The sequence below is a fragment of the Channa argus genome, chromosome 3 (assembly GCF_033026475.1).
Source record: "Channa argus isolate prfri chromosome 3, Channa argus male v1.0, whole genome shotgun sequence".
Taxonomy (NCBI): Eukaryota; Metazoa; Chordata; class Actinopteri; order Anabantiformes; family Channidae; genus Channa; species Channa argus.
The window spans coordinates 7,949,291-8,442,792 of NC_090199.1; the positions used below are offsets into that span (position 1 = coordinate 7,949,291).

General features: G+C 40.7%; 14 protein-coding genes and 1 long non-coding RNA gene across 28 annotated transcripts; 8 read left to right on the forward strand and 7 right to left on the reverse strand.

The window, feature by feature from the left end:
* The first annotated feature begins 14,101 nt into the window (after positions 1-14,101).
* On the forward strand, positions 14,102-104,703 carry grin2ab (glutamate receptor, ionotropic, N-methyl D-aspartate 2A, b). 3 transcript variants are annotated; one of them, XM_067499002.1, is made up of 21 exons: positions 14,102-14,956; positions 15,704-15,910; positions 35,054-35,278; positions 35,379-35,537; positions 75,067-75,233; positions 75,362-75,496; positions 75,608-75,707; positions 77,264-77,469; positions 80,837-80,951; positions 81,066-81,268; positions 88,703-88,871; positions 90,014-90,167; positions 91,596-91,721; positions 93,201-93,430; positions 94,117-94,277; positions 95,798-95,985; positions 96,816-97,054; positions 98,783-98,966; positions 99,299-99,493; positions 99,599-100,091; positions 100,224-104,703. In XM_067499002.1, the coding sequence occupies exons 1-21, from the start codon at positions 14,939-14,941 to the stop codon at positions 101,224-101,226; spliced, it is 4,677 nt and encodes a 1,558-aa protein (XP_067355103.1). In that variant the 5' UTR covers positions 14,102-14,938; the 3' UTR covers positions 101,227-104,703. The 3 variants fall into 3 exon arrangements, with proteins under 3 accessions (XP_067355103.1, XP_067355104.1, XP_067355102.1); XM_067499003.1 differs by lacking the exon at positions 99,599-100,091 and having other exon boundaries at positions 100,224-100,359; XM_067499001.1 differs by having other exon boundaries at positions 14,103-14,956; positions 99,299-100,091.
* A 26,830-nt stretch (positions 104,704-131,533) lies between these two features.
* On the reverse strand, positions 131,534-135,791 carry hapstr1b (HUWE1 associated protein modifying stress responses b). The gene is made up of 4 exons (XM_067498923.1): positions 135,337-135,791; positions 133,792-133,872; positions 133,365-133,640; positions 131,534-133,257 (listed from the first exon to the last, which is right to left on the reverse strand). Exons 1-4 carry the CDS (start codon positions 135,533-135,535, stop codon positions 133,019-133,021), a joined length of 795 nt encoding a protein of 264 aa, XP_067355024.1. The 5' UTR covers positions 135,536-135,791; the 3' UTR covers positions 131,534-133,018.
* A 922-nt stretch (positions 135,792-136,713) lies between these two features.
* On the forward strand, positions 136,714-143,802 carry abcg2b (ATP-binding cassette, sub-family G (WHITE), member 2b). Of its 2 annotated transcripts, XM_067497093.1 has the most exons (16): positions 136,714-137,089; positions 137,899-138,071; positions 138,277-138,336; positions 138,420-138,537; positions 138,627-138,782; positions 139,016-139,173; positions 139,406-139,557; positions 139,640-139,738; positions 140,005-140,156; positions 140,404-140,555; positions 141,006-141,095; positions 141,419-141,543; positions 142,556-142,710; positions 142,808-142,897; positions 143,017-143,069; positions 143,148-143,802. In XM_067497093.1, exons 2-16 carry the CDS (start codon positions 137,920-137,922, stop codon positions 143,293-143,295), a joined length of 1,860 nt encoding a protein of 619 aa, XP_067353194.1. In that variant the 5' UTR covers positions 136,714-137,089; positions 137,899-137,919; the 3' UTR covers positions 143,296-143,802. The 2 variants fall into 2 exon arrangements, with proteins under 2 accessions (XP_067353194.1, XP_067353193.1); XM_067497092.1 differs by lacking the exon at positions 136,714-137,089 and having other exon boundaries at positions 137,794-138,071; positions 143,148-143,800.
* A 440-nt stretch (positions 143,803-144,242) lies between these two features.
* Positions 144,243-146,866, reverse strand: LOC137123422 (uncharacterized). The gene has a single exon (XM_067497097.1). It carries the CDS (start codon positions 145,652-145,654, stop codon positions 144,701-144,703), a length of 954 nt encoding a protein of 317 aa, XP_067353198.1. The 5' UTR covers positions 145,655-146,866; the 3' UTR covers positions 144,243-144,700.
* A 1,692-nt stretch (positions 146,867-148,558) lies between these two features.
* arpc1a (actin related protein 2/3 complex, subunit 1A) lies at positions 148,559-155,381 on the forward strand. Of its 2 annotated transcripts, none has more exons than XM_067497095.1 (11): positions 148,559-148,858; positions 149,529-149,622; positions 149,832-149,936; positions 150,279-150,501; positions 150,975-151,082; positions 151,265-151,368; positions 151,467-151,575; positions 152,075-152,150; positions 152,241-152,434; positions 154,344-154,434; positions 154,525-155,381. In XM_067497095.1, exons 2-11 carry the CDS (start codon positions 149,559-149,561, stop codon positions 154,561-154,563), a joined length of 1,113 nt encoding a protein of 370 aa, XP_067353196.1. In that variant the 5' UTR covers positions 148,559-148,858; positions 149,529-149,558; the 3' UTR covers positions 154,564-155,381. The 2 variants fall into 2 exon arrangements, with proteins under 2 accessions (XP_067353196.1, XP_067353197.1); XM_067497096.1 differs by having other exon boundaries at positions 148,580-148,600.
* A 1,349-nt stretch (positions 155,382-156,730) lies between these two features.
* On the forward strand, positions 156,731-161,827 carry arpc1b (actin related protein 2/3 complex, subunit 1B). Its single transcript, XM_067497094.1, has 10 exons — positions 156,731-156,909; positions 157,415-157,537; positions 158,320-158,424; positions 158,668-158,890; positions 158,981-159,088; positions 159,184-159,420; positions 159,507-159,582; positions 160,433-160,632; positions 161,259-161,349; positions 161,465-161,827. The coding sequence occupies exons 2-10, from the start codon at positions 157,474-157,476 to the stop codon at positions 161,501-161,503; spliced, it is 1,143 nt and encodes a 380-aa protein (XP_067353195.1). The 5' UTR covers positions 156,731-156,909; positions 157,415-157,473; the 3' UTR covers positions 161,504-161,827.
* A 724-nt stretch (positions 161,828-162,551) lies between these two features.
* LOC137124281 (monocyte to macrophage differentiation factor 2-like) lies at positions 162,552-173,741 on the forward strand. 2 transcript variants are annotated; one of them, XM_067499113.1, is made up of 7 exons: positions 162,559-163,179; positions 166,784-166,865; positions 167,108-167,268; positions 167,533-167,607; positions 167,722-167,823; positions 168,923-168,992; positions 169,088-173,741. In XM_067499113.1, the coding sequence occupies exons 1-7, from the start codon at positions 163,166-163,168 to the stop codon at positions 169,289-169,291; spliced, it is 708 nt and encodes a 235-aa protein (XP_067355214.1). In that variant the 5' UTR covers positions 162,559-163,165; the 3' UTR covers positions 169,292-173,741. The 2 variants fall into 2 exon arrangements, with proteins under 2 accessions (XP_067355215.1, XP_067355214.1); XM_067499114.1 differs by lacking the exon at positions 167,533-167,607 and having other exon boundaries at positions 162,552-163,179.
* Positions 173,742-174,444: 703 nt separating this feature from the next.
* On the forward strand, positions 174,445-198,550 carry radil (Ras association and DIL domains). Of its 6 annotated transcripts, none has more exons than XM_067499669.1 (22): positions 174,445-175,809; positions 177,093-177,197; positions 177,321-177,339; positions 177,500-177,614; positions 178,472-178,976; positions 182,938-183,045; positions 183,548-183,663; positions 183,764-183,946; positions 184,029-184,704; positions 185,102-185,232; positions 186,511-186,548; positions 186,715-186,866; positions 187,026-187,138; positions 187,301-187,417; positions 188,680-188,803; positions 191,227-191,399; positions 191,834-191,984; positions 192,780-193,015; positions 193,524-193,860; positions 195,464-195,603; positions 196,050-196,189; positions 196,452-198,550. In XM_067499669.1, exons 3-22 carry the CDS (start codon positions 177,329-177,331, stop codon positions 196,549-196,551), a joined length of 3,666 nt encoding a protein of 1,221 aa, XP_067355770.1. In that variant the 5' UTR covers positions 174,445-175,809; positions 177,093-177,197; positions 177,321-177,328; the 3' UTR covers positions 196,552-198,550. The 6 variants fall into 6 exon arrangements, with proteins under 6 accessions (XP_067355770.1, XP_067355771.1, XP_067355772.1 ...); XM_067499670.1 differs by having other exon boundaries at positions 174,445-175,201; XM_067499673.1 differs by having other exon boundaries at positions 174,446-175,809; positions 195,551-195,603.
* A 99-nt stretch (positions 198,551-198,649) lies between these two features.
* On the reverse strand, positions 198,650-210,596 carry foxk1 (forkhead box K1). Its single transcript, XM_067499676.1, has 9 exons — positions 210,010-210,596; positions 206,883-207,098; positions 203,828-204,026; positions 203,550-203,696; positions 203,180-203,373; positions 202,720-202,892; positions 202,362-202,619; positions 201,002-201,172; positions 198,650-200,692 (listed from the first exon to the last, which is right to left on the reverse strand). Exons 1-9 carry the CDS (start codon positions 210,453-210,455, stop codon positions 200,460-200,462), a joined length of 2,037 nt encoding a protein of 678 aa, XP_067355777.1. The 5' UTR covers positions 210,456-210,596; the 3' UTR covers positions 198,650-200,459.
* Positions 210,597-212,880: 2,284 nt separating this feature from the next.
* On the reverse strand, positions 212,881-217,733 carry LOC137124583 (cytochrome P450 3A40-like). Its single transcript, XM_067499677.1, has 13 exons — positions 217,597-217,733; positions 217,410-217,503; positions 216,777-216,829; positions 216,476-216,575; positions 216,244-216,357; positions 215,803-215,891; positions 215,532-215,680; positions 215,242-215,369; positions 215,089-215,155; positions 214,843-215,003; positions 213,759-213,985; positions 213,508-213,670; positions 212,881-213,151 (listed from the first exon to the last, which is right to left on the reverse strand). Exons 1-13 carry the CDS (start codon positions 217,665-217,667, stop codon positions 213,065-213,067), a joined length of 1,503 nt encoding a protein of 500 aa, XP_067355778.1. The 5' UTR covers positions 217,668-217,733; the 3' UTR covers positions 212,881-213,064.
* A 2,047-nt stretch (positions 217,734-219,780) lies between these two features.
* On the reverse strand, positions 219,781-223,214 carry gpank1 (G patch domain and ankyrin repeats 1). The gene is made up of 4 exons (XM_067499678.1): positions 222,301-223,214; positions 222,074-222,215; positions 221,898-221,973; positions 219,781-221,625 (listed from the first exon to the last, which is right to left on the reverse strand). Exons 1-4 carry the CDS (start codon positions 222,754-222,756, stop codon positions 221,184-221,186), a joined length of 1,116 nt encoding a protein of 371 aa, XP_067355779.1. The 5' UTR covers positions 222,757-223,214; the 3' UTR covers positions 219,781-221,183.
* A 2,456-nt stretch (positions 223,215-225,670) lies between these two features.
* Positions 225,671-232,083, reverse strand: LOC137123332 (zinc finger protein 658B-like). The gene is made up of 2 exons (XM_067496877.1): positions 231,853-232,083; positions 225,671-230,661 (listed from the first exon to the last, which is right to left on the reverse strand). The coding sequence occupies exon 2, from the start codon at positions 230,543-230,545 to the stop codon at positions 226,817-226,819; it is 3,729 nt and encodes a 1,242-aa protein (XP_067352978.1). The 5' UTR covers positions 230,546-230,661; positions 231,853-232,083; the 3' UTR covers positions 225,671-226,816.
* Positions 232,084-234,390: 2,307 nt separating this feature from the next.
* LOC137123331 (protein sidekick-1-like) lies at positions 234,391-484,287 on the reverse strand. Of its 4 annotated transcripts, XM_067496873.1 has the most exons (46): positions 482,710-484,287; positions 402,397-402,553; positions 399,573-399,679; positions 398,144-398,291; positions 370,670-370,803; positions 326,423-326,449; positions 319,933-320,035; positions 312,149-312,324; positions 309,378-309,461; positions 307,085-307,279; positions 306,281-306,397; positions 305,970-306,137; positions 304,999-305,101; positions 304,721-304,894; positions 300,731-300,867; positions 299,290-299,437; positions 291,778-291,918; positions 288,895-289,076; positions 284,744-284,859; positions 281,012-281,207; positions 280,022-280,120; positions 278,665-278,856; positions 275,560-275,681; positions 275,357-275,469; positions 272,211-272,361; positions 269,074-269,314; positions 268,666-268,781; positions 266,165-266,351; positions 265,174-265,272; positions 260,410-260,604; positions 252,394-252,595; positions 248,677-248,780; positions 248,470-248,540; positions 247,620-247,758; positions 246,696-246,752; positions 246,483-246,584; positions 245,214-245,329; positions 241,229-241,415; positions 240,975-241,112; positions 240,727-240,888; positions 240,106-240,231; positions 239,437-239,601; positions 238,930-239,067; positions 237,582-237,702; positions 237,361-237,490; positions 234,391-236,182 (listed from the first exon to the last, which is right to left on the reverse strand). In XM_067496873.1, the coding sequence occupies exons 1-46, from the start codon at positions 482,879-482,881 to the stop codon at positions 235,877-235,879; spliced, it is 6,564 nt and encodes a 2,187-aa protein (XP_067352974.1). In that variant the 5' UTR covers positions 482,882-484,287; the 3' UTR covers positions 234,391-235,876. The 4 variants fall into 4 exon arrangements, with proteins under 4 accessions (XP_067352974.1, XP_067352975.1, XP_067352976.1 ...); XM_067496874.1 differs by lacking the exon at positions 326,423-326,449; XM_067496875.1 differs by lacking the exon at positions 240,727-240,888.
* LOC137123334 (uncharacterized) lies at positions 241,287-245,693 on the forward strand. Its single transcript, XR_010913827.1, has 2 exons — positions 241,287-241,426; positions 244,993-245,693. It is a non-coding gene; the product is annotated as an uncharacterized lncRNA (long non-coding RNA).
* LOC137123333 (uncharacterized) lies at positions 356,829-366,640 on the forward strand. Its single transcript, XM_067496878.1, has 8 exons — positions 356,829-358,840; positions 359,125-359,199; positions 359,583-359,714; positions 360,163-360,228; positions 360,881-360,976; positions 361,373-361,474; positions 364,244-364,342; positions 365,798-366,640. Exons 1-8 carry the CDS (start codon positions 357,046-357,048, stop codon positions 366,019-366,021), a joined length of 2,589 nt encoding a protein of 862 aa, XP_067352979.1. The 5' UTR covers positions 356,829-357,045; the 3' UTR covers positions 366,022-366,640.
* Positions 484,288-493,502: the final 9,215 nt, after the last annotated feature.

Consider the following 493,502-nt stretch of genomic DNA (forward strand, 5'->3'; position numbering starts at 1 on the left):
CCAGTCCAGGTGCTGCTCTTCAAACCACTCCAGTCTCCCCTCTTTGTTCCTTTTGCCCCTTTTCTCTTGGTGTTTTATGGCAGTTGGAAACCAAAAAACAGGTGCATTACTGCCATCTTTCTTCTGTTGTTGTTGTTTTTTTTCAATGGCCAATATACACCGTGAATCAGACCTCCAGCACGGACAGGTGTAAAACAGGTTAAACACAAGTACAGAACACAATGCTTTAGTTTATTATTAAATATTTTACCATCCTGAACATCCCAAAAATTATGTGTACATCCTTTGATATATCCTTTTGAGACTCCAGAAGTACATTTAATTTAATCATACCTCACCCATCCAATCAAATTAGAGAACCCGCCTAGTAGTATGGTTTTGATGAAAAGGAAATGAGCCAAACAAAACGTTTATCACTGCATTAGGTGAATGGTGATAGAGTAACACTCCCTCTCTTTAGTTTGGTTCTGTTGTGATTTCATAGAGTTACAGGGAGGCAACAGCTTTGATTGCATGTTATTTTATTTTCTCTGTAGGCAAACTTTAGTTGAATTATTTGAATTTTGCAGGCAGTGAGTTTCTGCTAGAGATTGTGCCTCCTGACAACTTGCTAAGGGAACTGAAACCATATAAATCTATAAAGCTTGGTATATTCCACAACCCCTGTCCAGTTCTGGGGTTTGAATCATTCTAAAAAAAGTAATGGCTTCATCTTGCAGGTACAAGTTACTTTTTTGAATAATGTCTATAGCAAAACCTTGGTGCAGGAAGCTGTTATTTCTGCAGGGAAAAATATTGCAACCATTGTCGAGCTACAGCTGTACTGTTATTTAAAAGGGAGAAATGTCAGAGAAGATAAATGTCAGAGATAATTGGAACAAATAGCTGAACATATAGGGAGCCTAAATTTCATAATGACTAAAAACAAACTCGTTAGTTAAAAACACAAAAAGCCATTACTTGCTGCTTCTGAGTTTGAGAGAGATGCAAACGTCCGGGCTCTGCAGGGAAGAGATCAGTGAGCATCTCACCAACATTAATTTTCCTCCTGAAGCTGAGTGTGGAGTCGGAACAGCTGCTCCGAGACACCCGGTCTCTGCAGCCGGTCAGAGGGTGACTGTTGAAAGCTCCTAGCGGGGCGCACAGACCTCTGCTGTATGACTTAGTATGGAAGAGAGCAAGGAAGGGAAAATGCGAATGCATAGATAAATAGTGCTGGGAACTGCAGCAGGATACATCCATCGACTTGATAGCGGCTCCACCTGAATAGGCCAGATAGTGGAGGATGACGAGGTTGCTGGAGTAGCAAGAACCCTGCTGTGTGTCCATCAGTTTCAAATAATCCCCGCTGCTGAAGTGTCCTTGAGTCACACGTTGAACCTCTTCCTGTTCACAGACTCAACTGAATGCTTCTGCAAGTACAGTGAATTATGAATCTATCTTTTCCCCACAGACCAGATTATGTCAACATTTTAGCTCAAGTGCAAACATAGAACAACCCTGCAGAGTTGACAATTGCCACACCCGCTCCAGCATGGACATTAGCAAGTGTGTTTTTTCTCCTGCGACTGTGCTTGAGGACTCGTTGACAGCGACAAATGGCTTTAAAGAAGATAAGAAGCTGCATTTGTGCAATCTTAGTTAGAATGTCAGAGCAATATATGGCAGCAGATTGTATTTATAGAGTTGAAGGGCAGAGATGTTGAGTTTTTGTATTAGTGGAAGTCTGAGAAAAGCTCAAAGCAACAAGACATAAATCCAAATATAAACAAGACAGCAAACACATTACAATTCTTATGTGTAAATAAATGGAGCGGAAGAACCGTAACTTTCTGTAGCTAAGCTTCACAATGGGTCATAAGTACAACATGAAGGATGTGGTAGTCACCTTGTACAAAACAAGTGCTTTTTGATTTTCAGGGAACAAGAGCTTAGGGGGAAAACCTGCTCAAAACATGCATGACACACCATATAAACATGTGGTATATGATTATGTGGCAGATGTTGGTCTGATTCACCAGTGTATGCCATCTTTTCCCCAATGTGATTTTTATGAGAAACTATTTAGCAGGTATTAAAATGCATAAGCTTAAAAATTATGATCTGACTTCTGCTTTGAATATTCTTTTTTTTTTTTTGAGGGGGGGGTGAACATCATTCAACAAACACGACACTTGCGGATTTAGTCTGTATAATCACCAAATGATTGTGCACAAAGGAATTAAATGAGCACAGACAGCTAAAAACACAATGAGATTTTAATCCAAGCAAACTTCGTGGTGCCAGTAGCTTATAAGAAATGAATAAAACTATGAATGATTTTATCTTTCTAATGAACATCACAGAGCCTACTGTACAGTATACTGTGGGGGAGAGGAGCATCCAGCACATTGCATCAACATTGTTAGCTTTGTCTTGTCACTGAATGGCAACTTCCCATCACTCAGTCTGGATAAAAGTTCTTAAATGGCAGTAGGACACTTACCAGAAAGAGAAACAGACAATAAGTCAAGTAAATCTGATTATGGTATTCAGATTGAAATGCAATTAATTCAAAGCAGTGATACTATCTTCCCTCCAGGATTCAGAAATGGTCCTTAATTTATTTAATGTTAGGGTATTTATCCACATTCAGAAAATTCATTGGGGCAAAATACTTTAGAATAAAATTATTTCCTTAAAGGGCTGTTAAACACAATACTGCAGCATAAAGAATTGAACATTTCTTCCCTGTGGGTATTTTGAAAACGCAACAGGATTTTGCTTAGTTCAACTTTAGATCTCCCCCACTCTTGAGTGTATGAGAGCAACAGAGATGAAATTACCATGTTGTTTTCTGCACAGCAGGGGATTATTCGATCACCAGGAACCACTTGGTTTTGAGATCCTGTTGGTATGAAGCTGTGGAACACCTGTCCTGGACAACATTATCTTTTGTATTAAAACTGAAGCATCTCATAAGCCTATTAAATGATGCCAAATTGCAATTTTAAATATTTCTAAATGAAGAAAAGTGGGTAGTGCACCTGTAGTTGATATTTTCTTATTTAGACAGTCGAGTGGCAGAGGGGGCACCTGCGGTCTCAGACTTGGCTCATGTGGCCATTTGACTAATTTTATTGTAATTTGAGACATTTATTCATATTATACATAATATGTGGAAGGTGTACAGCTGTAATTTATCAAATTGTTCTCTCCCCCTCTCTGCATACTGATGCTTTGTGAGCAGGCAATTTTCACAAATTTCTATCCAGAAGGGCTGACTTCAGCAGACTCTCAGTAACCCCACACTTTGCCACTGACACTGTGGAAATGGTAAAAGAAGGGCGTCCCCGTATAGTCAACATAGATACTGTATAATTTCTAAAGGGTGTCTTTAAAATAAACCTGGCGTTTTGAAAAACTTTAACAGGTGATGAATTTTAATGTGAACTGTAACATTTGGATGAGTTTGGTTTATTTGGTTTGTAACCACAACAGCCAATAAAAGAGGAATATACTACTGTCCACCAGTGCTCTTTTGTAAGCTCCCACTTCACTGTGTACTAGTTGTAAATGCCACATGCAAACTGAACAGCTTTGTTAGAGAAATGCTCCAAACAAGAGTTAAACCCTCTGTCAGAATTTGCCCTACGGTGTCATGCTTGTTATGTCACATTAAACAATAAACTGGGCAAGTGAGACTTCACTTCATATGCACTTTATGACAATTAAAGGTTAAATAAAAACTGGAAAATCAATTCCCAGGAGTAACCAGAGGACGAGGCAGGGGGAGAAAGGCGTCAGGGCTAGTCGGCTGTCACCACGACCTAGACCCAGATTAGTGATAAATGGATAGATGGATGAAAATCAATACCCCACTACATTTTAGACTACTGTATACTACATTTCTCTCGCTGGCCATGGCATTGTTATGTGCTTGGAGCACACCAATTTAGGTTCTCTCTAACAGCTTGGGAGTGAGACCAAGAAGCAAAACCATCAGGAGGAGCAGTAACAGATAATCAGATAACAGACACATTTACTAATCAAAAGGAAAGATACTGGTCGGAAATTGGGAGGCATTCAGCAGAGGCAAACAGAACCAGAAGGCACCAGGCAGCCAGCCAAATGTCCAAAAACCAGCTGGGTTCAAAGTCACTAAAACAGGCTGGCAGGTAAAGCAAACAAGACTGTAATATACAATTTGGAAAATGACCATAATTACTAGAAAGGTGTACATGGTGATGGGGCAAAGGGATTCAGATTTGCAGGTAGGTGAAGGATTACGTGTCTCAGAGGATGAATGAGAATCAATATCCAGCACATGCTTGGACAAAACCACCTTTTGCTAATGTTGAATTGTCTTCCATGTAGTTTGGCCCCGACAGGAATTCATTTTGAGAACCTCAAAATGTAGGTTGCCACTAATAATTTTGGAGTGAGACCTAGAAGCAGAGGCAGCAGGTAGGAGTAATATGAGGAAGGAAAACTTTACTAGTCAGGAGGCATGATGTAGGTCAGAAACAGGTGGGCAGTCAGGAGAGGCAAAAAAAGACCAGAAGGGAATCAGGCAGGCAGCCAAATGCCAGAAAACTAGCTGGGGTCAGTCACTAAAACAGGCTGGCAGGTAGATACAGGAAACATGGCTGCAGTTGACTTTTTTTTATGGCAGTTTGACATGTGATAACAGAGCCCAGGTGAAACAACTTCTCATAATGATGCCTCCGGTCCATCAAGTGTCCCAGTGAGCTTGAACAGTTAACCAGCACACATAGCGCCGTGACCCTGAATCCAGCTGACCTAAATGGAATGGAGTTGTTTTTTAATGTTATTGAGCACACCTGTGCTGCTGCTATGACAAGCCAAAACATGTGCTGTGCAGCGGACAAGCTGGAAATGACTGAGATTATTTGGCACATATAGAGAGATATATAAAATAATGTGGAGTAATGAGGTTCAGGTGTGCAGACAGGTGGATAAAGACGTTTGGCTGGGACAGGCAAATTGTGGCAAACGTCCCACAGGTTGCACGCGTCCTAACTGGAAACAACAGGAACATGCTGGAGGAGCTAGGTGGATGGAAGAGACATGGCACGGTCTGCAGTGACAGCAGAGGGATCTTTGTTTCCGTCAGATTGTGTGCACAGGGGATAAAAAACAGTGTAAGGCCTAAGACTAAGCAAATGGTGACTTTGATGGGGTTTTTTGATTAACACATGACTTGAAATGTGTTCTAAATAGCCTTTTTTTTTTTTTTTCTCCAATGTTTTACAGAATGTTGAACTCCTTTTGTTCACTGTTCTTTCATGGATTAGTTTTGTTCTCTTTTCTGTTTACAGAACTAAACAGCACTTTAAAGATGAAACCACAAACCACAGGTGAACTCAGAACCCCCACCACCCGTACATCCTACGCTCTCCAGGGGAAAACATGGCTCTCTCTCTCTTTCACTGCTGGCCTTCGAATCCCAGTTGGCCACTCGTGATGGTCAGTCCACCTACACCTCTGTGGCTGCTGAAGGCAGAATTGCACAGCCACAATAACAATTCGGATACAGTACATAGGGGAGGAAGCCAATGAAGGTATTTTATGACTTTTTTTTTTTTTACACACACTCAGACAAACCCACATGCCGCTAAGGCTTGGTTCATGGCTGATTAGCATAAACATTTTGCAAAAACTGTTTCCACGTTCTATTTTCCCCCCCTCCCTTCCCTTTTGTGGGAAGACAAATGATTAGGTGTTGCTGGGAGCAGCTGGAGAAAGTCAGAGATAGTCGAGACACAGTCATTTAGGCACGACACATTCACTTGTTCACTCATCACTCAGACACACATCTTTCCGCATATGTTGCTGCTTCACATGTGAATTCAAGCAAACTAATGACTTAATTGCTGCTTATACTGATGTGTGTAACAGTAGAGTTTACAAGAAGTGAGAGCAGAACTATGGTGACAGGATTTGGCATTTTGAACACTGGACATCACTGGACAGTAATCCATTAATGACCAATTTGTCTTTTTAGTGTCAGTTTGTGAAGCCTTAATTTTTTTTTCCTGCATAAATATGATCTAAAACACATTTTCATGTGAAGTCCTAAACCTAGACAAAGGGAACCTGATTGAATTACTAAAGATAATAATCCGACCTATGCAAACCTCTGATTATCAGTTTATTTAAAGGAAAAATTGGAGTCAGGATTTTCAAACAGTGGATTGCCAATTAAATTAGATGCGAGTCTGGGAGGCTCTGCCTTATTACAGAGGAGAAATTTGGGTCTTTATTACGAGAGACACCCAGATCTTGACAACACAGGTTTGTAGAGCTGTGTCATGACTTTAACACATGTTTAGAGCTTTTTAGAGACCTTTAGGAGAAGACTTGTTGATGCTCACCAGGGTGGAAGGGGTTGCTAAAGAACTCGAAAGGAGTTTGGATTCTACCAGTTGACTCTCAGAAGATTCAACACCATTAATAGGTCCCCAGGCAAAGTTGCAATGAGGAAGCCATTACTATCTAAAAGAACATTGCTACCAGCACTTCGTTTAAGACCATGTGGATAAGCCAGAAGGTTATTAGAAGAATGTTCTCTGCAAAATATAAGACCAAAGGAAAACATTTTGGCTTGAATAAGAAGTGTTATGTTTTGGTGATGATTGTACAAACATTCTACAGGAAAATGTCAAGGTATCCATCTGTGAACTGAAGCTCCACAGAAAGTGGACCATGACTCAAGACAACAACCCTACACACAAGTCGTTCTACCAAAAAATGTCTACAGCAGAAGAAATGCACTATTTTGGAAAGGCCTGAGTCGAAGTCTTGAACTTAATACTGTAAAAAAAAGATGTGGAAAGACTTGAAGTGGGAAGTTCCTGCGGGGGAGCCAACCAATAGCCCTGAGTTGAAACTGTTCTGTCAGAAAGGAATTGGATTAAAACTCTTCAAGCCAGTATGCAGGGCTGAATAGCTGTTTTGGAAATGTTTAATGTTTGAACTTAGTGTTGCCAAAGGGGGCCATACAGTTACTGAACCCATCGCAAATATTAAAGAACTGGGGAATTTGAAATGGTTTCTCTTTGTCTAATATTCAGATGATAAATCAGATGTTTTGTCAAAGTTATGCAGCAATAGAGAAAATTATATCAATTAAAACTTGATATGAACTTACACTGATTGTAATTGTGGTTGGATTTCAAATACAGACCCCCCCCCCATTTATTTTTTTAGACAACATCCAGTTCTGTCCAATTTGAGGGAATGCCCACTTTTACTCTGGCACTTGGATTATTGATTGCATCACGATGAGAGGCTTTGCATATTTGATGAGTTTAAATAGAAGTATAACGAGTTCTAGTTTTCATATTTATTGAAAACAAACAAATATAGATTTAACAAACATCACTCCATCATCTTCTGCCCTGATCCTAAAAATATGGACACGAGGCTCTATGTCCACATATGTTGTATCTCCTTCATGTGTACAAATGCAACTGCACACACGTTTATCATATCAACACTTTTCCACCTTAACAGTCGTAACCAATGAAATCCCCCACTAACATAACGGTCTAAGATACTGGAGCTGTAATGGCGCTCAGTGTAACAGCCTGTTTGTGATGTTCTCCTGAGTGTGGTATAACAAGGGTAATATTGGCCAGTGGGCATTAAAGTACAAAGTGTCACAGAAGGTTACGCTGCAGGTGTAAAACATGCTCCTCTCCACGACAGACAAATAGTCCCACTGTGTCCATCTTAACGTGGCCTTCGCTGATCACATTGACCAGAACATGTGGCATCAAAATGCTTCAGCATCACTTTTACACTTTATATTTACCCTCAGTGACCCTTTAGGAGAAGCAGCAGATGGACAATGTCCTTGCAGAGCTGGATTTTGCCATTTAGGAACAAAATGGCCTAAGAAGCAGACTGCATGAGATTACTAATGACCAAACAGAAGCCCTGTTAAAAACAAAGTACACAAACGGATCCACGGTCGGTTATTAAGCGCGTCGTTTGATCTAGCATCTAGTCATTAATTTGACTAAAGATTAATCGATCAATCGTGTAATAAACTGTCTCGGCCATCCACTTGTTCTGTAAACCGGGTCACGGGCAACTTAATATATGGTGAATGTCACACAAACACACACAGTATACATTTTCTGGGTATTCAGACATAATGCATCTAAAATAGTACAGTGTTTCAGGGACAAAACAAGTAGAAGCAACCAGAAATTGCAGTATATTCACCTTTCTAAATGATGACAGGACATTATCAGATGTTTATTTATAGCCTTTTAATTAATTGTGTCAACTGAGTGCCACATACAGTACAGTAAAGCCCACAGTGCACGAGTGATTTTTATAGGTGTAATATTATCACTCCTAATGATGTGATGTGTGTTAATGGTAGAAAGTTATCACAGCATTTCAGATCCTCAAACGTGCCACAAGTTTGGAGTGGAAATTGACTTAGTAGTCGAGTTCTTCCTTATTTACTCTTAATAACACTAATTATTCCCTGTAAGACTTACAAAAATACAAGACGTTCACCCCTCTGGTTCACATCATCCAAGCAAATACTGGTAATCCAACAACCTCTCTGAGTCCTATAGGATGGCCAATAACTGATCATCGTTCTCTTTATTAACCCACTATGCTGATACCAGCCTCCAATCCCCAGCACCGCCAGGATAAAGACTTGGTCAGCATTTGGCTGATGGCCAAGCAGGGAGTTTGTGTTATTGTCTGATTATTGGATTCATCCCCCATAATCGGGTGTTATCCCTAGATAAAGACTTTGCCAATCTGATCCATGTTTAATCAACAGCACAAAAAAAAAAAAATTCAACTGCTCTCCTGATTGAAGTCATTACATGAATTCTTTTATTTTTTTATTTTGTCCACTTTTCCGGTTGTTCATGTTAATGGAAAACAAGTGAAACAAGTGCGCTCGTGGCTTTTAAGAGCTCAAGGGGACCTAAAAATACTGCACCTGAGTGGCATAGTTCAGCTGTAAATATTTGCAGGTTCACATGTTCATTTCAAATTCCATCTACCTTTTTTACTGAGGCTGATCCCGTGTGCTAACACGCAAACCGCCTCGCCAGCACTTTACGGCACTAAACAAACCCCCCCCCCCAGTATGCCCCAGTATGAACACCTAATAAGTCCTGGCAAACTGTTAATAATTTCTGTAAATCTTGTATTTAGAGGTCACGCTGTATGTCCTTTAACAAGAGCTCTGGGTTAATCTGATGACTAATGCTTCAGTCTCAAAGTCAGGCTTTTTGTTATTGGCAGCGAGATATTTAATGCACGCTCTGGCTACTCAGATAATAGTAAGGCAATAAAAAGTTACAGCCTCAAGAAGAGCTGTTTTAAATTGTTCTGTGGACTGGGCCAATTAGTTTGATTTGGCTAAAGCTTCCAACATGGAAATGCTCTATTGCACCTACTGCCTGTCCACCATGCCTTAAGTACCCAACGTACACTCTGAGCACCCCAATAATTTAACAGCTTGAATATACAAATAGGATTTTCCTGTAGCACTGTGAATTTCCGAGCTGTCACACTGGGCAGCGGAGTGTGCCCTGGTGCTTTAAGTGCAAATTAACCAACACAGTCTAAATGTGTACTTCCCCAGATGACATCATTTGCGTGTGTTCCAGGTTGCTGTTAGAGGTGGGTCATGCTGAGGAGACGGCGTGTGCCTCTCAGTGTGTGCAATCCCCATGGCGAACTGCAGCAGCACAGAAAGCCTCTGACCTCCATATCACTGTTGTGATTGTTAACTTGTGCATGCTTGGATGCTTAAATCGGAGTCGAGACGTGCCGAAGCCTGCAGGTAAGGCCTTGAGTGTCAAAGGAATAGCTCAACATTTTAGGAAATGTGCTCATTTGCTTTTATTTTATAAGACACGGGAGAAGATTAATACGGCTCGTGTTCTTTTTGTTTGTGCAGTCAGTGTGAAGCTATGATCAGCTGCTGGTTGGCTGAGACTGTACCATAAAGAATGGAAGCAGAGGGAAATGTCCGAAGGTAACACAACACAAAAAACCCAAAACCTCTGAAGCTAATTAATATTAAAATTAAATATGCATAGTCTTATTTGTTTAATCTGTTGCAAACACGAGACCCGTTGCAGTGTTTTATGGTGTTGTGTGTCAGGCTACTACTTCTGTATCCAAACACAAACTAGTCAGGTGTCTAAACCTATGCTGATTACGATTTTGTAATTCATTTATTTCAGCCAAACTTGACTTTTTGTTTTGTTTTGAAATTAAAGACAGCTGATTTTCATGGGGAAAGGTCCCACTAAAGCTTCAAAACTTTCTAAATCCTTACTTGCAAGTAATTATAATTATTGACTGACCTTTTCAAGCTAAGGATAATTGCTGATGTAGCCAAGTGAAAAAGACACAGCAGTGCATCACGCCCAACTAATTGATTTGGCTGCTGCTCTTGTGAACTTTTCACTGTGATCAGCACTGTGACAGAAAGTAATCGCCCATCAATTTTTGAGATGAGTGGTTTTCAAAGGTGCCCATAAATTTGAATGAGTTGATGATGATGCCATCGAGGTAGGCTCGTTGAGAACCGGCCAGGAGCTTGCCCGAGATCCCGGCACTGCTCCTGTCTGGCTGTAGGAAGTGGTGTTGTCGGTGGGAGTGCTCATCCCAGGTCACCCACTCACTGTGGGCGCGAGATGGTGGAGAGTGCAAGAGAGGGAGGGAGACGAAGTAAAAAGACAGACTAGAGAGAATATGTATAACTCAGTAAATGCCAGCTATCACACCATTCTGTTCCAGAGAGCCTTGAATAAATTTCTGTTTATTTTGTTGCCATTTATTGACGGAGTGATTCATTTCCGGATTCTATATAAAGCCATGTACTGTAGCTACAATACAGCGTCTTTGCTATGGCAGTGCCTTAGTCTGAAAAAGACTCAATCATTGTATAAAAGACAGAAATATAGGCTTGCCTCTTCTCTGAGCTCATCATACAGTCATTAGGCAGAATGCAGCCCACCTACTTTTTCTTAACTTTTTTTTTTTTTTTTTTTTTAACTTGCAGTTGTACAGAAACTTTAAAAGTGAATCACCCTTTTGTGGATTCTATTGTTTGTCAATCAAAGTCCTCATGTTTGTCAGATAAGCCCTAATGCTGGTATGAAGATGCCAATGCATTTTGAAAAATGGGCAAGTCACTGCTACAAGAGCTGCTGGAAAGTATTGCGTGCGACGAGTTACTCAGGACATCATGTCACTGCTTTAAAAAGCAAAAAACTTAAAATCCACAATGATTTTCCTGAAAACGCTTACAAACTGATAGTAAAAAATACAACCCAAATTGTGCCATTGGGTGCGGTTGTCATGGAAACAATGCATTTCTTTCTTTCTTTCTTTCTTTTTTTTTTTTTACTAAAAAGATTTTTAAGCAAAGTTGACAGTTACACTCTTTTAAGGCCTGGGATTTCACTTAGCTATGCAGCTAATTAGCTGAGTGCGTTTTAAAAGATTTCCATATTAGTTGCATCAGCAGTGAGCTGGCTGCTGCAGGGCTGCCTGAGATGGGCAGGAGTGATCAGTGGGGCTGGTGTACATCAGTCTGTGAATGAGTGGCTGGCGTCCTGTAGCCGCCGGCATGGCCAGTTGTTTATGAATGGGGACCGGTGCCGTCCAGCGCCAATCACAGAGCATAAACCACATGTATCTGGGTTGTACCTCTGCCATACCAAAAGCGGTGACACTCTGGAAAAAGTCAGTTACCATGGATACAAAAATTGCCCACATCATATTTTTGTCAGAGGCCTTGTGTAATCGTTTTCTCTCCTGTGTAATTTATCTATTTATTTATTTATGTTAACAGTTTGTTTGTGAGCCTGCTGGTTTCATAGTTGGAGTTGCTTTAATTGGACTTTTACACCCCCCACCCCCTTTTCTCTGAATCATTCTAGGACTTTTGGAGTACAGGGCTTTGACTATTAGCCAACCAACATTAGTGGAATGAGCTTTTGTCTTCAATAATTATACAGAGTAATAACCAAATAGTTAGCGCACTGTTGACACACAACACAGTGATAATGGCTCTTTCTCGTTTTTCAAATATAATAATCACGCAGTGATATGACCGATTAGCAACAGCCATGTGAAATTTAATCAGACAGCAGAAATTAAGAGGTAAACGCAGCTGACGTACTAGAGTGTTTGGATGCTGGGAGCCAGATTTGAACCTGAGCTCCATGTGTGTGTGTGTCCAGCATCATTTCTGCTGCACCATATGGCCGGATAACTTTGGTTCAATGTCCTGTTAGCCCACGAAACATGATAACTGAGCCCAGCATATTCACACAATTCTTACACTGTGCTGTGTAAATAACTGCAGACAAGGGAGAGCTGACCACTTCACGTGCACCTCGTGAATGCACATGAAAAAAAGATTCAAAAGTCTCTGTGCACACCGAATGCTGGAAAAGGTCTCGTCCCTGAAATTACTACGGGGACGTCTGTGGGCATGTGTACCCTTGAATGAGATTACACCTAAAGAAAAGTCCAGCTTTTAAAAGCTTATTTATGATGCCCTCCAAGCACATGCGATTTCATTTCCTTGGCAACGGCTTCATGTTTAAATTTAGAATAAGACCATTTTTACTGAGGCTAATTTTTGTGTAAGACACTAAAATGAAAGTCATTGTTACTGGTAGACTTTCATGTTCCCAAGGGGGTGTCCTGGGCCCAGCCTATTCTAACAGGATGCCTCTAATGGGTACATAGCAAGGGGAGATGCTGACGGTGGGTGGGATGATGTGAAAGAACGACAGAACTATTATATTTATAACCTCAGGATTTTTTTTTTTTCCATCAAAAGAAAAGACCATGGTGTACTCTTGTGTGGTCTTTCTCCCTCTTTTATGTCCACGTTATGCAATCATCTGTTTCTTTTATTCCAAGCCTGGGAGGCTCGGGCTCTGACGGAGGAGGATAGAGGACCTCAACAGGTGGAATTTTTTATTCTGGGATGGAGGAGGAGGAGGTGGAGGAGGAAGAGGAGGGTAATGAAGTGTTCCTTAACAATAAGCCCTCTGGTCTGCTTATGGTGCCCTGTTTTTTTTTTTTTTTGCCTCAAATTCTAACTCAGCGATGACAGCCAGTCCTAGTGAGCCCAGGCCTGCCAACATGACCCCATGCAGTATCTACACCATCTGTCTGCGATGGGACTCCAAGGCAACACTCAGAGGGAGATGCAGAGAGAGCGACTGAGGGAGATGGGGGAGTTTTGTCAACGCTCCCCGAGGACCCCCCTGTGCTGCAGTGTTGATCTGCTAATTATGTTTAATTGAGACTGTGTAATTCACTTGCGTTGCCTCTATTTCCCTTATCGCACCCGTAGCTTTTTTAACAAACTGTGGCGCTGGAGAGGGAACAAGACGACATCAGCAGCAGCAGCAGCAGCAGCAGCAGCAACAGCAGCAGCAATAAACGTTTTCGGCGAAGTAATTTTGAAAGGATCCGGATTGTAATTTTGGGGGAAGTTGGGTGCCTGCATAGGGACCACTAGACTGGGTTTACAACAGTTCAGCGGATATTGAAATATTTTATCTGTGCGCAGTGATGCTCTGAGGAGCGGAGGCGCGACGCGGCGACTTGTTTGAAGCCGAGGCAGTCGTCACAGCGCGCGCGCCCACACACACACACACACACACACATACAGAGAGAGACACACGCGCGTTTGCACAAACGCGCGCGCAGTGCCGTTTGGCGATATGGCACCAGGTGATGCCTAAACGACGAATGATGAGCGCCAGCCCTCTCTTGCGCCTTTTTTTTTTTTATTTCACAGAACACACACACACGCAGACACACACACACACACGGGGAGAAACAGTCGAGGAAGAGACATCAGTTTTAACGAGCTGTGAAGTTGGAGTTGCTTTTTGGATGGGGTAGACGTGGGGGAATTAATCTAGCGCGCACCCTCACGTGTCTTTTATATATTTTATAGTGGACAGATGAAGTCAACCAAGTCTGTGTCCCCCACCGCTACCCCCATACCCCCCCCCCCCCCCCCCCCCCCCCCCCCCCGTCCACTCCATCTTTCTTTTATTCAGGCCCATGTGCCCATATGTTTAATTAACTAGGCTGATGTGTAAGTACCTTCAGCCAGCGAACCGTGGGCGGGCGGGCTGCGGGGTAAAGAGACTGCCGGAGAATATTTCCTTATTTCTCTCCGCCCGGGCGCTCGGTCAGCTGCGTTTGCATCGCCTCAGTCGTGCGGCGTAGAAAGCTACAAAAATAACTCGACCCGCTTAAACTTGTTCCCAGTTGTTTTCGGGTCGGAGCGCGGCGCTAGTTCGCCAGAGCGCGTTGGAGAGAAGCGGCAGAGGCTGAGTGAGAACGGAGAGATGGAGCGTTAATACGTGTGCGTGTGTGTGTTTTGATGTTATTTGTGACGGAATCCCCCCTTCAGCCTCCAAGAATCAGCGAGCGGTGCGAAGAGGAGGAGGACAGGAGAGGAGGAGGAGGAGGTGGAGGAGGAGGAGGCGGCGCGCGGACCTGTCCACGAGCCCTCACTGCGGAACGCGCGGGGCTGCCGCTGGAGATTCCAAACCGACGGTTGTTTTTGGATCCTTGACTCGAACTGATCCCCGCGCGTCAACGCTTTCCTTTTCTCTCCGCCCGCCGCTGAATGGACGGTGTTTGACATCTTCACCGAGAGGAATACTACCTATCCACTGGGGGGGGGGGAGAAGTGATGGTGTAAGGGGGAGGTCTTCAGAGGCAGACAGGTGGATTTATCCGTGTGGTGCTGTTTTTGGTGGGGGAGACTGGATGGAGGAGAAACTGATGGATTAATTGACGGAAGAGAGTCGTATGTGATTCCCACTCCTGCCGAGGGCGCCCGAATGGAGTAACAGGCTGCAATGTCATCTCCACCTGGCCGCCTAGAGAGATGTGTCACGGGAATGGGGTGAGTTGGCCTAATTCTTATTTTTCTTTTTATTTTGTAGTCTATTTATTTATTTTTGGGGGGTTGGGGGCTTTAGTTTAACTCCCCTCTCCTGGAGCTGACGCGAAAATCGAGCAGTTCAGTGTTTGAATATGTGCCGCACACTCACTCTCCTCTCAAAGTGGAGCAGAGGCGGGGAGGTGGAGGTGGCTGGTTTGTGGTCCTCTCTCCGCTCCTTCCTGCGTCCAAGTCCCCGGCACACAACCTGCTGCATGCCCTACATACAGGAGCCCGGCACCGGAGAGAGGAGCGTGAGGGGAATATTCGCTATGGAGCCACAGGCTGTTTTGAACGCGCTGTCACCTTCTCCCTTTATCTGCCAAACATAGTACTAATTCACCATTCTAGCTTTGAATTGAACCTGTGTCATATCCAAAAGAGACACGACACAACCTACACCAGTGTATAACATAACACACACATGCACGCATATGCACACACGCGCAAAAACGCACAAGCACACACACAAGCACTTGGAATAAGATAGCATTTGATGTAATTGCAACAGTTACAATCCTAATGAATCATGACGACTATAATGACATCGGGTAATGGTCATAGCTCATATATAGTCTATAGGAATCCAGTCTGTCGGCGCGCGTCCTTTAGCTAATAGAGCAGAGTCAAATTCAACAAGTTTTTTTTTTTTTTTTTTTTGAGAGCTGCAGCGCAATAAGCGACAATCATTTTGTGTCTTCTCGGTTTCAGATCAAGTTTGAACACTTTTCCTCTGGTTTCATTGACGCTGTGAGAAGGAACCGCAATGCCAGTAAACGGACAGGTCATGGTGGCTGCCTGCACGGGCCCTCACACCACGGCAAAAGAAGTCAACATGCAGCGCACGGACTCCGCAGAAGAAGGCGCAAAACCCCCGCGACCGCAAACCCGCAGCAGCCACGCGTTGTGACACCGAAGGTAAGGACCGCGGCGGTGGGAGAGCGACACACAGTCGGAGCGGCGCAGACGCGGCACCGCGCGACGCTGAGCGGCGCTGTTGCATCACATTATCCGCGGCTGCTGATGAGAGGCCGTGTAATGAATTCATATCTCAAATTACAGTTTTCAGGCTTTGAATGCAGTCACGTTGTAGAAACACATTTTCTTCCGTTTTCCCGTGCCAAGTCTGACACACGAAGTGTCTTCTCCTCCTCCCAGAGACATAGAAGCCATACTCACACGTGCACGGCCGCATGCACGCGCACACGCACAGATATGTGTGTTTGGGGGGGGGGGGGGGGGGGGGCGGGTTATACGAGTCTAACATATCCGAGTAACTATAGAAGTCCCGCATGACAGAATATACACCCCTAAAGGCCATAAATCTCCATTAGAATATTTCTCCCCAGTGGGCAATGGATGCCTTTATTTTATTGGTAAACACTGTGCACGTGTGCACATTTATCACAGTCATCTAGGTCAAATGATCATTTATGCCATACAAGTCTCATTGTGGTGTTGCAGAGAGACTCTGGCAATGTGCTCAGCAGTAGCCTACTTTAGTGAAAAGACAGAAAAGGAGATCAACTCTGAGTGGGGAGCAGTGAATGTTGAGAGCGGTTGCTATCTTCATTAAAATAAATATCTTGTGCAAAGCTGCAATGCATTGTGGGTGTGATGTCATAACACCTTTTAAACCGCAACAGTATTTTATAGTAGGCTTACTTTTCTGTTCTGTTATAACTCAAGATAATATTTTCCGACTCAGCTGGCCCTCGTATCTTCATCTCTCACAGTCTCCCAGTAGCCAGCTACCGAAACAAAGCTTAACAATAAAAGCATAAAATGAAAAAATTCTCAGTGATGGGATGCGCACCATATTAAGAGCCTGCCTCTTGGCTCCAGCATGACACACGGTGTTGAAATGAAGTGATGAGATGCATCTTACCGAGCTGCTCACTGAACCATCTCTGCTGTTGGCAAAGCAGGTACAATAGTTTAGAACTGTGTGAAGTGAGACTGTGTTGTCTCCTTCTCAGCAGTCAAAGCTTTCTAATCGCTCACATTTAATGTGCTGTTTCCAACATGTTCTTCTGCTGCATTTAACAAGATGGCCCTCTTGAGATTATTCTGATGGCACCTAAGTGGAACTCGTGATATTCACACAAACATTAAGTTCTTGTACCTGGTGACAAAGATCCAAGTGGGGCCTTTCTCTCAGCTAAATCCAACTTTCTTGTTTCAAAACATCTTAAAATTGGGGATTTGCCGAAGGTCTCTTGTAGAGGCAGGGCTTCAAAAGGTGAGCAATCCAGACTGTGTCATCCCTAGTTCAGTGTTTTTAATTGTGTGCAAGACATTTTTAGAGCTGGAGCCCAAAATTAGCCCAAAATTTACATATGCCTGCAAGTGGGGAAAGGTTCAGAGAGCAATCATGCAGAAGCCTTTATTTTCATGAAAGATGCATTGAGAGTGTTTGCCTCTGTTGAACTGTTAGTTTTACTGAAGTGATCCAAAGGTATTGCAGTTATTTTTGTGCATTAACTGTGGCGTAGTCTCTAAAATTGGCCCCTTGATTACAGAACCATAAAAATATACAGTAGCTCTGCCATGTCCCAGGTAATTATATTATAGTTGGTATGTTTTTTGTTTTTGTGTGTCTCAGTTCTTGAATTACAAATACAAGAATAAGACATACCAAAAATCACATTTGTATCTAATTTCACCCCCTCGTTTTCCAGTAAACATAGACGGGATTTCAGGTAGGAACACAAACACAAGATTGCAACCTGGAGCTTAGGAAGAATAATTTTAATGGCAGTTAAAGAAGAGAGAAGCCAAAGACCTGTGGGTGGAATAGGCATCTTCCTGCACTGCATTGTAGCTGTGTTTGTCCTGAAGGAGAACATATTGACACATCCTCTGATAAGAGCTACAGCAAATAATCCCCTTATCTGTACAGTATTTTTGGTTGTAGCTCACTAGCCATTAACGTTGAGAAATTACACGTTTTGAAAATAAGGCTTTTGGTGGCGATGTTCTGCCGAGGAATGGCTAAACCACGCACAGCCACCGAGTCTCTGGCGAGGCTCCGGGCCTGTCGTCGGCTGAGTGAGCGCTTTCTTCAAAGTCAATTAAACCGGCTCTGTGTTGAGTTAGATAATCGTGTCCCGAGTCCATCCATCACTCAAATTTGGTCGTGCTTCACTCTGTGGCCGACAGATTTAACTCGTTTGCTCCTTCACTGTTGAAGAAATGGGGGGAAAAAAAAATGATGCTCTGACCTCACCGTTTGTTGTACGTACCAATGCAGGTCAAACGCCACTCACACGAGTCTTGAGAGGAGGGAAATTAGTGTTTTCATTTTCCTGTTCCTAGTATTTACTAGTGAAAAGAACTGAGTGACATATGATAATGAGTCATTTGACCCCCGCTGATCTTTCGTACATCGATGTGTGATAGTGCAGTCTCAGACACAAGTTAATAACCCCAAAAGCCTCTTATTAACGTGTACTGTTTAATCATTTATTCAAAACACAGTTGGTGGTGTCATTTAATGAGGCAGTGAGCCATGGGGATATTAAGTAGGGTTTGACTAATACAGGTTTTCGAACTGATATTTATAGACTGAAGTTATGGTTTTCTAGATCTCTAAATATGGCAGATTTATGGCATAAAACAAGTGTTCCAGGTTTTTACAGGATTTCAAGGTAGAAACGCTTATAGCTCCAGTTTAGTAAGTATATGTTCCTAAATCCACTATCTAGTCAACTATCGAATTATTTGTTCAATGAGATCATATGACAGTGATTTTACATTTATAGCTATGATTTTTTTTTTTAAAAAAACTAGCAAAATTGTTCTGCAACTTGTATGTTGAAGCTGACAAAAACACCCCCTTAGTTAGATGTTTGAGCTACACATGAGCTGATGACTCAATGTTTAAAATTAGTACACACCTGCATCAGTATGTTTAACAATTGGCCTCAGATTCCAGATGAGTCTGAGCCAGTTCTAGCTTCACTCTTTTGTAAAAACCTCACTGACAGGATTTAAGCAAGTAGGTTGGAATAAATTGGAAAATTGTGCTGTTGGTTTGTTTATTTATTTTTTTTCCCAACTTAAAAAAACATTAATTCTCGTGGCTCAGGCTAGGATTTGGAAATCAAATCCTACTTCTAATGAATCTTTAAACTTGTATCTGTGTTTCTCATGACTCGAAGGCAGATTGTTTTGATGCTGAAACCAGGATAATCTTGATCCTAGTTGAGAGGTGGTTTCAGGGAGGATTTAGGCACATGACAAGCCTAATAGAGCTGTGACCAAGGAATTGCCGCCTATACATCTCGAGTATGAATTACAAGTGAATTTCTCATTTCTATTTTAAACAACAAGTCTGTCAAGACAGTCTCTCATCCCAAATGCTTCTTTTGCAGATGGAGGGACCAGCTGGGTAGTTGACGAAATGGCCTTTATAAACCTGTATTCTTTTAGAAATCTCTTTGCATTAATGTTGTTATATTGTCACAGTTTGCCATTGTACTTTTCTGACTGGACAAGAGTTTTGTTGTTTTGGCTGGGACACCTTAAATGTTACCTTTAGGACCTTATTAATTTAGTTTTCATTTAATCACAAATTTGCGTTGTGCTGGCATAATAAACTTATTTATATGTTTAATAAAAAACTTTAATAAAACTCTAAAATATGTTATTCATCTGCATTGACAGCTAGTCAGACCTACAAGGAAAATCTGTAGCTCTCAGGTTCCGCTCAGTCATGTTTTCACACTAAAAAGTGGAAGTCATCTACTGTAAATTGGAGAAAGAGACTACAGATCTTTACTATCTTTGTACCATTTTTGTTTTTGGCTTTGGAAAAACACACATTTTGCAGAGCCTGTAGTCAATTTAGACATGAATAGTACACCTGAGGTTATACTGTTGAACTATGAGACTGCGTGGCTAAGGTTAGGGATCACTTCAAGTAAATTATTCAGCTATTAATTGAAATTTATTTGACCAATTGATGACAGTGAAATAAGCTGTAACCACACCATCGAGGAATTATCACCTTATGAAGATGTTGCTGTCAATGTGCTAATTTACAATATCAATATCATTTCTGCTTACGTTTGAGATGTTTCTCAATCTGCCCAGTGTTCACTGGTTTTAGCTCTGTGTTGGTCTACACTTATCCTGAGTGAAATATCTGGCTGTGGTCTCTAACTCCAGCCCTTCTCCTGAAAATTACATTTCTCTATGACTAAACCACAAAGGCAAATGTTTTTGTGGGAGCGCTGTTTCTATTAACATAATGAGAATATGTTGACATTTAACAAGCTGCAAGTATGTTGATACTGAATGTATGAAATGTTCCCAGACAATATCATTTTGACCACTGAAATGCCCAATCTTCTACCAAAGTTTCATCAACATCCAGTTTGGCTACAGCATTAGTAAACGCGTATATGTTAAAACACTTGATGTTGGCAGTGGGTTAGAGAGAGAATAAAATCTGGCTCATTAGATAATACACTAAAAATAATTTCACATGTCTAAGAAACTTTACACACAATCTTTTTCTAACCTTTAAACAAGGTTCTTCTGTTGCCTTAACCTAACCGCACATGGGATTAGGGTTTAACTCGGGTCTGCAGGATGGCAGTACTTTCCACTTCACATAGCTGCCAGTCGATTTGCAGGCAAGAAAACCAAAACAGTGACTGAAAAGGCTAAAAACCTTCATAAATAAATAAATCTCTTTAATGCACACATGCACACCAGATCCATAAACCATAAAAAAATGGCTTAGTGCGGCTTTAAAACCATTTCCTTCATTATCGAAAGTAATTGATGCCAGCTGAATACTGATGGTCAGTGGTGATTGTTAAAAAAAGATGCAAACAGATGTGGTCTCCTTTAATGTCAGCTTACGTCTTTCATTTGGAAGCGCAACACTTTTAAGATGGCGGCTGTTTCATTTAGTATAGTGACCCTCCACTGTGCCTGTGTGAGAAGTGCTTTTAATTTAGCTTGATTGGTTTTAAGCGCAACATGTGGCTCTGTGGATGAGAACATTTCCAGCTGCCTGGAAGGAGGCCCGCCATCGTCGTTACCCTAAATTATGGTTTTTAACACTTTGTCGTGATGAGGGTGTTTTCCGTGCTCAAGAAGGGGCCTAAATGTGCCTAAATGTGCGGACAGTTTGGCTCTGACATTTTTGGCCAACTTAACACCCAGAGCCCACAATTCCATTTTATTGCCTTCACAGAGACCAGATTTTGGTTCAGACGGATCTAACACCGTTCTAATTAAGACACTCAGTAGCTTTTCAAATCCAATTTCATTCAGTTTTTAATGGCTACGAGGAACGGATCAGTCACATAAATGCATCAGAATTATTCCCCTACTCTGTCTCCAACAGAGATCATTACGACTGGCTGAGGTCTTACTGATTCCATAAAAGATGATCCCTCCTCATTATGTCGTGTGCATCACATAGGTTACGGCTCAGTTAGCTCAACGTGTTTCCGAAAATGGTTAATACATTTTTTACAATGAAGCAGACATTACACCAGAGGAGATAACAAATGAACAACAGGGCTTTCTTTAAACAATGATAATAAGGTGCTGCACAATCATAATTTGCTATAGAACCTTCATTCTATTGGCACACGAGGATGTTAAAAGAGTAGTAATGGTAATTCTCTTGATAAGCCAGCAGCTACATCACTGAAGAAAAGAGCCTGGCACTGTTTGGCTCAGCACTAACTGTGCCAATGATGTTAAGTCCATAAGGAATTTCATCAGTCAGCTTCAGAAGACAAAAGTGGCTTTTTGTGTTCTTCTTAGTTTTTCGTTGGGGGAAAATAGAAGTTTCTTAAATTCACATCAAATGGTGACTCAAACAATTTATTTTTTTAACATTTTAAACTGCTTGGGTGTTTGGGGGGATGGGGGTGGGCTGGGGTTAATATTCGGTAAATGGATGCTGAACATGCTGGACAGCGGATATTTCAGTGCCTTTACTGAAATGAAACTCCAACTCTGTTGTGATCAAAAGAATGTCAGCTTAAATGTTCAGATGACTGTAAACCATGTGCTTTGCTCACTTTGGGCTTCAAATAAATGATTTATGCTCTTTTATTTTTATGTTCAATGCTATATCTGCTTCAGTCTCTCATAATGGCAGATTCAGTCATGGGGCATCATGTTAATTGGCTTTAAGTTTCATGTTTTTGAGGTCATGCTTAAAGGATGGAGAAATGGAGAAGGTGAATAACAAAAGGACTCCGCCACAGCTTTTCATGGCAGGTCTTTGTGTTTCTCCTCTTATAAAAAGAAGACTGACCGTAAAGCCAGGGAGAACTGTCAGTCTGGCCTGATATTAATCCTAAATTGGTCACACTAAAAGTTTGGTCCGAGCATCTGTGACACAGTTTGAGCACGGTCCTGGTCAGTGTTTAGTTTCTAAAGCTTTAGTTTTAGTTTTCTTCTTCCACCTTTTAAATAATGAAGACAATAAGTTGTGTTTTTATTTCAGTCTTTAAAGTTAATTTAATTGGAATTTTAATTTATGCATTTATTATTATTATTATTCTTATCATTATTATTATTTTTAGTTTGAGTTCACACAAACTAAAACTAACCTTGGTCCCAGTGCTAGTTAATCTCCTGAAGATCCTGCTCTGCATTGAGTTATGTTTTAAGCTGTAGTATAGAGACTGGCCTGAACAGGGCGAGCTCGGGAGTAACAGGCAGGTCGATTGAACTGTGCAGAGTGAGTTTACATATATTGTATCTGCAGTTTTAGTATACTGGACTCTCAGCAGTTCCAAATCGCAGGTGACCTACACTCAGTACTGTACCTGAAGGCCTCCTTTGTAGACACACAAAGCACCGAGGCTGTTGCTGCTCTGCTCACGTGCTGCTCATGTGACTATCTACAGTCTATAGACAGCGTTAAGACGTTAGTCCTACTTTTCAGGGCCTGTGGCCATGGTAGCAACTAAGGTTTGCTGATATTCATCGGTGGCTGTTTTGCGTCAGTCTCATAGCCTGTTGTCAGCCTGTCAGTCCCAGGCACTGATGCAACTGTCATGCCACTTCTTAAAGCTAGTAGCTTCAAAAATGTTTTGCTGGGACAGATGTGAATGTGCTTTACCTAGATGGATACTGAGAAGCATATGTACAGTTTACGTGCAGTACATCCACAGACAGTAGCATTTGACAAACAAGTTATTTGAGCATCCTTTTTGAAGAAGGGACTAAATGGGTTAAAATGAAGCAGTTATATTCATTATTGGTTTGGTAAAAGTCATCCATGCTTTTATCTCTTCTCACTTACTCTGCTGTAATTTTGTGTGTGACTCGGTCAAAGGTTCTTTTCTTGTCTCCAATTTGTACAAACACAGCACCGAGGAGACCTCCTGGAGCACTGACTTTGCTCTTATTGATTCTGCTGTTGATTTTTTGTGTTATTTATCTGTTTGTAAAGCACAATGTACCGTGAACCAGTGAAAAGTGCTATGTAAAATTGATCAGTCATTTAATTACCCAAATGTGAATGAAACACTAAATATGTAAGTAGTGATGACCTTTTATATACTGTACAGCCCAGGTCTTGATTCAGGTGGTGCACAGTGGTGCTTTAGGTGATATTCATTCACTCCCCAGTGCACCTGTTTGTTTTGAAGATACACGCGGTGACTTTGATAAATATGTGAACCAAGACAGAAACTGGCAATACGTGTGGTTTCTGAATCGAAAAGGCACATTTCCATACCAATAAATGCGGAGATGATCAGCGTTTGTGTTGTGAAAAAACTTAAACTGCATCCCACTGTACAACTTTTGAACATTGTGATATTAAGACTTTTGCATAACATTGGGAGGATAACATTGAAGCATGGGTGATGTGAATGGCAGACTTATGAGGAGGAAGCCGCTAGTCCCCAAAAGAACATTGCTGCTCGTCTACAGCTTGCTCAAGGCCACGTGCATAAACTAGAATGCTGTTGGACAAATATTCTGTGGACCGATGAGACCAAAGGAGAAGTTTTTGGCTTGAATGACAAGCGTTGTACTCTGTGACGACTAAGCACAGCATTCCAGCATAAAAGCCTCCTCCCATCTGCGGGGCAGTATCCTGCTTTGCTGTCTTTGAACCAGCATGGCTTGCCTTGTATAATGGAGCTATGAATTCTGAGTTGTTGAAGCAAATTCCACAGGAAAATGTCAAGGTGTCCATGGTTGAGCTGAGAGAGCGAGTGGATCATGCAGCAAGACGATGACCCTAAACACACCAGGAAAATTGATTGTTTTGGAATAGCTGAGTCAAAGTCCTGACCTTTAAAGTTGGAAAATGCTGTAGAGACGACCTGAAGCAGGCAGTTAGTGCAAGAAAGCCAAACATTGGCTCTAAGAAGTCGAAGCGGTTTAATGAAGAGGAATAAGCAAAAATCTCCCCAAGCCAATAAGGACTCAGTTAACGTAAACGTTTAGTTTAAGTTATTGCGGCATAACAAGAAATACAAGTTACTTAAGGACAATTTTCTGCAATATAAATAATTGTAAAGCCTTTGTGTCATTTTTGCCATTGGGTTGTTGTTTATGAAAGAGCCGAAGAGAATCAGTCTGTATTCGGACTTTCAAGCACCAGTGTATTTATGTCTCCATCAATGTGTCCGTGTTTTTAAGGCAACGCGATGGTTAAATAATTCTGCTACCTGCTGGAAAATCTTCAACATGCGGTGATTTCCACATGAAAAGGACCTCGATCACTCCATGATTTAGCGTGTCAGCATCTAGTCGCTTTTCATTCATTTTTTTTTTCCCCCTCCCCTACATCATCTTATTGAGTTCACTGCCAGGCAGCAAGATGCAGAGGCCAAAAATATTCCACAAACATCAGCAGATCATCCAAAATATATTACTCCAGGTATAATGCTCCCTTCCATGCGGGCGACAGGTGCTGACGGGGCATCTGGTGATGTGGGAACACTTGAAGCCTCTGTCGTCTCCTGCCAAGTGCAGTTTCTAACAACATTGAGCAACACATCAAAAAGCATATGTTGACCAGACACTGGCGCCCAGAGACGTGGAGAATAGATCCTGTGCTGGAGGCTTTGGAAAGGCTGCTGTCAAATGTACGTCTCGAATACAGACGTAAATGTTTTATATATTACTGTATGTGGGATTTTTTTTGTGTGTGTGTTTTAAAAATCTAAATTATCTCAAGTAAGTGTTACCAAATCATCTTAAGCCCCACTATAAAGGAAAAAGGCTAAATAACTTTTTTTTTTTTTGTATTAAAGGCATTCAAAGATGATGGGAGCATTACTGTGTCCCGGCTAGAGAGCAGTGATTGAGTTCTCAGATCTCTCATAGGCTCCATGAGTGGTGGGTTTGAACCCTATTTTGCTGTTGAAGACTTAATTAATGATCATCAGGAACACGAGGGACACACTCTCCACACACTCCTACTTTTTGGTAGTAAATCCTCTAATATTTTTCACATCAGTTATACAGTTTATTAGAAACAGAATTCTGCCCCCTATTTTGTCTGATAGTGCACAAGCACAGAATCTTATGAGTTTGTGGAGATAAGCAGCTGTGGCGGTGCTACTTTTCCAATCGGGTGCCATTAAACAGTTGCAGAACAAGAGGGCAAAAAAATGATTTCATACTTAAGAAAGTCAAATCTGAAACGGTGAAAGAAAAAACACGGAATCTCCTTGTTTGGTGGATTGGTTCTGTGAATGTTACAGCGTCCTCGTCGCTCCACACAGATCCATTTTAGCCTGTTCGTCTCTTTAGTGGTCCCGTGGGCCCTGTACGTCATGATTATGTTGCTCAGTCTGTTTACATTTCACTTTGTCACACAGATGCTGCCATATGGTATGTTTATCCTGTGATATCCGTCTCTCTAGTGTATTAGGTTGTATGAGGTTATTATGTGGAGTTATGCAAATCGCATATCAAACCATTAAGAGTGTAACTGCTTTGGTAAGATTAGGACGTGTCAGGTATTTAACTAATTAGATGAGTCTGTTTTTAACCCACAATTAAGGTTCTTTTATAAATCTTACTATGTTATGATATATTTAAAAAATCTATTATATGTTATAATAAGAGCATATGGTAAAAAAGGGGCAGAAATATTTTTATGGACTGCTCTGTCATGGGAAGACCCTTCTCAAGAGCATAAAACTGGCTCACTTGCAATAATTAAATTGGGTTTTAAATTGCTTTTCGAATACCAGAAATGTTAATTAAGTGAGAGATTTAAAAAAAAACAACATGTGCTGCTGTCGCTGTTGTTACTGAGATTCCTGCCATGACTTTTACGGAAATGTGATCCTGGCATTTCTTCAAACATGAGACTGACATGTGAAGTTGGCAGCACATTTACATACTAATTTGTGTTTCTGAAAGGGGTTTAAGCATAGAGACGTGAAAAAACATTTAAATGCTGTTATGTACACAAGCCAAAGTCGTCGTAAATCTCCCATACGTGACATCAGGTAATGAGCGAATCCGTCCAAACAAATGTTGGTAAAGAATCAGTTCTTTTACCACCTCGGAGTCTTTAGAAGAAATTTTGTGGATTAACACATTTCTTCACTTACATCAATAATAGATTGTTTGAGAGATTGGTTCACTTGTCATGCATGAGTACATATTCCGTTTTTGGTTAAAAATAAATGGGAGAATTTATTCTATCATTACATCAGACTGTCTAACAAGCCTTTAACAATGATTGCCTACAACCGTCCTGTGTCATTTTACTGTTTCAGGTCCTTTGAATAATTGAAAGCTAGAAAAATCCCATCGTATATTAATAAAGATGGCCCAGCCTCAGCTTTTCATACTGCTGAGGCTGTATGAATACATACCTTACATTCACACCTTCACACAGCTATATGATCAATCCATCTTCACATTATAATACAGTAAGGTAAAAAATACCACCTCACAACGTGGCCTCACTCCATCTTTCCAAGGTCAGAACTATTGTGCCTGAAAGTCTGTATACTTTTTCTGCCTTGGCACAGCTTCATAATAAACGTATATGATTTTATATATATATATATATATATATATATATATATATATATGCCCTTTCTTCCCTCTTCTTGTCCCACCTTCACCTTTTGCCTTTTATACTCCTTCACAGGGGATGTGCTTCTCTCTCGCCTCACATCCTGCTGCAAAGAACACAAATACCCTCAAAGTCAAAACAAAGATACAGTCACAAAAGGACACATCGCAGTGCGCCAATGAACAAAGTCCCGTCTGGTGTTCTGGTCCTTGTTTATTCATATTTATTACCAATAAAATATAAATGGCAGAACCCTTGCAGACATTTTTGTTGCCCTGGTTCCACACGTAACACAAGAATCCCCAAAAAAGATGGAACTACCAAAAAGTGTGTCCCCCCCTAACACATGTACACACACTTCTCTGCATTGCTGAATTTTTGATATGGAAAAAGGTTGTTGGGCTGTTAAAAGGCTGTGTCTAGGGGAGCGGGGAGCAAGCCGGCGGTTTTATCAAGGACAAGCAGGAAGGCACTTACATCACGGTTAGCCAAATATAAATGTGATATTTCCAACAAGACCTTTCCCCCTATAATCTGCAGTCAAATCGAGTCAAACATGTTTGTGTTTTGCAATTCAGTGTCTGGGTGGATGGATAATTATACGCACTGTACTTTAGTAAATGCAGCGCAATCTCTGGAAATCTCAGAAAAAAGTATCAGTATATGATGTGTTACAGAGGTGATGCATTGCAGGTGTTTTAAACTGAATATGATAATTAGGCAGTTTTGTTTAACTACTGAGAACATTTCCATTGTCGATACCCTCCACTACCCAATATCTACATATATCTATATTTTTGTTAAGTGCAAGGGGGCGTTTGAGTATCAAATACCTTTGCTTTGTTTTATTATAGATTTACGAAATGTAACACTGACTTCTTAGGATTTGAACAATGAAGTTCTGGGCTTGTTTCCATCAATTCACCAACCTTCATGGAGCAAAAATGTCAGACAGTCACCACAGAAATTGCGCTATAAATGATGACAGTTGTACGTGATAGTTCAAGATTCACGCATCAATCATTACAAAAATTGAACATGATTTTCAAATTTAATTAGGGAATTCAATCTTCTATTGTCTTCTCGTGCCCTCTTAAAATAATTGTAAAAGTAGCTTGGAGCACTTTCATCTAAACTCTTGTATTTAATTGTAAATGACGTGCTCTGTCCTCCACTAGAAGCCAGTGAAGCTGTAAGAACTGACACCTGTCAACATGACTTCAAGCTTTAGGCTGCATTCAGACAGAGTTTCACTGTGGGGAAAAAAAAAACAAAAAAAAAATTTGCTGCCCTTCTCATTCAGTGCGTGCTGGGAAGATGTTTAATGCAGAAGGGACGGGACGCCACAGGGAGCACCGGCAAAAAGACACAGACCAAGCTCCAAAAGTTAGAGCAAGTTCAACTTTTTCTGCAACGTCATGTCACATTATCTGCCAAAATGCTGCACCAGGCAATCACATGCATGCAAGCCTGCATTACTGGGAGATTCTTTTGTAACATGAACATTTTATTTCTGCTACTGAGCTCAACAATGTCAGAACCAAAGCTGCTGCAGCTGCCAACACCTGCAGATTAATTGTCCAACACACTGTGTTGTGGACTTTTTAGTTTGGATTGTACATAAGACAACACTTCCATGGACCCAACCTGCAGCCCCTGCACTGCTGGTTCCCTTTTCTCATTTTTTCGGGGGAATTTCAACTCTAACCACTTTGTTTTGTGCTACTTGAACATCGTGTTTCCAGTTTCCATAACAGATTAACCGCATTGTTGAAATAGACCTGGATCTGTTTTCTCTTTCTACTTGTGTTAAATACAATAAGGTGCGATGTGTGTGTGGAGGACTTCAAGAAACACAGTCGTCCATGACCCACAGGGTCAGTGGTTCAACTCTGAGTCATCCTGGCTACATATTTAAGTTTCCCTCGGCAAGACACTGAACTTCACAGTTGTCCCTCTGTCTGCTACTTCTTTGTAAGCTGCTTTGGATAAAAGCAACTGCTAAATGAATAACTGTAACGGTAACATGGTTCAGGAAAAATCCCATGGACAGGTTTCCTTTATTTTACACAACATACTGTTATATGATGCGACACGCACACGGTGTCATATCCTCGTGGCTACGTTAATGGCAGGAAAGTGTTTCACGCCGGACTCTGTCTCACACCTGACGCTATGTTTCTGTTATTTGTTATGAATAGTATGTACAGTAGCTATGAAAGAACTGCCATTATTGAGCCCACAGCAGTCATTTTTGAAGTGCTTAACAAGTCTGAAGTGTGGGCGGGTAGTTATTAAAATAAAAGCTAAAAGGTACTTTTATGTGTATGAAGTAAAATTATAATAATGGCTTGATGTGTATTATCAAGAGATGCATATAACTGTAATAACAGGTCAGTAGTGTAGTAAGAATGTGTCAGCAGCGAGTGTAATATTCCTAGTGACTTTTTTATCACTTTTATCAGTTGAAATTGATTAAATGCTTAATGGCAGCTGGATGAACGTTAAACTGTCAGTACCAGACATGTTACTCAAACTCATTAAATCCAGATATATGTGTGTGTGTTTGTGTGTTTGTGTCTGTGTGTGCATATGTGTTTGTGCTTTCTCTCAATATTTACTTGTCTGCTTGACTGCTGACTACTGACCTTAATTCACAAACGGACATAGTCAGTTTAAATATTTTCAGCTGGGTCTCACAGAGCCTTTTTTTCTCATCAGGAGAGTGTCTTCCCTCACAGGCCATGAACATTTACATCTTCTTACATCTTATTTTCCCATCCGTGCCAAAAATGTTAACACAACCTACCCACCCCCCCACCCCCCACCCCCAAAAGAAAGACAAATGACCTTGCCTTTCCTTCAAAGTTGGGTCTAAAACTTTACACTTACACTTTGTATAAACTTCATGCTGTGTATTGCACTGACAGTAAACATTATCCTAAATTGGAAAATGCAATTAGTCTGTAAGAAGTAGCTAAAGTTCAAAACATTTTCTGTTGGTTGCAACTCAAACTGCTGATAATCTAACCAATACAAAGTTAGAGGAAAGAAATCCTCCCAAAATGCTTTTACCAAAGGATTCCGCACCTTTTAAAGCAATGTTTGCGTCACGCCACCATCTGCAAAGTATTTTATTAATTTTTTACCCGTCTGAGACACCACTCAGCACAAACTGTCGGGTAATGTCATGAGCTCGGCTACCTTATCACAGCACTATTGCAGCCAAATTAAACTAAGAAACAATAATGGTGGGTGGCCCACGACGCTTTTAGCGTCTGTGAACTGTGATTCTTTCTCAACAAACACAGCGATGATTTGTTCTAGTCTAAAGAGAGACACTGCCAGTGGGGAAAGTGTTTTTCCTCCACTTTCTTTTATTTTTTCTTAATGCTTTCTCCGCTTTAAAATGTGGTTTCAGTTATGGCTAATGTCTGAATGAAACTGTAAAGCAAAACAACCTCACACTTTGTACCAAAGGGTAAAGCAATCATTGAAACAGTGAATCAACTAACTATATGTGTGACTTGTACATCACTCTCTGGCACATGTGCAGTATGTCGCTTGTAGACGCATTCTCTAAATGACTTTGTTAAGGAGATGCACACATCCAGGAGCACTGGACAACTTAGAATTCACTTTTTGTGCACTTCCATTTAACAGGCGCACTGGTCTGGAGGTGTAGTTTGCCTGTCATTGGAGATGCGTGCGTGCAATCGTTGAAGTGGAGGAGGATAAAGGACGATTGCACAGAAAACAGGAGGAGATTCGATAGACTGCGTGTTCGGGTGCATTTATTAGGCTCAACGGTCAGTTTTAAAAAGATTCTCAGTTGAGGAGACAAAAATTAGCAATCATGCATTCTGCAGAAATTACGATAACAGAAACGTGTAGGAGAGGAACTCTGAATTATTTAGAAATTAGAGTGACAGGAGTGCGGTTAAAAAAACAACGTTGTTCATTTTTATCAAGAAACAAATATTTGATGTAGAGTTGAAGTTTTGTGGTTATTAACTTGAACTTTATGTGATGTTTTTTTTTTTTTATATATCACATGTTGAATCATTGCATCATCTACTGCGCTGGTTTTTACTTTTTTATTTTTTAGTGCTTTCATTATTTTTCTGTGTTAAGAGTTTAATCAGGCTCCTAGTAAATGGTTTGGAAAGTTCAAATTTCATTTAATGGGGAGTTTTATGGGCATTAGTACATTTTGGTTTCTTGGAGTCATTAGCCTACCACATTCACATTTGATCACCGAGCTGCATCTTTGGAGATCTCGTTTCTTTGCAGAATGCACCTAAAAGATGGTCCCAGTTACTGATAATTGGCTACCAATTAATCAGACACTAATTTCATGTAGATTGCCAGATATATTCATCAATCAGGTCCAGACACTCAGAGTTTGAACGGGGGTAAAATGAGCATTAACAAATAATTTGATGATGAAATACTGTAGGAAAGTAAGACACAGTACATGTAGAGAGCTCACAGCCAACTGTTCTTTCATATAAGTTTATTGCTCTTATGCAAATGTTAAAAACGTCTGACAGCTTCTACTGCACTGTACAAACTTTCTTAGAGATATTTCCATCTTTAACAAAGTTACCAGGTACCACTGTAACACATTTATTGAAGTAAGAGCACCACGGTGTGACGATGAATAGCGCTAGGGACACTACAGACCGGCATCTGAAGATACATCATCTTGTTTTACTGACTTGTTACTGAACAGTTATTCTGGTCCCCTTCCAGAATAACTGCAGTCACATTTATTACTGACCATTTGTTGCGGTTTTCATGGTCTGAGCCGCAACAACATATCTTTTGATTATAACCGTGTAGTGTATGTTCAGCTCTTATATTGCACTGCTTTCCATATTATACGCTGTTGGCATAAAAATAGCAGATTGCAAACACAAAAATTTCCATTTATTATAAAACAGCGATATCATGTTGTTGTCAGATTTTTCTGTACCCGCAAAAATGTGAAGAAAGAGGTTGTTTCTAAGGCCGCTCGTGTTAGCAAATTTTACAACGATGACTATAAACCGCGTTAAACCTCCAATAAAGGCACTAATGCACCACCGCTGCTCCAAAAACCCTCCAAATGGGCCCTCGTTGGGCTACTGGGGGGGGGCCATGATGGGCTTCTCTACCACCGTAGAGTGTAGTATTGCCACTGCTTTAGTGCGAAAAGCCTCCCAGACTCCCAGTGACACGATAAACCGAAATTAAAGAGGGTCAAGTGGCTATTTTGATTTCCCTTCTGAAATCTGAAGTCAGTAGAGTCTCTCCACAAGCTTACAAAGGTATAAAATCATATTTGAACTTAAGTGTCGCTAAGTTATTTTGGGGAAACCCACATAACCAAGAGCCTAATTTGTGTTGTCATCTACAGACACGATGTAGAGCTGCTTCACTGGCGATGAATGAAAGAAAGAAACTGTGGACTGATAGATTTAAGCAATTACACCCACATGAGCTTTATTTAATAGGCGTTAGGGCTAACATTGTTGAACCAAAAAATGTGCTTACATCCGAGGCAAATCACTCTGGGTTGTGCAAGACGTCCTCTGATTCATTGTCACTGAAGCAGCTTGAGGGCCTCTTAATGCCAGCTCCCATTTGAGCACCGGGTGTGTTGTTCGTAGCTTTGACATAGACTTCCCATTCACACAATATGGGACTTAACTTTAGAGATGAAAATAAAAACATTTTTTGGACAAGACTAATTTGCTGCTTGAAGGGAAATTAGTACAATTTAGCAAACATGTTTGAATGAGGACAAAGAAAAAGCTTCCTACAGTGATGTTTCCTTCATTTTATTGCACCAAAGCAGCTATTAAAACTAAATCTCTCAGCTATTTAAAGCATAAACACCCATTTAGTGTCGGTAGGCTATTACAGAACTTTGCCTGCTGAGAAATATTGCATTGTTAAGATGCTGCATTTGCCAGCATTGTGTAATATCAGTATAAATGCTAACACAGAGGCAAACACTTCCCCTCATGACTTTTCTTTTTGGAGAAGAATCACAGCAGTCGGTGGAGATGATTTTAAGCGCAAATGCAAATCTGTAAGACGGCGGAAACACTCAGTGACCCAAAGTTTTCCAGCTACGTTGACCATTTTGGAAGCTGTGGCACAGCACACTCTGGCTCCTAGTTATGTTAGCTCCGATGCTAACTCCAGGGAAAGTTAGTGTAATCTTGTCCCATTGGTTGGAGCTGACACTAATTCCCTGGGACAGGAGTGTAGCGGTGTGTGATTTAGCGGCGTATGCTAAGTGCTGCTGGAGCTGCAGGCTAGTCTGTGGGCACCAGGGCAGAGAGAACAAGCTGGGAAAGTACTGACTTAACTAACTGGCCTGATTAGACTGGGTGTGAGATGACATGGATCAGATACACACACTAACCCATCTGGAAAGGCAGATTGGAAGAATTAGAAAAAGGTTTCAAGAATGAAATGCGTTAAGAGCAAATGAACAGATACAGATGATGAGGAAACATGGATGCAACGTGACACAACGGGGAGAGTGGAGGACACATGGGTTGGGGAGACACTAGGTTAATTTTGTGGATGTGATGTTTCCTCCTGGGGTGTTTTTCAGCTCTGCTGGACTGTGGTGGTGTAAGAAATTGGCTGAGATGCAACGTAGCATTCGCATCATGGTTTCATTAGCCTTCATTCAGCCCAAGGCATTTCACACTGCATTTCCTCTACTCATCTGCTTCTCTTAGATCCACTCACATTACAGGAAAAGGTAATACAGAGCAAGCGGAAACCAGGAACACGAGCTTAGACTCCGCCGCGTTTTTGAACTGAACTTGGTTACGATTGGTTAGAGTTGAAAGAAATACTCCCTTTTATTTCAGTGACTGTTATTGATCGATTCAGACATGTGAGTGCCTTTAGTAATTTGAAATGCTTCCCCCTCACACCCCCGTGAACTCGGTGAAATCAGATTACATTTATTTCAGGGTTATTTTACCCATTAATAACTGGCACTTTACTGTGAACACTGCCTACAGATATAGATTATGTTCAAATCAGCAGACAGTGGAAGAGAGATTTAGGGCATCTCACGAAGCCCGATTAGTGGTTTAGCAAAAATAAAGTTCGGTTTTACCCTGGTCCCCCGGTGGTCACCCACGTGGAAACTGAATTAAGTGCTTTTTGAAAAGTGGAGGACAGAAAGACACAGTGCCTATCATGTAATCTTTGGTTGTGCGCTTGAAACTTGTGAATAATAATGATTAAATTCGAGTCACATATATGAGTCCCGCTGTTTTTCTCAAAGATAAATGCAAGCTAATCTTTGAGAAAACCCGGCGGGTTCGTTTTACAGTACTTATTGCGTTCCTGAAGGCATCCTCAGAATACCCAACAATCCTATATCCCGCTGGTTAGGAACAAATTCTGCTCGAGGCAAGTCCATTTTTAGCTCGTTCCACAAGGTGCGACTCAATTTCTTTCATGCAAAAAAGTGGCAGTTCTTGTTTGCCTTGTTAGACACAATAACAATATCTGTGTGTGTGAGTCAAATATGCAAAATTGAAACAAATAGAAAAGAACATTTTGATAAAGGAAAAACATATAAAGTTTCATCTTGTTGCTTTTCTCACAGCTTAACACGCTACTATCTTCCTATCCATTATGCATGTACTGATAGGCTATTTGTTATAGCAACCCTTCCTCTGCCTTCTGTGAAAACACACATCGTTGGATTACAACTTCCTAAGAAGAGAACGTTACATTATAACCACCTTGAAGCCTCTTTATCTACCATTATTGTATTTCTTTTAAAAGATGTGTCATTTTATGACTTGCACACGTTAGTATTTTGAACATACAACCGAGCAGGCAGAAGCTGTCATTGTTAAAGAATGTTGTTAGAGCCTCAGTGTGGGGGATTGGAAACACAAATTCGGGTTTGAAAATGTCACTAGCTTCTTTTTGAAAGGCTTTCTTCATGCCAGTTCTCTCTCTCTAATGTCTGCTGTTTGTTTTTTCAGGATATGATGGGCGTAGTGGGCTGGATGTTGCTCCTACTCTCCCAAATAACAGTGCCTGTGGCGTCCCAGAAGCCTCCGGGGCTCAGTGTGGGTGTGATCATGGGCCAGACGCGCCTTGTTACTGACCAGGACATCCGGCTACCTCGGCGTCCTGATGATCCCCTCGATGTCTCCGTGGTAACTCTGAGGATCAACCAGACAGACCCGAAGTCTGTGATTACACAGGTGAGAAGTGCTGTGAACATTCACCAACACCACACACACACACACACACACACACACACAGACCCTTGTCTGAGTTTTTTTTTTTCACTGTGCCCCCAAGGTGTGTGAGCTTCTGTCACGCACTCGTCTCCACGGCATTGTGTTCGCCGATGGCACCGACCAGGAGGCCATCGCCCAGATCCTTGACTTCCTCTCCGTGCAGACTCAACTTCCAGTCCTGGGAGTCCACGGAGGGTCCTCCATGATTATGGCTGACAAGGTGAGTGACACAAGCACTGACAGGTCCAAGCATCAAAACAAAACATACTCGTGGTTCTTTGTATAAACAATGTTTGTGTTTGGCAAGCGAGATTAGGGAGTTGTTGTAATCCCTGCTCTCAGCCAGCTCTAAATATTGAAGGATAATGCTTTTCCCCCCACTCTGTTTTCAGAGGTGCCAACACGTTAGCAGTTTCATTGACAGACTTGGTATTTAAAAACTCAATCCACCTGAAATTCAGCTCCCAATTCCACATAATCCACCAGGCTACAGTAGGAAAAAATTACAAGCTTTCCAAACCACACAAATTATATATTTTTAAAAGTGCCCACTTCAGAGATACAGAGTGTCTTCAGCTGGTGGGGATGTGAAATAATAACAAACCGCAGGCTTTGATAAATGTTATCTTTGCTTCCAGTGAGTTACTTTAAGCTTTTTCCAATGGATGTCTAATGGGTGTTTTGAGGTTGTTTGAGTTAAAAATGAACATGGTTCTCTTACGTCTTATATAAACTGTCTGAGGATGTTGTGCTCAGTGTGTTTTTAGATTAGAAAATGACTGGGAAGCTTGCTATCAGGGTAACTCTTGTCAGTTTTTGTTTAAGTTTAGAGCGGAAACACTACCAACAATGCAAGTTGGTGGGCAGAATTCGAATCGGTCTTTGGGTTGATGGCTTGTATCACTATAAGCAATTTAATGCTAATGAGCCTTTTAAAAGGTTACACAGTGCACATTTAAAAGTACAGTATTCATAAGGTCAGAATAAGTCTTTTCAGAGAACATGCAGCAATCTCTGCATCAACACACTGGGTTTCTGCCTGGTTTGTTTCAACCATTATTAAAAAGTGTTTAAAAAATGCAATGCACACTGAGCAGAGCAGAGCAGCAGTAGTGTGTTTGTTGTGAGTACGGCGCCAGGAGGGAGGAACGTTACGGGGACAGACTTAGGATATGCCAGGGAATAGTACAAGGTTATTGTTGGAGACGGATGATTATTTTCAAATCAATTTACTACCACATATCTGCTGTTACCTGCACTGTAATAGACAGTCATCATGACAGAGAGAATCCAGAGCATTTTTTAAATCCCAACAGACAAAAACCTATAACTCTGCTTTAAAAAAAAAAAAAAAAAACTCCAACTCCCCAAAAAAAATAAAAATAAATTCGGTGTAGCACGGCCAAGCATTGTTTTAATATATAATTCAAAATCTTGGCATGTATGGGTTTAGTGGGATACTAGAAAAAAGTCTTTTAGTTTTTAGAAAGAGAACTAAAGATATCATTTAACACTGGGTTTTGGTTTTATTTTGGTGTGATGCTCCGTGTAAAGTTTGGGATGCGCATCTCCTTCTCTTTGGTACTAACTCTGTAGACCTCACTGCCTGACAGACAGACTGAAGAAGCTTTGATGAAAACACAACCAGTTCTTTAGCTTTTAAATCTCTCAGGGCACAGCAGCCAAAACACAGGAACCAATAACTGCCGCACAGCAGCCCTTTGAAGTCGTAGTTGATGGGAAATGCTGCGTGTGTGTGTGTGTGTGTGTTGGTGTGTGAAGAGAAGAACAGAGATACAGACAGAGGAAGTTTTGACAGACAGTGAGAGTTAACTGAAGGTTGGGTGACTGAGGTTGCAGTGTGAAGGTCACAAGTCGACTGAGGATAGAATGATAGAGGAAATAAATAAATAGTTCTTTCCCACCTTCACTCGCTGCTCCCGATGTGCCATTAAACAAGGTGCTTAACCCCCGACTGCTCTAATTGAACTGCTCTGTCGCCAAGAGTACGAGCGTGCGGCCGTTCCTGGCAGCTCCCAGGTGTGAGTGTGAGGATGTGGCCTGTAACTAACCAGCCTCAGCCCCCCCCGCCCACAAGTGTTCCTGCAGGTCTGTCCTTTAAATATAAAAAAGTCTTTCTGCCTGGTTTAAATTAAGGGCAAAAGCAGCCCACTGGCCAACAGCTATGGAAGCTCAGTGAGTCAGCAAATAATTGAAAAAAAGCATTGTTGTTCTTCGCTTTCGTGTTGCTGCTTTGAAGTTTGTGCGTGGGTGTGCAGACATTATGGTTCACATGTCTCTGTACATGTCTCAGAGAAATAGTGTAAATACGTGAAGGTTGAGGATTTACCTGCTCTGCTGTGAACGATTCTCTAAACTTTTCTGCACTTACGCTCAGTGCTGCAACTAAGGATTGTTTTCATTTCCACCTGATTACATTTGAATGAAGCAATTAATTTGGGGAATTGGAGTTGTTAAGGCTGCTGCCTCGCAGCCACAAGGCCCCCATTTCAAATCCACCTGCTTGCTGCAGCCTTTCAGTGTTAAGTCTGCATGTTGTCCCCCTCCCTGTTTTGGTTTCCTCTCACCGTCCAAAGACATGCATGTTAGGAAGTGGAGCACAGGAAACCTTGAGAGCGAGCAGGGACATTTTAAGTGCAAGGGAAGCTTTGTGAGAGGAAAAATAATACAGTTGATATAAGATAGAAGAATGATACTATATTTAGACATAGATGTTTAGGAAATGCTAAAGGGACATAAAGGGGTCCTTGATGGATTGGAATAATTACTTCATCAGCAGCTAAGATGGACAATGCACAGAATTGCTACAATGCACCATATGTGAGTAAAAACATGGAATTCATCAGGGTATGGCAACCGGTAGACTTCATCTGTTAAAGCGTAATGCATTCATGTATTTCTGAGTGATTGGACAAGCTATTACTCTGGAGCTAATTAGGAAGATAGGAAAAGAAACTGCCAAAGGAGACACACTCCACGTTCAACCCTCCAAAAGACAAAGATATTTAATTTATAATGATATAAAACAGATGAAAACATCATTACAAAATATCGTCTCATTTGTGAAGCTTCAACCAGCAGCACTTTGGCACATTTGCTTAATGAATTAGTGAAAGGATGAGCTGATTATGAAAATTTTTGGCAATTGTTTTCCTGTTGATTAAGCTCTGATTAATCAATGAATCATTTAAGCACCTGTCGCTTGCCGTCTTGCCAGGTGGCATCGCTAAAGTGGAGAATGATGGAGGTGATGAGGACTCTCACTGAGGTAGACACGTTTTGCCCTTGAGTCACACCGTGGTGGTGAGCGCATCGCAGTGACCTTTCCCCAGCGCTGCCCTCAGCTGTAGAAGCTCCTCTCAGTGATTTCCGAACACCGTACACATGTAAATAATTAGAATAACAAGGAACAAACCTCGCAAAAACACGTTTCTCTGTGGAAAGGCAAAAACAACAACAAAAAAATCTGTCTTTGTGTAACATCATCAGGCTGAACCACAGTTAGTTTCATACCTGCTGCCTGCTGTGGTGTAGTGGTAATCTATAGGATCGAAGAAACCCCAGTGGGCTGCTAACAATTCAGCTTGATGACTGTGGGCTAACAAACAAAGCTGTGCTCTTTGCAGCCTGAGTGGGTAGAGCACTGTGCTCTTTCTCTCCATCTCCACACACACACACACACACACATGCACTCGGTTAACGTCGCAATCAAGCCTATAGTTGAGGAGTGAAAAATGAGCAGCTCATCCCATGATTGGGTATCCAGGCTAAGTTCAGTATTATTCTGCACACCAGTTTTAGGTTGAGAGCATAAATCACAAACACACACACACACACACAAAAGGAAGAACATGATGCCAAGAAAATACAGAAAAAAACTTGAGCAGGCAGGCAAGTGCTCTAAAATAATGGATATACGTGGAGGTGGGCAGTGCAAGTGTGAAAAGCCCGGTGTTAAAGCAGCATTAAGCTGCCAAAATGCAAACTTAACTGTCATGATTATGTCACATTTCAAGAAAAGCCTTTCTCTTCTTGTCATTTTTATCAGTGGCCCGCTGCACAGCTATCACACTGTATCACGTAAACAGCAGCAGGCATTGTAGGCATCATTCCTGAAAACTCTAGGGCTTATCAACACGACTGTGGAGGCCAGTAACTTACGACTCCTCAGGTTTTTTTTTTTTTAAAAAGGACAGTTTTTACTTGTCACAATTTTGTTAAGTTTACTCACAGTGTAACTTCCGAGCTCTCTCGCTTACAATTTGTGTGTTTCCCAGAAGCTGGAATATTTTAGCTGTTTTTTTTTAAAAGGACATAAGTGTCCTCAGTTCAAACAATGGATTTAGTTGTTTAGTTGTGTTTATTGTTTCAAAGAGCTGCGCTTTGCCTTTCTGTTGCTTTTGTTAAATTTTTGCTGCGTGTAATCTAGCATCTCTTTGGAGGCTGTGGTTTGTGCTGCTGTTGAACTGAACTGTATTATGCAAAGAGGTGTTTGTCTTATTTGCTTAGACTCATTGTTTTAAAAGGGGTGAACAAAAGTAACAGACTTTATTTTTTTTACATAACAGTACATTTCAAAGACTTCATTTTCCACGATGAATTATGAGTTATTGCAGGACTGTTGAGTTAGACTGGATTTGTTTTACCTTGATGTACTGTATCTAACTGCAAACTACGTCTACATATGTGTAACTAATAAACAGTATGTGAGAAAAAAACTTCATCCCTGAGGCCTTGTTTAGTACTTTGTGCTCTGCCGGACACAACCCTCCTCCACCGCCACTCAACACGGTTTGTCCACACCATCATTTTAACTCCATGACTCAAATTGAATCTCTTAAATGGATGAAACTGCATTTCACCTAAAGTAGACCCCAGACCCCATAGTGTCTAAACAGCTTTAACAGATGTTACGTATGAACAGCCGTTGTGAAAAATGAACTCATTTTGAGCACAGCTTTTGATCGTCAGGAATCAATTAATAAGCTAATAAACTAATGTATAAACAAATGCATAGGATAGTGAGAAAACGGACCCCTGGGCACAGAAGAAGAGAACCCCACAAGTTGTATTTATTTATTTTTCGGTTGGGATGAGTCTCCAGTAAGTGTATTTGTTTTTGTCAGTTTTTAGTCATTTGATGTCCAGTTTGGGACATATTTTGTCTATTTTCTGGGACATTTGCACCTCCTGATTAGGCCCTGTCTTATCTTGTTTTACCTTGGCTATCATTCATCTCTTTGCGGGTATTTTAAGTCTTTTCATTGACATGAAATTACCCCTTCAAACAGGAAATATGAACAGCAACATCAGAGGCTTTGGCCCATGGGACCCCTGACCTGTCAGGCTCCTGGGGCTGTGCCCACTGGGCCCGTTTAATAATCCATCAATGCATGTGATTTAAGACTAAACATTGATCCACTGGCCTGGGACAAACCCTTGAAACCTTGTTGACACCAGTATTGGTTTTGGCCATATGTCTCTGTGTAGCTCTGCCAGAACCAGCAGTGTTTGAAACGCATTCAGCCCACTTGGTTCAGCCCCAACAATGCATTGAATTGGGCATCTGTGTTTGTCAAACCTATGTTTTTCCTCTCTGAAAGAATATGGATTCATGTCACAACAGGTCCGCCCTCTCTCTCTGTCTTTCATTCTTTCCTAGTCTCTGCCTCCTTATCAGCCCATATAATGTAGGCCAGTGTGGAACAGTCACAAATAATCAAGGGAAAGTTGAACTGTGTGCTGTGCCGACAGAAGACATGTTTGGAGAACATGGAATTGATGGGGAGAAAGGGCATGTGTAAGCCCAGGAGGGGAACCAGATTAGTTTGGAATATTGTACTTTATTTATGGAGGAACAGCTTTGGGAAATAAAATATGTTGTCTGGTACCACACACCCATATGTGCTCACTCATGCTCCGCCAACCTTGTTCATCTCTTCTTTTCTTTTTCTTTTTTTTTGGGACGTCCTTGTGCGTTGGGTATAGATGGTGGGGTTTGTGTGTGTGTGTGTGTGTTTTGGGGGGGGGGGGGGGGTCACAGTATGCAGCATAAGAACGCGAACATGCTAAAATAGAAGGCGGTGAATTAAACATGCATGTCCTTTCTTTTCTTTGCGCTTCCACCAAAGTGCCTCTGGTGTCTGCATATCTGGGTGTGCACATGTGTGTGCCCCGGCTTGGGAGGTCCCATATCAGTAGGGGGACATTTGCCCAGCTTCTCTGCTGAGACTCTTTAATATTTAACACCTGCGCCTCTCACCTGCCGTCACTTGTAGAAGATCCACTGCTGTGTCATTGCTGCTGTAATTTTTCTCCCTTCCTTTCTAGGCTTCACTTAGTCTGTGTTCCCCTCACAGTCTCTGTGGAGTGGAGGAGCCAGCTAGAAAGCTCCAGGAAATCTTGCTAGCCTTGAACCCCTGTGAAACAACATTGGGTGATGGGTTTGATTGTCTGGATGAGAGAATAAGAGAGAGGAGGAGACGGAGGGAGGGTTAATATGGTTACTATGGTGACTGCAGCATTTAGTTCTGTTCTGCTGACTGCCAAGGTTCTCTGACTGTGTTTACACCACAGGCCTTAATGCCTGGTTCCTTCCAGCTTGGCTGGGCACCACATTGAGCACAACTGGCCTCTGAAGCTGGTGGCAGCTTGTGTCCTTGTCTCTGCACTAGCAAATCCAACTGCTGCTTCACTAAGATGGTTAAATCTCTAAATGCTGCTTGGTATGTCCCCACTATAGTGGTTTGTAGAGATGGAAAGTTGTTGGAGAGTTGGAGTGTTTTCATTTTTTTTATTGTTTACTCTTATTTCACTATATTTTGTACTTTTTAGATTTCTTTTTACTTAATAGTTATTCTGCAGATGCTGAGTGAATCCCATGTTTTCATGTTGTCATGTATTTTTTTATGTTTACATATTCATAATATAAATCACTTCTGTACCATCTCTAAGAAAGAATTGGAATCACTTTTACCAGACCGTGTAAATGGAGCCTTTGTGGATGTTACTTGAACAGAAACTTTGAAAACTCACACAGACAAACAGATGCACACAAGTTTTCATTTTTCAAATTAGTGAATTGGGAACAACAGCAACTAACTTGAAACAAGAAACAAAAGAAGACCAAGGCCAATCTACGCCTAAGTTGTGTAAAGAATATTTGCACTTTTGGCTTTGACACTGTGCTGCAATTTCCCTTCACCAGGGAAAGCGGAGCAGCAGCATCACTCTTGTCTTGGAGGTGTTTTCATCTTTGGGCAGTTGAGATATTCACTGTAGTTTTGGCTTTGAGACAGTCACCTTTTTTTTTTTTTTTTTTTTTTTTTTTTAACTCTGAGTGCTTTTCATCTTTAGAGAAAGATGCTCCCTCTTTTTAAAGTGAGGGAAGACAGTCACTTTACCTTCCAACACACTTTCCTCCTTTCCTTTTTCTTGGCTTTTCTGCTGATGAAGTTTGAATTTCTGTAGGCTGCTTTTTCCACCAACCACTGCTCTTTGCGACCTGCACGGCTCTTTACTTCCCTAATGCTGAATTACAGTTCTTCACCAAGGAATGCATTGGCTAAAATCATTGTCAAGCCTTAGAGCAACTGACAGATGATTGACAAACCCATCTGAATTTATGAAACATTTATCTCTAAAACTTTAAATATTTAAGCCCGTTAAAGTTAAATACATGTTTGTGCCTCTGCTTTGACTAGATTACTGCATTTACAGTAGATATGATGATTGGATTTTACCTCCTCAGGGGCACTAAATGCCAAGGAAAATATCAACTCAAGAATTGAAGTGAAAGGCAATGGAAGGGCAGCAGTAAGATAGCAAAAGCCTTGTGAAAAATAATATTGTTGTTGCATTTCTTGTTTCTGAATGGCTCTGAGTGCAGAACTTCACTGAAGTGCACTTTACATACATGCTTTAATTAGCTTCAGTTGTCTTAGCTGTTATTACTAAAGTGCTTTTCATTGTTGTATTACTGTGGCTATTAGTAAAATGTTAGTAAACGAAAGAAAGCTTTTTTTTGGGGGGGTAAAAAAGGTAAAAAGTAGATACGTGTTTCAACACAGCCTGCCCAGGCCAACAGTCGGGGATCCAAGTTTTCTTTACGTGGAAAATTATAGATGTAGACAGAATAAAAAGAATTGCTCTCTAAATAGTACTGAATGGGGGACAGGAGAACGAAACCAGAAGGAGCATTTTATTGCTTCAGGCGGAAACATGCAATAATGTGATCATCCAGTCTAATTGGTCATCACAATCTTTTACAGTTGTTTCCACTGTGCTTTTCTTAGTACAGTCTAACCTCCCAATAGTATAAGGACCATGTCCCTTAGTATATGCAGTACATGTAGTGGTGTGTCAAAGGAAATTATCAAAAGAATATTTTCTTTCTATTGAATAACTGCTCATTATTGTCTTTATTTACAGAAAATATGCATTTATTCATCACTGGATGACAAATAATGACAACTAACATCCCATTATTTGTTTTCCATTTCTATGTTGTACTCAGCTACTGACCATAAAGAGTTAATCGTATGGGTTCTACAAACAGTTCTACAGAGGCGCTGTCCGTCTATATGGAAATCTATGGAAATCATAGAAGTTTCAAATGGCAACTGAAAGTTGATTGTATAAAAACTGTGGTAACATGCATATTTTCTTCTACAGTATGAATGTATTTCGGGGAAGGCGTTTCAGTCAATGGCTCATACTGAAAATAATAGTTAACAAATGTCAAAGAGTGGAAGAGACTCAAGTTTATGGTCTGGTTCTTTGCTGAACACAAAGACCAGTAGCTGGTGAGTTGAACCATAAACTATCTGGAGTCCCGTCAACTTGACTCCTTTCACTGTGGTCGACACTCAGAGTGAATAAGCTACTTGGATGAGCAGCGGAACGTTTTCAACCAACAAGAACAAGTGCAGTTGACAACCCCCAGGTAACCAAACCTGGATGACTGAAAAAAATTTTTTTAAAGTAGAGAAAATTTCTTGTTCGTGCAGTATAAATACATAAGTGGAGTCAGAAATGTGAATTTGGTTGGTTATTAACAAGCTAGATGTTGGTGAGAAAACGTGGTCGGTGAACAGCTTATTGTGAGAAAATAAGAAAGATTTTCTTCTACTAGTGTCTTAGTGCTCAGCTTCCCAGCAGCACCAAGCTGGAACCTCATACTTTGTAACAAGGAGTTCAGTAATTCTTGTTTTTAGTGTTTGCTGCGTTTTAGTTGTCTTTGAACAAAGTTTGAAGCCATCCATTGTCACACATAACTGCTCTCCCACTGCACAGGCATTGGATTCACAATCCGACAAAAACAGCCCATGGTCAAACTCTGGGCATCATGGCGAGTTGGTTTCTGTCGACACTGGCTAACTGGAGCACAAATACTGTCAGTCACAGCTGATGTCTGACAGCTCAGTCTTGGTCTTGGCTAGCGGTGGTGCTGCCCAGTCACAACAGCCTAAGCCTCTGCTTTTATCCCCACAGTGGTGACTGTGGCTCACACAAGTCAGCTTTGACACTGACAACCAGTGGCGTTCACGGGGGCAGGTTGGCCTTTTTCCTCTTGGGTGCAAATTGCCCTTTTCAACTGGCAATCAAAACTTTTCAGGCCCTGCCCTGGCCCTTTCATAGGCCATGACCTTCTGTGGCTCAGCTGAGCTAGAGTCAAGGCTTTTATTTAGTTTTGAGAACTGCCTCTGCAAGACACGACTGACAAAAAGTTACTCAATGCAGCGGCGTTCCTATAATGAGAAGTCATTTTAATTGTCTGAAATGCCGCTGTCAACCCTAGTGCCTCCAATTCAAGTCTGTATATGTCCCTGGATGTGAACCACTCTGGCCCATCTGGCCCTCGGTGATAACTGGCAAAATACAAATGTGTTGCTACATTAAATTTATATATAGAAATAAAGTTTAAATAGAAAGTCTCAAAATAAGCAAGATGTTACTGGCAGTGGGCGTAAACTGTTAAGCGTGTATCCACTGCTCCTATAAAAACCTAGTACAGCACATCACTACTCAATCGGCCCCCAGTGTCACCAGAACTGTAAATCAGAGACAGATCTGTCTCAAAGAACAAAGCATGAAAGGTTTAATACTGATATCAGTGCAATGACATGTCACGCATGTCAAGAACCAGAGGGCTGTTGGAATTACTTGAATTGAAGCCGTCCTGACAGTTACGAGTGCTGAATGCAAGGGAAAAGTGTTTGGTGCGGTAGGAGAAGCCCAGACTCAACATGAGCTGCACGAGAGGATCAGGTTCATAAAAAGATGCACTTATTAACTTGCAGATTGGTTTCTGAGTTGGACTGATGCGACAAACATTAGGTTTGAAAAAACTTCACTGACATGTTCTTTGGGATAATATAATGCTAAATCAGTATCTAATGTTATTTTATTATTATTTAGTTACATTGTCAGGTAAAGCAAATACGTTTCTGGCTTAAATTTCTAAAAAGAAAACAGTGTAACAACGCTTGTGCAACTGTCTGTTTATGTGTCTGGGTTCTGTTTATCTGTCTGTGTTGGCAGCAAGTCTCAGTTATTGTTGTTTGCTTGTTGGAAACGGCTGCTGAAGATGTCAATCTCTCCTCAGCTGAGCTGCCGCAGCTGCTTAGCATACATCACGGGTTGTGTTGGTGTGTCCTGTTTGTCTGTCTGTCTGTGGTGTGTGACGGAACAGCAGGTTGTCGCCATCAGCCAACAGGTCGCTCTGTCTCACACACAATGACAGACTTACCTTTAGCTGGACCTGCTGTTTTTTTGCACCTGTGTGTGTGTGTGTGTGTGTGTGTGTGTGTGTGTGTGTTAATGAAAAAGTACATGATGAATCAGTCAGATCTGTCAGCAGTCATCTCTACTCAAACTCCAACAGGCCGCTCTTCAGAAGAAGCCGCACACAAACGGTCTGTGTTTGTTTTTCTTCCTGTTTTTTGTCATTGTCATCTCTCACACACTCTCTGCTTTCAAGTTTTTTTCCCCACTGCCTCCCTCTCTTACACTGTAACGAACTATCTGTAGAATTTACAGTAATTACCTGGCAAAAAAGTTGCCAACAAAGTCACGTAAAATTTGCACCTGATCATTGTAATTGAATTTCTTGTCACAAGATTGGATGAGTTACTAAACAGTAGTGATGTAGTTTTATCAGCCTCAGATTGGAAGGACAACAGCAGCATCAAAATTACTTCTTAAAAACTGCTATAAGTCTCTTTAATATCCTAATGAATACCCCCACCCATATATAAGTGTTGCTGGGGCCATAACAGCTTAGCTAATGGGAAATTACAGTCACTTTTACAAATAAGACAATTTCATACTCACCGAAGAAATTACCGTCGCTCCGCTGCTTCGGTCAGCAAATGCTCAAAGTCGACCGCCAAAACCAACAGTATTCGTCTGTGATGCGCATCATCTACAGTCAAGATGCAACCTGTAATTGCACAATATGTTATTGTGGAAAAATGCTGGCAGCAACCGTAACTGTTTTTTTACACTGCACACAGTGCACTGCAATATACAGTTAAACTTTGTAAAATGACAGGACAAGAAGTAATTGTAAAATTGTACTATAGCAGTTTGTTACAGTTTACATCTGTTATGTTTTAGTCATTTAGCCTTTTTCCTGCTCCGTTTCTTCCTGTCACCTCTTCCCAACCTTATCCCCTTTTCCTTTTCTCTTGTCATCCCTCATGCTCTCCTCCTTCTCTCACGCCCCAGTTGGGGAGTACAATGAGATTGCAGGGTTGTGTGTGTGTGTGTGTGTGTGTGTTTGTCTGTGTGATGTCACACCACGGTAGCTCTATAGTAGCTCTCTCTTTTTTTAATCCTTGTGCTCACAGACCACACTGCTATTTTAAGATTCCTATAAACCTTTTCAAAGAAGCTTCAAGGGGAAAGCTTGTCCATGTGTACCAAGTGTGTGTTTGTGTGTGTGTGTGTGTGTGTGTGTTTGGGATGAGAGAGCTTGCATGTGTTGTTTTTTTCCTCTCAGACCGGCTGATAACGCATCTCTTAATAGTTATATATGCTTCATATTGAAACAATTTTGAGTCTCAGACCTGAGTTTAAAGCCTATTTTAATACAGCAGATTTGTGTAGCTTGAAAACAAAGTCCCATCTTACTGCACTGTTGTGAATTCAAATGCATTTGGGGATTTACTCTGGTGTAATATTTTTTAAGGCTATTTTCAGCTCTCACCTGCAAATTTGCCTTTTGGTTGGGTCATATAAATATTACAGTCTCAAGGAAAAGTCAAGCTGAATATTTAGAAGCACAGCTGATGCCGTGTTAATAAAACAACATAGTCTCCAGACAATAGACTGACAGTAAACGTGGCTCAAAGTATATTGCATGCTCATTATTGCCACCGCAATATAATATCTCCAGTCCTGAACTGTCTGATCCCTTGTTTTTCCTCATATGTAAATCACAGTGGAGCATTTTCCTCTGTGCAGCCGCACTTGGTCGGCCATTTCTGAATCGATTGCCCCCCTTTTAAAACCAGAAAACCATATTAGAAAAAGCAAGTCCTGGCTTTGTGCCTGCACCTGAACTATTAGGAGGTAAAGGTGTGTAAAGAACACATTTTTCACCTATTTCAGGGACTGATGAACAGCATCCGGGGACAGTCAAGGTCGCGATAGGGTTGTGTGTGTTCTGACCTCACCTCCAAGAGCAGCAAAATCCCAAGGGCTCCCAGCATTGCTTCCATCTGCTGCTTAGTGCTAAGTGAGTTTTAGGGATCTGGCAATAAACTATTCTTAAAGGATGATGTCTGTCATGTTATAAATGTTTCATACTATCACTAAAATAAATTTAGGCACAAAAACCAACAATGATTATCCTCTACTCTCTGATAATGTCCACCAGTCTGACCTTAGTTGTTCAATGAGACGACATAGAGCTGACGGTTATTGAAAATACAATTAATTTAGGGAATGACCTCATTTATCTGCAGCATTTATTAGAGAAGCTTTGTAGTCAGCAGAATAAACTGACATGTTATCACCCAAGTTATGGCAATCTGTCAAATACTGTATAACCCTTATGTTTTCTGCTCTTTGGCTGTGGGTTAGCATTTAATGAGTCTGTTATATTTTTGCTGACAACAAGCTGTAGATGGAAATGACCTCAGGTTGATGAAAATGATGAGAGTGAGCCGAAACACTGAAGTTGCATGACATAGAAACAAAAAACATGCTGAAATATGTTTAATAAAAAAACAGCACAATAAGACAGAGTCTGGGATTGTTTTATATGGTTTTGTGTTACCTTTTCACACCTTACGCAAAGTTATGGTTTCCTGAATACAAAAAAATGCATTAATATCAAAGACTTAATGTTTAGTTAAAGAAACTGAATTACTTGGCAGTTTCGCGCTTAGAAATGCACTTGCAAACTGCGCTCGCCTGTTTATGAACGCAGATACATACACCACCAGGCAGAGAGCATGCTGGGACGGTGCCGCTGCCTGCCAGTTTCTCTTGGTGTGGGAATGTGAGCGCCGTCCTGTAGGGTGACAAACCTGTCAGTGTGCGTCTGTTAGCTCCAGTGAAAATCTGCGATGCACTTCTGCAGTTCTGTCGTCCGGCACGACAGCATTGCCTAAAGTTTACCATATTCCAAAAAAGTAGATCGTCTAACTTACGTGATAATGTGTATGCTGCATTTTACACATATTTTGGGTTTATAGTGTTGCTCAACATGTAGACAGAAGGCGCCGGGAACAGAACCAACCCCATGACCCATCAACCCACTCAACTTACATGCAGCTGCTTGTAAGATTTAAATGTGTAATGGAACTCCAGCCGTTAGACATATTGTGTTAAACGGGATTTATTTACTTTTAATTCTGAAAAGTGTTTCTCATGAAAAAGCAGAAAGTAGAAAGGAAAAAAATAAACTTGGTGTCGGAGGAACTGTACTTGACCATATTTCACCAGCGCTGCTTTAGCTTTAGTGCTGAACATGGACATGGGCTGTTTTAAGCTGCTGAAGCTAATGACCAGTGCCGTTGTTTTCTGAAGTGGGCTGTCTCGTGGGTCTTGTTCCACCGTAATAAATGGGTCGTGCCCTCCTCGTGCACACTGGCACCGATGTGCTCCCTACAGCTGTCCTCAACATTTTTATTTCACGGGTAAATTCTGCTGTCCTGAGTTGCTTTGAGCTTTTTCTTTCTTAATAGAGACTGTTTCCTACATGAAATCTACAACCTGCCTCTTGACATTATCCCCACAAGCCTCCTTAGGGGGTTTTTCGATATTTTCGGCCCAAGTGCCATCTCCACTGTAAATAGCTTTATGGCCACTGGGGCTGTTCCATCCTATTTCATACATGTAATAGGTCTGCCTGTTGTAAAAATGATACCATTTTCGCCAGTGTCAGACCCATTACCATATTGCAGTTTTTGTACATAGTACTACATGGTTTTTTTTGAATGGAACTCTATTTGGGTTCAGGATTTCCCTGTTTTGAAACAACCTTTCCCTGACAGCGATGTTCTTTTCCTACTGCTTTCAATGCGGTAAATTATGCCATTTTAACTGACTGTCTGGAGCATGAGGTGGCTATAAACAGCCCTGCCCTGGCATAGCTCGTGCCATAGGAAGCTGAGGCATAGAACTGATGTTTATTTATCTGCTTTGTCGTGGATCTCTCATGGGTTTTCTCAGGGTTCAATTCAAAATAATTGTATATTTTGCATTAATTTGCAGCATCATTGAGTCACGCTATTCAGACTTGAGTTTCCCTTTACTGTGGACCTGCTAATCCTTATCATCAGCACAGTTTATTTATGGCAATATGTTCTGACCACAAAGCTAGTTTTTGAGTCTCCTTTATCTTCTGTTTTTCATCCAAAAATAGCTTTGTAACCATTTATGCTAAACCATAAAAATATCACTCTAACTTTAAATCTGAAATCTAAGACCCCCCCCCCCCCCCCATGTTTTTTTTTTCTCTGCAGTGTCAGGAGGGAATTTAAATGATGTTTGAATTACAAAGAAGTGGATATGGACAATTCGGCGGAAGGATTTTATTTTATCCGCCATGTAAATCCCTGGAAAAACACCAGCTCTCCACACTCGATTTAACAGCAAAGTTGGGAGATAATGTCCAACTAAGTTAATTAAAGTTGAACTTTAGTAATCCCAGTGGGGAAATTTGTCCTCTGCATTTGACCCATCCTAACTATTAAACAGGAGCGGGCCGTCGTGCAGCTCTGACGGCAGAAGTTCAAACCCAGTGCAGCTCGTAGGAAATATCTACATACACATACACTTATGTAATAATACGCTCTCTGGTCATTTCATTAAGTACACCTGTACAATCTAATGCAACACAGTACAGCAGCTTTGCCATGAAGTTTACTTTTAATAAGGTATCATTTCTACGCTTTTTAAGTTGGAACTGTCAGAGAGGTGATAATTCTACTTAGTGTTTATTATTGAGGTCATAGTGGGAGGTTGAGTCATAAATTAGGAAGTGGCCGTAATGTTTTGGCAAAACTATTTAAAATGGATGAGGTGTACTGTGATGAAGTTGCCAGTTATTGTATAATAAAATTTTTATCTTCAGGATAAACTCTTTATATCAGAAAGGTAAAGACAGCAATGAAGGCCAGCCCTGCACCTAGACTCCAAAAAGAGTGAAAAGTGTGAAAAAAGAAAAAATGTCACAAGTTAAATTGATTACTGAAAAACACCAGGAGACATTCGGGGTCATGACAGTAATGTAATGTTTTTTTGCCTCATAAAGGATCCTAGCTCTCAGGCCTGAAGATACATTATTGGATAAACTACAGCTTAGTTAATGTTAGGGTTGAAATATTCTTAAAGAAGCATTATTTGTTTTTTTTTGTCCACCTGTGGGCAGCAGAAGTCACTGACATATCACCAATTAAAGTTAGCTAATGTGTGCAAATAGTGGCCGATTTGTATATCTTGCAGGCACAGAAAAACATTAGCATTTATATGGATTCTTGTTTGTGGAACTGAGAAACACAACAGTATATTCACTTTTCATACATTCATTTTTGAAAACTTCCCCTTAAGACACAGCTTCATAAAACTTGATATAAAAACTTAAATATGTAACTGCTTTGAATAATAGTTTATGTCCGACATGTTTCACCAAAAAAAAAAAAAAGTAAAACTTTCCTCCATCAAAAACATAATTCGACACAACGAAGGTCAAACAAGTCAAATAAGCAAAATAGATTTTTGAGCAGACAGGGACTTTGATTTACAAATTATTAATTTACTGGACAAAATGTTATCTTTGATGTACTAAGGGGCAGTGGCCAACTAAAGAGAGAGGGGCTACAGCCCATCTCCAGCTCTGAGGCCACTGCCTCGTATCATCTGCACACCAGATTATCGCAACTCTGTACACACATGACTCAGTCCGTCCTGCATAAAGCTTGATAGTACACTGCTGTCATGCGTACAAATGCATCCAGTGAGGCAGACCACATTTAATGCTGCTGGAGGAAAAACAGTGTTTAAGGGCTGCACCGTTCACTCTAGGGCTAATATTCCGTTTGTTATTAAGTTACTAAATGAGTTTTCACTCCCTTAAATTGCAGGTCCTACATCGAAAAGCCTTTAGTTCAAGTCACTCCGTGACCTTTTTTTTTTTTTTTTACAAACTCAAGGTTGATCAACCTATACTGTTGTTTTTGCATAGATTAGTGGAAACTAAATGTAGGGACCTGAGTGCTTCTTCTCAGATTCCTGCCTTCATTTTAGGTGACTGTTGTCCAAGTGTTTGCCACATGGATTCTCTCATTTTTCTTAGTCACGGTTATTAATTTTTAAGATCATAATGACCACGGTGATGTCAACAATGACAAAAATCTCCGTGATGATTAGAAGTGCAGTTCCTGTGAAGACAGAGCCCCTTTTATCTCTTATGTACCACGGGGAACAGGGATGTACTAGTCATCCCAACAGCACTGAGGTAGTTTTCTGTAATTAGATTTTTGATTAAAGGGATTGTATGTCTCTATGCAATATTCATATTATATGGATACATACTAATGAACACTATATGAACAGAAAAACAGAATCTGCATTAATAATGTAAAAATCTGCTGCTTAATTAAAGTGGGTCTTCCCCAAAAAACAAAGCTGTTCACCGCAGTGTTCATCTGCACCGTCTGATGCATATTCAAAGTGTTACTAATCATAAAGGACCCCCTTTAATTGCAGTGGTACTGCTCGAATATATTGACTGTTATTCAATTCAAGAAACATTTGTTTAATGTTAATATTCGCTTAGTATCACAAATGACAAGACACTTTATCCAAAGCATCATCAGTGATTGTGCTTGTTAGACAGTGTTGTGGGCTGTACATGGAATTTTAATTTAAGAGAAATAATTACAACCTAACACCCCCCCACCCAACACATACACAAAAAAAAACAATAAAAAAAATATGCGAAACAACAAAGAGTTCCTACTATAAAATATTATGTCAGCAACAGATAATGAAAAGGTCCATTTGCCTGTGACATGGTTGACTTATATTCTGTACTGTCCCTGAAAGCAGCACCAGTGCTGCTGCTGAGGGTCTGAGGCTGAGACTTCCATGAGATTGGATATTTTCAGACACAAGAAGCTGCTTGGATAAGTAGTGAAACATTTCTAATCAGGAAAAGAAGTCCAGTTGACATGATTCAGTCTTCGGATAACCAAACCCGGATGACTGAGAATCTTCACCGATGAGATTGAATATAATCTGCTGCCTTCAGAGAGGCTCTGTTAAATATGTGGGACTCAGAACTTCTGGGAACGTATCTACCCACAAAGAAGGGAAAAAAAACATATTTTTCATCTTAAAAACTTTGAAACCCTAAAGACCAAAACCCTTAAATTTCTTTATTCCTGCACATAACTACCCGAAACAAAGGTAGGTGGCAGGCTAAAAGTTCTGTAATTCCTGATGCTTCTGCAGAGCTACTGCTGATACACTCACTAACAGTAATTGGAGTGAGAACAAAGGAATGCATTCCTAGGAGTAAATACGCCCTATAGGTAGAGTACCACCTCACAACTTTTCAGTTTAATAAGCCAATCACTGCAACAGGCATACGACCCAATCAATCATAGTTACTGTTGGGAAGTGTTTGACAAAGTTGCAGGACTTAAGGGACCAGCAGCTCTCGTCGCTTCACTGTCTCACATCAATCATCTCTCAAGAGCAAACAAGTGCAATATGTTGAGATAGAGTGTGACTTTAAAATCCCCCCCCCCCCTTTTTTTTTTTCTAAACTGTAGTTACAGTTGAAGTAACATATTTCATCAGTTTTCATGACAGTTCTCAATAATCACCTGCATCAATCTGGTTTAATGGGGCCTATAAATTACACTACTTATTTCATGCAGTTTAGTTCTTTTATTGCTTCTATTTCCTTGTATCAGTGTAACTGCGCTTGCGTGCTCAGTCACTCCTGTATGAATAAATGTTTATTTATTATATACCATAATACTGGTAAAACTGCATTGAAACTGCTATTTTAACCATGCATTGTTTGTACAGTAACACTCTACCTGAGCCACTCACATCACACAATCCTAAAACATTGCTAATCTTTCTATTACAGTCTGTTACAAACTGGTAGGTTGCTATGGTAGCACATGTACAAAAGAATCAGCTCACTGTTAAATCCGTTTCATCCCATGTGTAGTTACACAAGCAAACAAGCAGTCGACACAAAGTAACTATATGCACAAATAGTTGTGTGGCTTCACATAAAACCCAGCTCCAATAAATCATTACACATTTTTTTTTTAAAACATGCATAGCACTGCTTCTGACTGACCATACAGGCGCTTATATGTGTTAAGAACATGAACAACAACCATGTGCTTGTGTGTTTTAAGAGAGGGAGAAAGATAGGGTGGGGGGGAAAGTTGGGAGAGGAGAAAAGAAGAAGAAAAGGTGGAGAAAAGGGAGAGCTGAGTGAAGCCTGTGTCAGAATCATACCATGTTGGTGTCAATTCCACTCCTCTTCCTCCATGTTAAGAAGTTTCTCTCTCCTTTAGAGGGAAAAACACCAGCTGGCCCTCAGAGAGAGTCAGAGGCAGAAGAGGAGATGCAAATAACAGAAATAACATAGAGGCAAGTGGAAGCACAAGATAGAAACACATAAGCAGAGTGATAGATTTGTTAAAAAAACACTACATGCAGCAGTGATGTCCAATTATATTGTACGCAGAGCCGAGTCCTGTATGCCTTGTGTTTTCATGCAGCCTAACAGAGCCTTTTCTCTCAATATTTGTTCTTGTGTCCCCTATGACATCTTATTTTGTCTGTAGCTTACTGTGCGGAGAGCGTTTAAATGACAAACAATTGATGGTGTACAATATCAGGCTCACGGACCATCTCAAAGTTTAGTTTAGTATTCTGGGATTTTATAGTCAACCCCACAGCGTCTGATGCCCATGATTAGCTGGGTTCAAGCTGAGAGGGTGCAGATAATTAGTCAAATCACCTGATGTAATAATTAGATGGGAGAAAACACTGTATTTGCTTCATCTGTTTTACTCTTCCATAGCAGTCAGGACATCTGCTGGTTACATGCAGAATAATTGGACATCACTAATAATTACACGACACACATACACACAGATGTAGGGAGTGGGGAGTGAGTGCAACAGCCATTTCATTTTTCTTTATTAAAGTCTTCCATATTGTGTTGGAGGAATTTCATATTCAGTAATTGTATCAATTAGTGGATATTAATGGCAGACCGGCTCCCACTCTTGGAGAGTAAGTGAGATAAGCTCTTAGCCAAACTGTACTCATGATGCTTGTTGATTAACCCGAATGGCCTGCAGAGGCAACAGGAAGCTGCCATTCCCATTGTCTCACCACCTTGGTTATTGTACAGAGGCATAACTAAGTTTCTGGATGGTGAGTATTTGGTTTACTGGTCCTTGTTTACGTCAAACCGTGTCATCCATCCATCCATCCATCCATCCATCCATCCATTATAGTCACGGGGAGGTGGAGCCCATCCCAGCTGTCAATTTCCATTACACCTAGAAGTTACAAATGTGGAATATAAAGTTTTCCTCCAGGATTTCTCTATATTTTACTGCATTCATTTTAGCAAGTGTTCCACTGCTGGGACTGCTGCAGAGAAGCCACATCCCAGCATGACGTTGTTTCTCATTGGGGATGGTGTATTTTTGCAGGGTTTGGTTTCCCCCAAAACATCTGACATGCCTTCAGGCAAACTCGAGCTGATATTTAATTAGCTTTCTTACCTTTTTTTTCACTGTCCTAAAATGCTTTGACCAGTCAAAAATCCCATTAGTTGCCTCATGCATCATCTCTACTATCTCCCCATCAGCTGTGGAAGCATTTTAATCCTTCAGAGGAATATTATGCATATTAGTGGACTCTCTACGGTAACCAGGCCCATTCTTGCAGTGTCACTCAGTTATTCATGATGGACTGCTCTAGGCACAGTTACACATGTGCATTATTGCTTTCATTTTCTATGCCTATTCCTATTTTTTTGACTGTATGGTGTAGTATTTGGTCAGGATTATAATCCACTAGTCATTAGACTTCTCAGATACTAGCGTGTTTTTCCTACAATCCTATAAACACATTCACCACACTCAGGTGAGCAGTTTTGTGACCAGTTGTGTGACATCCAAAACTACTTGGCTGCACTGGTGGTTGATTTAGGTGAGTCACTGTAAAAGGGGTAAATACTTGGGTGCAATCACCTATGTTCTCTTGTATATGTGTATAGGGATCCATTTTCATACTGACACCTAAAAAGTCAAAATGAACGATCAGTGTACAAAAAGCCAAATTTCGTAATGTAATGCACTTCGCAAAGTTCAGAGAAAGACTGTGGGCTGGTTAAATACAGTACCGGTTTCAGAATGAGTTTATTTTAAAGTGTTTCTGTTTCCCAAACTGCAGACAGGACTGTGAATGCAGTTCCTGGCTGTGGTGTGACAGTTGTGCACTCTGCTGCCCTTAATAAATGTAGCGCCTCTTAATGTAATACAGGCAGCGATAATGGTGCCACCGTAATTGACAGTAAGTAAAAAAGTGTTTAGAAGATTTTTTTTTAAAAAATATGCTTTTATGAGTGAATAGCAGCTCCAGGAAAAACTCCAGGTCTGGGGCATTATGGTCTTTTCTACAAATCACAGATGGTGCTGTGCTTCTGACTTCATCAGCCTGTGACCTCTCATGTGCAGTTGAGCTTGAGTCTAATTTACACTTTAGCCCTCAACTACTGCGTCTCCACGAGCCGAAGGTTGCGTCCTAAAGAATACCTGGATACCTGTTCGCTCGCTTTGTGAGAACAGCCAACGCGGGTTATGCAGATAGGCAGAATGCCACGTAAACCACGTCACCTTGGACGAGACTCCGTGTGAGACGAAAGAAAACTAGGTGATTAAATTTCACAGCTGACCTGGCAACCTCACAAGATCCTTGAAGAGTAGCTGGAGGAAATTATCTGGAAAACATTTCTCTTGTCTGTCATCTTCGCTCACATTTAACCACAGCCCTGAAAAGAACCAGGAGCTACAGAAAAGGGATGAATAAGCATTATCAGTCTGTGCATAGACAGAAGCCTCAGTACTTACATTTGGACAGTATGACCAATGAGCTTTACTAACTACCCAAAACGGAGCTGCAACAGCCAGTCAGTAGAAAATACCAATTAAGTCAATCATCAAGCACAAGCTTCAAACATTAGGATTTGCTGCTTCTCTCCTAGTTGAAAATAATCATTACTTTCAGCCCCAACCCCGCATTATATTGCTTGCTATCTGCAATAAATATTAAGCTGGTGAATGCTCGAATGCAGTTTATTAAAATGACACATGACTGTACTTTGAGGCAGTGTCTGTCATAATACTAACTGTAGGAGAGATTGGAAATCTTCTACTTGAAGTGGTGTTTTGGGGCAATGAATTGTTTTCCCGACCCCAAACATGGGTTGGGAAAACAATATGTGCAGTGGGATTTATTTTTCTATTTTTGTGCATGTAAAGTTGAGTGAGGATTCATGTTATTCTTCATTAGATTTTACCAGCCAGTCAATAATTCATACCAGCAACTTTTGAGTCATAGTTGCGCTACTGTGACCTTCCATACACAGATCTGACTCACTTCAAATAATATAATAGCCTTTTTCTACATCCAATGCAGGACATTATCCTGCAGAAAAATCTGCCTTTATAGTTACGTAATATGACCGATGCTTTCAATAAAAACTTATTGTTATTACTTTTAGTAAACATAATATTTTCTTTCCAACCCTATGACGTTGTCAAAAATGCAATGCAACTTCAAGTTGAATATTGTAGGTTTACAGTTTTTACATCTACCACCATCAATCTGCTACTAATGCCCTCGAACTATTAGATGTGTTCTGCACAGCCTCGGTAAGATAATGTGACGAGCAAAGCTGTGATGAGATAAAGACACAGAAACAGAGAGATGTAAGGATAGATGGAGTAAAGGAGAGAAGAGTTGTGTTGTGTTTCTGAGGTGATGCCCACTTTGGCAAGTCAAACTCCCTGCACTGCTCTGTTCTGCTCTGCTTTACACTGCGTGGGTTGTTGCTGTATAAATAACACTCTTCAGAGAGAGAGAGCGAAAGAGAAAAGAGAGGATGGGGGAGGCAATAACAGCAGAGAAAGAGAAAGAAGTGATAAGAGGGACGGGGAGAGGGGGAGAGTTGGGGGTGCATGGGGGAACCAAAGAGAGAAAAAGAGAAGAATGGAGAAACACAAGTTGATCAGAGTGATATTAGATGTTCAAGAGGGAAAAGGAGTGACAAGAAAAGAACTGAAGAGAGAGAGAGAGAGAGAGAGAGAGAGAGAGAGAGAGAGAGAGAGAGAGAGAGAGAGAGGATTGAGAGGGCTTGTAGAATAATTGAACCATATATGGTAACAGTTAGGCATGAGGTGATTGGAGAGGATGAGAGAGAGAAAGAACAAGTGTAAGAGACAAATGGATGTACAGTACGAGCCCTTCCGAAGGAAAGAGAAGTTTTTATGACTCTGTGAATGTTTGTGGTGTCATGAGAGGGCCTGTCTTAGGCGGTGCTTGTATGACACCATCAGCGTTAGTCATGGGGAAGATGATTAATTGTGTAAAGATACTGCAGCAGCTCATCATTGCCAAACATCAGATTTCAGATTTCGTTTTGTTTGCTTGCTCAACAGCAAATTCAAAAAAGCTGAAGTTTTGAATTTACCGTCGTTGCCATACATTTGATGTGAGGGTCGTGCATCCCCTACGCCCTTGTTATGCTTGCTTGTGTGGGGAGCTCTTTGGAAGCTGTTCATAAGCTGCTCCACAATTAATGGTTAGGGAACAAGCCAGCTGTCATAGAGCGGGTGGAGACACAATATTGTTTAAATACGGGGGGGGGGGGGTAACACAGAGAATCTCTCCCGACCGTCCTTTCAAGTTGAAAAGCAGGAGAAATAGTTGTCTAAAGACTGAAAGAAGAGAGCTGGAGAGAGAAGTTCAGTCCACAGCTCCTTCCTCACCTCCGCTCAGCTGGCCAACCGTGGTGTGAAGTGGGTGTGAATGTTGGATTCTCGGTTTTCGGAAAGTTACAGAAATGGTCAGACACAGTCCTTCCAGTTTGTGTGTTTTAAAGGTGGAAAGGTGGATTTCTGTATCTCCTCTGAAAGCCAATACTGATGGAGCTTACCGGCACCTTGACAATGGCATTGCTTGAGCACGCAACTCCCAGCAGAGAGGACGCAGCATCACCTTACATGATTACACCCAACTGCATTGAAGCACACGATCGGCCCGAATGATGAAGTCAAATGGCCATTCAGCCTTTTCTTGTTATCATCAAAATCAATTGTTAGAACAACATAAAAATCAAAGAGTAAAATGCAACAATAATCACATTATGAGCCCATCATGAAGTAATGTTATTCTTCTCCATCCTTTTGACAGTACATTAAGCAGTAATTGATTGTATTAGATGGTATAATGTTAATATTATTACTTAAGAGTCCATATACACACACTTTATACATGGAACTCAGGAGCCATCATTGCTGCAAAGCAAGCCCATAGCTTTCTGGATAGGTCCCAAATTTAATGTTTGCCCAAAAGAGAAGCTTCTTTATCAATTACAGGGCTTGTTCTATAGTGGGTTGCAAAGAGCGGATAATAATTTAGTTTAGTGTCTAGTGAAATAAGGCTTTTCTGTGCTGTATTTATTGCTGGCAGTACAAGAACCTTTAAATTCTGATGCAAAAGTCATTACAGCGGTCCATAAATTTCCCCTAAACCCGACAATTTTTCTAAAGAGGAATTCAAAGTCAGTTTGCATGAGTGATAGTTCCCACCTGAATCGACCACAGAACAAACTGAAAAACAGCGGACAACGTTAAAAATATTACACCGACTTATTTTTAATGACTGCCGCAATAGACTATGTGATTAATTCATGGTTTTTCCTCCTTAACATACATTTTTGGATCATTAGTACCATTTGTAGTTTGATAACTTTTACTGCATTTGCTATTTGCATTTGTGCCTGCGTCTTGTATATTTACCTCATATTTATTTTCTGTGCACCTCAGTTCCCAGGAGATAATATGTCTGTTGAATGTGATATATTAAAAAATAAATAAATACACAAAGATTGCTGACCTTTTCTTGTAAAACTGGGTGTCACTTCCTTAGTGCACGACAGTAATGAGTCTGGTAGTAATTAGTCCTCTTTGGAGAATATAAAACATTACAAAAGACTCAATTAGTGAATTGTAAAAAGTGCGTGTGTTTTTATAAATTGTTTGGAGGAAAGAATTCACCCATAACTACATGAACATGTGAAGTCGTAAACAAAAATTAAACCATTATTAACCGCCCCGCAGGAGTGTGATTGTGTGTGTGTGTGTGTGTGTGTGTGTATGGAGGAAATGAGCAATATGGAACAAAATGGCCTACCTCGCTGCAGCGGTTTAATGATGGCCCAAGGTGTTGCTAGGCTAAATAATGGTGACGCATCCCAGAACATTGTTCTTCAGACCAGTACTAATCAGCCGTTATTGGTACGAGGCTAGCGAGGAGAAGATTTTGATTGGAGTGGTCGGAGAAAGGGAGGCCTACATCACTAGCAATTAATGATGGCCGGTGGCGCTTTAGGCCTGACACATCCTAAAAGATTGCATTACAGATCAACACACTCCATATGCCTACACTACATCTCTAGCTAGCTGGATGTAGAGTATGTTCACATTCAATTAGCGCTGCTGATTTTTGTGTACAAATTGTGTACAAACCTATTGCATCCATTTGGAAGATCATTCTTGACCTCTGGGAAAACGATGTGTACGAAAAATAATTAAAACCACAAAGCCCATGTACGAACAGATTTTTATCATTCTACTAGATCCCATGGTCTTCGTCTTGTGTGGTTTTTTTTTTCATTAGCAGGGAAAACAAAAAGAAATCCTCTCAAATGCCATCATAATAATAGCAATCTATTTCAAAGTGACACCATTATAATCTCAATAATGGGTTTCCTGCACGGCAGCAAGTGGCTTGTCATTACACGTGTACTGGAGGCGGTAAGATTCCTGACCTCTATGACAAGCAGCGCCTCTGTTAGGTGGAAGTGTAAGTGTTGGCGTGCAGTGTGTGTTTTTTTTTTTTTTTTTTTGACAGAACAGGAGCGATCGGGACATTTTACATCACGGCTATGATTAGAGATTCTTTATCCTGTCTGAATGATCCATGAAATTACGCACAGAGTTAAACTAATCCCGTTTGAATAGTGTTATAGATTGAACAGAGTGGCTCAGCTCTTCTACAGGGGCCAATTCAGTTCTAGTACAACTAAATACTGGCAGATTGGTGCCAGGCAAGGCTAATAAAGGTGCCAAGTGGAGTGTTAAGTATGAGCCGTGTGATGCAGGCCTATGGCTCCTGTTGCTGTAATGATAGTGGCTCATTCTCAGTCTGGCCCGGCTGATGCTAATTGCCTTAATTTAGAGAGTGACCTACATCTGAGCAAGGCTTCGTTGGATCAGTGGAACAGCTGGTAAACCTGGAGAAGGAAGGAAGAAGAAGGATGCACTGAATGAGGATGAGATGGAACGAATGAGGGAGGACTTCGGAGATACAGACGTAGATGCACTAGAAGACAAAAACGTGGCCCGTCTGACTCTTAACAGACTGTTGAAATCAACTTTTCAAAGCATTATAACTCCTAATACTGTTTAAATGTCCTTTTTTCGTCTTTATTCTAGTTTAGTTTTAGTGTGCACATGCTCAGTTGGACACACACATCATGATTTTGGACCCAATTACGCATCAAATGTGCCGTCAAAGCCAAATTTAAGCAGTGGAACGAGAGTGAGGCGAAGAGGGTGGAAAAAGCAAGTCAAACAGATAAAAGGGAGGAAAGGGACACGGGGAGAAGGCTGACAGTGACATCATGCTTTTAGAGCAGAGGCCGGGCCTCAGGCCAGCACTGAATACACTCCTAACAGTCTTGTGTACTTCCCTTAGACTGAATTATTCAACGCACTCCTGATGGAGAGACTGACTGAGAATGTGTGTGTATCTCTGCCCGTCTTGGTGCTGCAGTGCATGCGCGCATGTACAGTAGGTGCACGCATGAATGCATTTATCTAAAGACCGAGCAAGAGAGAGAAAAGAGAGAAGAATATAACTTCTGTGTGCATGTGAGGGGATACAACTTTTCTTTATTTGTGAGCTTGAAAGCGTGTGGGAGAGAGGCTGCTTGGAGTCATTGAATGGGCTTGTGATGTGTGGGTGGCTGCTCAGTTTATGTGCATGTGGCGAAATGTGCGCACACACACGTCTGTCAAGTCTGTTGAAGTAAATGTGTGTTTTCTGTGTCTTGGATTAAGTGTTAGTTTTTGTTCTTCAAAAAAAAAAGATGCGGTGCTCAATCAATCCTTCTTCTCTCCTCAATCTTACCAGACTGCGCGTGTTGATCCCCTTTTTTCCCCAACACACACACACAAACACACACACACACACACACACACACTGTCACACGCTGTCTCCCTCATTCTGTGTTTTGGATTTTAAACTGCAGTGTTCTTCTGTGTGCCCCCATTTCTTGTTTTTGTGGGTGGTTGTGTGGTCTGTGTACTTTTCCTCTAAGAGTGTGTATTAGAATTGTGTATCTCTGCAAGCGTGTGTGCGGACAGTGAGTGTTAGGGTTTGATCCTGCTAATGATCTCCCAGTGGCTCAAACTTCTGTAAAGTGTGTTGAGCACAATGGGAGAAAGAGAGGAGGCAGAGAGAGGAGGACAGGAGCGATGGAGGGAGGGAGAGGAGGATGTGAAAGTAAACGCAGTGCCTGATCATCACCATCATTCTCGTCATCACTTAGCTACCCCCACCCCCCCCACTCCCCTTCCCCCTGCTTCTGTAGAGTAATCCACCAGTCCCCAGCACCAGAGCCCCCGACCTATCATGATTTGCTCGGCAGCTCTCCACTCAAGCGGGAGCAGCCGCGGTGCCAATGTCTGCATTGAGAGCTGCAGCATCAAACCAGCGAGTGACAGAAGGATGGAAAGGAGGGGTGGACGGATAGACAGATGGATATAGAAAGCCAGCATGTGAGGAGTGTCATGCTCTCCTCAGCACACAAATGCAGACAAGACGTCAAGCCACAGACAAACAGATATCGGGACTGAGGATTTTGTCTTGTTTTTTTATGTATTGAGTGCCACATGGAGGGGTTTTCTCACATCTCTCAGTCTTTACTTCTTTCTGCCTATCTCTCTCTCTCTCTGTCACTCTGTACCACCCCACCCACCCCCCAATCCCCCCCCCCCCCCCCGCCCGCCGCTCTGACTGTCATGTCTCAGCTCATCTTCTTGCTTACATGGACTGTAATGCACTTTTGTTTTCTGAATGTGTTAGCACTTCCTTTACTTCCTCCCGTTCACAGAGTCTTACCTCACATCTCCTCCCATCCCCCCCCCCCCCCAATCTGGAAAAGATCTGTCTCACTAATAGGAGGCCTGGCAAATTAGCCCTTATATCCTTCCACTCCTGTCTCCTCCTTTCCTCTCTCATCTGCCTCTCTAAGCATGCGCTACACAGTTGAGCACACTTATGCACACCCACAGACGTAAAAATACATACACAAGTACAAATTTGCCCCATTTGTGTGTGTGTGTGTGTGTGTGTCTCCAGGTTGGGTACTGGCTAACCGGGCGTAGTAGGTAATGGCAGCCGTAGCCTATTATCTATGCTCTGCTGTCTAATAGCCACTGGCTTTAAGCATCTGCCATCTAGCTGCTCTAACTCCCCCAATGGACACTTAGCAACTTAGCGCATACAGTGATACACAAACACATACACACACATATATAGACCATTATAACCCACCCCCACAGATGCACACAACAGAGATAATACACACACCTCCAAAAGTAATTTGTGCACATGTGATTGTGTCTGTGCAAGACCGACTGCATGAAGAAGTTTGCTGTGTCTGTGTGTGTGTGTGCATGTGTGTGTTTGTATTTACGGTTATCACATCTAACACACCGTGCCCTGACATTTGGTATGCTGTCTTCTCCTTCGGGACAACAGCCTTACTTTACTAATTAGTAAAGGAAATTTTCTTATCTGATCTTTGAAACATTGGCCACACGCACACATACACACACATGCACACACAAACGCGAACAAACACGTCTGCCTGCATGCACTTAACCACGAAGCACACCAACACCTATCCTTTACCAGAGTGGTGAAATGCCAGAGCGTGAAGCAAACACGTCGAGTGTTTAGGCATCTGTGTGTGTGTGTGTGTGTGTGTGTGTGTGTGTGTGTGTGTGTGTGTGTTTGCGTGCGTTTGCGTGCGCTAGGAAGAAATGAATCTGCTCCCATCTGTAGACTGACCATTGATTTGCCATGGTAACAGTGGGTAGTGAATGTCGTGTGAACAAAAGTAAAGGGAACAAGGGGCTGGATTTGGGAAGGAAGAAAAGAGGAGCAGGGGGAGATGTGGAACAGAGGAGACCAGTGATGGTGTTAAACCGGAGGAAATGGATCCACATGGGGACAAACTCAGCAGAGGCTGCAGGAGAGAGGATTAGCGCATGTTAGCCTGTTGCTGGTTTAACTAAATGTAGCAACAAGAGTTTTATGTGTGCGTGTGCACAATAGTGTAGTGGGAGTGTTTTTGGTATAAAAAGGCTTACACAGACCTGAGTAAGGCTTATATATAATGAATGAATCCCCCTTCAGCTACCGCTTTTCTTTCCTCGGCAGAATTAGTGATTTGTCTTTCCCCCTCCTTATCCTGCAAACAATGTCTGCAAAACTCCTTCACCACTTTCCAGCATTCCTTTCAGAATCCCGGCTGACATGCCCCCTGGACGCCTGTGTCATTGTATAAACTTACTCTGTGGTATTTAGCAAGCATAATGCCTGGGCTGTCAACAACTCACTTAAGGAAACACTGGGCTAATATAATTCTTACCAAAACGGGGATAAACCAATGTTGTGCTATTCAGTGGGGCCTGTAGCGCTTCTCTAAGAGCAGGAAGAGACTAACACGCTGTGGATTGTCTCATTAATCGTCTGGCTTGTGGTATCCCTGCACTAGCCAGAGCCTTTTGTATTGCAGTGGCACTGGACAGGTGCCCTGACCCCGACCCTGACTGGCCGTCCTGTTCTCAGACCTGAGGCTCTTGGCCGGTTTTACCACGGTCCAGCAATCAACACTGAGGTAGTCAGCCGAGATGGGATGACTCACAGTTTGCTGCCATTTTTACACCAGGCCTAAGGTTTCTAAAGTCCAACAGAGTCACCGTCAGTAGGCTGGGAGAGAGAGAGGGAGAGACAGTAAAAGGGAGAGTGCTTTTTTTTTCTTTTTTTTTTTTTTTTACCCAAAGGCACTTCAGCTATAAATATCAAACTGGCAATTCTTTGATTTGCCAATGAAGGCTGCCAGAGGAGGGAGGAGGATGCAGGGTCTTGCTCAGTTCTGAGCTGTTTTAAATTCATTCACTGATGAGGGAAGAGAGAAACCGAGGGAGGAATGAGGTTTGCTGTGTCATTTATTTTCCATGCAGTGGGGTAAAATAACATTAACATCTCTTTCTCTCTGAAGCTCTATAAGTCAAACAGTTATTATTACTTAAACAGTATCCACAGCGCACACACACACACACTCAGACACACAAACCACACGCATCCTTATTCTTTTTCTGCCACACAGATGCTTGTGCATGTGGATGTCACAACCTGGACAGACCTTTCAGCACTCTGGCGGATCTTGCTGTAATCTCTCCTAAACAGGTGCTGTGATTAGCCTCTGCCGTGAGCAGCATTCTGACACTTGGATGCACGCAAACACCAGCTACCACTCAGGTGACAGATTTAACTGGCAGTACTTGGCAAGCACACTTCTGCCATCCAGTTGTTTGTGCATTGTCAGAGTTCTGCTAAGAATTAGTTTTCTTTTCCTCTGCTGAATAATTCTCTCTCTTTTTGTTTTATTTGTTGTTTTTTTTTTACAATATTCTAGTTGGCTTTTTGCACACTAATGCAGTATGTGATGGAGTGAGCACTGCAGACAATGGCTCATGATTTATAGGGGACAATTTAATCTTACACAGAAACGCAGTGCAACATGTTTTTCAATGCAGCTAAAAAGCAAGACTCTTTGTGTACAGGGTATTTCTTAACAAAATAACATCAAATTAGCAAACAGAATATTAAACAGAGTGGATATTTGATCATGAGGTTCACACTTTGGTTAATCTGCAACGTAAAAAAAGCAAACATTTTGTTTTCCTTCTGTCCCAATAATGAATAATGCTCTTCCTAATTAAATCAAAATGGTATATAGTACGAGCGTGTTTGTGTTTTACAGTCCTAACCTAAAAAGCTGGCTTTGTTTTTCTTATTTGTCAGTGTCAGACAACAGCTCTCTTTTTACTCTACAGCAATTATTGCATATTTACCATTTTGTCAGTGATCAAAACATTGCACACAAATTACAACAAAGTCGTATTATATGCACATTTTGCTATGGTTTACCAGTTGGATGAAGACAAAAAGGTCAGAACAGAAATCATTTTGAATTTACACTTGCTGGTGTTGGGTGTGTGATGGTAATAAAACCGGCAAACGTTGGCAGCAGCAGTATAGACAGTATTACATATAACAAACCTGCAAACACAGTAAATAAAAATCTGTTCTGATGGTCGCTGTAGATGAAAAGTCTAACCTGCTGCAGTCACTTTCAGGATCTCTGGCATGTCACCAGAAGTGGATTGATACAGTTCTTATCTCATGCTAATCTCATCATGTATTAAGAACTGATCATTTGTTATTGCTACACAAAATATTCCCCAAAAAAGTGGAAGAAAAAAGTCTCAACTTACACGTTGACAAGAAAGAACTATATTGCGCAGCTATGATGGATGACTGTATGTTGTTCAAGGCAGCAATATGTCTGCGAGCAGTTTTTAATGGATTTTCGAAAACAAATGTGAGTTTATGACTTCCCTGAGATAATTAAGGTAAACCGTCAGTAGAACAGAGTGTATTAGTTTCTAACTGTGGCAAACAGTGGTGAGTTCAGACTTTTTCTGACTGTTAAGGCAACACATCGCAAATACAAATCAAGTGTCTAGATGAGAGATAAAGTACTTCTCTACGGAAGCAAAAAAGGCCATAAGTATTTCAATCTAATAAGCATCCATTCTTCCATCCATTATCGAAACCACTAACCCTGTTAAGGGTCGCAGAGGGGCTGGAGCCAATCCCAGCTGCAGAGAGAGGCGGGGTACACCCTTGACAGGCCACCATCACAGGGCTGACACAGAATTTAATAAGCAAATAAACAATTTTAAAAGCCACTTCTACTGAATACCCAATGTTATGCGATATAAAAATAACTTTGAGACCTATCTATCTGAATCGATGCGGCTATTTATCTTCCTGGAATAGCGAGAAATGTTCAATTGTAAGCAATCAATCTTCGCTAGTAGTTAGTTATGTCAGTCATAACATCCAAGAAAGAATTTGTGAAAAAACAAAGTAAGTTTATTTTTATAGTACCTTTCAAGAGCAGACCTCACAAAGCGCTTTACAATAAAGCAAAAAATAAAGCAAAAACAAGGAAAGTCAAAGCTAAACATAAGCAGAACTGCACAGATCTTTCAGTTTCAGAGTTGAGGAGCTACAACCTCAAAAGCCCAGTCTCCTTTTCTTGAGCTTATTGTAGGAAAGAACAAATAAGCCCTGATTGTAGGCTGGTCTCTGCTGGTCATATGGAAATCTGGACTATTAATCTGGAGTTCTGCTGGGCATAAGTGGCTTGTGAATTTAATTGGAAGCCAGCGTAAAGACAACAAAATGGGGGAAATATTTTAAGAAATTACCTGCAGCGTTTTGAACACCTTGTAAGTGATCAAGGGACATCTTTCTACGGTAGGTGAAAAGGAAGTTGCAAAAGTCAAGATGGGAGGAAAAGCAGTCATAAATAACCATCCCCATTTCTGTTTGTTTCCCCAATCTTCCGGAAATTACATGCAGAGAAATTTAAACTACAAAAAGTCAGATAGTTGTAAATTGCCTAGTAATTGTCTAGACTAAGTCCAGTTGGTTCCATTTCACCGGTAAGCACTGGCAGTTATAAAACATCTGGGTTGCATTTCTTGTGCACAACATTCCCCCTTTTTGCCAATAATGTCCATCAACGATTTGATCCCTAAACTGCATTTACCACACTCAAAATGACTAATGTCTCCTCTACTGCATGTTTACACATTTCTGTATCGATTATTCATTTATTAATTATGGCCTTTTCCCCTCGCACTTTATCACGCTATTACAGCTCCTCTAAAAATACGGGTCCCTACAGGGGGCTTATTCTGACGAAGCTGGATAACTTGTAAAATAACATCAGCCCCATTTGAAAAACTAAGTGTTAAGTGGGAAGAGGAAAATGTGTTTTAAGCGTCAGGAGACGTTGCCGGATTTCAGTCGCATATTACATTCTGAGGTTTTGCTGTAATGCTGCGCGCTTTGTCAGTCCAGCCCCGCGCTGCTGTCCATTACATGCTTGTCTGAGTTAGTGGTGAGCCCTAGTGCTCCGCCAGTCTGAACTAGGCTCCACTAGCTCGGGGGCTCGGTGCTGTCTTAAATGCCATTCTGTGTTTGCCTGGGGACTATGAGACTGTTAAATACTACAGTAGACTTAAGCATTGGGACTCACCTCTTGTTAAATACTAAAGTAGTCTTTGTTAGCATTGGGAGGCAGTGTTTGCAAGCTAAATGCTACAGTTCTCTGTCAATTCTGGGAATGTAGAAAGACTATGTTCGGCTAGTGGACGTGGGCTTTGGGAGCCTTCTCTATGTTCTAAAACCGAAGCGCCTTCAGAGCTTAAGGGAGTGCTGCCTGCTACAGTAGCTACTGAGGGACCAGCCTGTACAATCTGTTAGTTTCAAGAGAATTTTCTATGTTATGTCTCTGCTATAAGGGCTGTTGAATGTGCTGTCCTTGTCCGCATCTTTTAGAAAGTCCCCAAAGAACCATGTTTGGTGTTACACATTTGACTTTTATGCGCAAATAAAATAATTTGTCAGTTGTCTAAAGTCGCAGCACAGTTCCAACACCAAGAGATCAAAAAATGTGATTGGAATGAATAGATTCTTCAGGAGCCGCTACCTCGCACGCTATCTTTTTTTTCTTTTTTTTTGTTTTTCTGAATGGGAATTTTTGGCCGGGCAAGTGACAACAGCTCCCTAACCGAGCCTACCCTAGGTGTTTTGTTTGTAAGGGGCTTTGCTTGGCTAAGGCTTTGTTAGCCGGTGGATTTAGAGCAGTGTTTGTTAGCACTTTGCAGAACATCTGCTGAGCATTTACTGAGAATTAGACTGCAACAGAAAATGCTTCCTGTTTACCAGTGTAGCTCTTTAGTGCAGTTTTAATGTTTTACAGACCTTTGCTTCCTGTGCCTATTTTCCATTCTCCTGCTAACCATCGGTGTCTAATTAATCCTTACGATGCTGATATGGTTCTAGTAGAATGTGGCTTACAAAATATCTGTAATTCCTGAGATGAGGTGGCTTTGACACGTTTTGTTTTTACAAATTTGGAGCATAGCAATCTAGTATGGATATTCGGTAAGGGCGGTTTGAATTAGGAGCCAGCTTTCTCTTCAGAAATTCTGAAGTTTTCACTTGTTAACTATATAATTAATGACACTAATTAGGCGTCTGGCCTCATAACTACAGTGGATGGTCCTTGGTTTGAATCAACCAGCCGGCTGTGGCCTTTCTGTGGTGTGCATGTTCTCCCCGTGTCTGCGTAGGTGTCCTCCCACGGTCCAAAGACGTGCAGGTTAATTGGTGACTTTAAATTGCTCGTAGGAGTACATGCTTGTCTGTGTCCATGTCTGTCTCACAGGGCTGTGTGTCAGCCCTTTGGTAGACTGTCGACCTGTCCAGGCTGCATCCCCTCCTCTTACCCTATAACAGCTGGGAGGGGCTCCAGCATGCCGGCATCGTTTAACGGTTGAAAAAAAAATCATGGATGCAGTCCATTGCTTTGCAGTAAGCAATGCCACACAACCAGCAGGGTGCTGGCACGCCTACACCTAAATGTAATCTTGCATAATAATAATAATAATAATACATAATAATAAAACCATCCTGGTTTTGGTTAAAGATTTGTTGAAATTAAGAAAAGCATTGAATAGCAAAAGTGAGGAATACAGCACCGCATTTAACATTCACTAATGTGCTGTGAAATGTCTAAATAGGATTTTGCCTATTGTCCAAATTTAATAATTGTATGAACTAAAAGGAAGACAACCACTCTTCATTATACCAGTGAAAAGAGTTGACATGATAAACTGTCTATTGGTCCGTCTTTTTCTGACAGTTTGAGTTGACTTTGAGATTTGCGTCTATGGAAACATAAACTTTGTTGGGTGTCCTGTAAATAACAGAACAGTGCAAACCAGGTTAAAAAAATTCCCACTTCATTTTTCCACGATGAGTGATTTGGACAGCTATCTTAAACTGTCTATTATCTTAATGCCCCATGAAAATATTCCCACCCTGCACCTTGGGTAGGATTTCATTATTTCATGTTCATCTTGGTGGAAACACATTTTCACTGGGTTGGGGACATATCTGTTTATCACTGTGCCTACTGTTTCTCGTTCTGAAAAGATACTAATAAAATTTGTTCCTCAAATTAGTTTTTGGTGTTTTGTCAGTTACATGTACCCTAAGCCTCAGGTAGTACCTCTTCTGTGCTTTGCAGCACATTGAATTTGAATGTTCTATTCACCAGAACGATTCGGGGATGTGTTTTATTATTTCAACATAACTTTAAGGTGGATCTCATTCAGAAAATGGACATTTGTGGCGTTGCCACTGTGTCTCTTTTCAATTTGTAGCAATTGAATAATTTTGCGTTTTGCGTTTGACCCCTGCAGCTGCTCCAAGCCTCATTTTGTTGACACAGGCCTTATTTTGCTGTGCTACTTTGTTCGCACTTTTGTGCAGACTTAAGTGGGATGGTACTTAGCAGCATCTGGGGGCCATACTTTGTCAGGCCAACTTAATGTAGCCGCTCCCTCCTAACTGACCTACTGAATTAAATTTTTATATAGCACATTGCTGGCCTCATCATCCTCCTCCTCCTTGCTGCCATTTATTTCTCATTATCTCTCATTTCGCATAGTGGAAATCTTCTTTTGTGCTGCTAATGTCATGTGCTCTTCTCCCAGCCTTTCATATTTTGCTATCTTTTGTTTGCTCACTTCTCGCTTCATCCACCTTCCCTGCTTCTAGGACTCCACTCCTCGTCTTGGAGCCCACATGGCTCCTTCTCCCTGTGATTTCTAGAAATGTGTCAGTTCGTCCCTCATTATCCTGGATCTGTGCGATTCTCTCCACACTTTCATATTTTCTTAATCTGATTGCTGTAAACAAAAATGAAATTTGACTTGAAGTAGAGTGTGTGTGTGTGTGTGTTTGTGTTTTTGTGTAAGTGGGAGATAGAATAAGTTAGATACTGTCTTGGTTTTGCTGGTGTATTATTCATGGCAGTGCTGGCTCATGAGTGAAGCTACATGCATATTTTGAGGGGCCTTTATGCATGTACACATACTGTGCCCATGCATGTGAGTGGATGTGAAGCTGTACATAACGTTCACTGTATTTGTATAATTCATGCACAATGTCATCAGTAAATCTGGGTTACAATTTGAAAACACATTTGGGTTTGTGTGTACGGTGTGTGTGTGTGTGTGTGTGTGTGTGTGTGTGTGTGTGTGTGTGTGTGTGTGTGTGTGTTTGTGCATTATTCATACGTGAGCTTCTTGGTGGACTTGTGTGATTTGATGAGAAGATGCAGGTCACCCCTCAGTCTTCTAAAAAGACATTCACCTCACTTATACACACACACACACACACACACACGCATGCGCACACACACACTCCTTTTCTCAGATTGCGAAGGTGTATGGAAGTAAATGTGTGGGTTAGACCACAGTGGCAGGTGTAAATATTAATCACGTTAAAAGCACATTTTAAACATATATTTTATGTAGCACCACCTCAGTACTATCTGGTTGATCCCACCGTTGTGTGTTTGTCTTCAGTCAGTATATTTCATCAGAAACATAAAAATAACCACGTAGGCCTTTGCTGAGAAAAAATTGCTGAGACAAAAATGAATGCGTTGTTTTGCATCAGCAATGGTTTCTGGTCTGTAGCGTCACTTTATGTTTCATAATTCAGATTGACTTTTAAACACTTCGCCTGTCCTTCTCATTCTTAGGTGATGATAACACAACGAGTGCCACATAATTAGTAGCTAATTGCACGTTTATTTATACATTTTTGCCTTTTAAACAATTTATTAAAATAATAAAATGTCAAAAAAAAACGGCAATAAGTCCCCAGAGCTCACGCTGACATTTTTTAAATGACTTGTTATGACCAACCGCCAAACCCAAACACAAGGCTACAGCAGCATAAAAGAGCAACAAATGAGAACCAGCAAAATATTTGGCATTTCTCCTTGAGAAATAGCCTGAAGGACAATTTCATTATTACATTTTATTAGAGCAGCGTAGTCATTCAGGTTTTAAACAAACTTTCACTTTAACCAAACTTATTTGAACGAGTAAATGAGTGAATGGCAAAATCATTGAGTAAACTGTCTTGTAGAAATAAATCAGAGTTTATAGACTGACTGAATGGTTCTTTCTTGCTATATTTGCTCTAGTTGTGTGCACTCAGTTGCAAAATGAGGAACTATTAGTGTGTGAGTCATCACTACACAAAGAAATTGGGTGAGGATTCCTATAGACGTCCAGTATTCATTGATGCTTTGCTCTCTGGCTGGGGCCTGTCGTGGCTTTTAGGCTTTCAGGCTGTGTTAATTTGCCTTTAAATCTTACCCTTAACATAGCAAAGATGAGATAATAGCCCGATCCAGACTTATTTATTGACTGGCCTGAGTTAAATCAGAAAATGCCGTGAATCCCTAACTCACCCAGGCACAGGGCAGATACCCAGCAGCTTGACTTTTACATTGTATCTGCTCAGACTTACAGCAGCTGGCTCCACAGTTTTGATTGGCAGCTTCACCTGAATACCGTGTGTGTGTGTGTGTGTGTGTGTGTGTGTGTGTGTGTGTGTGTGCACTCATGATTTTACCTACAAATAAAGTAATTGAGATAATCTTTCCGAATTGTCCTCTCGTTTACAATCTGATTTTCATTTTGCCTGGATGATCTCGTGTTTCTTGAGCTGAACAAAGCTTTGATTAACACAATATTGTCATAATGAGTTGAAACTGCAAAAATCTGACCCACATTAAAATAAACCGGAATTACTCCTTAAACAATTAACAGTTCTGCATGTGTAGTAAATAGGCTGATTGTTCCCAGCACGGATTTGTGTTTGAGTGTACGAGGGCGTGAGTGGGTGTTTGTGCATGCTAGTATTTGTTTATGTGTGTTGGTGTAATCTGGCTAGAATTGAGGATGTGCCTGTTGCCACACAGATGCAGGGTTTTTGTTCTCGGCTCTCTTTTCTAAATTTGAGAAAGGTGTAAAGCGATGCACACACAGACACACATCGATGGAAACAGTGAGTTAGATCTTTTAGAAGTACAATTTCACCCCCACCCCTCGCCTTTCTTTTTTTTCTTTTTTTTGTAGCAGTGGAGGGAGTTAAATCTCTGCAGGACAGAGGTTTTTTGTGTGTTGGCCAGAACTGAGAGCTTTTTGTTAAAGGACAAGACAAGTAACATAAAATGAGCTTTACACACATTTACGTGTAACTTAAGTTTTTTTTTTGCTTTTACAAATGTTTGCACCTTCATTCAAATTCAAAAAGTGAAATTTCTCATTTCAGAGGACATACTTTGTATTCAGAACCTTAAGTCAGTACTTTGTAGAAAGCCCCCTTCAGGAAATTACAACTTCAAGTCTCCTCGATAAGTCTCTACAAGCTCTGAACACCTGGATTTGGGCAGTTTATCCCGCTCTTCCTGAAAGATCCTCTTGGGCTTTGTCAGACTGGTAGCGTCTGTGAACTGCCGTCTTTAGGTCTCCTGCCACAGATGGACTCCACTCAAGTTCTAGACTCATCTCAAGTTTTAGTTTGATGACTTTAATAGAATTTCAAATAATTCTGCGTCATTGTGTGTTGCTGGGTGTATTGATGGGTAAAAAGTGAAAGTCTGAGGCCACTGTATCTACACGTGGATACATGTGAGGGTGGTGGCGCTGAGGGCAGAGAAACAGGAGCTGAAATTCTCCTAGTGTGTTTATGAGGGCTTTGATGTACAATGCATCACGTTCTTTTCGTGTGGTCTGAGTGTGTGTGTTTGTGTTTGTGTGTGAAGACAGAAAGGAATCTCGTCAGGAGACTTGGTGTTTTTGTCTCAGTTTTGCTCCTAACAATCTATCTCCTCATTCCACTTTTCTGCAGCAGGTATCTCAATCTATCTCACACAGCTGGAACATTTTTCTCCTTTGCGTCACTCTGCCTTTTTCGTTTTCTCCCTTTCTGCTCCTCCTCCCCTCTCTTCTCTCTCTTGTGTGGTGATGGACTGTCGTGCTATCTATTTGTTATCCCAGAGGGGAAACTCAACTTGCATTTTATGCAAACATACATTTTGCAATGATCAGCAACGTATTCCACACTCCCTTTGGCTTTCAGTCTGTTTAATACCTACTTTGGTTTTGTTTATTCTTACGACTGGATTTCACTCTTGCACTGACCACTAGTTCACTTCCGGTTGAGCCTCTTGCTTAATGACCATTCGAGACAGATAGTACATGGCTGTTGTCATGTTGGCTACAGAGGGTTAAAGTGAACCAAACCTTTGAATTATAAGGCAGTTATCTCCGACCATTAGGTCACAAAACTTGTTGACTAAATCTAACTCTCTTAGTGTCTCAGTCCCTCTTCCTCTTTCCTCCATTTCCTCTCTCTCCTTGTCGCTTCTCTAACGTTTATGCTCTCTCTTATCTCCCTCCCTCTCCCGCTCTGACTCACTGATTGCAAAATTAAAAATGGGTGCTTCTAATTCTATTTGGTTTTTGAGTCTGATTTGCACTTACTCCAGCTCTTTTCTGCAGTTAATTCAGTTTCTCAGATAAATCTGCTGACTTCCTCTACTGCTGCCCTGTGTGTCATTGCAGGATGAGAAGTCTACGTTCTTCCAGTTTGGCGCGGCTCTGCAGCAGGAGGCCCTCCTCATGCTTGCTATAATGGAGGAGTATGACTGGCATGTTTTTTCTATTGTCACTTCAAAGTTCCCTGGATACCAGGAATTCATCAGCACACTGAGGATAACTGTGGATCACAGGTAATGATTTCACATCCCCACATGCGCACACACACACACATGCAGACACTGTTCAGTCTTAACACTTTATTTATGGCCACTGACAAGATTAAGTACCTTGTGTTATTTAATGGTGTATTGTGTTACAGCTTTGTGCGCTGGGACCTGCAGAGTGTGGTGACTCTAGATGCTGTAGATGGCGACCCAAACTCTAAATCACACATCGCCCTCAAGAGGATCCAGAGTCCTGTTATATTGCTGTACTGCTCCAAGGATGAGGCTGTGTAAGTATTTGTGTATTTCATTTTCTTTTGCTCGTACTGTCTCTCTGTTGTTTGCTGCCAAAATGTCAACACTGGATCTTTATTAACTCTATGATTCTACTCCTTCGACAGGTATATCCTGGAGGAAGCTCGGTCCTTGGGCCTGATAGGAGCCGGTTACATCTGGATTGTGTCTAGTCTCACCACCGGGAACCCAGACTTTACCCCTGAGGTACTGGAGCCCCATATGTAGTAACAGGTGGCCACTTTTGAGTGGTTTGACAGGACAAGCAGTGTTTCTGATTCCAGGCTGTTGAGGGTCGTGTGCTTCCTCTCCTGTATTTCTCATCTCCCTCATTCTCTGCAGCTAATAAAAAACACATTGTTAAATCAATGGTTTGACATTGTGGGAAATAGCTCATTTCGTCATGCACGTCTGTCTAATACAATGTCACAGCCGGCATTGAGCTATGGTATAAAGAAACATGGGGAAGCCGCTGCCTTTGTGCTCACAGAAGAAAACATTTACCTACTCTACTACAAAGAAATAGTTCAAACTGTTGAATAAAAAGAATAAAACAAATTATTGTTTCTATTTTCAGAATTTTTTACACACATAATAAAGGAAAGGAATTATTATTGGACAAATGCAGCCTAGTTCCTGCCATACAGTCTTTTACGATGCCTACAATTTTCATTTTTTGACAGTGTTAGACGTTTTACTATTCTGTTTCAATTACTGATTATGTTTTAAAATTGGGGTCATTGTTAATGATGGTGTTGTATTACAGTGCATTATATTGAGAGGTAATTCTAATATACAGCTATGACAAAAAAAAGTCGTGAATGAACATAGGCTAACAGTCCCCCCCCCCCTTCCCGTTTCCAGTCTTTGTGCTAAACTGCACTAACCCGCTGCTGGACGTAGCTCCATATTACACCAAAAGACATGAAAGTGGTATCGATTTTCTCATCTGGCTCTTTGGCAGAAACAAATTAATAGATCTCCCAAAATGACTAAGTGCACTTTTAAACCTGGGACAGTATAGAGACAAACCATGGTAACTTGTTAACGTCATCTTTTACTTTTGGTAAATCCTACAACAATCACTTCTCACACTGCTTTGTTTACATTCCCTCTGTACCCAACAACATTTGCTCAGCCCCTAAAATGGATGTTTGACAGCATTACACACACATTCAGCCTCAAAATGTAGGACAGCCACGTAGCTATTATCCAAATGGCACAAAAATATGTGTATAAATAATTCAAAGTATAATCAGCTCAAATGTTCCCCTCACATTAAAAATGGAGACATATCCAAAGAATGTGTACCTTTTTTGCAGAAAATGCTTAAATGTCTATTCTCCACCCTGTCTTGTCCGTCATTCTCTTTGACTCAATATTCCAATTTGTGTTTGCTTTTCATGTCTCAGGCTTCCTTAAAAAAAGATTTTATAGGTTCACATTAAAATGTAAAAAACAAAGTATTGCCGGGTAGATTGACAGATTTCTGTGCCGGCGTGTTTTGATGTTTTGTTTAGCGAGGAAGACTTATAAATATCCTTTTATTTTGACAGTTGCATGGCATAGGCAAAACCATGAATTAACAATTCAAGTCTGTGGACATATGCTGTGCTCATACTTATTTAAAATCTGCCAATAAATCACAGTTTTCACACCTCTTAGAGATGGAACGATACATATATAAAACAAAAAGGAAAAAGGGAAGTGAAATTAAACTTACACACCACACACCGTATGTGCCACCTCTCTCTTCCTCTCAGGTGTTTCCCCTGGGTATGATCTCCGTGTCCTACGATGACTGGGAGTACCCGCTGGAGACGCGGGTGCGGGACGGGGTGAGCATCATTTCCTTTGCAGCCACCTCCATGCTGCGAGAGAAGGGGGAGCTGCCAGAGGCCCAGAGCAGCTGCTACAGCACAGCATCAGACAGGAGCCCAGGGAAGCTCCCACCTAGTGCCCTGCGCAGGTGTGTACATGTGTGCAATGTGTGAGAGTGTGAGGAGATCAAGGTCTAGAGACTTGCATAACTCTGTTTGTCTTTGTAGTTGATGGTTGAGCGCTCTTACATAACAGTTTTTAATGTACTAATGAGAGGGGTAGAAGAAAGAAACAAAGCAGAGATGACAGGACTGTTAAACACTGTGATATCAGGTGACACTTAACACTATTAGCTATTGTGTTCATGGCTGCTCAGTGTACGAGCTTCTGCTGACTGAGTTGAGAGCCAAAGAAATGAACTTCAGGCAGACCTCCATGTTCGTGCTACTCTATCTAAACTAGATCCTAAGTATGCCAGTATTTTTCTGCCGTTTGGATATTCGCCCGTGTCTCCGTGTGTGTGCACCTTCTTCACATGACTAAACCTCGTGTCATTAAGCCAGGATTAAAGCAGCTTGTACGAGCTTTGTGCTTTCTACTTTCCTATTTGACTGTCAGTGTGTTGTGTTTGTGTGCACACGTGTGCATGCAACGCTCCTCTGAAGTCTCTGTGATGAGAAAACAGGCAAATCTATTAAACAAGAAAGGAGGACAAATGGGCACACACCTGAAAGCACATTATTACTGAACGTCCCAAGACGTGAAGGCACAGATAGAGAATGTGTTAGTGGTTCTGCTTCCCTGCCAGGTTTTGTGGTGTGATATTGTCTGCATTTTGAATGTGCAGCATACACTGGCTAAATTAGTATTATTAATTCAGAAATCTATATAAAGCTGACTAAAATGTGAAGGTCAGGTTGCTGGGCTCTGCACATGAGTTACGAGTTCCCTCATTAGACTGAAAACCACTTTGTGATTTTCACCATTATGGCTTTATTATCCAATTTTTCTGTTTTTATTAGCCCATTGCATTATATATCAAAGCATATACAGTACTGCTGTTGTCGACAGGTTGATGCAGTATAACTCATTTCTCAATTGGAACACAAACCTTTTTTTCTCTCAATCGGAGGTGCCTCATTTGTCTCCCTAACTTATTTGATCGAATTTGAATATTTGTCAAAACAACTGCAGCCAATTTCAGTAATAATAGACTGACAGGTTGGATTTCCCCACTCTGATTTGGAAGTGGCGAGGCTATGATCAGAATTCTGCATGCATTAGTCTAGATTGAATCTTGCTGCCCGCAATGTGCACATAAACACTGCGAGGTGGAGAGGAATTGAACGACATAATCTGGCACTTCAAAAGACGCGATCAGCCCCGTTGGATTCTGTCATTCTCGCTTGACAAGAACTCATATCTCAGAGCGTAGTTCGGTCTGTTTGGACTCACTAAATGGGCCACAGGTTTATTGAGGTTTGTGCTAGTAGTACGTTTCAAAATGTTATTTTATTTCACAGAACCAGTGTACCATGCAAACCCTTAAGCTGTGACTGTTTTTAAAAGCCCCGTGCCACAATACAGACATTGGGCAAATGCCTTCCTTCCATCTTTAGTCTTACAGTTTTTTAAAAAGTGTTCACACACTGGCCACTCCAGTACTGAAGTAATAGTAAAAAAAAAATCCACACACGCTGGTAGAAAGAAAGGGATTTTATACATTTATTTATTTTATTGCCTACAATAAAAAATAAAATAAAAATCACAAGGCCCCGTTTTTAATGTAGTTGTACAGTTTGTTTTATGCACCTACATACGAATATATGATGTGGAATCTACCTTAAAAACACACAGGCCTCATTGGTTTAGATCAAATTTTCTTTTCCAAAAAAATTGGGAACAAACCTGAAATAGGAGGAGACAGCAGTTTCCCAGAATAGACTGCAACGGTGTTTCCACTATATGTGTTCAGCTGTGCCAATGCACTCTGACAAGGGCATCACCTGCTTGCCCCATGAAGATTTTTCAAACTGAAATATGTATTTGTCTTGTCATGCCACTATTAGTCAAAAGAATTATAATCTGCGACGATGACAGGTGGATCAGTTAGACAGCGTAGCTCAGAAGTGTCTATTATGTGTAATTTTGCAGGTTTTTATTTAATTATTTGTGTTGGCTGAGAGAGCATGGCAGAGCTATTTGGTATTTTAGCAGTGCCCGCATGCGAGGGAGATGGGGACCTTTTATTTACTCTGTACTCAGAGTGAGTGGAGCCTGCTTTGAAAGAGCACATCCCTGCTTCCAAGTCTTTGTGAAAACAGATGATTAATGTACCTCGCTCTAATCCACTGTCCGACAACAATATTTACGTGTTCGCCTCTTGACGCCTCTCCTGCAGATGTGACACCCGGTTTGACCTGGAGTTTAATTATCTTAGTTTTCACCCGCAGGGTCCACGTCAAACAGCACTCCAACACGCATTTTCTTTTATGCATTTTGACTTCTGGTCGCAATATTTTAGTTGACGCGCAAACCCTTTGTGGCCTTCTGCCCTGTGCTCTGCTCACATAAAATCACAAGTGTTGTTTTAGTTTCCCTTTTTAACCTATTGTATTATTAACTCAAGTATTATTTGAATGCATCATTTAAAATGTGTTTTGCCACACGATCGGACTCACAATTAGATTAAATAGTTCTCTATACAGTATGTGTCAAATGGGAATCATGTTGCAGTTTTGTGAAGCGGTTTTAAAGCTTTTGGCTTTTGAAATTCTCTGTTTGGGTCAGATGATATTTCAGTCGTATATCCTCAACCAACCAACCGTGTTTGACACAGTGTCAGAATAAATCAAACCATTTCTAATAAAACAGAACACAAGGCATCGAAGAAAGAGTCTGTTTTGGGCAGCTGCTGTGCCTCTTGTGACTTTTTAGCAAACTTCCTTAGACAGCCATCCATTCCCCCCCATGGGAGCCTATGCTATCATCCCAGTCTTAACACGCAGAACAGCCATCGCCTTCCTAAAATTGTTTTACTGGAGTGAGTGTGTTCTTAATCCCACCTCACTGTGTGTGATACTGCTTCATTTACTCCTCTCTACTGCTTCACTTTCGCGAGTGTAAATGTTTCAGCAAAGGATCTGTTTGCATATGCAGGATAACTGTAGTGAGTAAGAGAGTGAGGGCAGCCTTGTTGCACCAGTGACTTGTCTTTCAGGCTTATATCTGTGGAGAAATCAATGCAGAATGTTGATGGGAGAGATATGTGGCCTTTCACTCTTCTCCCTCCCACACACAAACAAACGCACGCATGCACGCACACACACACACACAGTTGTGTGTGCGCACACAGTGGGTGAAGACAGCATTGATTTGAAGAGGATCCTCTTGCAGTGATTACAGAGCGCTTAACTTGTTATTATAAATGTATCTGCTCTTGTGCGCTCATACTAATAATCACTAACTGATGTAAAACAAAAACAAATAGCCTCCTACTGTTTTTTGTGTTGCAGACACATGATGCACGTGTGGAACGAGGAGCGAGATTTATCCTTTACCCCAGATGGCTATCAGGCCAACCCCAAATTGGTCGTCATTGTCCTGAACAGAGAAAAGAAGTGGGAGAAGGTAGCAAATAATTGCAATGTTTTTGCAAACGGAAGTTAAAAAGTCCAAATGTTTTTAATGAAGATGGCAGTTCCTGATTTTTTGTGTGTTTGTGTCCGATTGGACAACACCAAGATGGGCCGGTGGGAAAACGGGACGTTGTCGCTGATGTTTCCCGTGTGGCCGAGGTATAACTCTTACGGGGACGAGGACGCAGACGAAAACCACCTCTCCATCGTCACCCTGGAGGAGAAACCTTTCGTCATAGTCGACAACGTGGACATCCTCACCGGCACCTGCATGAGAAACTCTGTGCCCTGCCGCAAACATATCAAAGAGTAAGTACCCACATACTCGGTGTGTTGGTGAACAAATACACCCACGTTTAGCTACCTTCCCACTCACATGAAATCAAGAGCCATTTGAAAACCACACTCCCTGAACTGCGGGTGATATGGGCACTTGTTTGCCCATGAAATAAGTACAGTTGGATTAAGGTGTTGCTTCCTTGTCCCAGTAAAGTTTCCTTTTCCTCTGCAATCTATTAATTTTCTAAATGTTAACTGGCTGGAATCACACCTCTCAAGCTGTTCTCAATCTGTCTGAGAACATAATTGTCAATCAGCTGCCCTTTGCTTGTCCACTTTTGTTCTACAAGGATCCATACTGGGCCCACTCATTTTTTTTTTCTTTACATAATAATGACTCACCATCTGTTTGTCCTCGAGACTGAAATCCAAATATATGTGGCTGACAGTGTAATATATGGACACAGTAACTCAGTGGTCCATTTTACAATATGGATGTGGCCACTTTCACGTTAAGACAAGCAGTTTGTGTGTGTCATGAAAAGAAAAAGCCTGATGTGTATTTTTAATAAAGCGTGGCTAATTGCAGCTTCATATATAACTACTCCAAATGTCAACTGAGGCATGTGCAGCATTGACTTCCTCACACATTACGTGATGTATTGTGTACTTTCGATATGCTCTTCTTTTAGAGACTTTCGTAGCGGCAAAGTCATTCTCATGTGGGTTACGGCTAATCCCTTCTGTCAGCATTATTAATTCATTGGTCTGTGTTGCTGTCAGCTTGTTAATGCCAATCTGTCAGTGTACTTGATTTTTGTTTGTGCCACTACTGCAATTGCATTTGTTCCCACTTGTGGTCTTTACTTGATTGTTCTATTAATTCAGTGAGATCTGTGTGGTGTTATAGCTGCACTGAATGTGTTGCTTGTTTTAAATACTACAGGTACTAATTGTAATATTGCTAATTGTTTTGCTCATAGAACATATTGTCTACAAACATCGACATTCATCTCATTAATGTGCTGCATGCCCGTATGATGTTACAATATTGTTTATCTTCTAAGACTTCCACATTGTTTAAAACGTGGCTATGTATGGAAGTAAAAAAAAAAAAAAAAGGCTGTAAGCATTCTAATCTGATAAGAAAGCTAAAAGCTAATCATGAAACTTGACATTGGCAAAAACTTGATTAGACTGATATAAAATTCAAGTAGGATTAAAAGATTTCAGATCATTATTTAATGTCAGCCACTCTGGGGCAGATAATATGAAAGCCCATAGAGCACAGGGTTTTGAAATCGCAACAGTTTGCACAAATAATTACTGCCAGTTCTCACATAAAACACATATATAGACTTGTGTAGACAGCTGATCAGATAAAACGAGTTATTTCTCTTTTTATTATTTTCTGATGTGCTATAGAGCACGCATTTCATCAACCCATTGGCGAATAGCTGGAAGATTAAATAATGGAAATCGTAAGCTGCAGCCTTAAACTTTAAATTGCAGATGAGATTTTTTTGAATACGGAAATTCAAACCACATAAATAAGTAATATGTTCAGTACTATTAATAAATTCTTAAAGTATTCAGTAGTGAGTAAAATACTTAATGAGTCATTTAGGTGTATATAAAACTAAACTCTTTGTTGCCGCTTTTGGCTTCTATACAAGGGACACAACCAGTCATCAGGCACTTTGTGGTGCACTGACAGTCATATTGTTGAAAGTGTAGCCTCTCTTGAAAAACAGACTGTAAATAAAAAATAAATCATCTCTGGCTGAACCTGCAACTGGAGGGAGAAAATGAAAAGATGTTTCACGTGGGCTGCTGCTCACCCTTTTGTCCTCGCCCATCTGAATGGACCACTGCGACTCCCATGAAGCCAGGCTTGTAAAATATTTTGTTCAGCAGCTACAAAACCATCCAGAAAGCTGCACCCTGCCCTGTGTTCAACCTCCCTAAGTTCTTCTTTGTCATCTCCCCACGCTCCCCACACCCCCACTTGTCTCCCCTGCTGGTTACCGCTGGCTATTCACATCCAATTCGAAATGCTGGTCCTGGCATTGACGGCTCCTCGGGGAGTCGCACACCCATGTCTCCAGGCTATGGTCTATCCGTATCTGCCAGCCTGAGCTCTGCTACATTCGGTCACTTAGCTCTCCACTCCCCGTGGCACCTACGTCATCCTTTCACCTGGCCTTGACTCATATTTCTACTGCTCCCCCAATTGTGAACTGTCCTTGACATTCCAGATGGGATGGCGTAATTATATCCACCTTTTATGGTAAAAAAAAAAAAAAAGCCTTTTCCCAGTTTTATCCCCTTATCCCTATGCTTATTCTGTTCTTCCTCTTTTAAAAACATATCTCATACCTGTTTGCATATTTGTCCTGCCTTAATATTGCTTTGGATCAGAGGAATGTTTAGTTGTGTTATCAGTGCATTTTGCCAGCGGCAATAACATTATCAGCTACTGAATGAAGATGTTTTACAAATTCATATTGACTAGTGCTTTTTCTTGAATGTGATTATTTTGTCTATGCATCTACACAGTTTTACCACTTCAGTTCTCATAACCTCATACAGTAGATCACTCTCCCCTCTGCAACAGCAGTTGGCTGCTTGTCTACTTTGTCACAAATTATATTAAAATATTTAAATTCATATCACAGAGATAATAATATAATGCGTGAAATTCATTCATTTTAATGAAAATATAGCAAATAGTTACACTTATGGAAAATTATTAAATATTTTCATGTGGCAAATGAGAGCTTTATTATTTAGTGGAAGGGGTAAGTCAGGGGTTTCAGTTCATAGGGATTTGGGAGGCCCTGTCTTATTTAAAGGAGAGAAACCTTCAGTTTGATCTTGACAACACAGGTTTTCAAAAGTGTGTCATTGAACAAAGGAGATTTCTGAAGACCTTAGAAGAATAGTTGGTAATGGGCACCGGGCTGGAAAGGAATTTATACAGAGTTTGGAATCGATTAATCGACAGAAGATCACCAAGAGCAGGGTCCTGCTGTGAATAATATTAATGTTGATAAATCCACCATCAGGAGAACATTGAAATACATTGTGTGCTTGGCAGAGTTGAAAGGAGGAAGCCAAAAGAACTCTAAAAGCTCCATTGCTGCCTATCTACAGGTTGCTCAAGGCCATAGCCACAGATTTCATGGGTGCTCGGGAGCTTGGGCACCCATGACAAATCGTGAGCGCCCACAGGGAAATTATATAAAGATAAAACTCAAATCCCACCACTCAGTTGTTTAGAGAAAAATGTGTTTCATCCTTATGTGAAGTTTGTGCTCATATGTGCAATTAGTCTAACTGTTTCCTGATCGTGAAATTAGCTTTGCTTGTCTGTGCATTTTCTCTCACGGCACATAGAAAGAGTGATAAAGATGATTATGTACATTTACTCAGATAAAGGATTGCAAAGTGTTTCTGCAACAAAAGACCAGCTGTTCCTGAAGTAACATTAACCTGTTGGAATCACCATTCTACAACTTCAATTCCAAAGAAGTTGGGACGATGTGCAAAGCGTAAATAAAAACAGAATGGCAAGGATTTGCAAATCTCATCAACTTATATTTTATTCACAATGGAAGATAAAGAACATATAAGATGTAGAAACAGAGACCTTTAATCATGGTGGTTTAGCATTGTCTTGCTGACATATGCCACATGATGACAAATAAGGCCTTTTCTAAAAGTGATATTCACTGGATGGCAGCATATGTTGCTCTAAAACCTCAATGTACTTTTCAGCATTGATGGAGATTTTCCAGATGTGTAAGCTGCCCACGCCATAGGCACTTATGCCCCCCCCCCCCAATACCATCAGAGGTGCAGGCTTTTGAACTGTCTGCTGATAACAAGCTGGATGGTACCGTCTCCTCTTTAGTCACGGCGTCAATGGTTTCCAAAAAGAATTTCACATTTTTATTCATCTGACCACAGAACACTTTTCCGTTTTGCCTTGGAACATTTTACATGAGCTTTGGCCCAGAGAACATGTTGGCGTTTCTGGACCGTGTTCACATATGGCTTCTTCTTTGCCTGATACAGCTTTAACTAACATTTGTGGATTGCACAGTGAACCGTGTTCACAGACAGCGACTTCTGGAAGTGTTCCTGAGCCCATGCAGTGATGTCCAGTAGAGAATCAGGCCTGTTTTTAATGCAGTGCCACCTGAGAGCCCGAAGATCACGTGCCCTTGCTCACAGAGATTCCCCCTGATTCTCTGAATCTTTTGATGATATTATATACTGTAGATGGTGGGATCTTCAAAGTCTTCACAATTTTAAATCGAAAAACATTTTTCTGAATTTTTTTTTGGACACAGTTTGTCACAGATTGGTGAACCTCTGTCCATCTTTACATTTCAGCGGCTCTGCCCTTCTAAAATGCCCCTTTTATATGCAGCCATGCTACTGACCTGATGCCAATTAACCTAATTAGTTGCTGCTCCTCCCTTTGTTACTTTCCCAGCCTTTTGTTGCCCCTCTTCCAACTTTTTGAGATGTGTTGTTGCCATCAAATTCAAAATGAGCTAATATTTTCCATGAAATGTAAAATATCTCAGTTTTAACATCTAATATGTTGTTTATGTTCTATTGTGAATAAAATATGGGTTGATGAGATTTGCTCATTATTGCATTCTGTTTTTATTTAGGTTTAACACACGCAAACCTCTTTGGAATTGGGGTCGTACCTGTGGGAGACAATAATTTTGTGCAACCTGCCCTTATTGCCATCTGTCTTGCTGTTTTATCAGTAATTACTTACAGTGCAAATGCTGCTGAACAACATCACTCGTCATCAATGAAGTTGCACAAGCAAATTTTACAGGAAAATGTCAAAGTATCCATCTGTGAACTGAAGTTCAACAGTAGGTGGATCATCCAGCAACCAGAAAGATACAACTTGCTTTACCAAAAGATGGCTAGAGAGGAAGAATTTAATGTTTTGGAATGGACCAGACAAAGTCTTGACCTTAATCCTTTAGAAAAGCTGCAGAAAGACCTGAAGCTGGCAGTTCATGCAAGGAAGCCAAACAACGTTCAGAAGCTGGTCAGTAAGAAGAAAAGGGCTAAAATCCTTTCAAGCCGATGCAGGACTTATGAACAGTCACTGGAAGTGTTTAGTTGATTTTTTTGCTGCATAAGGGGGTCACACAGTTACACAAGGCACGGGTCCACATACTTTTTGCCACTCACAAATAATTAGGTTTGGGTCCTTTTAAATAATAGTAATTTTTCGTGCCATTAGTTTCTTTAACTTGAGGACAGATTTCTAAAGGGTTCCCAAACTTTCAAGCACCGCTGTTTTTCATATATATATATATTTTTGAAGATTTCAGTGTGTTTTTCCTATGTACAGTCTGCCTTTACTTTAAAAATCAACCCAACACAAAGCTTTAGAGTCTTCTTTTAACATCAACATGTCAAGCCAAAGTTTTTCTCTTTCTTAAAAGACATTATTGCAGCGGCTGAAATATGTTGCAGGCCCTTTTTGAGTGTGTAAACAATGCAGAAATATTTCTCAAATAGTCAGGGAAAGTAAAAGGTTCTTAAAGAAGCTTTCCTTGGATTCTTTGACATCTTGGGTTTTGCTCCAATTATCTGCTGTATATGGACACCTCAACAGAGCCTTGATATGACAGGACATTTCTCTCTGCTAATTTCTACAATTTAGTCTCACGTCCGAGCTCATCTGTATGCAGCAAGTCCAGAGAACAGAAACATTAATCACAATTTCTGCAAGCTTATTTGTCACTGGCTTAGCGCTGCATCAGTGTTACACTTTTGGTTGATCATTAGGCACAACACAGTCTTAATGGCACAATGAAAATCCATCTTTTCTATAATATTCCACTCATGTCTGACAGTGATATTGTCATGAATTCAATAAACGTCTGCATTTCAATCCAACAATAGAAAATGCTTTAAATTGTTCCAGATAGTCATGTGGATTAGATAAGAAAAAGGAAAACATGGGAAAGGTGCAGGAAATGTAATATGTTTTGAAGATTTATTTACTTTTACTACAACTACACAGAATCCATCCTATTAAAATCCTGTGAGTCAGATGGACTCAAGATAACAGACAGGAGCCTCAAAGAAAATGCAACACAACAGCTGTCGATTTTCTGGTCCACGTAGTCGAGAGCACAATGCATCCACTGCAGGAATAATTAGATGACGCATTAAAAGTTTAACTTGTGACCTGATCTGAGATTTCCCAGCCTGTCTATGAAGTATGAAGTGGTCACAGGCCAAGTGGTTTGTAGGCCTTGTTCCATTTCCGTCTCTGTCGACATGCTATGTCAGGCCCCTGTGCTACTTTTACTTTTTACTTTTACTGCTTAAAGTTGTTACTTCAACTTTGTTTGTGTTTGTTTTTACAAAACTGTCTTGTTGCACATTTATGCTTTCGTGTAATTGTATGTGGGTATAGATAGTGACATAAGGACACTAAAGGCTCAGCTGGGAAGCTAGTTTTGCATTAGAACACCTGGGGCACATACTGTGCTGATTCACGTCTATAACGTGTGTATACCATCCTCTCATACACAAACATTCGCGCGCACACACGCCTTGTGGTCCTCTGATGTTTCAGCTCTTTGACCGTCATCCTGTGAGTTCTCTGTGTGCAAATCCGTCAGTTCTTTATGAACTTTCTCTTGAGTTGGAGTCAACTCAAATGGCAAGCGAAAAGGTCAGAGTTGCTGTTCCAATCCATGTATGCTACATCAAAGATGGCTGACATGGGAATGTTTTTTGGGTTTTTTTTTTTTTTTTTAATGGAGATGCTTTTGAAAATGCTGGTACAGTTTAATAGATTATGAGAATCATCCAACAATTCACTGTGGGTTACTTCTTCGACATCCTCTGGGATGAATGTCAGAAAACTTTACTTAAACATCCATTTCCATTCGGCGGTGTGTGTGTATGTGTGTGTGTGTGTATGTGTGTGTATAGGTATATGTAGGTGAGTTTTGGAGAAGTGCCTCCTCATAGACAGGAGTACAGAGTAGAGGAATGAAGAGAGAGACAAGGGGAAGGACAGTTGATATTTTAATCATGTGGGCTGGTTGTACTGCAGAGCCCAGCTCTATTTAAAGCCCGGCAGCATCTGCTCAGCACCCCTGTGTTTTCATCTGGTTTGGTTAGCTGGCACTAAGGGAAACACGCGCGCATTCACACACACCGCACAGGCTCTCTCTGCCCTTCAGCAGTATTTATGGTTAGTCTGCACTGTCATAATTCTAGTTTTACAGCTTGATGGAACCACCAGATGTGGAGCGAGCAGGCAGCATGAGTACAGTCGCACTCACACGCCACACACTCGCCTTTATACCTCTGCAATGTCCCCTGATACATAACAATGTGACCTAACTGTGTGTGTGTGTGTGTGTGTGTGTGTGTGTGTGTGTGTGTGTGTTACAGTAACAGCACCACAGGAGGTGCCTACATTAAGCAGTGTTGCAAGGGTTTCTGTATTGACATTCTGAAGAAGATAGCGAGGAATGTCAAGTTTACCTACGACCTCTACCTGGTGACAAATGGAAAACACGGAAAGAAGATCAACAATGTGTGGAATGGAATGGTTGGAGAGGTACTGCTTACCTGTCTGTCTTATATTGCTGTGACACATCAGCCAAAGACATTGTTTCCACTCTAGCAGCTCACAAGCTTAGTTTAGCACAGAGACTGAAAACAGGAGGAAACCGTAAGCCTGGCCCCGTTCGCTTGTACAAAAATCCGTCCACTTGAACCTCTAAAGACCAATGACAGCATGTCGTCTAGCAGCTTTAGCTTCAGGTCTGTTTAAGCTTCAGGTCATGTTTAATCGACAGATGTGGGAGGGCCATCGATCCTTATATCCCGTTTTCTAAAACAGCTGGGCACTGTAGATTTTACCAGTAAGTAGTTTTCCTTGACAACAAATCATTAAAGTAGACCTTTAAAATAAGATCACTTCATCATTGCTTTTAATGTCTTCATTGGACGTTTTAATATAGCATATTTATAACGTCTACTCCAGGATCCGGCTGTAAACTGGGGTGTCAGCTCACCACTTAACGGTTACTTTTGAGAAACCACTAAAAGCTAATTTGTCACCATTAAGTCGCACTCTTTGATTAGACACCTAAGTTTTAATGGGCAATAGTCTGTGTTTTCGGAGCTTTAAAGTACAGTGTGAGACAGGAAGCATATACTGTACCTTTAGGCTACTTTGATGGTTACGGCGTGGCTTACACAATGACAGATTTAATTAAAGCTCAGCGCGGTTACAGTCCTTAAAGGTTAAACCGAAGTTTAAAATGTCTTAACGGAAGCTGACAATAGGAAGCCATAATGTTTATGGAAGCAGACTGTGAGAAGCCTTTAGACAATTAAATCAGAAAATTCTTAATCTAAAGAAACATAACATTTTACTGCCTACTAAAAGCGACAGCTTTTGAGCAAAACCTCCATCTGTCAGAAAACATTCACACACCCAGAAATGGTGGCACTATGAAAAAGACAGCTGTACTTTTACTTTTCATCTAACATGGGTGAAACATGCCCCCTAACTATAGCTGACATTCTGCGCTTATGCCCTCAGTCACTGTGATATTTCACATCCACGCTAAAAAGAAGGAACATATGAAAGACGAATTGTACGATGTTGTCCAAATATTTACAGATTCATGTTTGTCAGTGCGGGTCGTGAGTCATGCGCTCAATATAACCATTGTTCTCTCTGTCTTCCAGGTGGTGTACAAGAAGGCAGTAATGGCGGTCGGTTCACTGACCATCAATGAGGAGAGGTCAGAGGTCATCGACTTCTCCGTGCCCTTTGTGGAGACCGGCATCAGCGTCATGGTGTCTCGCAGCAACGGGACCGTCTCTCCTTCTGCCTTCCTCGGTGAATCTTTCGTTTTATTTCCCTCTCTCTTTTTATTTATTTTTTTTTTTTTACTACTAGGGGCAGAAAAAAGGGAGGTGCTTACATGTCGGCAAAACCCCGCACATAAAGTGGAATATTTTATTCAGACTGTATATGCTGGCCAAATTCTGCTTGTACTCTGACTTTATCTGGGCCTCAACACCCTAAGCACATTAATATTTCTACCAGAGCAGAGGAAGTGGAGCATGCCAGCTGTTTTTATTTATTTTTTATTTATTTTTATTTTTTTTTGGAAAAGTCAGCTCAGACAAAGCGTGCTTGATGCTCGCCTCCTCACTTCTCCTCTCCTTATCTTTCTCTTCCTCCTCCTCTCCTCCAGTTGTTCAGATGACTAGAATCTCAAGCGCTCCTCTGTGGTCGCCTAATGTCTTGTATTGTCATTGGAGCGCGGCGGGGAGTGAGGGGATGTACTGGACCACGCGTGTGTTGGTCCCTGTGTGCGAAGCCATGTGTCAGGATTTGTGTGTGTAAGAACAGAAGTGCGTGTGTGATACCGGATGAATGTATCAGGACATTTGTGTATTGAACCAAGGATGTGTGGAAAATGAATATACTTGGGCCGTATGTATGTTAAGGGGTGAATGGACTGCGTGTGTGTTTATATGAAAAATTATCGTGTGTGTGTGTGTGGGTGTTCAACATGGGCCAGGGTATCAGTGACGGTTCAGTATCTCTCGCACTCATATTAGAGGCACCTCAGCGCACAATCTCTCAGGGTTGGCTAACCCTGGCAGTCACATACTTACACATACAGTGACACACACACACACACACACACACACACACACACACACACACACAATTTGTCTGGGTTCAGCATCTCTGGCACTCATCCCGCTCTCTGAACTCCTGCCCTGCTACACACCAAACACATGCAGCCTCACACACAAACAGATCACATACACATGCCTACAGCTGGGCACATCAGATCACTCGGAGTTTGATTCTTCTCTCTCTCTCTCTCTCTCGCTCTCTCTCCTTTCCTTCTCCCTCCTCCTTTCCCTCAACCGAACCCCTCCCCTCCCGCCCCCGCCCCAGGCCTCCCCCTCTCCCAGCTCTCATCCAAGGGAATAATGAGAAATATGGAAATGTGCTCCGTCAAACTCTCTGTGACTAACTCTCCCTCTCCTCCCCTCCTCCCCATCCTCGTCGCTCCGTCTGTCTCCCTTTCTCCCCTCTCTGTGCTTTTTCTATCATCCTTTTCTCACTTTATCTCCCCCTTGTCCCTGCTGTCTATTTTGCCCTTCCATCTGTATTTTACCAAGTCTCTCTCCTCTCTTACTCTTCATCCCTCGCTTTTTTATGCATCTCCTGCTCCTCCACAGTCTTGATTCCTCTATAAGTCTCTCAACCTCCCTCTCTCTCTGTCTCTCTCCTCCCTTTTAGAGCCCTTCAGTGCATCCGTTTGGGTGATGATGTTTGTGATGCTGCTTATTGTCACAGCCGTCGCCGTCTTCCTCTTTGAGTTTGTCAGTCCTCTGGGCTTCAACCGCAACTTGGCCCAAGGCAAAGGTAGGTCTATACACATGCACCGTCACTATTCCTTCTCCCCAGAGCAAGAATCACAAATCCAAGCGTCCCCTGAAGCTAAAGAAGTGACCTATTATTATTATTATTATTTTTACCATTACTTCAGTTACAGAGCATTAATAATTCTCTCTCCTGAAGCTGTGATCCGAGGCATCATCAAAAATCTGAACCTCAGGCTGCCCCACTGGCAGTGAATTTAAGATTAATTTTGTGTTCCCACAAAATGACATCTTGCATTGATTTAACATTCAAATGAGCTGAAGGCCAGTTCAGGGTTTGTAGGTGAATAATGTGTTTCCTTTAGTTTTACTTTCAACACCTCTTAACACAGTTCAGTGAATCTAAATAATGTCTTTAATTTGCTCTTTTCTTTGCACACTGATTTAACAACAGTGCCAACGTGTAAAACTATTCGGTATTCTGCAAATAGTTTCGCCGTTCGGGGGAACAGTGTATTTTTAACAAGACTCAAAGGGGATTATTTTATTCCTTTCTCTTTCCTGTATGGTAAATATGATACTTAGCTTAGCACAGAAACTAGAAACGCTGTGAGGCTGCCCAGTGAAAGCCAAACTTGCTGTTTTCCTTATTTTGGTTTTCTAGCTAGCTGCTGGTCCTTTTTTCAGCGGTAAGTGATATGAATATTTTAATCTAAATGCAGTCAAATTCTGAAGTATTCCTTCAATAGTGGAGCCTTTTTTCCTGCATGCAGACGACGAACGAAAGCGTCAAAACATTATTGGGCCCAGTCTGGAGTTCACGTCGACACGCGTTGCTGCTCCAGGCTCGCAAATCGATGAATCTCACCGTCTCACAGTTTTAAAGTTGTGTATTTTTTCTCTTCTATGCAAGACATTAATCTAAAAAACTTTTTATATTTATCAGAAATCAAATCGGTCTGTGGGCAGTGGTTCACAAGCTACATTTGTTTATGGGTTTAACTTGCTAAAAGTAAAGGTCAATCTATTTAGGCTAAAAGGACTTTTGATGTTCCCCTATTGATCATGCTGCTTGTGAGCTGTAGGCAAAAATTTTTTGAAAGCCAATGATTCTGTCACAGTTCTCACAGTGTCCCTCTGGCTAAATAGTGTTTTCTTTCTCTATCTGCACATTACATCCAAACACAAAGCAGATACAACAAATTAAGGAAACATGATGTCTTCAAACTGCATCACAACCCTCTCAGTGCTTTTTGTATAGTTTGGAGAAGACTTTTTCTCAGTGAAAAAGATCAGAATGTGTACAATGTTTTGGAAATATTAGAAGCTCTGTGATGATATTGTGATATACATTACTACATTATTAGATGACTGTTTTCTCCCCAAGTCAGCCTCATATAATTAGCTGAAAATATGAGTTTAGGGTTTCTTTCTTTTTTACCTGCCTTTCTCGAATCTTCAGCACACACTCTCTCTTCCCATTTGTTTTCTCTGCTCCTTCGCCTTTCTCTCTCTGTGTCAGAGCCACATGGTCCATCATTCACCATCGGTAAGGCCATATGGCTGCTGTGGGGTCTGGTGTTCAACAACTCTGTGCCTGTGCAGAACCCGAAGGGCACCACCAGTAAGTTCATCGTGTCTGTATGGGCCTTCTTTGCCGTCATCTTCCTGGCCTCCTACACTGCCAACCTGGCTGCCTTCATGATCCAGGAAGAGTTTGTGGACCAAGTCACTGGACTCTCTGACAAGAAGGTGGGATTTTATGGACACACACAAACACACACACAAACACCCACACACACAAACAGAGGGGAAAACACACGCATTCGCAGTCAGGTTTGCTCTTGTAATGGATGCCAGCCCTGCGGCCAGACAGAACTCTCCAGGGAGCGCCCTTGGGCTTCAACAGCCCAAACCCTCTGGTCGTAGCTGTCACCACACTAACACTGCCAGCACAGCAGACCCACGGACACACACACATAGGCTGCATGGATCAAAGGTGTGTGTGTGTGTCCGTGTATGTGTGTGTGTGTGTGTGTGTGTGTAGTTAGCAGAGCCTGGCAGTGTCAGCAGTACCTCAGCCAGTCTTACGCTAGACTGGACACACAATGATGATGACTGATGAGTCCACTCCACTGTCTCTGCCTCCTCCTTTCTCCTGCCTCCTTCTGTCTCTTCTTGTCACTCTTCCTCATCTCTCCTCCCCATTGTGTGTCTCCATTCATGTTTGTACTTTTGCACCCTCTCTTACTTGGACTCCCTTGCTTGTTCTCTCTTTTGACTCTATTCTTCTTGCTGTCTCTCATTCCTTCTCTTTGCCTTTGAGCCTCTTTGTGTTTTCTTTTTTTTTCTTTTCTTTTTTTGTACTCTTGTCTCCTCCAGTCACTTTCTTTATATAATCTGTCTCTCTTTTCCTTTTCTTCTTCCTCTCCCTGCAGTTCCAGAGTCCATACTCCTATTCCCCTCCATTTCGCTTTGGGACAGTCCCTAACGGCAGCACCGAGCGCAACATCAGGAAGAACTATCCAGATATGCATCAGTACATGACCAAATACCATCAGAATGGCGTCCAGGATGCGCTGATCAGCCTCAAGACTGGGTACTTTAAACTTGTCAAGCCAACTCACGTCAAGTTGAGGTTTATTATACCTGAGAGGGTAATTCTGTTTGGAGACAGCATGTATGCTTAAGAACATTGTGAAAACAAACAAAAAAAGACACTGCTTCACACAGAGACCAGACCCCATGGTGCCCGGCAGCACCAGCTCATGCGAAAAAGCTGCAGTAACTGTGCTGAGTGTTTCTGTCACTGGCGGTAAAATGCAGACCCTGTCTGCAAGTGCTCATTATAGAGTCTTGTTGCTACTGGAAAGAGAGAGCTGCCAAAACAGGAAGAGTGTAATTTGTTCTGGAGTTTGCTACCTTTACTCTCTCCTCTAAACACACACTAATGGCAGGATGGCTGCAGTGGCTTTATTTGTTCATTAGTTTTGTATTCTTTGATCTTTGGAGTATTTTCTCCAAACATAATTTTACTTTTTGCTTTTCTCGTCTTGCAATTACTTTATTGATACCGCATACAAAATAGATAAAGTTTGTTTCTCATATCTCCTATATTAGACTTTGTTTATACAACATCAAAACAGCATAATGAACGTGTTCAGCAGAATCATCAGTGTTTAATTGAATTCTTAGGCAATAGTGGTTGTTTATACGGAGTAAAAAGTAAACACCAGAGTTGTACTTGAAATTTCAATGCACACACACATATAAAATGCTGCATAAACTATATTGTTTTCAGATACACTGTGTAGACCTGAGTAAATGAATCTCACTCTTAAATTCTCTGTACAGAAACAAAATTCAAACTATTGCAACAACAGATACCTCATGTATTCATTTGTCATATGCCCTCTGGCGAACAGTTTATTTCATGTTCATGCAGACGTATCTAATGCCCAGGGGGTTTGATTAGCACTGGGATGTACTCACTGAATTAAAAAAAATAAAAAACACCTTTCCTTATTATTAAGTTAAAAACAGGTCACTTGTTGTACAGGCTGATAATGGGGGGGGTCCTGGTCAGAGTTGCATTAGACCCACATGCATCAGATACAAATTGCAGCGCCTGAGTTTCAACTCACTCTGTCACGTCAGAATTGTGACAAAATCTGCAAGTACAAGAGAATAACTCTGCCTGAACAAAGACATCCGTGTGTGTGTGTGTGTGTGAATACCTACTGCACCGGCAAACACACTGGGGAGTACTCTCAGTTACAGCCCAGAGTCCAAATCTGATTTGCATGAGAAAAAACAGCTCCAAGAAACCAGAGCTCTGCGAGTAAGTGGTTAGTTTGTGGATCTGAGGAACAGGATCGGTTCGAAGTCAGTAAGTACAGTATGAGGTTCAGTTTTTGTGGCTTTCAGCAGTGAAACCTGATGGTTAGAATTTGACATTACCAGCAGCTGAAAAGCAGAGAACAGTACTATGTTACTACTCAAATGACATCAGCAGTTTTTTACACGAAGCACACTTATTTTAAAATGGCAAACAAGACATACATGAGAGAAAATGTCAGATTTTGGATTGTAAATCCACACTACGTGTTTATCCTACAGAAAACTGGATGCTTTCATCTACGATGCTGCAGTGTTGAACTACATGGCCGGCAGGGATGATGGCTGTAAACTAGTGACCATTGGCAGCGGCTACATTTTTGCCACCACAGGTTACGGGATCGCCCTGCAGAAAGGATCCCACTGGAAACGACTGGTTGATCTGGCCATATTGGGCATCATAGGAGATGGTGAGGCGCACACACATTCTGCACTTACGTGACACTGAGATGTAGGTTTTTGACCAGTTTTGAGCCGTGTGTGTTATTACAGCTGTACCACCGCTCAGCTTTTAATCCTTCTTCCTTGTCTTCCAAACCTCTCTTCTCCCTCCCCATCTCAGAAATCTATCAGGGGCTAGTCTTAACACAGCATTTCATCATCATTACTGTTTAGGTTTGTGTGTGTGTGTGTGTGTGTGTGTGTGTGTGTGTGTGTGTGTGTGTGTCCACAGTGTCCTGCTATGTTTACTCCCCCAGATTGTTCTGTATAATAAGCGGTGAGGTGGTGCGAATGAAAGAATGAGCGAGACAGAAATCCAACTGCTGAAACCACTGAAGAACTTCACTGTACACCCGGCCTTTTTATTCAGGGCAGACACCTGCATGCTCAAGCAAGCACAGACTCACACACACACACACACACACACACACACACCCAGACAGACAAAACACTCTCAATCTGATAATAATTCTTCCCATCTTTCCTTATCACTCCATCACCATCAATTTTCCCCCCCTCCTCCTACAACGCTTTTTCACTCCACCTCCTGTCTCCTTTCCATTACGACCTATTTACCACTTCACCTCTCTCCCTTCCTCTCTTTTCCTCTCCATCTTCCCTTGTAATGATATGCCATTTTTCTTGCCACACTTCTCACTCTCACTCTACTACACACCCCCTCCCTCCCTCCCTCCCTTTCTCTCTCCATGTCCTTCTGTTCCTTTAACCCCGTGCCTCACCCCTACCTTCTGCTGCCACATTAAACCTTCACTGTGTTTTTTCTCTCCCTTTCCAACAGGTGAGATGGAGGAGCTGGAGTCCCAGTGGCTGACTGGGATCTGCCACAATGAGAAGAACGAAGTGATGTCCAGCCAGCTAGACATAGACAACATGGCAGGGGTCTTCTATATGCTGGCCACGGCTATGGGTCTTTCTATCCTCACCTTCATCTCTGAACACCTTTTTTACTGGAGACTGAGATACTGCTTCACTGGTGTCTGCTCAGGGAGGCCGGGTTTGCTATTCACTGTCAGCAGGGTGAGGCAAAGGAAACGTTTCTAATTACCCTTTTTTGCCTCAGCAGGACATACGTAGGTTGAGTTTTGCTTCCTGGGAAGCATTTTTCACCCCCTCTGATTTTAAAGTAGTAGTTTCAGATGTTGCTATTAGAATTTGCAGCACTTATCTCAGTTGACTAATCAAACACCATCCTCAAGAGTGCAACAACTGACAAACAGCATTAATAAGGCAGCGAAGAAAGATTGTTGTGATATCGATATCGGAATCAATAATGTCACATCGTAATGTCATTGATGTGTATCCAGTGACGTCAACTTGCAGACGCTAAAAGAAGAGATTGGATAAAGAGAGTGGGATAAACAGACAAAGAATCAGCAACAGAAAATTAAATGTAACTATATTTGCATATTGTTTAAATGCAGTTACGTAGTGAAGCAGAAAGAGAATATTAAAAAAATCAGCACATTGCTGCGAGCAGCAAGCCTTTCTCGTGTTAAACAACATCAATTCAGACATCACTCAGTAAATTTCGAACATGATTTCTCTGTTTCTGTTTTGTTGCCTGCAAAAAATTGTATCTAAAGAGCAGCTGACTTTTACATTAAAGCGAGACACACACACACACACACACACACACCATGAGCAACATGGGGTTCGGTGTCTTGTTCGAGGACACTTTAGCATTCAACCTGAGGAACCAGGGATCGATTAATGGAAAATCGCTCTACCTCCTGAGCCAGAGTTTCCCACTGTGTGTCTGAAACCCACATAGTTGTCACAGCCAAAAGAAAATGTGAAGAAATTGTGTGCATCCGTAAAACACACACAATAATTACTGTTAAGATACAAAAGGGATTTGTGCATATATGTCAGTAACAGCAGAAAGAGGGGAAAGAGGGATTATACACTGTTGCACAGTGCATATGGACAGTAGGCTTGAGGAATCAAACAGCTAAAGAGGATGAAAACGTGGCCACACACTCAAATGCATACTCACAAAGATCCCTCTCTCTCTCTCTCTCTCTCTCTCTCTCTCTCTCTCTCTCTTTCTATCTAACTATCTGTCTCTCTCTCTCTATCTGTCTCACCCACACATGCACAAGTCTGGTCTGACAAAGTTAAAAATGGTTACACATATGCAGGTGCAGCGAGCTTGGGGACATGCTTGACCACACGCCCGTGAGAGTGCGCACACAGGCAGATAAATGCACGCACACGCAAACCTACATATACACACCCAAAACACAAATGGGCACACCCAGACAGACCATTCCTTCATTATTCATATGTCTCTGTGTTAGGCAGGGCTTTTATTCCAGACGAGCAGCATTTCACACATTAAGTGTTTTACTAAAAAAAAAAAAAAAAAGAGTGCGATGTGTGTCCATGAGTGTGTATGTGCGTTGTGTCTCTCGCCGTGCACATGCTGTTAAAGCAGCGATGCTGGAGGTTAAGTGGCTCTAAGAAGAACATCTCCTTGCACTCAGAAGCCCCCCTCCAGTGACATCATCACCTAAATTAAATTTTCTAGGCGCCTCTGAAAGCAGTTCATCTAAAAAAAGTGATTATCTCTTCTTGCCACATTACAAAACAGAATGAGGTTAAGGTTTGCAGTAAATGCACCAGAGGAAAGGATGCAGAGTTCTCTCCTCATTTACCTCACAAGGAAATTAGTCTTCTCCATGTTCGAATCTTCCTCATTTGTTGAAGTTACCTCTTCGCTCCTCTCTTCTCGTCTCCTCTCAGGGCATATGGAGCTGTATCCATGGTGTCCACATAGACATGAAGAAGAAGACCCCCGAGCTGGACTTCAGTCCTCAAGCCAACATGTTACACCTGCTCAAGTCCGCCAAGTCCATTGCTCTGTCTTCTCCCAAACGCAACACTGTCCTCTTGCAGCCTAACATCCTCGATATGATGTCAGGGAAAGGTGCTGTCCATCATAATGTCTCTATTCTCAATAACCTTTAAAGCAAAATACATATACTGCCTTTTATGTACATGCATGGACATGTGAGCATGGCACCTGTCATCAGATTGCTGTCACGTACACTTTATCCTGCTTTGTCAACGTATGCATAACTGAAGGTGACTCCCTTCACCTTGCTTTGGTCTCCATACAGTAATCGCATTGAGTGTCACCTCATGATTCCAAACACATTAGTTGGCGTACACAGGATGCCAGGACTATAGATAATGTATCCTTCCATACATCCATCTATTGTATCTGCTGTCTGAGGTGCATCTCTCCTTGTCTCCTAGGTAACTCACTCCATAGTCTGCCTCAGAAGGGTCCTGGTCTCTATAGCAACGCCGCTGGCCCACAGGGTTTCCTGTCATTGTCCGGGCGACACAAAAACCTCCTTAACAATGCCGCGCCATTTCCCGGGCAACAAAAAGGTCCCTCTCTCCAAACCAGCCCCAACAAGCCCCAGCTGTCAATCACTAACGATAACGGTAAGACACGCCTCACCGGGCCCGCCTGCTCTGCATCAAAACCTCGAGCCTTGTGGAAGAAAAGTGTGGAGACATTGAAAACCCAGCCTACTGTCATATCTCCAGGCCCCGGCCCAAACCCCACCTCAGCATCTGGACCAGGACCTCCGCCAATGAAGAGCCAGCGCTACCTGCCTGAAGAGGCGCCCCACTCTGACATCTCAGAATGCTCCAGCCGGCCACCATCACACAAAGATTCTGACTCCATGGCGGCAAGAGGTGGATTTAAGCCTATCAATCAGCTGAGAAAGAGAGGTGGGGGAGGAGGCGTGGGGGGTGGGGGCGGAGGGTCCAAGATCTACTCCATTGACTCAGACCAGGCCAGTCTCCAGTCAGCTCCCCCCTACCAGCGAGACAGCCAGGGGGGAGGTGACGACCACAGTTACCCCCCTGACCTGTTTCCACCTGACAGCACATACTCACACACTCACACACACTCACACCAGACAGACGCACCCATTTTGCAGCTGACTGCCAGCCTGCTGCATCACAGTCACAGCGCTGAGGCTGATCTTCACTCCCTGAAGGACAAGAAATACAGCACCTACACACACAGCAGGTATCACGTTCAGCTGGAAATGAGCACAAAAGAGCACATGAAGCCATTGTTTGACATGTTTTGCTCTTTGTTTGTGGACGTGCATGTGTGTGTGTGTGTGGGGGTAATCCTTCTTGTCCTTTCTCCCTGCAGTGTGAAGGACAAGTCTGGAGGTTCTTTCGACGCTAAAGGTGCAGGTCAGGGCACACAAGGCAACAGGCCCGGTCACTGTCGCTCCTGCCTGACCAAGCTGAGTGGTTACTCTGGCCTGTACACCGTTCGCTCTCCGCAGGCTCGCTGTGACGCCTGCGCCCACCTGGGAAACCTGTACGACATAAGCGAAGACCACCTCCACTCACACTACTCCCACACACACACTCACCCACACAGCGGGGACATGTTTACACACTACCTTCCCCAGAGCGAGCTGGGCATGGTAGGTGAAGGGGATGGGCTCGTCAGCCACTTCGAGCCCTCCCCTCCCTCTCCGTCCGCTCTGCCTACTTCCTCGTCGGCCCAGCACCTCCAGCTGAGTCGTCAGCACTCCTATGAGAACGTGCTTCCGGACGGCGTTCCTGAACGGCAGGCACAGCCGCACGCACACCTGCGGGGGTTAAGCCTTCCTGACAGAGATAGGGAGAGGGAGCTGACCCTGGATGAGGGGGCCTATGCTAATGTTCTCACAATGCGCTCTGATCGTCCATTTAGCAGCCGCACCCCCCCTTCTCCGTCACCTTCACACCACCATAGTCTGGATGCCCCTTTGCCCCTCCCCCGGCGCTCAAAGAGTCTCTTCCCGGATCGACCCTCACACAACCCTTTCATTCAGTCAGCCCCTGGTACAGCACAACGAGATCCCGCCTCACAGGGGGCATCGCGCATGCCGCAGAGAAGTTCTCCCCACGAGCTCTACAAGCAACGAATGCCACTGTCGCTTACCCTTGGTAACCATGGCAGCCATCACATCAACCAGCATGGCGGCCATGTCGACCAACAGGTGTTCTACCCTCAGCAGGAGCCCCCCATGATGGCCTACATGGTCCCACCTGCTGCCTCTCAGCCGATGAGCTATGTGACAGCACCGCGAGCCTCGAGCGCAGGCAGCAACCGACCCCGGCTCTATCGCCGCATGCCCAGCATCGAGTCTGACGTCTGAGAGTCACACGCGACACACTTCCTCTCACTGAAACACACTAACACACACGCATGCAAGAAAGAGGTGTGTGTGACCGGACCGGGCAGCTCCGATTCTAGGCACATATACAGACAAACACACACAGGTCAAAGACGAGAAGGTCTGCTCTGGACAAAAAGGTTAATGATGATACTGAGTAAATAAATCATTGTTTCCTTATCAAACCCTGTAAAGGGCAGGGTTGGGCCCACAGGGACACCTGCAGGCACAATTAAAGCTGAACATTGTGTGTGAGTGTCAGTGTGTGTGCTAGCTTCGAGCCGTGGGCAACCGGCCACAAGGCTGGCGGCGATGCATGTTGATGAGACAGATGAAATAAGCGGGACACTGTACACGGGAGTCTAACACCAACAGTGGGATCTAATTATGATACGACGGAGTGTTTGGAAGACGAGCCGACCTGTCCCGCCCCGTCACCAGCCTCTTGGAGATGAAGGGCGAGAAAGAAAACCCCTTTCTTCCTGAGATTACACACACACACACACACACACACACACACACACACACACACACACACACACACACACAAATTTCGCCTAAACACACCCACCCCCTCTCCAGGACTCTCCTGTTGCACTATGATTTCTACAGTCAATCCATATGTTGTCTGAGCCTCCGAACTGCACTGCCAGCATGGCTTCAAGAGTAGTAAACTACACTAGAGTAATCCTTGACTTGAATGGAAACTATCTATGTAATAGACTGGGAGGCTTACAGCTGGTCGGGACACAGGTCTGAGAAGTGTATCAGCTCCTGCCGGCAGATGTACAAACACTGGAACACACCGTGTCAGTTTTTAGGGGGGGGGGCGTAAACAAAACCACAGACTGTTTGCTTTAGTTGATGTCAGTTAATTGAACATTCCAAAATGTGGACCAAACATGGCCGCCTCTCAGGATGAGAGTGTGTGTTCCAGTGTTTCTAGATCTAGAGACATACAGTATAGCATCCTTGCTTCCTCTTCCTCTTAGCTAGCCTTCAGGTCATACTGCATGCTTCCTACTGCCCTGTGTTACAGTAAAACTCATATACAGGGTCATATATGCACACACATGCACACACATATAGATATATATATCTATATCTATATAGATATATATATGCACATACACACACACTCATGCACATACGCAGTAGTCTAGGATAGTAGTTTAGGGTGGGTGTGTATGTCGAGGCTATGAGATAGCTTCTCTTTGTGCACTTTGTAGATTTTATACCCTGCCACCTAACACGGATGTTTGACCAAAAACACTTTTATACTGAAAAATATGAATATTCTCAGTCATTCGCTGGATAGATGTTTTCTTTTCTCTTATTTCTCTTTGACGTTGGGTTTTAGGGCACAGCTCTGTCGATTTCCATGGTGAGATATTTATTTTTGCAATTAAAGGGTACAGCATCAAACAGGACACACAACACAAACTTGATCTTTCTTTTCTTTTCTTGAACTTTTACTGGGCCCATCACCTCCCTCTAGCTTTTTCTTCTTCCTCCATCAGTTTTTGTTGTTTTCCTCTCAATTACTCTTTTCGTCTTTTGCTCCTTTCCTGCTTCCTTCTATAAAGTAGATTGAGTATCATAAGAATAAAGTTCCGTAGTGCTTTTAAAAGTCAACATATTGTTGGAAGCCACTTAATATCAGTAGATTCATCTGATTCAGCACTGGCTCTTGTAGGATACACTGCTTTTTTCTAATAACTTTCTATATTGAACAAAGAACTCGAGGCCCATTTAATGTTTCCATATTGAATTTAGAGGCCGAGTGCATCACTGTTGCAGATTTAATCAAATTCATTCTCCTGGATGAGCGTCAGTGTAGCTGGTACTTGTGTGGTTCTCTGTTGGCGAGAACACGGTGCTGTGTGTCAGCGGAGAGAGTCACGTGGCAACGCAGAGAGTTTGCAAAAGTGACTCGTTACAGAGGCAGCACTCACTCACACATACGCGCACACACTCAACAAGCTGGCAATGTGTGTATGAGTGTTGTAGAAATCCATAATCTACTGAGTAAGGGCATTGGTTTTTTTAGCACAAAGATTTCGGTGGAAAAAGGACTTGATATCCCATTAGCTGAGCGTCTGTCTGTATTCTTTCTTTCTATTCTCTAATCTCTCTCATGCACACACATACACACAGACATATTTATCTATATGTATTGGCTGCAAAGAATGCAAGATGGTTTGAATCTTTAAAAAAAAAATGCACCTTTGGATGGTGAACGCTGCCCCTTTTTTGGTAATCATAAAAGGTTTGGTGTGTGAGTTATATGCACAATATCAGGTTGCAATATTATACTTCTGTACAGAGAAATCTTTGTTTTCAATGTTAGAAACTGATTTCATTTTGATTTGAATGGTATTTAGTGTTGAATTCATTTCAATAACAACGTGGCTTTTTATTCTGCTTCTTATAAAAAAAGATTGGCATGTTTTCGATTCTTGTGTGATTTTTTTTTCTTTTGCTTTAATTTTTATTTTCATTTTTTTTATTTCCCCTCAGATGGGTTGTTGGTTTGTTGGGACCTCACTGTACATTCCTCACACTGCTGGGTCTGAACAGACTAGTTACCTATGAGCCAACGGCTAACTAGTGAACTAGCTTACACGTAGCTGGGACTCTCATGTGAATCACGCTCAATGAATAGTCCAGCCTGTGTGGGTTATACGAACCCCCTCCCACCCACATAGTTCTTTTTCACTACGAGCTTGTGCTGTTTCACCTCTGAGTGTGTGTGTGTGTGTGTTCATGTGTGTGTTTTACACTCTGCAGGCATTTATATAAGACAGAGGATGATATTTGTATTTAGAGTGTGTGTGTGTGTGTGTGTGTGTGTGTGAACTTTTTGTGTACTCCCCTCCCTTCATCCCACACATAACATTTGGCCTCTTGCTCTTAGACTACAAATATAGTCATACACAAACACATGTTTGTACTGTTGTGTTTTAGAGAGCAGTTAGGGTTGGGTTTTGTATGTTCACCATCACAGAGATTTTTACACCAACTTTATTAAGGTTTTTTTTTTTTATTATTGCATGATTTGCTTGTGTTTCTGGTGGTACCTATTTTGCTGCAGCACCTGAGTTCGACCTACTGGGCTACATGCATCAGCATTCCCCTCCACCCTGGCCAGTGCAGCACGTCTGACCCGGAGCCCTGGGCGGTTACTCTCTCTGGTTCCTGCACAACGCCGACATAAAGCAACGTGGAAAATGTTCCCAGGTTCAGCACAGTTCTTCTTTTGGCCCAGATATACACACAAGTAGATACAGTCCTGGGTGGCGGGTGTGTATTGGTGTGTAGTCCTCTGGGTCTCTTTGCTGTGTATCTTACTTGTGTATGAGTTCAGGGGTTTCTAAGCTACTAGTTGTGTTGTAAATACTACCTTGTCACTCAGTACCTCTGTACAATCTGTAAATAAGTAAAGGTTACATTTTTCTACTTGTCTGGGTCGTGTTGATTAATCTATCATAAAACATATCTACAAAAGGGCTAGTATGTTGCAACTAATGTCTAAAGCATTAATTAAAGCTTTATAGATCAGAAATAATATTGAGGCCATGTTATTTGGGAATAATTTGATATATTTAAAAAACCTTGACTTTAATATTAAAGTGAGAATATGAACACCGCTAGTGAGCATACAATAGCATAGAAACCACCAGTAGTGTCTTATACATTGTTACCATGAGTCCAGCTCAGCCCTCACATTAATGTGGTCAAACATTTAAGCTGAGGGAAGAAATGCATCTCGCATAAGTCTTCCCGCTACCCTGCACTTACCAATGAATGAAAAACACCAGTGAAAACACAAATAATTTTAAATGCAATGAAGTGTTTGCTGCCAGGGAAAAGTTCATTTTCCGAAGCCAAGACCAACCTACAAGTTTTCATCATCAACTACTCTGCAGGTCTTTTCTAAAAGTGTTTATCCTATTACAACAAACACGTTTTGCAGGAGGACAAACACACATTGAGCTTGAGAAACCAAAACGTGTCATTTATCAGTTATAACAGAAATGTAACTTATTATTAAATTATTTGACCAGTAATACATTGATTACAATGTGCAACAGTGTGCACTTTTCTTGTCTTATCATCATGACTTGGATGGTTGCCCCAACTTGTGGTTTGCACAACTCTTTTTTTGGATTGTAATAACCAGTGTTATTATAATGGAGTAATGCACTACCTGTCATTAAACGTGGAGTTCAACTACAATTTGCAGTAGCTTACTGATCACTCAACCACATTCACATTTCAACAGTGATTCGATTAGTTAAAGTTTTGCTCACACAGATTTAGGTCTCTTATGTATGATAATATAGAAGCTACTTGTTATACTGTAATACTGTTTGGTGCAGAAACTCCACTCTAGTTTCTGGAAGGCAGATATCTGACTTAGCAACAGTTTAAGCAGAACCAAAGCTGAAATCCATTACACTTTCTCATGAATAGTGAGGTATTTTACTTACTTTTACTTACTCGCTTTTTATATGACTTGTGAACAAGCAGCTGCATTTTGCAATAAAGTCAACTGAGTGGCGTTGTTTAGCTGGCATTTGACTTTTTTATATTACATTTTGTTATACTTTCATGACAATTTAAACACTTTCTACAAAGTAATTAACTTTTTCTTAGTAGCTTTAGCTGCATTTCACTCTAGGGTGACTTGTTGCTTTCGTTTAGCTTCTTTCTGTTGTGAAGTGCTGTATCTAGTAGTTTGCCTCTGCTATAGAGTATCTTCCGCAACACTAGCTGTAATGTTCAGCCATCGTCAGGTTTACATTTCAATTTACTTTGTTTTATTTCCAAATACATAAAGTGAAGTTACAATATGTCCTGTTAACTTTCGTGAGGTATATACGCTCAACCCGATACAGTGGTAGCGATGGATGACTTGCATACCTTTTGTTTTGTTTGGCTACAAGGTTTTCAAACCTTATACGGTGCACGGAATCAAACATTCAACACGATGTGACGTCCACTTCACATTCTCTGTATGTGCAAAACTAATGGCAATTCCCATCAGCCCTGCTGTATTTTCTGCTAATTTACAACAATGCTAAACAACAGCCAGAGAGAAAACCTGGCAAACCCAAATTTCTTTCTGATACATCCTTCTGATACATCTGATACAATGTATACGCAAGGATTCTATTATGCCTTATAGGAAAGATCTATATATGTATGTCTCTATATTCCATCCCTGGGATTCTGCTGTAAAAGGGCCTCTCTGCTTCACTATCTGTAGGCTTTCACAATGCACCCTTTATGAAATACTGTGTGTGTGTGTGTGCGTGTGTGTGTGTGTGTGTTTAAATCAGTGTTCTGGTAAAAAAGCTTTATTTTTATATTTTCATCTCCCTTGGGAGACGGACACTCTAATCTGGGCTGAAGTGGGACAGGAGAGGGGAGCAGAGGAGAGAGGCGCATAGACAAACGCAGATACAAACTTATGCATGCTGCAAATCAGCACACACCGAGGCTGGAGGATCTGTCACAAGCCATAGACCAGCTGCAGCCAGAGGATAAGGAGGTAGGAGGGAGGAGAACAAAGACACAAGGAGTCCCACTGCTACCGTCCAGGCTTACTTTGAAATGGCTCGCGTGGAAAACATCAGAAAACACAACACGGAGCATCTACACAGCCTTAAAAGACTGTGTTTGGGAATTTGTGTGTGATTGTGCACGTTCGTCTGTGTGTTGCTTCCTCAGAGACAGGCGTTTGAGGACCACAGCGGCCTAATTGTTCCTGACGCGATCCATATGCTTGTAACGGACAGAGCAACAGCACACACTCAGACACGAGCCTCTGCCTCTTATTTAATTAATAGGCTGTAATGCAATTACTGTATCACACAGAAGCAGAATTCTAGTTCCTCATGCACACAAACCTAACACTCTCATACATGTACATATTTCTCCAGATACACACACACACACATACACACACAGTAGATTGGGCATTCTACCACATATAGCCACACTGTAGGGGTGTGAGATGAAGCAGATAAATGAAGATAATTAATTTCCTGGATTAAGAACATCTCCATCTGAGCAACCCCGCGGCTGGAGAGGAGTCAGGAGAAAAACAAGAGGCATAAGTCAGAGAGAAAGAGAAGAGACAGAGCAGAGGATGATGGAAGACGATGAGGGTGATAGCGCTGACTTAGGCCCGCTGTAGGCTGTTGGCTCTGCCCAAGACTCCAAACATCCTCATTAACCAGCAGTCAGCCTACACACTTAACACGTGTGTGTGTGTGTATGTTTGTGTGTTTGCATGCACAGTTGTGTTCTTAAACTGTTGTGATCATATTTGTGTGTGAGAGAGAGAGAGAGATAGAAAGATAGAAGAGAGGGGGAGAGAGAGAGAAAGAGAGAGCAGCGTGTCAGCCTACACACTAAACAAACCCATGAAAATTCATAAGGACCTGGCGACGCCTACTCACAAATACTAAAAATACTGGAGTGAGTTGAGCCTAGTCAGAGGAGAGGAAAGGGGAGGAAGAAGAGTGAGAGAGAGAAGATGAATAGAGTGAAATGAGAGAGCAGCAGCAGCAGAGGAGGAGACGAGATAGGTGTAACATGAACCAGGGGAGTGTAGAGCAGAAAAAAGAGGAGAAATAATAGTTACATCAACTGCATCCAACTTGGAACATCTATTCTCAGCCTCCAGCGGTCAGCACTCACTTTGTGCAAAAGTGTGTGTGTGTGTGTGTGTGTGTGTGTGTGTGTGTGTGTGTTTCGGCGTGAAAATGTTTTCTTATTTTCCCTGGATATCATGAGCTTGAGAAGAAAAGAATAAAGCCGTTTCAGTTTTTCACAACACGTTGACATTCAAAGCTTCTCTGTGTGTGTGTGTGTGTGTGTGTGTGTGTGTGTGTGTGTGTGCGTGCGTGAAAAACGTCCATCTGAAAAACGTCCATGCTCACCCTGATTTAATGGAGATTGACACCATTTTACTGTCCAAGTCATTTAATCCTGCAGGGGGTGGAGGGGTGGGTGGGACAAGCACTTTGGAGTTTGATTTTGTCTTCAGGACTGATATTTATAGTGATTGATTCGATTCCTGGCTCCTCCTGGCCTCACAATGACCTCCCTCAGTAATAGCATCTATAATGGCAGCTGTCTACAGCTGACTACGATTTCCCCACAGGATCAATAAAGTATTGTTTTGGGCGTCTCACTCAAAGCAGCTCTGATTGTATACAGACTTTAGTGGAGGTTGACAGATGACGGTTGATTGACAGCATAAACTTAAACACAGTGTATTTCACTTGTGTAGAACTTCAGGGATTTCTAAGCTAATGCTCCATCTATCACTCTCATGTCTCCGTGTTAAGTCTGGGGCTACAGCTGGTTAGCTTTGCACAGTGACCTAAAAATGTCAAACGTTGCTTCAGTACAGCAGTTGAGATTTGCGTATTTATTAATGGGTAAAGCAGATGGTAAAGACGTGTAACAAACTGTTAACTTGACAAATTGGCAGCATTTGACGATGTTAGCAGGTAGTTCCTCTTTTTTGGTTTCCATCAATTCCTGAGAGAAATATCTGTCTCTTTAGCTGATTTAGCTGTGAATTTATAAGAGGTGTTTCGCTGAAAACAGCTGTGGCTGAAAACAGTGTAGCTGTGAGATGTGAGTGTGAAGCAAAGCGGCAAAGTTCTGGACGGCAGAACCAAAACAACAAGCTGAAAGATATTAAAATGGTCTTTAAATCTGAGGGGAACTTCAGGGTACGGTGATAATTTACATTTATATTTAGTCATTACACCTTCACTAGCTTCTCTCCATTGGCTTCCCATTAAATTTAGAATAGAATTTAAAACCCTGATTCTTACATATAAAGCTCTGAACAGTCAGGCTCCATCAGATCTAAAAGACCTCAAAATGCCGTATCATCCCAGTAGACCACTTCCATCTCAGAATGCAGGCCTACTTGTGGTTCCCAGAATTTCCAAAGGTAGAATGGGAGGCAGAGCCTTAAGCTATCAAGCTCCTCTCCTGTGGAAGCAGCTCCCAGTTCAGATTCGGGAAGCAGGTATCCTCTCTACTCTTAAGTCTAGGCTTAAAACCTTCCTCTTTGAAAAAGATTATAGTTATTTAGAGTCATGCTGCTATAGGCTTAGACTGCTGGGGGACCCACCCCCCAATGCACTGAGCTCCTTTCCTCCTCTTGTCCCTCTCTCCTCTCCTCTTAGCTAACAATTGTGACCACTGTATGACATTAACTTTGTCTCCGTCTCTCACTCTCCATTCACCCCACCGGTCAAGGCAGATGGCCGTCCACCCTGAGCCTGGTTCTGCTGGAGGTTTCTTCCGTTAAAGGGAGTTTTTCCTCTCCACTGTTGCCTATGGCTTGCTCAAGAAGGAATTGTTGGGTTCTCTCTATACATCTTTATAGTCTTGACTTTATTCTGTAAAGTGCCTTGAGATGACTTTGTTGTGAATTGGCGCTATATAAATAAAGTTGAATTGAATTGACTTGAATTATTAATGCATTAGGCAGATTTTGCATTCCTTAATGAGTAACTTGTAACATTTAAAACACCAGACATGAAGACTTGTTGTCAAAAGGTTTCCACTGCTTAATAAACCGTCGTGTCTCAAGGTGCACGGTTGTTTTTATTGAGTGCGTTTACATGCACTTAATCATCTTTGGCTGATTTGCTGATTTCTTAACTGTCTTGGAAACAAGAAACTTCAGTACCATAAATGTGATTGGGAATTTGAGAAACCTGATTTCCCCAGGTAGGTTCCTCTTGGAGAATGTCAATTTCTTCGCCCTGGTTATTATCAGCTTTTTACAATTGTGTGTGTGTGTGTGTGTGTGTGTGTGTGTGTGTGTGTGTGTGTGTGTGTGTGCTTGACAAAACACTGTGGACAGAGTGGAGTGGTAGGATGAGAGCAGAGATCATTAAATGGAGGGACGCCTCCTCGTTCTCTCTCCCTGAGGAGAACATTGGGTCGGATTGAGGGAAATGCTGCATAAAACGAAGCATCCTGTTAAAAAAAAAAAAAAAACGCATGAAATAAGAACAGATGATATGAATACGAGTGCACACGCTGGCTTGAGACAAAAAGAAAACATGTGCTTTCAATGAAAGGTAGTTTTCCAGTTGCATTGTTTGAGCTTGTGTGGGACTTATTAGTTAATAGAAATCAGAATAATTTAGTCTCTGCAGCTTCTGATTTAACCATCCTTACTTTAATCTGTGTCGTGCAGATCCTCCAGCTTTATGAAAGTGCAATTCAAAATCACTGGAGTTGGCCTCTAATCCTTTAAATGGCTCCTTCTACAACCCTGATGGTGGACTTTCCGCTGGCTTTGTTCACCGCTGAGAGATAAATGTTTGATTGACACTACAGCCACTGTCAGTCAGCCCAGTTTGAGCAACAAAAGCAATATTACTTCCCCGGTAGAAAGAATCTCTCTATGAATCTCAAATAAGTGCACAGTGGAGTGCTGTCATACATGACTGATGGACACTAGTCCCTGTCTCACCTCATCTCTCTCTCTCTCTCTAACACACACAGTAGTTCTGCTTGTGCTAATAGCTGTATGCTAATCAGGTGCAGAAATAGACCAGGATGTTTAGAGTAAATTTAGATTTAACAACCTGCCTAATCACACCATTAACGTTACATTCAGTCTGACGCACACATGCGCGGCGTATAGAATTGTTGTTGCTCTAATAGAGGGTTTCCACCTCGCTGCCGCTTGCCGAAGGATGCTGGGAGGCAGGAACAAGAAGTTGGACAAGCTCTACCTCGTGTGCATCCCTAGCTTCCCTTTCTGAGAGTGTGTATACGTGAGAGCTACAGCTCTCAGGGTTCACACCGCTTTGTTGTGTTTGTTTTATTTTGTCTCTTCTATAAATGATGAAGCTCCAGGCGGGAGAGAGACGCACTCAGCCATCCCCCAGGGGGGAAAGTGCTCGCCGCTGGGCATCGTCCCCTCAGCATCACCCACCTCCCCAAACCATACCGCCCCATGACAGACAAATGAGGACAGCTTGTGCATGCATATGACTAAAATGAGGGATTGCATGTGAAATGCCTTAACATCTAAAAGAATTATGGGTGTTGATTTATTTTTTTTATTACTAATAGCGAGACTGTCATTACTCATTGTAAAAGATGGAGTAAATTTTAAATGCTGTTGCTTTACTCATTACTTCCTGGAAACATTAATTTGTCAAAGCTTTGCCTATAAATTAGCAGTGTTTTCATCTCTCCTGTTTACAACATTGGAAACCCTGTGAGTGATCAGTGTGACCGTCAACAATAACGCGCGGTTTTCTTGTCATCTGCTTGCAGAGTAAAATTAAAGCTGTGGAAATTATTTGCGAGAGAAGGTAAATCGTTCTGCCACTTCTCGTCTAGGTTGGTTAAGTGAGAGAGGATGAAGGCAAAATCTTTCGTTTAGTTTATTTGAAAGGCAAAATATAAGATATACTTTAGTACAAGATTCATTATCTTTGTGGTCCTTGATGTTGATATAGAAGATGCAGATGACAAGCTGATGTAATACTACCAACAGACTAACAGAATAAAAGCCTATATCATATTCTATAAATAACTCCAGTCAAACATATAAAAAGCTAATACATAATTATCGTTGCACACTTGAATAATAACCCCAAAGCCCACTTCAATTGCACTTTTTAAAATCTACTTTGGAATTTCAATGTTCAGCACCTTGGAACCCAAACGTTGTGCCTATATTAAAGGAAATGATCTGGATTTTGTGAAATATGTGTAATTTATTCTTACTGAGATGCATTACAAGGTGAATTGTTTATGTCTGTGCATTAAGCATGTAAACGGGCCAGGAGTAAGTCTTTCTTTTTTGAGAGGGGAGAAAATTAAAAAGGCAGTTTTCCGGATGGTTGGAGTCCTTTAAAATCTTAAGGCCTTTCTTCTGCAACCTGGCCTTATAGATTTCTGAAAGTAAACTATTTATTTGAGTCAGGGTCACAGGGGGCTACAGCCTTTTCCAGCTATCACTGGGCAAAAGGTGGAAAACGTGCTGGACGTGTCTCCAGTCCATCTCAGGGTCAACACAGGCAGACAGCCATTCACACTCGCATTCACAGCCACAGGCAATTTCGAGTCACTAGTTAACCTAACATGTATGTCTTTGGACTGTGGGAGGAAACCGGAGTACATGGAGGAAACCCACTAAATCATGGGGAGAACCTGTAAACCCCACACAGAAACGCTGTGGCAGGTAGATTTAAACTCCACTACCTTGCTGCCCAGACCAGCAGTCACAGAAATACAAAAAAACTATATGGTGTATACTGCAGTGCATACAGTAAATATGTTTATAAAAAAGAAACTACCACTCTTCACCCTAGTGCACTTCAACACATTCTTCAATCTTTTCCTCACCCAAGATAAGACTTGGCAGAATCACTGAGCCCTACATCTGCATCTGCTCGGATTGAGCTACAGTGATGGGCCCAGGTGGCTTGTTAGGCAATTTTGTCTGAAAACCCACTCGGTTGCCAAACAACCATCACTGTCCTATAAAAGTATAACTACTGTCATTTTCCATATTAATCATATTTTCAAAAACCCCTACACACACGCACAACAAAACCAACACTAAATTCCCTCTACTTCCGGGACTTTTAGTCTTGTCTGTACATGACCACTGTAAAAAATTAGGCAATTTGGGGTAACGTTTTTCACCCACTTCACAACCACAACCAAAAAAGAAACACGTCACCAAGTGGAGAAGAGTTTCTGGCTCATGTGTTTTTAATCATTTACTGGACAACAAAGTCTGGAGCACGGACGAACGAGCTAATACGGGTTGGAAACTAACAGACATTCCCTGTGAGTGGAGGGATTTCATTATATATTTCAATTACTGTATGGGGACTGTTGAAATACACAAACGTTGATGAACTTATCTCAGTGTAAAAACTGGGAGCAGGGGAAATATCTACAACCCGCCATGTATAACATGAACAAAGGCATCTTGTTTGTTTAATCCTTGCACAAAAAAAAAAAAAATTAAATGGATCAGTTTTGGTTTTTAGGGGAATTTTGAATCATACTGTAAATAAGCTGTTTTCAGTCCCAATGCAAAGCTGAGCTAACTGCCTCCTGCAGCTCCAGTACAACTATAAGAGTGGTAGGGCCTCTTGTTTCTACCCTTAACTCTTTGCAAAAAAGCAGATAAGTATATTCCCAGAAATGTCTAATTATTCCCTGAAGCCAGGCGGATGTGTGAAGCTAACTGAACATTATAGTCTAATATTTAGTCATGTAACACAAAATCATTGTAAAACAAAAAATAAAAAAAAAAGATTTGTTAGTGTATTCTGTTTAATATTACAACCCCAATTCCAGAAAAGTTGGAAAGATGTGTAAGACGAAATTCAAAATGAGCTAATATTTTCCATGAAATGGTAAAACTTTTCATTTTCAACATCTGATATGTTGTTTATGTTCTATTGTGAATAAAATATGGATTGATGAGATTTGCAAATCATTGTATTCTGTTTTTATTTATGTTTTACACATTCTCCCAACTTATTTGGAATTGGAGTTGTATGTTGAAAGAATATAAAATGTTTTTTATTAGGAAAATGAAGATTTAGCTTGTTTGTGCATTAATGAGACAAACATTGCTCTTTAAAGATGTTTAATATGCTGAGACAATGTAAGCCCAAAAGCTTTTGTTTGGATCCCATGAGTTTCCTCAGAAAATGAATCTGACTTTAAAGCCAACACGAAGACGTGAAGAAGTGTGAATTGTTTCATTTTTATGGTCTTACTCTGAAACTGGCATTGGTCTGCAGCTCGCTGTGGGCACTTTCTCAAAGTTAGATAAAAAAATGGAGGTTGCAGTTTGTTAAAGTACTTGTCAGTGTCAAACATGTCTTTCAGTTGAGTAAACTCCATCCGACGCCATAAATTATCTAGTTGTAACCACAACGATATTTAAAAGCCCTGCAAACTTTAATTACTGTTGCCAAACCTGTGTGTGCAAAATTCCATGAAAATTTAAATAATAATAATAACAGATTTGCCGGTCAAATCTCTTTGTTTTGTTTTTTCAACAATGGGTCCTTGATTTTAGATGGAGGTTGCATATCCATTCCCTTAGTTGCATTGACATTTCCTTTACTTCCATCTTGTCCTTGTGGCTTTACATATTTCATTATTTCCATGATGCATTTCAGTCCCTGTAATATTCACTTAAGAATAATTTAAATAAAGAAATCACAAGTTTGTGTTGTGCACATTAGTTCTACCCAGCTTATAAAAACAGTCTTTGTACCAACTCAGATAAAGTAGATTTTAAAAAACTGTGTGTCCTGTACAGTCCCACTGTGTAGAAAAAGAAGATTTCAGTATAAAAAAGAATTTGCTGTCATTTTAAATTTGCACTTTCTATACATATGATGAAAACTGAGATCTTTCAACAAACGGTCGTATGAGAGGGTTGGGACAAATGTCCTATATAGGCATTAAGATTGAAGGACTTGTTGGTTTCATGACACTGTAATGGTAATGATTCTTGACTCTTACTTGACTACAACTTCAAACTACTTCTTTCACTGCAAACAGCTACAGTTGCAAAAAAAAAGTAGGGGAACTCTGTCCAATTTTCTGGTTTTCCGCTTAAATGAGTCATAAAATGTGACCTGTGAACTTCACCAAAGTCATAAATTACATACAAACAATCCAGATTGTTATTGAATACACCCATTAACTTTACTGAACACACCCATTAAACATTCAAAGTGTGAGAAATCACAGCTGCCCACACTAACCTTAGCCAGAGAGGAGCTGTGTCACATTTAACAGACCTTTTTTGTCAGGCGACACTTTTGCCATGGCATAGAAGGAAAAGCACGTGGGTATTGTAATTTTGGTTTCAACTGTCCTTTTCCTGCTGTGGAAAAATAAAAATTAAAATTAAAATTCAGGTTTAAAAAAACTATCCAAGTGTGAAGAGCAAGCTACCACTACAGTCTCTTTTTCCTTTATTAACAGCTGCAGCCAACCCCACCCACTTTTAAAGTTTGTTCAACAGGGAAGTGCAGCTCTCCTATAGCTCCCATGAGAGGCAGAGATTCTATGTGATCTGGTACCAAGACCAAACTATCAAAGTCCTTCCCAGAACACAGTCAAATGGCCTCCTCTCCGTTGTCCGATGATGTCTGCTTTGTCTGGAGGACTTAATGTGGACACATGTGAGATCGCTGTGTTGTTGTGAATACATTATTTTATTTGAATGAATAATGAAACGCCCCTCTTGACTTCAACGTTTGCTTCCTGCCTGTAATTTAACATGGCTGAAAATCACAACTAGGGCCAAGGTTGCATGATGCAAGAACTAGAGTGACCGACACTTGCACACAGCCTGACATTGGCATTATTTCTGAGCTGCTAAATAAATCATTTTCTATACCCTGTTTAATTTTACCATGATACTGTTATGTCACCCTGGGTCCCGAAATGTGACCGTTGATGCAGCCTTCCATTGCCCTCACACATACTTGAACAGTGTGCTTGCTTGTAGCCGGAACTTTCCATGCTTCAGAGCTGCACTGTCATGGCATGGTGAATGAACTTAGAAGTCTGGAAAACACAATGTCCTCGTTTTTGCCTTTATTGTGAAAGATGTGTATCTCCAGCTTTTAGAGCAGAAACGGTCCTCTCAGCTGGAAACACAGCCAGGCACTTATGCAACCCCTCCAACAGCAGCTCTGCTGCTTACCATGCTCAGTGATACAATGTTTTCCAGGTCTCTTGTGCCTTCTGATGTCGCCCGATCATCCCTCATCTTCCCTTTCACAGTATAATTACATTACCCTCTCAGACACCAAGGCTTTGAAGATGGTCTTTGTACACTGTTATTCTGAGCTTGCCCACTTAGCTGATACATTCAAACTGGCCACCTATTTGCTCTAAAGACAGACAATTTTCCTTCTTCTTGTACGTTAATGGTACATAGAGCCTGATGTTGAGGTCATATATGTATTCAGTATTTTATAATATACCAAATCAAACAGTAGTTTTATAACACAGTAGTTCCAATAAAGTACTGAGTCCTTATTCAAAGATATAACACATGGGGACATTCTGATATTTAGAATATTGCATATTCTAATTCATCTTTAGATGTATCAATTTTCAGTTATTATCGGATGCATCTAGATGACATATATAAAGCTAATATTGACTCAGAATATTCTCTGACACAGACATTTCTGTTTGTGCAAAGTGATGTGTTTCCTGCTTTAAGATAGGATTTCTGCACTCTTATCTGTTGTCCCCCCGCTGAAATAATTTATTCTGAAAAAAAACAAAAGCTACCCGGAGAGGGTATTTCATGCTAGTAGATATATGTGGCAGTGCTTACAATCAAAATGTAATGTTACAGCCGGTGTTTACAAAAAGAAACAAGGTCGATTCAAAACAAAATGTAAAAAAATGCATTCAAATTACAGTCTAAATTAAATACATACTAAAGTGACTGGTGGACAATGGGAAAGAATAACTACTGACACAAGCACAAAACAAAGATGCACAAAATAATCCAATCTAATTATATTAGATTTACATAATACGTACATTCCAAATCAGTCACAGTAGCTTCCCCTTGGACTCCCTGAGAGTACATAGCTAAACACACTATTAATTGCCACAAGTCAATTTAAGGCCTGTACAGTTTCTTAGTAGCGGAATAAAACAGCATGGTTATGGTTTTATGCACTCTAATATTACCTTTAGTCAACTGAGGACACAGCAGCCGACAGCGTGTCAGCTCGCAGTGGACTGAGCCAGAGATGTGATGCAGTTATGCCAAATTCTAAATTGTTTCCTGGGTTTGTATTTAATGGCAGCTAAATTTGTCAACCACTAACTGATTAACACCTACTTCAACTTGTATCCATAATGTAGCTTCTCAAATTATGATTTCTTCTTGTCTTTTATTTGAAATATTTCTACAGGCACTTCATACACAACCAAGACAAGGCCATTGACCTTTTTGTTATATTGTAACTGCCCTTATTCATGACTTCAGGACGGTGTCTCCTGGATGATTCAGATTCACTGTTCGGCAGGTCATTATGGAGCCTTGTCACCTTCGTGCTCTTGCTCTCTCCAGTCCTTCAGTCTGAGCACTCGAACAAGCAGAACTGTCACTCACACCGAAACCAGGACAGAAATTTGCTGTGTAAAGTGAGATGTCCTCTGGCTTGGCCTAACAGATACATGACAGCCAATCAGACACAAGCAGTGTCTGTGGAAATAGTTAAAAGCACAATTAAAGAAGAAAATTTCCTTCAGTAAATATAATAAGCACTAAAAATCCATCTAGAACATTACATTAGTTCATAATTATATTTTTGGTTCATGTTGTGTTTCTTCTCTCTCTTATATCCGGGCTGTCACTCAATCTTATGCAATTTCTGCCTCTTGTTTTCTCACTTTGTGTCCTGCACTGCACAGCCTCTAACAATACCCACAATGCAATGCCCCATGACTGCTCACAGCCCACAGCAATGGGCAGAGCCATCTGAACTCTGGAAGTCTCATCTGTGCGAGAGTGTGTGTGTGTGTGTGTGTGTGTGTGTGTGTGAGAGAGAGAGAGAGTGAGAGGATGCACTGCTCTGGTTTGCCACTATATTGCTCTTATCAAGAGATGTTTATCGGCACACACACACGCAGACATCCATGCATGAAACAAAGTTTGCATTAAATACTTGATGAGGTGTGTGAGGCTGTCAGGCGTCGTTCTGCAGCTCACTGAGAATAGTTGTCACATCCAATGAACAATTTTGTCTTGTGTAACATCTCCTGAGCCTCAATGTGGAGAAACAAACTCCCAACAAGCTTCTTATACTGTACATATACACATTACAGCCTATATCAACGTACAACTAATAAAATTTATATAAAACTAAATGTTTTTGAACTATTTCCGATATGAACACATGGGCTATAACCAAACCCCTTAACACTCAGCTCATCCACTTGGTTTCGTTTTAAGTTGCTTTACATTTAGAAAAATCTGGCAGAAACATACTATATATTCTGTACTTCTTAATGTTTTTCATTTAATATTTATGCTGAATAAAAACAACAACAACAGATTACTTCATCTAATATTGTTACAGACTTTCTGAATTTTTAGCCAGGCCCAAGCACATTCATTCCTACTGGAAGAATAATTCTTTACAAATTTTCTGTTCCCTTTTCGAAAAACGTTATAGCGCAACTTCACCAATTTTCAGCTTGCTCTCTTTGGCTTTAGTTGAGGGTTTAAATGTACATTAATGCTTTTACACTTCCCTTTAGCCTCACTATATTAAAATATTCCACGGTTTCTAACTGAAAAACTCCTCCAGATGACATGATGAGGAGTTTTTCATCATTAGCAGTTCTTATGATGTCAATCTGGGGGAGTTCTGGAAAAGCCGGTTGACCATGATTACAGACCCTATAGTGTGAGCAACAACGCGACATAATCTGAACTGAAGGTTTTTCCATGTGATGTCATCTGGAGGCATTTTGCTAGTAGAGACATAATCAGTGAAGACGTCCTTTAAATAATTTCCTAAACTGGATGCACGGTAGTGTTTTTCGCGACAGTTACTCAAACGGAGGTAAACAGTGTGTTTGTTGGGCACTATTTTCTGTGGCAAAACACACATTTTGTGCTCCAGTGAGTATTTACAGCAGCAGAATGGGATTGACTCAAGTCAAACTATAGTGTGCGGTCACAACAGGAAAAACACAGACATCGTCCAGGGTAACAATGTGGCTTTGTTTAAAGTAGTTTGTCAGCTTGAAGGCTTTTAAAGGGATTTGTTGGCATTTACAATGATGAGCTTCAAATCCTTTAAATAAGAAATTATTGCTGAAATTGAGTGAGTAATAATAATTTCTATATTATATAATACAACATTTTGCTTTTTAACTTACACTGTACATATACACACATAGACACAAATATACAGACATACAACTAAGCTAAACAGTGGTAGGCAAACACACACACACACACACACACACACACACACACGCACACAAACACACACACACACAGACACTGGAGGTCTCTGGAGCAGCACCCTCAGGCCAGATTAGTTTGAGTGACTCAGATGCAACTCTCCTGCTGTGTAATTGAACACTACACTGCACCCGCACACTTCACACACTTAAAAACACACACCAACACAGATTCATGTCTGGTGGTTACTGTTAAATCTTACACTGGGAAGAATCTTTGGGAGAAAAAGATAAAGAAAATGTGACAAAGGAGATGTAAAGAAGGAATATTAAAGTGAGAAGAAAATAGGAGAGAGGAGCAAAGAAGAACACAGAGAGATGTGAGACAGAGGGGAAAGCAAGCGAGAATAGAGGAGGGAAGTCGTCTCTTTCCTTAAATACTCCTGCTGAGATGCTGCTCCGCTGATCAAACGGTGAGAGAAAAGAGGTGAGGGGGCGAGCGTAGGAAGGGAGAGAAAGAAAGACAGAGCGAGAGCAGAAGAAAGGGATAGAGGAGCTGCTGAACAGAGAGAATGAAAGGAAAGTAGGATGGTGGTGGCCGTCAAATTAAAATTGTAAGTTTGATGACACAGACGAAGATTTGACTTCTGCGTGATAAAGCCGCCCCTTCAACTCCTCTGCTGTCCACCTCCTTTTTTATCTGTCAGGTTGCATCTCATCACAGAGAAGTCAGTCACATACCTGTAACAGCAGCAGAAACACTGACATCAGCCCACCGACACTCTGCTGACGTCAGTGACAGTGACGACCGCCATCTTAGGGATCTACAGCAGGGAGACACTGTTTACGAGTGTGTGTGTGTGTGTGTGTTGTATGTGTGCATATGACAGCTCTTAAAAAAGCCTAATAGAGTCTGTACCCCTGTGGACTCAGCATCAGCATACTAGTGCCTCCACACACACATATCCTTGCACAGTCTGGCCAGAAGTTCAGGCATTAACTTAAGCTGACAGTCACAACACACACTTGTCACAATGTGACAGTAATGTTAGGTGATGTCACTGTAACACACACATTTTGACATGAAAACATTTTTTGTCAAGAAAAAAGAAGACCAAGGAGAGACTGTACAACTTAAACAAATACTGACAATACATATTATCGTGTAAATAACTTGTAATGTGTAATAACACCAGTCACTATTGTATTAAAATGCATAGCTTAACATGAGTTACAGCTTTGGTGGTGACTTCACTTGTTCAAATTGTTCACACACACTCGGCACAACAACAGTCTATGACAACAGTCTAAACTGTGAATCATTTTTCCTTTGACACAGAAAGTGTTTGGAGTGTTTGTTGACCAGATCTTTTTAAAATTCATGAACTTCATTCCTCAACAACAAAAATTCACCAATTGGACCTGCAACCCCTTTGTGCATGTTTACGAGTGCCAATTGTTTCTGTTGCTTTCATTTCATTTAATGCTTCTCATACGGTGGACTCAAATCAACAAAAGTCCAATTTAGGAGCGAACAGTTACTGGTTTTCGGATTGATGTTACAATTTAACAGAACGCAGTTTCCAAATTGCAAAGATGCAATTTAAGCTGTGATGTTTAACGTTTCTTTTTTAGTGCTACAGATTCTAAACAATCAGAAAGACAAACTGCTAACACTTGTCCCCTGGTTCAAGACAAGAAGATGCACAGCAGGAACGAGCAGTATGTTCTACTTATTGTCTCTGGCTGACTTAAATGTTCACGAGAAGGCCTGTATTAACCAGAATCAAAATCCCACATCTGCCACTCAGCTGTTTAACTTAATATGGGGAGGACATGATGGGAGAAGATACAGTGACAAAGTTCAGATTTAATTTTCTGAAATAGGAATAAAGCAGTATAACAAGCTCTCACACACATTAAGGACCGACCGCCAACTGTGTGGACGATGCAAAGAGCCTAGTGAACAACACAAAAGACAAGGAAGTTTAAAAGATTTTCATTTTAAATGATTTTACCGTATTATTAGGTCTCAAACATCATTTTACTGCTTTACAGAGAAAGGGACCTAAATGAAAAACAAGCTATAAAATAACTGGTTTATAGTTTACAGCCCTGTGGGCAAGTGTTTCCCTTTGTGTAGAGCTGGTAAAGTTCAAAATGAGCATGGTTAACACATCAGTAAATTCAAAGTTGCACCCCACAAAGTCGCCCTTTAGTATTGGAATTTTCACAGGATCTGTGGCCCCTTTGTCCACAGAATTTGCTGCTGACCTTGTGAGAACATCTAAAGGCCGCTGTGTTGTCGGCGAGCAAATGTTTGCCGATCTTCGTTCTGTTCGAGCCTGGCCCGTCGCGTGACACGCTGGGCAGTACGTACACCGTGGCAGTACTAAGAGCCAGGTCATTCCACAGTAATCTACAGGGGAAGGGCAAAGTGACGCTCTGCTGATTGCAATAAAACCTGCTGCTGTAAAAACTGTTTCATGTCCTCCATCTTATGCAACCAGTGTCAGACCCACTGGGAAATGTAAGCTCAAAGGCCTGCTCATAAATATTAAACCCACTGCAAATTAACATCTACAGTGTGAGATGTTCTCCACTGTTTATATAATGGAAGCAGAATTAATTTTTTAAAGCTTTTAATCAAAACTTGAAATCTCAGCACATCTGATGTCAAGTCAATCATTAGAAGTCAGATGTCCACATTATAACACACACTTATGGCATCTTTCTTTTAACTCTATAGTGGAATCAAAAATTGAGAATTCTTGTGTGTGAATTCTTGAGTGTGTGTATGGTGCAACGCATATGCACGTCAGTCAGCACACAGACAAGTCAGACTAAGCATGAGTCACATATGTGATGATTAGGAACTTTTTCTTTGGACTTATAAACTAATACCAACAGCTCATTTGACCCAACAAGCTCATTAATGTATCAGTTGCTTATGTTGTTAATGATCTTAACTTACATTTTATGAAGCCAACTCATTACACTCCTCAACTCATTAGCGTGGCCCCTCGTGATTCATATGTCATGCATTTATTCATATGTTAAGTCATGCTGAGACATACACCCCTTCATCTAGGTTTAGGTTTAAAAGTTGGATGGACAAGGAGGTCAGAGACATGAGCTGCAAATATAGATTATATGTTTATAATTTAAACAGCAGTGCAGCTCAGAGCCCTAGTTTAAACATTAGAGGTGAACCCCACTGAATAATTAGAAGTGGACTCCCACCAACAGCAGGTCCAGACAATGTTTTAAAGCTAATCTGGAAGCTTTTCAGCCTCACAAAAAAAATTGTTATCCCTGCTTATATTTAATATATAGGGTTTCCAGGATTCCAAATTATTGCAAATCAAAGCTGCCTGACTTTGCTGAAAAGATAGCTAATAGTTAGATAACGAAGAGAAACTCATTATGTAGCTGCATAATTAATTTTCCATGCACTCACCCGTCCCAGAGAAGACCGGACGACTTCCTCCCAGCAACTTCCCTTGAAAACTTCCTCAACATGCTCCAGGGGGATTTCTGGGCTCAGGGTTGACTTGATTCCATGAGAGTGAACGCACTATTTTCTCTCTGAGGGCAAAAGGCCTGAAGGCTCATGCTGTAGCCGTTACCCTGGCACCTCACACTCCTGCAGCACCTCTGACAGGATACCTGAGGGAAAACAGGGATAAGCTGTTGCTAAATCCACAAAACACATTTCCACAGGATTAGCAATTCCCTGGACTTCTCTGTTATCTGTGTGAGGGAAAAGTGAACAGATTCAGCATGGTTCCTTCTGAGTCTGAATATCAGCACTTGAGTCGAGTCTTCCCAGGGAGGCTGAAGGCGGAAACATACTCAGGGGCTCTGGTTTTCCGAGTTTGGTCATTTTCCAGCAATCCATCCACTCTCTGCAACAGATGTCCAAGGCCTCATTTGACAGAAGTGATTTGGAGGCACAGGCTAAACAGGAATCGCAAATGGTGGCAGTGTCACATCACTTACACGATAAATTCAAAAGTCCCTCAGGGCTGTTTCGTGCTTATGCGTGGGTCACGAAGCTGGTGTTTGTTTTGATTAGTGAAATGTGTCCAAATTGATGTGAGAGGAAATTATCTCATGATATGCATTTGCAGCACGCGTGTTTGCAGATTTCACGGAACGGCCCTGAGGGTGAGCGCAGGTGTGAAAACGGACAGGGTTCCAACTGCCTATGTGTTGACAGCAATGGTGAGACGGTGCGCTTTTCACCCAAGGAAGCACCTCATTAGCTATAAATAAGGAGGTCATCATAAAAGAGGAATGCAACTGAAATTTGGATCAAACTCTGGAGAATGTCTGAACCAATCTTCTCAGACAGACATACTTTTTCTGTACGAACCGTTTGTGCAGGAAATGCTGTTACGTGCGTGCTACATATCCACTCAAAGGCATTACACACACTCTGCTTTTCACTGCAATGGGCAGGCTGTTGAGCAGCCCTATTCTTTCTGAGTATGTCTCAAACCGTCCAGCCTCCAGGAGGAAGAAATCTCTCTGTTTTATTACCATAGTCACTATAAAGTCAGCAATTATTCCCTCTCTCCATACTGTCTGAAAAGAGATCAGAATCCCTCTGGTTTTTAAGGTGGGAATTCACCTTAAAAAAAATGCATCACGAAGTTCAGACAAAGCAGATTAAAGTGCAATGGGAACCGTGGACCGTTTTTTTATTTTTAATAAATGTACAGACATTTCTAAAATTCTGTTTTCACTTTGTCATTATGGGGTACTGAGTGTGGAGTCATGAGAAAAGGAATACATTTAAACAACTGTAGTATCAGGCTACAACGTAACAAAGGTGAAAAAAGAGAAGGGGGTCAGAAAACTTTGTGAATGCACTGTGAAGGCTGAAGAACACGAGTTTGACTTGGAAACAGCATGTCAGTGTAAATCTCATGCTCCCCCGCACTTCTCTTCTTACTTACTCAGTCATTTTTTTGTTTCAATTATTTATCCCCTTCAATTAACTCTATGGAGCGTCCACAACAATCTGGGCTCTTTCTGCTTGTTTAAGAAAGAGAAAGAGAAAAACAGACCGAAACTCCGCAGAGACTCTGCACAGTGACCGGTAAATTAATGAACTACTGTGAACATTTCACTTTTTCCATTTGTTTCACAGTAGAAACCAATCACAGTTCATAGCTACAGTACTCCGTTGACGTCAGTTGTTGTCCAAGAAGCACTGCAACTAACACAGCTTGCACGGCTCTGTCCAAATATGCACACAAATACCCCAAAATCTTGAAGTAATCTCAGAATCATAAAACAAATGCTCTGTTTTATCTACAGATGACAACACTGATTTGCTGTTTCGATTGCTTTCCTCACCCAGATGTCTAACTGTTTGGCTGTTGTCATTCAGGTCAGTGTGTCGAGTTGAGAAACAGGCGTAGAGGTTTTGTAGCATATTACACACATGAACAGGATCCCATTAAGATTATTGGGCTCTCACTGGTATAGAACATAATTGTAGTGGCTCAGGCAGTTCTCCCTCGATGCTGAAATGAAAATTATGCCCTTTCCATTAATAAGCTTTCTTACTGACCTCCACTGAGGAACTGAACCTGGACACTGTTGAATCTTCGAGTACTGAGTACCTCCCAAATGATATGTCTGGTGGTTTTAGGAGTTCCTGAAAATGATCCTTGCAACCGACTGACAGCAACGCTGTGTCCCTGAGCCTGCTGAGCACAGCCAGGTCAGCGACCTACCTCCTGAGTTACCCGCAGGATTTTCTGTACTTCTTTGATGTTTCCTGACGCGCATCTCCAAGCTGCCTGTGAACTGGTCCTTCTTAGCTCACACCTTTCTTTCAAATTCTCTTCATCTTAAACAGGCTTAAAAAGCCTTCTTTCTCACGTGGACAGCCTCGCTCAATATTCTCGTCCGCCAGCAGCTTCGACAATTGCTGCGGCAATTTATTTTGTTGTCCACTTCGGAGCTGGACAACCGGCCAAAACACAACAAAAACTCGTCACAGTTAAGGATTCTCACAGATTAGCAGCTTGAGCACCAAGCTTAAACAAAGTTTAGCATGTCACGTTAGATAGAAGAGGAGGAAATACACACTCCACCTCCACCACATATGTTCTTTTGTGTACCGGGGGCCCATGAGAAATTTTTTTGTTACATCTGTAAAAAATTTTTGATTTACACATATGTTAAATTAAACCCACTGAATTACTTTGCACATCAATACCTTTAACATGAATTATGTGTTGTGTCACCTTTTGCAAGCTCTTCCTTTCACATATTGCACACATACATACTCAAAGATAATTTACAACCAATTGACAGACTAATCAATTTATTCTTTAAAATATGAAACAAAAAAAAAAGGTCACCACAAGTTCCTGGATGTTTTGTCTTGAATTTGCAATTATATAAAACATTTTCTAGCAGCCTATGGAGGCTGTGCCACAGCATCGACAGCTCCCCGTGTCTCCCCTCTGTCATTTTCTCCTATACACTATAAAGATGCATGCAAGACAGATATATACTCTGCCAAAAATGAAGACAATGATATAAACACAAGAGAAGCAGCAAATCCCATTAAATCACATTTAATTAGCTATTTTTTTATTGTTTGTTGAGTTTACTATTATTGTACAACTTAAAACACACAATTAAAAACTCACAACACCACAAACTAAGCAAAATGCAGGAGTTAAATTACTTCAGGGATTAATTTATTATCTTCTTTATGTCCATTAATTGTGTTTCATTAATTGATTAATAGTTTCAGCACTAACGACAAGCACTCAGCAACAAGTGGCCTTATCTGCACATTTCATGTCCTTAACCTCCAAGAGAGGAGCACAACAAGGTGATGGTTAAAGCCACTTGGCTGAAAACAACATTTTCTGTTTTGCTGGCTCATTTTTTCAAGTTAATAGTGAGGAGAGTCCTGTGAGGGCCTGAATGTGAGCGATCGACCCACAGAGGTGCCGCGCGGGTCGGCCACTGTCGAAGGATAATGGCTCACCGAGTCACACCAGGTAAAGCCTGCTGAAAAATGTAAAATGTACCAAAACTAAATATCACTTCAAGCTGAGAATATTGGAAAAATGGAGCGATGCTGAAGAGAGGGCAAGTGGGACTGCGAGTGTGTGTGCGAGGGCAAGTGTGTGGGTGTGTGTGAGTGAGTGAACACGTAGACGAGCTGATCCTATCAGACGCTTGTCAGGTCCTGTTTGGCTTTTTTCTATATGAACCTGTGAACAAGGAGACTTGTGCTGCACTTACACTTTTTGCCCCCCTTCCAGTCTATATGTCTGTCAGTCTCTTCCTGTTTTCATGTCTGTCTACGTTTTCCCCTTTCCTCCCATCATTAGTCTCTCTGTGTCTCTCCTTGTTCTCCCCCAAGAGCTCAGTAAGGATTTAGGCCTGCTCTCCTCCTAGACTCCTCCTAGACTCACCTACATCCTTTTCATCCTGTTCCCATCCTTCTCCTCTTCACTCACTCCCCTCTCCCTGCCTCATTTTCTTCTCTCTCTCTCTCTCTCTCGCTCTCTCTCCTCCCTCTATGCTTCACCTGCTTCCTGAGCCCAAAAAATAAACCCACACACAGACACACACTGTGACACATTATACACTGTGCACACGCATAAAGAATCAAGCCCGAACCAACCAAACCCATCTGCAGCCAGCAGCACAACATCTAATCCTTATGCTTGGGGAGGAAGGGGACCTTGGGATCACTCCTGCTCTTTTTTCTTCCCCACCATTCATTTCCCTTTTCTCTACTCTCTTTCAATCATTTTCTCCATCCTTTAAATGCGTGCCCAGCATTCCACTGGTAGGTGCTGCTTTTGAGGATGTGCAGAAGCCGCCTCCTCTTCTGAATCTTACTTGTGGTTGTCACTCATGTGCCACTGACATGTGCACACATGCAGATGTTCAAGCCAAAAAAGCCAATTTCACACCTTCTAATGAATAAAAAGTGATATAAACTGGAGTAGTAATTGGCTGGGATGAACCTGCCGACTATAAGCTCTGTATGGCACATGACTGAAAGCCACTGGTCGTGCAGTGACGGTGCCTGGTGATGCTTCTGGCTGCTTTCCCGCTGTGCTTGGAGCTGCTGCCGCCCTGTGGCCACTTGCACAAACCACGATCCCTCTCCAATAATGACCGTTTGATTTTTGGAGGAGTTGCATCACTCCCCCACACACCTCCCCTCCCTCCCCCACATACCCACACACACTACCACCACCACGACCACCTCTACCTCCCCTCTTCATCTACACCAACACCACAACCCCTCCTCTCTTGGTTGGATAAATATTGCTGGAAGATATATAACGTGTTGCTATGGTGATCAGCTCGTGGATTTTTTTTTTTTTCATGCCGTCTGTGGAAGACAGGGACATGCTGGTGTGAAGGGAGCTCTGAAGATCTGATTTGTGTGTGTGTGTGTGTGTGTGGAAGCATGTTTATGTTTGAGGGGAGAGGATGGAGGAGGGAGAGAGGGGAGGAGAGGTGGATGGTTGGATGAGGGGGGGGCTTCTTTTGAAGAGGAGGAACATTCACAAAAACATAGCAGACCCAAAAATAGGAGACAATCTTTCAGTCCTTGTGTTTTCATGCACGCCACGCACTGTTCACCTACCGTAGCCTATGTGCACAAAACTAAGAGCCCTGACTAGCAGCCATCTCTGCGGAGTGTTTAACCTCTCTTCCTCCTTCTCTCCTCCTTCCGTCTCCTTCACCACCTCTCCATCTCCCACCACCACCCCTGCTCTCGGGCTGCTATATCTCTCGGGGGACACATTCTCAGTCTGCCTGATTGGCTTCTGTTTATGTGCATGTGCTAATGTGTTAATATGTTTGTGTGTTTGTGAGTGTATAAGCACGCTGTCCTCTATCAATTAGCTCAAGCTGCTGCAGCAATTACCATTACCCATTGTGTTTATGTTGTGTATGTCATCGCACAGCCACACATGCACACAAGGGATAACTAATGCATCATTGATCCCCAGCTGTCTGCCACTGAAGACTCTCTAATGGTCAAGCCCACACATACCCACAACTGCACACTGTTTGTTTGCGTGTGTGTGTCTGAAATGGTTCACAAGACACGCTACCAACTCTACTTCTGACCAGACGGCATCTTAGGAGACACCTATTTGTGTGTTTGTGAGCTGATATCAGCACAGCCCAGATGGCCATCTTCGAAGGGGTTTTCTGGAACATTCAGACACTTGTTGCTTCTTGTCATGTCTCTTTCTCTCTCTCTCTCTCCCTCCCTCACACACAGACACACACAATCACAGTGCTTCTTTTGAAGTGTGAAACAGCTTGCGGTCAGCTCTGCTCCTCTTCTATGGTTCCATCAAATAGCAGCCTTTAGAGCTTTCAGATACATGATGAAACAAACACAACCGTGCAGCATTAGCAAAGGAAAGAAAGAAGACACACTCTTGCTGCACATGCCGTAAGAAGTGCAGTTTTTGTTTTTTTTTTGTCCTCCTTCACGGTGATGAACTGGCAGAGTCAAGGGATCAAACTATGGCATTCACTTACCCAAAAAGTGTGAGGTCAAGTGTCTACTGTTGACCCGGCAGCTTTGTTCTAGTACATCAAAGTATGTGGCACCCCCTTTATTGCTGTCTTCTGTTCTGGCGAGTCTTTGGCAGTGATTTAGTGAAGATAGACAGCAGGGCTTAGTTTGCAAGAGCTTTTGAGCGTGTGCTGGCAGTGAGGTCAGGCCTGTTGTCAGATCAGACAGAGATGTGGAACCGAATACCTCCGAAGACTTCGACTTATAAAAGAAAAACACCGATTTGGTTTATTTGAGAGACTTGGGAAGGGATAAGGAGCTTTATTTCTATGGCTGCGCGTGACCAGTTAACGTTGCCAATTTTTAATTTCCCCTCTAATGTGCACATCAATGGATTTAATATTATTTTTCCAATAAAATATTGCAGTCTAAGTAGAGGATTACATCATTTCTTTATGCGCTTCATCTTTTAGCAACAAGTACAAATTTATACTAGTCTCAAATATTGAAGAAAGCACAAGCAAAACCAGGTTCGGCTGTTTATACATTAGAAAATTACTTTTCAACAAGCGCCATTAAACCAGAGAGCTCTTAAATTGCTTTTAAATCTAGTACCCACGGTGCTGTAACTTTGTGATTTTAATATTCAAAGAAGTTTTCTCATCTGCACCAGGATCCAAATATGCATGAGTATGACTGTTGAGCTTGTTTGGGTTTTTTTTTTTTTTTTTGAGTGGGGGCTGTAATAAGAAATCAGACAGCCTAGTTACAGGAAAGTGGAATGGAACATTTTAAACAAATGATGAAGTTTTCATAGTGTGATTATATAGTGCAATGAAATTTGTAGGAGTGGCACAAATGTGGTATATCTGTGTAGGTGCTAATAGCTGTGTCCTGTTTAGACTGATATCTATGGAAAACTATAATTTTGCTTTAATGCTTTCTGATTGGGTAATTTTGTCACCACCTTTGTGCACAGATACGTTTCTCCAGGTACAGTGATCTTGAATCTCAGCAATTTTATTGAAATCTGTTGAGTACCGTTTGAGGATCTCGATTACAGAGGTCGTACGCTTTAAATGATGTGAGTGGCATACATGTCACTGCAGGTCCGTCTTAATCACACTGTTAAGAGATACTATTGCAGAGGTGAACTCAGTTCTTAGCTCTCTCTAATTACTTATCACTTGAGTGACTACAACTGCAATGAAATGTGCTGAGTCACACAGATGACTCCTGAAATGCTACAATTTGAATAATTGCGTGTTCTGTTTCTCAGCACCTCTTATTTGTTGTCACTGGTTGTATTCCACCTTCTGATATTTTAATTGTTTCACACTTTTATTTGTCATAATAAGCACTCCTCTGACTGTTGAAATAAAACTTTTAATTTTTGAAGCACAAACATACACTATCTATTGTTTTTTTTTTTTAGACAAATTAAGGATTCAAGGTAGAAAATGGCGACAATTTTCACAAAGCAAATGGGATTAGCTCTACTTAACAAACAACTGTGTTTGGACACATGAAAGAGAGAGACAGAGTACATATAGTGTTTGTGCAAAAATTTTTGAAAGCCAATTGTTTTTGTGGAACAACAGTGATCCGAATCTTGCTTGCATGTGTCAATATTATATTTAATACCCTTATAGTTGCATTTCGGGTAATTGCCAATGTGTTTAGCAGCAATCCATTTAGTTTAAATGCACAATCGTGTTCTGGGAGGGAAAAGTCAAAAGGCAGAAGGTGGCAGTCTGTGTCGCCCCCATGTGTTGCAGGAGTTGAATTGCACAAAGTACCCAAATGTACTTGACGTTTGGCAACAATCCGATTCTGAAGAACTCTGCTGTAGCCTACAGCATGATTGCATTTGTTGACTGAGCAACTCTCAGGTATTTTGACTTCTTTTCTTGAGGTGATTTATACAGCTTTTACTTGTGAGAGTAACAATTATCCTGTACTGAAATGAGACAAAATAAAAATGTGACGAGTTCAAAGACAACTTTGTGAAACATTTGGATTTTGGTAAAAAATGCAAAATGCAGAAAGGAAGCTTTGAAAGTACATGTCTTGCTGCCTTACTACTCAAGCTGCCGGCTGATTGTGACAGTAACAATAGTCACTATTATGGGTGGAAATTAGACAGAAGTGCTTTGTTATAAAACCCTAGTTTGGACCTAAAAGAGCAACTGAAGAAAAAAAAAAGAAAAGAATCGTAGGTAAAAACAGTTAGAAAAAAAAGAAATCAGCTGGTACTGGATTTGGTACAATCCTGCACAACAACCAGAAATACTGTAGCAGCTTTCTCAAGGCAAAGGCAAGTACAACACAGTGAGTGGCAGTTCTGCTGTCAGATACACAAACACACACAGCAGCAGAATGAAATACACAAGCGTTTGAGTGGAGCCACACAGCAGGGAGGCGGCTCAGCCTCCAGAGGAGCCAGACTTTCAGTCCAGTCTGGTTTTGCCAGCACTCCGTGAAGGAGGAAGAAGAAGAGCTGGAGGAGGAAGTATGCTATAGGAATGAGGGGACGAGTACTCCGGCCCGGTTCATCTGATTATCAGATGTGGAGCATCTGTAAATAAAAACAAATTTTAAAAAGTCAGGGTTAAAATGACAATGTTGCATCTCAATCCAAAACTCTCCCTGCAAACCTGACGCTGACATAAGATCTTATTTAAAAAAAAAAAGATGAAGAGTCAGAAAATTTTTGCAAGTAGAAAATTCAAAGACAACTTTGTGAAACACTTGTATTTTCTTTAATGTCAGAATTGTTATTGTACATGGACATCCCAATGGATTTGCACTTCTTTTTACAATATGTACCACATAAGAGCACCTACATTATTTACACACATTACACAAGATTGTATCACAGCAGTGTGTGAAACTAGCAAAACAAAAGTGTCCCAAGCCTTGCTGGATGATGTCATCCAACAGTCCACAAATTGGCTAAACCAAATCAAATATCACAGCCATCGGCCAGTATGGGTTCACAGGCAACTGCTCCTTGTAATTTTCCAGGTTTAAAGCTGAAATCACAAGTGTGAGTAACTCTTTCAAGATTAAATGATAATGCACCAGGTTAAACTCTTACCAGTTGGAGAAATGTAAACAAAGTTGGTAAAACTGCAACCTCTGGAACATTGTTACTACTCAGTCAAATGTATTTTGATGCTGACGGGGAAACTGTGCATACTTGAATAGTAAACTTGACAATACCTATGGAGTAACTGTGTGGTTCAAAAATTGCAAATGAAATCAGGACATGCATACTTCAAAAAGAAAGCTTTGAAAGTACATGTCTTGCTGCCTTACTACTCAAACTGCCTGCTGATTGTGACAGTAACAATAGTCCCTATTATGTGTGGAAATTAGAAAGAAGTGCTTTGTTATAAAACCCTGGTTTGGACCTAAAAGAGCAACTGAAGAAAAACAAATAAGAAATGTAGGTAAAAACAGGAAGAAAAAAATAAATCAGTGGGTACTGGATTTGGTACAATCCTGCATCCATAAGTACAATCACACAGACAGACAGACAGACAGACAGACAGACACACACACACACTCACTCGCTCGCTGTTTCACAACAACCAGAGATACTGTAGCAGCTTTCTCAAGGCAAAGACAAGTACAACACAGTAAGTGGCAGTTCTGCTGTCAGATACACAAACACACACAGCAGCAGAATGAAATACACACGCTAACAAGCGTTTGAGTGGAGCCACACTGAGTCCAGTCTGGTTTTGCCAGCACTCCGTGAAGGAGGAAGAAGAAAAGATGGAGGAGGAAGTATGCTATAGGAATGAGGGGATGAGAACTCCGGCCCGGTTCATCTGATTATCAGATGTGGAGCACAAAAGAGCCCGGCTAATAAACAATGTCTAAACGCAATTGAAGGATTTTAAGTGTTACATGTGCTCTCTTTGTTATAAGATCTACCGAGGATCAACAAGCATAAACCGGAAAGAAGCATTCTCGGGAAAGAACAAAACTTGAACGTGAACAGTGTGTGTGAGACAAAGGGAGTGAAAGAAAAGTAAAGAAGAAAGAAGGGAAAAATACATGTGGGATGGAAATAAGTGTTTTTTTGTTCCTAGCATTTCAACTAAGATGAAAAAGAGGAAGATTTTAGTGGTTGGCCAAGGCATCAGTCCCCGTCAGCTGTCCAGTCGGCCACCAAGGAGAAGACAGTGGAGGGATCGGTGTTGTAGGGAAAGTTCAGAGCATCCTGTTACGTTTATGAGTGGGTGAGTCTGTGATAACATCACTACAAGGTGCAGGGCCTCGTTTACGATTGGCTGCAGAATCCAGATGGAGTGCCATCTCCTCAGCGATGAAGGTGTTAAGGTCCACATCGTGAAGACCATTCCTACGACGACCAAGGGGCTGTGCAGGGTGAGTTGGGGAACCAGGTGGGCCGGAACGCACAGAAATGCTTGCCATGGCACCACTAAGGCCTGGGAAGAAAGAAGGAAAAAGCACATGAAGCCACACAACACTGTGTAAAATCTATTACATGGCAATTGGCGCAATGGCTTCTAGATGAAGATTTCTTTTGACAAACCATGCAGTGCGATTGCCTCTCTGAAGGGCTGCAGGTCAGTCTCCACAGAGTTGCCAGTCTCTGGGGCTGATGGTCGATTTGCAGATACCATAGCAACTCTAGGCGGGGCGCGGGTTGTCCGCGGAGGTGGAACTTTGCCACACAGAAAGCTAATGAGGTCTTCTCGTCTTATAGTTCTTCTGCGTTTCTTGACCCATGCTATCACCTCCTTATTCCTGCGCTGGTAGCCTAAGTGAATACCCAGGTCATAGCTGCGCTGACGGGCTTCCATACTCTCTGATGACAAACAAAGACAATGTGTTTACTATATTTGGACACAACAATAATAGTTAATATATAACAATCTAATTCATGTACAGTATTTCCTTCCACAAAAACAGAGAATGGACCACAACATAGGTAATAGTCAAACTTTCCTGTTACTTGCCTTTATACAGGTTAGTGACAGCTGTAGCTGCATTTTGAAAAGGCACCCAGAGAGAGAGGCCTTGCTGCTGACACACTCTATCTGTAAATGAAAACAATTTTCTTTTAAAACGGCAGGATTAAAATGACAATGTTGCATCTAAATCCAAAACTCCCAGTGCAAAGCTGAAGCTGAAATTTCTCCTTTAGAGATTTTCAAGTATAAACAGCCAGGAGTGGGCTGCTCTAATCTAACTGCACAAATAACAAGAGTAAGCAAATTGGGGACAGTTTTTTTTTTTTTTTTGAAGAAAGCATTTTCAAACTCAAAACAAAGCAACCAAGTTCTCACAATGAGATGTGACTTTTAAAAACGTTAGCAATCGCTTCAAAAGTGCCTGCAATGGGACTGTGAGAAGGGCAATGATGTAAATAGGGATACGAAAAGCAGTCCATACAAATAACCTTCCTAACGGTCAGACATATTAAGTCGGATCTTGACTAAAAAGTTTGTGGTTGCGGTGACATGAACATTTATGGAACAGCTGTTGCATTCTAAACATAGGGCGGGTCAGATTTGGCAACACAACTGTCTTACGAAGTAGGATCTCAAGACAAGGGGTAATGAGTTCAGTTCACAGGTAGCTGCCAAATAATGGAGCTCCAAGATGTATCGTGGCACCCATAAACATTTTACCGACAGTAATTAGCATAGCGGTGAAACAAAAACCAGAATCATGTCACAAGTGGATACAAACTCAGTTTCAGTATGTGCTAATAGCAGAAGCTAATGGAAACCTAAACCATTTCCAAGAAACACAAGTTCTGTGTACTGTTCAAACACGTTAATCTTTTCGCCATCTTCTTCTGGATATTAACGTCAAGGCAATTGTGTGCTAGAATAAATGTCTTTGTGCCCTTCATCAAAAACCCACCACACCGCTGCGACAATTATCGCTGCATTTGACCGTCAACAAATGAGTTGTTATCAGCCGGTAAACTCCTCCCCGCGTATCGCCATTTTGACGAGCTTGGTAACTGTTAACGGGTGGACAAAAACATTTTTTAGTGTAAGCCATGTTGTGACCGAACCGGAGCAAAACGTGCTGAGAACAGTGAAAACACGCACCGGTGAATCGGCCAGGTTGAGAGTCACCTTGCTCCGCTATTCATTTATCCGCTTGGCCATGTAGGACCTCTGGCAGCGCAGGCCACTGTAATTTAGACTCAGTCCTGATGTCCCACACTCTGACACGGTGACCGGCTGTTAGCAACGGCTAGCCGTAGCTACCGGTTAACGCTACAAGCAGCTAGCAGTAGATCCGGGTCCCGTTATCCACAAGACACCCACTGAGTCGTCGATTTGATACGCACTTTTTAAAAAACACACATTCTGGTGTCAGCCAACACACTCGGGGAGCATAAAGTACCAGTTATTCCGTGAGGAGCCATCTCTGAGTAGCTAGCCTAGCCAATGCCCTTTGTGTGTCTCTCCGCCCGACTAGCTTCCATTAGCACTAGCTCTGACACTTCGCTTAACTTGAACTTCGGTATGCTCCGTACAAACCTTTGTAAAGCTGCGCTACTGCGGTGGCCGAGTTCTGAAAGAGGTGCCACAGCTTCTGTTGACTTTGTTCCGCCTCCTCCTCGTTTGGATCATCCCGCTCGGCCTCTGCTAGGCACTGTCGTTCCCATTTGGAGAACCAGTGTTCGGGGCCGTGCTCCTGGATCTCCGCTTCTCTCTTCTCTTCTTTCCTCTCCTCCATAACTAGCTAACTTTATGTGCTAGTAGCTTATGAACTAGCCTTCGTGTGGAATATAGGCTTGTTGGTCTTACGCGAGCGCCTCGCTATCTATCTTGGATTTTTATAATTGAAATACGGTACACGAGGGGTATTAGTCTATAAACAACAAAAAATAAATAAAATTGTGGTTAGCGCCGCATTGTGTAGGTTTAGGATTCTCCAGTACGCCCAGTGTAAAACAGACCAAACTAAACAACGCGATGACAACACCTTAGAATTTCAGGAACTAGCCACGCCTGTTCAGACTGCGCTGAAAGGCGATTTGCTGCAGCGGTTGTCTGGGTGGTTCTCGTTCTCGTGCACGAAGCCTTATTGGACGAGAACAAAAAAAAAGAAAAGGTCAGAGGAAAACAACTCTGATCTCATCCATGAAATTCTTTGTAGGCTGGCATGAGACATTCTGTTCGGCAGAGGGCAGTCTGTACGTGGAAACGGGTGTTAATTTACTGTAACTACTCCAAAGCACGAGAAAACACGCCTGTCTACAGTCAAGTCGAAGGAAGATTTCCGATATTTCTAATCCTAATATAGAAATCCTAGATTACAAGTGAATGCAATGTCTTTGATATATTGCCCTTTTATATCAGCCGTTTTATTCATTTTATAAAAGCAGGCACAAAGAGAGCAAAGAGAGAAAAAGTCTGAACCTGTGTTACCAACCCCCACAGAACAGAATGTCAGAATGTGTTTGCAGTGTGTTGCATCACAGATTTAATATGCAATAACAAAACCTGCATTAACTGTCCCCATTCAACAGATTTATGTTCAATTTGCCTAATGTATGTGGGTAGAACTTTTCTATTAACAGTTCTATTAAGCACAGTTCTATTAAGAGACTAGAAACTTATCATATAGCTAAGATTGATAGCTAAATGAAATTAAACTGGTACATAATCATACAATTTCAAGTTTTTATTTTAGCATTTTAGATACGAATTGAGAACTTTTTTTTTAACACAAGTGTTGAATAAAGAGCTAAATCCAATTGGTCACAAATTAGAAAATACGGCCCGGGTCCGGACACAAGCCTTTAACGTTAAAATTGTCATTTTTTTGGAAGAGACTTTTCAACAGGCGCAGCGCGGCCAACTTAGCAGAAATGCGTGGGTCCCTCGGTCGCTGCCTCATATCTAGTCAGTCAGAAGAGCAAACAATACTCATAATTGTTTCAGACGCCGTTATTTTAGACAAGGAATGTGACTCATCATAGCTTCTGTTTCTATTATAGTTATAGTTGCCAAGAATATGGATGTACATATGCCTCTATGTACATAGTTAAAAAGACCATTGTGCGTTACAGTGGGCTGAAAACAGGTCGTTTGATTTTCAGAGACAGAGAAAGTTATGCTTCAGGCTTCAAATTTTAAAGTTGAAAAATATGACAATTATGGGCAACTGAGGAAAACTTTTTTGTGCAAAGGAACTAAAACAAAAAAGTTCTCTGGACCGTGACTAAAGAGGAGGTTGAGTGACTCCGGGAATTTTAGTTGAAGACTCGTGAATTAGATGCAACGGGTGTGTTTTTGTTTTTTTCTTTGTCTTTATTAATTAATTTTTTTATTGGACCACAAGATGGAGCTCTCATAATGACAATGTAGTTCGCACCAAAGAAGACTTGATTGCTGAGTGGTGTGAATAGCCAATAGGACATTTGTGTGATGTTTTAAAATGTGTCTGAGTTCCTTTTCTACTTTTTGCTCAAACTCCTGGTGAAGCTCAATAGTTTGGCTTTGACATGTTGATGTTGGGAGCTATGTTCCCTTTTTAATTAATTCAGAGTTTGAGGATTAAGAGCTCCACACAAATCTGATGGAGCTGGGGTGCTTCTGACACTTACTAGCCACAAAGTTTGGGAAACGGCGGTTTGCCCTTGTAGCTAAAAACTCTTCATCCCAACATCAAAACATTATGAAGTACAAACTTGTGGTTGCAATCTCGAGAAGAAGTCTCTGATTTCTTTTTTGTTTGCATTTCCTTCATGTATCTGTGTAGGTCCACAAACATTCAGATTAAAAAGTATAGATCATTAAGATCAGTTGGTAACAATAAAGCATTTTTCATCTGTAATGGAAAGTTATTGTCACCTAGCTCTTGGTGTCTGGATGTCGTTATTAAAAGTGTTGGGATTTTACGGGGGAAGTTCCATGTCACTGTTTTCATAAGTCTAAAAGCCAAAAAGTCCAAAGATCAACTGAGTTGCAGTATAACAGAAACGTGCCGATATACTATAAATGCTCTTACCCGTCTGTCACAGGTCTCAGTGTCACATAGTAAATTTCTCTCTCTGTGACACTCCTTTTCTCGCTCTCTCTTTCTGTTGTCAGCTGTGACAGCTATTTTTGAAGATGTCCAAGAGAGAGCAGACTGTTTGCAGTGCTGAGGAGTATTTCCAGGAACGAGGGCCAACTGTCACATTCAGCAACTTGCACTATTTTGTTAAGGAGACAAGATTCTGCCGCAAGACCGGTCCTGAGAAATGCATCCTCAAAAATGTCAGGTAAGACATGATATTTACTTGTGAGTCTGCCCATATACATAGTGATACAATAGTTAACAGCATTGCTTCTCTGTAGTATGATGACTCTGGGGACGCTTCTTTCTTTGCTTTTCCTGTTTTTATACAATGCTAAATAAATAATTTTTGCAATTTTTTTAGATCTGATAGTAAATTATGTGATCATATGTTGTTTAATTTGTGGCAGTGGCATCATGAGGCCTGGTATGAATGCCATCATGGGCGCCACAGGAAGCGGTAAAACATCGTAAGAAACACACATGTACATGCAATCATGTGCTGCTGCAAACAAATGAATGATCCAACTACATGAATATTGGTTTCTTTAAGGCTCCTGGACGTAATTGCAGGAAGAAAAGACCCTACTGGACTACGGCAAGGAAGTGTCTTAGCGGATGGCAGGGTTGTCACAGCTGAAATTAGGCTCAGCTCTGCCTATGTGGTTCAGGTGCCCAAAGACAAAAATACACACATTCTTAGACACTTTATACTTGGGATTCTAACTAGTTTGTGTTTACATCGTATTTGTTTTTCTAGGATGATATTTTGATGGGCACTCTGACTGTGAGAGAAAATCTGTTGTTCAGCGCCAACCTCCGTCTCAACCCTAAGCATTACTCCACCACAGACAAACACAGCAGAGTAGAAGCCATCATACAAGACCTGGGACTTGAAGACTGTGCAAACACTAAGGCAAAGACAAATGCTCTTTTATATTTTTGTTCTGTAAAACTGTCATTATTAAGTTGCTGAAATAGAAGTACAGTGTTCTCGAAGACTCTTAATTTACTGATATCTTATAAGCAGAAGCACTTAAAATACACTTAAGCAAAGAAGAGCACATAGTTATTTCAGCCATTTCTGTTCAGCTCAGAAGCCAAGTGTTTAGTGTTTTTTTTTGTGTGTGTGTGTGTGTGTGTGTGTAGATAGGGACAGAGTTTCTGCGTGGTGTATCGGGAGGTGAGAGGAAGAGGTGCAGCATTGGTGTGGAGCTCATCACTTCTCCCTCTCTGCTATTTCTGGATGAACCGACCACCGGACTAGATTCCAACACTGCAAACTGTATCATCAGTCTACTGCACAAGTACAACACAAATCATTACATGAGCCCACACACATACTCACACAAAGAATACAAATGGAAACAAGCACACAAAGCTGCTGAAAAGCCCGAACAGAAAGCAATGTGCTGTTTACAGTCAGACTTCATTGACATTCAGATTAATGCATCTCTAAATTGGAAGCATCTACTTTTTCTATTCTTTTGTTGTCTGTAACTATGCAAGTGTTAACACATTTTTGAAACATTTCCACAGGCTGTCCAGGAGAAATAAGACTGTGATCTTCTCCATCCACCAGCCACGCTACTCCATCTTCAGACAGTTTGACCACCTGACTCTGATGCACAAAGGGGAAGTGGTGTATGCGGGAGCAGCGCCCCATGCACTAGACTATTTCACGAGCCTAGGTACTTAATGTGTGTTTATTATAAAAGGGGTCTTGATTAGGAATGTATTGTTCTTTTGCATTTGATTGGGTTTTTTCTACAGGCTACCAAATCGACTCCTTCAACAACCCTGCTGATTTCTTCATGGACATCACAAACGGAGAAGCAAAACCAACACTAGAGTCAGTAATGGAAGATGCACGTACGTAGAAATACATATCCAGTAAGCATGTATCTGCTAAAAGATATGTAGATGTCGATATGTAAATTTGTAAATGCTTTTTTTGTATTTTAGTATGTAGCCTATTTAAGAGTACATCTAAAACCAGATTCACTCCTGTGGTAAACATATTATTACCAAACCCTGTTCGCTGGAAAGATTTAACGACTGTTATAAAATGATAAGTTTATCAAACTGTCTGTTATCTACATACAACTTTACACTGTCTTTATGTTGTCTTTTCACAGCTGAGAGTAAAAACACACTCGCAACAAAGTACCAGCATTCCCAGCTGTTCCAGGAAGTTCTGGATGAGTTGGACCATGTGAACCAGAGCATTTATGATGGGGTCACAGGTCAAGATGTGGCCGCCAACTATGCTACTTCTTTCCTGTATCAGGTCAGCTGGCCCTGCAGTTCAGAAATATCTTTAAAACCTCTTTAAAAAAAATATGAAATTGTTTCACAGTTAAGCGAATTAAAATCATTGTCATTGTGATTGACAGAGGTCAAAGTGTGTTCCTGATTGTGTCACATGGTTTAGTGAGCCAGTTGTTATTTCCTTGCACTTGGCTGCCCGCTGATGAACCCTGTTTATAACTGTCATCATGCCATAAAAAAATTAAAATGCTTTGTGTGTGAGACAGATGCGTGTGGTCTGTGGCAGGACAGTCCTGAACACCCTGAGGAACCCACAGACCTCCTATGCCCAGCTGGCTCTCAACATCTTTTTTGCAATTCTGGTGGGACTTATTTATTACCAAATACCCATGACAATGCCCGAGGCCTTACAGAACAGGTACTGTGTGTGTAACCTGCTGCATAGCACATCTGCTCAATTTTTACCTTTACACACTCTTTGTAAATGTCTCAGCTTTCCTCAGCCCACCTAAAGACCAAGTTACAGCACAACTACCTAATGAAATCAGAAGATAGAAGGTTGTTTTTATTACCTAGTACATTATTGCATGTTGTAAGTAGGAGGAGATAATTATGATGATGATAATAATGATAAAACAGCAAAAACAAACATGTCACTCTCAGAAACACCTGCTAGAACCTTTTTGTAGTTGTTGATAAAGTTCAGAATGATAAAGTTCAAAAAAGTGAAATATGCAAGTGTTTGATGATCAGTTCAATATATAATGCAGTGCATGAGAAACAGATCAGGTGGTATTTGCTGATAGTATCTACGTAACTATATCCATCAGAAGAACTGATAATATGTCTGTCTCATGAATGATAACAGGAGTGGAGCGTTCTTTTTCCTTATCATCAACATGGTGTTTGGGAATCTTTCTGCTGTTGAACTCTTCATCAATGAAAGGGCAATATTCATGTGAGTAAAATATGAAATGTGTATCAATGTTTCCATAGGATGACATTAAAGTTGTTTTGATTTCTAGATAGATTTGTGTGTATCATTTCTCTTGTAACTGCTCTACAGTTTTATGTACTGTAAAGATGGTGTTATGTATTTTTCTTTCTGTCAAATGCTACAAAAACACCCCAAACCATGAAAAGCCATCATAAATATTCTGTTTATTTTAACATTAATTATACGTGACTTAAAACGTCTCGGATTATTGCAAACCATTCAGAGTCCCATGTTTTCAACTCCATTCGTGTTTGTATTTATGCAGTTATGTGTTTCTTCTCCAGTCATGAGAATTCCAGTGGCTATTACCGCACATCTGTCTACTTCTTATCCAAGATCTTTGCTGATCTCATCCCAAACCGCATCATTCCCATCTTTGTGTTTTCAGCTATCGCCTACTACATGATGGGTAATTTACCTGCATGCATGGATGTAAATTGACTAAGGCATAACCTTTATGGCTTATTTCATGAAGCAAACCAGTTTCAATTTTGCTCTTTACTTAGTCAAACACAAGTTAGTCAGTTGCACAAAAATAAAGACCATCAGCCAGAAAGCTTAGCCATGCTAGCCCTATGCTAAGTTATGATCCAATGGTAACAATTCATAACAGAAAGAAAGGAAAATGTCTGGCAATTTGTCTTGTCAAATACAGGAAGAGTTTTTACTGTGTGATTGTTGTACTTCATTTTTTTTTTTATTTTAATATGCCTGTAATATTTAATTCCTGCCAGAAGCATGCAGTACATTTTCTGCTGGAATGAATGGAGTTGATGCTTTGATGCTTCAGTCTGCCATACTTCTTAGAATGGAACAAATTAATTTTGGGGGGATTCATGGCAAGTTAGCCATGGATAAGATAGTCAAGAACTAAACGGTTTTGTACAACAGATAAGTGTAGGCCTATATTTAAAACATGATTAGTAATTAGACCTAGTCTATCTTGTAAAACTGGAGTCATATTATTTCATACAGGTGAGCAGATTCTCCCAATGCAACCACTCACCCACTATTGAGAGAAACAGGTGGTGGTTTATTTATACAGCTTGCATGGAATGAATGTTGTACCTGCTCTGCAGCTGGCAATGGACTTTACGCCATCACAAAGAGGTTCAGGTTTTAACAAATACAATCTAGATTCACAGGAATCCCTCCAAAAAATGCTTCCTATGTCAATGTGTCTGGGGGTCTTGGGTGGTCTTCTATCTGTGCACAATACTCACATTTTTCGAATTTGTTGCAGCTTTTTCAGTACAAAATTCCCCGTTTTGTTTTTTTTTTTTGTAATTTGAGGACATATACTTGAAAACTTGTGAACCTATCCTTTAATGTCTAAATCCACCTGAAAGAAACCCTGTAGTGTGTATTGATACTCATATTCTGCCTTCGTCTTCTTCACATATACTAATCACTCTTTTCAGGGTTGAAACCTGCCTTTGAAGCCTTCCTGTGTTTCGCTCTGACCCTGTGTCTGGTCAGTCTAGCAGCAGTCAGTCTGGCCTTTCTTGTCTCGGCGAGCGTTTCGTCATTTGCCATGGCCAATATTCTCATCGCTCTACCCTTTGTCTTCATGATGGTGAGAAAGATATACCATAAACACCTCTGTAATCATTTAGCCTTACAAGGCTAATATCTAACTTTTCCCTTATTCCATTTTTGTCCTCTGAATTCAGGTATTTGGTGGTTATCTTGTCAATCTCAATGCCATGCTGAGCTGGCTGTCCTGGTTGAAATGGATCAGCATCTTCAGATATGGATTGAATGTAAGAAAGCAGGCATAGCAAAATCTGGAGCATGTGGTTGTGAGATTGATTTCAGTCTGGGTTAATGCAATCTGTCTTTGAAATGAAGAAGTTGATTCAGCCTGCTCTTTCTCTCCTAGGCTGCATTTATCAATGAAATGAAAGGACAGTTCTTCTACGACAACACCACCATGTGAGTGTGGTACTGTAGCATAGCTGTTTAACCCATATGCACACTCTAACACACACTGAGCTTCTCTTTTTCTTGCAGAATCCCTGGGGAACTGTTCCTGAAAACCCAGGACATCGACTACTCCATATGGGGTTTCTGGCAGAACCACGTGGCCCTGCTGGGAATCATAGTCGCCTGCATGCTCCTGGCCTACGTGCAACTGCGACGAATAAACCGCTGGAAGTGATGCCCACCTGTATCCATCCATCCATCCATCATCATTTCTGTCATCACACACAGTGTCTTCATCTTATTTATTTGACAGAAAACTGAACATATTGCGAGAAATTGTTTTGTGTACACAAGATGTAATAATGATGTATTATATCATTTCAATCAAGACGTTTGTTAAACATTGCACATGTAATCTCTGTCACTCTTGTTTTCACATGTAATCACACATGCTGTAACACTTGACTGCCAGATAGAAAAGCTGGCACTAAGTGCACACTAAGTCTGTGCACGACGGAATTTACAGCAACAGCCAAGTAAATGTCTAAGTCCTCACAAAGCTCCTTACAGCGAGTGAGACATCATCAGTCAAAGTCGTCTAAACTAGGTAAAAAAATTGTGTTGTGCTGAAATAGAAGGAAATGTCATATTGTTATTCTAATACACTTTGCTGCTTAAACACTTTTAAATACCAAAAAATATGTACATATAAACTCATTGGATGCACAAATGCTTTAAAACCAAATTTCATAATAAAGAATGTTGAACACAAAAACTAGCCCCTTGAATTCCGTCCATCTGAACAAATTAACACTAATTAAGATTTTTTTTTTCCAGTTTTAATACTTGGCTGCAAATGTTTTGCATTCGAATATTATTTAAAGTCTAGAACTCATAGTCATCTTTTGATGCTGGGTTTTATTTTTTCTCGGTTGAGCCTCTGGCAGGTCTCAACTGCATCAGTCTTTAGTTCCCGCTTAAGGTGCAGAAGTTGATCATCTTTACACTGACATAAAAACAACATTAAAACCCAAAATATTTGATAAATATTTCCCCAAAATTCAACATGTCAGTATGTGTTTATGTGACATGGCTACTTCAATGGAATAAAAAAAAAAATAAATAAGGTTTGTGCGTTTGCTGCAAAGCATCACTTTTTCATTGAATCAGCTTTGTATATATCAAATATAAGATTTTTATTGAGTGTTAGTGCACGATTTCATCTCGCTGTAAAGCTGAATATTGATGATTTAAAAGTATATAATGAATTCTCAAAATACACGAAAGACATGTGAGTGGTTCATTGCATCATTGTGCGTACCATCACAGAGGTGGAATTCATCAAATAGTCTGCAAATACCCCAATGTGTTGCTCAAGCACTCAAGTATAAACTTGGTTCTACTATAACTTCTACTTCTCATTTGATGAGATGGACTAAGACAACAGGACATTTTATGAGCTTGGCCAAATTATCTGTTAAATCATAAAAACTGTTTCTCTTAAAAGGGAAAAAGATCACTAAAATCACATTTTTCTCCTTAATCCTAGAACACACACACCACACAGGAAAAACAATCATCAGACACATCTGTCTATGCCACAACAAAAATAGAATCTACGGTTCATTCTCCTTTCGCTTTTAGAAGCTTTTCACACTGCTTCCACTCAGGCTGTTTCGCACTGTTACTGGTGTGTTTTCCAACCCGCGCAGCCACTCAGTACATTTCAGTACCACATGCTCATCCACACCATAGTCCTTCTCTTCCTCATACTCCACATCGTCATACTTGTGTTGCTCATTCAGAAGTGAGATTTTAACAATTGAGCTGATATCTCCCAGTTCAGCATCACTGTTGTGTTTCATGGCAACTCTGCAGTTTGGAGTGCTGTGTTTCTGTGTGGCTGGTTGATGCCTTTTAGGGACATTTTCCCTCCTACGTCTTGAATCGGTGACACTTCCAGAAGCGCCAGCTCCATTTCCAACATTTTTGGCTGCTGAACGTGGATGCCTTTCACTGTTTCTCCTCTGCAGCAGAAGAACAGCCTCAGGTGTTAGAGTCAGTGTGAAACTCGTCTCTTCTTGATGTCTGCTCCCCATCTTCATCTCTGATTCCCTTACATGTTTGTGCTGTTGCGTCTTTAACAGGGACTCACCTACGCTGGAGGCAGGTAAGCTGTCTGTCTGTGATGAGGGCAACAATCTGTCCCGTCTCCTGGCATGCAGCTCTGCCCCAGACACTCCTTTGGCAGTTGGCAGATGACTCCTGGGTTGGCTCTTCTTCCCCAGCTGTTTGATGTTTAAAGCAAGTCGCTCCTTCACAGAGTTGCCTTTTTCTTCTCTTAGGACTTTAGTCTTGGTTGCAGTAGTCATAGATGAAGTACTGTTGTTGATGGGTTTCTCCTTCCCAGTCAGTCCCGACACAGAGCGCCCAATCGACACAGGTGGAATGAACGGCATTTTAGTAACACACAGGATTAGGTAGGAGAGGAGCTCAGTTTTGTGGCTGAAGTGCGGGAAGAAGAGACACGCAGGCTCTAAGGAGGAAACCGATTTACTGAGGGAGGTGAGACACTGTGACACATCCTTGGCCATGCAGGGGTCAGCAGATAGGTTGTTGCTGCTGGGATCATCTACCCTGGAATAACCAACATCCTTAAAGTGTCTTATACCCAAGCAGTAGGAGGAGGAGGCATGGCATTACTTCAAATAGTGTGTGTGACATCAGAGGAAGGCAACACGGGCTTTTTCTGCATCTCACATGCTCGTTAGTCTCAAGATCAAAGGTCTAAAAACAACCCTTCACTTCTAATCCTGTGGTGTCATCAGTGAGGGCACGTTTACTACACACGGCACAAGTACACCAGCAGGCTTAATGTGTGGTGGTAAAAGTGACATCTGTCTCTATTACAAGATCCAGGATTGGTCTGGGACGTGTCTAATTCCCGTCCAGTGTTCCTCTTATTTCCATAGTAATGGGAACAATGGGCCACGTTATTCGCCCTCTTATATTTTATAATAAGGCAAATATCTTATCTTAGTTTGTCAGAGATATCTATAAGTAACATGTTTAAGTACATTCAGCTACTGTGATTGAACATAAATGTTTTGGTACCGGCAAGATTTATCAGAATATGTCGGGCAGGACAGGTCTAGTGTCAGAGGAGAGCAAACATTTTGTTGGCTGCTTTTCAATTGGCAGCTTAATCGTAAATATTGTTTACAAACCGATTTTAAACAAAGATATCTCTGCTAAATAATTCTTAAAAAAATGTAAAACCAGTTCACACTTCATCAAAATTTAAACCTGGGATCATATATTTTTTTAAAAAAAGATTCCAGTGCATAGTAAATTGCAGAAGAATTCTGTTTCTAATAGTTTTGCTTAGGAATAACTCTGTCTGGATTAACGCTGGAGCAGGTGCCAGTCTATCAGAGCACTCCAGTGAAGCATTCCAGTCTTCTCTTTTTTGGAAATGCTAGTTTAATTTGAAGCCATTACTTGTTTGCAGCAAAATGTCTAGTTTGCATGTGTGCAAGTTTATGATGTCCATGCAATGTGCTCAATCTTTCAACAAAGACAATTGCTGAAAAAAAAAAAAATGTGAAAAAAAAGGCACCAATTTTTTTTTATTTTAGATAGATAATGTTTTAATTAGATTTTGTAAAAACATTAACACTTTCTACAGGACAGAAAAAAACATCTTCTTAAAAATCATATATGTAAACACACGAATCCATTTATGTTATCTTGATCTTAAGCTGCAATAGTCATTTGAATAAAAGTTACTGTTATTTAAGCCTGTATTCATTCATGCACAGCAGGTCTTCCTGTGTATATAGAGAACCAGTCGACAACGAGGACAAGTGTGGTAGGCATCCTTGAAGCGGTTTAGGAAAAATGGAATGAGGCAGCATCCTACCACCAACCTGTGAGAGGGAAGGCCTTCGTTAAGCAGCATCTTTTCAATGCATGTGCATTTAATTAATTCTGAGTAATTAGATAAGATTTAGATGTTCGAATGTGTCTCTCCTCACCCACATAACACAAACACAAGACACATGAGCCACGCATATGTCCCGACTTTGTAGATGACATGTGTGATGACCTGGGTCTGACAGGAATGGCATGTTGTCAAACCTGGAGAGCGATACAGCTCCGTCTCATAGCTCACAAACGCCGGCCTGGGCGTAGGAGGAGGGGGAGCGGATACTAGAGAAAAATAGATGGAAGAATTAATTTTACAGTAGTGTAATTTGATCAACAGTGTAATGCAGAATGTTCTATGCTCAAAATGAAAACAAGGTTGTATTTGAACGTGTTAGGATTAAGAAGTGACAGTTTTTTGTATCTACAATTTTAATATTAAAGTAATTAGACAACTTTTTGACTTGTATTATTTCTGAATGAAACTGAAAATGTAATTCTTTCCAAAGCATCCATTTACAAGTACTAAACAAAACTACCACTGGAATTTAAATCACATTGTGAAGGTTTACTGACTGAAAATCAGCACTCCAGGTTAAGGGAAAGTATAAACCATCACGAAACTGGGTACCAAGAGAATGCGATATTTAGGCCTCGTAACTGAAACAGGGCTTATGTGGGCATGTACCTGTTAGAGAAGATTGAGTTTGAGTAGGGCAACCCATTCCTGGAGAAAGGGAAAAAGAATGTGGAAATGGTGGAGGACTGTAAGGTGACCTAATGTGGCTGATCCTCACATTTTGCCCTGTTTCAGTGCTCTTAAGGTTTTTTTTTTTTGTTTTCAACCATCCCAATTGATTTTTTTTTCAGACTCTGCAAACCAAGCATGATGAGTGGGTATTTACCTGGTAAGACGTAGGGTGGAGGCGTAGGAAATGACTCATCCAGTGCTGGTAATAAATCCATTTATCAGATTAGGTAATGCACCACGGGAAAAACAGAGATTAAATGTGTTTTAATGTTTGCAACCAGCAGCAGTTCATCAGGTCTGACAGGTGCAGTTAATTGAGATCTCCTCTGATTGGTTAAAGAGCATATAAGCCTTAAGTCAATGGCCAGATAATATATAAAAATAAAAAAAAAACTGCATCTAAGTGTCTCCTAACATCCAGTTTTCTTCATTGTGCTGCAATAAAATTTTGATTATATGTAATGTGAAATTATTCCATTCCTGGATGCCTTCGAATTCTGTTTGTTGTAGGTTAAAAGCTCATTTAATCCTTTATTGTGTTATTTGATAACAAAATTGAAGCAATTTTCCAAAAACTAACAGCCACACATTGAACAACGGTTAAAAAAAAAAGCGGAGTCCCACTACAAGTCACATCTTAGAGAAGCTGACTCCTGGGGGTCTGGGTCTCCTGAAGCTTCAGTACTTGGCCTGTCACCCTACTGGCTTTGAACGTTTTATTTTATCCCCCGCTGTCACTAGATGGCGCTCTAACCGTAACCGGTTAGACCAGTTTGGGTGTTTCTATTTGAGCCACTGGAGGAGCTATTCACACTCGTCGCAGTTTGTGGGAAAGACTTTCGACGTGAACGAGGTTATTCAGGTGAATGTAGCTGCTAGTGTGATGATGCTAAGCTAGCTGTCAGCCAGGAATTCACGGGTTTCGCTGCCGAGTTAGCTGCCGGATGCTTCCTGGTCCTGCCCTGCTGGCCGTCTTGACATTCCCTCAGCGTTCCCGGACGAATTCGTGTCGACTGACCAGAGTCCGCGAATTCAAGTCCACTCCTTTAGCTTTCCCCTGCTAGCGTAAGTTAGCTCGCCGGCTAACGAGAGTGAACACTCGTAGAACCGGACTGACGAGGTAGGTTTCGCATGGAGGCTAACGGAATGGGTTAGCTATCATCGATACTAAGGAAAATGGAAACACCGGGGTCGGGTATAACTTGGGGAAGTGGGCCTTCTGGTAAACGCGGGGGGAGCAACGTGTCAATATAGCATCATTTCTCAAAATGATTAGTGTAGCTGTCAGGCCTACCCGGATAACACCGGTGAACTAAAGTAACGTTAGCAATATGAGCTCGGGAGGTTGGAAAACGCTTTGCTAGTGTTGAGGCTTTTACCGGGCAAAGCAACACACTGGTGGTGGCGATAGAAAAATTAACCAGCTGAGCAAGTCAACACCGGTTCACAAAGGAAACTTTATACCCTGACAGGACGTTGTTGGCCTCGTTGTGCTATGGCAAAAAACTTGCCATTAGCTAGAAGAACTAACGCTAGCATGCTAAGGGTAACATAAGCTTGTGCAAGCAGCCTGTCAGAATTACGACTGATCTGGATCAAGTCACTTTGGTAACGTATCCGAGAAAATAGGGATCTGAGTAATGTAGTAATAACTGTGCACTGGTTCTCCCGCTTGGGAGGTAATCGGAGAGATTTCTTTTAATGTGAGGAGCTTTAATGGACGCGCAGTTCAGTCTGGCTGCTTGCTCAGGGTTTGTCGCTGAACTAAGTTTTGCTGTGTGACTTCGCAGAGTTGTACTTAAGGACCACACCCAGACAAGATGTCCCTTCATCAGTTTCTGCTGGAACCCATTACCTGCCACGCATGGAACCGCGACAGGACACGTAAGGATCGAACATTTCCTCGTTTATTCGCACGTGCATCACACACTAGTGAAGGAATTTGTGACAGGCCACAGGTGATGCCTCGGTTTGTGTCTTACACTACGTCCAGTTCGGCACCTGTCAGATACCAGATACTGGTCCAGCTTGTTTTGTTCTCTGAACGTTCATTGTTTTAACCTGCTTTCTTCGTACTCTTTTATTTTCTGCAGAAATTGCCATCAGTCCTAATAACCACGAAGTTCATATCTATAAGAAAAGTGGCAACCAGTGGGTCAAGACCCATGAGCTGAAGGAGCACAATGGACACATAACAGGTGTTTGGCAGACCGCTTTTGACATATTTCAAATCTTTAACTGATTTAGATTAAGTTATTTGTTTACTAGCACTAATAAACTCTCAGCTGTAATAGCATTAAGCCAGCAACTGATATACTTACTCATTGTTTATTATTGAATGTTTACATCTATCGATTGGTCAAAGAAATTGTCTTTGACATTTCAGAACATAGTGAAAATTCCTATACCAATTTCCCATAGCCCATGTATTCATGTAGCTTGTTTTATTCAATCGCTAAAAGCAAAGTTTAGGTTACTTTAGAAGTAATATAATAAATCTTGTTCCTTTGGACTAAATGGTTTTCGTCTCTGTGTTGTAGGTATCGACTGGGCTCCCAAAAGTGACCGTATAGTGACTTGTGGAGCAGACCGTAATGCCTATGTGTGGTCTCAGAAGGAGGGCGTATGGAAGCCCACACTGGTCATCCTCAGGATCAACCGAGCTGCCACCTTTGTCAAGTGGTCACCGCTGGAGAACAAGTTTGCAGTTGGCAGTGGGGCCAGACTCATCTCTGTCTGCTACTTTGAGTCTGAGAATGACTGGTGAGATTATACTGTGATGCTGTTTATTGTTGGCATTTTGTATTATTTATGTTTTTCTTGCACTTGAACATAAAGCAAGTTTGCTTTTTTTGTGCACTAATGCATTTCCAAATTGACATTGGCCTAATTCTGTACATCATTCTAGTGAATAATTGCTGCTTGGTTGCTTTAGGTGCAGAAACCTATTTTTTTGTTCTTAGCTCCACTCAAAAATGCTTTATATTCGAATGACTGGTACTGAACCACTTCCATGTTTTGTGGAGGTTTTCCTGACACTGTGGTGATCTGTTTTGCTTCAGTTGGATTGTTGCTACGTATTTTCCAAATGTTGTTTTGCATGTGGCTTTTTCATAATTATCATTTCTGTTTTAGTTGCATTTAAATAAAACGTAATTAATAAGTAGGTATAATAAAGATTAGCTCAATTGTTTGGGGGATTCACACTCAAAAATGTTTGCTGTCCTCTGAAACAGGTGGGTGAGCAAGCACATCAAGAAGCCAATCCGTTCCACCATCCTCAGTCTTGACTGGCATCCCAACAATGTCCTCCTGGCTGCTGGATCCTGTGACTTTAAATGCAGGTGAGTGCTGAAAAAAATCTTTTAGGATGAGTTGAGGATGAGCTTATTGAAAACCTGTATAACATTTTCTCTCTCTCTCTCTCTCTCTCTCTCTCTCTCTCTCTCTCTCTCTCTCTCTCTCTCTCTCTCTCTTTGTCCTTTTTCTATTTACGCTGTTCCTATTCCTTGTAACTGGCCTGCAGGGTGTTCTCAGCCTACATTAAGGAGGTGGAAGAAAAACCAGGCCCGACACCCTGGGGCAGCAAGATGCCATTTGGAGCTGTGCTAGCAGAATTTGGAGGAGCGGGTTTGTATTCTTGTATTTACTGTCCATGCATTATCAAAAATCCTCTTTCGTATCACTTGCAGTAATTAATGAATTTTTATGCACTTTGTGTCTGATAGGTGGAGGCGGTTGGGTCCACTCAGTGTCTTTCTCAGCGTCTGGTAACCGCCTGGCCTGGGTCAGCCATGACAGCACTGTCACTGTGGTAGACAGCTCTAAGACTGCCAGGTTTTCATTTCTTTGCATAGCATATTCCCTTCTCATCTTTTAAACTGTCATTCTTTTATTTTTGTATTTTTTATTTTAAATAAACAATTACAGTAGGTAATGCACTTTTTAATATGGTGCATGGTTTAAATGCCAGTGCACAGTCCACTGTTTGTTTGCTTTGAAATGCAATGCTCCACCCATTGAGCTACTAGGCCCCGATTAAAAAAAAAAAAAAAAAAAATAATCTACTGTTGTTTAAAATAAACATGAAAAAGATAAACACTAGTTAAACACTTCCAAAACAACAGTTACATAATGACACACTGTTGTCGACAAATTGCAGGTTACATGAATTAAGTCAGCAGCAAAATAAGGCTGAGCAAATACCTTTACATGTTCTTACTGGATACCTCCATACATCAGCAGTGGCTTTTCTTTATATAACTGCCATAGTCGCTAAAACAACAAAACCAGTTGACTCTGAAGATCAAAGCTAAATTTGAGTGTTTGTGCTCAGTCCCTCACAGCTGAAGACGGAGTTCCTTCCTCTCCTCAGTGTCATGTTTGTTTCAGAGAACAGTCTAGTAGCTGCGGTAAGAGTAAAACGTTGAACACACATCATTTCGAAGCAGACATTCGCACCGAGTAAAGAATGCCATTTTAAAAGTTTGGTGTGTCTTCAGGGCCATGACTGTTGCCCCATGCTGTTCCGTTGCGACGACGGTGGAGCGCTGACATTCGTATCAAAGCTCGACCTCCCGAAGCAGAGTATTCAGAGGAACATCTCTGCCATGGAGCGCTTCAGGAACATGGACAAGAGAGCCACCACCGAGGACCGCAACACTGCCCTGGACACACTGCACCAGAACAGCATCACGTAAGTCACACAGTGTAGGGCAGGACCTGGAAATTATCTTAAGTGCTCTTTGGATGCCTGCTAAACATAAGTTTTGAGTTTTTCAATAAACACAATATTATGTGTAGTAAAAATAATTCAAAGATGATTTTAGTTTAACAGTTATTTTGGTTCAAGTTTAGTAAGAGATGTGCTTTTAATATTGAGTTCTTGCCAAAGGTTGGTCTCCATGCTCTTTTTTTTTTTTTAAGAAGGGATTAAGAATTTCTGTTCTTTCTTTTAAGTCAGAAAGGATGCACTAATGACTATTAATTGTCAGAGGGCTAATATTTTTGGCCTTGTCATTTTTGTTTTTTTCTTGTTTTAGTTCAAAGCGTCGTGACCTTAATCTGTAGTGATGTTGTCTTTGTTGTTTTGACGATATTAAACTAAACAGTTGTATTTTCTGGACTTGATCCAAACACTGGAGGTAATAGTTATTAAGTTTAAATGATTAGATTCAGCTTAAACTATTTATATCTTTGATCCTTTATAATCTTTTAAGTACTAAGAGAAACTGGCAGCAGATATACTTTAACACTTTCCTTACAATAATGTTCATTAGTGAAGATGAAGCCACATTTGTCTTTTTAGCTAGTAAATGCTGCATTAGCAGTAGCTAGACATGGCAACCTGCTGTTCAATGTTTTCTGCACTGACCTTTGATAAGCAGGCTGTTCAGGCTGCATGTCTTGTTGGAACTACTTCAGTGCAATTCTCCTTGACATTGACAAACATTCACCACAGGCTGAGGTCGCCTGTGAATGTCCTGCCTAGCCTTAGAAAGTGTCTGCGCTCAGACACAAGACAAGACCATCGCAAACAACCAGCTGAAGTGCATGTACAGTGCAGCCCACACTAGGTTCCTCATAATATTATTGCTTCTTGACATCCCCATGTCACCTGTAGTATGTCATGAACAATATTCTAAAACTCAGATCTTCCTTTCTTCTTTTTGTAAGTGGAAGTGTCACCGTCTGCTGTGGACTTTAAATTAAACAAGAAGCAGGCGCTAGAGGCATTTAAGGACGTGTACAGAGTGTAGGTCATTCATGCTTCAGAAGTATTCAGAGCCTTAATCCACTAAAATACAGCAGAATAAAGTTAAATATAGATCAGAACTGGGTTGGCTTTATTTTGGCCGATACAGATCTGTTGATAAATGCCCAGATCAGCCCTGATACCTATACTTGGTGTTGGATCGAGTTACTATGCTAAATACTATGCTGCTGGGGACATCTGTGGACAGTATTTGTGAATTTATTTATACACAAAATGAAAAACGTTCTTTGTAATATTTTCTCTACACAAATCTAAAATAGGTCTTACATCAGACTGCCAGTGAATATGTAAAAAAACCCTTGAAATATGTAGATGCTGTGCTCAAATGTAACAATGTACACGTCACATACACCGTCTAATCGCTAGCAATCGGTTTCGTTAACTAGTGATGCGACTACCTTGTTGCCACTGGCAGCAGGGGAAATGCCACTCGACATCTCTCCCGTGTGAAACTCGTGGAGATTATTTGCACTAAGTTTGCTAAATATCCTTTAAGTAATTTTTAGTTTAATCTACAGTTGTCTACATAGGCAACAAAACCGCTTACATTTTACTTGCACTACAAAATGGAGGTGAAAATTCAGGTTGTTAAATCTGTATTGAAATACAGATACACTCATATTAACCTGTGACCTCTTGGAGTATTTAATCGTTGAAAGGTTGCCAGGCAACCAGCATTTGTCTCTTGCAAAAAAGCATGTTTTCCAAAATGTTTTTTTTTACTGCCGCACACTGTCATCATGGCAGCACATTATAATGCATAGGTAAAATTATTCCTACCACTTTTCATCCCTTCAAACTTGTCCCTATTTATGTGTGTGTCCTTTAGCCAAGTGTCTATCTATGAGGGAGACAAAAGGGATTGTCGCAAGTTCTGCACCACAGGCATTGATGGAGCAATGACCATTTGGGACTTTAAGGTAAAAATACACATTCGCAGTCTGCTGCAGAGCTTTGCTTTCCCAGATGTCTCTGCTCAAATTCTCCTGTGTGTCTGTGTTTATCTTCAGAGTCTAGAAGCTTCTATCCAGGGTCTCCGCATCATGTGAAGAAATGAATGAATGAATGAAGAGACACTGCGGCCTCACTTCTCACTCCTCGCCACCCAAGTCCTCACCCCTCCTCCCTTCCCACCTCATCCCCCTCCTTCCCCTGCTGCGCAGCCAGTAACATACACAACTGACCTTACTGAGTGTCTGCTGAAGCACTGATCAGACCATAACACACACACTAGTGGGTGTGTGCTTACACACACTACACACATGTGCGCACTCACTAAAATACACAAATTCACACACTACACGCAAACACACACACACACTCTGAGCTGACGTGTGAAATTACTGTTGATTTACTTTTTGTTTGTTTTTAAATGAAGGTTAACCAGGGGTCAAAGTGGGAAGGTCCTCTGACACGTATTAAAACGTGACGTGAAGTGTGTGTTTTTATGTTCTCTAACCTCCTGTACCAAAAGTTGAACACTAAAAAGTGTGTTTTATCCAAAAATCAGACTGTATTTCACTTCAGATTAACCTTAACATTGATCTCAGAATATCGGTGTTTTAGTAGAACGCTGGATGTGACGTTTTACTTCCTGGTGGATATTAAATATTCTCCAGCAGGTGATACCATTGTTTAGTTTAGGATCTGTGTTATTGATATCCTGAGGTCATGTTGCTGGTTGGCTGTAAAGAGCTGTACAGGATCTGATGGTGGAAAGAGAAAGCAGCTGTCAAACTCATAGTCACAGCTGGCCAGCACTAGGCTCTGTAGCTATTACACTAAGATCACACAAGATGGAGGATTTCTATGTAAATGATCATGAGGTAGACATGAAATAAAGACAAACTACATTTACAGTACACAACTCACTTGACTGCTCTCTTCCTTTTGTCTTCATCTGTGACATATAGCGGCTATATACACTTGAATGTGCAGTACTAGTTCTTATTAACTGCTGTCCATTTTTCTTCTGTGTAATTCTGTATTAGCAAAGTCCTGCTAAATAGGTGAACTAGAAGAAGATCATGAGGTAGACCTAAAGATGCCCCGTGGAGTCCAGCAGTAGTCACCAAAATGTATCTTGGGTCCACCAGAAGTGTTCAGGGTCTTCGACGCGAAACATCTGCAGAGCAAATTTTTCAGATTTAACTCATGGATTGTTAACATCTTAGTTTACTAGGAAACAGTCTTTGGGCTTCATTTCTTCATATGTGCCAATACTATGTGTTTGTTTGTGGTCCTTTCAGTAACTTGAAACTAACTGCAGGAATGTCTATCCTGTTGCAGGCATGTTTGTGCATGTGCACAGGACTGGGGTGGTGCTCGCAAAAGCATTCCTTCTTTCATAGAGCTCATTATGGTTGAAACTCTACAGAGTAGTTTTAGGTCAAACTTACATTGGACGTTTTACCTAAAACTACAAAATTACATTGGAAGTCTTAATTGTTCAGTGTGTGGTTACAGAGACAGACTTAAAATTTACGATGATGTAACTGATAAAGAAACCCTTCACACTCGGGCCTTCCTTTATCTGACAAGTGAATGGAGAACTAATATCAAGATCATCCCAAAATATGGAAGATTGCATCGCTAAAATAATACACATACTTTAAATTTATAAATCATTGTTTAAACTTTGACTTTTTTAAACTAGTTGAGATAACCATGGAAAGGATGTGTTGCGTACAATATTTAAATACATATTTTGAATGACAGTAAATGAGCCAAATTCTAAATTGGCGAGAAAAGAAAGAGAAAAGCCAATGTTCACAGCTGTTGGTAGATTTGCAAAGAAAAGGTCATAATCTGTTTATTCTGGATGTTATACAGTTTTTTTTCTCCTGACACCACCCGTCTTCTTCCTCTTTGCAGTTTACTTTTTCTTCCCTCCTCTATTTCTTGTTCCTCTTTCTTTATGCAGATGTGACCATGATGTCCCTCCCCTTTCTGTTCTCTGTCTTTTTTTGCCTCTCCCTACATGTCAACCTCCTTTTTTTTTTGTACAGCATTGTATTTTGCTGTTGTTCCTCCCTCAGTTCATAGATTTACCTAAGGAAAAGTTCTCTTTTCTCCTTCTTTTGTTATTAAAACTGACGAGGTTGATCCCATTCACTCACATCTTAACACTTTTACACAGGTTTTTCCATCCAAAGCACAAAGCTGCTGTAACTTCCTGTATCACTCCCCCTCTGACCTCTCCTCCCTCTCTTCGGCTCAGCTTCTCTCTTCCTGAGCTCACTCTGTCGTTGGCGTTCGTGTTGACTGGCCAGAGTCCGCGAGCTGAACACCCTCATTTTTATTTGATCCACCACTTTCCTCTGCCTCTCTTTCCTTTCTCTCTCTCTATCCATCTCTGCAGCTATTCACTTATTCATCTCTACTCTTCCCTCTGGGTAAGTAGCCTAGAAAATATTTAACAGTTGACTGACTATGTTTAGACATGTCACTCATGCCCACATACACACACACACACAATGCATTTTAAGGAAAAAGCAGAAAGTGTGCAACGACTTTCTTCACGCTTAGACAATTTATTTTTTGCTACTTCCTGTAAAGTAACTGACTGTGATGGGGAGGGGATTGTCTGGCTGTGTGCTTTTTTTGTGTGTGTGTGGGGCATTTGTGTTACCCTTGACCCTCATCATTCCTCTCATGCCTCTGAAAGTCTGTATTTCACTTACATATTCTGAGTGAGATAAGTTGAGTGGATTTGTGTGTTCATGAAGAGTTAACACTATCTGATAGCAGGTTATACATTACCTTTAAAAAAAAGTACGTCATAATGTGCTTCAACTCTGACTCTTATCTTGAGAAATTGTTCTGGTATTGTTTTCTTTTGCTTTTTGCTTTTTCCTTTTAACTTATATTCTGATTTTCTACAAATGACTTATCTTCCAGTCCACCAGCCACTGGTTCCTCACCCCACTTCCTCATCTGTTTTTAACAAGCTATTGGCCATGGCTTACTATAGCTTCCTGCTGGAACCAATTAGCTGCCATGCCTGGAACAAAGATCGGACCCGTAAGTCTGCTCGCCTTTTCTGATTGGTCCCTCCGGCCTTGTCTTCCAGTGATTTTAAGTTGTCTCATCTCTAAACTGAACATTGTTTCAGACAACGACATCAGCGAGCAACTTGCTTCAGCTAGTGTCTCAGCCAAAGAAGAAGAAATAATGTTTTAGACTGAGTGTTGTGATTGGTTCCCAGGTGGATGAAGTTATTTCCTGTTTCCTGTAACAGTGAGGGTGGCGTCTCGCCTTTCTGAGAGGCTCTTGTGCTCCGTTAGCTGCAGGAAACTAATGCCGTATTTGGCCTTTTTGATCAGCGCTTTGGTTTCTGGGCAAAGCGGATGTAACAGGCGCATGTGGTCAAATCATAGACTCATACAGATGTAATTTCGCTCAACTTGCAGCTGAGCGCTTTAGTTTGTTTATTGTGCAGGATGAGCGCTCACCCACAGCTGGTCTCAGACCAACAGCTTCTGACTCATCTGCTGACTAAAACATGAACTGGGTTTGCTACATTATGGGAACAAGGGTTGCAGTTCTGGCATATTTGTCTATTTAAAACAACCATGTGTCTATGAACTGCCTGCAGGCAGATGCATACTGAATTTCTCTAGCTTTCTCTGTACTTGTGCATCTAGTCAGCTGTTTTGTTACACTCCACTGCTCATCAGCGCATCATAAATGTCTCCAATTACACTCTGCTTTGTACTCTCTCTAATTTATTTCCTGTTTTTATGGTTCACTAATTTGTGCATTCTCCAGGGCTCAGTGTACTTAAATGTATTTTTGGTCTGCAGAGATTGCCCTCTGCCCCAACAACCATGATGTCCATATCTATAAAAAAGATGGGACCAAGTGGACTAAGATTCATGAGCTGAAGGAGCACAATGGGCAGGTGACAGGTGAGACACACAACTAAAGATGGCGTGAATTGCTGTCATTACTATTGAGTCATTCTTCCTCAAACACAAATTGCAACAACTCGAATGGAAAGGCAAATTTCGTAACGGGCTGTAGGATGTGGCAGTAAGTCGAATAGCAATTACTATAAATTTAAAGCACCATTGTGAAAACGTTGGCAAAGCGGATACAGCTAAATGTCGCACTGTTCAGTTAAACCATGATGCACTTTCTCTATTTTGCAGGTATTGACTGGGCTCCAGAAAGTAACCGTATTGTTACTTGTGGAGCAGACCGTAATGCCTACGTGTGGACCCTTAAAGAGGGCACGTGGAAGCCGACGCTGGTCATCCTCAGGATCAATCGCGCTGCTCGTTGTGTGAAGTGGTCACCAAAAGAGAACAAGTTCGCCGTTGGCAGCGGCTCTCGCCTAATCTCCATCTGCTACTTTGAGCAGGAGAACGACTGGTGAGGTTTCACACATCAGTTTCCTGCGCATAGGTCACTAAAAGCCTGCATTTGATTATTATAAACCCCAGATTCACCCGCTCCTAACAGGTGGGTGTGTAAGCACATCAAGAAGCCAATCCGCTCCACTATCCTCAGCCTGGACTGGCATCCCAATAATGTCCTGCTGGCTGCTGGATCCTGTGACTTCAAATGCAGGTATCCGTGAATCAATAGAGCTATTAGAGGCTTTTACAGACTGCAAATCTCTCTTGCTTGTGTCCTACTTAATTCTGAACCCCTCTCCTCTGCAGAGTGTTTTCAGCCTATATTAAGGAGGTGGAAGAAAAGCCCGGCCCAACTCCTTGGGGCAGCAAGATGCCATTTGGGGAGGTGTTGTTTGAGTCTGGAGGGTCCGGAGCTGCAAATCAGTCTTCAGGAGGAGGTGGTGGTTGGGTGCATGGTGTGTGCTTCTCACATTCTGGCAACCGCTTGGCCTGGACCTCCCATGACTCCACTGTGTCTGTTGCAGAGGGAGGCAAGACCAGCACGTAAGAAAGGGTGGGGCTGCATACCTGTGTGTTTGGGTGTGTTGTGTGTGTGTGTATAGTCTGACATCTCCACATCTAATCCATAGGGTGAGCAGTTTGAGCTCTGAGACACTTCCTCTGCTGTGTATCACCTTCATTACTGAGAACAGCTTAGTAGCAGCTGTGAGTATTAAAACATTTGTTCTAAACACATTCACCTGTCTGTGCACAAAATCAGATCATTTAAATTCTGTTCACATTATCTTGTTAGGTGTGTTTCTTGAGCCATTGTTTGAGTAATTGAATGTAAAAAATAATGTAGTAATGCTACAGTAACTGACTTTTATGGTAAATATACTCATTAATGTTAAATGAAAACAACAGCTAGAAAAGTACCACTTTAAACACTGTGCCTAGATCAAGAACCTTTTTGGAGTGTAATCATTTTCAGCTTTGTACTTTATATAATAAAGGCACAAACTAAGATATATATACTTTATTTGTAGTGGCTGTTTTTGTGCTTGTGGTTGCACAACTTGTTAAAACAATAACGCCAAGAAAATGTTAGATAAGAGGTGGGGAAACAATGCCACAGCCCTGCTTGTCTTCCAACCAGTCCTGCCCTACCCACCGCTGATTACCTGGATCAGGTGTGTTCAGGCAGTAAAGGGTAGGGTAGGGAGAGCTGGAAAACAAGGAGGGCTGCAGCCGTCAAGGAGCTGCACAGGGTAGGGAAACCCCTGTACATGCTAAATACTGTGTGTACTGAGTTCAACTTGTGTTTTATTTCTTCCTTCAAAGGTTCTTATCCTCACTTTAAAGTCTCAACATATATAGTTTAAACATTTTGAGTTTGGCACCACCCAGAGGTGCTACTGTATTAAATGTACACCATTCAATTTAAACAACTGGGTTCTACCCATAATAGGCTTGAAATGTCCAACAACCACAATCCCAAACGGGATCGAGTCTCATCCCGCTGTACGGATAATAAACCGCATGTTTCCGTGTGTGTGTGTGTGAATTCTTCCAGGGCCATGACTGTTACCCGGTGCTGTTTGTGTATGACGGTGCCAAAGGCAGCTTGACATTTGGTGGCAAGCTGGATGTTCCTAAGCAGGCAGCCCAAAAGGGCATCAGTGCCAGGGAACGTTTCCAGAACCTGGACCGTCGGGCCTCCGAGACCCAGAGCACCGACAAGGACCTGAATACCCTGCACAAGAACAGCATCAGGTGAGGAGAGGAAGCAAATAGTTGGAGTCTGGGCTTAAATTATTTGGTGGTGTATGACGGATACGTAAGAAAGCTATGTCTGTATAGGTCAGTTTTATTGTTCAAATGTTCAGGAAGTAACATTTGCTCAGGCCTGATTAGAGTGTTTATAAAAACCATTATGGTAAAACTTTATGGTAATGGTACATGAATAATGATTTTGTGCATGAATTGAAGTATAAAAAGTAATGAATTTATTAATTATTAAGATAAGACCAATAAACAATGTAATGAAATAAAGTCAGGCAACGAGTTGTGCAAAAAATCCCAATCACATTATTGTATATAATCAATATATAGTAACATTGCAGTTGGGGTTAAATGCAATTCCCCCTTATCAGTACAAGTAAAATTAAATTCTAAGTTTATAGGAGCTGTCTCAGTGACATTTTATACTGTCTGTGCAGGTTCCTTTACAAATTAATGTTCAATCATTCAAAAAGGCAGAGTGACCACAGATATTCACAAATATCATTGCTTATATAAGAGTGCACATACAAATGACCAGCAAATATAAACCAGGCTGCTCTTTTAAGTAATATTAGCTTGTATTTAATTAGTTCTACTTGTGTCAAACTATGTTTCAGCCAAATCTCACTGCTGGAGGGAGGATTAAAGCAGTGCACTAAGTTCTGCACCACCGGCATGGACGGAGGAATGGCTATCTGGGATGTCAAGGTAACACACACACACACACACAGACATTTTATTCTGGCCTTTTCTGTGTAATATCTTGTTGACACGATGTTTTCACAGACATGTTGTGAAAAAAAATATTTCCCCTTTTTTTCAGACCCTGGAATCTGCAATGAAAGATCTGAAGATAGTCTGAACTGAAGTTTACGTCGCCCAAAGTATATTAGCTTCTTAGGATGCAAAGAAAACTGCTGCCTTGTTACACAAAGCTTCATGGCCATGTTTTAATCAGGTATTTTTATATACAAGATAAAAAAAAAAAGCAGATTATGAGAAAGCAATGTTTGTAAATCCTCAGCGTGGGTCCAAATGGTACTTAAAGGTTAGATCAGAGCTGAGAGCTAAGCCTGAGCTAAATGCTTCAAGCAGGAATTTTATATTAATCAGAAAGTACTTGTTAAAAGTTTATGCTGGTCATATTATACATTGAATAAACTGTTGCTGTTACAGTACAGAACAATGCTTGGTTCATTACAGGTGTGTGTGTGTGTGTGCACCACATATGGAATTTCACTGTTTTTTGATTTAAGATGGAGGTCTGTTTGTGCTAAGGTTAGGGTTAGGATAAGTCTTGAGGAAATGAATGTGAGTCAATGTAATGTCCCCTAAGGTTATGGAGAGCAGATTGTGCGTGTGTGTCTGTAACCATGAAACACTTGGTATTTATATGTAAATAGACAACTAACTAAGTGAGTTTAATAGGCAGTGAAATCTAGATTATGTTGCCCTGGCAACCTGTGTGGCAGCTACAGTGTCATTACAATTTATTTTAACAAAGTTGTCAAATGGAGTAAAATGTTGGAGAATAGAATTGGGTTATTACTACAAGTAACTTGCACTTGTAACAAGAAAGCACTTGAGGCAATGTACTTAGAAATTAGTTTATTTTTTAAATAGTTTATTTCGGTCAGTAGATCCCAGCAGGAACATCTGTACCTTTAGAAATGTTAAAACATGTAAATCATCATCATGTGGCTGGATTACTGAGTGGGCCTACGAAGCACAGGTTCAGGGACCTGAGAGGCCAAGGGGCACATAGGTCAGAGCCCCCCCCCCCCCCCCCCCCCCCCCCCCCCCCCCCCCACAAGGAACTGTTAAAAAAAACAACACACACACAAAAAGACAAACCACAAAAAACATAACTCAAAAAAAGATGAACAGCCTGAAACATAGACATAAAAATAGGGGCAGTGTGACCAAAACAACAGACATCAAATGAGTCGAAATACACCAAATCTCAAAAAAGCGAGTAAAATGAGTAGGGTAGGGGGGGGCCTCGGCCTGTCTGTGGTCTCCTAATCCTTCCATGCAGACTGGGAGTGCAGGCCTCCACCTCCACCTAGAGGTAGAACAGGAGCTGCACATACAGGCACAAACTGGCTCGGGTCTCCCCAGTCATGACTGAGTCCCTCGTAAAATGATGTGGCAGCCGTGAGCGGAGAAGAACAGCCCTCCTCACCGAGTCTTGATGAGGTGACCCGGAGGCTGGAGCTCAGCAGAGAAAGGGAGCGGGAGAGAGAGAGAGAGAAAGAGAGAGAGAGACCACCGCTGTGCACGGAAAAACCTACTGCTTCCATCCCCGACGCCCACGGTTCCGTCTTTGGATCCTCTGGAGGCAGCCGAATCGGGATGCTTGAGATGAGGATAAGAGGACGACGTGTTCCCCGTGAAACGGCGCTGCTCGTTACGTTACATTAGAGCTGCCCGTTAACAAGCTGAGCTGCGCCGCGGCTCCAGGGGATTCAGGCTTTAGCCAAACTGTCCGTTTGCTGTCAACTGTTGCTGATTTCCACTGTAAATGAATCTAGTAAGGTAGGTGACATGATTTCAGAAGGTCTAATATCTGGGATAATATCATTTTAGAGACAAATGTTTAGCACAATATTGCTCGAAGGTGGTGTTAGTGGTGATGAAGAAGAGGATGAGGATGCTGAGGGTGATGGGAGGATTTGAAGGAAAAGAGCATTTGGGAGAATAAACATTTGTTTTTCGCCACATAGCTAATTAGTAATCTAATGGACCTGTAGGCAGCCTAGGATTTATTTGCTTGACAAACAACACTTCCCTCTTCATCGTCATCATCATCATCATCATCTCGCTGCCTCTTCTGTGATTCACACAAACACACGTCCTCCTTGTCTTCAGCCCGTTTGACTTGTCACTGTTTTTTCAGATGCAGACTGCAACTGAGCACGGTTTTCATTATTAGCCAATTCACAAATGGTCTTTTAAAATATCACAGTGCCTATTACAGCCTATTTAACCAAAGATGTTCAATTTGCAACGACATAAAACAGAGGAAAGCAGCAAATCCTTGTGTTTTAGGAGCTGGAGTGATCATGTGTTTATGCTGGAGAATCGACTGAACTGTTATGTAAACTCTACGGCAGATCCACACTACACCAGACATTTTAAACCTAAATATCTTTTCACTGCTGGTTACAAGGAACATTCTCTCAGCTAAAACCTAAAATATGGAACTCAAGAAAGTTTGCCCACTTTGTTGCTGTGAAGCCAAATTACAGTGTAGCAGCTTTGATAAGAGTTGCCCTGGTAATCCCCCATTTGAATATCCCGTGATTTTTCCAGTGCTTCGCAGTGAAATATGAAAACTGTTCTTTATATACTGCGGTCCCTTTATTTGCATCTTTATGTTTAGGTTGAACCTAAAATAATAAAGTTTGAAATTAACAAGTCATTTATTCTATGCTTTAGGTGTCACAGTTGTTAAGAATTGCTGATTAAGTTATGGGGTGTTGTCAGATGAAACAGTGGCCATTTTGGCGATTTTATTTTATTTTTTTGCCTGTTTACATTTACATTTTGTGAAACATAACATTCAATTAAAAGTTGATAGGTTGATCATTAATGTAAATGTTTTTTCTTAACTCTTTCCAGTGTAATTTCTAACACAATCATGCTACTACATTAAAAAAGATTAATTTTGATTAATTAATAGTTTAGTCATATAATGCTTGTCACAATATCCAACAGCACAAGGTGAAATCTTCGAATCAGTCTGACCAACTGTATAAACGCCAAATATATTTAGTTTGTCAAGTTTTAACAAGGAGAAAACCAGCAATTCCTCACTTTTCAGAAGCTGGAAACAGATAAAAGAATTCTATAAACTATTAATGAACAAAAGTGTTGCATCTTTCTGTCAGTCCACTAATCAGTTATTTGAGAAATCACCTCAGTTCTACTTGAATGAACATTTTCTTTCATTGACGGATATTTTGCACTTGCTGTGGTTTAAGAAAGAGGCTTTGTCATCGACTTTAATATGGACTGTTGCTGTGGTCTCTAGTGTTTGAAAAGACAACTGAAGCGGACAGACTTTGTTCTGCTTGTCCGGAGGTTGTGTGAGAAGACTTACAATGGCGTATCCACAGCTCGGCCCCTCTCTGTCCAGTTAGCGAGTCTGTGTGCCTGGCCTCTGGCCTGGTAATTATCAGCCAGCTTGATAAAGTCATTAATGACCCGGCCAAGCCTGCTGGGCCTGGCACTGACACACACACCAGAGAGAGAGAGAGAGTCAAGCAGACAGTGTGAGGCTAGTGTTGGATAAAGGGCAAGGAAGCCTTGAATTTGGGACAGGATGATGCATTTCTGTGCTGGGTCAGTTAGTATTAATAGCAGTAACAAAGAGTGTCCCTAAAAACAGCTGCTCAAGGTAAAGAAGCAGCACAGAGGAGAAAGGAAACAGAAAGGATGAGCCATGTTTGTTAAGATCGCTCTTGTTTAATTGCCGCCCTGTCATTTTGTGTCATTCCCATCCGCTACCTGTCGTCTTCTTAAACTTTGAACACAAGAAGAAGGTTTAAATTAGCTTAAGTGTGGGAGGAAACCATCATGTTCCACTGTGTTTCACACATTTGCGCAAAATAGATGCAGCTTTATTAAGGGCTAATATACTGTAATTTCCTGAGACTTGAGTTTATTTTAACTTTGGACATAAGCAACCCAGCATGGTTTTCCATAATTAAATGGCACGTATACATGCACACTGTCAAAGATATATATGTTACAAATGAAATATGCATGCAGGTGTTTCTAACATTGACATGGATGTCTTCAATTTTAGAAAATCTGACTGTATGTTTTTTGCATTTTAATTTACGGCATTGAATATTTCATTTGAGTGGTATGTCCTTTGATAGGAGCCTCTTTCTTATTGTGAGATCCACCAAGCTTAGTGTGTGTGTGTGTGTGTGTGTGTGTGTGTGTGTGTGTGTGTGTGTGTGCGTGTGCGTGCGTGTGTGTGTGAGTGAGACAAAGAGACCGAGACATCACTAAATCTGGGTCTCTTATGAAATCTGGTTCTGCAAGATGCAGCATAAAAATAGGGAGGGGTTGTGGATCTGAGTGTGTGTGTGTCTGTGTGTGTGTGTGTGTGTGTATGTATGTCTTTGTCCATTTGCCTTCCTGCATGTTGATTTAATCATGGGGCAGCCGAGAGAGGATATGGCCAAAGGAACTGGAGAGAGAGACGGAAGAGTTGAGGAAAGAAAGATAAAAGAAGCGTGTTTTCTGGTTTGGAGAAAAAAAAAAGACAATCCCTGCTCGGTGGTTTCCAAGACAACAGTGACATCATTGATGGAGGGCTGCCCAGCATTTGTTTAAGGTTCACGTACAAAAAGAGTAGATCTGAGTTTACATTTATAAATTTGTTCGTGTGTGTGTGTGTGAACATGTAGGCATATCTGTACATGCGAGCTGTTTTATGAAAGAGATGATCGGGACAAACCCAGGGTTCAGTCGGCCCGTGGTTACCCAGTGTCACCAGGCAACAGCAGCCATGGCAACACATTGAAGCATGATCCAGCGTTGCTAAGTAAAACGACAGGGTGGGGTGAAATTTCATGAGCATCACTGAGATACAAATTAATACAAATATTAATGATGTTTAACATGTTTTAAAACACAAACACTGATCAAATTTGAACAAAGTAGCAAGAAATAAGTGTGTTGTTTTTCCGGATTGAAATCTTGTAACATTGGTGCGAAAGATTTATTTATTTTTTTCAATTTTCAGCATTTCTTTCTATTCCAGTGGGTACAGGACACGTGTTTTATTGTTGCACTCGCAAAAGCCTAGTTCAGATTATTAATGATGCAACAAAAGATTCTTCTTAGTGTCAATTTCTCTGTCCATTATTGTCCTTATTAGTTGTTGCGTTTTGTCTAAGCATCAGTCCAGGTATTCAGTTTTCACTGAAGAAGGTAAAGGAAGAAATCAGAAACTACATGAAAGCAAAAAAATGTTCTGCTCCAAAATGACTGTAATCAATTATCGTAACAGCTGTTGATTAATAATTTGTTGATCAACTAATAGTTGTAGTTCTACAGATCATGAATATACAATTACAACAAATATCTAAACTTATTTTGTGAATTTATAATTTTTTTCCAGGTTTATGAACAACCGTGTTCCCCCTAACAAGAGATACCAGCCCACAGAATATGAGCATGCTGCCAACTGTGCCACACATGCGGTGAATGCATGCACGCGCCCACACACACACACACACACACACACACAGACGACAGAGAGCGATCACTAACCTGACACAGATGAAATGACACAAACAGGAAACAAATCCAGCAGCATTAGATAAGAAACAAAATATCAGACAAGGCATTTTTTGTCGCTACACCTACATGTTGCACAGGATTTCAGTTTATTCTAGATGTCTCTCAGCATCTAACGTTTCATTGATGTGATGAATTCATCTAGTTATGGATAATCCCCAGCCTGCTGGGCAGCTCAGTGCTGCACTTCCAGTCTGAGGACCAATGGGAGCGCTTGTCGGCATGGGTGTACGGAGCGGGGCTCAGCTCGCTCTTCATCATCTCCACCCTGTTCCACACTGTGTCCTGGAAGAAGAGCCACTTACGGTACATACACACATTTTCACAGTGCATTTGGACTGTAATATTATTAATATTGCCAAAGATTAATGAAGTTAGATGATAAGAGGTCGGAAAAAAAACAGGGTATGTGGCCTTTTTCTCAAGCAGGAGTTTGAAAGTTTGTAAGGTGTTTGCACAAACATGTATTCATGTGTTTCATATTTGCTTTTGAAATGTCCAACACTCTGATGCTCCGTGTATAAACAGTGTCACTCAGTTGTCTTGAGGCTCTTTGGTCTCTCTCTTCAGGTCTGTGGAGCACTGTTTCCACATGTGTGACAGGATGGTGATCTATTTCTTCATTGCAGCCTCCTACGCGCCGTGGTAAACAGCATAGCCTGCTAAAGATGTGTGTGTGTGTGAGAGAGAGAGAGAGAGAGAGAGAGAGAGAGAGGAGTGGGTATATTTCTGCAGTTATGTGTGTTGATGTTTTACCAGGCTGAACCTGCGGGAGCTGGGTCCCTGGGCATGTCACATGCGCTGGCTGGTGTGGGTCATGGCTTCTTTTGGTACCACTTATGTTTTCTTCTTCCACGAGAGGTCAGCTTTATTCGTTTATCCGAATCGGTCTTAATCTAATTATTATTTCCCCTGTGTGTCCAAACAATCTCAGCTCAGAGGTCCACTCATTAGCTTCTACTGTGCCTTTAACTACACCCTTTGTCAGCTAACCAAGCCTGAGAGAGCCTAGTTCTACCTGAGAGAAAGCGACAATTGGGAGGAGCTGGTGCTCTTATTGTAAAGAAGCAGAAAATGTTATTCTTGTGGACTTATTTATATAGGACAGCGCACATTAATCAGCATTAGCGTTGGCAACGTCAGGGTAAATATTCGGGGTTTAGCTGAGCAGCTGATTCACAAATGACAGAACACATTAAACAATGCAGTCAGACAAACATAAATACATGCAAACAAGTTAATTCATAAAGACTTTTGAGGCTTAATGAGTTTATGTCCTAGTGCTTGAGTTTAGTTTAGTTTACTATGTTGTGCAGCTCATTATTTTCATTGGATGCAATATTCCCGAGGATTGCTGCTCCAGAAAAGCCCGAGTGACCAATTTTGCTGCATCTGCAAAGTAAACGTGTTGTAAACTGGGTCAACACTTATAAGAGAGTTTCCTAATAACCGCAACAGGTTTTCCTCTAGGTGAGTAACAGACTTGAACTTTCTGTAATTATGAGCTTCTTTACACTATTACACTTTATTACGTGTAATATTGTAATGCGTTTCATTTAAAACAAAGTTTGGAGTGCGGTACAAAACTGGATTTAATATGGTTCTGTCATGTTTGGCCATTATTTCCTCTCTAATACTAGTGTGAAACACTGTTGTTACCAATGTTACCAATGTTTTACCCAAATGCTTGTAGATTCAACTTAATTACCACTTAAAAGACATAACAAATTGAGGACAGACATTACTATAACACACAGGACTCCTTTACGTAGCTGTTAGCAAGTTTCACAGACCTGAAAATCTCTGTGGTTGACCCTGAAGACAGGACCTGCCCTTGAACAAATTTACACACTGAGACAACACGAGACAGTGTAAAGCTCAGATTAGAATAGTCAGTAGACCTTTGAGCTAAGATTATTTCATCATACACTCTTTGATCAATATTCCTCTCCATTATCAGGTATAAGCTCATGGAATTGATTTGCTACACGGTGATGGGAGTTTTTCCTGCCCTCGTCATCCTCTCCATGGTAAGCCAGCTCTTCTGTTCCCATCCGTAGCCTGTGTGCTTTTGATTGTACTCTGTTGTAAGTTTCTAAAGTACAAATGTCCTGTCTCCTCCCAGCCGGAGCAGTCTGGGCTGTATGAGCTGCTGGTGGGTGGAGCTTTCTACTGTCTGGGGATGGTCTTCTTCAAAAGTGATGGCATTGTTCCGTTCGCTCATGCCATCTGGCACATGTTTGTAGCAACGGGAGCAGCCATACACTACTATGCCATCTGGAAGTACCTCTATGCTCAGCCATCCAACCAGGTCCAGACCTCCAGATGACATCAGTGTTGACCCCACAGGGGCTAGCTCCTGTGTGTGAACGAATTCATGGAGATGACGCGAGCTGGGTTTACATTCAGGGACGGTCTCCTTTGGAACGTCAATGGGTGAAGATGCACCTTCTCCACAAATTATACAGTCGAGCCTCATGGAGAACAAAAAAAAAATGCTGCACTAACGTGGCCCTCATCAACTCGTAATCCCAAACAATCTAGTGTTAAGGACCATCTAAGCAGTGAACACGTGATGGATAACTTTCTATTCATTCATTAATTCTTACATTTAAGTTTTGTAATATTCATCATACATACAGTATATATAATTTCATCTTTATATGGTGATTGATGTTCTCTCAAGTAAGATCTAAAAGTAGGTTGAAGCCTAACCCTATTTATAGTTCTACCCCTCTGCAATTGCCTAAGGAAATGACATCATTATTTTCCCTCTTCATATCCCAAATAAATAAGTCAGCATATAAAAATAACTGAAAGGCAAAACAAACAAGGAAACAAACAAAAAAGGAAGACATGTCTCTAAGCACTGTGTTAGCCCTAGACACAGAGACATAAATTAAATTAAACTAAATTCTTATACTTATTCAATCCTAAATAATACATTTTGAATGATAAGTGAAATATATCAACTTATATATAAACTATAAAAAATATTCCTATTTAAAACAACATAATTTTATAATTAATTCTGATTAAGAATCATTGCTTAATAGAAGCATGCAAACCTATTTCCTTGAATTGTATTTCTACTTACAAATACTTATTAAGTGTAGTACACTTACAATTTAGTTCACACGTGTACAGTACTTAAAAATGTACTTATTGTGTACTCGTTCCTCGGTACGAGCTACTCAGAATTTCAAAACAGAGTAAATTCAAGTTAAGTGCCCTGTGGATTGTCTTTCAAACAAGACACGTTTTTAAGTTTGGCCAACTAATGTGACATGTCCTACAACTTTGAATGTCAGGCTTTAATAGTAGTCTGATTTACTTGCTGACACCATGTAAAGACCAAGCAAAGGTAACTTTAGGTGTAACTTCAGTATTCAAAACTTCTGTCATACATAACCTTCTACTGCGGTCACTTCGTCTTCAGTCATGGTTTGTTAACCACGCCCCTCCCCCCAAAATTACAAACGCTTCTTTTGTCCAATGGCTGTTCCAACATAGATCAGTCCCACTGATCCCCAGTGTGAATTGCACCAGGATGCTTTGGCCCCATCAATAACTAACTACACGACTGTGTTAATACCTGGCGAAAAGTTTTCGAGCACCTTTTTGTGAACTGCTACCTCCCACTGGTTAAGTAGTGTCATTGCCTCATTTGTTGCTACTGTACTTGATTTTAGCTTCACTCGAAAACAACGCGTAAAGGTATTTTTTACACCCAGCAATTACCTCTAACTTGAAGATAACTAGTAAGACTTGCATGTTGTTGATTACTGAGTAAAGTATTCAGTAAATCATCCCCAGTGCAATTGTTTATACATCCTGCTCTGGTGTCTTAGTGACTGATGACCACCCGAAGTCAAATACCTCAAACATATGATGTGGTTATGTGATATTTCCGGACTTTACGAGTCGATGAGGACATATTAATGCACCATTAAGCAATCAGGTGGCAAGCAGTAGATTTTAAGACACAAACAAAGTGAACATCAGTAAGAAAGAAATGAGGCTGTGTTTCTGTGAGACTGCATTGAAAGTGCCCTGTCAGCTTTTTGTGATGAGTCTGGATTTCCAGGGGAGTCAGCCCGTGAATTGGGACACAGCTCCTTCTTTTTGGTTGTTGCCGTTCCATTTTCCCCCTCCTCAGTTCATTCAAATTTTAGGTTACAGCATTTGGTTTTCTTGCAACGATCAGGGTTCCGATTATCGTCCTTAGAGATTCCTCTCTATGTGGTGCACTTCCTGATTCACTGTTCAGAAGCTGAATTGTGGACATTGTCTCAATGTCAAGCGGAAGACGATGCTTACAATCAGCTGACTTGACTATCACACCGGTATTAGTTACAGGACAATAGTTTTAAGTATTATCATCAACAGAAGGTGTTGAAGTTAGGATTGACTATATCCAACAGCAGTAATTTACTATTCCAATCTAGAGCAGTAACATTACTATTGTTGTTGTTGTTGTTATTAAGTTGTGCTATTTACACTGTGGTACACTCTAAGATTTAACATTGTTGCTTCGGTCGGTGATTTACTGTGATTTCCAAATTAAGCATGACTGTAGAATATTTTTTTTTATGTTGAACATACAGATATTCATGGTTTTAGACTTGACCTGTGTGCTTCCACCTTTAATAGGCTCTACACAGTAGATTATTGAGCATATTTACTGAATTCTAATAGTTTACTGTTGTTGATTAGGTTTAGTAAGTAAAGATAGAGTATATATTTATCAAAGAATTACAGTATATACGTTGATTTCATCTATATTTTCATTTGGTGTACCTGTAGTATTTGAGGATTATCTTCATCATCTCCATCCTAAATGAATGGGACCCAGTTGATAGTTTGTCAAAGTGACACGGTTGAACCTCAGAGGGGAAAACCAGTGTCAGATTCAGCACTGCCAGAAGACTGATCTACTGCCACAACTGATAGCACACTACTACCATAAATCCCACTTGAAAGGAAACTGAAGCTATAGTATTGTTGAACAATCTGGTCCAATATTAAGGCATCTCAGGTGTGTGTGCATGTGTGTGTGAGTGTGTATGTGTGCGTGTGTGTGTGAGTGTGTGTTTGTTTGTATCCTATTCTATCTGACTCCCATGAATCCAAAGCCTCCAATCGGCTGAGTCAATGTTTACACATGAACGCATGTACTTTGAACACACAAAAATATATATTTGAATATGTATGTACTCTCTTAGTGTTAGACTGTATGTGGTGGCACAAGCTTTATTGTGCTAGCTTGTATTCTATGATAAATGTGGCTACAGGACCAAAAGGTGAAACAGACGAGTATTTGTCAAAAAAAAAAACACACAACTCTGCTGCTTTTCCACATTTTTACCTGCCTGTCTCTCCTGTCTCTCTGGATTCGGTCAATTTGAGCTTGAAAGCGTGTGAAAGAACATTCAAGGACCATTAAAGCTGTTCCGATTGTTTGCGGGCTGTCTCCAGCCTTGTCATCGAATAAGACGATGCTGTATTTAATGCTGGCACCACTCTGTACAGCTTCCCATTTTCTGCAAGCTTCACATGAGTCATATTTCCAAAATAACTCAACGGGAGAAGTTGACATAAAACCACGACAGCTATGATGGCAGCGGATGTGTTTATAGATTGGAGGAACAGGAAAAGGCCTCTAATTTGCTGCAATGTTCACAAAGTTTGCTGTTGGAGTTTGCTGTGATCAACACTTCTTTATGGAATCTCATTACTTCTGGTGAAAGAAAAAATAAAGAAGAAATGTTTATGATTAAAAAAAAAGTTTCTATCCTATAATTTTGATTTCATCATGACAAACGTTTCTTCTTTATTGTTTCCTTCTGTATGGGATTTTATTTAAGGAAATGTAGGATCTGTCTACACTGCTGTCAAACTGCCTTTAAACAGCACATGGGGTTTCAAATATACTTACATTTTTAAAGCTTATATTTATTCCTCAACAACAACAAATAATGTGTTCACAACATATGCATATGCCAAGCATATGAATTCAGCATTATATTATAAGGTCCAAAAAGAAAATGGTCTAATGACACCATCTTAAAATGCGTAGAAAATAAAAAAAAATAGAATAATTATATAAACAAAAGATTTACAATTTTTTTACATATCTGATTAATAAATAAACCAGAATGTTAAACTATTGAGCTAACAAAAGAAAAATACTGTGCCACAGCTGGCTGAGAATTACATTCGTCACACTGCCGATATCATAGATAGAATATTAAAGAAAAACTTTTCGTTTTTGTGCTCTCGGTGTTTACTTGAGCCTCTGGGACAAACCAAACGTTCGAGCCTTTACTGGGAATACTCGGGGAGGTTATATCACCAATGCTTAAACTGGTTCTACAGGCAGATTTGGCTGCTCTGAGATAGAATTTAAGGATTTGATGTGTGTCTGTCTTGTCTTGATTATACTCTGTGTGTCCTTAGGAAATGTAGTGCCCACCTGACTTGTATAGAGCTCTGTAATATTATTAACTCTCCATGAGACCTTCGTGGACCTTCTGTACATTGTTTATAGATGCTCTGTTCTTGTGGAGCTGCTGACTCTGTTCTCAGTGCTGCTGTTGTGTTTTCTTTCTGGTCCTACAAAACTGATTATATTATCCCATATTCTTTCTCTTTCTCTAGTTTTCATACTGGTTAATGTGTCCGTGGTGCTTTTGTGCTGTTATAAGCCTATATGATGCCAACAATGCTTTTATCTTTTCTATTTCTCTTGTAATAAAAAAGCATTTTCATGTAGTATATTGCCAGACTCTGTGTTTTATAAAAAATAGGCTGTTGAAAGTACAACTGCAGCTCTGTTTTACCAACTAGTTTTCATCATATAATGAAATAAAAAAGATATAAGCTATTTAAAATATAGCAATTTTATACAAATGTACATAAATAAAATAATGCATTGTCTATAATATAACCTGTAGATCTGGCTAAAGTTAGGCAGACAGGCAGTACTGGGTAAGATTTTGAATTAGAAAATAGTGAAACAAAACAAACAAACAAACAAACAAACAAAAATTTCCCATGTAAATAATGAAACTTGGAAAACTGAATGAAACTGAATTTTGTTGTATACTTTCTATATGGTAGTAGTGAACATAATTATAAAAAGTAATTATCGGAAAGCCAAAGAGGTAGTTATAGTAATAGGTCGGGGCATTAGAATAAATCATATTGAGGTTTCGAAATTTCAGCCACTCACTGTTGAAAAGTATATTATATTATATTATAAAGAAGAAATGTAAAGAAAATATAGAGCTATAATTATGAAATTGTAAAGATAATGCAGTTTGTTATTTTTAACTTCTTAATGTTTAGAATCGAGGAATGTTTTGGTTATATTACCCACGCTCTCTTTATTAATTCATATTATTATTTATCTTATAATGTATACCTCCAAAATGAAGCTCCACTCACTTGGTGCAATTTTTGGCCAGGACATTTATTCACTACTGGATGATTCAGGTAAGTTGCATAAAAAGGATAATGACTGAATTCCTATTCAATCACTTATTGTCAATTGGGTTTTTGTTACTGGGTTACGTGTAGTCAAACATATTTTTGTAAAAAAAAAATTGACATGGACAGTGATTAAGTGAAGTAAATACAATAAAAGGTGAAAACTTCCAAGGGGGCGCGAACTACTTCTGTGGCGCTTGTACAGCTGACAATTATTCAAATTACAACTGATGGAAAACAATGAGACGTTATGCTGTGAAGAAAATCAATATTGTTTTGTAAACCTTGTCATCTGAAAATTGAGCCGGAGCTGCAGGAGGAAAAACGGTTTTGTCAGGATGCTCCTACCGCCGGTGTCCACCGGGAGGTGTCCTCCCCGCACACAAGGCTGTCAGAGCAGGTGCGCCGAGGTGAAGCAGAGCTCGGGTGTTTCCGCCGCGGCTCGGAGCTGAAGCTCCGTGGATGTGGGAATGCGGTTGCCGGAGGCAGCGGGCATTGCTGGACGCTCGGCAGAGATGTGCGCACACAAACAGGAGCACTGAGCGGCTGGCTGTCGTCCAACTTAGCGGGCTGTTTTGGGGATGTGCGTGGGAGCCCCGGACAGCTGGATGCCGCTCGGAACAAGGCAGCTGGGTGTTTTTCTCCACCTCGTTGTGCCGGGGGTTTTCTGCCTCGTACGGATGAGACAGAATGACAGAGAAGCCAAGGAGGATTCCCCAGCACTATGGAGCCACGCATTGCAGGCAGCGTGAGTGTTAACGCAACAGACACCCAGGGGAGCCTCAGGGGACTGGGCTCGTCCCTGCCGAAATCACACCTCAACTTTTCCAGGACGCGCCGCGGCTTTTAGCACCTGCACGGTTGGAAACAACATTTTTGTAAAAACAAAAAAACAAAAAACGTCTTTGTTGTTGAGCTTTGTTCATGTGTCGAAACAATGTTCAGGCTAATTAATAATTAATTTTGTGGGATGAGCTCGCCCGCCTTCATCAGACACACTTGCTGTCCGTCAGAGGCCGCGCCTGGCGACTCATCAGCGGATTAATTGCTGAGGATTTTCGGCTGCTTTTGTTGCTACGGCGGTTGCTACTGACGACCACGGAGCCCGGAGTCGTAAACAGACAGACGGACACAAAATCAAGGGCAGACCCGTAGTGATAACAAGTTTTCCTCACTGTTATCCACCCCGTGGTAGTCGCCTACTTTTCCCTTAACGCACGGTTTGTTCCTGACCTTCTTCTAGTCTGGACAAGGACAGACAGAAGGTCCAAAGGTGCTGGTGAAGTTGTTCTCTCTGAGACATTGTTACCAAATGTAACACAACCTCCTGGCTCACAAAACCCATTGATGCAAAATGTAGGCCTTTTTTCTCAGTTTGTGTGTGTGTGTGTGTGTGTACATTCTGGAGGGTTTTGTTGGAGGATTGACTTAACTGCAGCCAAGTAGCCAGATTACTGTGGATTAGCAGGCATTTAAAATAGTCACGTTATCCCACCAGTGCTTGCAGAGTCAGCTACAACACCACCTTTTAGGCTCCCTGCCAAATATTTGCAGAAAATGAAATATAAGTGCATACGTTGCAGTCAAAACACACCGCATGAGATGCTGCTTTCATCTGCTGGTCAGTCTGCTGGTACGCTGGCTGTAAAATGTTCAGGTGGTTCCTGCACTATAAGGTCTTCATTGGTCAAACATTTCCTCCACAGCCAAAAGTGACTTGAGACTCACCTTCTGTGGAGATGCAGAATCTGGATGCAGACAAACATATAGGTTTTATTGTCTTAAATGTAGGCTTTGTTTGACCAGCAAGAGAACTAGGTGAAAAAATGCTTTCAGAAAATTGGGAAATGCATGTTGGAAAGTGGAAGACAGTGGGAAGAAAAAAATGCTGAAGTGAGACTTATTGATAGGCATAAAAAAAAACAACAAGGTTATCAAGCGAAGAGTCAGCAAATATTTGGTGACTGTAGCATCTCAAATGGGACATTTTGCTGCTTTTTCTCTGTTATGTTGCTGTTATTTGAACATTTTTGGAATAACAACAATGAATCATACGGTGTAGTTGTTAGGTTCTAAAAAAGTAGGATATTTAAAATAAATTCATATTAAAATTGGACATCCCTGTGTTTGACAGTAGACACAGAAATTAGCATAGTATGTTTAAAAATAACAACCCAGCTTTATGATTCAACAGGAAAAGGGGTGAAAAAGAATTCTGTGGTGTATTGGTATTCGACAGACTACATATACAACACCTTCTGAAGCAGAAAGCCTGGGAATATATTATTATTTCAAAATAATTATACAGCCATCATAAAACTAATCAGCAACTATTTTGATAACAAATTTTTTGGCACAGTGCCAAGCTCCCGATTTTGCAAATGTGTGAATCTGCAGCTTTTTAGATGATTGTAGACAATATATTTTTGTGTCTACAATCTTCTCAATTGTGTGTGGCGGACAAAAAGATGCTGATCATCATTTTTGGCTCTGTTGCGAAAACAGCTTAGATCAGTCAAGAAATCATTTAAAAGCTAATAGTAATATTATCTGAAGCCACGAGGACCTTATCCAGAACTCAACAGGGATCCTTTTGCTTTTGCTGTGAACTGACCAACGTTTTTTTTTTCTTTCTCTAGTGTAAAAGGTGACAGTAAAATAAAACACAAAGCATCTCACCCTCTACTCTAAACCTTTGTCTGGTGCTACTGAGCACAGAGGTGACATTTCCTAACTGCATCAAGGTACTTCCCAGACACACACATGTGCTCTTATTTTTATTTTTTTTATTTTGCATTTTATTGTATTTTTGGTGGATGCATTTTTCACAATAGATTAGTAGATTTTTTTTTTTTTTTACCTTCCAGATCTACAAATGCTCCAAAAGTAAGTGTAAGATGTTGCAGTATGTTCATTATGATTTATACACATACTTTTTATAGCGCTTTATACTTTTTCTATGTGCTTGTGTGTGTGCAAATAGTTGAATCCTGTGTGATGGACTCAAATACATACAGCTTTTAAACCGTTTGTCCTTGCTCACCAGTTGTGGAGTTTGTGAAGCCAATAGCAGCATCATGTTCTACGGTTCTTCCTCTGGGGCCAGTATGTCCCTGCCATCCAAGAGTCGCCTGAAACGGCAGAGCAGGACCTTCACACAGGTGCACACAAAAACAGACACACACACACACACACACACACTCATTCTGGTCAGAACACTCTCAATCTAAAGAGCCTGTGCTTGTTTAGTAGTGTTCGAAGTAAATAGGGAAAACAAATGCCCTCTAGTAAATATCAGTACAGTATTTCTTGTTTGCCTGCACTATGTCTAAATGTGTTGTCACCCAAATTATGAAAATATTGTATTTGTGGAGAGTTTTGGTTTTATTCTCTTTGTCTAAAATAGACTATTGAGTGTTGCCGTGATACTGTTTCCAGAAAGATGCATGGGGCTTCGAAGCCACAGTGCGATGCCCATGCTGACCCCTGCACACCGCAACAAAAAAACCCACGACCAGATTTATTGATTTAAAACATCCCCTGACTTTTCCTCTAGCACCAGCATTGAGTCACATGGTGCATTTGAATGAAACATTTTAACAACAGCTGAACCTGATAGTTTATCCCTCACTCAGACCTTCTGTCTTTCTATCTACGTCCATCATTCGGTCAAAGCCGTTATGTTCAGTACTTTGGTTGTTTCAGGATTGAACTTTCAAACAGATTAATTGGTCCCATAGGGAAATTGTGTAATATCTACATAAGTTATAGCCAAATAATGACCTTCCCCACTAAACTGAAGAACATGATAAACATATTGTCTTCATACATCTCATGCCTAACTAGCCAAACAAGTCATGTCACACCACTGCTCAGATCTCTGAACTGGCTTCCAGCAGTGATCTCTACACCACACAGCAAAGTTGCTTTTGATAAAAGCATCTACCTAATGACTAAATGTAAAAATAATGTCTGACATACTGTGGTCCCGCAGTCATTATGTCTGTCTGTTCACCAGGTCTTGTACCGTACTCTGAGTTACAGAGACCGCGTTGCAGCAGAAACTGGAACAAACACCCGTGGGGACCGGCGCTCAACTACTGAACCCCCAGAGCGACCAGCAGACGACCCGGCCGAGCTCTCCACACAGAGCTCGGCCCCTGGGGTGCTGAAGATCTTTGGAGATGAGATCTGTGCCGGTGCCAACTACAAGAGCGTCCTGGCCACACCACGCTCCAGTGCGCAGGAACTGGTCAAAGAGGCACTGGAACGTTACTCTCTCAACAAGGATGCCGCCCACACCTTTGTCCTGTGCGACGTGATCGGACGCTTGGAGGGGGGAGGCGGGATAGGAGGGGGAGGGTGGCGGACTGAATGCTTGCGTGCGCTAGGGGACAATGAAAAGCCACTGTTGCTCCAAGAACTGTGGAAGCCCAGAGAAGGACATGCTCGCAGGTTTGAGCTCCGCAGGAGAGCAGAGGTGGAGGAGCTCAATGCCAAGGAGAAGGATACCATAACTGCCGGTGAGGACACACACACACACACACAATAATAATAATAATAATAATAATAATAATAATAATAATATTATTATTATTATTATTATTAATAATAATAATAATAATAATAATAATAATAATAATAATAATAATAATAATATTATTATTATTATTATTATTATTATTATTATTATTATTATTAATAATAATAATAATAATAATAATAATAATAAATTATTATTATTAATAATAATAATAATAATAATAATAATAATAATAATAATAATAATACCGGTAACAATAATAATTCATTTTATTCATACAACACTTTGTTTGTTAACAAATCTCAAAGTGCTACACAAGCAGATTAAAATCAAGAATAAAACATAAAAAAACATGTAAAGCCTACAAACATATAAAACATAAAAATACATAAATAAAAACGGTAAAGATCACTTTAAAATGCTTTTCTGAACAGAAAACTCTTTAACCGTTTTTTGAAACAGTCCACAGTCTGTGGTGCCCTCAGGTTCTCAGGCAGAGTCTTCCAGAGCCAGAGTCTTCTGGAGCAGCTGCTGAGAAAGCTCGATCACCCATTGTGTGGAGTTTGGTTCTGGAGGGGTAGAAGCGATACGTATTGGTGGAACGAAGGTATCTTGTTGTAGTTTGCGATGTGAGGAGTTCTTTAAGATATTGTGGGGCTTTTCCATGGATGCACTGGTGGGTAAGTAGACAAGAGTTTGTATTTGATGCGAAGGTGGATGGGGAGCCAGTGAAGTGTCCGGAGAACTAGAGTGATGTGCTCATGTTTCCGCACCCTAATAAGGGTCCTGGCAGTACTGTTTTGAATGTATTGGAACTTTTGAAGGCGCCTGCCTGAGATCCCAATGAGGAGTGCATTGAATGAGTCCAGCCTGGAGGAGACAAAGGTGTGGACCCTTGTCCTTTCATCGCCACAGAGGGAGAGGGAAGGGCGGAGTTTGGCTATGTTTCTGAGAAGACAAAATGCAATTCTACAGAGGTGTTGGACATGTGTTTCGAATGACAGGTGGTGGTCAAACTTGACCCCTAGGTTGTTAACAGAGTTGGAGAGGGTAATAGTGTTGCCCCCCATTAATACAATTAAGGGGGGAGGAACGAAACTGGTGGGTGGTACCAATTAGAAGGGCTTTGGTTTTCTGTGCTGTTCAGCTGAACCAAGTTCTCTGCCATCCACGCCTCCAGGTCTTCTAGCAGGTGAGAGTTGATGGAAGTGTCAGTGGCACCCCACAGAGGGTCACATACTCAGCTCTATTTGTGAGATAGAACCCAAACCACCCCAGAGCAGAGCCAGAAAATCCAACGATATGCTGTAGAGGAGGAAGGAGAATTTTGTGGTCAACTATATCAAATGCGGCAGTGAGATCCAGAAGAATGAGAAGTGATGGGAAAGCCTGGTCCGCAGCCATTAGGAGGTCATTGGTGACCCTGACCAGGGCTGTCTCTGTGCTGTGGGAGGGGCGGAAGCCAGATTGTATCATTTGAGGTGACCCTGAAGCTGGGCTGACAGCTCTTTCCAGGACCTTTGGCAGGAATGGAAGGTTGGAGATTGGACGATAGTTTGCCGTAACTTCAGGATCCAGGCAGGGTTTTTTAAAATATGGTATAATTATTGCAGTTTTCAATTATGTTGGGACTGTGCCACTCTGGAGGGAGTAATTAGCTTTTACCACTCCCTTAGCTTTTACCAAGGGAGTGGGGAGAGGGTCCAAGGTGCACGTTGAGGGTTTCATCCTCTGTATGATAACATCAACTTCTCACACTGTAGAGACCGAAAACTGTGACAGACAGCCTTCTGGACTTGAAATGGGCAAGTCTGGGGGTTGGGGGTTGGAGACAGACAGTGAGGAGTGGATGGTGTCCACCTTTGTGGTAAAATGTGCAACACACAAAGATCCTACAGCAGCAGGTCTAATTCCCTTCCTTTCTTAACATGTTTAACTCAGCACAAAAGCACAGCTCATTAGCTCCTTTGCAGTGATTGTATGTGTGTGTTTGTGTGTGTAGCGGTGCACAAGAAAGGTTATTATCCTCTATAGAAGATGTTGTTCTTTTGCTGTTTACCAGTGACTTTTATATGGAGGTGTCTTGTAGAGAGAGCCTTTCATTTAGGTTTCTTGTACACACACACACACACACACACACACACACACACACACACACACACACGAAACTGAGCACTTCAGGAAACAGGCAGACACACATTCGGTGCAGTAGAAATGCATGGACAGCTGGTCGATTGATTGAGTGAAAGCTGAATCCTTTGTGACCAGAGGTGTGGACGGGTGTGGGCACCCTAGTGTTTTTACGAATGACATGTTTCTATTACAGTGAGAAATGTGTCATTAATGAAGCAACTGGACAAAAAATGGCTCACGCATGAGCTTCTAGGAGACATTGACTCTATTCTGTATAGTTTTATAGATGATGTGTACACAAACTGCACGATCTGAAGAAAACATATGTAGTTCAGTAACATCAGTCTGTGACTGTATAAACGTGGGTCTCATCATGAAATGACCTTGAAATAACCTTGAAATTGATTCACTGATTGATGAAAAGTTTGCCATTCACTCACACACACACACACACACACACACACACTAGTGTGTCTTTAAAAGAGAGAGAGTATTTTCAGCTCGCACAGCAACACTAACACTTCTCATGAAGCATGCCAGGGTTTACTGGTTGTTATGTCAACTTCTGTGGTAGCCAGACACTCAGTCAGCAATCTCTTTTTCTGTTTTTATTGTTGAGGGATACAGATGTGTGATTTTCACACAGCACAGAATATGATAATAACCACCCTGTAAAAGTACGAAAGCATAAATAGCTTCTGTCCTTTTTTCATCAATTATTACATAACATAAGCGTAAATGCCATATTTTTACAATGCTCTCCATATTATATCCATTGGGTTTAAGCCATTCTTTAAAAATGAGGTCAAAGGTTCCGTAGAAATTTCACATTATTTTATTTTTTTGTATCTATTTCTACTGTGGATTCTGTCTTTAAGTGGGATATAGTTGTTAGCAAACTTTACTCAACACTGGGGACTAAAATCACCAGCATCTTCCGACATTTGGTCTGTAGATTATGATGTTTGTTGGGTCGTATAAGAGAAACAAAAAAAACACACGCCGATGTATTTATATTAGGTTTTGATAACAGTGGAGCTGACGGGCACAGAAGAATAAAAAATGATAACAATTCTTAATCGGATAAAAACAAAGATTATTAACAGGCTTTTCCATTCTTTTAAAAGATTCTTTACTGTGCTGAAAAACTCGGCAACTACGCTTGCATGACTTATACCCATTATACACATTTGGATCAGACTCACATGTACTGTACAATCACAACAACGAATGTCTTCCAGAAGAAAGTTATTAATACATGTGTTTCATTTTCACTCTAACCCCTTTCTGTTGTGATATAGCGTTTGCAAGATTCACATACCCTGGAGTCTCCTTTCTTTCTCTCGTCTCCTTCTCTAACTTGTTTTTTCTCTCTCCTTGGTGCATGTGTGAGCGTGCATTCGCATGTGTGTGAACTGTGTGTATTCTCACAGACACTCGTTATAGCGACATAGCACTTTAAAGGCACTGTAGGATTTTCATGAAATGCACCAACACATCACAGCCAAATTAATTGTTTTAACATCTGAACAGAATATATTCTTAACAAAATTAAATGTAAAAAAAAAAAACAACTTGAACTGACCAGATGTTACTGTTTTTAATTGGACTGTGATACCTTAGGTGGAAAAACTTTTATGTCACATCTTTAACTGCGTATCTTTTTTTTATCTTTTCACTCCAAACTGCATGCGGGTGTTGTGGTGTGCTAATGATGTGTGTGTTTATGAGGGTATTATGTGCTTGGTGTATTGGTGGGGGGTGTTTTCTCAGCCTCCCTGCTCCTAACCCCTCCCACCCTGCTGTAGGGCCCAAAACCCCCCAATTCCTGGCGGCTCTAATGGGTCGGTCCGGGCTTGGCAAACACAGGAGCTCCCCACTGCGGTCGGGTCGAGTGGTACAGTCCAGCTCTAAAGGTGGGGACTGGCCTCAGGTAGGGTGGCTGTCAGTCATTGCCATGGAGACCACCTCTACCTGCGTTGTCACTAGCGCCACCATTATTGCCAGTGATTCAACCAGTGTGAGTGTGTGTTAGTCTGTGTGAGCCATCACCTTAAAAAAATCCTCAGACGGAAGTCACGAGAAGTTGCTGAGTTCACATTTCATCAGGTTCACTGTTGTCAGACACGTGCTGCTCCATCCAGTGCCATTGACTTCATCGGAATGCTTCTAATCCGTTTCCACTCAGCTCAAACATGACTATTTCTGTCACTGCAGCCTGAGAAGTCACTTTATTCAGACTTCACTCATAAATCAAACATATTAACAATGCACATCACGTTCGAGTACACTTTCTGCTTCATTTTTACCTTTTTCGTCTGTGTCCTCCACTGTTTTCCCCTCCTCTGCCTCTTTCTTTTTATTATTCTCCTCTTGCCCTTGTTCTCTTGCTCCTTGTCTCTCTCTGCCTCCCTGTAGATATTAATGCTCAGGCTCGTAAGCTCCAGAGGAATAGGGCAAAGGGGACGCTGACCCTGCCTCGGTCCAGCAACTCTTCCTTCTGTCGCAGTCTCAGTGAAACAAGTCTCAACCAGGTGGGGCCTCCCGCTGAAGCCTAGTCATGATGACTGATTGGTATTATGGGTGGGATTGTTATTAGCCTGGCTCACATCCTGAATGCTCATGTGCTTTCAGCTGGGAGTAGGAGAGGAGCCTAAGCGTTACTACTCCACACTGCCAGGTCCTGTGAGGGCCAGAGAACGAGAGGCAGCCTCCAGCAGCCGGAGGAAAGAGGAGGGGAGTCAGGGAGGAGGTGGGGTGAGACACTCTTTGTACCAGTCCCCTCATCTCCTGCTGCTACAGGGATACAATCGACAGGTGAGTGTAGTGAAGAGGTTCCTGTGTTTTGTTCCAGATGTGTGTGATGGCGATGTGACATGTTTGGTGATGTGTGTCACAGGACTGCCTGGTGTACCTGCTCAACAGAGAGCAGCACACAGTCGGTCAGGAGACACCGTCAGCTCGCCCCAACATCTGCCTGTTTTCTCCTGACATCCTGCCCCTCCACTGCCGCCTGCGCCGAGTCCCAGCACCCCGTCGCCATGCCAACAACAATAGCAAGGCAGAGGAGTTGGCAGAGAGTCAGCGGTTCTGCGTTGCCGTGGAGCCAGTCCTCCACGCCACAGTGCTAGTGAACTTTTCCCGCTGTGAACGCTCCACCACGCTGAGACACGGTGACCTCCTCTCCTTTGGAGCACATTACATCTTCCTGTACAAGGACCCTACGGGCGCTAAGCCTCTTCCTGCTCAGACCTTGGCACGCCTTCGCACCCTGGGGCAGCTTTATGATGCAGGCCTGGAGGATGCAGAGGGGGGGGCTCAGACTTGTAAGATGTGCGGCTCAGTGCTGAAGGAAGGAGGAGCACAAGTGTCGAGCGCCCAGGCAGCTAGGCGCAGCTTCAGACCCCACCTGGTGAAACCGCGGGTGACAGCAGGAGGCCCACATAGTCTGCCAGGCGGGGAAGGAGGTGGAGGAGGAAGAGGGGGAGGTCAGAAAAGGAGACTGCAGCTGGAGTTTGACCAGGCTCATGAAGACCAGCTGTTGAACAGGATCATGTCTCTCATAGAACCTGGGGGTGTGTGCACTACAATATAAGACACATTCAGCTTCTTGCTTCATGACAGATTATACATGTGCACCACCTGTGACAAGTTAATACTTTCCTTGTATTAATATTTTTCAGACTTTCTGTTATCCACTAATTAACATTTTGCTGATGTAGATAAACTACAGACCTCACAGCCACTGCATCAGTTTTTCCAGGGACTTTGTGTTAGGTATAAAGTAGTTGCAGGAAAATGTCTTTATTTTAGGATGTTGTAAGCACATGCGACAGAAATGTCAGAAACCAATTTTTCAAAGCTTGGACAAATAAAACATTTTGCATAGTTAGCTAGTTGCAGTAATTGACAAAATCTCATGTTTTTGCCATTTGGGTGGACTGGCCTACTTAACCTGTGTGTCCCTCTCAGGAGACGACCATAAGCTGACGCCAGCGTACCTGCTGTGTCTGTGCATTCAACACTCTGCCTCTTCTTTCCCACCTGGGAGTTTTGGAAAAATGTTGCTGAAGATCGTCCGGCGAATCCAGACAATTGCATGGGTCAGTGTCTGTCTGTTGTGTCTGTGGTGCTTTGGTCTCTGACTAAGATGACCCCGTGGAGAGAAACCAGTCGGCCATCTACCTGACATGGCCGACTAGTTTCTCAGGTGAATAGTTAAACAGCGTTGCATTCCACATCGATCATTCAGTCTTACAGACGCACTGTACTCTGAATCTCCATCTCCATAGCAACAAACAACACACAATTATTCATTGATTAGAATAGAAGTTAATAATTTGATGCACTAGTGTGTCTTAGTGGTCCTAAAGGACAAGGGCCTTCAGACAAACATTTTCCAGAATCGTTTTAAGGTTTTTCATACATGACACTTTTGATGCGACACGTGACACATTGTGCTCAGTACTGAAAAAGTTTTGCCAAATTTGCCAAAAGGCTGAATCAGATGAATGTGACCATTTGACTGTGGCTTATTCATTTAATTTTAATAACTTACTTATTTTACTGCGTTATCGTTTACAGTCACCCCCAGAAGTATTAGAAAGGGATTGTGTTTGCTGCACACTGATCTGGGATTAAGATCAAAGGATGAATATTTCTTCCTTTAATCTCCTATTCAGCAGGTGAAATGCAGAATGTTCAGAAATTTGCAGACACAATGTTTCAGTAGACCTCTGAATTCATTCTGCTGTTGCCGTCATTAGTTATGTCATTAGTAAAGATTAGTTGGCCTGTTACAGAAGCAGCTATACAAGCCCACGCCATGACCCTTCCTCCACCATGCTTGACAAATAAGCTAGTATGGTCTGGATCATAAGCAGATCCTTTCTTTCTCCACACTAACTTTGGTAGTGGTTAATGTTGGTCTCATCAGTCCATAAAATTTTGAGGCTCATCTATTCTCTTTGCACATGCCAGTTTATGTGTCCAACTACTGAACTTTTGTCTTATGTGCACCTGTTGATCATAAACCCAAATGTCTTTACTGTACTGCATAAACAAACAAATCGCCCGGCTGCTCAATTACGTTTGGAGAGAACAGTAAATAGTGTAAGGGTCCCTTTTCAAATGGTTTTAGGTTGTACTGAGAAATAGCGCTTAAAACAATGAGGAGTGGGGCCGTTTTTATAATTAGAGTCATGTTATATTCAGACACTAATTGTCAACGTACGTCACTGTGAGTGTGCGTTTAAATATGATAGTGGTATTTCTTTCTGCAGGTAAGTGATAGCTTCACAAAGTGTGGTTCTCCTACACACAGTCTAAAACTTTAATGAGTACTTAATTACTGTGTGTGTGTGTGTGCGTGCGCCTTGCAGGAGAAGACAAAGGAGCTGGCTCAGAAGCAAGCTCAGCAGTGAGTATCGCTTTTCAACTAGTGTTAAAAAGAAAGAGTATGTGTGCTCATTTACCCAATATAAGAATGTATGTCGGTGTGTTGGTATGTCCCACCTAACTGTGTTCCTAACTCCTCCACTCGTTTGTGTGCATGTATATATGAATGTGTGTGTGTGTGCATATAGCCAGGACCCGGCTTCCCTGTCTCTGCTGAGTATCTCAGACTTGGTGCCAGACTTACAGACCATCTTCTTCTGGATGTCCAACTCCATCGAGATCCTCTACTTCATACAGCAAAGGGCACCAGCATACACACACAGCATAGAGACACTGCAAGGTACACACACACACACACACACACACACAGTGAATGATGAGTGTGGAAACAACATGTCTGAAGAGTCATTACTCACACTGACATACCGATAGAGCTACAACATTCCCTCTCTCACTATATATCTTTAAGTATGCCTCCGTCTCTGTCGTATCTATCTAGGGTCAAAGGAGTCATTGCTGTCGGCGACCATATCAGCCAATGAGGAGTCAATGACTATCTTGGAAGAAGTGATCATGTACACTTTTCAACAATGCGTTTACTATATCACTAAGGTAATCTGTCACTGGGGCAACGCCATCTTTTTAATGAGAGACCTGGTTTCATCTTATTCTTAAAAGGAGGATAGATGAAAAATAACACATCATCATGCGGCCAGAACACGTTATTCTGGAATTTCTGATCACTTCCGTGTGTGTGTGTGTGTGTCCATCCAGGCTCTTTATGTAGTGTTACCAGGTTTGTTGGATTGTAATCCGTTCCCAGTCGACAGCTCTGAGCCCTGCTGGAAAGGAGGTGTAGGGTTTCCTGAGCCTGTTCGCAGGGTGCTGCAGGTAAGCATGTGTATTATATTGTATTGTGATTATATTGTAGTTAGGATCATCAGTCAGATCATCAAAATTCTTTATAAAATTCTCACTTAAGTGTTAGCAATATTGACGAATAGCTTTATTTAATAAACCACATCTTGCTCTAATTTTGAATAGCTTGTTTTTAAAACTGTAAACATTACAGCTAAATTAAGACACTACCCTGCTTGAAATAGTGATTATTTTTGGGGATTCGTATGGTAAATTAGCTAAAAACATTCTTGAAATAACACCTGCTCCTTCCTCCTCCTTGAAAAACACAGACTCTACAAATACAATATGCAAATAGTGTGTTTAAAAAATGTAGCTGCACGGTGAAGGTCAAACATCAAAGTGAAGTAACACTAATCAAAATCCATCTTAGAGAGGAGGTGGACTTTAGTGTCATTAAGAAAAATGCATCAAGTTGATAAATGTGCGCTGAAAAGACCTAACGGCACGTTTTATCTACTTAAATCGTTTTTATTTCGTACTGTACAAACTAAATCACAATATTGTCCAGGATCTGGGACACTGTGTCATTGAGCCCTCGAATCTGACTTAGACGAGGATGGGGGACATGAAACAATTGGGGGTTTTCTTTCAAGATCAAGAAATATGGCTTTTCTGTTTGTCTGACTGTTTTTGCTATGGCTGGGTGAAAAAGAAATGTTTTGTCACTACTGCAGTATTGCCAACACAGTCTTGACTTAGCAAACTTAAATATTCTATCTCTGCAGAAACATTTTCATTTTGTGATTTAACATAAAAAGTGGAAAATCCTTCTCTCTGTAACGCTGTGAGGCTTTGACCTTTGTAAAATGCCTTGAGATTATATTTATTGTGATTTGGCACTTTATAAATAAAATGCAACCTCATAATTAGAGAAAACACCTGAAGAAGAAAATTTCTGCCGAAAACCGACTGACATGGTCTAGACAACCAGATCTCTGCATGCGTCCCTCATTGGAACCTCATGTTTATTTCAAACCAACGGATTGAATGAGATCTAAGTTTGGGTTCTAGGATTTTGTTAGGACCTTTCTGAGATGGTCCTGTGCCTTGAGAAACTGATCTGCCTGTGCTGTGGATTGTCTGAACCTACAGCACTTTTTTTGTGGCAATTACCAAAGTTTCCAAGTGGACCAAATGCAGCACGCTGAACTCAAAGAGAATGTATGATTGAAACGTGCACATTGGCTGGTCCTCTCATAACCCCAGTGTTCCTGTGTATAATTTTTGTGCAGGTGTTTCAGAATGCCCAGGAACTTTTACAGGGATACCAAGTTCACCCGGAGATCCAGGCTCAGATGTTTGCTTATCTCTTCTTCTTCTCCAACGTGTCGCTGTTTAACCAGCTAATGGACAAAGGTAAGCTCACACAGTCTTCCACTAGATCTCCCACAGGATCTGTACAGTTGTTTGTGTACAGTGGCTTCAGAAAGATGGAGTGAGGGGGAGAGAGGGAGAGTGTGAGTGTCCTTATGTCCTTGTCAGCATTTTGACAGGCACTAACCCAGATATGTCCTCAATGCCCTTCTCCTCTATGCATTCTGTTTCTCCCCCTTATTCCTCCCCCCTCCTCGCCTTTCTTCTTTCCTTCCATCTGGCCATCGTGGGGTGAGACAACGAAGGGTTGGGGTGGGGTTGGATGAAGGAGAGAGACGAGATAAAGGAGAGGAGGGGCAGAGTTAATGTTGAGGGTGTAGAATGAAATTCAGTTTATCCCGATGACCTTGCTAATGTTTTTTTTTACATTTATATACAGAAAATAGTCATTTTCCAGCAGCTTTATACAGTCCGACTGCCTATCACTTCCAACCTCTCCACTCCCTCCTTTTGTATCTTTAGTCTCTCTCACACACACACACACACACACGCACGCACACACACACACACACACACACACACACACACACTCATGCACATGCCATATGTCTTCATTAGCTGGCTGAGATGGGAGAGATCACATCTGAAAAGCGCAGGAGGAGAAATGCCATTATATTCATACAGAGACAACCCTGTCCCCCACCTCATCTCCCCCACCCCCTCTCTCCCACTTTGTCTGTCTGGTTTTCTCTCCTCCTCGCTTCCCTTTTTGTCGCTCATTGATATTTCTCCCCTGATGGTGTCCATGGTAACAGCGAAGTGAGTTTGTAGCAGGTAACGCTGACGTTTGCATCAGCCACTCTGCAACTCATAGACATACGTAAACAGACACACACACTTATTTCCAAATAACAACACACACAGCAGCTATGAAGCACGGTGGCACCTTTGCTAGGAGGTTAAGTGATGTCTCGTCTATTTGCGATGCCTTACACATAGATTACTGTATGCCTAGACATAAGCCTATTACAAAGTTGTGTGTGTCTGTGTGTGTGCGCATGCATTCACAACATTGCAGAATATTTGAATGGTTATGAGATGACTGCTGTATTTAGGCAAAGTTCTAGCATTGTTGCCTGTAGGTCATCAGTGTGTAGAAAAGCATTCACATTAGAAATTGACACTTTTATTACTGACCACTTCTTTAGGTAAAGCTGTACATTCTAATACAATCCAATACAGCGGCTTTACCATGAATATTACTCATTTATTTTAAATACGGTGGCCAAAACATCAGAACTACCTCCCAATATATTTCACACACTACCATCAACTATGACCTCAATAATAAAGCCATACCAGAATTATCACCTTTCTGATATAACAACCTTGTAAAAGTAGAATTCTTGGCAGTGTAGTGGCCACTGAATGTATATTACAATGCATAAAATACCATGTTTTCTCCGATATCGATGACCTGAACTTAGATGTGCAACAAAAGGTTGATTAATCTGTTTATAATTTAAGGTCTTTTTAAAGCAAAGAAATAGCAAAATTGCTCTCACTCTACGAGCTAAATGAGATCATTTCCAGAGTTTCTTTGTGTTATGTTACAGTAGACCTAATAATGGCAAATTTGAAATAGGAAACTGTCCTGTTTGTAAGAAGTGAATGAATAATCAAGAAAATAGTTGTCAGATTAAGTGATAAAATTTCCAATCTTTAGTTGCAGCCTTATATGAAATAGAAGACTATTGGAATTCAACTGTAGCTACATGTGGTGCATCTCTTTTTCGGTAGGAAGGTTAATGAAACGTGCACATTATACGGTACAGTCTAAAACAAAGGACTGTTGTGCAATTTCTACTCGCACTAGTACTGTAACTAAAAATGCCACCCAGCTCTGGTCTAGGTTTTACTGTTTGTGGCACAGCCAGGCAGAGTCCTATGCCCACTTTGAGGCTCATTTCAAAAAGCTTAGAAAGGTCTTACAGCTGCAGTGAGGTAATGGAACTACAAATTGACAATGGCATAGCAAAGGCTAGATTTAATTCAACTTTTAGAGGTGACGCTTTGCTTAACTTGCTCAAAACTACCCTTCAGTTCTTTGATATGAGCCAGAGTAGGAATGGATTAGGCAGAGTGAGAAAAGCAGGCTGAGTTCTGGTGTGTTATGCAGTAAAAAAAAAAAAAAGATACCCAGCCAGCTGAGCCCCTCTGCAGCAGTCCATTTGTATTCTGGAAGGAGCAGGCGGCTGGTGGCTGTTGCTATTGTTTCAATGACTTCAATATCAACTTAATTAAAAATGTATGTCTCTTGCTGTACTGCACAAACAGAAACACGCACACAGTCTCTTTAAACAGACGTACCTCTCAGATGTGTACACACCCTAGGGTGGAGAAATAAAACACTGTACGTGCGTGTGTGTCTGTGTGTGTGTGTGTGTGTGGGTGTGGGTGTGTAGGTCCATCTCGGGGTTGGTACCAGCGGTCCAAGGTGCTCCAGATTCAGGCATGTTTAAGGATGGTCATGGAGTGGGCGAGTAGGTCCGGCCTGGGACATCTGGCTGACAAGTTCTTCACCAAACTCAACAGCACTGTGTCCTTACTGGCCACACCCACGCAGCAGCTCACACAGGTGACACACACCCCTGTTACACCAGCTCGCTGTAAAAATTGGTTTCATCAGCCGATGACAACGGAGGCCATCAATTACACATCCTGAAGTCTTTAAAGTGAATGTAGCAGAGAAGAGGAAAAGGAAAAGCTTGGACTGACCTTAATCAATTGTCAGGCAGACAGAGTTGTTCATCATGAAGTCACTCTGTGGCTATTGATGGATAATGTCCTGTACCATGCAGCCAGAAACAATTTGTGACTGCACACACACATCATCTCACCTTCCTTTAATTGCTTAGCTGTATTATAAAGGCATCTCCAAGGACTTGGGATTAATTTTACCTCTCCTCCCCCCCCTGCCGCCCCCTCTTAACTCCTCTCCCCGTCTCCTCCCGCCCCCCCTGCCGCCCCCTCTCCTCTCCACTCCTCTCCCTCTCTCCCCTCTGTCTACAGCTGAGTTGGCGAGCGTTGTCCAGTGAACATCCGTCTCTGAAACCAGTCCAGCTGCACAGGATTCTGTCTCAGTACCAGCTCACAGCAGAGATAGGCCCTGTCCCAATATGGCAACCCAGCAGTGAGGATGAAGCTTACATATACAGAACAGGTACATAGGAGACTGTATTAGTTTGTTTTTGCGGCCAGAAGAATCGACAAACTTCTAAGAACGTAAAGCCCTTGTGTTATAGTTTTGGCCTGTGGGTTGAAAAATTATTGATCTGCATCTGTTAAATTCATTGACAGACACTTATTACAGCCCCATTCAGGCTAAAAGTCATTGGTGTAATGGGTACTGGGCCTGAAGGGCGGATCATTTCTCAAGGTTGTATGTGAACATAAACCATTTCAAATAAATGCCGACAAGGATGCTGTCAGTTATTTGGCAGCATCTGTTTTGCTGCAGTCAGTGTCATTAGTTTAAAGGAATTGTGCCGTTTGTGATAACAGAGATTCTCTAAAGCCTACGAATGTTTACATGCACAGTATCCTGGGTTTCCTCATTCAGGATTTCGTATTTATTATTTCTTTCTGAGGATATTGTGTACGTGTGCGGCAAATAACTTCATACTGAAAAAACACAATCATGAACCGGATCCTATAAACTTGTAAACACACACACTGTGCAGTTTCATGTAGAATTGTGACTTAGGGTTAGAGCATTGGGTTAGGACACAGAAGGCCAGATAAAAAAAAAAGAGGAGGATTGCAAGAGGAAGATCTTTTGGGATAAAAAAAAAAAAAAAAAAAATCATGCCCAATCATCGTGCGGAACATGTTTCGCAGCCAAAAGTTGTTGATCATCAAGAAGTTTAGAGTGTGAAAGCAGCTGTCCACCAATCCCTGGTCAGACCTTCATATGATGTGTACATGCTAACGTGTGTGTGTGTGTGTGTGTTTTAAGTGGACCTCCTGGAGAGCTTCGAGAACCACCCTCCCATTGTACTGCCCAGTTCCGGCTTCAGAGTGGACCTGGACAGCGATTGTATAGAAGACAGCATCTACAGACAGCTGCTCTACATCCGTCACTACCTCTGGGGGCTACGCACCAAGACGCAAACACACGCTAACGCCGGGGTGTGCACCAGTGCGCACACACACTCAAATGGAACCAACACAGCTGACTGGCCGGAAATTCAGGTGAAAAGACTCCGGCACGCCCTCAAAGGAAATAATAAATCTACAAGTAATCCAGGCCATGTGCCTCAGCATCTGTGGCTGTTGAGGAGTTTCCTCATAATCCCCATAAATGAAAGACAAAAACCTCCTACTGCAGCCAACTGGCACACACACACATATGCCCACTCAAAGAAACCTAGACATGGTTAAATCATGGTTAATCTGATTAGTCTTCAGGCTGTCTAATTAATGGACATGGCTGACTAGACTATAATCCCTAGTGTTACTGCAACCTCGTATGTACACATGCACACGACCAGAAACACATATACAATCCAAAAGATGGAAAATTGTAAATCGGCCGATAAAATAATTGCACATTCAAGCTTTATCACTTAATCACCTCTAATTTAAGTGGAGTGTCGAGCAACAATGTTACTGTGCAAATGATTTGTCTTTCCATCAGGTATTTGTTTCATTGTGAAATTACATCTAGTTTTGCCTTTTTAATGTCCCTTTCCTGACACAGAGGGAGTTGTTGCCCCCAACACACAACAGTCCCCGCACTGGGGGTCCTGGGGACGAGGTGACAACAGAGTCGTTAGAGGAGAGAGGACAGGACAGACCCTCAGGCCCATCACACACACACAGCCTCAGAAGAAACGGAGCCATTCACCACTCTCGAACAGCAAATCCTGACCCATCCTGCCTGTTGACTCCTCCCAATACCCCCCTGTACCCGGAAGGGGGAGGAGGAGGAGGAGGGCCAGGGTCGATCCCCCCCAGCACTAAAAGTAATGGCTGTAGCAGTAGAACTGTGGCAGAATGTAAAAAGACAAATGGACTCATAACCAATGGACTAGAAGGTAGGTTTCATTCTTACCAGTAGGTGGACAAAATCACAGGAACACAGGAGCAGTAATGCGAGCAAGGACAGAAACCGCTGCACTGTATAAACACCGTCATCTTCAAAAAAGTAGTGTTTTTTTGTAAGAGTGTAAAAGGGCAGTTTTCAACTTGCTCCCCATGGCTCTAGTTCAGGCTGTTAATCTCTTCTCTCTGACTGGCCTAAATGAAAAGATGTCAATTCTTCTGGCTGAAAAATGCCTCCGCATGACATCATTTGGAGGAACCTTCGGTTCAGATTATGTCATCTCTTTGCTCACAACCGTGGAGGTTGTGATCGTGGTCCACCGGCTTTTCCAGAGCTCCCCCAGATGATATAATCTAAACCTCCTCTGGGTGATATCGTCTTGAGTTGCCCTTTAACATAGATCACATACTGCATGGTGTTTTTTGTTATTTTGTCCACCCCAAATGTGCTGTTCATATTTAAGCATTGCATTGATATTTAAAACACATGGATCCAGTTTGTTTTCTCCTGGATCAGAAGGCTCAACTGAGTACTTCGTGCTACCAGTGATTAGTCTGTTTTTGAAATGTAAGGTAACAAGAGACTAGCATTTGGGACGGCATTAAAAACAGAACGATCTTTAGCTAAATGAACTTCACCGGTTTAGATTATTGTATCCACACACAATAATTTATTAGTACGCAAAATTCCGTTTAGAGTTCACCCATTTTAGTGTTGCACCCTCAGGTTGATATAATTGTAGCCAGATTCTTAATTGATGGGATTCTAACCATATGTATTTCTATATTTCTTCTACACTAACTTCCAAAGACAGCATGATCATTTGTGGGTTTATTTGTTCGAACAATTGTTATATATTGTTTACCTTAGAAAGTGACACTTCCTTCGTCCGGGTTTTAAAATGTCTGTTGTTAATATCACCAACCCCGCACCACCAAACCTTTTAGCCGCTTTTATGCTTGTACATTTAGTATCATTTCCAGCTGCTGTAAAATGACACTTTTCATAAAGACTACTGATAAAACCATTGTATTGGCACTAAACGGCCGTAAAACCAACTCGGCAATAGTTGATGAGGAATGTTACGTAAATTAAAGAAATCCCTTTGTCCGGATTTGGAGCTCCCAGTAAGAGCCCGACTGAGAATTCAACACACACGTCCAGGACGATGCCAAACAATCAGAGATAACTGTTTGCTAACGTGTTAATGAGGTGGTCAGAAGGAGTCCTTCTGCCCCAAGGGGCCAAAACTGAGTTAATAGAACTTTACATTTTCACCTTTGTGCAGTTTCAGTACAGCTCTGTAGCTCAAGTGCATGAGCTAGTTGCTCTGGCCCTCACATGACACCATTCCCTCTCCTGTGCAACCTGTTCAGTGTAGTGAGTGTGACATCTGCAGGCTTTAGTCAGAAGTACATTTGTGTTTGACTAAGTAGCTCTGCAGCTGCATCTTTGCATGTGTTTGTGTGTGTCTGCGTCTGCTCTGCCTAGCAAGACCTTTTCCTTTGTCCAACCCTATAGAGAGACCCTGTGTGTATGTGTTTTTGTGTGCGCTTGTGTGTTGTTGTGGATTTGGATGTCCGTGTCCTCTGCAGGGTGTATTAGTGGGTGTGAGTTTCCTTTCCCTGTATCCTCCCCCGGAGCCCCTCCCCTTCCTGATGACTTGTGTGTGGTGTTTGTAGTGGAGTTGGACAAGGGACCCTACGGCCTGGGGATGGGACTCATTGATGGCCTGGTGAGTAAACAGAAGTTTTTTCTTTTTAATCTTACCTGTCAGTCCACGTTTCAGCAGGGCACCTTTGTCTCTGACATTTTTTTTAAATTCTCTTACTAACAAACAGCTGATTCAAAGCTACACTGACATCAGACCCAGATGCATGTGTAGAAAATCATATTTTAACAGATACTGACTTTTACTAATGCAATGTGATTTTAGGTAGTAAAGTACCGGTTGTGTTAGCAGTGACATTTTAAAATGTCAGTGTATTTGGCAACATGTTAGTATGTGAACAGAACATAATCTCATTAACTTTAACCAGAACTGTGCAAGTTTTTTTAGAAACCTGCCAGCTAATAATAAACAAGTGTTTTACATCACTTTGATTTAGACAGATTTAAATTACCCCCACACGCGCACACACACACATACACAGTTGACACTAACACTTCTCAATCCTACAGCACACTCCTCTCAACACTCCAGGCATTTACATCCGGACTCTGATCCCTGACGGACCTGCTGCTTCTGATGGAAGACTGAGAATTGGAGATCGCATCCTGGCAGTAAACGGGACCAGTCTGATTGGTGCAGACTACCAGAGGTAGGGAGCCTGTGCAGTTTGTTGTGACTATAATCATGGGCTGGTGGAGACACCACTGGGTAATTCTGGCACTGATGACAGGGTGAATGGCAATTCCACAATTTTAACCATACCCCTGACTCTCAACCTCTTAATCCAATTGATTACTTTGATTGATTGGCGTCAGCTCAGATGCTCTTCCATCTTTACTCTGTCTCTGCTGAGCTTAGTGTAATTAGACTCTGTTGTTCTCTTTCCACTTCCTCCCCTGTTCTCAATGTAGCGCGGTGGATCTGATTCGTCTGGGAGGAGGTCGACTACGCTTCCTGATAGCCAAGTCAGACCCAGAGGTTTCAGAAAAGATCAGTGCCTCCTCCTGCTAACCACCTACACTTTCCAGCTAAATCATCCACAGCATACTCCACAACATACATGAGGCAGGACAGTCAGATACAGATGTGTGCACCAATAAACAGGGTACACACAAACACGCCACCGCATGAAATATGAATGTGAAATATACGTAGCGTCCGCACAGCACAAAGCCAATCAAACTGGAGATAATGCTCCTTGATTCCACATCACAGCTGCCAGACCCGCTTCCCTCACACTGACTCCTACAGGGTCTGTGTGACAGACAGAATCTGTAACCCACCATGACATCAAAGGAATATGCTGCAGGGAAAGTTGCCTAATTAATCAGTAGTTGGGGGGGGGGGGGGGCACCAGCCAGTATGCAGCCTGATGTGGTTTAAAAGCACAGTACATTGTAAGGTTTTAATTTTTCATCAGTTAGGACTTGGGCACACTGGACTTTTTCCCGTCAGTTCTTCAGAGTAATTTGTATCAATAACTCACTCAGTAAGTAGCATGTTGAAATAGAAGCCCAGCTCTGAAAACGTAAGTCACAGGTAAAGACAGAATGATCCAGACAACATGTTTCACTTAAAAATTTCTGTTGTTCAAACCTGGTGTGTATAAACCAACACTTTTCTTGTGAATATATGCTGTATTTATCTGTTTAAGAGATGTAAATAACTGTAAATATTTAACATTTGGTTACAGTGTTTGGACAAAAAAAAATGCAAAAAAAAAAACCACCACACATTTGGAGAATTAGTCATTTTTTCCCTGAAATGTACTAAGAACTTAATGCTGATGGTCAAAAAGAATTATAGTTTAGACCTAAACATTAAAAAAAAAAAAATTTTGGTCTGACATACTGGAATATAGGTTGTTTACAGCGGAACTGCATATTGCTGGGCACATTGGTTGTTAGCTGGACTTTTGCTTAAAGGTCACCACACACACACACACACACACACACACACACACACACACATAAAAATGTTTGGTTTGATTTTCCACAATTTTTAAGTTGTATTCATGAAATTTCTGCATGTAACACATACAATCATTTAAATTGAGTAGTGAAATATGACATTTAACATTCAAGAGCAGCATCCAGTGTGTGTCCCTGTTGCCCTTCCAAATCCACTAAGTTAACTATGATTTTTCATAGGGATTTTATTTAGGCCAATTGGAAGTAGCTTTAATAAACATTGATATTTTTTCTGATAGAAGTGAGCACAAGATATTTTATTTTGTTATAGTGGAGACAGGAATTTCAGTCCTTTAGGCAAACAAATACTTATAAAAAAAAATATATAAAAAAAACTGTGACTATACCAAACAGAACATAGTTTGTGATTTGGCTTTACTGGCATTTTTTAACGGGTTCAGCTAAAAGTCTTACCAGGGCACCTTTTAAAAGTGTCCTTAATTCAATGCCTTGGTCAGTGGAGGGAGAAAGCCATGCTTAGTCAGTTCTGCGTTTGCTGGCTTTCTTTCTGACCTCAGCTCTGTAGATCTCCCGTGAGACATTCAAGATCGCCACAGCAAGAGCAGTGACTTTCCCCATGTCTGTGACCACAATTGTTGTCAAATTCTTGTGTAAGAGGAGAAAAAACAAAACAAAAAAACAACACAGTTAGGATGCTACGGCTCATCGAGTTTCGGTTCACAATACAAAGAAAAACGCAGGGAAACCATCTTTGAGCAACTGGAACCAGTGAACATTTGCCATTTGTATTTAATAAGACTAAACATTGGTCACAATCACTTTGACACAAATGTTACTTTATTGTACTTTTGTTTTTTTACGTGATACTGTTTTCAATTCTAAATTATTCCTTACGTAAAGCTCCATATTCCAGGTTACCTTTAAACTTTTGATTTACTCAACTTTTGATTTTGTTCATTTCTTTGCAGTAAAAACTATTTTAAGGTTAAGGATCCCATGCATGTCTATTATTCTCTGGTCATTGTTTATACTGTGGAAAAACAGTGGTACTTAAGAATAAAGATTGTTCAGTACTTTCATTTTTCTGTTTAGAACCTCACTGAAATAAAGCAACTGCAGACAGAGACTTGAATCAATATGGCCGACAACAGGTCACATCAGAGAAGACAATAGAAAAGTTGTCCATGAAGAATTTTAATTTGTGCTACACATAATGAGAAATCACAAGAACAGGAACATTAAAAAAAATACTTCTCTATTTCCAGAATGTTTTATGTATTGATGACAGCTGTTTTACATATAGCAAAATATTTATTTTTTTTAAAAAGGGGGAAAAAATACCTTCTAAATAGCTTTGTCATTTAGCAGATAGAATATACAATCATTATGGAGTTTTTGTTGTTTTTTTTGTTTATGTGCAACAATCACTGAACTCTTGCACAAATTGTGCCTGATTGCCAGCTAAAAATAAGGCCTGTGCAAAGACATTCAGAAAAGGTAATGGTAGAGTGAGAAATAGAGAATCAAGGGGGGGGGGGGGGGGGGGGGGGGGTGAAGAATATTAAGGCAGGAATTGCCCACAGTTCGGCGCCTCTGCAGAGACTACAATAAAGACTGCTCACTGAGAAGAGGGACAGAGGTAGAGTTTGGGGGGGAGGGGGGTTAATGAATTTATAACATGAAAGAAAAGAGTGGCGAGCCAACAGTTGAAAAAATATCAAGTAGCATGACATAAAAAAAAAGAAAAGAAAAGACAAGAGCAGTGAACTTTGTGGTCATGTGTTGGTCCCAGCCTTCCCCTGATAAAACTGACATGAGCCTACTGATGCAACATAATTGTCACCAGTGTAGTGTTGTTGTTGTTCGTGTACTTAAAGAAGCAGTGTGTTAATCTTAAAAAGGTAAAGCTGTCTAAAGGTAAAAATAAAACGACAAAAAAATAGAAATAATTAAGGCTTTACGGATTATTACAATGCTTTTTGTGCTAAGACAAACAAAACTGTATGCACAGGCTGTTTAATTTCTTTTACCACTACTGAAACAAGAAAACAAAATTAATACAATCAGTTTGTCTACATTAGGTTAACTCCACTTCAATCAACACCAAATAGTTGCCTCTTTTTTTTTTTGTTTCTCTGTTTCAACTTCGCTACACAGTCACCCGAAACATTTTGAATCTGAAGAGCTTTACACTGATAAAGCAAACAGAGCTGAAGTGAAGCAAGAACTGCAAAAGTCCTGGTTTGTTATTCCTGGATTTCCTCCAAACTCCTTCAGAAACAGTACGCCTTTCTTTTTGTGCTTTGCAAAAAGGACGAGAAGAAGGGACACCCCACAATCTGATCTAGGCCTTAGTATGAACATATCTTTTCTAAGACAACCGGTTTGATTCCTCCTGTCTCATTTTATTCTCTCAAGATTGCTTTATCAAGTGTACAATCACATTTTAAACAGTCTCCACTAGTCTCTTGAACATTTTACCCACAATTTATCAACTCTGATCATCAGTTTCCTCGGTAAATGCAGGCCATTTAAATTTCTGACAACCATGTTCAATGGTTTTAAATCAGAAGTGCAGGAGAGGAGTTCTTTGGCCTGAGTCATAGTAACCGATGCATCTGAGAAAAGCTTGTATCGGAGATATTCTCCATCATTCACATAGTAAATGTAGTGGTGAAATGACTTTAATATGCATAACGCTCTCATAAGCGTAACGTCCTTACATGTCTGTGTTGTCAGTGAATGATTGACTACATAAAAAAAGAGCTGAAATTACTGAAAAACTTACTTGCTTTTAAATTCAGAATGTTCTGGAAAGTTTTTGTCTATTTTTGAACAAAATTTGTTTAGTTAAATTTCATTCCCTTCTGTTGGAGAGGCTGCCTTTTCTGTGTCTGCTGTAGTCATATCAAATGAGTATAAAAGGCAAAGCAGTTAAGGGACGATACGGAGGCTGTCTAGTGGGTACCTGGTAAGAGGGCCTGGGTTTCATTTCCTAGGGTCGTGGGTTTGCGATGCCATAGCAACGATGACAGGCTGCTGGGCAGGCGTGACCTGATGCTGAGCAGATTCAGTCCCACCCTCATCCTCCACCTTTGGCCTCTTGGTCTGTGGCTCGCCTGACTGCTCAGCTAAAGTTTCTACGATGGTCTGTCTGCTAACCAGCACTGGAGGGGAGCTGGAGGCCTGAGCAGCTAAGATCTGAAGAGGACTATTCAGGCCTGAAAAGGAAATAAAGAGAAATAAGTTAGCTGGGATACATTTTGAAACTCAATTGCCAGTTTATATAATGTAGGTACAACTAGCTAAACCCAACCATATATAATCACAAGCAGCATAAACAAGTAAAGTAAAAGTGAACATTGTCACCTTCCTGAAGAGGGGTTTACAGCAGCACTGTGTATTACTTACTCCAAGCATTATTAACTGCGAGCTATAATAGTAGAATTTATATCTTGTCTTTACAAGTTAAAACACTCTATATTCATAATTGCAGTGTGTTTAGTAATGACTGTTGCTTAAAAACCTACCGGATGAATTTGCAATGCTGGTTGCTGTGGCGACAGCAGCGGTGATGTGTTTGCCATTCTGAGTAACAGGACGAACAGGTAGTTGATGTAAACCTAAAGCCAGGCTACGTCCATCCCCGCCCTGTACAGCACTGTCCACAGTCTGGATCACTCGCTCTCTGTTCAGCTGGGCTTTTGAGGGGAAAACAAAAAATTAAAACAAAACTAAAGTAACGCTTAATGGGACTGCACAAGCACGATTACGCTCAACATACTGAAATTCCCAGACCGTGTCTGCAAAGGTGAGACATTTGTTAGGAACGAAGAGAAAATTAATGTCCAAGTCTAACAAATAAAACTATCATTTCCTATGACACATCTTTGGTTTGTTATAATACGCCATCCAGAAGAAAATTTCACTAAAACATGTACAAACGTGTAAAAATGGAGTTCAGCTTCAATCTCAGTTACCTCGCAAAACAAACGACTAACAAACCACCATTCAACCCATCTACCATCAACCCTGATGTACCTGAACACAACACAAAGTCAAGACAAGATCTTTGACTCTTGGTGAAATTCTGCCTCACATAAGGTTATACTCTGTAGTTTGTTTTATCAGTCAACATGTTCTGAACCAGAATTAATCAATTACCCATTTAAGTAGGTGTGGCCAAAAACAAGGTTCAAAACAGCCCATTGCATAACATCAAACTCAAACTAGACATTCAGCAACATAGTATAGTGGCTCAACTTAATGATTTGAGCGATGAACTTAGACCCAAAGTTGTGACTGCCAGACAGAGGCACTGATCCAAAGGATCAAAAGTTACAGTATTAGTGCACAGGTCTCTTGCAGACTAATGACTTTATTTCCCTCTTCTTTAAATTATCTTCATCATCAAAAATAAAAATAATAATAAAAAAAAAAAAAAAAATCAAACATAACAGCTTGATCCTGCTTAAGGTAAAACAAACTTAGATTTCTGTATGACAATGACAACTTGTGACACATGGTGTGGTCAACTTGGAGCTCCAATTTGGATCCATTATTCATAGTTTAATAAGCACTGAATTATACAAGTTGTCATAAATAGTGCTATATGACTACCAATACCACCAACCTGTCCAGAGTTCAATGTAATCCACAAAAGTGAAATAAAAACAAATATCCTAATATTGTGACTTGTTGTGGGGCAAAAAAAATAAAAAATTAGATCAAAGACCATGATCAATAACACAAAACGTGGAAACAGGTGTGCTTAGTCTTAGTAATAACAAAAACTGCTGATGAGTAGAGTAATATAGGTAAAACAATATACATATGTATCTATGATGTATTACATAACACAGGACGGCTTTCCTAAAGAGGTTCACATACCTCTGACCATGCTGTTGCCATCTGCTCCTCCAGCGGAGGTGGCGCTGTACCCATTTGGAGGGCTGGAGGAAAGCGGGGCACTGGTGACTACCCGCACCATGGTGACAGAAGATGGGGCGGGACTCTGGAGGAAGTGGATGGGCTGGACCTGGCTGCCACCACCTGGAACCAAAGCAAGGGTTTTCCCTGGGCCTGAGGGCAGCACTGTTGGGTGCGGGGGTGCAGCCATGATGACAGGCTGAGCACTGACTGGAGATCCTGTGCAGAACCAGAACCGTACAATAGGCTCACATGTTTATTGTGTGCATTAAAACTTTCATTTGTGTAGTCTCTGGGTGCATGCTTTGTGCACACTCACCTGGGGCACTCTGTGAGTACCTATACTCAGGTACAGATGCCAGTTTGTTAGCCAAGTGTTCGTGGTGGTCGTGGGGGACAGGAGAGCCCTCCCTGCTTAGACATTCAGGAGTCTGTAGCCCACTGGATGTTGGAGAAAGAAGTCCCTGGTGGGTCGGAGATGCAGGAGCACTCCTGGAAAACATAACGAAGGGAAAGAGGAAGAGACCAAAAAGCAATTAAGGCATCAAGAGACTTTTATTAACATGCACACCTTCTGAACTTAACATACACACCATCTTCTGCTGAATATATTACCTAGAAATTAATTAACCTAGAAACTTACTTTGTTCTATCCAAACAAATGATAGCCATGAGCAGAAGCAGAGAGAAGGGAAGATGTTAACAGAGTTAAAACAGAACAGATAAAACGTGTCTAAAAGTAGTTATTACACAGGCCCAGGCACTAGGGTCTTACATACCTAGAAGAGAGCGGCCCGAATGGTGTCCGGAAGCACGCCACTCCTCGTTGCCGTCTTTTCCTGAAAGCTTGCTCCACCAACTTGCTTTCGGAGGCGGAATCGACACGCCAGAAACTCCCTTTGCCAGGCTCATCCTGAGAGCGGGCCACTTTCAGAAAGTAGCGGTTGAGAGATAGGTTGTGTCTGATTGAATTCTGCAGGGTGGAATTTTTTTGTTACCGACACTAATTTCAACACAAGTAACACTGGATATGGATGTATTGGCCTGTAGTCCTGAACATGAGGAACATTTTATTTATTTTTGTATAGTTGAGTCACTGGCAAACATGCCAAAACCGTTAATGGCCACTTAAAGAAAAGTGTACTCTACCTGCCATCCCTTGTCTGCAGTGCGATAGTAAGGGTAGTGTTTAGTGATGTAAGCATAGATGCCACTGAGAGTCAGCTGTTTGTCGGGGGCAGAAGAGATGGCCTGGACAATCAGCTGTGCATAGGAATATGGTGGCTTGGACTCATCCTGGACAAACAAGACTAAAGGGTCAATCAACACACATCTTCAAATACAATAACCTGGTTTAAACCCGAAAATTAGGGCCAATTTTTTTCAAGGCAATCAAGTTCACAATAGGTTTAATACTGGGTCTTCACCTTGGGGCTGTCTCCACCAGCTGACTCCACCCGCAGCTCACTTCCCCCACCCCTCTGCTCAGCAATGCTTCGTCTCTGCTCAGAAACAGCCTTGGCAGCATATTCAACTGCTAACTGGAGGTCAGAAGTCACGTTGCGTCCATAGCGATACCCTGATGACCCTGCCCCACGTGGGCTGGCTGGACAAGAGTTAGGAACACTGGGGAGGAGAGGAAAGAGTCTGTTAACAAAGTGATTGTTTGAAGCAGGGTTTCTAACAATGCCTACCCAACTAGGAACCCACAACTGCTGATTACCTGGATCAGACGTGTTCTTCTGATCAACTTCAATTAGAAGTTGACAGATACCAATTTGCTTTGTCTTTTCCCACCTCACACTCATCTAAGACAGTATTTTGCAGCTTGTGATTGACCTAACACACCCGATCCATGTAATACGCAGTGGGTACTGCAGAGTAGTTGGAAAACACATAAGACAGGGTTGGGAATCCCTGGTTTTTAACCCACTACTACTAAAAAAACGAATTAAAAAAGCATTCTATAATCACTAACAAATTGGACTCTTCAAAAGGACTAAAACAGCTAAGGAAAATAAAGTATTTTGTATTTTAAAAGCTTTAATTTAAAATAATTAAAAAATTAAGAATTCCAAGTCAATGCCAATACAAAAATGCTAAATCTTAATTGTTAGGATATTTTAATGAAACTGTATAAATAAACACAGTTTTGCTTACACACACTCAAACTTTGGAAAACAAGTATAACATATCACTTATATGATGTTTCAAACACATTAAGTGATCATGGAAGACAAAACACTGAGGAAAATATTCAAAAGCATGTTAATCATTAACTAGGTTTTATCTGCTGCTGTCGAGAGACAGAACAGAGGGAAAACCCAGTAACTCATTATACAACACACACCTGCTTCTGTTAGTAAAGTAAACACGGGTTTCTGGGAGAGTCAGTATGCTTTGATTTGCCTTTGGCAACACACACACACACACACACACACACACACACACACACACACACACACACACACACACACACACACACACACACACACACACACACACACACACACACACACACACACACACACACACACACACACACACACACACACACACACACACACAAGGGAGACAGAGAAAATGTTTGTATTTTCTGGCTGAGGAAACTAGGCTACAGGCCCCGTTTTAAAATGTCTCAGTAAATTCAACACTGAAAAATGGATAAGGACCCACAGAAAAATCTATGTTGCACGTGGACCTGTTAAGTAAATTTAAATTTTTTTATCTGTAAATAGAAGAGCAGGGAGAGACTAAAGTTCTTTACAGTTCTTTAAGTTGCCAAACAGGAACAGTCACTTCTACCACCATGTGAAGAGACACTGTTGGTGTTTTAAGTGGAAGCATCTACTTTTACGCAATACTCTTGTGTATTATGTACTGTATGTGGGTACTGGTAAGGAGGGTGGCACAATCTGCCCGAAAAAGGCCACATAACGCGTGTGTGTTTGTGTCGACATGTCAGCAAAGTGGAGCTGAGTGGGAGGGGTAGGGGGGCTCTGAAAAGGAAACCACGAATGGACGGAAAAAAACGGCCTACAGGCAGAACAATCTGCACGATAGCCAATCGCATGCCTCAAAGCTGCAGCCATTCCATATAAGGTATGCACACGCGAGCTGACATTGGTGGAGATGTATGATGTAAAGTCAAACACACACCATTAGAGGGCGCATTCAGCCCCAGCACACCTTCCAGTCTCACGTGCTGTATACATTTATAGTGCAGTGCTGTTTAAACATGTGCACATTTGTTAGAGTGCAAGTTTCCATCTAAACAGAGACACCACAGCAGCTCATTACTACAAGCTCAACAATATTGTCGGTGAATGTGGTTGTAGGCATTTGGGTCACAACTGAATTACAACTAATAGAGGCAGAGCTTCCCGTGTTTGCAAGTCCACATTGATGACTAAATAAACATGCTTAATTGTCCAACTGATGATAGTATATCCTAGAGCAGTGTGTTGGTCATCTCAGTTTTGATGCCCCTTCATCACAGATATAAATCCTCAAAAACAAGTAACCTTACATGCAAAAGGAATTAAAATAAGAACTTACATAAGTGTTGAAGTTTTTTTAATTTATGCTGGACATTGTAAAAAATTTTTTTCACCCTTAGAGCTACAGTGTGAAACTTAAACTAGCAATAACAGATTCAGAATTAGTCCTCTCTGCTCTGCCCAGCTCTCCATCTCACCCCTCTCCCCATTCTTATACAGCTTTGCTTCGCTCTTTACACAATGCCACACTGCACAGCCTTTCTTGTGTTAGGCAATTACAATAAATACGCTACAAAATGTAATAATCAAGTATAGAATAATCTTTGCTTTTCTCTTGACTAGTTAAAGAGGAGAGCTTTGCTTTTAGAAACAAATTACTCTGCACTGCTCTGCACTGAGTCTGTGCCATGGGAGGCTTTCACCTCACCTCTCCACATTAAGCACATTATTTTTATTTTGAAATGTCTTGGATCGCATTTCAAATTCTAAAAAGGTAAAGAATCTTGCACACTGTAAATGTAAGTTGAGGGAATCCATTTTCTTAACACTTCATGTCAAAACTGTTTTATTTCTATTAGCTGGAGAATATTATAAAAGTGCAATAACCAATTATCTGAACGATTAGCTGAATATTCTATCAACAAGTAATGTGCTCTATATATAATATTAAGTTTTTCAAAAGCCTGAAATGAGGTAAACCATTTCCTTGCTTTGTGCATCCAACAACCTCAAACCATTTTCAAGTCATCACATGAACCAAAAAAAGAGCACTGAAACTCAACTTAGATAAATTTGAATGCAGAAACATTTGGCATTTTAGTTCATAAAATCATTTATTCAAAATTCCTTCTCTGTCAGAAGACTAATCAAACATCTACATTATTAGAATAATTATTTTTGAAACTTACTCACAACCTTAAAAATTAAAAAATGCAAGAAAAACTAATGTCAAATCAAGAAGTGCTAATGGGTCTCTTCTTACCTGATGGTACCTGTTGGCGAGGGCAATGGAGAGCCGAATGCCCTGATGTTCTCTTCATGCTGTTGCAGTGTGGGAATGCTGATTTTCAGAGGGGAAATGTGAGGCATAAGGGGGCGAGGAGGTGGGGAGGGCTGCTCCTTCTCTCTGTGCTCTTCAGCCTCCAGGAGTGACATGAACTGGATCTTGATGACCGTACTGGGAAAACGAAACATACACCTACAGAGCCAGACAGCAGGAGGGAGAGAGAGGGGAAGAACCATAGGACAGAATAAAAGGGAAAATTTATATAAACTGTGATTAGTAAATTGTATTATATCTTATACACTAACAGCAACTGATAGTTAAGCATAAAACAATACTAAACAGTAGTTTCAGAGGTTTGAATCTTGTCCTATGCTCTTACCTAACAGACAGAGTTTTGATTTTATTTTTTTTCTGAGCAAGTTTTAGACTTCTTGTCTCAAAATTTAATAAAGTCAAATTGCTAAAGGAAATTAAGTACAACACTAAAAGTCATTATTATATTATATATTAGAGGTTTTAAGTTGTCCATAGTGGGTAACAAATCAGCCACCTGTAGCAAAATGTTAACACTTGTCCAGTGTGGATCTTCTTAGATATGGAAATATTAAAGCATATTGCAATGACATTTCCTCCCTAACAAAATTATTGTGTTTATAATATAAACAATATCTACTGTCAACACCTTCTGTAAACAAAGAACTAGCCCATATTTTTCTTTTCACAGATCTGGGCAACTGTTTCAATAAAAGCAAGGATCTGTCAAAAGCACAAGTTAGATCAAGCCTAAACAAAGCTTTGAACATAATTATATGTGTGTGAGAGTCAGGATAGGTTTTACAATTGAACCTTAATGACTTGACGTACAAACTAAATCCTACCAATTCAACGCCGCTGAGCCACAGAGTGGAACAAACAAATATACACAAAAGTACTACAAATAAAAACATGTTATAAACGTGTTTATCAGAAAAACATTCAAGATATGATCCATCTATTCTCTTTTGAAAAAAATTGGAGCTGCCACTATAACACCGACTCTGTGAGCAGACTGGTCACAGCTGTCTCTGCCTGATGCATGCCATCATCGACAACTGAATGTCCACAGTTAAAGGGGGGGGGGGGGGGGGGGGGGGGGGGGAGCCTATGGCAACTTTGAATGAGCCTTGGGTTCTTTAGCTGAGATGAAAAAGACTGTAAACAGCAATATTTGCCTATTCTACTCTTCAGCCCCGGCTGTATGCTAGAGTAGCAAAACGACAGCCATTGTTGAAAGAAATCACATGACATTTTGATTAGTTTTAACTAGAGAGCACAAGGGAGATGGCTAGATAATGTAAAAGAAAGCTCAGTGGTCTGATTTGGCCCAAAAAAAGCCACTTTGCAATTATACTAACTTATACTAATAACTCGTGTGGACACACCACTGCTGCAGGTCCCTGAAGATAAGAAAATAGAGGGTAAATAAAAATGTAGCAAAATACAAGATGCAGTATATCTGCTCCAGCCCACAAGACAACTGGGATTTGGCAGAATATGTATTTTTGTGTAATTTATAACCCCTGCATTAAGATGAATCTACTCATGAAAAGCTTAAGAACAAAAATGTTGATGTTCTGCAGTGACCAAGTCAAAGTTCATTCTACATACTAAAAATGCTGCTCTCTCAGGGTCCTAAGAAATCGGACAGAGCTTGAGCAGTTTTGTAGAGAAGAATGGGAAATGTGTTAGTCTCTAGATGAAGTTTCAAAGCTACGCTTTTCTTTAAAAGGGATAAGTACTCAAAAATCGAACTCTTTTGAGATTATATCTGTACTTGTGTTAAATGAATTTTTAGAGATTTGTTGTGTCAAAATCAGTTAATCTGATTCAAAGCCCTTCAAATGATAAAATACTAAGGTATAGTAGAGAGTGGGGGGGTTGATATGGCGTTGGATTTTATGTCTTGTGTTTACACCATGTGTGCCTGCAATGAGGATATCGTTTCAAGCCTGCACTTCCTTTTCAATGCCTGACACGCCCCCAAACAATCTTGACAGCCAATCAGAGAGGACAGGAGCACAACCCATCAGTCCTCCTCCTCCTGCTCCACCCTATGATTGACACAGACAAACACAAAGTCAAAGCTTTAATTTTTTTTAAAAATTACAACCGTATTTCACGAACCACCGAATGCAACGTATATTGTTTCGACTGCGGTGGAACAAGGTGTTTCCCCTATATCAAAAACATCTGAAAATTCAACCAAACCCATGCATGCACACCTCTGCCCCGCAAGTCTTGTGAGCGGAGCTGTAAGGGGTGCGTTTGTTTACATTGATGTTTACTTGACGCTGACACGCTGGCTAAAACGGCCCGCACAATTAGCTAACTAAACCAACGTCGCCCTGAAAACTGTCGATGCGCGACACTGACCAGCCGCCAAAAGTCCACAAAGTTCTCTCATATGATAAAGTCACTTCTGTCGACACGTTTCTGTGCAAAACATCCCCCTACGCCACGTTAGTTAGTTTGTCGACAGGCCACATAATGCTAGGTTTGCTAACGGCTAAAACAAGCTAACTTTAAAATGAGTGACTGCCAAAGTTGGGTCCTTCACGCTCTCATACCAAGAAGAAAATAATTCAAATTTCACTGTGAATGGGAGTGGAGATCAGTTGATAAATTATGTTACAACCTCACTGTCCAACACAAAGGGACAGTAAACGTATCGGAAACTGTAGTACATCGTTAATACACTCCGGTTGACAGTGGTGTCATGACAAATTGTGTATCCCTATCAGAATGCTTCCCGTCTGGCTGTTTGAATATGGACGTCGCTTAACAGCTGAATTATTTACAGCGCAATAAATCTGTGTTTACAAAGCTCGTATATCTGCCGCACCTATTAAGAGCAGTTTGTTAAATATTTAAAAAGGTGTATAAATGACTGTATAGATGTTGTTTCAACAAGTTCAACCGTTGTGATGTGTCATCACATTTGTTCCAAAGCAGTCCATGCATGAAATGCACAGTAAAGTTTGTGGAGCCATGCGGCTGACACCCGCAGCGTTAACGAAACTAGTTTTGGCAGTAGCGGCTATGCTAACTGACAGGGTGTACTCACTCTCTAGGCAGCGGTAGTGGGGGAGCTCCTCGTCGCTGAAACACCCCGTCAACGAAAACCCCGTTCTTGCCCAGGCACCGCAGGGAGAAACCGCTCGCCTCGTCGTAGGTGATCTGCAGGTGTCGCCGTGAAATGAAGCTCGAGTGACCCATGTTGATATCAACGGAGCCGTGGGACGAGTTCCGGCCTACAGTGACCGTCCTCTGGCGCATGACAAACTCAAAGTCCCGGCCCTCGAGTCTGGCCAGGGCCTGCGGTGGGGAAGAAGCGAGGCGCACGGGAAGAATCCCGGTATCGCCGCGGGCTTCCATCACCGCAGGACTTATAAGGGCGAGGGAAGGCTGGTGATATGCGTGCGAGGTCATCGAGACACGCACAGGGCTGCACGGAGCAGACTGTAAAGCAAGTAGGGCTCGAGCTCCAGAGTCGTCCCGGTAGTCTGCCATCTTCTTTCGGAGGCTCAGCACACTTACACACGCGCACACACACGTTAATTCTCGCACACACAAAGTTGCAACGTGAGAGTTTTCGGCCAGGGCACTTGTTCGCTCCGTGGCTGTAGGAACAACATGGAGTCCGGGTCGGAGCAAGAACGGGAGCGGAGTCCTCGCAGGAACTGGACTGGTGCTGCGTTCAGGGTCCCCCTTGTAAGCTCCAGCAATATGAACAATACAAGTCTGAAGAACCCACGATGTGCAGAACTTCGGTCGGCTCCATATGCTACATTTGCATGGTTCTTAATGCAAATGCGTTCTTTCGATTTGCCAAAACAACGTAAAGTATTCTTAATTTGTATAATACTTTTTAAACACAATTCTTTTACATAAAGCACAAAAAGAACAACATTTGAAAGCATAATGGCGAGGTGCACAACAACTTCACAACAACAAAGAACACTGAAATAATAAAAATGGACACCATCAATAATCAAGAAGTAGTTTAAGTAAAGCAACAGTACAATAATAAATGTCCCACATAAAACAAAAAATGAAATTAGCCATGTAATATCAGAAAACAGTTGTTGTGCGATAACACTGTCAAATTTAAACATCTACTATACTTATCATACACTGACTTGTGTATTATACTGTACATAGTGTCCTACACTGCCAAGCATCTTTAGTCTCTTTGCATCTACTGTTTACAGTATGTTTGATCTTCATGCACAGTAGATTTTTATTAATTTACTGTTGTTGTTCTTCAAAAGAAGCTTATTGTGATTCGACGACAGAGGGCTGTGCCCAACGAGTTACAGAATAAATATTTTGGGCTGCAGTTGCAGAACGGGTGACGTTCAGGGCTCCTTCCATAAACGCAACATCTGGGCACCTTGATCATAGGCTACTAGAGTTCATGTCGTCACACCAGGAAATCGGAGGCTGGGTTCAGTGGTATCTTGAGATTTATCGCATGCTCTACTGCATTAGTATTTACTGTTTATTTATTAGCCTTCCATTGTCATGCATTTCTTCTGTTTTTTCCCATAGGTTTAAAGTATGTGCAAAGGGTTTGGGAGATATATATTTTTTTAATGCATGCAGTTTAATCTCAAAATAATTACTTATTTCATAGAAATTACAGCTGAAAATGTATGAGACAACGCCTCTAAAGAGATTACATTTTATTCTGTTGCTTGCAAGGGCCCTTAATCAAGATAAATGGGAAAAGGGGCATTTACTTGACAGGTTGGGTCTAATATCACAGATTGCATCTATTTTCAGTACCTGTGCCATTTTCACAAGTGCAACCAAAGGAACATGTGGTGTCTACACTAGGGCTGCTTTGCTCACCTTAGTTTACACACTCTCTCTCTCTCTCTCGCTACCCCCCCCCCCCCCCCCCTCTCTTTTTTTAAGCTCTAACCTCTGTTTATAAACATGGAAAGAACAAGGTGGATAAAAAACTCGGATAATGGATTTCTGAAGAAATAGGAGCACTAGAGCAATAAAAGAAGAAAAATAACAACATATAAACAGATCATCCACAAGAGTGCGCTGATGTGATATATAATTTAAGAGTTTGGCTGATATCTGAATAACCCCAATTAGAGAACACCTGTACACTGTACATGTAAAATGTATTTCAGTCCCATAGTTTACACAGAGGCACAGTCTTGCAATACGTATCAGTACTTCCTGTGGTGAAGCTTTTGTTAACAATAATGTATTGATGTAAATATATTTTTAAGCACTGAGACAACAATGGGTTGTGGTGCTGCATGACAAAAAATACTTAAGGCACAGGTGGTAAGTAACAATACATTTATTCAAGTACTGTACTTAAATAAACTGTCAAGTTACTTGGGTTTACTGGAGTACTTCCATTTTATGTTAATTTCACTTTTACTCCACTGCATTTATTTTACAGCTGTAGTTATGAACAATGTTTGCAGTTGTACATTCCAAAAAAATATACCCAAAAAATAAATGTTTAACTAGATATCAGTACATCAGTACAGCACCTTTTTGTTGAGTCTTTGTGTAAAATGTGTGTGTGTGAATGGTTGTCTGTCTATGTATGTCTCTCTGAGTTAGCTTGCATACATTTAAACTGTATTGTTTCTATCTAGTTTTGTGATTTGGAAAATGGTTGCTACCAGCATTAATACAGAAAATGGCTCATTCTATCTAACTAATGGTTCTATTTTGTCCACCGGACTTCAGCCTATACCTCACACGATCCACTGGATCTAAATGTTTGATTTCCTCATGAAGAAACATCCCTAATAGTTTCAAATCTTCCCTGTTATTAAACTATTATACAGCCGAGTTTTAATAATTTATAGCATCTACATGTTGCTTAGTGCTCTAGCAAAGGTTGAATCACAGTGTACAGTACACACAGTATATACAGTATAAAAATGACAGTGGGCAGAAAACTCTTCACTTTATTTTATCACTCAGTTTAAGGAATTGATAAATTGATGGAATTGATAAAAGCTTTTGCGGTAACAACAAAAGGCTGACGTGCTATTTTGATAGTACCAGTTTGTAAGCACCATGAGTCTGTATGAAACACGGTTTACATCAGCTTCGTTTGAATGTTGGGTTTTTTTTTAACACGTTTCTGCACGTGGCACCAGCTTTAGTTTGATTGGTCGTTTGGGCATCAACAGGCCCTGGATGTCCAGCTCAAATGGGACCTGGAAGGGGATAAAGTGAAGAGAGTGTAAACATTGTCAACAATGCACAAAATTCAGCCCTTTTTTTTTTCAAATCTGCAAACAGCTGCCATTATAAAAGAAGGTAGAAACCTAATAAACTGAGTGTGCTATATGATACTATAGTATGAGTGTAGTAAATGTGGAAACTCAAACTATACTCGTGCAATGTGCTGTGTCAGATAGTGACTGTTGATCTTTGGACTGTTAGACAAGCTCTAAATTTAATACCATTATGTAACTGTCAAACTAGCCATGTACAACATTTGAACAGCATTAATCACACGCCATAAAAAAGCAATTAGAAGCAGTTTAAAGATGAACATCTTTGGACTCACCTCAGTCTCCTTACACACAGAGAAGGAGTATTTTTGCAGAATCTCTACCATTGCAAGTTTCATCATCACCAGAGCAAAGCGCATCCCGAGGCAGTTCCTTGGTCCTGTCCCGAAAGGCATGTATGTGTAGGGGTCGATAGTCTCCTTGTTTTCCTTGCTGAACCTGAGAAAGCACACACGCATGTATATGAATAACAGTGGTTAGCAATGACCTGTTATGCTTATCAAACCTAAACAAACCTTTGCCTTACCTTTCAGGTTTGAACTCTTCAGGTTCGGGCCACAACTCGGGGTCCCGGTGTATGGGCCAGGTGGGGATCATGACAACCATATCTTTTGGAATCACAAGGCCATTTATCTCCAGTGTCGCCTTGGCCACACGCTCCAGACGTGGGGCAATGGGGTACAATCGGAGAGACTCGTTGATGACGCTGTCAAGGTACTCCATCTGCATCAGCGCCTGGTACTCGACAGGACCCTACCCCAACACACAGATGCACAGAAACATGACCATTGTGAATTCTTATAGAAAACGGCCACTGGCTCCAATTTGGCTATGCTAGATGTACTCACAAGCCTGGAAAACATATCTACCCCGAGGCCAGCATTTACTGATACACTCTGTAAAATCCTATCCAACAGTCAGCGTGTTATTTCAAACTAAGTGCGATACAACAATTTCCAGCAAAAAAAAAAACTATTGAGTGTGTAATACCACATTCTATATTCTTGTTTATAGGAATACCGTTATTGTGGAAAATAGTATGCTTTTTTTCTTTCTTGCTGAGATTCATATTAGTAAATCTATGTGACTTTTTTTTAATCCGTATGGTAGAAACAAGACAAATAAGTTTATCATTAAGAATGAAAACAAGGAGTCTAACAGCTTGTCCAGCTCCATCCAAAACTGCTATCTCACTTCCAGTGCCTTCAAAACTAATCAATGTTGTTTGTTTGATCCAAATAAAAAGCTGGGCATAATAATGAGAAGCTGACATTTTATGATTACCTCTCTGCAAGAATAAGAAAAATCACATTTTCTAAATGTCAAACTGTTCCCCTTACGGGGGATTTTACCACTAAGTGTACTATGAAAGGGGGGCAGTCATAGAGTTTTTTGCCCTCATTTAGGACATTGTCTTGGTAGCTGTTGTTCGCAGGACACTGTTTGAAACTTGCCCGGCATCAGTTAGCAGACAGCTGTAAATAAACATAACCTAGCAGCTAATTTCTCAGTCTCTGCATTCCCAAGTTCCTTAGTACAATGAAGGCAGCTTTTAATGGTTTACTTTGCGACACCCCTACTGCCTTGATTGCCCCCCACTCTTAGCATACCTTGTTAGGGAAGGTGGAGTCGATCTCCTGCTGCAGCCGTTTCATCACGTGAGGGTTTGTTGCCAGATTGTAAGCCAAGAAGGTCAGAGAGGTGCTGGTTGTTTCATACCCAGCAAAGATGAAAATCATGGCCTGAGAAAGGATCTCATGGTCATTTAAACCTGAGAAGACAAGATGGACATAGCGTTTGGAAATATAGTGTAATCCTTCATGCATGTACTGTGTGGTTGTGTTTGTGTTTATCACCTTTCTCCTGTTCTCCTCCATTGTTTTTCTGGGAGTCAATCATCAGCTGAAGGAAATCCACCCGATTCTGAAAGTGTGAACAACTTTGATTTTATTTCTGAATCTGCTGATAAAGCTATACATACATACGCAGGCACACACAGAGAATCATACCGCTTTCTGGACGGTTTCCCGATTAGACTTGATCTTCTGCAGTGCAGCATAGAAGAAGTCTGTCACTGACTTAGGGAAAAAGGAAAACTCAAATTTCTCCAACACAGGTCCCATGAAGGGGAAGAAGGCTGGAATTAAACAGACAGAAACACATTTGTCAAGGACACCGGGAGGACAACTGTATTGACTGTAAACAATCACAGTACGCTTTCTTGAGTTCTACCAGCCAGATGAAGGACAAAACAATCAATAACTGTACAACGTCTTCAAAAATGATCTGAGTACTGTACCGACGAGGAGGAAGAGAGGGTTGAATAAGTCAAACTTCAGCATCTTCTTAATGTTGGACACAAATGGATCTGAGGGGTTGTTGAGTGAGTCTAAGTCTACACTGAAGGACGTGCTGGTAACTACGTCCATACTGTATGGTCCAAAGAACCTGACAAGCACAGAAATACATCAGCACTCTGTATCCTTTTAAGGTTTAAAAGTAGTCGGTACCATGCACAATTCTTTTAGGTAGTATGTTCGTACTAGTATGAGTATTTACTGTTCTCTTACTCTTTCAGCTCTATGGGCTCATCCTTGTCTACCTTCTTTTTCAAGCTGCTGATCAGATTAGCAGAGTGTTGCTTCATTATGTCAAACATCTGAGGCAGAGACAGACATGGACAAGACAAATATCATACATACAGTACACAGAAGTAAAAGGAAAGAAAGTCAAATAAAAACATATGACTGGCTTTAGTTTTTATGTTTTTAAATATAAAAGTGGTAAATATATTTAACACTAATGACGTCTAAAATGTTTCACATGACAAAACCCAATACAATCATAGTTTGGCTCAACAGATGACCGCTCAAAAGTACACACTTCTTCATTTAAGGAGGTCACAAGCCAAATAGGTCGGGTATTACTTCCTCTGAAAGAATATGAAGTTACAGCCCAGACGTTTGTTATTTCACCATGAAGTAAAAGAAAAGAAAAAGGTTATATTGTACCTCTTTCAGTCTCCCAGAGGTGAAGGACGGAGAGAGGACACTGCGGATCCTCCTCCATTGGTCATTCTCAACAATGGACACAGCGTCGTACAGTGGCCCGTTCAGACGGAAGTTCTGTAAAGGTTAGAAACATCTGACAGTAAGGTCAAGAGTTCAGCTATAAATCATCTTAATGAATGTCTGAATGTGGTCCATAGTGAATGTGTGTGTGTGTGTGTGTGTGTGTGCATACTCTGCGATTGGTGAAGAGTGAGTAACACTCTTTTATCAGAACGGTTTTTATCATGGCAGGATCTGTGATACACAGCACAGCCTGGCGACCGTCAAAAATGCTAAATATGATAAGAATAGAGCAGAGTGTTAGTAGTAAAATAATAAAAAATGAGGTTAAATGTTCATGCAGTCACACGCCTATGATTCAGGTACCACACTGTAAACACAAATATCCACTTTACATGTAGAAAGCGCCTCTGAGGCCAAACCAGCTCATATCTACAATATAGAGAAGAACCTACTACTACAGGCAGACTTACCCCCATGTTTTTCCATATTTATTGAAGCACTCTAGATCAAAGTTTGTGAATCCCTATGTAAATGAAATAAAATCAGGATTAGTCTTTAAATCCCGCAGCCCCCTATAACATGGTAAACATATCTGTAGCATTATAAACAATATACTATATAAATGCTGGCATTTGGTCAACAACAATTCTGGGTAATAACCAGATAATTGGTTGTAATAACTCAACATTAACAAAGGAATAGACATAATATTTTACCAAGAACAAGGTAATTGAGGGTAATATTTTTATGTCATTGTTTATTTTTAATAACAGTGTAGAAGATCGTGTAATGTAATTAAGTTATTCATACTAATATCTTCAAACCAAAGGTTGTTACCAAAAGCAGCATTTTAAACAGAAATCACTGTTAATGCAACACAGAGTCAATATTTTCAAAATCCAGAAATTACTGTGCTGTTTCAGAAAGGTCATTTGTTCCTCTTTTAATCTTCACTTGAATCATAACCTATTTTCTACCAAATACTTAAGTATGTAGTTCCAATCACAGATTGCCTTTAGCAATAATAATTATCATAAATAATTATAGGGTCCCTTCGTTTTGTCAGCAATCAGCAATACGTTACTGTTGTTTCTGAAACCAACCTTTCTATATGCCAGCATAGTACCAAAAAAAGGAATTGGCTTGGGACCAGGGATGCCCATTGTTTTAAATGTCCTATATGGCCAATAGATGTACCTGTGAAAAACAATAAAAAAAAGTGGAAGGAAATTAATAAAAGTATTATGGTATGGCACAGATACAAATACTATACTCGATACATATACTTACACACTAATCAGTGTGATGAGGGCAACTAGGAGGGTCCATGTCTCCGCAGAGAAATAGAAGAGGTAAGCCATGGCTTTAAAGTTTCGTCTCTTAGGTCAAGTTTGCACAAGTTTCTCTGGATCCTCATATGACGACCGGAGGCTTTTATATCCTGCTCCACAGACCTGTCGTGTGACGAGGGCCAGTGTGTGAGAGTTGAACCAATGGGAGCCGGGAAAGTCAGGTGAATAATTGACATCGAGAGCAGCATTTACAATAATCCCTTATTTATTAGTGCTAAAATATTATTGGCTGACTTCATTTATACTGTGTTTGTTAAGAAGAAGAAGCAGTAGAAAGAACATAGGCACAAAGTTCATGAGGTTAATTAAGTAATTTATTTCTTTTAATGTGCCCCTACTTGTAGTTTAAATGGCTATATTTTTGTTACATAAATCATTGTAAATGTATTCTTTGCTCACACTGTGTTTTTTTTAATTGGACAAAAAGTGCACAAGTGAGAATCAAAATCAAATCATGAAACACTACTTTAATGTATATGTAGATGCATGTAAGACATGAATTTCCAATCTGAACTCACACAAAGACATGTCCAGGCATATCCTTGGTTGTGTGGGCGGTAAAAACATTGTTCATAGTTTTCTTTCAGGATCTACACAGGAGGAAGTACGCTGTTATGTAACGCAGGGAGAGGACAGTCCTACCCCAGTATCTGCAGTCAAGAGTTGAGCGCAAAGCTGATTCAGCAAAACTCGGAAAAACACAAAAGCCATGGGTTCACTTCCATTCTTCAGTGTACAGTGTGTTGTATTACATTACTCAGTTGTTTTACTCTCTCTTTTTTTTTTTTTACATTTTCTTGTTTCACTGCACTGTACACTACTGTTGGGTAAATAGGTGAATATATCTTATTGCTTTGTCACCTTCTCTGTTCTTTTTTCATACTCGTGTTTTGTGGACATTATTATGCGTGTTTTGATCTTTTATTGTTTTTTCTACACCTTTCTTTACCTTGTTTATTTGTAAAGCACTTTGAATTACCTTTCAGTATGAAAGGTGCTATATTAAAAACTTTTGATTGATTAATTGATAATTAGCTTCCTAGGTGTGTTAACTGCTCCAGCTAATATAAGTGATTGGTGATTGATGATTAATACTAAACAACAGAGCTGTTTTAGTTCAAATCACAGCTCTGCTCCCCTAAAAGAAACTTGAGCTCAGAAGCAACAAAATCTAAACTCATTAATATTCATAAAATGACAAAAGAAATTCATAAAATCTTAAGTTGCATTATGACATCATCGGTTACTGCTTCTGCCTTTCGGCCTTCCAGTGTTAAACTACTGACCAGTACATGTGTTTGTGCTGTTTTCCTGTGTTGTTTTATGCAACATATAATTACGGCGTAGACGATTTGGTGTCAGATTAGCTGGAGCGAGCTCACCTGAATGTTCTCTCTCCTCTCCTATTCTCTCTCTTTGGAGCTTTTGTCTTTTGGTTTCACACAGCTGGTAATCCCAGGTCCAAGGCCACTGATGTACCGCACTGTATTTAAAATAACAATGGCGATGATATATAATAGTTAGTAGGTATTCTGTGTTACACGCTTTAAAGAATGGGAGAGTGTGAAGGTGGATCTACAAAACATTTTAAAGGGGAGATATAAGCTCTAACTTAAACCAAACTAACTATCCTGATTTAAGGAGAAACTGTGTGTTTTAGGCCGGGTTTGATCCTTGAACCTCTCACCTTGTTGCCAGTGTCAGCAATGTATTAATAGCTACAAATATTCTCCCACAATTTTGTATTTATTTTTTAATAAATACAATTTTCGGGTTATCCTGTGAGTTCAGGGTCATCATTGTCCGAATGTTGGTTTGGCAAAGTTTTTTTTACCCCGGACGCCCATTCCTGGCGCAAAATGTCCATCGTGTATGTTTTAGTATATTATATTTATTTAAATGTCTTTTTAAAATGCTACTTTGTTTTCTTTATTGATTTAGTGAGAACAAGCAGAGCATCACCCCATACACTTAGTCTGTGAGGTGACAGGGGCTATTATATGGAAATGAGATACTCACGTATGGTTAAAATCTTTACTTTTAGAAAAAACACAAGCAGTATTTACCTTAAAAGACAACATATGTCTTGGGACCCCTAAAAGTGCAAGTAGGGCAGACTCTTGCTGCTTGGCCTTTACTCTAACGCATAATTTTTAAATCTGAACAAAAACAGATATAGAGTAGTGACATAAACATATTGTTTTAGGAGTAAAACCAAGTGAATATATATATGTCAAACTGTGGGGCATTTAATGTCAAATTTCCCAAGCCTAATGAAATTTTGCAAACACTTTGTATTATCAACAGGGGATCAAAAAATAAAGTGATTTTTTCACAATACACCCATGATAGTGGATGAGCAGAAATGACCACACACACAACAATTTCTTCTCTTGTACCACAAAAGTATTCAGTAGACTGAACGAACTTTGGTGGCTAATACACAAAACATTTGAGTCTTGTGTTTCATCTAAAAATATATATGTTTTGCATACTTTGTGAAGCTATTTCACATTTTGCTTATAGAGAGTCTAAATGGACTATCAAACAAAACTATAATGTTTACAAAAACATTTTTCCTAATTTGAAGGTATATAATTGTTGTATTACAATATATTGGGTACTTAACCTGTTAGACAAACTTCTAACTCAATAGTGATATACTGATAACCACAACTGGGTCAGCTGTCTTCTTCATCTTGGACTGGACCATGTTAAAGGATCTGATTGCACACTGTCACTGTATTTTATGGTCCCTGATTTGGCTTGAGATATGCTTGCTATAAAAAAAAAACACCTTAATTAAAATAACATGTAAAAACACAACAGAGTCCACAGTCCTTCTGAGACACAAAACTCTAAAAAATGATAATAAAATTACCAGATACACGGTGCTAAATGTGAGGAAGAAAGAGCATGAATTATGGGCTTATAAGGCAGTTTTGTGCATGTGAATCACCAGTCACATGTGAGAAATGAGGTGAGAAGGTACCTGGAGCCGCTATTAAGGGAGAGTTCACAGCTGATATGTATAGTTGCATAACATCTTCTTCATTCAAAAACCTTGGACAAATGGTTACATCAGTCACGCAAGAGAACAGCTTACAACTCAAACGTCGGAGCCAAGGTTATCTTTTTTTTTAAACCAGGAGGTTTAATCTTGATATGTTAATAATAATTTATTACCATATAAATCATGTCAGCATAGTTGACATACAAAAACAAATTTGTTTGACCTTCTGAAGCAGATTTAGTTACTTAAAACTAAGCACGCCTGATTGGGTAACACAAAGTAAACACAAGCATGATAAAGATTAAATTAATCAGTGTTGTAGTAAGTCATTACGCAAGCTGCAGGCAGCTGGGTCAGCTGCTTCCATAAATGGACATAGTATCAGCTTTGAGCAAAAGGTCTATATGTTTTGCTCCAAATGAAAACAGCACAGAGCAGCTTTACAATCACTTCAAAAAAAAACCTAAAATCTGGGAGGGAGGGTTTGGAGAAAACTTCCTCATGGGCAGGTGTCAAAGATAAAATGAGGCACGAAAATCTCTTTCCCAGTTCCTATCATTCTGCTCTTTTCTCATACTTTCCTCCTTCCTCTTTCCTTTCCCCAGAATCTCGTTTTTATGCTTAGATGGTTGTTTCACTGCATCATGATCTCCAGCTCGAAAGTGAGTAACTTTAGCTCTTTTTATCTGTCCATAACCCAGGCCTTTCTGGTCCCTCTTCAGCACAGTCGGTACTGGCTGTTTAGACCCCTCTCCCTCTGGTCCCAGTCCCGTCCCTGGTTTCCAGCCGCAACGAACCATCATCTTGTAGCAGTTGCTGGATGGGGGGAGACAGTAGTAAGGGGTGGGTGGGGGATGCCGCAGACTAAACTGATGCAGTGTGGAGGACAAATGTGTTGACAAGCTGCTGCTGTACTCGGCACAACACACTTCGCACCGCTTAGGCTGGGAAGCACTGGACAAACAGAGGAGACACGAGTGAGAGAAGAAAACGTGAAGCAGAAACAAGTTTAATATTTTCACATCTGTGTTTGAATGAAGGTCAAGTACCCATATGTACTGAAACACTAAGCAGCATTGTAAGACCAATAAACTTTGTGAGCCATCTTGGAAAATGCAAAATTTTTCCAATATGTTTTGTCATCATCCATTTCCCAGCCTATTTAAAAATGAATTAGTATTTGGATCGATTTGATTTACCCAGCCTGCGGTTGAGGCTATGCTAACCTGCTGTTTCTTTCCTTGTCTATCCGTGAACTTCTCCCATAGTTCTCCAACTCCTCGAAAATATCAATGTGACCCGCTGGTGAAAAGGGAAAAATAAATAAATAAATAGATGAGTTCTACTTTACTGTACAAACAAACATTAAGTAGATTTACTCATGAGAGCTTCATGGTCTCACCTTCCAGTGCCAGGTCTTTGGCATCCCTACCCTGTGTATCAACCACTCCCACCCAGGCTGCTCCTTGTTGCAGCAATAGCCTCACTGCAGCTTTTTGTCCTGACCAGCTTGCACACATCACTGCTGTCCAGAAGAACGTATCCTGATAGAGAGAACACAAACCAATTAAGCAAATGCAAATGGTAAACTTCCTCAGACAAAAAGACATTTAACAGTAAGTACATTACCTGGAAATTGATGTCTGCTCCCTTTAAGAGCAGCTCTTTGAGGCCAGTGGTGTCTCCCTCATGGGCACAGCGGAGCAACCTGAGCCCCTGCAGCTCCTTTGTCCTTTCAGAGTTGTTTGTTTCTATGCTAGGGTTGCCATCTCCTTCTTCATTAATTTCTCTTTGCGCCACCGAATGTGTCTGGACCTGAGGCGTCTCCACGACCCTGGCTCTCCTCCTCGCTCTTTTTCTGGACTCTCTGTTCTTCTGTCTACGCTGATGCTGATGCAGTCTGCCAGCATCTGTTTTGTTGAATGCACTTGACACAAACTGCTCATTGTCATCTTTCATTAAATTTTCGTAGAACTGCCTGGCCTCCTCCCCACTCAGAACAGGGGTTGTTTTGGAAGTGGACTGTTCTGTTTTGACGCTGAAAACATCCTGACTACTGGCAGGAATAAAGCCTAAACCAGCCATGGTGAGTGACACTTAAGAGAATAGCTACTGCAGGCCAAAAAAAACAGCTCACCGTTTTGAAATAGGGGCTAACTATTTACAAATCAAGAAAATTGGATTGCTCTTGCAATGGCAGCAAACTCAGGCAAACTCCTAAAAAATGACGGAAATTCAGTGCACACTGCCACTGTTTAACCGTTTAAATAAGAAAACAGCAGTCAGCCTTCGTAGTCTTAGCATTTTAGCTAAAGCTAGCTACCGCTACCAAGTATCGAGCTTTAGCGTTAGCCTCGTTTGGAATTAGCATTATCAAAAGATTTTTTTAAACGCTAAAACGCTCCCAAATTACCTATTTCGTGTTACATTTTCAATTTTTTCCCCAATCCATTTACCCATAAAAAATAATCCATGAAGAAAATCGAATAAACACCACCGGTTCTTCTCCAAGGCAACCCCACACACGTTCTTCCTGTTTATGAGCAGGGCCGTAGCGTTTATTGACGTCGGTGAGTAACCGACACTGCCACCTGTCGGTCTGGGTGTTACACTGGATTATTTCAAATACAATGTGAAACAAGTCGTTACAAACTCAGCTATCATACTGTCAAACTAGAAAAAAGCTTTTCCAAAAACAAAATGCACTTTAAAAGTATAACAACCTTAAAAATAATAAAAGATAATGAAAAGCCAAATACAAGCAATAATGTCCTTTGTAAACTAAACGTTTTGGAGTTTGAACGGCGTTTCTAGCTGGAATTATGCCAACATAGCTAGGCGTCAAATACCTAAGGAAGAGGGAAGTCATAATAATAATATTAATAATAATAATGAAAATGAGAACAACATATATTGTGAAGGCTCTAGCATTCGCAGTAGATAATAATATTAATAGTAGTAAAGACTGGAATATCATTACTGTGAATGATCCAGCATATTCCGTTTATGAAAGGAAAGTAAACCAACATAACGTGTGTTATAATGCATGTAATAATCATTATGTATCAAAAGCAAACAAAAGCAGTGCATCAAAACATGTGTTACAATGCATCGTGTGTGTAGAATGTTTTCGAAATTGTTATGATTTCATTAAATAAATAGAACACTCCCAGTGTGGCCAGCTTGAAAGCTAATATATTTTATTAAATTTTTAAGTGCATATTAAGCATTAGAACTACATACCTGCATAACTACCTATTTCTAACTTCAAAAACTGTTTAAAAATATATTTTTTCTATATTAAGCACAGCATAAAATCGACTTATTGGTATTTGTGTTACTAGTACACTAATATACTGAATTGCATACAATTTTATTGAAGCAAAACCGGCAGAGACTGAGTGTATTAATTTTCATTCGTGTGTTGGTAGGCAACCGGGGTCAAACTCTGGGGCTGATTTTATGTCCCAGCTACTTCATCACAGTAGGAGAAAAGCACAAGTGTTAATAAAATCCACAACAACTCAGTTAAAGTGTCCCACTGAGCAAAGACAGCATAACACTGAGTCAGCTTGTATATGTTTTTTATGTTTTATTGTTGCTTTTAATCTGCTTGTGTAGCACTTTGAGACTTGTCAACAAATGTAAAGTGCTTTATAAATAAAATGAATTATTATTATTATTATTATTATAATAGCAGGACCCTGAATCTGTAGCAGCTAAAGAGTCATGTAACCTGTTGAGACTGTGGTCACCATTTTTAAGTTTCTTTTTCTTCTTTCTACATCGTTCCTAACTTTACAGTTCATACACTTTTTAAACTGTTGCTTCCATACAGTTTATTTGCTGTATATTTTGCAGTGTTTATTTTTTGTGGCATAAATCCTGTATACGGTTTTTGTCCCTGCAGCCCCCTCATGCAGATGTACTGTTCACAAATACTCATTTACACCCTGTTCTCTTTAAACAACGATTTCCATTCATCCATCTATTATCATAACAGATTATCCTGTTCGAGATCACGGGGGCTGGAGCCTATCCCAGCAGTCACTGTGTGAGAGGCAGGGTACACCCTGGACAGGTTGCCAAAAAGTTAGGGGCTTTGAGTTTTAGGTTAAATTTCAGAATTTAAACCTAAAATGCACAATAACCTTTACAGGTGAATGTAATTTGTCCTTCTCTAAATGTTCGAATGCACACGTCCAACTGTTCAACGTTTCAGTACTTATTGAATACCAATGCTGTTTTCCAACAAGCTGATTAACCTCAAAAATCCTCCTAAAACACCCTGAGATGAATGCTCAGCATTCAGTAAGATCCTTCCAGGAATCCAATCCTCCAGACTCTTCCTGCTCTCCGTATCCCCCTCCTTCTGTCAGTGGATCTCCAGCTTCCTCAACAACAGGACACAGGAGGTACTGATGGGAGAGTTACATCCTGCACATAGCAAAACCAGTGCTGGTGCTCAGCAGAGGATGTACTTCCTGCGGCAGCTGCCTAATACTCAACAACTACCTCTCCACACAATTACTGAACACACACCCACACTGCACTTAACGTAGCTGTCGTTGTTTTGCCTGCATTTGTTTAGTTTTTAACGTCATTGATGGCTACAGATGACTAGAAGCAAATTCCTTGTATGTCTCAGCATACTTGGCCAATAAAAGCTGATTTTAAAAGGGACAACTGTATATAGGTACTATGTTGTTCTATATGTGTACAAGGCCTAAGCGATACATTTTTAATAAAACGCATTCAATCCTGCTGTATCACAAAAAAAAAAAAAAAAACTAGAGTGACAACACACTTCTATGAAATACCACTTAACATCAAAGCACTCAACAGCACACATGGATTTGAGAGACTAACAGTGTAGACACGGATTGCAGTTTATGTTGAGGCACATTCTATTTACATGTGGTTGATTCTTGCTCGCCTGAAGATACATGAAATAAGCCATCATACATGGTCTTCCTCTGTCCCCTCATACGTTCTAGCATTGTGAATAAGAGCTTTATTTTCATGGCACCTTTTCAAACAATTACAAAATGTTTGGTTAGTCTATAATGTCTTTCAGTAAGTCTAGACTGACTGACATTAAAAAATAAAATCATGAAATCAAGTCAACACATGCTTAAAATAGGGAGCACAGGTGAAATATGAAACCATAATCTTATTTTAATGTAATCTTTATCCATGTGAGTGACTGTGACTCTATCCAGATTGTATTTCCTGATTTGAGTAAACTTGGAAAGTCCAAGTATTAGACAAGTTCTTTGACATGACTGGGACAATTAAATGAGAAAAACACTTCTGGAAAGAATGTGTGAGGCACAGGGGGCGACAGGTCTGAAACCCACATGCAAAGGTTGAGTATTAAGGAGAACAGTATTACATTCTTAAAAGTCTGGGTATGACACTTGCTTTATGACACGTGTTTTTCCTGATCACTAATTGAAACAAAAAGCCCTGCATTCATGAGTGTTTCAGAAAATGAACTCCAGTAAAATGAAGCCAAATCGTAATTTAATGTAGTTTGCTGCTGCTTAAAAATGAGCCTGTGTGTAAGTAATGAATCATCAATCTGCAGATGACAGAATGATCATTTTACACCTGTAACACTGATTTCATTTACACGAATGAGCCAAAAAGTAGGATCCAACTTTGCAGCGAGCTGTGTCAAAGACCCTGTTTCCAGTTTCTTAGGTGATGGGACAAGTGAACACTGCTAAATACATGTACCTCCCAGATGCAGGTATACGGACAGTGAACAGTGAATGCGTTGAGATCACCAAAACCATATTAAAAGCAAACGTAAACAGGGTCAAAAACAGGGCTGACTGAACATCAGTTTGTTGTAGTTAGTGATTTTGAAGCACTTTTCTAACAACTCCTTTTGTTTCAATCAAAACAGTCAAATGACCTCATCCTTTATAATCAAGTGTTCGTGGCAGCCTAAATATGATTAAATTATGCTTTTAACATATTTTGGATTATTATTCTTTTTATAGTACTGACTAAAATCATAATCTGAACTGAAGCCTAATGCTACCTACCCCTACTAACATGCAAATCCACTTGTATAGTCATTCAAAAGTAACAAGTAAAGCCTCACTGGATATGATATACAGTGATACATGTCCAATTAGTGGCATTTACTGATGTGTCTATTTCTGTCCCCAGTCTGTGTAAATGTTTGCCCACAGTGGGGACAGGAGTACGGTCTCTCCCCTGTGTGTATCCTCATGTGAACATTAAGTTTGTCTTTGCTAACAAAGCGTTTGCTGCAGCAGGTACATGCATATGGCTTATCCCCTGTGTGATACCGCTGGTGCATCTTCAGCTCCGTCATGCGGCCGTAAGTCCTGCCACAATCGGGACACTCGTAGCTTGGCCGCACTTCCATGTGCTGTTTGCTGTGTAGCCGCAGCCCGCTGTTTGACCTGAAACTTTTGCTGCACTGCGAACACTGGAAAGGTTTCTCGCCGGTGTGGATGTGCATGTGTAACTTGAGGCTGGCGGCCGACGGAAAGCCGTTGCCGCAGATGGAGCAGAGGTGGCGTCTCTCCCCTGTGTGGATGGTCAGGTGCTTCTCCAGCTTGTAGGGGTTCAGGAAGGTTTTGCCACAGATGGGGCAGTTCATTGGCTGCTCTCCTTCATGTGAGCTCATGTGTTCTGTTAGCTCCGCCAACGTGGCGAAAGCATAATCACACCGAGTGCATGAGTACGGCCTTTCTTTCCTGAATTTCCTGTGTTTGAGGCAGTGCTGCTCCAGCTGGTCTTTCTCTTCAAAGGTCTCGATACAGCAGCTGCACTGGTAGGGTCTTTCTTCAGTATGAGTCCGCAGGTGATATTTCAAAGCTGTTAACTGTAGGAAAATGGTGTCACAGTGTGGACATTTGGATTCCCGCCTGGTGTGAACCAATATGTGCCTCTTGTAGTGAGACAGCTTAATAAAACGTTTGCAGCACACCGAGCAATAATACTGTTCGTGTAGGTGGCCTTGCTCGTGTTTCTTCAGAGCGTACTCAACCTTAAACTTCTTACTACAGGTGTTGCAGGTGTAAGACTTTTCATGAACCCCCATGTGTGCTTCCAGTTCTTCCGGGCTGTTAAATGTTTCGTTACATTTTGGACAAGTTCCATTGTTCTCTTTTGCGTGAATCTCCAAGTGTTTGTTGAGGTCCTCTGGGAAAGCAAAGTTCCTCTGACAATCAGGGCACTTGTAGCACTCACCATTTGTTGCTTTGAGATGGGTCATTATGTGCCTTTTCAAATGATACATTCGCCCGAATACTTTGCCACAATCTCCACAGGTGAGGCTTTGAGGACTGGAGTGGACCTTCTTGTGTAATTTAAGATGACTCACAAGTGTAGCCTTGTCCTTGAATTGTTTATCACATGCGAGACACGTCAGGCCTTCAACCGCATGAGTCCTCCTGTGAGCTTTGAGTTCCAGCCAGCTACTTAGGTTTTTCCCACATTTAGGGCAGATGTACTGGCCCAGGCCGTGTTGGTTTCTCAGGTGTCTGGTCATGTGATAGGACTGGCTGAAGGTTAGAGCACAGACTGGGCAGGTGAATGGCTTCTCTTTAGTGTGCGTTCTCATGTGTCTCGCAAGTTTGTTCGCCCCTCGGAAGCACCTTCCAACACAGATGGGACAGAAATGTCCTTTTGTTTTAGCCTTAGAGGTGACTTTTTCAGTTTTACTGCCTCCATCTTGAGATTTAGCTTTATTAGAGTCCTTGTCTTCAGTCTTAACATTAATGTCAGGTCCATTGTTCTGAGAATTACCTTTACCAGAGACTGCATCACCTTCACCAACATTATCATTGCATGTATTGCTTTCATTATTGTCATTACTCTTACTTGATGCAATCACATCCTGGTTTTTCACTTGATCACTATCATGGAAACTTTGTATGTCTGTCTGGGTAGACTGGTTTTTGCCGTGAGACACGATGTGACTCAAAAAAGCATCGTCGTCAACAAATTTTTCTTCACAGTTTGGACATGACAAAAACTGTGACTTGTGCACCCTCTTGTGACTTTTCAGCTCTGCAAAGCTCCTTAAACTTATCCCACAAGTCGAGCAGACGTGTTGGCCCGCACCATGCTGGTTCCTCAGGTGGCGGAGCATGTGGTAGGATTGGCTAAAGGTCACAGCACAAATGGGGCAACTGAACGGTTTCTCTTTTGTATGCGTCCTCATGTGTCTGTCGAGGTTGTGCGCATTTCTGAAGCGCCTGTTTTTACAGATGGGACAACAAGGGCCGTTTTTTGGGGATGAAGACATGACAAAGTCTTCATCATCCTCATCAGAATCATCACCGTCGTCATCATCATTGTTTTCGTCATTACCATCTCCATCACTAGATTTGTCACAGCTTTGCTCTTCTACCCTCTGAGGAGAAGACGAGGCCCCATTATCATCATCACCATTACTGCTGTCAGCCAAATTAACCCCATCTGCATTATTATCATTACAACACAACTTATCATTGCTTAAACACTCATCATCTTTTTCTGTGGAACATTTTATTGGGCTTTTAGCCGGGCTTGGTTTTGTTTTCGACCTTTCCTCGCCACGCCGAGGCCGTCCTCTTTTTGCCTTTTTTGGAACAGGACAGTTTAAATTGTCTCCATTATCCACACTCTCTGGGCATGGCGGAACTTGTGGCGTGTGAATCTTATTGTGATTTTTCAGCTCTGCAAAGCTCCCTAAGCTCATCCCACAGGTGGAACAGATGTATTGGCCTGCACCGTGCTGGTTCCTAAGGTGGCGGGTCATGTGGTACGACTGGCTGAAGACCATCGCACAGACTGGGCAGCTGAACGGTTTCTCCTTTGTGTGCGTCCTCATGTGCCTGGCGAGCTTGTGTGCGTTTCTGAAGTGCCTGTCAGCACAGATGGGACAGCAGGGGCCTTTTTTTTTGGTCAAAGAAAAGTTTTTATCGAAACAAGATTTGTTGCAGCTTTCCTCCTTCACCCTCTGTGACGATAGTGAGGCCTCATTATCCACATTATTTATGTTTTTAGAAAGACTAGTCTCATCGGCACTGTTATTTTCAATGTTATCACTATAATACAACTTATCATTGCTGTAATAGTAGTTGTCTTTGTAGCTAAGAGATTTTGTCAGAGTTTTAGTTTTGTGTGATTTGGTTTTTGTCCGTCCTTCTCCACGTCGAGGCCGCCCTCTTTTGGCCTTTCTTTGAACAGGAGGTTCTACATAGTCCCCAATGTCAACACTGACCTCATGGAAACCAAACAGTTCTGATTCCTTTAGAGCAGATTCTACCTCTCTAGCAAGAACTAACGCGGTGGCCAAGGTCAGAGTTTCCTCCTCCAGCAGCAGCCTGTCTCTTAGTTGAGGGCAGTTTGTTTTCTCAATAAGCTGATGCAAGAGAAGTTGGTCATGCAAGTCTCCATAGCTGCAAGGCCTCAGCAGTTCTTCTAAGGCAGACACAAACTGATCTGCAGTCTCTCCAGGCATCTGAGCCCTCGCGTGGAATTTAAGGCGGTACATCTGAGATGTATAATCGGAGCTGAAGTGACCCGTCAGCACTGCGATGGCTGCTGCATAGGTTGTTTCACCCTGGATCAGTGTATTGAAGATGCGCTGCCCCTCTGGGCCAAGGCAGTTCTGTAGAAGTGCACACTTTGTGGAGTCAACAAGCTTGTTTTCACCAAGGACATCGATGTAGTGTTCAAAAGCTTTAAGCCACTTGTGCCAAATCATGGCTGGTTCACCAGGGACAGGTAAGTAAGGAGGAGGTGGGGACAGGATTATCAGAAGTGGCTCTGGGAGTGGCGCCAAGGAGTTGTCCTGTTTCGTCACCTCCTCATCGAGTTCTACAGTCACTTCACCCATGTTTATTTTTTTGCTGTGTGTATTTCTTCCACAAAGTTTATTTTATTTCTTCTTAGATTCCAGCAACAGTCTCTACATTAAGTTGTTCCCCTCTTTGGTCTGGGTTTAGACTCAAACTGTAAAAAAGAAAAAAAGAAAAAAAGGAGAACAAACAAAAGTCAGTTTCAGTCCGAGGTGAATGGGGGGATTTTTTAATCAGGAAAAAAAAGAGGAACAGTTATAAACTAAACACCAGAGGATAACACACACTGACATTTAGTCTTTAGTCTGAATCACTAGACAAAAATCCAGAGCATCTGACTGAATACAATGTAGTGGTATCTTTGTTAAACCCTCCCTGCCTGGTGAACACACACTTTCCCTTTCTGTTACCTTTGTGTTACATATTTATAGTCTCCAAACCAAAATTATTAAATTGATGTAAATTTTAACAATTGTCCTAAACCAGACAGACATTACACAGCGTTTTTTTAAAAAGGAATGCAGCACTGAGTAAATGGATTTCAATGAGTTACATAGATGTAGTATACCAACAATAACTAAACACCACGGAGTTGAACCGACACATCTGACAGTCTCAATAACAACAGAAGACTGAAGCACTGTCACCTTACGTTACACACGCTACTTTTCTATTACTTTTTCCCACAGCTCCATTTTGCAGCAAGCAGACAGGTACAGTTTATGGTCATCTTGTTGAATATGTGAGGAACGTAACAGGAAACTCCCTACAAGCAAAGAACACAGTTCCATCAAATCAATCTGCTGTATTTCTAAAGCTGGACTCTATGTAGATAATCTCCAGGTAGAGCATGAACATCAAATGTCTGCTGTTTTATTTTGTAATTTGTAATTTATAAATTATTATATCTTTGCTAATAAAATTGACTTCACTAATGCTGCACTTACTAATAAAACATTATTTCATAGGGAATGAAAGGACTGGAGTTCATTGACTACAACACATTCAGTGAAGCCTGTGGTGACTTTGGGGGGTCCGGGGCCCCTGGGCTGCTCTGAGATTATGTTTGAAGAAAGTGATGGGTTGTTGTCATGGGGATCCCGGCTTTCACATAATATTTACTGTAATTATTAAAACACCAAGTACAAATATGTGAGTAACGGAATTAAACGGTCAGCGCTTTTTGCTGGTCCTGACAGCCGGTGTTAAGATGACTGAGCGTCGGCACCTCTCGTCGCCTGCAGACCAAGTCCCAGGAATCTGCATCCGTGCACAGGTAGAGGAAAGAAAGTGGTCTGGAGACGAGTGTGGAGCAATAACAGAGGAGGAGGAGACGGACACTCACCAAACAGAACTGGGTCACAAGTCACGACGGGTGCGGACGGACACAGGGACACGGAGCGGTGCTGCGGCCGTTCCGCTCAGAGCCGCCGCAGCCGTGCCGACCCGCTCCGCTGCGGCGCTACGGTGCGATTCCCTGATTATTAACCTTGTAATATTACAGCGAAAGTCTTGGGCAAAAGGCAGAGCATGAAGGGGAAAATACATCCGCCATGTTGACAGTCCTCTTCCGGACACCACCACAGTCCCCCGGGGGACTTCTTCCCCGCACCACAGCGGCCCCTGGCGCCTGGAAGACACACGACGGAGCCCAGATGGCGAGAGGCACAGGTGAACACACAGGTAGCACTCACCCACCCACTCACCCACTCACCCACCCACTCACTCACTCACTCACTCACTCACCCACTCACACACCCACTCACTCCCCTAATACCACACACACTCATTCTGTTTTGGCTTCCTTGAAGTCACGGCTCTGTGCTTAAGTTCTTCATGCCACAAACAAATATTTAAAAAAAAAAAAAAAAACTCAGTCCAGATAATGTGAGAAAATGAAAATAAAACTGCAGTAAAAATAAAACACAGTTAACACGATCATTAAATGTAACACGTTAAGTTTAATCAGCTGTTCACTCACACATTCTCATTAGAGATTAACTTTCCTTTTACATTTCTCCCTTTAAAGTCAGTGTTTGAAATTGAAAACTGTGAACATAATTCAACATCATTTTTATTAAAACGCTGTGTGAGTCGTGTGAACGTCCACAAACCTCAAGGCAGAACAACTTATGTTTAGCTCAAGTGGTCTGAAAATTAAAACTAGACCTTGTTAGTTGAACTAGCTCAAAATGAACAAAACTAATTTACATCAGGATAAGTAGTCCTGTGTATTTCTGATGGTAGAAATATGTTATCTCCTGTCAACTGTTATCTTTCAGCACAGATTGTTGGTGTGTGTTTTACCTGGATTCAAGGATGGAGGACAGAACGACTCTCTTTAGTACGTCTCTGTGCTTTTTCATCCTTACCAGTGACCCCTAAAGCACTTTACAATGTTGCTGCTCATTTACCTCATTCACACACAAACCCAAACTAATGAATGCAAATCAAGCTTCCAGACTCAAGAAGGGGTTTTAGTGCCAGGTGATGGCTTAAATTGCTTTTTCTTGTCTGAATTATTAGCTTTCTACTACACTTCGTCAATGTTCGAGACGTCTCATGTCACAGGAACATCCCACGTAAATTAGCTGCTGGTGGTCTCACCAGGTTTAAGCAGGTAAAATGAAAATAACGAGATGTGATTTATATTAGCTGTATGACATCCCATTTGATTGCAATTGCATTGACTTTCATTAGTGTTAATGATTTCTATGCTAATTAGAGCGTCAGTTATTAGAGCCGCGAGCCAACAAATAATCAGGGTTTGAGAAGGGGCCTGTGTCTGAAACTATTAAAAAAGTTGAATCTGCTTTACACAAATTAAACTCATTATTTTTATTTCTGCTTTTGGAGACACAACGTTCTCAAATCACGATTATAGTCTTGTGAGAGACAGTGATGTGTTTTTAATGAGAGGCGCTTCGTGTTTAAAACACATGCCTGCAGCATATATCAAAGTGTCAGGTCACACTAACCACTAAAATAGCCCAGATTGTAAATATGAATTAAATGCGGCTTTTAGGGACAAATACAGATATTGATAGCTTCTGATAAGATGCATTACAGCTGAAATGAGATAAATATTTATTATTGTATTACATTGTCCTGAGCACCACTGAAATTCAATTCACTTATAATTTTAAAGACAAATATCTCAAAACCTAGAAAAAAAAAACATTTATAAAACACACAAACTTAAACTGAAAAAATACATTGGTTTGAGAAATTATTTCTTCATTCCTCTCCCATGAATAATTAAAATGATCCTTAGGAAAATACTAGACCCTGTGTAGTGTTTTAAGAACTTTAGTAATGCTAGAGGGAAACTGCATAGACTACTGGAGAATCAAAGTGTACACAAATTATTTAAAAACTTCCTCACAGAGCGACATTGCTACAAAATGGTGCTTTATGTTAAATAAAAGACCAATTCAAGTACTTAAAGTACATGTATTGTACAACCTTTTCTTTAGGACATGTAGTCTTTTTGCAGTGGTGAACTGATACATTTACCCGTGTTAAGGATCTGATTAGTTCCTCCACCAGTTCATAGTGTACAGCCCATCTGTATTTAATGACCTTTCCTCTGCTGCATTACATCCTACATAACTGTTTAATCAACAACATGCTGGGAAACGTTTCCTCAAATTTACAGCTTTAAGAAAAATGATTAACACACGCCTTTCACACACCGAGAAGGAAAGTGAAACACTGGTAGATTATTAATAGACAAGCTTCTGTTACAGTTTTACTAAAGCACACGAATACTGCTCATGGTACAGATGAGAGCTATGTTAAATTGGTTCTGACACATCTTTAATATATGATGCACACAGATATGTTGACTGTCCCAGCAGTAACAGAACACACAGACACATGGTTAAACAATTTCCATTTATTCACACACTGACTCAAAACAAGCGTGACAGATTGAGGGAAGCTGGAGGGCGAGCTGAAAATTATACATGAGCAAAACCTTACAGATGTTTGCACTTGGAGAGAGGTACATGTGTGACAGTGAGTCCTTATGGTTCAAAGTTCAACCACTCTCAGTTTGAATAAGAATGATTTTGAAACATCCTGTAATCTTGTTCCATACTGATTAACTGTACCTCATTTTTTTTTATGACTCCCGTGTAATGATCTCGACTCTGTCTCCTCCTTTTCCTGTTATTCCACCAGCGTAGCTGTGAACTCTCTCTGCTGCTTTTACACAAACATGGCCGAACTACATACAACAGCACACGAGTAAAAAGGGTGTCTCTGTACAAAATCCTTCCTAAAAATACAAACATAATGGCACACTTTTTCTTAGCAGTGAACAACAGAGACAGATGAACAAAACATACATTTATACACGCATGCATGTGTGCACACGTGTCTCTCACACACACACACATGCTCAAACTAAAAAAAAAAAAAACAACAAAAAGAAAAAAAATCAGACTTCAACACAACCAAGATGAAATGTGTGGGGTTTGGCTCAGTGCAAGCATTATGGCTTGGGAGGCTGTGGTATAGGGAGCGCTGACAACAGGCAGTAGACAGTAAAAAAGAAAAAGTTTTCACATATTCCAAACCAAACCCCAAACATCACACAGCGCTCTCAGAACCCGCACCAACACTCTCACTGAGAATGCCTTAAGTGCTGAAGAGCTCCCCACCCACACTCTCCCCGTCCTTTAACAAGTTCAAAAACAGTGAATATTGATTGGTGTTTTTTTATTTTCCTCTGTGTGGTGGTCTTTTAAAGCTGACAGCCCCGTGTTTGCATCCATGAACCAGTCTATCAACAAGAGCCGCTTCCTCTGGAAGGTGGATCAGAGAGTGCATGTGTGTGTATTTGTGCACTTATGTAGAAATACAGCAAACAGAGAAGAGGCGTTGTGCGGAGACTCCCAAGTTGCACCAGTTCGAGGTTAAATCTTTCCTCGACAATTACACAACAAGCTGGCTCGTCTTAGCTCTCGTCGGAGAGTCTCTGGAATAGATATGGAGATCTTGTGGTACCACCAGTGTAAATGTGTGTGTAAGGAAAAGAGAACAGTGACTGTGTGTGTGTGTGTGTAAGCACAATGACACAGAGCCACAAAAGAGTAGGAGAGTACAGACACACACACACTTGTCAACACAGTGAGGACCTTTGTGAATGACCAGGGAAGGTGAGTGAGAAGTGTAGATTTATTTCTTTTGGGCATGAAGGGCAGTTTGGTCACCAGCTGTCCCACGCTCCTCACCTCGTCCTCCACTTTCATTCGAAGCTGCAGGCTCTTCTCCTTCAGTCCAAACGCACACAGGCCTCCCCCCACCTCCTTCACTTTGTGTACGTGTGTGTGATTCAATTTGTGCAGATTTTGTCTCTAGAGTCAAACGAAGGAGGAGAAACCCGTCACAGGGGTGCGTGACCCCGGCGGGTTATTGTTGGGGTTGACATGTGTGTGCACAGGCTGCCCTGTGGGTGTGTATGTGCCACCTGTGTTGTGCTGGGTGACCACGGTCTGGTAGTAGGGCTCTGTGTCCGCAGTAGCACATTCCTCGTAGCCGAAAGAAGCGCCGATGCCTTTAAGGCCTTTGGGCTGCCGCTTCCAGGAGTTGTAGTAGGTGGGGTCGCTCATGTAGTGGTTGACAAAGGAGTGCTTCGGCTGCTCGTCCTCGTAGTCGCTGTCTGTTAACTGGATAGAGACACGGGCGCATAAGAGGTTCCATTCTGCCAGCGTATCAGTGAAACAGACATTTCCTATATTGTACATTATATTTAATGTTGAAATGTGAGTATACACAGTTTTTATGCTTACAGTCACACAATGCAAATGTAGACAACACTACATTTTTCATAAACACTGTAGAAAATCTCCATTCACTGCAGACTATAGAGATGTTAGAGGATTACACTGTATAGGCCTTGTACGGTTCCTAAGTATTAATGTTGTCTTCGGCACTTTGGCTAATTCAGCTTCTTACATCAAAGGTAGAAGAAAAAAACTCTCTGACAGTTTATTGTAGCATGTTACTGATTATAACCTTTTGGAGTAGTTTCTCTTTCATCACCAGCTTTTCTTGCTCCACAAGCAAAACCACAGGCCGACAACACAAGCACCGAAAAAAATGCTACTTCTGCTTTAAAACAGTCTATCAAACATTTTCACAACTCATACTCCAAGAATATGTGACGTGAAAATGGTACATTGCTTTTACTTGTTATGTGAAAATGCTGCTCGAAGACAAGACAAATGATCCTCAATTAATTATCCATTAAACTTGTAAGTTTTTTTTTTCTGTGTTTTGCCAAAGCATCTCTGGTTTGTTTTTAGCAATGAAACATTTTTAGTGTGATGCTATCGTTACATTTTCTCTACTAAGCCAGGCCTCGCTGTTCCAAGTGCCTAAACACAAGCATAGATCAAAGAGATCAAGATCAACGGCTTTCGGCTTGTCCCTTCAGGGGTCGCCACAGCGGAACGTGTTCCGCACGTTGATCTGGCTTGTGTTTTGTTTTACGCCGGATGCTCTTCCTGCCACAACCCTCCTGTTTTTTGTTCCGGCTCGAGACCGGCACCAAGGTCACCCTTGGTGGCTGGGTGGGGCCACACCTGATGGGGTGGTAATTCCAACCCACTGCCTTCTGCATCCCAGCCCAATGCATAAAAATACATATTATTGATGTATCAATATAATTGTAACTTCTATGTTAAATGTCGACATAACTTTGTTAAGTTATTAGAAAATTTAAGCTGGTTACTTTTAGGTTTACTTATTGTATTTTTTACCACTTCACTACCAGGGCGCTGTCACATCTTTTAATCTTGAGAAAGACAGTAAGAGAGCGAGAGACACTAACAGAGACACATACCTCGGATTCAGAGACCTCAGTGGGCTTCTCAGTGAGCGTGGTGCTCTCAGTGAGCACAGCTCCGTTATAGTTGTTACAGATGTCCTCATCAGAGTAGTGCAGACCACCCGGACTGGGTCTGGGGGGAGACCTGCATACAGACACACATTAATAAATGAAAGCTCAGAAACTAACTTAGAATACCTGAACAAATGGAAAAAGGCGTGTAGGTGGGGGCTTACCTGGTCCCGTTCTTTTTCAGGAAGGAGTTCTTGGTGTTGAGCGTTCTGCTGTTGAGTTCCAGAGCAGTGAACCCTCCATTGTCCAGAGTGACAGACTCCTCTGCCGTGGACATGTGTTTTCCTGGAGGAAAAAAGAAACAAGATTAATGAGTCAAATTCCGATTAATACTAAATACCCTGTTTTATTTATTGTGTTTACAACTACATCTCAGGTTTGAGAATGAGAAGCAAATTAAACTTGTATGGATAATTAGGCAGCAAGGCAATAACCGTAGAGAATACCTGCATGATTGATCTGCACATAACCATAAACATGGAACAATAAACATTGTTATGTTTCAAATGAGGAGAAATGTGTTTGGTATTTGGAACAAATTTAAAATCGTCTGAACAAAAATGTTGATTCTCCAATAATGTTTGTGTGTCTGCTCTGAGCAAGTCCTACTGAGACATCACTGAGTAAGACTCTGATCCCTCCAGCTCGGGGGATATTGAGCTCCCTGACTGACCTGTGGAGGTGGTGCAAAATCAATTATACCAGCTCACTTCTGATTTAAGTAAGAAACTATGAAGTGAGTTAGCACTTTCTCCTGTGGGATCTTGTCAATAGAGCAGTAAATCTGGTCTGGACAGAGCTTATAATTAGTTTATAACACCTGAAATGAGGACAGCTTCATGTTAGAAAATACAATAAAAACAGCTACCTCATCAGTGAATTGTAAGCAATGTGTTAGGGCTGGTACATTAAGTTGCTCATACGTACTTCATACATCAGTGTTATCTAGATAAAGACTTAGAAATAGAACTTGAACAGGTTATCAAATGTAAAAATATAAGATCTGGCAGCTTCTGCTGTACAGTTAAATCACGTTCCAGTTCAGATTTACAAGTTTAGTTTTATATAAATGCAACTATATGCAAGTTGTTAATTTAAACGGCATTTGCTGAACTAATACTAAAAACTAATTAGACATCTTCTGTTTTAAGTTAAAGTCGTATTCCCAAACAAAAGACCACAAATTAAAACCATTCAGATGATTTTTATTTTAAATGCTTCAGGGTTCTGTTTGTCAAAAATAATAACGTTGACCATGCTTTCATCACTGGAATGACCGTCACAGGCGGCAGTGGTCCTGTAGGAGCAAGATGGCTCCAGGCAACTTTACATACAGTACAAGTGAGCGGTGTCTGAACACAAAAAAAAAGTGTAGTGAATTATTGTGAATCAGTGGAGGGTACAGGTGCCGAGCCTGTTGAGGGTGAGTGGAACAACAGAAATGTCACTGCAAAGAGTAAAGACCATTTTTCCAAAAAAAAAAAAAAAAGAAAGAAAGAAAACACTACAGACCTGTGCCACAGGCCTTGTACTTGGTGCTGTGTCCATGCAGCAGCAGTGTGAAGACCAGGACCAGAATGAGGATGAGCCCCACCAGAGCCATAACCAGCAGGAACCACCACTCCTCATAGAACGGACGCTCTGACAGTGCTGCAGGCACGGAGAGGGACACAGTACATTTCTGTTGCTTTTTTGCACAAGGCCTCTTTTTAAGAAAATCCTTTAAATGAGACACTTAGTGTTGTCCGATACAGCTGTTTTCACAAGGGGGACTAAAACACACCCCTAGGAAGTTCGGAAATATATATTTAATACGATTTTTTAAAAAGCTGATGCTTCCAGGCTGTCGTCCGTTTCCACTATTTTGACTGTGCCTCTAGATGGCAGCAGACACAAATGCAAATATGTTCAGCACTGCATCCAGCAGACTTGAAATTCAGTCTAACAACGTTCTGAAGTTGGATCACTCTGGGTTTGTTCATTAACCTGGTCTACAGCACTGTGTGCGTGTATGTTTACCAGCAAGAGCAGCGGAGGGTGCACTCGGTTCTCCATAACCATAGCGATTAACAGCAATTACTCTGAACTCGTAGCTGATCCCCGACCTTAGACGCTCCAGCGGCACTGAAACAGACCTGCTGCTGGGAGGCAGGAGTCTGATGAAGGGTTCCCATACTCCTTCATCTGCAGACACACACAGAGGGGGAGAGTGAGGACGGGAGAGAGAGTTTGATAGATGGGCAGACAGAGACAAAGGAGAAGGTCCTCCATTTGGATATTAGTCCCTTTCAAATGTCCTTATATGATTCAAGAAAATTATAGATTGTCAAATTGCATTTAAGATGATAATGAGGAGATGACTTGACAACGATCACTTATTAATATTAATTATCAGCAGCAGAATTATACCACCGTCTGCAGTCGCTCCTGCAGAGAGTTTAAACAGCTTCTCATAGACATTCACTCACTGTGCTACATCTCTGGTAATCTTTATTAGAAAATTACAGTTGACTTGATTTGCACAGCATGTCTTAATGAATCTGGAGAAAGCTGTGCTGAGTAAGGTTTAGCGTAGGGTAGTGCTTAACCTCCCTCTTGAGTAATGAAAATAATTAGCGCACATGATGAAAAGGTGCGTGCCAAGTACGTTATGGCTGACCTGTCTGTGGTGTTTCGGTCTGAGCTTACCTGAGGGACGAGCCTCAATAACGTATCCGGTCACAGGAGCTGCACCAATATCTCCCTCTGACCAGTGGATATTCAGAGCAGAGGACGTCTTGGTGATTGACATTTCCATAGGTGACCCTGGGGAGCCTGTAGTATAATAGAGGGGCACATAATTACAAAACATGGGCTTTAGAGGACAAAGCTTTAATCCAAAACCCTCTTTGTCTCTAAATGGCATTAAGTCTAAACTGGCGATGAAAAGAAAATTGATCAGCTATTATGATAATCAACGTATTTTTTCAGTCATTCTGCCGATGATTTGGTAGTTTCAGCTTCTGAGTTGTGTGAGTACCTGCTAGGTTTTTATGTTTTCTTTCATTTTTAAAATCACTTTGGGGCTTTGTACTGCTGGTCAGACAAAATGAGACATCTGAACGTGTCCCTTTGGGCTCTTGGGAATTGGGATGACCTTTCATAGACTAAACAATAAATTGGGTAATAGAGAAAAGAATAATCAATGGAAACAACTGTTAGCTGCAGCCCTGGTTTATATGACTGCGTAAACACTCTCCACATGATTAATGCCAGCAGAGATACCAGCATACAGTATATTTGCATAGACAAAGTTTAAGCCATTTCTACCTTGCACAGGCTGGGCAGTGAGGTTTGCCTGTATCGGAGGCCCGAAGCTGACTGTCAGAGCCTGGACACTGAACATGTACGTTGCTCCTTTGACCAGGTCACGAACCTTTAGCCACCGCTGCCAGCTGCCCTTCACATCCACTGTCACAACTTTACTCACTCCTGTGCTCACACAAATTCCAAAGAAATGTTGGTATCCTCCTGAACACGAACTGCTGTTAGTTATGTGTATATCTGTGTGTGCATACCTTGTACAGGAGCTGTGGGCTGGTAGATGACCCTGTATCCCTCCAGCTGTCCATTGGGAGTTAGTGGAGCTCCCCATGACACATTGACACTCCCTCCCGTGACCTCCAAGAAAGACAGGTAGCCAGGCTGGCTTGGAGCTGCAGACACATGGAGGATGACAGGTGCCATAAATGCAAGAAGAATAACAAAGAAACAAGGAAATAATGTGCTGGTGTTTTTGTTTTAAGAGGACAGAACGGTCACTTCTCCCTACCAGACTGCAGGGTTCGCGCCCCGCGGGGGTCACTGGGGGGTCCGTCTCCAGCCATGTTGAAGGCGGTCAGTGTGACTAGGTAGGGCGTGTAGCTAGTTAGGTTGGTGAGATGCACACTGGTGTCTGGGACAAATATCACCTTCACCTTCTCAGTTTGATTCTGCTTGTCCTTCTCCCAGTAGTGGATCTACAACACAGGTAGGAACCACTGTCAACAACACAGACTCTGATCAACTCATATGTATGATTTATTTCCGTCCTCTGATCTTTCTCTATTGATCCACATGAAACACTTGGAGGAGAAGTCTGCTTATAGAAGGCGTTGAGAATTTATTAGAAGGGTAAAGCAGGTGTCATTTCCAACCAAGTGCAAAACTGCCCTGGTCTAAACATACATACTGACCGTTTTCATCTGTTTTATGCAAAAATATCTAAATATAGATTAGGATCACAGACAAGTTCTATTTCTGTCACACTTTTCTAAACCTTCAGATTACTTTCGTTACACCAAAGGGTGCTTGCAAACCCAACGTTGCATTTAAGCTGTATCAGAGTTGTCGTTATCGCCACTTCCTTTAGGTTTGTCTAATTTATCTCACTTGACACCTAATAATACAGGACATCCTGGAAGAAACCAAAAACGTCAATGGATGCCTTCCACCAGCTTTGGTGAATTATGTAGTGAAAACCTAAAGCTTTCATTTGACGGTATTTAACTTAGTCAATTACAGAACACGAGATTTGCACACTAGAACCAAATCAAGAAATAAATAACAATATGCAATACAAAATAAAATCTGTCTTTGTAGCATTGTATGAAAGCTTATGACGGCTTGCTGCACATGCCACTCCTTGTCCGTGTATTTGCAGACTTTACATGCACCTGGAACAATAATTAAGGACACGACCATTAGCTTTCATGACATCAGGCAATAATGGAGACACAGCTACTCTGGTCGATCCCTGTAAGCTTAATAGAACAAAGGTCACCTGATTATTATACCATATGATGGGATCAATATCAATATAAAAGCCTTGCACTGTGTAGCTTGTGAATGTCACAATTTAACGGCACCAAAAATTGCCTCTATTCCAAAACAAAATGTATTTAAAGCTAGGATGAAGGAGGTCTACAGTTCAGACTCTTATTTTTTAGCATCTTACATGGGCCGATGCATCATCCTTGATTAAGCTTCATATAGATAACAGCTGATTCGAGAAATGTGTGACCAAACTGACTTTGAGAAAACACAATTCGTTAGTAATCCTGCATGTGTGACATTGCAGTGTAGGGCATATACTTTTAATGAAACAGCCTTTATTTAATAAGGAAAAAGAGGTAAGGGATATACTTCAGTGACAGTAAACAGCCTGTATAAATGCATATTGCGTAGCAAATTCTGTTTGATCCATAAAACAGCTTGCCTCCTGCTCATAATGGCACTGGACAGGTGCATATCCACAGTTAACATTTCTGAAACCTGAAGCAGCTTGATTTAATATGTGATCCTTGACAAAACACCGCTTTTTGTTTAATGCCGGATGAAAGTAGAAGGAATATTTTTATCACTAAATGTTTTAAACAACAGCTGAGACCTCAGTTAAAAGGGCTGGTTTTACATGAAAACTGCCACGACTTTCCTTACACGTACTGTACAGCCCTATCTGATACACATTAACAGCAAGGTTACAGAGGTTGTAGAGGCTCATGCATTAGAAATGAATCAGAACAAAAAAAAATCTTGTACAGTACACACAAAGGACTTTAGAGTGAGAAAATAACTACAGCAGCTGTTACAGTACTTCTTCTCATGGTGTATTATGGATTTATTTAAGCTTTAATGTCTTGGCTTAAAGTGGGAAGAAAAACAGATGAAGCTTCCGAACATGTGTGTACAAGTACAGCACATGGACCTTTTCCTTGACAAGCATCCATCAACAATCAGCCACCCGGGTTCCTAATCATACCGTACATGATTTGTCAGCTCATTCAAACTGTAATCAGATCATGAAATTGTTGCCTTTACAAGCACAGACTGAACGCCGTGTCTAGAGGCGGGTTTCAGTGTGTCAGTTAATCTGTGGACCGGTGGGGAACCAACATGATGCATACAAAGAAAAAAAAAAAGCTCTGATACTGAAATGTATATGATACAATAGGTTTGATGATTTGGTCATGTCAGCCAAAAACATAGAGCACTATAATGCTTCCATGAGGTCCCTTGCTTGTGCTCTACAATGCCCTGTATTAAACATTATAATGAAAGTACTGTGCAGTAATTTCGGCTGCTACATCGTGTACATTTACCCTAAAATGTCTCTATGCAGTTTGATTTATAAAGCAAAACAACTGCTAGGACCTACTTTTTGGAAAGGGCTCCATTCTGTTATTATTCCTAACAGAAAGCACTGCAAAGTACCATAAGCTATATTTACAACTTCCGAACTTGGAAGCAGCAGCTTATGAGTAGCACTTGAGGGCAGCATTAAACCATCTCCATGCCTCCACGAGCTCTTACAGTAATGAGATACGGAACAACTTCATCCATTTGCTCCATTTAAAATCATAACGCATTACCTTCCGCATAAAAGGGACATTTCCATTTTAAATATTTTATTTTAGAAAATAGGAAATATCTCTTGTGGTACTTTATTCTAATAGTTTAGTAAAACGTCTATGCCATTTTGACAGTACTGTTGTTAAAAGCTCTATTTTGGTATTCTGCAACAGTGTTAGAGCCTGTTAAAGGATTAATCTAAAAATCAACTTGAAGTCATTAGGAATAATTTTGGATATGATTTGATAAGATCAAGAACCTTAAAAAAGATGTTCCAAAAAGGTGGTTTGTTTAAAAGAGTTGATTCGGAATGCGACCGGTGAAGTACAGCAGGTAGATGTTTGTTTCGACAGGAGGAAACGTTTCACATTTTTGCGATTTTTGTTTGCGTCTACGGCACCTTTATTAGAAATAACTGACCCATTTGACTTTATGCATCTACAAGCGTCAAGACAAAAAAAGAAAACATTCGAATTTTATGTAAGAAAAACTGCAGTTATGTTCCAATAAAAATACAAATGACTGCTGTGTACTTAAGTTTTTTTTTGTTGTGCATCAGATTAACATTTAATACTTTGCAACCTTTTACTTCAGGTGTGTTGGAGAGATTCCACTTGACAAGGCGTGGATCGTCTGGCATTACCTTATAGCCCTTCACCTATCATGTTCAGTGTGTTTAACAAGCCCCCCAGGGCTTCAGTAAATCAGTAAACTTCAACTATAAAAAATACCTTCAGTCCTACCTGCCGTTTGTGCTATTCATCTAAGAGAGTAGGAGTTTCAACAGAAGTCAGAACCTATAAATTCATTAAACATTCTTTCTTTGCTCTATTTCTCTTGTCTTAATCTCCTTAACCCCCTCTGTCTCACTCTCCCCTTCCGTGTCCATCCATCTCTGCTAGTTTAAACGTCTTCTCTCAATCCTCTCCTCTAATCAGGATTCTACAGGGATCACTTGCTCATCTCATTCCTTCACTCTGCAAATATTACATTCCCTTCTTTCTTCTCCATTCCCCTCTCTACTCCTGCAAAAATCAATGTGTCTAAAGCAGGACAGATAACCTTGTGTTTGAAGTACTAAGAGCAGAGGGGTGGGACAGGGGGAGTCGAGGGGGAGAGAGAGACAGAGGAGTTATATTGAAACCATTAAAGGATATTCAGATTCTTCCTCTAAGTTAATTCTCTCTTTTTCTCTCGTCTCTATAGGACACTTTAAGGTGCAGCAGAGCAAAACCCCTCCAAGACAAGAGGAGACATTTTAAATATAGACAGAAAAAGCGCAGAGTGCTTCAGAACCACATGGCAACTCATTTTGGACGTGCTCGCCTGTGAGCCTTTGGGTTTCTGTTGTTCTGTGGTTTATGGATCTGCCACCAGAAACTCTTTGGGTTTACACTTGTTTGTGTTTTTATTTCTCTGTGTGTCACCTTATATCCTTGGATGAGTCCATTTTGCGTCTCCAGGGGGGGTGTATCCCAAGTCACTTCCAGGATGGAGGGAGACGCAGCTGACACTCTAATAGACTGTGGGGCCACCGATGGAGCTGCAGCATGAGAGATGTTTCAGTACACAGTTAGTGTGTGCAGCTGAATGTGAGAGTGGGAAGTTGGGAAGATAGGTCCTACCTATCAAATTAGAATGGGCCTAAGGCAGTACCTTGTTACTGGGCTGTACCACACATATGCATGATTACTCAGCAGTGTGCACCCAAGGCTAAAGTAAAGGCCATATCAACCCATTTCATCATTCCTCTTTAGACTTTTCTGCCTCGTGCTCCTTTTGCTAATCCTCACCTCTCACCCCTCTACATGTGATATTTATGGCTTTTTAAACTAACAACCCAAAAAAACAAAAAAAAACTTAAAAATTTACAAAAACAATACCCCCCCCCCCAAAAATAAAAGAAATACTGAGAGAAACTGAAAAATGTGTGGATGCTACTACTGCAAATCTGCTGCAAACCTGTGCTCTTGTATGTGTGTGGTTTATGACATCCTTAGCTGTGTGAGTGTGTGTGTGAGAGAGAGAGAGATGCATCTGCTATCCTGTCTGTCTAATGAATCCATGCTTTGGCTCCCTGGTGAAAGTTAAACAGGGGTTGGACCATTACTACAAAATAGATGACCTTGTGCAGCTCTTGACAACAATGTGTTCACATGCATGCACACACAGAGCACCACTGAGCCTCTCAAAGGCAATGTCACTCAAGGGGCAATGAGAGCAAGGCAGGAGGCACAGACAGGACAAAGCAAGAAAAGGGAAGAGAGTGAAAAAAAAACCCCACAAGAGCACAGGACAGGGCGGTGTGACAGAAAACTGACAATAGAGAGACAGATTTTTCTGTCTCTCACTCCCAACTAAACGAGGAATACTTCAGAGGATTTTAATAATGTCAAATGATCTATAAGAGCAGATGAAATCCTATGATTGAAATGATGTCTCTTACTGCTACAGTATGAGATTGTCATTAGATCATAAGAAGAAGCAACGATCTTAACATTCAGCCTAAGACTAAATGTTAATGAAGACAAAACGGAACCGTCTAACAACAGACATTAGAGAGAAAAAGGTCGAAAAAATATTTTTGAACATTAACATATTTTTTTGGCATTATATCCAACAAATCTAAACCAATAAACTGTGTAGCCATATTGACACTTTGCCCAATTCAACAGCTTCCTTCTGTTTTCACCTACCTGCCTCTCCAACAGACACCTCAAACGGGCTGGAGGGTGGGCTCTCGCCGATGATGTTGTAACTTGTCATAACAATCTGGTAACGCTTGAACTTCTTTAGCTCTAAAAAGAAATAAAAGCACTTTCAAAATGTTTATACAGTGTGCACGCCTAAAAGCTAAAACAACAAGATGCTCGGAGCTTCACTTTACAGTTCGATCTTAAATTACTTACGTGTCAACTCAAACTCTGTTAGCGAGGCACTGCTGACTGTCTTGAAGGTGCTCTTGGCTTGGGAGGAGTGGGAGAAGGAGTAAGAGAGTAAATCAATAGCAGTTTCAAGTTCAACAATAAATTTTGCAATTATAATGCAATTCAAATATTATATCAATGTCTGAAAACTTTTATGTTTCGATACCCTCGTCAAATTCAGTGGATGCTGCATAAACACAGAATTGTCCATCTGCCAATATTTTCGAGCAAATACTTCAAAGCACTTCAGCACATAATAGTATTTCATTATGGCAGTGTTATAGTGCTATGTGGGTCACATGTGGGTCAACAAGGACCCGGTCAGGGCCAGTTGCTCGGTCTCCCATCAGGACCAGTCAAATCCCTAGTTCCTGATCTGACGTGGAAAACGACGAAAGAGATCTAATTCATATTTTTTTTTTGAGACAGTTCTATTTTATTTAACATTTAGGACCTCTGAATAAAAAATACTGCAAAAAGGGTTTCATTGCGAATGCTAGCCTTGCACTGCTGCATAGACAATTAGAAACGCTTATGCATTATAATAAGGGTTATGAATCTTATTCACACATTATCTATGAAGAAAAACTTTTTTCCATTTCTGATCCTGTATAGACATGGTCATTTTTTTTAAATTGAGGATTTAAGTTCAGTACTTCAAAATCTAAACCTAGCCTTGGAAAACAGGTGGCATTCACAATCTATTCAAATCACAATCGTGATACTTGTGCATCAACGGCTTTCGGCTTGTCCCTTCAGGGGTCACCATAGAGGAACATTGTCTCCTCGTTGATTTGAAATAGGTTTTTACGCCAGATGCCCTTCCTGCCACAACCCTCCCGTTGTTGTCCGGGCTCGGAACCGGTACCAAGGTCACCCCTGGTCAGTAAGATCAGTATTACTTACTTGTGATGACAGCACTTGTGGTGTTGTTTTTAGTTGCCTGCACTTCAACTTCAGTGAAAGTGGAGTTGTTTACTGGAAGCTCTCTATAATAAAGCCGGTATCCAGTCAACATCCCGTTAGTACTGTCGTCACTGGGGCGCTGGAAACATGCAAACAAAGAAGCATAAGTGATGTATTTCTCAAACAGAAACTTCTAAATAAATCTGCTGCTGTGCTCATTTTCTTGGTGTAGTGAGGTGACTGACAGGACACTGGCAGAGCAGCATGGCCCTATTTTATCAGCAAAGTCCACTTTAAAGGGCTGGTGGATTGTTCTGGCACACAGACAAAGTGATGCTTCCGTGGCTTTGGCACTCTTGTAAAGGATGAAAATTGCTGGTGACTTTGCTTTCCATTGCCTCCTTCTGTTTTGACAAAGGGCTAGAAGGAGCGAGGGAAGACATTTCCAAACAGAAGACGAAGAGTGACAAGCAGTGAAGTAGCCAGGCTGTTTTTATGGCTTGTACTCATGTCACTGTTGGTTTAAACTACTTTTATGTTTCCATAACTCCTCTTTCCTTCTTGTTCGTCTGCTGCTGGACACTGCAGATGTTTGCCTCTCTGATCCTCTGACATCTCTCCTGCTGGTATATACTGATTAAGAGTGTGAACATTTTTCCCCATCACCCTGGACTGTCCCTCCCTCCCTTCATCTCTGGCACGCGGATGCCACAACTTTAAATACGTCTACAGGGGACCTCTTGCTCCAAGTAGGCGATTAACCTGCACCTGCTGTTGTGTAAATGTGTGTGTCTGTACTGTGTACTGTATGAGTATCAGGGGTTGCTGTTGTGTTAGAAGAAGAAAATACCTTCCATTGCACCATGACTGAGGTAGTGGTTGTTGGTTTCACTGCCAGAATCACTGGAGGCTCATCAGGCACTGGAAAGAACACACAGAGAAAAGATGCGAGGAATTAAGTCAGCCAGAACAAGCCAGAAAGAGTCTTCACGACAATGTTAAAAAAATTCACATATTTCCTTGTCTTCCTCCTATACTTCCCTGCTGGCTCACTCACCATCCTGCAGAGTTGTGGCAGGCTCTGTCTCTTTGCTGAGGAGACTGTCTCCTACATCGTTGGTGGCCAGCATCCGAAACTTGTATGATGTGAAGGGCTTCAGCCTATTTGCCCAAACACAGACAGACACACGTGCAGATGGACAAACACACACACACAAATAAATAAATACTGTATATGCAGTGTACAGGAGGACTTATTGCACCATTGTCATACAAGCATTGCATTTGTAATTTGGCCAATACAACCACATCAACACAGTCACAAACTCGATTCACAGCAGAAAGGAATTGTTTACAATATAATATAAATAAATATAAATATTAAAATAACTCTTTGTTAATGCAACTCTTGTGTTTTACTTTTTACTTCAACAATGTGCCCTAAATGAAAACTGTAGCTCAGTGCCTCTGCTTAGCAACAGGTCCATCCGTAGTCAGGTCCATCTGTAGTCTCCTAGTTTTTATTATGTTTATGTATTATTATGTTTGCATGGTCTATTATTAGCTTTCCAGTCACACGTGAACAACTGCACTTAACATTGCAAAAGAAGATGAGCCAATCAGATACTTTATGAGAATGAAAGTACAGCAGTGCCAAAGCTCTAAATAACTTCAATGCAAACAGGAAGTTTTTAATCCTCACCAAAGATGAATGCATTTTCTGTCTTGTAAAGAATTTGTAAAGCTTGTTTTTAATGTCTTGACTCTGCAGAGTGTAAAGTGGTTTATGGTATTACTATCCTACTGTACCCCAAAAATACACAATACAGAAAGAATACTACACTAAAAGAACTATTATCTGCAAATCAACACAATACAATACAGCACCAGACTCAAAACTCTACACTGGCTACCTTTATTACCAAAGGAATAACTTTCCCAAATTATTTTTTCCTCCTCCCACAGACATGTTCTGTGCTTTCAGGGGCCTTGAAAGATCAGACACAATAATAAAGAAATTAATAAATAATACTACATCTTTACATCTTTTCTAACTGACTTTTCTGTCAGAATATTTTACTGCCATACTACCAGAAAATATGCATTTCTTCTTTTCTGCGCAAAGTGAAAGCATTAATAAGAATTGGAATTCATGTCAGTCATTTTGAAAACAGCTGATTCCAGAGCCACTTATAATCAGCCTAACAAACACACATCCTTTGTTAGAGACTTAGCTGAACTATGCTGCACAGTGCCTTATACCATGTTAATAGTTTAATAGTACCCTCTTCTATACTGTAGGAAATAAAAAAGAGTAATGTTTCCCAATGCCTAATTGATATAAACTATTAATATTGCGACCTAACAGGAACAATTTAATCCTTTGCAACAATGCAACTCCTGCAAACACATCTACCTGCAAGGTCCTTCTCTACACTTTATTTACTAACTCCCTGGGAGACTACAGAAGAGCAATTAGAAATTCAGCAGGCAACATGAGAAGCTCAAGTATCTTCTTGTATAATAATGAGTTGGGCCCAAAAAGGGACAAGAAAAGGCTCTATGAGCCTGTGGGTATCGTAGGAACAGAACATCAAAGGTACCAAATACTGAGAGAGTGGGGTACCAACAGTACAGGGAGGATGTTAAGGACAGTATTTGAAAGTGTGTGTGGATTTATGTTTGTGGCTGTGCATCAGCCTGGGGACTTCGATGTTTTGGTTCCAAAGATGTCTCGGTGGAAAACAACAATTAAGGATAGAGAACAAGCAAGTATGAGTGTGAGCATGCAGAGATGTAAGCTAATTCCTCCATCCGGCGCTGTAATGAGAGCATTCAGTGATAGGATGAGCTCGAGAACTGCATCAAAACAACAACAGCAGCACTACCATGATGGCACATAGACTCTCCCTGAGGCAGGTTGAAACAGGCAGATGCAGACACACTGAGAGAATGCTCTTCAGCATCCCAAATAGCCCTGTGATAGCTCGCGAAGGAGTGCACACAGTCATGAAGCAGAAGACTCGTGTGGGAACACACAGACACACACACACACACACACAATACAATGGTGAAGCCTCATCATAGGCCTCCTACTCAGGCTGTCAGGGAAGTTGGAGTAGCCATCTAGTCTGACCACTATCACCTGCTGCCTTAATAACTGTCTCACCAGGAAGAACAGGATGGAGGGATAAAAAGAGTGGAACAGAATAGGAAGTCATGCAATAGGAATGGGCCCTCTTTCCACCAGATGAGTGGGGGTGATGCTTGAGGATGTATGAAGAAGCAAATTCATGCCTGATGGTTTGGATGGTTTGGTTGGATGGATGGAGGGAGGAAGAGAAGGTGGCAACAACAGCAAGAGGTGCGATGAATGAAAACTTAAAAATACTTGCAGAGAGAGAGATAATGGACAAACAAGACACAAACTTGAAAGCATTAAGGCTGAACGAGAAAGTATTAAGAAAAAAAAAGCAGAGATCGGTTCCAGCTGTGCTTGTGTGATTAGGTGACTGAGATCCCCCATGTTTCTGCAGTGATTATGATTACTCCACTCTCCCTGGTGTTTTTGTGGGTTTGTTTTTTCTCTGGAAAGATTTTTCATGTACTTCATGTACTAAATAAATAAAACATTTATGTGCTCAAATTCTGTGTTGTTTCCTCTAAAAATTCACACCATCCCCATCTCTGTCCACTTATCCCCCAACGGGTCCCTAAATACTACAAGATTTCATACAGATTGCTTTAACTAATTCAAGTTCAGGCATGTGGTGCAAAACATAATTTCCATGTTAATGCTCTGTAAGGAGAGCGAAAATCAGTTAAGTGTTGTTTTTATTCTCCCTAAGAATGTTCGCCTAATGGCCTAATTGACTGTTCAGTAAGTTTCAGCCAGCAATGAAAACACTAGTTTTCACACATTTGAATTTTTTGAAAGAATGAGTTTTTGATTTTGGACAAAAGTAGCAACACAGCCGACAGCAGTGGTGTTGGCCTGCTGATATATTTGACCGTTTTTTCAGACTAGCTCGACTTTCTGGAATTACAGGGTTGATTATTTAATTTTCGGCTCCTATTAGCGACAAAAACTAATTCGCATGCACTTAATAGCTGAATGTCCATGATCTCAAGTTAAAAGAATAAGGAAGCTGGATTTATGCTTCTACGTGGAATCTGTGCAGACCCTGCTCTATTGGTGGCATTTATATTTTTTCATTCCACCAGGTGTGGCCCCGCCCATCCACCAAGGGCCACCTTGGTGCCGGTCCCGAGCCCGGATAAAATGGAAGGTGTTGCAGCAGGAAACTCATGCTAAATCAACGTGCGGAACATGTTCCGCTTTGGGGACCCCTGAAGGGACGAGCTGAAATCCGTTGATGTATTACGCAATTCCAGGGTAGACATGACAGGTTTAGGAATTAACTACTTTATATATTTGTCGAAAAAACACTGCCTTAAGTAACGTTACCAGGGATGGTGGAGAGGACAGTTTTGCTGTGAACAAAACTGTTTTTATAACGTAAGCTGTGTTCACAAAATGTTTCATAGAAGTAACCTTCAGTTATTACTATTGGTAGTGACCTAGCTCAAATTAGAGCAAACACAATAACTTATTTACACTTTTGCTCTGTGTTCCTGGTTTTGGAAAAACTTAAAGAAACCACATCCAAACTCTATATATATGACATCATCACAGCACATTGTGAGGATTGATAAGCTATGACAGATCGATCACTGTTTGGGTGTGACTGTGCATATGCACATGTGTTTGTACCTGTCAATAGTCCAGGTGGTCACATTGTGTGGGATGTCGGCGGTGTGTGTTCTCCACTCCCCACTGGGCAGCTCTTTGACCTGCAGAGTGTAGTACCTCAGGGGAGAAGAGCCCGAGCCACCCGTCAACCAGTGGAGGCGAAGACGGCGAGATTCAATTCCATCCTGAGGAACAGACAACTTCCTGGGTGGCTGGGGACGCTCTGTGGATGTGATTTACAGAGGAAAAGAAGGACGATAAAAAGAAAAGAGTGGGAGGAGATGAAAGAGGCAGAAGAAAGATGAGAGGGGAGGAATGAAAGAGAGAGAAAGTCGAAAAAGTAATGTAACAAGGAAATTAAAGGGGAAGCGTGTGAGGACGACAGTGAACAAAAAAATTTACTTTCTCAAGCAATTTTATTTTGATTTAAAACATCCCAGTTGATATTCTAAAACATTCTAAACACCCATTCATACGCAGAATCATGTTTTAGTGGCTTAAGATTGTCTTCCTTATATCATATTGGTGTGTATTTATGTTCTCAAGAGACTGCATAAAGCACTTTACTTATACAGTTGGCTGACAAATTAAACGACAGAGCTATAACACATTACCACAAATCAAGGGCCTCCTGGATGCAACAACAAAAACAATTCAAATAAGGTCAAAATATCTGCACACGCTCCATCGCAAAGTGGGTGTTTATAATGCGAGTTAAGTGTGAAAATGGTGTGGCGATATTCACTGACAAATGATGGTTAAACTCAACAAATTACCTAAGCCTCCAGAGCAACTTCAATACTCGAATTTTAACTATAGTGGTGATTTATTGTGTGGTGTGTGGTGTGTGTGTGTGTGTGTGTGTGTGTCGTCGGCTGACAGCCCAGTGAGGGGAGAGGCCAGAGACATCACATCCTCATCATCAATGTTTCACAAAACAGTCAACAGTAGAGACACATTTTAACTTCCACAGAGTACTTAACCTGTGGTTTTTGGATGGAAATTATTGGGGGAGGGGGTGTATGTTTATTGTAAAGTGTGATGTCTTCCCTTTCATCTAGTAATCGTCCTCTGTCTGAAGTCTGTCAAACACCTGCTTACATGTGGAAAGCTGATCACAGACTGAAGCTACACATATAGATGACCACAAAATCAGTTTTTCAAAGCAGAAATCTAGCTGGGAATATATGTTTTTTTTTTCTTTCGAACCCCTACCTCAATTTCAGAGAGCAACATTTAAGAAATCAGCTTACTGCTGACTGTAACCCAGTTATTTAAATGTATGTAAATGTATGTGTGAGAGTCCTGCTGAGAAATGTCTGCATTCAATATGTTTCTCCGCTCATTAATTCAAATTTTCCCTTAAATCTCCCTCCTCTATATGGCTATATATAGTGAAATGAACTGTGGCCTGGAGAAACTGAGACTTTCATGGAACATACACCTCAAATACCTTGCAACACAGAACATGGGCGGCCACCATTTACATAACATTCGTGTTCATGAAACAAGACATCTAATCAAAGAAACAATTTCTCAACAGATTGCTGCTGTGTGGTTGTATTTATCTGTGTCACTACTATTCAATTAGAGGATGAGAGATGGCCACGGGAATCAGTATATTTGTACAACTGTGTTGGCAGTGGCTGTGTGATTAGTGGATGTGTGTAGACACACGAATGTGTGCGCAAATAAAAAACACACGGCTGGAGGCATAACTGTTTTATATCAGGCACATCAGGTTATCGATTAAGTCTAGAAATAAAAGCATTATTGATTTTCTCTAAAGTTTAATTAATCTGCACTTATGTACTGGTACATAGGCACAAGTGCAGACACACACACACACACACACACACACACACACACAAGCTGCCTTCCTTCCTTCATCGTTATCACAAGTAATTTCAGTTAAATCTGTTTGTCTCCCTTCTTCCCTGGCGCACTCACTCATTAGTCTTCAAGATTTGACTATTCTCCCCTTCTTTTGTTTTTCTGATACTATCTGCATGTCCCTGTCGGTTCTCTCCTTGTTCCATTCCACAGTAAAGATCATATTCTTATAATAACCTCATAATTGCCAGAACAAGTGCTGCCCTTTCACCACTTATACGACTGTTTACTGCTACACATGGGAGAGCAGAGACGATGGAGAGTAAAGGAAAGAGGAGGATTAGGCCAGAAGAAAGAAGGATCTTGGTTGTACAAGAGGAGAGGAAATATGGGGTGTGGGGGGATCTGAATTCTACAAATGTACAACATGTTGTCTATTAACTTATCACTTATCAGCCTCTTGGAGACAAACATCAGCACAGACGAGTGCTGGGGGGAGTCGCAGTTTTCTCTGTAATATATGCGTGCGCGGTCATTCAGCCTCATACATACACACCCACATGAACACTCAAAAAGCCAATTTTCTTCTTGTAGGGATTAAGTTGGTCTCTTCAGCATCATCAGAAAGAAATCTCTATTAGGCTATTCTGTCTATCTCAGAGTGAGAATGAGCCATTATGTTAGTGAAGTGGAACAGGGAACCACTGAATTCTATTCTAAAGAATTCCTGATAATGATGCTGTAGATGTTACGATATCTGATCCAATTAAAATGCACTACACAAGCTGAAAGCTCTGAACAGAGCAGCTGACATCATGATTCCGGGTTTTCAGAAAAATTCAATTCACTGTCACATTTTAAAATAGGAACGTATGTACCATTTCAGAGCTTTACTATACATACACAATGATGGCTGACAGAGAAAAGTGGAGAGAGCGATCAGGGATGAGGTGAATCAAAGGCTGTGAGCTACACTCACTGGTCGCTTTATTAGGTACACCTTGCTGGTACTGAATTGGACCCACCTTTGCCATCACAACTGCTTCACATTGTTGTAACATAGAGTAAACAAGGTGTTCGAAATATTCCTTGGAGATTTCCATCCATACTGACAGGACAGCATCTTGCAGTTGCTGCAGATTACTGAGGGGCCCAAACTGTACCTAGAAAATATCCACCACGCCGTTACACTACAACCACCACGTGGAATTGTTGAAAAAAGGCAGGTTTGGATCAATGCTTTCATGTTATTATGCCGAATTCTGACCCTACCATCCAAATGCCATAGCAGAAATCGAGATTCATCAGACCAGGCAATGATTTACCAGTCTCCTATCGCCCAATTTTGGTGAACCCTTGTGAACTGTAGCTTCAGATTTCTGTTTCTAGCTGACAGAAATGGCTCCTGGTGATGTCTCCTGCTGGTGTAGCCTATCTGCAAGATTTGATGTGTTGTGCCTTTAGAGATACACAACACATCAAACCAATCAAAGCAGGCCAACAACACACCAAACCATTCTCCTCTGACCTCTGGGATCGACAAGATATTTTTATTCACATAACTGCTGTTCACTGGTTATTTTCTTTTTCAGACCACTCTCTGTAAACCCTAGAGATGGTTGTGCGTAAAAATCTTAGTACATCAGCAGTTTCTGAAATACTCTGAGCAGCCCATTTGGCTCAAACAAGCAGGCCACATCCAAAGTCACTTCAATCCCCTTTTTATCCCCCTTCTGATTCACAGTTTAAACGTCAGGGGATCGACTTGACTACGTCTACAAGCGTAAATGCATTGAGTTGATGCCATGATAGGCCGATTCAGGTATTTGCGTTATCGAACATTTTAAAAGAAATTCCTAATAAAGTGGCCGGTGTGTGTGTGTTTAATATTATACATGTGATACCAGAAGCAGAAACCTTAGTTTTAAACTGATATTGCACTAGATGGTTTCTGTTAACCCAGGAGTGATCGAGACTTTTGTTCATGTACCCAGCTCTTACAGTAAACTGTAATAAAACTGCAATGCAACCTATGAAAAGAAAACGGTGGAACCAGTCAAAGTACCATGATGGCAAATCTTGGTAAATCAAAACAAAGACCTATTACGTGGAAGAGGAGTGTGACAACACACTGACAGATATTGTTTTACACTGTCAGTGTTTTTTCTATATGGAGCACACTTTATATATCACAACGTTTGAGCTTTATATCAACGCTGTCTTCGGGGTAACTTTCAGGAGAAAATCTATAAAAACTCACTGTACATGACCTACCAACACCAAACTTTGTGACTGGCTGCTGAATATAGTGGAGCATTCCACAGCTAAAACTTCACATATGTCACTTAGAAGCTGGCAAACAATACGACTGACGTTATGTTGAGCATGTATGAGATATACAGTTATCAGAACTACAAATGAGTGAATATGTTTCTCTGTAACATAAGCTGTAAACAGATAACTGCTAACAAACAACTACTTAGGGTGGTAGTATACTACAGTCAGGAAATAGGAAATAAGTTAGTGTAAATAAGGACAACACGGTGTTACTACTCTGATGGAGGCGTTAGTTTAACAAGCTGGAGAGCTGTAATTACATGGTAGTAAATATAAAGGGTGGAGACATTCTGTGTTTTCACCAGCCGAATAGACAATTTTTTTATGCTTTAAACTTGTAAAGACAAAACAAACCAAACACACTAAATACTTGCCCTGCTTTGGGTGCACTACATACAGTACCCCCGTCTATAATGTATTTGTTGGCCATGTATCATTTTTATTTGCTGTTAAAATGAATCCAGTAATTATCACATACATTCGTTTATAGAGTTTCATTAAAACTGTGCAACGCATTTCCTCCGTCAGTTTCTGCAGCATGATATTTTCTCTCGTGATCATTCAGTCAAAGATGATTCATGCAGGGTAACCCCAAAAAATCTGTATGTAGATGTAACCAGCAGCCTACGTGGCACATCAGGCTTTGAGGAAATCTGAATAATGTTTACATTTTACCGATCATGCTCATCAAGATCGGTAAACCCCCACAGTAACTGCTACATGGTAAATCTTCATTTAGTTACAGTTAAAAAGGCTACTGACTGGATACAGGTCGAAGAAATGCGGACAAGTCATTGATTGAAGCAGAGAAAGAGGCGCAGAAGTCTAGACAAGATGAGATAAAAGCACCATGACCTCTGAATTTGAGTGAGGACAAAAACTCGACATGTTATTTGTTTCAGATCTGAAGGTAAAAAGATTGCAATACTCACTTCACCTCTTCATAAGTCAAGTCACTTTCACATTTATACCTTTCTAGCCGCTGACTGTGTGTCCTGGAGGTGTAATACTTAAGGTTTTTTAAATCAAAGCTCCCTTTTAGGTGTTACAGTCTTGGTAATTTCACAGTTTACACCTAGTGATAAGGTCAGTGCTAAAATGAGACCAAATTTTAAGAAAAATTAACACAAACGTTTCTGCCCTAAAAGATGCAATTACCATAACCACAGAGTGCTAATAGAACTATTGATCAATCCAAATTACTGTGGGTTAGATTTAAGATTTATGGCTTCCTGGTCTCACCCCTGTTCTCTCTCCACACCCCCAGTCTTATTTTAATTCTCACCTAAGTGTACATTTTTCACCCGCTCACAACAGAGCTATGAGAAAGGAGGCAGTCCTGTAAGATAGTTGGTGACAATAGCTAATAATTCTTGTCTTGTTTAACAAGTCAGCTGATTTTGGCGTATTCACTGTATGATAAATCAGCCTGGATGTCATAATTTTATGCAATATTAAATCTGTACGTATTTTTTTTATAGTAATTTAACAAATGATTTACTTCTGTTACAGTTACTTCTGACTCATTATACCCCCCACAGGACTAATACCTGGTTGTGTTAAAATTTACATTCACTGCCAAGCAGCTCTTCAACCGCAGGAATTTCTAAATGTCATTTTGTCTAGCTGCGTATGTAAAATGTCCCACCGAAAAGGTCATAATATTTTATCTTGTGCCAATGTTCAGTGCACGGTAACGATGGATTCCACATGTCCATCCACAAACTTGTAGCTGGAACAAAGACAACCCTAGTTTCCAACAGTAGCGTTACTGTACACCTGAAATTCCTGCTCTCTTTTCTTATCTAACTTCGTCCCAGCAGTGACTTCACAGTGACCACAACTCATTACAACTTTAGAGACCATTAAGTTCCAGAGTGCTAAAACTTCACCTGTCTATTCCAGACTCACTGAGCCAAGGGGCTTTGCACTGTTTCTCATTCACCCATTCGCACTCACAATTACACGCACACACAAACACATGTCAATGGAGGAGGTGGGGTTGAGTGTCCCACATGTGACAGGAGAAGCCAGGACTCGAACCAACAACTCTGGGATTGGTGGACGACTGCTCTACCTCCTGAGCCACAGTCGCCACTGTATGTGACAAAATATAATATCTGAACAGTTTCTGTTGGAAAGTTAATGTGGAAAGAGATTTACTGCAGAAAATATCAATACCGTGTTAAGTAAAACAATACATTCACCTAATAGTTAATGTTTTTAAATTCACATGAAAATTAAAAACATTAATTAAGTAACTCCTGCTTAAAATTAGCTCATTTATAGAATTCTGTGACTAATCTAGTTTATTCAAGTCATTTATTCGCTTATATCATTAAAAGTGAATGTAGGTTTCATTGCAGTATATTGCCCTGTATTGCTTTGGCATGAATGCCATAAAAAAAGGTCTAATATACGTACAGAGAGACTGCATAAAAAAAATCTAATTTTATTTATCATTTATCAAAGCTTCCAAGATTATACCCCATTATTTTTTTTGAATTATCCAGCAATGAAGAGATGTATTTTTTATAGAAACAGAATGAACACACTTGTTTCACAGGTTCCATTAGTGTCGGATTTAATTCTGTTTAAAAATTAAATCTTTCGGTTCCTACCTCTCTCAATTTTAACTGAGACGGGGGACTAATGTTTCCATATAAATTTGTATTCTATGGCACGTCACTGAGTACACACACAACACATGTCTGTCTGTGTACCGTGTTTTAATGAATGACTGTAAATATTAGCAATAAGCAACACAATCATCCATCAACCACATATTGTTTGGTGCAAACACAGAACAAGATTAGCTTGTGATGACTCTGTTCCATTTAGAAGTATGAGTGAGACCAGGATGCTGAGTCCCTAAACTTAACACAGAGAAAGTTTTCCCTGCTTGAGGAGCTGAAGTGTACTTTTTCACTGCCCTCTCTAGTTAATAGTTTAAAGTTTTTTGCACCTCTGGCTCCTGCTCAACCTCACTGCTGTTTGCAATGGTGTCAGTCTGGTACCTTTTAGTACTGTTTTTATTTATCACTCTGAAATTTGGGACAGGACTATAATGTGATTTTTTTAAAAATGGTTTAAAAATATATGGTTTTGAGGGCAGTGTTGTTTAAAAAAAGCTGAGTCCTTATAGGTGAAAAATGTCTATGCTGTACAAAAATGCAACCTTCAATACAATTATTTACATTGCTGAAATTAACCACTGAGTAGAGTTACAAAACAAATTTTAAAATAATCATTAGTTCTGTCCTCTGTCATCCTCCCTCTCACTGCTGATATGGATTCGTTGCTGCTGATGCTGCTATCTTAGCCACAAAGTCTACAAGGATTTGCCAAAAAAAGATACGTGACTAATGCAGATAAACCGTCAACCTTCAAACAACGAGCCTTAGTTTTAGCTTGTTTAAAACAATTTACTACCTCAATGAGTACCCTATGTGGGCGGGAGACTTCTGGCAAAGCTGAAAATATAGCTTTACTTCAAATGGATGCGTGCTGAACAGGTTCTTTGATAAATTAACCTTGTTAGCTTTTTACTCATGAAGGTTTTATTGTACTTATAGTAACAAGCATAGATGTCGTCGGCTTGTGAAGCTTGGCACACTCACCCTGGTGTCATGTTCTTCTCTGCTCTGCTGCTCCCTGCTTTTTTTTTTTTTTTTTAAAGTACTAATAAAAGACACGACCTTAAAACTTCTCTGGGTTCTTAATAATTTAGAACCATTATAGGGCCTGTTATTTTGGGGGCAGTTTAAGTGTTCAGGCATGTCGTGTGTGTTTTCATCACGAGTGGTTAGAATCAGAGAGACGTGACGACAAACAAGAGCTGTTAGAGTGTAAGTGCGGCTCCTTTACCTCTGCGTTCAGTGGTAACAACCAGCGCGTCCTGTACTTCGCCCCAGCCCACGGCCGTGCGAGCGACGAGCCGGAACACATAGGTCTGCTCAGGGGACAGTCCTGTGACGGTGAATTGGCGAGCATTAGAGCCCACCTCCACTGTGGTCCAACGCAGAGGGTCCCTGCTGTCAAGGCGGTATGAGATCTGATAGCCTGGCGAGGGACAGAAGGAAAGACAGGAGGAGGGAGAAAACAGTGGATGTTTGTGTGTAATTCTTGTGAGGGAATGTGCTTCTGGGTGTCTTTGTGGCCTACTTTAGAACACAGAGCCCACAGGAATCAAACACAACACAATATGAAACGCAAAAAAAGCCTGAAAACAAAGCTACACTATACCATACCAACCAGCCTCATTTCCACAATAACACAGACAAACACGCTTCTCTGCAGCTCTGCTTTTGAAAAGTCTATTTACATTTCTTCCTTATTAATTCCTGTGCATCTTTAGAGCCTTTAGAGTCTATATTTACCCAACCCAACTACGCATAAAGACATAAATCTGAACCACACACACACACACACACACACGCACATGCACGCATACGTTATATAGAGATACAACTTCTGCTCTGTCCCCTTGGCTGTGACCCATGATGTACACGGCTTGTGTTAGTTTTTTTGTCTCATGTGCAGTAGGCCATGTAATAACACTAAAACCCTTTAACACATACACACACAGTCAAACCACTGATCCCCAACCGTGCTTTCCACAGGCCACTGGCCCCTTACAAAGGCTCTCAATATGAAGATTGTGTTGCACCAAGCACACACAACCAAACATCTGCGGACTCACAGAAACAGACAAGTGTGCCCATGTGATTGGTGCACAGAATAACTGTCAGGATGGTAATCTGCTCAGAAGATCGTAATCTGGTTGTGTGGCTGATAATCCCATCAGATATTCCGATTGTGTGCTAATGTGTATGCACCATGTGGAAGATTATTGGATAACAACACCACTACAAATCCTCTTGCATCCTAAACAACTGGGTCAGAGCACTGCATTATGTTCTGTACTAATATCATTAGCACATTTGCTGTAATGTACAGTACAATGGGCTACATCTTCATATCCCAGTGCCCGTCATTTTAGTAAAAGGCAATCTCCGTTTTCCATAGAAAAGATTTAACACGCACCATTTATTTCCCACGGATTCCTAGTGTACCTTAAGGCATTCAAACTGTTCGGCTTTTAGCTGCTTAGCAGATTTCACTGGTCTTGTCTGCATTAATGAAAATTCCATTGCAATGACAGTGCTACTACCTTAGTCTGCTTGAAAAATAGCACATTCTTTGCACTGCAATAATATTATGAGGTATTTTGGACCCGAATGCTTTTAAGGAAAAGTGTGGCAGCCTGAGCAGAGCATGCCGCAACATCAAGGTTATGTTGTGACTCTCTGGGTCTTTTTATCTCTTTTATTACGCTTCTACACCACATTCCAGTTGTGTACAATGTTAAATCCCAGATATCCATGCATAGTTTTACCCCAAGACTTATGGGTAGTTTTGTACCCTGAGGAGGTTTTTTACTTTCCTCCCTTCAGAGTTGTCGGCCTTATTCCCCAGAACTATGACTAAATGCTGAAGTAACATAAATCTAAGTTATAAAAATGACTTCTCACTGATCCTAATTGATGTTTCATGGTTTAGTTGTTTAATGGATTGTTTATGCATCGTATTTATTCTACATTTTAACTTTAGTAAGGCCAGGAGATGTACTAAACGCAGAGAATGTGAATGCATTATTTGAGCAAAGTGAAAATAAAAATGACTTGATTTACAATACTAATGTACTTCTTTGTTTACTTCTACTGTTTTCATTTATAACATTTCCTTCCTTCTGCTCGTGTATAGGAGATAATAATTTATCCCTGATCGAATTACCACACTAATATAGTAACAGAACAGCACTCGAGGTCTATGCACACTACTCTACATGTTCTGTAATCTTTTAGGTTTTTCTTACAATATTTAAAATACTGTGTGTACTTGCTACATACAGTATTTACTGATGCTGTTAAATGGACAGAAAAGGCTGAGAGGGTCAGGAATGCCTACAGATGACAGAGAGCCTTTCTTCAAAATGAAGACAGTGTGTAAGTACTTATGTCCAAGTTACTTAAAACCCCAGTGTAAAATTAGTTGTGACATGGCTTTGGCAGAAATATAGCACTGTAGTAATGTCCAAAGCTGATCTGGAGGATGCCGGCATACTTAAAGGATCGGTATCAGCTTCCGTAAACTAAAGTCAATCAAAATCCAATCCTTCCGTTACTGAATGTGTTTGTCCATCTTAATCTGCTGGTGCTGCAGCGCTGCTCTACTTAACAGCATGACTACTGCGAAGGAGAGTGAAAATGTGTGTGTGAAGCAGAAAAATGTTGGAGTTTAGTTACTTGGGATGGAAAAATGCGCTATGCTCTGATGCCATTTATCATTATCAAACGACGCAAAACATTCAACCAAAAGCTTCTCACTATAAGCTGGTGCTTACCCCTGCATCCGCAGGTTATAATGACAAACGTGGCAGGAGGCAGGACACTTCAGCAGTAACATTAATTCTGTGAGTCAGTTGATGGTTAAAGTGTTTTCTGTACACAGCCAAAGACTGTTTTAAGGGAAGATGCTCCATTATGTTTTACTGCTGCACAACTTCATGTAAACTGAGAGTTCAGCAGCTCCCATCATGTCAGTTTCTGTATTTACATTCCACCAGTTATTATTTCATTCATTTACAGTAAAACTGAAAATGTGTTGTAAACAATTATTAAAGCAGCACAGTGATGGTGATGTGGTTAGTGCTGCCCCCTCCCAGCTAATAAGTCCCTGGTCCAAATCCATATGCTTGTCTGAGTTTCCTCCTACAGTCCAAGGATGCATGTTAAATGAATTGTTGACTTTAAATTGCCTGTAGGTGTTAGTGTGAATGGTTGTCTGTGATGGCCCTGTGAGACTGGTTACCTATCTAAGGTTCCCTTCCTCTCGCTGAATCAGAGAGCTAGCCCAGCCCCTGATGACCCAGAACAGGATAAGTGGTTAGGATAATAGATGGATTAAAATTATTCTTATACATTTTAAATATTTGACCTAATAGCTCTTTAAAATTCAGTTGTGTCACATTGTTAAGGAAATTTTTCCAATGAGTTAGACTCATACTTTATTTAATAAAAATTTACTGTATGTACTGTAAATAAGTATCAGATCAGACTTGGTATCAGCAGAGTTGTTCAGCTCTCTATCAGAAATAGACTAGAGCCAAGTTTTTATAGCATATCCTGTTTTTCTGGGAATATAAGAAATCAGTGAAGTTTACAGATCTGTAAGAGGCAGTGATACAATTCATGGTATACAGGCAATAAACCTTTGAAATGCCTCTGCCGGTCTTGCAAAACTTTACAAAGAGACAAAGTGTTGTGCACAAATAAGCAACTCGTCTATTTCCTACATTCTTACACAAAGGGAATTGGATCTTATTACTTAACTGTATGAACACACTACATACTCAAGCCTTAAATCATAATTAGGATGTAGTCTGAAAACGGAATATAGTGTGTATTTGCCTCTAGATGTTCATGTGTTACTTTTACGGAGAGGTCATAGGCAAACACAAATGTCTCACTGCCTCCTGCTAAATTAGATTGTGCACCTTCTGTGGTCTCCTCTGTCCACCTTCTGTGTCAGTCCCCCATGGGTTTTTGAAGACGAGGAGAAATAAGGCAGTCACGAGAACTAAAGAAACCGGTAACAACACTTATTTGTATCCGCATAAAGACACACACACACACACACACTCACACACACACAGCAATGACACAGCAGGAATGCATGTTTGTGTGTGTCTGTGTGATTGAAAGAGAGAAATTTACCCTCCCACTCATCCTTCTGTCACAGAGTGCTATTGCACTAAATGTCCTCCCTCTTACATTACAGTCACACATCCCTCACGCTGTCCTGCTCAACTTCCTCCCCCACCGAGAGGACAAATACCACTCCTTTCTCCCCCCTCTGCAGCGTGGAGATATATATATATATATATATATATATATAAACACACACACCTGTCCCCCCTCTCACCTCCATACATCTCCTCTTTCTACTGTCTGTCCCCTTCTGTTCTCTCTTTCCAGCTCAGCGGCTTGCTTCTACCTTGTCTCTCTTCCTCTTCATTAATCTGTTCTTTCCGTTTCACTCTGCATGCTGTGATTTGCAGTTTTGGAAACAAGATACGTATGAATCTCACTGTGTCTATATATGAGGACAGGTATGCATTAGAAAAGGTGTCCTGCTTCAGCAGCTATAATAGACTTTTTCCCGAATATAAGCTTAATGACTGACACACACAGACACACAAAGACATAAACACCAACAAACCAGCAGTGAAGTAGAGAGAAGAGTGAGATGACCCCTGTTTGAAAGCTAAAAACAGAATCAGCTCTTTTCCATTTTACGGCTTTTACTTCCATCCTTCCCTTGAAAAACCACAGCAGTATGTGTGTGCTTTTCTCTGTGTTTGTGTGTGTGTGTATGCACATGTTTAAAACTGCTAACTCATACTCCATGTAAGCCAAGCTCTGTCCTATGGCAAATGAAAATGAAAATCTAAAAAAATGAAAATCTACTGTGAATACAAGCGTAAAACTTTTGGTTAACATTTAATTGTTTTTCTAAAATACAGTGTCTGCTTTTTTGGTACGTGTGTGTGTGTGTTTGTTTTTGTACCTAATATGATGCCATTGGGGTTTGTGGGTGGCTGCCAAACCACCCTAACTGATGACAATCGAACTTCTGGAAACACCATCCTGACAGGGGGGCCTGGGGCTGGAGAGAAAAATAGAAAGGGGTGTTGGCAGGAGAATGAAACGATATTAATATATCCAAAGAGCAGCAGAAAGGAGCACAAAGAACTCCTTTAATAAGAAAGAATATATGTCAACATCAAGCACTTACTGTACGGTCTACTAACATGTTAGTCTAATAGCAACGAGACACACACTTACATGCATATACATATACTCAAACACACACGCACACATGCCACAGAGCAGAAGTGTTCATACATTATTAAGAGGCACTTCTAAAGAACACAAAATGTAATTTTCTCTCGTTCTCACTCTGACTTTGTCTTTGTTCCTGATACAAGTACATGTTCCACGCCACTAAATACATGTCAACGGGTGTGTATGTGTGTGACTGACAGACAGACAGGATGGAGGTTCATTATACACTCCCGGGAATTGACTTGCCCGTTCTTGTTTCCTCCTGAAATGAGAAAAACTTTTCAAACGTGACACTGTTTGATAGAGGATGGTTGTGTATGCGAGCATACGAGTCTTCCTGTATGTGTAATTGTGTGTGTTTTTGAGTACTCTGTGGGTATGTGTGCATGTGTGCGCCTATGTTTTATTATTCAGAAAGACCAGGCTGGGTCTGCCATGGTTACCACATCTCTGCATCTAAGTAGATCTGCACACATGGTGCACAATAACATTGATACACACACATACATAACAGTAGAGGTAGTCTGAGGGGTGAGCTAAATGCAGTGGACGATTACTGAAGTGGGGGACAGACAAGAGTGATGGCTATAAACAGGGGTGTAAAGAAGTGAAAACCGGCTACAGGAAGGAGAAAACAGCAAACGTGTTGAACAAGCTGCTGGATTAAAAGGTCAGCGATCACACCAGGGAACGGGGACAGAGAGAGATCCTACCATCCTCTTTGGTTCGGAGCAGAATGGGAATGCTGGGAGGCCCGTCCCCCTTCCGTGTGTATGCCAGCACCTGCAGCACATACACGGTGTATTTCTGGAGAACCCCGAGGAGCAGCGACACACTCCCCTCTCCTTCTACAACCTGAACACTGAGGGGACCTTCTGTATCCTTCTGGCTGAACAACACCTGGAAACACACACACGCACACACCCACACACACCCATGTTAAAAGCAGATTCACACAAACAACACAGATATAGATAAAGAGTAGATATTTCATTTGGTGGTTTTAAAGGATAAGGCTTGTAATATTCAGTATTTTTATTATTATCTCAGTGTTTTCTGGCTTCACTTATCCGTGCGTGCTCATCCGCCAGTCTGTTTGTTAAAGCTGCTATAATGCTATCAATGGTGTAGAGGGGTTGCTGCTAGTGATAAACCCACCACAGCTCCCCTAAGCTGTACAGAGCTTTTTAGTAACTTTCAGCTCATTGGTTTGGTTCCCTACCACACAACTTTACTGTTTTGGTTGAGTCTCACCCCTTTCATAGTGTCACTTCTGAACACAACAGGCAGCTGTTCCTGACGACAAAGCTCTAAAAGCCCACCGGTTGCACGTGCCCGGCACACCGAAGAGCAAACAGACAAAGTAAGTGTGTTACTGGTAAACATAGAGGAGCATTATTAGGTAGCAAAAGATCTAGGTTTAAAAAAAGAAGTCACGAATACAGAGTATTATTTTAAAAGAATAAGCAAGGTGATTTACCAAAACAAATGCTACTCAAAATGGGTTTTTCGAACGGGATTTGTTTTGCTTGTTGTTTCACTTAATTTTGTCTAAAAATCACAAATTGCAGTTCAGTACGGCATAAAATCTGCACAGCATGTCATACTGTAATGACATGTCAGCCAGTGCAAGAGTGTGGTTCATTAATATGTTATTAAAAACAATGGAGCTTTGTGGCACAGAGGGACACGCTTTTTGATACTTTGGCTGCAGAAGAAATATCTTATTTTTGGTCTTTTCGTGGTATTTGTTTTGACAATGGGAGAAATATAGAATCTCAGGAGACCCATATTTTAACTGAAACACCCACTAAACTGGTCCTGAAATTAAAAGTACACCAGTTCTCACATCTAAAAAGACAAAATCAGCACAGACTGTACTTTCCGTGCCAACAAGATCCAATTTGAATATGTGTCAAAAACTGCTCTTTCTTCTGCCTTCTTTCTGTTTTTTCATGTTCCTGAACTCCCTGCCACACTTCAAGCCATTCTGAAGGAAAATGTCAGCTCTTAAGTGTCTAAAAACAGAAATAGTCATAAGGAGTTCATGGCAAGAAGCTGGTGTACAATTCAGCACCTAATAGGGGATGGAAGAGCTGCTGCTGGCAGCCATTCTTATCTATTAACATAGGAGGCATGCTGTCCACCGTGATCCTCAGGAGGGCACAAGAAAACACACAGATGGGGAGTGTGTTGTGCTCTGAATTTTACATGTTTTTAAAATACACTGCTTCATCTGTTTGCACCTGTGGATGGATGCATTTATAACACAACCATGTCCGTGCAGTTGAGAAGAAAATCCATCTCTTTTAAAGATTTCTTCTGCTTTGTTTGGTCGGGTGGCGATTAGGAGCTGTAGTCGGCGCAATTATTTATTAGCCAAAACCCTTTTGTTTCTGCCTTTGGTACTTTAAACGTACCTTTCTCAACATGCTGACGGGTGATAGTGTAAACATATGCAACTCAACAAAAGCTTATAGTCAGTGTAGCCAAAAAAGCAGTGTGTAATGATCCTCCCTTAATTTTAAAATCAAAACATGAAGGGGAGTACAATGGGCCGCATATATTACAATGAAACCCTGAAAGACTGTAAGAGCCTGCAGGTGGAACCACACTGAGTGTAAAAGAAGGGGTGTGACTGCAAGGAAGCGGTGCACTAGGCTGTAAATGAGAGCATTTTGAACTTTCCTATGAACAGTATTTATCCAGCTAACCACAGTATGTCCACATGTTATTAAGAGATTTCTGACAGTTTGGAAATATAAGAAAAAGATCATCTTTAATTTGGCAGATTGTAGACTGTGTTGCCAGTCTGTACTTAAAAATTGATGTCAAATCTCCACAGCACTTTAAGGCCATTTATATTCAACACATCACCTTATCCTGCCTAAACAGCCGTTTATGTATCACACATTAGAACAAAGCACCTTCCAAAACCAACAGGCTTTATGGATTATCGTCCATTTTTCATAAATGAGAAATCCAGCCATTGTTTCTACAACAGCGTGACCCAAGCTACTTTATGAAATGGTATTAAACATTAAGGCCCCACTTATACGTCTGTGCACAATTAACACCTCCCCAACATACTTAGTGTAGATGAATGCTTTTAAAAATAGTTATGTAGGAACAATAAATTAAGCAGTTACAGGATATTACATCATATTTCTATTGCCAGGGTACTACTATGTGTGTCTGTGTGTGTTTATTACACCTTATATCCCAGTACGACTCCATTCTTCTGAGCCTGAGGGAGAGGAGACCATGTGAGCAGGATCCTGGTGGAACTCACTGCCTCAGCAGTCACATTCACCGGTGATCCAGATGGAACTAGAGCACACACACACACACACCGTCAGTACTATTTCACTCCCTAAACCAATCTTTGACTTTACCTCAATCATCCCCCATTCCCCCTCCCTCTGTCCGTCAATCTTCCCCTCACTGAAACAGAGGGAGAGTGCAGAGGTCAGAGTGAGGTGACAGAATAAGAGGAGACTAAGGGAGGTAATCAAAGCACTTTATTTCTTTTCCATCTGTCTTTTTATGCCCTGCTAATATTACACTGGACAGACAGCTCAGAAAACTAGCAAACAGGAGTAAATAACATCTGTGTTTGTACCAGAATCTGCAGTGTGTGCAGCGACAGTGCTGCTCCAAGGTCCACGTCCTATTGAGTTGTAGGCCTGTATCTGAACCTGGTACTGGGTCCAGGGATTAAGACTTTCTATTGTAGCCTCACTGGATTCCCCTGTGCCCTGTACATCTTCTGTTCGGTCGTCCCCCTGGCCATCTGTCCTCCACACACGCAGTCGATACCCTACCGTCTCTGGGCTACTGTGGTACTCAGACTCTGAAAGAGGCTGGAGGGTAACAAAGAGTGGGAAGAGGGAGAAAAATTATTAGAAATAGGTGATTTGCCATTTATCCTTCCTCCTTTACATGCACAAAACCCATGCAAAGCTTTACTTTATCTGGCACAAGAGTACAGTTTACAGCTTTAAAAACTTTCCCTAAAATACATTATCATCACAAGCACATGAGCTTATATTTCAAATATTTTTTCAAATATTTAAATAAATGACAGTTGGGATTGGCTCCAGCCCACTCGAGGTCTCTGAAGGTTTGATGGGCATATTAACACAACCTTGAGTTTCAGATTTTTCTAAAGCATTCTTTCTTCAATTGGCTTTAGCAGGCCACTTCCAAATAGTCCAACATTTTTCATCTCATCCATTCTTGGTGCATCTAATCTTTTAATTATCTTGTTGGTTAGGCCATGAGCTGTGACTGATACAGAGCCCTTTGACACTAGGCTGTATGTTACTTTTCCAGAAATTCTTGATAGTCTTTTGATATTATTGTAAAAGCAAACCCAAAGTAAACCCTCAACATCGCATCCTCCATATTTCACAGTGGGGAATGTTGTTTTCTTTGAAAGCTTAATTGTTTTTTTTTTTTTGTGAACACTTCTATGTGATCAATTTTTTTTAAGGACCTTCTCCCAGAAGCACTGTGTCTTGTCAACATTCATTCAGATTCGCTCTGTTAATTTTCCTTGTCCTGTGGACCTTACAGTTCCTAATAACATTAGCAGATGTGGTCACAGGCACATCAGTCTGTTCTGAGATAGTCCTGCAGCCTTTACCTTGACCAAGCTTGGCAATCATTTTCGGCTTTGTCTCCTCAGACAATACTCATCTTTTTCTGTTGTCCATGTTCATTGAGGTGCAGACACAGTGACACAAGACAGCACACTGGCAATTTTCCTCTTTAAAATATTAACACACAGATGTACCAACACAGATGTACCAATACTATACCGTATATATATATATATATATATATATAAAGTTGCACTGAAGAAAAAAAAAAAAAAAATTTTCCCCCAGTGCAACTTTTATGATCATTTCCACTGCAGATTATTTTGAAATTGTGCACTTTATTCCACAATAACTTAATAAATGAGGGTCAGTGTGCCAATCCTGAACTGCAAGTATCTTATAACGTGTCAGCACTTGGCTACCCTGCACTGTCACTGCACTTTGTACCTAATTTAGACTCTGATTAATGGAAGAAGAACTATCTGTATAGCGAAAGAGCTGGAAGGATGATTGAGCGAGAAACCAATTTTGGTAAAATTGTGATTAATACAATGATGATAATAAAACACACAGAACCTTCCTGCTCTATGAAATACGATTGCACAGCTCCTCAAAATTAATATGGAGCAGAACCCAGAGGTTTTTCATAGGAAATGTTGTCAGTATGTCTTCCAGTCCTCAGAGGACCATGCATGCATTTACATACTTACATGTATCAACACTCCAGTACACACATTATATCATATGCACAAAGACTGAGGAATGCTAGAATACACTGCCTAATATATACAGTACTGTACATCATATTATGTATTTATGACTAAATGAGCAATAATAAATGTAATTTATTCATAAAGGTTCTGCTTGATCAGGACTGTATGGCAGTGGTTTTAGGAACTTATTTTGGGTCCTAATAACATATGTGGAATACAATGTTTAGGTGATGACAATGTGATGTAAACAAAGACACACTAATGTAGTGAAAAAGCATTTTGCAGCTTTCAATAATATGGTTATTTATGCGACGATGTGGATATATAAAGCACACCCTGAAAACCTTTTACTCTTGTTTCCCCTTTGACATTCCATCTCCTGATTCTTCTTTCTCCATCATCCTCGTTTCCCCATCTCATTCACCTTCTGTCATTCTCTTTAACTTGCTTCCGCCCTCATTTCCAGTCACCCTACTTCTTTCTTGTGTTTTTTTTTTCTCTGCCCCCTCATCCTCTGTATTCCGTCTGTGACCCACCTTGTGATTATACATTATGTCCACAACCAGCTATTATTCAGTGGCCCAAAGAAAATCACATTAGCAGGAAGTTGCTAGTCACAGTGTAAAATTTCAGAGAAGATTTTAGCCAATACTGTATAGTGGTTGCTCTGTACTGTGCAACTGATAATGAAGTGAGACACCCAGTCATTTTAAATACCCCAGTGATTTAGCTCAGCTTAGCATTTAGGAGCCATAATACAGAATGTCACATTAGCTTTATTACCCTTAATATGCAGCTTAGAATAATAGCCTTAGCTAAAACCATTGTGATGGTTCCATTACAGCATAAAAGCTAACATAGCTCAGGCTGGGCACTAACATGCAGGTAAAATCCCATTAGCATGCTGCACAGGTACCCCATAGCACCTCAGTGTCTGTGTCTGATTTGACAGGCTCTTTTTCTCATTCCAGCTCTTAAATGGAAAATACTCTGCTCTCCATTTATGTTATAATAGAAGAGGGGAAAGAGAGAGAGAAAGGGAAAGAGGTAGGGAAAGAGAAAGGGAGGGAAAGAGAAAGGGACACAGAGCAGGAACAGAAGTGAAAAAGAAAAGACAGTAAGGAGAAAATTACATTGCAATTTGTGCTGCCAGCAGTCCGCAGAGTGAATGGGAAATGTGACAGATTAGTGTTAGCGCTGATAACCAGGAGAGACACTGATTATAAGCTGTCAGCCACTCAACCTGTTCAGTCCTGCTGATGGCAAGCACACATGCATGCGCATATGCACTCGCATATGCGCACATGCACTGATACAAAAATAGGAGCAAACATACAGGAATGCAGAGAAAAGAAACAAAATCTCCATCAATCAAATTACTACAGCTTGGATGTGCGTAAAGGGGCAGAATAAGGATTAAATGCATCTGTGTGTTTCAGTACCTTCCAGTTGAAATGCAGGCTGGTCTCTGTAGCAGACAGTAGGGTGAGGTTAGAGGGGGGTGTGTCAGGGGCCGCCTGTAAGGTTTGAATCACCCTGGAGGGGGCGCTCATTGGACTTGAGCCGACAACGTTCACCTGCCGCATTCTGAACCTGGTGAGAAGAGAAAACCAAGCTGAAGGAGGATTCCACGGACTTTACACAAGTTCAGTTTAAACTTAACGCGGTGTACTGTTCCTGTGAACGCAGTGCTATGCAGTAACGTCTTCTGTGGCTCTGGTGCGAGTGCTCCCATGTCCAGAACAAACTACTCTGATGACGCTAGAATGATCCCAGCAGGAGTTATCCCAACAGAACAACACAATGTTGGTGTTACAAACCTGCAGTGTAGAGTTGAAAAGACATTGGTCATCTCCAGGCAGTGACAATAAACATAATAGTGATGAACTAAATTAGGAAAACTCAATGGATAGAACACTGATTGTACACCAGTTTAGTGTTATCTGTTAAGATTCTTGTATAAATTAATAATCACGTCGTACCTTACCAACCTAGAGGACTATCAAAGATGCTGTTCAGTTGCAATATGGGAAATCGAGAATGCAGTGCTCTTGGAGTTTGATCAGCATTTGGTGCTTTAGGTCAGGCACTGCTGACTGTTCTTTTCTAAATTGGTTTCTTTTGAGTCCCCCATTTCTGTGACAGTACAAAACAAAATTGCTGAAGTACTTCTGTAAATGCACCATGACCAAGAAAGAAGAAATCAGTTAATAACAAAAGGAACTCAAGCTGGAAGTGGGGGGTAAAGTTTTTTAGAGCTGAACAGTAGGCAGATGTTTAAAATTGCCCCCAAAAGTGGTGGCAAAAACTGAATTCATGTCATCTTGATTTTATCAGCTGCATTTTACTAGTGGACTATATTATGTTGCAGTTTAATTTAGCCACATGTTTGTTTTTAAAAGTCAAATATGGGTCATTTGATTTTACTTATACAAGAGCAGTTTTAGTATCCATTCGCATTTGGACTAAGCCACTGTTCACTGGATGTATCTTGACACGAGCTAAATATTTGCATATTATTCTAGAGGACGATTTAGATGTTTGTCTAGTATGTAAACTTTACTTTTATAGCCCCTTTCTGAAGCAGAAGTCACAAAGTGCTTCACAATACCCAATAATAAAGGGATAAAAGTAAAATAATTAGGAATATACATATTACATATACAAAAAAGGTCTGAACACGAGTCTTAAGCTGCTTTTTTAAAAATGGGTAAGGCTTCCATAGATGTTAAGACCAGTGGGTAAAATTTATAGAGGCATGTTCAAAAGCACAAACTCCTTTAGTTTGAGTCTGGAGTGAGCAAAAACCAATAAGTCTCGATCAGAGGACCTCAATGACCCGCTAGTCAAGCAAGTTTGCAATAGATCTATAAAGTACTCAGGCACCTGATCGTGTACAACAGAAGTGTAAAAGTAATCACAGGAATCTTGAATTACATCCTAAATTTGATAGGGAGGTGGTCTGAAGAGATCTAGTGACATTAATCTTGGAACTTAACAATTATTTTTGCACAACAGCACAAATGGTAACAGATAATAACAGTTAATGTTACAGTCATAGGAATTAATGGTGAATATTTCTATTTTTTCCCTCCTCCTCCCCTAATTCTAATTGGATTAGTTCACAGACCTTTTTGTTCGAAGAACCAGCCATGTGAAATGAGAGACACAGGACATTACTTCATATTAAGTGTAGTGCCACAGGTCAAATGACTAAAGCATGGTGGAGAAAAAATTGTTTTACTTCTCATGAACTACAGTTTGTGATTCCAGAGTTGCTTAAGGTCTCACAATAGGAAATGGCATCAACACTGTGATTATGTCACTGCTTTTCATCCATGTCATACAATATTGTGTCTTATTTTTAAAGAAAAATATTTAAGTTTTAATCTTTCTGATCTTGGTTGAGAGCAAATGCCGAAATTAACACTGGTCCTCACAGGGCATTTAAAGACAAGCAGACTTCACAGAAAGAGTTAAGAAAAACTATGTTGGACTATTTGGGTTTACTTCTAATAAAGGCATTTGGGATATTTATTGAATATTTGCTTTTCAAATGAAAAATATTTTACACAATGGCATCCTTCAGGTAGAACTTTCAGCAAGAGGGTTTTTAAAAAGGCCACTGAAGCACTGAGTTATCTGAGGAATCCAAACATCATTCAATGATTCACATACGTGATCACGCACACACACTCACACGCACACACAAACACACACCTCCACAAGGGAGCATTTGTTACTTCTGTTACTCCTGTTACTTCTAAATGCATCCATGCTTCAGTGTTGCAATGACTCATAAAATGTGTGAGTGTGCAGAGTGGGTGTGGGAAACTACATCTAGCAGTTCTTTTCCCTGTATTGGGAGATAGAGAGCAGGGTGTAAAGAGGGACTTAAAGCGGGGATAAGAAACACAGACAAGTGCATCACTTCATCTAATGTCCCTATGGTGTCGCCTGTGACAACATAATCCCCGAGAGTGTACGTGTGCACACTCATATACACTGTAATCCCATTACAGATGAAGGTGGAGATACAAAGAGCAAGAGACAGTTATGCACAGAAAGACTGATACATACATGAGACAGATAGACAGGTAGATAGAGAAGGAGATGGAGAGGATGAGGGGATGAGTTGCTGCTGCTCAGAGTGGTGACAGATCGTGTTTATAAAACCGTCCTGAGCAGAAACCACTGTTTCCTCCTCTACCTCCCATTCTCTTTGTCGTCTATCCCTTTGTCTGTTCTTTTCTCTAATGCTCTTTGCTGCCCTTCTTGCTTTCTCATCACCTTTCTTCTCCCCTGCCCTTATCCCTCTCTTTCCCTCTAGCTTGTTGCAGGAGGGTAATAAGGATCTGCATGCAGCAGCTGCGAAGTTGCTGACAAACAGAAAAGTCTCAGATGGAACTGTCTCTCTGTGTGTCTGTGTGATTTATCTAACTTCACCTGAGTCTTGCAATACTGCAGGAACTGGTGAAGAGTGAAATGTCTGTAAGTGATTTTAAGTGTGTGTGTGTGTGTGTGTGTGTGTGTGTCTGTTTGCATGCTGTAGCACTGTTGTTGTGTACAGTGTGCATTTGCTGCTTACCTGTACTGAGTGAATGGAGTGAGGTTGGGGATCTCTAGCATATCTGCTTTTGGCTGGTTGTCTTTTTGGTAGACAACTCTCCACTGCTCCTCTTTTCCATTCTCATTCACTACCTGTTAATGAGGCACCTTGTGTGTTAGAAACGTTTATTTTCTGGCGAATTTTAGGATTAGCAAGCACCACAGAAGTACACAATCACACACCTGTCCTTCGACGATCCATCTTGATATTGCTGTTTTTCCGTCAGGACCAGGGCGGAACCGAAGTGTTGCTGTCCGAGGGCTGATGTTGGAAATGACTAAATTAGAAGGAGCACCTGGAAGTTCTAAATAAAGCAAAGAGAGAGAAAAATGTCTCACTCAAAATTAGAAAAATAAGTGTACATTGCAGGTACCCTAAGAGCAGTTTTTATCATCTTGTTTTATGTATTCTTCCATGTAAATTAAAAACTTTATTGACCAAAACCTGTGGGATTGTTGCTCTCACAATAATTTTATCGTTTGGAAAGAGTATTCTTCTTTGTTTATGAGGTTTCAATAGTGGAAATAGAAATTCTTTGAAATAAAAAAAAACACCTATTCTTGCTGGTTCTGCAGCAACCAGGTGCCAATTGGCATTTATTTACAAAAAAAAAACGTTTTTTTTTTCTTTAAACCAGAAAAGAACCACAGCATCAGAGCGTGGTGAAACGCTTTCAAAAGGATGGATCAAAAGAAATAAAGAAAAAAACTATAACAAAAAGAAAACAAATAAACAAAAAAGACTTTCCATGAAGCACAGCAGCAAAACTGTGTGATCGGAAATGCCATATGTCTCATCTCTTACACACTTTTACAATAACACAGATTAGAAAAAGAGGGAACTTCTGTGTCACCAAGGTCAACTTAAGCACAGAACAGGCTTTAAGTAGGAGTGTGCCTCCATTCGCGCATATGCGTTCATGTATCTATTCGTTCCCTCAAATCGAAAATAAATGATGTGACTCAGTGTAATTTTACTAAAGCACTAATGCCACAGCTGTACAGCTGTCACTGTTGGAGCAATTTATTACATATCAACAATACGATACAGGGAGAAAAGTCTGTACACTAGTGGAGGTGAGAGATAAATTAAATGAACAGTTCACTAAAGTCTACTTAAGGACCATAAATGTCTAAGTAGGCGGCGCGGCTTATAAATTATGTTTGACCCTCCTTATGGTACCATTGTTCAATCATCATGGCATTAATGAGTGACAGAGTGACATCACTGACCAGTCGCTGCAGCCTGACAGGCAGAAACACTGGGGAAAAAGCTGAACACGTGAGGCCACATTTCAAGACTAATACATCTTTCTTTCACTTTTGTTATTTGTATATTGCTAATTTCTCTGGCTAATTTTTCACACATACATATAATCCATGCTCAAAATCTAAAATCTAGAATCACCAACATTTGGGAGGCTAATAACGGTTGAGTCTTAACTAGCTAATAATTCACACTTATGGGGCGGGTATTTGGAAGAAACAACTATTGGAAATCAACTGATGCAGCTCACAGTATTAGGAAACATCTCTGATGAAAACATCCTTGACGTAGCACTGAGTGTTTCCCTCGGCATTTACTCCTATACACCACTGACTAATAACAGACGAGCTGTTAGTTAGAATAGCGCTGCACCGAATTTGGCCTTCATCACAACAGAAGATAAACATTTAATTCTCCTGGTGGTGAGCTTTTCCCCGCCTCCAGTAACGTGGAATAAATCTATTGAAATAATATATTTTGTGTGCACGCTTCAACAAGAACTAAACATTCCAATGAAAGGTTTACAACTCCATCTTTCAAATGTCACACACAATTTATAGCTGGCTCTAAATAGACCTCACTGACAGCTATTGAATGGAACTGGCACTGGGCAGAGGGCACGTGCATTATGACAACTGCTCTAAAGACAAGCTTGAAAAAGCTTGTTTTTTTTTATTTTTTTAATTGCAACAGCTTATTTTGGTTAATTGAAACTGACATAATCAAAAACGATCCCAATCCACTTCGCTCTAAACTGTCTCACTTAATAACAACAAAACTAAACACTTCAGGCCACTTTTCAACCACTTCTCCACACAGGGTTTTGTTAATACTTAAGAGTCTTTGCATGGTGTAAGTGCTCTGGTGTGATCTTCTGTAATCCATCTAATTCTGCTGGAGCATCACAAGGATCATATTTGCTGAATGTGGCAGAATGCAGAACTGTAAATCCGACGTGTCAAAGCAGACGCTGTGTGTTGTAACACATCCGTACACCACAGCACATGAAACAGATGCTGTAGAATATCTGATGGGATTTTTATTGTTAAAGCACCACATCACATAACTGGGTCTGGTTATTATGGAAACAAGGCAATATTTTTTTCTGAATACTATGAAGTACATGTGTGCAACAAAAGACAAATTACAGCTATCAGCCACCATTGGTCTGTAAGTGCAGCAAACTTGTAAGGGTTATAATTTGGAAATGTTGATATCAGCTGCCTGGCTCAGATGAATGACAAAATTCTCTCAACTCCATGAATATATGAATAAATAACGACAAGAATCTGTACTCGGTGGATCCTTCTCTTTCTCTCTCTCTGCGCATTCTTTAGTTCTTTTTCCTAATCTTCAGTCCTCCGTCTTTCCTTCAGTCTTTTGCTTTCATGAATTAATGAGTAGCCTCTGAATCTAAGAACTGTCTGTATCCATCTTGCTTTCACTTTTTCTGCTTTTATTCATAAATTAGTAATCATAAAATGTTAGGACAGAAATCCTGCTGCATGAAGCGGGTCTTTCTCTCCTCTCAGTCCATTTCTCAGACTTTGGTCATTCTGTTCTTTTGAGATTGCATTTTTCCTGTGTTCCCTGTTCTTCCCTCATAATGTTTCTGTATCTGCTTCTATCCCTTCTTCTGTCATGTTCTTTGATTGTCTCTTGCCTTCATTCTCTCTCATCACTGCATTCCTCCACTCTACCATTAGCAATAATTCAGCCATAATACTGATTACAACTTGGCCTTAGTCCAATCATACAAAGTCATGTAAGTGGAGTGTGCACATGGTGCTGTATACACACAAAAAGGAACCACACACTGTAATTGTTGCCACAGTTTATATGAATGTGCGTGTTGCTTGTGTGGGTGATGATTCATGGATGCGCAGTAGCAGCCACTTATAAGCCTGAGGAAAAACAATGGCATTGTAAGAGCTCATCAGTCATATTTACTCTGTTCCATTCACACAAGCAAAACTTTTTTAACTGTCACCAGCTCCACTGCATTTGTGTATTTATTGTACCTGGTGGGACTCCAGTGGAAATGGTGGAGGATGTGATCACTCCCCGTCCGGCTGCGGTGAGTGCTGCCACTTGTAGCCTGTATATGGTGGTGGAGGTGAGGCCAGTCAGCTGGTACTGCAGGGTGGAGTTAGACAGAGAACGTTCCTCACGACTTGACTCTACTCCAGACACTTCCCACCACAACACGTAGCCTTCGGGGGTGCAAAACACAAGCTAGGTTAATAAAGGTGCCTATAGACGTGAGCAGACATGTATACGCACAAACACAAGGGCAGACATTTTCACACGAGCCATACGGAGCCAAGATGGAGGTGGAGAGTGCAGGAGGAATAGCTAGAGTCAAAAGCCCTGTCTGTCCCCTCACATCTTCACAGTCATGCATCACACTCCACCACCTCAAACGCGGGCGTGTGTGTGTTTCTGTGTGAAAGAGAGGGAGAGAGAGAGAGAGAGAGAGAGAGAGAGAGGGGCCATTTGTGTGTAAAGCCTTGGAGAGAGGGAATGGTCCCTCATCTGTCTCCCCGCTCACCAGGTGCTGGATGAAAAGCGTGTTGAGGAGAAAAGAGTAAATGTGCAAGGTGACCTTGATTGAATAACCAGTTTCCCTCTCCTGTGAGTGTGTAAGTCAACTGTGAAGGTACTGAAGCCTTGAGCTATTAGGACTGTGGACTTTTGGCGGTGCCTAATGAATGCTGAACAAGACTCAGTCATACACACAATGCAGTGTAATCACTTGATCAGCTGCATCTCAGCTGCTTTTCAGGTTCCCTAGCACGATTGTCTCACAGAGCCATGTAGAAGGAAACGGAGACAAAATTAAATTTGGGGAGGTGGGGGGTGGGGTGGGGGGTTGCCTTGAGATGTACCACACAAGCACCCTGGGTGTTGGGAGACGAGGGATGAGGGCATGTTGGAGTTAATGTACAAAGACAAGCTGCAGAGAGAAGAGATTAGTCGATGATAAATCTGTTGTACACAAGCACAGTGTTAAGGGGGATGTCTGCAAAAATCAGACAGAAACACAGTATACTAAATGGAGACTACTGAAGAAAGCACACAAGTGCTGAGGTTACTCCGTCGTTGCAGATTCACTCAAGACAGTGCTTTTGTTACTCGTCATTGCATTTGTCCTCAGAAAATGTGTTTTCATTCCAAATGATGGGCACATTTTTGCTGATCACTGTGTGCTTTACTTTCTGATAAGAACACACTAACTCAACCTGAGTAAAGCTTCTCTTATTCAACTGTTAATTTGACTGAAAATAACATGACAGAATCAAAGATTCTACTTCATTATGGGGGGAAGAAGTATATTGTATGTAATTTACACTGTACTTTAAGTTGTAACGCGCTTACCAGTGATGATGCCATTCTTGTCGTCGGGCTCTGCCCAGCTGACTCGGAGAGACGTGTCCAAAATTTCAGTGAAGCTCAGGTGGCGAACAGGTCCGGGCTCTGAAAACGCACAACACACTAGAAATTACTGGTTTTAGACTAGACTACTATTTGAAGAGTAACGTGTTCGGAATATTTTAGAAACGCACACGTCTCTTGTCGGTGCAGCCGCTTACCTGCTGCTCCTCAACTTCACACGCCACCTGCTAATCACATCTGCATTGACCACCACACATGCACACTCAGGTGCCTGTCGTTTCTCATTTCATCCATGGCTCTCTAACCCCTCTCCCTGCAGAGCGATTAAGCTATTCATCTGAGACATTCAATAACACCCCCACACACACACGAGAAAAAGACTATCATCAAGCAAGAATTACACCCACCGTTAACCCTGCAACACACCCAGCATCCAATCAATACCTGTCTACGTCTCTGTGTGCGCGCGTGTGTGTGTGCACACACATGCCTTCTAATATCCCTTTCCCACTCGATAATTGCAAGAGGTAATAATTGCTTGTCTGTGAGCCTATAGCTATTGTGTTTATTTGACAGTCGGACTATATGCATCTGTACTTGGAACTGGGAATGGCAGCTATTACATGTATCCATGGAACAGTAGGCTATAAATACCACTATGCCTCAAAACGTATGAATCAATTCCTTTTAAAAAGATACAGTGGAGGAAAAATAAAGGAGTGGTATTGGTCGAGGGAAACTTAAAAACAAAAAGATTAGAAAGGACAGAAAACAATGTAAGAGCTGGAGAGGAAACAGTGGGTACTGTTGTAAGATTTTGCCTATACAGCTGCGTATCACGCTGATCGAAACAGCTAGAGCTGTGTATTGTGCTATAGTCCATTCACTTTTATTATTATTCAGCGGAGACTCTGACAGACTTTGCTTTGTTGCTTTCTGTCCTGGCTGCATTAAAACTGTGTTTGTACTCACTGTCCTCATGTGTCTGCAGCAGAGTGGGTGGGCTGCGGGGGCCATCTCCAGGTGTTGTGAAGCAGAGGGTGGAGCCGAAGTACCAGGTGAATTTCTGAAGTCCGCTGACTAATCCTGTGTGACGTGACCCCGGGTAGTCTGGAGTGATGGTTACTATAGTAACATCCTCTGGAAACTGCTCTGGCCAGACCAGCAGCTGTGTTAGGTGAGAAAAATGGTTGTGGTTGTTGAGATCTTGGTTATTATCCAAAAGGTCACCAATGCATCCAAAATGTTCATCACAGTTTATTTTGATTGGTGTATATATCCTCCGTATTTGTTTAGTCATTAGTTTGACTCTTTAGGCTACCACATTCACAAATGATTAGTCAGACTTTATTTTTGAGACAGAACGTATTTGCACAGCAGTATGGGCTATGGTGAATCTTTACCAATTACCCTAATACCTAGGGGTTTTATGTCATTAAAGTTTAAACTGCTATTTACAAACTAGTCAAAATGGCAAAACAATATTCATATTTCATTCACCACAAATATAATTATCTGCATTTATTTATGTATGAATGTATCACTTAGCATAAATTCCTGCAAGCAGGCCATTATCAGTCATACCATCATCTGAGGACAAACAGAGTTTAAACGCTTAATGAAAGATTAATTTCTTTCTATTGTATCCTCAGAAGTGCAGCAGTCTGGTTTGCCTTATTGCTCATTTTAAAAAACAAACAGTGATGAGCATATACTTACATATTCATAATAAGCATTAGGCCATGGGCTACACTAACAACAGGTGCCCATATTTATAATTCAAGTAAAAAAATACAATTACAAATAATAATAACAATAACTGGCTAAAATTTGAACTGGTTAATTGTAAAGAAGAAACAACCACTCACGGATCAGGTGCATGTATTAAGGAAATTTAAAATGTTTTTAATGACATATTGTTGATGAGTAAACACTTAGTGTCCACATATTTGTTATCACACATGCAAAGTTGCTCTTTAAATCTGAAACCATTTCCTCTCTCTCGCTCTTCATATGTGGCCCACAAAATAGTAACGGCAACCAAAACTGTTCAGGCACCAAGCTTGTTTTAGTGGGCAGTATCATTGATGTCCCGCAGCGTGCTGCCCACACCAGTGTAATTTTCTCCACATTGTGTAGTACAAATTCCTATTATTGCTGCACATGGGCAGCCTACAATCTTGAGAGAGCCCCCGATCCTAAGTACACCTTCCACTTTAGTGCAGTTGCTACTAGAACAAAATGTTGGCGCAATGGCTTGAAGTTCCGAGATTTTACTGCGGTTTACAGGGGTGTATAGGGGCTTTGAACACAAAGAGACTAAATGAAATATGCTGTTCTGAGATGTTCTATTCATATTCTATAGTACATCTACTTTGCCAGTTTAAAATAAAGTATTTTTCTAGAATTCACAAACAGAGCACATGTGTGTTTGTCTATATTATTTTTTAATTTTTGAAGTGGAAAAAGTGACTAACAGCTACAGGCTGCAGATATATTAATATGAGCCTTTCTACAACTGGTAGAGGAAATGTGACATTTTCACCTTAAAATTACAAAAACGTTTCCATGAGCAAAAATTCTACAGCTAGATTAGTAGTGTATTAGTCTAACACTGACAAAAACCTGTAAAAAGGAGTACTTGCAGTACATTCTGCTAGCAACATAATCTCTTGGGTCACATTTTATAAATGCAAAAATTTCCACTGAGCAACTCTGCATCTATTAGTGACGATGTAAGAATGGTGATTAATAAGTGTTAACTTGGATGGAAAGTCTGTGGAGAGTGAGTAACTGAGAATGGTCTGAGACTCAGTTACTCAGCTGTGCTTGGCATAAATGTACTGTTTATTTAGTTATGACTTTAGTTATGGTTCAGGCTAGTTAACCATGTTGGGGTTTTGTGTGTTGTATATTGAAGCAGAACACTCGAACCATGTTCCCTAATCCATGTCTAACTTTGAAAAGAAATGTGCATAACACACAATCTGCTACTAAATACAAAAGATGTGGGGATTAACATTACACATTAAATGCTGCACCGCTAAACACACTTCTTCACATTACCTCTACCATTTGCCAGAGACCCAATTAAAAGCCTTCCTCTTTGCAAAAAGCCAATGATACACAGCGATTGCTGAATGGCTGCTTTTCAATCTGCCCATAGGGTGCTGCTCTGCAAATAATTTGTAACGGCAAAATAAGGTTGTCCATTGTAACTTATTATCAGCAGAGTACAGTTTGGGTGCAGTAAAAGAGTGCTGATCTAGCACCCTCGAGCATCTGATGCTAGTCCACTTTTAAAGGGTGTTGGGAAAATTGGTTCTGTTGTTGCTATAGGAACATGTGCATTCTGAACCATTTGCAATGAAAACCCAGTGTACTCAAGAACACATATGGTATGGTGCTGTCCGTAGATCAACTGGGCCCCCAGCATAGACACTGTGAGATTTCAAAAAAAGGGGGACGCTGCCACATGTTTTAGCTCAGGTCAAGTAGAAAATTCTTTATAGAGGTTTGTTGCACACTGACAGAGACTTCAAGGACGCATAAATGGGAGACATCAAACAAGTGGCTTTTTTTCTTCTTGAGCTATATTATTAAGGGTTTTGTATATAATCACTGATCTGTAGGGGGGTGAAATGAGATGAGGACTTGCTTCATATCCTCATTTAATTAATATCATTATCTACTGTCCTCTAACCACCACAACATCCCCTGAAGGGGTACATGTGCAGCAGAGCTGAGAGCCCCCACTGAGTTGGAGTGAAGGAGTTTGGTATATAGAGACAACATCAGAAAGCCACATCAAACAAATGGAAAGCCATATAGTATTTATCATCCAACAAAGACACCAACATTTACACTCACTAAAAAAAAGAACTGACACACACACACACACACACACACACAGCAAGAATGTGATGTGTTTTCTTTGTCATGTTAATCAGTTCCTTAGGGGTTGAACAGTGAAGTGAAGAATAAATCACATACCAGAGCTAGTACATATAGAATACTCATTCAGTACTTTTCAATCCTTCTCCCCATTATCCTTCTCAGAAGATTCTTTATTATCTCCTTCCTTCTCTCCCGGCCCTTTCTCCTATTTTCTCGACACCTGCTTCTTCTTTTTCCAGATTTAATCCCTACTTTTTTCCCTACACCTTACCAAACTTGAGTTAGCTAAGTTTATAGGTAAACAGGAGCAAGGATCTAGGGACATGACCTTTGAGATAAATGCCCTGTAGGAGTTTTTCTCAAAATGTACTCACACACTGCATAGGTGCTAAACCGAAGAATAAAATATGGATGAATGGCCTGGGTGAATGTATTTTTACCGATGCGTTTGTCTGTTTAAAAAATTATCTGGGGGTTGGAGACTTGATACCTCAGCATCATTATAATATTCGTTATTGCCCTGTCTGCAATTCCTTCTAATAATTTTTAATTTTAGCATCCTGGCAGAGGTTGTTTTTTTTATAACAAAAGACAATAAAACTGACATTTTAGTTTGAAAAATAATATCCTTTCTTTAAAAATAATATATCAGATTGATTTATTTCTGAATGTCATTGACTATTAATATAAGCACATACATCCACACACATAGAAAGAATGTTGACAAAGGAGCTTTAATAATATTTTAAGAGAAAGGTTGTTTTTTTTACTTAGACGGAGGTTGTGACATACACATATAAAGATTACCTTGTATCCCTGGTTGATGCCATTAATGAACTGCTGAGGTGGAGGGTTCCATGTGAAGCGGATGGTAGTCGAGTTAATAGCAACAACTTCCACTTCCTGCGGAGGTGCTGTGGGAACTAAACACAGATACACAAACATAATATTTAGCTGCCAAGAGTTCACCAAGAGAAGGGGGAGGAGTGTTTAGATAAACTGGAAAAACATACATTAAAGTAACAGACGTGGAGCCCTTCGCTGCCGAAACAGTTTCAATGCTACAGTATGTGTTTACTTTTTTCAACAAATAGTGATTTTAAATATCTTATACAGCACCACACTACAATATTTCTTGTTGAGATCCCGCACGTTTTTTATTAGACCATTCTGCTAAGCTTGCAAAAGCTAAATGCCAAAGCTACCCCTCCTGCTCTTTCCTGCAAAAATGGCCTAATATCACAATAAAATCGATCCCATCTATCGTATTTTGCATATTATTAACTTAGTAAAAACTAAGTAAGATTTGTGTGCTGACCTATCACTGACTTGATTCTGACCAATGGCAGATGAGGAAGAAAAGCTAAAACTAAAAATTTAACTTATTAAGCATTTTTATTCAGTGATCCCAGCAGGCTAGAAAGATGGTTTGCTACATTTTGTGGTTCAGTCCTGTAGCCACTTTATCCCCCCTTCACAAAACAAGCAGCCCTGTAAACCTTTACTATGGATACAACTAAAACATCATCATTTACTGATTGAACTATACAATGGATTAGATATAAAAAAATACATTACCTCTGCATTAATATTTAACCTACAATGGGCCCTCCAACAACTTCGTATGGTCAAAATGAAAGCAGCAGAGGCCAATATAAACTGCCTTTTAATGATTATTCAAAGCTCCAAAATCGCTGGATCCTACTTCTTCCCTCCCAGGAAGTCCATGCCCTCTAATTGCTATTTCTTTCAAACCCTACACCACCACTTAGTAATGTAGGCTCTCTGTTAAAATGTCCCAGCTGGAACCAAAATAACCCAAGTGGCATCATCATGAGACCATCAGCATTATTTATTTAAACTCTGAAAAATCTCCCTCTAGAGTCACAGAGATAAAACAACTTTTTCCACAGGCCTGACTGAACTGACTTGTGTTAAAACCGTAGAGGGGCCCCTTTAACCTACAAATCTATTCTATGCATAAAGAAAAACCTCTTATACCCTATTTTTATACCCATGCATTAATAGTTTGTATGAAGATCATCCATGCTGCATGGGATGCCTTGTTAGATTGTATTGTACAATATAATATGACTCTTAGTTCAAAGATTCAACAACGAAAGGTCAAATAATCAGAACTTGCGGTCAATCTGAAACAGAATAAGTTCAGTTTGATGTGTGTGTATGCACTTGGCCAGGGAATATATTATCCACCTGAGAGTGAGACAGAGACGACAGTGACTAAAGCTATGATAAGCTATGAAATGTTTAACTGGAAAACGCACAGGATTACACTGTGTATTTTCTAGCAGTTTCTTCTCATGAAGTGAACATTATTTGTCCAATATGTGAAAAAAAAGGAAGCTGACTCAAAGTAAATTTGGCTTCACACACTTCACAAATCATTCCTTCCTAGATTTAACCACTATGCTCTTAGATTTAACCACTATGCTCTTGTTTCTGTATCACCACTTTCCCCACATCAGTGTATGAAAGTGACTAGACAATGTTTATGGTGTTTGCAGTGTATCAGACCAACTGGTTATTGAAAGAAATTGGGTCTATAATAACATCAAATGCAGAAAGAGTGCACGTGCACATGTATGTTCAAGTGTGATTATTTGTTGGCACATGTTAGGATGATTACACTGTAAGGGGTTTATGCTGATGCTAGTAAGCTGCGGTGTGATAATGCCCCGTTGCATGATGGGTATGCCCTTTACATTTTATAGTTGAGCCAAAGAGGCCAAATAACGCACACACACACACACACACACACACAGAGTATACAGAGTGGAAAGAGCAGAGACCATAACAAAGCTAGTGAAAAATGGAAGTGAATAGATTGTGAGATAACAGTGAAAGAATGACGGAGACAGAGACGGAAGATTAATTGATGATAAAGATGCCCCCCCCCGAAACCCCCCACCACACTGCATGCACTCCTGGGGAATGACTTCTAACCCTTCACAGCTCATAGCTACAGATAAAACACTAAACTCTGTCTTTTGGGAGATGTTCGTCTGTGAGCATGGCTCTTAGTGAAAGAGCAGAAGGAAAAAAACATCGTTACCAGAGTCTAACACAGAGTTCAACCACTTCCTCTTAGAAATCGTGAGAGAGAGGAAATGTCCAATCAATTGCAGCCACTCCCCTTTAACCATATTAGAATAATTAATGAGCTCAACTTCTTCTCCTGAGTCTATAAACCTGTCTTGAACTCTTGTAATAATAACTGAGTTTTATGTGTGTGCGCATGTGTGTGCGCGCGTGTTTATAGCTTACTCGATCTTTAATAATGAAAATTTACAACTGGAATAAATGTCAGGAAAGGAAGAGCATGTGTTTAAAAAGATTTACCCCAACAGCCACTTCCTCTCATCTAGTCTTCTCTTACAGATCTTGACAGACCTGAGAGTATGCCCATCCATGTAGCCACAACACACTATGATGTAACATACATGTGTAGAGCAGTAGACGCTTGTTCAGCGCCTTCTGCAGCAATCAAGGCGCACTTTGGCCAAATGGGAGATGTAGTCCCTCCAGCATGTCCTGGGTTGCCCCTAGGGTTTCCTCCCATGGGTTAACCTGGTTATCTTTTGTGGGAATACCTCAGGGGCAACTTTAACATAGGTCAGAAATACATCCACTGCCTCCTCTCACTGCGGAGTTCCTCATCCTATGACTGAGAATAAGGTTCTCAGCCTGTGAAGGTACCTGATTAGGTAGCTCTCAGTGGTTTGATTACAACCCCAAAAAGCAAAAATAGGTAAGTACTGTACACTATCTAGTCAGTATAACACGCCAAAGAAATTACTCTATTTACATATACAGTTGGAGAGACAAGAGAGTCCTCGCAATTTCATACTGCACCTTATCTCTAAAATGACATAAAAAGCAAATGCACACATGGGTTTTCTATATTAAATAGGGAAGTGAAATGCAATGGCCTATTCACATTTTTTTAAATTTACGTTATTTATTCAGAAATCTACTGTATGGGCTTCAAACTTGCACTCCTCTACTCATGTTATTACAAATAAAGGCTTAGATCTCAAAAAACAATTGCCAGCAACATCCTATATATCTACAGCTGAAGGCTATTACTCAAGTCGCAGAGTCTATAAAATGAAACACTCTCCACTTCTGCCGTATGTGCCAAATGTGGTGATACTGCATCTAAACTTTCCATAGGAAATAATTAACATGTTCCCCTGAGTGCGGCAGAAATCTGGTATGCTGACATTAAAAATTGTCAACAAAGTATTTATCAAACTCCTTACACTTTTATCAAAGTGTAAGGAGAAGTGCTGCTCTCCACATTTTGATGATCAAGTAATTATAAATTAACTAATGTAGTAATTATAAATCTATTCACAATTTTTTGACTACTACAAAACACTTGTAGCTGCAGTTCTCAGCCACAATTTCCATGTTTAACCTATTAACAGAGCAGAAAGATATGTGCATTTAAGGTTGAATCGCTGAGAAGTGAAGTCTTTTTGGTACACAAGTAAAGGTATGAGGGGGCTTAATGGCAGTTATTACTGCAGTAATGCACATTATAAGATACTTCTAAGAAAATGTTTGTGTACACTTATATTTAGTATATCAACGGCTTTTGGTTTTCACATTGATTTGGCATGAACATTGATTTGATTTGATTTGGATTTCCTTCCTGCTGCAGCCCTCCCAAGGTGGCCCTTGGTCGCTGGACGGGGCCTCAACTGGTGGGGTGTTGCCCAATAATATTTCATATGAACTGTGTGTGTGTGTGTGTGTGTGTGTGTGTATATATATATATATATATATATATATATATATATATATATATATATATATATATATATATATGTGCACTGATAATTGCTATAATGTTTCATTTTTATTCTCATTCATGAAGTGTCCTCCGTGAATGAGAAATAAAAATGTGTGTGTGTGTGTGTGTCCTTACTCACCTCCCTGCAGAGTGTACTCAGTGACAGGGCTGCTGTAGACTCCCAGGCCAGCTCCAGTGTAGGCAGCCACCTGGATCTGATATTGTGTCCAGATGATCAAATCTTTCAGAAGACAGTAGTTGGTCTCTGGGCTGCTGATGTTCTTCTCCTGGTAGTCCCCTGGCAGCCCTGCCAGACGGTATCTACACACACACACACACACACACAAAAACACTCAGTATATTGGTTTGTTAGGTGGTGGTTGAGCAGATTGGCCATTAATCGTAGGGGTTAACATAATTAGGGGCTCTTGGGTTCCAAAATAAACCAATACTTCCGACTTCCTGTTATATGCCCAGACAAAACATATAAAGATGCTTTGAACAAATATATATAATGAATTGCATGCTTTGTATGTAATATTAACTAATGTGCTAAGAGAAATACATCCTCAGTCTAAAAATATTTTGCTGGCAGATTAATAATATAACAGTTCAAAAAAATACCAGTGCTCTACATACCTAATACAAATTCTGAAATAATGAAAATGTCACTTTCTGTCTCTATCCTTTTTGTTGGCCATATCTGAGAGGAAACAACTATACTGAAGGACCTTACTTTTATTGTGGAGTCTCCTTCCTCACAACATAATCTCTAAAGAATAAAAATCTCAAATGCCGGGTAGACTTCTCGAAGTAGCGACCTTCAAGGCCTCTGCTTTAGCAGATGGGAAATAAATGTATGACCCAACTTTATGAGCCACCTAGACTGGGAAATGTAAAACCACTTAGGTACTGTACATACTGATGTGCATGTAATGATGAAGCTGAAAGGAGTGATAATACACGTCAGCGTTTTGATAGGGAGCCTATTCACTGCAACAGGATATTCCAACTTTTCATCGGCTAAGCCAGCACTCCATCACACGTGCATACACACACACACACACAGTACAGAAACACTCTCACAGTCAGACACACAAAGCTGAGAGGGCCTGCGGCCTGGCAGGGGATCTTTTTAGTGGGAAGGAGATAACCCCTCCTCTCTCTATCTGACACACTGGGGAAGTAAATATGGGAGAATGAGAGAGAGAGAGAAAGGAAGAAAGGACCTGCCAGCTGATAGAAGCAGGAGAAAGGATAATCCAAAGGTAGTAGCAAGCTCTATCCTGTAAAGCTGAAATGATACAGTGCATTTCTTCTTTCAGCAGATTTCCGAAGTGGTGGCAGATAACACAGTAAATCAGTATAAAGGCCTGATAACTCCTACTGCAATTATATGCAAATTTGTGTAAGGCATTTGAAAGTTTGATTACACCCAGTGCGTCACACATTAGGTAGATATCCAACCGAGGGACAGTGGACGAAGGGCAGCCAGAGCATCTGTCAAGAGCACTTGTGTCTGTGTGTGAACGTGTGCGGTAGAGACAGAGAGGGAGAGAGAACAAGTAAAGGAATTTTTCTGTATACTCAATATCAGTTTACATTTTCACAGTTGTGATTTTTTTTTTTAAATCAATTAATCTGTTTCTATAATTTAATCTTAAAAAGCCTCTGAAAATGATTAAAAATAGTAATCACATTTTCCAAGTTCTGCGGCTACTTTTTTGGAAAAGTAAGTGACTCAAATGAAAAAAGAATTAGCGGAATTGTTGACAATTTTCTGAAACTATGAATAATAATCATGCCTTTTTTTTTATCTAGTGCATACAAGTTATGCGGCTCTTATATGGGTAACAAGCAGATAACATTTATTACACCAGCTATAACTTCTGTGTACAAGATCTAAAATAAATTACTTTTTAAGACTTTGTAGTACAGTGAAAAAACCAAAGCAAACAAAACCCTTCAAACATCATCACTCTGACATTTTTTCTCAGGTTATGTGTTGCCAGACAACTTCAATGATTCACTGTCTTGATGTGTTGATATCTGATATGTCACTTTGATGACTGTCTGTTGACAGCTACATCTTTGAAACGGATTCGGAGTGTTTAAAATATTTTCTTTCCCCACCTATAGATTAGACTTTTATTGACCTAAACTGTCCACATTCTGTACAGTGTCAGAACAAACAGTGGACATGGAGATATTCTTTCCACATATGAAGGCTCACAGTAGCAGCCATTATATTGCACATAACGTTTTTCATTTTCTGACATGGAAAAACAATAGTATTCTTGAGCACTTTGTAAAAAGCCTTCATAATACCTGGCATAACATGTCATGACATGTATTCTGGAACTGTAATATTGCTCTTTATATACACGTCAGCCAGGAATATTTACAGTAGCAACGAATGCTCTGAACAGAACAAATGCTGTCTTCTGGTATGGAGAAAAAAAATAGCATAAACACTTAGAAGGGTGTACTTTAGGAACTGCATTAGTGTATTTCAGAAATAAAACCAGATACGTTGAAATTTTATTTCTGACGTCCTCTCTTTGCGCCTCAAACCTGTAGTTAATCTGGACATCCAGATTCACGTTAATATTAAAAATTCTTAACATTTAATTTGCACAGCACTCACTAAAAACCTACAGTATGTCTCTCTTGTATTTTGCTTTGGCTATATAAAACACACCCCGTCTCAAAGCTAGGTAATAAATGTACAGGGCAAAAGAGGCACATAAAGCATGCAGGGTGTGTAATTTAGGGTCTGATCCCACTAGAATTTAGGACAAACATTATGGCTAACATTATTTCCAATGCACAACTTAACAAAAGTTACTTCTGAGATAAATCGGCACACGTTTTGGCACTGAAAATAGAGGAAACTGCACTATCTTAGATTATTAGTTGCATGGTACTGTCAATTTACCTTAATGTTATCTGTTATTAAGTATTAACTGCTTGACAAAAGAGGAATGCTACGGAATGACCGTTGAGATGTATACATGTATACCTGAGTACATATCCTCGGAGTACTCCGTTGAGCTGGGGTTCGGGCGGAGGCTGCCACTGAACCATGATGGACTGGTTTGTCCGCCCACTGGCCACAATGTTCTTCGGGGGAGCGCTGGGTGCCTCCTCCCTCAACATTAACCTGACACACACACACACACACACAAAAGAGAAAGGGAGACAAATGATTTTGATTAAGTTTATTAGGCGTCTTGTAATCAGTATTGCCAAAGGAGTGTAGGCACAAAATTTGTCCCTTTCACTAGGTGTCCAACATATCACTTATCTGGACAGTTTAGACAGGAATAGTATATGAGGCATGAACGCTAAAAAGGAACTTTATGTTAATTCTCTTTCCCGAGTATTCGTCTTGTCTAGTTTGGGGGTCAGACTTTCTACAAACAAATTATTACGTTTTTTTTCACAGGAGAAACAAAGGAAAGAGCTACAACTTATTACACAGCATCATCTCACAGCTTAAGCAGGTCTGATGAATTCTTATTGAGTTCTGTGCTCATCCCTCTCATCCCTCTCATCCCTCGCTCTCCTGGTGTATCTTGCAATTTCATTTAATGCATTTGTTTTTCGTCTCTGGCTATATTGTTCATTTATTTCAAACAAAGCACCGCTGCTGCTGATGGAAATATTTAACCCATCACTTCCAGGGTGCACAGACGGATTACTCCTGGAAACGATAGAGCTGCGACTGGCTGTTTAAACCAACAAATGTGAAAGCGGTAACAAACTCAGTATCAGTTGGTTTTGCCATTGTGTTTTATTTTCCAGGGGCTCGGAAGAACAAACAGACTGTCTGTTACAGATTGCTGTGTACACGTGGTTTCAGTTCTCCCCTTTTAACTTGTGGTTTTCCTACTTATGTTTAATTTATTCTCCAGTTATCATTGTCTGGGCAGTTTCTATTTCGACCTCAGTGCTACCACAAAATCCTCAGCAGACCAGCTACACAGTGTGACAGCAACAGATAGTTAAATCGCTATTAGTAGAGAATGAGCGAAGAGCTCATCTTTATATTTCCAGTGGGACAGTAGGATCCTTCACTCTCTCTGACCTCTTCCTCCTTCTTCTTTCCCTCTCAAACTTTTTCCCATCTTCTCTTTGACATTTTGAACCACATCTTAATTTTTCTCCCCAATCTGCAAACTTTCACCTTTCATCCATTATGTCCTTTGGCCTCATTCATTTCATCCGTCTATCTTTCACTCATCTCTCTTCTCCTTTTCCACCCCGTAGCCCCCCTCCCCCACCCTCCTTGCATCACAGTCCCAACCGTGATTAAAGCTCCCTTGCCCTCTCATGGTCGGTAAAGCACACAGTCTGATCTGGTCAGCTTCTGGCTTTACTGTAAGCAGCTCAGCGAACGTAATCAGAACCATATTTGCTCACACATACACACACACTGACACACCAAATAAATTTCTCCCAGCTTAAGACAGTCTGCTACATCCGATGGTCTTTTTGCCTTCATGGATTATGTCTGAAGATTTACATTACTTTCTCTCGCCAACCACCCCTCACTTCCCCTCTGTGCCATCCCTCCCTGAATGAGTCTCTATAAGCCACTGAGCCATTAACTGCGGTGTAGCTCTCTGTATTTGTGTCTGAATCTGTATGTGGCCATAAATGTGTGCATTTCTATATGTGAGTGTTTGTGTGAAAGCAGGGGTCTGAAAAACTGTTAGCTATAGAGTTGTGCAGACGAATATATGGCACAGGCCAGTGGTTTTACAGCCGTGCTTTACTTCCATTATGTTAGGCACTGTCAGACAGTGCCAGGTGCTGCAGGTATACACATGTACACACACAGACACACACACACACACACACACACACAGACTAATGGGGCTTGTGTGAATGAGATGGGCATTAGTGTAGCCATCTGGAAATTGGATATATATAATCCTAAACTATGCCACTGTTATTGACTGAAATTGATGATACACATTAATGCACATACACAAACACGTGCTACACAAACACCCACGCACTGATACAGTACTCAACACATGCATGCATTCGCTTGAAATAAAAACACACGCAAAGTAACACTCACTCAATAGCAAAAACTCCTTGTGAATTGTCTTAATTCCCGCCCAACCATTACCGAGTACATATTTCACACTGTGAGTTCAGCGTGAGGACACCACAAAAGAGATTAAATATACTGTACAAACCTCAACTCGCCCACACATACACACACCGATCCAAACACCTACAACTACGGTTTACCAGTGCCCATACAACAATCACCTAACTTACAACTTTACCTGAATGTTATGTGACACACATTCGTCTGTCCCTTGTTATTAAGGGAAAGAGGACATTTTCTGGTGGGACTTTTCTTTGAAAGTGAGTGAAAGTGAGGAGGAGCATGTATTTTGTGAGCCCCTGTGCTGTGGGAATTAGAAAAAGTTTCTTTCTGTGTCATTCACCAAAGTTTAATGCCCACTGGCTTTCTCATTAAATCCACATACACGCAGACTCTTACATTTCATGGTGTTACAAAGATGCTTCTCTCAATTCAAACAGGATAGTAAAATTGCATTCCAGTGAAAAATTGAACTATATATATGCAGAAGACCGCAGAAATAAAAAGCAACAGTGAAACCAGCTGTAACATGATTGGGTACAACTAGCTAAATAGATGAGCTTATTTTCTTGTTTGACATTTTAAGTCGTGTCTCCTTTAAGTGTTGTGATGTTTTGCTGGAGGCTAAAAGCTGCACAAATGGAGGAAGGTGACACACTAAAGAGACTCTGTCGGAGAAACAGAGAAACTTTGTGCATATTCTCAAAGTGAATCAAAACCAGCTGTGGATTTGTTTGCCACTTCAATAAACGAACATAATAAATGACATTTTTTTTTCCTGCATGATAGCAAAAAACAAAATCAAAACAAATCAAATGTGACAGGGTAAGATGATGCTCCGCTGTTGTTGTCGTCGTCATCATAGCTCGAGGGTACACAACATTAAAAACTGCATGTTTAAAAAACCTAAAAACAGAAAATATTTACATTTTTTTTTCCAATACCGACTGACAGTAATTCAAGCTGCCCTCAAAAAAACTGCTATAATATACTTAAGCTATAACTTTATTAGCCATATTTACTGGACCTTACTCTTCTGATACTGCTTTATTTTATAGCTAAACACAGCAGCTCTCTATGAAGTGCATTTATCATTTTGGCAAGTTTAAGGCTGATTTTAAAAATGTCATAAAATTTAATTCATCATAGGTAAGTAAATGTTGCAATACTCTACCATCTATGTTATATTCTATTTATGGAAGCTTTAAATAAACATGTTGACCAGAAATCCAGCACAAAAAGATTTTGTTTAAATTGTGTTACAATTTAATTATCACATACTTTATATGCTTTATTAGAAAATTGGACATTTCTGATAAAAATCAGTTAATAGGTAACCAACAGCTCACATATTATGATTTGTAACATTACTATTGTAAGTGTTTTGAGCTAGTCGACTGTCATTCAGTTGGTCTATTAGTTTGGACCAAAATGTCAACAACTTGTTGATGGTCTGCCGTGAAAGTTTGTCTTAACACTGGTCGGTTGACGTTTGTGTTTATTAATGCAATGTCTATTTGTAAGATTCCCATGAAATTTGGAGTCTCAGCTCTACTTTGCATTTAATATTAATAAGAGAACATTGGGATGCTAACAGGCAGCATGGTGGTGGAGTGGTTAGTTCTGCTGCCTCACAGCTATATGTTCTCTGGCCTTTCTGTGTGGACTTTGCATGTTCCCCCTGTCTTTGTATTGCTTTCCTCTGGGGACTCTGGTCTCCTCTTTCAGTCCACAGACACGCATGTTAGGTTAATTAGTGACTCTGAATTGCCTGTAGGTGTGAATGTGAGTATGAGCGGTTGTCTGTCTGTGTTTGTCTCGCTGTGTTAGCCCTGAAGTAGACTGGCAACCTGTCCACTGTGTACCCCGCTTCTTCCCCGCTCAATGACAGCTAGGGCGGGCTTCGGCCCCACGCAACCCTAAACAGAATAATCTGGTTACAAATGATGGATGAATAGATGAATGGATGGCATGATAACACAATACACTAAGATAGTAAACACAATACCTATAATATTTGCTTAAAGGCAGGAGTATAGATCTTCATTATGTCTAAAGGTGAGGTTGACTTTAACCAAGAAGCACAGGAATAATAAATTAAAATACCATCTTATTCCACAAGTGTTGTTAATTGATTGGTACCTGCTTGCAGCAAGTCGTGTTCCTTCTTTTTTTTCTTCTACGATGTTATAAGATCACTTGGCACAGAGGAGATACTCTTCCTATTCACCATGCGGAACTAAAGGCAGAGCGGTTCTTTTCTAGGTTAATTAAATAACTCTAATGAATAGTGGCAAAACCCTAATATCGTTTTTACATTTTTTAAAAACATGGTTGTTTTTACTAAAATCCTTTTCATCAAATTTGCTTTGAAAAAAAAAAACCCTTGCATTGAGAAATGAATGACGTTCAAGGTAGAGGTCTCAAACCAGATCATTCTCAAAGAACTACATTTTCAATTTGATTCATTCTAGTAAAATTATAATTGCATGCGCCTTATAAGCACAAAAGTTCACGTTTTTGTGTTCTGCACCATATTGACCTCCAATGTCCTTATGAACTTAGTCAACCTCGAACTGTACTCCATTGTGAAAAGATAAATAAGTGTAGAAATGTTCCATTACATCCCGTTACTTTTGTTTCATTCTTGTATTGAATAACTCAGACATACCTTGGTTGTGTTGTTTATTGTGTGACATTTTTCTAACTTAGATCTAAAACAATTTTCAAAGTATTACTTTTACAGCTTTTAAACTTATATTTTGTTTCAATACAGTTTGCAGTATAAACAGTACAAAGATTATATGTGTATTGTTTTAAAGCATACCGAGTCCTATTTAGTTTTATGTTGGTACAACCCAAGTTTCAGTGCATTGTTAGCATCTGCAGGATCAATGCAGGGACATGTAGGATTAAACTGTGATAGCTCTTCTTCAAAAAAGTCACTACTAATAGGGCAATGCACCATGTGTGGACACAGCAAGACACTATGATGGCCAGAAACGGTTACTTTTATTACATTTCCTGATACATTTTCTGTGTGTTTTTGACAGCAAACAAAAGACCAAGGAAGCTTAAGCTTTTCTGAATTTGGCGGTTCCCTTTTTTTAGTCCAGCCCCTCTCGCCGTAATTGTCGTGATGTTTTTTGTCGCGACAAGAATTAATATAAATTATTCAAGATCTATATGTCGACAAGGAGAGAACAAATGTACTGTAAATCCTTAAATCTTCTCCTGAAGCCGCAAATTAAAGAATTAATTTTTACATTATGTCTGAGTATAATACAAAAAAAAAATACAGATCTGATTTGTTCTGGTTCTGATTTGAACATTTGGAATTAAAAAAAAGAGAGAAAAAGCAAAGAGAAATGAGACAGATGCTTTAAAGGTTTGATGATGCCTGGACTTTAAGACATTTATGCATAATCTCCTTTTCCTTTTAATGTTTTCTCTTTAAATGGTGTGAGTGTAGGTCATGCATGAGTAAGACTGTGTGTCTCTGTGTGTGGGGGACACTCCAGAATGTATAATTGCAATCTTCAAGAGACTTTCCGCATTCAGGAGTAATGTTTTTCAGCTTTGAGCCCATTCATTTGTGTACTGTAATGGGATGTCCATCTCTCAGGACATGTTTTCCCAGTGCCACATTGACTTTCCGACCTCACCTGATTGAGGAGAAGCAACGAAAGAAAGGCAGGGTAATGATGGGAGGAAAAAGAAAAAAAAAATTAATGCTGTTATGATAAAGATCCTAATCACGATGAGAACAAAATGAGAGAGAGTGGAGAAGCAGCTGGAAGTTCAAACTTTAATAAGGGCTTTTTGTCATCAATATTACAAGCTTCTTCTTCACTCTCTGTTCCATTCCCTCACTCTGTCCACATTACGGCATTTTGTCATCATTCTCATTTGGCATCCTATGCTTCGGCGGCACATTTTCCTCTGCCTCGCTCTCCTTCAGCTGTGTCAAGTGCAGCACACGCCTTGGCATCTGTGACTTCCCAATTGTGTAGTTTTTTTTTTTGATTTAGGCAAATGTCCAGCAGATGAAAAGCAAATGATGTGTGGTTACATATGAGACAAATACTAAAGGAGAGACGTATCCATCTGCTCTGATACAATAACCATTGATGACTTGTCTGACTGCCAGTCTTTCATTTAGGAAGGATCAATCCAATCCATTCCCCAGACCCTCTAACAACCAACTTTGGACCGTGGACTAGGTAGCAGAATGGCTATTGAACTTAGACAATACACTAATGCATGCAGGAGGAGAAGAGAGGATCAGGGAGGAGAGGAATAATGACAGACAAAAAGCAGAAGAGGATAAGTGAGAAAGATTTTGTACAAAAAGGAGAACATGGGAGAGAAAGACTCAGTGCAGAAAAAGAGGATAATAGGGAAAAGAAGAACTGCAAGCTGAGGAGAGGGAAACTAAAAGGAGACTGTAATCTGAGGTGTGAATGTGTGATGACAATGTTCACAGCTGCTGTTGTTGCTGAGAGTCTATTTGGCGGGATTGCAACTGGCATCTGCCTATGGTCAGTCTTGTCAGCCAGACAAAACCATGTTTGTGTGTGTATGTGTGTGTCTACTTCACAATACCCTGCCACATCTGTCGCATTATGTGCGAGTGTCAGAAATTGGGTGTATGTGAGCATTCGGGGCAAAATTGTTAAGAGGCCTGCCACACCTCCTCCAACCCGCTTTCACTCTATCCAGTTCCATCAGCGCTAGGGCATCATAATTACCCCCATTAGTGCTTTCTCTTGGGATAAACATGCAAACACACAAGCACACAAACATAAAACATCTGCACAGCAATCTATTTACTTCCCAGGCCAAATCACACTCTCCCTTTTACATACACTCATGCACACAGGCACACTGAACAGTTAATTTCATAATTTTTGCTGCTTAGTTGACTATGAGCAATGGAAGGAGAAAAACACACACACGTAGACATTTACAGCATGGATGTAATGAATATAAATTGCTTACTGCAAAGGAAATGGATTCTGAACAAAAAAAGACTGCTCTCTCCTTCTCGTCTTAGAATCCATCCCTGTTCATCCTCATTCTGAAACCCATGTTTCTATTCATGCCCATAGTAACATGCACACAATCATGCTCCATGTCTTTTGACTATAGAATAGGTTCCAGTTTATTCATTCCCAGTTTGTGTAAGGCAGAGCACAGAGGCTGTGTAAGGCTATTACACAGAGATGGAAAAGAGAAAAAAAAAATCTCAATTTCACACAAATCATAGCATATTCTACATAGAAAATTGTTTTATTGTGTAAAAATTGTAGTGTGGCATCAAAAGAAATATTATGAAGTACACGTTTAAAGAAGCTGGTAGTAGTGAGTGTATGCCGTATGATATTGTGCATATCTTGGTCTTACCTCTGAGTCTCTGTGCTGTATTGACCCCTGCCCACTTGATTGACAGCACAAAGTCTGAACTGATAGGTTCTAGCAGGTGTGAGCCCGCCTACTGAGACAACGGTCACTGCAGGATCGACCTCTGATAGGTAGACCTTCCATGGAGAGTCTAAACAGAAGACACAAAGATTAGAAGCTGATAGCATCTGGCTGCTGCAAGACAAACAGAGACACGAAAGACACCGAGGACCCACAAATCAAAAGGAAAGACGAGAGGGTTGGCCAAAGGAAGCAAGGAGAGGTGGTAGGAAGGAAAGGGGCTAAACTGGAGGGAATTATAATTGAAAAAAGTACAACTCGATGCAACAATAAAGATAGTTTGAAAAGAAGATGGGGGTCGGGAAAGGAGCACAGATGCTGTTGTATATTGTTGCCAGCTTATTTCTTACAGTCTTTCTCCTGAAGATACCACAGACATATGCACTATTATCATTACACCAGCCACATGTCTCACTTCAAGTGAGAAAGATTGTGAGATAGTCTGTGTGCCATTTAAAGTGAGCCTTGCGAGTGTATTAGAGCCACAGCCTGACATTATAATAATACTGTATTTATAGTGGCCCATTCTCTCTAAAATACAATCTAAAACATCTAATATATAACATGTAGACAACACACGCACACACACACGCACACACACAATGGGTAATCAGCGTGCACAAAACTCTCATCCATTACTCACTGTCTGGATTCGGTCGCACTGAAATCGACATTTAGGAGCTCTGCATTCCTCGTTTTTCTCTTTATCTCCGTTTTTGTCCCTAGCCACAGTCTCTCTCATCTCTCTCATGATAATACGCATTTTTTTCTATCATTATTTCGGCACATTTTTGTGGATGCTACAAAATAGCTATGAAAATGTACCGCCGTCTCTCTAAAAGTTGTTAGAGTGAACATTACTTAAAATGTCGCACTACATTAACATTCGACATTTGTCCATCAGTTCGGCTCCCGCACTCATGTGCCAGGCTCTTGGCTCAGCATGTAACATTCACCAATCCATCCTATCTCCTTAGCTACAGCAGGTGTAAGAGTGGCTCTACAGCCATCTTTTCCCTCCAATCTGTTTTTCCTGTCATTCAATTCCTCAATCCCCCTCTTCCTCTATTTCTCATTTGAGAGCCAGCCTGCTGTTAAAACATCTGTGGCTGAGAGAGGGTGAGAGACAGAGAGCGAGAAAGAGAGTGAGAGTAGGCGAGGGAGTGGGCTGAGGTGGGGAATAAGAGTTTATTTATAGGGAACCTGGATGAACATTAACGCTGAAACACCATTCTCCATATGTCTGCCTCTTGTAAATGAAGGTCTGTCAGTGCCTGGTAGACAGCAAGTGAACAGCTGTTTGCCGCTCGGGGACTATAAAAAATGCCCAGGGACACACACATAGGCACACGCGCATACGTACTGTTCTCAGATAGCTCCAGCACGTAGTATAGAAGAGGGGAGTTCCCATCAAAGGGGCGTAGCCAGGACAGGAGGACAGAGCGGGAGTCAGAGTCATTGAGATGAGCCGTTAGGGAGCGCGGGGAGTGTGGCAGCTCACTGAACACAAAAGAGACAGACAAAGAAAGACAGACACTTGGTTGGTGATTTGATTACAATAAAGTCTTTAGAGGAACAGTTCCACATTATAAGAAATATCATCATTTTCTTGACTTAGCAGAGGAGAGAAAAGTGCTTAATTCCCGTAAACCTAATATAACAGTACAGCAAGCGCACAATTAGCTTTAATTAGCTCAAAGACAGTAAACAGAGGAAAACAGCTCGCCAGGCTCTGTCCATCGAAATGTAACAAAATTTGCCTACCAGCACCTCTAAAGCTCACTCGATTACAACTAGTTGCCACTGCCATGTTGCCATCTTATGGGATGGATGGTAGGGTTGGGAGAGATTACCATAGTAACAACTCCAGACAGCTGTATAATTGCAAAGTTGTTTGTATTAGAGTTGAAAGTATGATCCAATATTCCAATAGATCTAGTAAATTTGAGTTTTGGGACTGCAGTGTGGACTTTGGCTGACATGAGGCTTACATTAGCTTCCCATTGCTTCCCTTTTCCTGCTTTTGTGTCAAACTATCCTGACAGTTTGTGTTTGGTTCAGGTTTTAAACATTTTCTCACCTAACTCCCAGTAAGAAAACAAATAAACACATTTGCCTAAATGTCAAACTGTTCCTTTAACATTCGCATCATAACAGTGTGTCTGAACATGTGATTACACATTTATGCAACTGTGTCTCATAAACAACTCTGTGACAAAGTGCCAGGTCTTTTCATTAGACAGATATTGGTTTTCTGCATTTTGCTTTTCTATTAGACTTGTGTGGTGGAATAACGTTGGCTCCGACACCCAGGTTGGTTTTTGGGTCTGGTCCAGGATCACTTCCAGCGGGCGATATCTTTTAAATATTGTCGTGGTTTGCATATTTTTATTGTGATATTTTATTCTCTTCATGCTCCGCACAACTTCAAACATATCTGACTACATTTATTAAAAAGAAATTCTCCAGACATTTGGTCATCGCCTGGAGATATTTGTGCATCCCTGCCATGGTATTAACAAAGAAAGCAACACATATATTTGTGAGGGCAATAAAGAGTGTCCAGACATTTGATTACACCAATGTTAGTGCATCATAACTCATAAAAACAGTTGGCTTGAAGGAGAAGGAAAGCGATGCAGATTTAAATGCTACAGGTGGCTGCAAAGATAACAGCATATTAAAAGAGCACATAAAAAAACAATATAAATATATTTACACTCAAAGTATGATGAAACACATGGTCATCTGTGCTAAAACTAGCTATATCTCGTATTTACAACCAGATTATTTATTACAAAAAAAATCATCATAATCATGTGTGAATGTTTTGTCTCCGCTGACAAAATGCAGGAATAATTAAATAACGAATAATTTAAATGTGTCAAATTTAGCCAAAAGGCAAATTTTAATCCACAATCCCTGGGCAGGCTGATTTTAAACTTAAACAAGCAAATGCCATATAAAATATTAAGCTCTGTGAAAAAAACCTATGACACAAATAAAAAGTGCGTTGAAAAAATCGTAAGAAGCAGAACAACACTGCAGTGGCTGTTTTGTTTGAGTGTGTGTATGGTTTTACATTTTAATATCCAGGTAGGCATCAAATCATAAAATGAGTTAAACACAAAGCAAGTGGCAGAGAGATGAAGGACGACAGAATGTTAGAACGTGGGGATGAGGGCCACGCTGAAAGAAGCAAAGACAACAGTAAATGAAAATAATGTTTTCTTTTCTGAGCTGACATGATCGTATTAATTAATGGATGAGCTTAGTGAATGTTATGAAAACTACCCTCACACAAAACACATGCGCACACACACACACACACACACACACACAAACACATGGATGGGTCTTGCGGGATTTGAACCAATAACCCGCTGGTAATTAGTCTGTCTCCTCAGCTGCCAGTGTCTGTTAGCCTCTGTGACCCATTGATACTGAGCTAACGAGGCTGTCAGTCACACACACAGATGCACGAACCCCCACCCCCACCCACCCCCTCCCACACACATAAATGCCCTAGTTCCCCACATGACTTTGCACAGCCATAAACAGGAATCCACTCTACCCTTCTGAGTTGACATATGTAACCTCTAATCTCTCAATAATTCAGGAGGATGTGTACTCATGTCCTTTCTCTCTCTCCTACCCTGCAATTGTATTAATATATCATAAGCGCTTTTTATAAATATATTATACAAGTGCCGATTAATAAATAAAAACTACTACCTGATAGTTTTCTCTCACAGTGCTGTAATAAGGATTTCTGGGTCAGAGAGTGGAATACAAATATCTGTGACACCTCTGGAATGTGTTTGGTCGAACCACATGAGTGCACACATGCACACAAACACGCTATGTGTGCAGCTTCAAGTCCAACAGCTGTCATTTCAATGAGCAGAGGTGTTCATGGCAACTAATAGCATTTACAGTAGGTCTTTTCACTACTACTGTATAATAATACACACAGACACACAAACTAGCCCTGATAGAACCTGGTTATTATTAAAAGCAATACATAGAAATATTCTATTAGGAAACCAGTAAAATTAGTTGACAGTAATGTTTGGTCCATGTTTGGCAATGTTCTGCACAATTTAATTTTTTCTATGCTTGACACCAAAGCCGTCAATTATCTCCAATGTGAGTCATCCAGATTGATGGTTAAAGACTCATTGTTTTTCCATTTGCTGCCAAAAAAGTCACTTTGCTGTTGTGTCTAATTCTGTTGAAGAAAACAAACTGAACTTTGTTAATTGAATAAACTAATTGGATAAAAAAAATATTACTTTAAAAGTATACATATAGCTGAATACACTCCAAAATGTACTTGACGACTTAACAAAAAACTATATATTTTTATACTTTTGCTTAACACCTCCCATGAAGATCCCAACAAGGACGAAGAGAAGAGTCATATTTCTAACTAAATATAAACCTAGCTATCAGCAGGATAGCTTAGCTGTTTAGAGAAGAAGATCTGGGGACCCCTGAGTACATTCAGGGGGTCCCCAGATCTAGGGGGAAATTGGACAGACCTGTTGGTGAATTGATTGACATTCATTGTAGGTGACAGTAGGTGTCACAGAATCATCCCATCGGAATCAAGGTTGATTTAATTTAGCTTTTTTTGACAAAAATATTACAATAAGACTTTCAAGTAAAAACATATCTGTACAAAGTAATCTAAATTTATCAAAAGTATAAAACTGAAAATAGATCACCAGAGTGCAGTGAATGTGTTTAAAGGATTGTAGTATGAATACACGTCTTTCTAAAAGGTCCAGTTGCTGGTGAATCAGTATCCTGGTCAAAATCTAGACAAAACAGTCCAATCAACTCCATAAAAAGATTACTAAAAATCAGAAATGAGGGGATAGATTCAAGAATATTTCCTAGTCATTAAATTTCTCTTAGAGCGCAGTAAATTATTTATTTAAACACAGAAGGAATATAGCACATGCATAGATCTGCCTAGAGCAGAGAGACCGAGTGACGACTTATAAAGGAGGCCACCAAGACACATAGGACTCCTCTGAAGGAGTATTAAGCTTCAGCATCTGAGATGGGAGATACTGTAAAAAGGATACAGGTTGCTCACGTTCTGTAGCGGTCGGCTTTATATGAGAGTAGCAAAGGGAAAAGGACAAAATAAATCTAGCATTTGTGACAAGGCAAGTGGGAGATTCTCAAGTCAAGTGGAAAACATTTGTATGGTCTGATGAGACATAATTTGAGCCTTTCAGGCTGTATTGTATATCTTGTGGTTTTAATCTGTGCAAAAAATAAAACTAATTATGTGACATGCTTGAAACACTGCCTCATTTGCATAATTCATGGGACTCACATCACTTCAAGGCGTGCAGAGCGAGAGTCGTTGCCTGCCTGTGATGTCACAGTGCAGGTATAATCCCCAATGTCGCCTGACCACGTTTGGCCAATAGTGAGAGACCCCTGGCGCACAGAAACACGGCCCCCACTGGTTGGAAGTACCAACACACCACCACGATCCCACTTGAAGCTGCAACAAAGAGGTGTACAGTAAGTCTACATGTTTATATATACAAATATGGAAAATTTGTAAAATCCATGAAAAATAGAGAAGGCAAACTGACAAGCAGGTACCTGATATTGACTCTAGGGTCATGTGTAGCGTTACAGTCCAGAATAGCAGTGGTTCCTTTGATAACACGCTGGTCTGTTGGAGGCACGGAAATGACTGTACGACCTGCAAAATTAGAGAGAGAAAGTCAATGAAGAAAGTGAATGAAGACAAAATAGAAAGGAGGATGAGAAGTGCAACAGGTGGAATAAATGAGAGGATGAAATTACAATCGTTTAGCATTCATGATTTGTGTTAGCATGAGATGGTCTTATTAAATGTGTACATGAAAATGTATGTTGCACCAGATTAATGGGAAATTATTTCCTCTACATGTTAGCCATGAACTACTGAAGCTTAATGGCACAAAAGCACATTTCACACACTTCGGTTCACACTACAACTGGAGATACACAGACACATTCCACACATGTTCATTACAAAACATGATGGCGACTCTGGACAGTAAAAAAAGCGAGAAAATGTGCTCCTCTGCGTACAGCTGCTAGTTTTCTTGGTACATACACAATCGATTCACTAGGGCTACACACAGTCTATACAGATATACATTTTTGGCTGCAGACATACTTGCAGACTAGCAAAATTAAGAAATGTAATTTCTAAATACAGACACATATTCTGACCACACCTATCAAACTGAATGAAGAGGGCATCAGTTATCTCCCTTACTTGTTTTTTGTGATTTTATATATCAGAGTATTCAACAGAGGACCATAGTTAATCGAATTACACAGATTTTAATCTGAACCTGCCAGGATAATTGATTAGTTTACTAGCTAATCAATCCCTTACCTGGCCACAGCACTGCATCAATAACCAAAAACACTGTTGCTTCCTAGTTGACGCTAGTGCGCTTGCACAGTTACCGATAAATTAGTGGTCAATGTCTATTTCAGTCTGACTTGCAAATGCACATGAGCAGTTTGATTTCTTTTTGTTTGTGTATATAGTGTGTAGTGTAATAGAGTCTTACTCCAGACAGTGAGTGTAGCTGTGTTATTTATGGTTCCTTCTGAGTTGGAAGCGATGCAGGTGTATTGTCCTGAATCCTGAAAGCTCACTGGTTGAATCTGTAAACCACCTGACTGCAACAGTGTGAACCTGGGAACTTGGACCGAACCGCTGGCTAACACCTGCAGTCCTACAGAGAGAGAGAGAGAGAGAGAGAGAGATAGAAGAATAAAATAGCCTTAAGGTGAAGGACAGTAATTGAGCCATTAAGCACATTTGTGATTACAAACACGTCATCGGTGTGTACGACAATGTGTGAGAGGTAAGTGGTACCTTTTCTCCAGGTAATGGCAGGCTTTGGAGCTCCACTTGTCTCACAGGTAAACATGGCTGTGTTGCCATCAGTTACTGTTTGGTCAGATGCGGGTAATGTAAATGTGGGGGCCAAACCTGAAACACAAAGACCGCATGAGAAGGAAAGAAGACAGAGAGACGGTAGATGATAGCAGAATGCTGAAAAGATAGAGTAAGTATAAGAGTGAAACATTGTGGCAAAAGAATGGGGAAAAAAAGGCGTTGATAGTAGGCATATGATATTCAAATGGAAGGTGATGACCAATTATGCATATCGGCAGCACATGGCTGTATGCATGATATGTCAAATGTTGAGAATAAAGTGGGTTGATAAGAAATTTACAGTTGAATCTATCAGTGGAATAATTGAAACAAAAAAATAAATGTAATTTTAACAATTCCCTTTTTCCAAATTCGGAACTGTAATGACTTTTCTTTTTCTTTTTTCTTTGTCCAATTTAATAATCAACAGGATTTGAAGTTTTGCTTAAAAACAAACAAATAACTGTAATTATTTGAATCTATCTATCTATCTATCTATCTATCTATTTATCTATGAAAATAATTTTAATTGCAGCCCTAATGAACAGGATAACTGAGAGTAGATTAATACAAAATTTAGATAGACGAGAGGCAAAGTAAAGGGGAAAGACAATAAAGACATGACAGGCAGAAAATAGCCAAAATAGGTGGTGAGTTGAGAAATCTGACCCAAGAAGCGCTGCCATTGGTGTATGTATACATTCATATATCAATGATGTGTGTTGTGTCAGACACACTCACCGGAGACAAGGAGTTGTGCATGTGCCTGTGTCTCTCCAGCGGCATTGCGAGCAAAGCACTGGAATATTCCCCCGTCTCCTGGTTGCACCCTGCGCACCGTCAGTCCGGCTGCTGCGGTGACCTTGTAGCGAGGGTTGGCCAGTTTGGAAAGAGGCACGGTGTCCTTATACCACTCGATCCTGGGCTGGGGTACGCCTACACATGTCCACGTGCATGAAAATATACAGGGAGAAATTTTTCAATTTCTATAATAACAAGGCAGCTGACCTCACTGCTGAGCAAACTACTCCAAACTCCCACTAAAACAACCACACACACTCAATCTTTCTTCTCTGTTATCCACTCTCTCCCTATAAATATGCATGCAGGCATAATGACTGGCTAATAACATATTGATTGGAGGGTGTAGGTGGTAGGGTAAGGGTGGCAGAAGGTGCCAAAAACATTCTGAATAAAAGATCTGGCCAAGAGCAGCACACCGAATACCTACAGTATCAGCACCCAGCTATATGACGGACACGCCAGATATGACAGGCAGGAGGCTGATGCAATTACTCTCAAACATCCACACCAGTGTGTAAGTGTGTGTGTGTGTGTGTGTGTGTGTTCGAGGGAGGGAGAGATAAATTCCACACTTTTTCCCTCAATCTGTTGGTGTCAAGCTTTCACAGACATGTGTGAAGTATTTTTCACCCCCTGCTTGTCTTGCTCACTCAGTCACTCTGCATTCTGTCTCTCCTCCTTCCCTCGTTCCTCCTCGCAGCCTCTATCCTTCTCTCTCTTAGTACCCTCAGGCCGTTGCTATTTAATTACACTGCCACTGTATCAGATTACTGAGGAGGAACATAAACCCGTTCAGTGTGTGTGTGTGTGTGTGTGTGTGTGTGTGAGAGAGAGAGAAGTACGCTGCAGTTCCCAGTGCTACGTCCACCCCTGCTCGTCCAAGTGTTTTTCAAGTTAAAAAACATATGTGCTAAACATCAGCGATTTTCAGATTTGACCTCAGACTGGTAATCTGCTCATGCTGCCAAAAGTAATATGTCACCGTTGTTGTGACACGAGGTCTCCAAACTACGTCCTACAAATAGTGAATGACACTAAAACCTAAACAGGATGTGATGTGAGCAGCCGTGGCACACCACGATCAGGAGACTCTGAGCAGGACCATCGCTCACTACAAACAGACTTTGACATTCGCTACACAGACATATACATAAACACATGTGTTGTATTAGGGTTTGGGGATGCAATTTGAATATTTACTACAATTAAGTCTCTGACCTATCTGGCAGAAAACATCAGCAGAAAATGGGCCCTAGTATGCTTTATCCTAAGTGGTTGTTAAATGGCAAGTAAAACACCTCCCTATAATTTGTTGACACTGGTGGAGCTATGTAACACACAGCAGTGAAAGGCCAGATATGTGAACGTTGTAAAAAAATATATTTTATATTCTTAATAGAACGTCATTTGTCTTTTTTTTTTCATCACAACCGAGTGTGGTTAATTACATCTCGCTTCTCGTCAATATTTTATTTCAATGCAGTCCAGACAATGAATTTCCAAAAAATCTGAAAAAGTATACAATAATATTTTCCACAATTTCATTTAATACTCTTTTTCACAAATTGGTGTAATATTTTGTGGGTGCAGTGAGATAAAGAGCTAGTGGCACCACTGCAGAAGAAGAAATGGCAGCTCAATCATAAAATTAAAAAATCCCCAGTGAAACCTCAAATGACTGAACATATTTGGAAAATGTGATGGAAATAATGCACATTTACTTAAGTTGTGTATTATTAGGGAAAAGCTGCGTTACCACACTAATTGCTTGAGTGACATTTAAGTCACATGCTTTATGCACATGATGATTAGGGTTGTCCCCATACAAGTTTTTCCCAGAATGAGTACAAGTACTTAAATTTGAGTACCCACCGATACAAAGTACTGGTGCAAGTACTTAGCTGTTTTGCTTCTAGTATTAGTTGCTGAACAGTAAACAAAGTGAGCTTTAGGTAGCATTTTAGTTATATTGCTGCTGATGTCTGCTGCAAATACTAAGCAAATTTTAAAATAATCTTGAGAAACATGAGTATGACTCTTAGTAACACAATCTTAAGACTATAGCACAGCAGAGCTTACATTTGACTTTACTTTTGTCATCAATTATTGATATTATTTTACTACCTCCACCTACATTTAACATTGTATGGGGTGCAGCATTGGAAAAGTTTAAGTACACAGATAATAATAACAATAACAATAACAATAATATTGCACACACAAAGCCTACCTGTAGCAAGGCATGGGATATCTACATTTCTGTCGAGTTCAGCAAAGATCTTCCTCTTGGGCTCAGCAATCAGAGAGGGTGGTTCTGCAGGAAAAAATTTCACAGAAAAAAATTTCACAGAAAAAAATGTAAAGCACTAAAATACGGCATATACCACATTCTGCCTCAATATATGGGCCCAGTAATGCCCCAGTAACACTCGGTGATATATGTGCAAGAGTAGGTTCTCGCAAACGGCCTAAAAGCAGCATAAACGTCATTTAAAAAAAAGTTAAAACAAGAATTCAAAATTGGCCTTCTCCAAGCAGCTATTCTTTGAAAGAAAAGAAACTTTGGGAAGAACCCTCAGAATAAAATTGTGTCCCCATCTGAGTATCTTGAGTGTTTTTGCCAGGCAGGATTTCAGTCTATGTGCCCTGTGAAATGACTTCTACACAGTCACAGGAAAACACATTCTCTGAGTTTCCCAAGGGAAACAATCCTCTTCTTTAACTACTCCATTTCACTGCCAACTGCGCCTTCTAAACATCTTCACCAGTGGCGCCCTAAATGCTGACAGCAGCTCTGAGACAAGACCTCTCCTTATTTGAATGTGAATATATGCCTTTTGGTCTATTAGAGTAATTGTACATGTGAAAAAGAAATTCCCTCTCTTGTACAGTAAAAGCTCCAATTCTTTCAAAAATATTTGTTAATATTTAGTGAGCAAACCCAGAAGGGGTTGGGGGATTGGGGGTGGGGGAGGGTGGGCAGACTGGCTAATTCATTTTTAGTCTGGCATCTCTGGAAATGTGGCTCCACATAGTAGGGGCACCTGTTCACTGAAAAATGACTTTGAAGAAAATGAAATGTCCAGAGTGTGCACTAAATGATGAATGTGGATGCTGGTTGTCAAAAATATGAAATTCTCATCAAATAAGGAAAAAGCATTTTAATACAAGTTTTATTTCTGTACTTTTTTTCTAAGGATCCAAACTTGTACAATAATAACCCACAATAATATTGTTTTTGACAGTGCGCTGTCATTTCACTGCTGGTACATGTTAAAGAATAGGAGAGAATGAAATCCCTTTCAATCGTTCCTCCTCCCTTAGGCACAATGAATTTGTAAGACAAACTGCAGTTTTGATCAGGTGTGTGTGTGTGTGTGTGTGTGTGTGTGTGTGTGTGTGTGTGTGTGTGTGTGTGTGTGTGTGTGTGTGTGTAATTCCCATGTTGCAGCCACATTTATTCTACTTGACTGCACTGACTTTAAAGTTCTGTACTACTTCATGGTAGCTTCTAAACCCAAACATGTTTGCATCTCCTATCTCTACAGTGCGCAGAGGAATTTGGAAAAATAATGTGACAAGAGAATGAAGGAAGTGAGCATTTAGGAGGGAACAGGGAAACAAGGGATGAATAACAGCCATGTGGAATGACACCGATAACACAGATGCATTAATCCCCTTCAGTCAGGTGAGTGCAAAAGAACGAGATGCACAATTACAACAAACAATATTTGAAGTGCTTTGGTGGCTGGATTTAGACATTTGAGCTTTCATGAATTCCTTGCCGTCTGCCTGCAAAACAAAAATGAAGAACAACAACAGATTTATTGCTGTTTGGGCCAGTAGTCATCTGTATAGTATAAAGCATGAGCATGCAGTGTCATACATATTTTGAATATTGGATCAGGGCAGAGAAGAAATGAAATTGAATAATGAATACCTTTGAGGCTTTCTAATTCTTTCACACAAACACATGCACTATTCTGTTCAGAAATCCCTTTCATTCCTGAAGGTCTGTTGAGCCCATGGCAGAAAAAGAGGATCAGTACCAAAGCATTCATCAGTCTTTACTCCTCTGATACATACGAATGCATGCAGACTTTGTATCTGCCAGGCAGAGCTTAACAGTCCTGTTGGCCTAATTAAGGGAGATAAGGTTCTCTACCTTAGACTTAGGTGGAGAGAAAGATAGAGAGAGGAATGTACAAAAACTGGTTTGAGAGGAGGGGGACATAGAAAGAGAATGAGGGGGATATAAATATTCAGGCAGGCTTTTGTAACTAGTGAGTATTCTGTAGGCACAGTTTGTGTGCTCTCCTTATGTTAGCTGCTCTCTCACCACGACAATCATAGCTGATCAAAAAGAGCTTGATAAACTGAAGGAGAAAAGTTTTGCTTCATCATTCACACGCTCCCTGCCTGTGTGTATGTTGTTCTCTGTTTATGCACACGCATTGAGGACAGGAGTGGATTGTAACGAGAGCGCTCTTGCTGGAGTGCTTTTAGTGTTCTCCTATTGATTGGTGACTCCAGGGAACAAAACTAATTTTGCCGCAGGGCAAACAGCCATGTTTGTCCGCGGTGCTATTGTTATGACTGTATAAAAGTGTGGTGGAGTACGCATGCGTTTGTGCGCGCACAACGATGAATTTGTGTGCGCACACAAATGCAACAGCTGTTTGTGACTACAGTTGACAGTCTGTTGGTGAGTGTGGACAACAGATTCTGCTCGAGTAGTCCCGTAGTTGATAGTCGCTGCCTGGGGATATTCACAGTCACGCTTTGAGGAGAAAAGTAAGAATAAATGGAGGAATAAACAGAATGAAATCGCCTGGAGCAAAGAATGTACAAGAAGAGACAAGAGCAAGGTTAAAACGGGAACTAACGGTGCACACGTTGACGCCATTAGTCGTGATGGGTCAGGCCTACCCTGAATAATCATGGATAATCATGTGGGGCAGTGTGTGTGAGAGAGAGAAAGACTGACTGCCTTTTTCTTACCCATTACAGTGATGTGTGCCCTTGCTTCCACAGGTTTGGCAGTGCTGTTGCTTAGCGACGCTTCACAAACATATAACCCAGAGTCAGAAGAGGTGGAGGCAGGAATAATGAGCCGACGCCCACTGGCCAGCCAACGCCCATCCCGTTTCCATGACACCACAAGGCTCTCCACTGGTCTGAGGGGAGAGAAGGGGAGGAGAGGAGAGGAGAGGAGAGGAGAGGAGAGGAGAGGAGAGGAGAGGAGAGGAGTGAAGTGAAGTGAAGTGAAAGAGCGGAGTGGGGAGAATGGGGGGAGGGGGGAAGCAAACAAGTGACAGAAGGCAATTATAACATATTAAATCCATCAGTTTATGTGTCAATGAGGTAGGAAATGAATTATGACAGCCTGTATATCAGAGCAGCCAGCTCTACTCAGCATGAAGGAGCTTCACTCAGTTACTCTCGGTGTTGGAGAACGGAAATGGGTTTTAATGTAAAATGAAATTCTGTGTTGGATAGACAACATCAACACACCATTCGGTGAGTGTGTGTGTATAACAGAGCATTTGTACAGCATTTTATCTAGTCATGAAAGAGGCGCTCAGTCGCTGGTTCATTTACATGCAACAGTTCAGTTCTTACAAGCGATCCTGCATCGAAAATTTGCAACAGGGGCAATAGCAAACCATGTCATCAGCAGCCAGAACTGTCATCGACATGCATTTTTCTAGGGGCAGCTTAAAAGTTGTTAAGTCTTGATCTGAGACAGTAGCCATCAAAATACATCAAAGTAAAATAGTATCACAAAATAGTGACCATTACCTAAACCATTATAATACAATTATTTTTAAGATAGAAAGGTGTGAAAAGTTGCAGCCATTAAAGAGATAATAAATAAATAAATAAACAAATAAAGTTACTGAAATATTAAACAAATTAGCTTTTAATGTTACATTGTTTTAAATTATTATTATTGCATTTCTTTTTATCACTAAGACATTCTGCGTTTATTGTCTTAACAATTGCTTTGATGACGTTAGATGGCACTTACAAAGGACCGTCATAGTCAGAGATGGGGCGGAGAGAAGACAAGCTGGTAATTGTGCCACGTTAAGGTGAATGGGATAATGTTTGCATATATGATAAGTGAAAAGTAGAAACAATTTGCTGCTGCAAACTACTGTTTCCTTCTAAGTGGGTAACTTCGATGTAAATGCAGTCAGGCCCATTTAATATGCAGTCCAGCTTTTTATACAACACTGTCAGACTGAAAAATGTTTTGTTACGAAACAGTTGAGTGTGATGCTTTCTCTCTGAAAAAATACACCTGCAGGTAGAGACAAAGTTCGATGGAAATATAATTAAACTCAGTGTTGGCTGATATGTAAACATTTTAATATGCTTACTCAGTGGGTCCTGTCCACATTTAAAGAATCCAAAAATGAATGTTCATGTTAGGCTTACCGGCAATGCTTGTTTTAAATCAAACTCTTATTATTTTAGGACTCTACCATGGCTGCTCTGGTGCATCTGACTGATTAACGGTTAATGCATCTGGATGGCAGATACTTTTAGACTTCAGCTCTGCATTTGATTATAGTTTCCCTTCATTCAGTTACTCCCCTGGGTACAGAATTATCTCTCTGCACTGAGTATGTTAAATTGGGTGCTTCTGTGATATCAGAAAGAGTCAATGTAAAGTGGACTGTTCTTTGCAAAAAAAAAAAAAAAGTCTCGGAGAATGAGCTGATTTGTCAAAACACTATAAAAAGAGAACAGTTGGTACAACTTAATTATATTACTTTAAAGTTTTTTCTAATTAGATTTACAATTTTTTATTTACCTGACCGATTTACTTCATATATACTAACGATTTGCTTTATTTCAAATAAACAGTTTGCATTACTCCAACTTATCTACAAGGTAAAATAATTAGTAACTTTACCCCAAATGAATGTAATGCTTGTTCATAACTGGAAGTATTAGCTTTAAAAACCTAATTATATAATTTTCCTTAGTATTTAATATTTAGGTATTTAAGTAATCTTTATCAAAACTAAAAAATAAAAAAAAAGTTGGAACAACATCAATAGTTCAATTGGCAACAAACAATGTAATAAAGTTTTGTCAAATGAGTTTCTAAATTTTTTCTGAAACACATTCAACCTCAATGAAATAGCAGACTGTGAAAATATTAATTGAGAAATCATCAGCCAACGACTTTGGCACAACTTTGGTGTAGACGCATTTCATACTGTACTTTAAGAAAATGTGTCTCTTGGTTCAGTTTGAAGCATTAATGGGTTCTGGGAAAAGTCCAGTGTCCAGAAGAGCCTTCACTCTTATATTCTATATACACAATACTGGTGTGAGTCCAACAAATCCTTCCATCTACAGAAAAGTGCCAACACAACGAGCTTTGTAGCCATGCAGTTTCTGAATATTGGTGGATTTGTCTTCTGGTCTTCAGATGCTTCATGATTTTCAATGGCATTTGAAAAATCTAACAAAATAATGTTGGATGAGGCACCGACTATTTTATTATGATGCCAATGTCTTTTGTGGATCTTATAGTGATCTTGGATCACTGCTTTCCCCAGCAGTGTGGCAAACACTGCTATCAAGAGCTGATCCAGGACCTTATAACTATCACAGAAAACCGATTTTCTTGGGCTTTGGCTGTAAACAAATAAAAATTAAATTAAATCCACAACATTTGTCGTTAAACAGCATTTTTATTGACTTAATAAAACTGACTACTGCATGACTGCCATTGCCTTGTATTGTTCCAAAATATAAAGCACTATATGAGGCCAGGCACCTTGTTCTGCAGTAGTTCACTGACTATATTAGAACCTCACCATTATCAGAATACAAGATAAGGGCTTAGACTGTATCTTCTCTTTTTTTGTAGAAGACCTACAGCTCTTTATATCCCTGGATCAGTTTAGACCTCAATTTTCGCTTTGTTTTGAAATAAAAAAATTTGATCACTTAGAGCTATTGGGCTCTGAGCCCCTTTGAAACACAGATGACCTACACTGTGTATTGACCCTGAATGCATCAGACAGCTCAGGCTACATCTTTTACAAAGACAATGTCAATTTTTTTAATATAAAGGCTGCGATTAAAGGCAAGTGATGTCTTACAACAAAAATAGTATAATCATGGAGAATATTTTAAATTTTTGTTAGAGACTTATGGAACTTCCAGGAGTGGTAAGTTGTTTGCAACAGGGTGGCAGTGAATTTGGGGAGGTGGGATTGGGGTTCCAGCAAGAGATTGTGGATGTTTATGTCTCACTTCCCTATAGCAGTGTTTGTCTAATCAAGACTTTATGCACCCAGATTTAGAGATCTACACCTCAATACAATGGAAGTGGATGAAATTTCTCTTGTGCTTCTCACCAATTTGAATCAGTCCCCAGAAACAAAAGACATTCAGATTGTTGCAATTAGGGTAAACACCCGCTTTAATAGGTAAACACCCGCTTTAAAAATTGCCATTTTTATTTGATGCCATGTATCACAAAATTCACAGATCAGTTTGGACGTCGATTGTTTGGTCACAGATTGGATCATTGTTCTGATTAAGACAAAGAAATGGGGTGTAAATATAACAGCAATAAAACAGATCTGACCTTATAACTTCACATTCTTTTTATTCATTGTCCTCTGCCAAAGAGAACATGAGACTCCAAGGCATAACAGGGTGGTGTCTTGCCATCTTGGCAATGTGAGGGGAGAGGTTTTGGTGCATTCCTATTTTAATTTGATAACAATGAATACCTGAAGGGCTGCGCAAAGTGTGGCGGCGCATATAGAGTGAAGCAAAGCTGCAGCTGACTGTAGGGAAGGAAGGCAAAGAGTGGATGGATTTATGCTACCGTTACCCTAAGTCGCATAATGTATCTTCTTAATCTGAGGTCAGTGCATGTATCTGTTGAGGGCCTTGGTCTTGGCTTCCTGCTTCACCACCTCCTGTCACATATAGGTAAAAGTCACGCATGGTCTCTGCAATAACCAGTCTAATATTCATTTTTTCCAGTCTCCATTAGATGGTGAAATCCTGTTTTTCTTCAGAGCTTCAACCATAGAGAAGAATAGACAAATCAGCTGTAGCGTGTCTTGTTTTCTAAATACACAATTCTGTGATCCATATTGAATGAATGCCTCTTATGCGTTCTCTATGCATTGTCTTAAGAGATACAGCGATCAGGCATAACATTATGACCCCCTGTGCAATTTAATGCAATCCAATACTTTTACGAGGTTATAACTTCTCAGTTTTTAGGTTGAAACTGTCAGAAATGTGATAATTCTACTATGTGATTATTATTGAGGTTTTATGTCTCTAATTTGCTGCTTTGCTCTCACAACTGGTGCTCCCTCTCTCCAGTCATTGTTTACCTCTCTCGGCCACCGGTGCGCTCATTGAGCCGGGGAGCAGAGGAAATAACTGCCACCGCAATAAATACATGTTTTTCTCAAAATGATGGGGAGGACACAAGCTTATAATCCCGTTAAAAAAATTTCAAGCAAATTTCACCACTGCTGCCAAGTCTGTCAATTAACTTTGTGCTACTATGTAAAACTGCTTAGTTAGTTGGCACAAAATGTTTAAACTCACCTTTCTCTCAACATTTCCAGAATCTCCACCGCAGAAGAAAATGGCGGATGAGCGGCAGTAGAAAACGTTTGAACTGACAAAGAAGTCATGAGGTTGTACGCACGCCGTTATGGAAACCCGGTTGAAGCACTTCCACTCAAATAGTAATGTCAGGTGAATGGAACAAATTGGGGTTTTAAGTTGATAGAAACCACAAGACTGGACAGTAGTGACTGAAGAGTCACTGAAGCAGAACTCTAAGTAAGACCAACAGTTGCTCAAATACACTTTTTAGAAAGTAACATCAGGGTTCCACAGATCAAATTACTTTTACTACAAAAACAAAAAGAGTCGAGTCTGACCACACATATTATCTGTAGGATGAAAATGCGTCTTGTTTTTGTAAAGACATTTTTTTTTAAATGTCTGGTACATTTCTTTCATTATGCATGAAAGAGAATATGGTGTATTCGCTTGATTCTTTTTTTTTTATACCTTAAGTGCTACCCAGTGGTCAAGTACTGGTCAAGTGGTGCTGAGAAGTATTTAAAGGGACTTCAGCTCTCACAGAACAAAGCAGCCAGACTACCTCCGACTAAATAACACAATCCAACAAAAACCCTGTGCAAACACAGAGAAACTCAATACAGCGCAGTGAGCCAGTAGAGTGCAGGGTATAACCTGCTGAGTACAGACAAATCAGACTTGTTATTACCCTGGTTAGCAGCACTTTAATTAGTTCAAAGTAGCCTGAGTGTCACTTTATTGCAATTCATACTCATGAAAGGGCCCTGACAGCATTTTCCCAAAGTGTGTTTGCACAAAGTGATTTTAAGAACAAATGTTAGACATTGCGTTTCTTTATTGTGGACGCCAGGGAATACCATCAAAACTCTGTATGTACAACTATGTACAATTAATCTTCAATGTACAAGTTTTGGAAAAGTGTACATTTTCAAAATGATGTTTGGTTTTCAGCAAAAGCAGTGGAAACTCCACAATTGATGTCTCACAATCAATTAAAATCAATATAGAGGTTATGAGGTTTTTCAAATTTAAGAATGTACTGACTCGAGGCTCGTTGGAACAAATTATCATCCAAAATGATCCAACAGTGTGACGAGGTTACAGAGACAATCTTAATGCTCCAAAATGGCTCTGAGCCTCCCCAATCTTTATTTACTTGACTGGAAATGCTGTAGTGCAAAGGAAACTGCAATGAAAGCTCAGCAGAAACAAGCAACCAGTGAGAGTGAGATGACTGGGAAGCATCAAAAACCGCACAGTGTGTAATTGGGGCAGTAGCTTTCACCAGCCTTGTTTGAGATTAAGAATAAAACTTTATTTCCAACCCACTTCCACACTGCAAAATAAATAAGCCTATGCCGTGCTGATTCGGTTTTCCCAGCCATGACTTCATCCATTGTTTTTCCCCCCCGCTTTCATTTGTCAGTACAAAACAATACAAAACAAATCCTACCAGTTGACATGTGAGCTGACCACAACAGTTTGCCTTTATGTTTGGTTTGCTCTGAAGTCACATTTAAACAAGCGAGTTTCTGTGAGATCCCAAGTCCCTGAAACCATCTCTCTAAAGTTATTTACATACCAGGCATGTGGTTCTGGTGCTTGGTTGAATCTTCAAGCATGTGTTCTTATGATTCAAATTTTAAAAATTGCTAAATCTGTGTATGTCTCAAGTCTCCCACATTGGCAAAAATCGGTTTAGATTTTACAGTCCTTTAGTGTGCACCAGGCATAATATAATAAATGTTATGGCAATTACAACAGTGACACTTCATTATTTATGCTTCAACAAGGTCTTACTACACACAGCCAGAATACAAAACCTCTAAACATGAATGTCACAGTGTTTTAACCTAAGTCTCACCTGTTACACTGTACAGCGCAGGAGGTACAAACAGACACACAGTAGAACTCAGACTAGTCAGTATTTCAGTGTTTAATACTTCAGTATTCTTTGACTTTTTACCCAAAAGAACATTCAACTCTGTGGTACTACAGTACCAACATGATGTGCTTTTTTTGGGATGTCAAGATACCAATCACAGGCTGATTACAAATACAAGTACTTACATTTAGAGTAAGTACCTGTCAATAGAGAGTACTGATACCAGTACTAAACTGTTTTGCTTTTAGAATGACTTAAAATCCTCAGTAAAATCCTCATCAATCCATAGCACAGTTAAGCTGATGAGAGACTCTGTTGGTCCAAATAGTAGTGGCCTCACACCTAAAGACTTTCAAAGACTGGGCACTTCGCACTTAAACACTTTCCACCAGCTTTCTCTGACAGTCTGGACGGAGCACACACCTGATGAGTGGATGTTCTAATGCTGACAAACCCACAAAACTCACAAGAACGGAAAATCTGATATCCCTAGCGCTTTTGCTATGTTTCTTTCTACAGTACACCATGACAAGAAAACCATCACAGGCTTTTCAGTTTTGTACAACTTGACATCTTGAAAATGACTTTAGTGTCAATTTAGAGTACAAAGTTCAGACAGCTGAGCTCAGTGGCTGCCAACTTGAGTAACCTGAATACGGTGAGAAAATTCACTAAAGAGATTTAATGGTGCTGTCTGGTAATTAATTTTAAGAATGCTATTTGTAATTTTTCGCAGTTATTACAACTATAAAGGGCTCGAAGGTTTAGTTTCAAAATAAATTTAGGCTAGGATAAGGGTTGTTGTTGTTGGACATTTACCTTTAGCCATTAAAGTCTGGGATTGGATGTTATTGTATGTCCTCACAACTAAAGAAAGTGTGTGAATGTGTTCAAGCACTACTTACCAGTGTGAACTTGTGGGTGTGTTTAGCTTCTCTGCTGATGTCAGATGAGACTCTGATCCAACTTCTGTTTAAGTTAAGTTGGTAGTGGTGTGTGTGTGTGTGTGTGTGTGTGTGTGTGTGTGTGTGTGTGTGTGTGTGTGTGTGTGTGTGTGTGGCTATACTTTGATACTGTGGGGAAAGACTTGCTGAGCTATGAGTTTATGTTGTGTCCTCTAATTGCCCTGGAAGAAAACAGTGCTGTCTAGCAGGAATGGAATTGGCCACTCTGTGTGTGTGTGTGTGTGTGTGTGTGTGTGTGTGTGTGTGTGTGTGTGTGTGTGTGTGTGTGTGTGTGTGTGTGTGTGTGTGTATGCTTGTTTTTGTACATAAAAGAAATTTACCTGGCATTAGCAATGCACTCTAAAGTAGCCTCGCTCCCGGCCACCACTGTTGTGTCTCTGGGTCCAATCACAATTGCTGGAGCCACAAGCTCGGACTCAGGATCTGTGACAGAAAGAAAAATATGAGGCAATTTTGTTCATAAATCACACTCATGCAATTGCATAATCTCAGACATATATCACAATAGCCGCTCACGTTCACTGCGACACCCCGTTACACATGCAGTCATCCTCTCCAAAACTCTCCATAACACTTGATCCCTACAGTGTATGCAGCATCAACATCCAGTGTTTATCTGGCACTGGTGTTTAGACGGATTTTAATTCCAAATTGGCCAATTTTAGAATCAAGTTGAATTTTCAGCAGCTAGGCTACTGCAAGATAAATTGGATTTCAACGTCAGAAATGCTGGTCCTGCAGTTTGAGCAGTTAAGGTGTCCAATGTCTGACACAGCTGCTGTCAAAATATCCAATATAAACTGTGGTGAGCTTGTTTTGATATAAATGGGAAAGTATTTCTCATGTTAAAATGAAACCTTGCTGTGATATAAATATATTAACTTGCTGCAAAACAGACGGACGAACTCCCTGCATCTTCCAGGTCTCTAGGTCAAAGCTCTTCTTTATTTTGCTTATGTTCTGCTTAAATCAACACTACTTTTCACTTTTCTGTCAACCTCTTATAAATAAAACCATTTGTAATTGCAAGAGAAAACAGATCTGATCTGTGCTCATGTTTAGTTAGTGAGAGCAACCGTGTTGTAATTAATCAACTCATATGTGATAATTGAGGCCTTGGGTTTCCACAAAATGAATAATAGAAATATACAGTGCGAGTTTAAATCATCTATGATGAGATGTCCTTTCTAATACTACACAGAATACAATTCTGTATCTGTCTACAATATGATTAAAAACCAGTAAACTAGAACACGGCCATTAAATCAGATTTTTTCAAAGCCCTAGTAGTACTAATAATTCCTAATTATAATGGACATTTATTGAATCCAAACTGGATCTGGATAAGCAGCATTAAGTGGATGGACAGACTAACCTTTTCTAAGGTTTTGCCTAAATTAACAATTCATCATTATAAGAAAATGACCTTCGGAGCTGCTGTAGGAAGTTGGCAGGCTTTGCTAAGGTGTGATTGTGCTGACTCAAACCCAAGACAAAATGGACTGCCTCACTTAGAGGAATCCACTGTTGCCACCATCACACATTAGATTAGGAAATGAAAAGAAAAAAAAAACTTGTGTGTGTACAAAATTCTGAATGTTTTAATACTATCTCAGATCTTTTATTAAGGAAATTCGATGCAGTAATCAATGCAATTAATGCATTTTTCAAAACTGTGAAAGAAGTTTGTTGTCTGTATGAAGATTAGTGAATGTGGATTTACAGAATATGAGAGAATGATTATTTGTAAGAGAGGCAAATTCAGCAGTAACTGACTGAATGTTTAAAAAGAAAATGAGAGAGAAAATGAGAGTATATTGTGACTGAGAACAGATGTTTGTGTGTCAGAGTCCGAGTGAAATAAAGCTCTATAATTATTTTCAGTACTTCTGAACTGCTGTTGTCTCGTAGCCCAGAAATATTTTCAATCACACCCACACAAACACACCATAATTCTCTTGTATAAACAATATCTTTCAACAATGGAGTAGGTATGTGAAGAATGATTTATAGTCTAAAAGATGTGTAGGAGAGTATAGTGGTGAATGCACTAGATTACAACTGTGTGTGAGAATATGATTTATGGCGTAACTGGCCTCTCATAACAAAAGGACACACTAGGATTCTTATCAGTTTGAAATGTGTACAGTAACATCTGCTCAGCAAAATAGTAGAAAAACAGTAGAATAGGCCAAAGAAAAACTGTTTATCAAAGTTTTACAGAATGTGTGAAGCCTACATATTAGTGAGTGCATGTGCTGGGCTTTCTGTGGATATGCCGTAAAATCAATGAATATTTAGATTTTCAATACGGGAGGAGTAGGGAGGACAAATTAACAGGCTAGCTCTGATAGTGATTGGTGGGGAGTGCAAGGAGAGGGTTTATGGAAGGGAAGCGGGGGAGGCAAGAAGCAGCTTTGATCTCCCCTTTGAAGGGAAGGAGGAAAGGTGGTAATTGACTCCCTGCTCTTTATTCTTCCTTCTCATTCTCTCTTCTTTTTTTTTTTTTTTTTTTTTTTTTTAAATCGGTGAGAAGGAGCCGAAAAGTCATATCCCGCTGTCACATGGAATAAGACATGCGGGTACAGGAAGACAGGCGAATGATAGCACACACACATACACACAATGACTCGGCTGTCTTGACATCTACACTCGCTGATGCTCTAACTCAGGGTAGAGGTTGAGTCCATTAATGGGGAAGATAAGTAAAGTGACATAAAAAAAGAGAGATGGGAAGTAATAGTGGAGGTCTCTATCACTCTGTTCATAACACACACAGACACACACACACATACACACACACACAGACACTTTCACATCTCATTTCATAGTGCAGAGAGTAATATCTTGTACTATGTGTTATAATTTGACAAGTTTGGTGTCAGAGAAGTAAAGACAGGTAGCGGGAGTGGGTGGAAGTTGGAAAGAGACAGAGGGATGCTGGACAGGCAGAGGTAGGGGTAGAGAGAGCAAGAGTAGAGTGTCCATTAGCTGTCCACTGTGCCAAGCACAGGTCAGGCAGGGACTGGTAGCCACAAGTGAAGCTTTAATGGCAGCAGCGGCTGCAGATAATGAGCAGAGGGGGATGTGAACCCAACCTGTTAACTTGGGCCGAGGGGAGGAGAGCAGACAGACAAATCAGGACAGCAAGAACACCAGTATGACAAGGGAGAACACAGAAGGGAAAAGAAAGGGCTCGGAGGAGAGAGAAAGAATATAGTATATGTAGATGGGAAAAGTGAGGGGGGACTGTGCAGATGGTCTTTTTCTTCCTGGAGTGACAGACATGATGGTAGAAGTAGAGGGGAAAGCAAAATGCCATATGGTTGTGTGATCTGCACTCTTCTTTTCTCTTTGTCAGCATGTCTAACATCCTGTTTCTCTAGGGAAATCTATCACTTCATCTTGTCTGTATTGCTCGTCGTCGACTGCCTAATTTCTCTCTTACTCCCTATCATCCTCTTATCTCCCACAATTTTGTTGTTTAAACATGGATTATTAAATTAATCTTCCTCAACTTAAACAAGGAGAATTATTCAAACTGGCAGACAGTGTTATCATGCGCGTGTGTGTGCAAGCTGTGGCAGCTAAAAGCCTCCCTGTAAAGATTTTACAAAAAGAGTCCAGAAGTTTAATCTAACTCTATTGGATTCCTCATTTAGCAAATGAGAAACACCATGTGGCAGAGAGAGGGAAAGTAACAGTGATGGAGAGAAGGAAGACAGAAAAAATTGCAGGGGGGTGATGGTATAACGAAGCAATATCCGAAAAACAACTTGGGGCTGAAAAGACTCATTAAAGAAAAAGGACCGATAAAAAATGAGCTGCTAAAACAGTAAAAAAAATAAATACATCAAAACTGATGATAGGGGGAGGAGACATAAATTGTGTGAGTTGATGTGTGTGTTTGTGCATATGGATGTACTGTAGGTATAATTTAGCACCAAAGACGCGGTGACGCTTGCAACGTTACGCTTTCGTCAGTGCAATCATTGCTAATTGACAGTAAAGTGCTGCTGAGGTGACACAGCTGTCTGTGTGTGTGTGTGTGTGTGTGTGTGTGTGTGTGTGTGTGTGTGTGTGTGTGTGTGTGTGTGTCTTTCAACTGGAAGCAGAAAAATCCCAAATTAAATCAAGGATGGAAATGATAAAAAAAATAAATAAAACAGGTCTAGTAAAAGGATTGGTGCAGCTTTACAGCATGAAACAGATAGAGATGGATAAAGAGAGAGAGAGAGAGGGGAAAAAAAAAAGAGAGACAGAGAAAGAGAGAGATGAAAGACTATTCCATCCACAGATTACAACATAATCCGTCTTTGAATGGATTCTCTCAGATTACAGCTTGTTCTCCTATTAAACCTGTCAGTCACTCCACACTCCCTATAGTGTCAGTGAGTCAGCTGGTGTGTGTGTGTGTGTGTGTGTGTGTGTGTGTGTGTGTGTGTGTGTGTGTGTGTGTGTGTGTGTGTGTGTGTGTGTGTGTGTGTGTGTGTGTGTATGATCTTTCTATAACTGGAGATTTGTGTGTTTTAAGCCTTTTAGACAAATCTCTGCTGAGTCCTAGAGAGAGGAGGCATTGGCTGAGGGGCGAACACGAACACACACACACACACACGCACTCATCGACCCTTGCATGCATACACACACACACAAAAATTCACACAGGAGGAGGCTGGTGGTAGTTGACTGTGTATTAATAGAGTTGTCACATCAGCGTCTGCAGGGTTCACAGCCAACTAACACATATCACACTGAGAAGACCATACACACAAGAGAGCGACAAAGAGTTCTAGAGAATGAAAGAGGGTGAGATGTTTCAAAGAGAAAGCAAGAAGGAAAAAAAAAAGGAGAACCTTGGAGAGAAAGGGCAGTGGAAATGAGAGGTTAAAGAAAATACAGAGCTCTTCTTAAATATTTTAGAGGTTTTTTTTTTGGATGGTACACAAAAATAAATGAAGTAGGAAAAGGTGATCATTTGCTGATCTCTCTTGGGAATAGTGCATGTGTGTGAGAGTGGGGTGAGTGTTTGTGCGTGTCACTGCGCTCATTAATGCTGCATGCTGACAGCTAAGTGTCATCGTCTGACTACACTACTCAGAATGCCAATATAAAACCACAAGCCAAGGCATGTCACACACACACACACACACAGACACACACACACATAAAACCACACCACACAAATGCAGAAGATCCAAGCCCCAAGGGGAGACAGACACAGACAATGGGAAGCAGTGAGAGGACCGAGATAGATGCCTGATTTTAAATATTCATCTCTCCCTTCAGCTGCCAAACCTTCTATCTGTCTCTGTCATCTCTCCATGCAAGGGATGGAAGGTGGAGAAGGAGAGACAGGAAAGAAGGAGAAACGGAAGATGAAACAGGAAACATGTAGCAGTAATGGAGAGCCAGAGCAGGAGTTAGGCTCTGGGGAGAGCTCAATGATTATTTGATTAATTTTGAGTATTATATTAGCTGCGGTATTTTGGCTGCTTGACAAAACCCACAATGACATAATGAGGTAACATTTCATCATCACTCTGCTGAACTAAGGGCGTGTGCAAATGCTCCATGCCTGCAAACTTTTTTTGGGGAGAGTGGGGAAAACTAAGTTAATTGTTTTCGCCATTCATTCTGAAAATAATCACCATTTGACAAGAGCTCATATGAAACTACTAAGTGAACTTACTAAAACTCTCACTGAAAAATTGAATGCACTCACACATGCACAGTTACTACTCTAAAAGGGCAAAAAGACAATATGTCAATCTTTTACAAATGTAATTATAGGAGTATGTACCCATTAAGTGACATTAGAGCAGGCCCTTTGGCACTCGGCTCTCCGTGACTCAGTGGTTGCATATCAACAAAGATAAACACTTCGGATGGCATTTACAATTGTTCTGGTTTACTGTGAATCTGCAACAAAGAGGCTGCTTGAAAAGAGTGAGGAGAAGAACGGGCACCTGAAAAGCTCAGGTAGGAGTCCCTAAAAGTGCTAGCATGTCAGATTCAGCACTTTATCTAAATGAGGTGAAGCCTAAGAGTAAGTTCAGGCCGTCAACTTGAGTCTGCCACTACATTCACGAGGCAAACTCCTCTCGCTGCAACATACCATGTAACCTATCCACGCTCAGAACTGGGCTCACTTTCTTCCTTAGCTACGCTGACACTTTCTGCCACTCCTCATATAGCATCTGAAAAGCCCCACCTCCACCCGAGCATCCCCCTGTCAGCTCTGAGTCAACATTCCTGGAGGTAGAAACATATATTATTGTCACTCCCCATTGCCTACTTTGCTGAAGCTCGTTTCCTTGAGGGGAGTGATAAAGATCAAAGCCGAGACGTCGGCTGACAAAACTTGATTTAAATAATTCCGAGACTCAGGTTTTGTTTGAGCTGGTCGTTTTCCCTTGTTTCTACAAATCACTATGAAAGCACAATACAGCACATCCAACACAGGGTGCTAAATGATCTCTCTGATCTTCTCAGTACATTTGCTGCAGCTCTACATTCTTAATATATGAACATATTTAAAAACCGGGGGCATTTGCATTATAATGCTATGTTTTAAACGCTTGAATGAGAATTTAGAAGCAGAAAACACACTACAAAATCTTTACAGCGTGTACCCACCACTGCAACCATTGTGACCTTCAGCAAAGCATTTAACTGAGCAGCCCTTAGCTCTGACCTTCTGGTGGGAGCAAAGGGTCACTGCAATATTTGTCTCTGTTTACACAGACAGAGAAAGATGGGGCCAGAGAGAAAGAGCAGGGAAGATAATGTAAATGTAAATGGGTTCTTTACCTGTTGACCCACGGTTCTTCTTGCCAACTGTCCATCAGCCAGAGAGAATGAGTTGAAAAGAAGTGGGATGAAAAGGGAAGATAGGAAGTTAGGAAACGGGTGAAAACAGGAGAGATATCATTTAGATTTCAAGTGTTTCCTCGGGGTGCAGCAAAAAGCACATTTAGCAAATACACATTAAAAGAACTTTCAGAAATCAGCAGCTCTGAGGCATCTCAGAGTTTGAGGAGGTAAACAGGAAAAGGAGACGCCTTCTCTGAGAAGGAAGAAAAAACAAACAGAGAAAAAAAGTAAGAGTCGCAGAAATGGAGTAGAGAGAGGAGCAGACAGTGAGGAAGAGAGAACGCCATGTTATCATGGAGTCCAGGGGAAGACAAGCTGTTTGCAGCCCATCCATCAACTGCCAGCTACCAAATTTGTCTCTCTCATTCACTCTTTTCTTCTCCTCCCCTCTCTTCCCCCCTCTGCCTTTATTCCTGTATTTGTCACAAGTCTAGGGTTAGCAAGACTGTAGGCTGTGAGAAAATGAAGGCATTGACATTCTACTGGTGAAAAATCCACATTCACTATTCACTTATCAATACACTACCCCTTCATGCTACTGTTCAGCCACCCTTTCAATGCTTGAATACAGGGTATGTTTGTGTGTGTGTGTGTGTGTGTGTGTGTGTTTTGATCTGAGAGAAAGTGTGTGAAAAAATATGTGCGTCAGGGCCTTAATTTAGCTTCTGACGCATCACATCAGCCTCAGTGCAAAGTTCGCTTAGACAGTGTGACGCGTGCACACACACACACACACACACACACAAAGAGTATGGGACAAGTTGACAAAGGCCAAGAAGGCCAGCTGACTTGGAAAGAACAGAAAAGGCAAAAGCAAGAAGGAGAGGAAAACTTGTATAGGTGAGATTCATCATTCCTAGTGTAAAGAGTAATCAGTTGGATTGACCATGAAACCACAAAACATGATAATATAAACCAAAATCGAGAGAATTATTGAAAAGTGAAGTACTGAACATTGGCACTGAGTGTGTGGTCCGATGCCAAATGTTAGTTCCTCATTTGCTGTAAAATTTTACACTAATAACGAGCCTACACTTGTTGATGCAAAAGGGGGTAGACAAAATATCAGAAGCATATTAGATAAAAACACATGAGGACGTGCTTCTTGGATGTGACAGGAATGTGACACAAAGTAGTTGCTCTTTATGCAACGGGAAAATGAGTATTCAGAGAAGAGGAGAATGAATTATCCTGCCACAAAAACTATTCTTTGTCACATACAGTATCAAAATTAAAAAGTATTTATCAGATTTAACCATACGGTTAAGGAAGGTCTTGTGAACAACAAATGAACCCTAACCCTCAAAAATAACCAATGTGTCCCGACCATCTATCTGAACAATAGAATCCTGACAAAGACAGGATGTATTGCAGCTCATGTTTAGCTGGCAACTATTTTGTCTGAATAAAACAAGTCTAAACATGTCTAAACACACCAGCTTAACTAGAGCAAATGTGCTTTACAGGAGAAGTATTGGTACACAACAAGTCTATTATTTTGAAGAGTCTGAAAGGGGGCCATGACACAAACACACACACACACACACAAATGCAAACAGACACACTAACATAAACACGCAGGCTTTGGTCTAGGGGGCATACAGTTCTGCGTGTGCATTCAAATGATGTGTCATACTGAGTCATCTTCAATTTCAAACTGGAACAGAGAAACAATGGGGACATCAGGGGACAACAGAGAGAGCGCGAGCAAGTGTGTGCGTGTGTTCACAACACAAAGCATCTGACGTTCATTGAGCTGAATCCACTTAACACATTTTCCAGTAACTTTCACTTCCTCTCACTGTTTTTCAGACCCATTGCAATGCCATGGATCGCTTGTTGTCTTAATCAATGTGTTTATTGATGTGCATTTCACAGCAGATAAAGATAACTAGTACTGTAAGCCCCATATATACAGTATATAGCAAAAAGCATGCAATATTATTTATAAGTATGATGACCCTAAATACTTGGAGGTTTGGATAATCAATGGACGGTTGGAACGTACGTCATTTGATCTCATGGAAAAATGAACTGTGATTTCCTTATTGTGCCTAATTCCATGAACAAGGTTTTAAAATAAACTCTTATCATCACCGCTTCCTCAGTATTGGTCTGGATTGTTTCTAATGCAACAATGCATCCCAGGGTTAGGAATTCCCTAAAAAAAGGATTATACTTATATGGAGCTACATGAGAGCTGTAAATGCTACAAGCAAAAGTTAAAGGCCTTTATACACTCACTGGCCTCTTCATTATGTACACCTGTACAATTTAATGCAATCTGATACAGCAGCTGTGCCATAAATCATACATTTGTATTTGTGCATTTTATTAAGAGCAGGTTCTGATGTTTTGGCATCATTCATTTTAAATAGGGAGGCTGCTGTATTAGATTGTGTACTTAATGATGTGGCCAATACCGGCAGATGGCTTTTTAAATGAAAGTTTTTAAACCCAAATACACACAGAGACATCAGGAACAAACACATTGTACAAAAGAGCACAATAAGAGAAAAATGCAGTACTTAAAGTTTTGAAAGAAGAAAGGTAAGTACAAGTAAAAACTATGACCTTGCCCAGTCCGTTTGCTGACTTGAATCCGACAGAATATCTTTGGAGTGTTTTAAAGTTGAAGAAAGGAAGCAACAAAACCCCTCCAGCAAAGAGCAGTTGAAAATCCATCCACAACATCTCTGCACAGATTTGTGTAAGACTTGTTATCATCCATGCTCAGCAGGATCTAATATCTGTCATCAATAATAAAAAAAACAAAGGAAATATTCCAAGAAATTGTCAAAAACATATTGTATTTAAAACAGGCGACCACCCATTATCGTGGTTTAGTCTAATGCTACATTACATCCGCATCCACAGCAATTAATGCTAAATTATCTGAAGTTTTTATAAATGTCACAGTGCTCTCTGCATTTTTACAGCAGTTTTTTTTTTTTTTTTTGCATCTCCTTAAATTCTCTGAATAATGTGAGAGTACAGGGACAGTATGTTGCGGAATGTGAGGTCTTTCATATTAACAGCAGTGAAACAGGTCAGAGGACTAAAATCAACTTTAAAACAAGAGCAAGCGTATTTTGAGACGTAGAAGAAACTTACTGTTCATGCTTCTGGGATTCCGCAAATATATCATGGTTATAAAATAAATCTGCCTTTAAAGAGTTTCAGCACACACACACACGCACACACACATATATATAAAACTTATTAATCTCATTGAGATTTGTGTTTACCACAGTTGACACTGATGCCTTCAGGACCTTCAGCAAAGCAATGCAGCAGTGTCTTGCAGAGATGGTTGGATTTTTTTCCTGCTTCCCAATATGACACATCATCTGACAGGGCGTTTCAGTGGTCGTGTGTATATAATCCACAACACATGGTAGATTACTTTGCAAGGTGAATGGCACATTTCTGCAGTTTACCTTGACATAATAATAACCAAAGACAAAACCACTGCCGCCAAGATAGATTTGCAGAGTTGTTCAACCCTGTCTGTGAGTATTCTAAACCACTGCTATGTGTTTTGTGTTTCAGCATCTAATAAGCTTTTGAAACCCTCCATCTGTCCAGCTGAACTTACCAGATCGCACTTTTATAACTCTCTGGTACATGAGAGAACTCCTGTCCACAGCCCCCTGGAATGTTTTACTGCAAGGGGCTGTGATACAAGACAGTCTGCCTGAACAAAGCTTAAAACTCCGCCTTAAGTAGGTACTTACTTTATGTCCATATTCCATTTGTATATAGTTTTTCTCTCATTTTCATCACTACAAGTGGTCATCATAGATTCAGCTGACATAATTTACACAGGTTACAATAATGTCATATGTTTCAAATGCAGTTTGAGCTGATGGGAAAATATTAGTCTGCCCAAGTGTGTCTTGGTTTGTGTATGATTTCTATTCATGAATTCACAATTGTGTATTCAGCTGCCTGAAGCATCTCCAAACAAGCAGGTCACTATGTCCTCTGTATGTGCTTGCTTCTGTGTTGTGTCTATGTTTGTGTACAACAGGGAATAAGTACAGTATTTGAGTTGTGTGTGTCTGCTTTTTTAAGACAACAATACAGCGTGCTAGACCTGTCCTTTTGTGTGTGTAAAGGTTGATACTTGCTATGTGTGTCATGTCTCACCGTGTTAGTGTCCCAGCTGAACTGTGCAGGTGCTGCCCTCTTGTCCCCAGCTGTGGGTCACCTATTTGCCGCAGCAGCTCCACACCCTCCATGACTCACCCCTCTCGACACACAAAGAGCCACCAACGGGCCTTCCTCCCCTCATTTTTCACTCCATCTACATACGACCTGACACCCCTTGCCCTCAGTGACAACCCATTCTCCTGCTCTGCTTCACTCCGTCCTCCCCATCCACCCACCTAGGCATCCACTGTCACATTTTCCCCAAGTGAAAGGGAAGCAACATGTTTGGGTCTTTTCTTTCTCTGTTGGCTATTTTAAACCCAGAGTTCAACCTCCAAACCCTTACCATCCCAATTTAAGCTGTCAATCTCACTCTCCCTTCTGTCTGTTCCTGTGTCTCGATCTAAAACACACACATACACACACACACACACCTATTTGAAATTCATATCAATGGTTATACAAATGTAACACTGCAATTTTCAATCTTGGCACATTCACAGTGAGAAACACAAAGAGGTCCATTTACACACACACACACACACACACACACACACACGCGTCCACTCAAATAATAAGCTGGCTGGATCGTTGACCTCAGACCTCAAAGAAATTCCTGATGGACACAGATGATAAAATTTTTTAGTCTGTATGCATCCTCTACTTACACCCAGCAGTCTGTCTCACTTTGTAAGTCTGACCAGAACTGAGCAGAGCTATCAATGCACAGCATATAAACAGCACTAAGCAGGTCTGCATTTTAGATTTTTGTTCTCATACAACCCCACATGCTTCCACCCTCCATTTCCTGTCTTTTGCTCACATTCTCCTTACCCCCAATAAATATGGACTCTAGGAAGGTTACATCTTCTTGCTGTCTACCTGTCTGTACCGAACACCACCACCAATTGACCTTTCCAATTTACCATGTCAATCATGCACACACACATACTGCCAGTATGCACGGCCAAGTTACCTATACACCTACAGGTAAAATTTGGTGTCAATCATCCTTGTATTGAATCCCAAATGTCACTAGGTTTTGACATTCTCTTTGCTCACTGTCTGAAAGAAATAAAGTAAGCTTATCTCTGCCTTCCTCCTCAATTTTATTTCTCTCTTGCCAATCTTGCCCATTCTTATTTAATTTGTACTCTACAGTCCTCTCATCCCATCTCCTTAGACGCAGACTCTGCCTCAACAGATGCATTGACTCAAGGTGCACTTGAGATATAAACGCACCAATCAATTATTAAACATTATCTCGTGAGTCAAACAAGGAGCACAGAATGAGACAACGAATAAATATTGTCCAATAAAAGTGAAGAACAAACATTCAGCCTCAAAAAGAAACAACAGAAGAGCAAATAGAAAAGAAAAAAAAAACATGCAGTGCCATGCAATAAATTTGGCATATAGATACAGATGAGTCATACAGTGAGCCTTCTGATGGCTTAAAAAAAATCTTTTGAAGTACCAATTTAAAGGAAGAGTAATGCTTCCACACATCTGTGCCTCTGATGGGTGACAGAAAGTAGGATGTTTGTGAAGAAAAGTGAAAAATATGAAAAGGCAAGTGAGGGATGAAAGACAAAAGGACAGAGCAAAGCTGAAGTCAAAAGGCGTGGTAAGAAAATGCAATAATGTGGTGCAGCTGTGTTCGTCAGTCCTGTGCCCACTGTGAAATACCAGATGGAGGGACCACAAGAGACAAGAACAGTAGATCCATCATTAGGCCATATTCAGTCACATGTTTTCCCTGCGTGAAAAAACACATAGCGGGCTGTGCTGGTGGGTGTGTGTTTTATGTGGCAGTGAACATAAAATATGTTTCTGGAACACCCGTTTTTTTTTGTTGTTGTTTGTTTTTTATTGATATGAAAAGACAGCTCTGTACCACTGTGGAAAGTTACCCAATGAGCCCTTCCGGTTACAAAGTACTCAAAGGAATGTGCACTTTCCGGTCATCTTGATACGGTGCAGAAACTGTTTAACCAAATCTAACTTCTTATCCACACAACATTACATTGTTAAGGTGAAGCCCCGTGTCATGCTGTGTAAACACGCTTCTTCAATGGGAAAGGCTGTGTTCTCATGCAGAGTGAAGCTGTGTGTGAATGCGACCCCTTACCAGATCAGGTTGCCCATCCCTTTCTCTTCTTCATGCAGAACACTGCAGGGTAATCCCCTATGTCACACTTGTTCATCATTGTCACCCCTTCTTTGTCTTTATCGCTCTACCTCTCTCCTATCGCCTCTCTCTGTCTGACAGACTGGAGACCCTCAGCATAAGTAAACAAGACTCACGTGTATAAAATTTTAAGTGCCTCCTTTAGAAACAGGTGATACTCCAGTTGAGCGTTCACATTTCCCTGGGTAGCTTCTGCTGGCGACACAGTCCATTCATTTACTACATGCCAGCAAGTGGAGGGATGAAGCCTGCAGGAATGTGACAGATCAATGGAGAATAACACGTTCTGGGAACTTCCTATAACGGTTAAACTCTCACTCGCACACTCACTGCCTTCGGAGCAGAATGTAGAATACTGAAGATTTTGGGAAACTCCCTCGATGAAAAACATTGCATCACATGGTACTGTCACAGTGTACTGTACATTCTTCAATTCTACAAATTAGGATTACTTTTACTATTTAAAGGTTGGCTGTGTTAAATTTTGGGCCGTCCCTGAACAATTTTGCTAATTGTGAGAGAAACATGAAATGTTTGGCTGTCCGTTAAAATTGATGGACTTGCATGTGCACTGACAGCAATGTGGGGACCAATAAAGAGTTTTAGGACCAAAATCAAATATTGTGTAGAGAGACCTGTCTACAGATGATGGTGGACTGATAGATAGTAGCCATTTTCTTTCCCAGAGGTTAAGCTTTTTTGGAATATTTCTGTGGCTGTGTCTAACCAACTATTGTTGTCTTGAGGTCCATCTGCTGAGTTTAATCACCCCCAGCTAACGTTAAATACTTCGGGCAGTCTATCATCTTTTTCCACAATCAGGTTCTCTTGATGTTGTGACTGTTGCTAAACACTAATTTTTACAAAACCACCAAATCAGAATACACATAAAATGATGCCGAATACAATAGTGGGCCAGCATAATGTTCTTGCCAAAAAACGCATTTACCTGAATGCACTTAGAAAAATTAACATGTCATGTTGCCCTGTTTTCCTTGGTTTCACAATCAACCAATGCAGGCCAACGCTTGTTTGTTGTTCTGTTGCATGTTCACAGCATGAGAGTGAGCTGGTGACATGTCAGTGCTTATGTTGGATTTACTGTTTCTATTTAAATTTAGGAGGTACAATCCACCAGGGAAGCATCTCTCCTACTGACACACCTCAACACTGTCATTGTGCAGAGACACCGAAATGCAACAAATGCTCTTTTGAACCAACCTTGGGCAGTTTGATGTGCAGTGAAATTATAAAGGAGTCTATTAATATTATAGCCATCTTTAGTCTAAATAATTGTTTGAGCAAGGAATTCACTTTAGTACCACAGCTTGGCTGCTGCATTACTGTACACAACACTGGAAAGACAGGAAGATACATCATCTATACTTAAATACAGATTGGCAAAGTGGCAATAAATTAAAAATAAATAAAAATGAAAATAAAAAGAGAAAAGGAGATCAAATACAGCAGTGCTTTATAGTGCCACCTTAAGGGCAATGACAGGAGTACGAAAACCTATGAAGACTATGATTATCCGGACTTTATCCTGCAAGCACACTAGTACAAAGTCTATATTACTGTGTGAGACCCTGTGTGGAACAAACTACTTTGTCCGATTCTAAGTCAGACAATACTTCAATTACCAAAAACTGTATCCCACAGTCTAATATTTGTCCGGATATCATGGATTTCTCCTGTGAAAATGCTTCGGACTCGGACGATCTCCCACTGTTACTCCAGATATTGTCCGGAGTCCAAAGGTGAAAGATGCTGTTTCTGGGGTGTTTCTGTTCCACACTGCATAGGTGTTGCAACCAGAAAGGACAACATAGCCAATGAGGGACACCCCACAAAGTAAAAGCATACATTTGGTTGGCATGAGACATAAACATCCAGTCATAATCAACACATCATTTTTTGGAATAGCGTTTAACTATTGTAACGTGTGTTTTTCAGAAAAAATCTATATCAAATTTTCCAAGATCCCAAAGAGACCACTTCACACCACTTTCTCCTGTTTTGTCAAACCAACAACCCAAAATATACTAAATGCTAACTGTGGCATGTGTTGGCTTCTGGATGCAAATACAAAGCAAACAGAAAGAGGAAACCTGCTGTGTGTTCTGACACCTGCTGATCATGGCCGCCATTAGTGCTGACTGTCTGTACAAACACCATAACATTAACAGCCGATCAGTTATATATATGAAGCCATCGCTTACTGGGACAAGAACAGTTAAGGTCTGTGCCTGATTAGGAGCTGAACTGATTAAACGGTTCAGAGATAGATCGGTCGGTCCAGGCTATAACTGAGTCATTAGAACAGTGATAGATCAGCGAGATCTGGCTGCAGATGTTCCACCTGGCTCTGGACAGCACGTCCTGGTAATGGAAATCATCTGTCTGTCTGTGGATCACAATATGTCCACAAGCGCACACTGGGTGAAGTCTCTGTGTGTGTGTGTGTGTGTGTGTGTGTGTGTGTGTGTGTGTGTGTGTGTGTGTGTAGCATTGTATTTGTGAACACACATCTCCTCTTTTCTTCAATCATGCCAAACAACCAGACAGGGGAGGATGGAGTGGTGGGGAGGTAAGTAGGGATGCGGAGGAAATAGGAGAAGGGCGGAAACTATTTTTGGATTAAAAGCCCTGTTGATCTATTCCTGTTTTCAGCATCCCCTCTCAATCTTCAACTTTTACACTCTGCCTCTCTTTTTTCCCTCCAATCCATCTCTATCGTCCTCAAAGCTTTCCCAATTTTGCACTTGCTCAATGCTCAACTCTCCTTCTTTGACTTTCCTCGGTAACCGTTTCCACTCTGTCCTCATCTCTTCTCTGCCTTCTCAGCCTTATGTCCCTTCTCATTTTTTGTATTACTCATCTTTCATTAATTCTTAGCAAGGACTTTTTTTTTTGGCCTACAACTGTTTTAAAAACACTGCCTAAATGTACACGCCGATAATGCAGGGGACAAAAGGAAAAGAAAAAAAAACCCACACACGAGTATGTATGGCTGTGTGCAAATTAGTAAATCTGTGTAAAGTGTGACTGCATTTTAGAAAGGTTTTAACAAATGAAGACATGGCACTAAAAAGCACCACCCACACATAATTACAGTCCATGGTGTCAGTTTGAGACACAGTAGCTAATGAACAAATGGTATATACAGTATATGTACTCAGGCATATGTGTACATTTCAGTATATGCAAATATGTGTTTATTGGTGCAAAATGCAAAAAGCAAAAGGGTCTATATATTTTAATGTGACATAGTGACAAAACGGCAAGTACTTCTCATTTGTGTTGGCTTAAATCTTGAGCTGACAGTTGATTCCTAACCTTGGAAACAGCAGCTGACAAAACATCTATAGATCCATGACAACTGAGCAAACTCCATGCTGATGCTGAAGAAGTAAGAGGTCTTTCAATTGAGATCGTTATGTTAACGGCTATTTTTAAAGCCAGGACAGAGCTGCCAATCTCAATCAGTATCTCTATTGGCTTTAAGTTGCCTTCTGGACGTCTTACAAAGATGGACAGCCATAACTTTACACACATGCTTACATGCCATGCAATCAAGTGATACTTTACAATCAGTTTTATGACCTTATTCCTGTGTGTCCAATTTTTTAATTATAACTGACTTTGAAATTCTTTCCTAAAGCATGAGTTTTTAATCTATCTATTAGATTCTAGGGTCCATCTCTAAAATCCAATATAAATATCTTGTGTGATGATGGTCCACATAGTGGACATAGTCAAATGACTGAATTGATTATGTTCTGCTTAGTTTGTGCTGACTCACTGTTAACAGGTGACGTCAGAGTTGATGTTTTTATAATGTTATGGTTTTGTAAGTAATATTTAAGGCAAGAAACAGGCCAAACTTTTATCCTCACAACGTTTCACTAATGGTTTGGTTACACGAGGTGTTAATGAACAGGAATTTCGAATTGTGATTATTTTAAATTGAGTCAGACCATCACAAACCAAATCTGAATTAGAAATAGGTTTGCCAAACAGTCATAGACAAAGTCAGAATAGAAATATGCCCTAAAAACAAAGCAGAACAAGCAACAACGAAGTGTAAAAATGAGCAGCATTGCAAGAGTTGCATTAACGTGGTGCATTGGCAATAGTCTACGGGGTCAGTGGGGGTCCTGTCCTTGTTGATGAGGCCAGCAGAATTCGGAAGCAATACTTAAATTTGTCCCACAGTTGAATGAGCTTGCATAGTTATTAAATATTCTAGAGTAAATATATTCCACAGTCTGAGTGTTTCAGTTTTTCTCCCAAATCTCCAATCTGATTATTAAAGGTAACTGCACTGCATCAATATACAGTTTTTTTATCCAAAGCCATTTTAAATCCCTTTCTTTCACACTCGTGTTCCGACGCATCTCTCTTACACTCTGGGTCGGGACCCAAGATATATCAAAATGTGAACAAAATGTGATTTATGGCTGACACCACAGACAAAACAACCTAAACAGTTTCTCAGAAATGTACAAAATCCATGAAGACAAAGAAAAAATTATACAAATTGACACACACAAGCACATATATACATACACACATCCAGCAACCAGTCTCCTCTCTCTTTGTTGCCATCATTGAACATATTTCCCTTCCTCACCTCATCATTTGACCTCCTATTGACCCATCCTTTATTTTTCTCCTGTTCCTTCAGCCCAGTCTTTCCTTTGCCACCCCATTATTCACTAACGCCATTTTCCCCTCAATCTCTCTTGTTCCCTTCCATTTTTATTGCTTCAAATTAACATCTGCTGAGTGGCCTGCTACTTTAATAGCTTGTTACACCCAGCAGGAAGCCCTGACACACAGAGACAATCAGTGTGTTCGCATGCAAATATTTCATTTATGTTCAGGATCCTCTGAAAATTGTCTATGAAAACAGGGAGTATGAGCTTATAAAAGTTGGCATATGAACAGCGTATCCTGTTGGGTTGCTGGGTTTGGAATCGTGGAGCCTCTCACCTGTGTCAAAATAAAGCAGCACTACTGAAAACAGTAGGAAAATTGTAAAAAGTTTCTTTTCATGCACACTATTCTAACATGAGCCCTTAGCTGGAGTAAAGCTCCAATCCAGAATATTAATGTTCATGCCCATTCACTGACTGACACACACATGCACACAATCTTGGTTTGCAGGGTACATAGCGAGGTGGTGATAAGGACAGCTGTGTGACTGACAGGATCATTAAAACCACGAGCACCATGCTACTTATCTGCGCACTTGACACCTCATTCAGCAGACTGTGTGCGTTTTGTGTGTGCTCCTGCATTTCATCTCCTTAAAAGAGCTGAGATTGTATCCCTACCCGGCGTTTGTCTGGAGATGCATTAGTCAGCTTCGGTACATCAACTACGTTCCCGCCTACATCCTCCACAACAACAACAACGACGACGACGCATTCTTCCATTCTCCTTCTGCTTGTTCTAGAAGATGTTACTGCACTTCTCAACAAATGTATCAACATAGGAAATTGTTCCATCTGCTTCATTGTCTTATCGTTGCAAGGCTTACTGATGCACGCACAAACACACAGTCACAGAGAGCCTGGCATGGCTGCGCCATATACATACTGTAAAGTAGGAAAGAACATTTCTTGTCTTTTTGTCTTATGTACCACTAGCTCTTATGTTCTGTAATGTTGTTAATTGTACCGTTTTTGTTGTGAACAAAAAAAAACTATAATAAAATAAAACAAACAAAAAAAGGAAATAAAATGTTCCCATTGTAATGTCCGTGCAGCCTGTGCCATTTTGGTGTTCATAAATAATCTTGTATTAACTTACTGCACATTTTTAATTTATATATGGATTAAGAGAGCTCCTGCTGCCAAGTTTTTGTAGTTGGTGACTTGGTGTAGTGGTGACAGTATTAAATCAAAAAATTCCTCCTGATTTTCTAGATGGAGATGAATTATTAAAAGCTTAATTAATAAAAGCAATATTCTAGGAAAATTAAAGGCTAAAAACACTAAATTACAGCGGTTTGAACTGTTTCGTAGCATTTATTGTGGAGAATATACACTATTTATCATTCTTCCTTCTGAATGGAACACAGTTGCAACACCTGTATAACCCAGGTTCAAAGACTGCTCCCATTTAAAGAGACAGAATCAAACATACACTGTATAAAAAGATCCAATACATTGTGGTAAACGACGGAAACCTGTGTCAGACTTCTACTGCTGCCTTTTCCTATTTCTGATCCTGTTCTCTGGCCTTTTTACCTCCACAGCCTCTGCTTGTTCATCGATTCGTAGAAACTTGTTACGTCTAGTCTGTGACTTTTTGTCTTGTTTCCTTTCCCACTGGACACAACTCTCAGTAACTGCCTCATTGTCCATTTGTCTTTTATTTTATTTGTGGATGAAAGACAACTTGAAGACAGAGTGGGTGGCTGTCTGCAAAATGCCAAATGGGCATCCATCTTAATTTATTTTACCATGCTGCAAAACATGCTTGCAATTAAATCCATAACTAGGTGGAACAAGTGGAGCATAGACATACAGCTACACACAGATACACACAGTTCGCTTGTCATACTGACACAGTCCATGAGTCAGTTTCCTGCCTGTCCTTCCATCACTCCATCTTTCTGTCTGTTCACTGGGGTTTTAATTATAGAACCACAAAGGAGCCTCATTACACAGAGAAAGAAAAAGAAAAGGGGCCGAGAGAGACAGAAATGAAAAAGACAGAGGAAACAGACAAAGAGATGAGACTGGGACCAACAGAGAGAAGTCTGATCCCTTTGCAACTGAAATATTGAATATAATAATTCCAGACATAACCAGTTGCCGCAGAAATTAATCAAAGCAGGGATTCATTAGCTAAGCCTCTTTATCAAAATGTATCAAACGAGCATGTGTGTGTGTTCTACATCTGTACACTTCAAATTACCAGACTTTCAATACAAAGGAGATCATTGTAGTACTAATGTGTTCTCACGTGAGGTTCGATCTTTTGAATTAACCCAGCAGGCACAAGGCTACATAAGAATGTTCGAGAAAAACACTGTGTGACTCGAGCACACCAGCACCCATCCTTCAAGATTTACATGCAATTAAATGCGCCAGTGATTCTGTTAAGTGACCTTCAGCGTTATTATCTACAAGTAGCCTTTGGGCAACTTGAATGCAGTCTTCCTACGCAATCGCTACTTCAAACCTCCAGAGTAGGGCTGGAGTTTGTTCACTGCATATAAAGAATTTCATAGCTATTTAAGTCACTAAGTAACTCAAAACTTCTAGGTGTGGGACTCCTGCATGCCACATTTAACGATGCAGGCTACATTCTGCAATATTATGATGCAATCCAAGAATAGATGTGAGAAAACCTGATATTATGTGCACAGGGCCTCGTCATATGTTCGCCTTAATGCATTGTACAATGTGGATATTTACTGATAGATATTAAGGATTTAATCTGTTTTGGTCCAGCTACAACTGATATTAAGGTCCATTTCCTTAATGAGCCACAAAAGGAAAAGAAGCTTTCCTGCAAGTTAATACATTCAGCCTTGTCATATTTGAGCGCAATCACAGATGGTCACAAAATGAGGGCTGCTGTGCAAAAATGTGGTCATTTAGTGAGTAAGCCTGCACACACTGCAGCTTCTGAAGCCCATGTGTTGTTTATTTTGTCTCTGAAGAACCTGTTTAAGTTGTTTTTTTCATGCTGTATCTGGTTGCCTTAAACCAACAACATGCACAAATAATAGATCCAAAATAAGTTTAGGTGCTTGCAGAATGCTGCTTGTTGCTTCAACTTCTGCACAGTCAGAGGGAGAATGTGACACCCGAGCCCCTTTTGGACATGGACTGGAATTCTGACATTCTCCTGACTTTGTCGGGGCTGTACGTGGGAACGCAAATGTCTGAGTGAGACACTTCCCACATTATCCAGACTTTATCCTTCGAGCCCTCTAGTGCAATGTCCATATTATGGCTGTGAGCTTGTGCGTGCCCCATGCTGCTCTGTCCCGAATTGTCGGGAGAATTGAAAGCAAATGGGTGTGTTAATGAAGTTTCTATCCCTCGCCTGCGTTGTAGTCAAGTGATCGAACCATTTTTTATTAAATGTATGGCTCCAGTGTGCTTTAAACAAACACTGTTTCCCACAGCTTAAGTTTTTTTTATCATGTTTTGCCTTCTGTGTGTGCTAACCCCACACCGAAATCAAACCGAGTTCGCAAATGAGGACGTTTTTCACTTGGACAATGTCCCGCTGTGTGTTACATGTGTAAAACTAAACTCACAGGCTCTGAAGTACTTATGGGGGTGAGTTCTCAGTATCAAAAATTAATAAATAAAAAAGGATATAAGGATAGAAAAGGAAAAAAATTTGTAATTCTGAACCATTAAATACAAAAATTGTCCCTGAACAGTGAAAACTGATTTTTAAAGCTGAAGGTCACACACTCAAATGTGTCTTGTTCAATCAATTGGTCTAAACCAGTATAAAAAACTAGTGCATGTGAATCACTAGCATTGTTGGGTCAATACAAAAATGGTTTGCACACCTAAACCATATCAACTTCAGTTTTGCCTTTCACTAATGACGCCGGTCCAGAAACTAATTTACCAACAGGTAAGACTGAGTCTTCCTTCCTTCTGGGGTCTGATTGTTGTTACACATAGCCAAGTGTTCTCTCTTTACTCCCTCAAAACAATCTTTCACAAAATCAAATTAACATGTACTATTCTGATCTGAAGCCGCTTGCCAATTATACTTTAGAACTCACCAAAACGATTTCCTATACAAGCAGGCCCCTGTTAGCTAACAGGATAAAAGTCTACCAGTCGACATCTGAGCATGTCTGTGAAATCTCTGAGCCATTTTTATCTTGTTAAATAAAGAACATTGGCAGCTGCTTCTAAACATTCCCATAGATTCTGGCTGTAATTAATTAAGGGCAGTCATTTGAGGGAGAGAAAAAAGATTTAGTGTCACTGTTCAGTGCGTACACCTGTGTTTGTATCACGGGGTGGCAAGTTGCTACACGGCTCCCAATTTGTTTTTCTGTTAGGGGTCACCAGCCAAAAAAAGTCTGAGCAGGAGAATCCTACTCCATGTGTGCCTTTTACATTGGTTAGGCTAAAATCCCCTGGGACATATTCCCACACCAACACCAGAAGCAGCAGAGTCGTTCCACTCACGTAGAGCACACGGAGGCAGTGAAGGCAAAGATGATTATGTTAGCGCGTTGGTTCGAAAGGTTTCCATGGTGTTCCTTGAAGCCTACCAAGGCATGATGAGCAAAATGCATAACATTCGGAGCACACGATGAGAGTTGGAGACAGGGATACAGGGGATTCTCTGATTCTACGTTTAAGCTTTTAAAAAGGGTTGGCAGGTGTCGGGTTTTGCACCACTACAATGCACCGACACACACATGTAAACGCAAGCATGCACACAAACTGCACAGATTTCACCTCACAAAAACACAACCGCTTTCTCCGGGGACACTAAAATACCTCCAATTAGACGCGCCACAGAACAACTGGGATGGGACCTGGAGCACACACACACACACATGCATAGAAAGATCCTCGGCTGGCTCTCATTTAAGAGCCACTGATGTGGAAAGGAAACATCTGGATGGGAGGAAAGACAATTAGAGTAAGAAACAAATTACACAAAGACCCACAAATAACACAAACATTCACACTGAGCAACGCACAAACAGGTTTCAGTGTTTATCAAATACTTCACACCCTGATGTCTCGAAAGCTTTTAAAATAAACAGTAATCTGCGTGTCATGTGCCATATGCTGCTGATATGTTCAAAGCAAAATATACACATTTTTACTCCTTTCTCTTTCTTCTTTAATATGTACTTTTCCAAACGATACACCGAGCGTACAGTATAAGTGTGCAGTGTGCGAGTGTGTGTGTCCGGGTTGTGTCAAGGTCAGCTGAGTCAGATGCTACACAAGTCTGTTCTTCAGCTCCTGACAAAGGCCACTCTGTCACTTCTCAGGGCCGCGAGGTAACAAAGGGGGGGATTAACGGGAGAATTGGAGTGATGTAAAATGGCAACGACGAGTAGTCTCCAAGGAGGCGTAATCAAACTCAGACTCTCCTCAATCACCAAGTCGAGGTAATCAAACTCAGACTCCCACACCCTCCCTAACACACATATACAATGATTAAGGTTATGAAAGGATATAAGATTATTTTACAATGTATTTATGCGCTTGGAGCCAATCTGTCCTACATCTAACTCTTTTCAGAACCCTCTTCTTTGTCACCATCACTTTCTCATATGAGCATTTCTGCTTTGTGCTTGCCTGCTCTATTTTTGTGCTCTATTCAACTAAATCACGGTATACAGTACTTGACAAAATAACTGCCTACCAATTGTCTCTGTTCTTTATTCAGCAGTATCAAATTTATAACTCAAATCATCACTCTACAGAGCTATGAAGCCTCAAAGATGAGCTGCAAATTTTTAAACAACTTCTTCTAACTTTTTTGGTATTTGAGGGAACTCTGTTGCCAGGAGTTTGCATTGACTTCTACCGTACATTAATTACAGAGACAAAGTATGTGGACCATTTTTAAAGGGGAACACTACAGAAGGTCCGTTCACTAGTTAGTGGAAGTGCTACTAAGCCTGTGAAGAGAGTTCTAAAAAGTCTTCTGCAGGAAGCTCCGCCAAATCTGAGAAATAACCGGAGTGATATGAAAAAAAACTGGTATTATGGAGTTTGAAACATGTTGGCATTAATGAGTCAGAAAGGATTTAATCAAAAAATCCTGTCAACCGCATTCAGGAACTAAAAATCAGGACACTATTCTTGTACATCCTACAACTTTATATAAGTGAAATATCAAAAGTGCAGAGGGAGAACTTTTTGAAAAGCAAATATGCAGTGCTTCTATGTATGCATGGAGCTATTTCTTACAGTTCATGAACCATTAACAAGTGTGACATTACTGCCTCCTCTATAGAAAAGATAAAGGCAGCTGATCAACTATTGAGCCTAAAGCTGAAGCATTTTAAGTGCTACAGTAATTATATCAGCATATATGTATCTGCCACATACTCCCAAAAGCTTTTCCTTTCCTTGCTCTAACGCCTTTCCTCTCATCTACCCTGCGTGCCCTCTCCTGTCCTGTTCATCATCCACCCCTGTTCCATATCGGAGAGCCGTACACGTGGGATTATCACACTTCCTAGTTTAAATCATTAAACATCCGAGGTCTCAAGTTGTTTTGTGTCATGTCCTCATTCAGAAAAGTGCATGTCTTTGATGAAGTCCAGGTATGCTGAATGCGTCTTTTGCTTGTGTGCATGTTAGCACGTGTGTGTGTGTGTGTGTGTGTGTGTGTGTGTGTGTGTGTGTTCTTGTACTTCCTGCATACTGAGGACAAAAGAGCGTTTTTAACCAACAGAGTGAGGACATTTTTGGGAAGGGAGGACATTTAAGCTGGTCCTCACTTTATTTGTCTTGAAATCAACTCCTAAGGCTATATGGATGCTACCCTCTGTTTCTCACAAAAGTCCTCATTTTTGATGGAAAATGAGTTACATACCCCTGGCCTTTCACACTGCTTTTGCTCGTGAGCTCCCACTACAGGTAAAGTTGTGGTATTGCAACCTAATTATCGCATCTTCTGAATTGCTCCTTACTGCCCCTACAGCTGTAAATGTGGTACTGACCAAAATTGCATCCAACCTGTTTAGTACATAATCCTAAGCTCCTATGTTGTGCTCAAAGGCAAAAAGAGAACTGGACTCAAAAGTTTTGTAGTATATTGTTATAATTCTTAATGGCTTTTGAACATATTTAAATTTAACTTTCTTTATATATTAGTGTAATGTTCTATCTGCTCCCATACTGTTTTTCTTTCTTAATATGGCAAATTAGCACTTTCATGGAGTTATGAACACATTTAAAAATTTTCAAATGCACATCTGAGCAACAAATCTAACATCATTTCCTAAATATTTAATTTATAAATATATTATCAAACTATCCTGCTCCCCCACAGTTGTACTATCCACACCTCAGAATCACAGAGACCCTGTGTCCACACCTTCCAGTGTTCTAAACCCCACACCCTCCAGTACTCAGTCAGCTTCCTCTCCACCTGCTTTTTCCAGTACCTGTACTGCTCTTTTTTTTTAATCTGCATCTTTGGACTTAGTTTCCCTGTTGCTCAGACCCGCATATTTGACATATACGGAAATCTCTAACTTGGACCAGGATTTAGTGCCCTTTTAATGGATGATAAAGCTGTGAATGAATCTGTGAATAAGTTACTTTGCATTGCATTTCAACCATCGTTTAGCCTTAATGATGGAAACAAGCTAATAAGGTGGAAACAAAAAAGGTAAGCTCCCAATGTGATTCAGTAATGTGTTTCATGGTTTGCACTGGAAACCGTATCAGAATTAAAATAGTTTTATTGGTTATTTTTGTTTCTGTTATTGTATGAATTTATATCTTCATTTATCTATTTTTGTGTGGGGTCAGTAGCATAGTGACTATTTCAGCTATTTCACAAATGTAGTAAATGTAAACACTGTCACTGAATTCCAGTTTAATTATTAATCTATCCATCTATGCATCCATTTTATTCTCATTGCACATGGCTAAAATAGGAATATCAATGATTTATACAAATTTGTCTTTGAAACCTAAATTATTTTATGTTTCTCCAACATTGGTACTGCATAAGCGAAGTGCCTCACAGTTCTTAATTCCTTGAGCTACATGGACCAAACTGTCTCTTTCCACCCAGCTGTTTGTTCAGTGACCTCTGATGTCACGCTGCCATGGTCTGGCTCTGTAACCTCCGCAGGAGACACGGTGCCAACCCGCAGTCCTCTGGCCCTGTCGGTTGACCAATGGCCTGTCCTGACACTGGCCTGCTCCTTGACGCAGCCTTAGCTGTATGTGATTATTTGTTGTTCCTTCACGGGACTTGGAAACTAAACCCGTGAGGTGGAGCTCATGCACCTCAGAATTAGGACTCTGAAGCTAGAGAAGACCAATGAGGCCTCTAATCCCAGTAGAGTGCGTTCCCCCTCTGCAACTGCAACGTATTCTGACCAGTTTGATGTTAGTAGACATATTGCTTTAGGAAGTGCGTGCAAGTGCAAGACAGCTTGAACTATGATGTTGTTAAGCCCACTGCTTTCTGTGCCTATCAGCTCGTTCATGAGGCATATCCGCAAAGGTTTAGAACCTGTGAAAAATCTGCCAACAAAACGTATGTCGAGTTTGCAAGGGAGAAATCTGTTTTGTTTGATAAGTGGTGCACAGCCAGTAAAGTGATGGAATTTGAACAACACTGTGAATTGATGTTGCAGGAAGAATTAAAAACATGTCTTCCAAAGAAAATTGTGGTTTATTTGAATGAACAGAAAGTGGACTCTCTGTCCAAAGCTGTGGTGCTGGCAGATGAATTTGTTTGAACTCATCGTGTTGTGTTTCCCTATGTGCGCGGCAAAAATAAGCTGACTGGTAGCCCAGACAAAAAAACTAAGCTGTCCTCAAAAACGCCACAAACGCCAATCCCGTTTTCTCTGAGGGCCGGGAATGCTTCTATTGTCACAAAGCCGGTCATCTCATTGCCTCTTGCCCTGTGCTTCAAAGAAAGGAGCTGAGTGAAAGTGCAAGAAGCCTCAAAACTGTTGGTCTCATATAATTAGCCCCTATTCTTTCACTTCCTGAGAAAACTGGCTCTGACGGCCATAAAGCTGATGAGAGCTACAACCCTTTTATCTTAGAAGGTTTAGTCTCCCTCACAGGGGATGAAAAAGATCAGGTACCCGTTACTATTTTAGGGGATACTGGAGCAATCCAGTCGCTTATTTTATCAAAGGTTTTGCAGTTTTTCAGTGACTAATTTTGTGGTTCAGATGCGCTTGTTTGGGGTATTAAAATATGTCATATGAAATTGGGGCGGCTATAGCTCCAATTGGTAAAGGCAGTTGCTTATGGACCACAGGGTGAGTGGTTCAATCCCCGTCCCTGGCTATATGCTAGGTGTGCAGTGCCGGTTCAAGCCCGTTGGAAATTGGGGAGGGTTGCGTCAGGAAGGGCATCCGGCGTAAAAACTGTGCCATATCAACATGCGGACAATGATCTGCTGTGGTGACGCTGAATTTATGGGATAAGTGAGAGTAGTAGTAAAATATGTCATATGAGAGCTTCTTTGCACAATGACTTCTTAAGCTCTCTGTTGTTTTCTGGCCCAGTAATACATATAGGGTGCGCAAGTTTGATTATGTGATGGATTTGTCTGATGCAGCCTTGTTTGCCGCAGGTTCTAAGAAAACAGAGCCACTCTTAGATAGCTGTAAAAAGCCTGTAACTGCCAACTTACTGCCTACTGCTGCTTATCTGTCTTTTGCTGTTAAGAAAACTGAGCTTACGAGCAACACAACGACCCATCTCTAGCTACTTGTCTATCCAGCTCTGACAATGGTGAAAATGGTGTCTTAATGCGAATTTGGCATCCTTCTCTGACTGGTGATTTAGGTTATAATTCAGTTCAGCAGATTGTTGTGCCAGCAAAGTTTTGTTCTCAGGTACAAAGCTTTGACCATGATAGCAGTTCGGCTCATTTATGTAGAAGGCAAACTTATTAACGCATTCTGCCTTATTTCTTTTGGCCAGGCTTAAAAGCCACTGTTCCCAGCTACTGTCGCACCTGCCATGTCTGTCAGCTTTGTGGAAAACCCAATCAGATTATTCCTCCCACTCCACTGGATCCTATTCCAGTAATAGGAGAACCATTTGAACACATAATCCTCGATTGTGTTGGCCCACTACCAAAAACAAAATCCGGTCATCAGTACCTTCTAACCTTGATGTGTGCAGCAACCCGTTATCCTGAGGCCATTCCATTATGCACACTCAAGGCTAAAGCTGTTGTGAGAGCCCTCTTAAATTTCTTCTCCACTTTCGGGCTACCAATTCCATTCAAACTGATCAAGGTTCAAACTTCATTGCAAAACTTTTTGCTCAAGTCATGTCTGAATTGTCTGTAAAACATCAAAAATCCAGTGCTTACCATCCACAGTCCCAAGGTGCGCTTGAGTGTTCCACCAAACATTGAAGTCCATGTTAAAGAAATATTGTTTGGAGTCAGGAAAAGAATGGGATGAGGGATTACCGTTCCTTCTCCTTGCCACACGTGAAAGTGTGCAGGAGTCCACTGGTTTTAGCGCTGCAGATTTAGTGTTTGGTCACACTGTGCTTAGTCCTCTGCGAGTATTAAAAGAAAAGTTTTTGTCAAAAACTACAACCTCTAATACAAATGTGGTAGATTATACGAGTTTGTTTAGAGAGCGTCTGCACAAAACTGTGACTTTGCACGCAAGTCACTCTGCAACGCAGACTCAAATGAAAAAGAAATTTGACAGAAAGTCAGTAAAGAGAAATTTCCAAGCTAGAGAGCAGGTCTTAGCACTACTTCCAATACCTGGTTCTGCTTTGCAGGCCATATTTTGGCTCTTATGTTGTGGAAAGTAAAATAAGTGACACAGACTATGTTTTGTGCACCCATGATAGGAAACGAAAATCTCGTGTGTTTCACATAAATATGTTAAAGCCTTACTTCGTTCATAATACTGCTACTGCTTCGTCCTTCGCTACGCCTTATGCTGTTTCCACTGTTGCAGTTGTTCCTCCCTTCCACTATTGTCCTGAGAGTGATGGCCTCTGCCTCAGTGCTAATGAACCCTGCTCCCGTCTCCAAAATTCAGAAATTCTTAAGGATTCAGAAATTTGGGCCATTTAGACAAGTCTGCTAGGACTGATGTTATGCAAATGATCAAAAATAATCTTGATCTTTTTTCAGATACGCCATCATGACATTGATGTCGCTGACCATTTGCTAATCAAGCAGCATGCCTACCGCGTAAACCCAATGTAGCACGCTCTGCTCCAACGGAAAGTTATGTACTTAATGGTTTAGCCGTCCCTAGTTCTAGTACATGGAGTTCCCCATGTCTTCTGGTGCCCAAACCTGACAAAACCCCACGTTTCTGTACTGATTTTTGGAAGGTAAATGCAGTAACCAAACCAGACTTGTATTCTTTGCCCCGAATAGAAGATTGTGTGGACTGCGTTGCTTCCACTCAGTTTGTTACAAAGCTGGACCTGTTGAAAGGATATTGGCAAGTTCATTTAACCCCACGTGCTTCTGAAATTTCTGTTTTCGTCACCCATGATAGTTTCTTACAGTACATAGTCATGCCCTTCTGTCTTAGAAATACACCTGCAATGTTTCAGTGCCTAATGCACCTAGTCCTTGCTGATGTTAACCACTGTGAGGTATACCTAGATGGTCTTCTTTTCCTTTCAGCTGTTCCCTTTCAGGGGTCGCCACAGTGAATTATGTGCCTCCATCTAACTCTGTCCTCTGCATCCTCTTCACTCACACCAACTAACTTCATGTCCTCCCTCACTACATCCATAAATCTCCTCTTTGGTCTTCCTCTAGACCTCCTGCCAGGCAGCTCCAACCTCAGTATCCTTCTACCGGTATATTCACAATGTCTTCTCTGAACATGTCCGAACCACCTCAATCTGGCCTCTATGACTTTTATCTCCCAAACATCTAACATGAGCTGTCCCTCTGATGTCCTCATTCCTGATCCTCTCCATCCTCGTCACTCCCAAAGAGAACCTCAACATCTTACGCTCTGCTACCTCCAGCTCTGCCTCCTGTCTTTTCTTCAGTGCCACTGTCTCTAAGCTGAACAACATCTCTGGTCTCACCACCGTCCTAAACACCTTTCCTTTCATTCTCGCTGATACTCTTTTATCACACAACACACCTGACACTTTTCTCCACCCGTTCCAACCTGCCCGCACTCGCCTCTTCACCTCTTTTCCACACTCTCCGTTGCTCTGAACCGTTGACCCTAAGTACTTAAAGTCCTGCACTTTCTTCACCTCTGCTCCCTGTAACCTCACCGTTCCACCTGGGTCCCTCTCATTGACACACATGTATTCTGTCTTGCTGCGGCTAAGCATCATTCCTGTTTTCCAGAGCAGACCTCCACCTCTCTAGATTTTCCTCCACGTGCTCCCTGCTCTCACTACAAATCACAATGTCATCTGCAAACATCATAGTCCATGGAGATTCCTGTCTAACCTCATCTGTCAGCCTGTACATCACCAGGCTCAGAGCTGATCCTTGATGCAGACCCATCTCCACCTTGAACTCCTCTGTCACACCTCACCACTGTCTTACAGCTCTCATACATGTCCTGCACCACTCAAACATACTTCTCTGCCGCTCCAGACATCCTCATACAATACCACAGTTCCTCTCTCGGCACCCTTGCCATATTGAAGTACATGGCCTGAGCACATGGAAACATTAAAAACAATCTTTGCACGACTAAGGGAAGCTTCCATTACCTTGAATCTGGCTAAATGTGACTTTGGTATAGCCACAGTGACATAGCCAGGGAAAGAGGTGGGCCAAGGACAGGTGCATGTGCTCACTGCAAAAATCTAAACCATCTTGGATAACCCTATACCTAAAACCAGACGTGGCTCCGTCGGTTTCTGGGCATGGCTGGATACTATCGAGGATTCTGCTGATATTGTTGCTCCCCTCACCAGTCTCACTAGTGTCACCAAAACTTTTGTCTGCTCTTCTGCGTGTGAAAATGCTTTTCAGTCTGTCAGGCTCTCCTGTGCAGCAGCTGTTTTACCAGCACCTAATTTTGCCTTCCCCTTTAAACTGGAGGTAGATGCAAGTGCCAGTGGTGCCGCATTTGACACCATTGACCACAACATTTTATTACAAAGACTGGATCATGGATTTAATGGGTTAAAGGAATCGCACTGCATTGGTTTAAATCATATGTGTCAGACAGATTCCAATTTGTTCATGTTAATGTTTAATCTTCTATATGCATAAAAGTTAGTTATAGAGTTCCACAGGGCTCTGTGTTAGGACCAATACTTTTCAATTTGTATATGTCACCTTTAGGCAAAATTATTTGGAAACATTTGATAAACTTCCATTGCTAAGCAGATGATACCCAGCTATACTTATTTGTGAAATCAAAAGATAATTAACAATTAGTCAAAATTTAAGCATATCTAAAAGAGTCCTGGATGTCCTATAACGTCCAACTTCTAAATTCAGACAAAACTGAAATAATTCTATTTGGGCCTAAAAATATAAGACACGTGCTGTCTAACAATATAGTTACTTTAGATAGCAAAACTTTGGCCTTCAGTGCTGCTGTGAGGAACCTTGGAAATACCTTTCACCAGGAATTGTCTTCTACTTCACATATAAATAAATCTCTAGAACAACCTTCTTCTACCTACGGAACATTGCCAAAATTAGGATCATCCTGTCTCAAAGTGATGCCGAAAAACTGGTCCATGCATTTGTTACTTCTAGGTTGGACTACTGTAATTCCCTACTTTCAGGATGCCCCAGTAACTCCCTAAAGAGCCTGCAATTAATCCAAAATGCTGCAGCAAGAGTGCTGACTGGAATTAGCAAGAGAGATCATATTTCACCTTCACTAGCTTCTCTCCATTGGCTTCCCATTAAATTTAGAATAGAATTTAAAACCCTGCTTCTTACATATAAAGCTCTGAATGGTCAGGCTCCATCATATATAGAAGACCTCATAGCACCATATCATCCCAGTAGACCCCTTCGATCTCAGAATGCAGGCCTACTTGTGGTTCCCGGAATTTCCAAAGGTAGAATGGGAGGCAGAGCCTTTAGCTATCAAGCTCCTTTACTGTGGAACCAGCTCTCAATCCAGATTTGGGGGCCCTCTTTACTTTTAAGACTAGGCTTAAAATCTTCCTTTTTGATAAAGCTTATAATTAAAGCTGCTTAGTTAACCTGAACTATATACGAGTTGAGATACTATGGGTTTAGACTGTTGGGGGACTCCCCCAAGTGTAATAAGCTCCTCTCTCTTTTCTCTATATACATTTATTTGTCCCTGCCGCATGCTATTAGCTTTGTGTCTTTTCTCTCCCATGGTTGTGCTGCTCCCTCTCTGCCTCCTTCTCTGTCTCCATGTCTCTGTCGCTTTCTGCGGGCGTCACTGGCTTTGGAGCTCTGTGTTTTCCAGTGTGCAGCTACTGGTCCTACCAACCTGCCCGATGCTTTTGTTGTTATTTTTTGTTGCCCTTCTTTTCTCTCTCTCCACTTTCCACTCACCCCAACCAGCCAAGGTAGATGGCTGCCCACCCTGAGCCGGGTTCTGCTGGAGGTTGCTCCCATTGAAGGGAGTTTTTCCTCTCCACTGCTGCGTAGGGCTTGCTCAAGGGGGATTTGTTGGCTTGCCTCTATATACTTGTATATTTATTACGTAAAGTGCCTTGAGATGACTGTTGTGAATTGGCGATATATAAATAAAGTCGAATTGATTGACTTTCAAACCAAATCTGACTTCCATACCGGATTGTTTGGGGCCCAGGTTAACAATGACCACCACTCATGCTGTTGACTTACAGGGTGCCAGTGTAAATTGAGCTACTGTTGGTAAAAGGTAAAAGAAGGAGAGGAGAACGCGTATCTGTAGCACAGAGAGAAAGAATGTAGGACTGACAGTAGGAACTTTGAATGTTGGGACTATGACAGGGAAGGCGAGAGAGTTCGTTGACATGATGCAGAGAAGGAAGGTGGACATACTGTGTGTCCAGGAGGCCAGGTGGAAAGGTAGCAAGGCTAGAAGCTTAGGAGCAGGGTTCAAGTTGTTCTATCATGGGTCAGATAGTAGGAGAAATGGAGTAGGAGTTATACTGAAAGAGGAGTTGGTGAGGAATGTTCTAGAGGTGAAAAGAGTATCAGACAGGTTGATGAGTCTGAAGCTGGAAGTTGAAGGGGTGATGTTCAATGTTGTTAGTGGTTATGCCCCACAGGTAGGATGTGAGTTAGAAGAGAAGGAGAAATTCTGGAGTGAGTTAGATGAAGTGATTCAGAGCATCCACAGAGCTGAGAGAGTGGTGATTGGTGCAGATTTCAATGGAGATGTAGGTGAAGGGAACAGAGGTGATGAGAATGTGATGGGCAGGTTTGGTCTTCAGGACAGGAAGGACAGATGGTGGTAGACTTTGCAAAGAGGATGGAAATGGCTGTAGTGAACACTTTCTTCCAGAAAAGGCAGGAACATAGGGTGACATATAAGAGCAGAGGTAGAAGCACTCAGGTGGACGACATCTTGTGTAGACGGTGTAATGTGAAAGAGATCAGTGACTTTAAGCATTGGTAGGGGAGAGTGTAGCCAGACAACACAGGGTGATGGTGTGTAAAATGACTCTGGTGGTGAGGATGATGAAGAGGACAAAGGCAGAGCAGAGGATGAAGTGGTGGAAGTTAAAAAAGGAAGAACACTGTGTAGTTTTCAGGGAGGAGCAGAGACAGACTCATGGTGGTCTGAGGGTGCTTCCAGATGACTGGACCACTACAGCTAATGTGATAAGGAAGACAATGTGTCCATTGCAAAGTATTTCAAAAATAAAATGTTGGAATACAGGTTACCTTTGTTGTTAGCCTATGATATGCAGCTTAATAGCTTGTGTCTTACCTGCTACTTGTCTAACTTGCTTTTTCTATTTCACATAAACTCTGCATATTTGTAGTACATTGAAATAACAATAATGAATGTCAAGTGATTGACAAAGTCTGCAGGAATTTAACTGAACCATAACATGACAGTTTTCTCAAAGACAGGCTGGAAGCAGCACAAAAAATAAAAACCTGGACCTAGAGCATGAAATTGAGTTCTGCCTCATGTTAAGGCATCAAGAGTAGAAAGAAACACCCAACGATGTCTGTCTTTTTAGTTTGCTGTACCATTTTGTTAGCTTGAATTTCATTAGATTAGCGTAGAACTTGACTTGAGTCCACATGTGTTAGACATAGGTTAGAAAGATACAGACCTTAACGTGTAATGCCAAGCCAGGGCAGGGGAGAGTGGTCAGGGTGTGAGAAGTTTGTAGACTTTCCCAAAATAAAAATCAGACCTACAATTACTGGACAAGGGACTTAAATATTAGAAAATATTATATTTAGGTCTGAATAATTAAGTATATATGAGTTTTTATCTTTTTTAAAACTAATTTTCTGTTTTTAAATATGGTTTTAAGTTGTCATTAACTTATTATGTACATTAACATTAGGGAAATTAACAAAACATGTGGATATTTTTCAAGTGACTGTACATTATTAAGGCAATATGGTTGGAAATGTGGGATGTAGAGGTGTTGACACACAAAGTCTTTCAGCTTGGTTTGTGCAAGTCATGCATGGGACACTTTCACAGTACCTTCAATGTTCCTAAGCAAGTCAGTGCTCCCAACCAATTATCCAATCACAGCTCTCCGTGAGCAAATCAGCCAAAAGTTACATTGTTTCCACCAAGCAACAGTCAAGCATCCAATCACAGCTCTCCGTGAATTAAGCAGCAAGGTGTGGACTTCATTTGGTCAGAAAGGTGGATTACTTTGTACGTTTAAGACTGGAAATGGAGCGGACTATAAGACGAACGAATAAACAACGGATTCATCGCCTAAAAAGGGAAATAAAAAAACTTCAGGTAAGACATTTCTATTTATTTGCACCATGTTGTGGTTAATTAAATACGCTGTAAACTTACTTCGTTGGAGCAAAAAGGCCTACAGGCCATATCGACTTTTTAATGTGTATAATAGTATTTTATTTGTAATGCACTCAAGATGCTAGCAACTTGTATACAATTTTAACGGAATTTAGAATGAAATAATAATTTATATCGATAGACGTGACGCGTTTCATAGCCCTCTCAGCTTATCCCGCAACACTAAGACACGTAGGATACGTGATTTCTCCTGGCAGTTTTTCTTTGTACAACGCTGCTTTCTGACGGTCTTTCGCTTATTACAACCTGATAAAAGGCCTCAGACAGAACAAGAAGCTCCTAGCGGTGCTTCATCCTTTTTAAACTAAAGTTAAACTGAAAACTAACTTAAATGAACACGAAGTCACATGTAGAAGTCTTAATAAGACACGTTTCACCGCATTTATTCATTATAGACCGTACGCTATGACGGCGCAGATTGCCATGAACCAGTTAAAATTTGTTTGACATGCTTCCAAAATGCATATAAAGTCGTATCTAGATTACCGGAGTAACCTGAGGTCTACAGTGAGGAGAAGGAGAGGAGGAGAAGGAAAGGGAGAGGAGGAGAAGGAGAGGGAGAGGAGGAGATGGATAGGAGGAGGGGAGGAGGAGGAGGGGGATAACCGTGATTAAAAAACAGAGTGCGGTGGTGGCAGAAGAGGTAGACCGACCGTGGCCCACCCGATTACATTAACAGCTGCTCAAATGTATTAGGACACGTCGTTTTTTTTTTTTTTTAAATCTGTCAAAGACTAGACTACAACATGCCCAATTAATTAACCATATAACTATTTATTCTTGTTCTACCACTTCTAAACTACTCATTTACAGCTTAAAATGTAAAACAGTATTTTGGATCATCTGTTAGTAAGGTTAAGTCCATGATTTAAATTGATATCAAGACAAATGAAACCAAAAACTCCTTTCATTAGTAAAATCATCAGCTGATCATCAGTATAATAATTCCCCTGTAAAAATGTTCAGTATGTCAATAAAACACATTGTTCCAATTCAGGACCTTGGCCATCAGTAGCCTATTGGAAGCAAGTAGCTGTTGGACATGTCTGACAAAAAAGCAGTAGGCTGTTAATAATGAAATCAAATGGCGTACAATATTTTGTACAATTTACACCGAGCATCTGTGCCAGTAATCTTTGATAAACTCAGACTTGATAAGGAAAATTACTGTAGTGAAATGTCAATATCATTGATCCGTGTGTCTGTTTTTTATATTTGTAATAACTTTTTTATTATTTGTCATATCTACAAGTTTTCTTGCATACACTAATTGAGCTGCTCCATATTGGTCATTGCCACTAAATGTTTTCTCTTGAATTTATCTTACTTACATCATGTGAGGTATATGGAAGTAGCGTAATTGCGTGATTAAAAATACTAGTATGCTTAAGGGATCTGAGCAGTGATTGGCTCATCCTTCTATAGTCTAGGCCAACCCCACTAACCAGTTGTGGGTATCTTTAGGACCCTAACTAATGCTATTAAAGACTGTAATGCAAATGAATCAATTTCATTCTCACAAAATTAATTCAGACCATTATTAGAATGGTTTTATAATTTGAATACAATTACATATTCTTTATATATTTCTACAGCAGTAGCATTAATGTACACAACTGCAAGGTCATGGTAAACTCAGTATCTTACTGGAACAAAATTTAAAGTGTCAGTAAAAATCATCTAAATACTTGGGGAAGCTTAGAAAGAATGAAAACTGGCATTAGTCAGTATCAGTCTTTCGTCTTTCATGTGCTGCTGATGCCTGCAGGTACCACTGGCACAGAGAAAGAGGGACTGGTTTGTCTCAGCCAGTAGCTAGGTTTACTAGAGCTTTCTAGATTTTTAAGATTTGACTAAGACAATCAAATTATATACAAACACCTTTTGCTTCATCACAGTTTGCCTTTAGCTTATCCAGCCCACTATGGGTTTGTTAAATGTACTGAGATTTCAGTAAAAACTGACTGACTTTTCTGCATGCTTGCTGAACAGGTGACTATAAATGTGCTTTAAAATAAAGTAGCTTTTGTGCACTTGCAGTAACAAGTATAGTTGAAAAAAAACGCAAGTAATCTTCTCTGTGACCAGCTTATCTCTGTTTTACTGTGTGATGCCTGTCCTGGGGGGAGGGGAGAGCAGAGTAGAGAACAGAAAGCAGTGCGACCACAAATATTGGAAATTAAAATGTTGTAGTCCATGTTGATACTACTGCAAGCTGCCACAAATAACCAGCTATGTTAATTGTTTTACCATTGATTGATTTAAGTGTGAAAGAATTTATGTATAATTTGTAATATATTTTTTTTTCTTTCCCTTTTCTTTTGTAAGTTGGACTTAGCCAGGCATTCCCTCTCATTGCATGAGGATCCATGCAATAAAAGTGGCTCAAACAGAGACCATTCCCCTTCATCAGGGTCCGAGACAGAGTTATCCAGCCACAGAGACTCTGATAAAGACTACCACCCCACATCAACACCCTCATCTAGTGAAGATGAGTTGAGCACAGAAGAGCCTGTGGCATCCTTCTCTGTTACGCAGAGGATGGAACACCATACAGAGGACGCTGAGGGCCAACATGCCAAAGCTGGGTTAACTCATTCAGATAACCAACTCAAAACAAAGAAGAAAGAGAGGTCACAAATTACTGTAAGAACAAGCCAGAAAAAAGATGGTAAAAGGATCTGGGACAAGTCCCATTACTGTTTGTATTGCAAGAAATCTAATTTGAAGATGGCAAGACACTTGGAAAGAAAACACATGGATGAAATTGATGTTGCCCATGCCTTCAGTTTTCCAACCGGTTCCAAAAAAAGGAAGACGCTGTTGGATTCTCTTCGCAATAAGGGTGACTGGCAACACAATCTAAAGGTTTTACAAGAAGGAGAAGGGGAGATTGTGACATGGAAACAGCCCTCTAAAAAGGCTTCTGTTGAAGACTATCTGCCTTGCCAACACTGTTATGCAATGTTTAGGAGAACTGAACTCTGGAGACATGAAAAATCATGTAGAGTCAAAATAGGTGAAAAAGGGAAAGGGAAAAGAAGAAGGGTACAAAAGGCTTCTTCAAAGCTGATTCCAATTAGGGCATCATCTGAAGGCATTCAGAAGGTCATTCATAGTATGTTGCAGGATAATGTAACCTGTCAAGTCAGAAGTGATGAGATGATATGTACATATGGAGATGCGTTATTTGCAAAAAAGGGACGTGAACAATCTCAACATAGATACATTGCACAGAAGATGAGAGAACTTGGACGGTTGGTGTTGGCTGCCAGGGAAATTGACAAAAGTGTCAAAGGCCTTCAAGATCTATGTGATCCAACAAAATTTCATCTGGTTGTAAAAGCAGCTAGGAGGGTGTCAAACTACAACACAAACAAAGTTGAATATGGAAAGCCATCTACTGCAGTGAAAATTGGATTTTCTCTCAAAGGGGCAACAGAAGCCTGGATTGGAAGCTGTTTGATGACATCAAACATTTTAGGTGAGAAGAAGGCCAAGAAATTTAAGGAGTTGCTGGATAATTCTTGGTCCAGCTATGTGTCTGCAAATGCTCATAGTACCATGGAACAAAGGAAATGGCATAATGAGGATTGTGTACCTTTGACAGAAGATGTTATCACCTTGCAGAAATACTTGCGGAAAATAGAGGATGAGGCAAAAGCAGAGTTGAGTAAGCGTGTGAGCACCACTGCGTACAAAATGTTAAGTGAGAGCCTTCTTGCACAAATAATCATATTCAATAAGAAGCGTGAAGGAGAAGCTTCCCGGTTAACCCTGGACACATTTCTAAAAGCAGACTCTGGCCCAGTAAATAAGGACATTTATGAAACCTTATCACCAGTGGAACAGCAACTTAGCCACAGATTGACACGCCTAGTGACCCGTGGAAAGAGAGGAAGAAAAGTGCCCGTTCTTCTCCTCGAGCGCACCAAATCCTCACTTGAATATCTAATCAAAAAGCGCAGCGAAGTTGGTGTACTTGATGAAAACCCATTTTTGTTTGCTAGGATAGGTACAACAACTAATATTCGTGGGTGTGACTGCCTTAGGAAGTATGCAGAGAAGAGCAAGGTAAGCCACCCAGAGCTCCTTAGGTCAACAAAACTGAGAAAGCATGTTGCTACCTTATGTCAGCTTCTGGACCTTGATAATCAAGAACTTGAACAAGTGGCTCGTTTTATGGGACATGATATCAGAGTCCACTGCGAATACTATAGGCAAACAGACAAAACCTTTCAGGTTGCTAAAATAGGAAAACTTCTGTTTGCAATGGAACATGGAGCACAGTCGCTCAAAGGAAAGAGTCTGAAGACACTGGACTCTGTAGTCTTTGGTATGTTAATGGCTAATTATTTTCTAAATTTTTATTCCGTTAAGATATATTTAACTTTTGTGAGTCGCTGCAACAAAATTTCCCTTTGAAAAATAACTCCCTTACTACCTGTGCCCCACAATCTTCTTCTCTTTAGCTTTGCGTCTCTCCCCCCTGCTTCCCATTCCCGCCCTTTGCCTCTCTGCTTTTCTCCCCTTCTCCCTCTCTAAGAATTTTGACCTTTTAACCTAGTGCTCAATTACATGTCCTAATATTCTCTACTGTGTACTTTTACATATATAAAGGACATGAAGGCACTACGAAGAAGGGCTTTAAACAAACAGAACAGACAGAGACTTCAGATGGAGACATTCTAAAAGGTAACAATGGTAATTAATATACTGTATATTAATGCAATGTACATTATTTTCAGGTTGAGCTGTTTGGGCTCACAGATGCAATTGTACTAGTGCTAAAGCCTGAAAATGCTTGTTACAGTGATGTGTTTGACACAATATATCTACATTGGAACAAGTAATGTGGTTGACAGTACAATTTGTCAACAAAATCATGGACAATCTGTCTTATTTGTTTAATATTAAGAAACCTAAGCAATCGTATTGTATAGTCTAGATTGTATTTAGTGTGAAAGTGTGCTACGTGTCAACAGCAATTCTACTATGTTAGGTTGGCATGAGTCTATCTGAACTGTAATGGTGACTGGGGCTCTGACTTTTGATTTACTAATTTATGCTTTCATCAGATAGAGAACATTTGCAGCTGACCATGCTAAGCTCACCTGTTAAGAGTCAGAGGACTGTAACTAGCAGAGGACATGACTCTGAAGATGAAGTTAATGCTGATGATGCTGAAGATGAAGCTAATGCTGATGATGGTAAGTCTGGGCATTGAACACAGTTTTGGTCTGAGTTTAGTACTTTATGTCATCTCCAAGTTTGACTTTTAGCTTTCACTCTCTTGGTGCTTGTTCTTATCAATGCCAAATCCCAGACAAAATGTAATGACCCATATTCTGCTACTCAAAAGAACTTTCCATAAACATGAAGCTTCCAAGATGAGTCGTCCAAACAGCTTTTTGACGTTTTATTAGCATCAGACATAAAATGTAAACTTTTCCATCTTAAGGTCATTTAACTGAGCTTCAGTTAATGGTAGGGAATTCTCTGATGTGAGCTGCTCGGGTTTAAATGATAAATTTACTGGAAGCTTATGGTACAGTTAAGACTTATTATAATGAAATAATTGTACACAAAAAAAACTCACTCAAATATGTTAAGCTGTTTTGGCTCTTGCACACTATACTAAACCACTATCTTTCCCAGGAGAGGTGAAAAAGAAAACTGCAAGTAAAAGAAGACTTGATGAATCTGAAAGTGATGATGAAGGGGGTAAGCCCAAACATACTCTTTCTCTGCCTGTCTCCCTCTTTTGCTTTTCCTCTTTTCCCCCTCTACCAGGGCCCAAATGCTGCCCTGAGAGGATTTCATGCAGGCGTAGCAAACATAACAGCTCCTTAGAGGTAGATACAGAAACAGGTTACAGTTGGAAGTGGGTTACTTAAGACTGGCACAGCACAATGTAAACATTAAACTGCAATACTGTGAAATTGAGCCAGTAGACTAAACTTTACAATAGTGGTGGCTATAGCTCAGTTACAGTTGTCCAAGGACCACAGGGTCAGTGGTTCAATGCTTGGTCCAATGTCAAAGTGTCTCTGGGCAAGACACTGAACCCCTAACAACCCATTCCCCTCCCCACCTCCGGTAGTAATTGGGAAGGGTTCCGTCAGGAAGGGCATCTGGCGTAAAAACTGCTAAATCAACATGCAGACAATAATCCACTGTGGCGACCCTGAAATCACGGCATAAGCTGAAAGGACACAAGAATAAATAAATAAAACACTAAACATTACAATATAGTTTTAAGTACAAGCTGATTAAAAAAATCTGCTGAATGTCATTTAAAAATGTATAAATTGATATTGTAGCTTGTATAGCATTAAACAAGCGATATTTGATACTAAACCATTATCTTTCACAGGAGAGGTGAAAAAACGGACCACTGGAAGGACACTTGATAAGAGGCGGAAGGAAACTGCAAGTAAAAGAAGACATGACGAAAGTGATGATGAAGGGGGTAAGTCCAAACATACTTTCTCTGCCTGTCTCCCTCTTTAGCCTTTCCCAATATTTTTTTTTTTGTTTTTGTATTTTTTTTTCCCCCCCTCTACCAGGGCCCAAATGCTGCCCTGAGAGGATTTCATGCAGGTATAGCAAACATTGCAGCTCTTTAGAGGTAGCTACAGCAACAGGTTACAGTTGGAAGTCGGTTATTTAAGACTGGCAAGCACATTGTAAACATTACACTGCAATACTATGAAATTGAGCCAGTAGACTAAACTTTACAATAAAGTTGTCAGTACAAAGTCATCAAAAAATCTGCTGAATGTCATTTAAAAATGTATAAATTGATATTGTAGCTTGTATAGCATTAAACAAGCGATATTTGATACTAAACCATTATCTTTCACAGGAGAGGTGAAAAAACGGACCACTGGAAGGACACTTGATAAGAGGTGGAAGGAAACTGCAAGTAAAAGAAGACGGGATGAATCTGAAAGTGATGATGAAGGGGGTAAGTACAAACATACTTACTCTGCCTCTCTCCCTCTTTAGCCTTTCCTTTTTTTTTCTTCCCCCCACGCCCCACATCCCACATTGTAGCACATTGTAAACATTACACTGCAATACTGTGAAATTGAGCCAGTAGACTAAACTTTACAATAGGTAGGATGTGAGTTAGAAAAGAAGGAGAAATTCTGGAGTGAGTTAGATGAAGTGATGCAGCGCATCCCCAGAGGTGAGAGAGTGGTCATTGGTGCAGATTTCAATGGCCATGTAGGTGAAGGGAAAAGAGGTGATGAGACTGTTATGGGCAGGTTTGGTCTTCAGGACAGGAATGCAGAAGGTCAGATGGTGGTAGACTTTGCAAAGAGGATGGAAATGGCTGTAGTAAACACTTTCTTTCAGAAGAGGCAGGAACATAGGGTGACGTACAAGAGCGGAGGTGCTGTAATCTGAAAGAGATCAGTGACTGTAAAGCATTGGTAGGGGAGAGTGTAGCCAGACAACACAGGATGGTGGTGTGTAAAATGATGCTGGTGGTGAGGAAGATGAAGAGGAGTAAGGCTGAGCAGTGGACGAAGTGGTGGAGGTTGAAAAAGGAAGAATGTAGTTTTCAGGGAGGAGCTGAGACAGACTCTGGGTGGTTTGGAGGTGCTTCCAGATGACTGGACTACTACAGCTAATTTGATCAGGGTGACAGATAGGAGGGTACTCGGTGTGTCATCTGGTAAGAGGAAAGCGAACAAGGAGACTTGCTGGTGGAACGAGGAAGTTCAGGAGTGTATACAGGGAAAGAGGTTATCTAAGAAGAAGTGGGACACTGAGGGGACTGAAGAGAGTAGACAGGAGTACAGGGAGAAACAGCGTAAGGTGAAGGTAGAGGTGGCAAAGGCCAAACAAAGAGCATATGAGGACTTGTATGTTAGGTTGGACACTAAAGAGGGAGAAGTGGATTTGTACAGGTTGGCCAGACAAAGGGATAGAGATGGGAAGGATGTGCAGCAGGTTAGTGTGATTAAAGATATGGATGGAAATGGATTGACAGGTGCCAGGAGTGTGATGGGAAGATGGAAGGAGAACTTTGAAGAGTTGATGACTGAGGAAAATGAAAGGGAACAAAGAGTAGAAGAGGTGACTGGTGTGGAGCAGAAGGTAGCAAAGATTAGTAAGAGTAAAGTGAGGAGGACGTTGAAGAGGATGAAGAGTAGAAAGGCAGTTGGTCCTGATGACAGACCTGTGGAGGTATGTAAGTGTCTAGGAGAGGTGGCAGTAGAGTTTCTGATTAGTTTGTTTAACAAGATCTTGGAGAGTGAGAGGATGCCAGAGGACTGGAGGAGAAGTGTACTGGTACCCATTTTTAAGAACAAGGGAGATGAACAGAGCTGTGGCAACTACAGAGGAATAAAGCTGATGAGCCACACAATGAAGTTGTGGGAAAGAGTAGTGGAAGCTCGGCTAAGGGCAGAAGTGAACATTTGTGAGCAGCAATATGGTTTCATGCCTAGAAAGAGTCCAACAGATGCAGTATTTGCTTTGAGGACGCTGATGGAGAAGTACAGAGAAGGTCATAGGGAGTTGCATTGTGTCTTCGTAGATTTAGAGAAAGCGTATGACAGGGTGCCGAGAGAGGAGCTGTGGTGTTGTATGAGGACGTCTGGAGTGGCAGAGAAGTATGTTTGAGTGGTGCAGGACATGTATGAGAGCTGTAAGACAGTGGTGAGGTGTGCTGTAGGTGTGACAGAGGAGTTCAAGGTGGAGGTGGGTCTGCATCAAGGATCGGCTTTGAGCCCCTTCTTGTTTGCTCTGGTGATGGACAGACTGACAGATGAGGTTAGACAAGAATCTCCCTCGACTATGATGTTTGCAGATGACATTGTTATTTGTAGTGAGAGCAGGGAGCAGGTGGAGGAAAATCTAGAGAGGTGGAGGTCTGCTCTGGAAAACAGAGGAATGAAGCTTAGCCGCAGCAAGACGGAATACATGTGTCAATGAGAGGGACCCAGGTGGAATGGTGAGGTTACAGGGAGCAGAGGTGAAGAAGGTGCAGGACTTTAAATACTTAGGGTCAACGGTTCAGAGCAATGGAGAGTGTGGAAAAGAGGTGAAGAGGCGAGTGCAGGCAGGTTGGAACAGGTGGAGAAAAGTGTCAGGTGTGTTGTGTGATAAGAGTATCAGCGAGAATGAAAGGAAAGATGTTCAAGACGGTGGTGAGACCAGAGATGTTGTTCGGCTTAGAGACAGTGTCACTGAAGAAAAGACAGGAGGCAGAGCTGGAGGTAGCAGAGCTTAAGATGTTGAGGTTCTCTTTGGGAGTGACGAGGATGGAGAGGATCAGGAATGAGGACATCAGAGGGACAGCTCACGTTAGATGTTTGGAGATAAAGTCAGAGAGGCCAGAATGAGGTGGTTTGGACATGTTCAGAGGAGACATTGTGAATATATCTGTAGAAGGATGCTGAGGTTGGAGCTGCCAGGCAGGAGGTCTAGAGGAAGAGCAAAGAGGAGACTTATGGATGTAGTGAGGGAGGACATGAAGTTAGTTGGTGTGAGTGAAGAGGATGCAGAGGACAGGGTTAGATGGAGGCACATGATTCGCAGTGGCGACCCCTGAAAGGGAACAGCTGAAAGGAGAAGAAGAAGACTAAACTTTACAATAAAGTTGTCAGTACAGAGTCATCAAAAAATCTGTTGAATGTCATTTAAAAATGTATAAATTGATATTGTAGCTTGTATAGCATTAAACATGCGATATTTGATACTAAACCATTATCTTTCACAGGAGAGGTGAAAAAACGGACCACTGGAAGGACACTTGATAAGAGGTGGAAGAAAACTGCAAGTAAAAGACATGATGAATCTGATGGTAGCAATGAAGGGGGTAAGTAAGTCTGGCCATTTAAAACAAAATGTTTTCAGCCTGAGTTCAGTATTTATTGCCAGCTTAAATGTTTTTCTGCTAAACTGGTACATTTGGAGACCATACAAGTGGTCTAGGACTAGGTGATTGTGGTGGTGGTGCAGGGTCAATATTAAGTGTTAACCACATGATTGGTATGATGTTCTTTGGTGTTGCTTGATTGGACTTATGTAATTTAAGGGCCTTTGTTAGATTTTTGCTATACCCTAATACGATTTTATAACTGCAGAAGCAATACTAGTGTGGCCATCAATGCCAGGAGTAGTCAGAGTTGATGAAAGATGGAGTGAACATCTGCTGCATGGATTTTCTATTGTGCAATAGGTAGCTAAAGTAGCAATGCTACTGGTTGTGGTGGTGAAACTAGTAACAGTTGTATTGATAGAATCATTAGTAGCCATTTCTGTTGTAGAGACTGCATTAAGATTAATTGTAGTTCAGGGCAATAAAATGGGCCCTAAGTGCAGATACTCTGTAAAATACTGTATATAATCACAACTTCTTGCTTCAGAGTATAGTGATTAGGGCAGAAACCAAAGGCCATCAAACAAGGCACTCCACCAACCAAGTTCAATTTACCATAATACACAAGCTAAATGTACAATTAGTGGCTACAGAATTAAAAAATAACTGTCATTTTCTAAAATGATGATATCACAATCATAGACACTAATTCAACACTGAATCTTCTGTACTTATATTTGCCTAATTACAGCCTGCACTATCTTGTATCTGTCCTATAGACCTTAATTGTTGTCCAAAAACTATTAAAACACCTCAGCCAGACCTACCTCTCCAATGGGCAATATGTATGCATACACATTTGACTGGCCACAGTACAATAAAATGCAAAGCTAAAGCATGTGGGATAACATTTGTTAAAATGTCAACCAATAAACTAGACAATAGGGTGACAAGAAAACAGTGGCAAGTAGAGAAGATTCCATGTGGTTAACAATGATTAATTTAGAAAATTAATAGTTATCCTGTCAATGAGTCTAGATAATACAGATTATACAATGACCTGGAAACATTGAGGGGATGTAAGCACAGCAGCAGGATTTAGAACCAGGACCCATAGATGACAAACACACAGGCAACATAACATATTGGATGGCATGATAAATCTGAAATGGATCTATAAAAGTTAAGTAGATTGTATTGTATCAGTAGATTTCTTAAAGATGGTTAAAATGAAGATGTTGCTGTCATTAGTACTCACAGTTGAGGAAACTTGGTAGCAGTGGTAGAATCTTTAATAGTAGTATTTTTGCCAGACGTTGCACTTTTATCATTTTTTGTAGAACAATTGTAAATCAACAGATGCATTACTAAACATTTTTTTTTTTTTTTTTTTTTAATAAGATTTACAAAAGTTAAACCAGTGTTCTAACCAGCTCTTGTAATTTTTAATAGATTCTTCAACGATAAAAGTAAGGAGACCCTGGACTGAACAGGAGAAAACTGCAGTTCAGAAAAACATGGCTAAGTTCGTTGCACTGAGGAGGGTGCCGGCAAAGAATGATTGCCTCCTGTGCATTGGAAAAGCATCTCCAGTCCTCAGCGCTCGGACCTGGAAGGACGTAAAGTATTTTGTCTACAACGAAATAGTTAAGATCAAGAGGAAGCTTGCATTTTAATTTCAAACTCTATTTTCTCGTTTTTCTAAGTATCTTAAGTGCACTGAATTGTTTTTAGTTACCTGGAGTGTTTTAATTTTATGCTGCTCTCTTCACTGCAGTTCTGTACTTTTTACACATTGATGATTAAATGATGTATAAATATAAATAGATAGAGAGGTAGAGAGCAAGAGATACAGAGAGGGATACAGAGAAGTAGGGAGAGAGAGGTAGAGAGATACAGAAATGTAGAGAGAGAGAGAGAGAGATACAGAAATGTAGAGAGAGAGATACAGAAATGTAGGGAGAGGTAGCGAGAGAGAGAGAGAGATACAGAAATGTAGGGAGAGGTAGCGAGAGAGAGAGATACAGAAATGTAGGGAGAGGTAGCGAGAGAGAGAGATACAGAAATGTAGGGAGAGGTAGCGAGAGAGAGAGATACAGAAATGTAGGGAGAGGTAGCGAGAGAGAGAGATACAGAAATGTAGGGAGAGGTAGCGAGAGAGAGAGATACAGAAATGTAGAGAGAGAGGTAGCGAGAGAGAGAGATACAGAAATGTAGAGAGAGAGGTAGCGAGAGAGAGAGATACAGAAATGTAGAGAGAGAGGTAGCGAGAGAGAGAGATACAGAAATGTAGAGAGAAATGTAGGGAGAGAGAGATACAGAAATGTAGGGAGAGAGAGATACAGAAATGTAGGGAGAGAGAGATACAGAAATGTAGGGAGAGAGAGGTACAGAAATGTAGGGAGAGAGAGGTAGAGAGAGAGAGAGAGATACAGAAATGTAGGGAGAGAGATACAGAAATGTAGGGAGAGACAGATAATACATACATAAATAATTCATGTCTACTATTTACCGCTGTTTTTGTTTATATAGCACCAGCCTGGTAGTAGACTGACTCTTTAAAGAATTGAATGTTCATATGATCAGGGTATATTTATTTTGCAGTTTAGTACTTCAAGTTAAAATAAATTGAAGCAGTACTTTTTTTTTTTCTCCCCTTCTTCCCCTGTTATGTATTTGTACATATGATGGAGCTTGCACTCTTGTAATTCTTGGTTTGTGTCAAGTGACAGATGTATTCATGTTTGTAAGAAAGGTTTTATTAAAGTTGATCTTTTAAATTTTTATCAGTACTGATCATTAAATTCATACAATTTGGTGCAATATAGAAGAAACAAACAGAATTCTTTATTTAGATACAGACTGTTTGCCCACTGTCTGTTCAATACAAAAATGGCTACCAAGTTGACCAGTGGAGTGGGGAAGCACAAATTAAATGGCTGGTCCTCGCAATGTTGGTTAAAATCTTTTTCCTACATCTTGGTTTTTGATGTAATCTGAGGCAGTGTAATGGATAAGAATGACACCTTATGTCTAGAATGACTTCTTTTGTGTTGATGGGGGTAATGGAACTGCTGGTTCTCACTTTGTTGGTCTTTTAACTCAGACCTCACTGTGCAGCAAGTAAAGGACTGTGTGTGTGTGTGTGTGTGTGTGTGTGTGTGTGTGTGTGTGTGTGTGTGATACACTCACCCAGTAGTGAGTGCTCTCTTTGGGGATATTTGCTGCTCTAATGGTCTGATGTAAAAATCTACAAAGACCTCCACCATGGTGAAATGAACAGAAACACCACACACACACAGAGTTCTGGGCAGCAGGGAGACTGCTGTTTTGATTGACATTCCGACGCGTGTGTGTTTGTTGAACAGAGAAGGAGAGAGAGATGTTAGCAGGTATGCTTGGAGCTTAATTAATTGGAGAAGGAATCCTCATCTCCTGTCACTAACAGAAATACCCCGAGGCCATTCGAATTCTCGTTTTCTCTAATGCACACACAAACACACAGTCACACTGAATCAAACACATGTATACTGTACAGTGACTAATTGCCCAGACCTGCACATTGAGTGTGACCCTGCCGCCGTGGAGTGGCTGAGTCTATGTGATTTGTTGTGTTGAATATATATTTAAGTGTCTTGCACAGGACATGTTCTGCTTTGAATATTTAAAATCCAACTTCTGTCCAATCTGTCGTGTTTATTCTGCAGTGATGACTGACTGGAAAAGTCTTCTGTAACACCATATGTTGCCGGTGGCGATAAAAAGCTCCAGGAGCTGTTTATTTTAGAGCGGGGGCTGTACTTCCAGTAATTACAGTGTGTGACCTCTCACCAGGCTGCTCAGCTACTATCAATTGTGGCTGTTCCAGCTCAACAACAAATGACAGTTAGTGCTTTTTATTTTCTGCAGTCTAGGCCACAGTTACAGGATAGTGGTCAGGGACATGCAGATAATGGAGCTGTCAAGTAGACAGGTCATGCAGCTCCCTGTGTACTGTACCACTTTCCTCCACTCTCACAGGCTTTGTGGATTAGCCATAAGATTTTGACTGTCAATCAAGACACAGCATGAACACGACAAATAAGTCGTACAAATGTGACTGTAATTGTGTACCTGTCTTTCTATGACTGTGCAGACACATTTTGGCAAAGGCTGCATGACATCAATGGGTTGAGTGAAGGTTAGGACTTGGTTTTGGGATTAAAGTTAGAATTAGGACTGCATTGTGCCAATGGGTGTCCTGACAACTCTAAAGAAACAAGCGCGTGTGTGTCTGCGGGAAATTTACTAAAACCTTTCTTCTTCAGCAATCCTGACATTAACAGGTTGTTGGTCATATCCTCTGTCTACACCCATGACTCACTTCATTAATTCTTTCTTTCTCTCGCTCTCTCTCAATCCCCATCTCGTTCTTCTCTGTTGAGCACAATGCCAAATCAAAGTAAGGAAGAGGAGAATAGGAAATAGGTATCTCATTTATTCTGCTGAATTTCTGAAAAGAAAGACAACATTTTTAGAAATAGAAAATTTGACTGACAGCTATGAACTTCTATCTTCAGATCCGGTACATGCTGCTTAATGGAAAGGAATAGAGCAAGAAAAGGGGGAGACAGGAAATGGAGGGAAAAGAAGGCAGGACATGAAATGTAAAAAAAAAGAAAAGAGTTGGTAGAGGAGGTACAGGAGAAGAAAAAGCACTTTGTATGAGCAACTTGTGACTCAAGTACAAAACTGTTAATCACCAGTGATATTTCAAACTGAGGTTCCTAATCTACAACTGGCTTTTAACCATTTTCATCTCAGTAATAAGGATAAGACCAAAAGAAAAGAATGAGGGCATTAGTGTAATTTACCATGTCTTCAACACGCTTCCAAAACTAACTAACCAATGGGTATGAACAAAAGTACAACAACAAACCACAATGAACTACAGTACCTGCTGTTCCACTTTTTTCTTTGCACTAGTTTGACTCTTTTGTTTGTCCTTCAGTTTGTATTTAATTCCTCTTAACTCTCATTCCCCGCACTCAGAATGACAGAGAACATTATCAAATATGCAGTTTTATGGCAAAGTATATTTACTGAGGAAATGTTTATTGTAGAAAACACACGCAGACGTTTATGGCAGAAGACTGATCAGTGGAGCCTAACTACACCCTTACCATTCCCAAAAGACGCCCAAGGGAGCACTCCGCACTGACAGCTGTAACAAGGTACTGTGGTAATATATTTATGCGATTGTGTGTGTGTGTGTGTGTGTGTGTGTGTGTGTGTGTGTGTGTGTGTGTGTGTGTGTGTGGGCGCGAGTGCGTGTGCATTTGAGAGAGAGACAAAGGATGCCAAAGGATACGACCCTGTAAAGAGAATCTAATTAAAACTCTACACTGCCACAAGGGACAACATACACTCCCTCCCTCCCCCATTCTCTCCCTACCTCCTCCGCTCATTTAGCCATAGCGAACACTTCAGCTGAAGGACTGTTCGACAGTAGAGTCCTTTGGCCTCAGTGGAGAAACAATATAGAGACAAGGATACAGCGATAAAATGATTCTGCGATAAAGGCCACGACAGAGGCAGGAAGACAGAGAGAAGGGGAAAAGCACCAGACTTTGCAATTCTTGTGCGTACAGACCATTTCCTTCAAAATAAACAAGTGGCCCTTTGCCACTCTAGAACAACAAACATGCAGCACAGTAACCGTGCACATGCAGTGAAATGCAAATGCAGCTTAAAATGCAGGACTGTTTGAATTAGACGGTTTTGCTGACTTAACCCTTAATGCAAAAAAAAAACATCAACAATTATCCCGATTATAACTACTCACTATATGAAATTAAATACTATGTGTGCAAAGTATGAGAGAGGTGTTTTTTCCATTGTGCATATTATCTGCTGCCCTCATATTTAGATTGTATTTGTAACAGTCGACAGTAATGGCAGATTTCGGAGGCGTCGAAAAGAACACATTTCAACTGAATCTTCAAGTTTATTTCTCTCTTTATTTTTTAATAAACTGGATTGAGACCAATAAAATGTTATCAAACCTCAACCCTGGTGATCGCACAGAGCACCTAATCAAGTTTCAAATTCCTAAAAAGGCGTGAAATAAAATCCAAATATGAGCAAGTAGCACTTTCTCAACAAGTCTGAAAACCTTCTAATCCACAATCTGTCATATTTGATTATGGAAAAGACCCATTTCTTTGTGAGATTTAAATAAGAAGAATGATTTCAGTGTAGCTCAGACTGATTGACATTCTTATAGCACTGTTAATTAGCGGGGCTGTCTGCTCACACAGCCAAGGCTTTCACGGTGATTTTTACCTGAGACGCTCAGGTAAATGGCAGCGCTCGTCACATTCTCTCCCGTCATCTGGTTCACCGCCACCGTGTGGTAACGGCCCGCGTCCGTCGCAGTGGTTGTTAATACGACCAGCTGATTGTCCAAAGTAATCGCTCTGCAGGACGCAAACAAAACACAGAGTGAACAAGGGATTAGAAAACACAATGACAACAAGTGAAAGCAAAATACATCTAGTGCTGCAGCATCTCAGACAACAACACTGCTCCAACTAAGACTCCCACAAAAAGAGACTATTTGGTACATGGATCATTTAGGATTCATAATGGGGGGATGAAAACATTGAATACCAGCATCAGAAAGGAAAGAGGATTGAGAGAGCTTAAATAAATCTCTCCTCCTGTCTCAGATTGATATGTGGCTCATTTCGTGTCTCTTTAATTCTTTTTGGCCATCTCGTTGTTTGTGTGCCGTCTTCCGCTCTTCCTTCTTTACACTGATCCATTTTCATTTCCCCATGTAGCAGGAGCAATCAATACAGCACAAACATAGAGTAAAAACAAGCGCACACAATCACAAGCACCCAAGATCTTACACCGTTCTCAAACGAGCGCACAAAGATAAGAAACTATCGCTTACAAACAGACTTGTGTTGCTGTTGCTTTTCAGGGAGTGTAATAGGAAGAGTTGATTTTGGAAAGACACAGTGTGGTTAGGGAGGTAGATAGCAGGAGGGAGTCGAGAAGGGTAAAAAAATATATTTGTAGTGCTCAGATTTCCATGTGTTTGAACTTGTCTGTCTGAAAACAGAAGCCGTCATGGCAGGAAGCGCAGGGTTGATGTTTTCAGAGATGCTACTTGTGTCTTCAGCATGTCAGTGGATAAAAATTCACGACTATTCTAACCTGAGAGCCAGCACTGAAATAAAATCAATATGACCAAAGGGAGAATAAAGCATATTAAAGGGAGATGACTGTCTTTTATTCTTACAGTGTTTATGTGCCCCAGCAACACAATTACACACACACAATATGCTGTTTTCGGACTGCAAAGCCTTAAAAGAAATTGTTTTTTTTTGTGTGTAATTTTGTACTACATAAACAAAATAAATAACAGAAGCAATGTTCAAGAATACTGCACGTTATAACACAATTTTATCTGGAGGAAGGACTTCAACTAGGGCATTATTATGAACAAATCATCAAAATACAGTATGTATTGTATGTAAGAAGTGTATTTTATCTGTAAACAAGGCAGCATTGGGTGCACTTCAAAACCTGCAGGGTGCCAATTTGTGCAGGACAAACATGGTTTACAGCCTCCCCCCACTTTTTCTGCGATGTTAAAAGTGTCACTTGGGCATAGTGGAGCACGACCAGGGTAAACCAGCAGCAAGAATTCAGTTCCCCCTTTACAGACAATGATCTTTGTGACCCTATATTTTTATTAATTTATGTACATTGTGTACTGTATTGCCACAATTACCATAATCCATCTGTCTATTATCTGTAACTGCTTATCCTGCTTAGAGTCGCAGGAGGGCTGGAGCCAAGCCCAGCTGCCAAAGGGTGGGAGGCGGGTACACCCTGGACAGGTCTCCAGTCTATCTCAGAGAGACATACACAGACAAGACAGCTGTTCACACACACATTCACAGCTAAGGGTATTTTAGAGTCACCAATTTATCTAGCATGCATTTCTTTGGAGTGTGGGAGAAAACCCGAATACCCACAGGAAACCGATATAAGCACAAGGAAAACGTGCAAACACCACACAGATAGGCCAAGGTCAGCCAGGGATGCAAACCCGCAACCTTCTAGCTGTGAGGCAGCAATTACCGTAATCAGTAGTGTTAAATATTAACTGCTTTCTTAGGGGGGAACTTTTACTTTTGTACTTTTGTACTTGTAAGTAAAATATATATAGTCCGCTCAGTACTTTTACTTGAGCAAAAAGGTTTGAAGTGGTACTTGTAATGAATTTTGACTTGAGAATTGGGTTTGCGTTCTTCTAACACCTCTGCACACAGACTGCTCAGAGTGGCCATGCTGACCCTTCTTCTCCATAGCATCTATTAAGACACATAAGTCTCATTGTTGTGGCTGATTAGTGTATATCGAGTCATCAAGTACACAGAGTTGTTGCTGCAAAACACAAAAGTGCAAACTACTGATTGAGTGATGAGATGAGAATACTAACACTTCTACAAGTGCAGACACTCACATACAGCCAGATTTCCTCAGGTCTAATTTTATTCTGCGTGATTTCCCAGGAGAGAGCCCAAAAGAGCAAGAACCTCAACCCCAACACTGACACACTATTTATGTGAGTGCACGTCTGTGTGTACATTTCTATATGTGTGCATGCATAGGTGTGTGCATTCAAGCACATCTGACTGCCTGAAATTGAGGCTTTAAGCAAACCTTTGTCCTGCTCTGTCTTATCTCTCCCTTCTTCAACAGCAGGGATAGATTCTGCATCCTCCGTGAGGTCTGTAATGCAATTAAAAGCTGTTAAGCTCATTAACTGCACTGACCAGCCCGTTTTATCACATCTGTTTTGCCCAGCACATGCTGATTAATAAATAGGCATGCTTCCACTTGCCTACAGTGTCTGAAGGAGGAGACAGTCTGGGAGATTTGCGGGAATCCAAATCCACCATGTTAATAACATTCAAAGTCAAAGTAGCTCAATGGGTTTGCATGTGACCAATTAAGATAGTTTACATCTTAACATGTGTCGAGTTAAAAATACTTTTTTGACCATTTACATATCTCATTTATATATACTGTTTACAGGGGAAATGACTGTGATGGCAGACACTGATGGTCACAGCACAATTTGCTTTATGTTTTCATTTGTTCCAAGTTGGGAGGTCTCGGGCTTAATGTCCCATTAAAATTTCACATACAATTTTTATCTAAGTTTAAAAAGTAATACAGAAGGGAAAGAAATAAAATAGGCCAATAAGAAATCGGGCAGCAGAGACTAGAGGATCTCAATTCATTTGGTATTCTCTTCAAAAAAACAGTAAAAAGTCCCTGTTCTTTGTGAGTAGCTGGAGGGTGGTTATACAATCCCATCCGAAGAGTTACAATATTGTCAGGTGCACAGGCATACAAATAGCTGTGCATGTCAAACAGGCTTAGGTGCATCTTTTCAGTCTGACTGAACAGCAGTGAAGTTTTAAGATTTAATATGACATAAATTCAAAATGTGACTTTCTGCTCTCTTTTAGTTCAACATTTAATTAAACTTGAAAAAAAAAAATTGTTCTGGATTTAATTAAAGACAAATTCAATCGGAAAACTGTGCATGGCTCCGCATGCTTATGTGTGTATGTGTGTGGCAGTTTATCCCCAGGCAGAGAAGTAAAATTAAAATACAGAAATCAACTACATCCTCTTCCCTTCTCTGTCTGCATTCCTCCCTGCATCCCTCCACCCCGCTTCAAATAATAAAAAACAGACTCTGTGACTCTCTCAAATCCTATTTTCCATTCTCATTCAGATTACAATCTGCACACTTCTTGGTTTCTTCCAATTTCCTTTGGATTTCTCTCTCTCTGTCTCTCTATTACACTATCCTTCCACCTCACTTCATACAAGTGTCCTGTCTTACCTTCTATCTCTTCCCCCCTGACTTCTTCGAAGCAAAGCACCAAGCCAGATTGGTCTTTCATTAACTCTCTGGCCCCAGAACTCATTTAATAAACACTCAAGAGTGTCCACATTGCAAGACTGCTGAGCACAGACACACACACACACACACACACACACAAATATATACACATACAGTGCAAGCGTGCCAAGAGCTAATTAGCACACACATGTCACAGGCCAGAGGATGAGTGAGTGAGTCAATGCATGATTTTTTTTCATTTAACATCTAAGTGTGCCTAAGTGTATGTATGGGAGCGTGTGTGTGTCAAGTCTGGGGACCGACTCTCCGGCCAACAGAGCCCCCCTCAGCTCCGACTGCCCTCCCTCTCTGTCTCTGATAGGCAGCACGCCACCTTCTTAAACCACAGAACGCCTGACACACGGTGGCTCAGGGTGGAGGAGTGTAGCAGCCGGGTAGAAGGAGGGACCCTCCACTGTAAAACTGAGAGCAGACACACAGGCTTTTTGGCAGCTGCATCTGCAAAACATGTGCCTGCCAGCCACCCACACACACATTGCATATAAACATACACACACCTTCTCACACAGGCACTTACTGTTCTTTGCAGCCATTTCAACCAGATGTTTGCCTTGGTGTTTAAGTCAGACGGCACATGAATATATCTACTGTTGGATTGATTGATAGTTGACGTAAGCAGATTCATACCTACTGAAGGCCACAGTGTTTGTGAGCGCATGTATGTGCACCTATAAAAATCCTGCTTAAAGTGAAGATTTTGCTATTACAAACTTTACACCGGGTCGAGGTATTCAAATTTCTGCTCTCAAAATTGCCTGTCAGCTTGAGTTGTGGTGTGGTATTCTCCATCCCAAAGTAATTGGTAACTATAAAACTCAGCTGCAGACAGTGCATTGTTCTGAATGCACAGAGTAGGAGGGACGCTTCAAGACCATATTCATCAATAAATGCTATCATAGCTTTTTTTGGCCTGTGCTTTTCTTTATCTGCACAACTGCAAACAAAGGCCGACATAAATAAAAACACGGTCAACTACTACAAGCATCACCATAACAAATCCTACTTATTAGTAAACGGATATGTTTAAATGACTTTTTTTTTCATAATTTACTAATTTACAGTCACTTCATTTAGCTTCTTTATAAACCTCTGTGGGTTACATGTGCACATTGTCCGTCACGAATTGGTTTGCTGTGATAGCTTCATATAGCCTAAAAACACAGTAACTCAGTGTGAAGACAGAGCTGGTAGTTAGTATTTTCACTTATTTAAAAAGATTCACTCCTTCAGTGGCTGACAGCAATGCCGACAGCCAGTTCCAGTTGTGGCGCTTTGAGGTAAATTAGGCAGAAGGAGAAACTGTGATTCCTAGATGATAGAAGTTGTTGTATACTGTAATGTGGCAGTACACAGGCAGATAAATAGAAATAATCATGGTAGTGACCAGAAAGAAGGGAGATGACAAAGAACTTTTTTTCTACAACAGCTGCATGTAGTTTTTTTTTTTTTTTAAATATGACAGATCTGTTTTTGTAATGGGATTAAACGGGCTGAGTTAAGACTGAGAAGTGGACCACTGCCAGTGGCTCTTGACATTCTGCTGGCAGTAGCTTGACAGTGACTGCTTTAGTGATTTTCCATGCATAGTTTAAATTAAGCTATTGTTAACACAGCCTGGGGTTGAAGATTTGTTTTACAGTGTATTTGCTGAACATTCTTTAATCCTCTTACTCACTCAGAAGGCAGAGCCTCAGAAATTATCTTTTAAAGAAACATTTGTTTAAGTTTCTGATTGCTGAAAAAGTCTACAAGCTCAATTAAGATTGAACAAGTTTGTTCAAATTATTCTGTCATTTTAGTGTTTATTTGAAACTTAGTTTCTGCTAACTGGCTTTAACAGTGAAGTCTGATATAGTGTGTTTATTTTTTTTTTAGAAAGTATGAGGAAGGCATGGAAGTTATTCCTTCCTATCACAGCAGTACCGTAATGAAGCTACCCCACCAATTCAAAGCTTGAAAGTCACGGATGCATGTTTCCAGTTCTAGTGCAGTAAAAGAACAGCAGAACCCCCAATATTCAAGAGAGGACTGAAACCTGGTGTAACTCAAACACTGATGAAACACAACTCAATAATGCACAATGTTTTTGGATGCTGTCAAAGATTCTTCATATCAATAATGACTTGTAAACCAAGGAGTAAAACTGGCTTACGGTTTCAAATCTTATAAATCTGTGGCAAAATGTTGAAGCTGTAACTTAATACTTTTGTGAGCCCCGACATGCCCACATACAGTAGTAGAGAATGGTATAGTGAGGCTGCCATTCTTCTTCCAGATCTATTAAGTGAGCTAAAGCCCTTGTTTCAAACTGCTGGAAAAAACACTTAAAATCCACAATGTCTGCGACCCTTTTTATCTTGTATCTGTATTCAACCACAAGCTGAAAACAAAACGTCTCTGTGATATGTCTGTTGGAGCTCAACCAAATGAGAAGAAATAATGGAAGGAGGCTGCTGATGCATTAAAAATGTGCATCAACTATTTAGAAGGCCTGAATTGTGTCCATCTCAATTTAAATCAAGGCCAAAACATTTTGGACTACATTAAAACGATAACAGGACAACGTTCCCACTTATTAAAGGCCCCCAGTGGGCACATTTAAAGCCACACAGTCAGATTTACATACATGCAACTACCCACAGGGCACGGAGTGCATGGTCATTCAAATAAAGTCTGCAGACACGTAAATATTATATGGCAAATAGACTCGGTTGTTTATGAAATTCCTTGACAACTAAGAAACTCGAATATAACAATATACATAATCAATGAATCATTTCATAAAGCATAAATGCCAAACACCATCTGATTCAAGGTTCTGAATCACGAGGATTTGCTGCTCTTTTCTATTTTACATAGTTGTAAACTGAACATCCTTGGGTTTTTCACTGCTGGTCAGGCAAACAAGACATCTGAAAATGTCAACTTGCACTCTAGGAAATTATAGTAACCTTAACATCTTCCAGGACTATCATTCACAAGTTATTAATAATCTACTACAAACGAATCCACTCTTCTTGGAGATTTTTCAATAAGACATTGAGACCTGGCTGCAGGGATTAGTCAGGCACAAGAGCAGTGGTGATGTTGCCTTTTATGTTCATAAAACCTGTCTCTCAGTTAAAGTTTTAGTTCATCCCAGAGGTGTTCACCGGGGTTAAGGCCATGGCTCAGCGCCTGACAACTATAACAATTCATTCAAGAGATTCAGCACAGCACAATATGATCGGTCACATTGTGTATTTAAAATGTGAATTTTAACAAGCGGTAAAACTAGCAAGGCATCTCAGCAAGTTACAGTCAAGTGGGTATATATGAGGCTGGAGTCACAGTATTTTTATCGCATGTCCCGGTTAAATGTTGAGCATAGGCGAAAGGTGTCAGTAACAAAACAGTAACTGTCCTTTGGCAAAATCTGAAAAGAAACTTGAGTCTCTGGCCAACATACATAAAAGTGTCAGGCCTACACACTATAGAATAGTGTAAAACCCAACTTCTCTCACGTTCCATTGTTGTTGACACATTGTTGACATTTAAATTCCAGTCTAAGGTTACACTCTTATGTTTAAGTCTTAGTTCTGCTTGATGGAGCTTCGTGTTTTTTTTTTTTTCACTCAGAGAAATATATTCTGCATATATGACTGCACATGAGACCAATGAAGAGTGAGAGAAGGCAAGGGAAAAAAAAGAAGGATGGTAGAGGTTACAACGGTAATGAACACTAATGTGTTTGTGAGAGATTTTAACAGCCCCTTCACTGACTCAGAAAACATTTCTCTACCTTTTGCCCTACACACTCTGCAGCTCTGTGACTTGTAATTAACGTAGTGCCTAAATCACAGGCTTGCTTCCTCAATCACCTTTACAGTTCCTTGAAACGGTCAAACGGACACAGAAAGGAAGACTTTCCTCCGGTCGCTCGCTGGCTTGGCCAGTTGCCACGGCCAATAAGTCTTCCATAGAACACATACACAGGCAGAGGCCCACACACACACACACACACACACACACACACAGTCAAGAATCCTGTTCAGAAGTAATTGGTGTGGGTTTTTGTGTTTGTGTGTGTGAGAGAGAGACACAGTGAGTGTTAGAGAGGGCTGTTGGACAGGCTATATTTGTTTATTGTCCCCTGGCATGGCCGGGGGGACAGCCAGAGAGATGTGGAAAGGCAACCGTACAGGAAAAGAAAGCAAATCGGGGCAAGGGTAATTTGGAGGGAGGAAGAACCGAGGGGAGAGTGGGATGGGGTTAGGTGCTGAGTAAACATTGAAGGGAGCCTTCTCTTCACTCAGTGATCAGCTTCAGAAGCTCCATGGCTCACATCCTTTCTACCTTTGCTTTTTATCCGTCTGTCTTTTTGCCATTCACTATACATGCAGTGCATCCAGTTATTCATGAACGGAAATGCAAGTGTGTGTGTGTGTGTGTGTGTGTGTGTGTGTGGCTGAATGACTGTTGTAGTCCCATTAGGTGGATGGATCTCTAGACGAATGGCTATTATCCTAATTAGCACTAATTATGTCTGCTACCAATTAACCACACAACTGGCGTTGACTTCTCTCACTGTCTTTGCGTCTCACTCTCTCCCTGTCTGTCTTTCTCTCACCAGAAGAAAAGCACCTTATTCTCAAACACCATTTCTTCCAGCTGCGCAGCTAAAAAGGCCAAATGAACAGAGAGCCGCTAATTTTCACACTTGATAATGAGCCTTCATTTTTAGATTCTGGTTCATGTGACTATGTGAACCCGAAATAAGAAGTGTGACTCCAGAGCTTGTTATTTATATTCTGTTTTCACTTTGCAAATCTATCTGCGGGAAAGAGGGACGGAGTGTTTAAGTCTTTTCATTAGTTGCTGTAGCTTACTCAGGTGCAAAATACAGGGCATCCTGGGGCCTGTCAGAGCTCCAAATTGATAAAAATGAGCCACTGATGACTCAAATCTAAGTCAGAGGGGATGGCTCTAAATTAATACTTTTATTATCATCTATACTGTAAGAAAAAAAAAAATAATAAAATAAAATAAAAAAATAAATAAATTTGAGGGGCGGCTATAGCTCAGTTGGTAAAGGCAGTTGCTTACGGACCACAGGGTGAGTGGTTCGATCCCCGGCCCTGGCTATATGTCGAAGTGTCCCTGGGCAAGACCCTGAACCCCTAACAGCCCATTCCCCCTTCCCCAGCGATGCAGTGCCGGTCCAAGCCCGGTAGAAATTGGGGAGGGTTGCGTCAGGAAGGGCATCCGGCGTAAAAACTGTGCCAAATCAACATGCGGACGGACAATGATCCGCTGTGGTGACCCCGAACCCACGGGATAAAGCCGAAAGGAGAGTAGTAGTAGTACTGTAAAAAATAAATTTCATGTATAAATGTTTAAAGGTGGCTGCATTTTACGTGTACTTACAGTTAGTAACTGGGGAAATCAGCATTCTCAGGTAATCGGGGAACAGGGTTTACATGCACTTAAGAAACCTGGTTACTGGAAATCCCTGGATATATGCAGCTGAAGAGTATCCTGACTTCTCCTCTACCTCACATGATCAAGCCAAGCACACAGATATTAAATGTATAGTGAGACATACAGCTGATCCACAACAGGAACTGTCTAAATCTAAACAACCTGCAGGGAAAGTGAATTTAATGATCATTAAAATGTTAATTTTGTCTCCTTTCAATCGTTCTCTCACTGCTTCACTGTGTTCCTGTCTGCAGCATTTTGTTGAGGCCGCCGATGAGAAACCTGGTTATGTGAAAAAATTACATAAAGAAATCTGCGTTCTCAGACAGAATTCTATTTGTTGAAACCAGGTTTCCTAATATCCTAAACATAAACCAGCTTTCCCGTTTACATGACGCTTATAAATGGAAATCAGCTTTCCGGAGAGAGCCGACTGGAACCTGGTTACTTGGTCCATGTAAACAGACTCCAATGTAACTTCCATTAGTATTGCAGGATATACCTGCACTGTAATTCTGCAAACCGTAAAGTTAATGCAGCTGAGAAAGCCCTGTAAGCTTCATTCTGGCCTTCACAGCTCAGCTCGCTCTTCTTATTTGAAGAGCTGAAGAGATGAAAAGTTATTACCAGTTCCTTAATCACAAATGAAAATAAAAAGTTTGGACATTTGCGTATCTGCTACTATCTGCAAGTGATTTCACTGTGCAAACATTGAATCTTTTAGATCAGTGTCAGAAAAAACACAGTTAACACGTTGGTTAACAGTTAAATCCTGATGTTGCATCAGTAGACTTAAATAATAAATGAAGGTATCCACAGACAGCTATGTGTAATATTACAAACAGTCTTCAAGATGTGTGTAATTTCATCTGTATGTAAACTGAGTTGGCCTGAGTAAAAGGAAACAAATGGACATCCCTCCATCCATTATCCGAACCGCTTAGACTGTCACATCACAGGGGTGCTGGAGCTTATCCTGGCTGTCAGTGGGAACTAAGCAAGGCATACCCTGCACAGGTTGGGCCACACGTAGAGACAGCCAACCATTCACCTTCACGTCAACACAGATGGACAACATAGAGCCACCAATCAACCTAAATAAATGGGAAGCACCAAGCACAGGAGGAATATCCACACTCCACACACAGAACGGCCACAGCTGGCAGGCGGAAATAAAACTACGGGCTTTTCACAGCATACCTGGTTACTTTACTGCTCAGAACTTATATCTGTATGTCAGGCCGGGTTGTGTGCACAATTGAAGAAGCCTTAGTACCAAGTTCTCCAAGATGACTGTTGTTTTGTGTTGATTTTATGTCTTTCCTGTGGATTAATCTAGCAACCTGCATACAACAATGCAGTGATCTGCAGCGTTAGTCTTGTGGGTTTCTCAGGTTAAGGTCAGATGAAACATTACTACAGATGTGGATCATCAACCCCAAAAAAAAGAGAGAAGTTATTACAGAATTTTGTGATTGCATCGCAGGGTAAGTCATTAAGAATTTGTTCACCTATCTTTTGTGTATCTCTCAACTCCAATTACAGTGTCAGTGATGCTGCTTGCAGGATCTTCCCGAGCCATTCTTGGGAGCATTTTTCGGTCACTTTCTTGTGTTCGTGCTCAATATGAACTACCGTAAATGATGTAATACACAGTCATTTTAAGTGCTTGTTATAGTGCATCCTATTCATGCCCTTCATTTACAGTTCCTAACCGAGCAAGGGTTTGACATAGTATCACTTGCAAACAACCTGTTTTTCTAGGTGAATGTGTAGAAATGTAACACAGGATCTCACTGATAATTTATAAAAGCTGTTGTTTAAATGTCCAACAATTGCTTCGTGTAGCTGTAAAAGTCAATAGTAATAGTAGGGAGTAAACAAGCGCAATGTTCCCTGCTTTATTATCAAAGTTGGTACCACCACAGAGCTACAGCATCTCCTGTAATACGGGACTTTTTAACTGATACAGTTGTCACCATGGCGACAGGAAATCAATAAAACACAAAAACAAAAAGATTCTGCCTACAGGGAAAACATTGTAATATACATTATTCTGTAATAAACATAACCACAAACACACATTCTCATAGATGTTCAAATGTGCACAAAGCCTGCAGCTACATTGTCAGCGAAGGCATCAGTCACACTGACCCCTTCTTTTTTATAAAAGCCATGTAGGGTGACAGGCATTGTGGGACCTGAGTTAACATTTTCAAGCACAACACAGATACAAGCTTAAACTGTAATGACAAATAAATGATAGCTACATTTTAGCCAGGTGTGCATTTAATAGATAAGCCGTCTAAAGTTCCCCAACTAAAACGACAAGAATTATTATTTTGAGCTCACGTTTTGTAATAGCGAGCATAGATAAAACATTTTTTGGGCGGCTGTAGTTCAGTTGGTAAGGCAGTCTTCCACGGACCACAGGTCAGTGGCTCAATCCCCGGTCCTGGCTATATGTCGAAGTGTCTCTGGCCAAGACCCTAACAGCCCATTCCCATCTCCAGCTGTGCAGTGGTGGTCCCAAGCCCGGTAGAAATTAGGAATGGGTTGCATCAGGAAGGGTATTTAAATAAAAGATATAGACACAATTTAATCCTAAAGGGATACAAAATAGCTATGTTCCACCTGTTCAGCATGAATATAACCTTAGCTTCAACTCAATCCAGTTTGGCTAAGCAGGTTTGTTTAGAGCAACAAAACTGCCCAGTTGAGGCACATGCTAACTAAACATGACGTATGCTTGTTCTGTGACAGAAGAAAATTAGAAGCCTCCATGATTCTGACCAATATGCATGCGTATTTAATGTAATCTAATATATCTGTTGAGCCAGATTGATACTGATGAATAGGCGTCCTGTAGCGTGACCTACAGTAGCAGTAAAAACTTAAAAGGTGGATGAGGCACAGTTTTCTTTACTAAAAGGATGGATAGCTAAGCATTTGCACTAAAAACAAACAACACTGGGTCACCATCTTAAGCACTGTGAATGCATTTATTTTTTGACCTAAGCCACCCAAGTCATAAACACATAACTCCCACATGAATAAATAAGCAGAGAGGTTAGAGCACAGAAAGGCAGAGTGTAATTTCCCGAGAGCAGGAAAAGCTACAATTTTGCCTTCATTTGTGTCAGGGAGAAAAGAAACGTATGATCTTTCGCGTATCGATCCAGCTCTCCGATCTCTAGGATGTCATCCCGTGGCTAAGATATTACCCAGTCAGTCAATCAGTATACTGGCTACCCTGAGGATGGCAAACAAAAATGCACACAGATAATTTCCTGAGGAAAGTGATATTAAAACATATTTAGTATTTTCTTTGTTTGTTTACACACCTGCCAGACAGTAACACAATGTCAAAGCCAAAGTTTCATCTTCCCCTCCTCAGGAGAGACAGTTAAGTCTTTTTCCCGTGTCACTTTCATTCTCCTCCCTCTTTCCTTTTATCTGTTTTGTCAATAGGTTAAGAACTCTTTCGAGTGACAGAGGTGTGTATACAGGGTATAAGTGCATATGTGAGTACAGTCTAGTCAGTGATGGATGTGTAAGTGGCAGGTAATTAAAAGTGTGATTAGTGGATAATTAAAAGAGGTTTCTGTCTTCAGAATATTTAATAACTTTAGACAGTGGACATCCTAGCACACACACACACACACACACACACACATACTGGCTGGCATAGTTTTGATTTAGACTGTAATGGGGAATAATGATTCCTGAGAGGATATCGGCAGAAAAACAAAGTGGGGAGAAATTGAAGATTAAGAAACGTGGATAAATGGGGGAAAGAGAAGATCAAATATAGACAAACGACAGTGGAACTTTCTAAGATATACATCAATACAATTATCATCACCAGCTTAAGCCACAAAGAAACACCTCTGTCTTTTCTGTCTGTCTTTGAGTGATCAGTTCAGAAAGAAGCAGCTGCTCTCTGGCAGCAGAGATACACTGCAGGAACATGTGGGAACATACAAACCCATAAAATGGTCAATAAAATATTTGTACATATAAAAATCTCAATTTATACCTCCTATTAAATTGAGATCACAGTCTATGCTTATGACCAGGTATTCTCTGTATATTCATCCCTGTCTGCACTCTGGCTGGAAGCCACGTCTTGCACAGATTTGTCTAAACACTTGAGTAGAAATGGAGGTGATACTGTCATCAATACAACTTTGGTGCTTTGAGCTAAATGCTGACTTTAGCATGTTTTTTTGTTCAGAAGAATCATCATAACACTATCATACTCCCTTAACCCTCTCCTGTTCCACACTGTTTCAGATTTCCTCTCCTGCAAGATTCAGAGGGCTCTATTATTGGCTCCCTGGCAGTTGAAAAGTGTATCTGTTCTTGTCATAAGAGGACTATCACTCACCATTGCATGCAGGCTTAACATTGAGAAGACAACAAAAAGGTGTAATGAGAGCTGTCTATCATAGTGTGTGCTGTGAGATATTTAGGGACAGCAAAGAGTGCAGAAAAAAAAAAAAAAGAGTGTGATTTGCTCAGTTTCCAATAGCATTTGGTGTTTCAGACTGCTGGTAATTAAAAAAAAAAACAAGGTGCGAAAAGAACTGTGCATTTGCAGATTTGCTACACCCATGTTTGCTGCTCACCAATAAACTCAGTACAGCGGAGAGTGATGATTAATGTCTAGTTTTGCATGTGGCCAGCCCTGAAGTGACAAGCCAAATCGTTTTGCATGCATTTGTTATAAAACAAAAGTACTTGTTCAAAGCTTGAAAATGAGTCGTGATGCCTCTGCGCTTCATTTGGCACCTCACAATTTTGAACCCGGTATGAACTGCGTACATCTACTGTTAATGACTGATGATGTCAGTCAGCCACACTCGCACAATGTCAATAATGTGTGTTGATGTGGGCTTACACCTTAGCTTTAACAGTAGCATATGTTTTGCTTTTTCCATATATTCAGATCAATGGCATTTTAATATCAAGGCCAAGAATCTAAAGAAATGTAAACAGCTCAATAGGGCTTTTGACAGTAAATAAAAGTCTCGTTATAGGAACAGAAATCGATCTCGATGATTAGTTAAGGATAATTCAAACATGTTGACATAAATTTCAATTGCAGTTGTTATTAGGAACATGGTTTAAAGCTGTGATGCAATCGTCTCTGTCATGGATTTTGTTTCGAGCCCTCCTCCCCCTCATTCCTCTCCTGCTGCTTGTCTCCCTCCCTTGAGTGTGTGAGGCAGAGTAAGCCTATGTCATTTGGGAGAGTCATTAAATACAGCTTGAGAGTTTATGTCTTTTCTACTTTCTACTTTCAAAACTTTTCTTTTCTTTATACCTTAGATATTTGACTAGAAAAAGCCGGAAAATGTGGAACACACTTAGAACTAAGAGACAGAATTTAAGGACAGATGAGAGAAGTCTCAAATTCACCTGATATATGCACCAAACATCGAGGCTGTTATCTCAGCAAACAACAAATATATCTGACTGTGAGCTGTGGTCTGAAAATAATGGGGCTATCAACTCCAAAATATCCACCCAATTCTGCGTCAAGATAGGACAGAAAATGTAATTTATTAAAAACATAATGTTTTTACCTTGTGGCATATGTGTGGGCCTACTTATAGCCTACAGACTTGGAAAACACATCAACAGTTTTAAACAAAGCTACAACAAATTGCTTTTGGCAGAATAAGCAATGAATATTCATAGTCCAACAGCAGGCCCTGAAGTGCTGTCTTCATAATGCAATTCTATCCCACTCCACCTTGACAATGAATAATATTACCAGAAAATGCAATGCAATTAAAGCAACCCCTTGTTCCCTGTCTCCCTTTACCACATGTGTCGCTCCCCTACCCCCCGATGCACTGCAGTGATAACATTAAAAATTAAACAAGTCATCTGATTTCTTTACTGCAAAATTCATGCATAATAGTGTGGTGGTAGAACAAGTCGCCTCTGGCCAATTTTTAGCAACAACCAGTCTTTTGTATGAGTACAGACCGTGGACTTAAATTAGACATAAAGGGGACATAAATTATAAAGTCTGAGGTTAGAAACTCTTTCTCCAGTTATTTACACTGCTGATTACAGGTGTAGACAGATCATAAGTAATTATCAATTGAATACATTGTGCATATATGCATGAATACGCTGTTCATAAACGCACAAAAACACACAGAGAGGATGTCATAGTTTTTAGATTTCATTAGCCAAGAGCTTCCAGATTATTCCATTATTTAATTACAGGCTAACAAACTTTACACATATTAGACAGAATGAGAGCGTTCAATCAAAAGAACAAAGACAAGACAAACCTATTAAAAACCCAGAAACCCAGAAAATTAGTCACCTACCAGAACTATGCTAATGCATGCCCGTTGGTACTAGAGCTGGGAATAGGACATTCTTTATTTACATAATGTACATTTGTCTTTGAAGCACACCAATAAATTGTTTTTAATTATTATGAGTGTCATACACTTATTCTGAAAACATTACTATTAATATTAAATCCTTTGTGCTCCTGGTACTTTTCCGATGGTGCATTATGATACAGCTGGGTTAGCGTTTCCCCCGGATTCAGAGTCATCCAGGTCTCTTTGGGTCAGCTCCTGCCATTCATAGGGTCCCCTTGGAACAGATCTTTCTTTTTTAAGAATGTTTTTATACATTTCAGATTCAGGCAGGTTTTCCGTTTGGCTCGGGTCCAAACCTCAGGACCTGAAAAAGCCTCGTACACACGATTTTGGTGAAACTCCACTTGCAGGTGAAAACCAACTGCTGTTCATTCAAACAGTAACAAAAGTAACTGTCCGGTCAAGCACATAAGTCGGTGTGCAGTATCAAAATAATTCAAGGGTGTGCACTGATCATTGTGCATCAAGTGATCTGAGCTGGTCTAAGAATAAAATATGGTTCAAGACGTGCGGCCATATGTAGGTAGGTGTACAGTGGGGTCAATATAACCTGACACTTGCTGTTGAAGCTCCCTCCCCCGCAGCCCCCAGCCTCCTTATTTTCTGGGTTTTTAGTGTTGTTGATCAGACAGAGATTTAGTGTTCATGCACGTGATTATTAAGTGTGGATCAGGAATCCCGACTGAATAACTAATGCTTGTTTTTTCGGCTCTCCATTATCTGCCACTAAGTGGCTGCTGTCCTTTACTGGACCTACACACAAACTAGACTGAAAAAAATAATAAAATAAGAGAAGGAAAGCAAGGAACGTATCGAGATTGGAATGCTTCCCATAAAATACTGTTGAAATAATTTCAGAGCAGAATAGTTTCTCCTAAGCCTATAGTAACTGAATAGCCTTTGTATAACTGAGTAACCATGACTGGAATGTATTAACTTCAAACTTTGCTGCACCCATGGGCATGTTAGGTCCATTAGTTCCACTAGTTAGCAATTGCTTAAAAAAAAAAAAAATCTAACAGCTTAACAACCCCAAAATACACCAACCATGTATCATCAAGTGAAATTAATTTCCACATCTTTGCCACAATCTTACACACGGCAGCAGCATTTCCCTTTCAAGACCTAAGGTGAGCTAAAGGACGAGTGTGCAGAAACACCCGAATTCCCATTTTATCTCTAAACAGGGATTACCAATTTCTAATTCTACCTGACATGACAGACAAAGCGAGAGAGAGGGCGAGAATACGCCGACCACAAGAGAGAGACGGAGCAAAAACATATCCATTTAAATGCAGCGAGAGTTGTGGATGTGGAAGTGGAAACTGAAGAGTTTACAGCAGAGAATTTTTATTCTGTTATTTGCTGCCACATTAGGGGACCTAAGGAGCAATTCAATTATGGAGCGAGATGAAGAGAGGGGAGGAAAAAGAGAGAGGAGGAGGAGAGGAGGATTGGTAAACTGGAAAATATCAAGTTCAGGCAGGTGTCAAAAAGTAATACCTATTGCTTAACATCATGACTTTTATTTTTCCCTAAAAAAAAAAAATTGCAGTGCTGCATCTTTTAGTTTACAGCATGTTCTTTAGTGCCTTTAGTGATCAACAATAAACTGTGAAACAAGTTCTTGATCATTTTTCCCTCGTAGATTTCCAGTTTCACATTTTAAAAAAGTCGACAAACTGTTATCTAGTGTACTATTCACGGTGATTATGTGAGCTGTCAGGGTCAGCAGGATTGGTCCAGAAGAAAACGTGGATCAAACTCTTTATGACTGTAATATTTTATTAAAACTTGTTTAGCTTAATTAGGGCATTAATTCACTGGCAACAAATATTATACAGACACATGTTGTACAGCAAATTATGACATAGTACATGGAAATTTTTTGCCAATCAAGTTAGAGTAGCGAGTTTAGAGTGTTTATCAAATTGTGTGTCTTGAAAAGAGAGGCTGTTTGCGTATAAAGTAGGCAATATTACAAGAATTTAACTTCTGCTAGATCACAAACATCAACTTATTACATTACGATATAGCAGTGTTTATGAGTTTCTGGAATACAACTCCTAATTGTGCTGTAAATATTTGGAGAAATATTGATTTGGTTTTCGATTTGACTTAGATTCAAATTCCCCAACATCAAACCTGATTAAGACTCGTGTGCTGGGCATGATCAGGTTTTTATAATATGCCGTAATATCTCTGGTTGTAACAATATTTAGTCATATTATCCATGTAGAATTAAAAAAAAAAAAATAACTAAATGTAACATGGTTAAAATGCTGACATAAAAGTTAAAGCCTGACGGTAGGAATACAGAGTATACATTATATGTCATTTGTTTTTCAATATTAATAATTAGAAAAGCTACAGCTACCAGACAAATTGTAATTGCAGCAGCAGTCAGACAGTTCATCCTCAGCTGCTAATTGGAGTTAACACAGTTGGTACACTGACGCCATACACTATTTGCTGAGTGCTTTAGACAGAACTGTACCAACATGCAGCAGATAAACATACACCTGCATACTGTCACTGTCATGTAAACAGGGATATTAATAACTAACTACAATATCTCAATGTTTTATGCAAACCGAATATGATCATAGCCAGGATGAGTTTCAAAACTGTAGTGAATATGAGTGAGTCAGTTTATGTGACAAAACGAAGTAAAAGCCTTAACAAAAACACAGAAATACTACTTTTTATAAAACAATGCATGGTGTAGCCAGCCATGTGTCATGAAATCCTACATGTTTTGGAAGTTTTTGTAATCCCAAAAGTTATTAAAATACATCATTGGGAAGGAAGTCACATACAGTATCTAAGCTTCTGTTGGCTCCAGAGATTAAGCCACAGACACAATGGATTCAGATGAGCTTAAACTTTTTACTTCATATTCATTTCCTGTAACTTTTTTCATGTCTTTCATGTCTTCTTCTACTTCTTTCTCAGTCACTTTGATCCTCCCCTTTGGCTGCCGTGAGAAACTGAGTCATTATGAAACACAGCGGAGCCGTCGTGGATGGAAGACCTTTCAAATGGACGATTGTATTTTCAACATGTGGTGGGATCTAAGCCTACGCCACCTTTGAGTCTCCCTCCAAATGATGTTCTTTTTCTCTTGATCTTGCTGCGTGTCTAATACACACACACATGCATTTGTGCACACATACGCGCACACACAAACACACAAAACATCTGCTCGCAAAGTTCAGACAGCGAGAAAGTTCCTTCTGTTCGGAGCTCTGCGTTGTGTGAGTACGAGTGTGCGTGAGATGGAAAGCAGCAAAATAATGAATCGCTCACTCGGTTAAAGTGGTGTTTGACAAATTAAAATGAATGAATGTCGAGACACATGCACAACTCCACAGCATATGGTTGCTTAGGCCAGGTCTGTGTGGAGACATATTTCCCATCAGGCCCAGTCCTGACACTGACCACCTGTGACATCAATGCTCTCCACACTATTCGACCCCCCAGCAACTGAAAACTGAAATATTCACCATCTGCTCCGCCATGCTTCTGCATAGATCACTGCCTTTATTTGATCAATCTGAGCTCCCTGCGTCCCTGATGGAAGAAGAAAGAAGAGATCTAATTCTCCTCAGCCTGGCTGTCCTCTTGAAGCTGCTGGCCATCACAATCATTTCCCATCTATCTGCCACAGGTTTCAGCACTAATTAAAAGCAGCAGCTCGCTCTTCTCAACCTGGGCTGCAGGTCACAGCTAAGATATATATCAGCGTCAGCGGCAGTGGGGTGGCACCACTGTCCTAAAGTTGTTTTGACTGCTGCTGGACAGTGAAAAAGGAAACGTCTCGACTTGTCTGAAGTGCAGAATGAAAGTGAAATAAAACCATTTTGTGGAAGGAAAAAGAGGAGTAGCAAATCAAAGAGATGGCAGAGCAGCATGGAGATGGGGGGGCAGGGAGTAAGGACTCTGTTAGATTGGAGCAGAGTGTGACGGAAGTGACAGCTTGTAAATTCCATGCTGGCCAGTATTTTGAGGGCTGGGGAGTTTGGGAATGTTCATTGAAAGACTGTGTGTGTGTGTGTGTGTGTAAACGCAGAGCTAGGTTAGGGGCAAGCACACAAACACAAATTGACAGCAGTGGGAAAGTAAGAAGGACAGACAATGAGATGGGACTGGGGACTCTGGGAGTGATGCATATCGGATCAATAAACTTCATAAACGACATCATCAGCTCGGTCACCACGAAGACAGCCAACCGCCAGGCACCATCTGGCCCCGTCTCACCGGACCGCAGGATCAGCCAGCATAACCTCGCACACAAACACAAATGCATGCACCCACCATTACACACGCAGAGATGTGCAAATAGTCACTGCCCTCGCTCTGACACGCATGACTTCACATGCCAGGTAGACGCAACTGAGATTGGTCTGGAGAGACAGATTGTGTTTGTGTGTGAGTGTGTTTATGTGCACACACCACAACAGTTAAGCAGTTTACTCAGGAACCAAAGTTTATGGGTTTTGCATAACAGTATATCCTGTAGCATGATAATGACCATAAAAGAGACAGAGAGTGAGAGCCAAGTGGGAGAACAAAGCAATATAAAGAATAATTTAGAGGCAGAAAAGTAGGAGTGAGAGAGGTGAGGGGGGGAAAAGGAGAGAAGACATGTCTTGTAGAGACAAGAAGGGAGCTGTGAAGAAAGGTGCAAATTAGTATCTTCTACGAAGGTTCAAAGGAAGTGTTATGCATGAATCTTTATTGCAGTGTGTGTGTGTGTCTATGTGAAGTGCAGGCAAATTAGAATATTTTATCCTACAATGCAGAGATAAAGGGTTTTATCTAGATTATATTAGGAAATTCAGCACAGTACAGGTGTGCATGCAATTTTGAAACTATAGAGTATATGAAATTATGAGGATAAAATTATTCCTTTATCCATCCATTCATTGTCTTAACTCCCATCCCAGCTGTCATTAGGTGAGAGGCAGGGTACACACCCCGACAGGTTATATCAGGGCCAACGTAGAGAGACATACACAGAAAGAAAGCCATTCACACTCACACCTACGAGCACCAGTTAGGACAGTGCAAAGACGTGGATGTTGCATGTGGGAGAAAACTAGAGTATACAGAGGAAACCCACGCAAGAACGGGAAGAACATAGAAACTCCACACAGAACGGCCACAGGTGGCAAGTAGAGCCGGGGGCCCTGTAGCTGTGAGTCGGCAGCACTAACAGCCTACTTCTTTATTGTAAAATGTAATGAACTGTCATAATCTGACAACTTCTACAGTCATGGAGTTTAGACAAAGTCCTTTGCCTCGAAGTTGCACACCAATCATGACTTTTTAGTCCAAATAAACTGCCGCCCACTAACTAACTAAAACTATAACTGCATATTCACAAAAACCTAAAAATATTCGATTTCAAGGATGAAAGATAATTGGTTCTGGAGGATTTAAGTGGTTTTGCATGATCAGTGAAGTTCTGACAATTTGCGTATTTCAACATAAATCAGATGAAAGATAGTATAATAAATTCACATTAAAGATAATATACCAAAGTAAGGTCTAATATTTCTAAGTTAGGTAAGACATTTTCAGACAACCTGCATACATCAGACCAACTGCATGAATAACTCACATATGGTTTGGTGACCTCTCACTGAACCTGCCATACTCACACACAGTACACATTCATGTACTGTGCTATGGCAACTAACTGGGTTGCTGGATAAGGGTTTGCTAACTAGAACCGGCTTCAAGTGATTGCTGTAAAAAAAACCTGAGCTTGTGATCAGCTGTTTCAACAAAAGCACCGATTATGACAGTGAAATTTTCTCCCTGATTAATGTACTGGTCTGATGCACAGCTGTGCCAGCTGTTTGTTACAGGTGTGTATAATATCAAACACTAATTGCTAAATCAAACAGTTTGAGAAGAGAACGAGAAGTAGCTCAGTTATCTTGATTGATGACATTACGGTTGATTGTAGTAGCAAAATACACTTTCTATTTGCAAATGTCTTAAAGCTCTTGTACTGCAGCAGCAACACACTGATCCCAAATATGCAGCTACAGGAACAAAGCTAAGCAATCTAGCAGTTCTGCTGTGGCCAAGTCAGTCACCTGATTCTAACGATAACTAGAAGAAATTTAAGATGGCTGCAAAACAGCCGGGGGGTCAGTTCAAGTAAAAACAAAAAAAAAAAATCTAACCCCTACAGCTTCTCTAGTGACAGCACAAAATGTGTGTGCTGTTGGAAAAGGCTTGCACATATCACCAATAACCCAGTGAAGCTGGCACAGATCAATCACCAATTGCATCTGTCACTCATTATTGATCTGCAATATGTATTCACCACAGATTTCCACTGTAAAAAAAGATAAAATAAAGTCCTAAAATTAGGGAAAACATTCCTCAATTTTTACAGTATTTTTTTTTCATTTTATTTTTTTTAATTATCCTCCTGTGACTCGGTTGGTCCAATAGTTACCTGGATTATTTTTTACATCTGCATAAATTGCATCTACATAAATGCCGTTAAACTTCCCTATATCAACATATCTCTCTGGTTTTAGCTGAAAAATGCCTCCAGATGATCACTCCAGATCACTTGGAGGAACCTTCAGTTCAGATCATGTCATGTCGTCGCTCACACTATGGAGATTGTAATCACGGTCAACCTGCTTTTCCAGAGCTCCCCCAGATGACATCATCTGAGCTCCTAATGATGAAACTGATGAAAATGAATGAAAGTCCTGTGGGTGATGTCATCTGGAGGAGTTTTTCAGCTAGAAGCACAGACGTATTTTATCGTGGGGAAGTCAGAGGGAAGTTTCAAAGCATGAAAGCCATAGAAAGCAATTTGAGAATTGTTTTTTAACACTGCTAACTGCTAATACAAAAGTGTTGATATTTTTAGATCAAGCAGTGGAACAAGGTTTATAAGGAACATCAGGCACCCAACAGAGAGCCAGCTCCATCACTAGTTAGTATCAACTGCAGTATATAAGACTTTAGTCCATTTTAGAAGTAAATTAAATACTTTGTATTTTACTGTAGTATTATTAGGTATGACTCCTTTAGTGAAGTAGTTGGCAGTATAATTTGTATATTTGTGACACCTTAACCCCAGTGGTGAGTTACCAAAATGTCTTCTGATGGAAAAAGTAATCTAAAATATGAAGTCCTACTAATTAGGGACATTTTACAGAATCTTAATGTCTGTTTTTGCAGATTCCACTCACCCCCTAGATGCATCAAGGATCCAGCTGATTACTGGAAGTTTTTCTTAATCTGCTATGTTGCACTATTACTTCTGGTGCAGATTTATTGACCTTTTGTGGTATGTTTTTATTATTAACACTGTAAAGGATTCTAAATTAAGACATTGTAAGGTTTGACCCACATATAATATCATAAGTGACCAGTATAGCGAGCCGCCAGGTGTTGGGAATATTGTGTAAAACTTTATAAAAGAAAGACAAGACACAAATATAGGAGCATTGTAGTTACACAGGAAAATATAACTAATTTTGTTATCCCAAACTTAAAAAAAATATTCTTTCAAGACAACTCCTTATTTTTATAAACCGCGACTTACAAGTGAGGTACAAGGCAGCAAAAATCTAAGTCAAGGAGAAAACATCAAAGCAAAGTCCTATCAGAAAAGTGTTCATAGTTCACAAGATGCAAGTGCAATACTGGGAGAGAGTCTGCTGAGCATGCAGAGTTTGGTAGCTCGTTCCACCATTGAGGGATCATTGCACTAAAAAGTTTTGGTCGCAGCTGCTGCTGTCAGTCATTTGATCATTTCTTTATGATTATTTTTTATTAAATTCAACTATAGCTCCAATTCACAACAAAGTAATCTTTAAGACACTTTAGAGAATAATGTCAAGACTATAAAGATGAAAAGAGAAAACTCAACAAATCCCCGCTGTAGTTACCTATAACAATGAGAGGAAGAATGTGGTGGATAAAAAAGAAAGCAACTGTGTGCAAGTACTATCAGCACGTGTGACTGCTAGCAGCAGTACTTCCAGTATGAACCATTTAGGAAGACATAACCCCAGTGTGTCCATTGACAGCACGAGAAGGAGAAGAGTCAGGTAGGTGAGAGCAACTCCTTCTCCCCGCCGCTTTTAAACAGCCTCTCCATGCGGGTTCAGACAGGAAAAATCTATCACTAAAGTATTGGGGTGCTTATAGCAATAAATATGTGTGTGTGCTGTTGGAAAAGGCTTGCACATATCACCAATAACCCAGTGAAGCTGGCACAGATCAATCACCAAGTGCATCTGTCACTCATTATTGAAAATGGCAATTCTGATCTGCAATATGTATTCACCACAGATTTCCACTGTAAAAAAAGATAAAATAAAGTCCTAAAATTAGGGAAAACATTCCTCAATTTTTACAGTATTACTTTTTACACTAAAGTATTGGGGTGCTTATAGCAATAAATATGCAGCCCTATGCAGCCATGCAAGATGTGAGATTTCAGCATATGATTCAAGTGCTTGAGCTGCATTGTAATATCCCCTCTAACTGACACACCCAGTAATGAAAAAAAGGAACAGGGCCAGGTTCTTCTGAAACTGTTTTCATTTATGCTGCACTTTATGTTGATGAGCTTTACAATGTGGCCATATTTATTTATTAAAAAATGCCTATTTGTTTGCACTATTGGAAAACATAATCTTTTAATTAAGATTGGGGAAGACGAAGGTTCTTATCCTGAATCTATGGAAACAGTTAACCTTTTTGCCAAATAAATAAAAGAATTTTGAAATTAGCAACCCTCACTCCTGCTATAGGATATACTGAACTGGAAACCATGACCCCAGAACCATGATATGAGCCAAAACAGGAATTATTTCAACCATTCCACCCGTCATACAAACTTGCTGTGTATCATCAGAAAAGATACACGGCAACTGGTGGGATATGCAGTATAAACTACCATGCTGGTACTAGGTGCTATGTATAAACGCGGCTAGAATTTTTACATTGTTAAACCAAAAACAAAAAAAAGCCCCCTAAATAAAACTTGAGAATGTGTTTTTTCCCCCATCTCAATCTCAAATGTATGTATTAAAGAGGCATGTGGATACATGATGGGTCATTGCCCTAAACATTATTTAGCGCATTGCATACAAACTACACATACAGAGACCAGAGCATTATCTCTGTCAAAGCCAAACTTCTCGGCTGACTGCTCAGCTGAGCACAATTGCCAAATTGTGACAACCGATTGCTCACTGTCAAATCACATTGTGGTTTAAATGCTCTGCTAACCTACTGCTGCAACTCTTACAGCAGTGCTTATTCTGCAATCTCTGCTGCTACTTCAGCTTCAGTTCAACACTCATTTCATCATTTATTTTATTCTTTCACAATTAAGTCCATATGTTTTGCTCTACTGCAATAATTGTGAGTATGGCTTCTGTCATTTTTGCTTCAGAACATGGAACTTACAGAAAAGATCTCCACTGCCAAAAAAGTAACTATACTGCAGTTTAAGCAGTATATTGTGAGGAAAAAAAAACATTAAAAACAAAAGCTAAAGTTGTAGGTAAAGTTGAAATTGGCCCTGGCAAACTGGGTTGGACCACTATTTGCCTTAAGAACTCCCTTACTCCTAGTGTACTAGCTTAAACACGGTGCGGAAAACATTCCTTTTATGGTCCATAATGACATGAGAGCACCACATATTTGCTGCAGCTTTGTCACCTGCACATCCATAAGATAAATCTCCTGTTCTATCACATGCTAGAGGTGCTTTGTTGATATGCCTTTAGCTTTAGGATTTTATCCAGCTGAAAGTAGCTATCAGAGGGTTGGTGTATTGTGGTTCGTACTCAGGCAGGCTGTGGCATTTAAACAATGCCTAATTGGTACCAAGTGTGCCAAGAAGATATTGCCCACATTGCCCATTACACCACCAGCAGCAGCCTAAAACGTTGATAGAATGCAGGATGTGACCTACCTACCATCCAAATGTTGCAGCAGAAATCGAGACTTATTCAAGTAGGCAAACTAGTTCCTGTTGCTGACAGGAATGAAAACCGATTTGGTTTTCTGCTGTTGTACAGTAGCTCATCTGATTGAAATTTCAACATGTTGTGCTTAAGAGCTCTTCTGCATACCTTGGTTGTAACAGGTGGTTATTTGACTTATTCTTGTCTTTGTATCAACAAGGCATTTCTGCCTAGAGAAGCTGCAGCTCACTGGATATTTTCTCTTTTTCAGCCCTATCTCTTTAAACCCTAGAGATGGTTGTGTGTATAAATTCCAGTAGATCAGCAGTTTCTGAAATACTCAGACCAGCCCTTCTGGCTACCAATAAGCATGCACGTTCCAAGTCACTTAAAAAAAACTTTTTCATTCCCCTTCTGATGCTCACTTTAAACTTCATCAGATTGTCTTGACCATATCTACATGCCTTAAAGCATTCAGTTGCTGCCATGTGTTTGGCTGATTGAACAGTTGTACCTAATAATCTACACTTTGTCTTCAAGTGAACATGGATTCAAATGATCTAGCAAAATCAAACACTGTCTACCTTTCAGGAAGGACTGAAAATATACGTCATGATCTATGTATCATAAATCTTTATGTGGCTGTTTTTTTAACTAATCTCTGAGTTAAGGGTTTAAAAATAGCTTTTTTTTTCCTGGTTCAGAACTTAGGCAATAGGTGCCTTTATTTTAACATGACTTGTGGGTCTTCATTTACATAACATTCATCTTTTGCATATAGGCTTATTAAAATATTTAAATAGATTGTTGTCATGAAAAACTCAGTAACAATAAGATGAACAAAGGACTCCCTATTTTCTGTGTTACATGGATAGCAGCGGGGAGTACAATTTAAGGAGGCTAACACTGTGTAGTGATGCACTGACAGTAAACACTTTCAATGCAGGCACTGTCTCGAGCAGCAAAATAATTGCCGTCCACTGTCATTAAGCCACACTCAATGAAGCCCCATTAAGGTAACGGGAAAGCCACTTTCCACGTACGTTCAAAAGCAAAGTCAAGCTTGATGTGAATCATTGACAAAAATAAAATAAAAAAAATGTAACGTGACTTCGCAAAGCTTTCTCTAGAGAACTTTTGAGGTGGTGGTCGTCATTAAACCGGTAAAATAGCTGCAGTCCTGCCATTTATGTGTATAGCAAGGCCACTGACAATTTTATTCAATAACACACAGGGGAGTAGTTTGTGTTCCTAATGGGAAGTTAGTTATCTCAGAGTGCGAGACCAGCCTAATAAAACCACTCAAGGTCTGTATCTGAACACCTACATTCACTGATGAGTATAATTTAAGTTACTGTCTGATCTATAGCACATTATTTGGAAAACCTTTCACGATAAACCTACACTTTCCCTCTTCTTTAAAAAAAAGGATGAAATTATTAATGCACTATATGAGCATCATTCAAATTAAACAAAAGTGTCAGGATAGCTGTAGCAGCTAAGGAACAATATGGAAATTACAGACATTTAGGAAGAAGCAAGGCAACAGAATTAAACAAAAGGCTTTGAAATACAGCTTACCCGGGGTCCAGGGACCCTCATATCTCTGTTGAACAACTAATATAAAAGAACATCTTTCATGCACATAAAATTACAATAACCTTGTAGATTTGATTCACTTGAAAATCCATTTAATCTTTTCTTGATAATGTCCTAAGTCTATTGTACAGCTGTCTTATGAAAAGGGTCAGTTATCTAAATGGCTTATTATTCATAACAACTGGTGTGCAAGGATTAGAAAGAACATTCCTGCTTCCAGAGCATGCTAATTAATATAACACTGTGGGATAAGAACTGTAAAATTAAAAACTTATCTAAAGTACTGTCTTTTGACACACACATTGTACCAGTGTATCTGGGGAGAGAGAGAGAGAGTGAAAGAGACACCTACATTCGGTTGTTGGGGATAACCTTGTGTCCGTCTTTGAACCATGTGGCCACAGGTCGGGGAAAAGAAGAAAGGGGTGATGGGCTGATGATAGCTGCTCGGCCCAGAGTCACCGTCTTTCTCTGTTCTTCAGCAGAGAAGTTCCCCAAAACTAGATGAAGAGAGAAGGATGAAGAGCATAAGCAGCAAATATCAAATAGCACTGAGCATTAAGCTTGAAAAAGGTATTAACACCTAATCATGGCAAAAAAAAGTGGCACAACACAACTCTTCTGTGCTTTTAGAAGCTATTGGCAGAGATCCTATTTGCAGGGCTAGCTGCTGAAATACTGTCGTTGTCAAACTAACTGCAAACTCACTAACCAGCCAAGCGCACCGGTGCTAGTCAGGCACAAAGTTGTCAGAGCAATTTTGTAAACACCATGAACTCACCATTTTCTGTCCCCTAGCATTTTGTTTTTTGGGATTTAACATCGTTTACTTCAACTATTATGTACACAAGCTAAATTTAATGTGTCTCAATACTACTGTCCTGCAATAAAGCCACCTTCCTTGTAGGAGGAAATGTTCAGTTTTTGTTCAAGCCGTTTCAGAAAGGTATTGAATCAAGTGTATTGTCACCTTGGTAGCTGTAATTTTGGTGCTGTAGACCCCATTTAACAATGAGGCTCGGTGGAAGAAACAAAAAACACCTCTTTTACACTGGCTCATGAAGCAGTCCAGTTCGAAACCAGCACAATCTACAGCCTCCAGAATGATATCAAGCACAGTAATGGAGGCAGATCTGTCTCCAGATATGCAAATTATGGGAAGTAAATCGCAAGAACATTTTTTTTCAGGAAGTCAGATCAAAAGAATGCAGGATGAGAGATTGCACCAAGTTACAGAAGCTACTGAACAGAGGCTAGACCAGATGTGACGATGCGACGTCTACTCTCTGTACAGTACAACTACAATAGCTTTTTCCATCTTGGACTCATTAATAAAATCAATTGACTGCAAAGATTTGAAAAAAAAAAAGCTCATTTATTCACATTATATGCCTGCATGACTTCTCATTTAAAATTGTTTTTTACCTTGTGTATTCCTGGTATTTTGGTGTTTCATCACTGTACACATATTAAAGTCAGACTGAATTTTAATTAAGTCTTCAGAGAGAATTTGGATTTCTGATATATTTTTAAAGAAGTATTTTCTACTGCTTCTCAATAATTATGAAAAATATTACCAAATTTACTTTGGCACTATTTTTGACTGCAAAAAGGGATGACTAATTGTGATTTCATTTGGACATTAAAAGAGGAGCAGCTTGTTGGCATGAGTGAAGTCGCCTCCGGTACAGGTTTCTTCATAAACAGCATCCTCAGTCTTAAAAAAAACTCCAGTGGTAATATTGTTATAATGGCGTGCACACTTGTCTATGTGTACTCACAGGCCACCTGCACCTCTGTTCTCCTCTGTATTAAAGCACCCATCCGGTTTCTCACCATACACTGATAAAAGCCGGCATCAGTCCTCTTCAGAGACTGCACAGACAACCTAAAAAAGAATGGACACACACAGAGTAGTGAGAGTGTGTATTATCTCTGAGCTGTAAATAAACTTGAAAATGAACAGGGGGGTGCATTGAGAGTGATCTTTGGAGTCCAGAAAGACAGAAGGGAAAGAAGGTGGAGGTCTGTTTGTCCATATGTATGCACTCGTGTGTGATTCCCCCTCATGACCTTGATCTGAGAATAGATTGTGCCTAAGGTTGTCAAAGTTCCCCAGTAGCAGAAGGGAAGGCGTGGCAGTGTATGTGTACAGTATGTGTGTATGCTGTGTATGAGAACATTTCTGACACTGTGCATGTTTTGTTGTTTTGTCTTTTTTTTCTGAAAGGGCCTTAAATGTGGTTTTAATGGACTGTGTTTCACTAATGGGAAGCTTGGCATAGGATCTAGGTTGGTGCAATGCTGGACAGACATACAAATGCATATACACACATATTACACACAAGCCGGATAGACGCAGAAAAACTGGACATCGCTTTGGGGCTCATTATGAATAGCAGGACAGCCAAGTATTTAACTCCCAGGCTGTCAGTGTATGCTGCCAACATACACAAACCCACACACCAATACACATGCACGTAAATCAAAGACTCACACATGCAATTCCATCTGAAATAGGAATGACACATTACACAGCAGCTCTCATCCTAAAACAGATTTTGATATTGGACTCTTCCTTACACTGCCTCTCCTCTCTGCCTTTATCCCCATCTCTCTCTACACATGTTCTATTGCATTTCCAAATCAGTGTTTGCGGTGGAGCCGTCACTATATTTTGTTGTATTTCTTCCTTTATATATCTCACTAAACACAAAGTTCAGTGTTGACAGACCCAATCAATACAATCATTTCTCAGTCAATGTCTCGGGTCTGTGTGTGCAGTCAAATTTCCGATGTGAAGAATTCAGGTTTTAAGGCTCCTGCCGAACAGCTTCCGCTTCATTCCTCTTGCATCAATATCAACACAACAATACAGCTAGTTTTTTCACGTAGAACATGTCATTCAGATTCTGTCAATTTTTGTACTTTTTTATTCTCCTCATGATACGAGAGGCTAAGAACAGAGTGTGTCATATGCTGTGCAGATTGTAAAGCCCCTTGAGGCACATTTGTGATTTGTGAAAATGGGCTATACAAATATAATTTGATTTTATTTGATTAGACTTTTGTGTGTTGTGCTGTGCTGCCAGGAAGAATGGAATACACTGCCCAAACAAATGGTTTGGTACACTTGTGGAGACAGCCAAGAAAACAGTGCTGCAATTGCTGCCAAAGGGTCTTCTACAAAGTAGTGAATTAAGCAGGTGTATGCCATTGTAACCTATAGATTTCCATTTTTGATTTTGTTATTTGTGATTGAGTGTTGATTAAAGGCCAAACACAGGCATTTTATGCATTTCAATTTAAATCTATGACACCATCTGGGGTCCAAATGGTGGGGTGGACTAAATATTGTTGTACTTTATGTTTAAAAGAGTGAAAAAAATGTGGATACATGTTTTGCAAATCTGCAGTCCAATATCCACAATGTAAATATATGTATATTTAATCTTTGTTCCTTTATTTCTTCAAGTAAAGAGCAGACACTAAACATGAAGAGAGGGGATATGAAATACAAAGGTCCCCAGTTGAACTCAAACCCTGGTCACTGCGGTTATCCACCTCAACTATTCAGATATCACATATCACAAGTTCCTGTGCTTCAAACTGTAGAGGCATCAATTATTCAGCATTTTTGCTTTAATCATGATAAAATTACAATTACGTATTAATGCAGTTCTCCTCATCAGGAATGTTTTACCTCTGGTTTTAAGGTGATGATGTGGAAATTTAGCACTTTTATTCAGATTTCTTTGTACTGTTTCTTTACCTCAAACACACACACCAATGGCAGCAAGTTACCATGCAAGGCACCAACCAAAATATAAATGGGGTTTTCAGTCTTGCTCAAGAGCACACAGATAGGAAGGGAGAGGAGAAAAAAAGAAAAAGCACCCTGAGACTTGCAGAAGACCTAGTCTACCTCCCTACAATCAAATAACATTAAAGAAAGTACACAATGTGCAAGTTGTAAAAGCAGGTGTACAGGCACACTATCTCAAACTACCAATACCCTACCAACTCAGCAGAGCCAGAGCCCCCCCAGACTAAAGTAGCAGGAACGCTGAGAGCCGTCCAGACCTACACAATGCCTCCTGGCTTGTACAACTGCCTAAAAAAATGCTGGATCACCCTCTTCCTCCCTTAGTGTGCATGCATTCCCAAGATTCCCCCTATTTCTGAATGATGTGAAAAACAATTTTGTTTCACAGCTGCAGTTTGCCAAGAGGGATTGCTTAGCTCTTACCAACCAACACATGCAGGGACAGAAGGAGAGTGGCAGAAACAGAGAAGAAAAGAGGCACAGAGAGAAAAGCAGAGAAAGGAGCTCAGCATATTGATTAGTTTCGTCTTCCTCCTTAGACCATATACATATTTATGGTGCTAATGTAATTATTAATCTCACTTTGGCTTTACTGTCTAAACGCTTTGACCTTCTCTAAACACACTCCACCACTAACGCAGGTCTAATGTTGCAGCTGTTTTTCCATGCTACGTGCATGACTGAATACAGAGAAGAAAGGGAAAAGGAAAGGGTACAAAACAGACATACAGGAAGGACAAAACGTCAGACGCATAACGAGCAAGCCAGTGCTAACGGACCTGTACAGCGGTGTCCAGTCAGTGATGTTGCTGTTGTTGAAAGTCCAGCGGTACTGCAGAGGCCAGCTGCCCCCAGCCAAACAGGTCAGCACCAGTCTGTTTCCTTCCAACGACACCTGCTGCCAAAGTCCACTTCCTTGCAGATAGGGAGCTACCTCTAACAGAGAGAGAAAGGAAAACATTTTCATTTCATTGCTTGAAAAGAGTCAGAATTAGTCACGCTTCTCTAATAGAGCCCATGAATTCCATTCATGTTTTGTTTGACTTTGTTTTGGTTTTAATTTATTCAATATGCAATCTGACAATTCTGTAGTAATATTGGAAGGAGCCATTTAGCACATACTAAGGCAGATATTCTTTCCCGAACAACTGATATAAGAAGCATGTTAAAAAAATTCACGCCTGTTGTGTTTTGCTTTTTTTTTTTTTTTTTTTTTTTTATGTAAAATCACAGACCAGCAGCATGCACATCACCGCTTCAACGCATCCTATTTCCCAGTGTTGATGTGCATCAACGGTCCAGAAAAGCATCAATTCTATCACATTTACTCCCTAGAACAACATACCGTAACTTGACCACTTCTGCTGGGTGCTGCTGGCACCGTTTAAAGCACATCAGATGCTGGCATATACTGCACTTCAGGTTTTGCATAGACAAAGACAAAGTTTAAACTCTACCACTATGACTCAAACTGTTTTGAAAGGCATTTGAAGATGAAACTAATCTGTCAAAAACCTAAAGATGTGATGATGAAGTTTCTCACTAAAGCCTGACACAAAATCTTTTAGTATAATATGCAATAGCTTTTTACTTCATCCATTATTTCCCTATGTCAGGACAGTCGGTATAATCACTTATAGTACATTTACTGTACTTCTACTCCGTTTATATAGTATATAAGCAGATGTTGGCATATAAGATTATCATTTTTTTTTTTTTTTTGCACCATACGAAAAAGTTACCATAATGAATTGCACAGAGACTTGCAGTGCCCATATTGAACCACATGATAAGGTTGCTGTAATTACTTGCCCTGCCTTGCAAGGTACATTTACTGAAAAGCTCACCTGCAGTCTAAACAATGCCATGCAGTCTTTAAATCTTGGCTCAGGTGTTCAGACCTGGATTACCACCACACACCACAAAGCCTCAAGGCTAAAGAGTGTCCACAGATGTTAACTGCAGGAGAGTCGGCCCACGTTAAGGCCTGGATCCACTTAACAAAAATTAGGATCTGGGTATGAGATTGTTATGTGGGGTGGGGGAACTGAGCAGACGATGGGTTTTATTCAACCCGTCCACCATTCACACACATACACAGTTGCACAAACTGGGTTAGAAGTGGAAGCTTTATCTACTTGCTACAGTGTATGTATGGTCAGGTCCATAACTCAGTTTCACATTCTCTCTTTCTCTCTCTCTTTCTTCTGTCAACTTAATCTTCTCTCCTCCTCACCAGTCCAACTTTCTCAGTGCTGTGTTTCCTTCAGCCCCCTCATTTTATCTCCATTGTCTCCATTTTCTTCCTTGTTCCTTATTCCCACTGGATGTCTCAGGGCCACCCTTTCTCTTATTCTCCTTCTCTCTACTTCACCCTCTCCCTCTCTTGTAGATTGATAGCTGCCTGCTCTGTGCACAAGAGGAAAGTGTTCCTTCTAAGATTTATATGAGTTGAGTCTCTTTGTGTGTGTGTGTGAGGGAGTGTGTGAGTGAGTGTGTGAGTGAGTGAGTGAGTGAGTGAGTGAGTGAGTGAGTGAGTGAGTGTGTGTGTGTGTGAGTGTGTGTGTGTGAGAGTGAGTTTGTGTGAGAGTGAGAGCGAGAGAGTGAGAAATGGTGGGTGAGTATGCATGTGAGTGCAAGGATTTATTTGGAACAGTTTGTTTCTACAGGCGATGACTGGAAACGCAGACTCCAAAGTCATAGTTCTGACCAGCACCATAACTTACCACTACCTGCGTGTGTGTGTGTGTGTGAGAGAGAGAGAGTGGCTGAGATGCAGCCCTAACAGCTCACCAGATATGACCCTCAATTAGAATGGCTGATTCACATACGTGCTGTAAAAATAGAATGATGTGGATGTTTTTCACCTGTCTCCATCTATTCCACTTATCCACCACTTTCTTCATATTTTATACTATGTACAGCTGCATGGTGTGTTCACCCCCCCCCCCCCCTCCTCATGGCCCTTTAAGCCATCCCTTCTACTTTAAAGGGAGTCCATTAGGAGCTGCAGATAGAGAACACCACGTCTGAGAGGAACAAGGTCAGCTAACAGCATGTTTCACTCACTGATGTCCTCTGTCTCTGTCTTCTTCGCTGTCTGTCTCTCTGTCACTCAAAGTCAATATGTCAATCTCTCTCCCCCACAGCCTTCCCTTGTCTTAACCTGTCTTCCTGTCTCACAAGCTGTACTATCCAACCACCTGTCTGTCTATCAAGAGCACCTCCCCTTCTCTCTGTTCTTCCTTTCTTTGCTTGTCGCTCCTCAGTCCATCTGTCAAAATGTGTGTCAGCTCAAGGTCTCCTCTTTTCGTTTCTTTAGGAAAGAAAGTTGCCTAACAGAGAGATCGGCCTCCAAATGTGACAGGAGAGTCAAGAGGCAGATGCACACACATCCAGAGGCAACTGCATTCTGATGCAACATGTGAGTGTTTCTGCCAGTCTTGTGAAGCTGCTTAGGCAGACTCTGGTGAGGAATTCAATTTTGCCAGGGCGATGAGTGGTGTAATAGAGGGGAGAGGGAGGAGAGGGGATAAAAGGACAGGAAAAAAGGAGAAGGGTCACTGCTCCAAGGCTAGTGCACAATGACCCCACCTTCTCCATGCTTTGTGTCTCTCTGCATTCTTATAGAGAGTGAAAATTAAATCCTAAATGACTTATTTCACACTTTGCTTCATTACACATCAAAGAAGAAATCTTCTCTTTTACTGCTATGATGTGATGTGAGATGTTCACTAACTTTACATGAGTTCATGGGGCAGCAGCATCGGAAATGGTATTGATTTTTGAATTGAGGGGTTAAAAAAAAAAAAAAAAAGTCCAGTTTACATTCAGATATGCGCAGGGACCCCTGTGGCGTAAATGTATTTCAGAGTAAAAGAGCATGAATTAAATTAAAGCTGAACTCTCATTCCAGTAGTACCTGATATATATGTGTGTGTGCATGTACATGTACAGTGTGAGTTTGTATGTGTGTCAGGTCAGAATTAGGGTCACTCACTCCAGAAAAATCACTTTATCTTCATAGAGCTGAACCCCTGCTGTGTCTGGTGGGCAGAACCAGCTATAGTCTATGAATACTGATTTACTGATGGACTCTGTCTCGGTCTTACTCTCTCTCAAACACCCTTCAACATGCCTTTTTGACGCATGAGGTTGAAAGGGAGAAAATAACTAAATCAGTCTCTTTTATTACAACAAAATTTCATTTATTTTTCAATGAATAAATGGGTAAAAGTTGCATGGCTAAGCAGTTTTTTTTTCATGCCAACAGCAGGCTATTTGATTACGGGGTGCAAATGAGTTCTATTCTGGTTAAATCTAATAAGCCTGCCTGCGCTTGTTTCAACAGGCATTTAAAAACACTTAATTGGACTGACAGTGTGTGAGGCGAGAGGAAGAATTAAAAGATGAGTTTTTAGCATGTTGCTGCCAGTCAGAAAAAGATGGAAGGCAAAAAGGACTAATACATTAAATAATACTAATAGTAGGGGCTGATGCATTTAGTTTTATTTTCTAATTGAAGCCCTCTGTCAGGTGAGGTGAAAACATACTGTGTGGATCAGATTTGTGCATCTGAAGTACTTAAAAAGTGTCACTGATGCTGTTAAATGCTCGTATAAAGCTGAAGTAATTAAACTTACTGTCTGCAGCCTAAAATGACTCAACACTCCAATCATTATAACCCTTTTTCTAAAGTAGACATTCTTGACAGTCATAAAAGGAGCACACACACTGTACTACAAGTACAATGTTTAACACACTGGTTAATGGCTAGGCAATGATTACAGCCATGTCATGAGGCAGTCCTGATACTTATAGGAATAAGAATTTACAAATCCTGTATCAAATATTAACCGGCAACTTTCAATAACAGTTTGTCATGCAGCCATCAAGACTGGAAAGTTGGGAAAACTCGAAGTTTGGAGGAGTTAGCGGATGGCAAAACATCAGCACCTAGAACTAAAAAGTTTGCAGATTGAGCTGGAGGTGAATCAGCTTCACAAGAGTGAGGTGAATTTCATGTGAGCCATGGCTTTGACCTGAAAGCTGATGGAAAGTAATTCTCCCTCCATGGCTTACAGCGCTGTTTTTCTATTTAAAGCCGTTTTCATATTGCTCCCACTAAGCAGTGTTGACAGATCTGATTCCACATATAAAAATCCAACCTGTTTTACATCATCTGAATGAGAAAGATGGGCAACAACTGCATCAAAAGGCAAATCATTAGGTCTTAAACAATTCAACTCCTGAAGGTCAACATCTGCTGGTCCAGATTTGAAAGGTATTTATCAATATGTACCTCCCAGAAAATGTTTTGCTGTAATCTACTTGTTAATTAATTACAATATACATTTTTAACAAGAAAACAAAAACTCCAAGGAGATATTTTGTATATTTAGTTGAGTGCATTTGAAGGGGAGAGGACTCATTCCTCTAAGCAAGGGGTGATTTCCCCAGCCTCAGCTGATGTTTTCTGTTTGTCAGGAAGCTGGTGATCGACTGACAGATGGAGGGGTATACAGTCATGTGGGAAGGTTTGGCGGAGAGGATTTCTAAAATGATGGCGTGGAAAGTCAGTTGAAAAACAGGATCCTTGCCTGTGCCCCCACGGCAAATAAGGTATTGCAGCAGTTCCACGGCATCATCTACCAGTTCTCCATCTTTGAAGTCCACATACGTCTTTGTCCGTACCTCCTCATATGATCAAAAGGACCTATTCTAAGGACCTAAAATAGCACTGTCACATACGGAAGCAGGCATCGTTGAAAGTGTACTTCTCTGGAGCCAGGCACCAAAATGGTGGATACTGCCACTTACAGTGGTGCCAATATGGCAGCCAGTTTAACGTTTTTGAATCAAAACTGTCAAAGGCAGTATTAACATTTTTAGGGTATGCACAAAAACGTCCGGGGCAATGCGTCGCTCTACAGCAATACATAATTCATTTTATTTATTAAGCACTTTACATTTGTGGGCAAATATCAACTAAACACAAGCAGATTGGATTAAAGCAGGAATAAAACATTAAAAAAAAAACATATAAAACATAAATTAAAACAAACAAAAGAAAGTAGCAGTCCCATTAATACGGTTTTCTAAATAGAAAACCATTTTTTGAAACAGTCCATAGTGGTTACAATAGTCCAGCCTCGAGGAGACAAAGGCATGTACCAGCCTTTCAGCGTCACAGAGGGAGAGGGGAGGGGCGGAGTTTGGCTATGTTTCTGAGATGGAAGAAGGCAAATTTACAGAGGTGGTGGACAGGTGTTTGGAATGACAGGTGGGGGTGAAACTTGAACCCCAGGTTGTTAACAGAGTAGCAAAGGGTAATTATGTGGCCAAAAACTGAAATGCAGTTAATGAGGGAGGAATGGAGCTTAAGGGGGAGTAGCAATTAGAAGGGCTTCAGTTTTGGTGCTGTTCAATTGAAAAACATCCACATCCACGCCTTAATCTCCTCCAGGCAGCAGGTGAGAGCGGATGGAAGTGTCCTCACATAGAGCTGAGTATCATCGGCATAGCAGTAGAATAAGGCTCCATGCTTGCCAATGATGTGGCCCAGTGGGAGCATATAGATGTTAAAAAACACCGAATGGGGCCATGATTTGGATTACCCCAGGGCCACATACTCTGCTCTTTGTGAGATTAGAAACCGAACCACCCCAGAGCAGTGCCAGAAAATCCAGCTATATGCTATAGACGGCGAAGAAGAATTTTGTGGTCAACAGTGTCGATTGCGGCTGCGAGATCCAGAAGGATGAGAATTGAGGGGAACCCTGGTCAGCAGCCATCAGGACGTCATTGATAAATTAGAAGTATTATTATAGAGAGTGGATGTTTACATTTAATTGCCAGACATTCAAAGGTATACAATTTAGAGAGGGGTGAAAATTTTGGTACCCGGATGATATAATCAAGCTGCGCTGGACCGAACAGCTGACCACAGGGATTGAATGGTGCTCCCGGTCTTGTTGTAAACCACCGGCCGGAGCCTCTCTGGACGTTGAGTGGTCAACAGAGGAGTCCCAGTTGTTTAATGACTCCGATGTCTGATGGGATGCTGTGGTTGTGGAGCATGGCGCCAGGTGGATATGAAGTGGTACCCGTGTACAAAGGTAGCCGTAGTCCATGTGCACACAGCTAGGCAGCTGCGGTGCATGAAAAGGGAGACCCCCCAAAAATAGCCGACACCGAGAAAATACCATAGCAGAGCTTGGGGACAGCGTCGATAAAGGTAGCGGATAGCTTGATAGCAAATACTAGCCCCAGGCTAGTCAACACAAGTAGCTAGCAACCAGCTATGGAGGCAACAGCCCGACAACAGCAGCAGGTAGAATGAATTAAAAAAAAAACAATGTTAGAGTCTGTGTAAAGTTCAGAAAACCGGGTACTAGAACACATCAGCCAATCAAACAACTTCTAAATAACATTGAGATAGCGCGGAGAAGCTGCAAACAGCCAAAGCCTGCATCCTCTCCCAGCGTGTTGCCATGTTGTGTTTTTTCCTGCTTGTACAAATGACTTACAAAGCTGTATTGTACAGGAGGGCAGTCTCCATCCACTCACCTGTTTACCACATAGGCAAACTGCACTTGGGTCCAGTTGGTGTCCTGTGACAGTTTGCACATTAAGCATTCAAAGGTGTGCCTTGCCACAGATCTTGGAGCAATAGGCCTGTGGCTACTCAGTCCTGTGATTGAAAATTTTTTGTGGACTAGGATGTAGTCGAGAATCAAAAGCAGCAAGGACATTATACAGTTTACTAAGGATATTTTGCACAGGACAAAACCTGTAGACTTTGTTCTGCATCACATACATTAAGACACTTAATTTAAAGCAGCCATTTCACTGTTCATATGTGTAACTCAGTATGGTTCAGTAAGACAGAGCACCTTTGTAAAATAACCTTTAACAGAACCAGTCAGTCTTGGTCGCTGCTATTTTTTGAAAGACACATCACACAAAGTGAATTAACTGAAGGACCCTACTAACCAAAGAAGAAGTTAGCAGAACCACCTGCTGCCTTTGATGATGAAATCAAAGTGGTTCTGACACTAACCCACTAGGCCACAGCTCATCCACTAATCCCAAATGGCCTCAGCTGAAGTGTAAAATAGAGAGTCCACAGGAGAACTGAACTGCTTAGGAGTAGGGGTCCTGTCTTGTTCATGAACAGAAAACATTTGTTAAAACCTGCACAGAAGTAAAAAATGGTTCCCCTGCCTTATGCATTGCGAGATCGAGCAGAATGATGGGTGGAGCAGAAAGGTGAGAGTGTAGAACAGATCAGGAGTTTAACTTATTGTTTTTCAGGTTGGCAGCTGCTTTAATTGAGTGCGTGAGAAAATGCTTATCAGATCAAAGCGCCGCTTACTGAAGACCAGGTAATACGCCCAACCTCTTTTTCTGCTCCGACAGCCAATCAAAACTCCCTACTCCAACCTCCTTCCTAGCCTGCCCAGTCATTGTTGGCACAAGCTTTTTTGACAGCAGTTTGTGAGGAGCTGACAGATAACTGATCCTGATGTTCTGATTGGCAGATGTCAGACCAAGAGAAACAAACACACACAAAGTGGAAGAAAACAGTGTGTAACTGTACACAGAGTTCAAAGTCAACATGCTTGACTTTGCTTCTGGGCGCGTTTACTTTTTTATGTCAAAGACAATGATAGTATAATGTAGTGAGAGATTCATAAAACACCCTGTACAATATCACGTTGTCAAGAAGACATCTGAGCTCAAATGTTATTTTTTACAGTCTGGGTTTAAAACAGCAGCATTTCAAAAGGAGCAAATGTGCACAAGTAATATTTAAATATGTTGACTGCTGCCTTTTTCTAGTTTGGTCCATAATTCTTTCGATAAGATGAGATAAGATCTTTATTGTCATTGAACATGTACAATGAAATTCTGTTGCAGGACGTCCTGATGGAACATATAGTATATGTAATCTATACAGTACAAAAGGAAATAAAAATATTTTAAAAATTGCAAATACTATTTACACGTCCACCACTTGTCGCCGGTGCCTTATATATTGCTAGTGACTGACCAGTGAGTAATTCTCTTAAGCACAAGCCAGACTGGGTTGTAAACTCAAAGTGGGATTTTGTATTCACTTACAAATGTTAGTTTATTGCCGTCTTTGGCATTTAATAATGTCAGCTGTGTATGTAAGTGTTTTTCCCACTTTTATCTAGGAAAGTTTTACTGAGAGTAAACCCTGAAAACAATCACACAGTTTTACTCATTCACACATGTAGGCAGCTTACTACAGTACATCCCCAAACTGTTCTGCTGGCCACTAAGCATCTCCACTGGAGGCATCGACAATTATATTACACTGGCATCAGACAGAATAATCACATTTGATTTATTGTGCTTTCTTCATCTACACTAGTTTTTCTGTGTACTGCTGTAGACTGGCCCACAGCATCCATGGTATCAGGGAGCAACGACAATAGCACAGGTTAGCGTTGTCCACACAAGCATTGTTTAACGTGGATGGACAGCACACCTGCAGAGGAGATGATGCTCAGATTGCAACATATAGTGTTATAGAGCTCTTAGAGTGTTGTGTTTCGAGGTGCACGGTCAGGGGAGCGCAGGTCCATCGATGGGGGTAATATTTGGTGCACTAGGGCTGTGGAGGAGGAGAATAAGGTAGAGGAGGATGATTGGGGGTCTGGGGGAGAGATAGGAGATTGGTGAGGGATGATGTTAATCAGGTGGAAGAGACTGTGATCAGTGGCATTTACGAGTTGGGCAACACTGGAGGGCACATCTGCTACGACATACACATACGAACTGCACGCACATAACAGGATCACACACGCACACAAAACTGCCAGCTCCTATCTCCTCATGAGCAGACAGACAGACAGGAAGAAAAAGGAGCTGAATTACAGAGTAGCAAGGGAGTAATCAGAAGAAACTAATCTGAAGAAAATACCACCAGTGTGGAGTGGTGTGCGTGCCACCTGTGGGGGCAATAGCGGTTTGTTCCTGAATCTGTCTGCCACGATTATCATATCACCTTCACATCACAGCCACAGGGCTTCATTCATACCCTTTGGACCCAGATCCACACAGATACTGAGAGATTTCACAAACCCAGCTGCACTCAGACATGTGAACGTCTGACAACATGACTTCAGGGTCTGTGTCTCTCAAAACACACAGAAACAGAACCATCTTTATAGAAAGGAAGGACAAACTAAAAAAGTACTGCGTGATTTTCTAATGTGTAAAGAAGTGGACCTAAGAGAAAGTGAACACCACTTAATACCCCTCATTCCTTCTCTTGCTGTTCAAGCTCCTCACTTCTCTTCTTTGGCTCTTGAACTTTAACATACTAATGAATTTGACTGAGTGTTGTTTTAATGTCCGTATCCCTTCTAATTTTCTAGAATTCAACACTGGTTCTCAGATATAAGGTGCCACCCTTTCTCTCCTGTCCCTATTATGACTTATTATATTATGTTTTTTTTCCTGCCTGTCCTTTACCAAAGCTCAGGTGCTGTCTTTTGTCTATGTGGAGTGCATATGCCTGGGCACCCTCCACACACCAGTCTGCACGAGCCATCATTCCCTCTGACAGCTGCCACTGTCCTGACCTTGGGCACTGTGGGCTATGTGGTTTTGAAGTGACTGACGAATCGTATCCTTTCATTCATTATTGAAGGTGGAGATCAAAACCGTGGCACCCAGGATTTCACCGTGACAGACCGTGACCAGACAGAGGTAAAAAGGGGTGGGAGCGGGAGGAGGATGTTGAAGAGGGAGAGGAGAGGGTCGTCGGTGCAGAGACGTGGAGGTGAGAAGTGAGGCTGAGGTTTGGGAAAACGCACAGGGACCAGGAGACGGAACAGAAGGTGGAGCATTTCAAACTGTAGCGTCACTTTTTTTGTTTTACTCTTCACTCTTGGTATTCAAGCCTAAATTCACCGATCTTGAGGCTCAACTGTGTCGAAAGCTAGACTCAAAACAGACTGCAAAGATCTAAAAAGATTAAAAAGTGAAACTCTACCTTCTAATGCATTCATATCTGCAGTAAAACTTTTAATGATCATTTGAGTTTATAATAGTGATGAAGTTAAAATGCATAGCTTGTTTAAACCCCCGTGAGCTTGAGTCACTGGGGTTGTATGAGAGTGGTCATATTGAGAAGGGGTCTCACCTTTGGGGCATTCCAAACACGTAGTCTAAATACCACCTGCTTAAAGTACCATCCTGACTACGAGACAGGTTCACACCTCTTGATAAATTAATTCATGTGAATCCAACTACTCTCACAGCACTCAACGCCATGTGACCACAACAAATCACGTGTGAGCTCTAATGTAAACAACAGCCAAAGGGTTAAATGCAGAAGAATTTCTTTTATTTTTTTTATTTTTTTTATTTTTTATTTTTTTATTTAATTTAAAATAGAGTAACTGGATGAATGTAGATGTGAGTAATGCCTACTTCTGAACCTTTAGAGAGTGAAAACAACAAAGTGTGCTTTCACACCTGAAAAGACATTGTTACTGTCAAACCACAAAGGAAATATATCTCAAGACTGAACTCAGCCCTTCAGGGAAACAGCGATGAGTGTGGTGATAAGTTATTTATGCTGCGCTTCATTTATACTGGTGCCAGAAAAAGAAAATCTGGCAAGCACCAGAAGCAGGTCTCCAGTGTCCTTCCTAGCTGTGCACTCTGAACTTTGTCCCAGCGTCTTTAGGGTTTCATGTCTCTTTCCAGTCTTTTATCAAATCTCCCTTCATCAGCCTCCACCATCCTCACCTTTTCTTCACCTTTATCCTCTTTTCAACTGTGCTCTGTAGCATTGATTTTGAGGTGGACTGAAGCACAGCTCTCTACTGAAAAGAAGTGCATGTTGTGTCCTCTGGCACTGCCATTTACCTATTACCTGTGTGGGTGTGTAAAACAAACTCTTCTGTAATAGCTTTAGATTTCACTTTCCCAGCCTGCTTTTCACCCCAAGTCATTGGATGTCTTTGTCCCTCCAATCTTGTCTTAACACATTTTATCTCATTTGTTGTTGCCAGGTATGCTGGAGGCGTTCGGTGCGCATGCGAGTGTTCGTCTCTCTTTATTATGGCATGAGTGCACGAGTCCATATGCTTCATGGAAGCAAGTATGTGTGTGCAAATGTAGAGGTTTACTTCCTCTACTTCCTTCTCTCCACAGTGACAACATCTGCCACCAACTGCAACACACACCATGTCGTCCCCATCTCCCTGATTCTCCCAACAGCCGTCCCTCTCTCCCTTCCTCATCAGACAAGGGCAGCTTAGTGACACACCATTTGAAGGGCAGACTTCATCTCAGTAAACGTTCTTCTTACAGACTCAAATTAATTCAATAACACTGACAAATGTCCTTGCCGACATACAGTGTGACTTTCTTTTCTGTTTACTTAAACATACATCCTGTACATAAATGCGCATAGAAGGTCATATACATCCCAGCACAGATGATTCCAGTATACAGTAATATCAAACAAGTCAGCTGAGAATGATTAAGAATTCCCAGGCAAAGAAATGTCTAATGCATTCAGTATGTGCTCATTGTTTGCAGAATAATTTATTGTTTAGTTTGTCGGGTTCTCTGCATTTCACTGAGCCTGTCAGTATTTTTAGATCTTGCTTGGGTAAAAATTTTAGAGATACCTGCAAGTATTATCTAAAAAGGTAGTAACATATTTAATCATCCGTCAACAACATTCTCTGTGATAAACCGGAGAAGTGCTTCTTTGCATGTATACTTTTCTCATATTCACCAAGAAAGACGTTAGTAGCAGCATTCATCCCAGTTTAACAAAGGGTACAGGGTGGTGGGCGAGTCAGTCACTAGTTTCTTAATTTTCTCCCCATCAAGCAAAACTGATGCATGAAGCCACGTGTTTTCTAAAGCTCGTATCTGGTACAACATTGCATAGCACTAATATTCTTGGTAGGAATTAGACCAAACTACACAAACACGTATGACTAAATTCAAAGGGGGGGGGGCATTAACTTTTGAGAGCCAGCTAACCAAATTCTGGACCTGGGCTCAGGAGGAAACAAAAACAACATTTCATGAGTACTCAGGATCGGACAGATAAGAAAACAGTCATCAGCACATAATGAAAAGAGACAAGACAACTCATTTAAACTCTGCATAACCTGAGCTCAAGTCAGGTTAGATACAGAATCACACTGGGAATGTTTATCTGTGTTTATGACTTGCTGCATCACTGGACTGAGATAAGACAAGCTAATTTGATTACACTATTATTTTATTGTCCATTTCCAACTCTTGTTAAGAGCTGCTCTGTTATTTGATAATGGCTAATGACTCTATGCTGTTTGGAAATTAAATCAAAAAGCCTGAGATTGCAGTTTCTTTGCCAAGGAAAATTAAAAAGAATTTAAAAAAAAAATCTTCTTCTGGTTTTTAAATAACTAGCAGAATCATGGATCTGCTGAAATAACAGATCTACCTGATTTAAACTTGCCTAATGCTTCTTTATTCCGAGATAGTGTTTTGAAAATGTTGAGGTTCTGGCAGTTCATCTATACACTCATACCTGTGTCTCAAACCAGTAATTACACCAAAACAAAGATGATAGGATCATCCTGCTAAATAGCCATGACAGAGAGTTCTAGTTAGTAGCAGAGAACTTGGAAAAAACGAGATTAAAGAGAGAAAGAGCCCAATTACAAAAGATTCTCCAGTGGAGAGCAGAGGATACCACAGCCCCTCTATCAAAAGAGGGTGAAAGAGAAAGATGTTTGAAAACTTCAAAGGTAGTCAGGAATTCAAAGTTCAGAGTTTCATCTGCCTGACTTTTCTTGCAATTTGTAAGTCAATGTGGTGTGTGTGTGTGTGTGTGTGTGTGTGTGTGTGTGTGTGTGTGTGTGTGTGTGTGTGTGTGTGTGTGTGTGTGTGTGCGCAGAGGGAGCCAAATGATACTGTAGATCATGCAGGTATCTGACAGTGGATCCTTACTATGTGTGACAGTGTGGATTTAAAATATGTTATAGAAAAAAGACATTTTGTATAGAGACACAGAGCAAGCAGTCATTGCCATCCTTGTCCTTGATAATCCAGCTCAGCTCCAGATAAAAAGAACAAGAGATTTCAGGTGAGTACATACACCACCTCTCACCCCGCTCAACTCTTTCCTTCTCACTTCACTGAACTCCTCACTTCTCTTCGATTCTTCCTCCTCCTCCTCCTCCTCTTCGAGCTGTAACCTCCCTCCTTTACTTGTATTCCTCTACACTTTACTGCTCTGCCACATCATCTCCATCTAACCCAATGGCTCTCCTCTGTTTCATTCCTTCACTACCATGCTGTCAATTCGCATTGCAGCCGGATGATGAAGCATCCCATCAGCCCCCAACACGCACACGCACGCACACAACCACAGTCAGCATTTTTATTCATTCATTCCACCATTTTAATCTCTTAAAGTTTCTTGATTTCTTTTCTTTCATCAGTTATATCTCCTATTATGAACAAGAGTGTCCATGAAGAAATACTGTACACACACAGCACAGATACAAAAATAGCAACAAGTGCATCGATAACAAATGTTTAACACTCACACACACACAGATACAGCTAATCTGGCGTCTATCTCAGCTGTGCAAAACAAATTGGTGCAGGTCAGGACCTTCTTTTCTTTCAGACTGTTGATGAGATAAACAAGTATTCTTTCTCCCTCTCCCTCCCTCCCTCGGTCCTGGTGACACCATATGCCTGTATTAAACGTGACACACTCGTTAATCTACATTCACTCAGCCACTGCATCTCCTCAACCTACGGATACAGGTATACAGACCTGAGCCAGGAGAGCTCATGAATAGCAAAGCCACAACAACACTGTGATTCAAAGAAATGGCCTTTACACCATCAACCCCACTATTGGCTGCCAGTAGGGAGAGACAAGGGGAGATTGATCGAACATAAAGGGTGAGAGAGTAAAGTGATATGTGTCTGGGAGAGAGAGTAATTGAGTGTGTGTGTGTGTGCGTAAGCAAAGCTATGTGTGCCAGTGTTGGGGAAAAAGAAGAAGAGAAATGGAAGATATTATATGAAGTTATTGGAAAGAGAAAGAAAAAGTAATTTCACACGCAGCCCATCTGCCAGTCTGTCTGAAAGGCTTATGGGCGCGCATGATAAACAAACTTGATAAACGAACACATACAACAGCACTCTCGTTCCTCCCTCAGAGACACAAACACACTGCATGTGTCCTGGGGTTTGTGTGTAACAATAAAATGTTAGCGGTTTTGCTAGCGGAAAAGGTCTCCTGCTTTGAAACGAAATGGGGAGCTATAAGCTATTGTGACCATAATAAAGAGGGATTCAAAATACACATGTTCAGCCTAACCTGGAAAATATTCAACATAATCTAGTATGTCTTCACCCGTCCATTTCTCTCATAAGCTCACCCCTTCACTCTAGCTCTTCCTCTGCAGTGTGTTCTACAGGAGAATTTATAGTGGGAGTAAAAAATGACCAGAACATTTTAATGTTTTGGTCTTTGGCATGGTGACACCTCCAGCTCTGGCACAGGCTGACAAGGCATGCATAGCTGGCAAAAAGAATGTTCTCCTGTGATTTGAGAAGAGCAGTCAATGAGTGTTTATGAAAAAAAAAGTCTCTTCATAAACTAGTTATGACAGCCAAAACTCTGGCCTATAAACCAAACGACAACAAACTCCAAGCTGCACAACTCAGAGTGGCACTCATTTTGTTAAGCAATGAAACTGATAAACAAAGACTTTAGAGGAAATTATCATTTTAAAAAGGGGCCGCAGTATTTTAAGTAAATCAGCATTATAAGGGTTATGGGAGGGACACAGGAACAAACAGTGGATCTGTATTCACGGGAGAGAGCAAAGCAAACAGGCACAATGACAGCACAAATACTGCATCAACTGCTATCATTACCGGGGGCCTCTTTGCATACAAACTCCAAATATCACTTTGATAAAGTCTAAGTCTAATTAATCAAGCTAATCAGCAGGGGGCCTGGCAGCTAGTCCTCCCTGCTCTGCTGGGGCTGTGGCTCTGCAACAGTCTCCTCACTGTGGAGAGCCACTATTGGTTCAGGATGTTTTCTAGCACATTGAATCTGCTCCATAACAACCAAAGCAAAAATATTAACACTGTAAATGGCTTTAATTTAAAGTCACAATTTTGAAGAGAATTCAAAGAAGAGGACAGCTGTAGCTCAGGAGGCTTAGTGGGTTGTTCACTAATTATCGGTTGGGTGGTTCAACCATTTCCTCCCTATCAAGAGGCAACTTGGTGAGCTCAGTCAATAACATTTCAAAATTAATCTACAATGCGAAGGATAGAATTTCTATTGTTTTGTAACATAATAGTTTTAATCATCAAGTATAAATATAAAACATGAAAACATTTGATTTTGGAAGCAATTATAGTGTTTGTAAATCTCATCAGTGGCATGTCTACAACAGCATACTGCGGAGACAAACATTACCCAATTTGACATTTGAAATATGTGAAATAATGAGATGAAAAACATGCATATGTTCATTGCCCGGTAAGCATTGCAGAAAGAGTCATGCTACATCTGCACTGCTAAAACTTTAGGCTAACCTTTGTCTCTCCTGGGATTTTTGCAGCAGACGATGGCATACACAGGGGGAATGTTGCAATCACTCTTGTGCTGTCTGGGTGCTAAAGGCACAGCTATAGTGACAGGGACAACATTTTCATTTCATACAGAAAGCAGAAAAATTCAGCACCACCCAAAATGATTTCTTTCCTTAGCAAGATTCACAAAATGTCAAGCGACGCTTCATTCTCATAGAGAGGGCTGCAGGAGTATGTGTCAAAGAGACAAAGCTTTTGGCTATTTTCTTCAATAAACTGAAAGGTGTGTAGCTGTGCAATTGCCCAGTACAATTAATGGAGCAGGTATTGGGTCCACTGCCCAATTAGCAACACAACTACTGCCTAAGGCTTGCTTGTTTACTGAGCTCCCATTAAGGCCCCATTTGCAATCTGTTTCCGGACAAATTTAAATTCAAGGTGTAAATCCATCCGGAATGAATAGGAACGTCTGAGCCTGGTGTTGAGTTATCAAAGCACCATCATTTCTTTTACCAAGGGATGCATCATATCAAGCTCAAAATGTTTAAGTTGTTTTTTTTTTCTGTCTTAAAAAATAAAACTGAAAATCCTCAGATATCCCAAAAAAAAAAAATCACTGCAAAGCTAGAACTGAAAAATTGTGCTTGTAAAACAATGTACTGCAATTAATAAAATTCATTTATCAACTAATCATCAAGCTCTAGAAAGCACTTAGTTGCAGATCATACAATGTGCAAATTCAAGGTAAAATAAACAAACATGGGGGTTTTCGAATTCATATATCCATTTTAAAAAAGTAGCTCTTCACAAAGTCAATAATACGTCATTATCTGTTAGGCAGCTGCTGTTTTACCTATTTTTGCAAAATGACTGATCTGAATAGGCTACAGTTTGTTCAAACAAATGTGGGTGTAACAGCCGTGGAATAGGTCTTTAATTTTTCACTTTGAAGCTGTGGCATAAATCTATTACAAGCATTAAAGCAATATTGAACGAGAAGGATGAGAGGACTGTTTTGGCTATCATCAAGGTAGGAAGCACTCCTGGGCCACCAATGAATAAGAAGGCTAACACTGCTGTGACCTACACACAGCAGTTCCCCTTAGCAGCAATATCCCACGGCTGCCCCCCGGGACAACACAGCAGAGACAGGTAATAAGCTGCAATCTTACTGTGAATGCAGGAGTGCAGGCAAGACAGAGATAGATGGTACAGTACAATACATCTCACAAACACACTTAACTGTGCACAAAACACAAACACACATGCTCTCACACACACACACACACAGGCACACTGACATGCACACACAAATACACCTCAATGTAAAAGTTATATTGTGAGGATGAATTGCTGAGTGCAGACTAATTGGAACATTCATTATTGTTACACTGAATTACAGCATTGTCCCTGATTCTATTGATCCCTGAAAGTGTTTGAGGGTGTGTACACACCTGAATGTGTGTGTGTGTGTGTGTTTCCAGAAACATCTTTATAGCTAAACCTCAATCACTAAACAGCTACGTTTCAGCTCTTTGATCTGCCTCTTGACTTTGACCTTTTAGACTGCTTTCAATCAGGTCCTCACAGTCCTGACTGCCTGACAGACACAGACACTTATCAGAATCTTTCTGTCTCACATACAAACACACACACACACACACACACACACACACACACACACACTGACAGGTCCTGTCTCTAGTTGACAGGGTTTTATATCAGCAAAGACATCAAGCTGCCCAACCCACCCTCCCTCCCCCCTGACCCTACGACCATGCCATCATGAGAGATGGGACAATCTGCTCAGTGACAGCTCCAGTCATGCAACAACACACACACACACACACACACAGCAAACTTACTCCTTATATGAATACAAAATGATACAGGGGAAAGCTACAGTTAATCTATGCCTGCGTCGTGTGCATGTGTGTGTGGACATCATAAGAAAGCATGCCTGCACTTGTGTGTGTGTGTGTGTGTGTGTGTGTGTGTGTGTGTGTGTGTGTGTGTGTGTGTGTGTGTGTGTGTGTGTGTGTGTGTGTGTGTGTGTGTGTGGCAGCCTCTTAACTGAAGGCTTTGTAAAACTCTTGTTCATCATAACTGTGATGTTCTAGCCCGAGGGCTTAGCGGCATAAAGCAATTTCCCTCTCGTTACACCAGGCGTATATTAACCTCCGTCAAACACACAAACACTGACTCTGATACACTCACACACACAAACACACACACACACACACAGCTCTCTTGCCATTTATCTGTCATGTCAAGTATAGCGGGGACTATTCTCTTGAGTAGGTTATTTATAAGGGGGCTGTGTACTTCCTTATCGGCTTGCTAGTCTGCTGAGTAAGATCTGTCTCTCTCTGTGAGGGCTATTCCTGAACAGTTAGTACATGCAAACTCAGGCAGACTCCAAAAGTAGTTAGAGGCAGCATTAAACCACCTGTCCTTGCTTCCACTAGTTTGTTATATCTGTCCACCCCAAATGTGTGTTTAATCTTGTGTCCTAATCTGGTTCCCCGCATTAACACCGTCACTATTTATTATATACAACATGCTTTCAATCAGTACCGCAAAGAAAAAGAAAACATAACAGAGGATAATGAGAAAATAAAAGGACACTATGTGAAAATATATCTTGTAAATTAAAGACCCAGCATTTGTGCTATGTTGCAACAGGCTAGTAGTAAGAGTATTAACATTTATTACAAAGATCAAAAATGGATCTTTTCATCTAATCTCAGATAGCTATACCAGTCAGTGGCCTGATACAGGACAGCTTGAGATTTCTCCCAACTTATTTCCCTATAGCAGCAACAGTAGTCGAGGTCTGCAAACATATTGCCGGCTTAATAAAAACTACTTCTCATTTACGCACTTTCCCTTTTTTATCAGTTGTTGTAGTCTTTGCATTTATTCATCCCTAAGGAACCATGAGGGAGCAATAACCTACTTGCAGCTAAAGGAGACAGTTTAGCTTGTACTCTTCTTGTTACTCACAATGTGTCCTTCTCCAACTCCCTTTGCACGTAATGGTATCTGCTGTTAATGGGTGCTTTTCTTGTTTGTGTTTCTTATACATCCCCATCCTTACCCAGCATCCAACCCCCCATCCTTTCATTTCCACCATCTTTCTTCTGTCCATTTTCTGCCTTTTGATTTATTGTTACAGTAGATGGATAGTGGAACCTATGATACACAAGAGGCAAGAAAAGAAGAGAGTGCATCAAAAGAGGGGACTTGTCTTAGCTAGAATCAGTAGGAAACAATTACGGCAAAACCTGAAGGCAGAGTGTACATTTTCTAAAACAACAAAATCATTTTGAATTGGTTAGGAAGGGAGAGACAAGCAAAAGGAAAAATGAACAGAAGCAAAATAAAAAGAAGACTTGATGATAAGTGGACAGGCACACAGCAGGTTTCTACAATAATATAAACAAATCTTGTAAATAAATGGAATAAAATGCATTATGGGAGCCAGAAGGGAAACAATTGAATTAGAGAACATCTATGTGTGCACACGTGCGATTGTGCATGGACCACTGCAGCTATGTCTGAGTGAGCAATTATGCAGATGATAACTATATCTATACCCTCTCTCCAAGTAAATGTGATCTATAAGAGGTGGAACACTTCACAAAATTCATGGTTCACTTCACATCACGGTTTCCAGTTCAGCACCTTTTGGTAAAGCAGGGGGAAGGTAAAGCCAATGCCAACATGCTTTTCATTTGTAAAAAAAAAGTAATAAGTAACATTTGGAAGACAAACACTTTTCTACTATCAAATACTTATTTTCCAATATAAAATAAGACATAGGTTTTTGTTGTTTGCGCAAACAAAAAATTGAGATTGTTTATTTTTATATAAAATTGGCACATTACAGATTAAGCCTATCAACATAAAGTGCAGCATAAAATAACTGTTGACTACGACACATTGGGTTAATGGCTGAATTAATACTTTAAAATATTGTATAAACTATTGGTCCAATATCCACTAGCATAAGACACATGTAGTGTACTTAAAAACAGTTGATTTTTCCACCACTCCCCCCCCCCCCCCCCCCCCCCCCCACCATCCATAATGCTCCCATACAGCAGACCAAAACAATGCTTTCATATCCTCCTAACTGCCTTAAATGTTCGCTTGCCATTTTCGAGTCTGGCTGATCCACTGATTTATGGTGTTCAGGATCGTGACGGTCAGATTATTTTACTTGAACTGTTCCATCCCCAACATGAAAGAAACGCCTCAGAAATTATAGTAAAGAGAAGCAAGCGAAGGGGAATAAAAAATAAATAAAACACTGATGTGTTGATGCATTGCAGGATACAGTTTGTCCTAAAGGTTACATTTCTTACAATAATGTATCATATTTCGTAGGAATCCAGGTTCTTGCAGCGCGTGACTGAGGTGTGAGCATTTGGTTCTCCGATTTACAAAAAATCAGCAGACGATATTTGATTGTGTATTTTTGCCCACAGTACAGACAGACAGACTTAACCGTGCTTAAAGCGCTGGAGCCCTACAGTAATTGTGTGAAATAAAAAGAAACAGAAAAGGTGAAATAATGGGTTGCTGTTAGTTGGGATCTAAAGGTGTTTTTATATTGTTCAGTATTAGTGCAGCGAGAAAGAGACACAATTAATTTGAAACCGGTATTAGTATGTGAATAGAACACAAATGTTTCTTTTTACCTTTGGGTTTCTTTAAAACAAGAAAAAAACTACAAATTACTTCAGATTGACTGTGGCTCTCATACCTCTCGTAACACCTGATGTTGACCCACTCATCCAGCTCCACAAACACTGAATCCCAACCAGGTTCATCCAGCTGGTCAACCATCTGATGTCAGTGACAAGAGATACCCCAAAGATCAATAGCGGTGCACTCTGCGGTCAAACAGTGGAGGTTTTGATTTAGGAAATACTGTGACCTTTTTCTCCTCTACCCCTCCATCCTCTCCTAACTTCTCTTCAGCCCTGATCCATTCATCACACAGACAGACAGTGCATTTTAACTTGTGCTCTGTGTCACTAGAGCACCCTCTTTGAGTGGAGGAGGAGGTAGATAAGAGATGAGAGAGAGAAGGTATAGGAAAGTGTGGTAAATGGTCAGACTGTACAGACAGAGCAGAGATAAACTTCTGTGGAAAAACTGAGACCCACTTCAAAAGACATATTGTACCATACTATTTTATGACTGCTATCCTTTGCTCTATCCTTACGTTTTTCTGGTGTTAATTTAACCCAATAGCCTTTTTCATAATTTTAAATGCTTTCCTAATTCCTTCTATAACAAGACGTTGTTCGGACATTGTGGGGTTGCTGTTCTTTCTATCAAGACAGACTTTCAACCATATTAATCTATGGAATGATTTAAAAAGATAACGCGTTAATGTCTGAAACATTTACAAGAATATGATGGCAGTTTCTTTTATGTGTTAAATTAATTACATAATCTGTGCATCAAAATGCACAGAATCCCAAACGGAGTTCATTCATTTGTGTGTACATACTGTGTGTGTCTGTTAACTGCTGTAAATCCTCTCATTCAAGGAAAAAATTAAATAAAATACTTTCACAGATTCCCACGTGATTCATTCAAACTTGCATTAGTGTGTCACCTCTTCCAGTTGAGTGAGTGTGTGTGTGTACGTGTACGGATTCCAATTTGCTGTGATATCTGACAGCAACTCTCCAATTCCCACAGAACGTCGAGTAGTCGGTCGGAGAGAATTACTACTGTTACATACCCACAGAGCTGATTACCTATCGACTGGTCTAAACGGCCGGACAAAGCCACAGTATCACAGTGTGTGTTGTGTATGTGAGAGCACAGGTGCAGGAGACAGTTATCTGTGACAACCTCATTCTCCCCATCTTGCAATTCTTATTTCTCTCTTTTAGATATGAGCACACGCACACCAATCCACACTCAAACACACCCAGATATCTACCTGTATGTTTTATAAGGACTGATTGGCCAGGCAGCATCACAGTCACAACAATCAATACAGTTTGAGGAGGATGACATCACCGAGTTGATCCCAGGTTAAACACTTATCGGTCCAATCAGCTGCTCAGCTCACTCTTAATGGCCTCATCACTAATAGCTATGTCCCTCAAAGCGAAAAAGTAGTTATTTGTTATCTACAGTGAAACCGCAAAAACACCCAATTACTGTGATTGTGTGAGAAACAAATAATAACAAATGTAGGTCACCTATTATTAAATCATTTTTGCCATTCTCTAAAAAGGTAATTGTTCGCAATTAGTTTCTATTCAACAGTTCTTTCTGCATGAATACCCAGAATGTCAGCTTATATTGAAATATGCTAAAGGTACATCGCAGGTACAAAAGGGATAATGGCTTTTATCTGAAGACAAAATGGATTTTAGATTAAATTTGACCTGCAGGACAGCACTGACATGATTAACGGTAGATTGAAGTAAAGTTTCATACAGTATGTCATGATTATAAATTCATCACATCTCATTAGATCATCTCTCTTTTGATGTGATACTAACTTCAGTGCATTACATTCACTTTATAAAGTACTTACCCCACCCCCCCACCCCCCGATTCTTTAGAACTTTACTTTTTTTCCCTTTCAACATTAAATGATGAGAACATTTTACAAAAAAAGATTTTCATGTTAAAGTGAAAACATTAATCTACAATGTCAATTATTTAATAAATGTAAAATATAACATAAGTGATTGTTTAAGTAGCTGTAGCCACCTGGTTTAAGACGTCTTACAATTAGTAAATTGTAGATAGTCCGAGTGCACCAAATGTGTTGCAAATGATGTTAGTGCAACTACAGGTATTTTTGAAAGGTCCTATCACTGTTCAAAGAACACTCCAATTAACTTTAAGGAGGCAACCAAGGCACTTCAGCAGCTAAGATGGGAGAGACATACAACTGTTACACAGGTTCTTCGCCAGCTGAAGCTTTATCAGAGTGGCAAATAGAAAGCCAGTGCTGAAAAAAACTTAGAAGGTATCTGGGCTGATTAAACCCAAATGTAGCTTCTGGACCATTAGATTAGATGCTATGTTTGTCAGAGCAACCAAACACTGCACATTATCAAAATACACCATCCATACTGTAGAGTGGCAGCATCATGCTGTGATGTTCCTTTTCTGCAGATTGCCCTGTAAGACTGTAAAATGAATGCAGCAAAATATAGGGAAATCCTGGAGGAAAAGCTGATGTGGTCTGCAAGAGAACTATGACTTGAAGATTTGTTTTCCAGCCTGACGATGTTAGGGACAATGTTCTGGACTGGCCAAGTCAAAGACCAGATCTCAATCCAATTGACAAGGCTCAAGGCTATAGGGTACATCTACTAAAAACTAACAAAAAGTCATTCAATACATGTGCAATTACTTTTTATATTTTATACTTTAATTAATTGACACTAGTTGTAGAAACCAGTTTTCACTAGGACATGAAAAAATCTTTCCAGTTTTTTTTTTTGTTTGTTTTTAAATAAATTGCATGGACCATGATTCCATGTTAAAATTAAAAAAAGGTTATGTGAATGAGTTTCAGGGAACTGTACACTATGTTGCCCAGAATAGACTAATTGTGTTCTCAAAATGTTTTTTAAGTGAATTTCAGCTATAAAATATACTACAACATAATAATGACACCATATGAGCAGGTGAAATTTAGACTGTGAAACTGCAAAGTTCTTTTAATTCACAAGCTGCTGGAATTAGACGAGTCAGAGACACCATGTCAACACCTGATGGGGAAATTGCGCATTTCTCATTATATTTTAAATACACTGTATCCCTTAGTGTTAAAGGCTGACGTGCAAATATTCTAAAAACAAGGAGATCGCACCTGTGAGGAAACACTGTCCCAGACACATTCACACTTTGAGAAGCATGAGAGGCTGGACAGCATTTTAACTTAATACTTGAACATTTATTTAGATAATCTGACTAGGCTGCACACTACAGGATACATTCAAAGCTATTCTTTCATGGTTACTGGGTACTGTATATGGCTCTAAATGTGAAATATGTAGTAGGTTACTGGCATAGTAAACAACACGTACAAGAAAGTAAAATGGACTTATTCACCTGTAGCCAACTGATTGAACAACAAAATTTTCATTTTAACAACACTACCTTCACTAATTACTTATTGTACAATTAACTGGTACAAACTAAAGTACAATAACTCATTAGAAACATGGCGAGACAAAAACGTCGGAGAGTCGGACTTTTCTCTGTGGTTTTGAACTCGTTGAGGAAACTGACTACAAGACAAAAGAAAAGGACGAACGGGAAAAGAAAAGACCAGCAAAACAGTCAAATGAAATACATTACTCAAATTGGAAAAATGAAGAAATTATATAAAAATAGGGAAAGCACACAGGGGAAAGTGAGAGTTGAGCAGGGAGAAAGATGTGCATTAGCAAACAGTGGAGCAAAAGCCCTTCCATTTCTCTGATTGTATTACCCATTATGCGCATCCCCTAACACAAAAACACACAATTTATTGCAGTATTAGCATTTAGTACTAAATGGACTGATAAACTGCAAAAAGAAATGAAAACAAGAGAGGGAGGGTCAAGCAAACAACACTCCAGCCCTGAAGAGCGTAGGTGATTCAGCAAGAGACGGAGGGAGAGAGACCGGGGTGGGGGGGCACATGCTAGAGGTGGAGGGCAGAAAAACACTGTGCTTTTAAAAGGTTAAAAAAAATAAACCTTTCATTCAGATGTCATCTCTCACGCACACACAATTGTGTCCAAGCATAGAAACACACACGCGCACCCTCTCGATTCAATCAAAGCAGCTGCCATTATGTTGGCAACATGCAATGAATCATGGGATTGATGATGCGCCCTTGCAAGGGGACAAGTAATTTCTACTGTCCAGGAGATGAAGGGAGGAAGGAATGGATGTAGAGAGTGAAGGCAGAAAAGGAAAGAGGAGAGTTAACGGAATGAGTAGCATCATCTGAAGGGGCCTGGAGCCAACCCTCTTCCTCCTGCCTCTGCCCTCATCAACCCGCTAACAAGAGCGCAGATCCCCCGAAGGTGGAAAAGACGAGAAATAGGAAGGAGTGGTGGATGAAGCTTATCACAGACGAGTGCTCCATAGATCATTCGCACTCTTCCTCCAACAGTGTGTATTTGTGGCTGTTTGTTTGGTAAAGGAGGGAGAAATGTACAACTCTAAAACAAGAGACAAACTCTCCCCGTCTTCACTTTGCCAACGTGTCCCCTTTCTGCAGTCAGAGAAATGAAAATTCAACACCGCACCATTGAATCCTCTTATATATTCAGACCAATATCTCCTTATTTCGCACAAGCAAAATGGTATGCACACTAGCATGCGAAAAGCTGCCCACGTACATGCACGCACACACAAACTCAGGTAGAGTATTAAACCCGCTTTCCTTCAATCCCAGAGAGCAGACCTGTACTGGCATCTGAGGATTAGTGTGAGAGATGGAGAGAAAAGAAGGTAAGAAAGACAAGAATAACTGAGTGAAAGAGACAGACAGAAGAAGAGGTGGAAGGGTAATACAACAAAACAAGGAGACATGAGACACAATGTACAAAACAAAAGATGGGGAAAAGCCAGCTGTAAAGGGGCTGCTGTTCTAGTGGGCAAACCGAACCGTCACCTGGAAGATTTTCTGCTATTAAATAACTATAGATGCATAAGTGCCGATGCGGGCATATTTCAAAGAATCGGTATTGGCCAAAATAAAGCAGATCCAATGGGGGATATAAATTTGATTTATTTATTTTTTTTTGTGCTGTATTTGAACAGATTATGGTTCTGAGCACTTCCAATGCACAAATGACCTTTGTACTGTACAGGTCTTTGGCCGTTACTAAAACATGCTGAAGTCCACACATGCTGTAACATTCAGTAAGAAGTTTATGTACAACAAGAATGGAAGAAAACTGTGCAAGGTGAAAGAATAAATGAGCAGACTCTGCATGCACAGGGAACCACCAATCACAATCCTTCTTTACCAGATTATCAAATGTCACTTGGAAAATAGTTGCGCTACGAAAGCACTGTTCACTGAACACGTACAGACAGCTGAACGTAAAACTTTTAGTCACAATAGAACATAAACAACATATCGGATGTTGAAACAGACATTTTACCATTTTATGGAAAATATTAGCTCATTTTGAATTTGATGGCAGCAACAGATCTCAAAAAAGTTTGGAACAGGGGCAACAAAAGGCTGAAAAAGTAATTGCCACAAATCAAAAACAAATGAAGGAGCATTTGACAACTAATTAGGTTAATTGGCAAGAAGTCAGTAACATGACTGGGTGTAAAAGGAGCATTTCAGAGAGGCAGAGGCTCTGGAATGTAAAAATGGGCAGAAGTTGTGTCCAGAGATTGTGGAACATTTTCAGAGAAATGTTGCTTAACGTAAAAGAAACATTCTGCCTTATTCTTTAATGTTGGTGTTTGTGAGAATCAGGAGGAATCTCTGTCCCCAATGGACAAGGCCGAGTGTCAACACTCGGACTGTTAAGGAGCTAAAATCTTGCATCTTGCAAGAATGGGACAACCTTCCTCTCCTAAACTCCAGCAACTGGTCTCCTCACTTCCCAGATGTTTGCAGATATTGAGGGAAGAGGGGATGATACAGTAAACATCGTCCCGTTCCAACTTTTTGGAGATGTGTTGCTGCCATCAAATTCAAAATGAGCTAATATTTTCCATGAAATGGTAAAATGTCTCAGTTTCAACATCTGATTTGTTGTTTATGTTCTATTGTGAATACAATATGGGTTGATGAGATTTGCAAATCATCAGCGTTGTTCAATAATTATTCAGGTGTTTTTTGTTTTTGTTTTTTCCTATATAAAATATCACAATGCATATGTAAAATATCGCAATATAAAATTATTGCAATCTATGTTTTCCCAATATTGTGAAGCCCTACTAGGGTCTAGCTACACTAAGTTCCTCTTCGTGTCAGATTTATACTTTATGAAAATGAAGTTCAGTTCCATTCTCAGTAAGGCCAAAATATATTGCGAGTTAGGAAAAAATTTGAATAATAGAATCAACTAATCAATTAAACAATAATTCTTTCAGCACAATATGTGTCTGACTACATACTCAACATAACCCCTTCTACATGCTAAAAAGAAAGTGTTCATAGTATTCCAAAGTGCTACTGTATCATGCCAACACCTATCCCTCCACACTCCCACATGCACCAATATACAGTGAATAATGCTGGTTGAGAGCTGTCTCTCCCTGCTCTCCATGTCCAGTAATGTACCCTTAATAAAGCCCACACACTCATCTGTGAAAGTAGTGAGCAATGCACTTCAAAATGCACATCAGCACATCCAGTTACATGTGCACACAAACATACAGGTGGCCGTCGTTTCTGTTCCAGGGCTCTTTTTGTCGTCCAAATAAAGATTACGTCAGCATAAATACAGCTCTCGGTGATGGCTGCTATAATTCCCTGCAAACATTTGGCCCACTCACCAGCAAGGAACAAAAGTCAATACTAATTGCTATTAACATAATGACTGCAAATGAACATTTGGTTCTTCGAGGTTCATGATGCCAGTAAAGCAAAATGCTTAAGAAGCCATCCCAAAATCACTTATACATTTTCTATGAAAATGCATCTAATTAGCGAACTAATATCACTGAAAACACTTTCAGGATAATTTAGAAAACTCTCGTTAGTTTGGTGAGGATGCAGTGAGGACCCAGTGTCCTTGGGTCAGTAACGTGACAATTCTGTTGGAACTCTTGTTAGTTACACATATGATCATGTTATGTCACAGTGAGCCATGACACTATAACTAGTCCTCATTTGGTGCAACAGGTTACATATTTCTTTTCATAGCCATTTTTTGTGGGTTTCCAGTACATCCACAGTAAGTCCACTGTACTTCGCATTAGTATTTACACAAAACTATCAAAACTGCATAAATCATTTGGACACCATCGAACCAAGCTATAAATCAATTAACAGAGAGTAAAACACAAGTTTTCCCTTTTACGCAGATGATAGAGACATGTATTGTAGCTTTGACTCCATCAGTTTTCATGAGACTTTCCTCTTATAATCTTTTAAGGACATCCAAAATAATGTTTTTTTGGTTTGTTTTTGTTTTGTTTTTGTTTTTTTTTACAACTGAACACAAAAAAACTAAAGCCCTTATAATTAGAGTAGATGTCGCTAAGCCTGAAAATCCGGGTATTATATTCTCACCTTATTGCCCAGCTGTGTGGAAGTCTCGGTGTATTATTATCCTTATTATTATCATCATCATTATTCAAAACCTTTATTATAACCCCCAAAAATGACTTCCAATGGCCAAACGTCAGGCCAGATATAGCTACATCTAAGACGCTGACCACACAGCCGAGAAAATGTCTTGATATGTCTTCTACATTATCAATGAAAATTGATAATGTAGAAGAGCTGCTGATCTAAAAACAATATATGGTTAAACTGCACAATGTTTATGCTGAAGATGGTATTTTGTTCTCATATATTACCCCTGACAGTTCCAGGATGTACTGTATGAAAAGCAAATATTTTTGTTTTAAAATACCTGCCAGCTGTCAGATACATTTCTAGTAATTATAACTACAAAGAATCATCTTGAAATAGAGCGTGTTCATGTGCACCAAACTGGTTAGATTTAAGACTTGGTTTTCCAAACAAGTTATTACTGTATGTTGCAACTGCTAATCCAAAAGTAAAAGGTGACAGGGATATGAATAAAATCCTTAAGCACACAAACACAAAATCTGCTATAGTTCTCACAGATCCTTTTCATTTCTCCTCACATAAAATCACTGAGCTATGTCAGGACCACCCGCTCCTATCAATCCTCAGATCCCCATCTTAAAAAAAAAAAAAAAAAAAAGTGCATAAATAAAAATTGCATCAGAACCATATGTCACCACTTTGTTTTAACCGGTTCTCTTACATTGTAAACAGCATATAGCATGGCCACAACCTTGGCTAATTCCCATTACTCCTGTTTAGGGCTGTTCCATAAGTTATTAAATATCATAAATCATCGATATGCCCTCTCCATCATAAAAACTTTTTATATCATATTAACCTACATAGCTGCCTGACTTTGTGTTTGCATACATGTCGTTAACATGGACATTTCAGATACACAAACAGAACAAGCGTGGTGTCAAGGCCAAGCTTACATCTAGAAAGAGTTTGAGGAAAGACAAATTCTTAATAAAAGAGAATTCTTTTTAAATTTGGAAATTGTTTGAAAACAAATAAATTGTGAATCAAATGCATGCAACGTGCAAACATTAAATAAAAAACTAAATAAAAACAAAAAACACAAACACCAACATTAAAGAATAAGACAGATAAGCAACAAATTTCTTCAATTACGAAAGGTTTGTCAGCGTCTTTAAGTAAAGCATAATGAATTGACTTAATATCGATAAACATGAAAAACATTTGCCATATAACTTTTTCCCATATGGTCCACGGAGGTACAAAGAACACTTTTTCTTGTCAGGGTTACTTCTTCTTGGCATTTTATTATACCCATTTCTCCAATACACAGCAAACATTATCAGGGCATGGTGACAGGAAAGTTGTGAATTAGGACAGCTCTCAGTAATCAGTGTATCTGTCTAAATAAACTGGAAAAGCCTGTATTGCTGATTAAATGCTGTGTCAACCCCAACTTATACTTTGTGCAAGAAGGCTGCGAAATTATGGCTACAGTCATAACCACAATTACGATGCTGGTGTTATGATCACAATTATAAATCATGATTATGACTCTTGGTAAACTGGAGACGTGGGCAGTTCAGGCAGCAGAGAAGCAGATAGAGAGACAAACTGAATAATGCATTTGATTACAGGGCAGCGGGGACACATGTCACTTAATAGCCAGTGGTCATAACTACTAAGTAGTGAGAGCACACCTCCATAACTGTTTTAATTTACAGCCGGTGCTCAAAATTAAGCTGGATGTTTCCTAATTGATGATATGCCAGGATTTTATGGGGACCAATTTAAAGCAAAACCTTGATATACAGTTATAGATAGTGTATATACTCGGGCACAGCACTCGTGTATACAAGTCCTTGCAATTCAGTGTGTCTCCATAGTTTAGCACTGAACTGCACTGTAAGAAAAATGCAACTCACCTAAGGGAGCAGATGTGTCCAACCACACAGCACCAGCACACAGCAGTGGAGCAGGGGAAAGAAGCAGGACGGGAAACGGGAGAAAAAGAGACAGAATTAGCCGCCTTATTGCAGTCATACATTTTCTGCACAGTTTTAGCACATTTTCCTCTGGAGGGGTTGTAGAAAAAGATACTGGAAAGAAAAGATGGCTAGAAATATATGACACAAGAAACAGAAATACAGCAACAAAAACTTTGTGGGCTACGGCACAGGGCTGTATATAAACGCTGCACTTTGAGTGTGTCTGTCCCCGAACCCAACCACACAAATAAACAAATAAAACAGGTCGTAAAATGTCGGTAGCAATGTGGTTTTTATAGCCGGAGAAAGTCTGAGGGTTGAATTCATAGCTCATCAGAAACACAGGAGAGAGAGAGAGAGTCAAGAATGCACACTCAATTTCTCCTATTTTGACAAAGCTTCTCCTGAGATGCTGCAACAGAAGCGCGTGTCAGAGAGTTTGAGTTTTGAGTCTCTCAGTTAGTCCGAAGAGGAGAGATCAAAGTCCAGCTTCCTCAGTTATCAGAGCTGCCTATCACACAGTATCCTCCAGCTACAAACAGACTCTGCCGCCTCTGTCTTATATAGACAAGGAAGACATGAAACACAAAGTGAAATACAGAAGGAAGGTATAGAAGAGTAAAAAATGAGAAGGGAAAATGGCTCGTGTGTGTGTGTGTGTCTGTGTGTCTGTCTGTGTGTCTGTGTGTCTGTCTGTGTGTGTGTGTGTGTGTGTGTGTGTGTGTGTGTGTGTGTGTGTGTGTGTGTGTGTGTGTGTGTGTGTGTGTGTGTGTGTGTGTGTGTATGGGCTGTGAGCTGCAGCATCTGGGGTTGCCATTTGAGACTACATCTACTGGGTGTAGGGTCTGGCCCTGGCAATCTGCCAACACATGCCTCACACACCAACTGAGCTGGAAACTGACACACACGCACATTCTGGGTCACACACACACACACACACACACAACAGCATTTGGAAACAGCAAAATTTGATAAGTCTAATACACATCCTCACACTGAAATATATGCCTGCATACACACCTTAGATACATATACACACACACACAAATATAGACATTTCCACTAGAGCTTAGCCTCCTACAGTGCACCAGGATAAATGGGCCAATCACTGTGTACAGGTCCTCCCAGTAGTTCAAAGAAATCAAGATTATTACCCTGCTCCCATAGAATGTGTGCATAGGTACCTCTGTGTGTGCACATGTGGTTGTTCGTTCATAGTTGGGATCAATGAAAAACATGAGCTAGTCTGTACTGTGATTCACCTACTTCCATCGATCACGGAGGCCAGTTTCAACCTTTCTATCTACTTGGCATGTCAGACAAGAAAACAAGATAAAACGAAGGGTCAAATGAATCACCGTGGAGTGTGAGTCTTGTTGCTTCATGTTGCCTTGTTTTGTCAAGTTCCTGTTTGCTATAGTCTAATCCAGTTCAAATAGACAAAACTTAGGAGACACAAATGATTTGGGAAATTTAACACCGATTATCTGGAATCTCTCTCATCACTTTTCAAATTACCTTTGTTAGAAATTAATGCATCTTTCTCTTTCTGTTGCAGTTCAAAAATTTGTTTTCACTTCTTTTTCACTAGTAGAATGATTAATGTCTGGGAGAACAGAAAAAACAAAAAACATTTCTCTGTAATCTCAAAGACTGATTACTTTGTCGGGAACGTAAATGACAGAAAAGATTATGTGTTTTGTTTTTCCTGTAACCTTTAAATTGGTAAGTGATGTTTGCTACCACTGGCAATAAAAATATTGATACCATACAATTCCTCACATGGGAGATTGGAAGAAAGATGGCAACTACTGCAGAACTTGTTCAAAGGGCCAAAAGAAAAGCACCAGCAAGACTCCATTTAAGGATGTTACAGTAGGATTTGCACTGAAGAATGGGAAGAGATCATTATTCACATCTCAGAAGCAATCAAAAGCTGCAAGGACTAAATGTTAAAGCCTAACTAGTCTCCAAAACAGACGAGAGTAAATGACTTTGAGTTAGCAGTAAAATGAATTCTAAGTCTTGCAAACCCGTACTGATGCAGTGAGCAGATATTTGGCATGTAATTCTAATGTTAAAAGTATCTAACTAATTAACCTAATTGTTAAACCTTTTAATTGATTTACAAGTTTCAAGTGACCTACAGTGGTGACTAAACATGACATTTGATTCTAAGCCCTTACTTTTAGAAGACATTGAGCTTTAGCTAACTTATCGATGAGACCCCTCTCTTGTTGTTGTATTGGACTCTCTAGAGTCTCCCTCTCTAGGTAATATTTGGAGGCATTATAGCTGTGACAATCTAAATTTAGCATGTAGGAGCTGTATTCTTATTCCAGTCCCCCTACAATATTCCTTATGTTTAGCTTGTATTAACATTCACCATGGAAAACTTTAAGCAAGGTTTAAATCTTGGATAACACCCAATCCTAAACCCCACTTCCTGTCCTTTGTTCTGTGTTCATACATAGCTTCCAGCCGCAAATCCCCTCAATCCTTCAGTTCATTCATGCTCTGTTAAGTTTGTGCAACATTTCCATGTTAAAGACACAAAGGCACATCTGACCAGAAAAGACATGAGTGGCGTCCACGGACCACAGGTTCAGTGGTTCGTTCCCCGGTCCTGGCAAGTGTCCTAGGGCAAGACATTGGACCCCAAGTTGCTTCCAGTGGGTCAGGTGTGCACCATGCACCTTGCATACAATGCCATCAGTGCCACTGATGGTACACTGTAACTTATTTACCCACCAGCTGTTTTTAAATCACCATTTTCCAAAGATCTAGTCAAATCCAAGTTACACACACTCTAACTTTAGAAACACATGCACACATAAACAAAATCCCATTTTTAAATTTCCCTTATTCACTGCCTATTCACCTACCCTAACCTCCTGCCTCCACCTATTTTCCTCTCTCAGTTTTAAAATGACTGCGTTTCTCACCCCTTCCACACCCTCCATCCCCCCCGCAGTCTGAGCACACCAAAGTGATGTGTTGAAAGCAAAAACACTATCGTTGTTGTCGACTCAAAGCTGCTTGAAACTGGGAGGTTGTCATGAGGTCTCCACCACAATGCTCTTTGTAGTTGTCAGAGAGACTTAAATACTGTCTTTAGTGCTGTCACGCAAAGAAGCACACACAATCACTATAATTGACACACAGCTCTGGACTTCCTAAGTTCACATGTATAGTGTGTGTGCGCGTGTGCGTAACTTTGCACAAATATCCCATTCGTCTTGGGATAAATGAGAACAACGGTGCTAAAATAGCTCATTTTGTGGCTGTGGAGCCTTTAAGAGGTGTTATAATGAGACATAACAAGTTATGGCAGCTCATCCTCCATGCTCCTCTATAACACATGGACAGAGTCACACAGTTCCTTGCTCACATACACATTTTATTGGCTAAGGTTAAGGTCATCATTGAATGAAAGTACTGTATTGCAAGTCAGTGAAGGAGACGAGGTGTTGAAATGCTTTCAATACCATTACTAATCCTTCAAGTTGAATGAGGGCTGCAAGCAACACATATGGGGGACACATACGCACACAACAGTCAGAGACCACAATGGTACCCCCACTGGGAAACCCCATAATGCCATGCACCAGGTCAGTTGGCCGGAAGGGTAGAAGGACACAGATACAGTGGGAAGGAGGTGGAGTAGGAGACGTTCTGAGCAAAAAATGGGTTATAAAGCAACAGGTAAGGGAGGGAGTCAGGGAAAGCTGCAGGGCAGAAAGGGGAGGCAAAGGATGGCAAGTGGAGTGAGAGATAGAGTTAGACTCTTCAAAGAAGGGGCAAAGGGAAATTAAGGGTAGAGTGGTGGGGGAAAGTGCAGCAGGCTGAATGGAGAAAGTGACAGGAGGAGAGCAAAATGGGCATCAGGGGTAAGAGCAGAGCACGAGGTGAGGAGGGGGAGAGATAGGAGAACATGAGGTCATAGCCTTTGAGGTGGCTAATGAAGATAGCGAAATCAGTGTGGGGATGGGGAGGCATTGTGGGTAGAGGAATGGTCCATCTGCTGCTCAGCCTGCTGGGATATCACAATCACCTCCCAGGCTCCCACTTCTCACTTATACAACCATTAACGGGGGGTGGGGTGGGGGGCACCTTTTGTGTTGCTGCTTTATAACACAGAATGAAAGTTAGAGATACACATACTGCAAATACAGATATACACACACTGACTGAGATTTATGAAACTTAATTAAAACAGGGTCTGTTTACCTGTTGTACATTTGTGTATGTAGATACAAATAAGTCCCATACATTACTGCACATTTCTGTATTATTATTGTGTAATAATATCAGTTTAATTAGTACATCCCATGTAGTACATTTGAATCATTTGATTAGAAAAACTGAGCATTTTTACCAGTGGGGGTTTCCCTAAGACAAATGGTGTGTACTCCAAATATCTTGGCCATCTTCTGAGCATCTGAGTTTTTGTTGATTGTTTTTGTAATCTGTATAACTTGGTTGGGTCACAGTGTATAAAGTTGGGTGCAAAATGTTGCACACACATATTTTGAAAGCAATAAAAAAGAAAAAAAAACATTTTTCCTGAACATAATATTTAATGCACATTCAGCTATTACAAATATTTCATCATCAGAAGGTTAAAAGAAAAGCTAAAAAGTGTATGGAAATGGTAGAAAAATAATGAAAACTGTATTGGTGCAAAAGTTTGCATCCCCTTGAAACTAACTAAAAATTAACATTACTTAAGTTTTGTTGATAGAATGACTGTACTAACCAAATATGCATTAAAAATGATGTAGATTAAATAAATAAATTAATTAATAAATAAATAACTGTTTTCCCCTTTTTCAAAACATTTCAAAAGAAGGGGATGCAAAATTTTGTTCCCAGCTGTATTTTGTGCAAAATTGTGTTGCAATCATAAACCAATATCAGACATGGCATTAATGTACAGGCTAATTCTGGTTAAAAATGTTATTTTGCACATACAATTGAAAAGGACGCCTTCACTGAACTTGAACTTGCTTCTGATGGTTCTAGTTTAAGTAGTACATGTACTTCCCATTGACTTCTTATATCAAAATATCTCTCTGGTTTTAGCTGAAAAAGGCCTCCAGATGACATCACTTGGAGGAACCTTCAGTTCAGATCATGTCATCTTGTTGCTCAAACTATGGAGTTTGCGATTAGGGTCGACCTCCTTTTCCATAGCTCCCCAGATGACATCATCTAAACCAATGATGTCTGCTACTGTGCAGTTTTCTTTGTTGTTTTTTTGTATCTTTTTACTCCCAAAATGTGCATTTTTGATAAAACATTCTTTTCAAAGCTGTAGATTTCACCTTAAATGCTGTAAATTAATTTCACATCTCTATATAAGTGACCAGCCTGAGCCCTTATTATGTCTGTTTTTGCAGACTCCTCTTTCTGATTAATAAGCATTGCAGTTAGATTAAAAGGTTATTTTTCACTCTTATACTGCCGTCAACTTTTCTCCATACAGGAAATGTGCAGCCAAGAAGTTCCACTAAAGGCCAAGAGAGGCACTGACAGAAAAGCACATCTCCAAACACCTAGAAAAACCTTTTCTGAGGCAAATTTCCTCTGAGATTTCTTCTGAGGATATCATTTAAATCAGAACTACCTGGTAGTGCAAACAGCACTTTGTGGTGTGTTTGGCTCCTTATATTTAAGAGAAACTATTGGTGAGACACATTTCAGGAGTAAAGGAGAGGCTCTTTGTAAAGACACACACAGAAAAAGTTTTGTGCTCTGGTAGTAAAACATGTGACGGTACAGTATGTCTAAATGATGCTGCCTTTCTCCTGTGTGAACGCTAGTGGGATTTTTCAGTTGCTTAAGAGAAAACAGATTGTTTTATGAACACTAGTAGTGTAAAAATATCTAACCTTGACAGGCTTTAATTTTTTTTGGTTCAAATGTTTAATCAGCAGTGTTTCAGGGTTGGGAGATTTAAATCTACTCTCTTTCACACCCTAAAATTCGTCCTTCTTAAACCATTATTACCCTGTTGAGAGACGTGAACGGACAGAACGCCAGTCTATCTCAGGACGGACCCAGAGAAAGACAACCATTCACACTTGGACTACATAGTATGGCCTATAAATAATATCACAATATATCTAGGCTCTATCATGATACATAATACATACCTCTATATTTTTGAAATCTCGTGTTAATTATTTCTTAAATGCTCAATTTATTATTACTAGTCCCTATAATTACAGCAGTATGATGATTCTAATACATCCTGTGACTTATTTGTGCATTCAATTATTTGTGTTTTAATATTTTTTAGTGGTTAAATTTAACAATTTAACAAATAAATAATGGCTAAGACCTGCTTACTATAGTCTGGCCCCGGGTTGATCAGAACTGAATCTGTCAAGTATACAACCATTACTACTGTAAGGAAAAAATTTAACATAGTTTTTACTGTATCCCCATTTAAAAAATAAACACTTAACTGCCACTTTATTTAGTACACCTGTACAATTGTACTATTTAATACAATCCAATACAGCAGCTCAAACTGGAAATTGCATTCATTTCAAATAGGGTGTCCAAAACATTAGAACTAACTCTTCTCATATTGAACTCCAGTACAACTCCACTACCCACTTCGACGTCAATACTAAACAGCGAATACAATTATGACTTTTGACAGTTTCCACATAAAAACTGAGAAATGATTACATTGTAAAAGTAGAATTCATGGCAGAGCTGCTGTATTGCATTGCATTAGATTGTACAGGTGTACCTAACAAAGTGGCATTTTTTTTTTAAACATGTAACTTTTTCCATAATTTACTACTTAAATTATATTGTTTCATTTCAATTAAGGGACTCTGTCAGTGTTAATATTTTAGAGTAGCATGAAGAGAGTGTGTTTTAACTCTCATGTAACAAAGTAGGAGGCAGATGGATAGATGCATCATGTTAAGAGGATAGGTCCTGAAGTGGTCTAGTAGTCTTCCAAAAATGAGTGCTCCCAGAATTTTGTAAACCGAGCGCAGTAGTCCATGAGAGAGAGAGACAAACCAAAGCAAGTTTGATGCCGTTAGCTTAAAGATTAAGTGACAATTTGTATTCGCTGATCGCAATGTAGTAATTTGCTACAACCCACAGACAACTAGCAGCAATACATCAAGTATATTTGAGATATCTCCCATAATTTCACCAACAGGCATTTTAGAATTACTGATTAAATTAATGTTAAGTCACCTCAAGTTTCCTCCCACAGTCTGGACTGGACTTAACATTACTTTACATTACAAACTTGAGTACCCGATGGACACACACGTATGCACAAGAAGCACATGCAAAGTCCATGCTCCACCAGCTGATTCGAGGTTCAAACCAAACCCCTTCTAGCGCCGAATCTTTTGAAACGCTCAAGCAATAGATCAAAATACAGAGCTCGTGTTCTTTTTTTTTGGGGCTTTAGACCTTTAATTGCAATGTCTGTAACAGAGACAATGTGATTACATGGCCTGGTAGTTAAACATGTTCAACAGAGCCTGACTGATAAATCTGCAAGTCATGATTAGCCTGAGGTAAGACAGGATAGTATTAGCACATACTGTAAGTTGGCTGCTCAATGCTGCAGTGCAGAAGAACCTAAAGTACATTTGTTTAGTGTCGCTATAGTTTGACAAGCAGGAACCACTGACATGACTGCGTTTCAACAGTAAAAAGCCCCCTGCAGATGGTAACATTCCTAAGCTGATCTTTTTTCGATGTTTCTTTTAATTAATATCTGCTAATTTAATGGTATCTGATTTATAACCACTCAAACAAAAGTATCAGTATAGGTTTAACAATCCAGGATGTCTTTAGCTCACACGAGGACACATACCATTGACTTGCAGAATGTAGAAAACTAAGGTTAGCGCTGTGGCCTTTCATTGTAGAGTTTACATGTTCTCTCCGTACTTAAGTGGGTTTCCTCCAGGTATTATGTCTCTCTGTTTTGGCCCTGAGACAGAATGGCAACCTGTCTAAAGTTTATCCCACTTGCCCAATAATAGCTGGGATAGGCTCCAACACCCGTAAGACCCTGAAAGGATAAGTGGTTGAATGGATGGATGGATGGATGGATGGATGGATGGATATACTCTGCCTTCTCTCTTAAGCTTCTTTCATAGTCATATTAACTCTGAGCAGTGCTAAAGCAAAACAATTTAAGGGCAATAAAGCCAAGAGGTTCCCCTCCAATGCTACATAATTGTGGAATGGACACAGCAAGATGAAGCACAGAAACATTTTTTGAAGCTGAGACTAAAAAAGAAACTAAAACAAATGCTAGCGCATACACAAAAATTCTGTTCAGTTACTGTATTTCAGTGATCATAGACCAAGATAACAACACTATGCACATTCACACTATCTGACATCAGCATATGCTGTTAATTTTCTATAAACTGAAAAATAATTTAGTAAAAGCAAAAACACCACAGTTTAAGACATACTGTACACTTCAGGAGCAGTGGCATCCCTTTTACAGCCAACCCTGTCAACAATGTGACAACAACACAAAAGGTACTGAGGGGCAGAGTGAAAGGTGGGCATCACTTAGTTTGAGCTAATATCCAGTGTCACTTGGACAACAGCAATCCAAGATATTTTCCAAAAGTATGTTGAAAACAGATCATAATGCATAACACAAAAGTCAGGAACACCATCTAGCATCAAGAAAATAACAAAATGCATGAGGTGTATTTTACAAACACCCTCACCCGATGACCAAGTTCATGACAAATCACTTTTCCCATCAATCACACAGACAAATACAAAACGAAGACCGTACTGCACAGCAACAAAAATTTAAATATATTGAAGAAAGCTGTCTTTAAAAGGCTGTTTATCAGCAAAGTAAGATAACTAACTAACCAGCGCAAGACACAAATACATGTAAACATCTCTTCACTCTCTCTACATCCTTTAGTTTTTCCCCCATCTTTCCTCCTCACTCTCTCTAATGAGGCATAAAGTGAAAACTCCCTGTACCCATTGCATAAGTAAACACATATTTTCAACTTTTTGCACTCTAGCACAGCACAGAAAAATCCAACTCTTCTGCAGCTTACACCATCTAGTCTGGAACCATTCTCATCTTCCATCTCAACAGCTTCCTTCTCTGTGATAACTTAGATACAAGGAGTGACGGTCAGACAGTGTCATCTTCATGGCATCTTTTTCATTTTCTCATGTCATGCAACACATACAGTACATATGTGCAAAAGTAGCAAATAACGTAGCAGCATGTCAGATTCTCAAAACCACAATTTTCCTGGAGCCCAAAGGAAAGCATGAGGTCATCAAGAACAGACCCGCTTTTTCCCATAGGAATGTAACCAGCCTCTTTGTGGGTAATTGTGTGTGTACACACAAACTACAGTATGGAGTAAGAAAACACAAGTGAGCAAACACATACACACAGGGGCTGAGAAACGAACCAGTCTAGGCAATGCTCTGGATGGGAGCACAGACGACCTGAAAAAGCATTTGACATTCATTTCAGCCCCCCCTCCCCTACCATAGAAAGAACTCTGGCACTGTGCAAAAAAAAAAAAAAAGGCTGCTTCTGAAATGAGAGACGTAAAAAAAAATATATGAGACAGATCGTGATGGGTGGAGGTTGTGGGGTGTGGTGTGGATGGAGGCATTAAAGTATGAAATAAGGAAGGGAGGTGGAGAAAGTGCTTGGCTGTCACTGAAGCAAATGTAAATACCCCGCACACCACTCATGCTATACTACCCATGGAGAAATAACATATAGGACAAACACCCCAGTGTATAAGTGCATATGTGCACTGAGTACACAGGAGTGTGTTTGTATATCAGTACTTGTGTCTGTACATTGCTATTATATAGTTCCTATCTCAGCAGATTATGCTGACTTGCAGCTATTAAGGACTTAAACACATTCAAACCAGCAGGGAGCCATTTCTACAACTCTATAGGCCGTCTGTCACCCTTTTGTCTGTTCTATAGTGTGTGTGTGTGTGTGTGTGTGTGTGTGTGTGTGTGTGTGTGTGTGTGTGTGTGTGTGTGTGTGAGAATGTGTGTGTGTGTAAAACTATCAAATAGGTGTGAGCGAGTGGTTAAAAAACAAAAAAAAAAAAAGGACATAGTGGAACACAATGGAGGACAGATACAGAGGACGCATGCTGTGATAAGGAAGGGTGTCAGGGACAAAGAAAATGATAGGGATGGATGATAGGGAGAAATGAGACAACCACAAAGGGTGAGTCTGTCGCCGGGGTGGTGTTGACGACAGCCCACTATCAGACATAATGAGATTTGATGTAATGTGATGGCAAGGCATGCCAGAGATGTTACTCAGCATTCAAACAGATCAGTGTAACAATAATCACAGCAACTCAACCGCCCATCGAGATACTTCGATAGATGGACGGACACATGTTACGCATTCGTGTTTGTCCCGGCTATCTGACAATGTGTTTTTGTGCTATTTGATGATCTCCCCCTAAAGGGATTATCAAAGGGACTTCAAATACCAGAGGATTAAACTCCCCTTGAGAAGAAGAACCAGTGTTGGGGGACTTGAGGGTAGAGAAACCGGAGAAGAGTATCAAGCCTCCAGCAATGTTTATCCTGCTGAGAAAAAGATCCAGTGTCCTCGCCTGTTTAGCCTTCAGCCACCTGCATACATTTTATCCTGCAGTACAGATTTATGATCACACACACACACAAATACTCACACACACACACACACACACACCCAACTTGTGCTGCATTGGAGGACTGCGTCAAAAGAAATGTGCATGCAGGCCTAGCAAATACACATGTGCAAGTGTGTTATAGAATCTAAGAATGTGTATGTTTCTTCTACAGATCAGTTGTGTGTATTTTAGTATGTGAGCTGTGTGCACATGTCCAGGAAGTTAAAGACAGAAACACTGACAGAATAAGGGACCACGTTCAACACTGAAAGGTCTCATATGCATATGCATACTAAAATAAAGGTGGTCAAAGGAGTCCATAGTGTGATGGATGATAGAGGTAACACAATCAATTTTGCAGGCGATTAGGAGATGAAGCCTTTAGTCTGAGAGCTGCGAATCTGACAGTTTGAGTGCCCCAAACACACACACACACACACACACACACACACACACACACACACACACACACAAATCCTCTAAAAGGCACCTTTAGGAGTCCGTCCACACTGAAGTTAAAGAGTGCTCTGCACTTGTCAGAGGCTACTTCATGATGTAATGATAGGTTGGGAAAAGTGAAGAGTGAGATGGCGAGTCTGAAGAGGATGAGTGCAGGTGAAGGAATATGGAAGGGCTTGGTAGTACATAGAGGTAAAAGCACTCTGGAGAGTTGGGAGCCTAATCGAGTGAGTTTGTATGCTGGTGAATTTGTGTGCGCACTGTTGCTGTTTATGTGGCTGTGTGTTGTCCATGTCGGGACGATGAATCATTGAGGTTAGAGGTCATTACTAAGAGATAGAGCAGGTAGTGGGAAGTGCTAAAATAATGACTCCATCTTTTTGCCCTATCACTCCATCGAAATCTTTCTAAAGTAGCAGCTGTTAAATCATTAAAGCAATAGATTCCAGTGGCCACAATGTGCTAAAATGACTTTCTTTCCAGCTGCCTTTATTTCCTTTAAACACCGAATCTACATTTCATGGGAGTTTCTATAAAAACTTCTCTTTATCTGTTTCTGACAGGTGTGAACCACCTTTCTCAGCCTTCTATTTTGGTTTGACAGAAGCACTTTAGCTCTCTACTCGGAAGAAGTTGAGAACAAGTGGGAAAATAGATGAATAGATGTACAGTGCAAAGAAATAGACATAGCAGTCAAAGAACGAAAGGAATCAGTTCAGTTAAATCTGTGAAAAATCAGCCCATCTTTGGTTTTTTAAAAAACACAAGAAAGCTTCAAACTGCCGTCTGTGACATCATCAAAAGGCAAAGTCTGGTGATGGTTCATTGAGAGGCTGTTAGATGATGGGAAAGCACTGAGGGTGATCCTCCACAGATTTGGGCACAGTTTCTAGTGAAGAATTCTTTGAGAAGTTCCAACAAACATTCAGCAAAGTAACAAATTCCTCAGTCACATGGACTTAAGCGGCTCTCTCGAAAAACTGTCATGTGAACCAGACAGCTAGTTTCCACAATCGGGGTAGGAGATGAGGAAAACCTGATTTCCCCCCGTAGAGTTTTGTCAGAGAAAGTCAATTTCTTTGCCATATATACACAATACACGTAACCAGGTGTCTAATAGTCTTTTTCTAACCGTGCATGTTGTGAACAAAGATTTTGGTTTTTTTTTCCTTTAATGAAGAGAGAATTTAAGATAAGAAACTGTGATAGGAATTACAAAAAGCAAGTGAGGGAAGAGAAAAACCAATCCAGTTTTCCCTCAGATATGGTAATTCAAGTTAATCTCCATTCACAGGCATAATCTCCTAATAGTTTTATATGATATGCAGGAAGATTGAAGCTTGCCTGATTCGGCAAACGTCTTCCATCGTGCCTGCAGCACACATGGTTTTGAAAGTATTCAGACCACGTCACTTCTTGCACACTTCATCACAATGTGAAAAGATATTTCCACTTTTTAGCACATACAATAAAAATACAAATATATACATATGCTTGTTTATTTAAACGTGCAACACACACACACACACACACACACAGGAGGCAACACACAGGAATAAGGGTTTAAATCTCAAAACATGTATATTAACGTATTTGCACACATAATGTAATTATGCTGTTGTGTCAATAATAAACAAAAGGCAAATACTACACAGTCACTGATGTCATAGGGAATAGAAGCAAAAACACACAGTAACAAGCAAACACATGCATACCCACAGCAAGCCAATCCTATTATTGTGCCATGGTCTTTAATTAGAAAAATAAAGAACTAAACAATAAGAAACTGCCACGTTCACATCGTCTTTAAAAAAAAAAATAAACCTTTCCTTTTCACTTCCTCACAGTCCGTAACTTCCTACACTTCAGTTTTGGGTCAGGTTATGTTTGTGTGTTTGTGTGGTGAAAGAGCACTGGAAGGAGACATAAAAGCAGTAAGAAAGTGCAGATTAAGGGTTTTTCCATATAATTTGGTGAGACAAAGACTGCTATTGTACTCCACTATCATTTGACTTAAGACCTAGATCCCTTTAACACACAGACACACAAACACACACACAGCCAAAAATACATACATCTCAAGGTTTAAGTTCAGAAAAGGGATTGGATGCAGGGAGATAAGAACATTAGCATATATTTAAAACACAATACAAACCCAGGGTACAAAAAGATATATACAATGTGTTCGCACTAACCCGAGAGCAACATCAGTTGGGAGAGAATACGCACATGCACAAAACACACACACACACCCAGACAGAGCAACCTTTCACAAAAGACGAGAAACGAGAGTACTCGTGACCCTGTTATCTCCTCTGTTTTCTGTTTCTTCATAGTTCCACAATCACATCCTACTAGAGAATCCCAGAGAAGGGAGTCCTCCCACATCTAGAAAACACAGGGAGAGATAAAGCTGCAGTTTTAAAATTTGCAGCCACAAGAAATCAGTGGAGGTGGGAGCTGAGGTGGATTTGTTGTTCAGACTGGGCTGATATGAAATGACAGAGGGGTATCAGTGAGACAAAGAATGTAGGAGGTACAGGTACCCATTGTGACCTTGAGGTCAACACTACGGCTCTGCCGTCTGACCAACCATTTGACCTCATATAAATTACTGATTCTGCGTGTGTGTGTGACAGTGATCTATCTGTCCTGTGATGAATCCATCCTGTGCACGTGACCTACAGATTAAATCACCTCTACAAGGAAACTCATTACCCTTTCCCAGCAAAGATGGCAACTAATACACACAAACACACTCACATGCAGAACACACACTCACACTCACAAACGCACACGCGTACACCCACAGATGCGTCATCTGTGATGTCGAGAAAGGTCGTGTATTGGTCATTGACCTCTGAACTCAACCATCAGTTACACAGACATGGTGATGATTTACCCAGTCTGCATGTGTGGGTTTGTATGTGTTTGCTGACGCCAGGTCTGTGTCAGAGCCGCCACCCCCTTTTTTTCTCTCATAAATTGCCTGTCGACTGCAGAACAGATTGACACAGAGAGAAGGAAGGTGGCAAAGACAGAAAGCAGCTTTAATGCCTGTTTCTTAAGAGTCAGAAAGCCTCAACTGTGACCACAGCATCTGAGTGTGGGCTTAATCAAAACACAAGCTGCATCATCATTAATTACTAGACTACAGGTAAACATCAAATAAGACGCCTGTCTTACACACACCCAGTTTCACGACAAACAAACACACAGCTAGAATAATGACTATGCAACCATAGAACAAAAAGATAAAAGAGCAATTGTTTTTAAATGACTTAAGAAAGGGTATATGAAGAGAAAAGATGACGATGTGACTGAAATAAAAGACAATGAAATGATAGAGTAGAAATGTGCTGCTTAAGAGACAAAGGTGGAATCATATTGGCGCCATCCCATGAGTCTGGTTATTCTGCAGTAAACCTCAGCAGAGAAGGAGAGGACAGAGTAGGAGGAGAGCACGTGAGAATGAAAGCGGATTAGTGTGTCTGACAGTCAAAAGAGGAGAGACAGTATACAAGTCCCAGTGTAACGCCCTCAATAACACCACAGATTATCACCATCACACTATAGCACAGCCCTGCAACAAACCATGCACTTACAGATACTCATATATGAATCAATCCCATAAATGTATGTCTATTGTCTTTGATATAATGGGTACAAGGCAAGCATTATATTGATAAGTATAAATTTACTACAAAGTTGAGCTTGGAAATATAATATATTACTATACAGCATAGAGTACTGTACAATAATTTACTAGACAGTATAGGTCCAATGGGTAATTCTGAGTTACATTCAGAGGCAATGACGTTTATATAAACAGCTTGCAGCTGCAGAAAGAGCTGGAAACTAGAGGCAAGGAACATCAAGAATGGAACGCATCACAAATGATGTCACAGTCACAGCCATCTGTTAGCAGCACTGGACTGACCAGTAAACTGACGTAGAGTGCTACCTGTGTATTAAATTAATAAATTATAACAGCCCAGAATACTAGTAAGACCTGGGTGCTGGGACAGTGTGATTTATGGAGCTGTTATTACTGCCCAGTTGAGCTGCTAATGTTTCCTAATGAGGCATAGCCTCTAACTCAGCACAAAGGACTAAGAAATGTAGAAGATAAGAGAGAGAGAGTGAAGGTTGCATCACTGTAGAGAAACAAAAACATGACCGAACTGAGCTGAGCAATAGTGTTGTTGTAAATATCACCTTAACCTTAAGTATTTTTTTTTAAGTTTTTAAAATACATAACTCATGTTTTCAACAAATTTCTAGATCACTTCGTAATCACAATTGTGTCTTAATCTTTAGTCTCTTTGGCTCTGTTTTAGGGTACAGCAGTGAAACGCTGACATTGTGCTTTACTTGAAGAAAAATAACCCACGTTCAACTTCAACCTGTTTATGTACCCATGTCTGCAAAGCGGGAATGGGAGGAATCAAGAGCTTTACAAATTCTTACACCCGCAAGAGAAGAATCTGATATAAGGATTCATTATTTAGCTGGAAACTGCAAGTTATGAAACAGCTTTTTTCTGTTATTTTGTCCACCACATTAAGTATATCAGTGAGGACTAGCTACATAACAAAATCTCCTGTTTGCACTACAGTTCAACAGCAGCACAAAAAACTGCCTCCAAAACTGAATTAACTCCTCTGAGTTTGAACACACCTTCACAAAGGAGGATTTACTGCAGGACTGTTGGATTAGACTGACTTAATTTGAGCCCAATAAACTCACAATTGAGTGGGAATTTATTTATTATTGAAAAATGAAAACAGTCCCTAGCACTGATCCCTGTCTACTGCTGATGGGGAGTCTCTGCTCACAGCTACAGCTGCTACAGGGTCCTGTCTGGTTTGGGACTGTGACTGTTCCCCAAGTGCTGTTTGACTTCTTGGCCAAACAGCACCAGTGATGGTGCCTCTCTTGACAGTTGCCACTCGCTTTAATTTCATACAACCCCTTAACAACTGACTGTGAAAAGTCTTCTAGTTGATAATAGTGATATTAAAATAGTCAAGGTGGTTGATAGATGGATTGATAAAAAGCAGAGACAGGTGGAGAAAGAAGAATGATCAGAAAGACTGAAGTATTAGCAGGATAAACATGGAGACTAGACTCACTCAGGCATCAAATGGTCTGTCTAAATTAATCCTGAGCATCACACTTTTCCTGTCTCTGTCCCTCTCTCTCTCTCTCTCTCTCTCTCTCACACACTTCCCCATTCCTGTGCTCGTAGCAACAGATGCTGGCAGACAGAGAAGCTTACTCCATCTCTTCTTCTTTGAATCTCACTCTGGTTCTATTTTTCTGTCTCCTCTATCTTTGTTGCTCCTCTTGTCCGCAAGATAAAATGCCACTCATCCTTCGCTCTACTTGTAAACAGCAAATGAGGGCGCAATAGGGTAAAAGGGGACCAATGGGCAACAGGGTTAGGTGAGGGAGCGAAAGAGAGCGAGTAAAAGAGAGAAAGGCAGCAGCTATTTGATAGTGTCAGCTGTATGGAGGAGATACAGACAGGCCATTCATCTCCATGGATCAGATAGCAGTCCCCCTGGAGTGTGTGCGTGTACACACAAATGCACAGGAAAACAGAAACACAGAGATGCAGACTCAATGAAACACACAGACGCACAAACCAATCCTGGTTTAAAGCTATAAAAAGCACCCTGGGGCTGCAACTGCTGGACCTAGTCTACTAAAGAGTTGCGGGAGGGAGATTGAAAAATGGAAGAAGCGAAGTTCACCGTTTTTGTGCGAGTATGTTAGAGTGTGAGCGTGTGCACATTCTTTTCCATCCTCTCAGCAAGACGTGAGCCGGGATGAACCAGTGAGGGACAGGGAGGCACAGAGAGAGAAAGTGAGAGACAAAGGAAATCTGAAAGCCTTTGCATGAATCACAGTTTTCAATTTCACATCACAGAGGAGTCGGGGTGTGCGTGTAAGTAACCAAGCTCATTCATAATCTACAATATTTAGAAGCCATCTCTAAACTTTGACACACAAAGAACAAGACCACTGTAGAGCTGTGAGCCATAACAGCTGGTCTCTCTTGGTAAACTTATAATGAGTCTGAAGGATGTTAAGGCAGAATAAAATGAAGTTGTCCATGCTATGTCCAGCCAATATCTAATTAAGCCTGCTTTCCTGAATCTACTGAACTGTGAGCAATCCGAAGTGTTTTCACTCAGATAGTTAGTACAAAATAACACCAAATTACCTTATCTTGTCATAATAAAGAGAATAAAAACCAAGTGAAAACATAAAAATAATAGAATCATGTTTTGTTTTTCATTTTCACATTCACTCACAGAGCCATAATTTTCTAGATTCCACATAAAAGGTATGTGTAAAGAAGCAGGTCCCTGGATCAGCACAGAGAGAATTTAGAGTGTGGAGAAAGTAGGACTGCTCATATCAAGTAAGTGTGCAATTGTCTGGCTGCACAAAAACTGAACAGAAATTAACCCAAACCGAAAGAGGACAGGAGACATTTACCAGCCAAGCCACAGGATGGTGTTTGTGGTTTGATGAAGAGGATAAAAAGGTCCACACACAGACACACACACACACACAGTTTACACCATGTTTTCTACAGCACAGGAAAATTGCTACACACACATATACGTCAACTTGTCTGCTCTGAGATGAAGAGATATTAATGGTCAAACTCATCCAGAGAGAAATGTTTACATCTGATATGAAGCCAGATGGTCTATTTGATCTAAGGTCCCACAATAGCTAGTAGTGGCAGCACTCTATGCTTAGAATTGGCAGAGCAATTTCTCTGAGCCAGGGGAAAATTCTCCCTTCAGAGTTGAGGTGGGAGGTTAACAAAGAACATATTAAATTTGATGGTTACAAATCATTAAGCATATCCAGTGGATGGATTATTAAATCATTTTCAAGAGTTATGTCCACAGTGCTTGTGTGTGTGTGTGTGTGTGTGTGTGTGTGTGTGTGTGTGTGTGTGTGTGTGTGTGTGTGTGTGTGTGTATGTGTATGTGTGTGTGTGTGTGTGTGTATGTGTATGTGTGTGTGTTTGTGTGTGTGTGTTTACAGCTAGCTAGATGAGCAACAAGGCTTAGCTGCCCTCATTCCTTCATCTGCCCAAATCTCTCCCTGCTCCTCTCCCCTATCTCAAGTCATCTTTTGCTCTCATCTTCCAACCTGACTTACTGTATTTACAGCAGATTCTGTGCCTTAGCCTCTTAAATAAAAAACTTCAGCTCATTCCACACTGCCGATGGTCTTTTTTGTTACACCGTTCACCCCTTTTTCTTATATATGGAACAGCAATAAGTGGAGAGAAAGAGGGGAGAGAGGAGGCGAGATTTGTAGCACACAACGACTTATAGCCTGGTGTAAAAAGGTTATTGAAGGGTCACTGGGGTAATCAGATGTTCTGCTAAAACTATTGCTTTATTACTTCATACCATAAGTGGGCATGTGTAACTTTTAGTGCTAAATTACTCAAAAAAGTACAAGCAACAAAGCTGATCAGACAATTCCAGTGACTATCCAACATTTGTTCCCTTTCTATCCAGCAGTGTGTGTGTGTGTGTGTATATGTGTGTGTGTATATGTGTGTGTGTATATATGTGTGTGTGTGTGTGTGTGTGTGTGTGTGTGTGTGTGTGTGTGTGTGTGTGTGTGTGTGTGTTGTAGAGCCTCAGTGATCAGGTCTAAAGCTGTGTGTAGGAGATAAAGCAAGTCATTAGTGAATTCTGCCTCTTAAGACCCCCTAATACCTTGGATGGGACCCTAGCCAGAGGTTAAACTGCATGTGCGTGTGAATATGTGTGCGCAAGTGTGCATGTGGCACTGTAATCCCATTCCTCTGCCAGGGAGAACACTGAAAACCCTACACATCAGTAGCTGCTGTAACTCAAACTAACTTCAACAACTTTTGAGTCAATGCTGCAACAAGCCTTCTCTGAAATAAATTGAAATGAATGCCCTGTATCACTGGATCATTGGAAAACCTATTGTGCTCATATAATTTTTCAGCTGCCTGCTGTAATATCATATACGCAATGTTACAAGGCTCAGGATTCACATTTCAGCCTGGTTCAGAGCAGTAGTAAGAAGAATGATGGAGACAGTAAAAGGGCTGAGATGGGGGTTATGGGCTCATAATGTATCAGAGGACTTTTTGATCAGTGTTTAGTAGGTTTAACTGAGTTCTAGATCAATGTAACTGCTAATAGATGCATTGATCTGCATGTGCTGCTGCCTGCCTCACATTCTGATGGGCACACATGTCCTCACAGACACAGAAATGTGGAACCTACAAACACACTCCAATGGGGGCTTACTAACGCATACCGAAAAGGCACGAATACAGTTACGTTTACCCACAAAAATGGGTATGGGAACGTGAGAGCCAATCACATGCCTAGTGTAATATAGTAAAAACTTTAACACACACACACACACACACACACACACACACACACACACCTGTATCTATACTGCCAATTAGTCATCCAATAAAACTGTCCACAACCAGAGCATGAACCATAAAGTACAGTGTTATAGCAAATGAACGCCGCAACTGAGATATGCAGATAAATACACTTGCACACAAATACACATTTATAGGTTTTATATACACATACACGCATGAAATATGCTAAGTATTTGCAACTAGAAATGTAAATAAGCTTTTCCACTAAACACACAAATACACACTTGTCTAGTGCAGCAGAAATAAGCAGGATCCCTTTAAACAAACAAATGCTGCCCATTTTAAATGAATTAAAATGATTGCAGGTTTAGCTGGGAGTAAGTACAACACTTAGCTAATTACTCTCTCTGTCTGACTTTGGCTACACCCCCAGTAAAATAAAAAACAGAGACAGACGCATGCAAATGGACAGAAAGACACACTTTCATTCATTTAAGACGTGGATAAAAAGTGTCCCTTAAAGCCATGAAAACTTGCAAAAGCTAAAACAAATGACGCAAGGACACAGACAAGTGCAAACATTGTGTTTCCTGCTGCTGCACGGAGGTTCATGAAGAAAAGTGAAAAATAAAGAGGGAAAAGCTCCACCTTGGCACTCGCCTTTTACAGGAAAGCTTTACACACACACACACACACACACACACACACACATATACAATTCCCCTCTGAAGCAGAAGTTTTTCTTCTGGGTCTGGGGAATAAAAACAGGCTCAATACAATTCAATTTGGCACCCAACACAAACAGCACACGCGCAGACATGAACATACATGTGCACGTCACACACAGTGAAGCTGCTAGAAATAGTTCCCAATCACATATTTCTCCACTGATTTGATGCGGAGAAAAAGCAATTTATTAAGCTGCCTCTTAGGAGCTGGACTCAAACTAAACACTGCTCTACTTAGACACACACACACACACACACACACACACACACACACACACACACGAGGGAAGAGAGTTCCTTACTTCTTATCAATACACTCATTCACACTTACATACGACTCCAAAGAGCATCATCAGTAATTGAATGAATACAGCAGCTAATGGATCTTGCAGTCCACTATAATTTGATGTGATCCAAATTGACACTAACAACCAGTCCCTGTCCCTACACACACACAGACACACACTCACACACACTTGTCCAAGGGTGGCTCTGTTGCTAAAGCTACGATGGGAGTCAGCCAACTCCTCATGAAAGGGTCTCAAACTTTACTGTGACCTCTTCTTTCATTCTACGACCATGCTTAATAACCCAATAACCTTAGTAACCACTACCCCCAAGGTAGAGCAGAAGAAGGAGGAAGAGGTGGAGGAGGAGGAGGAGGAGGACAGTGAAGCTGGAAAGAATGCTCTAATGAGGGCAAGGTGTGCATCCTTGCTATGCCCCAATATGTAAATTCAAGGTTTTAATTGAAAGCTGGCAAAAAGGTGTGTGAGGGAGGGTGTAAATGTGAGTGTGAGAATGAAAGCCAGATTGCAATGAAGGCAGTCAACCAGAGAGAAAAATATTCAAATCTGGTTTGATCCTCTTATATTAGCCTGAAATGCTGCCCAACATCTTCTCTCTCACACATGCACATAGATGTACAAACAAGTAGCACAAACACACAAACATTTTAGCAGCACACTTGTAGACGGGATGCACTAATATCCCGTTGGATTCATTAGTTCAGCTACACAACCAGCACAAAACCCTGTAGCACATAGACGCACATATAAATAACATAACACACATTTTCTAAACACTCTTGTAGATAGAAAACCGTAATATCATGTTGAATTCATTAGGTCAGATTTGCAAACAGCACAAAACCCTGTAGCAATTAACATCCGACACACACGGGGTACAAAAAAAATAAATCTGTACATGCACACACGTGTGTGTGTGTATATATATATATATATATATATATATATATATATATATATATATATATATATATATAAAATACACACCAGTGCATCGAGACACATCCACAGACAATCACACACAAAGCAGCTCTTAATTTAATTCAACTAATACAGTCTCAGTATTTACAGCCTGCCTCAGATAACATGTTCCTCTTTAATTGGATTAAACATAAGAGTGTGTGGCTGTGTGTGTGGCTGTGTGTGTGTGTGTGTGTGTGTGTGTTTGTGTGTGTGTGTGTGTGTGTGTTTACATGCATGGAACAACAGGTGAGGCAGAGAGGCAGCTCTGGACAGCATAAAGAGTGCGGCGACAGACGGAGAGAGGGAGAGGAGGAAAGAAGGAGAGACTAGACCTTCATTCTGTATTCAGGGAGGTGGTGTAGATCGTTAGCTAAATAAATTAGAGCCTTGCGGCTGTGGATATCACACTGCCATATGTCAGAGAGAGGGAAAAAAAGAGGAGGAGGGGGAGGAGGAAGAGAAGAAAAAGACTGGTGGAAAGGAAGAGAGAAAAATCTGTTTGCTGCAGTAAGTGTGAATAAATACATACGAATGGCAACAGAAACAGATGTGGCCTCACCTAGGAAAAAATGCTGGGATGGAGGAGTAGGAGGGTGACAAGAGGAGAAGACAGGAGCTAATCCAGTAGAGCTGAACTCAAAGCAGAGTTAAGCACATATGAGCTTGTACTATGCCCTGGGCCTTTGCAGCACACACAGCCAGAGGGAGTCAGAGAGAGATTAATAAATCAGTATAAAGCATTTGGATTAGTATGATGGTGAGAAAGTGATGGATCAGAACTTGAATTACCTTGTCACTGACTTGGCTAAGTAGACTACAAACCCAGCTATTGGTACTATAGGGGCTCTAAACCTTAAAGAGCCTTTAGCAGGGTCATTTTCAGACTCTTGACACAAACTTCTCTAAGTCTTTCTACAACTTAATCTGCAATGGTGGACATTTGACTGATGATACAAAACTCATTGTGAGTGAATATGGGTGTGGGAAAAGTTGGACATTTGTCCTCCAGCCTACTAGCTGGCAATAAAATAATTATGATTGCAAGATAATCAGTGCATTGAAAGGATGTGTTACAAGTCAAGCTTCGCATCCCCATCTGGGAAAGAACTGGACTGCAACACACACAAAGAATGAATCTACTTCACACATAGTACAAAACTGTTAAATAACATTGTGGTCAATTTCTATGTCTACCTTTATACACATTTACCATCTAACTAATTCTGTGCAGAATTTTAGCTGTCAAAAGCAATTTGTCAAAGGGTTTCATTCACTACTCATTTTAAATTAATATACTTTTAATGATAAAGATATCACAATCTAAAACTACTCCACCTTACTAAAAACATTTTTAGACTTTCACAAGACACTTGCATGGCAAATTAATTACCATGCATGTAAATTCAATCAGTGTTTTGTTTTTTTTGTTGAGGTTGAAGTGGTTCTACCCTCTGTCTTTGTTACCTTGACTTCCCTTATTTTCATTCCGTGTCTGTATTAAATACAAGGACACTATAATCAGGCAGACACACATACACACAGTAGCACAGCATCTAGAGGGGATTAAACAGCTTAGACATTGATTAGACACACCTGAACCCAGGAGGGAAGGAGGGATCGACAGCAAAGCAGGCAGAAGAGGGAGGAAATGCAAAGGGGGTACCGGGGGATGTCTAAAAGCATGTTGGGAAAAGAGAGAACAGGGGAAAGAGTGGCGAAAACAGGCAATGTTGGCATGGCAGATATCACACAGACAGGACCAGGGTGTAAATGTCTCAGAACAAGTCCTGTAGGATGGACTGAGTGCCAGAGGGTGATCGGTGGAGGGAAGAGGAGTGAAAATGCTGCCTGCACACACAGCCAAAGAGGTTTTAACACTTCTGTTTGTGACCAAGGTGTGAAGACACACATTCACACATATATACATACATACATATATATATATATATATATATATATATACACATACATACATATATACATACATACATACATACATACATACATACATACATACATTCACACATATATACATACATACATATATATATATATATATATATATATATATACACATACATACATATATACATACATACATATATACATACATACATACATACATACATACATACATACATACATACATACATACATACATACATACATACATACATACATACATACATATATATATATATATATATCTTTCGCCCCATATGCATACATACACACACACGCAAAACCTCAGAGCAGACCTTCTCCACAACAATCAAAATTCTACCCACAACCATCCATACATGAAAAGACCAGAATAGAGCCTGGAGTCAATGATGCATACCCATGTCTATTTATGAGCTCTACACTGGATTGTAACATAAGCAAGCATCTCCCTGCTGTTTTTAGCTGTCTTGTCTCTTCGATCAACCTTTTGCTCCAACATGAACACAGGAAAAAGTTTTTTTTTTTCTTTAAAAAGGATACCCACTTTATTTTCCTACCTCTTTCCATTTTCTTACTTCCTGTATTGGAAGAGGGAAGCTATTAGGAAAGTCAAAGGCACCAACAAAAAAATTGCAGTTTCAATTTGTGTGTATAAATAACTGGCAACACTTTAATTTGCAGGTTCATTTCATGCTTCCTTCTAGCAAATTTGGAGTAAAAATCCCCAGAAATGATTGCCTTCCTATTAGGGAATTACTGGCCTGGAAAGCAAAGGAAAGGAAAGTTCTCCATGCATTATTCCTTTTTACCAAGACAAACACCAGGAAGTTCTGAGTTGCTTTGCTTGTTTTCTACTTCTTCATTTCCTCACATTTTCCTATGAGACTTGTTTGAAAAGAGGAGAGCAGAAATTATCCAGTTTCTCTTTTCTTGTGAACTCTTGATGTAATGCAATTCACACACACACACACACACACACACACACACACACACTACTGTACTATAAAAATTCTCTAGCCAGACATACATACTGTACAGAGGCCTAAATGAATGGATTCATTAGTTCTATGTATATTTATAGATTCTCAAACTGTGAGCAGCTTGTAAACACTGCAAACTCAGTGACCGTGTTTACATGGACTTAAGTAACCGGGTTGGGGGGGCGACCTGTGGGGCAGGAAGGTAAAGCGGTTGTCCACCAATCTCGCAGTTCTCACATGTCGAAGTGTCCTTGAGCAAGACACTGAACCCCAACTTAGTTGCTCCCGGTGAGCGTTGGTCAGATACATAGCAGCTCCCCCATTGGTGTGTGAGTATGTGTGTGATTGTGAATGCGAATGCCTGAATAAGAAGCAGTGTAAAGTGCTTTGAGTGCCAGTAGGTAGAAAAGTGCCATATAAATGCAGACCATTCAGTTACAGTCAGCTTTCTCTGCAAAGCTGATTCCTTAAGTGTCATGTATACTGAAAACCTGGTTTCCAAAATCAGGGTAGGGCATTAGGAAAACCTGGTTTCCCCAGGTAGATCGACGTACGTCGATTACTCTGCCCTGTATATGTGTAACCAGGTTTCTAATCTGCTTTCTCCCACTGCACAACAAAGGCTGCAGACCGTAAGCTGCACGCAGCTGAGTGAAAATTTTTTATGAAAATAGAGATTCTTAACGAGTTAACAGGGCAATGCCACCTTATTTTAAAAACAAAGTCCGCGTATGGTCCGACAGAAATGTAATTTACACAAAGTGCCTCGTAGAAGTCTAAATAAGTCCTTTTCCCCATGGTTGACATCGAAGAGGTTGCTCTTGGAAAGAAATTCTGAGGCATGATTGAAGACTGCACGTTCCATGGAAGAAGAGAGACGGGTCTGTAATTCCCCACAAGGGAAGGGTCAAGAGAAGCTTCTTAAGCAGTGGGGTAATCTGGGCCTGCTTGAATGAAGTCGGAAAAGTGCCTGTTGTGAGAGATGTGTTGATGATTTGTGTAATAGCTGGCATTAGTGTGGTTGCAACTGCTTGAAGGAGAGTGGAAGGGATCAGATACAGAGAGCAGGTGGTCTAATGGTTAGAGAGGACGAGGGTGGGTACGTCATCCTAAGTCAAAAAATGAGGAGAGTTGAAAATGAGGACAGCGATGCAGTGTTGGAAGAAGTTAGCAGGATGTCATCATCTGGAGGAGAGAACTGTGAGCTGATGGTTGCCACCTTATTAGTAAGCAAGCCAGCAAAGTCATCCACAGTGAGAGAGGTGGATGGAGGAAGAAGATGTACTTAAAAGAAATATTTATTCACTTTAAGCAAACAAACACGCTACAGTGACCGTTTATTTATGCATATCTACGGTTGGTCAACTGCAAGGCCGTTCAGTTCAGGCTTTTACCTCTTTATCACAGAGAGCAAAATTATGGCTAATGTACTTACAATAAAATTATATGTTTATTTAACTACTGTTGCTAATCTTACAGTCTCTCTTTCTCTCTCCTTCCTTCTCAGCCTTTCTCTAGCATGATCAGTGATTTATGTCTTTAAAAAGGAAGTACAAAACCAAAAGCAATGAGTGAAACGAACTGTTAGATTAAACTAACCCTCCTCCACAACTTTCTTCTTCCTGCACGCTCTCTCCCCTTCCCTCTAAATTATCTGAGAGCTGTAATTAAAAAGTGCACTTTGGTTCTTGGATGACGCTAACAAGCACACACACACACACACACACACACACACACACACACACACATGCACACTAAATTAAAAATAGTTGAAGCTCAGCTAATCATCAGAGTCGATGCCATAACAAGGGGTATAAAAGAAACACAATGGTGTAAGTTTCTGAATGAAAGCAAGGCAAAGTAAATCACTTAATTTTAAGTGTCTCAATAATCCTGCTTTGCCTTCATTTTATCTTCAAGATCCTGGCAGTGTGTTAGAGCCAGAGTATAAACCCAAACGTATACGATGAAATCATGAAGATCCAAGATGTGGTTTGTTTTGTTTTTTTTTTATTTCAGAAGCTGTAATTTTGTGGCTTGCATGAAGTCTGATGTACTTTCACGTAGATAAATTTCACACTCCAACAGAAATCCTGGTAAAACATGTTTATTTACCAGCACATTAATTGGTTTTGCATTTTACCGGATAATAATGCTCCTGATGATTTAATGAGAAAAAAAAAAAAACAGTTCTGGAGTTCAGAATTTGTCAGACATCAAGGAAAACATCCAACTCCACTAGATAACAACCTAACCAGATGCAGCTTCATCCTCCTTAGCTACAATTCAATTACTTATCAGCAGTTGGCAATCCATGCTGTGCCTCTTCACCCAAACAAACAAACCAGGATTTTAAGTAAAGACATTGAGGCTCCTGTTGCATGTCTTGTGACTCTCAGCTATTTTTAACACCTGCATAGTTATGCCAGTGTAATCCCATCATTTTAACTCCACAAAAAGTCTTGGGAGGCATTTATTGTAAAGCAAAAATTACATCCTGTCTGTCCCTTCTGGAGACACGTAAAAACACCTTTTGTCAGCTCTATGATTCAACCTTATTCATATTCGTTATCAAATGCCCATACTGTGGAGTCTCCGGAAGTTTTACAATGGCTTTGCTACACTGGCTTGATAGATAGTAGACAATTCAATCCCAGATCCAATTATAAGCATCAAGAAGGACCGGTGTGTCCTTATGTGTTCATCATCTCTTGTTGGAGAACAGAAAAGTAAAATTGCATTGGTGGGAACCCCAATTATTTCCTCTTGCATGGCTAAGTCTGCAACTCTTAAAAACTTACTGTTGCCACAAAAACTTATTTTTATCTCCAAGTAGCTCACCTTAACAATGATATCTGTCTGTGTTGAATAGCCTAATTTATTATTTTGGAAAGTAAGGAGCTCTAAGCAAATACTCTCTACTGATCATGCAAGCCAAAGAAAAGGAAATAGCAATCACACCCAAGAAAGTGTCCTCCCAGTCTTACTTCTTGTCTCTTCCCAATCTTTTGATAGATGGCAAAACACTATTCTCGTTAAAATTAAATACTGCACTCTCTCTTGCGCTGGTCAGTAAAGTGAGGAAACATTGTCTATCCACCTTTCCACTGTCCACGTTTTCACAAGACTGTACCCAACAACCCCAACAACACAATGTTAACAGTTTCTTAGAAAAACTGGCATACTGTGATTTTAAATGTACAACAGATCAGTTACAACTAAATCACTTTCACAACAGCAAATTAATTTCTTAGTATTTAACAAAAAGAAAAACAGTTTTACAAAAAGAAAAGAGCATTTGTGCATTACCTCAAAATTAGCACCCAAGACTGACTGATGCCGGATGATGACCTTTATTTCATGAATTAAAACAAAGTTGTCACTGTGCTGGTGTCTCTGAATGATTTTTCCCCTACAGACTTGTACAACCTGTATTCACTACAGGAATGTGTGCCACCTTTTTTTTCTTGAGTCTTATCGCATCAGGAAAGAGAACGATGGCAGAGCAACAACAGCAAACACAAAGGACAAGTCGGTAAAGAACCTCTCATGCGTGCAGCACGGATTTAAAGTGAGCGTGTTCATTATGTTTCTAGCATTCGAATGCTGTTGAAGTTGGGAGATAGAACCTTTTTTTTTTTTAATATCCACAGCTCTGATGTGCTGCAAACAATGTACTGTTTCCCACAGTCTAATTTTTCTATTATGCTGTGGCTCCTTTGCAAGCTGATCACACACTGAATCAGTTTCTCCCGTGAGTGCGTTTCCTACTGGGGCGATCTCCCGATGGACAATGTCCAAGGCTTATTTCTCCTGACATTGTCCAGACTTCATATGTGAAACAGGCTTAGGAGCCATCAGGACCATGCACCACAGGGCAGAAAACATCCCCACCTTTGTGAAAGCCAAAAACAAGGAAGACATCCAAGAACGGCTCTCAACTTATCGCCTGTGGTTATCCTAAGTGGGCCATCAAAAACATGGCATCCAGATCAAAAAGAAGGATGACGGAAAGAGAAGGAAAAACCGGGTGATTCCTTACATGGCTGGAGTGTCAGAGAAGCTGAAAAGAACTTTTGGAACACCACATACCTGTTCACTACAAACCCACTAACAAACTGAGACAGCAACTCATCCATCTGAACGCAAGAAGAACAACATTGTGTATGCAGTGCAAAGTATTAAACAGTGTTCAGAGCTCTACACTGGGGAAACCAAACAGCCTCTATACAAGCGGAGCACAGCACAGGAGAAGCAATAGTTCAGAATCAGAATCAGCAGTGTCCCTACACATGAAGGACAAAGGACACTCCATTGAGCAGAACAATGGACACATTTTGGACAGAATCCCTGTACAGAGGAGGAGGCACAATCTGTCTCGTATTTTCCACAATGCTCTTTCATCCATCCCCACTTCAGACCACCACACACATTCACCAAGAAGGCAACACTTAACAACCCCATCCCAGGGAATTAGGAGTGTTGGAGCTGTAAACATTACATCCCAATGACTCCACCCTGTCCTCACTTCCCCTATTATCCACCTCACTAGCCTATTCAGGCCAGGCGAGTACCAGGCCTACTTTGGAGGATATACTGACGGGGTCCCAGAGCCAATTTCCCTCAAACTGAAGAACATGCTTGGATAAGAAGCGAACCTTGACAGACATCTTAAAAAGAAATTATTTTAAATGCAGCCACACTTAAATAAACCAGGATTTAGGAAATAGCTACCTAGTTCTCCAGGCTCTCAACATAGATATTAGAATCCTAACAATATAATATTATGTGTGATGTCCGTGTATTCAGATAAGGGTTGATAAAACATTTCAGTATTGGGTAAAGAGCCAGACTGGGAAAAGTTGAGCCGAGGCTTCTTCTCTGCTTACAGAAATCAAATATCTGTCATTGCTCTTGCTGCTGTGGATTTAGAGTTTTGATAGCTTTCCTGTTTGCTGTTGACTTCTTATTTTAAAGGTGTGAGAATGAGTGTGTGTGCATGTGTGTGTGTGTTCTATCTGCAGAGGATGATGTACATTTACAGATGCAGTACATGTCTACACAAAAGTACTGCAAATAAACAAAAGGTAAACCCACCCATGTGTGCACACACGCTTATACACTGGAGATTATTATAGCATCAAGACCTTTGTATTTCACAACCACACCGCCAACAGACACAGCTGAGGAACAAACTTTGACATCGAAATAGTGCCACTAAGTGCACTGAAACAACAGCGTACATTGGATGTAGTGCTTCAGTAACTGCTTATAATGTTGCATCATGGCAACATGGTGTGACCAGTAAAATGCCTCAGTGGAACCTGTGATTGCACCCCAGTATGCCAGGCTCTCAGACTGCCTGTGATTGGCTGATTGAAGTAGACTAATGAATGACTGCGTGAAGGAGCCGGAGACTTATTCTGGTCTGATTAATGTGTTTTCCTCAATGCCAATTAAACACTGATTACACAAATTAACAACTCTGGGCCACCATAATCACTAAGTGCTAACACAGGCAATGGCGTTGATGGAATGGGCTACAACCATACACAGCCGTAAGGCACCACACCCTGTTTGCCCGTCCATCATTGCCCAAAGCCCCATCACATGCTACCAGACCTGGCAGTTGTCACAACTTAAAGCTTTTAGCTTCATGCTGTCCAAGATAGAGTTACTGACTACTTCATCACACACCCTCTCCTGTCTCAATCGCTCTGTCACACACACACACACAAATTAAGAGGGAAAGTCACAGCTATGAAAGAGTACACATATACACACATCAGCCCTCAGACAGATAGCTGGTGCCAAAGGGTGCAGTTAGTGGACCCCCCCTCTGGGATGGGTTAGCAGCCCCACTTGCCATACTATGAGCCAGAGGGAAAAAAGGGACAACAAGAAGTGAGATAAAAAGGAAGGAAATGGTGACAGGAGAGGGAAAGGGGGAGGGAAGTGTCAGACAGAGCAGTGGGAGAAATGAAAAGGGAAAGTTTCTGCAGACTGATGGTAATGTGACACCACAGAAGAGGGGGGAATGACAGCATGGAAAGACACGGTCAGACCATAAGGGGAGAGAGAGCACCAGAAATGGAAAATGAAAGGGGATTTGCAAAAACTCCTTGAAATTTGGAAACTACTGCAAGTGTCAACCTCATAAGCTCTGACAACCTGAGCCTTCTTATATTTTTATTGCTTCTCACCACATCTGAGATGTATACTCAGTTAGCGGCGTGCGATATGACTAGTTCATATTCCAATATAGGTGAATTAATATCCCAATAACAATATATATCAGGATACATCAGGAGTTTTTCAGTAAATCTGACGAAAATGCCACTTCAGAAGGCCATTTTATTTATCACAATTTGAATTACAAAGCGGGTGTAAAGGTACTTACTCATTTTTTATTCTTTTTCTCCATAAAATCAATGTTATTTTAAATTAACCATTGATCTGAATGATCTTTACTGCTTTACATGATTCTTCCAAAGGTGGTTAATAGAGTGATGTAGTCTCATGCAGGCACTGGCCCGATGTTCCACCACTTTTGTACAATGAGGATAAAGATTGCTTGTTGTAATTCATTTACATTTTTGAAAGCGCTCCAAAATGTCCAGTCACGTGTGTGTGTGTGTGTGTGTGTGTGTGTTTTATTTAAATAAAATACACACACACACACACACACACACACACACACACCAACACGCACACACATGTAATGGTTAGAGCTGAACTCAAATTTAAGCTGGGTTGAGTGAGTCACAAGGCGCTTATGAAAACATTCCACCTTAAAAGTTCCCAGCAGCTGCCAACAGCTACAACAGCTGCAGCTATGGCTGTGTTGTTAAATCATCTTAACTAGTATTAAAAACAAATTTCTCTGCACTACACCTTTTCCTCAGAGTGGATGTTCAACGCTGCTTCATTCGCTCAGCACAAGTAAAAGAAATAATTTAAAACACAAACTACTTGTGTTCACTCTTTGCATTTATTAGTTAATGCAACGCCAGCTCCAAACTACTACTTAATGGCACCACTTTACTATTGGCACCTCCTCCTATTCTGAATTACTCCATTCTGTGTCACCTTCACTCTCCTCCGTATGTGTTTGTGCTCCAACACTGCTGCATTCGTGCCATGTGAAGACTGGCACTGCCAAAAGAGTGTAATTTGCAAAGCAACAAAACAAATGATAGAGCATGATATGAAAGTGTCTATCACCCCATGATACATACACCGATCAGGTACAACACCACCTGTTCAATTTCATTCAATCATATACAGAGGCCCTGCTATGAATTCTACTTAAAAAAAGAATGAGGTGGCCAAAACATTCGAACCACCTCTAATTAAAATGCACTCCACTAAGATTCCACTACCCACTTTGACCTCAATAATAAACAAATAGAAGAAGAATTATCACCTTGGACTGTTTCAACCCAAAAACTAAGAAATTATAACCTTGTAAAAGTAGAATTTATGGCAGAACCACTGTATTGGATTGCATTACATTTCACAGTTGGTCAGAATGTTATGCCTAATTAGTGTAATGACATATCACACAGCTGTACAACCAGTTGGCAGTTTATTAGATACACACAAGAGTCCCAAGACAAATCTTCCAGTCATGAAGCAGACAATGTTGAATATCATGTCAGTGTTTCAAAGAGATGTTAATTCAACCTTGTGATCATTTTTGAGACTTGACAGATAAGCACCTGTAAGTATGGTGTAAAACAATTCGAGAGCACCACAAATTCCATGATAAAAGTATGACTGGGAAAGATTTATTGCAGAAGAAATTAGTTTCATCTTAAAATGCCTAAACTGCCAACTCTGTTCATCTCTTTGTATTCTGCTGTGTGTTTAGACAGAAAAACTAAAAAATAAGGGTATTATAATTTAGCTTATGTGAGAAAAATTACCAAAACCTGTGTTTTACTGTTTGATCAGCACATTAACCAGCTTTTAAATTTAAGTGTGTTGCCCTGTTGACTTGTGTGTATGTGTTTATTTGCCTGTATAAGCATGTGTGTGAGTATAACACAATGTAGTTAACTGTTCAGATTTTGCACTGCAGACAATTGAAAAACTGAAAAATAAATGTGCTTTTTCTCCATTCAAGTGAATGTATAAAAAGTCTTCTTGAACCGTACAGGCTTGGCTGCATACTCATTTATGCTTGTGTGTCTCCATCTATTGTTTACAGTCGGCTTATTCATAAATTATCCTAAATTTTGAGATGCATTAGCTCAATATGTTTCTCATTTCGTTGGAGAGACACAACTGCAAGGAAGTATGAGGATACAAACAAATAAATTGACCCTGTATTACATACAGTATTGTTCCGGCAGCAGCGCACACAGACACACACACACACACACACTCTCCATCTCCCTCCCTCAATTCATTTTTGGCAGTATAGGTTTGCGCCTGCTTTGCCTGTGTGAGTGTGTGTTTGGTGAAAATAGAGAAAGGCCCAGCTGTGTCATTATACAAGCCTAATACATCCATGATACAAGCTAATTAGATTTGAACCAGCAGTGGACAGGAAGACCAAGGGGTGCACATAGAGAGAGAGAGAGAAGGGAAGCAACGGACAAACAAGAGAGGACTGAGACAGGGACACACAGAAGATTGAGAAATTTCTTCACCAGTGATTGTATTGAGTGCGCTGAAGGCAGGTGGTTTAAAAGCCCATTCGCATACACAAACATACAGACACACTGCAATTATCCACACACCTGATGTACAAAAATGCTCAAATACACAAGGTACGCACACAATCACACACACACACACACACCCCTTGATGAGCAACTGACATCCTAATAAGCCACTGTGTCGAATAAAATGACTCTGAAAGCACATAATCAAGTCGATTTTGCCAAGAACTATAGTGAACAGTAAATTCCAGACCCAGACACAAGCACACACAGAAGGCCATTTAAGGTGTGTTTATCAGCCATAAAGAGCTGTTTAGAAGTGATGGTTGCAGTAATCAGCGTGTTTGCCTAGAGTTGTGGACTGACATTTAGAACAGTGGATTATTGGAGCTAAACCCACACACTGCCTTTCAGAGAACACTATCATATTATTACAGAGCTATTATAGATTACTTTTATAATACGTATGCTACACTGGCCACTTGAGAATTTGTGGTTTACCTGTGCAAGTCAGACCTTGTTTTGTCCATGCATGACATTTTTACCACAGATTGGTACAAATTGGCTCTCAAAACCTAAGCAGGTGGGTGGTTGTCTGTGGATGTTGCACAAAAAGCAGAGCTGAGCACTGGGCTGTAGTGGCAGTGAACGGTTCACATGGCTTCACTTAGAAAAATCATGTCAGGGATGTTGAGGCTCCTTGGACAGTCTAGGTTTTCCTACTGACAGCCTCACAACATTTTTATTGACTTCTCGACTGCTGAGAAAGAAAAATGAAGCCTGATATTAAATATATAAATCAAGGGCTGTCCTGAGGAAAATACCAATAGTTATAACCAATAATCAATGTTTCTCTTTTTTGAGTGATGAATTAATAATTTTACTGTGGGTTAAGGAGATTTGCTTTGCTCCCATTTTTTTTTTAACATTGAATTGTTTTTAAGTAATTGCTATGCCTCTGATTTGTCATCATCTGAGACGCCGTGTTATTTCAGTAAACTGACTCGCTCATTTTCTCTGACTTCCTGATTTTCCAGGGTAACACACCGGATACAAACCAATATGCTATTGTGTATTTATGATCACCCTTAATACTTTTGATGTACGTTGACGTCACTACCACTCCCTCTCATCTGTACTGTCCTCCCACCCATGTCTGTTATATTGCATATATTCAACGTTCAGTCAATATTCTATACCGAGACTTGATACTAAGACTGCTTGAATGTGACTACAATGTACATGTTAGATTGTTGTAACCCCTAAGGCAAAGTCAACTAGGTAGTTTAACACATTTCATGATGTTGTATCATACACCTCTTATCATTTTACCTCAAAATGAAATGCTAACTCCTCATTTTGTGAAATAAATGCTATTTTTTTTTTTCTTTCAAAGTAACCAAATGTGCAGTTAAACATGTACAATGTAGAGAAGTTGGACATGGATGAGTACATTATATGATTAGTAGCAGGACTGCAGTATCAGCAGGTGTAGCTGATGTGAGCCTCAATTATGGCCAATCACATCAGCTCCTTTCATTCCCTTTATAAGCAATGGACAGTTTAATGAGCCAAGAGGAGAATTGAGGCCATCTCCTGTAAAGAAAAACTCTGTCACCAGGGAGATTAACATAAATATTACTCCGCAGCAGTCCAAATGTTGATATACGGGGAGTCAAATGCAGAGCTGAATTTACATTTTTAAAGACACAAACATTTCTGTTGTAAATGCTACAGGGTGAAAGTTAAACCAGCGTTAACGTGAGGCTGAGAATCAGTCCGCTCTGCTCTGCCCAGTCCTCCCTCTCCCTGCTCTGAAACAGCTTTGCTTCACTCATTAGGCTCCACAAAGCCCTCCAGGTAGTCATAGTTATCAAATTACAATAAATAGGAATGCAGATAACTATTCAAGCAGAAATTGCTGTTCTTCTCTGATTGGGTTGTGTTGATTGTTTCCTTGATCAAACAGTTTTACAAGTATCTCTGCACTGCTGTCAGTGCATTTAATGAGTCTTTCACCGGAGGCTTTAATGAAAGATTAGAGCAAATGTAGAAAAACAAATAGTGAGAAAGTAAACCCTTTACAGTGCACAATTAATAATCTTCTTTATAATGAAATTGATTACAGAATAAACTTTTGATAGTCTTCACTCACACCTAAAACATAGACCGGGCAGAACAGATCAATGTATGCCTTCATAGAAATCACCTTTTTTAATGGCCCTGTCCTGGCAATTTCTTTATTTACAGGCTTTTGCTTCATGAGTTAATCATTTGATAAATTTTGTGTCTTTTTTTAAGAGAAGATAATTAAATGTAAATTTCATTAAAGATTGTTATTTTCCTGTCATGTGTAAGCAGCATAAGATGCATGGTGTAATCTAATGAGGGCCTGCATGAAAAATGGAACTGTACATACCATTAGTACACTGGCCATAAGGCCTACATCTGTATAAAGTTGAAGCAGCAATTAACAGACTTTTTTAAGAAACACAATGTTAAGGTTGCAACAAACTATTTTTAATATCAATTATTCTGCAGCTATTTTGCCAATTACTTATTTTTGGTCCATCTACAGTACAATAAGGTGCCAAAACAAGAAGGTGTCAAACCATGTCAGCAGTGCAAAACTCCCAAATATTCAGTTTAAAGGTCATGTGTGATAAAGCACAAAACGCTCAGATTTCAGAAGTATTCAGAAGTATATTGTTCAATATTGGGCTGTCGGTAAAGATTCTTATTATGTTATGTGTTAAATGTCACTTTTGATTTGTATGGCTTTACATCATTATAAAAAGAACTGTGTAGGTGGTAGGCTAATTTAACACACTGCACCAAAGGCAACTGGACAGATATAGAACACATCATCAAATATAACATATGAGATTTACTATTTTGTGAAAAATCCTTTGCAGTGAAAGCTTAACTTAAGTGTTCGACCCACAGTCGATTGGTATCCCCCCCATTGATGCTCTCCCCACGCCTCCACTGCAGCCAACATCAGCTCATGCTACTTGTGGGGTGTCTGTGCCTTTATTCTGGCCTTTAGCAAGTGGAATACAGCTCAGGTGGATTAAGATCAGGTGAGTGACTCAGCCAAGTCAAGGATGTTCTTTTTCTTCACCCTGAAAAGCTCTCTGGCTGCTTAGTTAACTTATGCTTCAGATTGTGGTCTTGCTGAATGATGAAATCTCTGAATCTGAGCACACACATTGCTGCTCTGTAGCTCTGCATTCATCCTGGTGTTTCTGTCAGAAGTGAAATCATCAATAAATGCCAGTGTGCCAGGTCCATTGGCAGCTATACTGTATATCCCCAAGCCAAAACAGAACCACCACCATGTTTGACAGATGAGGTAGTGCTTTGGGACATGAGTTGTTCCTTTTTGCTCCACACTTTCCTCTTTCCATCATTTTGATAAAGGTTGACTTTTGCTTCAGCAGCCCACTGAACTTGTTCCAGAAGTCTTGCGATTTTGTTTTTGTGTTTTTGTGAATTGCAATGCCGGACTCTGTTTTTAGTTTTACCTGGGATTTGCATAGTGTGGTGAATCCTCTGAGGTTATGGTCATAAAGCCTTCTCTTGTTCACGGACAAGGAAACATGTCTATGCCTACGTTCTAGAGTATTTCTGACTTGCTGTTTTTCCACCACCATGCAAATTACTTTATAGTCATTCACAAGTTGTGTGCTCGTGTCTATTGGGTTTTTTGCCATTCTACAGTTTTCCCATGAGCACATCCACCTTTTCTTTCTGACTTTTTGCTTACCAGCTACCTTTGATCTCTTTACATCCTCTTTCACATATGAACGCTGGACAATGTCAAGAGAAATCAGCTCTAGACATTAGCCGGAGTCATGTTAAGACCCAGCGGGAGATTTTTCAAGTCAGAACTTGTCATTAGTGAAGGGTCAGCACATACAGAAGGCACAAAATGATTGAAGATGTAGGCTGTGAGAAACAGCGTTTTGTTGACAACACATCAGAGCCATGCATTTATAAAAAATTAAAAAGACAGACCAGTAACAGTCGACTGATAGAAATATCATCAACATGCGAATTCATTCTCTTTAAATCGTCCCAACCATTACAGAGAGAGGAGCGGGCTCCACGCACGGGCTTATGCACACAATCCAGCCTTTGTACTAGGTGGCTCACAGGATAAACTCCAAATAATCTCACTTGCAACATTTGCATTCTCACATCAAGTTCCTCCACATAAAGTCTGGAGAATTTCAGGATTCCAGTACGTGTGAGAATGACTTAATACATTTTTTGCTTTTTTGAGCTCTATTCTTATTTCTTCATTTGCATGGTCACCTTTTTACTTTTCGGTTCTCTACCTCAAGCTAAATGGCAACTCTCAAGTAACAGTCACACGTGAGCTCTTTTGTCTTGGAGCTAATGTTGAAGCAACACACTGCTTCCCAGAAAACAAAATGTGTAGCCATGTGTACGATCACTTCTAAATTAGCATTTTGCAATTATGTGCTAAAAGGGCTGTGTCTTTGACACTGTTGTTTCAATATGGATGTAAACCGAAGGTTTAGAATTGGCACTTAGCTAGTAGCTATTATTTAATACAGAATATGCGTTAGTACAGAATCTAAAGAGCCAAAAAAGCATCTCACTGTCATCTCACCGAATACTTACGGTCTGGACTGTTACAGATTTAGTTAGTGTGTAATTTAGTGCTGCATTTTTTCTTATAACTCTATTTTATGATGTATATCACCCCTATCATTTTTCTTCCCATCGCTACTTCCTATTGCAGATTTACACCAACATTCAGAGCTAAATGTCATGTCCAATAGAGTGATGTGATGACACATGGAAAACTCTGAACACTGTGGCATTGTTGACTGCCATAAACACTTTGCTGAGTCAACCACAACCATCATACTAAACACAGCCAACCCATCAGGGTAGTATATAACTCAAGGTGACTGAAGGTATGACAATTTGTTTGTGTGTGTCCTAATATAATAACTGGTGTGTGCACGCACTCTACAGCAGCCCCAGCACTGGGTGCAATTGAAGGGTTCGCATCAACAAAAAGGATAATTAATTTCTCGCTTTCGCTTGAATGCTTTCATTTTATTTTCATTTGTTTGCTCTCTCTTTTTCTGCTCCCACATTCTTAAGATAAAGTGAATCCTGTGGGGGAGGACTTGTGATTCAATCCGCCCGCACGCACATACACACACACGCACGCACACACACACACACACACTTTACTACAGGATAACAAAAATGTCTGTGAGAATGGTGTATTTCTGTGTGCGCAATTAATGAGATGAATGCATGTGCACCGCCCCTTACCAATTACAGAGAGTGGAGGAGAGAAATAAGTGGTAGAAACGAGAGAAAGATGTAACATGGGCAGAGATGGAAGACAAGAATGATGTGTAACAAATGGAGAGACAGATGAAGTAAGCAAGATTGGAATTAGAAGAATGGTAACAAAAACAGATCAAATGAGTCCATTAGCCAACAAACTCTTTTCTCTCTTAATCTTTGAGGAACTCACTTCATCTGTCTTGACTAAACATCTTAGACTGTTTTGATTACATCTGCTCGTTTCGGTGCCATCTTCTCTCATCCATCCATCTACTCCAGTGACCCCATAAGTGCCTGTTCTTTTGCCTCCTATACGTTCTCTTTGAATTACTTATTTTCTCTCTTTGATTACTCGTCTTCACATCTTGCATCTTCTCATCCATCTGTGCCCATTCATTTCCTTAACTATCAATCAACACCACGTTTCTTCTCTCTTGTTAAAAGAGCATTTCATGTTGATGATTATCTATTCAACCCAATGTCAGTCAACACATCCATTTAAGCACACAGGAAAACAAACATATATTAGTAAGCCTTTGACTGACTACTCGTTTAAACATGGCATGCTAGTCATAATCATACTGATATGGTACTTAGGGAGTAAAATTGGTGGCTCAAGTACACTTAACTCTAAAACAGCAGTGTTTCACCCTGCTTCCAAATTAGCAAAAATCCTCTTGAGCTATGGAAAAGTGATTCCACTGATGGTGAGCGCTATCCATTAAGGCCTCTTATTTTAAAAGACACTATATAAATGGACAGATATACAGGATGTTGCCCTGAGTGAAGATGGATGATGCTAAATATGCAGTACAAGCCATGGAAATATATATAAAATAAGATCTAGAGTCTAAAACCAGAAAAAACAAAGATCTTTTAAAGTAAAATTTCTGTGCATAGGTATTTTATTTACAACTACACTAAACAAGCCCTTTCACGCTGTACATCAGCTGTCAGAAATACATAGCTGATCAGAACAAGAAAGTCGCACAGAGGAACCAATAGCATCAGTGATATCTATAAACTTTGGTAAGGAGTTGAGAACAGGCTGGGGTTGTAAAGGGAGAAAACTAGCAGGTAGAAGCAGACAGCATAACAACCAGCCTCAATAACTGACTAAGAGCTTGTCAAGATTTCCTCGTTCACTTGATAGAAAGTGGTTTGTTAGAATGTGATTAATGATTATAAGAGCATAAGAGTGATGGTGTGCACAACTTCAGTGCTCTGCCAGCACTAATGTAATGATTCATTTTTGCAGAAAGCCTCTTATCCCTGCATGGAACTCCAGAAATGGAATTAACGCACTGGGGTGCACATGTAAAATTACAACTGCAGCACCACTGTGCAAAAACTGATGGTGATAAAATAAGAATTGATGTAAATCTTTAAGCAATGTACCCCCCATATTTTTTCATATGCTATTCTGCAAAATATGTAGGTTGTTACCTTGGAAATTAGCTGCCAGTTCCTTCCATCCTGCCAGGATGTGAACATGAATGTTCCAATGCCAGTTTCCTTAGTCCTCAGAGGGGCAGGATCACATGTCAGTGTATTTCCCAGAAATACAAAGAACTGATTTGGTCCAGTTTAAGGGCAATATTTTTGTGTTTTTTATACTCATAATAACCTTTATGTACACTTGTCAATCAGCTTGGAAACTAAGGACAATTAAGACATATTTTTGAAGAGACAGACACCATACAAGTCAGCAGGTTACTGGCACTTAAAGCAGTACCAACACAGGCCACTATTCTTTGATTCTGAACATACACACGCTTCTGTAGTGAAGGCCAAGTCTCCATACTGCTGGCTAACTCCTCACAGAAGTATGCCCACCTCTAACTTGGATCAAAGGACTAAGCTAAAAACCTCTGGCCAGAAACTCATGCGCGTGCAGCCACACACACACGCACACACCTTTTGGATAGTGCTTCCTGCCTATTCCTGGATGAGATCAAAAAGGGTCTTTTTTGTTCTGAGCCTATAGCATAAATCACCATACACAGACAAATGGGCACAAACAGCCACCCTCTTAAACACCTGTGGCAGATCAAACACATCTGAGAAACCACACCTGCAGCAGACTAAAGCCCTCAAACTGAACAAGTAAATCGTGTTGCTCTGATAAATACACAATGATGTACACTCCTGCACTTCTACTCAACTCAGCCTGACCGTAGTAATATTCCACGACTGCTGATTCCCTATGCAAAGATCCTATTCAAATAGCTTGAAGCCACCACCACAATGAAAACACACAAACAAATAACAACCAGGTGCACTCGGAACAGGGAGCATGAGTGAGGGCACACTTATTCTTCTATTGAATAACCCGCCTCCCACGTCACTCGATGGTTTGTGAATGCAACAGTGCAAAATGGCTAAGGAAAGGGGAAAAACTAAATTTAAAATAAAAACCAGATCGAGAGGAAGAAACGAATCAAAGGGAGTTAAACATAGAGAAAGTACAGAGATAGAGAGACAGCTTGGGGTATGATCCACTGGAAGGTTTCCAGGTTGAATCCCAATACTGACTGAAACATTTTAGATGGACAGACACTTTGTTCACTTTACTATGAGACTGCTGTGGAGCCTTCAAATAATCTAGTGCTGCCACTAAATGACTAGCAGTACAAGGCTGGGTTTTAAAGGCATTTCCCAGGTGTTGGGGGGGGTTCTCTATGTTCTATCTCAAGCCACTTTTTTTTTTTTTAATATATATTCACCAGTTGTTCCTGTAAATAGGAATCTATTCCTAGATTGCCTGGTGTGCCATGGGAAACTGAAATCTGTTATTTTGCAGCATTATAAATGTTATTACCATCCATAAATCCAAAATTTTAAACTTATAAAAGTGGCTCAGTACTCCTGTACTCAACTTTCTTGGTATACAGTCCAACATATGCACTGTAATGCATGGCTAAAACAGTATATTTATATAACGTGTCAAAGTAGTCCAACAGTGTGTCCGGTGGTGCAGATAGCTCCCGGGCATGTTTACGGTAGAGAATATGGCCCCTTGAAAGACTAGGTGGTAAATCCAAATATACACTATGATCTATTGTAAGCTATATAAGGAAACAGACACAACATGCAACACTTTGACTCTCATATATGCAACAGTCTTGGATATTTTGTGTCAAAAAAAAAAAATCATTTGGTTATGTGAACCCTGTGAAATCTGCTTTACAATAGCGGTTTTTAATAAACTAATAGTTTTAAATGTTAGTTTTAATTTCTTTGATTTAATATAAGCATTTAGTTACATGGAGTAAATTACATTTCTGGACTAGGCCATAGAAAATTTGCTCGAGCACGTCAGTTCATCCACAGTAAAACCCATTACATGATCACGACAGTTTGGTTTTGTTACAGTGTTAACAAAACCTGATTTCCCGGTTTCACACTGAAGAAAGATATTGAAGCAAGTAGGTTATGCAAAACTGAAAAACATAATTTACATATCACAGTAAAATAGCCAAAAGATCTTGTGATAGACTTTCACTGAGGTCTCTTAAAAATGATTTTTGTTCAAGAGCACACACTTAAATAAATCGCCATAGCAATTTAATGTTTTTTAATGTTGCTTTATTTCTGTATTATTCAGTGTGCTCTCTGCATGCTCTTTGCAGCTCTTGTATTGCAGTCTGGCTGATGTGTTTGAGGGCGTGATGTACAGCTTGTTCAGTATTTTCAGCAAGGCTTTAAATTTAGCCTTAGTCACTTTGTTGTGCAGAATCGTCTTCTCCCTTAATCTAAGCTAGCACAACTATACATGCTGGTAGCAATCTGATTTGATTTGATTTCCTATGAAGTAATAGTCAAGAGCAATTTAGCATTTATGAAGCTGAATGAAAGCATGACCAGCCTACTTGTTTCACTCACACTCACTTCTTCTGCATGTGAAGCTTGTGGGGAAAGGTGTTTTTTGCCTCTTTCATTGCTTAGAATCTGTAGCATTTCGAAAACCAATTTAAGTGCTCCTAAAATTTCAGGTTTGTGGTTTAAAAACCGTGTTCTCTTAAAATAAAATATCAATTTAAAAACATTTAATTGTTCAACGCTACTACTTATGAAGGATTTGAGACGCAAAACACCAGCACTTCTCACAACAATATGTACTTTAGTGCAATCATAAAGCTATGTTCACTGTTCACACAAATTCCTGAGTAATAGGAATACTTTAAGATAATTAAATTTTCCTAAAATCCACCTCCTTGCTTTGTAGGCTGCCAAGCATGACCTTAAGGAGAAAGCAAAGGATGGTCGGGAGAGAAGGAATCAAACTGCTAACAAGGGTGTATTATTCTAGAGAAATAAGGTGAAAGATGTGTCAAAGGGTCATATTTAATACATCCATACGATACACAACCTGCTGTATATGAGGCAAAGCAATTTTCTCAAACATTTTTCCATGTGTGGAACCCACATAATTACTGCCTTGATTAAAGGTCAATCCTCATGCGGCTGTCTGCGGTCCCTTTTAAGAGGCCGTACACAACTTTGTGCTGCTTAATGCCATCATTAGCTTTAAAGTTGGTACAAGCCCCATAAAGCGTAGTGGATATGATGAAACTGTCACATAGAGACTCTTGGTTTCATTTATTAGTCCTTGCCTCATCTTCCTCATATTCTAGAAACACTAAAATATAGGAAGGATGCTACTATTCGTTACTTATAGGTTCTCTCATAAAAAGGAGAACAGTGAAAAAAAGGAGAAGTAGTGATGTGACATAGAAATATCCTCATTAACACAAATCCATTGCATGAATGAGAATGTACAGGCCACTTTAAGTTTTATGAATGCCTTTTTGTCTTATTTATGTTGACTTTATGTTTATATTAATGTAAGCGTATTTAAGGAAGGCTGGGGTAATTAGCGCTAGGTGTGCTGCTAGTTTTTCACTGTGCTTCAATGTGCTCTTCATGCTTAGCACTGTGCTCTGTGCTCAGTATATCATTTGGTCCTGGACAACGTGGACATTGTTCCCCACCAGCATGAGTTTGAACAAATTCTCACACTAGCAGCACCTTAGTTGTTGTATACATATAGCAGACAGTCAAAACAGTGATAGGTTATTGACATGTTTTAAACATATTTACCGATATTACATGTAGCCATTCCATAGATATCCATTTCACATTTGACAAAATTCTTGGTCCAACTTTGGTTTCCCTACTTTTTATGTCATTTGATTAAAATATACTGTGAGAAGAAAATACCTTTTAGGTCAGAAAAGTTAATCTCCACAAAAAATTACCAACAGCCATCCATCAATCTATCCTTTATTTGTAAATGCTTATCCTGTGTAGGGTCGCAGGGGGCTGGAGCCTGTCCCTGCTGTCATGACGCGAGAGGCGGGGTTACACCCTGGACAGGTTGCCACTCTATCACAGGACTGACAGAGGAAGGAAGCAGGAGTAAGCAACAGCAAACTTAGGAAATTAATAAAGTACATGGTTTGTGAGTGCCTGTTACTGTCCCACATGCACATTAGGTTACCTTTCAAAGCATATTAGTGTTTAAATATGCACATAAGCTCATATTCATACATACAGTATTAGGTATAAAAGCCATGCAATAAATCACATTTTTGCTTAGTTTTGGAAACTGCAGACTTGCTTGTCAGGGGAGTGTTTATTTAGCTTACGGTTTCATTAGAGGCATTAGAGGTTATCAAGGGTGTAGTATTGTGATTTAGTCAGATGTTTCCATTTCTATTTAATCACAAATTGAAAGGAAGACTGCACCACTCAGAAATTGGATCTGTGTTAGTAATGTTAATGTAACTGTTCATATTCCGACTGATTTATGAAGCAAAATTAAGCATAGATCTGGAGATGTATAGGTGAAAATACATAATGCCCTGATGCAGTAATGTCCTGATACATATTTCAAGTAAATGTGTTCTATAAGTTTTGAGTGCACCAGATCTCTGGCACATTTATTTACCAGCTGAAGGTGTTGGTATTTAAGTAAGCTGGTAAGTAAGCACACCGTCTCCTCAACAGTCCCCTTTTCTTCAGACTACAACCCCCCCATAATTATTCTGCATTCACAATCGCCAGAGGTCCTAATAAATTACTGTGTAACCAGAAATAATATGTAAAGCACCTGCTACAAAGTCTTGTTTTGACTTTTCATGACTCAGTCTTAATAAAAGCCTTGTTTAGCTTTGTTTTATTACTTTCAGGCACAGCTAGAGCCCCCAGGCAAACCGTACAAAATCTGCAATTCGAGGCCACCAACTTATTTATATCAACATATCAAGAGGTTGTAAATATACATTAAAGCCAAATGTCACATGACTCCCTTTATGCACTTTGGCTTTGGTCAGATGGCATAATATACATGTCCTCAACTTTCAAGAGACTTAACATGTACAAAAACCTTCATATGGCTCAATAGTTTTCTTGCTTTTAAGGGAAGTGATATGTCAAATGCATCAATATTGGTGGAGTATGTTATCATGCATTACTGAAAAACAAAAGCCATACAAAATTAAAAACACCTGTATGGTTACTTGTACCACGCATCTTTAAAACTATGTAGTACAAATCAAAGATCCACCACTATTTTCATTGATGAGTGATCTTCCAACCATCTGCTTGATTAAATGTTTAAACCCTTGAGCAAAAAAAGTGACGAGAAATCCCAAAGAGGATATGTTTCTTTGTTCTATCCTATCACAGGCCAAAACACATTACTAAAATAATGAAAAAGATTTAAACAGAATAAATAAGTAAATCTTCAAAGGACTAGCTACTAAAAGCTAGTAACAGGTGGTCAGTGCAATGTATCACAAAAGTTGCTTTCATAACAGTTTAACAGAAGCCAACATCACGGATTTGTACTTTTAAGTTGACAATCAAACGTTTTTAAGGTGTGTATGTGCACACTCATGTGCTTTTCATTATCTCTGCCTGTCAATCTCGGTATCTGTCTGTATCGGTCCGTCTTTTGGCTTTGTGATATTTTGCAGTTCAACCAATCAATAAAGTTCATGTTTTGCAACCATCCTTTATATGAATGCCTTGCTGTAAAGCCATCTCGAAATGTACAAGATAAGCTTTCGTGCAGTACCCCACCACAACCACATACACACAGACAGACACACAAGGCAGATCAATAGCAACCTCCTCCCCTATCTTACATAATAAACGCCAAGGCCTAAACAGCAACACAGCCTCCATTCCACCTGTGTGGCCTGCAGCGATGAATTCTTCAGTCCCTTGTGGGGAGACATGGGGGGGAAGAAAGAATTAGAAACGAAAAAGGAGAAGTGTGATACTGAGTGAACAAACAAAAAAAGTGAAGTGCAAAAAGGAGAGAGACAGAGAGGGAGGCAAAGGGAAACCGGAGTGTATCCCACTTGGCTCGTATTTCAAAGCTCTAAAGGATGTTTGACGTTTTTTTTTTTGTTTTTTTTTGTTTTTTTTTAAATAAAACAGCTAGGAAACCATTCTGACTGGGCAGAACCTTACGTGTGAACACTTCACATTGGTATTTCCTGTATATTTCATTATATTTGTCGTTTATTATTTTGTGCTAACCAGTCATAGTGATGCCGGACGAAGAAACCCACCTGATCTCATAAGGACCTAACTGATCATTAAACAAAAGAAGCGACATCAGTTAGTATTTATTCACTGTGTTTGAACTTGAAAGTTTGGGTTTCCAGGTTTGGTTAGAAGAATAAAAGCAGATAAAGTAGTACACCTCCGTTATTCTTCTTGTGCAGGCATAACAGAGTATCTGTAGCTCGGTCGATAGGAGTGGTTCACAAACCACTTGGTCAGTGGTTCGAATCCCAGTTCATCCTGGCTCCTTGGTATGTGTGGAGCAACGTTGTAAAAAACACTTTAGATAAAAGTGCTATATAAGCAAGCCATTTACTGCTTCTCATATAAATACATATACCCAAAAGTGATTATTTTACATTAGACCGTGGCTGCTTCTCAATAGCAGCCACCTCTTCGGTTAGGACTGACAAGGGGTTAGCGTCAGTCTGAAATACAAAACACAAGACACACCTAGCAGTTCCACATTGTGCACGTAGTCTGCAGTCGTGTCAAAAGTAAAATCCCTTTTAAATACTGGGCCTGCGCACAAAAAGGACAGAGACCACACACAAAGACCAGAGTCTCAGGTGGCTGTGGAAGAGTGGGGATTTTTTTCCTCCTGACAGACAGGAAATAGGGGAGTCAACCAGGGACCTCACTTCCTCTTGGACCTGACCAACCTAACATCTCTCCATCTCTCTCTCTCCATCTCTCTCTCTCACACATACACATTTTAAAGAACATGTGTATGGCTATTTTCTAACTACTCGGAAATGTACAGATTAAAAACACATCAGTCTTCAGGTTAAAGGCTAAAAAAAAAAAAAAAAAAAAAAAAAAAAAAAAAAAACAAAAGAGCGTTTTAGAATGTTTCGGGGGACAAGTCTTAAATTCAAATTAGTTTATCGCTCTACTAAAAATATTGTGTTTTTTTTCCCCATCTGCTGCAAGAAAAGATTTCTGCAGAAACACTAAGACTGTCAGTGAAATATAATAAAAAATGTAAACGCAAACATAAGATATATAGGAGTGTCAGAGGGGTGGAAAGTTATGGTACGTCTGTGCGCCAAGCATGACGAGAATCAGTTAGACAAGGCTTCTAATGTACCCTCTCCTTATTACAACACGGTTAAGCAAATTTCCACATCAGCTTTAACTGTGTGACACTGATGAGAGAGAAGGACTTTGTGTGTATTTATGTGTGGGTGTGTGCACATGTGCAAATCTGCATGCTAGTCTATTTTGATTTGGGTCTTGACATAAAGCTCCGAAGCCTCCCAGCCCACAGCTTACTATCCAAATGTCCTATCAGTACGCTCAGTTCACTTAAGCATGCCCAGTGGTCCAACCAGCATCATGCTTTGGCTGAGCCGAGCCAACTACGTGTCATATCAAACTTAATCACACTGATAGATCCACTAAATGGGTCAGCTTGGCCATGCAAGCCGTCTCTTGGCCTAGCTAAGGAAGGAGACTACTTCCAAATACACGCAAAGGAAGCAGGAGTTGTAGGTCAGACATTTCAAGGCTCTTAACAACTTATTTTTCAGACCCCAGTGCAATGGTTTAACAGCTGGGACCCTCAATTTTTATGCCATTACCTTGGGCAAGGTTAGCAATAATGACAACCAGTCGTATTTTTTCATTACAATTCAGCTACTTATAGAACATTATCATTATCCATGTTAGCTATTGGGATAAAATCACTCTCCACGTATCATAAACCTAATGGTGCATGTCACTGTTGTTATGTGAACCCCTTCTGACTTTGAGCATTTTCATGTTTTAATGTCATTTAACGGCCCTCTGTGATTTGGGTTTATAAAAATGTTTGAATCAAGCTGAAACGCTCCGAAATGCATGGCTGTTCAACTGAGGGCTGTTTTCAGAAAATCCTCAGCAGTTGGCAAGGTTTTCATCTTCCAGAATGCCCTTAGTGAGGCATTCGGGACTCTGCCTGTTAGTGATATAGAATATGATTTACATTTCGAAACACACTGAATGTGACCCATCCTTGACTTCACTCAGAATAAAAAACTAAAATGAAGCTCTGTCTGCATCCATGCTGGAAATATGAATCAGTCAAACAGCTGTGGAGCAGAACCCACTCAGTGACAGAGAGGCAATAGGGGGCCGCAGGATAAGTTATGAATAAAGAAGGGAGGGTGGAGAGGTGAGCAGATGAGAGGTGGAGAAAGAGGAGGAGGAGAGAGAGAGACAGTAAAATGCTGCTGTCACTTAAACTCTAAAATGAAAGATCGATGAGCTTATTTAAATGTGCTCCCAGAGACCAGAGTTGGCTCATATAAAGCCTCACATTTATGAGGAGGGGTGTGGGCATCGATTGACTGCGAGAAAGAGGGAGAGAGTGAAAGGAGGAGAGGGACAGAAGAGGAGGAGGGAGACAAGGAAGAAACAGGAGGATCAACCTTGGCTCATGAATTTCATCCTTTTTCTCCTAAAATAAAAGTCCTAATAAATGCTGAGGATAGAGGGGTCGGAACCAGGAAAATCTACTGCCTTCGATTGGACGCCTGGCTCAGCTTATCAAATCAATAACCCCCAACCTCCACCACCAACACAAGTCGCATCCTGAATCTGGTTCACTAATTTCCAATTCACCCCCCTACCCCAAGCACACACGCATGCACCAACACAACCCCTGCCAGCTGTCCTGAGATATAGACATTTCACAGCAGGGCAGCCCCTCTTTCAACCAGACAGCTGAAGGGGACTGATTTGAGGCTGGGGGGGGAAACTTGGGGTCTTGAGCAGAGACCTTGACATTAGAAGGAGGACTGAAGAAGCTGAGTCTGCAGCCACACCATCTCTCAGTCTCCCACCGCCTCCCACAACACCTATGTGGGAGTGCGGAAGACGGTGAGTGCATCAACTGGGAAAAGACGGGAGAGGAGAGCAACTTCTGACACACACCGCGGTGTTGTCATACCGTCATCATCGATTGAACTGCAGGCACAGCTTTCTGACTGACAAGCACAGAGCGTCGCATTTAGTCTTCAAAACCCCCCCCCCCCCTTCATTTTTTCTCTCTCACCCTTTCCCCTGCCACTCCCCTCTACCTCCTCTGCTCCTTCTCCTCCTCACGACACTGCTTCCCTCCTCCGTATTTTCCCTCCCTCCTCATTCCTCCTGTCCCTGCACCCCGTCTTTCATGCTCACTCAGGCACTTTCAGCACTTAAACAGCACACGCGCGCCGCTCTCCATGCGTTCACAAAGAGCACACCCCCACCCCTATCTAACACATACATGCACAGACATTCCTGAGATCCCCTTCCTCAACATATCCCCAAAGTCTCAGCCTTGCATTCTGCCCAACATGCCATGTGCGACCCTGAGAAAACTGTGTGCAGAAATCAGCCTGACCTTTTTGGCCATGATGCAATAAGGTACACGCATGCTTACAAATACACAAACACCCCCAAAATTTTCTCTTCATCCCCATTACACTGTAATTTTAGAAGGGGGGAAAAGGGCACAAAGCAATATCTAAAGCGTCCTTCTTTCCTGTTGCTGCATTCAACAAAACAACCCTCTGCCACCAGAAGTGACACACTAATCTGCCAGTGCAACAGGGTCAACACTAAACTAATAAGAGCCAACTTAAATGAACACACTATGTGCGTCTGTATGTGTGTGTGTGTTTGTGCTTTATGTGCCAAATGGAGAGCTGTGGTTAAGCAGGTCATTGACTAAGAGGGGGATTATCAGTGCTTGGAAAATTGTAACACTTCCCCCACATAAACACAAATCCTCAATGCCTTAATCCTACAATCATCAGCCTACAATCTAATCATCATCATCATAACAAGAACGTGTTCTGTCTCTCATACAATCCCCCTCACTCCTGATCCTCCTGCTCTTGAGACACATGCCAACTAATAAACACACTGCTGTACTTGGTCAAATAAATCACACCCTTGTTTCCAGAGTCCTCACCTTACTTAACCACTGTTCACAATGGTCCCAATGATAAATGAGTCTGTCAGTAATTGTTTTCAGACTGTAAATTCATGCCCTTTAAACACTTACAGAACGAATGGGTCTGTTTACCTAAATAAATATTATTTAGTGCAACATCTGACATTTCCACCCAGGACTCCGGGGACTTAAGCTCTTACCTTGGCCGTGCAACATGTGGCAGCTGCTGCCGAGAAGGAGCAGGAGAAAAAGGGGCAGACACCGACTCCCACTCCGGGTCGTTCGGATTCCCATCATCATCTGACGGCTCCACGCTGCGCGTCGGTCCTCACGCTCCGGGGACCCCTCGGGAAGACAAATTCCCGGTTTCATCTCGGAGTAGAGGAGACCACCGGCGTCCGTGCCCTCTTGTGCTCTGCAGATGCAACTCTCTCTCTCTCTGGGAAAAATAAAAAGTCCGAGCGGCTCCGCGCGTTTCCCGGGGAAGCACAGAGGCGAGCTCCGGGAGTTAACCGCTGTCACTGCCGAGAAGCTCCAAGCCCCGGTGTCCAAAACTCACCAGGCAGCGGGAGGAGGAGGAAGAGGAGGAGGAGTTGGGGGGGGGGTCTCCTCACTAACACAGAAAGACTTTCCCTCACTAGTCTCGTTCAGGGTTTATAACGGCGCGGTGGTGTCTCTGTGCCGCGGCCGAGCCCCGTGATACTTCATTTTCCTATGACCGGACTGGAGCACAGAATTAATTCATTTAAGTGTGTTTTAGACTTATCGGCTTATTCTCTGCCACCAACCGCAAATCCGCGCGTAATTTGGCGTCTTTAACGGGGATTTGTCTCAGGGAATCGCTCAGCTGTTCAGACTCCGTTTCCATTAAACACGGGATCAATACAACGCGTAAATGATCCGTGCGTGTTTTTGGCCATGTGTGTTTGTGTTTGCGCTGAAAATCGATTCATTGATTCAGTCTGCACACAAACTACACAGCCCTCCGGAGTCTCTTGTTTATGGAGAAGGTGCAGACTGTTATCGGAGCCCAAGTTAGTTAAATATCCTAATTTACATGCCAACCTAAACGCGTAACGTTAGCGGGTCGAAATGCGCCACCGCGCACCCACCAGGGGACTCTTCCTCCGGATACCAGATATGCTAACTTGCCGTAGTCCGCCGCGTATCGCATTACACGGATACACAGACACAACAGGTTAGAAAAAACATAAAAAGCATAACAAGTTTCTCTGCGACGAACTGGACTTTTCGCCCTTCGTGTTCCAACGGGGCCGAAGAGGAGTTGAACGGAGCCATGAAAAGTAGCAGTGTGAAGTGAAAAAAAAAAAACCGCCGTTACACTGCGACACTGGAGCCTTTCGCTTCTCCCATCCAGTCCCCAGCGGTCCTCCAAAAAAACAGTCCAACCGGGCAGGAAACCACAAAAAACTGCTTCCTACAACGTCTCTTATCGTCGTCCGTTAGTACTCACGGGAGTTTTGGTCCCCAGCTCGCCGTGTTTGAGCCGCTTTCCTCCGTCTCAGCACCCTGTTGAGGCTTGGGGAGCCGACTGAGGCGATGCGTCTCCCTCAGCTGAACACCTGCCACCCTCCTTTTCCCGACACACACTCACTTTGGGGGAGGGGGGGGAGGACAGGGCCGCTTGTTTAGCTGCATTTTAAGCAACTAACGCGTTGCCGTTTTCATAAAGCACCACTGAATGTAATGAGTGACGAGGCGCACTTTCCAAACTGACGTCCCCGTGACCTGCTCAGGCTCCCTGCTCCTCTGTCCGCTGGTTCTCTCCCAAAGTCAAAAACTAAACTTTCATTCACTATCATCCCTTCACGCTGATTGGGCCAAGCGGGTGCTGCCGCTATTCCTATTGGACAGTCCAAAATAAGGGGCGGGCTTCAACGGCAGCACTAGTAGCGTGGTGGACGGCGCCCCCAAATCCCCCAAACCCCCACACAAAGAAGTTCCCACAAGTTAGTCTGTCAAAGATAGATAACCAGTGTCTAGACTTGTTAGTTAAATTATTTGTGCCTTAATGGACAGTGACTACGCCAATTTTCAACTTGCTTTCTTTGGCTTTAGTTTGAAATATTTCCCTGCTTCCAGCTGAAAACTCCTCCAGATGATATCACCTGGAGGAGTTTTCCATCACTCGGAGTCCAGATGACGTCATTTATGGGGGAGGGGGGTTCTGGAAAAGCCAGTTGACTATGATCACAAACTTCATAATATGAACTGCAGGTTCCTCCAAGTGATGTCATCCAGAGGCGTTTTTAGCTAGAAGTAGAGAGAGGTTTTAATATGGGAAAGTCACGGTTATAGTTTATGCTTGTTGCATCACGTCAAAAAATCATCAAGTTGCATCAAGTCAAAAAATCTTTTGGAACACCCAAAGGAAATTATACAGTCCTTATTATCTCCCAGCTTTTTGGTTCCCCTGCATCCATGGTGACTTCTAAGCAATTGTTTAAAAAGGTAAACTTGGAAAGAAGTTGGGAAGGTGTTTTTTGCTCTTTTGCTTTCGTATGGACCTATGCATTGTATGCATATGTTTATTTTGTTTTTGTTTTTTTAATATTTGGTTCTACTAAATAAATAAAAAAAATAGGGTCTTAAAACAAAGTTGAGAAGTTATGTGTCACAGCAGTAGCAGCAGCAGGAAGAACAACAATGAGAAGGGTACAGGCTTGAGATGGTCTTAATATTACATTTCTTAAAAGTAAGCAATATTTGACAGAGGAGTACCTCTCTAAAGCAGCACTGGTGGTCCAGCTACACACAGGCACTTGCTTCATTACCAAATACCTGCCTGGAGCTATATCTTAGTACTAGTGATAACCTAGTTTCTTCCATAGTGAGGGTCATTAAAGTGCACATTAATATTAAAGCCTACAACACGGTGACCTTATCTTTTATTGCATCAATAAATCCTCAGCGACAGATTTTCCATCCCCTCAGTGGCCAAATAGTCTCCCTAGCTGTCCCCGACATACCCTCCTCAAGCACCTTCACCTCGGCACATCCATTTATTTTTCCATCCAGGCTCATTTGGCAATTGGCTTCCAACTTTCAGTTTCCAGTAAAGTGGCTATGATGAGACTTGGAGTTTCCATGAAAGGGCTCTGCTGCTCAGTCTGCAGTGCCAAAGCACAGAGCTTGCTCTGGATTCCACATCAAACCCCCAAAAACTTTAAGTCCAGAGCTATAGATGCCCACAAGCCCACAAAGATACTACAAGGGATGTGGTATAAAGTACATTTGAATAATAAGCTTAATTAGTCAAATATTTGGCCTATGTAAAAGTAGCAACAACAGCAAATACTCAGTCACAAGAAGAAGTTCTGCAAAAATACTTAATATGCAAAGTGAGAAGAAATATTTTAGTTTTGTCTGACACAATTCCAGAAATGGTGCTTTTTGTACATAGTGCATAAGATGAGAAGTGTCTACAACAGTTTTTCTTAGCATTATTGATGTACTGTAATTATTGCTGCATTAATGAGTAAACATAAGTTTAACGATTCAGCGGTTAAAAATTGGGCTAATTTTAAATATGTTTGTGTTAATAATCTGGATATGTAACAGATGTCCAACACTTGCCTCATGGAAATGCATATAATGGAAATAGTTTGATCTCATAAAATGCTTGATGAAAAGGTACTTTGTTTCCTTTTTGTTTTTTCTTTTTTGCTTATTGGTCATTCCTGTTCCAAGCGTACAATTAATCATGCCATCGCTTGAAAACTGCTATTCTAGAGTAATCACAGCCTTTTCTGTTAATACTGTAAAAAAGTGGCTCCACCTGACCTGATCTACACTAGGGGACCTCATCTATGGAACAATGGTGTTCATCTATCTACAAGTGTTTCTGAGACTTGCAGAGAGCAGGGAAGCTGTTCTGTTAGCTTGTGGTGGCCCAGCACATACCTAAGAAACTAAGCTGATAAATGTAATAGAGAACGCGATGTAGCGGCACCAGCAAGGCCTTTAATTGCTTTCTTTGTCAGACATCCTATTTTGCTTGGCTGCACAAAGCCCAAACTCTATGACAGCTCCCTTGTAAAACTCCACATTTCCTCAGAGATTCTGTTCTCCTCACAGCAACCGCTAAAAATTCTGCACCCCTGCCTGACCTGCTCCACCCCTCTGCCCACCCTGTGGGCTTTGCACCTTTGTATCTCGGCACTCCTTGTCGCCCCCCCCTCAGTCACCCATCTCCACCTATCTTCACACCAGGCAAGCAGCAACGTGTTTGAAGACAGTGACAGACTGCTCCTAAACTTTGGACGTCTGCCAGTTGCTATGATACAATCACCATTTTCACAACCTTCAAGCTTGCTCAGACACAGCTCTGGTTTTTGTTTTTTTTTGTTTTTTCTAAGTTACTTTTATTTGTTGTCGGCCACGATTTTTAAAGAAAATACAGAAATCAGCCTTCTGTCCCACTTTGTGTGGTGCCCTTGAGCTTGAGCAAGGTATTTTTTAAACTAAATATATGACTATGCTGTAAATACAAAGGCTCTCCCGGTCACCTCTGACCTCTGCTTACACTTTCTTTTAACTGTTTAGGATTTGTGTTCCAGTCTCAGCACTATTTTTCCCAGAACCCACGTTTCTAATCAAGCTGTCTCATTTAATTTCCTCCAGTGTCTGTCCCATTCCATTGGAGCCAGGTCATATTGCAGTAATATTATATGAATAATTGTAAGCTGCCTTTTAACACACTTAGCTCAAGGGGGAAATATTGTCCAGAACCTACCTAAATCATAAATCGTAAAAAGGCTGAAAAATCCTAAAGGAAAATGTCTAAGGTAAGGAATGGCCTATATTATACCCTCTGGTGTATCAGGCCAGATTTTATTCGATGATGACCCTGTAAAAAATAATGCTTTTAAGAAAAGTTTGTTATTCTGCTCTGTTATACAGATAAAATACGGTATATCGATAATGCCCGGCAGCTTAAGCCACAATTCATGTCTAGTGTTAATGAACACGATATAAATATTTTAAGGTGATCGAGTATTACAGGAAAGTGTACATCCTATTATTTCTGTGTGGTGAGATAGCTGCTCACTAAATATTCACTGTGCTCTTTGTGTTTTAAGACATTTGATTAAACATTAATTATAACTAGATCATTTAAGTTTAGTTTTACGGTACTATATGCAAAATTACATGTAAGCACAGTAAAACCAGCATTTAACAGTTAAGCCTATAAGCCTTTATACATATACTCAACTTAAAAAGGCAAAAACAGTGCAAAGTAGACAACACAATGTTACAATAAAAACATAAAAACATTATCATTTATCAGTCTAATATCTGCATTCATTGATGCCATGAATTTTATTATGTTAAATTTACATACTTTTAAAAAACATAACGGTGTCATCTTATTAGCACTCTCTGCAGAATTTGCACATTGGAGCATCATCTGGAGAGGCTGTGATCTAGAAGTTGCACCTAAATGTTAAAACATTACTGAAAATGAAACAAAGCTCAGTGTAAATGGAGTTGTTTCACTTCGGTCAACTTCTTACCCAGTTTTACATATTTTTCTTAAATTGAAATCTTGGTAATACATTTTAGATTAGAAATGTTTTGCAAATGCATTTAGAATTATAACACTAACTAAATTCAGACATAACGTGATTAAAAATTACAAGCAAAGAAAGAAATTCTTGGTAGTGACAAAACAAACTGTTTCACTAAAGCTTTCCACTGTGCCCCAAACCCCTGTTCAGGGAATATATGTCCTAAAGCTGTGGAAAAACCTAGTAAGTGAACCTTGAACTTACAATATTCAACACTGAACCTCCACGTTCCAATAAAATCCTTAGCTATACACATCTCCCTTAGAAAACTCAAAAGTATCCACAAAGAGTTGATGCAAAATAAATTCCAATAAATGCCGGATTTAATAAAACTAACTGTTTTGAGATGAAACCCAGAGCGGCTTGCAATAATTTTGTCCAAGCATTAATTTTACACGAGATTATTGGATTTATTTTGTAACGTGTCCAGTTCTTATTAGTCATTCTGGTCATAAGATTTCTCCTTCTGTCGCCCAGCAGAAATGTGACCACCATACACACACAAACACACACAGCAGGTTATCAGGTTCCAAAACACACACTGACTGAGTGCTCACAGGTTCTAATTCTGAAGCCAATTTAGCTTCCAATTACCTGTGTATCCAGTACAATTACCTCTATCCTCAATCCATCTATTGCTCTCTATCACCAAAGCATCCTGCTTTGGCTTCTCACCCAGAGTGAGACATATAATTACAAACACACACAAATTTGCGTACACAGTATTTATGATTCACTTCCAATGGATATCCAACCTGACATGCATGGCCGTGTATCTCAACACAACTTGCTACATCTGCTCAACTAAACCGTTTCCCTCTCTGTGTGGTGCCGCTCTCACCTATCCACCCTTTGTAAAACACACCCACGCTGTTCTCCCACTCGCTGATCAACACACTCACAATGCAGCGATGAGATGACCTCCACAGAGGGCTCCATCGTCGGGTTGAACGATGATACCAATCTCTGTTATTCTCTCCAAGGCAAACATTGGGATTGTCCCCTGTCTCTTTAACACCTGTTTGACTAGGCTAATGACTTCCATCCTAGCAATCAACACAGCTGTGCGTGCGCACACACACACACACAGACACACTCCGGAACCTATGAGTACACATACAAGCACATGCAGAGCTAATGAGTGGCTTCCTGCAGCTCGAGCTGTCATAGCGGTGGAAGAAAATAATGTCAATATTAACTGACCTGTCATAGAGAGTGGAGTGCTGGGAGGATGCACACAATTGGAAAGTGGCTGCAGACAGAGAGAAACTGAGATTTTAAAGCAGAGCTGTGGGACACTGACTAGCAGCATCAATTGCTTATGCTTGTTGCTTTCAGAACTCCTGTTCCCATCAGCACAATAGGTGTTGTATTTTGTAAACTGCTTTTTCACCATCATCACGTAATTGCTGCAGTCTGCTGGATATGAATCAAGCTTCACCACAGCATGTGTGCTACACCCAACCCGAGTACCTCCGTTAATATCATGCCCTCTGTTGGGTAGAGAAACAGACGCGCAATACAATGATTTTCTTTTTCAATTTGGGATGCCGCTAGTTATCAGTACACTGCTAAAATTATAGTATGCAACTTCTACAATAGCTTTTTTTGGAGCTATGTTCTAAATCCTATCTTGTGAAGCTGTGGCTGGACTCACTTGCAAGTTATATTCATTTCAATACCAATATTGATACAGTATTTCAGACATTATCCCTAATTATAGCTCCACCAGTCCAACTAGAATTTACCATTTACATCCAAAAATGACCACTCTCTGAGCTTGGGGCAGCTTTACAGTATTTTGAATTCTTTCTTCAGCCAAGCAAAGAGCACATACTTGGCAGCATGATCCAGACTTCTACATCGGCATTGCATATATTCTGGTTAAGCTACTCACTACCCAATTGACTTGTTAGACAATTTCATCTGTCAGCCAAACACATCTTACAAACAGCCACTGCTTAGCAACAGTCTCTTAACCCATTTCACCGGCTGAAGTTACATGGTGTCTAATTGTGAGTGTGAAAGTGCATTCAGTGCACAGGGTCATCAGGGGGGCACTCTCTCAATAACTGCTGCTTTGTTGAGTTGGGCAACGAGACAACGAGACGGATCAACAGTGTGTCCAGAGTCCCTGAACTACCCCTCTCTTTCCAGCGCTCACACGGAAAATGTTCTGTCACTACCTTGACTTCTTTATCTGCCTTGACTTGTTTTCTTTACATTTGGGAGAAAATAATTACAAAGGAAGAGACAACATTAAAAGCTAATAAGGAGAATGAATTGAAGTCCACTTTTCTAATCAAATACACTAACAATGGCTTCAGTGGAGGGCTTGTTTGTCTCTTTGTGTGTGTTTCTGTGTGTGTGCAATTGTGTGGCTTATTGTTTGGTTTCATTGTAGCTCAGGGTGATGCTGCATTCTTGCATTTCAGGTAAATGGAAACTTGATCCCCCTCAAAACCAGTGGCTCCACCTGTTATCCGAGCTGCCTCCTGGAGCTAAAAAGCCTTTCATGTGAAAAAAAGGGAGCGAGTAAGGAAATGAAGGGGGAACTGTAAGGCGTTAGGTCACACCTGTAGCGGGCTCAAAGAGACAGGGAGGGATAGGGGGATAAGTGTAACACCGGTGGGAGAAAGGAAGGATCGCCGTAGAGAGGGATCACTTTTTAGTGAGTCAAGCAGATAGAAAAGGGTGTGAAAATCACAGTCTAGGCTTTCAGGGCTCTTTTATGGAAGGAGAATGAAGAAAAGTAAGTGAGAAAGCAGAGAGAGCAAGCCTATTGAAGTCAGAAAAGGGAAAATATAACCAACAATTTCGAGGGTCATCATGTGGACTGGGTGGAAAGGGTGCAGAGAGAAATACAAAATAAAAGGCTCATGCTGTGTACTTGTGGACGAGTGTGTGGGTCTATGATATTTTTTTTTTGTTTTTGTTTCACTTTCTTTGTGCATGTGCATGCTTGATCTCTTTGCTCCTGCCGTGCGTCATCTCTGTGGCAACAAAATGGACAGTTAATATGGAGCTTCGCCTCGGCTCACGCTGGCAAACTCCTCATGTGTCTTGGTTTGTCTGCAGGACCTCGCAGCTGGTCTCAGAGAGCCACGGTGCCGACATTTGGGATCACACTCTGAAGCTCCTACCGGTGCACCTGTAATCACATACAATTACCCAGCTTCACACTGTGGAGGAGGAGGAGACCGAGTGGACACACATAAAAGGAAAGCAAACATAAGGGGAGCACAAATAGAACTCAAAGCAGATATCCCAAAAACATAGACACTTAATTAGTGTTGATGTACATGCCTGTGCTTGTAAACATAGGCCTGTAAGAGCCTGTGTTCTTACACACCGGGTCGCCCACAGGCACTCACAGCCGACTCTTCCTCAGGGTGTGGATGGTGTTACAGTGATCTTAGAGAAAAGTGATGCCATACCCTTAGGGAAACACAGCATGGTCTTTGATTTTTTTCCCTCTATTGCGTCCAGCTTTCTCTCTCTTTCTACCTCTCCCCCACACTGCCCTTTACTCGCCGTCCTCCAAACACTTTTCTTATTTTCGACCAATTCCACATCTAAGTTTTCTCCTCCCTGTGGGAAAGACACACTGAAACTCTTCATTTTTCCCTCTATATGTCTTGCCTTTCATTACATGCTCTTTCAGTGCATCTCAGATCCAGTTGGCTAACGTGATCACATAATTTTATAACAGAAATAACAGGATGGCATATTGCACATGTGTACGCAGTGACAGCCACATCCTTAATGAAAATGATGCAACGTGGAGTATGGGAGGCATCAGAACTGACAACTAAGCATTCCACTGGTGATTTAAAAATACTTTTACTGACTTTATCGTCTCTGTAGGGTGCTTGCTTTGCAGAGAAATGCACATCAAAAACACCCTGGAATAGAAATTCAATACTGCAAGACACAGTTCTAAGTGGAGCACATAACAATGACAAGTAAGCAGTAAGTAAGACAAAATGTCTCCTTGTATCAGAAATACATTTTCTTGTGCACGACTATTGATGAGGAGAAACCTGAAGTTGGATCAGCACCGTTTCCTTGTTTTTAACAGCAGAAGGATTTTGAATTCATACCAAAGATACCTTGGATCAGACAGATGCTCCTCGGTGTCCTGACCTTTAATAGCTGATCCGGGCCCATCAGTTTCAGAGCGATTAATTTGCTTAGTGTTAATCACTGTGCAGGGCAGGCTTTCATTAGACTGGATCATTGTATTGCTAAAATTTTTGTTTGGCTCCCGTAAATATACTGCTGCACAAATTAGAGCTCTCCACTATCAAGTTTTACAAATAATCAATATGTATATTTGAATGTTAACTGAACCCGACAGCGTCCAGCGTCCAGAGATTGTTGGCGAGAGTCGTACAGACATGATTTACCGACCTGGACCTAATAGTATTATTATAAACTTTATATACAAAGTGAACAATAATGAGAACAACTATTTCTGTATGAGCTTATAAACAAGATGAAAATTAGAAAGAGAGACATGGTTCCACAAACATAATGAAGTTGTCAAAAATTCCTAAAGCCAAAAATGTTCCTTATAATAAATCTCATAACAAAGTCTACACATATGATAGGGTCCAAAGAGTCTTGGAAGAATAGGCAATGTGTGTTTGTCAGGAGCCCGTTAAAAGAAGAAACACTCTTGGTCATTTTCTGTCATAGACAACTCTGATGTCTGGACAGTAAATACCCGAATGAAGCTAAGAAAAGCTGTCAGTTACTGTAGCTTAACCCAGCACAAAGACTGGAAACAAGGGGAAACAGGTAGGTCAGCAACGTCAAATGGTTTCAAAATGTATCTACAGCACATTATACAGTGTGTTTGTGTTATGCATACGAAAACTTACACTATGTGTTCAAAAAAAAAAGATCAAAGTATTTCTGTGCTGGACAATTTTTTGGGGGGCTTTGAGCTTGTTGCCAGGCAGCCAGCGTAGACTCTAAGAAGTCACCTGGCCAAGAAATCATTCAGGAAATAACGGTCTGTAAAATGGTGAATTGCAGACATCCCACCCTAGAAAGAGTAATTTGTGAGAGCAGCGCCGTCAGCCCTCACACAGTGGAGTGGGGAATCTTTGCTTCTGTGGGACAGAACCAAACCAGCCTTTCCCCCAGGTTTTAAGTGTTTGAGCTAAGCTAACCTTAATATTCATGATCGAGGTATCTGACATGATAGATGACTGATTCTGCTCTGCTCATTTAACTCTCCGGTAAAAATTAATATGCAAAATAAACAAAAAGTGTTCCTTTAACACGCATGCATTAACACTAACTCTGCATGTAGTGAGTGTGTGTTACGATAGAAAAAGTGCAATGTAAGCATGACTTCAGGGTTACAGACACCCACTGACACGCACATACTG

Coding starts and splice junctions, on each gene's coding strand:
- grin2ab (XM_067499001.1), top strand. Junction 80,952..81,065: donor GAGAAAAGAAGTGGGAGAAG/GTAGCAAATAAT, acceptor GACAACACCAAG/ATGGGCCGGTGGGAAAACGG. Junction 91,722..93,200: donor CAACTTGGCCCAAGGCAAAG/GTAGGTCTATAC, acceptor TCTCTGTGTCAG/AGCCACATGGTCCATCATTC.
- hapstr1b (XM_067498923.1), bottom strand. CDS start 135,535: ATGGAGGAGAGGAAAGAAGAGAAGAGAGAAGCGGAGATCCAGGAGCAC. Junction 133,873..135,336: donor AGTAGCGCAGCTTTACAAAG/GTTTGTACGGAG, acceptor TTTCATTTACAG/ATAGAGTGTGTCAGCAGCAA. Junction 133,258..133,364: donor AGAGGCAATCGCACTGCATG/GTTTGTCAAAAG, acceptor CTTTCTTCCCAG/GCCTTAGTGGTGCCATGGCA.
- abcg2b (XM_067497093.1), top strand. CDS start 137,920: ATGTCCAAGAGAGAGCAGACTGTTTGCAGTGCTGAGGAGTATTTCCAG. Junction 139,558..139,639: donor AGACTATTTCACGAGCCTAG/GTACTTAATGTG, acceptor TTTTTTCTACAG/GCTACCAAATCGACTCCTTC. Junction 142,711..142,807: donor TACCCTTTGTCTTCATGATG/GTGAGAAAGATA, acceptor CTCTGAATTCAG/GTATTTGGTGGTTATCTTGT.
- LOC137123422 (XM_067497097.1), bottom strand. CDS start 145,654: ATGGCCAAGGATGTGTCACAGTGTCTCACCTCCCTCAGTAAATCGGTT.
- arpc1a (XM_067497095.1), top strand. CDS start 149,559: ATGTCCCTTCATCAGTTTCTGCTGGAACCCATTACCTGCCACGCATGG. Junction 149,623..149,831: donor ATGGAACCGCGACAGGACAC/GTAAGGATCGAA, acceptor TATTTTCTGCAG/AAATTGCCATCAGTCCTAAT. Junction 152,435..154,343: donor CTGCACCAGAACAGCATCAC/GTAAGTCACACA, acceptor TGTGTCCTTTAG/CCAAGTGTCTATCTATGAGG.
- arpc1b (XM_067497094.1), top strand. CDS start 157,474: ATGGCTTACTATAGCTTCCTGCTGGAACCAATTAGCTGCCATGCCTGG. Junction 157,538..158,319: donor CTGGAACAAAGATCGGACCC/GTAAGTCTGCTC, acceptor TTTGGTCTGCAG/AGATTGCCCTCTGCCCCAAC. Junction 159,089..159,183: donor TCCTGTGACTTCAAATGCAG/GTATCCGTGAAT, acceptor TCTCCTCTGCAG/AGTGTTTTCAGCCTATATTA.
- LOC137124281 (XM_067499113.1), top strand. Junction 167,269..167,532: donor TGGAAGAAGAGCCACTTACG/GTACATACACAC, acceptor CTCTCTCTTCAG/GTCTGTGGAGCACTGTTTCC. Junction 168,993..169,087: donor CCCTCGTCATCCTCTCCATG/GTAAGCCAGCTC, acceptor GTCTCCTCCCAG/CCGGAGCAGTCTGGGCTGTA.
- radil (XM_067499669.1), top strand. Junction 184,705..185,101: donor GTCTCTCATAGAACCTGGGG/GTGTGTGCACTA, acceptor TGTCCCTCTCAG/GAGACGACCATAAGCTGACG. Junction 186,549..186,714: donor GCTCAGAAGCAAGCTCAGCA/GTGAGTATCGCT, acceptor GTGTGCATATAG/CCAGGACCCGGCTTCCCTGT.
- foxk1 (XM_067499676.1), bottom strand. CDS start 210,455: ATGGCAGACTACCGGGACGACTCTGGAGCTCGAGCCCTACTTGCTTTA. Junction 207,099..210,009: donor CCACTACCGCTGCCTAGAGA/GTGAGTACACCC, acceptor CTGGCTCTGTAG/GTGTATGTTTCGTTTTCCCA. Junction 203,697..203,827: donor CTGGTGGAGACAGCCCCAAG/GTGAAGACCCAG, acceptor TTGTTTGTCCAG/GATGAGTCCAAGCCACCATA.
- LOC137124583 (XM_067499677.1), bottom strand. CDS start 217,667: ATGGCTTACCTCTTCTATTTCTCTGCGGAGACATGGACCCTCCTAGTT. Junction 215,370..215,531: donor CCCTCTCTTCCTCCTCGTCG/GTACAGTACTCA, acceptor GTTTAATTCCAG/CCTTCTTCCCCTTCATGGGA. Junction 215,004..215,088: donor TGGAGGAGAACAGGAGAAAG/GTGATAAACACA, acceptor TTGTCTTCTCAG/GTTTAAATGACCATGAGATC.
- gpank1 (XM_067499678.1), bottom strand. CDS start 222,756: ATGGCTGGTTTAGGCTTTATTCCTGCCAGTAGTCAGGATGTTTTCAGC. Junction 222,216..222,300: donor GAGCAGACATCAATTTCCAG/GTAATGTACTTA, acceptor TCTCTCTATCAG/GATACGTTCTTCTGGACAGC. Junction 221,626..221,897: donor GACAAGGAAAGAAACAGCAG/GTTAGCATAGCC, acceptor CTGTTTGTCCAG/TGCTTCCCAGCCTAAGCGGT.
- LOC137123332 (XM_067496877.1), bottom strand. CDS start 230,545: ATGGGTGAAGTGACTGTAGAACTCGATGAGGAGGTGACGAAACAGGAC.
- LOC137123333 (XM_067496878.1), top strand. CDS start 357,046: ATGGAACACCATACAGAGGACGCTGAGGGCCAACATGCCAAAGCTGGG. Junction 359,715..360,162: donor TGAAGCTAATGCTGATGATG/GTAAGTCTGGGC, acceptor TATCTTTCCCAG/GAGAGGTGAAAAAGAAAACT. Junction 361,475..364,243: donor TGAAAGTGATGATGAAGGGG/GTAAGTACAAAC, acceptor TATCTTTCACAG/GAGAGGTGAAAAAACGGACC.
- LOC137123331 (XM_067496873.1), bottom strand. CDS start 482,881: ATGAAACCGGGAATTTGTCTTCCCGAGGGGTCCCCGGAGCGTGAGGAC. Junction 398,292..399,572: donor AACAGAGGTGCAGGTGGCCT/GTGAGTACACAT, acceptor CTCTTCATCTAG/TTTTGGGGAACTTCTCTGCT. Junction 281,208..284,743: donor GCATCAACCAGGGATACAAG/GTAATCTTTATA, acceptor CACCTAACACAG/CTGCTGGTCTGGCCAGAGCA.